General features: G+C 47.7%; 3 protein-coding genes across 17 annotated transcripts; 1 reads left to right on the top strand and 2 right to left on the bottom strand.

Moving 5' to 3' along the window:
* Window positions 1–19688: 19688 nt before the first annotated feature.
* On the top strand, window positions 19689–320927 carry WDFY4 (WDFY family member 4). Of its 7 annotated transcripts, none has more exons than XM_070615433.1 (62): window positions 19689–19837; window positions 48874–49124; window positions 58728–58842; window positions 59756–59862; window positions 61936–62070; window positions 64240–64429; window positions 67040–67229; window positions 68753–68910; window positions 70421–70873; window positions 73245–73349; window positions 74779–74969; window positions 81621–82201; window positions 103057–103150; window positions 118074–118288; window positions 119463–119557; window positions 119909–120146; window positions 120556–120632; window positions 121571–121792; window positions 122698–122876; window positions 128104–128335; window positions 129434–129579; window positions 130616–130727; window positions 131437–131627; window positions 137720–137872; window positions 143078–143151; window positions 145432–145593; window positions 146185–146276; window positions 148088–148187; window positions 150177–150382; window positions 151109–151278; window positions 153404–153529; window positions 158477–158641; window positions 161432–161635; window positions 162354–162468; window positions 163727–163884; window positions 166695–166933; window positions 168774–168895; window positions 170424–170609; window positions 171826–171962; window positions 206248–206325; window positions 212048–212254; window positions 213648–213699; window positions 216294–216460; window positions 229021–229169; window positions 234929–235049; window positions 237918–238003; window positions 239511–239573; window positions 277864–277906; window positions 279075–279194; window positions 281124–281241; window positions 282958–283067; window positions 291608–291761; window positions 294359–294450; window positions 302058–302270; window positions 305046–305193; window positions 306238–306401; window positions 307311–307469; window positions 311289–311468; window positions 313401–313583; window positions 315623–315707; window positions 319312–319423; window positions 320447–320927. In XM_070615433.1, the coding sequence occupies exons 2-62, from the start codon at window positions 48891–48893 to the stop codon at window positions 320511–320513; spliced, it is 9540 nt and encodes a 3179-aa protein (XP_070471534.1). In that variant the 5' UTR covers window positions 19689–19837; window positions 48874–48890; the 3' UTR covers window positions 320514–320927. The 7 variants fall into 7 exon arrangements, with proteins under 7 accessions (XP_070471534.1, XP_070471518.1, XP_070471539.1 ...); XM_070615417.1 differs by having other exon boundaries at window positions 19698–19837; window positions 306217–306401; XM_070615424.1 differs by having other exon boundaries at window positions 19827–19992; window positions 306217–306401.
* LRRC18 (leucine rich repeat containing 18) lies at window positions 246004–275953 on the bottom strand. Of its 8 annotated transcripts, none has more exons than XM_070615464.1 (5): window positions 275789–275940; window positions 271875–272392; window positions 269193–269307; window positions 250314–251174; window positions 246914–247191 (listed from the first exon to the last, which is right to left on the bottom strand). In XM_070615464.1, the coding sequence occupies exons 4-5, from the start codon at window positions 251075–251077 to the stop codon at window positions 247170–247172; spliced, it is 786 nt and encodes a 261-aa protein (XP_070471565.1). In that variant the 5' UTR covers window positions 251078–251174; window positions 269193–269307; window positions 271875–272392; window positions 275789–275940; the 3' UTR covers window positions 246914–247169. The 8 variants fall into 8 exon arrangements, with proteins under 8 accessions (XP_070471545.1, XP_070471540.1, XP_070471561.1 ...); XM_070615452.1 differs by having other exon boundaries at window positions 271875–271972; window positions 275789–275929; XM_070615444.1 differs by lacking the exon at window positions 269193–269307 and having other exon boundaries at window positions 246004–247191; window positions 275789–275929.
* A 23919-nt stretch (window positions 320928–344846) lies between the features above and the next one.
* VSTM4 (V-set and transmembrane domain containing 4) lies at window positions 344847–441566 on the bottom strand. 2 transcript variants are annotated; one of them, XM_070615380.1, is made up of 8 exons: window positions 441432–441566; window positions 433594–433992; window positions 409871–409939; window positions 401417–401524; window positions 390158–390191; window positions 375244–375350; window positions 373705–373766; window positions 344847–346468 (listed from the first exon to the last, which is right to left on the bottom strand). In XM_070615380.1, exons 1-8 carry the CDS (start codon window positions 441484–441486, stop codon window positions 346343–346345), a joined length of 960 nt encoding a protein of 319 aa, XP_070471481.1. In that variant the 5' UTR covers window positions 441487–441566; the 3' UTR covers window positions 344847–346342. The 2 variants fall into 2 exon arrangements, with proteins under 2 accessions (XP_070471481.1, XP_070471491.1); XM_070615390.1 differs by lacking the exon at window positions 344847–346468 and adding an exon at window positions 359850–361076 and having other exon boundaries at window positions 441432–441565.
* Between the last annotated feature and the right edge of the window lie 8802 nt (window positions 441567–450368).

Genomic DNA, 450368 nt, shown 5'->3' with positions numbered 1-450368 from the left:
TGCTGAGATACGAAACCAAGACCAGCTGCTTCAAGAGTTCTTGAAAGTCAGGGCCAAGGAGGGAAGCAGACGGGTGGCCCTTCCCTACCTGGCCTTCCAGTGGGGCTCCAGGGGGCAGAGAAGCCTGTTCCCCGAGGGCGAGCCAGCCTCCCTCTCACCGAGGTTCGGTGTGGCCCCTTGCTCTTGTCCTTCCTGACCGGGCCAGGGGTGGCTGGCCGAGGGCTGGGATGGAGGCTCAGTCAGTCCAGCCTGAGGGAGGTGGTGGTGGCAGAGGCAGGTCACCCACCCTAAGCACTGTGGTACCCTCGCCAGCCCTTGGAGGCGTCTGGGAGTGGGCGGGGCGGGCCCTGGTGGAGAGGAGTTGCTGGCACAGGTGAGGAGGTGCAGGTCCTGCTGCAAGGCCAGAGCTCGGGGCTTCTGAGGAGCCGGACAGAGTGTCTTGCTCTCAGACCCTGTCATCCCCGCTCCCAGTGGGGACCTGACTGGAAAACCGCGTGCATGCAGCAAGGAGGGCGACCTCTCTGTCCAGGCCTGCCGGGGGCGGCCGGGGCGCTTCTGTGGAAGGAATGAGAGCGTCGGAGTCAGGCAGAGGCGAGTTCGACTCCTGCTCTGGACCCTTCTTAGCTGGGCCGCTGGGTAAGTCTCGTTGCGTCTCTGAGCTCCGCTCCCCATGTGTAGATAAGAAAGCTGCTGACCCCAGTGCGCAGTCTGTGTGAGGACTAGGTGAGTGCCTCACGCAGAGAACGTGTGCCTGCCCTCATGGCCCTGATGCCGTGGGGCTCCAGGCCGCCCAGCCACTTTCCCATCCTCCTCCTTCCTCCGTCTCAGCTGCTGCGTCCGCTAGGCCAGCGTTTGGTTCTCAAACGGGGTTTCCTGCACAATTTAATGAATTCTGCCTTCTAATTTACGTGATAAATTGAAAAGTAGCCCGTTTTTATAAGACAGGATTACCACCTTAGAATCAAACTCTCTCAGGTGATTTCAGCTCCTGAGTTTGCATCTATGTTTAAAATCGAGGTGGCAGCAAGTGGCAGAGGACGTGTCTATGTGGAACGTTGGGATGTTGGGCCCTGGTGAGGTGGGTCCCCAGGAGAGCCAGCGGGCAGATAGTGGCTGCCTCTTGGAAGCCTTTTTGGGGCCTCCCATGTGACTGGGTGGGGACCCACATCCTTAGCCAGAATCTGTCACCATCAGTGGGCTGACTGGCTTCCATGAAATTAGGGTCCTGTGTAGGGGACCCTCCCTCAGGGATCCTGGAAGCCCCCAGAAATCAGGGCGGTTAACACGATCCTCTGGAGGCCTCTGCTTAGGAACCATTGAACCCCGGGAGCCAGGACCCCACTGTGACACAGTTAATCAAGAGTTCTTGGGGACGTCTGGTTTTTACCTGGCAAAGGTGTTTTGTTTTTCCTAGTTGTTATAGGTTATAAGCATTGGAAGCCTATATAGTGTTTTATGTCTGTAAACACTTGGGTCGATGCTGGAGCCCAGGGACTGTTTCCCCCTTCTTTGGAAAAGAGCTTCCCATTTTTGGTAAGAAGAAACACGGAACTAATTAAGATAGGTACTGAGCAATCCTGACTGTAATTGGCAATTCTGGCCACAAGATGGCGCGCGCAGCACACTGCTTATGGCGTCGATGGGTTTTTCCAACCCCGCTGTCACCAGGCTGAGCAGGTGCCGCTGAGGAGGAGTAGGAGGGGGTGGAGGAGGAGGAGGGGGTCGAGGAGGAGGAGGGGGAAGGAGAGGAGGAGGGGCTCTGTTGGTCTCAGGAGGCTCAGGGGAATCAGCTGCATGGCACTCATGGGAAATACATAATTCTGGGGGGTTCAGGGCTGGGATGAGAGCGAGGCAAGTGAGGCATCTAGGGTGCACATTTTAAAGACGTGGTGAGTGCCTCCCTTGTCTCCCCTGGGGCCTGGCCTGGGCTTCTGAGCTGGATGTGTCTGTGAGGAGCGGCAGGAGCACTGGGAATGGCCCCCTAAGGCCTTAGAAGGGAGGAAGATGCTTTGATCACAGCCCTGGTCAGATAAGGTCCCCATAGCAGGGGCACTAGGGCCTTTAGCCTGCCCTAGAGGGGGTGGCCGGATAACTAGATGTCCTTTCTGGAGGGGATTAAGAGGAAGCAACAAGGCGCCACCTCCAATCCTACTTGGCATCAGAGGTGGGCATGAAGATAGCAGCCAGCTACAGAGAGGGCAGCAGGGTGTGGACGACAGCAGAGCGGCCCTGGAGGCCCCTCTCCTACCTGTAGCTCACGCCCACCTCGCCCTTTGTGGCTCCTGCATGTGGCAGCTCCCACTGAGGTGAGGAGGAGCAGCTGTCCCCAGGAGAGGCACTGAGGCCCTGGCACCTGCCGCGGGTGGGTCTCTCCCCAGGGCCTGGATCCTCGGTGTCACTAGTGACACAGAGAGTCAGCCTGCATCGTGGCCGTGGAAGTTGGAAGAAGAGAGCTGAACTATGAAGGTGTGGGATGCCAGGTGTGGAGGGGGATGAAGAAATCGGCCAACATTTTGGTAAATCTAAATCACCATTGTGTATAAAAGAAATAGAGTGATGCATTAAGGTGGGGGTGTGAAGAACAAGGTGGAACCAATATTGCAGACGATACAGTAACTAACACCAAGTACAATAACCTGGAAGAGCAGGGTGGGGAGAATCAGAGCGTCAAGACTCCTGGGCATTTGGAGCTTTCACTCTAGGTGAGCACTGTCCAGTAGAGATGCAACATGAGCCACACGTGATGAAACTTTTTGCAGTAGCCACATTAGAAAAGAAGCAGGTGAAATTAGTTTAATAATATATTTTATTTAACTCAATGTATGCAAAATATTATCATTTCAACATACAATCAATATAAATATTATTATTGAAGCATTTTATATTCTTTTTATGTTTCAAATCTAGTGTGTATTTTATGTTTATAGCACATCCCAATTTGTACACTAAATTTCCATTGGAAATACTTAATCTATATTTAGATTTCACAAAATTTAGAGTTGAAAAAGAAGATTCACTGACCCGAACTGTTCAAAACATAGTAAAAGCTTTTCAATAATTGTATTGTTTATCAGTTTTTAAATTAAAATTAATTAGAATAAAAAATTGAATTGTTCAGTTTATCCCATTTCAAATGTTCAATGGCCACATGTGGCTAGTGGCCCTACTCTATTGCACAGTGCAGAGCTAGACTTTTTAAAGTCAAGTATGCATGTTAAAAATTTAAGAGTAACAAGTAAAGAATAGAAGTAGAATATTTAACTTCCAAACCAGCAGAGGGAGATAAAGACAAGAAGAAAATACTGAATAAAATCAACAGAAGGAAGACAGGAAGAAAAAAACATAAAAGAGAAATCGTGGTAAACAGAAACACAAAAGAAGGTAAAAATAGGTACAAATATATTAGTAATCATAGTAAATATAAACAGATTAAGCTCACATATTAACAGATAGAGTCACTTAGGTTGAATTTAAAAAAAAACAACTATAACTGTTTGGCAAGAGACATATCTAAAACATAAGATGACAGAAATATTGAAAACAAATGAATTGAAAAAGAGCTACCAGCCAAATATCAGCTAAAAGAAAAGTGGTGTGGCATCGTAATATTAACACGAGATAAGATAGACTGAAGACAAAGCTTTAATGAGGACAAAGATTGTTGTTACAAGATGATCAAAGGAACAGTTCTCAGAGATGCCAAAGTCTTGAACCTATAAACACCTAATAACAAAGCTTGAAACAAAGAAAATGAGCAAACACAAACCTGTGACATAACGAGGAGAATTTGACTAATTCATAATTTTAGTGAAAATTTTATGACCCTCTCAGAAACTGATAGAACAAGCAAAACAATTACAAGAAAAAAATTAGTGGAGAAATGAAGCTTTTAAACAACACAATCAGTAAGCTTGATGTAATAGACACAGAAGGCTTTGCCCATGGAATGTTTCTAGAAATTGAGCATGTGTGTCAAGAGCATAAAATGTCAGAAAGAAAGGTTCCACCAATAAGCAGCAAAGGATCAATGGTATTCAAAGTTCTCTAATTCCAATGCAATAAAATTAGATATCGATAACAAAAAAGACAGCTAAAAATAAAGGACAGACATCTAAACACTGAACACCATATTGTAAATTTATGTCTCAAAGGAGATATTGGAATGGAAATGACAAAATAGTTAGAATTGCGTGCCATGCAAACAACACATTTCAAAACTTACCGAATGCAGCCAACATGGTTCCTCAAAAGAAATTCATGGCATTGCATGTGCATATTAGGAAACAAAAATGGTCGAAATTAATTAAGCGTCCACTAAAGAAGTTAAGGAAAAGGTAGCGTGTGATGACAGTTTTTAATTTCCAAGTTTAGCTTTGAAGGGGCTCAGAGAAATGGGTTCTCCATGCTCTATTCAGATTTCTAAGTGCTGGAGGTCTCCGGGGCTCAGGCCTGGGCCCTTTCTTGCACACTCTCCCAGGTCATCTTATCCATTTCTGCACTTTTTAAGTATCATCTGATGAGTCCCAAATTGACATCCTCAGACTGGGTCTTACCCCTAAGCTACGGGCTTCGCTTTCTCACTGCCCCTTCCGGGTTGGCGTCTCAAACCTAACATGTCCCAAACTGGTGCCCCAACCCGTCCCCAGCCTGTTCCTCTTCTCCACGTCAGTCAATATGACTGCCCACACTAACTTTAAGTAAAAAACCTAAAGGTCATTTTTGATTTTACCTTCTGACCTATCCCATGAGTAAGTCTTACAATTACTTCTATTTCCAAGATATATCCCAAATCCATCCTTTTTTGTCTCCATCTCCGCTATTGTTACCCTGGACAGGCCACTGACATTTCTTGCCTGGCCTTCTACAGGAACTTCTTCATTGGCTTCCATACATGTTCCATTTTCCTCAGGCCATTCTCCACACAGCAGTAAAAAGCAAATTGCAGCATGCCATTTCCTTGCTTAAAACACTCCTGTGACTTTCCATCATACAAATCTCAAGTCCGAACTCTCCTCCAGATCTTGGAAGGTCCTCCCTGAGGGGTCCTTGCCTGTTTCTCCACTTCCTCTTGTCCCCACTCTGGAAATTCTGGTCACCTAACTCCTTTCCTGCCCCAGGGCCTTTGCACCTGCTTTCCCTGCTTCTTAAAATTCTCTCTCAATAAATACTTTTAGTTTGTTGAATGAACAAATACATTCTAACCCATTAACATAGGGATTTTTTTTAAATCTTTATTTCATAGCTGAGGACCATGAAGCCAGAGGGATTGAGTGTAGTTTTCAAGGCATTTTTCATTATGAGAACATAAATCTAATGGTTCCAGCAAAACACTTGAGACAATCTCTGACTGGATCATAGTGGGCCACATGCACAGCCCCGCATACATCACTGTGACCAGGGCAGAAAATAATCTCACCTGAGGGACCTTGGTCCTGTGTCCATCCCACTGTCAAGGGGTGAGACCAGCTCCAGACGTGGAGTAAGAATGGCTGAGGCAAGGTTCCCCAGTGCAGCTATCTTTGTAACAGCCCCAAACAGAAAACATCCAAAGTGGTTAAATGGCAGATAGTTAAACAGAGCGTGGTACATCCACATCATGGACTCCTACTCAGCAAGAAAAAGGGACAAACGATTGATACACAGGACAATGTAGATGGATCTCAAGGGTATTATGCTGAGAGAAAAAAGCCAGTCTCAAAAGTCAGGTCCGGTATGATTCTATTTATATAACTTTCTCAAAATGACTGACAAGAGTGTGTACACTGACAGCAGACTAGTGGTTGCCGAGGGTTAGGGGTCACGGGGCAGGAGGTGGGTGTGGTCAGAAAGGGGTGAGGCAGGGGAGGTGGTGGTGGTGATGGAGCACTCCGTATCCCTGTGGTTACAGACATCTATAGCCGTCCAGTGTCAGAGGATGATACACTTCGTACCCGAGTCCGTTTCCTGTTTTTGATGTTGCGCTGTAGTTACTTAAGATGTCACCGTTGGGGAGACTAGGTAAAGGGTACATGAGACCTCTTTGTACCATTTTTGCAACTTTCTGGGAATCTATAGTCATTTGAAAATAAAAAGTTTAAAATGTAGCATACAAAATAGTGAACAGTCACTAATAGCAACTATTTACATTCCTAACCTATTATGTAAACACATAGATCTTCATAAGATGTTAAAACTTTGCTAATGTATTTTATTATTACACTTTTAAAGCTTTCTTTAAAAGATCAAAAGGCGAAATGTGTATGATAATGAATGAATATAAAAAATTGGAATAAAAACTATTTGAACAAAATGAAATTTTTATTGTGATTTAAAAAATATGAAATAAATGTGAAAATTAAACTGTTGGCAATTCTGGTGTTCATTTTGCATCGAGTGGCCAGTGTGAAGGATCAGTGGCAGATTTTATGCATGTTATGTCTAGAAGTACATATATGCACTTAGGAGTAAGTGAATGGTTTAATGGTGTAAAACACTTCCAGGCTGCTGTGTAGAACCATTGTGAATATTGCCCTGATGTCTAAGTACCTATGGGACTGTGAATTTGAACTCTAAGAGAAGCGAGAAAATGGATGCTTGGCACTATCGGGAAATGAGATTTTGTTATGGAGAATGTCCTACTTTCAAGTGATCTAAGAGGAAGGATTTGAAAAGTTAATTTGATTTTTTTTCTGTTTTCGTATTCAGTTCCTCCCCATACGCTGAAGCAGTGTCCGCGTTGGCCATGGCACAGCCTATAAACCTAAACCTGAGCCTCCAAACCAAATCCATGACATTTGGATGTCTACACAAGCTGTATAATATGTTACTTTAAAGGCTTGTAAGATTAAACCCTTCAGATGATTTCCCACAGAGAGCAGCTTTCCGCACAAAGGTTTGCTTTGGGATTTATGCATGCCCCACATCATTCAAAAAAGGATTGGAGGCAGATATAGAAAAAGCCTTTTCTGAATATCGGGTTGTTTCCTTAGGATCGATTCATAAGAGGGTAAACAAAACACTTGAAGTTTGGGGTTTCCTGCAAGAAACGTCTGGAAGAAAAAGGCAATCAATCTCCATGGGTGATAGGTACCTCCACCCATATGCAGAGCAATTATTCCCACATTTCATAGTTTTCCGGAAGCACAGAGAGGTACTTCTGCAGAGGCCCCAGCCATAATGAGTTATAACGAAACTGCCTGTAAATTTTCCCTCAAAACTTGAAGTGAACCTGTGGCTGAGGTTTGAGAAGTCAAATGTGCTCCCTGGGCTAGCACCTCAGCAGGTGTGAGCAGAAAGCAGAAGTGGCCTCACCCGCCTGCCCTTTCCCCATCCTTCAGCATCAAGCCAGCCCCCGCAGCGGCTCCCGTGCTGGCAGCTTCCCGGGGGGTCTGGGGAAGCCCCTGCGGTGGGTGACCGTGAGCTGTTTGAGCCGCAGGTTCTGCTGGTGATTGGTGGGGGGCTGGGGGCCCCCCTCTGAAGGAGCAGGTAATGCCCCTGGGCCTGCACATCCTCACAGCCAGGATGTGGTCTCCAGTCTGGCAACCGCCCCATGAGGGCAGAGGAGGGATCCGCAGCCCCTTTTTAGAGATGGGTGGGGGAGGGCTTGGAGCAGTGACCTGCTCTTCGGCCCCACTGTTTCCCAGCTCTTGCTTCCCCATTCTAGATGTTCTCATTATCCTTCTGATGAGTCGTATAGCCCCGGGACCATGCTGGCCCTGGAGCATGGGCGGAGAAGGCGTTTCTCTTCTTTTCCTCCTAATTTCTTATGTGATCAGCAAGCTTCTGAGACAGTGGTGTGCTGGTAAACGCTTAACAACCAGCTCTCAAAAAATGCATCTATCTATCAAGTTTATTATAAATTTTACTGATAGAAAGTACATGGAGCACATAATTTACAAATATTAATAAAATATACAATTCTCTACTGCAAATTCCACATGGCCAATTGATTCTTACAGAATGCTTTCATAACTTTTTGCCAAACTTTTGAATCCGTAGCCAACCCATGGTCTCAATTAAACCACGGTGTGACAAATGGGATTGCACCCTGATCTACAAAGCTTTACTCAATAATGTATAGTCATTAAATCTGTTAGTCACCGTTCAACTATTTCTCATCCTCATATTCACCAAACTGAAGCCACTTTCAGCTTGAGCACTATGTATGTCAGAGCTTTACTCAGTCGTCCATGGCATGAGGGACTCTATCAAATTGGCTAATGGTTTTCAATCACTGGAAAAATATTTCCTCAATGTTTTGTGCTGTTCCCAATGTAAAGGCTATAGACACAACACAATATAAATTTAATCCACATTATTAATATTTTCTCCACCACTTTCTTCAGTCTAATCAACAAACAAGAAAAGTCCTTGTTTGTAGCATATTCCAGTTTCTGTGGTGTAAATTCTTCCATTGAGGCCAATTTTAAAACACCAACATGACGTCACTAAACACAGACACGGGAGATGTGCGGTTGAGCATCATTATTAAGCGTTTCCACCACACGGATATGGTAGATGCTGGCAACCTCAATAGCACAAGAGTAAAATCTGACAAAATGAGAAGTATCTACTACCTTTGTTTTTAGTATAATTTATTTAAAGATGAGTTTATATAATTTATGCAATTTAACATTAAAATTTTAATGACACAAGAATATTTTCCTTCTCTCCAGGTCAATCATGCTTCTTGGTTCTAAAGATAATGTTTTGTTTGAACCCACAATATTGTCAATGCCGTTTATTAGTTTTCTAGTTTTTGGAGTCAGCCTATCAACAAAGCAAGTAAGAGACTTGTAGTGGGCTAGCACGAATATTTTAAACGATGGTGATATGAAAAAAGTAAGAAACAAAAATAGGGGGAGGAGAGAGGAAGGAAGAAGAACTATAATAGTGTCCCTATCTTTCATGGCAGCAAATACTGTCTTAACTCAGTACACAGAAGAGAGAATACACTATTTAAAGTCATGAAGGCAATTACTAGGAGGAGATATAAAAATATAATGAATAGAATTGGAAAGACAGCATTTAAAAGAATAAAATAAAGACATAATTACAAATCAAGAATGAGTATGGGAGAGGAAGAAGAGAATAGTGTAAGCATGCTAATTTTCTTATTTTTCATGTCTGAAAGTGTAAAGCTACTGTATAAAATTATTCCTGGGGCCTGCCCAGTGGCCTAGTGGTTAAGTTTGTGTGCTCTGCTTGGGTGGCCCAGGGTTCTCAGGTTCAGATCACCGGCCAGCACCTATATACCGTTGGTCAAGCCATGCTGTGGCGGAGTCCTACATACAAAATAGAGGAGGACTGGCACAGATGTTAGCTCAGGGCCAATTGTCCTCACCAAAAAAAAAAAATTATTCCTAAAAGAGGAGTATCAGTTAAAGTTGTAATGGTAAGCATCAGAAGATCTAGCGATTATTCGGGCAAAGGGGAAAATGATCATGGGCAAAAGGGGAGCTACTTTTTATGTTCTTATAAACTGCACTTTGCTTCCGTGTGCAAGTATACTTTTATAAGTGAAAAAAAGAACATAACTGCTATTTAAAAGACGACTTCTGCTTCCTCCAGCCTGGCCCACACGCATACTTTGTAGTAATCCTGTTTACAGTATGTTTTGCTTTCTCCCATGTCCACAAACATCCTGCAAGGACTGAGCTGCCTTTGGTCCCCGTTTCCAGGTCCGGCGGCCCTCCCCCTTCCTCCTGCCAGCCAGGGGGGTTCTCTGGTCCACAGGGGAGCGGTCACATTTTGTGCTTGTCTACACCCCAAATATTCACAATGTGCTAAACATTGCACTTTGCCATGCGGTGCATTCCTATTTTTAAAGCCTCATCACCCTAAGTTTATGCACATGACAAGGACGGCTCAGGGCCTTCGACGTCCTGGCGTTAGCGGCTTTACCTGGCCGGGTCCTTTCTCTGCAGTGAAGGATTGAGATAGTTAAACCAGTATTGGCCAGGGCATCGTGCCCCCAGGAGATGCGGTGTCCCCAACTAAGCAGTCACTGCCTCAGGCTCCCACCTCAGAGATCCTCACGTCTCAGAGGCCCCTTCAATGGTGGTGGGGGTGGTGGGGGTGGGGGGGTGGGGTGGGGGGAGCGGGCAGGCGGTCTGCGGGCTGCAGAGGGGGCTTCCTTCCCAGCAATTCAGGGGCAGGGCGGGAGGCGGGAAGGCATTTCCCTTGTCTGTCCCTTGAGGCTCCTTGAACTGTACTTTGCAGAAAGTCACTGATGTGTCCCCAAGCATGGCTGTGGTGAGAAGAGGGGGACGCCCTGATCCGCCCTCTTTAGGCGCTTATTCTAGTTCACTCTCGGAAGAACAAAATCTGTAGGAAACGGGTGTAATTTTCTTGATTTTCAGAGGAGGAAAGAGTCTTGGTGCAGGTGAGGACGGGGCCCGGGACCAGCCTTGCCTCTTGCCCCTCCCCGGCAAGGGGTGGCCGGTCCTCGAGCTGTCCCTTCCTCCCCGGGCCCCATCCTGCTGGGCATGGTGCTCTCGGGAGGGAGGAGGGCAGGCATCCTCTCCCACCGCATGGGCTCGGTGCCACTGGTGGGAACAGCGGCGGGCCTGCTCCCGGTGAAGTCCGGAGCTGACGTTGACCCGGGCGCTGTCTTTTTCCGCAGGGCGTGTCCGGGAGCCACGCCTGAGCTGAGGCGCAGAGGGGCCGCGGGCCAGCTGGCGAGGTGGCTCCTGGAGCGTGGCGCCCGCGCGGTCTGCCGCGCCCCGCTGCTTCCCCTGTAACCCAAAGCCGCTGTCCCCAGAGGGGTGTACAGAAGGGCAGAGGCCCCCAGGATGGCTGCAGAGGAGGGGGCCCTGCACCCCGCGCCAAAAGATGCAGAGCCCGAAGCGCCGCCCTGCGACACGGAGGAAGACGCTTCTCTTCCTCTGCATCATCTCAGTCCATCTTGGCAGGAGCTGGGAGGGCGCCTCCTCCACAGAGAGGCGTCCAAACTTGGCCAAGCTCACACATCCAGGAACGGAAGCCAGGCCCTCCGCTGTTTCTGCTCCAGAGCTCTGCCTCTCTGTGCTGTCCCCCGGGGAGCATTACCAACCTCGCTTAGCTCGTCCGAACCCACCCTCCTACCCCAGCCCTTGGCTTGGCTTCCTTCTCCCGTCCTCCAGAGTCAAACATGGCAGCATCTCCTTCAACACACCCTCGTTGCTTTCCATCTCCTTCGCCTCAAGGAGTGGATGTGCTTCGCTGTCTGGCAGAGGCTGGCTGCGAGGTGACCTCTGCGGGGCATGAGCATCTGGCTGGGTCTGAGGCTGTAAGGAGCGCAGATGAGACAGCCTTCTCTGTCCCCCTCCCCCAGCCCCCCATGGGGCTGCAGCCAGGACAGCCAGGTTCACTCAAGGTGGGTAGGGCACATGCCCTGCCACCAGCAATGGTTATGGTTGGAGGGGCTCAGCCACAGTGACTCACAGTGGCCCGATCACAGTCACCTCCCAGGTCCCATCCAGGCCACATTTGGTTGGTCCAGGTGATTCAAAGGGAGATAGAAGAGTAGACAGCGTCTCTCTCTAGAAGGCTGGGCCTCGTGTGAGAGAGGACACTCAGGAGCCATGCAGGGCGGCGTTCTGCTGCGGGTGTTGTGGATCGGGGAGGAGTCAGAAGAGACCAACAGGTGCAATGACGCAGAGTGGGAAGCAGGGACCAGAGAAACAGCATGTCCTGCTTGCTTTGACGAAGCCAGTCACTCCTTTTCTGCGTCCCTGACCAAAAGCCAACCCAGCGAGGCATAGGAAGAAGCACGAAGTCCCATCTAGACCCTTCCTTAGGGTTCCCTAAGGACAGTGCAGAAAAGTCTTGTCTCCAGAAACTGGGTCTCCATTCTCTGCCCAAGCTCCGTCCAAGATGTCGGTGAAGCCACCTTGCCCAGACACCCCTGCCAGTATGTGGCTGCCCTCATTCGGTGCTCGTCCAGGAAACAGATCTGGGTCTCAGCCAGGCTCTGAGGGTGCATATCAGACCCTGGGTGCCACTCTGCCTACTCCATCTTCCTGTGTACAGGCCGGAAGAGCAGAGCTCAGCTCCACCCAGCCCTTCCCAGGCCCTGCCTGAGCCTGGAACCCAGGCCACCCGCACGTTCCTAGTTGGCCTCCAACCCACCTGCCTCAGGAAGTCTCCGTCTTCCTGCCCCTCTGCTTCCTGTGGCCCCTCCAGCATGGTCTCCCAGCACTCTCCAGCCTCTCTGCCATGGGGGAAGGTGTTGCCAACTGTCTTCACGGTGCTTGATGCTTTTGCTCTTGCCTTTCTTCAACCTGAAGGTAAATTCTTCTCCCCCAGGCTCTCCCTGTGGGGGCGTTCTCTGTACCCAGGAAGTGTTGAATACCGCCTTTGGAGGTAAAAAAGCAGCCCCTCCTGGGTTAGAAAGAATTTCAGAAGGGTCACTGTCCGAAAGTCTTGACCCCTCTGCCCTGTGGCCTTGCCACGCCGTCCTTGCTGCCATCTTTGTCCAAGACTGTGTTGGGCCTGCTCTGGTTGTCTGGGTCTTTCACAAATGCGGTATGCTCGTCTCCTCCTGCTCCCTCTCCCCTTTCTTCCTCCTCATCCTCACCAGGCAGCTGCTGCAGCTGTGGCTGACCTCGGGTGGCGACCAGAAGGCATCCCACTCCTTCCACGGCGTGGCCCCGTGCACTTGTGAAATGAACTCGTGTGTCACCTGGTTTCCCCCAGGTCCGTGAGCAGCCTCTGTGGCCGCATGCCCCACTGCTCAGCTGTGTCTGCTCCTGCTGGAACCACCTGGCTTCCGCTCGCCAAGCCGGCCTGTCCTGGGGCTCTCACTCAAGGTCTGGCTCCCGGCTTTGAGCCTGGCATCTCCCTGGGACTGACCTGCTTGGTGGTCACCTTCCCAGAACTCTGTCCCCACGGGTACCTACTGGATGCTATGCAAATCCTCGTTATTTTTTTCTTTAGCATTTGTTTAATTTTGTTTTTTACCTGGTAAAATGGGTTAATTTGGCTTTTACTGAGTTGTGGGAAATGATCATTTTATTTTTCATATATCTATCTATCTGATGATCCTAACACCACTCATTGACAGTCCATCTTTCCCCAAGGATTTGAGGTGTCACCTTTGAGTATCCTCAATTTGCATATGCGATTGAGGCTATTTCTGGATCTTCTGTTCTGTTCCATTGTTCTCTCTGTTTGTCCGTGTGAACACTGTTTCCATGACAGAAGATTTAGAGTATATTTTAATTTCTGGTAAACCTAGCCTTCCTTTCTTGCTCTTTCTCTTTTAAGGAAGTTTTATGACAGAAAAAATTTGAACAAATATAAAGTAAACATAATAGTATAATGAACGCATGTACTCATGCTCCGACTTCAACCGTGATCAGCATTTTGCCATTTTTGTTTCATTTTTACCTCCACTCATTCCCCACTTAATTACTTTTATAGTTTTCTAACGTAAAATTTTATGTATGTTTAAATATACAAATCTTAACTGCACGATTTAAAAAAATTGCTTCACCTGTGTCACCCACACCTCCATGAAGACATAAAATATTTTCATCCTGTCAAAAAATTCCTTTGGGCCTCTTTCCAGTCAATGCCTCCTTCCCAGAGGCAACCTAAGTTCTGAGTTTTTTTCACTATAGATTAATTTTGCCTGTTCGAGCATTTCATATACTAAATCTAAATTTGGTATACTAAGTTTCATATACTAAATTATGATCGGGTGCAAACTGGTGCAGCCACTATGGAAAACAATATGGAGATTCCTCAGAAAATTAAGAATAGAAATATCATATGATCCAGCTATGCCACTGCTGGGTATTTATCCAAAGAACATGAAAACATGAATGCATAAAGATACATGCACCCCTATGTTCATCGCAGCATTATTCACAATGGCCAAGACTTGGAAGCAACATAGGCGCCCATCAAGGGATGAATGGATATAGAAGATGTGGTATTTATACGCAATGGAACACTACTCAGCCATAAGAAATGGTGAAATCTGGCCATTTGTGACAACATTGACAGACCTTGAGGGTATTATGCTAAGTGAAATAAGTCAGATACCACAGAATCTCACTCATAAATAGAAGATAAAAATAACAGCAAACAATCACATAGAGACAGAGATTGGATTAATGGGTACCAGAGGGGAAGTGGGGAGGGAGGAGGGTGAAAGAGGTGATTAAGATCATGTGTGTGGTCGTGGATTATGATTAGTCTTTGGGTGGTGAACATGATGTAATCTACGCAGGAATCAAAATACATAACGCAATATACCTGAAATTTATATAATGTTATAAACCAATGTTACCACAATAAAAAATAAAAAAGAACTGTGAAGCTATTATGAATACTCATGCACAACCTTTGTGTGGACACGTGTTTTCATTTATCTGGCTAAGTACGCGGGAGTGGAATTGCTAGGTCACGTGGTTAGCATATATTTAACTTTATAAGAAACAGCAAAGCTGCTTACAAAAGTAATTGTATCATCATACATTCTTATTAGCAATGCAGGAGCATTCCGGTTGCTTCACATCCTTATCAATTGGTGTTGATAATCTTTTTAATTTTTTAGCCATTCTGGTGGGTGTGCTGAGGTGTCTCAATGTGGTTTTAATTTGTACTTACCTCATAATTAACAGTACTGAGCATCTTTTCATCTACTTTTTGGCCATTTGTATTTATATTTAAATATATATACAAATATTTTTTTTGGTGTCTAAGTCTTTTGTCTGGTTTTTATTGGCTTGTTTATCTCTTGATTATTGATTTGTTGGAGTTCTTTATACATTCTGGATACTTCCTTGGTCAGATATATGCTTTGTGACTATTTTATCCCCGATTGTGACTTGCCTTTTCATTCCCTAACAGTGTCTTTTGATTAGAAGAGATTTTTAATTTTGATAAAGTCTAATTTATTAGTCTTTTTCTTTATGGTTATTCCTTTCTGTGTCCTTTCCAAGAAAGCTCCCCAGGCTGCGTAGATATTCTCCTATGTTTTCTCCTAGGAGCATTATAGCTTTAGCATCTTCATTTTGGTCTAAGAAACATCTTGATTTTTTTTTTTTTTTTGGTATATGGTGTGAGGTAGCGGTCGAGATTGATTTATTTTCATCATGGACATTCATGTTGTTCCAGCACCATTTCTTGAACAGGCTTTTGTTTCCCAAGGATCTTTTTTCAAAACATTCCCTCACATTCCTTATTGCCACGACCTGCACCCCTCTCCCCTTCCTAGCCTACTCCTCACTGATATCCTCAGTCTGCTCCCATGAGAACTCCCCCAAAGTCAAGAGTCTTTAGGGGGACCTAATTTCTGTCAATGCCATGTAAATGGTGTGAGGGTAAACCGGAGCTCAGAGTTACACTGAAGTCTCAGCTGTCTATTCCTACTTCCCCAAAATAAAACCGTTTTGGCACAACAGATGTGTGGCTGTGTACAGTGGCTGAGATCTGCATGGTGTGAATGATGTTCATGAACTCCTCAAAGACAGAATGGATCTTACCATCCCAGGCATCTCACGCCGTGTCAGTCATATGATGGTGCTGAGGAGATGGCAGTGGAATAAATGGAAGTGTCAATCATGAGAGGCCTATCCAATGACCTATTGAAGCTCACATCCATAGTGTTGCCAGCATTGTTTCATCCACACAGATAAATGAGCATTTAACTGAATGGCAGCTTATGGTTCTTCTGTATCTTCTCAATGGGCTCCTTTTGAGTTTTGTGTCAATACTACTAAAGTGGAGTTGTAGATTCTACCTTCCATCTATTACTGTTGAAAATTAGGAAAGTATTTTCCTGTTTACAGTTTTCCAATCCCTACTCCCTTCTCTAAGTGTTATGTACAACATAGGAAACTTGCAACAGTGTGCTTATGTTTACCCCCTCATCTTTCGTGCAATTGTTGTCTATATCTCATCGACATATGGTATGGACTCCAAAGTACAGTGTTACAATTTTGCTTTAAACAGCCATAATTTTAAAGAAATTAAGACTAGAAGAAGTACGTAATTTGTTCTATTTGCTCACATGTTAGCCATTAATAGTACTATTCTTTCCTTTCTGTAGATCTAAGTTTCCATCTGATGTCATCTCCTTTCAGTCTCAAAAACTTTCTTTAGAATTTCTTGTAGTGCAAGTCTCCCAGAGAGGAATAATTTCAGCTGTCATGATCTGAAAATAACTTTATTTTATCCTCCTTTCTTCAAGGATATCATTGGGGAAAGAATTATAGATTAGCAATTTTTGTTTTGTTTTTGTTAGAGATGTGTTTCTATGGTCTCACAACTTCCATTGAATCGGATAAAACATCTGCCTGAGGTTGTGCTTTTGTCCCCCTATATGTGATATTTCTTTTCTCTGACTGCTTTTAAGAAAATCTTTTTATTTTTAATTTTCAGGACTTTGACTGTGATGCGCCTAAGTGTGGTTTTCTTTCTATTTTTTTCCTGCTTGGGGTTTATTAAACCTATTGCATCTGCAATTTGCTGTTTTTCCAACAAACTTTGCAAATTTCAAACATTATTTCCTCAAGTATTTTTTCCTGCTCTCTTCTCTCTCTTCTTTCTCTCTGGGACTCATGTCACACATATATTATACCATTTGATATTGTCCCAAAGACAATTGAATGCATGCTTATTTTTCTTCAATCTTTTTTCTCTTCATCCTTCATGTTGAGTAATTTCTATTGATCTTTATGTTCATTAAACTGCTTTTTTTTTGCAGTCACCAATCTGCTGTTGACCCATCAGTAAAATTTTTATTTCAAATATACTTTTCAGTTCTAGAATTTACTTTTAAATCTTCTTATGTTTTCCATTTATTTACTGTAATTTTACACCTTTCAATTATTATGGCTATCTTTTCTTTAAAGAAAATCCTTGAATATATATTTCTGATATATATATATATATATATATATATATATATATATATATATATATAAGTCCTTGAATATATATTTCTAACAGTTGCTTCAAAGTCCTTGTGTGATCATTTCAATGTCTGGTTCACATCGGGGTCTGTTTCTATTGATAGTTATTTTTCTTGTTATGGGTCACATTTTTCTGTTTCTTCAGATTTCTACTCTTTTCAGTTGTATGCTGGACAGGGTGGATGTTACACTGAAAGGATGTTGCATTATGTTTTCTTCCTTTAAAGGATGATGTTTTGTTCTGGTTAGCAGTTAATTTACTGGAATATCCTTTCAGTTCTGCCAGACTTGCTTTTATTCTTTCTAAGGACTTTTCTATTTCAATCTTGAACTTGTTCCTAGTTCGTGGCTCCCATTCTAGGGGGTGGTTCTTATTTCTCAGGTGGAGCTTTCTAGGTGTAAGATAAAATCCCAGGCTGCTCAGTGAGGGCTCTCCATTCTGGATGGGATGGAACTCCAGCATCCTTAATACTGCCCAACCTCTGTTACCTCCACTCCGTTCTCAGCTGTGGAGCAGGTCTCTTGGAGTCTCATCCTGTGATGCACAGGCCAAGAACACACACAACAAATTCCCACAAAACACACTCTTCTTAGGACCCCATCCTGGAAATTCCAGTCCCTTCAGAAGCCTAGAACTCTCTGACTTACACCTTTTCAGTTCAGAGAGATTATTGCCCCTGGGGTTCCACTTTCCTGCAGCACAGTGGGAAAGTACCTATAGGAAGAAAACCAGGGCAGTGGTGGGGCTCATCCTATGTACTTTTCTCATCCCAAGGATCACAGACTCGTGCTGCTTGCTATCCAATGCCTAAAAACAGTTGTCTTATATTTTTCTCCTAGTTTAGAGTTACTTTCAATGGAGAGGTATGTCGTGTACTAGTTATGCTGTGATAACTGGAAGCAGAAGTATAAATGCTATTTTTGGACATCTAAAAAAAATCACAGAATCTCACATTTCCCCTAAACAAAAATACACATTTACGTGAGCAGTTCATAGCCGCCCTGGTGGCTTCAGTCTCTTAGCACTGGCAACTCTCTCAATAACAACAACCCACATTGTCCAGCCCCTTTTAGTGTTTAAAAACCCTCTTGCAAATATTACTTTATTTGTTCCTTACAATGTTGCATTAGTTCCATTCCACACATAAGAAGCAGGTTTTCTTAAGTTTGAAGATGTTAATTGTCTTAGTACAGTACTGAGAATTTCAACCCAGATTTTCAACCTAGGATCCAGCCTCAACTAACCTATCGTCCTTAGTCAACAAAAACAGGTCTCTTCCTAGGAAAGAGTCTTGTACCAGCTGCCAAGAAAATTAACATTTTCTCCCATAATGGGACACATTCTATAGCACAAGGGATCTCAGAAATAGTACAACCATGGATTTTAAATCATTGCTTTAAAAGAAATTGGAGGGAGCTGGCCATGGGGCATAGTGATTGAGTTCACGCACTCTGCTTCAGCGGCCTGGGGTTCACGGGTTTGGATCCTGGACACTGCCCTACACACTGCTCATCAAGCCATGCTGTGGTAGTGTCCCACATAAAAGGACTAGAATAACTTACAACCATGATATACAACTATGTACTGGGGCTTTGGGGAGAAAAAAAAAAGGAAACATTGGCAACAGATGTTAGCTCAGGGCCAATCTGCCTCATCAAAAAGCATACCTTTAAAAAATAAAAAGAAATTGGAGCTCATTCTGGCTCAACGAGGTGATTCTTGTGCTGTTGCACATCCCATTGCCTGTCTCGGGGTGACCCCCGATGTGCCACACCCTGCCAGCTTCCTCTAGCATCCTTTCTACCCATGGACAGTGGATGAGAAGTGAAAACTCAAGCAGGGATGTTGGTACCTCTGACTCCTGCTGGGGAGTGGCATGGGCTCAGCATGGGCATGTGGACCAGTGCTTAAGCTGGACCAGCCTTCTATTTTGGCTGCCATCTACCAGCAGATTCGCATTGGCGAGAGCTGAGCTTTGCTTACAAACGTTGATTTCATCTTTGAACCAATTTCAGAGCCTTTCTGCCTCCCGTGACCAATGGTGTTGTCTCCCACTTATAGTTCCTCATAAACAGTAGCTGGCTGTGAGCTAGGAACAGGTGAGCTAGCTTTAAGGACCAGGCGTTCGTGTTACCCACTGCTCCTGCCCATGTGGCACAGGGAGGCGTTGTGTTTGAATGGCTATCCTGGGTGGTCCTACGTCGAGGATGTTATGGATAGATGAGATGAAATGATTCAATCTAATATACTCAAGGGCAAGAAAACTTTGATCCTGAGTTTCCGAGAACGTCATTCTATGACTTCAACTTTCCTTTCATCAAGACCCGGTCTTGACCATCTGACCTTAAAGGACTCCCTTGATCCGTGGTGCAAGTTAGGGATGAAGAGGGAAGAGGAAGGAATCCACATGAGAAGCTTTCTCTGGACCTGGCGGGGAGGGGCTGATGAGCCCACGCAATGTCCATGATGGCACTTTAGACACACCTCTAATCAAATTCACCTAAACGGCATTATCATCCTCATTTCTCGGAGGCTCAGTGAGGACACGTGCGACCAAGGAAGAAAGGAAAAGTCCAGCCTGATAGCACAGGGCCAGCTTCTTTGTCCACTATTTCCTCTTTGTCCTCAGCCCCACCCAGCCCTGCTTGACCCCTGAGTGACCTGCCCTAGGGGGCCTCGCTGCAGGGCCCGAGTCACCCACCACCCGCCAGAACTCAGGGGGTTCTGCTGATGGCTGGGGAGTGGGCAGAATCAGGCATCTGCCAAGTCTCCACTTCTGCTTTCTCCAGGAAATGAGCAGAGCCCCAGCTCCAGTGATTCATAGCGAAACGCAGTTGAAGACTGACGATGCTGGGCTGAGCTCTCCTCCTCCAAGCCTGGGGGGCTGTGGCCAGCTATGGGGGCACCCACGCTGTCTGACGTCTGCAGGCCCTGACTGCCACACCTCCGGGTAGGTCATCTTGCTCTTGGCCAGGCCAGGCCAGGCCAGAGGTGGACATGGGAGTCGTATCTGTTGGGACATGGGGGGGGTGCTTCCTGGACAGCTAAGCTTGGGAGCACATGACCACCGGTGCCTGATCTGGGTTTGTGGATGCGGGAGAGGAGGTGAGCAAGGAGCAGGAAGTGTGTGCAGGGTGGGCGGTGTGCGTGCGTGGTCAGGGCCACTCTGCTGCCTGGGTCTGCTGGGGTGTCTGTCACTGTTGGGGTTTGCCCAGCCAGGCCGGTTTCCACCTCTGTTCCTCATCCTCCTACCTCGGGTCAAGCCCTTTCCCACGATTTTCCTGAGAAAGGTGGCCTGCTATACCCGGGAGAGACTGGACACCAGCCTGTCTGTGCCGATTTCCATGGATGGAGAGAGGGACCGACTGTGGGCTCCCCTGCCCAGGCCCTCTGTAGGCCTCTGAAGGGTGCCGAGCAGTGGGGGCTGCCTCAGACTGGTCACCAAGAGAGCTGGTCTGTCCTGGCCCTGTGGTCACTCCTGGGGGTCTGGTAAGTAGGTGCCTCTTCGGGTCTCACCTTCCGCCAGTGAATTACCACATTGAACCTTAGAAACCCCGACATTTTCTGCATAAGCAGGAACCACCTTGCTCATGGAGAATTTGCTCTTCTCCCCCCTGAAATGGCACGTTATAGAACACAGAACCAATCCTTTGTCCAAACCTCCCCGAAGCGTGAGAAGTTCATCCGGTAACTAAGGATTTCATGTATCGTCCTTTCCGTGGAATGCTTCGATTTTAATATGATTTTCTGCATAGTCATCCATTTAATCATTCAACAAATATTTATCAAGAGCCATGTCCTGCCAGGCATGGCTGAAGGTGACAGGGTCAGGGAGCAGGGGTCGGTGGTACTTGGTGCTGTGGGCTGAAGTAAGATGGAAAGCAGGGGGTAGGGTGGGGGGCCGGAGGCTGGGGAATGAATGCACCTTCTGGGTGGAGACCGAAGGAAGGGAGGGAGGGCCTGAGCCATGTGGGTTTCTGAGAAGCGTTCTTGGTGGGGGAACGGAGAAGGCCCGGGTGCAGAGGAGGAGGCCTGGCAGAGGCCAGCGTGGCAGAGAGGGCTGAGGGGGCACCAGGTGACCCGGCCAGACAAGGATGGGCTGGGGTCAGGTCAGGGAGGGCCTTCCTGTCCAGCGAGAGGACCTGGGCTGTACTCCTCCAGACTTGGAAGCTTTTAAATGTTGAATAGATGGAAAAGAAAATTTAGAAAAAGTGTAGGGTATAAGCGATAAAAATAACATAAACGCTGTGAGCAGCCGTCTTAGTGGTTTTTTAGAGATCATCAGCATCTTTGAATCCCTCCGTCTTCTTGCACTTCTCCCTCTCGTCAGGGAAAACTCTTGTGCTGCATCTGAGACTGACCGTTCCTTAGCTTTCCCTTACAGTTTCACCTCATATGTTTTAATCGCTAAATTTGTGTTATTTAGTTTCGCATGCTTTTGAACTTTGCAAATAGGAACTGAATATTTCTTTAAGACTTGCTTAATTTGCTCAAAATTATGTTTCTGAAATTCCCTGATATTGTTGCGTGTGCCTCTAAGTCATTCATGTCGACCGCTGTATAGTATTCTGTTATATATGAATATATTTCAGTATACTTCTCCAGCTCGCTGCTGATGGGCGCTTGTGATATTTCTCGGTTTTTTGTTTTTTTCTATTACAAGCTGCCAGGGGCTCTAGCCCCTGTGCATGTGGCTAGGACTCTCCCTGGACGTGTACCCTGGGGCGTGCGTGCAAGAATTCCTTGCTCCACGTCCCCACTAACATTTCAAATTGGTGGAGTTTTAATTTTTTTCAGTCCAGTGAAAATGAAAAGCTATCTATGTTTTTAATTTGCATTTCCTGAATTACTAAGGTTGGGCATCTTTTTAGATGCTTATTGGCCATTCTGGAATCCTTTTCCTATTCACATCTTTTGCCCATTTCTTTATGGGGTCATCTGTTTTTCATCCCACTGATTTTCTGTAATTTAATATATATTTGGATATTAATCCTTTGTTACTTGCATATTTTGTAAATGTTTTTTCTCGTTTGTGCCTTGTCTCCTTATGTTCTTTGTGATTTCTACTAATGACTGAATTTCTTAATTTCCAATGAGCTTAATTTATCCGTACGTTCCTTTACAACACACACTTGTCACATGTCGTCTAAGAAATTCTCCTCCACTATAAAGTCATAAAATGATTCTCTTACATTATTCAAAATATTAAAAATAATTTTCCTTTCTCATTTAGGTCTTCAGTGCCACCTAGAAATGCTTTTTCTGTATGATGCAAGATAGGCACTAATATTTTATTTTATTTTGTTTTTCCCATACCAATAACTAGGAGTCTTAGCCCCATTAATTAAAAAGGCCGTTCTTTAGCCACGGACGTCCAACAGCTCTGCTGTAAATCGAGTTCTTCTGTATGTGTGGTCTGCTTCTGGGCTCACTATTCTGTCACCTTGTTTATCCCTTTGTCAGTACTATATAATCTTATCAACTACAGGCTTATAGTAAACGCTGATATCTGGGCAGAGTCTTCTCATCTTTTCCTTCTTCTTCCATTCTGTCCTGACGTTCTTGGTACTTTTTCCCTTCATGTGAACGTTGGGATCAGCTTCTCAGGTTCAACGAAAAAGCTGCATTCAGCTTTGAATTTGGAGAAAAGTGCTATCTTTAGGAAAACGACTCCTCCAATTCATGAGCATGGCTTGTCTCCTCATTTATTATGTCTTCTTGAAAGTATTTAAACAAAATTTTATACTTTTCTTCATAAAAGTAGTGCATATTTTGCCGAGATTTATTCCTAGGTGGTTTGTGTTTTTATATCATTTCAATTATCATTAAAATATGGGGTTTTTTACTCTTGCTGACGTCTGCTTGTATTTTAAAGAAGAATTATTTTAGCTCTTCCATGGGTGGCAAAAGAAGAAGCAAGACTATCAGTTAAGAGGCTGTGGTAACAATCCCGGCTGGAGGGCACGGTGGCGGCCCCACAGTGATAGTGGTAGAGATAATGAGAGGTCGTCAGATTGGTGAGATTCTAGATACCGTTTGAATGTGGATTTGATGATGACGTAAGCATAGAGTCAGAGAGAGAGAAGTTAAAAATGACCCCAGAGGGACAGGGAGAATGGAGTGGACATTTACTGAGCTGGGTCGAGGGCAGGGGGAGCACATTTGCAAGGTGCTCGTTATTCCAGAATATAGATTTGAATCTATAAAGATGGAGATGCTGTTAGACAGTATTAGACATCAAGTGGAGAAACGAAGTCGTGACACCCCCTGCCCTCATGTGACCTTCATGGTAGAAAAGCGCGACAGCTTGACCACCTAGGGAGAGGGGAGATGTCTTGTGCATCGGGGAAAGGGGGATGATGAACTCGATGTTCTTAGAGCTGCCACCCAGTTATCTACAACTAGGGCCCTGCATTTGTTATCTCCCTCCAAGGGCTGATAACCATCAAAATGCACCTGTATTTTGCATCTGAAACGATGGCTCCAGGCAACACTCCCAAGGCCTTGGCTGATGGCGCCATTTGAAGCACCTGTTAAAAGCTTGTCTCCAAGTCTAGACCTGTGCTGTCTAATATGGTGGCCCATAGCCACTCCTGAAATGTGCCAGTCTAAACTGAGACGTGCTCTAAGTGTAAAACGCACATTAGATGTCAAAGATACTACAACAGAAAAAAAGTAAAATATCTCATTAATACTCAAAAATATTGATTCAATATTGAAGTGATAATATTTTGGATATATTGGTTTAAACAAAATATATTTAAAAATATATCTAAATAAATAGGTTTAATTAACTTAGCTTATTCATTTTTTACTGTTTTAACGGGGCTACCAAAAACTTTAAAATTACACATGTGGCTTGAATTTGTGGCTGGCTTCGTATTTCTGTTGGGCAGCCATCCTGCAGAGCGATGATACCTCTTGTTTCATGGCCAGAGGCTTTTGTGGAGAACACAGTTCAAGAAGGATGGGAAATTCGAGAAGTGAAAAGCTACCTGTCCCAAATAATTCCAAGGAGAAAGAAAGTACAGATTGTAAGAAGAATGGATTTAGTACTTAGAATAAACCAGACACTGGCCGGGGTCCTGGTATGTGTAACCTCACTTAATCCCCACACTGAGGTCAGTTTCATTACTCCCATTCTACAGACAAGAAAATGGAGGCTCAGAGGATGAAGGTCCTTCACCCTCAGACAGTAAGTGACTCAGCTGAGATTTGAACATAGTTCACTTGATGTTAAAGCCTGTGCACTTTGCATTGGGCAACTCGACCGTGAAGGAGCTGAGGAAGCGACACTGCTGGAGAGAAGTGTGAAAACTGCTCTTCCCTTTTGGCAAATAGTTAATCCTTCTTTTGAGAATTCATCTTCACAGATGATTCACAGCAAGCAAAATGGTTGCACCCGGATCCTTTCTTCCAGCATCCTGCACAACAGCAGAGCATCCGTTATTAGGGAGTGAGAGAGTCAATTAAGGACCGTCGAGGAAGAGAGTGCTTCTTGGTCATTAAACCTGATAATTTAAGGAAAAGGGCAGCATAAAAAAATACGTTTATTATATGATGCTGGATGATTAATGCAAGGAAACTACTTATACATACATCAATTACAAGTAAAATACACTTTGATGTGAAAAGTGGTATTCAAGAAAGGGGAGATACTTGATTTTTATGTTTGCAATACAATAATAATAAAATTGGCAAGTAGCACTCCAATAACAGCTTTTTAAAGGATATGCACTAAATAGAAAGAGATACACACACCTGAAGAAACTGAGTCATGGAGGTGGGCGAGGGCGTATCAGGAGTTGATAATGCTGAAACACGCTACTGGGAGCCCACAGGGCTCTCCCGTCCTCCCTTTGAGAGCGGACCAGATCAAGGAGAGGGGCCCCACCTGCAGAAGGCGGCGGGCTGGGAGATGCTATAACAGAGAGGCCTTGGCGACCTGCAGCTCCCACCGGCGCCCCCCAACCCGCCCCGTGCTCTGCCCTGAGAATGGGCATCCTTTAGGAGCGGCAGGCGGGCAGCGATGCAGAAGGGCCTGCAGTCCAGGATGGGAACACTGAGCAACACAGCGCCCCGCGCCTGCGCAGGGTCCTGAGGCTCCCACCCGCGTGCGGGTGCGGCTCATACAGCGCATGCGCTGCAGCTGCGCAGGGCGGTTGCCACAGTCTTTGAGGACGGCGGGGGGTGAGAAAAGGCCTGGAGAATCAGGGCGGACAAATGTCCAGGTAGTCAAAGGAAAAAAACCCAGACAAACCAGGGGCACTACCCTGCGATCAGAACACAGTCTTATTATTTTATTTTAGTTTTTCCTTTCATACACCCGTCTCCAGGAAGCATTTCATTCTGCAAATGATGCGTTTACCATATTGGCTCCCGCTTGGGAAAGGCTGAGGGCGGGGTGGCTACCCCGCTAGAGAGTGATCCTACTGCTTCCCTTTGCGGAAGGGATCCCCCACCATCACCAGCTAAAATATCACCTTCCTCCCCAGAAGTTCTTCTTTTCTGACACAATTTAAAGAGTCTGAATCGTCTCGTTTTTGACGTGTGTATTTTATGTGATGCTATCCCCGCCCCCAAAACATTAATTAGATAATTGTGGCCTTTTACTATTGATAGAAACTTAGAATTGAGGAAATACTGGAATGAGAACGATGAAGCGTATTCATGAGTGAGGATAACACAAGGAAGAAAGAGATGCATAAGGCAGTCGGTACTGAGGAAAATCGCCAGATTTGGGAATTACAAAATGCACACTTTTGTTCTCATTGACTCCACAAACCGTGTCCACGCGTGAGTGACTGTCCCTCCCAGGCTCCCCCTCACCTGCACGTGGGGATGATCCTAATGCTGCACACCTGGTGTAATAACTAAGTGAGATCAAGTGTGGAGGCAGTATTGAAAACTGCCAAGTGCCATCACGTGCTGGTAGTGGCTGCTTGCTTGATTTATTTTTATTGCAGTAACATTGGTTTTTAACATTATATAAATTTCAGGTGTATGTCATTATATTTTGATTTCTATGTAGATTGCATCATGTTCACCGCCCAAAGACTAATTACAATCCATCACCACACACATACCTAAACACCCCTTTCACCATCCTCCCTCCCCCCTTCCTCTCTGATAACCACTAATCCAATCTCTGTTGCTATGTGTTTGTTTGTTGTTGTTTTTATCTTCTACTTATGAGTGGGATCATATGGTATTTGACTTTCTCCCTCTGACTTATTTCACTTCGAATAATACCCTCAAGGTCCATCATCTATGTTGTCACAAATGGCAAGATTTCATCCTTTTTTGTGGCTGAGTAGTATTCCATTGTGCATGTATACCACATCTTCTTTATCCATTCCTCCCTTGATGGGCACCTAGGTTGCTTCCAAGTCTTGGCTATTGTGAATAATGCTGCAATGAAGATAGGGGTGCATGTATCTTTATGCATTTGCGTTTTCATGTTCTTTGGCTGAATACCCAGCACTGGAATAGCTGGATCATATGGTAGATCTATTCCTAATTTTTTGAGGAATCTCCATACTGTTTTCCATAGTGGCTGCACCAGTTTGCACTCCCACCAGCAGTGTATGAGGGTTCCCTTCTCTCCACATCCTCTCCTACACTTATTGTTTCCTGTCTTGTTAATTACAGCCATTCTGACCGGAGTGAGGTGATACCTCATTGTAGTTTTGATTTGCATTTCCCTCACAGTTAATGATATTGAACATCTTTTCATGTGCCTGTTGGCCATCTGCATATCTTCTTTGGAGAAATGTCTGTTCAGATCTTTTGCCCATTTTTAAATTGGGTTGTTGGTTTTTTGTGTTGAGGTGTATCAGTTCTTTGTATATTTTGGATATTAACTCCTTATCTGATATATAGTTTGCAAATATCTTCTCCCAATTGCTAGGTTGTCTTTTTGTTTTGTTGATGGTTTCCTTTGCTGTGCAGAAGGTTGCTTGATGTAGTCTCATTTGTTTATTTTTTCTGTTGTTTCCCTTGCCTGGTCAGACATCATCCTTGAAAATATTCTGCAAAGGCCAGTGTCAGAGAGCGTATTGCCTATGTTTTCTTCTGGAAGTTTCATGTCTTACATTCAAGTCTTTAGACCATTTTGAGTTGATTTTTGTGCATGGTGTAAGATAGTGGTCTACTTTCTTTCTTTTGCATGTGGCTGTCCACTTTTCCAAACACCATTTATTGAGCAGACTTTCCTTTCTCCAGTGTATGTTCTTGGCTCCCTTGTTGAAAATTAGTTGTCCATAAATGTGTGGGTTTATTTCTGGGCTCTCGATTCTGTTCCGTTGATCTGTGTGTCTGTTTTTGTGCAAGTACCATGCTGTTTTGATTACTATAGCTTTGTAGTATATTTTGAAATCAGAGAGTGTGATACCTCCAGCTTTGTTCTTTTTTCTCAGGATTCCTTTGGCTATTTGGGGTCTTTTGTTGTTCCATATAAATTTTAGGATTCTTTGTTCTATTTCTGTGAAAAATGTTGTTGGACCTTTGATAGGGATTTCATTGAGTCTGTACATTGCTTTAAGAAGTATGGCCATTTTAACTATGTTAATTCTTCCAATCCAAGAGCATGGAATATCTTTCCATTTCTTTGTGTCTTCTTCAATTTCTTTCAACAAAGTTTTATAGTTCTCAGTGTACAGATCTCTCACCTCTTTGGTTAAGTTTATTCATAGGCATTTTATTCTTTTTGTTGCAATCATAAATGAGATTGTATTCTTAATTTCTCTTTCTGCTACTTCATTGTTAGTGTATAGAAATGCAACTGATTTTTGTATGTTGATTTTTGTCTCCTGCAACTTGACCATATTCGTTTATTATTTCTAAAAGTTTTTTGGTGGATTCTTTAGGGTTATATATATATATAATCATGTCACCTGCAAATAGTGACAGTTTCACTTCTTCCTTTCCAGTTTGGATCCCTTTTATTTTCTTTTTCTTGCCAGATTGCTCTGGCTGGGACTTCCAGTACTGTGTTAAACAAGAGTGGCGAAAGTGGGCATCCTTGTCTAGTTTCTGTTCTTAGATGGATAGCTTTTAGTTTTTCTCTGTTGATAATGACATTAGCTGTGGATTTGCCATATATGGCCTTTATTATGTTGAGGTACTTTCCTTCTATACCCATTTTATTCAGAGGTTTTTTTCTAAAATCATAAATGGGTGCTGTATCTTATCAAATGCCTTCTCTGCATCTCTTGAGAGGATCATGTGATTTTTAGTCTTCATTTTGTTAATGTGGTGTATCACGTTGATTAAATTGCAGATGTTGAGCCATCCCTGCATCCCTGGAATGAAACCCACTTGATCATGATGCATGATCTGTTTAATGTATTGTTGTATTCAATTTGCTAGTATTTTGTTGAGGATTTTTGCATTGATGTTCATCAGTGATATTGACCTGTAATTTTCCTTTTTTGTGTTGTCCTTGTCTGGTTTTGGTATCAGGATAATGTTGGCTTTGCAGAATGAGTTAGGAAGCTTCCCCTCCTCTTCAATTTTTTGGAAGAGTTTGAGAAGGATAGGCATTAAGTCTTCTTTGAATATTTGGTAGAATTCACCAGGGAAGCCGTCTGATCCTGGACTTTTATTTTGGGGGAGGTTTTTGGTTACTGTTTCGATCTCTTTACTGGTGATTGGTCTATTCAAATTCTCTATTTCTTCTTGATTCAGTTTTAGAAGGTTGTATGATTCTAAGAATTTATCCATTTCTTCTAGGTTATCCAATTTGTTGGTGTATAGCTTTTCATAGTATTCTCTTATAATCTTTTGTGTTTCTGAGGTGTCTGTTGTAATTTATCCTCTTTCATTTCTGATTTTATTCATTTGAGCCTTCTCTCATTTTTTCTTGGTGAGTCTAGCTAAAGGTTTGTCAATTTTGTTTATCTTTTCCAACAACCAACTCTTGGTTTCATTGATTATTTCTATTGTTTTTTAGTCTATTACATTTTTTTCTGCTCTGATTTTTATTATTTCCTTCCTTATACTGATTTTGGGCTTTGTTTGTTCTTCTTTTTCCAGTTCCTTTAGGTGCACTGTTAGATTGTTTATTTGAGATTTTTCTTGTTTGTTGAGCTAGGCTTGTATTGCTATAAATTTCCCTCTTAGAACTGCTTTTGCTGTATCCCATAGATTTTCACATGTTGTATTTTCATCTTCATTCATCTCCAGGTATTTTTTGATTTCTCCTTTGATTTCTTCATTGACCAAGTTGTTGTTCAGTAGCATTTGTTTAATCTCCACATATTTGTGTCTTTTCTGATTTTCTTACTGTAGTTGATTTCTCGTTTCATACTATTGTGGTCAGAAAAGATGCTTGGTATTATTTCAATTTTCTTAAATTTATTGAGACTTGTTTTATGGCCTAATATGTGGTCAATCCTGGAGAGTGTTCCATGTGCATTTGAAAAGAATGGGTATTCTGCGGTTTTTGGGTGGAATGTTCTATGTATATCTATCAAGTCCATCTGGTCTAATGTTGTCATTTAAGGCCAGTGTTTCCTTCTTGAACTTCTGTTTGGATGATCTATCCATTGGTGTAAGTGGAGTGTTAAAGTCCCCTACTATTATTGTGTTACTGTCTATTTCTCCTTTTGGTCTGTTAGTAATTCCTTTATATATTTAGGTGATCCTATGTTGGGTGCATGGATATTTACAAGCGTTATATCCTCTTGTTGGATTGTTCCCTTTATCATTATGTAGTGTCCTTCTTTTTCACTTTCTTACAGTTATTTATTTATTTATTTTTAAGATTTTATTTTTTCCTTTTTCTCCCCAAAGCCCCCCGGTACATAGTTGTATACTCTTCGTTGTGGGTTCCTCTCTAATTGTGGCATGTGGGACGCTGCCTCAGCGTGGTCTGACGAGCAGTGCCATGTCCGCGCCCAGGATTCGAACCGACGAAACACTGGGCCACCTGCAGCAGAGCGCGCGAACCTAACCACTCGGCCACGGGGCCAGCCCCCTTACAGTTATTGTTTTAAAGTCTGTTTTGACTAAGTATTGCTACTCTCACTTTCTTTTCTTTGTCGTTTGCATGGAGTATCTTTTTCCATCCCTTCACTTTCAGTTTGTGAGAGTCTTTAGGTCTGAAGTGTGACTCTTGTCTGCAGCATATGTATGGGTCTTGTTTTTTTAAATCCAATCAGCCCCTCTATTACTTTGGTTGGAGCATTTAGTCCATTGACATTTAAAATAGCTATAGATAAATATGTACTTACTGCTATTTTGTTACTTTTTTTCTTGGTGTTTTAGTAGTTTTCCTCTGTTCCTTTCTTCTTCTCTCACTCTCTTCCTTTGTGGTTTGATGGCTTTGTTTAGTAATGTGTTTGGGTTCCTTTCTCTTAATTATTTGTATATTTATTATAGGTTTCTGGTATATGATTACCATAAAGTCCATATATAATAATCTATGTATATAGCAATCTATATTGAGTTGATGGTCTCTTTAGTTTGACTTCTTTCTAAAAGCTCCACTCTTTTACTCCCCTCCTCCCACCTTTTATGTTTTTGATATCATTATCTAACCTACTATTTTGTGCATCCATTACCCTTTTATCATTCAAACAGGTAGTTTTAGTACTTTTGTCTTTTGACCTTCATATTATCTTCATAGGTGGTTGATCTGCTACCTTTACTGTATATTTGCCTTTACCAATGATTTTATTGCCTTTTTTTAAAAAAGTAATTTTCTTCTTCCTATTTGTGGTCTTCTTTTTCCCAATTAGATAATTCCCTTTAGCATTTCCTGTAAAACTGGTTTCTTAGTGATAAACTCCTTTAATATTTGCTTGTCTGGGAAACTCTATCTCTCCTTCCATTCTTTTCTTTCTTTGTTTTTTTTAAAGGTTGGCACCTGAGCTAACATTTATTGCCAATCTTCTTTTCTTCTTCTTCTTCTCCCCAAAGCCCCCCCAGTACATAGTTGTATATTCTAATTGTCCTATGTGGGACACTGCCCCAACATGGGTTGATGAGCGGTGCCATCTGTGTGCCCAGGATCCAAACCGGTGAAATCCTGGGCCACTGAATCTGAGCATATGAACTTAACCACTAGGCCACAGGGCTGGCCCCCTCTCCATCCATTATGAATGATAACCATGTCAGGTAGAGTATTCTTGGCTGTAGATTTTTTCCTTTCAGCACTTTAAACATATGTTACCACTCCCTTCTAACTTGTAAGGTTTCTGCTGAGAAGTCAGCTGATAGCCTTATGGGGTTTCCTTTGTATGTCATTTGTTGCCTTTCTCTGACAACTTTTAGGATTCTCCCTTTATCTTTAATTTTGGACATTTTAATTATAATGTGTCTTGGTGTGAGTCTCTTTGATTTTATCTTGTTTGGTGCTCTCTGTGCTTCCTGTACCTGGATGTCTGTTTCCTTCCTTATGTTAGGGAATTTTTCAGCTATTATTTCTTTAAATAGATTCTCTGCCCCTTTGTCTCTCTCTTCTCTTTCTGCTTCACCTATTATGAATGTTAGTGTACTTGATGTTGTCCCAGAGTTCCCTTACACTGTTCTCATTCTTTTTAATTCTTTTATCTATTCAGCTTGGGTGACTTCCCCTAGTCTTTTGTTCAGCTCACTGATCTGTTTTTCTGTATCATCTACTCTGCTGTTGGGTCCCTCTAGTGAATTTTTCATTTCTGGTGTTGTATTTTTCATGACTGATTGGTTCTTTTTTATATTTTCCAATTCTTTGTTGATGTTCTCACTGAGGTCATCCAGTCTTCTTCCAAGACCAGTGAACATCCTTATGAGTTTTTGTTTGAACTCTTTGTCAGGTAGATTATTTCTATTTCATTTAGTTCTTTTTCTGGGGTTTTGTCTTGTTCCTTTGCTTGGAATGTATTCCTTTGCCTCCTCATTTTGCCTGATTCTCTGTGCTTATATCTATGTATTAGGTGGGTCAGCTATGTCTCCTGATCTTGGAGAAGTGACCTTATCTAAGAGATGCCTTATGAAGCCCAGCAGTGTTCTTCCCTCTCATCATCAGTTCCAAATGTTTCAGGAGTGACCCCTGTGTGGGCTATGTGTGTTCTTCTGCTGTGGCAGGGTTGCTCTTGCTGCAGGTTCCTGGGGAGGTTAGGCAGTCCCCCTGGCTGGCTGGTTGTAATGCTCAGCTGTGTGTGTCTGCTATGGACCCTTCAGTTACTTTATCGGGTTTGGGGATCCCCAGCACAATTGGCTGCAAGGTCTAATAGCACATTCATGTAGCAGTTTTTTTGTTAAGTGAGTAAGTCCCCAGCATGGCTGGTTCCTAGGCTCATGGGCTTACAATTGCTGTAGGCCTCCAGCTTGCAAGGCTATTGTCAGCTCTCTCAGGATTGCAGCTGAGTGGGTCTGGCCCCAAGCATGGGGCCACTCAGTTGTTTCAGGCTTTGGAAGGTGGACCGATCCCCTATGTGGTTGTTTGAGAAGCACAGGTCTTTTGCCACTGATAAGCCCCATGGCCCACAGTCCACATACACTGTCACATGCACAGTCTTGGCCTGTGCACACATCTTGATCCATTGAAGTGGACCCAGTCGCCCCACTGCAGAGTCCCCCATGCTGCATCCTCCACCTGCTCCTCACACATGCCCTGCCCCACAGAGGCAGATCCACTCTCCTGCCTGCAGAGGATTGAGGCACTCAGCCTATGCAGGCTGACAAGCTGCTTGAGGGCTTGCTGTTGGGTGTGACCAGTGCCTAGGGTGGGCTGCCTGTCCTGGCTGAGCTGGATTAAATCAGCACTTGAGTGGGTGGGACAGACCCTGGGCTAACAGGTCAGGGGAAGAACTCCAATGGTGTCTGCCAGCCTGTGTGTCAGCACACCTGCACTAGGTCACAATAATGGCTGCCGCCAATGTCTCAGTCCCTAGAGAGGTCTCTCCTCTCACTGAGATGCACCCAGAGTCTCTTTTCACCAAAGGACTGTGCACCTTTCTTTCTGGTGATTTTAGGTTGCTTTCTGAGATGGGTGAATTTGTGCATGGGCCCTTTAAGAGCTGGCTTTTTTTCTGCTTACATCCAATAGGTTTTCTAGGTGTATTCCCCATTGTAGTTAATAGCCAGCAAAGGCAGATATTACAGCACTTGTCTCAGTTGCACTGAGTCCAAAGGATGCTCGTAGCGGTAATGCTCCCCTGCTCAGGTCCCCCACTCCTCCAAGGAAGGCTTCTTTCTAATCACAGGATGGCCTGGTGGTGGCAGGAGTTGGGAAGTTGGAGAGAGGAGGGTGATTTCTCGGTTGGGGCATCAGGGAAACCTGTGTCCATGAGGCAGCAGGGAACTGTGAGTGGAAGGCAGCAGGGTTGAGATGTGTGGAGCTGAGGGAGGAGCACTCCAGGGGAGAAGAGACTCTGCAGTAAAAGCAAAGGGTCAGAGTATGTGTGGACAGTTCATTGGACTACACCCACTGGGGGTGCAGTGGGAAATCAGGCAAGGAAGGGGGTTGGGCCATATCCTTGAGGGCCAAGAGCTTGGGAATGTTCCTAAAGGACACAGGAAGCCATTGAAGACGTCTGAGCAAGGGAGTGACGTGATGAAGCTGTGCTCTCAAGTCTGCCATTATGGGGTGGGGTGGAGGTGCTGTAGAGACTGGAGGCAGAGAGGCCTACCATGGCAAGACTGGGAGAAAGATGGATAAGCAATGGGCCCACTGGGCTGCCAGGAGAAAGCCCACAGAGGGTAGGCACCCAGAGAACCCATCTCACCCACTCATGTAGCATTCTGAGGTGCCTTGGCTCCTTTCGATTCTCCTTGGGTGCCATTCTCCCATTTCCTGGGCACGAAGAGGAATTAGGACTGGGTAAGAAAATATTCCCAACACATCAAGAAGTTCAACAGCTTGCAGGAGACTCGTTCTGGTTACACACATATCCAGGTTTCAGAGGAGAAATTTGAAGGCTCTGGACATGAGGCTAATTTGAGAACTAGACCTCTATTAGTGGACAGACCTGTAAGGGGCATCTATTCCAGACACCTCGTGTTTCAGGTGGGGAACTGAGTCACAGAGGGCTGAAGAGACTCACCTCAGTGGCCGACACATCTGCCTCCCAGCTGCCAACAATGTGTTTCCTTTCTCTGCATTGTGCTGAAAAAGCATCACACGGCAAGGTTGCATCTGCAATTGTCTCTTTTTCTCGTTAACCTAAAAGCAGAGTTTTCTGGATCCAGATCTTCCTGGCTTGGTAGAGGACAGGGAGCCCGGGAAAACTGCTAACTCTCTTTATGTGCAGTGCAGGTGGCCTGTGCCCTTCCTTTATTGAGAATTTTATGATCCACAAGTATTAAGAATTCTTAAATTCTTTAATTTAGTAATTAATTCTGCGAGAATTAAGAGATGCTTAAATCCTTACAGGAATGCATACTTCTAGATTCCTTTGATAGGTTAACTAGTGGTTTTTGTGCTTATTTTCTGACCAAATTATACTTGCAATTTAATAAGCTAAATAGGATAAGGACATGAGCCAACTGATCCTGGAAATCTTTTCATCTCTCGCACGAGTAGCCTGAGAAGCATAAAGGATGCTGCAAAGTCCTGGTGGTTTCACTCCTCCTGGAGTTTGGAGGTTGACGAGTGGACTCGGGGCAGCTCAGGGTCTGGAGACCTTCTTGCCCTAGCCCCTCCCACACTGTGCACCCTTCTCCTACCCCGTGTGTCTCCCAGCAGTACGAAACCATCTACGGTTCAGCCTCCCCTCTCCCGTCCCTTTACGTGTCCTTCCACTGGAAGCAATTCTCTTGAATCTGCCCACAGCCTTATTTCTCCTCCCCTCAGGCTCCCTCTCCAAAGACCCTGCCTCTGTGAAGCCCCTCCTACCGTCTTCCACCTTCATCCCACCCCATCTCCTCCCCAACAATCTGCTTCCTCCCTCTGCTCCCTTTGTGCTGGATCTCTGCACCAAAGGGTTTATCTCAGGCATCATATTGTAGCATCCCTTTTCCTGCCTTCTCTCCTTGGCTGCCATTGAGCACCTAGAGGCAGGGGCTGGCTCTCTGGGCAGGCCCAGCATCTAGCACAGGGTCACTGTACACCGTCCATGTTGCTCCTTACTGAGAGCCCCACAGTGACTGCCAGGACCACTGCATGGAACGAGGGCCATGTCCATTCCTGGCATTCACAACCCTTTCACTACCCGCACCCTCACCCCATCTCTGCTCCCTGTGCTCTGGCCTCTCTGAACCCCATCCACGTCCCTGAACACGGATGCTGCCTGGAGTGTCTGTCCATCTGGATTTGAGAGCACCTCTTCCTTGGCCCTCAGTGCCCATCATGGGCACCATCTTTTCTGAGACGCCCTTCCAGACCCAGGCGCCTCCCAGGCTGGGCCATGAGCCTCCTCTGTGCCCCACAGACAGGCACCTCCCTGCCCAGCACTGACCCCCCCTGTGTCTGCTTCCTCGCTGCTGCCCTGACCGTGAGCTTTCAGGTCCAGGGCGTGGACCAGGGGTGATTCTGCTCCTTACATGTTTAATAACCAGACAACCCTCCACGCAGAGAAAGCCAAGTAGAGCCACAGATCTGGTGGCTCAGCCGGGAGGCTCAGTGATGAGCGCTGGGTGTGCTGCTGGTGTCAGCCCAGGAGTGACTGGCTGGCTGGTGCCTACCTCATGCTGGGCTAGTGCCTTAGCCTTGTGGTTCCCAGAGAAGAACTATTTCCTGGGGGATGGCAAGACCACAGGGTCCTGCTCCGGCCTGCTTGCTTGCGGTGTGAGCTTAACCTCCTATGGCCTAGGGGTCAGCAAGAACTTTGCAAGGCCAGCCGGGGAACCCCTGCAGCGCTGCTGGAGTAAGCATTTCCAGCTCGTCCCTGAGACGTCCCTGAGGCATATCCTTACACTGCTGACCACTGTTTCAAGCCAGCCCAGAGTGGGGAAAGGGAGCAGGGGCTTTGAAGCCAGAAGAGGCTGGGTTGGGTCTTAAATTCTGACGCTTATTAGTAGTTTGATTTCAAATAAGTTACCTGTTTTCTCTGAATCTCAATTTCTCTCAGTCTTGCTTTCCCCATCTGTCTAATGGGAATGGTAATATCTACCTGACGAGTTTTCTAAGGTTACAGAACACTGATGGCTCTGTGAGTAGATGCTCATCATGGCCGTTCTCACTTAAATAGCATTTCCTTACATTCCAGTGGAGACCCAGCCCCGGCTTAGCTCCCTCATTGGAGAGGCTCTGATGATGGGGGCTGGGCTTCTTGTTACTGTGCTGTCACCAGCTGAGGTCTTGTGCTGACAGCGATAGCTCGGTTGCAGCTAAGCTCTGGGGTCTGGCCAGGGGAACTGCTCCCTGGCAATTTTCAGCAATGTGGAAGTCAGTACACATACCGAGACACAGAACTAGGCCCCTTTGGCAGGACGCAGGAGTTCCTATATTCTGCTGCTGTTGCAAAAACCACAGAGGTGTGAGCTGGCCAGGAGTGCACGGACTGGAATCAGAAAAAGGAAGCGTGGAGGGCCATGGGAGGTGTTGCCCAACCTGCCCAGTTCCTGCCAGGTGGAGTCCCCATCTTAGTCTTTAGGGGAATTTTTGACCTTCTGGAAACAACCTGTGCTATCTCCTTCTCCTCCTGAGTCACTGGAGGCAGGATGTGGGGTCCTGGGCTCTCTGCCTTGACTCTCGACAACCGGAGTGGGTTGGGGTCAGCACCAGGGTGATTGCTGGCTGTGCCCCAGTCCTTGCCCTGGAGCTGGACACTGGGCCTCAGGACACCTCTGGTGCTGCCCTCTCCTCTGTCCCCCCAGCCTTTGTCTGTGGAGCTGCCGTTGCCCGGCCTGCCCCTCCTCTGGTGCCCCCTGCACGTGCTCTTGTTTTTATCCTGTGGCCTCACTCTAGGGGACAGCCCTTCTGCTCCTGTTTCCACCCTTTATCTTCGAGATGGCCGCATCCTCATTTCTAGCCCTCTTGCCGTGCCCTCCCAGGCCCCCACCTTTAAGGTCTCAATTTGGTCCACTTTGTGTCCTGATGTACATTCAGACCAACTCCTCGTGGTGACAAACCTGAGACTGGACAGACTCCGTGGCCATGCCAGTGGGGTTGTGATGCAGAAGAGAAGCTGGGGCGAGGGTGGGACCAGGGCATCTTACCCCAGCCTCAAGGCTGGACCCCAAAGAGTGACTGAGACCCCAGAGCAGAGGGCCCTGTGGGCTGAGGCTCCCTTGGGAAGCGCAGGGAGATTTAGTGGGCTTCTAGGCAGCGAGGTGCACAGTGGGGATGAGGTGGGGCCTGTGTGGGGCTGAGGCTCTACTGTGAGACCTGCCATCTGGGGACAAGAAGAATAGGTGCTTCATGGACACCCAGCCTGTGCTGTACATGCTCTTACGTACATTCTCTAGCTTAATTCTTTCCACAACCTGTGAGGAAGACATTATTCCCGTTTTACAGCTTCAGACACTGAGCCTCAGAGAGCCTGCGTCACTAAGGCCACAGGTTAGAAAGAATTAGAGCTAGGTTTTGAATCAGATCTGTCTGGCGCTGCTCTGGGTCAGCCTGCCCCTGGAGCTGGGCGGGGAGGGGGTGAGACAGGCCCAGCCGAAAAGTCTAGGTTCAGAGTAGGGGTGTTGTCTTACCAGGGAATCGATGCCGGAGGCCGTCCCACAGCCCAGACTCACAGGGCCCATCTCCAGACACACAGAGCTGGCGTGACGCTGGGTCTGGTGCTTAACCCAGGAGATGCTGTCTGGCCTTGGGACAGCAGGGCCTGCTGGGGAGCAGGTAGGTCCCAGCTCTCTCCCCACCAGCTCTGGGATGTTCGCCGAGCCACTCGCCTCTCCGGGCCTCAGTTCCCTAAGCATTGCCCAGCTCTGGGATGCTTTAGCAGGACGCTCCTCCAGCGGCTTCCAACATCTTCTGAGGCCCTCACCTCTCCTGGGGACACACCAGAATCACCTGAGACCTTGTAGAAAACACTCGTGCCTGGGGCCCTCCCATCCAGCTAAGTGGTAATCCCCGGGGAGCGAGGCCCCCTCGGTGGTACTGGTTGCTGCCTGGGCTGGTGGTGCTTGCTCTATTTCTAAGCTCTTCCAGCGGGTTCTTCATCCCTCTGGATGATCTTGGAGCTCCCTTTGCTGCTCTGTCTCCAAGGTGATCCCTCTAACTGGAGTGTTCATCGCCTGCACCTGCGGTTGCCTCAGCCTCCCTGCTCTTCTTTCTCCTTATCTCTCCCTGTTCCAGGCCTGGCTGGTTGCTGGCCAGGAATAACCTTTCCAGAACTGTGTTTGCTGTGTGTTTTCTTTTTCAGAACCTTCGAGGTCTCCCCATTGCCTAGAGCACCACATTTAACTATGTCAGCCTGACTTCCCAGGTCCTTCGTGACTCGGTTGCAGCACTATTTCTGGTAATGCCCATGGTTTCCCTGCAGCCAACTGGGGTCTGTCTGCTGGCACTGAGCTTGTTCCCTGCCCCGCCCCATCTCTTTGCCCCCTCTGAGAAGCCCGCTCATCTCCCCTGGGGCACTCCGTGTCTGCCACTGCTGCTCTCAGGTTCCTTTTCCCACAATCCTGGGTCCCGGCTGCCAAAGGGCCTCTGAGGAGAGACGCGCACCCTTCACTAAGCCCCTGCCGTGCTGTCTCACTCTGCCATCTCATGGCATTTCCCAGTGGCACATTTTTCAGATGAGGGCTGGCCTTTTGGGGAGTCACTCCTGACACTCCACAGTTCACAGCATGAGCAGCTGGCACGAGAACCTGGGTCTGTTGATGCCAAATCCCACCTTTTGTCTGTGGTCCAGCCTAAGAGATGGCACAGATTTCCTGACATTTTGAGATGCTCTGATTTCATCCTTGGACAACAGAGAGCGCCACCATGGGGGGCTCCTGGCTGTGCAGGGAACATGGTCCCGTTCCAGCTCTCCGGCCAGCAGTTCTGGTTGTTCAGATCAGGTCGGGATGTGAGCAGCAGCCTTGTAGGAGGTGAGGCAGCTCCAGGTGGAAGGACCCTTCGTTTCAGCGTGTTGCTGATGACCTCCCTCTCTCGGGGGCCCGTGGTCTGCAGTCCTATGTCCAGTTTTCCTTCAGTTTGTTCTTTGCTGCAGAGACGGATAGGAGGCTCTTTTGTCCACAACCCAAGTAGGGCTCCTCCTTGGCCGCATGCTCTTAAGAAGATGCAGTCTAAGGCCGTGGCTGCTGCATGGAACCTGCTCAACAGATGCTGGTAGAATTCAGAGTGGGTGGAAAGCTCTGGCTGAGGACGTTCCGCAGGACTTTGTCCAGCATCACTGAGCTCTGAGTGAGACCAGAGGTCTCTCATGAATGTCGGCTATTCAGGAGCTTGGTGCAGACCCAGCGGGCACCCTCGGGCCCCGCAGAGCACCTGCCGCAGTTCAGACAAAGCTCTGCTGTTTCTCCACTCATCCTTCCATGGACGGCTAGTGCTCACCCTTGCAGCAGGGCGAGGTGTGAGAGGAGGCAGCATGAGGACAAGGCCATGGGAGGTGGGGGAGTGTCCGTGGACAGGGCTCTCTGGGTGACCAAGGGGAAGCCGGGGTGGGTCGTGGTTGCGCCATCCTGAGAGCAGGCTGTATGGCCTCTGGGTACGGCAGGCAGGAAAGAAGGGCACCTGTTCCGTGTTCAGAGATCTCTGGTTTGGGGGCCTGCAGTGTGGGGACCCTCAAAGCCAGTAGGAGCAGGAGGGGTGGTCAGGGCTTGCAGCAACGCTACATAAACTCTAGATGACAAGACATTTCTGCTTCCAAAGGCCCTGTCCAAGGCATCTCTTTGGGCAGTGGTCCTCAAAGGGTGGCCTTTGGTGGTGCTTGAGCTGTGCTCCCTGGTGGTGCTCAAGCTGTGGCTCCTGGTAGTCCCCAGGATGTGGCCCCTGGTGGTCCTCAGGGTGTGGCCCCTGGTAGTCCCCAAGATGTGGCGCCTGGTGGTCCTCAAGGTGTGGCCCCTGAACCAATTGCCTCTGTTGGAAACTTGCTAGCGATACAAATTCTTGGGCCTGACCCCAGACCTACTGAATCAGCCCTCAAGGGGTGGGGTCCGGAAATCTGGGTTTTACTTATCTCCTCGGGGAATGCTGATGCATGGCAAAGTTTTAGGACCACTGCCTTCAGGAGCACCTTCTCCTGGAGGGCAGGTTTTAGGCTGAAGGTCTTGACTACTGGCCTCAGCACCATCCGCAGGCTGGCTGCTGAGCCAAGCAGGTCATGTCAAAGGGAAGTCTCAGAGTGTTTTCACCACCCGCCAACTCTTTCCTCACGGACTCACGTGGAAACCCCAAGACTGTCATTCCCTTGATGTTAGTCTCCACATCTACCCTCTACTCCTTCCCTTTGTGTGTTCTATAGACTGTGCCACCGGCCCTATAGCACATCCTATGGGAATTCCAATGCTCTTGCCCACTTTCGGCAAGTTCTTGGGGACTTATGCTGTCCAAGCCACTTCTGTCTCCTATGCCCTCTGATCCTGTCGCTGAGTCTCATTGTGCCTCTGCTTCTGTACTATGTCTGTCCTCTTTGCCCAGAGCTCACCCAGGGGTGGACACAGAGCCTCCACAATTGACTTCCCCACAGTCCTTCCAACACAAGGCTGGGTGTGCAGCAAGCGTACACGGAAGCCTGGTGCCAGAGGGGAACTCGTGTCCCACTCTTGAAAACGCCAGCTCCGTGACCCTGAAGATGCTACTAAAATTCTTGGGGACTCCATCTCTGCAACTCTAAGGGGGGTCAGAACATAGCCTGCAGTCCCTGTGCCGTGGGCTGGGGCGAATTACAGCAGCTATGTGTGCAAAGCCCTCGGCACGGGGCCCAGCGTGGAGCAAGTGCTCAGTAGATGCTATTATTGTTATTATAGTCAGCAAACCGGATGAATTATACTCTCTTCCTTTAATATTTATTTATTTAGGTAAAATATGTATAACATACAATTTACCACTTTGACTCTATTTCAGTGTACTGTTCAGTGGCATTAGATACACTCACATTGTTGTGCAACCATCACCACCATCCATCTCCAGAGCTCTTTTTATCTTGCCAAACTGAAACTCTGCACCTATTAAACATTAACTCCCATTTTCCCCTCCCCTCGGCCCCTGGAAACCACCATCCTACTTTCTGTGTGGATGAATTGGACGACTTCCTTGCCTCATATGAGTGGAATCATACAGTATTTTCCATATGTGTCTGGCTTAATTCACTGAGCACAATGTCCTCAAGGTTTATCCATGTTGTAGCATGGGTCAGAATTCCCTTTCTTTTTAAGGCCAAGTAATATTTCATCATATGGATGGACCACATTTTCTTTATCCATTCAGCCATTGATGGACATTTGGGTTTTTCCCACCTCTGTGTTATTGTAAATAATCAGGCTATAACCTTGGGTATGCAAATATCTGTTGATGTCCTGGTTTCAATTCTTTTGGGGGTGTCCATCTACTTTTTATAATTGACCCACCTTGTCTATTAGTTTAGCCAATTTGACAAAATGGTCACTTATAAATATAGTTCTCTTAAATGGGCAGACAAGTGGATGGCAACTTGGAGCGGAGTCTCCACCCTTGGCTGACGCGGAGACCGAGGCCTGGGAGGGTCCCACGTGAGCCCCGTCCGAGTGTGTCTTATGTTCCCAGGAGCTTTCATCTTGTCCCTGCCTTGTGACATTCCGAGGAAGGAGGGGGTGTGGCTAAGGAGAAGCCACTGGGCTTTGGAGTCAGACACACAGCACTCCGTGGTGGCCTCCTGGGGAAGCCATTCAGTCTCTCTGAGCCTGGCTTTCAGCCCCTGTGAAGTACTGCTCCTGTTGGCTCCCTTGTGGGGTGTTGTCGTGAAGACAAAGTGAGACGACACGGAGATAAGAATGCAGAGCTAGGAGAAAGTCAGCTCTCAGTGAGTGGAGTGACTACGTGATTAAACCTGTATTGTATCCCTGTTGTACTGGACAAAGATGGTGATGGGGCTAAAACCTCTGCCTCCAGCTTTTCTGTGAGTCCTCTTTCCACCTCAGAACGTTTGGTTTTTATAAGTCAGGTTTCCTGAGGCCTAATGCACGTACAAAATGTGTTACCCTTTCTAGTGTGCCCTTTGGAGAAACACACAGTTGTGTGACCACCACCACAGCTAAGGGAAAGAACATTTCCATCCCCCCAAAAGTTCCCTTCTGCCTGTTGGAGCCACCCTCCTACCGCCAACCCCTGCAACCACACATCTATTTTCTGTCCCTATAATTTTGCCTTTTCTGGAGTATCATATAAACAGAATAAGACAGCATGTGCAGGCTTCCGAGACTGGCTCCTGTGCCTCGGCTCAAGGCCTTTGAGACCCGTCCAGGTCGCTGTGTGCATCAGTGGTGTGTCCCTTTCCCTGCAGAGAAGCATCCCATTGTGGGGATGTAGCTGAATTTATGTCTCTTCATTCACCCCTTGAGGGGCATCTGGGTTCTTTCCACATTTTGGCAGCTATGAATAGACCTACTATAAACGTTCATGCGTAGGTTTTCATATGAACGTAAGTTTTCATTTCTCTAGGGTAAATACCTAGGAGTGTATTTGTGGGTATATGCTTTACTTTCTCGGAAACTGTCACACTGTCCTCCAAAGTGTCTGTAGCATTTGCATTCCCACCTCAAGGGTGAGAGCTGTGGTTGCTGTGCATCCTTGCCAGCACTTATCAATTTTTGTTTGTTTTTTGAAGACATCCTAACAAGTGTGTCCTGGTATTGGGTGTGGCTTTAATCTACATTTCTCCGATGAGAATGCTGTCGCCCTTCTCAGTAGTTCTGATCAGCTACAGTGGGCTATGGAGTGAGATGTGAGCAGAGTGTCGAAATTACTACGCCTTCTCTCCCCTGCCCCCTCCACCGCCCCCGCCCTGTCCCAGCCCCGGACTCCTCCTTTTTGATTTTCAATTTGCTTTTAACTTGTAAGCTCTCCTGTTAACGAGAGATGGTGGGGAAGAAGGAAGCTGGGCCTAGCCCCGCTCTGCGCAAGTTTTTGGAACAAGAATGGGTTTATGTTTTTCTGAAGGCTTCCGGTGGAGGCCAGGTCCTTGCTGACACAGGAGCAAGAGGGTTTGGATCTGCTGACATGCAGTGAGGAACTGACTTTGGAGTGGAAAGGAAAACAGATCGTTGACAGCCTCGCATGGGAAGTCGCTGTTCTGTTCTGTGTCATCTGTTACAGAGGCTCTGCCAGCTCCGGGGCATGGGGGCCATTGCCCATGGTGTAGACGGCACACAGGCATGCCCCTGCACCCTGGGGCGTACCATCCAGAAAGGGGACGGACAAGAAAGGGGGCAGGAGCTTGAATCTTGAACTATATCATAGTGACTCTCGCCAGATCTGAGTTTCTCTGCAGAATGTGCTGAGCTCCAGGCTTCCCTCTGCCCTACCGCATTGGAGGGTGGCTCCACTCACTTTCTTGCTCCATTTCCCCCAGAATAGCTTCCTGGCCTCTTAGCTCCAAGGGCTGCTCCATCACATCTCGTACCCTGAGACCCACCTGTCGGTGAATCACCACACAAGAGTCAGTGATGAAATAGTCAATCGAATATTGGTTAGCAAGCAAAACATCAGCAATACAGCTGAGTCTTCAGGCTCCAGATGTTACCCTCCTGTGTGGCAGCTGCAAGCAGGATGCCCTGGGAGCCCTGCTTCTGAAACTCTACATGATGCCCCGGATCTGTCCAGAGTGAGTGGGATGGGAGTAAGGATGGATGGTGACACCAGTGGGCTGGGGGCTTGCATGGTCACTGCCAACCCTGATGCCACTGAGGTCATAGGGAATGCCTCCTTCTTGCACACTGCACAGAGAGGGGAGCGCCTCCCTGCGACCCCTCACCACACACAGCCCCCAGGCTCTCAGCCCACTCAGGGGCCTCTCCAGCTGTTCTGCACTGACTCACTGTCCTGTGTCTCTTCTGTGGTCAATGCACAGAGGCCAGAAGGTGGAACTGAGATCACCACGGCCATTCTGATGAGGAGAGACCTAGTCTCAGAGAGGGGAATAAACTTGATTAAGCCACCACAGAGGACAAGCTGGGACCAGGCCTCTGCACTCTGACTCCTACCCCAGCCCCACTGCATCCGCTGCCTCGGGGCTGCACGAGTGGGCAGGTTCTTGCACAGCTGCCTCTCACTTGCCGCATGCAGGCTGCAGGAAAGCAGGGCTTCTAGTCTACCTGGCCATGCGGACGAGCTGTGATGAAACTGGGCTCTGTGTCACATGCCCCTAGCCTGACCCAAACTGGGAAACAGCTCGCCAGCAAAGGGGGACCTTGTCCTCTTTTGGAGACCCTGGGACCCCCTGCAGCCTCTGCTTCTTGGTCTTACCAAGGCCACATTTCCCTCCCCCCTCCCCCCAAAAAAAACTTCCACCCTCTAAGAAACCTTTCTAGGGTGGCGAGCTTTCCCTGTGTTACCAGCAAAGCAGGTCGCCAAGCCCCTCTCTTCACCCTGGGCCTCATCGGAGCTCAGCCTCTGGTGGGCATTGCTGTTCACAGACACAGGGTGGAGTCTGCTTTGGCCACCGATGGACAATGGGACCCCGGGGCAGGTGACTTCTCTGTTCCCAGCCTCGGTACCATTTTTGGAAAAGCCAACGATTTTGACATCGTTGGATGGTGGGAAGATGAAGGGAAGTGGTACAGGGGGACGCCCCCCGATGCTAACACTGATGGGTGTTGAGCACTGACTTCCTCCGAACGGTACCCAATGAGGGGCCCTGTTATTGCCCCATTTTACATGGAGGACACTGAGGCGGGGATGAGTTTCATCACTTAGTCTACGATCATTAGATTCAAACCGGAGCAGACTGACTCCAGAGTCTGTGCTTGTGGCCACAACACTACGTGTACAAGAGCCGAAGCCACGGAAGCTCAGGCCTGGAAGTGGCCGGGGTCGAACTTGTTGATTCTTGTGATAAATGCCCTCAGCTCGAATTCTCATAGCAGGAAGTCAGTGAGGTGGGGTCTGGCAACTACAAGGTCAGATCCTGTCTTTGTTTAAAATTTTGACATTTTGTTTATCACGGATTTTGGGGGTCATTTGTTTTGATTTTTAAAAATATTGCATTCAGATGTCATTCACCTTGGCTGCTGCAATTTATGGCGCCCCCTTCAATCTTGTGCCTGAGGTAAATGCCTCACTTGCCTCACCCCAACGCCAGCCCTGACCTGGACCCCCAGGGACCCTCACCCTCAACTTGTCCCTTTTCACTCTGGATAAGGAGCAGCCGGTCATTACAAAGGGCGCTTTGGATAATGAAGGGGGCTAGAATGATTTAAGGCTGCTTCCTTCTTCCTTCCTTTTACAACAAAACCCCACCAGGCCTAGGGGGAGGGGCAGACTCACAGGAGGGGGCGGCCACAGCTTGACGTTTGAGTCAGCCTCCACAGGGTTTCACAGATCCCCATTTGTTAGAAATTCTTGTTTCTCAAAAATCGCTGTCTATTCAAGGGAACTCGAGCCAAGCGTTTCACTTCAATAAACATGGCTTCTTAACTGCACAGGCGTTCTGAGGCGGTCAGCTCTGAGCTCTCCCCTGGATGTCCGGCCACTTCCCCAGCGCCCCGTTTCCCCATTCTGACCGGATGCTCCCTTCATCTTCTCACCTCCTTATGCTGCCAATGTGGCGGGTCGACAGGGCTTCAGACACGTTTTATTGAATGAATTGGTTAGTGGTGCCTGCAGGCATGGCCACAAGATGCCTTTTAGAAGATGGAGACAACACTTAGCTTGGCGCTCCGTGCTGGCCTTGGGGCTGGCTCTGTTGGCGATGGGCATGGCGGTTGACTGGATGTCGTGACTTTCAGAGTCTGGGGGGAAATCCAAATAGAAATCTTGGAGTGAGAAAAAAGAACTCGTTTAGAAGAGGGTCTGGGCAATAGAGAGAGATTCAGGTGCCATCAGCATAAAGGTTAATTCATCCCCTTGTTCAGTAGCATTTCATTGAGCCTCTGCTCTGTGCCAAATCCTGATATAGGCGCGATGGCCTTCCTGCACCGAGCTGACGTGCAGCGGCTTCGTGGCTCTGAGGGGCAATTACAGCCATGGGCAGTAGCTGAGACCTCCTGCAGGGGACTCAAGGAGTCAGATGCGTCTGACCCCAGAAAGCCACCGCAGGGACCCCTGAAGGAGACAGAGCAACAGATACAGAAAGATGCTCAGCTCCTCACATTACCACCAGAGACGCAGCGACAAACAACGGTGATGCTTTGGTTTTTTACCTCTCAAATCGGCAAGAATAAAAAAAAAGGATAACTAAGGAAGGGTAAACTCTTGTACACTCTTGGTTGGAGAACGGTACATTGATAAGGTGTTTTGGGAGACGGTGTTTGGAAATATGTGTCAAGAACCTGAAAAACTTACCTATCTTTAGATCCATCTATTTTCTCTTAGGAATTTAAGAATGTATTACAATCTGTTATTTTAATCACGAATATGTAGAAAAGCTTGGACACAGGCCTGTAATTACAGTATTGTTTATTGTAGCGAATAATCGGAAACCACTGAAATGCCTAAGTGTAGAAGATTGCTTAAACAAATGAGCAACATAGCTCCATAGTCACCAAACACCACTAAAAATGAAGACACAGAGGATCTTTGACGACGTGGAGAATATTCATGATACGTTTTTGTGGCAGAAAAGGAAGTTATGAACTAATTCCTGAGAAAAATGGACCGAGAGAAGATAGTGGTGATTTTTAAAACCAACAGGGGATCAGTTTCTAGAATGAGCTCTGGCCAAGCAACAGGTAAAAGACAGGAAAGGAAAAATAAGCAAAGGCGGTGAACAGTCAGTTGGTGGAAGAGGAAATCCAGAAGGCTAAGATGCATGTAGAGATGCTCAGACTCATCAGCAAGCTAGGGAAACAAAAATTGAAATGACAATGAGGGGTCACTTTTCTTCGCTTGGATTGGCAAACATTGGAAATGTGGGGGTTGCCAGGTGGGGGTGGCGATGAGATGTAGGGGAGCCTGGGGGCAGCACCGTCTGGCCCCAGCCTTCTGGAGGTATCTGAGCTGGTGGTACTTAGTTGAATTGAGCAGCATATGCCCTTGACTCAGCACTCCTGCGCCTGTGTTCACACCCAGAGCCAGTCACATGCAGCCCCACGAGGGACCCGCGTGGGAATGTCCAGGACGGGACCGACGGCGGAACGGGAAGTCATGGGCAATCTAGCTGTCCGTCACTGCGGAGCAAACAGTCAGATAGGCACGTGATGCCCACTTTGTAACCCAGGGCAGCAGTTCGAGGAAATGAAGTTGACAAACACAGAGCCACGTGGTTAGGTCTGAGGGCATGATGTTGAGCACAAAAGTAAGTACAGAAAAGATGCAGAAAATCATTCGAAGAACTTCATATGCGTGCGTTCAGACACCAGGCACCTGTGCCGTGTGTTATAAGGATGCCTGCTATCAAGCATGAGGGGTGGGTGGGGTGGGGAAGAAAGGAGTGGGAGTGGGGAACGGAAGGCCGAGAAATAAATGAATAAACCATCAAAGCTGGAATGCAGCCTGGTCCAGGTCAGGGAAGAGACTGTGCGGGGACTGAGCAACGTGAGGCACCCTACCCCCTGTCCCAGAGGGCCAAGCTCAAAAAGGAAACCCAACCCCACCACGCCCTGGCCAGCCAACCAACAAAAACAAAAGTATAAATAAAAAGTTTGCTTCAACAAGATTATGAGTGTGTTTTTATGAAACCGTATATTCACGGATAAAAGCTGGAATATGAACAGTTATTTTTCTGGGTTATGAGCAAGCTGGATATTCTTCCCGATAATTTGTTCCTGCTCAGTTTTCAACACTGAACTTACATGGCTTTTGTAATCAGAAAACAGTTTCTGAAAATGAAGCCTGAGAGTAATAAGGCTGTGTGAGAGAGGAAGGGCCAGGGCCTCAAGGAGTCATGTGTGTAAAGGGTGGGAAGGTTTCAAAGAGAGATGGTCCATCTGCTGTGTGATCTTCAGCTATCTCCCATTCTAGCCTGCAAGGGGGGGTGCATTTGGGCTAAAAATAAAGCATGATGCACCCCCTGCCCCCCTAGCTGCTGTATGCCAGAGCAAAACACCTGTGGATCCACGTCTCTGTGTCTGTCTGCCCGGTTGCTACCCTGTGATTGGTGATTGTTGGTGGCTGGACAGGTTCCGGGATGGTCTCCTGCAAGGTGACATTGTGGTTGAGGAGGGCATCCTGCAGGGACCCTGGACATTCTGGTCCCTACTTGGAGTTTCCTGCATTCTTCACAGACAAACAATAAACAAACGTTTGTTGTGCTGCGAGTCAGTCATGAGTCATCTGAAGAGGATGACAATTGGAAAGTCAAAGATACAAATAAAGGGACCTTCTCGTTACCTATCTGGCAGATGAGTCTTTGGCATTTTCATCGTGTAAGTTCTTTTCCTTATACCTACTGACGCGAGGACCCTGGCTCACACAAATTGCTCCCGTGTGCGCTAGCAGAGGAGCTCTTTTAAGTTAGCATGGGGTCATCTTGAGCCAAATGACATCCTCTAAAAATATTGAGTGTGAACCAAATAACGCTGAGAATGAAGAATCTATATCCTTTTAGACTCATGCGGGAGAAGGAAGTTACAACTGAAGATGCAGAATTACATGCCTCTACAAATATTGGTGAGATGTTTACACGTCTATTTACCCAGCCTTTTAAAAGAGAGGCAGCATCAGATAATTAAAAAAAATGGCTTTGGTGTTATAGGTTTGATTTCAACTGAACGTCCAGCTGCCCGTGTGCCTCGGCCCTGTCAGTTTCCTGACTAACACAGAGAAAATAGGATGCCCATCTCTCTCGTGTGACCATCTGTGTAAAGAGCCCAGCACAGTGGTTGGCACAAATTAGGCTGTCAATATGAGTCACATCTAAATTGGAATCTCTTTTCAAAAAAGGCTTCTCTATTTTAGTAGGTTTCAGATTCTTAGAGGAACCCTCTTCAGTAGGAACTGGCTGAGTGAGTACAGTACCTTGACCCACAGCCGGCTTCATCGAGAAGTGCTGTGAGAGAACTTTCCATTTTTGTTTTTTGTTCTGAATTCAGATCTGCTTTGCTACGGCATGGAGGCGGAAGATGTTTCGACGGCTGAAGACAGAGCTGAGGATCCAGGTTCCAACAATGAAGGACGGCCCGATGGTGCTCAGCCTGACTACCCCCATGGAGGGCAGCCCCCCGGCCCCACTGCTCTCTGGGAGATGCTAGAAAGGAAGTTTCTGGAATATCAGCAGTTGCCTCACAGGAGCCCAGGTGAACGTCACAAGGGCCTGTTGAGTCTTCTCCCGCTGTTCCTAAAGGTCAGTATTTTCGTTTTTGAAACTGTAAGAAGATGAGACAGTGTTCTGGGAACACTGCTGGGATGATCAGAAGCTGAAGTTGGCGGTTTTAATATCATCACCGGTGGTCTCTGATGGGTTCTTAGAGGGAGTGTTATGCTGTTCAATAAAGATGGCAAGACTCACCTCCAGGATGACGAAGGGCCTGGAAAGGATGGATGGTTGGCTCTTGAGCAATATGGTCTCTTTAGTTAAAAAACTTATATTGTTCAACCTCAATCCCAACTGGGAAGCCAGAGAGGAGACCAGCTCCTTAGGGAGCCAGGAAAGGAAGATGCATCCTGAGACGTGAGTCGCAGGGTTGGCTGGTAACCTCAAACGCCACTCACTCCAAAGGGAGGACCTGGGGCAGCCAGAACATCAGCTTGTGCCAAGGATGTAAATCGAGGTACGATCAGTGGGGAGCACCAGAGCAGTGTTCTCTCCTCGGTCACAGGCACACGAGAGAAGCCCAGCCTGTCCACCGGGCCAGCACTCTGGTTAGTGGCAACTGGTGACAGTTGGGTACAAGGGATTTCCTTTGTTGTCTTGGAACAAAGCTTCTGCCAGTGAGGTCTGCTTTATAGTTGGATGTATTGAAGCCTAGTTGTACAGTTGGAAATGAATCTTTTTATGAGCTCTTAGTTTTGCTTGATTATTGATTTTGGGTTATTATTTAAAAAAAAACCATTTACCTACATTCAAAGCACAGAGAATATGAGAAACTTTTTACATTTTAAAGTAGAGTAGGACAGATGGTGGCTTCGGCAGGTTTTTATAGGGGAGCCCCTTTGTTAATATATTTCATCTAACTTATTAACCGGAAATATTTAAAGATTTCCAAAGATGACTCAGAATCTTCTTGGGATCATATCTGTAGGAGGCAATGAGTACTCAGGTATGTCTTTCTGTAAAAAATTGCCAAGAAGCTTACTGCCCATTGATTCACTATTTTCTCACATGTTTTGGACTTGAATGGACCCATCCATTCCCTTTCACAGACTGGATGACTGGGCCTTAGATGCTGGAAAAGAAGAACAGGGCTTGGAGCCATGGCTCAGATTTCTCTTCCTAGTCTCTCTGCTCTGACAGGCCCAGCTTCTGAGAGGAAGCTGGGTCTCACTCGGGCCCCAGGTCAACTTTGTCTTATGGAAGGAAACACATGCGCAGCCCCTGCCACCCCCCACCCCACCCCCGCCAAAATTCACTGGGACTGTGTCTGGGCTCAGGCATTGCTGGGCGGCTGGTCCTGGGTTGTTTCTTTCCCACCCGCCTGGGCAGCTCTGGCAGGGCTGAAAGGAGGCCTAGGTCCTTCTTCAGATGGTTGGTTTGAGGGGTCATGCAAGTGTTGTACGCGTCTTTATTAAACTCCTACACTCTGTTCTAGGGCCTTGGGCTTTGAGAGCAAAGGAGACAGATAGAGGTTTTACCTTCCTGGAGAGTCCAGTTGTGAGCAGATGATTTTGAATAGCACCCGGCATGTGATTTCTTTGGCTTCCAGGGGTTGTAAACAAATTAGTGGAAAATGGAAAGTTTTCATGCAAAATAAGATTTCTAGTTTCTCTTGAAAATTTTGGTAGATGTAATGCTGACCATTGGATGGAGATGGTTAGGGGCACCCCTTTTAGACACATTCTGGTCTTGGTCCCTCAGTTTACCGCCCCCCCCCCCCACTCCCTGTACCTTCCACCCACCCCACCTAACTCATATAAAATGTTAACTGACCCTGGAGGTGATGGAGCCTGTGAACGCACGGAGAGCAAACAGGTCTTATAAAAATTGAACCTCAGTGTTGGTCCATGTTTCCGCAACCCTCTCCTGGTGATTGGAGGCAAAATGGCCCTATTGTTGAACACACAGCTTTTCGAGTCAGACAGAGCAGAGCAAGTCCTGGCTCCCTTGCCTGTCAGCTGTGCATCCTTGAGCAAGTTAGTCAATATCGCTGAACCTCAGTTCACTCATCTGTGAACTGGAATCAATACCCCTTTGCGGAGACTGTGAGGGCGAGAGAAGATGAGGATTGCGAAGTCCACAGCACACGGAAGGCAGATCTGGTCCCCGGTCCCTTTCCCCCAGCCTCCAGGGTACTAACTGCACGTGCGTAGTCTGAGATCCTGTGGCCAAGACTCTCCCAAACTGCTGACACAATCTGCTATGTTTTGGGTCCCCGGGGCCCACCTCTGATGAAACTTGTGGAGGCAGAATGTTACGTGCTTTTTATCACTTTCTGAAAATATATATTCTTTCATTAAGTCCAACCGGTCTACAAACCTGTTGTTTCTATTAAGTTCTGACTAGTAAAACCCCGAGAGAGCCAGCCCCCAGGCTCCTTAATTAAGAGTTGGGATGGAAAGGAACATGGGGAGGGTGGGTATTTTTCCTTTGAGTGTAATGTAGTTAAAATCTGAGCTGTCGATGAAGACCGAAAACATCCATTGGAATACGGGTCCTTGTGTAAGAAATCAAGCTTGTAACCACTCTGTTCTGAATTTTGTAACCATAAAACAGTATTCTTCAAGGTCATCTATAAAGAACCCTCCTGGAAACATCAGGACTTAGAAAGTTATGCCATCTCCTGTGGAATGTGGTCATTGACATCAGAGCCTTATGCATATGCTGCTTGTTATGGAAACCATGCCCCCATTGGGCTCTGAGACAACTGAGTGCATCTAAGAGTCATGGACCACTTTCTGTGGTAGAACCCAACTCTCTATACCTGGCTCTTTTCACTTTAGACCCAAGGAAAATTAAGATGATCTGGAACATTCTTTGTTCTAAGACAATGCACACAAGAGATTTTGAATTGTCACCTCTCCTTGGAAAGGGCTATGTCCCTGGATTGTGGGATCTAGCCTAACTGGCCCAGACTCTTTATCAGTCGGAGCCAGCATGGAAGGGGTGGTCCACGTATAGATAGGGCTTGGGTGCAGGTTGATAGCAGTGTGTGCCCTGCCTCAGTGTCCATCACCTTCCTCGACCTTGTGAGTCTTGAGATTTGACAACAGGTGTTGTCTTGTGTAGCAGACTCCCTCAGAGCTGCTCCTTTGGCATCTCCTTCCTAAAGAACTTCCCTCTAGCCTCTTTGGCTTTCTCACATATCCGACTCCTCAAACCCACAGCAGAGGATGAACTGTTCCCTCATCCCCGTCATTGCTTAATCATAAATCTGCATTAACTGTTAGGCAGGTACAAAGATGGGCTTGGTTGGTTCTGTAGTAAATTCCAGACCCATTGTCTGCTGAATTGAGGGAAAACTGCAGAGTTGTTAAGGAGTGAACCCACTCAACATTTTGGCTTCCGTCTTGGCAATGGGGAAGAGCTTCATGGAGTCTCAGGGTGTTGGACCCCCAATAGGGGGCTGCCTGCCCTGAGGGGATGAGTCAGAAACAAAGTTCTCCTGCAAAACTGCAGGCTCTCCTCTTCCCCCAGGGGCCATCAGTCCTCTTCACAGGTCCAGAAGGAGTTCTTAGCCAGCGCCTGGGCCACTTTCACTGATGATGGCTAGTACTATTCACCAAGCTCTAACTAACTAAACCAGGCATTCTGTTTGGTGTTTACCACCCCTCATAATAACCCTGTGAAGTGGGTGCTATTTTTATCCCAGCTTTAGAAATGAGGAAAGAGAGGTTTAGAGATGTTGCATAACTTGGCCAAGGCCGTCCAGTTGTCACTGGGGAGCAGAACTTAACCCAAGCAGTCGGCCCCAGGCCTGTTGTTAACCACTGGGCTCCCCAGGCAGTGTTGGCCTTTGTAGAACAGAGCACCTCTGGTTTCTTTCCCTATCCCGTGACTCACTGGACAATGGCTTTGCCTGGCTGGTACCTACATTCCCCTTGGGTACAGAGGCATGTCACCCCCGACACATGTGATGTTTGGATCGCTGACTCCACGGTGTTGCAGACAAGGTTGAGGTTTCATTGCATCACACAGGAAGCAGCACAGAGCTAATGACTTCTCCGTGTGCAGAGTGGAGTTTTCAGGAAGGATTCAGTTGACTGTTGTTCTTTTCCTGCCAAGAGCCTTGGGCCTTGGTACTTCTGGAACCCGTCCTGTCACAGGATCTCACACCAAGAGCGGAAGCCATTCTCCCAGCAAGCATGGGTAGTTCCCGCTCAGTTTGCTTTGGCAGAAAGGGAACCACTTCAGGTGCTCACAGCTCACAGAGATATGAGACAAGAGCAGACATGGGACAGCTTGAGACATAGACGTAGTTGTTGAAGATTGTTCTTAGAATGCGTGCTTTGAGAGAAAGCAGGCAATGAGCTAGGGAATCCCCAAAGATTAGTGTAAAATTCCTCACTGTCTGGGATAGACAACCTGGGGTGGCGGGCAGCATGAGAAAAAAAGGAGGATCTGTGGATGTGACAGATTAGAGATGCTGTGAATGGGTTCGCACTGACCTCTTTGAGATGGGCATCTATGTCCCCCCACCCCCACCTCGAATCTGGATGGCTTGGCTGATAGAATAGGGCAGAAGTGACATTTCTAGGTCCAGGGCCTCCAGAGACTTGCAGTTTCTTCTTCGTGTCACTTGGGATACTCACGTTTAGAACCCTGCTGCGATGTCGTGAGGAGGCCCAAGCAGCCCTGAGTAAAAGCCTGTGTGCAATGGAAACGAAGCCCCTGCGTGTGCAAATGCGCTTGCTACTGACAGCAGCAAAGCTGCCCGCATGTGAGTGCACCAGCTTGCAGGTGGAGCCCTCAGATCCCCTGTTAGCTGCCCCAGCCGACGGACGTGGAGAAAAGCTGGCCCTGCTGAGCCCTGTCCCAGTTGCAGATCCATGAGAGAAATAAACGACTGCTGTCATTTGAAGCCACTCAATTTTGCAGTGGTTTGTAATAGAGTGATAGATAACCAGAACGGCGGGCAAAACGGTGAGGAATCCATTCATTCCGAGTGTGGAGGGATTGGAACGAACACTTATTGGTTGTTCTTGGAGATGAGTGTGCTTTTTGTGTGTGTGTGCTTGCACATGCATGTGTATGCACATGTGCATGTGCACAGGTGTGCACAGATCCTCTTAGGCTAACTGCCCTGCCAGTGGTGCAGAGTTTACGCCATTGAGTGTGGTCAATCTTTCTCATAAAAACCAAGCGTGGACTCAACTGACGGTAGAAGAGAGACACATAACATTAAATATAATAACAAGGATCACCAACAATTATTTCCAAGTGTGGTGTCTGTCCAGAGGACATGGTGAGAATAAACACCCTCCCTTGCCATCCCTGACTCTGCCCCACCTTGGAGTGGGACCTGCAACATGGTTTATTCCCATCTTGGGGAAACAAGATTTTTGTTGTTTTAGCGCATCATTTTTTTTTTAAGTTACAAAGAAAAGAATCAACTGTGTCACACTAGCAGGGGAAACTCATAGTCTCTGAAACATTTTGAGCTCACTTAAAGACCAAACCAGCAAACTCTGTAGCAATGGAGAAATTGTAATATTACAGTCATACCTGAAAACCAGCCGGATTCTCTTTGTCATGCAAGAGCTGGGGTTTCCTCTCATCTTTTCAAGAGTTTTTGCCCTTTCTTATTTTCCTTGGGAGACCAGAGCATCATTTTCTTTCTCTCTTCTTCATGTGAGGGGCAGCACCAGGCACGATAGTGCCGCTTGGATAATGTGAGTAAATAAAAGTTTTTTAAAATATTGAGCAATATCCTCCCAGCATGCAAGTCCCAGTTTGGGAAAAAATTAGGTCCTTTTGGAAGCTGCCTTAACTCTTTGGGGTCTCCATGGTACCATTAAGTAAATGATTGCCTCTGTGCGTCAAACAGCACCCTGGTGGCCTGGAAGAGTGAAGGCGGCCTGCAGAAGTGCCCACTGTGGTCCCAGGAAGGAGGCTGAGCCTTGGGAGAATCTGGCTGAGGGTACAATTACCGTTCAACTCGCAGCGGCCCAATTTGCTTTATTGTAGAGTGCCTCTTGGAGTCCCACTGCTCGAAGACGATCTGGATGCTTCTGAGTCAACTGCCTTCAAATTGCTCTTTGAGGGGTTTGCCGGCGCAGGGGAGAGGCACAGGAATTTGTTAGGCAGACATCATAGCAGAGCTCTCTGTCCTGGGGACGGAAGTCATCTTACTGCGGAAATTCCCAGCCAAGAGGACTGACTTTTTCTTTCCAGGGATTAAAGTTTCCAGGCGATAGCTGGTTTCCAGGTGGTAGCCATAAATTTCTTAGATGTGCACATGCTACGTGGGTATGTTTGTGTATGCACGAAATCATCCAGCTTTTCGATCTGTTGCTTAACTGGTGCTCTGGGCTTACCCTCTGGCTGAGCCTCAGTTTCTGTAAAGTGGGAATAGGAATAATACTACCCATCTCCGAGGGGTGTTGTGAGGATCAGTGTAAACAACGCACAGAAGTGCTTGGCCCAGAGTTTGGCACGAGACCAGCGCAAAATACATTTGGCCGTCATTCTGCATTTTGTGGGTTTCATAACCACGTGTTCACTCATCAAACATTTGTTGAAGGTCTACTTTCTGCAATGGTTTTTAACATTCCTCCAGCATTTTGGTAGTTTTTGAAAGCTCTGATGTGCTGCTTTTTTATTTACAAAGGAAAAGGGCAATTGGGGCAGAAAATAAAACAAATATTTCAGATACGTACAAAGTTTTGCTCAAAACAAAATAAATACCTGAGTACTCACCACCCATATAAAAGAAATAAAACATGCAGATAAACCAAAGCCACCTGTGTACACATTCAAGAATTCTTTCTCCTTCTGTCCTCTGCCAGTGGTAACCCCGGTCCCAGAGTATCATTCCCAGTGTGGGAATATCTATATATCTATATGCCATATATATATGTACATAGAGAGAGAGAGAGAGAGAGAGAGATTACTTATGGGGATATATTTTTTACATATATAACGTATACCCATCAGTAACATTATTGCATAATTTATGTATAGTCTCACAGTTTTTAGATATACTGTAATACACTTTTGCAACTTGCTTTTTCCACTCAACACTCTATTTCTGGGGTTTATGGACAGTGATACATGTTGCTCTGTTTCTTTTTCAGTTCTATATAGTATCTTATTATACAAATATGCCACAAATTATTCATTCATTGTCCTATTGATGAACAGGAAGTTTTTTTCCACTTCTTCACACTTGCAAACGATGCTGCGTAAATATTTCTTCTTCGCGTCTCCTGGCGCACGTGTGCCAGCGTTTCTCTAAGGAAGGAGTGGAAGAGCTGGGTTGCAGGATGTGTGCCTCTTGGACTTTATTGGTTTGGGGTAAATTCTTCTTCAAGGAGGTTCTTCCAAGTTCTACTCCCTCAGTAGATGTGGGCGTTTCTGGGTCCCTCACTTTCGCCCACATTTGGCATTGTTAGGCTTACTATTTTTACCTCCCTGAAAAGTATAAGCTATCTCATTGTGGCTTTAATTTGCATTTTCCTGATTATTAGTAATTTGTTATTGATTTTATCTTTTATGAATTACCTGCTGTTTCATTTGCCTGTGTTTTAAAAATCAGGCTGTCTTTTTCTTACTAATTTGTAGGAGTCTGGGTACGGTTCTTTTGTCAGTTATATGCTTAGCCAATATTTTCTCCCAATCTGTGCCTTGCCTCGTCATTTCGTATATCGCATCTTTTAATATAGAGAAGATTTTTAAAGGTTTTTACTTTTTAACAAACATAGTATCTATAACAAGGAAACAAATGGAAATGATTTCCTCTTGGAATTTGATGCCTTTCTCACCTTTTCCAGAAGGAGGATCTCAGCTTAAGAAAACTCAGTCAGGTCTTTGGTCAGAAATATAATTGCACGTGGATGATGAGTGGGGGTGAGTGGATGGCAGTCCAGCAAAATTGCATGTCATAGAGGAAAAACCAGTTGCCAGGAATGTGCACAGCAGCCGACCTCCCTGGTGGGAACCCGGGATGCAGAACTGCCTGGGACTCAAGTCCCGGGGGAAGGGTTGTCACCCCACTCTGACTGTTGGTCTAGAGAAAGCTCTCCTCCTTGCGGCATAGTAAACTCAGCCTGTGACAACGCAGCGAAACAAAGGGAAGGACTCCAGTGTGAAGCAGACCTGTGAACAGGGCTACTCCAGAAACCAGGAGGAGACTCTGGAAAGGGTCTGGCAGCCCGAGCAGAATTTTTAAAGTCATGACTTCTATCAAATAATATCCTAAACAATAAAGAAAACAAGGCTGAGGAAAAAGATGACCAGATAGGATAGAAATAGAGAAGGGACATCTAAGAAAGAATTTTAAGGAAATTAAAAAAGAAATAGAAGATTAAAAACAATAATGACTGGGGGCCAGCCTGGTGGCGTAGTGGTTAAGTGTGCACGTTCCACTTCTCGGTGGTCCGGGTTCGCCGGTTCAGATCCCGGGTGCGGACATGGCACCGCTTGGCAAAAGCCACGCTGTGGTAGGCGTCCCACAGATAAAGCAGAGGAAGATGGGCACGGATGTGAGCTCAGGGCCAGTCTTCCTCAGCAGAAAGAAGAGGATTGGCAGTAGTTAGCTCAGGGCTAATCTTCCTCAAAAAAAAAAAAAAAAAAAAAAGCCCAATAATGACTGGACCAGGGAAGACTTTCCTAAGCCTGGAACTAAGGCTGGAAAACAAAGGAATAGATTGAGAAATTTCATTTCATATGAGTTTCAGATTTCTGTACAGCAAAACCAAACAATACCAAATTAAAAGATAAAATGACAAATACAAAAAAAAATTGCAATAGTGTTACAGACAAAGGTTAACTTTTTTTATATATAAAAAGCTTTTTAAAATAAATAAAAAAATAATGAAAACCCTCATAGAATAATAGGCTAAGAACAAAAATAGGCAATTCAAGAAGCATGAGGAGTGTTCCTCCACTCTAGTAGTCTAAAGACCGTAATCAAGATGCGATATTTTTTCTCCTATAAAGTTTTCCATTTAAGATGAAAAAGCATGACAAAGCCTAATGCTGGCCTGGCTGCAGAGAGACCAACCCTCTGCCGTGAGCCCCTGAGGCTAATCTGGTGAAACTTTTCCGTAGAATGAGTTAGTAACCTGAACCAAAGCACTAAAAAAAACAAAGGCACACCCTTTTAACTTGCAATCCCACTTTTTAGAATTAATTGGAAGGAAATAATGGCCTGACAAAAGGACGGTATCTGCATAAGATGTGGGAGGTGAGTAAGAGGAGAAGCAGTGAGACACAGCAACTGGTGGGGCGGGAAGGCGAAGGAGAGGGAGGGCTGCAGAATCACTTTTGGGATTTCCCAGAAGGCGACTGGTGCTTGCTGGGCCGTTCACCGAGACAAGGTGCAGCCGGTCTGGGGAAGGCAATGGATTCCGTTCCGTGTGTTTGACGTTGCAGGAGCACGAGTTCAGGGGAGATGTCCAGGGGCCAGTTGGATGCGTGGGCCTGGAGCTCAGCAGGAAGTTGACGAATTCGGAGGCATTGGGGTAGGGGTGCGGTGGGAGCTGTGAGGCAGGTCGTTCCGTGTCCTTTGGGATGCACCGGGAATGCGAGTGGACTCTCTGGTCTGGGCCGGCAAGGACAGAGGAAGGGGATGCTCACTCCTTGCTCTGTAGCTTTGGCACCTCTGATGGAATCCTGTTGGTTGCGCTCCAGGCCTGGGAACACTCCGTGGGCATCATCTGCTTTCCTAGTCTCCAAAGGCTGGCAGAAGATGTTTCCAACCAGTTTGCCCAAGAAATACAGGAGGCGCTTGTGGGAAAGCCTGCAGGTAAGAGAAGAGGGTCTTAGAGGACAGTTTACGGGGAGTAAAACAGCTCTGTGGACCCCTCCCAGGGCTCCTGCTCAGCCCCTCTCTGCTTTCTAGTGGAGTTAGAATAATGCCTTCCAGGGAACCCAGTTCCACCACTGTTCCCTTGGGAACAAAGGGAAAGGCTAGCAGAGGAGGGAAAGGGGAGCTGGGGCTCTGCTGCTCCCAGGAGGGACACACACGCACAGAAACAAACACACAGACCCTCCCCATATGAATATATATACAAACACACAGACGCATACACCTCACACCCAAACATACATGCACACACATGCCTACCCCCGCCCCCCACACACAGGACCAGGGTCTCTGGGAGGGCGCACTAGCATAAAAGGTACACCTGAGTGTTCAATGGAGAGCTTGATCCAGAAAGACAGAGTAAGACAGAGGCCAAGGCCAAGCATGTTTTCTGCTGTGGGCATTCTTCCGCTCCTGGAGCTGGCCCGAATTTCGTGGTGCCTATGGGGCTGAGGGGCGGGAGGGAGTTCCAGTGGGAGGAAGAGCTTGAGCTCTTGGTGTAGGTTGCAGGATAAGGGGCTGTGTGATACAGGATGGGGGGTGAAGACTCTGGATTGTGGAAGTCCAGTAGCTGAGGAGCTCGTTCTTATTATTTGGTAATAGGGAGCCATTGATGGTTGTTGAACAGGGATAGTAGCATAAGAAAGGCTATCCTCCAAGGAGATTAACGTGGAAGAGTGTGAAATGTTTGCTACAGATTCAGGTGGCATTGTGGGGGAGGCAGGAGGCAGAAGTCTCCTAAAGATGTTAAGGTGCATCTCATGGAGAGACAAGCCCAAGTAGGGGGAGCTGGGGGAACAGATCACCGAATGGCCCTCTGGTGACACTTTCTGCCATTCCTCACTGTTGCCAGAGCAAGCACGAGTGGCAGCTGGGCAGTTGCTGCGTTGGAAGGGGGATGCGGATCAGGATGGCTACCTGCTCCTGAAGTCGGTGTACGTGCTCACAGGGACCGACTCGGTAAGTTCCAAACCCCGTCAGCCCCGGCCAGGTGCTCCTCATCTGTGCCCACAGGGAGGTCCCAGCACAGGGCGGTGGCACGTCTCAAGAGTGTCTTTCTTTCTATGAAACTGATTTCTCGTTTTCCTCTGCTGATGCCCCTCTGAAATAGAACCTGGACTTTAGAGTCTGAATTTCAGGCTGGAATCCTGCCTTTTCACTTGATGGGCTGTATGTAACCGTGGGCAAATCGTTTCGCCTCTCTGTGACTCTTTGTGTTGCTAATTTTAGAACTGGGGATCTAACGCTTTAGTTTTAGGGTTAGTGTGGGGATTAACAACAGCTCATGTGTCTGGACTACTTCCTGTGCGTCAGGGCGGTGCTGGCTGCATCCCACGCACTGGGTCAATTAATCCTCCCCAAACCCCGAGAGTCAGATTACGGTGGTGCACCGTTAGTGATGAGAAATCAGGCTCACCCACGCGGTGTAACTGCAGTCTGTCTGACCCCAGAGCCCGCGCTCTGAGCCGCTGCTCTCCATCACCTCCTGTCAAACTCAGACTGAAGGAGCCACGCCCGTGGGCACCTGTCCCCTGTCTGTCCAGAGACGACGCTCGAGAGAGCCCAGCTCCTCCTTCTTCCCTTCCCACCCCTGCCCCATCCAGGTTGCAGTCATGTCCTCCCACTGTGAAGCTGGGGACCTGGTACTTTCTCTCTGAGTGGTTAGCTGATGGCTGGTGTCCTCTCAGGCAGGAACAGTCCCCAGCCGCTGTCACCATTAGCAGAAATGGCCGGAGCCCCTGTGCAGGGCAGGCCCAGAGACGCATTCGTCTAGCGAGAGGGCCCACTGTGTGCCAGGTCTGGCGCTCAGCAGTGGGAGTACCAGGGGACCAGATGGAGGCGACTGCCGCCCTGAGTCTCACGGTGAACACAGACATCAGACAGGCATTTGGTTTGGAGACTGCTTGGAGGTGCGTGAGGAGAACAGCACGCACTTGATAACTGGAAGCAGGACTTTTCCTCTGCGTAAACTGCTGGACCACCATTGTCACAGTGACCTGAAGCCCAGCAGGGGCCCTTCTGCCTCTCACGAAGGGCTGCTTTTAGCCCGTGTAGTAAAACATTCACCTGAAGCCTTGTTCTCCACCAAAGCAGGGACAGAAATAGGCAGCTGGCTTTCAGTGGAGCCAGTGCACCACAGGGCACAGGGAGAGCTGCCCGGAGTGGGGTCACGGCAGACCAGGTGCCAAGGAAACAGAAGCTTTGACGGGGAAGGGTAGGACCAGGGCTGGCGTGATACTCCTGATTCTCGCCCAGACTGTACTTTCCTCCTTTCTCTTTTTCTAGTTTGCCCCCATGCCTGGCAGATTCGTGTGTCAGGTGGGGGACTGCGTGGGCCACGTACTGTAGATTAACCCATAAGTGCACATGTGTGCACGTGTGCGTAGAGGTTGCGGCTGCGGTCACCCTGGGGTGGAGCTGCAGGCAGAGCCTGAGGAAGAAAGGCCCCAGGAAGCTCCACGCTCAGGCCGGTCCTCTCGGTCCCTTCTCTGCCGATGTCCTGTCTTCTCCCTCTGTTTGGCCGCCCTGGTTACGGCTCTTTGCCTATAGGGCCATTTTGGTTTTGCTGAGGTCTGGCCTCTGGACGAGGGGATGGGAAGGCCCTGATCAGGTCCTGAATTCGGTTGTTTGCACTTGTCCTCGAGCATCCCCTCCTGGCTGAGTTTCCAGCTCCCTAATCAGGAGGCAACCTACCGAAATCAGCAGTGGGATTGCCTGGGACGGCCCTGGTTTCCTGCTCTGCACCAGTCCCTCCCTCCCTCCCTCCCTGCCTTCCTTCCTTCTTATCATCTATCTTGTAAAAGCTATAACGTTTACTGGGCATGTAGTCCACACTTTATGTAAATTTAGCTTTCCCAGCCTCCCTAGGTGGGTCCTGTGATTGTCTCCATTCTTGCTTGAGAATGTGTTGCCCAGAGATGGGGAGTGACTGACCCACGTTCCCAGCTGCAGCGGCTGCCAGGGCTGACCGTGCCAGTCTGGAGCTGCGCTCTGCCAGCTCTGCAGCCCTGGTCACTCTTCTCTTCCTTGCAGGAGACCCTGGACAGAGTTGCCGAGTCTGGGCTCCCAGCCCTGCTCCTCCAGTGTCTCTACCTCTTCTTTGTTTTTCCACTGGAAAAGGAGGAGCTTTTTGACAGTGATGTTCAAGTTCAGAGGATGTTCGTGCAGGTGAGTGAGAGGAGGGGCTGGACCCCCCCGGGCCAAGACCACCCTGGGCTCCTCGAGATGCTTCCCTCTTTCTCCGGCCAAGTTCCCAAGCTCCTCTGTTCCCCTCGAGGGCCCAGCTCCCCCGCTTCCCCACGCTCTGCAAATGCCGGGACTCCTGTGCATTTGGAAAATGGATTTTCTTCTTCTCTCTCTGCTCATTGTATCCTGTATCAGTATTCCCCTGGTTCTCTCCCAGAAAGGTGTGCTCCTCCTCAGTTTGGCCCCGCCGGCTCCTTCTCCTCCAGTCTGTCTTCCCGGCTCCTGCCGGCCCTCCCCCACGTCTGGAACCTCCTGTCTTGGCCCCTTCCCCTCTGAGAACAAGCATGCTAACTCACTTGCATAATTGTAGCCAACACTGTCTGAGTTCTTGCTGTGTACCCCCCCTGTGCCGTGCGCTTGGACCCCATGGTCCCAAGTCCACTCACAGTCAGGCTTTTAAGCAGCCTGTGATGTCACCTCCTTCTCTCCACTCAGAAGCCATCAAATGCCATTTCCTCCTGTCATTCCTCATCTTTCCTTTGCTCTCTGACCACCAGCAGAGGCTTTTCATGTAACTTCTCACCTCCTCCATTGTCCCCTTCTCGACAATTTCTGCGTTCTCAGCTTCTGGGATGCTGCATTCTTCAAAAAACACCTCTCTCTGACCTTGGAGGGCGGGCGGGGGGTGAGGAGGACTGAGTGTTTTACTCATCTTTGCGTGTCCACTGCCTCGGGCAGGTGCCTCACAGGGAGCGGGCACTTAGGAGCACTTGGGAGTTTCCAAATGCAGCTGCCCATTGAATATCCATTCCAGACTAATCCTCAGGCCAGAAGCATCGTTACCAGAGGGTATCCCACGTATTCTGGTAGATTCCACTCATGGTCGGTCATCCCCTCGGCTGCATTTGTTGCAAACTTAGGCATCATTTGCCCATATAGAAGTCATATTCTAGGCGGTGGCCAGGATTCAGTAAGCACTTTAACAAAGCTTTACAGAGTGGCTCTTACGTGCCCTGCTGGGAACTAGTGCAGCCCTGTCTTCACGGTCCTTCCCACGTGTGGACAGAATGTGAGCCATGGTGATGGACCACGTCTGCGTTCCTCAAGGGTTTTCCTTCTACAAAAATATACAGAGCTCGTTCCATGTGCGGCTCTATGCCATCTGATGGTTCCCGCATAGTACCATCCCTTGTAGAGATGACAGAAGTGGGAAAGCCAAACGAGGGAAACAACCACATGCATAAATGAGCAGTGCCCTATTCTTCAAGTGCTGTGAACCAAGAGTCAAGGGTGTGCTGGGAAGCGAGGACAAGGGGACTTGATTTATAGGAGAGAATAAAGGAAGGCTGTTCTGAGGAAATTGCATCGCACCAGGGAGCTGAAGGTGGGGGTGGAGGTGCGAAGGGGGAGAGAGGGGACGGAGCAGAAATGGTTGTCCAAACCGAGGGTCACATGGCCACACCTGTCTGCAGGGCAGGCCAGGGAATGGGATCTGTAACCCAGCTCCATGGCTGCCCAGCGTGGGCTCCGTCACTGTGATCGAAGGGGCTAATGGATTCAGATGGAAGGGCTTTTTCATATTTGCTCACTGGAGGAAGGTCCTGTTAGACCACAGAGAGCCAAAGAGAGCCAAAGAGATCACGTGATAGATGAGGCAGGGCTAGTCCATGCAGAAGTGGATAGGAAGGTACTGGAAGTCCCTCAGGTGGCCAAAGGGAGATGGGATTGGCAGGGACAACACCCAGTTAGGATGTTATGGGATAACACTCACGATCTTACGGAGAAGAAGAGTTTGAGTGCCAGGGACCCACGAGCACATCTCTCTTTTTAAGTAGCCCTGGGTCCTGTTAATTTTTCTGTGTTTCTATATGAAAAGACACCTGTCTTAGTCAATCACTTCTTTGTTTTTCTGATGTGGAAAGGATGACAGCTGCTTGTATAGGCTTATGAGCTCACACTTTAGCCCCAAACCCTGTCACCCTTTTCCAAGTGGCCCCCTTGACTGTGCTGGTCTGGGGCAGAGGGCAGCCACACACAACCCCATCCTTCATGCTGAGACACACCGATGAGTGCTCTGGAGAAGTAGGGGACAAACCCATCACAGGAAGGAGGCTTCCTAACCAGAGTCTTCTGGCTTTTTTTTCCCCCCAGATGTTGCTCAACATTTGCAGCGAGTCCCGGGGGCTGGAGGGACTTCTCTCGGGAAATGAGCTCCAGTCTCTCATGATCGCCACGACCTGTCTTCGGGAGCACAGCTGCCACTTTTGGAAAGAGCCCACCTTCTGTGTGCTGAGGGCCGTCTCCAAGGCCCAGAACCTCAGCGTCATCCAGTACCTGCAGGGTATGACCCCAGGACCAGGGGTGGGCTGCGGGCTCACTTTCTACAAGATCCTGGGAGGCTCTTGTAGCATCAGTATAGATTTCTGGGACTGAAACAGAGATCAACAAGTGGGATTTTTGCTGCTGCCCAGCTATGCCCAGATGACGTTACATCCTTAGATCCATTCATGAAAATGCTTTTATTGTTTTTTTTTCTTTAAAGATCTGAGCTAACATCTGTTGCCGATCTTCTTTTTTCTTCTTTTTCTTCTTCCCAAAGTCTCCCAGTACATAGTTGTATATTCTAGTTGTACGTCCTTCTGGCTCTGCTAAGTGGGATGCCACCTCTGCATGGCCTGATGAGCAGTGCCATGTCCGCGCCCAGGATCCGAACCTGCGAAACCCTGGGCTGCTGAAGTGGAGAGCGCAAGCTTAACCACGCGGCCACGGGGCTGGCCCCTATTGCTGATTTTGATGCTCCACTGGAGGAGGGAGGGAAAGGGGAACTCATTTACCGCATGCATACTATCAAACAGACACTGTACTGGGTCCATTTGTTTGTTATCTCCATGTTTCTTTGAGATAGATATTAATTCCAGTTTGCAACAGAGAAAACAGAAATTAAGAATGGTGGAAGAATTTGCCAAGGCTCCCCAGCTGGTGAAGAAGGGAATCACATTTTAAATGTGAAGATGCCTGATTCCAGAGCCTGAGGTTCTGCTCCAGGCAGCTTGTGTGGGGGTTAAGGCCATAGACTCTGGACCCAGATAGCTGGGGCGTGGACTCCAGCTCCGCCCTCATAGCTGAGTGACCTTGGGCACTTAACTGCCTGGGTGCCTCAGCTCTTTCATCTGTAAAATGGGGATAAAAATCCCGCGGATCTCACTGGATTGTTGTGGTGTGTCAATGAGTTGACATATTTGAAGCTCTCAGATAGAACCTGGCCCACAGTGGATGCCCCATAGGTGTCAGCATCACAGCATCATTACTTGGGTGTGATCAAAGGCAGGACACCCAGGGAGTCATTTCCCTTAGCAGTACCAGGGGCCTCCCTTAGCACTGTCTGCCTCCCGAGGACCCAGACCATGCTGGGAAGCATGGCCATCTCTGTGGCTCACAGGATCTCGGGTCATCCCTTGGCCTCCTCTCAGCTGCTTGCCCATCACAGGGCAGGGGGGCAGCTCTCTAAGGCTACCTCCAAGGGGAACATTCTGATGAAGGTTCACTTCCGCTGACCTCCTCACCCCCTACATGACATTTTCTCAGCTCCCCGAGCAGGAGGGCCTCTCGGGTGCACAGCCATCCATCCCTTGGGTTAACTCCCAAGGTATGGGGTCTTTGGGGGTGAGGAAGGGGTCTGAGCCTGCCAGTGTGACCTGCTTGTCTACAAAGACCTGCCCTGTTGTCTGTCTTATTTCTCGGGTCTCCTGTAACACAGGACATCAGTTGGTGAGAACTGGGAAAGTTCCAGAAGCCCACCGTCTTACTGTAACTGAGCCTTGGGATGAAACAGCTCCCATTTGGGGATTCAAAGCTCCCAGGGAGGCCAGGGCCCGGTGGGCAGTAATGGCCCAGAGCTGAGCTGGGTCTGTGGTGCTCAGCAGCCCAGGCACCCCTGACAGGCTAGAGTCAGAGACCCCTGAGAAAGGGCTGCATGCCTTAGTGGCAGGGGTCCCTCACAGTGGTCATTATTCTCAGCTGCCCAAGACAACAGCTGCAAAAGAAAAATTCCACCTCAGTGGGGAGCCCGCCCCCTGGAGCACTGTGCCCAGGACGCCATAGAGGAATGGGTCGTTTCTGTGTATGTATGGGCTGAGGAGAAGGTTGGGAAGTAAGGGCTGGCCTGGTGGTTACCTGCCAAGCCACAACTCTTGGGGTGCCCTGCCTGGCACGCAGGCTGTGGGGCACGTCCGAGGCCTCGCAGCTGAGGACTGAGCATGCGTCATCTCAAGTTCTGGTGCGCACTTGTCCTGATCCACTGATGTGGTCTTCCTGGCACTCAAAAGAGGCTTCTCCCAACGGAAGAGCCCCAAAACAGAGATCCATCAAAATGCAAATCCAGTAACCTCTCTCGTCTGTCTCAAAGCTTCTCTGGCTTCTCACAGCTCTGGGGTCACCAGCAAGTTCCAACACCAGGCCCCACGCGAGCTGGCCCTTCCTTTCTCCCCCTTCCTGGCGGCCCACACTTCCATGCTCCAAACCCCGATTCTTCAGTAGCTGAAACACACCACAGTTTTGCCCCTCCCTTCTCACATGCTCATATACCCTCCTCTGCACTTTTTTATCAGGCTAGTTTCTGCTCAGCTCCAGCACTGCTTCCTTAAGAAGGTCTCGGGTCTTGGGTCTTGCATTCGCTAATGGACCTGGGCCCTCCTGCATGCTGGGAATTAGAATCAGGCTTCCTTCCTCTTCCTGTCTTGCCTGCTCTCTATCAGGGCCTGCAGATCTTGGCAACTGGGATGGCACTTCCCATGGAGGAGCCTTCTTCTTGGTCCAGGAACCAGCAGAAAAGTGTTCTGGACTAATTCTCATTCGCATCTTAACACACAGTTTAAGGCGGGTGGGGTGGGAACCACTGTGGCAGAAAAGCTCTGGCCTCAGAACTCAGCAGGGGCGTGTCTTCCTCCTGCAGCCATGGATTGCATCAAGATCTCCCTCCAGAACCTCTCCAGGCTCACGGACACTCTCCCCGCTCCCGAGGTGAGCGAGGCTGTGAGCCTCGTCTTGGGCTTCGTGAAGGACTCCTACCCGCTCTCCTCAGCTCTGTTCCTGGAGTTTGAGAATGGGGAGGGCTACCCTCTGCTGCTCAAAGTGTTGCTTCGGTAAGTGGCTGTGCTTGGTCGGGGAGAGAGTGCCAAAGCCTAGGTCCTCACAGTCACGTGGGATGCTTTGCAGAAAGACAGGTGCTGAGGCTTCTCAGAATGTCTTCTGATAGAGCACGGCCTTTGAGAGAGAGTTTTATTGCAAAAGTAATTCAACATGCAGCGGGGGCTGGGAGCCACCTCCTTTGAGAACCAATGGGTAATACTAGTTTCACCAAGTCCATCAGGTGGTAGGTACCACGTGCGTGCCTGCTGGCCTGACAGGCACCTGTCGGAACCCCCACCTCAGTGTTGGATGGCTTCCTGGGTCTCCTGTAACCAGCTCTGCCTGTGCTTGGGAGCTGGAATTGCTGGAGAATCAACAACCCTCTGGAGCAGCCCTCGACCAATGACTGTCAGGAGCTGTTGGATAAATACCCAGCAAAGTTGCCTCTTGGGCAGGATAGCTCTGCCCTGCCTCCCAGAGTCCCCAGGAGGGTTAAGCTCCAGTTGCCCAACGAGGCACTCACTAGGTAATGTGCCCATGCTGGCTGCCTTCCCTTGCCTCTCACGGGCCTCTCCCCTACTGGTATTTTTGGGATCAACTCCCAAATAGTCTACTCTCTCTCTCAAATCCTTGACCCATGGGAAACCCAAACAAAGACACCGTGCAGCTGGCTTTGGACTAATTTTCTCCACTCCAACGCCATGTCATTTTCGGGTTGGGCCTAGGGATGGGATCAGCCAAGAGAAGGAAATCAAAGAAATTCCTTGATGGTAGGAACTCTCCGGCTGATCTTAGGGAGGCTGCTGCAGGGCAAGCCCATCTTTTTCCTCGGGCTTTGCTCTGTGAATACGAGATGCTCTTCTCCTGTATGGGGTGCAGCTTCCCACTGTGCTTCACGGCCATCACTGAGAGTCAGGCTTCCAGTCTAGAGGGGGTGACTTGGATGAGGCGGCTGAAGTCCCTCAGTCTGGAGTCTCCAAAACAGTGTGATTAAATGACAACACCCTGAGGGCCTTCCTCCAAAGGGACAGTAAGAATAAATGTCCCTATGGGGATGCCACCTTTGATATTAGTCTGGACCAGAATCAGCTGGCTACTGCTACCCTAGGGGTCTGTGTCATAGCAGTTCCTGAATGTTCCTTTGGTTAAATGACTGGTTGGTTTTGCCCAGATTTCCTGTGGAAGGCAGGAGGAGGAAATGAGACTGTTCCAGAGAGTGTCAGGAAGGACCCACCTCAGCATGTGTTTTTGGGGGTCCAGCTGTGGAAAACGGCCTTCCCGTGAGCGGATGCTGCAGCTCCTCACAGGTTTCTCTGTATTCTGATTGCACATCCTTAGATCTAAGGCTGACATTCGCATAGAGGGACTTTTATCCAGGATACTCCTCTTCCCATTTGGGGCTGGATTGGTGGAGACCTCCCCGGTCTTCCCCAGCACTGTGATCTGTGTGCCTCTGCGTCCCTGTGAGGGGCACCATGAGCCAACGAGGCTGCTCCATCCAAGAAGTGCAGGGAGCTGGCCTCATCTGTCCCCGCAGGTACGATGGGCTGAGCCAGAGCGAAGTGGACCCCCACCTGGAGGAGCTCATCGGGCTGGTGGTGTGGCTGACGACCTGTGGGAGGTCAGAGCTGAAGGTGTTTGACAGCATCACCTACCCTCAGCTGGAAGGCTTCAAGTTCCATCAAGAGTCTTCTGGTGGGTCATCTGTGTCTCTAGGTGCCCCGCAGCGGTCAGCGCTGTGCAGGTCTGTCCCTGATTCTTGGTGTAGAAACAAACTTGGCACCTGTCAGTGACACAGTAGGGTCTGATTCTGTCATGTCTTTGGGGAGATAATCTACGGATCTAAAATCTCTCCTTACAGACTTTTCCACATGTCTTGGGTGGGACTTGGAGAGAATATTTACTTGATAAAGAGGGAGCCTCTGCCCTCCACCCCCACATCTGGTGTGACTTCCTCCATAACATTTGCTTATATAATGGGTGTGATGGCCCTGAAGCAGCCACCCAGGCTCAGAGTCAGTGCCTCCTTAGTTCTCTGAGATATTGATTGATTGATTGATCCACTCAATCAACACGTGCTGATGCTTTCTGTGCCTCACTCATTCTGTCCCATGCTGGGCATCAGCTTGAAAAGGCCAGATATCTGCTCCCTGAAAAGTCTCTGCAGAGACCGTCACACATACACTGAGCCATAATCTGCTCAATAATTGGCTGATAAAGAGGTGCAGCAGCGACACCAGGAGAGAGGATCAGCTTTGTCAGGAGACCCTGCACAGAGGGCCACAGTCAAGGGAGCTTCAAGACGAAGTGTGGGTTGTCCAGGTAGGAAGGAAAGGGGAGAAGTGTAAAGCTAGAAAGTACAGCCTGGGGAAAGAGATGGTGACCGGAAGCATCTGGGTGCATCTGGGGAAATGGGCAAGGAGACCTGCACAGACCAAAGGGCGGAGGCTGCAGAGCTCGGGGGCCCGTGCAGGAGGAGCCACTGGATGTGACTTGAGCAGACACAGGGGAACGCGTGGATGACAGAGTTGCTGCACAGCCGTCTCTGGTGTTCCGGGCAGAGAGGGCTGGAGGCAGGGAGTTCTCTGACGAAGTGAGTAAGGCTTGACCTTCCAGCTAGAGAGCAAGGAGTGGGCAGCTTCGGCAGGTGTCTTTATTTAACAGCTTGTCTAGAAATGAAACTGGCTTTGCCTGGTAATCTCTAACATCATTTGATTTAAACTGACTGAAACCGATCCTCCACCCCAGCGCTACCAAGTGGAAATATAACGCGGGTCACACTGCATCATTTTAAATGTCCTAGTAACTGTATTTAAAAAATTAAGAAGAAACAGGTTAAATTATTTTTAATAATATATTTTATTTAACCCAATATATCCAAAACAGCACCATCCCAACATGTGGTCCTACAATGACATTTTTTGGCATTCTTTTCCTTGTGCTACGTCTTGGGGATCTGGTGTGTATTTTTACACTCGTGGAACATCTCAGGTCAGAGTAGACACAATTCGAGCTCTCAATTGGCCACCACATTGTGGATAATGCAGCTCTAGCCTTACCCACACCCTGGGCAGCTGGCTTTTCTGGACTTCTGATAAACATTTACGCACAGGAGCTGGAAAGTTCCTAATGACAATGCCAGTATGTATTTCTAGGCATTGGCGGGAGAAATGACTTGCAGGATTGTTCCTTTTTACATCTTCAGGGGTGACCGTTAAGAATCTTCAGGCCTTCCAAGTCCTACAGAATGTTTTCCACAAAGCTGGCGACGGCATCCTCTGCGTGAAAGTCCTGTCGGCTATCAGGACCATGTGGACCTGGAACGCTCGCAACTTCTTCCTGCTGGAGTGGACCCTGCAGCCCATTTCGCAGTTTGTGGAGATCATACCACTGAAGCCGGCCCCGGTACAGAGGCACTTCTTCCAGCTGCTGGAGGCCCTGGTGTTCGAGCTGCATTACGTGCCCCATGAGATCCTACGGAAGGTGCAGTGCCTGATCAAGGACAGCCCTGAGTCACCCTGTACCCTCGTGGCCCTGCAGAGTGTCCTCAGAATCACCGGCAGGGACCTGCTATTCACTGACATCTTCCGGGACTCGGGGCTCCTGGGCCTGCTGCTGGCCCAGCTGCGGAAGCGGGCCAAGATCCTGAGGAAGTCAGGTGCCACCTGGGAGTGTTGGGAGTGGGGAAGGGACTGGGCTTGGGGTCACTGTTAAAGGGGCCTGGTCTGCATACCGGCCCGCCACCCATCAAACATAACAGAGAAAGTGAGGGTGCCCATGTCACCCCATGCCATGAAGGTCAGAGAGGGTGCCCCGGAGGCACGTGGCTTCACAGAGCAGGCAGCCTCCCTCTTTTCTGTAACTGGCCTGATCTTCCCTGTGAAGAGGAGAGAGGGATGGGTGTAACTTTGAACAGGGCCTGGGGCTAACTCAGGCCCGAGGAATCCTCAACTTTCAGATGCCTCCTGCACTAGATATTGTCAGAGCATGTAGATGGGGAGACAGCAAGGCCAGGTCCTCAGTAACGCAGAAGGGAAGGGAGCTCAGAGAGGCCTGGGGCCCTGGGGGCAGGGCTGGGGGACCCGTCTGGGGTCAGCTGGGATATGGCTGCCTGGCCCATTTGGTGCTGGGGGTCATTGCAGGCCCAGCTTGCCCCTCTGAGTCGTGACCACACTTTTGTGTGCCCTGCTTCGCCGGCTCCTTGACATTGTCCCCTCACCCCTACCTCGGCCCCGACACTCTGGGTTTCCAGCCTCAGCAGCCTCTGCACCGCCCATGGCTTCAGGGTCTGCCATGGGACTTCAGGGTCCCTTCCGTCCAGAGGGGAGTGCACAGTGACTCAGGAGTGCAGGCCTGGGCTCTCTCACTGCCTGACGCACCCCATGCATGTACCCTGCTGGAGCCACTCTACGTGGTTGTCAGCAACCCCCCTTCTACCAACTTTCAAACAGGAAGCAGGGCATGAAGATTTCTATTCCAGTCCTTCCCGGCTTTCCCTCAGTCTGTCCATACCTGCCCTTCTGGGATTTCAGCCTGGAGGAAGGACACCGAGATATGTGAATCCCACCACTTGCCTCTTTCCACCTTTTCACCTCTTCTTCTTCTCCTGCACTAGCTGGGAGAGGCCAGGGGCTCCTAAGCAGTTGGCCGCTTTTGGAATTCTGCTTCAGACTCAAGCTAAAGTCATCAGTCTGTCCGCCTCCTGGGCCTCTCTGCGGGGAGGAAGCCAAGGGCGGGAGCTTGGGCACTGGGGCCAGACAGCCCTGGGCTGGAATCCTGGCTCTGTTACTTACAAGCTGAGTGGTCCTGAGCAAGTTCCTTAACCTCTTTTAGCCTGTTTCCTCCTCTGTTAAGTGGGTGTAATAATATTTACATCATAGGGATGTTATGTGGATGAAATGAGGAAATATCTGAAAACGACCCCTTGCTATGCCTGGTGCATAACAGGTACTCAAGAAATGTTAGTTCATCTTATCCCTGTGGGCTCTGTGCTACCGCATGAAAGATGGAGATAGATGCTCAAGGAGGAGCCCATGCGCCTTTAGGAGTCCAGGAAGGACCCACGCCTCCCTGGGAGTGTTTGCAAATAGGCTCAGGACTGAGGAGGAGGAGCTCCCATCCTTGCATGTCGGGGCCTCTGGACCAGGCTTTGGGAAGGATTTTGTTATGTGCTTCTTCCTATCTCCCTTTGAACAGTGTTTCGTTTAATGTTCCTGTCTTGTCTTCGCAGTGTATAGCTCTTCAGCAGCCTAACGTTGAATTTCTTTCTAAACCCAATCTCAGACCTATGATCATTCCTAGGAGAATCTGAACTTTTTTGTGACCTGATGTATCCAGTCTTACTTTGTGCTTTCTATTGCTAACTGTCTCCTGGTTAATAAACTCCACTTTTACTCACTCACTCACTCATTCATTCATTCTCCAAATATGTCTTGAGCTTCCCGTTTGTGTCAGACACTTTCCCGGCACTGGGGACTCATTGGTGAACACACAACCTCGTTTGTCCTTGTGGATCTAACGGGGACATCCATCTACTCTAGAATTTCTCAAGCACCTCCATGCCTCAGGCACGAGCAGGCAGTTCTCCCTCCCTGGCATGAATGGAAGACCATAAAAGCGTCCAAAGGGACGTCAAGGAGGAGGGCTTTGGGCATCATGCGGTGCAGCGGCTTTACATGTAGAGCAGCAGTTCTCAGAGAGTGGTCCTCAGACCAGCCTCATCAGCATCACCTGGGAACTTGTTACAAATGCCGTGATAGGACCCCACCCAAGACCTAAGCCAGAGACTCTGGGCCTAGCTTCTGGATTTTTATGAGAAGTCTTCCAGGGGATTTTGATGCACTCAAGTTGGAGAACCTCTTCTGTAACGGGTTGTAGGGCTACGTTTTATGAATTGGGATCCACACTCCTTTATAACGGAAGCATTATCTTCACATTTCCTTAAGAGGATAGAAAAGTAAGTGAATCAGAGATTTGGGGTGATACCAAGTGTACTTAAAATCTTATTCATTGCTTTTTAAATATGGCAGGAAACAAAGAGTCCAATCCTGGAGGCCAGGATCCAGAAAGAGAACTGACCTGCGTGATGCTGAGAACCGTGGTTGCGCTTCTGAAAGGCTCCGTTCGGAATGCGGGTAAGGATGGTACCAAATTCACCTTGTCACCGCTTGGGGCAGCACTAACTATTGCCTGGTGATTTATGTCAGTGTTCAAAGGTTGTATCCAGGGAATAACCAACGCTAACACGGCAGCTAAGGTCCATCTGCTGGTTGATGTTCAGGGACCAACGGTAAATTGGTCGACGCCTCAGTTGACATGTTCTACTTTTAAGGCTGCTAAATAAGATTGAGAATTGAAGAGATATCCTAATTTGTGAGACCACAGAGCCAGCCCCCCCCCAGGTAAAAATCTGTTCGTATCCTGCTGTACCAACTATAGATGCTTTTTAAAAAGATCTAATTTGTAAAATATAGACAAAAAATTTCGCCACTTTTAAGAGACGTAATTCAAAGTGCTTCCAGCCCACGATGGATTTAGTACCTCCATCCATTCGAAAAATTTTTTAAGTTCCTGAGATCATGTGACCTCCACATTTTAAAAAAAGATGTGCATAAAATATATGTGCACGTGTATTATACCATGAAGCAGATGTATCAGCATAGTGACATCAATGGGTTTGATGATTTGGGGCATCTATGTCTGAGGCCTTCATGGATTAACTATACCAAAGGTGCATGATTATTTCATTATGGCAGAGGGTCCCGGATGTTAGTCTGTAAGAGTTCCCTGGAGGTGCTGGTTAGTACGGGGGTGCATATTTCCAGGATCACTTCCAGAGATTTAATTAGCATCAGCTCCATGGAGAGCTCAGAATCTGCTTTTAACCAGGCCTCCAAGGTGATTTCCATCTCGGGGGTACCTGGCCCGTGATGGGAGAAATCCTGCCTCTGGGGTTGACCGGCTCACATCCATATCACAGCATTTGAGTGACCCAGTCACTTCCTGGTTCTTATTCTGCACGTGATTGTTCTAAATATATATCCTGGGGAAGAAATTCTGAGGATTACTTTTAAACAAAAACACATCACCAGCCAAATTTCTTTGATCCTCCCCGCCCCCCCTCCAAGAAACTGCCTAGGAATTGGACGTGTTCTTGACCTAGATTCTGGTTTGCTTCCAGTAAGAATTTTGGCAGAGAGGAGAGAGAATTGCTATTGGCCCTGGATTAGCGAATTCTTTGGAAATCCAGGGCGGAGGTTTATCTGGCTAAAGTTTGTATTACTTAGGTTTCTAAAAAGAAGGACATTTTTTTTCAAAAGCAGAATTCTCACTGGAGAAGAAAGCAGTTTTTCTTCTTAATTCTCAGCTCCACACTTCTCTTTTCCTCTTCTCGTTTTAACATGAGTATGGATTTTGAAAAAAAAGTTTCCAATGGGCAAACAAGACACATACAAATGTAGCAAAAACCCCCCGGAAATTGTGAGGAAAAGCTTCCCCTGAAATTGAAACTAAGGTGCCAAAGCCACCATTGTTCTATCCCCATGCTGTCTGTCTGGTCCCTAGTTGTCCTGAAAGACCACGGCATGGTGCCCTTCATCAAGATCTTCCTGGACGATGAGTGGTACCGAGGAGCCTCACTCAGCATCCTGGAGCAACTCTCAGTCATCAACGCCGAGGAGTACATGAGCATCATCGTGGGCGCTCTGTGCTCGTCCACTCAAGGGGAGCTGCAGCTGAAACTGGATCTCCTGAAGGTGATGTCAAGTCTCCTCTGTGATGGGCTTCCCCATGGACCTGTAGCGAGTGGGTGGTCGACATTTGCCCATGAAGTCGCTCACTCAGTTGCTCACCGTATTATACAGGTTGGGTGGCACTAGCTGCTACAACGAATAATTCCTACAACCTCAGTAGCCTGACACATTAGAAGTTTCTTAGGTACAGTCCAATCACTGGTCAGGGAGGGATGTCATTCAAAGGACAGCTGTCACCTGAGCATCAAATCCAACCAGCAGACAAAGGAAGGGAGAGCGTGGAGAATTGCACAAGGCATGCTTGTTTGAGCCTAGAACTTCTGTCCTACTTTCTTTGGGCAGAACTTTGGGCAGGATTCATTTGGATGCAAGGGGTACCAGGAAGTGGAGGCCCTGTTGGGCAGCTGCTTCCCAGGAACACTGTGAACTGTGGAAGTGGAGCCCGAATCAGTGGTGGCCAGGAAGCTGCCTCGTTTACTTGACTCACGCTTAGTGAGCATCTTGCAACTACCAGAGTGCCTGGGACACACAGTCGAATGAGATACAGTCCTTGCCATCTGGGAGCTCTAGACAGGGCTAATAATAAGTAAGTGACGGGGTGATGCCCAGGTGGACGCTGAGCTCAGGCTGCCACGGGGACAGAGAAATAGGAGAGCCCAATGCTGCCTTAGATTTTGAGGAAGGCTCGTGGAGGAGAGAATATCTGAGCTGGGAAAACGAAGCAAAAGGCAATCAAAGGCACAGGAGCAGCCAGTACAAAGGGAGAAGGAAATCTGGGGTGTCACCTTCGGGCAAGAAAGAGGAGTGTATGCACTTGTGATATTGTTAATAATCATCAAGTTATCTTCAAACGGTTAAAGATGATACTAAATATCATCGCCTCCCTGCCCTCTGCCTTACAGCTTTCACAATTTTGTTGCTGTTCCTGTATTTCTATTCCTTTTGTCTCTGTGGGCTTCTGCCTTTTAAAAAACCTCCTTTCTTAGTTATATGCCGTTTAAGAGATGAGCAGACGTCCATACAAACATCCCCCAGGGAGTTGACTCAGGGACTTCACACGTATGTGTGCAACACAGGCCCCTATAAATCACGCTCGTGCTATGTTAACATCATTGGTGAATTTAAAGAAATACAAAGTTGCTCTGACTTCCAAAATGAAACCATCAACCTTATTTACCCATGGCCATCTCTGTACAAAACCATTTTAACATTCAGAGAATGGTGTTTAGTTTATCTTACCTACTTGGTTTCTCTGTGGAGCCAATGTCAGACCCTGATGGAGCTGTGTTCCTGTCACCACATGTGGTGAGGTGTCATGGGAAGCCCACGCCAAAGTGACATTATGACCATAATTATCATGTGTTTCACAGATGACAAGAAACAGAACTGTGATTTAATTACAGAGCCAAAAAAATTAGTGAAGCTAATTTATATGAAACAAAAAAGGACAGTTCGATGTCTTTGAGACACTAGAGTCCCGTGATTGTGTGAGGTAAACGAATTGAGGGGGGCATGTAAAGGAGAGAGTAAGGGGGAGAGATCAAGAATTAGTGACGATTTATAGCTGGGGAGGACCTTAGCTTCATGGGGTCCAGTCTTAATGTTCCAGCAGAGACATGTCCGGAGAGTGTCTGTTGCGAAATGGTGAAGTTAAGTTTGAATCTAAGACTAGTGACTTAAAATCTAGAGATCTTTCCGCTTCGCCACGCTGTTTGTTTCATTTTTTCTCATATGTCTGTGTTCAGCTTGGTTTGCATAAGCTTTGTTTTGGTGGGATCGGGGAAGGCGTGATCAAGGAGTCAGGACTTTGGTTTTCTATTGGGCGAATAATCAGAATCCCCATCTGTTTCTGATATTTTCACATTGAAAGTCGAACGGATCCACAGAAAGGAAAGTTTCGGTTTCACTTTGCTGGGAGAGCACGTGTTTCTGGGTCCGATATGGAAAAGAGTGCTCTGCTTTGCTCATGGAAGTTTCTTCTCATTTACTCTATGGCCCAGAGGCACCTTATTGGAGTGTCAGCCCTTGGGCAATAGGACTGAGTTTCTAGAATTAGCAATGTAAAGCCATTATGGTGTTTTACAGATTCAATATAATTTCAGAATCACACTATCAAGAGAGCACGTCAGGGATTAACACTGTGTAAGTTTATTTAACAAAGTCTACCCTGTGCTCAGTGTGCTGTCTCCTCCCCAGTGCCAGGTCACCAGCGGGTCATCAGGAGGGCGCCCGGACCTGCCACTGCTCTCCCAGGACCAGGGCTGTTAGCATGTTGCTGCTCCAGTGGGCGATGGGGAGGGATGGGCCTGAGAGGCTGTTCCACACTTGCCCACCTCTGAGTCACATCAGCAACTAGTGCACATTTACTGGAATCTGATGCGGGATCTGCGTTTGTTCTAAAACATCTTGGGAACCCCTTGGAACTTTAGAAGCAAAGATGTAAGATTAGCTTTTTCTGGCTGGATCTCTCTTTTTAGAAGCCGAGAGTGGACTCACCCCAAAGCACTGAGTCTGCAAAATGGGTTAGATGTAGGATGGTGAGGGAAGAGCTGCCATGGGGGGACCTCAAAGGCTGGGCCCCCATTCTCCTCCATACAGATTTGCCATCTCTAAATTACATTTCCGTCATGGCAGCCCTGAGGCCAAATCATCCAGCAGCCCAGAGGGGAAAATTCCTCCAGAAACACCCAATTTAGGGCAGTCGTTTCCAAAATCTAGTGGCGCTTCCATACCAATACAGAAGCACATGTGACTTCACCACCTAATTCTGGCCAACGATAACCAAGTTAAAGAATAATGTAAGCAAATGAATTTCCTCTCCACGGCCGGTGGGACCGTGATTGGGTTATGCACAAATTCAGATTGATCTGCTAATATACATTTAGCTGTTCAACTCTGAGCTTAATCGTATTACCCCACCGGTCTTCCAGCATGACACATGGAAAATTATGAGGAATAACAAATAATAGAATGTGAAATAAATCCTGTTAGCGCTAACGTAGTTAGCGCTTTGCAGCAGACATCCATTTTATAGATTCAAGCTGGAGAAATACTAAGTCAGAGACGATGACATGGTAACTGAGTTAAGGAGGAGAAAATGTGTTTAACGCTGACCTTTCTTGAAATGTGTCACCCCTAGCCTGATTACTTTGACTTCAGCTGATTAAATTTACTCCCGTCCGCAGACTCGCCAGCCCCGGTGATGCATTATCAGGCAAAGTTGAGTGACAGTAATGGAGACCCTCCTCCCAGGCCCCCGCTTCCTGACGGATCGTTTCCCGAAGTAGCGCAGTATTTATTTTCCTTTATGATAGAAATGTTTCTCTTTAGTTGCTATGAAATTAAGGCTTTGTAATTGGATTTTGGACTCTTTACTTTATGACTCTGCAAATATGAAATTAACCCCATCCCAAGAAATAATAGAGCAATCGGAGTTCTAATGAGATTACCCCCATTTTAGATAATGACTCTGAATTTAATCAATCAAACAAAGTAACAATTAAGGACAGCCATTCCTCCCTCCTTCCCCCTCCCCACAGGAGGAGGAAAGGGCCATCAAGGAATTACAGGAGACAGACCCTCTGAGAGGCACAGCTCTTAAGGAGGACCATTATTGGGTTGCTTCTCTTTTTAAAATATCTGCTCTCAACACTCGCTCAATGATGGAAGCCTTTCTAGCAACATCTCATATCAAATTGGACAATTGGAAGGTGGTTTCTTGAGAGAAGAGGGGGTTTTAGTGGTCGTCCAGCACTCAGACGATTGCCTATAATCTGATCAGTTTTGTTTTTTAATCGTTCTCCCTTTTTGGTGTTTGTTTTGTCGTGTGTCATGTGATAAACAGAAGAGCTTCCTTGGTGTCATTTGCTGTGAACAAGCTCCTAGTGGTTTTAGGAGCCAGGAAAAGCACTCACATAAATTTAAACGGTTTAACATCGCAGAGCTTAAGATTTCCCCATGGCTGGGTGATTGACTTATTTTTCACGGCACAAGTCACATGACCAGGCCCCAAACAGGTTGAGGCAAGGCAGCGTGTGCTGTCCCACACACGAGAGTTCAGCCTTTCATGTGGCTGTTCAGTGGGCAGGACGAGTCCGCGACCATCACACTCACTTCAAGATTGGAGTGTGTTTCCAACTTGGTCAAAGAGAGAATATTCTGTCGGGTGTGAGTTGCTCATACAAGGCGGGCGCAGACCTGGTGTATCTGCCGGTAGCCCCTCGTGGCCCCAGAGTCCCAGGGGTCGGGGTAGAGGCAGGCCGGTGCGGTGAAGCCGTCTACCCAGGGAAAGGCCTTGCCCAGTCTAGAAGGCTCAGGGTCGCTATGCCATGACCGTTCTCATTCCCTGAGCATCGCCATTCAGAGAACTTGCTGTAACTGTCTACATGCTTCTCTTTAAGGACCTGTCTCCCAATGTGGAGCTTTCCTGGCTTTTGAGCCAAATTCAGGAGTTGGCCATATTCTCACCCAGGAGGACAAAGCACTTGTCCTTGCCTACTCCTTAACGTGCCATTTTTGCCTCCATCTTTCTGGCAGTCTGGGAAGCCCATTTCCCTGAAGTCTGTTTCCTGACTCTGACTTGCTCTCTTCTCAGTGGGTGGCTCTGATGCTGGGCTTCTTTCAAAGAACAAGATGACAATTCAATTTCCCCACAGTTGGCCCCCTGAGCTGCAGTGGGTGGCCATTGATCTCAGCACCGTAAGTCACGCATCTTCTTTTTCTGTAACCGGGAAAGGATCTGTTGACCACATGGGTACGCATGAATTTTTCTGCCTCACTCTATATTTTTATTTGTCCACGTTAAACATCATCATGGACTTTGGCCTTTCATAGATTCTCCTGGTTACTACAATCTTTGTTTTGCTTTTTAATTTCTCAGAATGTCATAGATGGGGCCGAGGGGGCCCTTTGAGCAGCTGCTTGGTCATCATTTCTCTCCACCACTGAGAGAGTCCCGCTTGTGTGCATTCACTCAGCCCCGCTCATTTTGTGTTCTTTTACCCCAAACACGGGACTGACTGCCCACCAAACTGCTCAGGTTTCTTGTACCAGAATATAACATCAGAGAACAAAATTAAGGTGTTGGGGCACACATTATATTGTATCACGTAAGCACTAGTGTTAGGCTAGGATTACCAGCATTTTAAGGATAGAGCTGGAAAATTACCTTTCCCTCCAAAAAGTGCATGACTTTGTATTTAATAGTTACCTGTAGCTTTACAAAGTTTCTATTTCCCTTTCTCCATGGCGGTTTTTTAACTTAGTGCCTTCTCTCCTTCTTTGTCCTGAACTAGCCGTTTCCTCTTTGTCCATTAACTGTCACGCATCGTGCTGGAGACTGTCATTCGAAACCGTGCACTTAAGATGCAGCATGACGCCTCCCCCCAAAATTGGGAGCTTCTTTCTATTTTTTCTCTTTGAACTTTACTTCAAGGATCCTGGAATTACCTCTAAATTGTGCCTGTCCAGGCATTCCCCTTTCCTGTGTCACTAGGGCATTAAATATCCGAAAAGATGAATCAATTCAGACCTCACTCCACAGCCTACTAATGAACCCAAAGGACTGACTGCCGTCTCAGAAACACGCAGGTGCCTGGGTCCTAGATGGAGTCTCATGCAATTTTTGTGATTAATAAATAAGTAAATACCAAAAGGCTTTTAACATTTATCTGAAATCATCCATACATTCTTCACTTTTAGGTGCGAAGCTTCAGCATAGAATGAGAACTATTTAAACGCATTCCTTCTAAAACATATATTAAATACCTAGTGTATACCACACACTGTACTCAATGAACGGCACATTGTAAGTGCTCAATAAATGTTTGATTTTAGAAGGAAATAGAAGTTTGTCTGTCCAGTAAAATCTGAGCGATCTGGAAAAGGGAGCTTCTAGTATGTATGTTACGAGTCGCCCAACCTCCATGCGTGGTCTATTCTAGATGCTATATTTACGCATTTCCTGCCATTCATCGTTTCTTTTCACTACCTTGATTCCCTCATATTTTCACACCAGATTCTAAGTAGATTCCTTTTACCATCTTTCCTCATTTAATCAAGGCACGTGAACTTGCACAGACAGGGAGGTAAATAATATCAAGCTGCTTTATATAGATTTCACCGTGAGGCTCCTTTGCAATGTGAGAGAGGGTTCATTGCACCCGTTTAGCAAATGTTTATTAAGCGTGCGCTGTGTTCTACAGCAGTGAGCAAGCCTGACTGTGTGGGGCTTCTGTCTAGTCGGGGCGCTGAGACGATTTCCTGGTGACTTCAATATAGTGTGAGGAGTTTTATTTGGGGAATCCAAGGGGGCAGTGTGAACACTTGCCCGGGGTGAGTAAGAGCTAGGGGTCAGAGAAAGCTTTCTGGAGGGACATGCCTTTAAGTCAAGACCCAGGACAGTAAAGCAACCATGTAAATTGACATAGGCTTTAAGAGCAGACGTTTGAAACACAGCACCGAGGGGCAACCTAAAACTAAACTGAAGAGGAATAAGAGTGACCTCCCACTGGTTCAGAATCGTGCTTCAGGTAGCTCGCTGTCCCTCTGGAGGAGCAGGAAAGAGCATGTAACACTTTGGCAGGGATGGGGGGGCGCTCAGCGTTCAAGATCTGCTCCCGGACTTTGCTCATTTTTATCTCATTGGTGTTTCAGTCTCTCCTCCGGATCCTGGAGACCCCCAAAGGCCGTGCTGCCTTCAGAGTGTCCAGTGGCTTCAATGGGCTGCTGTCTCTGCTCTCCGACCTTGAGGGGTCTCTCCAGGAGCCCCCGCTGCAGACGTGGGGGGCGGTGTCCCCCAGCCAGACCCTGGACCTGGTCCTGCACACCCTCTGCGCCTTGTCTGCGGCGCTGCACCTGGACCCTGTCAACTGTGACTTCTTCAGGAGGAACGGGCTCTTCGAGAAGCTGGCCGAGGACCTCTGCCTGCTGGGCTGTTTCGGGGCCCTGGAGCAGGAGGAAGGCCCTGTGCGGCCCTGGGCGGACACAAAGGCCAGGCCGTTTGCTGAGTTGCTGAGCGCGGCCTTCTCCTGTAGCAGCCCACTCCCACCCAGGATTCAGAGCTGCCTCCAGATCCTCAGCTTTCTGGACAGCATGGCCAGCGGCACCCTCCACCTGCGCAAGGACCTGAAGGAGTCCCCCAGGGCCAGGCACGACCCAGTTGTGGATGCCCAGAAGGGAGAAGCCGATGGTGACCCCCAAGGCAGCTTCAAGCAGTGGCCGGACCTGGAGGAAAGGTAGAGCTCAGCTGCCTGCTTCCGCCATCGGGTAGTCTGTGTCCCTTGCCTCCCGTGTCCCCCACATGTCCTGTGCCTGTGTAGTGGGTAGGGAACCCGGACTAGAAACTGCATTTGCAAAAATGTCACGTCTTTTCTTTAAATCAAGTCACCTCTGACTCCAAGCTCCCCTACCCTGGGAGCTGGTGGAAAACCAGTCTGAGCCAATATGGGATTGAGGAATGCCGTTGGGTCATAGCAGAGCTGGGGAGGCTGACCCCATCTTGGAAACCGAGGGCAGGACTCTGCCCATAGGCTCGCTTTCTCTTTCAGTATCTTTGCTGCTCCTGGGAGCCTTGGTGCCTGTGCCCAGCCTCCTGGTATGAGGGCAGCCTTTGCCTTCCTAGGTCTCATCCTCCCCCCAACCCTGCACGCTGGGAGTGGTTGATGAGGCTCTCTACAGTACACAAGCCACAGTGTCTTTCTGATCCTGGTGACGCTTCCTGTTCTTTTCTTCCTGCTTCCACTCCCCGAACTAAGGCTATAGCTCCTCTTACTTCTGCAGGCCAATCTCCTCAACGAGCTCAGACTTCTGTAAACAGCTTTTTACTTTCATTCCTGTAACACGGAAGTCCACTAAAGCAAGGGAGCGCAAAGAGCACCCCTCCATCCTTTGGGGTGGGAGGGGAAACGATGAAAGAACAAAGCGGCAGTAGCTTCTTGTCTATTTTTATTCTTCTAAAGCAACAATGACAAAACACAAATTAATATCGCAATAGACTGTCCTGCCTACCAGCTCTCCATGTCATCTTACCCCTAACACCGCAGGGCACCTTCTGAAAGACGTGCATTTTTCTCCAGAGAGCCCCCACTGACCAGGCATCAATGTTGGGCGTGGGACGGATGTCAAGTCTCCAATTACTGAGATAATTGTAGGATTGTTCTTGTTTCGTTGGTTAATCTGCTAAGTTAACTGGTTTTCTCATCTTGCACTCGCAAATACACCGACTTGCTCCCGAAGTATTTATTGCTGACTTTGATTTGCTCATTTTCTAAAAGGATTTTTGTTCAAGAGAAAGTTTGGCCTTTTGTACTTCTTTCTTGACTATTTTTGCTACCAACTTTTTGCCAGCCTCGTAACACAAGTTGGGCAGTGTTCACCCTTCTTCTATTCTCTAGGAAAGTTTATGTAAGGGTTACTATTTCTATTCCTTAGCAATGTGATAGAACTTTCCAGTAAAACTTCACGATCCTGATATTTTCTTGTGAGAAGATTTATTCCTGTAAGAATAAATTTTGTTTTATTCTTGAATCATTCTTAGTAGGTTACTTTTCAGGTTTATTTTCTTGTTTCATCTAAGTTTCAGTTGATTGGCGTAAAGCTGTTCACAATAACCTTTTAAATTTTTATTCTCTTTTTTTACAGTTCTTCACAACTTTTTTCTCTAATTTTTTTATTATGGTAAAATACACAGACATAAAATTTACTATCTTAATCATTTTTAAGTGTACAGCTCAGTGGTGCTAAATACATTCATAATGTGCCATCATTGCCACCATCCACATCCAGAACTCTTTTTGTCTTGTAAAACTGAAACTCTGTGCTCATTAAACAATAACTCCCCATTTTTCCCTCCCCCTAGCCCCTGGTGACTGCCATTCTGCTTTCTGTCTCTATTATTTGACTCCTCTAGGTTCCTCATATAAGTAGAATCATGCAGTATTTATCTTTTTGTGACTGGCTTGCTTCAAATAGCATAATGTTCTCAAGGTTCATCCATGTTGTAGCAAGTGTCAGAATTTCTTTCCTTTTGAAGGCTGACTAATATTCCATTGTAGGTATAGACTAAATTTTGCTTATCCATTCCTCTGTTGATGGACACTGGGTTGCTTCCATGTTTTAGCTATTGTGAATAATGCTGCTAGGACGTGGAAGTGTAAATGTCTCTTTGAGACCCTGCTTTCAATTCTTCTGTGTATATACCCAGACATGCAATTGCTGGATTGTATGGTAATTGTATTTTTAATTTTTTGAGGAGACTCCATGCTGTTTTCCAGAATGGCTATACCGTTTTACATCCCCACTAACAGTGGACGAGAATTCCAATGTCTCCACATCCACGCCAACACTTGCTATTTTCTGGTTTTTTTGATTGTAGTCATCCTAATGGGTGTGAGGTGACATCTCGTTGTGGTTTTGATTTGCATTTTCCTAAAGATTAGTGATGTTGAGCATCTTTTCATGTGCTTCTTGGCCATTTGCGTATCTTCTTTGGAGAAATGTCTTTTCAAGTCCTTTGCCCCATTTTTAATCAGATTGTTCTGTTGTTGTTGAATTTTAGGAGTTATCTGTACATTCTGGATATTAATCCCTTATCAGATAGATGATTTGCAAATATTTTCTCCTGTTCTATGAGTTGCCTTTTTACTCTGCTGATCATGTCTTTTGATACACAAAAGTTTTAAATTTTCATGAAGTCCAACTTGTGTATTTTTTCTTTTGTTGTCTGTGCCTTTGGGTGTCTTATCCAAGAAGTCATTGCCAAACCCAATGTCATGAAGCTTTTGTCCTACATTTTCTTCTAAAGGTTTTACAGTTTTTGGTCTTACATTTAGGTTTTTGATCCATTTGAGTTAATTTTTGTATATGGTGTTAGGTAAGGGTTCAACTTCATTTTTCTGCATGTGGATATCCATTTTCCCCAGCACGATTTGTTGAAGAGGCTATCCTTTCCTCATTGAATGGTCTTGCCACGCTTGTCAAAAATTATTTGACTATATATATGTGAGGGTTTATATCTGGGCTCTCTATTCTATTCCACTGCTTTGATTGATGTAGCTTTGTGGTATGACTTTCTATTCTTAATATCATCATTTGTCTCTTCTCTCCCCCTTGTGCCACAGCACCCCAGCATCCTTGGCAGAAGTTTATTTATTAGTGTATCCTATGAACCAACTTTCAGCTTTTCCTGTCTCTCATACATCAATTTTATTTTTTTTTCTCTTATTTCCTTCTACTTCCTTTGTGTTTATTCTGGCATTCTTTTCTTAATTTAATTGATTAGAATACTAACTTTTAGTCTTCTTTTTAAATACAAATTTCCCTGTAACTACTACTTTAGCTGCATCACACAGTTTTATTATGCTGTACTTCCAATATTATTTAGCATTAAATATTTCCGAATTTCCCTATGACTTAGAGTTTGACTCTTGACTCTTGTTTGAATTACAAATTTCTAATGTTACAGAGTGTTTTTGGTCATCCTTTTGTTATTGACTTCTAGTTTTATCATCACCAGAGAAGGTTAACTAGATGATGCTAATCCTTTGAAATGGGTCAAGCTTGGCTTTGCGGCTCCCAATGTGATCAATTTTCATAAATGCTCCATGTGTGCTTGAGAAGAAGACATATTTTCCAACGGTTAGGCTCAATGTTTTATTTATGTTTTTTAGAGCAAATTAGTCAATCGTCTTGTTCAGATTTTAAGATTTTTTAATCTGCTTGACGTATCGGTTACTAACGTGTTAAATAACTTTCGTTATGATGGCAGATTTGTCAATTTCTGTTAATTTTTGGCTTACGTATATCTGAGGTTCTTAGAATCACACGTATTTTCAATTTTTATGTCCTCTTGTGGAAAGAAATTTTTATCTATAGGGTGACTATATGGTGACATTTGACTATATGGTGACATTCTTTATCTTGAGTAGCACATTTTGCCATGAGTACAATTTTGTCTAATGGTAATAGGTCTGCACCAGCTTTCTTTGGGTTAATATGTGCCTGAAATTCTTTTGTTTTATGCTTTCTGTGTCCTTATATTTCAGGTATTTCTCTTGTAAACTGTAAAGAGCTATTTTTTGTTTGGCTTTCTTTTGTATTTTAACCGATGTGGTATTTTTTGTTACTTTCCTGGAGCTTGAGCTTCATTTACATTTTTTATCATTATTAATATATTTGGAATGACTTCTACATTCCTATTTTATATTTCCTATTTGTCCCACTGTTTCTTTTGACCTTTTTGTCTGGCCCTTTTTTTTTCTTAAACTTTTTGTTGAGATTATAATAGTTTACAACCTTGTGAAATTTCAGTTGTACATTATTGTTTGTCAGTTGTGTTGTAGGTGCACCCCTTCACCCTTCGTACTCACCCCCCACCCCTCCTTTCCCCTGGTAACCAGTAATCTGTTCCCTTTGTCTACCTGTTTAACTTCCACATAGGAGTGGAGTCATATAGAGTTCGTCTTTATCTGTCTGGCTTATTTCACTTAACATAATACCCTCAAGGTCCATCCATGTTGTTGTGAATAGGATGATTTTATCCTTTTTTATGGCCGAGTAGTATTCCATTGTATATATATACCATATCTTCTTTATCCAATCATCAGTTGACGGGCACTTAGGTTGCTTCCACATCTTGGCTATTGTGAATAATGCTGCAATGAACATAGGGGTGCATGAGAATTTTTGGAATTGCTGATTTCAAGTTCTTTGGATTAGCTGGACTTTTTTTGAATTATTAGAGTTTTTCCTTTTTAATTTAGTTTTTCCATCTACTAGTTTGGATCTTATATTCTCTGTGATTAGTTTTGTAGTAGTTACTCTAAAATACTGGCAGACATCCTCGTAATGTTTAACTAGTTACTGTTTACTGTTACTTCTTATCTTTATCCTCCTTCCAATTAATATGTGAAGACTTTATACTCTTAAATGTCCTTATCCTTCCCTAATGTATGGATCACTGTTGCCCAATATTTTAATTCTGTCTAATCTAGTTAATGCATCGAATAAGGCATTTATTTTTTTTATTGAGGTATAATTGATATATAACATTATATTAGTTTCAGGGGTATAACATAATGATTCGATATTTGTATACATTGTGAAATGATCACCACAGTAAGTCTAGTTACCATCCATCACCCATCACCACACTTAGTTACAAAAATATTTTCCTGTAATGAGAACGTTTAAGATTTACTCTCTTAGCAACTTTCAAATATACAATAGAGTATTATTAACTATAGTCACTGTGTTGTAGATTACATCCCCATGACTTATTTATTTTATAACTTGATGTTTGCACCTTTTGGCCCCCTTTGCCCATTTTGCCCGCTGGCTCCCTCCCTCCCCCCACCTCTGGCAACCACCAATCTGTTTTCTGTATCTATGAACTCTTATTTGTTTTTCGTTTTTTCAGATTCCATATATAAATGAGATCATCCAGTATTTGTCTTTCTCTGTCTGACTTATTTCACTTAACATAATGCCCTCAAAGTCCATCCACGTTGTTACAAATGGCAGGATCTCCTCCTCTTTTATGGCTGAATAATATTTCATTGTGTGTGTGTGTGTGTGTGTGTGTATGGCATCTTCTTTGTCCATTCGTCCATTGATGGACACTTAGGTTGTTTCCACATCTTGGCTATTATGAATAATGCTGCAATGAACATGGGAGTGCATATATCTTTTAGAGTGGGTATTTTCATTTTCTTTGGATAAATACCCAGAAGTGAAATTGCTGGATTATATGGTAGTTCTATTTTTAGTTTTTTGAGGAACCTCCATACTGTTTTCTATAGTGGCTGCACACATTTACACTTCTACCAACAGTGCACAAGGGTTCCCTTTTCTCCACATCCTTGCCAACACTTGTTATTTTTGATAATAGCCATTCCTAAAGGTGTGAGGTGATATCTGATTATGGGTTTGATTTGCATTTCTGGTGATTAGTGATGTTGAGCATCTTTTCATGTACCTGTTGGCCATCTGGATGTCTTCTTTGGAAAAATGTCTATTCAGATCCTCTCCCCATTTTTACATTGAATTGTTTGTTTTTTATATTGAGTTGTATGAGTTCTTTATATATTTTGGATATTAGCCCCTTATCAGATATATGATTTGTAAATATTTTCTCTCATTCTTTTCATTGTGTTGTCTTTTCATATCATGTCTTTTCATTTTGTTGCTGGTTTCCTTTGCAGTGCGGAAATTTTTAGTTTGATAAGTGGTCTCTCGTTTATTTTTGCTTTCGTTGCCTTTGCCTTTGGTGTCAAATCAAAAAATTCACTGCCAACACCAATATCAAGGAGCTTACTGCTTGTGTTTTCTTCTAGGAGTTTTATGTTTTCAGACCCTATGTTCAAGTCTTCAATCCATTTTGAGTGACTTTTTGTGTATGTTGTAAGATAGTGGTCCAGTTTCATTTGGCATGTGGCTGTCCACTTTTCCCCGCACCATTTATTGAAGAGACTGTCCTCTCCCCACCGTATTTTCTTGGCTCCTTTGTCATAAATTAATTGAGCATATATGCATGGGGTTTTTTCTTGGCCCTCTATTCTGGTCCATTGATCTATGTGTCTGTTTTTATGCCAATACCATACTGTTTTGACTACTATAGCTTTGTAATATAGTTTGAAATTAGGGGATGCGGTGCCTCTGTCTTTATTCTTCTGTCTCAAGATTGCTTTGGCTATTCGGGGTAAATAAGGCATCTATTATTATTGTTTTACAAAATGTTTATTCAGATTTGCCTACATATTTTTCCATATCTGTCCTCACCATTCTTGCATCTTTACCCTTCCATCTGGGGTTATTTTCCATCTGTCAGCAATACATCCGTTAGACTTTTCTTTAGCGAGGGTCTGTCTATGGTAACGTCTTAGCTTTTTTCTGAAAGTGTCTTTATTTTTTCCCTACTTACTGAAAGATCGTTTTTCTGGGTCTGCGTTCTGGGTTCACAGTCGTTTTCTCACGGTGTGTAGAGTCAGCACTTCCCCAGCTTTTGGCTTCCCTCGTTGCCTTTGAGAAATTATCTACATTTTAGTTGCTCTTCCTTTGAAGCCAAACTGTCCTTTTTCTCTGGCTGCTTTTAAGATTTTTCATCATTCCTGTTTGACTGTTTTATTATAAAGTCTCTTGATTTGAATTATTTTAAAAATTTATTCTGCTTGAAATTCTTAAGGATCCCTGAATCTGACAATTGGTGTCGTTCATCAATTCAGGATATTTCCTTTAATTATGACCTCTTCACTATCTTTTTTTCTATGATTTTTTTTGAACTCCAATGAGATGTGTGCTTTATTTTTTTATTCTACCCTCTGTGTCTCTTGACCTCTCTTTCACATTTTCAGTCTCTGCTATCTCTGTGCTGTGTTCATTTCTTTTGCTTTCTCTTCCAATTCTTTGAATCCCTATTAGCTGGGTCTAATAAGATGTTTAATCCAGCTATTTAGGTTTAAAATTTTTAATTTCAATGATCATGTTTTGCATTTCTAGATATACTGTCATCAATAAACTTGATGATTTTATAGCTTTCTCCTTGCTTGTATTTCTCTCTCCTTTATTTCTCCAAACATACGAATCATAATTATTTTTTTTCTATGTCTTTTGAGAGTCTGATTCTATAATCTGCTGTTTTGGTGGCTGTCAGCAAAGTTTCCCTATTGCTTTCGTGGCTTATGAGTCTCGCTCCAAGACTTCCCTTTCCCCAGGCGCCATGCAGCTCATCCTGGCGCCGGCCATTCTGCCTTTCTGCAAACACGAGAGCACCTCAGCAAGGCTGTGCTTGCCCTTTGTGAGCCTGGCTTGGCCAGATTCCAGTCCTCTCTCTTTGCTTTGTCTTGGGAGAATTCCCTTCCGAGGCTCCTTGATCTCTTCTGGGGGACTCTCTGAGGAGACCTCTGTCCCGACCACCTGGACAGCACGAAGGTGAACTTGGGGTCTCAGGGTTGGACCTTGTACACCTTCTACCAGCTCTTCGAGGCCAGGGATGGACGTATTTGTCAGCTCCAGAAGACATTTAGTAAGTGGTATTGGGTGATAAAAGCAATAGTCATTTGTTGACTGTCTCGCGGGCTAAGCACTGAACGCTCATTGTTATTTAATTCCCTCCCAAATTTTACCAATAAAGAAACAGAGGCTGAGGAAGGATAAAAAAATTACATGTTTGGTGAGTGATAAAGCGACTTTGAAGCCAGGTCTTCTTTCAAAGCCTGTGTGTCTGTGTGTGTATATGTGTATGTGTGTATGTGTGTATGTGTGTCTATGTGTGTCTTCCTGCTTTTTCTGGACACTTCCACAATAATGGTGATGATTTGCTAAACGTTCTGACACAATAGCCTGCAGTTTCAAGTTTGGGCTCTAATCTATAGATGGCATCAGCCCCGACTCTTTACAGATAACTCCTGTGTCAAATGTCATCCTGGTTTCACAATGAGTAATTTTTTAATGTATAAGAGTCAGATTTCGTAAATAGGGCCGTTTTTTCCTCATTAAAAGAAATCCATCACCCTTGACTTTCCCTAATGGCTAGAGAAGAGGAAGTGAAACCCCAGTGTCTCCTGAGAGAGTCTTTGGGGTAAAGCGCAGGTCAGTGGGCTGGGGATGGTGGCAGGGTGCTCATCCCTGCCCACGGCTCACATTCGGCATCCCCTTGGGCAAGCGACTTGACTCAGCTGTGTCTATGCAAAGCAGGCCCCCGTCTCCAGGGAGGAGGGGCCAGGCTCAGGGCTTGCACTCAGGCGGGCGTGCTCCGTGCCTCAGCAGCTGTGCTCTTGGGCCTGTTACTTATCTCTCTGAGCTTCCATTTCAGACTGATTAAACACAGGGCTAATAATATCATTCACTTAGAGGACAGTTGCAAGGCGAGGACTGGAGATGATAATAATTCCAGTCATGGTGACCATGGCTGCCCTGTACTGAGTACTCGTGCCCCAATGCTGTGCTCCGCTCTCCACAAGCATTAGCTGGTTTAATCCATGTAACAACTGTGATTTAAGTAACTTTGTTCACAAAACAGATGCTATATATTATGGAATTCCCAAAATATATACATGTGATGTCCAAAATACAGAATATACAATCTCTATGAAGCACACATCCCTCCACACACACATAGCACACACACACACCCCCCAACAACCCACATGCCACATGTATACTCCAAAGCCCCAAGATATCATTCAACGGTGTTCACTAAATGGCAGCTGCAGTGGAAGTTGATCACACGCTGACGTTCTCTGGTATTTACCTTATCCTGTTACGTGGGCTGGACGGCATGCGCGGCCAGCCAGTCCCCAGTGGGGTCTGGAGGTGAAGATGGCGAGGGGAACAGTGCAGGCCTTGCACGCTCACCGCGCTGGGCCATTTTGGTTTCATCCGACAGCGATGTGGTGCCACGGAGGTCTCTGGGCAAAACTGTGGCCTAACGGGGTTGTCATGTCACAACTGGGCCCAGAGAGGCACCCCTTCCAAAGCAGGGGGTACCCCAACTCTGCTGCCTGCCTTAGCATCTGACCTCTCCTAGGCCCTGCTGGTCCTCACGGGCTGACTTTTCTCCTCTATGTCAGCACAAGGAACAATCCCAATGACTTATAACTTGAACTTAAGTGTGGCTATAACTCATGTCCATAAGGGGACGTTGTTTCAACAGGAACGCATCGTGCACCAGTCAAAGATAAGGTTTTAATGGATGCTGTGTGGACTGGAGCCCCAAACAGTCTCTCGTCTTCCTCTGCTGCTCTTCATCTGGACTAGAACCCAGGAATCACTCAGTAAATATCACAGGTCCAAAACCCAGCGAGGTTTGATGGTCTGGATGCATATGTGATACGCTGTCAGTTGGAAAGACCCAGTGAGGGTGCTTGGTAAACTGTAAAGTACTTGGACCTTTTCCCTTTTTCACAGTAGCTGAGGGTCAAACACTGCCACATGCCACGCCTCTGGGGTAGTCTAAAGGTTTGTTGGACTCAGAAGCTCCACAGACCAGGCCGTGTTAGTGCCTGGCTTTTTGCAGCTCCCTCTGAGGCCCATGGGCCCTGGGATGGAGGCCGATTGGAGGGCATCCCTCTGATGCCAGATCCCCATTCCATCCTCCCTGACATCAGCACCCTGTTCTCCAAGAATCTATGCTCACGGGCAGTCCTGGACCTGGACCTCAGGTGCCCTGGGAGGGTAGCCTGGCTCCCTCCCTGCTGAGTAGGTCACACCCCGCAAGCAGTCACCTCCCAAGGCGGACTTGTGCTGTCACATCCTCCCTGAGGCTGGGCTTGGTTTTCCATGCTCCTCTGGATGGCCATGGATTGAGTATCAGGATGGGTGTGCGTGTGTGCATGTCTGTGTGCACATGTATGGAGATGTGTGTGTGTGCGTGTGTGCACGTGTGAGTATATTAGGTGTTGCATGTGCATCTCAGGTGTGAGAACACTGTTGAGCAGGGAGCATCCACCCAAAGCCTGTGTCCCCTCTGCAGAGCCCTGGCCTGTGGGGCCCTTTCTCTCAGACGGCAGGGATCTGGTCACGGCTCTTGTGACTGGCGGAGCTCACAGTGTTTCAACTGCCATGCAGCCTGAAGCAGAGCCAGTCTCCTCACAGCTGCAGAAGGGCTGCAGGCTGGCATCCCTAAGACATCTGAGGTGCGGGGTCCTGCTGCTTCTGCCTGCCCCTCTCTTTGGCTTCCTTCCTGGCAGAGCCACCCGAGTCTTCAGACCTCGAATCGCATATTTTCAGTAAATACTCAGGGAAAGCCAGCTCGAAGCCAGGCGTTGGTTAGTACTGGGGAGAAGGGGCCCAACGACCCCTGCCCCAGCCCTACCACCTTGTGTGAGAGAATCAGATGTGTGAACTGACCGTTACACCCGGATGGTGTATGCCAGGATGGGGCAGCCCCAGAAATTAAGGGAGAAGAGAGCAGTGCCCCTAACACGGGCTGGGATGGGCTCAGCAAGGCCTTCCTGGATGAGGGGACCTGTGAGCTAAGCTATAATTAAAGAGGGAATGACCTGAGTTGAGATGGGTTGGGGAGGCCATTCCAGGCCTGGAGGAGAGACCAAGAAGTCAACCATGTGGAGTGAGGCAAGCTCAGGATTACTGAGACTTGGAGCCGGAGCACTGGGACCTGAGCCTGGCAGTGGGTCTTCAGCTATGAATGGCCTCAAGGGCTGGCGAGGAAGGTAGACGTTACTCCATGGGGATGGGCTCAGGAGAGCAGGCAGGCATGTTACAGAGGCCACTCTGGGGAGTGTAGAGGGTGGGGATGGAGGGGTGGAAATGAGAAAGGGAGAGAGCGGAGTGGAGTTGCTGTTGGGCTCTCCTTCCAGGGATGGCGATAGCTTCAACTAAGTCAGGGGCACTGCCAGTAGGAGGAGATTTTGAGACATATTTAGGGCAGAATGTTTCCAGGCCTCGGTACCCAATAGGATGAGAGCATGTGAAGGAGTGGCTGCCCCAGGCCCTGAGACAGGAGCCCTGGAGGAAGATCTGGTTGGGTAGCTGCCTGGAGTAACGTGTGTGAACTGCCAAAATGAGAGTGCGTTATTTTTTATTTTCTAATTAATCGCTCAAGAATCCACAGGTGTGAGTGAGAAGAGAGAGCATCTCAATCCTGGCCCCCCCCAGTTTGGATATAGTCCAGGTAAAGGATAGTCTGACTTCCATAGCTAAGCAGGAAAAGTACCAGGAGCTAAGCCACCGGCCTCTGTGCTGTGCTGCTGTGAGGATGGGGAGGCAGGGACCGGCTTTGAGAGCCAAGCCCAGGCACTGTGGGAGGTGACGAGGCCTCACTGGTTCAGATTCCCCCACGGGCCTCTAGGGTTCTTCAGATGAAATGACAGTACTCTCACTTCGCAAAATTTGGCCCAGCATCTGCCTTCCCCCATCCCCACCTCTGGGCTCCCAGAGATACAGATAATCATGTACTCCTGGATTATAGCTTTCAGTTACATCCACAGGTCTTTTTCAAGACAAGCTATCCAGGCACACTGGGTCAGGTGGGGTACCAATGTCCCCCCTCCTTGGGATCTAGAACCCCTGCCTCCTTCCTGCTCTTGGGATCCACCCCTTAGAGCAATAAGTGAGTCCTATAGACAATCTGTCTGCATCAGAATCAGTTGCAGGGGCATAAAATAAGGCCTCATAAATGAGATTTCCTGACTCAGAATCTCTGGGCAGTGTAAGGATCTGTTTTTTGAAAAGTTCCTCATCTTGTGATTTTTCACCCACATTAAAGTGTGAGAATTTCTGCTCCACATACTAGGCATCTTTTCCTCTCAATTTTTTTTAAACATCTTATGTTTTTATTGAGGTGAAATTCACATAACATGAAACTAATGCTGTTAAAGGGAACAACTCAGTGGCATCTAGTGCAGTCACAATGTCGTGCACGCACCACCTCTATCTAGTTCCAAACTATTTTCATCACCCTAAAAGGGAAACCCCGACACATCCTCACTCCTTCAGCCAACCCCTGTGCAGCCACCAATCTTCCTATCTCCATAGATTTACTTGTTCTGAATATTTTTATAAATGGAATGTGTAGCATACATGCAGTATGTAGTCTTTTGTGTCTGGCTTCTCTCGCTTAGCATACTATTTTTGAGGTTCACCCACATTTGTAACATGTACCAGTACTCCATTCCTTTTTATGGGTGAATATCATCCCCTTGTATGTGTGTACCACGATTTGTTTATCCATTTATCTGTTGATGGAGATCTGGGTTGTCCCCATCTTTTCGTCATTGTAAATAGTACTGTGCCGAACTTATTTGTACAGATATTTATTTGCGTATCTTTCTATTCTTTTGGGTAGATACCTTGGCATTGCTGGGTCAAATGTAATTCAATGTTTAATTTTCTGAGAAACTACCAAACTTTCTGTTTTCTGCAGCAGCTGAACCAATTTTACATTCCCATCAGCAATGGATGAGGGTTTCAATTTCTCCAGATGCTTACCAACGCTTGTTATTTTCCATTTAAAAAAATTATTGCCATCCTAGTGGATGGCTATAAGTGGTATCTCATTGTGATTTTAATTTACATTTCTCTAATGGCTAATAATGTTGATATCCTGTGCTTGCTGCCCATTTGCACGTCTTCTTTGGAGAAATATCTGTTCAAGTCCTTTGCCCATTTTTAAATTGGATTTTTTTCTCTTTTGTTGTTGACTTGTACAAGTTCTTTATATATTGTGGATACTAGACGCTTATCAGAGATATGATTTGCAAATATTTTCCCACATTCTGTAGGTTTTTCTTTCATGTTCTTAATAATGTCCTTTGATGCACAAAAGTTTTTAATTTTGATGAAGTCCATTTTATCTGTTTTTTCTTTTGTTGCTCATGCTTTTGGTGTCATATGTAAGAATCCATTGCCAAACTCAAGGTCATGAAAATTTACCTGTAAGTGTTCTCCTAAAAGTTTTATGGTTTTAGCTCTCATGTTTTTAGATCATCGATCCACTATATGGTGTGAAGCGAGGGTCCAATTTCATTCTTCTGCGTGTGGCTGTTCACTTCTCTCAGCGCCGTGTGTTGAAGAGTCATCCTTTCCCTATGGAGTGGTCTTAGCTCACTTGTTGAAAATCGATCAGCCATAGATGAATGGAGCTACTTCTGGACTTTCAAGTCTATTCCATTTGTCTACACATCTATCCTATGCCAGCACCACGCTGTTTTGATTACTGTAGCAAGTTTGAACTCGGAAAGCGTGAGTGTCCAACTTTGTCCTTCTTTTTAAATATTGTTTGGGCTGTTTGGAGTCCCTTGCAATTCCATGTGAATTTGAGGGTCAGCTTTTACTATTGAGTGTGTTAGCTGTGGGCTTCTCATAAATGCTCTTTATCAGGCTGAAGAAGTTCCTGTCTATCCCTAGTTTGCTGAGTGTTTTTATCATGAAAGAGTGTTGGATATTCTCAAATGCTTTTTCTGCATCAATTGAGATGGTAATTTTTTTCCTTTGTCTATTAATGTGTGTACTACATTGATTGATTGTCTTATGAGGAACCACTCTCGCAATCCTGGGAGAAATCCCACTTGATCATGGTGTATTATCCTTTAAATATGCTATTGGATTTGGTTTGCTAGTATTTTGTTGAGGCTTTTTGCATGTATATTCATAAGGAATATTGGTCTGTAGTTATTTTCTTCGTGTGGTTTTGGTATCAGAGTAATAATACATACAGGCTTCATTGCTGTTCCCTGACCATGCCAGACATAGTCCCACCTTGGGGCCATCTGCATTGGCTGTTCCATTTGCTTAAAATGCTTTCCCCTGGACATCCGCATCCCCTCTGTCAAGTCTGCCCAGATGCCACCTTCTCAAAGAGGCCAACTCTGCCACCCCAATTAAAATGCAAATTGCTTCCCTCCCCAGCGCTCTTGAGTCTTTCTCTGCTCAATATTTTTCTTACATTCACACTTATCATCTGTCTTCATATTATATAATTTACTTATTCATTAGTATATTAATATATTATACAATATTGCATTGCAATAATAATTTTTCTTATTTATAACTTACCTATTTATTATGTTTGTCTTTATTATTTGCACCCATCCTCGCACACACCTGGTATGGATTGTAGTTTGTTTAGTTTATAGATGTATCTGAAGTGCCGGGAAAATATTTAGGTCAATAAATATTCATCCAGTTGAATTGAATAAGTTAACACCAGATACTGGAAACCCTCCCAGCGCCTTAGCCGTTCTTCAGGGCTGGTGGTGCCAAGAGCCACCGCAGCACCGGCTGGGAGAGCAGCACCCCGGGCAGCATGTCTCAAAATCACGTGTTTGTAATTTGGGCTTAGCCTTGTGGTTTTACTTTGTTTTTATTTTATTATGATCTTTTCAACGTACATACAGTCAAAGTACCTTTTATGGTGTACAGTTCCACAGGTTTTAATTCATGTGAAGAGTCATGTGGCCACCACCTTAACCAGAATACAGAGCAGCCCCACCACCTCAAATAGTTCCCAAATGTTGCCCCTTCATAGTGAAACTCTTTCTCCACCCCTAACCCATGGCACCCACTGATCTATCCCTATAGTTCTGTCTTTTCTGGAATACCATATAAATGCAAGTATGCAATGTATAATCTTTTTTTTTTCCTGAGGATGATTTGCTCTGGGCTAACATCTGTTGCCAACCTTCCTTTTTTTTGTATGTGAGCCACTGCTACAGCATGGCCACTGACAAGTGGTGTAGATCCATGCTTGGGAACCAAACTTGGGCCACTGAAGTGGAGCATGCTGAACTTAACCACTAGAGCCCCGGGGTTGGCCTTACAGCATGTAATCTTTTGAAGATAGCTTTAAACTCAGCGTAAGGCCTTAGAGATCCATCCAATTTGTTGTATCAGTAGTTTATACATTTTCATTGCTGAGTAATATTCCATTGTAGGGATGTAAATGTTTGCTCCCAGTCTGTGGTTTGTCTTTGTATCTTTAAAGTGTCTTTCACAGATCAAAAGTCTTTATTTATTTATTTATTTTTTGGCGAGGAAGATTGGCCCTGAGCTAACATTTGTTGCCAATCTTCCTCTTTTTGCTTGAGGAAGACTGTCCCTGAGCTAACATCTGTGCCCATCTCCCTCTATTTTGTACGTGGGATGTCACCACAGCATGGCTCGATGAGCAGTGTGTATGTCCATTCCTGGGATTTGAACCCACAAACCCTGGGCTACCAAAGCAGAGTGTGCAAACTTAACTACTATGCCACCAGGCCGGCCCCAAAAGTCTTTAATTTTGATGAGGTACAGTTTACCAATTTTTTATTTTATAGAGCTTTTTGTGTTATATCTAAGAACGCTTTGTCTAACCCAAGGTCATGGAGATTTTCTCCTATGTTTTCTTTTTAATGTTTCATAGGTCTAGGATCCATTTTGAGTAACTTCTTGTACAAAGTATGAAGTTTAAGTTGAGATTCACTTTTTCTTTTTTGCATTCGGATGCCCAATTCTTCCAATGCCATTTGTTGAAAATATCTTCCTTTTTCCATTAAATTGTCCTTGTACCTTTATAAAAAATCAGTTGGCTGTATTTATGTAGGTCTTTTTCTGGATTCTCTATTCAGGTCCATTGATCTGTATGCCTAACCCTTCACTAATACTGCCTTGACCACTGTAGCTTTGTAATAAGTCTTAAAAGCAGCTAATGTGAGTCCTCCAAATTTATTCTTGCTTTTCAAAATCACTTTGGTTATTTCAGTTCCTTTGTCTTTGGCTGTTCGAGTGTACATAAATTTAATGATCAACTTGCCTATATCTACAAAAAAAATCCTACTGAGAATTTGGTTGGAATTGCATTAAATCTATAGATGAATTTGGGGGAAAATTGAAACCCTAACTATATTGAATCTTCCAATCCACAAACATGGTATGTTTTCCCATTTATGTAAGTCTGATTATTTTTTAAAATCAAGTTCTGTAGTATTTAGCATACAGAGCCAGCATATTTTTTTCTGAGATTTGTACCTGAGTGTTTAATCTTTTTTGGAGTACTATTTAAATTATATTTTTAAAGTTTTGTTTTCCAATTGTTTGCTTCTAGTATATAGGAATATGATTAATTTTCATATGTTACAGTGCATCCTGAGACCTGCTAAATTTGCTTATTAGTTCTAGGAGCTTTTAAATAGGCCACTTAGGATTTTCTATATAGACAATCATTTTGTCTGTGAATAGTAACAGTTTTATACCTTCCCTTCCAATCTGCTGTTCCAGCATGATGTGGAATAAGAAAGGTGAGAGTGGGCGTCTTTGCCTTGTTCTTAATCTTGGAAAGTCCTTAGTCTTTTGACATCTAATATTATATTCATTATTTTTTTTTTTTTTTTGGTAGGTGCCTGTTATTAGGTTATGGATTGATTCCTTCTAGTTCTAGTTTATTGAGAGTTTTTATCATGAGCAGAAGCTGAATTTTTAAAATGTTTTTTCTGCATGTCGTCATGTTTTTTTCCCCTTAATTTATTAATATGATGGCTTACGTGACTGATTTTTGAATACTGAACCAACCTTGCGTTTGTGGGATAAGCCCAATTGGCCATATTGCCTTATTTATTTTATATATGGTTATATTTGATTTCCTAATCATATGTTGAGGATTTTCACACCTATGGTTTTAAAACATGATTTCTTTTCTTGTACTAGCTTTGCCTGCTTTTGGTATCAGGCTATTTCTGGCCTCACAAAATACATTGGAAAGTATTCTCTTGTGCTTTTTGAAAGAAGTTGTATAGAATTGGTGTAATTTATCTTCTAAATGTATGGTAGAATTCACCAGTGGAAATATCTGAGCCCTGAGTTTTCTTTGTGGGAAGGTTTTTAACTATATATTCAGTTTTTGAAATAGCTATAAACTGTTCTGGTTATTTATTTCCTTTTGCTTGCCTTTTGGTAGTTTGTGGCTTTGAAGGTATTGGCCCACGTCATCTAAGTTGTCAAATTTATGTGCACAGAGTTATTTGTAGTATTTTCTTATTATCCTTTTAATGTCTGTGGGGTATGTGATGATATTGTCTCTTTCATTCCCGATATTGATAATTTGTGTCTTTCTCCTTTTTGGTTAGGTTAGCCAGTGGTTTTTCAATTTTAAAAGTTTTCAAAGAACTGGATTTTTACTTCATTCATTTTCTCTATTGTTTTTCAGTTTATAAGTTCCTTGATTTGTGCTGACTTTATTTTCTTTTTTCTGCTTGCTTTGGGTTTATTTTTCTCTTTTTTTTTTTTTTAAAGATTTTATTTTTTTCCTTTTTCTCCCCAAAGCCTCCTGGTACATAGTTGTATATTCTTCATTGTGGGTCCTTCTAGTTGTGGCATGTGGGACGCTGCCTCAGCGTGGTTTGATGAGCAGTGCCATGTCCGCGCCCAGGATTCGAACCAACGAAACCCTGGGCCGCCTGCAGCGGAGCGCGTGAACTTAACCACTCGGCCACGGGGCCAGCCCCTATTTTTCTCTTTTTAAAAATAATATCTTAAGGTGGAAGCTTAGATTTTTAATTGGAGACCTTTCTTCCTTTGTAATGTAAGCATTTACTCCTATAAATTTTCCTCTAAGTACTGCTTTAGCAGCATCTCATAAATTTTTTTATGATATATGTACTTTTAATTTAAATTTAAAATATTTTTTAATTTTTCTTGAAACTTTCTCTGTGACTCATAGGCTATTTAGAAATATATTGTTTGCAATGTGAGTGTACTTAATACCACTGCATCCTACACTTAAAAATGGTTAAGATAGTAAGTTTTATGTGTATTTTACCACAGTTAAAAAGAAATATTGTCTAATTCCTAAGTATTTGGAGATTTTTCAGTTATCTATCATCACTTTTAATTTAATTCCGTTATGATTAAAGAAAATACTTTGTATAGTTTTACTTGTTTGAAATGTTTTCAGGTTTGTTTTCTGACCCAGAATACAGCCTATTTTGACAAATGTTTCCTGGGGACACGAAAAGCATGTGTACTGGCCATTCGTTGCTGGGTGAAGTGCTCTATAAATGTCAGTGACATCAGTCGTTGTTCAGTTCTCTATCTTTGATGACTTTCTGCCTACTTTTTCTATCAATTACTGGGAGAAGAGTGTCAGAATCTCCAACTATAATTGTGGATTTGCCCACTTGTCCTTTCACTTCTGTCAGTTTTTCCTTATGAAATTGGTTGTAGTTGTCATACATATTACATCTAATACAATTTTGCTTTTGACCACCATGCATATTTTAAGAACTTACGAGGGAAAAAAATAGTCTAATATATTCATCCAAAGATTTACCATTTCTTTTGTTCTTTATTAATTCCTGAAATACCAAGTTTTCTTCTGTTATTATTTTCCTCCCAACCAAAGAACTTCTTTCAGTATTATTTTCAGAGCAAGTCTGATGGCAGGGAATTCTCTTTGTTTCTCTTTGTCAGAGAATATATTTTTGCTGAAAAATATCTGAAGGATATTTTTGCTGGATATGGAATTCTGTGCATTTCTTTTCAGCATTTTAAGAATGTTGTTCCCTTGCCTTTTGATGTCTTAGGAGAAAATCCACAGTCGTTCAAATTGTTGCTTCCCTGTGTGTGATATATTGCTTTTCTCTGGCTGCTTTCAAGAATTTTTCATTGTCTTTAGGGTAAAACAGTTGATTATGATGTGCCTGAGCATGGATTTCTTTTTGATTTTGTTTGAGTTCTGTCAAACTTCTTGAATCTTTAAGGTTATGTATTTCACCAAATTTGAAGAAATAATCACTAAAAACTTTATGAACATTATTTTTTTTTACACCACACTCTTTCTAGAACTCCAATGGTAGGAATGTTAGATCCTTTGGTATTGTGACACATGACCTTGAGACTTTCTTCATTTTAAAAAATCTTTTTCTTTTTCGTTGTTCAGCTTGGGCAATTTCTATTGATCTGTCTTCAAACTCATGAACTCTTTTTCCTCTCATCTTATTCTTCTATTGTTCCCCTTCAGTAAGATTTTAAAATTTCAGTGATTGTATTTTTCAGTTCCTAAATTTACATTTGATTCTTTTTTATTGCTGCCATTTCTTTTTGAAGATTTTCCAGGTTTTTATTCATTTCAAAACTATTCACCCTTATTTCTTGGAGTTTGGTTAATAATAGCTGCTTTCAAGTTTTTGTCTGATAATTCCAACATCTGTATCTTGGCAACCTTGGCATCTGTTGACTATCTTCTTCCATGTGAGATATTGAGATTTCCCTGATTCATCCTATGTTGAGTAATTTCAGAGTGTATTCTGGACATTTTGAATGTTATGAACTCTGACTCTTATTGACATCTTCTGGAGAATGTTGATTTTGTTTTAGCAGACAATCAACCCAGCTAGGTTCAGGTTGCGAGTTCTTACCCACCTTCTGTATCAGTTCAGTTTTCAAAGACTTTGCATGGTGTTTTGATCTACTCCTCTCTTGCCCTGTGCAGTAGCCAGTCTTAGGTGGTGGTCTACCCCTGAGTTCAGTCTCAAAGCTTTTGTAATGTGGTTTAGGATCAGATCCACACATGTGCAGCTCAGAATGGAGCCCAGAGGTTGATACACAACCTAATGGTCTCACTTTCTTAAGCCTCCTCTTCATCATCTCCCCAACACTTGCTGGCTCTCAGAGGTCCCGTCCTTCTGCACTCTCTAGAAAGTCATGGCTTTCATTTCCCTGCTCTGCCATGTACTTCCCACAACTGCACCTTTCTCTGGAGCCAAGCAGGTAGAGGAAAGAGAGACAAAATCAATGCAGATTCCGCCTACACTCTTGGGACCACAGTTCCCCTGGTCAAAGAGAAGGGCTCTCCTCTCTATGAGTTTTAGACACCTGCCTGGCTGTTGCTGCTGCTGTGGGGTTGCCTGGAGGCTGGGGTGAGAAAGAATGGAGAAACCTAACAAAGAAAATCCCAGAGGATCTCTCCCATGCTCTGTGACCTGTAGGGGCCTCCTTTCCTGCTCCTCAGACCAGAAACAGAGGCCGTCTCAGGGAGCTCTGTCTGTCCTGTGCACACCTGATACACAAATCTGAGTTTTAGGCTCCCTGTGAGCCCGTATCAGGGAATGCTGGGGGTGGGGGGGGGAGGGAAGCCCCAGGAAACTCATTGCCATTTGTATGATGCTTTGGGTTTGGTTTCCATTTCTGCCACCATTTGCTTTTCAGAGTCCCAGAGAGCTGCTCATGCATTCCAGCTCTGTCTTAGTCACATTCGATGGGTAGGACAGATTAGATTGTGAAGGGATCCAGAAGCCCTTGTGTGTATGTATTTCATATAGCATGAGAGCTTGTCCATCTCCCACATATCTGGAGATAAAGGGAGAGGACCAGGGAACTAACTTCCACTAAGCACCAATTGTGTGTCAGGCACAAAAACATTGGTCTATGTCTCTATGAGGAAAGTATGGTATCGTTAGTTCCATTGTACATTTGGGGAAAATTAGGCTCAGATCAATTAGTTAAAGGTCAAAAAGAAAATAAGTGGTAGACGATTCTGAGCTGCACAAGTGGGAGACTGAGGATGTATTTCATGGCCTGTCTTACAAAGATCCAGAAAGTTCTGTGAAAAACAGAAGAGATTAGAAGCCTCAAGTCTGATGTCCTGCTTCCTCTCTCTCTGCAGGACGGATGAAGGTGACGCTGTGATCATGCACCCCGGGGTCCTGTGCATCATGGTGAGGCTGTTGCCTTGCTTGTACCATGAAGATCACCCCCAGGTACCTGTTGATGAGTGCACGTGTTTGTCTTTTTCACATGATTGACATTTAAGCTCCTTCTGGCTGGGGACTCCTTTTTCCTTTGCCCTCCGTACCCTGCATTAGCAGAGCCAGCATCTCAAAGTACCTCCTGCGAGGAAGGGTTGGTGTGTCTGAGACCCTTGCCCGAGTTCTGCCCACCTTTCCAAGGCCATTCAAAACGGGTCCCTTCTGTTGGCGAAGTGACCTTCTAAAAACAACAGCCAAACAAAAACCAACTGAAATGATTTAACAACCTTCACGAGGCAAGTCCCGGGTGCTGAGCACAGTGCTGGGCATTGGTGGGACCAGGGGTCCTCTGCTCCCCATTTATTCATCCATCTCATGGGTGCTGGGTGTGGTCCTGGCTCAGTGCTCCGAGCAGGACATGCAGGGCTAACATGATGGACACTGTCCATGGAGCCTGCATCTACGCTGGGGACTCAGAGTGGGTGACAGTGCAGACAGACTAAATAAAGAAGCTCACAAATGAATATACAATTACGAATTGTGACAAGCGATATTAAGGGGATAAAACAGGATTCTGAGAGAGAATAATGAGAATGGAGGAGGGGGACAGACCTAATTAAATCTAATTTAGATGAGGGAGGGGAGGTCAGAGAAGCCATCTCTTAGATGGCGACATTTAAGCAGAGCCCTGAAGGATGAGTAGCGATTAACCAGGCAAGAAGGAGCCCACTGTGCAGCTGGGGTGGGAGCCAAGGGGAAGAGCAGGAGGTGGGCGAGGGGGCACGCAGAGGAGGGCTGCAATGAGAGACGCACTCAAGCGAGAGTGGAGGGTGGCACTGTCAGGTTTGTGTGCTACAGATATCTCTGGCTGTGGCGTGGAGGATGGCCTGGGAATGAGGCTGTGCAGAAGGAAGGGGACAGTGGTTAGGAAGCCATGTCCACAGTCTAGGTGACACATGGTGGTAGCTCGATGAAGGTGGTATCTGTGAGAAAGTGTGAAAATAAAGGAGACCTACTCAGAGAGAGAATCTCAGGACCCCGAGGTAAACGGGGTACAGGCAATGGGAAGAGGGAGGAGCCACGGGTGACTCCTGCCCTGGCGGAATGAATGGCTCCACTGTAGGGAGGCAAACTTGGGTGGGTGAAAGCGTTGAGTAACAGGACGAGGCACGTTCTGAGTAAGGACTCTCAGTTTGAAGAGTGAGTGCTTTAGAAGTTCTGAGGAAGAAACCGGAAGAGTCAAGGAAGACCTGGAAAATGTACTCTTCAGATGAATTAGCAGCAGATGAAGGGGAATTAATTGACTTGAGCAGCTACTATGTACCAGGACTGATGCTGAGCCCTGCTTGTTTAATCCTCATAGCAGGTTTATCAGGAGTAGTATCATCTCCATTTTAACCACTGGGGAAACGGAGTCTCAGGTAATTTAAATGGCGTTTAAAGATTCCCAGTTGGTGGACCTGGTGTTAAATTTGGTCCTATGTGATGGCAGCCCTCCTGGTCTTGCCCTGCACAGCAGTGGCTTCTATAGGAGGAACAGGGGCAGGGGGCACACAAGTCTAGCTTTTTTGTTTGGGAGTAAAACAAGGAGGCAATATGTTTTAGGAAGACATAACAACCAGTTGGCGTTATTAATCACAGCTTGAAAATGACAGTGACCTAGTAAAAACATTGCAAGTCCTCTGAGATCAGTGAGAGACGTGGAGAGGAGGAGCGGAAGCTGTGATGTGTCCAGAAGGGAAGCGTTTTCATCAAGGACATTCTGCAGTATTCTGTGCAGCAGGAAAAAAACCAACTAACCCGGTTCCGTGTCTACATGGCCCTTTGGAACTGGAATCCTTGTTCCGGTTCCTGTTCCTCTGCTGGAAAGTGATGATAAAGTGATTAAGAATCCAATGAATGAGAATATATCTAATAGTGAAATGGAATGCGCTTTGCGTTTTTCCACATTTCTGGAAGAGCAGTAGACCGGGATGAAATGGGTTTGATGGCTCCCTTAGTCATCTATTGCTGTGTAACAGACTGCTGCCAAGTTAACAACAGGTGTGTCACTCTTCCTCATGGGTCCGTGGGTCAGGAATCCAGGCAGGCACAGCAGGGACAGCTGGTCTCTGCTCCACATGGTGCTGGCCTCGCTGGACCATCCCAGATGGCTTCTTTACTCACAGAGCGGGCACCTCACAAGCTGGCTCAAATGGCAAGGGGCTCAAGTGGGTCAGATGCCCGGGGCCTTGATTCGAGCTATTGGTAGGATCCTGGGTTCTCTTCCATGTAGCTGTCTTCATCTGGCCTGTACCTGTGTCCCCCCAAGTGGATTCTCCAATAGGCCAGATAGCAGCTCAGGGGTCCCAAAGGCGCTAAAGCAGAAGCTACCAGGCCTTCCAAGTGCTTAGGCCTGGAATAAGCCAGCATTGCTTCCATAGCATTCGATTGGTCAAAGTGAGTCACAGGTTCAGCTTAGACTCAATGGGAAGGGACATATGCCTCCCCTACTGATGTGAGGGGTGCATGAGTGTACAGGAGAGACGAATTGTTGGGGGCCATCTTTAAAGACCAGCCACCATACTGCCTTAAGCACCCAACTGATGGATAAAAATATTTGACTCCTAAATCAAATGTCTTCTAGTCATTTAGTTATCTTAAGTCTAGAACCTTACTTTCTTTACATTGGTATTCAAGACAGGGCCCGTCTGGAGCATGTTGGAAACTAACACACATTGAAGGTCACCTCTACACCAGGAATGTCATTTCATCAATAGTCACAACAGCTCATTAAAGTCCGTGAGACTCTCCCCATTTTGCAGATGCTTGAGGCTCAGGAAAGTTGTGTAACTTCCTAGGGCCATGGGGCTGCTGAGAGGAGATCTGGAACTCGCTCCCAGGCCCAAGGTCAAGACGCGATTGATGAATGCGTCTGTCGTCTTTGCAGCTCTCGCAGAATGGGGGGTCATAGAGTCTGAGCACTGTACATTTTTCTAGGTGCAATCTCCTCATTGGAAGGATTTTTGGCTTCCTTAGCTGTATTTTGTACTGTGCAACGTACTTGCAATGAGAAAACCACACCAGCGATTTAAGTGGTCTTAGCAGTCAAATGGTTGCTGATGGATTTCTTGTGCAAAACCCCAACCCAGTGATGACTGATGGAGTGATGCAGAGCAGATGGTAGCCTGTCCTTGCATCTCCTAGTGCATGGGAACTCTGTGATGATCCTGAGTGTTAGATAAACTCCATGAGTTGTCACAATAGGGCACGGGGAAGAGCTTTCGCTCATCCTGGGATGGTAACTGGACAAACTAAGCATGCAAATGAGAATTCCATTTGGTAGGATACTTTTTCCCTGTTCAGGTCACATTAAGTAATTTAGGAAATGTCTGACTGTCCCTCACTGTCTCTCAAATACGCAGATGAAATGTAGTGGTGCATTTTCTCAAATATTTTCTGCAGATGCCAAACCAGCAGCTATTAAAAATTGGATAATTACAGTAATTAATTTTTCAACGGAAGGGTGGGAAACCTCATAACAACAAATAGGATAGTAAATCAAATGAGACCATGCAAGAGAATGCTGAAATGAAACTGACTGCAGGACTGCAGATTTTGGTGCAGAAAAAGGAGATGGAAGTTTCAGTAGATGGCAGTGTTACTAAAAAGGTGGACTGCGTTCCCTCTCACCTCCCTTTGTGGAACCTGCTGGTTCCGGCATTCGCTACACTCTTAGCCACTTAGATTCCTCAGATGCGCTTCTTACCTTACGGATGAGAAATTGCTGGCTTTCCAAGGTACGGATGTCACTTTAGAAGCGACAACTTAACTACCTCTGTGGGTTCCCGGATTTGTTTCTGATTGTGACCACATTAAATTTGTTCTGTTCACAATCGAGAGGTGTTTTCTCCCCCTCCAAAATGCTAACGCTGTGAGCTGCTCTTGGAAACAGATGATCCAGCTGGGCGTTTTTGTCTCTCGTGTCAGCACAAGTATTAAAATTGGACTGCGGGAACTTTACCGGGCATGTTGCTGTGCTAAGCACAAGGCAAAAGGGAGTCCAGCTCAGATCTTCTGGAGCTGAGTCGGCCCCACAAAGAAACAACTCATGGAGAAGAAAGACATTTTGCCTTTCCAGTGTGCTCAGCAGCCATGAGCATCTTGCCGTAGGGCCGTGGCTGCGGGCTAGACCTCTGACCAGTTCCGGGAGGGCTTTCTGGTCCTAAGCAGCCCTCCACTTCCGCCAGGGCTGTGGCCTTTATTCAGTTCCTAACAGGGGGCTGTTTGCTTGTGCGCATGACAACCATAGCTCAGAGGGTAGGAAGACAGATCCGGTTTAGCAGAGGTGGGACTCAGCCTGTGTTGGAGCAGCCAACGTGATGTGTTTCCTTCTGTGAATAATTGCTTAACCCCTATCAGGTGCCGCTGGGGGTTCAGAGACCAATGTCACAGGAGCTCACAGTCTGAGTTTGAGGGCAGGTTGATGGAGGAGTGTAGAAGATAGTAAGACGACATTCTGATGGCTGTAACAAAGGTTTGTCCCCAAGGCCTTGGGACAGAGGGGAGAGAAAGTCTCAGAAAGGGGGACACTGGAGCCGGGCTTTAAAGAAAAGAAGTATCCATGCCAGATCAGGTAGAAGAAGGGATGAGAAGCTCCCAAGTCAGAGAGAGGCACAAATGAAGATGCCCATTGGGGGACTTTGAAGCTGGGCTAGGGTAGACCACGTGGGTAGAAAGGCAGTAAGTGGGGCTGGAAAGCTCAGTGGGAGCCACATGATGAAAGGCCTTGAATACCATGTTAAGAGGATTGGATTTTATAGAGTTACTTTCCACTGTCATCATCGTCGTCACCATCATCACCACCACTATGTTTAATGAGCATCCACTATATGAAGGCAAAGTTCAGGCTCTGAAGAAGCAGATTTTGGTTAAATATCATGTGCCACCTAACAGTCACAGAGCCGTGGGAAATTGTCTAACCTCTTTGGTCCTTTCTTTGCTGTTGTATGAGGATAATAAGATCATCTTCCTCGTGGCATTACTGTGAAGAGTAAATGGAGGATGCATGAGCGCTTAGCATGTCGAGCAGAACTTATACTGCAGCAGGAGAAGCCCTTACCACATGGTGTAGCGACTGCTATTACTTGCCAAATACTCTACAAGCATTTCATCTTTTAATCTTTGCAATGACCCTGCAAGGTGGATATCAACAGGCCCACTTTGCAGTTGAGGACTGGAAACTTCTAGCTATTAAGTGACAGAGTTAACATGGATGCTGGTTGGCAAATGTCCTTGATGCAAGGCTCCAGGACCTCCAGCCTCTATGCCAAGTTGCCCTTCCTATGAGGATGTGGTGGCTGTGGGAGGCTATTGGAAAGCAATGACACGGTCAGACCTGGGCATTAGAGAGACCATTGTCTACAGGCAGTCTGCACCTCGAGTCATTGTCGGGTGTGTTCCAGAGTCTGCTGCCATGGAAACATCCTGCACAGTCTTATGGTACAGCAAGATCGGATGTGGGGCCGCATTTGTCTATCAGCTCATTGTGCCTTAATTTGGAAAAGGGTGTCATTTTCTGGAATTAGCCCGTATTTCAAACACATTGACCTAATCATGTGGGTTTCAAATAACTAAAATATTGACAGCATTAAAGCCCTGGATAGCATTACGTAAGGGCAGGCTGTTTGAGAAGAGGGCCATTTCCTTCAATGAGGAAATTGGTAAAGTAGCATGTTGCTTTGTTAAATTATGATCCATCAGAAACTTCAAGTATGTTGAATTTTTGTGTATCTTATGCTGTTTCATACTGAACCCCATCCTCAGAATATTTCTATTGTTCCTGAGTGAAAAAAAATCTCAGATCCTGGTCAAAATCCAGTTGACTTTTTAGGGTTGCGTCTTAAATAGAGCAACTAGACATAGTGTCACATGGAGATAAGAGGATCGAAAGCAAGCTACAATGGACACAGAATGATGAAGTGGAAGTTAAAGTTGACACGATGAGTTCTGGCCCAATTATCAGGTGACCTTGCTCCTAGCCCCTTTAACATCATTATTTCTGCCTTATGTAGGCCACTCCCATTTCTGCACCTCGATTGCAGCTACACAGATTTGGCCTAGATCACAGGGTTGCAGACTCAGTGTCTTGGGACCAGAGAAGTAAAGGAAATGCATAAATCAAGCCAGGTGTATACAATAGGGAGTGGTGAGGCCTGTGGCTACAGGGAAGGGAACTTGCCCTACCTAAAGTGCTCACATTTAACTAAGAGGAATAAAACAGAAGCAAAGCTGAACTGTTCCTACCAAATAAATCACTCTTAGAGACCAGCAGTTGATGACTCTTATGAGACACTAAGTTCCCTTCCTTACAACGCGTGCGTGATGCGGAGTTAAAATTATGGGCTTTGGAGGAAGCCCTGGGTGGGCTGCCAGTTCTGCCACTCATTAGCTCTGTGACCTTAGGAAACTGATGTAACCTCTTCAAGCTCAGGGTCCTCGTGATAATATTTTCCCCGTGAGAAGAGAAGTGGAGGGGACAGTTGTGAAGTGCTGAGTCCTGTATGTGGCACGCAGTGTTGCTCATCAGACACTGGCTCCATCAGACCCTTTCTCTCTCCTCTAGCTTTGGCCGTCTGTATTCCTAGGACTCTGGGTCATGGCATGGCAAATTCCAGAAATATTAAAGGGGAGGTAACACATTTTAGGTATATTCCCAACTGGCGTCACACTGTTGATAAATTAATAATAGAGAGTTGATATTGAACTGTGTGTTAATATCCACTATGAATCAAAAGACTGAGTCCTCTTTCCTGCGTACATGGCATGTGATTCTGAACCCAGAAGGAGGAATTACCTGTTGGATGATAAAATGGAAGGTCCCTACCAGCCTGAGAAGTGGATCAGAATCCATTGAATCAAAATTCAGCAGAGATAATTAAGCCTGTGCTCATGTCTTGATGCACACACACAGACACACACAGACACACTGGGTGGGGAAAACCAGAAGAGCACGTGTAAAAGAGTCCTAGGGGGTTTAATGCAAGGTCAGTAATAGTCCCAAGTCGGGTGACGTCACCTCTATGGTGAATTCTACTTTGGGATATATTTATAGAAGTATAGTGCCTAGCTAAAGGGAGGTGATGATCCCACCAATCCCTTAACACTCTACACCTGTGTTTATTCAGAGGCGAGAAACTAGGATGATAAGGGGACTGAAAAACCTCCTTGGTCATGAGAGGAATAGTCAAGATCTCAGAGTGTATAGCCCAGAGAGAAAAAGATGCTGGGAGAATGAGAGCTGGGCAAATACTTGCTGGTTGCCTGGTGGTAGAATAACGGGAGACAGACAAGGACCGGTTCAACAGTGAAAGACCTGGGCTCAAAATAAGGTCACACTTGCTGAAACTGAATGGGCAACTGGGGAGGTAGTGAGTGTTCCAAGCGAGGTGTTACGTTCGCTGTGGAGAGTACCCAGCACCTGGACCAGAGTTCGACTTAATGACTCCTGTGATGCTGACCGGCTCCGAGAGTCCCTGGCTTGGGAATGTGGCCATTGGTGAGTGAGGCTGCATGCACCTGAGACATCCACCTGGCCTCTCAAGATGGCGGAAATCGCCAAACCCATTCAGGCGTGGTTCATGGCAAATACCGTGTGCCAGTTACTAGCTTCAGGTGACTCCTGTGTGGGGCAGAGCCACGAGCACTTAGCTTTTCCTGTAAGTTCTGAGAGGGTTGGCCTAATACAGGATGGGCTGGGCCCCTGGTACCGAAACCATAGTATCAACAGTGCAGTTTGGCTCAGCTCCGGGCTGTCAGCTCCCACTGCATCCCCGACCTACGGGAGGCTGGACGTGCTGCAAGGTAAGGGGCAGCCCTGAATCCAGAACCAGCACCCAGAGGCCTTAGAGGCAGAGATCGCAGCCATGAAGTGGCCTCTGGAGTGGGCCTCCTGGTTTGAACTCCTGCCCCGCACTCACCGTGTAACCTCAGTTCCCTGTAATCTCTGGGACTCAGTTCTCTTGTTTGTAAAATGGGGTGATGATCGCATCTAGCACACGGTGTTTGTCTGAGGTTTCAATGGGCGAGTACAGGAGAGCATTTAGAGGCGGGCCTGCAGAGTGTGACTGCGCCATGACGTGAGCTCCCATCACTGGCATCTGGGCCTGAGAACAAGGTAGGTGTGCTCCTGCTCTGGTACTGAGATGGCACAGCACACAGCGGATGTCTAAACTGGCCGCTCGATTAGAAGGACCCTTATCGATATTAGGTGAGAAAAGAAGACTACATCTAAGAGTGGTTAATATCCTGAAAACACTTGCATCCTGTAAGATAAAATGCTTTTGTAGATGCTGTTTCTGTTGCTTCCCGCAGAAAACATACCAGGGAGGTAGGTGTTTTCAATATTCTCATTCTAGAGCTAAGGAAGCTGGATAGGGGTTTACCGGCTGGTTTCCCTGAGGATGTTCTCATGCTCCATCTCTGGGCTGGTCACAGGCTCATTGAGGGGAGAGGTCTGGATACAGGGGGTGATCGAGCCTGGCTGACAACCGCCCGTGATCTCCAGCCTTTCCCTGAAAGGTGATGCTCCCCGTCACCCCTTGACCTTTGCACGTGCTGTTCCCTCTCCCAGAAAGACCCTTTTGCCTGCTGGCCTGGCTCTGTCTTCATTATCCTTCAACACTTAGTTGGCACATCACCTTTTCTGACCACCCTCTCAGCCCTCTGGGTTAAGTGTACCTCCCATGTTCTAGAACACCTTTGTGCCTTTGTTCTTGCACTTCCCAGCAGCTGTGGCATTTGAGGCGCAGAGATAAGTGCTAGGGAAACAAGGGTGAAGAGTCATGTCTCAGGCAGCTGCTCACAGTGCAGTGGGGTCGGGGCCGGTGGGAAGAGAGAGAGCAAGCGAGCGAGCAAGTGAGCTGTCATAGTGTAGTATTTATAATGACTGAAGTATGGACACAGTGCTGGTTGGGAAAGTCAGAGAGTTTCTTAGATGAGAGGACGTGAGAATTGCATCTTGAATAATAAGTAGGAGCTCAGCAAAGGGATGGGCTTGGAAAGGACATTCCCAACTCCCGGCATCAGTCAGAAAGGGCGTGGCATGCTCAGCAAAGGTGGGACTGTTACCAGGGCTGGGCTACAGGTTGAACCAAAAGGGAGGATGGGGAGTAAAGTTGGAAAGAGACAAATATTTCATAAATATAAGATCGTGGACTTCTGTTACCGGGAAGTGTTGGCCATCGTACGCACATGATTCAAAGAAGAGGCAGAAGATTTGTTTCTCGGTCTTCGTTGCAAATCTATACAAGTGCGTCAAGGAAGACCTGCCTTTAGACGTGGCTTCTACTGATTGGGTGGGATGTGGACCCTCTTACGCCTAAACCAAGATCACAGCCTCCCGTGCCTACAAGGCCATATGGGTACCACAAATGAGTGTATCCGGCTAGTGGGGCCTGGGGTCAAAAAGAAAGTTCACGCCCACATAGAGAGAGAACTAATTCTAAGTAATCAAAGGTAAAAACTGTAATTTATCAAATAAAACGCATCTGTGGGTCCTATTTATCTGTGACATCCCTGAAGACCTGAGGTCACCTATATGGTTCCATCTCTCTTCCAAAATCTTCAGATAAAGAACATTTCAGCCAAATTGCAACAAGTGACTAATACAAATTTGAGCAGTTGGTAGAAGCCTCTAGTCCTTTCTAAGTGTCTGGGGGAAGCAGATGCTGGTTGTCTGATGGTTTTCACATCTATGTCAGTAGAATGTGGTTAACATCCAGAAGACACATGTGCACCGATGTACCCAAAACCCATGCCTCCTTGGAGGCACCCGCCCCAGGGACCCAGCCCTCCTTGGGCTCTGGGACCATATTAATCTGAACTGGGAGAGAAAGTGGAGGAGAGAGAGAGAAAGAAGAATAAACATCCAGAGCTGGACAAGGATGGACGTGAAATCTTGACTATTAAGTGGGGAAAGCAGAAAACTCCTGAAGCCACTCTGCAAATCGCTCTGTGATAATTTACCTTGTGGGTCCAGCCTGCCGGCCAGCCTGGTGACCCCACGTGCTTACCACTGAGTCCTAATTGAACCACCACCCCCTCTCCTGCTTTGGAAGTAATACGCGTTAGGAAAATCAATCCGTTTGTAGGGGGAGAAACCAGACTGGCTTCCTGCTACTGCTCATATTTTCACTAAAACCCCATTTTACTGGAACCAGCATTGAAAAAACAGCACATTTTATTCAAAACAAGGCAATATTGGTATTGACAGAGCTACCGTGATAATGAGGGCGATCAATTTTTCCCTCCTCCATTATGAGGCATTGAGCAATTTTGGAGTAAACTTGTGGCATCGTTAGGCAAGACCAGCATTTCTCCCTTTTGAGAACTTTTTTTTTCTTTTTTGCATATTTAGATATTAAGTATTCCTACTCTGGTGAAAGAAAAAAAAGCAAAAACAACAAGAAAAAAAGAAAGCCAAAAGTCCCCAAAGCAATAAGTGAAGTGCTGGTAATAAAAACTGGAAGTTGTAGATGTTTCTTTCTAATTCTTATTAATAATACATTGTGATGTTATTTTTGCATCTTGCTTCATGCCGACTGTCTCCCCAAGTCTCACCCCAAATTAAAAGACTACAGATACTAAACAATCCAAGTTCTGGGAGAGGGAAAGTTCCAGGCAAGAGGGTGGAAGCTCCGTCTCTGTCTGGAGAAGGGCGGAGAAGGAGGAGGGCAGAGGTGCAGGCTCTGTTGGATGCAGGAAGGGGCACAGAGCATCAGCAGAAAGATCTGGGAAGGGAGTCCAGGAGGTGGGGTAGATTTCCACATGGAAGAGCTCTTTGAAGTAAGCAATGGCGTTGTTTAGTGCAAATTCGTTTTGGCATTTCTGTCTTCTGTTTCTGGCCCCCATTGGGCTCTCCATGTCCCTCCACCAGCTCATGCTGGCTGTGCTAATACCACAGTGACAGGGAAGGACGCCGTCTCTGTCCCTTTGGGCTGCCAAAACAGAATGCCCTAGACTGGGTGACTTACAAATAACAGAAATTTATTTGCCATGGGTCTGGAGGCTGGGAAGTCCAAGATCACGATGTTGGCATGTTTGGTGTCTGGCGAGGGCTCACTTCCTCCACGATGGCCCTCTTCTGACTGTGTTCTCACATGCTGCAAGGGGACGGGGAGGTCTCTGAGGTCTCTTTCACAAGGACACTAATCCCATTCATGAGGGTGGAGCCTCTCCCAAAGGCCCCCCCCACTCCAAATCCCGTCACACTGGAAATGAGGTTTCCACGTCTGAATTTGGAGGGACACAAACATTCAGTCCATCGCAAGGCCCATCTTCTCCAGGTGGTGAGATGTCTCCCTGACATCAGTGACAGTGGCAAAATGACAACATTTCAGAATGACAAAATCCTGCCTGGGAGCAATCTCCCTGAAAAACCATCCTAATAGAGTTTAAATTTTAAACTCAAATTAAAATAGTCTAAAATGTTGAGTCAGAAATGTCACTGAAGATATCGTAAAGATGGGAATGTCGCTGGATGCCATCCATTTGAGGCAGGAGCTACAGGTGCTGGGCTCCTGGAAGGCAGGAGGGAGGATGGGTGGGTGAGCTTGTGACCAATCTGTTTTTTAAAAAATCTAAAAACTGAGGATAAACAGTATAGATATGGTTCCCCATATATTTTAACCCTTGAAACATATATGCTACAACACAGTGTTTGCAGCCTGCGGAAGAATGTCATCTTATTAATTTCCATCCCTTAGTGATACATAGTCTTGACAGTCTCTGGGCAGGGTACCCCCAAATCAGTGCACCCTGTGTGGGGAGAGGATGGTGGAGTGAGGTGATTCTGAGCATGGGGTCTGGAGTCAAAGCCAGGCTCTGCTCTTACTACGTGGCTGGACAATTCACTTCTCTGGGCTCAGTTTTCTCATCTGTAGAATGGGGGAAGTAACAGTCCCTTCCTCATAGGGCTCGTTACAAGGATTTTGTAATCTACACATGTCAAAATGCTTAGCGTAGGGCCCGGGACATCCTGACTACCCAGGAAATAGTCTCATCACAGGGTGAAACTTGGTCCCCAAAGTCGATGCTGGGCCTGAATTCTGCTCTAAATTTAAGAGCTCTGTGAAATGCATGAGGGGCCGTGGGGAGCCCCTCTCCTCCTAGATGCTGTAAATTTTCTACAGCAGCCCGGCTCCCACTGTGCTGAGACAGTCCCCTCACCTGTCTCACATTTAGCCTGTGATGCCTTTGAGCGGGGACGGTGTCTTACTCATCTTGAGATGCCCAGAACTTCACCCAGACCCTGACGACGTTGAAGAGGCAGTTAGTGCTTGTTGGAGGGAGAAGAAGAAGAAAGGGAAGTGGGGGAGACTGCAAGAAAGCTTTCAAGGGGGCGGTGGGTGACAGAAGGTCTGTGACTCCATGGGACTAGAAGCCAGTCCTCATCAGAAAGAGATTATTCAGTAAGTGCCTTTACCGTTACTCCTGGTGGGCTAACCTAGCCATAATCTACATTGTCATAGATCTCTCTTCTTGAAACCAAAACTAGGGCAAAGGCCGGAAAACGAACAGCATGCTAGCATCTCAAGGCGGGTTCCCTGGAAGTGGAGCCCAAGACATGGGCATAGGTGTGTTGGATTGGAGGGAGGGGCTCAGGAGAAGGAGGTGAGGGACGTGGGACGGTGCAGGGGAAGGAGCTGAGTGGGGGTCTGCTGTTGGCTGAAGTCCAGCTTCAGCCTGGACCCACTGGGTGGGGGTCTCAAGCATGAATTGCACCACAGAGGCTGAAGGGCTTGACCTCATTGGCTAAACCAGGTGTGTGTGTGTGTGTGTGTGTGGTGTATGTATGTATGTATGTTTGCATGCATGTATGTGTATAGTCGTGTGTTGCTTAACGATGGGGCTGCATTCTGAGAAATGCATTGTTAGGTGATTTCATCATTGTGCGAACATCATAGAGTGTATTCTCACAAACCTAGATGGTGTAACCTATACCAGGCTATATGGTACTAATCTTATGGGACCACCGACACATGTGTGATCTGTCATTGACCAAAACATTATTATAGGGTGCACGACAATATATGTATGCATGTGCACATCTATATGTGCATGGGTGCACACACGTTTGTGCGTAGGCCTCTGTGAGCATGTGTGCATGCTTGTATATATACATTTGTGCATATGTGTATTCATGTGTACGTACATATGCATACACACATTTATATGTATGCGTGCATGTATACACACATTTATATGTGTGTGCATGTGTGTGCATGCATGTATGAACACATGTTGGGGGCCACAGAGCCCCCGGGCAGGGCAGCTCCCGTTTAGGGCAGGGCAGTCCTCCAGAGAAGGGGAAGCTGTGATGGGTACACTCACGTGGAGAAGGTGGTCTGGGTGGGGCCCCCATAAGATCCACGGCAGGAAAATTCCACTGAGATCTAACCAGTGTCCCTGTCACATCAGACAATATTGTGTACAACAGGAAAGAATGTGGACAGCCCTAAGAGTTTTTGTAAAGGAATTTCTACCCCCAACCATCCCCTTGCTCCAAACCATTTATATGTCCATGGAGGGCTGGAAATTCCAGGGGTTTATATTTTTTGAAGAAAAGAAGATTGTAAAAATAACATATTTGGCTCAAATATTTACTGAGCCGACTCTATGTACTCTATTCTATGCGCTTCAAGAACATAAAGATAATGAAGTGACTTGAAATCTAGTTTTTCTTGTTAGCACTGTTGAGTCCATTTTGAGCCCTGGTGGCCCTGTGGACAGCAGAGAGAACCCTGCTTGGTCTGCGCCACCGTCTCACCTTCTGGAGCTCCACCAGACAAAGCTCTGTTGCTATTCGTAGGGTTTTCATGGCCAATGTTTTCAGAAGTGGGTGGCCAGATCTTTCTTCCTCGTCTGTCTAGTCTGGAAGGTCCACTGAAACCTGTCCACCGTGGGTGACCCTGCTGGTATTTGAAATACCAGTGGCACAGCTTTCAGCATCACAGCCACATGCAGCAGCCACAGTATAACAAGTGACAGATGGATGGTGCACTTGGTTCCCTGACGGGGAAATGAACCCAGGCTGCAGGGGTGAGAGCACCGAATCTTAACCACTAGACCACCAGGGCCAGCTTAAAATCTCGTAGGAGTAAGATAAGAGTGTGGCTGTCCGGGTAGCAGAAGGTGCTGAGGACAAGGAGAGATCAACAGAGGACGATGGAGGGTGGGTGGGAGGGAGACAGCACCGGGGGTGAAGGGGAGGCGTCAGTGACAGCTTCCCACAGGAGCCTGACCTCAGCTGGCTTGTACACTCTGTGGTTGGACGCGTGAAGATGGAGACGGCTGCATCTGTCACAGCCAGTGGCGTGAGGGGTACTCCTGGAGGCTTGTACTCCCTGGTGAATGTCACCTTCTACGTCAGGGGGAGCAGTCTCAAACGCAGGACCGTTAAGTGAGTGGAGCCAGCTGGGGGGCGGTGTGGGACCCACTAAGGGGCCCAGCCCCTGCCCAGCCCCAACTGCCTCTCGACAGACACAGGACCAGATCTTTCGATCTTTTGAGAGAGGCTGCACGTCTGGACTTTGGTGTAAAATCTCCAGACATCTAAGTATTAGCAGTTAGTTCAGAAACTGCTTAAACATCGTGTGGATCAAACGCCACGTGGCTCTGAAACAGAGGCAGCCTCTCGCCGGCCAGTTTGCAGTCTCTGTTTTAAGACGTCTGCCTCTTGGCCAGCCGATGCCAGCGGCTCGTGGCCTCCTACGGACCGGCCTCCAGGCCTACAGGTTTGAGAACACCCGAGACAGAATGAGTGCAGTGAGAATGGACTGTGGTGGGCACAGGCTCCTCGCCCCACAACCAGCTCAAGGCCTAGTCAGGAGTCTATCAAAGTTGCCCACAAAACATCTGACCTCAGCGGCTCACTGCTTGCTGTGGTGCCTCTTAGCTGTCCCAGGAGATCCAGTGCTCCCTGGCCAGTCACATCCAGTCCCTGGTGAAATCGGAGAAGAATCGGCAGGTCCTGTGTGAGGCGGGGATGCTGAGGACCCTCATGGCCTCCTGCCACAAGGCCCTGACCACCGGCAGCAGCCCCTTGCACTCGGGCCTCATCAGGATTTTTGAAAAGCTTGCTTCTCAAGCCATCGAACCGGACGTGTTAAGGTACCGTGTGCCGCGTTAAACGCTGCTGAGCCCCTGGCAGCTGTGGTCATGCACAGTGGACAGTTGGGGCGCACAGGGATGGGGGTGCCCCACACCCCCTCTGCCCTCTGCAGGCTGTGGGCATTGCAAGGCCAGGGAGGAGCCTTGGGGCTGTGCGGGCCACATGTGAGCCCACAAAGCAGACACAGCCCCTCCCAGGGAGCGGATGGTCTCAGGGCAGAGGGGACAACAGTCAAAGCATCCTGCTGACAGTACAGAATAGCGCTCTCGGGGGTGCTCTGTGGAGAGTGCTCCAGCTCCATGGAACTGGGAGGACCACAGTTGGGAGACTGGGCGTAAAAAGGCAAGGCTTCAAGGAAGTCAAAGCTGCTGAGCCCTGAGGCCTGTGGAGACGTTCACCAGCCCAGGAGAGGAGGGAACAGGGATGCAAAGATGGCCTGTGGAGGGGCACGGGGGCTGTGAGGGCCTGGCTGTGCCGGGGAGGCTAGACTGCAGTGAGCTGGGCTGTGTGAGGGGCAGCAGGGACTCCAGACGATGAAGGTAACAGAGCAGAGCTCTTGTATCCTGTGGGGGCCTTCCCCCTGGCAGCCCCTCCATGACTCCGTGTGTTTCCTGGAGCCCCGCGGTAGCCAGGGAGATGCACAGGGTGGGGCAGACACAGATGGAAGAGGGAAGACAGGCTGCAGTGGGGGTCGAGGCTCCCGTGACCCGGTCTCCTGCCCTGACACCCAGGATGAAGTACAGAGGGGACAGCAGGCAACCCCTCCTGTCAGCAGGTAGGGGACCTAGGGGGCCAGGCCAGCCTCTTTCAGCCTCTGGATGTGCAGGCTGCCAGACCCGGCCACATGCTTAATCTAGCTGTTTAGCAAATTCCATTAGAAACTTATAAACAAAGCAGGACAAAGTTATCTTCCAACAAATGCCTTTTCCTCACAAGGTCTAATTTGAGGCTCCTAGCTGGTTAAGTCCAAAAGCACCCCAAATCACCAGCTCTCTGGTCTGGGTACCAGGACAGGGGCACCCTGTTTCCGCATGGCTTGAGAACAGGGTTTCTAGGCCGAGAGAGGAAAGCTGGGAGAGGGGCGGGATCCAGGAACGTGCTCGCATGAAGCTGGAGAAAACTTCTGCCCAGAGGATGTCTTCATTTGGTTCTCTTGTACGGTCCGATGTTCAGACAGTTTCTCAGTCTTGGAATCGCACCACCTCCGCCGGCTGCAACGAAAATCCTCAGTTCACCTCGTGCACACGGAGGCGACTCAGGATGCTCAGGTGAGGAGGGGAACGAACAGGGCAGCTTAAGGGGAGTTAAAAGAGGACATGCCTTCTTTGTCAGGGGGTGTTTACAGCAGGCGGGAAGCAGATGGATTTAAAAACTGGTTTTGCCCGCTGCTCAGTGGAACGGATGGGGAAGAGCAGAGATGGTCTCTGGAGAAGGATCAGATCTGGAAGGAAAAGGGCGATCCCTACCCCCGTATAAGGTGGGGGATGATGAGTACGTCCTTGGCCCCTCTGGGCTCAGATCGCAGAAACAGGGCTGTGGCAGAAATGCCTGGGCTCTTGTCAGAGTGGGTGGAGATGCTTTGAGCAAAGTCCCATCCCTTCTCTTGCTTGTTGCCTTAGGGTCACAGGCAGTGGCACCAGCGACTGCTGAGGGTCCTGCAGGAGCCACACCAGAGGCCAGCCCATGCCCGGCAGTCACACAGGCTCCCAGGTCCTCAGGGCCGGCCCAGGGCTCCACCACCGCCCTTCAGACAGCCTTGAGCCTCATCTCCATGACCTCCCCACGCAACCCTCAGCCGCAGAGGGCGACCCTGGCTCCATCGTTTGTGGAATTTGACATGTCCGTGGAAGGTTATGGGTATGACAGGCTTTCATATATTTGAAATACTTCGTTAACTTCCCAGTGTCTTGGATGAATTATGATGTCAATTACAAATGGGATTTGTAGCTCCCATCAGTGCTCACCACTCAGGAGTGGACTATGTTAGATTCGTGGACATCCCGTGTACTCAGTGGCTTCTCGGGGGCAGCCATGTAGGTCCGCAGCCATGTAGGGCCAGGACCCTCTCCTTCCCCTGGTGCGTCTGCATTCTGGAATGCCCTCCCCCTCAGCCTCCAGCGGGGCCTCCCTTTCTTAGGGCCGTGGTACGGGCATCAGCAGCTTTCTGTCCTTAGAGATTGAGGCCCCTGCAGAGGGACAGATGGGAGATGTTACGGCCAGAGACTGGCTTGCTGTTCGATGATCTGAGACACTTTCCTGTTTCCAGCTGTTTGTTTATTCCGACCCTGTCTACTGTGATGGGAACCAGCACCGAGTACTCGGTCTCCGGAGGGATCGGGACAGGTAAGTGTTTCCCAGGGAGTTAGCTTGCCGAGGTATTCTAACTCTGCCCCGAGAATAGGTCCTTGCATGAGTTGTGCTTGCAGGTTGTCACACCTTGGTTAGTGCAGGGGCATCCTGTTCTCTGTGCATCCCAAGGGCACAGCCCTGGCTTTGATTCATTTCTTTGGTGACTGACAAAGGCTGAAATAGACGCCTCGCCTCACCTTACGGCTCTCCCTAGGGAGGAATATCAGTTCTGTGTTGACGGCCAGCCAGGAACAAGCCTGTTCTTGGCTACTGGAGGATCCACCTGAGGCTTGGCACGCTTTGCACAGCGCTGTGCTCTGCTGAAAACCAGGCATCGTCCCTTAGGAGGACCAGGGTCTGGGTTCCTATGGGAGGGTGGGTGCTGAGGGGCCACGGCATTCCCAGCCCATCAGTGCGGGCCACCACGTCTGGTTCTGCCCGTTCTGTGAGTTCAGCGGGCCTCACCTGTATTGCAAACCTGTTACTGGGCGGGAGAGCGTGGGTTTCCCTGGAGGGGAGCCTTGCCTTGCAAGGCTCAGCCGAATTAGGCTGGTGTCCTCTGCCCCATGCAGCACGCTGCCCGACTGTAGCTCAGCTGACCAGCGGGCCAGATGGTGACGGATCTCAGGCTTGTGCCTCTGTCTTTGCTGCCTTGCGAGGAGGTGTGGAATAATAGATGAGGCAGAATTGGAGAGAGGTTTCGAGGGTCTAGGCTCAAGCCTTGGCGGGAATATGACTTATTCCTAAGAGTATGAACAAGGAGACGAGAGCATCCCACCCCACTGGGTGGCCATAAAATGGGCCTGAGTGAGGCGAGGCACAGTGCTGGCACACAGTAGGGCCACTCCTGGGCTGAATCAGAGTCACGGTGAGTCTAGACAAGCTTCCACGGCTGGGCAAAGCCTAAGGGCGTGCTTGTGTTCTGCCCCCAGGCGCTGCCAGGCCCTTCCCTCCACCCGGGGGCCTGAGCTTCTCCTGCTGGTTCCTGATCGGCCGTCACGGCGCCGTCACTGAGGGCCACCCACTGCGCTTCCTGACCCTGGTGCGCCACCTGGCCAGGACCGAGCAGCCCTTCGTCTGCTTCTCCGTCAGCCTCTGCCCGGACGACCTCTCCTTGGTCGTGTCTACAGAAGAGAAAGAGTTTCAACCCCTGGGTAAGGTGTTGGGAGCTAAAGCTGGTTAGGCCACACTTGGGGGAAATGGGGCTAAGTCAGCTGCTCTTAGCGTGAGAGCCAGGGCGCTCAGCCCTCCTTCAGTAGTGATGCTGGCTGGTCCTGGCTTTCTAAGCTTACCCGCCCATGATGCCCTGAATTGACCCGAGATGGCCCAGCCCAGGTATCTCAGCCATGCCTGTTCTTCTCAGGTGCCCTGGGAATGTCACTTTCACAGTGAAACACCTGGAAGGCTGGAGGATGGCTTGGCATCCTTGACACACAGCACAATAGCGTTTTCCCTCGCCCTCTCAGGACTTTGCTGTCAAATGTGCATCCTCGTGGAGGTGGTCTAGAGTGGGGGTGGACCCTGGAGCCTGACTCCTGAGTTTGAATCCTGGCTGCACAACTTTGAGCCAGTTACCTAGCCTCTCTGTGCTTCAGGATGGTAAAATGGAATCATGATAGCATCTACCTCTCAGGTCATCGGTCGTGAGAATGAAATGAGTTAATGTTTATCATGGTCCTTAAAACAGTGTCTGTCTGACGGGGCTGGCCTGGTGGCTTAGCGGTCAAGTTTGTACGTTCCATTTTGGTGGCCTGGGTTTGTGGGTTCAGATCATGGGCAGACCTACACACCGCTCATCAAGCCATGCTGTGGTGGCATCCCACATACAAAGTGGGGGAAGACTGGCACAGAATGTTAGCTCAGGGACAATCTTCCTCACTGAAAAAAGAAGAAAAAATAGTGTCTGGCACAAAGCAAGAGCTGAAGGAATGATTGCCACTGTTGTCACTATTCTGTGACAGAGGGCTAGGGTGAAGCTCCTTGGGCATGAGGCCCAGGTCTCCTGGGTTGCTGCAGCATGACATGGCATGTGAGGTCTGGTGTTCCTGTTCTCTTCCAGACATCATGGAACCTGAGGATGACCCTGAGCCTTCTGCGGGACGCCAGCTTCGGGTCCGATGTGGTCAGCTGCTGGCTTGTGGTCAGTGGCATCACCTGGCTGTGGTTGTTACCAAGGAAATGAAAAGGAATTGTACTGTCTCCACCTATCTGGATGGACAGGCCGTTGGCTCAGCCAAGGTGAGCTGGCTCCCCCAGCTGCGCTCGCCCCACAGCCATGCCTCCCGGTCGTGCCACCCGGGAGTGGCCTCCGTTCAGTTGTTTGTTTTCCTTTGGTGGCAGGGTTGGTATCCGCTGAAACCCCCCGACTGCCCAGAACACTTGGCTGAGTTGGGACATAAAAAGGACATCTTTAGAAAATGGAATGATGGTCACACAACCAGGGTAGGAGGTAAAGCGTGGAAATAAGAATAGTCGTGACAGTTTGGGCTGTAAGAATAGTCATAAGAAAATAGAAATCTCCAGAGTGAGCAGAGCAGGGCTTCTCATGTTGGAAGACACGGATGCCCCAGGGGGGTCTGAGCGGGGCCTAAGGTCCGACTTTTCCATGAGGCTCCTGCTGAGTCTAACGCAGCTGCCGTGCACACTGAGCTTAGGAGCAAGCTGCCCATCTTGCCAGTTTAGGGCAAGAACGATGAGGGAAGGATTGTCCCTTGCTTAGCGAAGGCCATGCAATGTGAATGCAAGGCTGGAGGAAGCCTTGCCCACTGCCGTTCACAGACACCAGAGGTCCTGAGGTTTAAGGGAGAGGAAGCTGGGAGATGGGGACCTGGCAGGTGTGCTCCAGCAGCCACTGCCAGAGGTCCCCGAAGAAGTCAGAGAGGGAAGGGCCTGGAAGACACAGAGGGCAGGTGTGGCTGGATCTTTACGGGTTCCCAGAGACAGCATCTCAACCTGGGCTGCATTCTAGAACCACCAAAGTTCTCTTGCATGGGCCACACCCCAGATCGACTCCAGCAGAATCTCTGTGTGTGGGGTGACTTGGTAATGTTTTCACAGTCTCCCGGCTGATTCTAATATGAAGCCGGAATGGAGAAGCTTAGATTGATGGGATTTCTCATTTCGATAGTTTGACATTTGAGGCTGGGTAGTTCTTTCTTGTGGGGACCTGTTCCATGCACATTAGGACATTTAACAGCATCTGAGTCTGCCCCAGAGGCCATAGCGTGCCCCGCTCCCGAGCTGTGACCCCCCAAAATATCTCCAGATGTCTCCTGGGGGGCAAAACTGCCTCAGGTTGAGAATCATTAGGCTAGAACACCCGAAATTCTATAGAACAGCTAAAGACGAGTTTGGCGCTATCTTCTGGTAAAATCGTCTTATCAAAAAAATCAGTGGTGACCAGAAAGATTCAGCAGGAGCGTAAGAAAAGCAGGTCCTCCAAACACAAAGTTAACGTTTTCCTCCGATCATTAACAATGCTAGTCCTTCCTTTTCTCCCTTCCTTCCTTCTTTCCTTCCCTCCTTCCTCTCTCCCTCCCTTCCTCCTCCTTCCCTCATTAAATATTTATTGAGCACATACTATGTTAGGTACTTTTGAGGTGCTGAGAATTGTCCCCGCCCACCAGCCAAATACCGCAGGGGTGTGCATATAATAAGCAAACAAAATTTAGATTTATTAAACCTGCTGTAGCAAGAGACTCCTTACCTGGCAAGGAAGTAGGAGGAGCTTATATAGGATTTGGGCTTATGTTACGTGATTTTGGGGTGAGCTCCAAGAAGTGGAGGTCAGTCTATTCTGAATTGGGTGCTGTCAGAAGCAGGCACTTTGGGGTCTGTGTATGTTCAGAACTTTCATCCAGGCAGTAGGAGGAATGGAGCAGGGATCCCATGGGGAGTCCTGTCGATATTTGGACCTTGCTGGCCCCTCGCACAGGGGCTGGCACACAGGATCACGCAGTAAACATTAGATGAGTTGCATTGAATTTACAGCTACAAGGAGTAACGTGGACTGGCTCATAGTGTTGTTTAGTGAACTGGTGCATGGGTGAACATCTGACTCCAGGGGACCAGCTAAACCAAAGCCAGTCACAGGGAGGTTGGGAGCAGCGTGATGCCATGGGAATATACCAAACACACCATGGACAATGGCCAAGGGCCAGCACACCAGAGCCGACTTTCCAAGAGAATCTCTACAAGTCATGACCAGCAAGTGAGGTTTGACTGGAATAAACATGGAGCCTGTGTTTAGATGCAGATGTCTGCTGGCAAGAACAAGATGGGAGAGCTAAAGAGCTATTCTCAAATGTTAGAGCTTTTGTTTTTATTTCCAAGGGAAAATAAGTTAAATTTGGAAAGGCGGGGAGTATTTTAACAGCCTGAATTGAGCAAAATTGCTTGGGGGCGATCTGAGCCATCTTATGTTTATAAATCAATCTGAATGATGCCGTGAGACATGATGTAGGAATCTGGCAAGAGAGAGGAAGCTAGAGTGGAGGGGTGGGGCAGAGCAGCATTGTGGGAGCCGAGCGGAAGTCTCTGCCTGGAGGGATGAGAGAGCACCGTGGACCTCCGACGGGCAGGCCTGGGGCTGACAACTTGGTTTGCTTGCACTGGAAAGTCTCATTTAATTGGTAGGGAGAAAGAGAATATTTTTGAAATTATGTAAGCTCTCATTATATGCATATTCATGTATCTAGAGATTTTATAGTCATAAAAATAATACAAATGCAGTTTGAAATAACTGAAAAATAGAAAAAAGAAGAAAAATCACCTATACTCCTTCTACTTTACCATAGTTTGTAGTTTCTTTCAGTTTTTTCCCTTTAAAAAAAGTAGTTGTGACTTCATTGGAAAGAAAACTTTGCATACTACTTAGCTAACATACTATTATTTAAAAAATTTTTACCCATGTGGCTTTGAAATTATTATTTTTTAATTTGTGATTAGATAATCTTTTAACTATTTTTCTTTTATTGAAGATTTTATTGAGATAATTGTAGGCTAAAATGCAGTTGTACAAAATAACAGAGAGAAATCTTGTGTACCTTTTGCCCAGTTCCCGCAATGGTAAATCGTGCAAAACTGTAGAACAATATCACAATCAAAATGTTGACATTGATACGCTCTGCTAATTTATTCAGATTTTCCCAGTTTTACTTGTCCTCGTGTGTGTGTATTTAGTTCCATACAATTTTATCCCCTGTGTAGGTGCCCACATCCACCACTACAGCCGAGATACAGAACATTTCCAATGCCACTGGGGTCCCTCGTGTTGCCCTTTTATAGAAGTTATGACTACAGCCACCTCCGACCCACGACCCACACCCTCCCGCATCCCTGTCCCTAAGCTTGGCAACCAGTAATCTAAAATGTTGTCATTTCGAGGATGTTATATACATGGACTCACACAGTATATGGTCTTTTAGGATTGAAGTTTTCTTTCAGCATAATCCTCTGGAAATTCATCCAATTGTTGCACATGTCAATAGTCCATTCCTTTTTTATTGCTGAGTAGTATTTCACGATACAGCTGTATAAGCGTTCACCTAATGAAGGACATCTGGATTGTCTCCAGTTTTGGGCTGTTACAAATAAAGCTGCTAGCAACATTTGTGTACAGGTTTTTGTGTGAACTCAAGTCTTCGTTTCTCTGCATAAATGCCTAAGAGTGCAATCGCTGGGTCTTATGGTAATTGCGTGTTTAGTTTTATAAGAAACTGCCAAACTATTTTCCAGTGTGACTGTGCCATTTTACACTCCCAACGGCAATGGACGAGTGCTCCAGTTTCTCTGCATTCCGTCTTGTCACTGTTTTTCATATTAAGCCATTCTGATAGGTGTGCAGTGATGTCTCACTGTGTTTTTAACTTGCATTTCCTCAACAGCTAATGAGATGGAGCATCTTCTCATGTGCTTATTTGCCATCTCGAGATCCTCTTCAGTGATGTCTGTTCATGTCTTTTTCCCATTTTCCAACTGGCTTGTTTTTTACTATTGAATTTTAAGGGTTTTCTATATATTCTAGTCCTTTCTCTGATGCGTGATTTTCAAATAATTTCTCCTAGTCTGTAGCTTGTTTTTCATCCTCTTTCACATGGGATTTTGCAGTGCACAAGTTTTTATTTTGATGAAGTATAATTCATCAAATTATTATCTTGTGGCTCGTGTGTTTGGTGTTAAGTCTGAGAACTCTTTGCTTGGTTCTGGATCCTGAAGATTTTCTCCTACGTTTTTTCTAAAAGTTTTCTAGTCCTACATTTTACGTTTGCATTTGTGATCAATTATGAGTTAATTTTTGTATAAGGTATGAGGTTTAGTTGAAGTTCATTTCTTTGTCTGGGATGTCCAGTTGCTCCAGAACCATTTGTTGAAGAGGCCGTCCTTCCTCCACTGAATTGCTTTTGAATCTTTGTCAAAAATCAGGTGGGCATATTTGTATGGGTTTATTTCCAGATTCTATATTCTGTTTCCTTGATCTATATGACTATACCCCCACCAATACCACACTATCTTAATTATTGTAACAATATAATAAGCCTTAATGTTGGATAGAGAAGTCCTTCTATTTTTTGAAAAAGAAGAATTAAGCTATTTGTTAAACTATTTCTTTAAGCTATTCTAGGGCTTGTGTCTTCCCTTATAAATTTTACAATTAACTTGTCTGTGTCTACAAGAAGGCTTCTGAGATTTTGACAGGAATTGCCTTAAACCTGTAGATCATTTTGGGGACAAATGACATCTTTACTGTGTTGAGTCTTCCTACGCAGAGACATGGTACGTCTCTCTGTTTATATAGGTTTTCTTGGATTGCTTTCATTATCCTTCTGGAATTTTCAGTATACAGATTCTATAATTTTTTTTTAGGTATTTCATTTTCTTTTGAGAAATTGTAAATGGCATGGTTTTTCATTTTAGTTTCTGCATGTTCATTGTTAGTCTTTAAAGTGCAACTGACTTTTGTGTGTTGATCATGTATCTTACGACCTTGCTAAATTTGCTTGTTCGTTCTAGGAGTTTGTTTACTTGTTTGTTTGTTTTGAGATTCATTAGAATTTTCCACATGGACATGACATTTGCAAATAGAGACAGTTTTATTTCTTCCTTCCCAATCTGTATGTCTCTAATTATTTTTAGTACATAAAACTTAATTAACGTGCCAATACCAGACATTCAGGTTCGTAGTGGAATGACTGGGACAAAAGAGATGAACATTTTAGTGGCTCTTAATTTTTTTCATCTGTTTCCAAAGGCAGAGTGTCAGTTTTTACACCCACCACCATTTTGTAGGCTGTTTTAATGCATACTTCTCAGCTTTGGGAATTGTCTTTCTAACGTTTGTAGGTAAAATAAGTTTTTACTCTGAGTGAAGAATAAGGTACATCTTTTTATATCCATATGTATTTATTTGATTAATTCTGAGGTTAAACAGCTCCCTCACCCCTCCCCATCCTTTGTATTTTAACAGATGTTATACATTCAGGCCTTGCCGGGACCTTTTCTTTCAATGGATCCATCTTCATTTGTGGATGTTTATGGATATATTGCTACCCCTCGAATTTGGAAACAAAAGTCGTCATTAATATGGCGTCTTGGCCCTGCGTACCTCTTAGAGGAAACCATCTCAATGGAAACGCTGGAAGTCATTAACAGACTTGGCCCAAGATATTGTGGTAACTTCCAAGCGGTGCATGCCCAAGGTATGGAGTGTTTTGATTTATAATGATCTTGCTGATATCATTTTTAAATGGACATCCAGTTATTTATAGCATATTTATAAAGAATAAACTCAGCACAGATCAGTCATTAGGGAAGACCTCTGTAATTGGATCATTACATATTTACAACCCAGCAGAAAATGTCGCAGAAAAGGAAATGACAACATCCTTTGGATGTCAACTCTAAAGAACATAATGGAGGAGAGGGGTGGGTAATACCGTCGGCAAAGAAAGAGAGAAGAGAATGAGATGAATAAGTTACATTCCTTTTAATGAAGAAGCTTTTTAACTAAAGCATACTGCTGTCTTCAATTATTAAACAGGCAGACAAAACATCCCCATTTTCGTTATTGATTGTTGGCTGTTCAAGCTGGGAGCATTGCTCTCTGAGCTCCGTCAAGCCAGGGGGTCAGCTCCCATCTGGGAAGGATGATAAATGAATCTGTATGCAGAAGCCTTGTGCACGGTGAAGGGCGATTGAGCGCTGCTGAGTGCTTCTGTCTCCAGGCCTCAAGTCTCCTTTGAACTTCATTTCCTTGGGCAAATGGCAGTGGCCAGAGGAGTGTAATGAAGTCAGGTCCGCAGCCAAAGTGTCACCGACTCTTTAGCCATGTTTCTCTACTAGCACATGTGGCTCTCCCTGACTTGGGGACAAGGGTGCTAATTCCAAGCGGGATGTTCACCATGGACATGCAGCTCACTGAAAGTCTCAGGGCTCTCAGCCCAGCCTGTTTCATTTTTTAGATGTCAGCTTTCCCATCGCTTGGCCTTTTGGTTTGGGGAAGCGAGGTTGCATCCTGATAGAAGTCTCAAGCTATAGTCATTTCACACCTGGGATGCCTCTGTTGTAGAGGAGGGTCTGTCTTGTGAGATTCTGTCACAGTTTTCTGTAAATGTCAGAGAAGCCAAGCACGTGACATACAAACATACAACATATAAACGTACAATGCAACAATGTAACAACATCCCAACATTCTCTCAGAGGCTGCTTTGCACGTAGCAGTAGGTGTTTACCCTTCTGGGGATTAATTCCCTTCTCTGCAAAATGAGAGTAGAAATGACTGAAGCCTGTTGTTTTAGGAGAGGACCCCGGTATGGAGGCGACGCCGCTGGTTGCGGAGGAAAGTGTTTCCTTCAGCCTTCACATAGCCAGCTCCTCCACCACCACTGTTGCGGACATTAGGAACGCTTACAATGAGGTGGACAGCCGCCTGATTGCCAAAGAGGTTGGTATGCCTTCTACATTCACTTGCTGCGCCCTTTGGGAGTCATGATCTTGTGGCTCGCTTCAGCTTTCCATGAGTGAGTGAACCCTAAGCCATGCTGCACACGCGTAGACGGATGCGCACGGGAGTGCTTCCCGCTTCATTCGTTGAAATACTCTACGGCTCCCCACCCATCAACACCCCCCACGCCTAAACCTTTTACCTGTAATTGCTCAGAGAGGAAAGTGGGGGCTCTTCATTCTTCACAGTAGAGCAAGAACAAATGGAAGATTTAGAAACCCTTTGTGACCCTGACAACGCTGTTGAGCTTCCGTTTTCCAGGTGCTACTCACCCCTCAACAGGGCCATGTGTTCTTTGAGTTGCTGTGTTTGTTTTAAAACAGCAAATTTGCAAAACAGCAGGCAGACATGTTTGCAGATGTAGTTGCCATGAGATGTACTGTCCCCTAATTCCCGCATAAAGGGCTCGTTTGCTTACTGCTGATGAAATTGGGCTGATTTGTTTACAGCCTCTGCACCCTCACTGACAGAGGGCCACTTCTTGTTACGGAGGAGGAAGGATCAGGGAACAGGGCCTGCAGAGAATCAAAGCTGTGCCTTACCGGCAGAGTACGTTCTGATGGCAGAGGCCAGGAGTCCAGTTTCCTGGTCCTCTGAAACCGGTGAGCCTGGAGCTCACAGAGGCCGGACAACCCTAGACTCGGAAGGAGGGAGCCCTGGGCTTTGTAGCACTGTGTCACCTCCAAGTCCTGGGGTCCTCCTCGCCCTCGTTGGCTTCTCGCTGTGAGCATGTGGGACATCGGGGCACGACAGCATAACTGAAACTGCTCCCTTATGATTAAGCCACAGCCTGGGACGCAGGACCCGCGACCCTGAATTTTGGCTTCGGTCCCCCTGACATTGGTTCAATTATTATTCATTTGCTGAGTGCCAGCCCTGGGCCAGGCCTTGGGGTGCCTGCCCTCCGGGAGCTCAGGAACAAACCTCTTCCTCTCCAGGAAAGTTTCTTGGGACTAATTGTTGCCGATTTCTCTAGATGAATATTTCATCCCGTGACAATGCCATGCCCGTGTTCTTGCTGAGAAACTGTGCTGGCCACCTCTCTGGTTCTCTTCGAACCGTTGGAGCCGTGGCTGTGGGCCAATTAGGTAGGTCAGGCCATGGACTTTTCGGCCATTTGGGAAGAGGGGCTCATGGCTGTCATCGCTTGTGCAGCCTGGAGTTCTGGAGCGGCAGGCAGGGCAGAGTGTGTTGGAAGCAAGAAGGGGAGGGCGAGGGCTGGGGAGTTCATCCTGCTGGAGAGTTGGCCTCACACGTTGCTTATGGGTCAGTTTACCTTGCTGCCTCTGACAATTGGGAGTGACCTCCGCTGCTAACCAGGCTGGCATCTAGGCACAATGGAGCCTATCTAGTGGGCACAGTGGGACCTTTGAGCGGAGGCAATGGTTGTGGTTGTTTGGGTGAAAACAATAGCCAGCGATGGTGGGTTGCCTTGCAATCGGGCAAGGATCTAAAGAGCAGACAACAGCCAGAGGGGGTCAGAGCTGCCGGCAAACCGAGGCTCAGAGGGTGTCCGGCTCATCCGGCACTCTGGACTGAGACAGAGGGTGGCAATCTGAAATCCCCTGGGCAGTTTCAGCCTTCTGATGACCCAGAAATAATTCAACACAGGTCTCCCAGTGACCTGAGACCTTCAAAGCCCCCTGCCCTTCCTCCCAGCCTGAGGCGCGTCCAAAGGCCCCTCTGCTGTGAGTGGTCAGTGGCAGTGGCAGCCCATCTGCCCTCGCATGCTGCCGGGCACTTTCCACCGCAGTGAAGCTGTGACGTGCTCAGGGACTGTCCTTTCCTCCCACTCAGGGGTAAGGGTGTTCCACTCCAGCCCTGCTGCCAGCAGCCTGGACTTCATCGGCGGGCCCGCCATCCTCCTGGGTCTCATTTCCTTGGCGACGGATGACCACACCATGTATGCGGCTGTGAAAGTCCTGCACTCGGTCCTGACCAGCAACGTCATGAGTGACCGCCTGATGCAGCACATCTGTGGGTACCAGGTAATCCCACCCTCCCATCTGAGCCTGGGACTCCCCGAGGGGCTGGCGTCCCCAAGGAGCAGGGAGGACCTTTGATGGCCCCCATGGACATTCTCCCTAGCATGACTTCTGGAGAAGGGAGGCTGAAAGCCCCCGGGGCCTGAGACCAGTGTCGCCACAGCAGAGGGCCAAGTGACAGCCAGCCAGAGAGGGCCTCTGATCAGGATGGGGTGCTCACTTGCCTGTGACTACTGGCATCTTTCACTGATGAGTTCAAGAATCATTTGCGACCCCCCACTTTGCATCTAGCATGATGGCTAAGAGCCCAGGCCGCAGAGTCTGACTGCTGGGTTTGAATTCTGCCTCTTCCTCGAACTTGCTGGTTAACCTTGGATGAGTTACCCACGCTCTCTGTGTCACTTTGCCCACCTGTATGATATGGATTGTCCTACTTGCTGTATCATGGGGTTGCAGTGAGGACTTGACCATTTAATACGAGTGATGGGCTCAGAATTATGTCTGGCTTAGAATACGTGCTCTATAAACATTAGCCAGCTTTAGCTCTTAATCTCTCTGTGCCTCAGCTCTCCTCTGTGTAAAATGGGAAGAACAACAGCACGTATTATGTGGGGTTGTGACGATTAAGTGAGTTAACCTGTGCTGACTGCTCAGAAGGGTGTGTGCTCAGAGTAACTGCGGCGGCCGCGTTCACTGGGATTGTTATTGCCTCTGACTGTCCATCAAGCAAGATGCGATAGGGTCACTGCCCTCAAGTAACCTCCTGTGTGCCTGGGAGGCAGCGCAGAAAGGAAACATGAGGGGCAGGGCTGGGGTTGAAGCGTAGACAGAGTCACTCAGGCACAAAGATGGTGGCTGGCTCCTCCGGGCACAGGGAGAGAGACTTCCTCTCTCTTTGGCCCCCGAATCAGAGCCTGAGGACAAGAAAGCCATATGGTGTCACCTGAGGCCATGCCCTCTCACCTGGACTGCAGCCACAGCTGGACAGCTGCTCCTCCTGCCCCTCCCTCACAGCCCATTGAAGGCAGTCATAGTTCTACGTCACAGCCCGATGATAGCTCTCCCCGTGTGAACTATCCAGAGGCATTCCATCACTGATACAGCGTCCCCAAGTCCTCAGACTGGCTTCTAAAGGCCTTTCAAACTGGGCCCAACCCGTCCTTCCAGCCCCACCTCCCACCCAGCCAGCGTTTCACACCCTACGCTCCCACCTCCCCAGAGCCTGCACAGCCATGGGTTGCTAAACACGTCGTGTGACTCTGTGTTCCTGCAGCCTCAGCTTGGAGTGCCATCTCCCTCTCCTCTCCAGGGACACTCCTTCTTGCCTTCCCGGGCCAAGCTCAAATGGCTAGAGGGCTATGTCCCCTGCCCCCTGAGCTGGGTGTGTGGCCGCCTGCTGGCCACCGTGGTGCTGTGCGCATGCCCAGTGCTGGGCACTCTCACGTGACGCTGCAATGATGCCCTCGGCTCAGCTCCATCAGACTGCACTTGATTAGGGCCAGCCCTTTCATGTTCTTTGCCGGTGCATCCCTGAGACCAAACAGACACTCAGTAAATATTTTGGGAATAAGTGTATGGGTGTGTCTGGGTTTACCTTAAAACTCACGAATTGGGGCTCTTGGTATATAAAAGTTTTCTTTGATTATATCCTTAAAGGCAGAAGTAGTGGGATTTGTTCCAGCTCAGCACATAAATATCTGCCGTGGTGAGGGATTTTCATACTTATTGTGAACATTTCCAAAAAAGTGCAGAGCGGTTCCTGCTCCCACAGGTGTATCTAGAAGGATAAAATAAGATAAACAGCAAAATAATATTGGTGTAAATCAAATGCAATACATGTCTGAGAGTCTCTCCCAGAACTACCACACTCTGTGTGACTCAGTGGTTCCCCAGCCGTCTTCCCAGAAACTCTGAGCTCCCCAGAGGACTGGGACCAGCCTGGGCTCGCTGTTGTCTCCTCACCGCCATGTGCAGGGCTGGGCACATGGTGAGTTCTCAATGCGTGCTCCTTTCACGGATGCTGTGCCTTGAGAGTGATAACATGCTACAGAGCTGCCAAGGTGGCCAACATCACGTGTCGGCAGGGGAGTCAAAGAGAGCTTCATTAAGAACAAGGGCGATCAGAGGAGGCCCAGAGGACTGGGTTGGCCAAGTTTTTGGGGAAGGAGTGGTGGAGGCAAGGAGTGGCCCATGAATCTTTTGACTCGACTTGTATTGACTGAGCCCCTCCTAAGAGCGAGGCACTGTGCTGGGCATGAGGGATATGGATGAACAAAATGGGTTTCACCTCTCCCTCCATGGAACCTCCTGTCTGCCTCAGACCGTTTGGGCTGTTGTAACAAAAATACCATAGACCGTGTGGCTTATAAACCACCGACAGGGAGGCTGGGAAGTCCAAGATCAAAGTGCCGGCAGATTCGATGTCTGATGAGCGCCTGCTTCCTGGTTCATAGCCAGCCATCTTTGCACTGTCCCCACAACGCAGAAGAGGCACGGGAGCCCTCTGGGGTCTCGTTTCTAAGGGCACTAATGCCACTTACAAGGGCTTCATCCTCATGACTGAATCACCTCCCGAAGGCCCAGCGCCTAATATCATCACACTGCGGATTAGGTTTCAACCAATGAATTTTGGGAGGGCACAAACACTCAGCCTTCAGCACTGTCTGGTGGGGTGGACAGAAAAATATTATTGTCATGAGGCGAAGATTCCCAAATACTTTGACTAAAAAACCCATCAGACTCAGAGATTTATTGTCCCTGTACGCATGAAGGCAGAAGAAGGAAATTGTAAAACTCTTCTTAGAGCTTGAAAAAAGAAACATTTCAGGGATCTATGTCTTCAGGGAAAATCAGAAGGGGAGGCTGGGCGGTGGTAGGAGAGGTAAGAAATGGCAGGTTTGAATAAAGAAAGAAGATTTATTATTATTACTATTATTATTGGCCTTCCTTGACTGCTCTTTATAAAATAGAACTCGTCCTGCCTTATCCCTTTCTAGATGCTTTCCCTTGCTTTCTGTTTCTTCATTGGCATGATGTATATTTACTTGTTGTCGTGTTTGTGATCTTTTCATGCCGTGGACGCATGCTCCATGGGGGCAAGCACTGGGGCTGCTCGTTGTTTGCTGCACCCTAAGAGCACACGGCAGACAGGAGGTTCTCGGTGAGGATTTGTGGAATGAGTCAGTGAGAGAACAAGGGTCTTCCATGAAGCAGTTTGCTCAGGAGCGGATGGAATCAATTTTTTAGACTTTTACGTTGTATCCATTTGCTGGTTTGCTGATTGGATATGAGAGCATAATGAAAGCATAAACCTTCCTCTCTGTTATTTCTATCAAATTTATTTATCATCCTCTTCTCAAACGAGGCAACATCCAGCCAATTTTTATAAGACGGATTTTCATAGCGTGGCAAAAGAAGGAGGATGGTGTTCCAGACTAACTTGTGGGATCCTGTATGGGTTTCTCCACACGGCTGGGAGGAAGGATGATTGCGGGCCAGTGCACAGTAAGCGTGGATGGCGACGGGGGAGGACCAGCTCTGGATCTTGTCTCAGAGGTGATGAGCAGTCATGAGAAGCCTTGGAACAGGGGAATGCAATGATTGATGCTTTACGATGACCTTGACACCAGTGTGGAAGGTGGTCAGAGCAGTGAGATTGGAGCAGGAGACTGAGATGACACCAGCTCGCTCTGAGACTACCTTTCTGACCTGGGGAGACTCAAGATCTTTGTGAGGAGTCTGGGCAGATAGCACAGGAGAGCAGCCGGTGCTGTGTACCCAGCATGCTGCACGCAGGAAGGAAGACATTTTTGGGACGTGCAAGTCTGAAATGTCTGTGAGACGTCACAGGTAGATATCAAGTGGGATAGATGGCCCTGGGGCTCAACGGGGCTGGAGGCATAAATCATGATGATATTTAATCCACGGAAACTGGTGAAATAGGCAAAGAGAGGAGTAGGGAGAGAGGAGGACTGAGGAAGAAGCAATGAAAGCTAACACATAGAGGTTGGAAATATGATTAAAACCCAACAAAGGAGATTGAGAAGAAAGAGGGAAGAGAAACTAAAGAAAATGTTGTCAAAGAAACTGAAAGAAGACGGTGTTTCAAGAAGGCGAGTGTGGTCAAACAAGGCTAAATGCTGATGAATAACGAAGCAAACTAAGGACAGAGGTGTCCCTGTTGGATTTGGCGCCTGAAAGTCATTGGTGGCCTTTCCAAGGCCGGTGGACAGGTGGAGGCAGCAGCCAGCTGAAGGGGGTTGAAAGGAGAATGTGAGGGGAGGACATGGAGTCACAGTTTGCCTAAGGTGCTTTCCAGAAATTTCCCTCTGAAAAGGAGTAGAGAAATGGGGTCCAAACTAGAGGGATTAGGGCTGAAGGGAGTGTTATTTTTAAGGTAAGAAATAGTACAGCATATTTGTTGGTGGAGGGAGGTGAGAGAAGAGAGAGAGATGGATGAAACTGGAAGAGAAGAGCTATCCTGAGAAGCAGTGTCCTTGAGAAGGTGAGAGGTGGGTTCCAGAGGCCAGGTGGATGGAGACCCTGCTTGTGACAGGAAAGAGCACAACACAGGCATTCGTGGATCTGGTGATGGGAAGACAAGAGTGGGCACGTCTGATGGGGTCTATCTTCTCAGCAGAGTACGAGGTCCGGTGAGGGAGGGGAAGGGAGTTGGGGGAGAGAGAAGAAGAGATGAAATCCTCATCTTTAAGATGAGAAAACCAGCTTCCTAGAAAAACGGTTGGACTGCCAGGTCAAATGAGTTCTAATTTAACATTTGACATTATTAATGTAAAGTGAAGCCAGTCGGCCTATGTGTGCGATTTCTCTCAGGCAACTCTCAGCCATCCTAATTATGTCCTGGTGGGTGTGGGGGCGTGGTCAGGTTTTAGATATGTCAAAGAAGTGACTGGAACAGTCTGAAAAGATATTGAGTATTTTCTGATCACTGTTGTCTTCGTCACTTCGGGCTGCTATAACAGAATACATAGACTGGGTGTCTTATAAACAACAGAAATTTATTTTCTCACAGTTCTGGAGACTGGGAAATCCAAGGTCAGGGTGCCAGCATGGTTAGGTTGGGTGAGGGCCCTCTTCTGGATGGCAGTTGGCCGACTTCTCATTGTATCCTCACATGGCAAGGAGCAGAGCGAGGAAGCAAGCTCTCTTGTGATTCTTATAAGGGCATTAATCCCATTTATGAGAGCTCCACCCTCATGACCTCATCTAATCCTGATTATATCCCAAAGGACCAACCTCCAAATACCATCACATTGGGGAACAGTGTTTCAACATACTAATTATGGGAAGACACAAACTTTCAGTCCAAAACAACAAGCAAGACTTCCCAAAGGCACGTTGAAAGAGGATGTCTGGGAAGATAGGGAGAAGGGGTGGACTGTGTGAGATCAGGCATAGGGAATTAAGCTATGGAGGAACTGAGAATCTGGATGAGTAGATGAGAACGCAGATGCTCATGGATGGCTGCGCAGCCTGACTTTTGTGTGACTGAGGTCAACAGAGACACGAGCCTTGGTGGGATCCATTTTCTTAGCCTCTGAGACAGGTGTGTGCCACTGGGATCCCAGTGCCTCCATCCTGGTATGGGTGCCTGCAGGATGCTAGTTTCCCATGTTCTGGCACAGGAGGATGGCACGTCCATGGCTGCAGCCTCCAGTGATGCTGAGTGTAACTGGGTTCCTGGGTAGGTGGTGGCTTCCTGGTGATACAGCGACGTTTATGGGATGGTTATGAATGCAGAATCCAGTAAAGGAAAATGAGAAATAGCACTCAGAAATGTAGGAGGAAACCAGGAGAGGGTGGCTGTCTGGAAACGCAGAAGATTCAGGAAGGAGCAGGGGGTCCCCAGTGAGAGGTCAAGTCACGCAAGTACAGAAGGGTGAACGCTGAGGGGGAAGCTGCCACAGAGGCTGGGTATGTTTTTCTTCTGAGAACAGGGGAACAAAGGAGGGGGTGCCAGAGAGCAGAGGCTTTCCAGGCTGGGCCGCCCAAAGTGCAGCAGGAACAGTGAGGGGAAGGGGAAAGAGTCCTCAGGCCGTATTCCTGAGGACACCGCTTTGTCTTAACCGTTCCAGATGATGGCGTTTCTGCTGAGGAAGAAGACGACTCTCCTGAACCACCGCATTTTCCAGCTGATCCTCTCCATTGCTGGCACTGCAGAACTGGGCTTCGGGTCGTCTGCTATCACCAACGTTGGCGTCTTCCAGCACATCCTCTGCAACTTTGAGGTAAACTGCAGGCTGGTCATCAGCCCTACAGGAGTGTGCGCGCGATGATAAAGAAAGGCTTCAGTCTTCTCGTGTGTGAAATGGAGACCATCGTCTGTCCCTCGCAGGCTGGTGTGGGGGTCAAACCCAAAAGGGTTTTAAAGCTGGAGGGTTATATATATATGAGGGTTTAAAAAAACGTATCCCAGTAATCCATTTGGATGGTGCTTTGCTGTTTACAAAGTCTTCTTTAAAGGGATGACTGAGGCTAAGTGACAAGTATTGCAGCTTCTTTGGGTGGGCGGATCCATCCATCCATGAAGCATACCAAGTGTCCCCTGGCCCAGGGTCGGGCACTGGCAGTGTCCTAGAGACACTGTGAGCACAAGGAGCCAGCCTCTCTACACAGCCGCCTGGGCCCGGACGTGACAAGGTTGACACTGCAATGTGCTGGGTGCCAGTGACGCAGGTGCAGGGCTTCTGAGAGAGTGGGAGCGAGAGAGCAGGCAGAGCAGATTTACGGATCAGGGACTCTGGGGCTGAGTCTGGCAGAAAGCAGTCAGTGGGAGAACGTTCCAGGTGGACGGTATGCTATTTGCACACATGTAGGGATGACAGCAATCATGGGATTTGCGAGCAAGTGGCTGGGAGGGCACCTGCAGGAGCGTTTGCTGCAGGTAGAGGGGAGGCTGGAGGGGGAGACGGAGAAGCCAGGCTGAAAATGCTCAGCCGCAGGACATGCCCTTTAGCCAATACATGCTGAGGTCCCTGGAAGTATTTTAAAACTGTTTTTTTTTAATTAAAAAATAATATATGTTCATCACAGATTATTTTAAATTACAGAAAAGTGAGGGGGGGAAAAAAAAGTGAGCCCCGGACATCTGTTGTCAACCTTGAATGCAATCCTTTTTTGTACTTTCTATGCATAATATACATATTTTATCATAGTCATCATCATAGTGTAGGTATTATTTTGACTCCTGTCTTTTCTCACATAATATAAGCATTTAAAAATTTTTATCACGGACTCTTACAAGCATTGCTCTGAGGTCAGAATAATAATCTGTGCTGTAGGGAGTTCCGGGTTTCTTTGTCACTCTCCTATTGTCAGATTCTCAGATTATTTCTGTATGTTGTTCTTATGAATGAATGCTGTTATACACAGCATTTATGTGCATACGTTTCCCCTACTTTTGAAAATATTTCCTTATAATGATTAAAGTTGAATTATTAGGATACAGGCTTTATAAACAATTTTTGGTTTGTTGACAAGTTTTGCTAAACTGCTGATAACTGAGAATGTCAACTAAAGAACGATATGTTAGAGTTTTATTTTAGGTCTACAACTCTGGTGGCAAGAGCCCCAGGCAAAGAGGTCGTGAGGTTGTTGCAGAAATCCCAGTAGACGATTTTGGAACCTCAACTGCAGCAAAGGCAGTGGGGTAAAGAAGAGGATCAATGAAGATTATAATCCAAATTAGAAGTGACATAGAATGAATGACAAGGAAGACACTATCGACTCAGGTGTCATTTAGTGGCGGGGGTATGTTCTGAGAAATGTGTTAGGCGATTTTGTGGCTGTGCGAACATCGGAGCGTGCACTTACAGAAACCTAGACGGTACAGCCTACTACACACCTGGGCTATATGGTACCAATCTTATGGGACCACCATCATACAGGTGGTTCATCATTGACTGAAACGCTCTTATGTGGTGCCTGACCGTACATCAAAACTTGGAGGGGGAGCTGCTGAAAGCTGGACTTAAAGGACAATTTATGGTCATCAATGTGTATGTTAAAAAAAGAGAACATTTTTAATTAACGAAAGGAGCCTCCAGATCAAGAAGTTAGAAGGGCCAAAAAAACCCAAACCCCCCCCCCCAAAATCTCAAAACAGACAAACGAAACAAAATTCAGAGAAAGAAAGAAAGAAAAACAAAGACGAGAACATAAATTAAATAGGAAAGAAAAAAACATAGAAAGGATCAACAAGGCCAATAACCGGTTCTCACAAAACAGACAAACCTGTGGAGACTGGTCAAGAAAAAAGACACAGGAGGCACAACGTGGTTAAATTAGGAGGGAAGACGGGGGATACGCAGGGAGGGACGAGCAACTCAAAAGGTAACAAGAAAACAGAGTCAGCAAGTTCGTGCCGGGAAATGTGAACACTTAGCTCCTTTGAGCAAAATCTCCAAGAAAATTTGTTTCCAAAGGTCATTCAAAAAGAAATAAAATACTCAAACAGTCCTATAACTATCAAATAAATTGAATCCTGGGTTTAAAATCTTACAAACAAGGAAACAACATCCACAAGGGAAGTCCAGGCTCTGGGCGTCTGTAGGGAAGTTCCACCAGCTGAGAAATGGGCCATCCAGCCTTAAAAACTCTTCCAGGACCTGAAAAGGGGGCACTCTCAGCTGATTTTATGAGCTAATCTTGATACCGGAACCCAAAAATGACATTATGGGAAGTGAAAAAGTATAGGCCAATCTTATTGATAAATACAGCTACAAAAATCCTAAATAAAATAGGAGCTAATTGAAACCAGGCCAGGATGACCACCCTGGACCCAGATCTGAAGACGGGTGAAAGGATTGTGGGGGAAGCCAGTGAGGCCTGGAGGATGGGCTGCCTGTGCACCATGGGAAAGGAGATGGGCATAAATAGACGGACTACCTTGCTGAACGAGACAGGGTGTCTTGGCTGCACAGCCGCCCCTTCTGAAGTGCTGTGGCCGTGCTCAGGCAGCTTGGCTCAAAGGCAGCCTTGCCACCAGCATGGCCCCGGACTTACCCAGGCAGGACCCCACTGTACCCCAACTGCCTGCTCCTGGAATGACCATGGGTACCAGCCCACGCCCTTGCAGTGTAAACCACCCTTCAGGGGAGCTGGTGCTTTTAAAGCTGGGGTTAAGAAAACAAGCGACCGATAAAAACCAGAAGCTAAAAGACAAAGTAAAACAAAATGAAATAAAGTACAATGTAAAGATTAAGAGGACAGGATTTCAAACAGAAGAAAAGTTTCCCAAATGTCCGTCCACATCAAGTCAAGTAAGAGCAAGGGTGTGTGCCTGGTATTTGGAGGTCACTTGGAGGTCACTGACAGGCCTGGTGACAAGTAAATAGTGGGATCAGAAGTGAGGCCTAGAGTGGAGAGGGCTGGTGGACAGTCAGTGGGCTTTTGAAGAAGAAAAGAAGAGAAGAAAATAGAGGGGAGGGAGTTTCAGGACTTAAGACAGGAGATGAGTTTGACTGTAGATTGAAGAGGAGAAAGAAGTGAAAAAGGGGTGGTTAAAATGGGCCAGTGGGAGAATCACCTCTTGATGGGACAAGTCCTTGAAGGGGAGGAGGGGTTTGGAGACAAGAGAGTCAGTTACAGGAACAGGGCCAGGATTCATGATGGCTGGAGTGAAGGAGGAGAGGGACAGGAGGATGAGAAGCAGAGGGGGAGACAGGAAGTTGTGAAACAGGGGCAAGGGGTGGGGGAGACGGGAAGTTGAGGGCATTCAAGTCTTAGGCTTTGGTTTCTTGAAAAAGGGACAGGCCAGCTCACTGAGAGTGAGAGAAGGGGTGGAATTTGACACATCATCCGTGTGATATTCAAACAAATTTAATCCAGACTTCTTAACTCAGTCCTTAGCACGGGGTTTATGTGACACAGGGTAACAACCAAAAGCTTCAATTATTCACGTTTCCCCAAATTCAGATATTTGGTGTTCCGTAAAGTAATGTTTAAAAGAGCTAGGCCACCTCAGATGTGCTGTGGGGACTTCTCACTGTTCCAAGCTCTGGAAAGGAGGTGGGGGTATGCTTCTGTGGGAGGGTAAGGGGTGCTGGAACATGCTAGATTGGGAGGCGCATGTTTTAATTTCTCAGTTCTTCCAGCTCCCAGCATTGAGTCTGGCACATCATTTATTCAATGACAGGCTTCATGCAGGAATGTTCCAAATGTGCAGGGTTCTTGGGGTCCTACAGACACGTACCTTGGGCGCCATGCCTGGCTACTGCTGCCTTCATGGGCCTCCTGGTAAACTTGTGTCCACAGGGGTTCTTTGACTTTCCCTCTTAAGTAAGAGATGGAAGCCATGGCCACCTGCTTGGTTAAAGTGAGGTTGATTCTTGACCTTATGGGTCACCATCTGCAAAATGCCTGTGAGGGAACACAGTGTGGAGGCAAGAAGGTGGGCTCCATGGTCACTGGAGCCAGTCTGCCAATTAAAACCCACGGGGCCCCAGGCCAGTCACTCGGTCTCTCTCGGCCTCACACTCCTTATCTACTACACACAGATAAAGATATCATTTTACGACTTTGATGGCACTTCTTGCCTCCAGCAAATAGTATCATTTCTAAGTGTGAACTCTTCTTGCTGCTAAATGAAGGCACTCTTATAATTGTGGGCCTGAACCTTCTGGATTCTGGGCCTTAGGAAATGTCAGTATTTAGAGATCAGAAATAGTAGAGCTCTCTAAGGGGGAGCAGAAACAAGACCATCAACTGGGGCCATCAACTTTGCCCCAGAAGGATGGTTAGCAGCTGCCTTTTGTTTACTGTGAATGAAAACAGCCCAAGTGATAAATTCCACTCTCAGAATCACAGTGTATTTCACATCTGTGTGTCCCTCACGTTCCTGTTTTATGAATAGGGAATGTGGCTGTGCTGCAGGTTTTATGGATAAAGGAACCTAAGAAAGTGTTGCATGCAGAAGTTGGGTGTGTAGTCGATATGGCATAAAACCTGAAAGGCAAGACACAGCTTCTGATTCCAGACCTACCACTTGCTGATGGCACGTGGGACCTGTCACTCAATGGATCTGTCTCAGTCTTTATTTTCTCATCTCTAAAGTGGGAACACTAGTATTTGCCTTGTGGGATCCAGTGAGGAGGAGATGTGTTTGATGGGTGAATACATGGGCTGTGGGGCCCAGGGACGGGCACACATAGGGGATGGTTAGTACCCCCACCAGTCCTTGGTTGGACTCTGACCCAAATGAAGCGCTATGCTGCAGAAGAGATGGGAAGGAGGAGAACGGTGTCTGAGCTTTCCCCCGAGAGGGATCCTCTACGTTCTAGGTGTCGGGGGAGCTGGTCTGATTCCAGAGCTGGTAAATTGTGTTAGTGATTCCAAGCCAAAGGAGACCACGTCCAACACCCTCTCTGCTCACACTGCCTGGAATGCTTCTCCAACACACGTCTTGGTTTCACCCTGTGTCTGTTGTCTTCCAGCTCTGGATGAATACTGCGGACAACCTGGAGCTCTCCCTCTTTTCCCATCTCGTGGAAATCCTTCGATCACCAAGGTAGGCTGGGCTCTGGCAGCCTGGGGGTTAGAACCAAAGAGCCCATGCCAAGAACAGGGACTGAGAAGGCAGAAGGGTCAGTGGCTTAGCACCCATGGCCTTCTCCCACTCCCAGAGCACTGAGTCCCCAGGTGGCAGCAAGTCTGTCTCAGTTCGTTTGTGCAGCTATAACAAAATATCATAGACTGGATGGCTTATCAACAACTGAAATTTATTTTCTACAGTTCTGGAGGCTAGAAGGCTAAGAACAAGGCTATGACACATTGGGTGTCTGGTGAGGGCCCCCTTCCTGGCTTATAGACGGCTGTCATCTTGCTAGAGCCAGAAGGGGCGAGGGAGCTCTCTGGAGTGTCTTTTATACGCACACTAATCCCACTCAGGAGGGCTCCACCCTCATGACCTAAGCACCTTCCAAAGGCCCCACCTCCAAATGCTTCCACATTGAGGGTTAGCTTTCAACAGATGAGCTTTGGGGACACAGACATTCAGTCTATAGCAATGCCTCCCCAGCAGCTCACATACGGGGGCAGGTCTATTTCTGCTGGTTTTGGGGGCCTCTGGAGGAGCTCTGGCAGCTGGAACCTTCTCAGGGGCTCAGTAAGGTGGCCAATGAGGGAAAATATTTCTCTGTCCCATTTGCCTCCCCACCACTCTCCCTCTAAGTGACTCCTCCAGTCACTTTTTGAATTAATCAGGGATCTTTTGGTGGCAAGTGGCAGAAATCAACTCAAGCCGACTTAAGGAAGGAAGAAAGGGAGGAAACAAGGAAGAGAGGAGGAGGGAGGGAGAAAGGAAGGTGGAGAAGGAGGGAATTTATTGGCTGGTACAACTGAACGGAGCACATCTTCACCTGCGGCTGGTGGCGCTCACGCTGCTTTATCTGAAGTCCGTCACCCATCTTGTCTCTGTTCTCTTCACGCTGGCTTCATTTCGGGCAGGCCTCCCATGGCGGCAAGGTGGCTCCTCGGAGCATCTCCTCCTCTCAGCACAGTCATCAAGGGTAAAGGGCTCCTTTTTACTCCATAGTCCTAGCAATAGGATGGAGTCTTGGGCGCGGGGGCCAACTTGGGTCACGTGGCCAGGCCCAGAGCATGACTTCACGTCTGGAGTGGGTGGAGGGGAGTTAGGAAAAGGTAGACCCCCAAAGAAAACCAGGGGCAGTGATCAGAATAAGTGAGACTGGACGCTTCTATGCAAGGAAGCTGATGTACAAGGCACCTCCCACGCATCAGGATATTCACAGCCACGCCCACCTGTCTCCTCTTGGGTCGGCTGTTCTGGCAATCATTAGCACCTTGCGTGGTTTGACTGTGTTTGCAAACATCTTTTCATTCAACCACTCATTATTGAACATCTATTACAAACCCACTCCATTTCACACCCAGTTCTTAGGACTGAAATTTCAGAGAACAGGGCAGAGTCCTGTGCAGAAGGAATACAGAAAAACAGGCTGCGTGTGCAGTGATAAGAAAGAGCACAAAGATGAGGGAGATTATAGGTGAACTGCATCCTCTCTGCTGAGCCAATGAGCCAGATGGACGCAACTCACGCACAGACCTGGGCTGGTTCTGTCACTTGTGTATCGGGGATGTTGGGCGTGGCAGAATTTAACATACTAATACTGAAAAGACAGTTCAAGAAGGAGCAATCCGCCCCAATTCACCCTCCTCCACCTTTTTTTTTTTGTTTCCCACTTTCCACTTTCTTCCTGTTGTTTCCTGAGAGATGGACATTTACCCTGGGAGCTGCTTTGTTTGGGGGAGTAGAATTTACTGGAAATTGGATTTGTGATTATTCTAAGGAAGGGGATGTGGATGCTTGAATTCTCCCTCGTTCCCCTTTGCCTCTCTGTGGCGTGTTCATCCACTTTGTGGTTTGGGGAGGGCAGGAAGAGTGCGCACCCAGACAGGGTCTCCCTGGGCCCGCGCCCCAGCTGTTGGGAAGCACTCCGCGGTCGCGCGCCAGTTGGCTGTCTTTGTTCTGAGTTTTCTGAGATCTGCATTAGTTTTCCCTGAATTGAAAAGTCAGTAATTAGGGGTTGTCTTTGAAGGCAGCTTCCGTGGGGTGGAAGGGTACGGGAGGCTCATCCCGGAGCGACTGGGGCACTTGGCAGACCTATACTTGATGGGTGTCTGACAGCATTTTGACAAGTTGCCAAGATGGCATTGGAGTCAGAGGGCCACAGAGCAAGCCCAGCCTTGGGAACCTTTTCAGCAGAAACACAGCAAATTTGGTTCATTCCAGTAAAAGCTTTTACTGCCTCTCTCCTGGGCTCACCAGGGAAGGACCCAGGAATGCTGAAGTCGCTCACCAGGCAAAGCTTATACCCAAGCTCGTCTTCCTCTTCAATGAGCCGGGCCTCACTCCCTCCAAGATCCCCACCATCATTGCCATCCTGGGCTGTCAGCTGAGGGGCCACTTCAGCATCCAAGACTTGCTCAGGTACTGTGACAAGCTTCCCAGGGAGAAGGGCAGAGCATTGGGACCATTTTCTGAGGGAAGAGAGGTCCCAGGTCTCTCCTCAACACACTCAACACAGCATCACCACCTTTCAATGCAGTGGCAGGTTCTACTTCCTTGGGACCTTCTAGGGGTTTCTGTTCAGGGCTGAGAGTTCAGGAAATGAGTGGGTCTGCTAGCTGCCCCCTCAGGGCTATATGTTCACTGCTCCCTGGAGCTTGGACACACTTACTGTGCCAAGAATTCAAGAATTTCCACAAGCACACCATCCCCACTGGCCGATGACCTAACGTGTCTGCCTTTTGTAGACTTCCCAAAGGACGTTCTAGCTGGTATGACATTTGGCCTTTTCCGTCCTCATCGCTATCCTTTCTATGGATCTGGAAGAGCTCTATGAGTCCTGACAGATTTTAGAAGCCTGCCAATTTTGCGTTGATCATAGAATAACACAATTCCCCTCAAATCCTGCCGTGAAGCCACATTTGGGTGGATCTGTGTAGGATGCCTCTCTGTGTGTTCGTCAGACATGGGTTGAGCCCACGGTTGAGTGTATCCTTCTCTCTCTGCATTAAGAATCGGGCTGTTTGTTGTGTACACCCTCAAGCCTTCGTCGGTGAGCGAGAAGCACATCTGTGTGGATGGAGCCCCGGACCCCTCCGTGCCTGGTGAGAAGACCGTCCGCAGACTCCAATTTGAAGGCAGCGAGGTGGCTCTTACAGCGCCCCCGAGAGGCGCACCTTGTGGGGCCATTTTGCAGAGGGAAGGGCTGAGGAGGCAAAGAAGGGGAAGGCACCCCCCCCCGCCCCCCCGAGCAGTCGTTCCACAGTAGTGGCTTGTGAGGTCACAGTTTTATGATTAAGGTTGCAAATCAAGTCAAATTGTGTATTCTTCCTACACAAACCAGAATGGCTTCCAAGGAGGGCCTCCAGGAGAAAACTCAGTTTCCTGTAGACCACCAAGTGGGAGCCTTCGTGCTCCAGCCCCTGCCTACCTCCCTGGTTGAATCTCCCCCACCCTTGCTCCCCCTTTGAGCCCCAACTTCAACACTCGGAAGCACTTGCAGGTCCTAATGTGTGGTGGTTTGCCCTCAGTCCATTCTTTGCACATGCTGCTCCCTCTGTAGAAATGCCTCTCTTGCCGCACCCCTCTCCCTACCTCACCCATCTAGACTAGCCATTCCCAGTGCCACCAAGCCAGGCTAAGTCACCTCTTCTGTGCTACTCTCCCCCTTGGGCTTACTTTCACACACAGCTTTGTGATTTGTTTCTTTGAGTCTCTCTCTCCCCAGCCAAGTGCAGAACAGTGGCTGCATCATGTTTCTCATTCTGCCTGCTAGGACAGGTGTGAAGGGAGCAATTCCCAACCACTTTGTCCTAGGCCCTCCATTTCTGCGCTCTCCAAGTCTGGCCCCTCGATCTACAGGCGGCCATTTAAATTTAAATTCCAGTTATTTAAAATTTTAAATGCAATTAAAAATTCAACTCCTCAGCCACATTCCAAGTGCTCGATAACCACATGAGGCTAGCGGGTACCGCACTGGACAGGGCAGATAAAAATCATTCTTCTCATCACAGAGGATTCTCTTGGACAGCATTACTCAAAGTAGATAAATGACATCAAGCCTGAGAAGTGGGAATTACTATTCCCATTTTGCAGATGAGGAAACCGAGGCTCAGAGAGATTAGGACCTCTATAAGAGATGGGGGTCAGGATCCAAATAGAGGGCAACATGACTCGAATTAGCCAAGCTGCCTCATGAGTCCTATTTCTGTAGCTTGTGTGCTCTGAGTTGGTTATAAGATAACTGGCCAACCAAAGGAATGAATGAACGGACAAGGAGCCAATGGGAGTTATTAGTCAACCCGTTTTCTTATATGGACTCCATTCTGAAACTTTTATCTAACTGAGCATCTTCTGTTAAGACAGTGCTAATAAATATCCTGCAGGGCTATCAAGTAAAGCTTCTTATTCCGCTGGATCTATATACCTCTTGCTACAATTCAAGTTCTATTTTTAGTGCAACATAGACGCGCCAAAGGCCTAGCCTGGGAGCAAATTGAGAGCCGGAGTCGAGACTGAGGACCGTAGTCTTCAGCACTCTGCTCCCACTGCCCCCCCAATGCATGATACCCAGCATGCAGTCGGTGCTCAAGAAATGTTGCAGCTTATGATAATTGAAAAAAATTCTTCTATTGGGAGATAAATTTGACTTTATCATCTTTAGGATTCAGGGGAAGGAATGGGGAACACCGAAAACATCTCTAGTTAAAGAGAACTTTAGGAACATTTCCTGAAATTCTTTTCAAGCGTTGCGTGAAAAGTTGAAGTCTAGAATTGGAATGCCAAAATTTTGAGTCCCATTCCTGCCCCAGTTCCTGGGTGAACTAAGCATTTGGTGAATGCAATTGCTTACTGGGGCAAATATGGTGTCTCTTTCCATCCGTTTTCTCTCAAATCTGAATTTTCTTTTTTGTAGCTGGAAGCCAAACATCTGGAAAGACAATCTGGCTCAGAAACCAGTTGCTGGAGATGCTGCTCAGTGTAATATCTTCCTCCCAGCTTCATCTGTCCTCTGAGTAAGTAACTCCAGGAAGAGCGATTTGGCACAAGGTCGCCTCATACAGAGTGAGGTATTAAAACCTTTTCTTAATGAAAAGTTTAGCATCTCCGAGTCAGTGTTCTGCAGTGTGTTTCCTGCACTGACAGAAAGAAAATTATGTTCTCTCCACCCAATAAAGCAGACCTTGCCCTAAGATATTCTGATGCAAATGTTTAATGGCCGTGAGTAACTCGAAACAGATTTGGTATAATTACAATAAACTCCTTTTGTCACCATTGCTATAGTGTAATTGTTATTGTTCTGGCAGTTGTGACAATTACTGATTTTGATGTCCTGGACTTGGCAGACAATAGAATGGAGAAATGGTTACCCTAAATAACATCTATCAAGGAAAAGGCTTGCCAAATTCTTCTGCTATTTGCTGTTAGTTATTTAGTTATTTCTCCAAGTTGGAAAAAGAAGACTCTGCCTTCAATTAACTTTCAAAACAATGTGGAATCGTAAATTTCATTAGCTCTCTCCGGGTCTGCCTGCTTCACCTCCAACCCTGAAGGTGTTCATTCATTCAACTATTGGTTGAGCCCCTACTGTGTGCCAGACACTGTTTCTCGCTCTAAGGATGCGGTACTGAGCAGGCGGTCCAGATCCTTGCTCTCGCTGAGTTGACGTTTCAGCGTGTATGTGTGTTTGGGGAGGGAGAAATCGAGATGGGGAGTCACCCTTCGGTAAAGCAGCCTTGCAAGTAGTGTTTAAAAATTTACCAGCCTACAAGTTTTTACATTCCTAGAATCAAAGCATGAGAGAACTGGAAGATGCCTTGGAGATGAGCTAGTCTAACCCCTTCCTTTTCCATCTTTTTGGAATGGAAGGCAGTGTAGTACTTAAGCACCTGGGCTCTGACGTCTAGACCTCCTGGATTCAGATTCCAGCTCTGCTTCCAGGGACCTCAGGGACGTTACTTAAGCCCTTTATGACTGTCTTCTACTCATATATACGAGGATAAAAATAGCACCTGCCATAGATGGAAATTAATATATAGATAGCCCTGAGCATGGTGCCTGAGACACTATAAATACTCCATGAGCTAAATGCTATCATCATCATCATCACCATCACCACCAGCACCATCATCACCATCAACCTCATTACCGTCGTCATCACCATCAAGGAAAATGACCAGAGGACATCAAGAGCTCTGCCAAAGTCATCCAGTTAGAACACATCAGAGGCAGGGCTGGAAGAGAGGACAGTCTCTTGACTCCTAGTCCAGTGCTCATTTCACTGGACACCAGCCACTCCCTCACTGGGGTTAGTCTGGCATCCTGTGCCGAGAACACTGCCCCATACAGATGCATCCTTCTCTGGCTCCCAAGAGGCTGGGTCCTTTGCTGAACCATTGCCTCTGATTGGCTGCCAGCCTCCCTGCCCTCCAGTTCTGCATTGTCTACCAAGTCTGTATCCTCCAGACTCATCATTTTAAAATTCAGTTTTGAAAATGACACTTAAATCACGTATTTCTTTTTTTTTTTTTTTTTGCCTAAACTGATAAAGATGCGTAAATATCGGACTATTCCATTTAGATTAGTTTTGACAAGTGTGTTTAAAAAGGGAGGTAAATCACTGTTATGTGTTTTCTATGACTATATTGATGTAATTAGCTGGGTGACTAGACAGACACTGTGTAAGGATGAATATTAGTGGAGGACTATCCAGGAGGCTGCACATTTTGCATCTATTGACACAGTTTCCAGTTGCTTTGAAAAGCTTTGACCAACTTGTACTTCAGCCGTTAGACACAAATTCATCCATTTCGCAGCAATTTCACCAGCGTTTTATTTTATCATTCTTTTAAAATATAACATGTGCTTCCCTAAGTAATATCCAGATGGTAACCTTAACTTGCCTCTCCTAGGTGGCTAGCGAGGCCAGCCATTATTCATATTTTCTGGACCTGTCATTTGCTCATGGACTGGGAGATAATTTGTTGCATGTATTGACTCCCCAGGACGAAGGAAGAGATGTTCCTGACCCTGGGGCCGGACTGGTTCCTGCTACTTGTACAGGGCCACCTGCACCCCAGCACCACGGTGCTGGGGTTGAAGCTGCTGCTGCACTTTCTGTCAAGTTCCTCCCTCCGCGGGCGATTTAAAGATGGCCTGTCTGTAGGCTCCTGGGTGGAACGCAGCTCTGAGGGCGTGGACATCGTGATGGGTGAGTCTCCAGAAGGAAGGGCGCCACCTCATCATGGGCAATGAGTGAGGCTCCGCCAGGCTCCTCCCCACCTGCGACCTTCACAGCTCCTTGCTGTAGGATCCCCTTGACCCCTGACCCTGATCAGCCCCATCGCCCCCTGACTTCCTTTTCCTGAAAAGCCTCCTTGGCTCGTTTCCTCTTCCTGGATGTTTCCCCCAATTCAGAACATCGGCACACCTCTCCTGGCTGGTGGGGATTCATCCTTTAGCTCTCAGTTCAAATGCCACCTCCCCGAGGAGAGGACGGTCCTGCCTGAATCACGGCACCTCTGCTATTCTCTCTTCGCCCCTATTATTTTCCTTTACAGTGCTTATTGCAATTCACAAGCATCTATTTGATATTTACTTGCTTGATGTCCCTCCCACGACATGGTATGTTCTTCCTGAGGGCCAGGGATTGTGAATATTTTGTTGAAACACTGTGTCCTTGTTGCCTTGTTGCCTCTAAGGTGGTAGACGCTAAATCAGTAACTGGTTTCGAATGGATGAATGGGCACGTCAGGAATAGGAATTCGCACTGAGTACTTTCTGGTGCTCATGTGCGTATGACACACATTTCTATCCTGCATTTCTATGGGATGGGTGCATGGCAGGGAATTCCCCCATGTACTCAATCCCCGCCTTGACCAGAAGTAACAGCAGTCGTTCTCTGTCGGGTTTTGTGCCTCTTCCACCTGATCAATAGACAACCTCAAGAGCCAGCCCGCCCTGCCTGACCAGAGCCCCTGCCTGCTCCCTGGGTTACGGGTCTTGAACGACTTTCTGGCCCACCATGTGCATATTCCGGAAGTCTACCTCATCGTGGCCACCTTCTTCCTACAGACGCCACTTACAGAGCTGAGGGATGGGCCCAAGGTAGGTTCATGGGGCGCCCTCAGGAGGGAGTGATACGCTGGGTTTTCTGCTTCCATGCGACCCAGGCAGTTGCCTAAGACCCTCCACCTCTTCCTCCCTCCACCTCCTACTCCTGTGGTGTCCTGACCCACTTCTTTCCCTAGCAGTCCCACACCCCTTGGCTAGCTCCTCACATATGCTTGGCTCCCTTGGCCTCTGTATGCCATCGCCCCTCCCAGCAGGTCTCTGTTTTCGTCAGTCCCACTTTTAAATGTTTTTCCTTCTGGCCACAGCTGGAGAAGTCACATGATGGTGGGGTGGTGGGACGAGGCGAGTTGCTGCCACCACAGACTTGGAGCCTCGGTTTGTGCCTTCAGAAAAGACATGCCCCTTCACCTTAGTAATGCCCGCTGTTCCCTACATTCTAATATAGACTTTACAGGCTCTTGAGTCTTCTGGCCCCCACCTGCCCTGTGCTCAGACGACTTACCTCATAGCGGGAGTGGAGGCTGCCCACGAGGGGACATTGGTGCTGTACCCGGCCCTCCACCACGTGTTTGTGCCATGACCCCCTTCACGACCTTCTCTCATTGTCACTGGCAAAGGGGAGCTTCTCAAGGCTGATCTGGATTCCTTCTACTCCTTTCCTGAGTGACTCACCCTATTGTACCCCTTCTTTCTTTTGTATTTTCAGCATCTCCTTTTCTATTGACTCTTTCCACGTAGACCACTGTCTGTTAAGTGATGGCCCCCCCTAAAACCAGAAGCTACCCCCTTGACTCACACTCTTGACCAACTGCTGTCCTGTTTATCACTCTCTCTCTTTCCTTGGCCAAGTTTCTCCAAAGAAGAGTCTACACTCCTTGCACACACCTTCTCACCATCCCCTCACTCACTCACTCACTCACTTGCATTGCATCCGAGTCTTCATTGGCTCCCATTGCTGCAGGATCAGGTTCAGACTCCACTGCTGGCATCAAGCCCCTTCTCAGTGGGGCCCCTGGCTTGTGTCTCCCACCCAGCTTCTTCCCTCGCCCACTCTTGGCGCTGCAGTCCCCCTCAGTCACCTCCCCGGTGAGACCAGCTGCTTTGCGCTTGCACATCCTGTGCCTTTAATGAGCCCTTTCTCCCACCATCACCTGCCTGGTGAGGTGTCCTCCCCAGTATTCAGCTCAGATGTCACCTCCTGCTGAGATCCCCTAGACAGTGGATACCATTCCCCGCTTTGTGCCTCAGCCTACCCTCGCCGTATGTGGCACAGACACATTCACACATTTGCCTCTCTTGTTAGACACCGAGCACCTCAAGAACGGACCCCACCTCCTCCTCATCTTCCCAGGCCCCTGGCAAAGAGCAGACTCTGAAATCGTTTCTTGGTCTTGAGTTGAGTTAAACTGAATTGAGATGGGTGGGGAGGCGTGGCTTTGCAAATAGAAGGCTAAAATGCTCACCGCTCTTCCCCATCCTTATATTTGACCTATCTAAATCTTGATGTTATTGTAGATCACGCTTCAAAATACAGTCCTTAATATGCGTGCTAAGTTCAGCAACACCCTGTATTTTTATTTTGCTGAGACGTATCGCAGAAAACATATGTCTGCTGAGTGTCAGGACCCGTGATAGATGTGTTACATATTTTATTTCACTTGATATTTCTAACAATCCCATGGGGTAGATAATGTAATTTCCATCTCACTGAGGAGGAAACTGAAATACCAAGAAGCTGAATAGCCTGCATAAGCGCAGCTTTTGAAGAGGCACACTCGGGTCACCCTGCTGGTCAAGCGCACGCTCTCTTTGCCATGCTCTGCACTTTCCCCAAAGCCTTTGCCTTCATCATGTGTCTTCTTCCATCTTATTTACAAAAATTCATTAAAGTTGATTGGGACATTGAGTATTTGTGATGTCAGACCAAAAGGCCTAAACTTGAGGCAAGCTGCTAGTGGGTATTCAGCACCTCCTCGGAGCTGTGCATTTCCTTTGGGCACCATCGAGGGGACTGAAATTCACCACATGGGCCAGCCTCCGGGTCTGCTCCTGTGCTGTTTCCTACTGGGGCGCCTGGGAAATGCGATGTACTGGCTGGAAAGCTGGTCCCCTAGCTGTGGAGCCGCCGGTCTCCTTACAGCCCCTGCTTGTCTTTCAGGAAAGCCTGGATGCCATGCTCCAGTGGCTTCTGCAGAGGCACCACAGGGAAGACGTTGTCCGGGCCGGGCTGTGCACTGAGGGTGCCCTGCTGCTCTTGGAAATGCTGAAAGCCACCATGAGCCAGGTGAGCCCCCCTCCCCCCATGCCGTGAGGAGGTTCCCAGGGGACAACAACGGTGGAAGGTCACCTTGACTTTGCCCAGCAGCTTTCCAGTCATACCGGTCATTGCAACTGTTACTCCCAATGCTTGACAGAAGAGGTGGAGTGGGTTCCTCATGATAACTTGGGTGCACAGTGGGAAACCCAGCCCAAATGTCCCCAGTGAGGTTCATGCGCTCTTGCCAAAGACATCCATTTTCCATTTGTTTAAACATTTGACTTTCTTCACTGGGAAGTTTAATGCCTTCAGTAAAAGGAAACACTTTTTTTGAACAACTGGTTTAGGTGGGGAACTTCAGGGACCCACATGTGGGGGACCTGTGAGATAGAGACCTGTCTTAGAGAAGACAGACGTTCACCAACTACATACATGACATGGGCAGCCTTAATCCAGGCCTTCGAGGCCCACCAGAGGTGGGTGGAGAGGTTATTCAGACGTGGAGGCAGGTGTGAGGGGTGAAGGCCAAGGGGCCTGTGGACAGGAGTAATTGTGAGCCAGATCAACAAGAACACGCATGAGAGGCTGAAAAATTCCAACTTCCGTCTGTAGGCAAGGGCAACCAGAGGCTTGAGTGTGTGTGTGTTGGGGGGGTCTTTATTGCTTTTATAAAATGATGCATGATTGCCTGTAAAACGTAAACAAAAGGAAAAAGTAGAAAGCAAAAATCACCTGAAATATATCCATCCAGAGATAAGCACTGTGAACCTTAGTGGAATATCCTTCCAGATGCTTCTCTGAGATTATACCACATCCTTATGGAGGACTAGACCACTTAAGTTCCTTTTGCCTTTTTTTCCGCAACATGTTGTGGATATATTTGCATATCACTAAAAATACGTGGGAAACATCCATATTTGTAAATGGAAATCCATGTTGCTTCTCGGAGTGTTTTTTGTTATAGAAAGCCTGTAATGCACTTTCTTGAGGACGGAGACAACTTTTGTTTCCAGTTCGGTGTCCTCCTTAGTGTCAAGTCTGGGATGTCGGAGAGCGGATCAAAGTGCACTGCACGCATTTTCTATGGATGCGTTTCTTAGGAAGGTTGCCTTAGACATTAAGCAGATGCACTTCTCCATCTACCGAGCATCCGCCATCTTGTATAGAAGTCCTCACAGCCGCAACAACACGGCCAAACTGGTGATTTCCTAGTGAGTCCTTTTGCATTTATCACTACTGAGGTTGATGCCGTTTTTTACATGCTTATTAACCATTTCTATTTATTTTACTGTGAATGGCCTGTTTGAATCTTTTGCCAACTTTGTGTGTGTGTGTGTGTGATTATGCTAAGAAAGTACAGATTACACCTGCTCTTTTTTAAAGCAAGAATGTATTTAATTTCTATTAAATACTCTTTTAGTATATAATGAGATGATCATATGCCTTTATACTTTTTTCTTTTAACCGCCTATTGAATTATGTCAATTTTCTCACATTCTTGCAAAGATCTCAGTCACCGTTCTTATTCTTTTAGCATATTTTCTTATTCTGTTTGTCATATTTTATTTATGATTTTGCCTGAATATTTATAAGTGATATTAGGCTGTAGTTGCGTCTTTGTTGGGTTTTGATATCAGTATTTTGCTAGCTTTATTAAAAAAAGCCTGCTCGTCTTTCTTTATATTCAAGATGTTAGGTCCATAATTCTTATATTATTTAAATTGTTCCAATGAAATTTCTTCGGCCTGAATTTTTTCCATTATTGCCTATTTAGGCTTTTAAATGTCTCTTTGATCTAGTTTAGGCAATTGATATTTTTAAAAATCTTCCCATTTAGTTTGCATAAATGGTTTCTTTTAATTCACTTAATTTTCTGTGTGATTATTTCCCTCCTTTTGTTCTTAATTTGTAAGTTCATGCTCTCTCTTGACCCCACCCCTCCCACTACTTGAGGAGCTGAAGATGTGTATTTATTTAAACAACCAACTTTGGGTATATTTCTCATTCTCCTGGTATTTTTTTCTGGCTAATTCTAAGATTTTGATATTTGGCATCTTCAGTTTTTTCTTGTTTTCCAGAGTTTCTGTGATTGCAATTTTAAAGACCTTTTTGGCTCGTGTTTTTCAGCGTCCATGTGGTTGAACTTTTTGTTTTTTCATTGTTATCTGTTTCCAGTTCTGTTTTATCCAGTCAGAACGCTTGACCTGTACACTTTCCATCTTTGCGAAACTTATTCATGATTCCATTGTAGGCCTATTGTGCAATTAATTTTGGGGTGCTGAAAAAATGTCTATTTTCTGTTGCGGTATCAGGAGTTTGTTAGCTTTCTAATCAATTGATGTTATTTTAAAAAAGCAAACAGAAGGAATAACATGAAAGCATTTAAAATAAAGAAAATACATAGTGTGCTGAGAGAAGTCAAAACATAAGTCTGAACATGTACATTATAATATTAAACACCAAATGGTTAACTGGTAGATTACAGATATGACTCTTAGACTGAGTCAGAAAACAAGACACAATCTTCTGGGATCTAACACAAGAAAAGTCATTCAAAGACATTGTTTTGGTTCCATGAAAGGATCTGTCATGAAAGCATCATTTACCGAATACAACAGACCAGCATCAAAATATAAAAGGCCCAAACTGGGAGAATAGAGAACAAGGCCAGAAACTTAATTGTGGTGCATTACTCTAACACATCTTTCTCAGTTAATTTTATTTTGTTTGTTTTATTTTTTGCTTGGAACTGTGCTTTGTCTGATACTGTCCCCTTGCCCGGTGGTCACCATAGCTGAGTTCGCCCATTGTTGAACTTGGTATAAATGGAATCACACAGTCTGTATTCTGTGGCATCGGGCTTCTTTCACTCATCGTTGCTTGTGGGTTTCACTCCCATTGTTGTGTATATCAGTAGCTCATTCTTTTTTATTGTTGAGTAATAGTTTATTGTGATAATCACTATTTATTTATCCCTTCTGGCTCGCTTCCATCTGGAAATATTACGAATAAAGCCACTATGTGTGTATCTTTTGGTGGACATACATACTTGTTTCTGTTGGAAATCTACCCAGGAGTGAAATTGTGGGTCACAAGCTACACACAGGACTTGCTTTAATAGACATTGCCGAGTACGCTGCGAAGTGGAAGTGCCGGTTTATGCTCACCAACTCTTCTTTTGGAAGGGTTCTAGCTGCTCCACGTCCTGGCCAGTGTTTGGCACTGTCAGTCTTTTAGGCGTTAGCGGTTCTGCTGTGTGCAACTATCCTCTGGAACAGACAGTATTATGTCCATTGTGCAAATGTAGACACTGAAGGTTAACTCACTTGGGCAAGGTCACAGAGAGAGGGCCTGGTGGAGGCCTGTGTGTGCGGCATTAACGTGACCCTCTAGGTCACCGCCGTGCCTAAGAGCCTGCAGGGGCTCCTGGTGCTCAGTGCGTCAAATCCGAACTGCTCTTCCAAAAGGTGCGAGCCCTCTGTGTCTGAGCTTTCCTCCCTGCTTCTTCTGCGTTCACCCCGTGCTAGTCACTGTGAAAATAAGCCTGAAGCACTAAGAGGTCTCATTTAATCCTCGTGACAACCTTATGAAGCAGGTCACGTTACGATCCTGGGTTTATGGAGTTGGGACTTGAGGTGACGGGGGATCCAAGCAACACAGTCAGTAGGTGGCACAGGCAAGGTTTGAACCAGGCAGAAAAAAACCCAGAAAAATCTCGCAGAACTCCGCCCTGAGGTCCTCGCCCGTGAATCTCATATGGTGCTGTAAGAACCTGCTGGAGAAACCAGAAGCAGGTGACTTCAGAAGCAGCTTCTCCCTGCCTGCCTGCTCAGCCCCGTCTGGAGCCTCCTGGGGCGCTGCGAATGAGATTTTGACCTGCTCTCTGATTGCCCCGTGCATATTACCTTTCTTGCTACAGTTAGCTTTATCTTTTCTAGTACGAGGCTCTGTTCCAGGCACTAGTTATGTACCTGGTAAACAGGATGTCCTAACTCATGCCCATGGGCCAGGACTCGAGGCAGGCAGGTGGGGAAATGAGAAAGCCATGGATGGGAGGGGCTGGGGCTGAGTAACTGGCCAGAGGAACACCTGACGTCCACCTGTAACATCCGCAGGGGTGTGGCTGTGCATGGACGAAACCTGATGTTAAGGCTGGTCAATTTTCAAGTTCCAGACTGTTTATTCAGGACAGAGCAGGATGTCAGGCAGCAGCTGGAGCCTGTCTCCAGATAGAGTGACTGGGTGCGGCTGGTCCGGAGAGCCAGGCTTCAGTGGGACACTAGTGTGCAGCCGGGGTGGAGGTTCAGCCATGTGGCCAGGGCCAGGTTAGGGGGCAAACAGGTCTCCAGGTCTCCTCAGGGCACTGGGTGTCAGCCTAGTGCAACATGATTCCTTCCAGAGCCCTGGCTGGTGGGTAGGGGCTTCCAGCCCTGCCAGCCTCAGACAGGCTTTGTCCAGGTGTCAGCCAGGGCAGAGGCCACAGCTGGGAGCATTAGCACTGGGCTGAGGAAGGCTGGACTTGACCCTGATTGGCAAGTTCCTTGAGCACAGAGGCTGTGTCTAATCCCTAGGTGATGGTATGGGGAAGAGCCAGACTTTGCAGCCGGATTGTCTGGGTTCAATTTCTGGCTCTGCCCTTTACCTGCTGGGTGACCTTTGGTAAGCTACTTAACGTCTCTGTGCCTCTGTCTTCCCATCTGTAACATAGGGGTAAACATAGAACACACCTCAGAGGGTTTGTGAGATGAGAAGAGGAATATGTGTGAAGCCCTTCGAACAACGCCTGCGTGCATTAAATCCTTCCCCAAAGGATGACCAGTGTCGAGGGCTAATGCATTGTCTTAGGTGTCTTGCAATAAGATGTCTTGTTGAGAGTCTCAGAAATGAGGTCTTCCCCCCAGATTTCAAACCCTCTGGCTCCTTTGCAGCCCAGTCGTGCTCCCTTGCTCCGCCTCTCATGAAATGTGCCCTCAGCCCGTGACAGGTCCTGGAGACGACGCCTGGGAGCGGACGTTCCCGGCCAGTGTGCTACAGTTCCTGGGCCTCGTGCACAGCACCTACCCCCAGGACCCAGCCTGGCGGGCCCCGGAGTTCCTCCAGACCTTGGCCGCAGTCACCTTCCCCCTGGGAAGCCACAAGGTAGGACATGCCACCGCCCTGCCTCCGTGAGAGCAGGGGTGAGCGTCATGTTGTCCTCCTCCAAGGACGAAGGGCAAACTTCCTCCCCACTCCCCAAAATTAAAATACGTTTTAAGGCAATTTGGCTGAAACATTAAGTAAATAACGTGAGTAATTTTTCCTTTTCTTGGCTTAGGTGCAGCTTGAGGTCGTTTTCAGCTCTGAGATTTCCATCATTTTTTGAGTTGTTAGGCATCTCAGGAATGAGAAATTTGATGGTAGATCTAGTCCAATTCTATGTGGAATATCCACGCACTGATCACGGGAAACAGCAAATTCCATGCCAGGAAGCCTGTGGCCAGTGCAGCCCGCACGGGAGGCTGGGCCTGGAAGACGGTCCTGTCTTTTGTCTCAGGGCCTCATCCTGGTCTCAAGGTCATAATCTGGGACTCCTCTTCATCAGAGGGTTCACCCAGGCGCGGCTTAGAGCCAGCCGAGCCGAGGCTGTGAGGGCAGGGGGACCTCCGGGTCTTGAGGACGAGGTGTGAGAGTGGGGGTGGGGAGGGGGCCGTGGGAAGAGCCGTGAGTGAGTTTGAGATGGAGAACCAGCAGGTCAAGGGGACTCAGTGGGCTGGGAGCATCTGGCAGCTGAGAGGAGGCGGTGAGGGCCGTGTGAAGGGCAGGTGTAGGAGGGCAGAAAGGGCAGGGCGGAAGTCCGCTTGTCGCCCCAGCCTAGTGGAGTAGGAAGCTGAGGCCAGGCAGGGAGAACGAGCGGGTGACATCTGTTGCAAGTCGAGAGCTGCAGCTAAAGGAGCGTGTCAGAAAGGCACACGACGGTGAGGCGAGGCTCAGAGGCTGTTTGCTCCATCATCGTGTGCTAAACAACCAAATAAATGAGCGAACGTACCTTTCAGCTCATCTTTTCTAGAAGTGTGTTCATGCTGGTGGCCTCCATGTATGGACACCCACAACGGCCCTGCGCCTGCCACTTCCCGAACCTGCAGGCCCCCCGGGGCAGGTGGCGGCGGGCAGGCAGGGCAGAAGTGCGATTCGGAGAGGGAAGGGCGGCTGACCTGGTGCCCGGGTTGGGGCACGGTGAGGCCTGTCTCACAGCATGGTTGAGAGAATGCAACGCACCGGTTTCCGTGATTCCTGAGTGACAGACCCGAGATTTGAACCTCACTCTCTCACCCCAAAGCCCGTGTCCTTTTCATCACAGTCAGTTTAAGATAAAATTGAACGGCCAAATGAAATTTAAGAGTAATTAGCTTTGATAAAAAGACTAAATACAAAGAGTAGAAGATTTGCCAAAAGAGAAAATGGCTCGATGGGTTAAACAACTAAAGTAACATACTAGGACAGTAAGATGAAAAGAAAAAGACATAGCAAAGAGCAGAGGCAGGCAGTGCGGGCAGCGCTGGAGGGGTCAGGGCTGGGACCCCACACGGAGGCCAGGCGCGCCCCAGACCAGGCAGGGGGGAAGGACAATCCTATAGGCTGCCCCTCAGCATCCCTCCGAGTGGGCTTTCTGGAGGGGACCAGGGCCCTGAGGTCCGTGGCCTGACATTCTCAGCCCAGATCGCCACCTCAGCCCCTGCAGCTGGGGAGCAGCCTCGCCATCTGCTGAACTCGGGTTCCGGCCGGCTGCCCGCCAGCAGCTGCAGAGCACACTCTGACCCAGGGCTTCTCCTCCCCACGCTCAAAGCTCCCGCCTGGGGGAGAGGCTGGGCCAAAGTCACCTCCCCAGCTGATGAGCTGCGGGTGGGCCAGGCCCTCTCTTGGGGCTCCTGGCTCCCGTTCCAAAGCCCTTATCGCCACACCTGCTTGCCTCCTCCTGGCTGCCAGTCAGCTCAGCTCCAAAAGGCCTTTGCTCCCAGAAAATGTGATAGACTGTGTTCACACCGAAGGCTGGTGGCCAAAAGCCTTCTATTTGCTGTGAATTTATATGGCATCTTTCCAGCCAAGGCCGCATGGAGCTAATTAATGCAGTCACCACCTCCCTAGGTGCCATTAAATTCATTTTATGGCTTAATTAACAACGGCTGCATTAATTTTATGAATGAGCAAAGGGAGGCGCCGACAGATGAATGCACATGAACAGTTTGCGGGCCTGGAGTCCGGAGGCCCCGGCCGCGTGTCCTTGGGCGTGTCATTCGGCCTCCCAGCATCTCCCTCTCCTCCTGGACGTCTCTGGGCTAATGACCCCGGTCTCATTTGTCCCCCAGTGTTTTTATCAATATGAAAACAGGAAGTGAGGGCCAAGGCTGCAAGGACATGGCTGCCCGGGTTCTCTGAAGTCTTGCTTGTCCCCTTTCACCTGAGGGTCCTGTCTTCCAACATCAGCAGAGTGGGGCAGGCAGAAAGGCAAGGGCAACACCAGCAGGTGGGGACCGGCTTTCTTGACCTTATCCCGGGGCCAGTTATTGCCACGTGCACTCTTCTCTCCGTGGGTCCTCATACACGTTTGTGAGATCCTTCTGTCATCGCCATCTGACTGGGGTGAGCTGGTCTCCAAGGAGGGAGGTGACTTGCCCAGGCCACATCCTGGGCCTCATCGCTGAGCACTGCAGGCCTGTCTGCTCTGTGCTCAACATCTGCCCACACCTCTGAGGTTTGCAGACCATAGCAGCCCACTTTATGAGCCATGGGACTCTGGGCAAGTCGCCCACCTCCTGGGAGCCTCAGTTTCCTTCCATGTTAATGCGTGTGATGAGAATCCCGCCCGTGCACACCTCAAAGGTGGACCCGAAAGAGCGCTGAGGCTGAAAGAGCAGGGAAGGCCACTCACGCTGGGGCTCTCTTGTCTTTGAGGGGGCCGTGCCTGAGTCTTCCCAGGACGACAGTGGTCCCAGGGCTGCAGCCGAAGGCGACAGTGCTGCCGAGGGTCTACAGGCTCCTGCCGAGTCTCATCCCACCCGGAAGCAGCTGAGGGAGTTCACGCAGCGACTCTTGAGGGAGCTTTTGCTAGCGGCTCCCAGCCCCAAGCAGTGGCTGCCGCTAGAGGTGCTCCTGGAGGTGGGTTGGAAAGGAAGTCACTGGGCCTTGTGCTGTGGGAGCAGCCCGGGAGGGCGCGGGCACCACGAGGGTGGGCTGTGCCCAGGGAGACCCGAGGCCTGCAGATGCCAGCTGGCCGGTGGTGGAGAAGGTCTCCCAGCTGTCCGGTGTTGGAGAAGGTCTCCCGAGACTGCAGTGAGGTGGTGGGAGGGAGGCCTGGGGACCGCAGGCCCTGGCAGAGCCGAAACTCTCCAAGCAGCAGAGAACAGATGAGCAAGGGCAGGTCTTAGCCAGGTCTCTGAAGAAGAGCCTGAGGCACAGATTTTGTGGAAGTGATTTCTTGGGGGCAGTGCTCTCGGGAGAAGCAGAGAAGGGATGGCGAGGAAGACAAGGGGGAAGCCAGCCAGGAAATGGTCTCAGCCATAGCCTGGCCCTAAGGGGGCACTGGTGCGCTATCTGCATCCCAGAGTCGGCCCCACCTTGGGGCACCTGCCAGGAGGTCATTCACCAGGGGCCCCCCTACTTGCCTCCTCGCCCTGGGAAGTAGGCATTCCTCCCTGAGTGAGGCAGCTTGGGCAGCAGAGGGCAGTGCCCTGGACCAGGGGCAGCTGTGGGTAGTTGGGAGCCCACACCCCCAGCAGCTGTGGTGTTAGCACACGGGCCAGGAAGGGGACCCAATGGGCACTGGGTGGACAAGACGGCCGTGCGGCTGCCGTCTTAGGCATGGGTGTGCTTCCAGGCTTCTCCGGACAACGCCACCGGCCAGCAGAAGCGAGACTTCCAGACTGAGGTCCTGCTTTCCACCATGGAAATATTTCACGTGATGAGTGGAGGCAACACACAGGCGTGCAGAGGTGAGTCGGGGGGCTTGCTCCTTGTTGTTTATGACACGAAGCTGCTGATGGCAGAGCAGGAAACCCAGCACGCCCACCAGCCACTGCCCCCAGCCCCCCAGAGGAGTGTTAGGGCTGGGATTAGGAGCCGAGAGAAGCAGCCTTCCATCTGCACGTCTGTTCCTCCGAGTCCATGACACGAGCTCACTGACCCCAGGGAAGGCATGCTGCTGCTTTCCATGACGCCTCTGTCATCCTCGGGCCATTTGGAGACAGAAGGGCCCTCTGCCCCCTTAACTCAGATCAGTTCTCCTCCAGCTTTAGTCGAATCGAGTCCTCTTCCCATGGGGGAAGTCAAGACGCCAGCTGGAATTTCACGTTCTTCTGCTCGGCGTCTCATTCTTTGTCCCTGTGCCTGGGCACAGCAAATGTTCCTTAAACAGATGACCTTGGAGGACGATGCTGCGGTTGCCCCTAAGAATTCAGACTACAGCTTCCTTCAGAATCTCTAGTTCCAGGGCATCTGTACTTCCCAACAAGATTAGACAAAGTCCTTTCTGTGGTTTCTGAGCCACAGAATCCTCAGTGACGTCACTCGTCATTTGGATTCCTCCTTGCCCCTCAATGCGGAAACCCTGACTTGTGGTCCTTCTTGTGGAGTGTCTGAAGTGTGGGAGACAGTAGAGCAGTGAAAAGTGTGAGCTCGGGGGTCCCACGTCCGATCTTGGCTCTGTCACTGGACAGCGGTGTGACTCTGGCAGGTGCCTGAGCTGTGAGTGAGGACGACAACCGTGGCTAACTCGGAGGGTTGTTGTAAGGCTTAGCTGAGGTCATCGCATCCCCGTCTGAGCACAGTGGCTCCGTGTGCACAGCAGACGATCGATATCACAGCTTTATCCTCTGCCCCATGTGGCAGCCATCCTAGGGTCACCACGACAGGCTTCCCATTTACCCTATGCCTTAAGTTCTCCTCTGCCCTCCTTCCAAACGGCCACTGGAAGAAATGCTGCCCCTCGCTTGCCTTCTCCCCACTTGGTTTATATCACTGACCAGATTGTTCAAAATCAATTTACTCTGAATGAATGTGTGTGTTCAATGGGCACCTGCTGTGTATAAGACCCCATCTTTGGAACAATGTGGTATACAGAGGGTTACAATGGGGTCCACAGAGGTTAGTAAGATGTGTTTGGTTACCAAGAGAGTCTTGGAGACTGTTGTGGGGAGAAGGCCATTCAGATTCTGATGATTTCTCAGACTCTGTCTGTTTTCTCACCACCAGGCAGTAAAGAGCTTCAGCCAAACACAGAAGCTGCTGCTGCTCCTTCACTCACCAACATCTCCCACTTCACCCAGAAGCTGGTGGAGAAGCTGTATAGTGGGATGTTCTCAGCAGACCCCAGACACATCCTTCTCTTCATCACGGAGCACATCATGGTGGTAAGAACCCCAGGCTGGCTGTGGTGGTAAGGGTGCTCTTGCGGACCCACCAAGTGTCGGATGACACACTGCTGGCTACCGTCCCGTTGGCCCAGATTGACCTGCTGTCCTTCCTGAAATAGAACCTGAGGTGGGTGGGAGGAGGGAGGACCTTTACAGCCCAGGCAACACCTGGCGGCTGTGGGTGCCCGGCCCGGCTCTCATCTCAGGCCACCTGAGATGCATCTCAGCTGTTGGGAGCTGCAGCTCCCCACGCTGGCACCTGAGCTCTGTCCCCTCCTAGACCCTACACATCCCCTTTGCATTTTTATTGTGATTGTTGGTTTAATGTTAGTTATTGTTATTCCTCATCAACAAAGGGCCACAAAGGTCTTTATCTCCAAAAGGCCTATTTCATTTTCTTCTTCAGTATCCACCTCCATCATATCTGGGCGTTCCTGAAATCGAGGCAAGAGTCTATTATTCTTGCACGTGCTCTCTCTTCGGATAGCTCTACACACATACCCATACACACAAACGCATGCCTATGATGCACCCTTAGATGCAAGTGTGTGTGTGTGTACAGGTGTCCACATTCTTTGTTGTACACGTGTACATACACAGAGAATCACACAACCTCAAAATTCTGGAGCTGAACACTTTTTTGGTCCTCGCCTCCCATTTCATTCTGGAAACCTTTCCCAACAAGCAGCCGTTCACTCTTTCCTCGGACCCTCCCGGTATGAGAAGCCCACTCTGGCCGAGGTGGCCTCAGCCAGGGGGACACTGTGATTGCTGGAGGCATTTTCTCTTGCCAAGCTCAGGTCTCCGTCCGCCAACGCCTGCCGGCAGCTGTCGGTGTGTCCTCTGCAGCGGACTCCAGGAAGCCCCTCTCCTTGCTCGTCACGCCTCATAGGGAGAGTGACATCTGGGCCCCAGCACCTTCTGTCTGTGGAGTCACCCGCAGACCCCAGGACTGGGCCTCAACACAATTCCTAGGGTGACAGTCAGTCTGGCTGTGTGCAGCTCTAGGCAAGGCTGAAAAGAATGTATTCGTAGGCTTCTGTGATTATAACTCCAAGAGGGGAGGAATGTCCCTTGGCAGCTCTGAGGACATTAAAATCAAGTTCTTGGGAGGTCGTGTTGAGAAGGGAAGTAGCTGCTGGTCTCCTGTCTCAGTCAGTTCATGCTGCTAGATCAGAATACCCTGGATGGTGCCACTTCACAGCAGACATTTATTTCTCACAGCTCTAGAGGCTGGGAAGTTCAAGATCAAGGTGCAGCAGATCTGGTGTTCAGTGAGGGCTGTCTTCCTGGGTTGCCGATGGCCGTCTTCTCTTTGTAGCCTCACACGACGGAGAGAGACAGGAAGCGAGCTGTCATCATGGAGTCTCCATCCTCAGGACCTAATTATCTCACAAGACCCCTTCTCCAAATACCATCACATAGGGGCTTAAGGTTTCCTCACGTGAATGTGGGGAGACAGAAACATTCATAGCAGCTCCCCAGGAGTCAAAGCAAACACTCAGCGCTAACACAAGAGAGTGGGTGCTCTGGGAGCTGAGGTGTGTTCAGGGGGTGCTGGCCCCATGGACTCTCAGTTCTGCCCACATCCACCTGCCTTCTCTCCTGCTCACCGCCTGTGACTCCAACAACACCTAACCTCAGTTTGAAAAATGTAGCCCATCTGACAAGCAAGAGAGGGTGATGATAAAAACATGAACCCCAGACTCCAGCAGATTTAAATAAAACTTAACTTCATTAGTATAAATACTTGCATTATCTATAAAATTCTTAAGAAAGGAATTGAGAAGTCACAATAAGCTTTCTAACAGACTGAAACATTTTGCACATGATTTTTGTTCGATAAATTCTTTTCTCTTTAAAATTTTTTATTTATTTTTGTTGAGCTACAATTGGTGTATAATATCATGTAAGTTTAAGGTGCACGATGTGTTGACTTGATACATTTATAGGTTGCAATATGATCGCCACCATAGTGCTTGCTAACACTACTATCGTCACTTAATTATCATTTCTTTTTTGTGGTGGGAATAACTAAGATCTCGCTTCTTAGCAACTTTGAAGTTTATAACACAGGACTGTTTTCTGTGATCACTGTGCTGTGCATTAGATCTCCAGGACTTATTTATCTACTAGTGATGAAGCCAAACAGATGGATGGAGCAGTCAGTGTTTAGGCTATAAATCAAGACTTTCTGCCTTCCCCGTCTGTTTCTCACATGCTAAAATCCACAGGATTCCCTCTTCCTCTTGATGACAGGGTGGTTAGAAGCATGGCTCAAGTCTAATCTCTCTGACCCTCAGCCTCCATATCTCTAAAAAGGAATAATCTTAGTGTCTATTTCATGATGTTGTTACAATGTTTCAATGAGGCAATATATGTAAATCTATGCAAATCAATGCCAAAATGCTTAGCACGATACCTGGAATATTGTGAACAGTCTATACATGATGATTATTATTAATAATGGCACATTTAAAAAATTCAACATTATTGATAGCCTGTTCTTCTAAACTGAGTGTCAACCGTGTCACCAGTATTTCAGAAATTTCTGATCCCCACGTCTATTTTCCATAATATGGTCATGGTAAACTTTTATTTTATGAAAGTTTTTGGTAAATCCAAATGTCCGAATTGTCTTTACTGATCATTCACTTAAATAGAAGCTCAAAGGTAGGTGACACTAGTCCTATTTGAATCTTAGATGATGTCACTTTTTGATTGTATCATTTCCACTGCTAACTGGGTCATTATCTAAAATTGCGAAGTGTTCACAAGTGTGTGTGTGTGTTTCTTTTATGACACAGGTCATCGAGAACCCCTCTTCTCAGAGGGACACCGTCATCAGTGCGTTATACAGCAGCTTAAATAAAGTCATTCTTTACTGCCTGTCCAAGCCTCAGCAGGCCCTCTCCGAATGCCTCAGCCTGCTCAGCATCCTGGGCTTTCTGCAGGAGCACTGGGACATTGTCTTTGCCACCTACAATTCCAACGCCAGCTTCCTACTGTGTCTCATGCACTGTCTGTTGCTGCTCAGTACGAGAAGGTGAGAGCTGCTTGCTGGCTTCCGTGCCCCGCAGTGGTCAATGCAGAAAAGAAAGCTGAAGAGGGACCCTTGATTGAGGTCGATATAATCTTGTTGTTTATCTGACTATCCAAATTATATGCAATGTTTGATAGCATAGTAGATTGTTCTCAAACCTGTCCATGTGACTGAACATCTAGAATGATCATGAAATAATAATTGACCTTATTTCCACACTTCTCAGGTTGTAAGAGACCTCATTGACTTAATTTTGGCGACAGAAGACTCCAACATTATGTATCCATATTGATTTTATATTGTAGGCAGATTTCAGAAGTATTAACATTTGATAAATGCAATCTTAGAATTGAAAAATATATAAGAAATTGTATCATGCAAGCCAGGAATCATTTTGCTTGCAGAAAAAAAAAATACACACAAACTTTATGATATAAAATGATGTCCGTAAGCACATTTGTGTAAGAAACAGTAGTAAAAAGAAATTAAATTAAGCTTATTTAAATCCTTTTCTCAAAGTCCAAGGTTTGAAAATATGTTAGATTTCTCTGCATATGTGCACTTTCTCTCTCTGTGTGGCAGTGTGTGTGTATTGTGCATCCCCAGGGCCTTGGCATCATACTGCCTACAACTGTTATCTCGTATTAATGCAGCTATGTTGATTGTAGAGGAAGAGAGGACTATGCGATATTACACTTTGCTCTTGTCCTTTTTCTTGATCATATTTATCCTAGTACAAACCATGTTTGATTACTTGAAAAAGAAATTCCCCAAATCCTGTCGAGTGGCCTATTGAACATTACAAAACACTGAAGTTGACTTGTCTTAAAACTCTCTGGGAAGCCCTGGAAAATTCTCCTAGCCCACAGGAGGTACTTGCCTTTTTATTTGTTTGAAATAAAACAATCCATTTTCAGTGTACGGATTAAATTAAGGAGGTTCTTCTTCCTTTTCTGTACTTCAAGAATTAGACCCTATCCATACAGGAAGCATAGGTAAGAAGAGCGAAATGCCAGCTGGTTTGTGCGCTTGACGTTCCACCCTCCTCAGATTCCTCTATTTAGCAAAATGGGCTCCAACATCCAAAGGGACTTTGTTCTAGAAATTTCAAGAATGGACATTCTCATAGGCTGGTATTTTTTCATTTCCTTGTTTGTCATTTTTGGTTCAATCCACAAACATGTACTGAGTGTATATTCTGCTGGGTTGGCTGAGGGGTCCATCGAAGAGGGCACATGGACATTCACATGACTAGGGGCCCTGGAGTGCACGGTTCTGGGGGGACCTAATATGTAAACCACTGCACCCAACTTAGAACCAGCTACATGATGTTTGGGGTCCCCACAAAATACGAATGAGGGTCTCATTCAAAAATTACCAAGAATTTCAAGAGGGTAACAAAAGAGCCCAAGCCTGGGGCCCTTCTGAGTCTGGGCCCTGTACAAGTGCACAGATCATGGGCCCATGAAGCTAGCCTTGGTCCCATTCCAAGCAGAGTGAGATCAGTGCCAAACACAGGCAGATTTCAATGCTTTGGGAGTCTGCAAAAAGCAATGACCAGTTTTGATGGTGGGGAAATCAGGAGAGGGTTCAGGGGGCCTGTGGGGATTCTGAATTGAATTTAATAAGATGGGAATAAAAACAAGGTGTTCTTCCTATTTTCCAGAATGCTGTTGTACAGTATCTGTCATGGAAGTTATCATAACATGTTTGCTTTAACTTGATTAGACAAGTTTTTCCATATCAATATGTACTGAGTTTGAAGGATGATTCTTTGTAATAAAGAACAATGGAATAATCCCAAAGAAACTGAGTTTATAGTGAAAAATCTCTTGTCTCTTAGTTATCCAGAAGGATTTGGTTTGGAACCGAAGCCTAGAATGACTCCTTATCATCAAGTCTTTCTTTCTCCAAATGAAGAAGGAGGAGAAAAAAGAGGGGAAGACTTCCCAAGTCTGAGTGATGGTACATTTTATTTGTTGTTTCTTTTGGGGGCGGGGCATAGAAGGATAGTGGTAACTGCTAGGGTTGCATTTTTCAGTTTATTCTTCCCTAGATAAGGAACCAAATACTACTAAGGAGATTCTTAAAGGCCAGAAGAGGTCCTTGGAAATCTCAGACAATGTAGTAGCACAGCAAGGTAACCTGATAGAGAAGAAAATTGGAATGGGCTTTGTGTATTAGAAATGGAATGGAATGATGGATGGATGGATGGATGGATGGATGGAAAGATGAAGAGAAAGCTTTGTGGGACTTGACTTGATTAGACTAAGAACTTAGTGTCCTTACTAAAATCCCAGAGGACCTCACTGTAAGTTAATTTCAATTCTCAGGTGGTCACTTGAATTTTCCCTTAGACCACTAGAGATGGAAACTGGCATGTATCTCACCTGGTTCAAGCCATTACCTCGCTGTCTCTCAGTTTTCTTTCCTAGAAAACAAATTCATTACTTCTATGAGATTTTGGCTTAACGGAGTTTATTCTTGGATTTACTAATATCAAATCAAGTTAAAGGGATTGGCAATTCGTAAAAAAAAAAAAATAGCAGCCAGATCCATGTGTTTGAGAGATTCCTCCCTTTTGATCCAGGAAGCTTCAGCAGACTTTCTTCCACCACATTGGTTACTGACTATGCCACTTACCGTATGGTATCTTGTGATACCAGATGGTAGACCTAAGGGCCTCTGTTTTCTGATTAGATAGGTGCCCAGAGCCAATTCTCAAACATCTTACAAGTTTAAGGTTTCCTCTGACACAGTGTTCTTTCAACATGAACCGTTGCATTTTGGAACTTGGCTAGGAGAGTGGACTGAGCAACATCCATCCCCCTACACTGAGAAGAACAGACTGAAGAGGCTAGTGCCAGAGGGGGCACCCAGTGGTCCAAGATCAGAGGGAATTTAGGCACTGTTCAGGGGATTATAGTTGTGTGGCATAGCAGGAAGAATTGGCTTGGTAGATATTTCTACATCTGGGCAAATCCAGGATACTGAGGTGGGAGGGTCAGGGGAAGCATGATTCAGTGCCAGGAAAGGGGACCAGCTTGGGTCCTGGGCCCCCAGGCACAGTCTTGGGTTTGGTGTCCATTCCCCTGAGGGGATAATGTAAAATGTAAGGTTGATAGGAGCAGTTTTGGGGCAGCTATTTACTTCCCTAGAGCTCACACAGGTATCTCTATTTGATATCTAAGAGTACTGGAGGGTGGGAGACAGAGACTTTCTGAGCCCATCAATCAAATTCCCCAGCTCTGGACATGTGAGGCAGGCAGGACTCAGTGGTGGAAGCAGGAGAAAGCCCAGCTCATGTGGATATTGTTAGCATTGACATCGGTCCTGTGGCTCTCTGTAATGACTGCTATCTGGCTGGAGCTTGCTAAGCTGGAATGCTGTTCAAGAAGGATGCGATTAAGATCAACCATGATATGCCATCTCCTGGTCATCTCTGAGAGAGACACTAAGGCCATCTGATTGTGTGATATGCTCTCTCTGTTAGTCCAGCACAACATCCAAAAGACGGTGCGGACTCTCTGGCAGCAGCTCGTGGCACAGAGGCGGCAGGAACTAGAGGACACCTTCAAGATTGATCTCTCTGTGAAACCCGGAGAGAACAAAGTGAAGATCGAAGAGGTCACCCCACTCTGGGAGGAGACAATGCTCAAGGCCTGGCAACATTACTTAGGTCTCTGTCTACTTGGCCCCAGGGAGTGGAATTTCTGGGTCTCATAGATCCAGACTTCTCCAAGGTTCCACTCAGGGCCCAGAGCCTTTTCTACCCGGACCTTCTCTCTTGTCCCTTTGGTGGGTGGGGTTTACGAGACTGAAATCTCATGCATCTTTGCTCACAAAGAATGAATGGTGCTTTGCATCTTGGGTGAAAGGAAGGCCAGAAGTGCCAACCAAGCAAGCAGATTCTGGTCATCTTTTAAAGGGAAGGGCCACCATGTCAGAGCTCTAGCTTGGGCTCTGGAGCTCAGGGTTCTAGGTTCTGCCCTGATATGTTCCTGCCTGCTTTCAAATCTTGCACCAAGTCGTGCAGCGCCCTGGAGCCTCAGGTTCTTCATGTTCCAGGTGAAAGTCTTCATCCCAAAGATATTAACGTCCCTTGCATTCTACCAGACTCAAAATTTCACCCTCATATTAGTCAATGCAGTTGTAGGAATGAGGTTTCAATTTTGTTTTTAAAGAGGACCTTGCTCTCAAATTATGGCTCATATGCTTGTTTTAAGTCTTTCAGCGCAACAAAATTCACAATGATTTGAGTTAGTTATTTCCATGTGTATCATCCCAGACCGCCCAGTGGTGTAGAACCTTTATTTCACTGGCTTTCCAAATTAGCCCTGGCAAATATATATGTACCTATGTGCAAACACGTATAATTTGAAGTCAAAATGTCAGATTCCATTTCAGGGAAAAGTGCAATAAAATGGGACATATGTATCCATGAGTATATATACTCACCCATAAAGTGGTGACATGAATGTTAAAGTTTACAAATGGCTCTCTTTTTGCCAACAACCATATTGAAAACTTTCTGTATTCCAGGGCCAGTGTGTTAAACACATAGTCTCATTTACTCTTCGTGACACCACAGTGAGGGTAGATAGCATTAGCCCCATTCTACAGGATGAGAACACTGAGGCTCAGGAATGTTAGCTAACTTGTCCAACATCTCACTTTGAGTCAGTGAGCTGTGGAGCTTGGAGTCCCCCAAGCCCACATTGTATTTCTTAGCTAGAATATGGCTGTATAAGCTTATAGCCTGGGCTCTTTCCCTTATTGGAGGCAGGCACACTGGGCTCATGCCCCTGGCGGGCCGACTGAAAGCCAAGCCAGCTGTAGGAATAGTGTCCTCCTTTCGACTTCACCTCTGACAATCTTTGCCTCCCCGTCTCCAGCATCTGAGAAGAAGTCGCTGGCCAGTCGCTCCAATGTCGGACACCACAGCAAAGTCACTTCGTGGAGTGGAAGCTTGTCCTCAGCCATGAGGCTGATGCCCGGGCGGCAGACCAAGGACCCTGAGTGCAAGACAGAGGTGAGGCCCGACCCCTTTTCCTTAGCATCAGCCATTTACTTCAAACCCGTGAGTCATGTTCTCTCTCTGCTGTCGCTGGACGCCATCTACTTCCGCTTTCTGAGTGGGTAGCAGTATGCGTGTGGCCTCCCAGCTGAGGCGACACCTAGGGGAGCGAGGCCTTGGTCTGGTTTAACTCGAAGTGAAGATGGGCTTCCCTTAAGTGCCAAGAGCAGGGGTTCCTTATGGCATTAAAAACCAAACCTATCCTCGTTCCCCTTCTCTCTAGTGTCAGCTGTGCTCAGAGAGCACCAGCCCGCAGCCCAGCAGGAGTGGGCACAGAAACGTTGGTCCTGTTGCCAGGAGACATGGTGATGGGTCCTCTTGACTATGTGGGGCTGAGCCTTGGGGTTTCCCAGTCCATTTCTCTAAAGCTGCGTAACCCACCATCCTACAACCCAGTGGCACCAACAGTTATTTTTTGTGACTGTGGGCGCTGTGATAAGGAGTCTGGAGCACAGCAGGGGTGGGCAGGGGTGTCTCTCCTCCCCCCTGCCCGGGGCCTTGGCCAGGCTCATTTACTCACACATCTGGCGCTGGCTGCTGGTTTTAATCTGAGACCTTAGCTGAGACAATTGGCTGAAACACGGCTTCTCCCTGTGTCTTGGGCTTCTTTACAAGCTGATGGCTGGGTTTCGAGGGCTGATTTCCATAGGGAGGAGGAAGGAGAGAGACAGAGACAGAGAGAGCCGGGAGGAAACCATGTGGCCTTCCGTGACCTAGCTTCAGAAGCCACTCAGCATCATATCTGCTGCCTTCCTTTGGGTGAGACAGGCACAAAGTTCTGCCCAGGTTCAAGGGGAGAGAAATAGACTCTACCATCTGCTGGGGAAGTCGCAAGGTTCTGCGAGAGCATGTGGGGCTGGAAATATGGGAGGATCTTTCTGGGAAAAACAGTATGTCACATATTCTAATGCTGGGATCACTGACATCTTCAGAGGCAGACTCTGGTCGTTGAATGGACATGGTCTTAAGGTTAGGAGACCTCGGGCAATTTACTTAACGTCCCTGAGTCTTTATCTCTTCTCCTCCTCAGAGGGGCAAATAACTGTGGGAAACTGTGGGAAGGGGCTCCCCAGGGACGTGGAGTAGATGGTTGATAGACACATTATACAACTTGCGTTCTCTGCCCACGTGACTTTGGAAAGTGAGGTGGACCCCAAATTCCACCAGCTCAGAATCTAGGCTCTGCTGTCCCCATGGGTCTGTTGTCCACTGGGGAAGGGCACAGTCACCAGATGCTGGGGAGAAGAGAAGGAAAGGCTGCTTGCAGCTGCCAGCCAGCTGGGGGAAGGAGACCTCCTTCTTCCCAAGCTTCGGGAACAATGGGCTTCAGGATATAGGGAGAAAGAGCCCAAACATAGAAGGGAAGACAGGAAATGAGCTCGACTGGGCTGGCTGGCCACCTGGCATTCAGAACTGAGGGCAGGCTGTGTCCTCAGCGCGTTGGCTGTGGAAGACGCTGCTCAGTAAGTCTGTCGACAGACTCCCTGGCTTACTGAGTGATTAACTACCGTAGATGTCCGAACAGCCGCATCACACAGCTATTATTAACCCCTCTTTATAGATATGGAAACCGAATCTAAGAAAAAGTCAAGGGCTCTGCAGCCGGGAAGTGGCAAAGGGAAGCTGGGCTCGCCCATCTCTAATGCTGAGCAGGACCTTAGGCAATTCCTTAACCTCTCGGAGCCTCGCGTTCTGCATTTACAACTGGGAGCATGCTTGGTTTACAGCAGAACATGTGGAGCACTGGGAAAATGCAAGTGCTTTCAACATAGGAGGCAGTTTGCAAAATTGCATTTTACCCCATAGCTCTTGCTGCCAAAAAGGGGACCATCCTGCATGTGGTGTAGCTGCATGGAGACCTGGAAGCTGGAGCATCCCCTCTGGTGCCTGAGCACTTGCTCCTGACGATGCCATTTATAGAGGAGGGGTCCAGCCCCTCTACTTCTTAACCTGGTTAGCATTGTCCCCTGGGATTAGGTCAGTCTGGCTGGAGAGCTAAGGAAGGGACGGTTGGGGTGCTGCATAGGGACACGCATTTTATGGAAACTCTTGCAGGCTATTGATGCCTCCTCTTGCCAGTGCCCACCCCCTGCCAGGTCACTGTTGTCATCACAGCTCAGTTGCCCCCGAGTCCTGGAGAGATTGGTTGAGAACCAGCTGATCTGAAAGAAGCTTGAATAGACTGCGATGTGTAGGGCTATGTAGATTTACAAATGGCTTGTAAGAGTTTGCTCTTGGCTCACATGGAGAGATGTGGAAGAAAGAACATTTGAAACTTGCTCTGTCTTTGACGAAGGCAGGCTGCTGCAGATGTTGTCTTCTATATCAATTATTCATTCATTCATTCATTTACTCCAAAAATATTTACTAAGTGCTTACTCTGTACCCTGCTCCAAGCACTGAGTTTACAGAAGAGAGAAAAACCGACATATTCTCGCTTCAAAGGAAACTGAATTCTAGGAGGTGAAGATAGATATAAATAAATTCATAAATGTTAGGGGTACTAAAGGCAACGAGGAAACATTGAGCAGGGTGAGTGGGAGAGGTGGCAAGAGAGGTGCTGGGCTGTTAGATGGAGGGGGTCAGGGGGCATGGGAGCAGAGAAATAAGGAAGGACATGAGCCTTGTGACCCTCCAGGAAAGAGTGATCGGGCAGAGAGGACAGTCACGCAGAGGCACTGAGGCAGGCGTGTTCTGGAGTGTTCTAGGGCAGCAGAGGCCAGTGTGGCTGGACTGAGTAGAGAGAGGGTAGCCCCAGGGGCTACCCAGGGGACATCTCCCTCAGCTGTTGGCCCCAGGAAGAACTGTGCTTTTCCACAGCAACTCACGCACAGGAGGACTGTCACTGTTTTGCTTTCCTCTTTGATCTTGCACTCAGAAGCCCAGAGAGATAAGTGTGGCCCAATTCTTGTAACTGCACAGACCTGGTGGGATAAATTTCTGCAAAACACGCATACACACATACGTGCACACACACCTCTCTGGCTGCTTCTCTCCTGTTGAGCCCCATTTTACCTTCAACCTGATTTATTTCTCCTTTCTACAGCTCATAATATCTTGTGGAATTTTTTAAGACAAATAATCTTTGAAACAAAGTGGACTATGTTTTTATTTTAAAAATTAACTGAGTCTTTGCTTCAGAGATCCTATACCAGGAACTCAGTCTGGGCTGGGCAGAGTGCCCAGTGCATAGAAGGCTCTTAAAGAACGTGTAGGGAATTGCATGGAGCACCCCATCCTTTTGCCAGGATGAAACCCACCAGCCTTCAGACCCCGCATCCATTACTCATCCTCACGAGATGCCTTTGTTGCTAACAGAAGGCACAACTTCTCAGGTACATATGTATGCTGTGATGTCATAGGAGAAGAGCATCAGCTATTTGCCCTGGGGTCTGTTTAATTATTTTTAAAAATTAATTTTGATTATTACGGCTGATTACACCTCAGCGAGCAATGTAATTGATATTTTCTAATGCATCCCAAGGAACATTTTGTACAACACGCTTTTTGTTGTTGAAGGTTAAAGACTCCGTTATTGGTTTTTCCCTAAATATGCCCACATCATTAGTTCCTCCAGTGAGAAGGTCGCCATCTGGAAAAAGCAGCGCGGAGACATTATTCAGGCACAAGTGCATGAAATTGGTGTTTTCGCATCTTCTGTCTCTCTTCTGGAAAGAAGAGGCTTGTAATTAAAGGAGTTGGTTGTGGAGGGAACATTATTCATGTGGTGTTATTCCTTATCACGTCAGCGGCTGACAGCTCTGCAGCACTGGTAAATTATTCCTAAGAGTGAGACATACGATGTACGAGCCCTAATTCCTCTTACCCATTTTTATTTTCCGTAGAAATGTTTTCTTCTTGGCAGGTGAGCCGAACTTTGAGGCAGGGCTGATATGATAGAAGTTATTTCTTCTTTTTCTCCCCCTGATCCCCATCAAATCCCTTCTGGAACCAAATTGTAAAGTCATGGGTTCCACTGGGGTGAAGGCTGTGGGTGTCAGCCTGTCATCAGAGGCTGGGACCTTGGGCTCCCTTGAGGCCACCAAAGGCCAGTGAGGATGTCCTGGAAGCCTCTGGATCATGTCCACCCTCAGCTTGGAGAAATCCGGAGAGCATCCTCTGGCTGGCCGCTCGGCTTTATGGCAGTGGGCACGGCTTTGCTCACCTGCTCAATTTCAGGCTTTCTTGTTTAAAAAGAAGTTGAAAAAAAAACATCGACAACCAAGGTTGGTGTCTTAGTTTTGACAGACACAGCATGACAATGTAGGATGTTAACATCACAGTAAACCAGGTGACAGGGTGATGGGAACTCTGTGCTACCTTTATAACTTTTCCGCAAATCCAGAATTATTCCAAAGTACGTAGTGTGTTATCCTCTTTTTATTTATTTATTTTTTTAAAAGCATTAACAAACTGAAAATGGGTGACCGAGACACGGGAGCTGGGGGCCGGATGGGAAGGGGCGGGAGGATGAGAGTCTGGGAGGCCGTGAGCAGAGGACAACAGGGGGCGTTGCAGGTGGCAGAACGGGCACGGAGGCCAGGTCGGGGTTAAGCAGGGAGCTTGTACTGCTCACCTGTTTGTACAGGTTGGACTGGAGGTCAGGCCCTAAGGGAGGGGCCGGGCTGGGAGCGGCAGCGTCGTTCAGGTGACAGATGCTGGGGGCTGCAGTGGCAGTGCTGGGAGCGGTGGAAAGCAAAGAGCACATCGGAGAGTTCTGTTTCACTGAGACTGAGATGAGCACAGCGGGGCCACTTCTAGGCTATCAAGGGGTGGAGCCCTCTGGATGGGCACAGCCACCTGAGCTGTGTCTCCTTTGGCAAAGTGTGAGCTGGATTTCACCCCACTTTCCTCCTGAGATCCACTGTACACGTGTGGACAGCGGTCCCATGCTGGGGCCAGGTGGGCCTCACCTGATCGCTGTTTAGGGGGTTTAGAGAGGAGTAAGGCCCTGTGGGGCAGGGCTGGGCTGTGTCCACCACATTTCCGTGGCTTTTGGAGATTGCTGAGCAAGCTTCCAGTTGCTGTTTTCAAAGCCATATATTAGAAAGTTGAAGCGGCCCGTGAAGGGAATAGAGGGCACTGTGAAATTTAACAGAAGGGGATGAGAAGGTACCAAGAGCCAGAGGGTGGCACACTGCAGTTGCTACAACGCCAAAGACAAGCTTTTTGCAGGGAGTCTGTGTCTGCCCTGGCAAGGACATGAAAGCACTGGACATTTGTTCCAAGGCCCCTGGGGTCTTGTCAAGGCTGCCCTGTGGGCAAGCCCCCTGTCCACCCAGACGCACCAGGGCCTCCTGTAAGACCAGCAGTGCCCACAGCTGGGGGCCTTGAGATCTCAGAGACAGGATACTTGCGTGACCAGGGTAACTATGGACCTGCCATCGGCTATTTCCCCAAATGTGTGCCCAGGCCCACTGCTTCCACTCCCAGCCACAGAGCAGTCCTGCCCTTGGCAGAGGATGAGATGCTGGCTGAGACCAGCAATGTGGTGACAGCTGCATTAAAGGCAGCCCTGGCTCAGGTCCCCAGCAAGGGAAATGACATTTTTGATCGTCCACTCTGAGCACTTCACCCATTCTCTCTTTTAGAAATCATTGTGGAAAATTTCAAACATCTACAGAAGTAGAGAAGATAATGAAATGAATCCCCATGTATCTATCCATCACTTAATTTGCACAGTTTTCAACTCATGGCCAATCTCATCTCATCTCTATTACTACCCACTTTCTTCCCTGCATGGAATAATTTGAAAGCAACACCCCAGACATCATATCATTTCATGCATAAATGTTTCTGTATACTTATTTTCCCTTTAAAGAAGTCAGGAAGCCCAAATAAAAACTGCAGAAGAGGAGGCCAGTGTGCAGAATTGAAAGGCGTCAGTGTTCACGGTGGGAAAGATCAAGCAGCTCTTGGTCCTACTTTCTGGCGCGTTTGTTGAGAGATTTCAGTCTTGCTGAGGTTGAAGGCACGGGGAGCCTCAGAGACCCTCCTGCCTGTTTGAGGAAGGAGGGCGTGGTCTGACGAGGACACGCTTTCACATTTGGGCCTTTGGCACTTCCGTGCTCAGGGGGCAAAGGGCCCTTGAGATGGGAGCCTCAGTTTTCACTCAGCCGAGAAAAAGGCTCGTGTCAGGAGAGCCCCAGGGCTGAGAAGAGATTTTTGAAAATGGAAAGAAATGAACTTTGAAATGAGGGGAAGTAAGTGGTAGTGTCGACGTGACAGCTGAGGAAGTCAAAATGCAACTCTGACAACAGAAGTTAGAATTCCCAGAGATGTTCTATGTAAAAGAGTTAAAGTCAAAGATCTTTAAGAGGTTGCAGGAAATTTAAAAAATCTGAAATTCAGAAGATTGTTACATGAACTATTTTTGCTTAAACTTGTAAATTCAACATGATGTTTGTGGGCAAGAGAGAAAGGACTTTTCCAGGAGATGAATATGCCTGTAAAAGAGATGTTTGGAAGCAGGTGGCCTAAATTTGGGGGAAGATTAAGACACATGAAGGCTTCTAAAATTGAAGGGGCAAGAGGAACTAGAGAGAGCTGAGATTTTGACGATGCTTTCTCATTGGTGTGGCAGAAGGACAGAAAGACAGCCTGTGTCAGCACATCAGGAAAAGAGGGGGCTGGAGGGACAAAACCATTGAAAACCATAGAAAAGAGAAGAGCAATTCAGAAAACCTCACATCATGGACTTCACGAAAAATTACAATGCTGTGTTGTTGGAAAACCCAGTTGTGTTCGGTGGTGGGAAAAGTCTTGTGAGCAAGTAATTAAATGAAACTATTGTTAGAGGAATAAAACCACTCAGAAACAAATGAGAGAATGATTTTTTTAAAAAAGACTTTGAAAAGTATAAATTGCCCCACTGATGTGAGCACTGTGACTAAGACCTTCTGCTAAATGGAGTCTTGGTTTTCTTAATTGTGGTGAGAAAGGCTGCCAATGACTTATTTTCCCTTGATGCTTTTCCAGAGATACTGACCCTAAAAATAATGCCACTTTCCCCGGCCTGGACTTAGAGCTCTTCAGGGTGTGTCTGGACTAAGATTATTTCCAGAAAGGACTTCCTTACCCTCTGGTTATGGTGGTTGGTATTCAGGGGCAAGAAAGAGAAAAATGATGAAGTCCAGTGTCTTATTTCTTAAACCTCTGAGGATTCCTTTCTCACTGCAACTGAAAGTGAAGACTCTGTGGCAGGTGTTGTAGACTTGGTCTTGTGGGCACCTTCATTCCAACACCGCACCCAGAATGGACCTTCCCACTGCAGCACAGCGTCCTGGTGACAGAGCTGGGGACGTAGCATTATAGGGTTATGGAAATGCAGCCAGGCCTGGGCAATGGGGAGGGGTTAAATTAGCCCTTTAGGTGTTCTTCCAGTGGTCCGGGCACTCAACAGGGCCCTCTCTCTCATTTCCTCTCTTCTCTTGACTCACACACACGCATGCATGCACACACACACACACACACACTCACACATCCCATTCTGCAAACAATTGATGTTAGAACCCACCCATCACATCACGGTCAATAGGTCCTGACAGCAGAGGATTTGAAAAAGCAGAGCATCACCAACACAGTGTCAGTATCCAGAATGAGGGGGAAGAACAAAGATGGGCTGATGGAGACAGTGGCTTTTCCTTTTCCATTTTAAGGAAATCATAAATGTCACTAGTCTATCACAAGTCCTTGTTACAGGAGTTTGAAAAATAGAAGTAAATGAAGAAAGTAAACACTGATACCTTTAATGGTGTTTCTTTACCAAGTGCTTCCTGTGTGAGACATCTTTATCTTCATAATAGAAGGATAATTAACATCACTAATCATCTAATTAAGTTCATTAAGCGTCCACCAACAGTGCACCATGAAGTTGACATTATGTTCTACTGTCAACAAACGCTTTTGATTTCTTAGGAAGTAATTAAAATGTAAATTAGCATGCGATTGTATGCACAGGGGAAGTTTTGAATCGGATATTCATTTCAAAACTGCTTAGAGCAACATAGCTTTTGTTCTTTTCTTCAATAAAGGCAGACATTTTGCTATTAATAGTACGTATTAAAGGTGCCGTTCTGTTGTTCAGTGTTTGGGTCATTGTGTGGTTATAGTACTATACGACACAGGGTCTGGTGATTGAGTTGCTCCTGTGCCTTGTGATTTTGTCCTTATTCAATCATTTTATTTAATAGGTTTATTTATGTCTCTGTCCTTTGCGTTTAAAAATATCACAGCTGATTTTTTTCTGAAAACTTTCTGTAACTTAAATTCTCTAGTTGAGTTTGCCCTTTATAGGCATTTTAGCTCAAATCTTTCAATGCATCCTTGTCAGGTGAGGTTTGGGGACTATAACCAGTGACTTGCTGAGGGCAGGTGACACGCATGCCCCTGCATACATAGGAATGAGAGAAGATGCGCAGATCAAGCTGGTGGTCCAGCCATCCTTGGTTGCGAGTTCCCATTTTTCTGCTTTTTCAGGGCAGCCCCTTGGCTTCTGGTGAAATATTATAATTGGAATGAGCATGTTGTGGTGCTAAATACACCTCATCCGATTAGGACCCTTCCTGAAACGTCACAAAGTCCCCAGAAATCTGCTGGAAAAGCCCCCAAGACAGAAGCCCCCAGGCTCAAAGCCCCACAGTTTTCATTCTTTAAACAATTCTGATGGAATCCTGGAATGCCTGTTTTTGACTAAAGCTTACAATTTACTGTGAGAGCTCCGTGGACATGGTCCCCACCTCCACCACCTTCTCGCATGAAGACACGGGGCAGTTTGAGCATCGAGGTGATGTCACCTGTTCAGTGAGGAGGAAAAGGCTCCACTGGTGATGTCGAACCTCCTCCATCACTTCTCAGATGATCTTTCCAGGGGCGGGTTTAGGTGGTGCTGGATCCAGGCCCCTCAGTTTTGTGTGAAGAAGATCTCAGATAAAGGCAGAAAGAATACAGTGGCCCAAGAGAGACTGTCCCTTGTCCTCTTGCAAGGATCCATGTCAGGGCTTGGCCATGAGTAGAACCAGCTGAAGCATTAACTGCTCATCACTGTGGGTGCAGACATCCCCATAGTCTAAGCAGAGAGAGGCTGGTCTCTTGGGGTGGGCAGGGGACAGATGTCATTGCACAGTGACTGTTGGCAGCGAGGAAGCTGACCAGGCAGGACCAGGGCTCCACACAGAGCTGGGCAGTTTGGGGAGTGGGCCCTGAGTTCTGTCCCAGCTCTGCTAGCAAGCTGTGAGCTGTGGTGTGGTCTACATCCCTCCAAAGAAGGGTGTCCCCTTCTCATTTTTTCATCTAGAGGGGTCTCCTTTTTCTAATTCCTGCGAAGGACAGGACCTAGGCTAGCAGAGACCCTGGCCTCACCAAGAGATCCCACTGCTGAAATCGAGTGATGGTGCCCTTCTCCTAATGTCCCGTGAGCACCTGCCTCACCTAATACATAGAATTTTCTCTACCAGAATTTTCCTTTTGACTGTTTATTTTTCAAACGTATCTTAAAGCATAGTCTACTATATCAAGACTTCCTAAGAATGCGAAGTCCACACAATAAATGGAATCATCTATACTGATAGTAACTCACTTCAGTCCATGGTGGCTTGTGGTCCTGCCTCCTGCTAGTAACACACTGCCTCGTCTCTAACTGGCACTAGGATGGCTCCATCACTGTGCTCCACAAAGTGCCATGCTGCCATGGGCTCTCCCACAGTCACCTCTGTGAGCACCTTTTGGCCGTTCAGCCTCCCAAGAAGTGGAGTTAAAGTTGTTTTGCTTTTGGTGGCAAGATGATAGCTTGAAATCTCTCCAAAGAGCAGGCACTGAGGTTATGCACATTCCACGAATCAATGGAAGCTTCTCAGCGTGAGGTCACGCCCACTGCCCATTGAAAGGCACATGGAATCTACATCATGTGGTTTTGAAAAGTCCTTGGGGACGGATGCTCGGTTCCTCCTCCGGAGACTTCTCTAGGCTGAAAAGTGTACTAGATCTTCTCACCTCCTTCTGCCAGTGATTTACTGGTTTTCTTTCCTGTCTCATCTATAGGATTTTATCTTATTACGACATCAGGCTGTGTTTATATGCTGTATATGATGGCTGTTGCTGAGGAGTATTTCAAAGTAAATTAAGGTCCAAGTCTGCAGATCAACCCGCAATATTTCAGTGTATATAAATACTTCGTCATGTGCAATTCAACAACATAATTCAACATAAATTCATTGAAACGACGAGCATTCCTTGTGAGGAGTATAGTGATGAATAACACATGGTCCCTGTATTTAAGGAATCCTTGTCGTCTGGTTATTTATCTCCCTAGTTCGTGACAGAGGAATCACAGTAGATGGGTTTCTGAAAAAACGGTGTGTGTATGTGTATATATATATATACACACATACACACACATTTATACATATATATATCAAGATTTTGTAAATTAAAGCAGATTTGAAATTAATTTAGAAACCTGGCCATTTAAAGGAATCTTGGGTTGAATCCTTTTGTAAACTGAATTCAGTCCTTTATTTTAAAGGCTAATTATACCCAGGAATCTATTTTGAGGTTCAGATTTTTCTCTATCGGATGTCTTAGTGTGAGGCAATCCTGCATTCCCCAAACTGGTGTTGTGCTTGGGGCAAGATGCCATCATCCCAGGAAATGCTTTCAATTTTTAAATATTAGAAACTATGGATGCAGGAAACACATTTTTTTTTGTTAATTCTCTAAATTCGAATATTTAAAACTTAAACGTATTCATCAACGCAAAAATGCTTTAGCGTTCACAAGACAGAAGTGTTCCAAACTATATAAATGATGAAACGGCAGATGGTGGTGGAGTGGAGAGTCAGGCTGGGACCCTCCTGAGGCGCTGCTGCCACTCACAACCCACTAGGCCCCCCACTCCCAGCTCTACCATGAAGCGCCTGCCATGTGAGTTACAGGCGCGCTCTCGCCTGGGACCCATCTATTACAAGAAACCATTTTGGTTAATTAAAAAAGTCTTTCAAAGTCTCAGAACAGGAAGTTCTGAAATTTTCTTCTCTTTGCTGTCGTCGCTGGGGCTTGATGAAAACTTGGCTCTTTGGCCTGCAAAGAGGGGAAGAGAGGCTGACGGTGGAGGAGAGAAAGGAGACACCAGAAGGAGGTGGTGGTCCAGTCCTGGGTGGCCCAGGAGGAAGGCTTAGGGGTCCGTGGGTGCTAGTTTATCTACTAGGATAATTAGGAGTGATAAAGGGAGGAGCTGAGGTCCTTGAGTAAAACAAAAGCGCAATTGAACGAGCATGTGTGGGATTGATTCTTGCAAATGGTTCCCGAATCGCGGACCCCTCCGTAGAGGACCTGCTGCATGGCTGGGGCCACAGATGAGGCGGCCGCTCTTGGTTTGGGGAAACAGACTGTAAGCAAAAGGGAACAGATGAGAAAACATTAGATAGTGTGACATAGTCTGAAGGAAATGGATGATATGCTGGAGGCTGGCTGGTGATAGCTGCAGCTTGGAGGTGATCGTGAAGCTGGGAGGAAAGAGTAGCCGTCCAACATGAGGAATGAGAACTCCCGGAAGGGACCCAGCTAGGGCTAAGGCTGGAGGGCGGGGCTGAGATTGTATATTTGAGAACAGAGAGATGTTCATATAAATGGAGCACAGAGATCAAAGAAGGGAGTGGTCCACGGGGAGGGTGGCAGGAGCCAACTGTCAAGCGCTTGTTCCAGACTCTCTAGGGGATCAGAAAATAGATCTGTTTATGACTCCATCTGCAGCTATATCTCCATCTCCATCTCTCTCTCGTCTACGAAACACCTATTTCTGCTCTGAACATTTCCTCCTTCAATGTTCCATGCACGTTCATTGATTTCCTACCCTATCCCAGGCCCTTGGGTTCAGGCCAGGAGATACTGACAATAAAAGGCACAGTTCCCTACCTGGGAGTCCCACCTTCCAGGCGGTGAAATACATACAATGTAACTAGAGGTGGAAGGCTCAAGTGGTACCCTAAGTGGGGCTTCTTGGAGGAGTTTGAGCTGAGACTCAAAGAGGAACAGGAGGAGGAAGGATGCAAGGGAAGACTCGTGCTGAGGGAGGAGTCCTTCCAGATGAAAAGGGACAGTTGTAACCACCTGCCTTGTGGGTCGGCTGCCAGCTTGGTATCACTGGAGTATTATATCCAATTTATCTTATCTTAATTTTCATGTGTTTATTTATATTCTGACTCACTCCTTAGAGGATTTATGGTACCTTTAGATGAGGATGCATGTGATAAAATAAAGAAATGAGATCAGGAAAAATAATAAAAGAAGAAAGTGAGTTCCTGGGGAATTAAGATCATAAATAAGCAGTCTATAAAGATTTACAGTCAAGCGCCTACACTGTGCCCAAGCTTTCTGGCTGCCATTGTAGAGTGGGAGGCAAGATAGCTCATCCATTTATTCCTCACCCATCAATTGTGCTTCTGCCAAGAGGCAGAAGTGCTTGAGGACAGGGACATACGGAGAGCAAAGCAGATGGTCCCTGCCTAGCAGCTTACTCTGCCCCATGGCATGACACGGCCCCAAGAGAGCCGAGGAGAGCAGGGGTGTGCAGCCCCCTGGGAGACAAGGATGTGGTCAGGGTTGCCCTCTGAAACTCCTGGCATGGGCCTATACTGCAGCCAGCACTGTCCCGAGAGCTCGGGCCTAAGGTTCTGCTCTGGTGGTGGGCAGTGACGGGCAGTCCTGACCAAGGCAGCCTTGTCTCTCCCCCTAAAGTCTAAAGAAGGAATCCTCTCCACAGACTCTAGTCCCCACTTGTTATCTCTCTTTCAAATGTCAGTTGTAGTGTCTAGGCTGCCTCAGGGCGAGGCATTATTTGGTGTGGACGAAGCTGGGATCTTTTGCCAGGGCTGCTGTAACGAAGCACCACGGATTGGGGGGCTTCACCAACAGACACTTATTGTCTCGCAGTTCCGGAGGCTGGACAGCCGAGATCAAGATGTCGGCAGGTTTGGTTTCTCCTGAGGCCTCTCTCCTTGGCTTGTCGATGGCTGTCTTCTCACTGAGAACATCCCTGGTGTCTCTTCTTCTTCTTAGGAGGACCCTGACCAGATTGGATCAGGGCCCACTTTAACGGCCTCATTTGACTTAATCACCTCTTGAAAGGCCCTATTTCCAAAGATGGTCACATTCGAAGGTTCTGGGAGGCAGAGCTTCAACAAATGAATTTGGGGAACACAGTTCACTCCATAACAGCAACGTCAAGTCTGAATACCTGCTTAGGGGAGGATGTTTTCATGGGTTGCAACCCCCAGGGGAGATCCTCCTATTCATGTCTCATCCAGACCCCGTCCCATAATTCCTCACCTGCTCCCGCCTGAGGAGGTGCGCATCTCCAAGAGCCTTCCTTCTGAGGACGAGGCTGACAGAAACATGGGGAGACGGGGCTGAATTCAGGTAAGGTCGACATAGCGACACTTTCTGTTTGTCTGAGCCTCACGGAGGCCCTGATGCCCAAAAGGAGGCAAAGAGGAGCGAGGGTGTCTTTCTTGAGGAGGCCCCGGGACCTGTGGTCCCAAAGCTCTTGTTCTTTGCTCCACCAGAGTATTTTTTTTTTAAGTAGTCATTCTCCGTGTACTCAAGACGATTGAATTTAATAAAAACATCACAGTTCAAAAAAGACAAATCAGAAACTACCGTTCGCCATAGGAATTAATCTGCGCGTGAATTCAACGAGAGGTGAATCGCACTGTGGTGGTGTGGTCTCTCTTCACCCACTCTGCACACCAGTTGTTTGTCATTATTGCTGGAAATATGATTATTACTCTGCTATTGCTTGACATTTATTAAGAATCCAGGGGCTGTGTCTCCATAGCAGAGAAAAGTACAATTATCAGGCACTTGGAGAAAAGAGCGTTTCCTGGCCTGAGTCATCCAAATGGATACCCCCAAAGACCCCCGGACCACGCCCACAGCTTGTTGCAGAGCCCGGGCTGTTCCATCACTTGGCGCACGTTGCATGCTAACATTTTATGGGCACACGTGTAGACATTATACGTGATTTATCCACAAACAGGGAAAGCATTTAATTTTCTCATCAGCTGCTTCTAGCATCTCACTAAAATGAGGTCTCCACTCAGGACTTGTATTTAAAGGCAGGAATGTCAGCCTTCTAAGCAGAAGGCACAATAGAATGACTCTGTAGGTAATCTGTTTATTGAATGTTTTGCAACCAGGAAGATACTGAATTTCAGACAGGTTTAAATGTGGCAGTGGGAGTGAGGGCCAGCACCGCCAGCTCCTGACCCTCGCCTTTCACAGACCCAGACGTGTTGGCAGGTGGCCCTGTGGGGTCTCATTAATTCTGCCCACACTGGGTGTTTCACTCTGTGCAGGGAATGACCAGCTGCAGAGAATTTGGCCCAGAGGAGTGATGGGGGTCTATGAGCTTTCAAACTTTTATCATTGCCTCCATTTGCCAGGCCCTGGGGACAGAGTGGGGCAATGTCCTCAAGGAACTTATTCTGGGGGGCTGGCGGGGAACCCAGATGCTGTAATGTGGGTGGTGCCTCTGTAGCCCTGAGCAGGCGCACTGGGGAAGGGAAGAGGATTAATAGTAGTTACTGGTTGCATGATAACTACAAAGGGCTCACACTGATGTGATCCCCTCTGTTGCTCACTGCCACCCAACTACATGGCAGTGTCATCAGATCCCTCATCCTCTCAGCCTGCGCCAGTGGAGGAGAGGTGACCAACGAATGACCAGAGAGAGTGACCAATGAGAAAATGTGATCCGTGGGGGTGGAAATCACCTCTACACTCACATTTTCACTCCTGCCTCCATGAACTGGAGACCGCCTGAGTGTAACTTGAACATGTCACTTGTTTCCTTGGCCATAGAAAGTCAGATGCTAAAGAAATCTAGATTCGACACTGAAATCAAACAGCGTGGTTATTGCTTTTCCTTTATGGAATAATTAGTGAATATTTAGAAACTTTAAAAAATTGCAAAGAAGACTGCCTACGGTGGAGTTGTGTTATGTAGAGTTAGGTTTGAAATCCATTCATAGAATGGAAATCAAGTTGTCAACAATTCTCTTAAAATTCCCTTATTCATCGGGAAAGATACCATTGTGGTTTTGTGAATTCTGTACCATCCTTCTATACGTCCACCAGGCAGCTTTTCCACCATTTGGGGAACAGATTGCTAGTTCTTTGTTAAGTGTCCAATGAAGTGGTTAGCTTGTTCAATCTGGAGGGGACAAGATTTACAAAAAATTGTCTTTAAACATGAGAATTTCACTCAATGCAATGGGTTGTTTACATGCAAGAGAAACATGAGTCTGTGTCCAACCGAGAGAGCAGTGACTCATAACGTCCATCCCAGGTTCATGATGGGGCTTTGGTGGAAAGGTTGTGAGAATTACATTGTACAGTATTTTTAAATAAACTTTCTATTTTGAACGCTTTTCATATTCATATTTAATACTGCCATATGCCCTTCACCCAGTTCCCCGTGTTGTTAATGTCTCACGTTACCATAGTGCGTTTGTCAAAGCTGAGAAACTGACATTGCTACATTCCTGGGAACTAAACTCCAGACTTTATTTTGCTTCCCTCAGTTTTCCCACTAATCCAGGATCCAGTCCAGGGCACCACATCATGTTTAGTTGTCAGGTCTCTTTAGCCTCCTCCACTCTGTGACAATTTCTCAGACTTTCCTTGTTTTTCGTGACCTTGGCAATTTCGAAGTATACTGTTCAGATATCTCTGTAGAATGTGACTCAATTTGAGTTTGTTTAATACTTTTCTTATAATAAGCCTGGGGTTATGGATTTTGGGGAAGGCAGACCACAGAGGAGGAGTGCCCTTCTCGCTGCGTCATGTCAGATCAGGGGCACATGATGCCCATGTGACATCATCACTGGTGACGTCAGCCTTCGTCATAGGGTCATGGGGGTGTCTGCCAGATCTCTCCACTGTAAAGTTAGTTTTTCCCTTTCCATACTCGATTCTTCCGAAGCAAGTCATTAAGTCAAGCTCTCCCTTATGGGGAGTGAGTAATTAAAGTCTGCCTCCTGGCGGGGGAAGTATCTACATATATTATTTGAAATTCTTCTGTACGGAAGGTTTGTCTCCTCTCTCCCATTAATTTATTTATTCAATCTTTTATTTATATCAGTAGGGACTCATTCATACTTCTTTTATAATTTGGACTATAATCCATTAAGCCTGTTATTTATTTTGTTGCTCAGATTGCTCCAGCTTATAGCTCATAGTATTTAATTGATCTCACCCTTGTTTTCACTGTGTAGCTCTCTTGATTGTGTTTCCACTGATCACAAATATGAATCCATATGAATTTTATGTTTTAATGCAAATCCACTATAACCCTTCCTAACATTTTTGGTGTGTGTATTATTCAGGAAAAATTAGGTTATGTTGCAGCAGCAAACACCCCTAAATCTAGCTGGCCTAAAATAGGAAAGGCTTATTTGTCACTTGTGCTACAAGTACGTTGTGAGTTGGCCACGAGTCTGTTGTGTCATATCCTCACTCAGCGACAGTGGCTCATGGGGCAGCCACCATCGAGAGCATTGAGCATTGCCATGGCAGTTCAGAAAGAGCTTAGCAAATTGCCCATGAGCTCGTAAAGCTTTCGCACATTCTCCCTGGCACCTCTCAGCTCAAAGGTATCAATAAGGACGATGACACAATGTTCCTACAGAAGGAGAGAACTGGGGACGTTTGGCAAACAGCGCTAATGGCTAGCACACTCTATTTTCTTTTGGTTTTTCTTTTCTATACAGATCTCCACAGATTTAATTGTTGTTATTGTTAGCAGGCTGTTCTCTAACCTCTTCTTAAAAATCTCAATACATCAAGTACCTTGTCTTAGATCATTAAATCTTTTTTGACACCGGGGTTACAGTGAATGGTGGCGTAGATTGTACATGAAGCCATCTGGCCAGAGTGGCAAAAGGAAGTTGAAATGTAGCCTTTGTCCCATTATTCAAGTCATCCATTCTTGTCCAGGATGGTGTCTGCCCAAAGGGGACACAGAGGTGCCGAGGGCCAGTGGTGGCCCTTTGCGAGAGCATGATTTGTGGTGACTGCATAATACTCGATCATAGGAATGAACCATCCTTCCATGTGTTCATATTTAAATTGTTTCACTTTGTGCTACTATAAAGAGGATGGTGGAAAATGTTTTCCAGTGAATATTTGTGCATCTGTCTTATGATTTCCTTGGGATAAATTACTAGCAGTGGAAATAGTGAGCCGAAGGGTTAAAGAGAGAGATATAGCATGTCAGCACAAGGTAGAGACGGTGCGGATGAAGACTTGGGGTTCCTCACTCTTGAATCTAGTCCAGACCCGGCAGGTACAGTGCTAGGCCGGGGAGGCCAGAAGCTATAACTGTAGTCTTGGCACCAAGTTTCTGAGCAGGATCTGTGGGGATGCCTTAGATGTTGGCCTTTCTCGTTTTCACAAGGCCATACAACTGTGATTACAAGGCTAATGATGCTTTAAACAAACAAGTGTAATGACTGTCATCAGTGGACAGCAGGCGCTTCCTGTGGGACAGTCTGGGGAGGGGGGTCACCAGCAGCTGGCCAGCCCAGGGGTGCCCCTGGCAAAGGTAGGCACCCCCAAGCTAAGGTCAGCTCATTTAAAGGTGACCCTCCAAGAGGGATGCTCTCTCTTCCTCGTTCCAAGATCTGATCTGTATACTGTAGCCAAACCCCTCCCTGATGAGGCCCTGGGACAGCGGGCACAGGCTCTTTAGTCCAGATCTGCTTTCTCTCTCAAACCTCCAGATGGCCTTCAGAGGCCCTTTGTTCTCCTTCATGGGTTCTCAAACTCTTTGCTGCACAGGCAGTTGCTAAGCAAAGGCTATTTAGCTCCCACAAGCGATGCAGAGCTCTGCTCTGAATTTGTCCCTGATCCATGTGCCACGTTCACGGCTGCCCAGGCAGATGGGCCTCTGCCCTTGAACCGACCCAAATCACCCCCTTCCTGTCTCCACATCCTGAGTGTGACAATTTTCCAGGACATGAAAGGTCTAGTCATGTTTGCTTGGCACTGTGGAGATGCACAGGGTGGAAATGCACAGGGAGGGAGGGGAACACCGTAGCAGGGTCCAAGGACTCATCTTCCAGCACTGCCACTTCCTGTATTGATGGAGTCACTTATGCTCACTTTACTCTTCTGTAAAATGGGAATAATCATAAGGAGGCTAAGTATTAAATGTGATGATGCATATGGAAACTCCTCTGTCAGTTGTAAAGTGCTATGTGCACATTAGTTAATTGGGCGTAATGTTGAGAGTACAGACCAAGGGATAACAAACATTTGGATTATCAGTATCCTTAGAAAACCCATCAGTGTGCCTTTGGTGAGTTCCCCCTTCCATCCTCTTAATCCACTGGTCCAAACCTTCACCATTCTGTTCATGACCCCTACTTAGCTCGTAGGAGAGGCAGAACCAACTTGCCTCCTACTCCACCCTGGATCAGGAAGCCCACAGGTGTGAGCCACCTCACTTTCCAGGGTTCCACTTACGAACTCATGCACGTCTGCACCCATCCCTAAGTCCTTCCCTCCAGCCTCTGAGCATGAGGAGCCTGTCTCTTCCCCATTGCTCAGTCAGCCTCTACGTGGGCTGCTGATCCCGTCCTTTCTTCTCTTATCCCGTGGAAATTGCATCATCAGTGACCTTTCTCTTTCCTTTGCTTCAACCTTCTCCTGTCTACTGCCAAGCTCTCCTCAGCCTAGTAATAAACTTGAGTCCCATCCTTCCTATTATAGCTTGTGGCCCTGCTCCCACCTCTTTTTTTCCTATCTTCAGGGTCATGTTTCTTGAATGAGTTGTCCATACTCATTGTCTCCATCTCCTCATCTCCAAACCTCTAGTTGACTCATTGCTGTCTGATCATTCCTCTGAAGTAACCCTTGCAGAAGTTACCAACGACCCGTTTCTACAAACAAACCCAGTGGACATCTCCAGGCCTCATCTTACACGACTTCTCTGATGCAGTCGCTGTGGTTAAACAGCCCTTGGTTTCCGGGACCTTTCTCTTTCTGATCTTTCTTAACCCTCTCTAACCCTTCTTTTCCTGGCCTAAACTTCTCTAGTTCTCCAGGTTTCTGACCTCGTCTCACCAATCTCCTCTCTGTTCTTGCTCTCCATGAGGGATCTTATCCTCTCTCAGGGTTTATCTATCATCTGATTGCGTGTGACTCACAAATCTATATCGATCTTGGACCTTGAATCTGAGCTTTATTCTAGGAATGTCCACCTTGGACACTTCCAATTCCACATGTCCTTGTATCACCCTCTCTTTCTCTTGTTTTTGTCATTTCTCTTAATTTTTCTTAGTTTACCCAATTTAATTAGTCAGTTAGGCAAACCATAAATTTTGGAGTAATTCTTACCCTCTTATACTGTCACTAATTCCTACCAATTTTACTTTTCCTGTAGTTCCTTTTTTTAATGAGTCCCCCAACCTCCAGGAAAGATTCGCCCTGAGCTAACATCTGTTGCCAATCTTCCTCTGTTTTTTTCCCTCCCTAAAGGCCAAGAACATAGTTGTGTATATTCTAGTTGTGAGCCCTTCTAGTTCTTCTATGTGAGCCACCACCACAGCATGGCTACTGACAGACGAGTGGTGTGGTTCTGCAACTGGGAACTGAACCCAGTTTGCAGGCTGAACTTTAACCACTAGACAATCAGGGCTGACTCCCATATAGTTCTTGAATTTAGCTCTTCCACTTCACTCATTGCACTGTGTGAACTCTCACTTGTGCTATCATGATAGCGTCCTCAGGGGCTCCCTACTTTCAGTCTTGCCTTCATTAAAGTGCTACCAGAGTGAATTATCGAAAATCCTAATGGGATCACATCAGACTTCTGTTTAAAACATCTCATTCAGGATTCAGCTAAAGCAATATCTCAACCAGGCAGACTTCCTTGAACATATCATACCAAAGTCCTCTCTTCTGTGTGCTTCCTGTGTCCTGTGTCACTGTGTCCTGTGTCATCTTGTCCCGTGCATGGCTCTGTCTCAACATTGGCCATGTCAGCTCATACCCATAACCAGTCTCTTCCATTATGCTCCACAAAACCGGATATGGGGTACATCTTTGTACTCTAGTGCCTGGAAAATAGTAGGTGGACACTAAATTTGGGTGAACTTAACAAAAGAGAGTAAATTTGAAGCTGGAAATGCAGTATCTAAGTAAAGGTTTAAACAACCCTGGGCTGCAGCTGTTGTAAATAGGGTATTTCTTTCTTTATTTTTTTGGTGAGGAAGATTGGCCCTGAGCTAACATCTGTGCCAGTCTTCTTCTATTTTGTATGTGGGATGCTGCCACAGCATGGCTTGTTGAGCAGTGTGTAGGTCCGTGCCTGGGATGTGAACTCGGGAACCCTGGGCCACCAAAGCAGAGCATGCAAACTTGACCACTATGCCACCAGGCCAGCCCTACAAGGTATTTATTTGAAGATTAAAGATGATTTATAACTGAACTCATATAGCATTTTCTGTAACAGTTAATTTTGCAGAGATCCCTCTAAGTAAATTTTTTAACTGATCTTATCTGTGACTTCCACCCATATAGTCTCTTTGAGTGATATTTTTCAGTTTCTGAATTATTTCCTTTCTACTCTTTCATCCTATCTCCGTAACATCTCTTCAGAATAGACAGAGGAGGTGCTATTAACCTCATTTCAGAGATGATAAATCAAATTTCAGGAATGTTGAGTAATTTGCCATGGAGCATGGCTCATAAGGGCCAAGAGCCAAGGTGTCTGAACTTCTACTCTTTTTGCCTCCCACTCTCTCATGTAGCAACACTCAGAACAACAGGGAAGTCTGAATATCTTTTCATCTTTCTTGCTGAAGCCCACATGCCTGAAACTCCCTCCGCTGGTCCCACTTAAACCCCTGGGGCCTTCCAGGCAAGGCCCATCCCTCTTTGGCAAGACAGCACATTTGCTATTTGCTGGGAGCTGCTTTGTGTCCAAGGGCCCCCCAGAGTTCTCTCCTCCTGCTGTGTGTCTCCAGAGCATCATATTAACAAGAAGTCTGGGCTTTTGCCTTAGATGTAAAATTAGTCAAATTTTTCAGCATTTTATGTCAATTACGATGCTCATAATGATTGCCATACTCATAAATGTGTATGTATATAAACATGTAACAGCAATAGTAAGGAAAATTTTGCAAACCAAAGAAAAAAGGAAAGAAAAGGAAAAGAAAGAAATCACTCTATTCCCACTACTCCAAAACAGTAACTGGGGTTTTAAAAACTATATTGTTTTCATATCCTTGAGGCTTTGTTGATAAACACTTTTTTATTTTATTGAAGCACAGCATACATAGAAAACAGTGTTCAAATCACAAATATGCAGATTTAAGAATTTTAACAGAGTAAACGTGTGACTGCTACCCAGATTAAAAAAATACATCATTAATAGCACCCCAGAAGCACCCCCAACTCCATGCCCATTCTAGTCACTAGCCCCCTCTCCACATAAGCTGCCACTCTTCTGGCATCTATATTTTTACCTTTATATAAATGAAATAACGTAGTATATACTCTTCTGTCTAGCTTATTTCACTCTAAACTATGTTTGCGAAATTTATCCATGTCATGGCATGAAGCAATAGTTCATTCGTTTTCACAGTAGTAGAGGAACAATCTCAAACTTTTTGGTCTCAGGACCCCTTTACCGTCTTAAAAAATTATTGAAGACCCCAAAGAGCTTTTGTTTATGTGGATTGTATCTATTGATATTGACCTTATTAGAAATTAAAAGAAATTTTTAAAATAATGCATTTATTCCTTTATTTTAAAATGATGGTAATAAACCCAATGTGTGTAAACATAAATAGCCTTTTTAATGAGTAACTATATTCTTCAAAACAAAAATTTGTGAAAAGAGTAGTGTTGTTTTATGTTTTTCCAAATCTCTTTAATATCTTTCTGGCTTAGTAGAAGACAGCTGTATTCTCAAATCTGCTTGTTTATTCAATCAATTGTAATATTTTTTGATTGAAATATATGAAGAAAATCTGGCCTCCCATAGATATGTAGTTAGAAAAAAAAGAATATTTTAATAGCCTTTTCAGAAAATTATAGATACTCTTCTTTGATACTACACCAAAACTCAACAAGTGTTAGTTTATTAAAGGTTACTGAAATCTCTATCAATAAAATTTTTGTACTCTGTTACATTAAAATATATTGATCTATCTTGCATTTTGAATGGATATGTTAATCCATACATGACTTGGGAACATACATGGGAACGTGCATTGGGAATATTGGTTCCCTGGCTTACATAGATCTTCCAAATGTTGGCGCGTTTTATTACGCAATATGGAAAAATCATGTTCAGGTCCCCACCAATATTATCAGAAAAATCTTTAGCTATTGGGAAACTGTCAAGCTCACAGAGGAAGACACGAGTTTTTCAGCATTTTACTATCTGAAAGCTCAATTTTATCATTGGCAGCAAATACTATCACTTGTTTTCTTTGGGATCGCAGATGTACTTAGTTGATTTTCCAGAAAATATCTGCCAAATACTCAAGTCTTAGTAACTGTAATTTTGTCTGTCAGTCATTCTTTCAAATAAAAATGATGTACTATGACACAAGCAGCTAGTTCAGCTCACAACGCTAAAAATTACACAGGTGCTTTTTCTTAAAAATGACCATTATGTTTTTTGGTATTCAGAAGTGCTTTATACATACTTCCCATTTTATCACACAGACAATTTAACAAGATGTATTCAAAGATTGAGATTCAATAAAATTACTCATTTGTACTGAGGATTTTTTTCTTATGAGTTGCTAGTGGTGAGAAATACGTATAATTATTGTTCAGTTGTTGCCAACACCTTGATTTGGGCTATGAGTTTTACTCACCATTGTTTTTGGGCCATCAATGCAAATGTCAGTACAACAAAAAAGGGCAAAGATGCTCTAGTATTTTGAAAATAGTTTTGACTTCACAGATCCCCTGAAGTGGTCTCAGGAACCCCTAGGGATTCATGGACCACACTTTCAGAACCATTACTATAGAGTATTCAATTTATAAATCTGTCATAATTTACTGATCCAGTCTATTACTGATGGACATTTGTGTTGTTCCCAGTTTGGGGTGATTTCAAACACCACTGTTATGAACATCCTTTCATACGTCTTTTGAAACACATATGTATGAATTTCTGTTGAGTATATATCTAGGAATGACATGGCTGAGTCATTGGGTGTGCATATATTCACTTTTTAAGATGCTACTAAACAATGTTCCAAAATGGTTGTACCAATTCAGCGGTGTGAGAGAGTTCCAGTTGCTCCATATCATAAAACATATTATTAGCCTATTTGAACTTTATATATTCTTATTGTGATTTTATTTTATGTTCTTCAGAGGAAAAATGAAGTTGACTAGCTTCTCATATGTCTATTGGCCCCTGGGATATCCTTTTTTATGAAGTACTGTTCAATTTTTAAAAAATTTCTATTGAAATTTTCTGGGGTTTTTTTCCTTATTGATCTATAGTAGTAATTTGTATATTCTGGATATGACTACCTTTTTTTTGAATGGTAAAGATAGAACCCTCAATTATTTTTTTCAAAAAATTCAATTTTTGAGAATTGTGGATTCATGTGCAGTTGTAAGGAATCATACAGAGAGATCTCATGTACCCTTTACCCAGTTTCCCCCAGTGGTATTATTTGGCAAAGCTATAGCACAATATCACAACCAGGAACATTTCCATCACTACAAGAATCCCCCGTGTTGCCCTTTTATAGTCATTCCCACTTCCCTCCCACCCACACAACTTCACCCCTCATAACTACTAATCTGTTTTTCATTTCTATAATTTAATCATTTGAAAAATGACATTTAAGTATGTGACCTTTCAGGATTGGCTTTTCTTACTCAGCATAGCTCTGTGCAGACCCATCCAGGTTGTTGCAAGTATCAACCATTCATTCCTTTTTATTGGTGAGAAGTATTCCAAGGTATGGATGTATCATAATTTGTTTAACCGTTCACCTGTTGAAGGACATCTGGGTTGTTTCCAGTTTTTGTCTATTGTAAATAAAGTGTCCACAAACATTCATGTACAGGTTTTTGTGTGAATGTAAGTTTTCATTTCACTGGGATAAATCCCCAGGGCTGCAACAGCTGGATCCTGTCAGAGTTGCACACTTCTTTTAAAAAACTACTGACCTGTTTTCCAGAGTAGCTGTACCTCATAGTCCCACCAGCAATGTATAAGTGGTCCAGTTTCTCTGTATTCTCACCTGCATTTGGTGTTGTCCCTTTTTAATTTTAGCCGTTCAGATAGGTGTGTAATGATATCTCATTGTGGTTTTAATTTTCATTTTCCCGATGGATAGTGACGTAGGACATATTTGCACATGCTTGGTTGCCATTCGTATATTCTCTTTAGTGAAATGTCTCTTCATATCTTGTGCACACATTCTAATGGGACTTTGTTTACTGTTGAGTTTTAAGAGTTCTCCTCTATTCAAGATACTAGTCCTTTGATGGATATGTGGCTTGCAAACATCTTTTCCCCAGATTGTAGATTGTAATTATACCCTCTTCACATGGGCTTTTGCAGAGCAAAAGTTTTTGATGTTGATAAGATCCAGTTCATTGATTTTTCCTTTTATGGGTCATGCTTTTGGTGTAAAATCTAAGACCTTGCAGCACTTTGTTGAATGACAGCAGTTAAAGCAGACATCTTTGCTTTGTTCCCAGTCTTAGAGAGAACACATTCATTGTTTCATGTTGAATATAATGTTAGCTGTAGGGTTTTTGTAGATGCTCTTACTCAAGTTAAGGTAGTTCCCCTCTATTCCTAGTTTTCTGAGAGTTTTATCATGAATGAATATTGAATTTTGTCAAATGCTATTCTGCATCACTTGATATGATCATGTAATTTTCTTCTTTAAGTTACTAATATGATGGATTATGTTGATTGCTTTTCAAGTATTTACCAGCCTTGCATTCCTGGAATAAACCCCACTCAGTCATCATATATAATTCTTTTTATGTGTTACTAAATTCTATTTGCTAATATTTTGTTAAGGATTTTTAATCTCTATTGCTGAAGGATAGTTTTATTTTTTTGTACTGTGTGAAAACTAGAATTTTCTAGTTTTGTATAAAGGTATAAGGGTATTTGCTAACTTCACAAAACAAATTGAAAAGTGTACCCACTTTTTCTATTCTCTGAAAGATAGTTTGTAAAACTTGTGTCAATTCTTGCTTAAATGTTTTGTAAAATTCTCAAGCAAAACCATCCACATCTGGAAATTTATTTTGGGGGAGTATTTAGATTGTGAACTCAATTTCCTTAATAGTTACAGGGGCTATTCCAATGATTTATTTCATCTTGAGTGACATGTGGTAGTTTGTGTTTTGCAAAGAATATGTCCATTTCATCTAAGTTGTCACCTTTATGTGTGTATAGTTGTTTGTAATACGCCCTTGTTATCTTTTTGATGTCTGTAGGGTCTGTAGTGATGGCCTCTATCTCATTCTTGGTATTAGCAATTTGTGTCTTTTTATCTCTGTTAGTGTTTCTACAGGTTTGTAAATTTTATTGATCATTTCAAACAACCAGTTTTTGTTTCAATGATTTTCTCCATGTTTTTGTGTTTTTAATTTTATTAATTTCCACTCTTATCTTTGTTTCCTTCCTTTTTCTTGCTTTGGGTTTATTTTTCTCTGTTTTCTAACTCTTGAGTGGGAGCTTAGATTATTGATTTTAAAATTTTACTCGTTTTTCTCATGAGAGACTCTATGACAAAAACATTTTAAAATTACATGATGTATAAATTTTTAATTAAATTAAAAAAAAATTTCTTATCTTTATTGAGGTAAAATTGTATATATATTTTTTTTTTTTAAAGATTTTATTTTTTTCCTTTTTCTCCCCAAAGCCCCTCGGCACATAGTTGTACATTCTTCGTTGTGGGTCCTTCTAGTTGTGGTATGTGGGACGCTGCCTCAGCGTGGTTTGATGAGCAGTGCCATGTCCGCGCCCAGGATTCGAACTGACGAAACACTGGTCCGCCTGCAGCGGAGCGCGAGAACTTAACCACTCGGCCACGGGGCCAGCCCAAAATTGTATATATTTAATATGCACAAGTTGATGTGTTAACGCACATATACTTTGTGAAATCATTGCCACAATTGAGGTAATTAACATATCCATCACTCCACATGGTTATCTTTTTTTGTGTGATGAGACCACCTGAGATCTATCTTCTTAGCAAATGTCAAGTATATAAAACAGTTTTGTTAACTATAGTCACGTTGCTGTACACTAGGTTTCCAGAACTTACTCATTTTGCATGACTGAAGCTTTGTACTCCTTGACCAACAGCTCCCCATTTTCCCCTCTCTTTAGCTCTTGGCAACTGCAATCTGCTCTCTACTTCCATGAATTTGACTATTTTAGATTCCATATATAAGGAGATCAGGCAGTACTTGTCTTTCTGTGTCTGGATTATTTCTCTTAGCACAATGTCCTCCAGGTTCATCCATGTTGTTGCAAATGGCAGGATTTCCTTCGTTTTAAAGGCCAGATAACATTCTAGTATATGTATGTGTATATATGTGTACATATATAAATCTTTATATATCTTTATATATTGTACCATTATATAAAATAGAATGTTTCATTACATTCATAGGTATATAACAGAATAATTTCATTATATTCATATATATATTACATTTTCTTTATCCATTCATCTGTCAGTGGATACTTAGGTTTTGTTTCCATATCTTGGCTTTTGTGAATAATCCTGCAATAAACCTGAGAGTTCAGGTATCTCTTCAAGATACTGATTTTATTTCCTTTGCTTATATACCCAGAAGTGGGATTGCTGCATCATAATGTAGTTCTATTTTAGATTTTTTGAGGAATCTCCATACTGTTTTCCATAATGACTGTACCAATTTATACAGTCCAACCACAGTGTACAAAGTTCCCTTTTCTCCACGTCCTCGGCAATACTTATTATGTTTTATCTTTCTAGTAATAGCCATTCTAACAGGTGTGAGGTGGTGTCTCCTTGTGGTTTTGATTTACACTTCACTGATGATTAGTGATGCTGGGCACCTTCTCATGTGTCTGTTGGCCAGTCATATGTCTTCTTTGGTAAAGTACCTATTCAGGTCTTTTGCCCGTTATTTAATCAGGTTATTTGTTTTTTTGCTGTTGAGTTGTGTGAATTCCTTATATATTTTGGATATAACGTCTTATCAGATATATGGCTTGCAAATATTTTCTCCCATTCTGTAGGCTGGCTTTTCGCTGTTGATTATTCATTTTCTGTGCAGAAGCTTTTTAGTTTTATGCAACCCTACTTTCTTTTTGCTTTTGTTGCCTGTGCTTTTGGCATTATATCCAAAAAATTATTTCCCATGCTAACATCAAGAAGCTCTTCCCTATGTTTTCTTCTAGTAGTTTTAAGGTTTTAGTTAGTATGTTTAAGTCTTTAATCCATTTTGAGTTGATTTTTATATATGGTGTGAGATAGGGGTCCAATTTCACTCTTCTACATGTGGATTTCCAGTTTTACTAACACTGTTTATTGACACACAACACCCCTCTGTGTATTCTAGGCACCCTTGTCAAAGATCCCGTTGACAGATGTGTGGATTTATTTCTGGGCTCTCTATTCTGTTCTACTGGTCTGGATGTCTGTTTTTATGCCAGTACCATGCTGTTTTATTAATGTGGCTTTGAAATCAGGAAGTGTGATGCCTCCAGCTTTGTTCTTCTTACTCAGGATTACTTTGACAATTCAAGGTCTTTGTGGTTCCATATGAATGTTAGGATTAGTTTTTTCTACTTCTATAAAGAATGCCACTGAGATTTTGATAGGGAATATACTGGTGTTTGTATGTTCAGATCTAAAGTGTGTCTCCTGTACACAACATGGAATTGGATCTTGTTTATTTTTTATCCACTGTGACAATCTCTGCCTTTTGATTGGATTTTCAGTCCCTTCACATTTCATGTTACTATTGATATAGTTTGGTTTATGTCACTCATTTTACTTTTTGTTTTCTATGTGTCTCATGTCTTTTTTGTTTCTCTATTCCTCCTTTACTGCTTTCTTTTGCATTAATTGAATATATTATAACATAGCATTCAAATTTCTTTTATGCTTTTTTCTCTATTACTTTTGAGTTTTTCCTTAGTGGTTCCTCTACACTTGTTGAGAAAGTTTCGCCCTGAGCTAACGTCTGTTACCAATCTTCCTCTATTTTGTATGTGAACCACCACCACAGCATGGCCACTGATAGACAAGTGATGTAGGTCTGTACCCAGGAACCAAACCCAGGCCACAGAAGCAGAGCACGCTGAACTTAACCACTAGGCCACCAGGGCTGGCTCTAAGAGTTTTTATTCTTAATGCTTGTTGCATTTTATGAAATGCTTTTTCTACATCTTTTAAGATCATGTAATGTTTCTCCCTTTATTCATAGATTGGTGAATCATATTGAATGGTTTTGATGTTAATACCAGTTTGTATTCTTGGAATTAACCTAATTTTGTGGTGACAAACTATGCTTTTACATATTGCTGAAGTCAATTTCCTTTTTTTCTCAAAGTTTCTCCCCCATGCTCTAACTCCCATTTATACTCAGGTGTGAAATTTTCTTTGTGGGAGGAGCTTTATTTATGGATTTAGTTTCTGTAATAAACATTGCACAATTCAGATTTTCTTTTTCTCTAAGTGAGTCAGGCTAAACTTTGTCAATTAGTTTCATTGATCCTTTCAACTGTTTTTTTTTTTTTTTGGTTTCTATTTCATTTATTTCTGCTCTAATTTTTATTCTTTCTCTCCTTCTGCTTACTTTGGGCTTTGTTTTTTCTTCTTTACCTAATTCTGTTAGGTGTAGTTTAAGATGCTTATTTGAGATTTTTCTTCTTTGATAAAGTTGGCCTGTATTGTTATGAATTTCCCTCTTAGGACTGCTTTCCCATGTGAGTTGGTATGGTGTATTTTCATTTTTGTTTGTCTCCAGATATTTTTTGATTTCTCCTTTACTTTCTTTAATAATCTATTGGTTATTCAGTAGCATGTTGTTTAGTCTCCGCATATTTGTGACTTTCCCAGCTTTTTTCTTGTAGGTGATTTCTAGTTTCATAGCATTATGGTCAGAAAAGATGCTTGATATGGTTTCAATCTTCTTAAAGTTTTTGAGGCTTGCCTTGTTTCCCAACACATGGTCTATCTCTGAGAATGTTCCGCATGCACTTGAGAAGCATGTATATTCTGCCATTTTGGCATGGAGTGTTCTATATTTATCTATTAAAGTCCATCTGGTCCAGTTTTTCATTTAATTCCACTATTTCCTTTTTGACTTTCTGTCGGGATGATCTATCCATTAACATGAGTGAAGTGTTGAGGTCCCCTACTATTATTCCGTTGTTGGTGATATCTCCTTTTAGGTTTGTTAATTGTTGCTTTATGTACATTGTTGCTCCTGTGTTGGGTGCATATATAAGTGTTATGTACTCTTGGTGGAGTGTCCCTTTTATCATTGGATACTGCCCCTCTTTGTCTCTCATTGCCTTTTTCATCTTGAAGTCTACTTTGTCTAATATATTATAGCAACACCTGCTTTCTTTTGTTTGGCATTAGCTTGGAGTATCATCTTCCATCCCTTCACTCTAAGCCTGTGTTTATCTTTAGAGCTGAGCTGTATTTCCTGGAGGCAGCATATTGTTAGGTCTTGTTTTTTAATCCATCCAGCCTCTTTGTGTCTTTTGATTGGAGAATTCAACCCATTTATGTTTAAAGTGATTATTGATATATGAGGGCTTAACACCGCCATTTTATCACTTGTCTTCTGGTTGTCCCGTATTTCCCTTGTTTCTCATCCCATGAATCTTGGACTGCTAATTCAGTTTGGTAGTTCTCTATGATAGTTTTCTCAGATTTGTCATTTGTGTCTCTGTTATGGTTTTTTGTTTTGTAGTTACCATGATATTTGTATAAAAAAATCTCATAGATGAGATAGTCTATTTTCTGGGAGCCTCTTATTTTCTTAGTCTAAGCAGGTTCCATCCCTTTTCTCTTCCCCTTCTAACTTATTCTTGTCACAACTTATTCTATTTTGTGTTATGAGTTTGTGGTTAAAATGACGAGATTATAGTTATTTTTGACGTTTTCCTTCCTTTTATCTTTGATGTTATAATTAAGTGTTTGCTAAGCTGTTCTCATAGAAAGCTGTGATTTTCTGATTTGGTCTTGTGGCAATGAACTCCCTCAGCTTTTGTTTATTTGGGAAAGATTTTATTTCTCCATCATATCTGAAGGATATTTTCATTGGATAGAGTATTCTTGGTTGAAAGTTTATGTCTTTCAGAATTTTGAATATATCATTCCACTCTCTCCTAGCCTGTAAGGTTTCTGCTGAAAAATCTGCTGAAAGCCTGATTGGGTTCCTTTGTAAGTTATTTTCTTCTGCCTTGCTGCCCTTAGTCTATTTTATTTGTCATTCTCTTTTGCCAGTTTTACTACTATATACCTTGGAGAAGGTCTTTTTACATTGATGTAAATAGGAGCTCTATTAGCTTCTTTTACTTGTAATTCCAGCTCCTTTCCCAGGTTTTGGGAAGTTCTCATCTGTTGTTTCTTTGAACAGACTTTGCTCCTTTCTCCCTCTCTTCTCCCTTTAGAATACCTGTAATCCTTATGTTACGTTTCCTAATTGAGCTGGATATTTCTCAGAGAATTTCTTTATTTCTTTTTAGTCTTAGTTCTCTCTTGTCCCAGCAGCAACTTAGGGTGCGAGACTGTTCGCGACCCTGAGAGGAGAGGCAGGAGTGTGGCTCTCTGTGGGAATGCCTTCACTCTCTGAATTGCCTCCCACTGGGAAGCATTTCTATACTTCTGTCCTTCAAATTGCTAATTCTGTCCTCCATGATATCAACTCTATTATTCAAAGACTCCAGATTTTTGTTTTTCTCATTCATTGTGTTTTTCATCTGCAACATTTCTGATTGGTTTTGCTTTATAGTTTCCATCTCTTTTGTGAAGAATTTCCTTTGTTCATTAATTTTATTCCTGATTTCATTGAGCAGTCTCCCTGAATTTTCTTGTAACTCATTGAGTTTTTTTGTGATAGCTATTTTGAATTCTCTGTCATGTAGACTGATAATTTCTGTGCCTTCAGGATGGATTTCTGGGTGCCTGTCATTTTCCTTCTGGTCTCAAGTATCAATATACCTCCTCATATTATTTGGTGGGGTGGATTTGTGTCTTTGCATGTTGGTAGTGTCTGGTCTCAGATTCCACCTGCCACCACTGTTGTAGGGCAGGAGCTGTGTATTCTGTGCCTGCTGTGATCTCTGGTGTCTATGCCTGTCTTTTGGAATCTATGCTGACAGGGCCTATCTGCGATTGCCCACTCGCAGCTGCTGCTTTGCTATGTATGTACAGGTGCTCTGGCACAGATCCCTTGCTGTGGCCAACCGTCCAAGCTGGAGTGGCAGGTGGGGGAAGGGGCTCTTTCTTTTGTGTCCACAATCCTGGGGTCATTCTTGCTCTGCCCTCACTCTCTGCCCTCCTGGAGTGCTGGATTGATGAAGACACCCCCACAATAGCTTGATTTCCTTTGTGTGGAGCTTTCCCATGGCTGGGAGGCAATTCAGAGAGTGAAGGCATTCCCACAGAGAGCCACCCTCCTGCCTCTCCTCTCAGGGTCGCGCACAGTCTCGCACCCTAAGTTGCTGCTGGGCAGAGAGAAGAGATCCCCTGACTTCCTTCTACTTCCTCTGGGGGAGTCCAGCACCTCCACCTTCAGACGTATGGCTGTGTGGGTCTCTCAGACGTCTGTTGTGTTGTGTGACTGTCCTCTGTTGGTTTATGAATGTCCTTTTTGTTGTATATTATGGGGGAGAGTCTAAGGGAAGAGCTCACTTTGTTATGATGACGTAACTCAGGCTGTTTATCTTTTATTTGGAACATTGAGTCTATTTACATTTAATGTAATTGATGATGTTTTTAGTTTAAATCCATCTTAATGTCTACTTTTTGTTTGAAATGTCTGTTATTTGTTCTTTCTTTTCTATTTCAATATATTATCAATTATTTTAAATTATTCTCCTTCCCTTCTATTATCTTTTATTATGCTTTTAGTGATTACTCTAGAAATTACAACATGCCCATTTGCTTTATTAGAGTCTAATGTAAATTAGCCCTTTTTCCCAAATTTGTAATTAAAGAAACTTAGAATGCTTTGTTTCATTTACCCTATCCATCTCTTTAAAAGAATTTTTATGTATTTTAATTCTTCATGTTTTAAAACTCCCATAATTTATTATCACTATTTTCCAACAGCAAATATTCATTTAGATATAGTAACGTATGTACCATTTTCACAGTTTTTCATTCATTCCAAAGTTTCATGCTTCAGTACACAATCATTTTCATTCTACCTAAAAACCTCATTTAGTGTTTCATTTAGTGCAGTTCTGCTGGTGTTGCATTCTCTCAGTGTTATTCATCTGAAAACGTTTTAATTTGTCTTTATTTCTGAAGGATATTTTCACTGGGTAGAGAAGTTGAGTTTGGCAGTTATTTTCTTCAGGTCTTGAAGATGTTGTTTCATTGTCTTCTGATCTCTACATCCTCACTGTTCTTCCTTTAAAGACAATGTGACTTTTTCTCTCTCTTTTTGAATGTTTTCTTCTTGGTCTTCTGTTTTGCAGTTTTACTATGATTGGCTTACATATGATTTTCTTTGTATTTTTCTTGTTTCAGACTTGTAGAATTTCTCGTCTATGGTTTGATGCCTTTCATCCATTTGGGGAAGTTCTCATTAAATTTTCATTTATTGCTTCTGACCCATTCTTTCTCTCTTCCCCTTTGAGATTCCAATCACACATATGCTAGATGCTTTCTGCATATTACATCTGTATCTAACTCTCTATTGTTTTTATATTTCCGTACTTTCATCTCATCATATTTTAGCAAGGATATTTCTTCACGTTCACTCATCTTCTGTTCAGTTGTGTCCACTCTGATGCTAAACTCACCTATGGAGTTTCCAATTTCAATTAATTCATTTTACAGATTTAGAATTTTTATTTGGTTATTTTTCATAGAGTCCATATCTCTTATAAAATTCTCCATATTTGATTTTTTAGACTGCATTACTTACATTATTTTAAGGTCCATGTCTCATGACTCTAATATCTTTACATGTGGGTATGTTTCTATTGTCTATTTTTCTATTGGTCCTGTTTATGGGCACATCTAGTAATTTCTGCTTGACTGCTGAACATTTTGTATGAAAATTCTTGATTAGAGGCTTTGGATAATGTGATCCTTCTCCAGAGAGGACTTTCTTTGTCATCTGCTTGTATTTGGAGTAGGGACCGATCACCATAACGTCCTCAGACGTTAAGCTCATTGGAAGTTGGGCTTCAGCTTTGTAAGGGTTGGTTTATTTCTAGCCTTCCTTTATCCCTGTGGTGCAGCCCTTCAGAGCTCCCACGTCAAAACCCAAGTTCTGTTAGTTTCTACAAACTGAGGCTGCTGGAAGCTTGACTTACCTTCTCAGCCTCTCAGCCCCACACTGCTTATGAATCAGCAGCTACTTAAAGGGGAACATCAATGCATAAAGCTGGGCTTATTTCTCTTTACTATACTACTTTGGGGCTCTTATTTCCTTATGTTCTGGTTGCCTTGGTGGGCCTGAACTCCAATTTTTGTCTCCCTAGCCACCTGAGAGTTCCAAAAGCTCTGTTAAGGTTCCCTGCTTCTTAGCCGCCTCTTTCTGCTCAGCTTCTCAGCCTCTTGTGCTATTTGCAAACTTGCAGATTTCTCAAGGGAAAATGAAAATGCACAGATATTGGGCATTATGCACATCTCAGTGAGGTTTCTTTCTCTCCAGGATCTTGGCTCCTTAAGTCTTGGCTCTCTTGGTTGCCCTCTGCTATCTTAAAGCAGATTATTCAAATATAGCTTTTATAGTTGTTCTTGGGAGGAAAGCTTATCTGCTACAAGCTAGTTCATCATACCTGGAAGTGGAAGTGTATGAATGTGTATGTGAGTGGATCAGCATAAGCGAAGTCTTTATTCATGAGGTTGTGATTGACTTGGCCAACAAATCCTGTTGGTGTTATTTCCTCTGGTAATTGGTCAGAGTAGAGAAGTCCTTATCTAAAATAACAACTGTCTTTAAACTGTGACTGGTTTTCTTTCCTCTCCAGGATTTTGTGTCATGTATTGAGAACTACAGAAGAAGAGGACAGGAGCTATATGCCTCTTTATACAAAGATCATGTACAGGTAAGAAACACAACAGTTTCTTTCTCTACTTAGTAGACTGGAATCTATCTTGAACCTAAAATAAAGAATCAGAAGGCCCTTTGGTTTAAGTGCTAGACTGCCTAAGTCAATAGTTGGTCATCAACAATTCAGTCCTTCTTTCATGACCTGTGCGCTGGACCTATTCTTCCAGCAGCTGATGAGACAGACAGTCTGTCCATCTGCTCATCTCCTCATTCATCCACTAGTAAAGAGGTATTGAGAGCCCCAGGTGCCTCAGACCCTTTGTTAGGAGCTAGGGGTACAATTGTAAACACAGCAGATATGGGCCTCCCTCTCAGATAGCTTCACTATAAAAAACAGACATATATTAAATAACTGAACAAAGAAATAGATCATTATATCTTTTGATGAGCAATAGACATGACAAATACAGGTGACAATGAGAGATTATAATGGGGAAAGAATTTAATTTGGGCAGACCTGAGGCCCTCTCTAACGAAGTGACCTTTAAGTTGAGATGTGAAGGAGGAGGAGGAATACGGGCTAAAGTATTTCGAGGAAGGGTTTTTGGCTAAGTGGAGGGCATATATGTGAAGCTCCTGAGTCAGGAAAGAGCTGGATGTCATCAATTAACCGGAAGAAGAGGAAGTAGCAGCCGGGAAGGAGCAAGAGTTGAGCTGGGGCTGGGGCAGGCAGAGTTGCTGCCACCTTAGGGTTTTTGCGTTTTATCCTAAAGACAACGGGTTGCCACTAATGAGGGCAGGTTTGGATATTTAAAAAACCTCTCTAGGCCTGATTTCTGTACTGTCTAAGTAAACAGCACTGGCTGTCATGCCCGTGAGAGGAAGCTCAGGTCTCCCTACGACCTAAGCCTCAGGGTTCCGTCTTTGAGATGGGATAATAACCCCTAACTGTGAAGATTAAGAGCAACTGTGAAGCACCTAGCCAGTGGCTGGCAGAGCATAGATATCCTGTTTGTGGCTATGGAATGGCTGCGAAGCGAATTTTTAGTTGGTGTTACTGTTGTTAACAAAAATTTTTGAAAATGACTGCTGATAATAGAACACGACGTGTTGTATTAAAAGCTTACCATTTATGTTATTTACTTACAACTTCTCTGTTCCAAAGCCTGTGCTGGCTATAGGAAAGGTGGAGATTATAATGGCCCTGCTCTGCCTTGAAGCTTCTTAAAACTCAGTAGAGGGACCAAAAGTAAAGAAATAGCCACAAACAGGGTGATGAGGCCAATGCTAGGATGTTGTGCTACGAGGAGAGGAGCGGGGTGGTGTAAGGCACGAGTAGGTGTGCCTGGGGTGGCGTGAGGGGTCAAGGAATGGTGAAACAGTTGTGCCCAAGTATGGGAGGGATGACATAGGCTCTGATCAACTTAAGTCGAGTAAGCTGGTCTAAGTCCCTCCATATCAGTTCGTTTGGGAGCCCACAACATGCCCCTGACAATAGGGATCCATGAGCTGTGCAGCCTGCACTCCAGAAACACACAGTCTAGCAACATCCCCTCCCAGGCTATCCTATGAGCAAGGAGGGGGCAGTTTTTCAGACATGGCAGGGGTGGGACAGGAGGTTTGGGGGTGTCCAGGCCATGCCACTGTCAAAGCAATCAGTGGGCACACCTTTTTTCTCCAACTGCTCAAGCTGGTCTTTCACAGACTGTCAGTTTGGTGAATGGCTTCACCAGAAGCATCCACCCCACCCCAATTTTGCTGACTGCCCTTCACAGCTGCGCTGGTGCCTTGCTGGCTTATTTGGGTGGTATCCATGCCCCTGGGACAGGCTCTGACACATCGGTGCCCCACCCCTTGTAGTCACCGAATTCTTTCAGGACTAGCAATGTGGCTAATAAGTTCAGTTGCCAATGGGGGAAAAATACGATGAGTTGTTTAGGATTACATCCTTTATTTACGGACATCTTCATCACACTTGCTCCATTTCAAGGCAGAAGATGTTTATCTATACTTTCAAATCAGCGTCCAGTCAAGGGCGTGACCATTTCTCTTCTTGTGGAAGAGCCTGGCCAATTTGGTCCCGGCCAGGAGAGATGTGCCCTGAGGTACTTCATGAGTTTCTGCTGAAATTTGTGAGGTGGAAAGTTCACATAGGAAGGACAGAGCCTTGGCAGAGGCGCTGAGCCAGCAGGAAAGGATCCAGCCTTCTAGAACATTGGCCTGGCTTATTTTCAGCAGCGGGGCCTGACTGGGTCTCAGAGAAAGTTGTACAGGGTTTTACTGGTGATTGAGGTATTTTTGAGAAAATCAGCATTTTTAAGCTAATCCATAAAGATACCTTCCAAGTATTTAAATATTTAAGAAAGGTTGTTTTGATGTTTAAAGGAATGCAGAGGTAATCACCGTCTGCAGAGATAATGGGGTCTGGCACATTCACCTGCTTTTTTTAAGGGGCAGTATGCTTTCCCAGTGCAGGCCCTGCTTCTCTTGCAGAAAAGACAAGTCCAAATTCTGGACAGGAATCAGCCTTGTGAAATCTGCCACGTTCTTCAGGGACAGCTTGTCCCACGTGCACTCAGTGAACTCCTCCCACAGCGGGGGTGATGACGAGGTTCAGGGGCCCCAGCCAACAGGGTTCCCAATAACCAGCCAGGAAAGACTTCTCTAGTGGCATTTCACCCACAACAGAGAGGCGGCTGGAGACGGCACCACAGCAGGACCAGATAACATTAGCCGGTGCCCTGGAATTTAACCTAGGGATCACCATGTTCCATCATTCTATCGCCAGCAAATTGGGCCGTTCTCATGTTCAGTCTCTCGAATTACTTGTCACTCCAAAAGTACTGGGGAAATCACTCGCCTCTGCTCTGACCCTGCCCACATTCCCCTTGCCTTTTCCAAGTTCTATTCGTGCTCTTCTCTGCCGTGCAGCTGCTCTGGGTCTGCCCTGTTCTGTACCCAGACCATCCTGTTCTTGTATCGAGTCCTCATCATAATTTACAGAAATGCCTCATTCTGTCTATGCTATTTTTGAAAAGCCAGTCTTTACTAGTGAAAGCTCTTTGCAAGATGCCTGCCACCCCAGAAATGGCCTTCCTTTTAGCGTGTGAGGGGCAGTGTTCCGTCACACTCTCTTCTCAGCTCCCCAAGGACCAACAGCCTCATTCCATTTCTTGCTCAGTCTCTATATATCCACTAAGTTTTTGTCATAGCTCTTTCAGATGCAAGTATCCGAAACTCAACTCAAACTGGCTTAGGCAAGAAATGAAATGTTTTGTGTTATTGAAAAATCCAGGGGAAGAGCAGGCTTCAGGAAGAGCTGGTTCCAGGTATTTGAACTCTGCTCTAAGGAATCTGTCTCTTCTCTCTTTCTTCTCTTTCTTTCTCTCTTTCACACAAACACACACACAACACATGTTCACACAAACATGCACACACAAATGTGTGAGATTACTAATACATTTGAGGCACAGGGCACGTGGATGAGGGAGCATGTGAGTCTGAAGTGAAGCCATCCTCTGCTCCCCCAGCTGTACATCCTGGCACTAGACAGGCATCGTGTGAAGGATGGGGAACCATTTTCTGACTTGCACAAAGGTGCTGTCTCATGCTGAGCTACATGCCTGTAGGCTGTATCTGAACCTGGGGGACCATTTCTCCTGATGCACATAAAGGTGCCCTGGGGCTGGGGGATCGGGGGCAGCCCAGAATGTGTACACATCCACCCATCTGTGCTGTCTCCTCTGTATGGGCTCCAGAGAGCACCATTCCCAGTCCTGGAGAATGATGCTCACCAGCCCATCCTATGACCATTTGTCACCATGTGGATTAGCCAGACTTAGGCCACATTCAACCTTGAAGCTGGGGCCAGCATTGGCCCCACTGAAGTAGCGGGGAAGGGCGTTTGCCCAGAGGAAAATCTCAGTGATGCTACCCAAGGGTTTCCATTCAGCCAAAAATCACAGCTCCCTCTGACACACCAGAATCCCAGCCTCTATGTCCCCATCATGGCATTTGGCCCACTCAAGCTTTGAACTGAGAGAGGACCTTTCCTTGTGTGGAAACACGGCCACTACAGAGCACCTTGCAGGGGTGAGAACTCTGGGCTGTTGTCATTTCATCATCTCAGGTCCTCTGTCCTTGGACCACAGGCAGCTTTCTATCATGGACTGAACCATCCTTCCTCTCTGAGGGGTCTCCCTACTGACGCACGTCTGTCTGGCTGCAGATATTGCAGACGACACACGTGCCCTGTGATGAAGACAGGCAGCCGTGGACGTCCAGGTTGCCTAGGGGGAGGCTTGGGTGGAGGGGGTGCTCTTAAATGACTAATTTGAAACCCAGGGCGGACAACCCGATAGCTCAGGATCGTTCATTCTCTATGAAGCTCAGTATGTTACGACAAATGCAGAGACAATCTCCAGGGAGCTGAAATATTTCCCCGGAATAAGCCTTCATTTCAATAACCAAATCTCTGTGAATGGCTGTGGACAGTCGTTGTTCTGGAGTTCCTATTGACCAATCATAGTACTGTGTAAAATGCGGTAACTCTTTTGGATCTGAATTTAAGAACTGTGGAGAAACAAGACCATCTTGTTTTGAAATAAGATTTGCTCTATTCACAATAATAATACTAATTGCTCCAGCTGGGGAAAGGACCACATAAAACTCTTGAAAATATTGTCTCATTTGATCCTTACATAAGCTCACGGGTTTATTATTATGGTAATGTTATTAGCCAAATCTGACTGATGAGGAAGCCAAGCCTCCTTCGGAGGAAGCTGCTGGCGAACAGCAGGAGAGTGATGACCACCTGGGTCCATCTGATGCCAAAGACCGTGTGCTGAGCACTACACCATCCGTCACAGTTCATGGGAGTTTTCAGGTTCTGAGAACAGCTTATCCATTCCTAATGGCCCAGATTTGCAGCACCTAGATCTCAGCCCGCCAGTTTTTGAAATCAGGAGTTCATAAAATGATACAAGCCCCCTGGGAGAGGCATCTAGCACGCAGGCTTAAGCAAAAGCTTTGGAATCAGACAGGCTGGATTCACATCTCAGCTCGGTCACCTGGCGGTCCCTGGAGAACCCACCTCTCCCTGCCCAAGCTTGGTTTCTTCATGAAGATAATAGAAATTACTTACTCACGGTGCTACTGGCTGGAGGAAATGAGACAGAGCAGGTGAGGGGCTCAGCTTAACCCAGGATGACGACTTTCTTTCCCTTTATGTTAAGTTTATCAGACCTATGCTTCTTTACACTTTTACATGTCTGCTTTCTAAAAAATTGAAATTTAGAGCAAATACCATCAAATATTCAAATAATTGCAAAAGTGCACGCTGCAGACAAAGCTGATTCTATTGTCCGAACTGAGTTGAAGTATTTCCTTGACAGGTGATGTATGAAACCGACGTGGCATATCAAAGTCATTTAGGGGTGTCGATGTATTTTACAGAGGGTTTCAGTTATGCTCTAGCAGAACGTATAACAGTCAAGGGCCACATATGCAAATTCTGAGGATTTCATAGCTATTGGGGGGATTATTTTCATTAATATCAGAAGTTTAGCTTCTGTGAACATTCTATAATCCTTGAAACTGCTTTCTTCTCCTGGCCTCATCCCGGCTCCAGAGAATACACTACATACTCTCAGGATGCTCCGGGCTCCTATAGGGGGTTATTGTTCTCAAGCAATTATTGATCTGTTCACCCCAGGAGGTTTGGGTCCAGGCCTTTGGGGAAATGTGTCCAAAAGTGACACTGGACTTCTGCTTCCCAGAGGCAGAGATGTGGTGACATCAAGGCAGCCAACGCCTGGGCCAGGATCCAGGAGCAGCTGTTTGGGGAGCTGGGCTTGTGGGGCCAGAGGGCAGAAGGCGCACCTTGCTCCCGGTGGGAACTGGACTGGAGAGAAGGACCCAGTCGCATGAGGAAACGCATCAGACGCTTGTCTCCGCTGGAGGCCCTGAGTGCAGACAAGCTCAAGGTAAGAGTTAGACACAGCAAGTCAATGACGCCACCAGGCAGGAAATGCGTAGGGCAGCGTCGCCTTAGCTTGTCCATCTCACGTTGTTTTCACCAGGATTCTGCCCTGTGTGCTGTGTGCTTTGGCGTGGGCAGGTGGGAGACGATGTATGCAGTTAAATGTGAGAGGGCTGTAATTTATTTTTGATGCTGATTAATAGAAGAAAAGACTCACTAACCCTCCCAGGGACATAGAAGGGACGCTATGCTACAGCCTGAATGAATGAATAAATGAGTGAGTGAATGAGTAGGTGTGTGGTTCGTTTCTATACCACCGACCCAGTACCACACTGACATCTACAGAAGTCCAGTGGAATAATCTGGACGTCAGGGTTTGGAAAGAGCCATGTGATGGCCATTGTCTGCTTGCAAGGGTTATTTGTCATGGAGCAGTGAAAACCAGCACTGCTGTGGGCATTATTGCACAAGCAAATCCTGTGACAAATTTTACAGTGCAAATATCCTGAACTCAGCTATTTCTGCAGGCTTGAGCTGGTGACCCAACAACACTGAGGCCGTGTTGGATCCCCAGGCGATGGAATCTGGGCTGTCCCTGGGCTAATGAGGCTTAACTCTGCGTCGTCAAACTCGCATTTTTGCCTTTGTAAGGATGGGGACCAGTTAGATTCATTTGGTAGTGGATGTAGAAATCTGCTGATAGTTTCCATGTCCTCATTGCACAAGCCTGATTTAAGGTATTCTAGAAGGCAGCCTTCCAAACACCGGAACACTAAATAGTTCCTTTCACATTCATCCCGAGTTGCAATGTTGGGTTTCTTCTCCAGCCTGTGATCTCAGAATCTTTATCCATGTTAAATCCTTTATAAAACCTGATGAAAAAATTGTATTTCATTTATTCAGTAGACACTTGAATTTTTAATGTATTGTCAATAAACATTTTGTGGTACATAGTGTTTTTCCCTTAATACATTTCTTAGGAAATGGAGGCAGAAAAAGTAGCCTGCCCACTGTGCTGGGGACACAGCCGAAGCTTGGCTATGAAACCTGGTCTCTGGTCTCTCGGACTGTCCAGCCCCAGATCCTGTCGCTGGTCCCCTCTCCAGGGTGGCTCAGACCACAGATATCCAGGGTACTATCTAATCCCACGCTGGCATCATCTTTGGTAGTTACTGTAAATCTTCCTTAATGGAAGATTGTGGCTTTTTTCCCCTTTGACTCAGGAACATTAATACTTGGTCCTTTAGGATTTAGCGTTTCTCTCCCCTTTCATCTGGGCCTTGAGTGTGCGAGTAATTTGAAGGGGTCACATGTGTGTGTGTGTTTGTGAATTTGTGGAATGGGGGGAGGGATATATATCCAGGATTTAATTTCTCTTTTCGCTGGTTTTATTTCAGGACAGCCAAGACAGAAATGGTGATAGCTCTCAGACAAATGCTGAAAATCAAGGTATTCCGTTTATCTATCTTTTATTTAATATTTATACCAATTCTCGATTTTTTTGGGACATCTTCTTAAAGATATAAAATTAATATTTTTGAGGAAGGAAATGCTGCGAGCCTAGAGTAGGCAGAGCGAAGACTCTTTCCATCACTGTGCTCTTTGGAACAAGGAGGAATCGATTCCAGACCTAGACTCTCCGTTAGGGGGAGAATTCTCTATGAAGGTTGCAACAAGAATTTTTTCAGGGGAACTATCTTGTAAATTTGCTACATCGGGGAAACCTTAGAAGTGTCCCCAAACAATGCAGATACATGTTCAGTAAGGGACCCAAAACACACAGGAGGAAAATAAAGTGTTTCAGAGTAAAAATGGATGCAATAGATATTTAATAATTTTATACTGAGCTCTCTGACTATGAAAGTGACAGCTACAATAGTCATTATTATTCCCCAAATTAAGAAAAAGTAGTTTGAATCTTTTTTTTTTATGTGTATGCTTACTCTTTATTTGTGTAATTCTCATGGAAGAATTTGGTTGAGTTGATTTGCTGAAAACCCAGGGTTTATTTTCAGAGGTTATTTTGGCTTCAACACATCCAAATACACACACACAAATACCCACATAGACACACACAGACACACACAGACACACACACTGTATTTCAGATTTTATGTGTTCTGCCAGTGTCTGCCTTGTGCTTCAGACACTCCCTATCTGTGAGTTTCATTGCATCCTAGGCTGCAGCTATGTCATCTCCTTAACCCAATGACAGCTCGTTAGCTCTGATCAAACGTGTCTCACTTGGTGCCTTAGTACTGGAACTTGCGTTGAGCTTGTTATCTTGCTGGCCTGCCCTAACACAACCCAGACACGAGGACCTTGGGCTTTGATCCCGCCCGGGTTGATGTGGACTTCCGCTGCGGCACAGTATGTGGGATACTGTTGTAATGCCCGTTTGCTTCTCTTCTCTCCACCCCAAGCCCACTAACTCTAAGCTCAGAGCAATGGCCTGCTCTCCCTCACAGAGGGGGTGGCTGTGGAGAGTGCGGTGGTGGAGGGTATGTGCTGCTTTGTGGACTATGGCCATGGCTGCTTAGTCTCCTGGTGCCCAATATGGAGAGCCCCTGGGGACCTAGGACCCAGGCCTCCTCGGTGTTTCCAGCATGGAGCCCCCTCCCCAGTAGGGAGCTCAGTGAGGGGAGAAGCGGTCCCCTGTTGTCCACCATGCCTTCCTGGGGGCCTGTGTCTACACAGTGTTTTCCCTTGGTGGGGGAAAGCCTGTGACTCTGTCACCAAGAGCAGCAGACACTTTCATTCATCCAGACGTGAGACTCCCAGCTGGGGAGGGGGTCAAAGAGATGAACTTCTTGGCACAAAGGAAGTGACCAGTAGCCCCTTGACTTCACAGTCCTGTGCAAAGTGCCTGCTCCGGGCAGGTGAACACCCAGGACAGGGTGGGGGAGCAGGATCTAAAAATCCACCCAGGTGTGTGCTTAGCTGGCACCCACATGTCCATGTGCAGGAACGCGTCCATAGAAAATAAGTCTTGATGTGCTCGCAGATGATGGTGGCACAGAGCATTCGTGGGAGTCCAGAGATAGAAAGCATCTGTAATTCTAAAAAATAGGAGATGAGTTAGGTGACTATGAAATAGACACATCATAGATTATTACACGGCCGTTTCAGCTGTTTTCTAGAACTTTTAATGGAATCAGAAAGTGCTCATGATGTAATCTTGAGTGAAAAAAATAAGAGAAAAGAAAAACTACAAGTGCACTATAATTCCTATCATGTCAAAAATTACATGTGTGTGCATGCATATACACGTGTGTACAGAAAAGATACCAGAAGTAAATAAACCAAATTGTGAACAGTGAGGACGAACAGCCTAGAGATTAAAAGCTCAGACTCTGGACTCAGTGACATGGTTCAGCTCCCGCTTCTAGTTCTTAGCAGCCATATGACCCTGAGCAAAGTGCTTCGCCTCTTTCCGTTTTCCCATTTGTAATGTGAGGATGAAATAGAATCCACAGCCTAAGTAGGACTAGATAAAAAAATGTCGTGTGAAGTGCCCAGCACAGAGAAAGTGCTCACTAAATGGGAACTGTTAGTAAGAGCACCATCTCTGGGGTCAAGGGTGAGGTTTATTTTATTTCTCACAATTTCGTGGATTTTCCAAGATGTTTACAACAAGAAGATAGTGTTTCTGCAATTGGAAGAAAGAAGCCCACTCTCTTAAAAGAGTAAACAAAATGGAGCTCAGGAAAAGCAAATGCTGGCTGACCCCCCAGGACACTGCTTTGCCGGTTAATGAGGGTGAATTTGGCAGTGTGGCTCTGTGGTCACCCTAGAGATGCAGAGCAGCCAGGCCCGGGCATGCCTTCCAGAGCAACTAGAGCCAAAGATGTGTTCACCACGCTACTGGATCAGAGGGCTGGTGTCCACTTTAGAATCAGTGAGGGACGTGCTGGGATCCACACCATTCACATCTACCCTGGAACCACGCAGCTCCTCCCAGCGACCAAGGCCCAGGCTGCGCCCCAACCTGCTGATGGCAGGCGGCTCATGCCAAAACCGTGTGCCCCTTTATGCCACTGCAGATGAACTGACACCAAAGGAAGCCGAGAGGCAGACAGACGAGGTGGCGGGAGACTGCACTCAGCTGACGTTCTTCCCTGCCTTGCACGAAAGTCTGCACTCCGAAGACTTCTTGGAGCTGTGTCGGGAAAGACAAGTTATCTTACAGGAGCTTCTTGATCACGAAAAGGTAATACGGCTGGCCCATCACGATTATTCTTTAAAGACGATCAGCCAGGAGAAAAGAGGTGATATCTTTCTTCACCGTAGAAAAATCAGTGAGCAAAACGAGCAGGCGTGCTCCTAAGTCCGTGGGCCCACAGCGAGGGTGTTAGTGGAAGCTCACGTGCTCTGCATCGAAATACTTCAAAGACATAAATCAAGCTACTAAGCTGCTAAATGAAATATGCTTTAACTTCCTGTGTTGACCTTGATAATAACGTGGGAAGCGAGTTTCAGATTTTGTAGTTCAACACCCAGGCCCCCTGCCGGTAGCCTGACCACCTGAGGGATCCATCTCACACCTTGAGGGGCCCTGGTGGATGTGGTTGGATGCCTGACACATATGTCTCAGCTGTCCCCACATCCTTCACCTCTCAGGCCTGGGGTAAGCACACCCGTGGCCCTGTAGCCCTCAAAAGGATGGACCTGGGGGTGAAGTGCGCACGGGCCAGGAGGCGGGCGGGGGCGGTTAGGGGGGAAGTCCACGCTCTGGCATGCCTGGAGCCGGGATGGGGGATCCAAGGTTCTCAGTGTGCATGTCCTCTTGGTGTGACTCAAGGAGGGTCAGAGGGGTCTCCCTAAAGTATGGGCCCAGCGGAGGGCCCCTCTTACCCAAGTCTAAGGAAGGTGTGGAAGGTGAAGCACAGTCTTAGGGTAAAACAAGCCTGAGTTCGAATCCCAACGTGGCCACATACTAAATGGCGTGTTGTCTAACCTACATGAGCCTCAGTTTTTCTTGTCTTTCATATGAAAGGTATTGCAATCATTTCACAGAATTCTTGTAAGGCTTAAAAGGGATGATGGAAACAAAGAGACTAGCTCAGAACCAGGCATGTGTGGGGCTCTCATTAAAAACGAATTCTCTGCTCTTTCCAAAGGTTGAGTGGTTTAGGGCTGGGTGGACCTCAGGGTCTCATGGGTCAACTCTTCTGTTTGGGATGGAAGTGAAGGAGATGCCCCAGCAAAACAGAGGAGCAGGCAGGGCCTGGCAGGCAAGCCATGCAGGGACTCCACAGAGATGAGTGTGTGAGCGCCCAGGGCTAGTCCAGCCGCAGGTGGACGAGAGTGGGTCTGAACTAAGGGCCACTGGGTAAGCAGCCTAGACTTCCAGGAGCAGGGGACAAGCTCAGAGAGCCTGTGATGAGCATGAGCAAGGTGCTGAAATGGAAGTGTGTCCTTTCCAGGGGCAAATCCTCACAGAGACTCCTGGAGGGGGTTAATTTGAGATTTGCTCCTTCCAGGGGTTGGACAGAGTGGGTTGGACATGCCTTGGCCAAGTGGACTGCTACAGAGCTTTTGACTAGTTGCTTAGCTTCTTTCGGATTTGGGTAACAGTTTAAGCAACACTATCCTGTAACAACTCTGTCCTTACACCTGCTTAACCCAAAGCCTCCGGACAGGGAGCCAATTTGCAAGTCCCCAGCATGCCTCACCGCCATACCCTCCCGCCTGCTGGTTCGTTTACCGGCGGTGTCCCGCCGCCGCCCGCTAGACTCCAGCAGCCACTCGCTGAAGCCGATCCTCCCCGCTCCCCACTCTGAGACCTGGAGAACTCGTCCCTCCCTCTCCACCTCCCCCTGCATCCCCTCCTGCCCTTGCTCCTGGCACACAGGCTCACCTCCACCCTTCACCTGTCTGCCTCTTTCACTGCACGCATGGACCTTGATGGAGACCCCCAGGGGCCTAGCCGCAGGCTGGCCTGGGAGCCATTCAGGAAACACTGGGGAACCAAGACCTTGAATTCACGTTCGCTTTATTTTGATTATGGAAGTAATGTATGTCTACTTCTGAAATTTTACAAAATGGATATTAAAATATATATGTAACATATACAGACACACATGTGTGTGTGTATCCGTAATATCCAGCTGCTGAGGACTAACAGCTGATAACCGTTTGCACATATCGTATATCAACATGTTCATATGGGTAAGTGGATACTCAGTAAATGCCTAGTCAATTGAAAAACACAGCTAAGAGATCAACGCTTTCTTACTATAAACTCTTTCCTCTGTCTTATGCCCTTAAAGGATTGTGTAAAGCAGTGATTCTCGGCAGGGGGCCAACTCTGCCCCCCAGGGGACGTTTGCCAATGTCTGGAGGCATTTTTACTTGTCATGACTTGGTGGGCAGAGGCCATGGATGCTGCTACATGTCCTACACTTCTCAGGACAGCAGAAAATAATTATTCAGCCCCAGATGTCTATAGTGCCAAGGTGACAAACCCTGATACGAAGGTGCATATTAAGCAGATATCAAGTCCTAGCACCCCTTCCTGCTCTCCTCACGGGGTAAGGAATTAGCGGATTATATGTTGTCTCCATGCTGGTTCTTTCCGTCGTTCGATAAGAAGAGAGCAATGGCAATGCTTTGGTTTCATTTGGTATATTAATTTTCTATTGCTGCCATGACGAATTACCACAAACTTAGTGGCTTAAAACAACACACATTTATCTTATTTATTTATTATTTAATATTAATATGATATATTAATATTATTATGAAATATTATTATTTTGAATCTGCTTGCAAGCTTGTTCAGGTGTTGGCAGAATTCAGTTCCACGCTTCTGTGGGACTCAGGCCCCTGTTTCTTTGCTGGCTGTCAGCCAGGGGTCATTCCCAGCTTCTAGAGGCCGCCCCCATCCCTTGCCTTGTGGTCCCCTCCCTGCGACTTCTAAGCCGGCTCCAGCCGGTCAAGTCCTTCTCGCCCTTTGGATCTCTCTGACCCCCTTCCCCCTGTCTCCTCTCTTCCATCGCATCCCTCCCACCAACTCTACTGCCTTCTTCTTCTGTTGCTCAGGGCTCATGGGATTGCATTGGACCCACCAGATAATCCAAGAGAATCTCCCTATTTTGAGGTCTGCTGATTTGTGACCTTAGCTTCATCTGGAAAGTCCCATCAAGCAGCACCTAGATTAGGGTTTGATGGGATGACCAGGGATGAGGCTCTTGGGGGACATCAGTGGACATCTTAGCCTGCCGTATTTGGTATCACTCACGGTCCATACCCCACCTACCCCCTGTCCTCACTTCAAAGGAGAGCCTCCGCGGATGGCCTGACTCCCACGTGCTTCCCAAGGCCGGCCCGGTTGTTCCAGCCTGCCGGGGCTGGGCTGCAGGCAAGGTCTGGAGTTTACAGGCACAGCCCAGAGCTGGCCCCAGCCCCGGCCCATGCAGCAGGTGAACGCCCTTGGTATTTGTCCTGGTCTCTGTGAGTCTTGTTTTTGCTGATTGTCCCACCCAGCAACATTTCCTCAGGGGTCTTTTTGGCGAGTGAGAACCTGAGGCCCAAAGGTGACTGACTTTCCTGGCCCCTGAGAGGCAGGGCAGGACCAGCAGGAGGCTGCTCTCCCATCTCCCCCTGTCTTGTACTTAAACTTCAGCCTTCCTTGGCCTCCGTGTCGCACAGCGGGAAGCTGTCAGAAGTGCCACATGAGCCTTGTTGTGGTAGCAAGGATGTCCGGGCTGTGCAGACAGGAGCATGCGAAGCCCAGCAGGGACCGAGAACAGGAGCTTGGCAGGGGGCCCAAATGAGTGTCAGCTCCCCCGGATGGGAGATGAGCAGCTGCAAGGGCAAGGTGATCCGCGACATTATCCAGACAATTGCTCTTTGCACGAATTGTTTGATTCGTTTCCTTGGGTTGTATTTGCTGCCTCGGGTTTCACGGGAAATTGTGGGAGAGGTTGTTTCCCGTTCAGCCTCAGTTCCTCCAGGGTCAGTGGAACCAAACCACCAGACACACCTGCTCCCTGGGGAAGCAGGTGTAGGAGCAGAGCAGCCAGGGCTGTGGGGGTCAGGCTCCCTGGGGATGGGGTGGGTGGAGGGTACAGGCACCTGTTCCCATTCCCGCCACCCCCACTTACAGCGTGTCCCTGCCCAAAACTGTGCCCGTGCAGGGAGCTCTCACGGGCTGTATCTGCCAACATCTCTGTGGCCATTGCTCTTCACTTAATAGAACTTAGGACTTGTTCTCTCACTTCAAGAAGGAAGGACAAGTGGGGTGGGAACCCTGGTACATAAGCCATGGCCCTGAGGAGCAGGAAAGGGCCTGTCAGAGCAGACGAAGAAGCCCTCCTCTTCAATCCTGGCCCCAGCCAGCCTCCAGGATGCCTTGTGAGCCTGAGGCGAGGAGCTGCAGGCCCTGGGCCGGGGCTGTGCTTGTTGAGAGCTTGGACAACACAGGAGACTCAAGGGTCTGACTGGGCCTCTTGTCCTGCCGTGATGAAGGATGATGAGACAGAGGGTCAGAGTAGACCCCACGAGAGACCTGACCTGCTGGGCTGGGCCTCCTCTAGGAGTTCTGTGACCACTACAAAATGCAACATTTTGTGGGAAAGAAGGAAGTTGCAGGGTTTGGGGCCTGGACTGATGTGTGGTGAAACAAGAGGCCCCCGAATTTGAAGTATGAGGCTGGGAGGAGCAAGGAAGCAGACCCTGGGAGCTCAGGAACATCCACAGGCTGGAAGAGCAGAGTCAGGCCTGGACTAAAGAGCTCTTGGCAGAGCGGGCCCTGGCTGGCCAGTGGGGCAGAGGGGGCCTCTGTGACCTGGCCCCCCTCCACTCCCCACACCTCCACCAGCCAGAGCCTCGCAGCCTCCTGCCCACCCGCTCACTGCTCCCCTGCACCTGGAGGCCTCCTTCTGGGTGAGCCCATCCCGGGGCGCCCATCCCCAGAGCACTCACAGCCCCAGGCCCCCACGGCACTCTGCTCACTCCGCTGCCAGCATCCTCCTCACCGCACGGCTCTGTAATGATTTCTGAGTGGCTCCATATTTCTTTACAGGCGGGGACAGGCTTGAATTCATCCTTGTCTCTCCCTCCTCTGACACATAGCATTTGTGCTCTGGAAAGATCTGCTGAACCAGAGGGCGCAGCTGTGTCAGGAGGCTGTCCACGGGGAGCCAGCCGGGTGTGCTGAGGGGCAGTGTCGGTCGGGGCTCAGGGAGTGGGCAGCCTGCCTGCAGCTGTGACCTGGGTCTTCTCTTGAGCATCTCAGGAACTGGCCAGAGGGGTGGCGTGCCCTGCATGGACCTGGCTCAGGGAGGGAGCCTCTCTGGGAACCGGTAAGGCACGGCTGAGCAGGGACTGGCCGCCATGGCGAATCCACCACCAGCACCAGGGAGGCAGATGGCAGCAATCTGTGCCCAGGAGGGCAGCCTGGCCCAGGGCAAGTGCTCAGCCTGGACTCAGAGCCCCATTCTGCTGTTTGTTTATCGCTGTTATGGGCAAAAATGTCCACAGTTGCATGTCTGGAGCCCTTGCTTTGTGTGCATTTTATCCAACATCTCATCTAGTCTCCCTGAGGCCCTGTGAGGGAGCCTTTATCATTTCCATTTTAAAGATGGCAGAAGCGGGGCCTGGTGGGGCTATGAACTGGAATTGCAGGTATTTCATCTCAGCTCTGTCTTCCTCTACGTTCACGCGGTTTTTCACTCTTTCTACTCTCTCCCTCTGTCCTGGGCAAGTGACATCAGCTGTCCCTTTCAGCCACCTTTCCACTTTGGGCCTTAGGGCTCTTGGCTCCCACTGGGCTTCCTTTGCAACTTTCTGGTTGACGCGCACCACACACAGTGTCTCTGCCTGGGACACGACACGCTGAGCATGCGTGAACCTGCCCGCCTGTACCAGTCTGCACCCCGGTCCACTGTGGCCTTCATCCTCGTCCGCTCTGTTTATTGTCAAGGATAGGAACTGGAATTCAAGGAAGAAAGGATTATTGCACTGGCCCTTGAACCAAGAATGCATTCAAGAGAAGATACAGAAAGTTTGTGTGTGTGCGTGTGCATGTGCACCTGTGCGTGTGTGTGTCGGGGGGTATTGTCTGCATTTCCCGAGCTGGCACTTTCTGCTGTGTCGAGACCGTTGGCAGCAAGCGTGACTGTAAGCTGGGGATTCCCCTGATTCAGATGTCTCCATAGGATCTTTGGAGCCTTGTGCTTTCCCTACATTTCCAAGTGAAAGCACACCCACCACAGGGGTGCGTGGCAGGGGTGCACCCACGCTCAGAAAACCCAGAGCACCTGCCTTACATGGCCGTCACATAAGCTGGGCGGCCGGCCCCACAAGGAGTACCTGGTTCCTCCACTCCAGCCGTCTCAGAAGTGCTGTTTTATGGCCTCTGCTGGACTCAGGCCGGGAGCCTCCAGGACATAACCTCCTTCCAGGCTTCTGGCGGCCCATCCCAGCCGGAGGCCTGTGGGGAAGCGGGCTGACCTGAGCTCCAGGATAGCAGCCACCTAACTCGTTTCTCTGTGTGAACACTGGCGGTCTGGTCGCCGCCAGCGATACCTGGGACAGTAATTATTCTGTGCCACCTCTGCATCATTGGTTAATGATTCCCAGAGCCGCAAATGCATTTCTCTGCAAGCGGTTCTCTGCGACATGAGGAGTGGTTTATTTCGTGCATGTTATTGTGAGCTCTGCCAGCCGCTGAGTGGTTGGGGACGGTCCCTGTCCCCCCTCCATGCAGCTGCTCTCAGAAGTGAGGCTCCGCTTGACAAAATGGGCTTCTAGACCCACTGCGGAGTCAGAACCCAAGTGGGACTTGTTTTGTTGCTGTTCTCTTTCAGCACGTGAAAAACTAAACATTTTTTTTTTTTTCGTGCAAACTCAATGTAAAATATTAGTTTGGCCTCGGTGGAGAGGAATCGGCTAGAAGGGAGACATCATTGCTCTGGATGGCAGAGAGCAGCCGGCTCCTCTCAGGGACTTTGGCTGAGGTCATTTGTGGAAAGGGAAGACGTGTGTTAGCTGTTCCACGCAGTAACCTCCTGGCTGGGAGAACCGCCACGACTGACCCTCTAAACTGCAGAGCTGCACGTGTCATCCCTGCTTACACTTTCCGAGACTCTTTTTGGCACACTTTGTGCACAAGGGCGCTCCTGAGCAGGCCCTCCAGCTTCCCTGGACTCACCTCCCTCACCTTACACGCGGGTGCACGCACACACACACCCCTGACTTTTTACTCTAATTACACGGAACTATTTATGATCTCCAGACATGTCCAGTTGGTTCAAGACTTTGTGCTTAGACCACTCCTCCTCTGTTTTCATCTTCTTAAGTCCTAACTCCAGCCTTGGGGTCACCTCCTTGGGAACCACTTCTCTGACGTCACCTCTGCCCCCCTCCCACCCCGCTCTGTGCCCCCGAGTGCCCGGTTGCTCTTCTTCTCCCTCTCCTGTTAGAGCGTGAGCACCAGGAAGGAAGCTCCATCTCCCTTCGTGCCTGTGTGGGGCACACACTGAACGTTCAGTGCATAGCTGTGAAGGAATGCATGAACGAATGAATGAGTGTGTCGTGAGCAAGATGTGTGTGTGAGACAAAACCTCATCTTTCATGGCCTCACTGGTGTCCATGGGTCCGTTTCTCCATGTGCCCTTCAGATCCTGCGTCACAATCATCAGGGCTGCTTGGTAAATGCAGATTCCAGGGCCCACTCTATATCTGCTGAACCAGAACATCCGAGAATGGAGCCCAGAACATGAACTTTAAAAGCATCCGGGTGATTCTCATACATACTAACTCTTCAAATGAATGCTGAGATCACCAGTCCAGATTTTACAATGTTCGGAGCTGTCCCGGCCAGAAACTCGCTTCAATGGCAAACACTCGTCAACGAACAGATCCTTGGTCCAGGCGGCTCAGGTTGGGAACTGTGCTTTCCACAGTCTTCAGGACTTATAATATGTTTCACGTTACACTGTTGTAATTTCCATCCTTTTCCATCTGGCTCCTAGGCTGGGCAGCTTGGCTGTTTGCCGGCTTGCTGGAGGAAATGACACATACAGGCCTGCAGAGGGCGGCCCTGCTCCTTGTCTCCAGCGGAAAAGATGAGCTGCCAGAAAGAGATGCAGGCATTATATTTCTTCCCACATTTGCCAAATTGATATATAAAAAATAGTATCTCCTTATTGTTTTAATATACATTTCTTTGATCGCTAGTGTCTTTGAGAGCTCTGTCTAAAAATGAGGAATGTAGAAAAAAGCAGAAGCCAGAGTGCCTAGGTAGCCAACATAAATGTAATTTATGTAGTTGCTCTCCTTTTTGACACTTCACTTTTTCTCAGCAGTCTGTGCTTTTTCGGAAACTGAACATGCTCACTCCATATGCTGGTGTGACAGAATGTATTATTAGCAAGATGTAGGCAGGCAGAAGACATATGAAAAGAGAGGTGTGATTCAGATAAGGAGGGCTAAGCCTTTCTTGGCAGTAGATTTGGCATGCAAATATAAGAGAATGTGCGCTGTTGCTGGGTACCTCATACGACACCTCTGCACCTCAGGTTTTCCACCTATAAAATTAGGGCATTGCAACAAATTGCAGACTCATGATGCTGCAAAGAACTTCTGTGAGCCTCTGGTTGACCTTCCCCTTTGGCAGAAGTGCCCACTGAAGCCTGACTGTAGTTGAACATGCTGGCCTGGGTGTCCATGGAATGTTCCAGAAGATTATTGCCCCTCTAACTTCAGCTCTGACCTTTTTGGATTTCCCAACAACCTCTTCCTCCTCACACACGGGGCCAGGTATGGCCACATACTCAGTTATCCACCTATCAGGAGAGGTAATCCATCTTCCAGCCGATCTTAAAAAAATTCTCCTTACGAAGCAGAAGTTCCACTCTTTTTAAAGTGATCGATAGAATCGTGGCGTGAGGGATTTCTTAATCACAAGGAAACTTGGGGATGGAGCCCCCCCCGCCCCCCCCAGGGCTAATTTAAATGGAAGAGCAGGTAATAGTTCACTTGGGTTCATTTTCCAGTTTTTAAAATGCCGTTCTTTTCTAACAGAATCAGTTTTTAAGCTATTACCCCAGCTCTCACCAGACATTTTTCTGTGGTTTGGTTTATTCTGGTTGCTTCCTAATTCTTGCCAAAGGAAAGCACCAGGAGATCACGAGAATGTGCTCTCGCCCCTGCTGTTGGCACCACAGAAGTTGGGCGAGGGTGGGGCATCACGGGGAGGAGAGAGGTTTGGGAGGATTGCGGGCCGGTGCTGGTGCCATCGCTCCATATCTGACCGTGTAAATTTGAGCATGGAGTCTCCTCTGTACAAAGGGATACGAGAAAAAGGTTAAATAGCCTGGCACACCCTCCTCACAGTGCTGGTGGGAGTGTAAATCGGTGCCACCTTGCAGGAGGCCATCTGGCCATAGCTGCTAGAATTTCAAATGCCCATACCCTTGACATGCAATTCTCCTTCTAGGAATTTACCCTTCAGATTTACTTGTGTGTCCAAAGTGACGTATGTGCAAGGATGGTCACTGTGGCATCACTCGTAATGTCAAAACATTTGAAAACAATCCCCAGATCAATAGGGCATTGGTCATAGAAGTTGAGAGGGAATGGTCTGTCCCTATTCATGAGAGTGAGCCAACTCTGTAAGGAGTGATGGGGAAGACTCTCCAAGATGAGCTGTTAAGGAAAAAAAACTAGACGCAGAACAGTAAGTATGTGAATAAGCTATTGTGTTATAAAAATGAACATGTATAAACCATGCTTACATAGTCATTTAATTTCCTTGAAAGAAGATCCTTTAGGAGACGTGAAACTTTTCCCCTGCCCTCTTAGAGTCTGCACCAGGCCTGAGAATTAAGTGGACTGAAGACGGATGAGCAGAAGGAAAGCACACAAATGTTATTTTTATCCGGACATAGCAGCCTTCCCAGGAAGATGAAGACCCAAAAATGTCATGAGACTTGAGTGCTCAGGCTGAACAAGGAGGAGCGATGGTGAAAAAGGAGCTAAAATATCTAGTGGGCACAGGAAGGTCAGCGTGGGTTTGACACGGTCTGTTGGTACAGCTTTCTCTCCGTCTGGACTCCCCGTCTCTGGTGATAAGAATGTTCTTTTTTCCAGGTATGGGGAGGGCATCTTTCACCTGCGAGTTCTAGCTCCTGCGTTCAGGAAGAAAAGGGAGGCCAGGGCACCCGGCTGGTACCAATGTTTTTCCAGTGTCTTTAACTCAAAATGATCCTTATGCTGAAGTGGCGTATTTGGGGCGGCGTATCTGCTCCCCTTCAATACAATAAATTGATGAGGGTGGTCGTCTCTAGGGAACGCTTCCAGGGAAGCTGGGGGACTCCACTCAATTGCCTAAGTCCCAAAGTAGTCATTTATCATTTATTCCCAATCCTTCCTATTTTTTGGTTCTCCACAGTTTATCCATAGCAGTTCCTGTCAATTCTACCTCTTCTTATTTAGATTCACCCGCTTCTCCCCTTCTTCCCACTTCTCTCTGCCTCCCCATCCCAAGCCATCATCCCTGCACAGGGCCACTGAAATAGCCACATGATGATCACCGTCCTTCCACTCTTGGCTCTTTCCAATCTATTCTCTGCCCAGCAGACAGTGTCTTCTTTTAGAAAGGATCCCCACCCCTCCCTGGCTTTCAATTGCAACCAGAATAAAACCCAGTGGCCTCACCATGGCATCTAAGGCTCTCGTGATCTGAGCTCTCCCACTTTCCCACTTCATCTCAGTCACCTTGACCTCTTTCCTGCTCCCTAGAGCTGCTCTTCCCGCCTCAAGGCTCTGGATTGGATGATCCTTTTCCCTGCAATGTTCTCCTCCAACCTTTTCCATGGCTGCCCCAAGTCCATCCTTCAAGTCTCAGGGTTTTTCTAAGATAGTGTCCCCTCCAAGTTTCTCTCTGCCTTATTATTCTCACTTTGTTTTTTCTCTCTCAGCATGTGTCACAATTTGTAATAGCTTATTGGTCGATGTGCATGTCTACCATCCATCTTCTCCCACTGGATTTTAAGCCCCATGAGGGTAGGGTTCTTGTTTCTCTTGTCCTTCCTTCTCTCCCCAAAGCCTGGCTCAGGGCCTGGCAAATAGTAGCTGCTGAATCCATAACTGATGAATAGATGACCACGTGGATGAATGAGTGAAGTTAGAAATAAGTCCATGTTGAACTGTGGCTCTGAAGGTGGTTGAAGGCCACCTCCTCTGATAAAGAAGATGCCGGAGAGGCTGGGAGAGCCAGCTGCCTGCAGCAGGCTTGGGTTACAGGAGCCAAGACTCCTGGCTGGTCCTCACTTAGGAAAAATAGTTCAGTGATGCCTTGTCCTGGACCATAGAGGTTAACACTTATCTTGAAACAAAATCCTTGGTGAATCTTCACCTTCTGGCCTTGGGCCTCATGTTGACTCATCCCATCTGATGCAGGAGTTGGGCTGGTATTTGGGCTCCTCTTCCAGGTTTCACCACTGTGGCCCCATCATTGCTCCCAAAGGTGAGCGGGGAGCTTAGCTTCAGTGCCAGGCTCTGCCACTTACTCAGAGACTGATCTTTGGTGTGATTTTTATGTCTGGGACCTCTTTTCTTTCATCTCTAAATTAGAGTAGTAAAACCTCCCATGTCCAATTGTAAGGATTGTTTTGGTTAATATGTGCAAAATGGTGACGCTGGTCATAGAGTAGACAGTCAAAAAAAAGTATTGGTTCCTGTTTTGTATGGAATCAGCACAGAGTTACCCTGAGAAGATGTTGGCCTTGGCCTTATTCTTGGTCCATCTGGGCTTCCATCATCTAAATTTATTTCTTCCATCTCTTGCTCCTTCAGGGGTTTATTCCATGTAAGGACCCCGTTAGTCCTTACTTCATGCAGGATGCTGGGTTGTACCAAGACATTGTCCCAGGTCAGCTTCTTCGGGGAGCCAGCTAGGAGCCAGAGATGTGCATGCAGGAAGTTTCTCGAGAGAGAGGGTCCCAGAACTGGACAGAGGGAGAAGTGGAACTCTGATGCAAAAGACCTCAGCTGGTTCCACGGGAGCTAGAGGTCTGGGGCGGTTCTTCAGAGCTGGCCAGAATCGACGCAAAGGGTCTGGTCCTTTCTACTCTGCATTGATCAGTTGTTGGGTACGGATTGCCACTGAGAAGGGGATGTGACCTTGGGCCAGTTGCTTTCTTCAGCTGAGGTGATTCCAGAAGGCTGCCAACATTTCCGGCCGCTGGGGGAATGTGACTTGAGTCTGAGAAGAGGGATCTGAGTGGAGCTCATGCCTCCTCCGCACACACCTGAGTCTAGCCTGGGCCTTGCAGAGACGGCAGTATCAGCCTTGTGCTTTTGGTTCTAGGCAGACCCAGTTCCAGGCCTGGCTCAGCCACTCAGTGGCTGACCCCTGGACAAGCTCTTTCCCCTCCGTAGCTGAGGGATGCCTCGTACCTTGAAAACTTTCCTTACTGTTAACTGTGGAATGTTTTGCGTGGTGGGGGAGGGGTTCGAAGTGAAAGAAAGGACATCGACATGCTCCATATGGTAATAAACACTCATCCACACGCCTTGGTTGGGAAGCGGGTGGCACTGGATAGATTAAATAACCAAACAGGGTGTTGGGTGCGGAAGCGCCACTTCAGCTGTGAAGAGCAGTGCAGCTCCGCGGCGGCAGTGCTGTCCTTCTTGCAGGGCGCTGCTCTCACCTCCAAGTGCCCAGTGCATGACTGGTCACTACCTTTCTGCCTTCCATGAGAATGATGGGCACGTGTCACACGCGCATGATCTGACTCTGGCGCTCTCTCCCTCCAGGTGACACAGAAGTTCTCCCTGGTGATCGTGCAGGGCCACCTGGTCTCTGAAGGGGTCCTGCTCTTTGGCCTCCAGCACTTCTATGTCTGCGAGAACTTCACGCTCTCTCCCGTGGGCGACGTCTACTGCACCCGCCACTGCTTATCCAAGTGAGTCCCCAACATGTCCCAGCAGATTCTTCCCTGAGCCTCCGTCTTCCTTCTCAGCCAACCCCACTCCTACCCCTCCTACCTTGTTCTTACTGTGGGCTTAGGTGTGGGCCTGAAACTGAGCCATGTGATAACCCAGAAGAACCTGAAGACAGAGGCAACATGACTGTGGTTCCCCAAACCCAACATCTGGAATGGCTAACAGCGCGGCAGCTCCTTGTTGCCCCCCCCAATATAGAATGCACCGCAGGACACAGGGGATCTCTCCTTAGGATATTTGGGTCGTTGAGTTCGGTCCCCCCAGCTTACTCACTCAACAACTTGTGGATTGCTCATTCTCTGAGAGATACCAGGCACTCTCCTTCATGCTGAGCAAGCCCCACAGTGCACTCAGCAGCAGAAACAGTTTCTTTTGGCAAGAGTTTGCAATACACTATCATCATGGGAGAACAAAATATGTTATGGGGGGACTTTTCCGGGGTCACACTTGGAGATGATATGCGGATGGTGTGGGGCGAGAGGGCTACTTGAGGAAGTGGGCTAGGACCTGGGTCTTGGATGATGCATGAGATTAGGGTAAAAATTTGAAGAATCATTTTTACACTAACTAATATTGGAGGTCTTTGGCAGGAAATTCCAAGGTTCTTCTTTAGGATCAAGCGTGTTTGGACTATGGGTTCACTCAGCTCTTACTGATGAATTCTCTTGTCTCTAGAAAGTACAACTATTCAAAAATCAAATGGACTGTGTTTGCACTTTGGCTACAAGTTTGGTTATTAAGTTGTATATTTTCCTTGACTATTGCTTTTGAAGACATTTGGGTGAAGATTTTTTTATCCAGATAGAGGCCTTGAATTTTCGGTTAGCCCAGGTTCAGATGATGACAAGATAACCTCTTACCCCAATGGCTCTGAAACTAACATACATCAAATCACCTGGAGGGCTTGTTAAACAGACTTCTGGGACCCACTTTCACCCCAGTTTCTAATCTGATAGATCTGAGGAGAGGCCTGAGATTTTAACAAGTTTTCAACTGATGCTGATGGCACTGGTCACGGACCACACGGACCACACTGAGAACCACTGTCTCAGACTATTGACAGAGGACCCAGAGTCTTACCCGCCAATAACTCAGAATTTTAACTCTCAGTTGTCATATCATTTCCAGCCTATGTCAGGAAGCAAGAGTTTAAAGAGTGTGGAAGAGTAGATGTCAGCCCAGCCTCCCTTGATTTAGATATGCTTTAACCTGCTTGGCATTTTTCTCCCTGCTCATTTCCATCTTTTATTCATACCAAACGGTGACCGATCGCTGTGAGTCTTCTGTGCTTTTCCAAGGCAGGAGGAGCATAATTAATACTTGGCACGCTCATCCCATCTTATTGCTCATGTTTTATTGATACCGATCAATATGGACGATGGGTCTGCAGACTAGCCTTTCTGAGAGCTGATGAAAGCTTTCTACTCTACCTGTGTGCATGGCGTGCCGTGTAATGACTTGCATAATCCATGGCTTCACTCTCCACCTCTGGTTTCAATCGAGTTAGTGTTAGCTAAGATCTTATTGATTAGGTAAATTGTGTTTATGAGGTGCATCTAATCATGGCTGAATTGACTGTATCTGCAGTTTTAATAGAAGCCCAGTCGTCAGGTTGTACGTTCTCGCTTGATTTGCAATGACAAAGGAGACTTCCAATGTCTGGAAATGTACTTTTCTAGAATGCACGCAGGAGTGTAGTGAGAACAAATTACTACCCTGGAATGTCATTTGGGAATTACAGAGGTAATTTTAGTCACCATCTCTCAAAGCAGCATTTGTTAACCAGACAGTGCTTTCTCTCTGAGGTCTTGTCTACTGCCCTAAGAAACTGCTGGCACCCATGGAGAAGCAGTTCTCAGAGACGGGCTATTAGATCCTGTCAGATCAATGGGACTAAGTCTTATTTTGACCATGGAGACTAAGGAAGATACATAAATAAGCCAGTTAAAAATAAAGCTAAGTCAACCTTGAAATGTTTCTCGAAAAGACTGCTCTCGAATTGAGTCCAGGTGAGCATTAGACCTTGCAACAGACTCTGCTACACCATAAAAATATCCCAAATAAAGCTCAAGAACACTGCAAGCCCTCCAGCAGTCATAACCCTATATACTTTGGAACTTGCCTTAGAAACTAAGAACCTTTCTAGAAGTTTGTGTTTTGCTATCAGTGGGATCACTTTTTGGCTGAATAGAGCGACTATATTAGTTTCCAGGGGCTGCTGTAATAAAGTACCCAAAACTGGGTGCCTTAGACAAACAGAAATGTGTTGTCTCACCATTCCGGAGGCTGGAAGGCCACACTCCCGCTCCAGCTCCAGGGAGCGTCCTTCCTTGCCTCTTACAGCCTCTGATGTTGCTTGGCAATCGCGGTGTTCCTTGGCTTGTAGACACATCACTAAGTCACGTGAGCATCTTCTCTCTGTGTGTCTTCACATTCTCTTCTGTGTGTGTGTGTCTGTCTCTGCATCCAAATTTCCCCTTTATGTAAGGAGACTAGTCATACTGGATGAGAGCCTATCTTAATGACCTCATTTTAACTTTATTATGTCTCTTGTTTATCTATTTCTAAATAAAGTTACTGGTCGTGGGTGTTAGGACTTCAGCATATCTCTTTCGGGCGACACAAGTCAACCCATAACAGCGGCAGCCGAGCTCACAAGCACTTGATTCACTTGGTGGGAATCCAAACCATCCAGCTGGTTCTTTGTGAAGGGGCGCTTTGACTCAGATATTTCTGCCACCTTTGTCAGCCATTTCAAGGCATCATTTCTCTGTTTAATTAATTCAACAAATACTTATTGAAGCTCTCTCTTATCCCAGGCACTGTGGTAGACTCCACAGATACAAAAAGGTGTGAGAGGGCCAAGTCTGGTAAAGAGTTCGTGACCTAGCAAATGATTCTGCATATAAGTTCCAGGTCTAAGTTATGACAGTAATTGGAAAACTTCGGATGAGGGCTCAAAGTATATTTTAGTCTGAAATCCACTTCTGTTACCAAAGACCAGATCAACCAATACCGTGATTATCGTTTAGTTTACTGTGATTTCCCTAGTTAAGAATATTAAAAGTTATACTCTGACCACCCTGGACAATTTGCAAATATCATGATAGCTGTCATGCAAAAGAGCTGTGAACAGCATCCTATGTCCCAGGCCACAGCTCACCTAAAGAAGAACGTGGATCAGTTATTCCTTTCTACTCATTGACTTTGGGGATCTGAACTCCATTTAATGCACAAAACATGTAGAATATGGTGTTGGCAAAGAGACCCAGTTATGGCTGTGTGAGTAATCTTGCGTGAGGCAGAACTCCAATTAGGACTCACGTCAGTGCACTCAATACTGTTGACAATTAAGACTTCCAGAGAATCTGGATCTGAGCGCTCCTGCCCTGTGTGGTTATGCAATCCTACGCGCAGGAGAAAGACGACGTCTTTCCTCCTAAAAGCTGCTTCCTCAAAGCGTTTTCCAGCACATTCTTCCTCATGTCATCAGCGTTTAGAGTTCTGGGTTGAGAATCAGTGAGCACAGGGTAAACTGAAAGGAGGGAGCCAGTGGTGAGAGCTCTGTAAAAGCCAGTGAGCCCTTCTGCTTTTCTCAGGGGAGCAAAGGTATTGTTGTATGAGCTTGGTGGGTCTCAAAGGCAGAGGGCCTGGCTTTGAATCCAGCTTGAATCTAGTTCCACATGACCTTGGAGAACTCAATTCTTCCTTTGGAGGGCCGTTTCCTCATTTCTGATACGGGAATAATATTAACAGATGCTCAGTAAGGGCTTCTTTTGAGATCAGATTAAACGCAAACGGATGTGGTTAGCAGGTTCTAGATCTTGACAGTTGTCAGTCCACGCAGCAGACATGCCCAGAGCTCCAGGGAAGACGCCGCGCATGGAAAGCCCTGGGCACGGCTCTGTGCCCTGGTGAACTCACTCATGTCTGCTGGGGAGAGAAACCAGACAAACGTGCAGCTAAGGAAGAGAGGATGTTTGCTGTGGTGGCTCCCACAGGCATGGGGCTGCAGGAGCACAGAGGAGTCATCATTGTCGTTCTCACCAGAGCCTTGACCTGGGGTGCTGTGTGACCCAAGCCAAGAGTAGGAACTAGAATTGCTACCATGGCCCCATTGGGAGTAGGAGGAATTTAAGGGAAGCTCAGCTAAGCCGCAGATGATGGCATTAATAATGGACAAAGGGCCTCGGTCAGCAGCGGGCTTGAATTAAGGCATCCGGGCGGGAGCATTCAGACCCAAAGCTGTATGTGTATTTGATCAATTCTACAGCAACGTGGCTCAGAGCAGGAGGCCTGATGGGATTGCTTTAAGAAGGGGCAGGAGGATGAGGAGCAGCAAGGGGCCTGAGTCCACCTCCTTGAGGTCTGGCTGGGCAGGGGTCTAAGCAACGGGCTCAGGCTGTGTCCTACATGGGCAGCCTTCCCTTCCGCCAGCAGTGACCATTCCGCATCGTGCACGAGTCCAAGCTCACAGCACTGTGGATGCTGTACCCACCACTGACCATTGCTTGGAGAAGTTCTGCTGGCCTGTGTGATGGCCTCATCTCTCTCGTGGTTTCCCCCAGAAGGGTGGCATGGAGACTCCGTGCGTGGCCTGCCCTGTAGGCTGAGTGGTGAGGGCCGCACTTGGACCTGGGATGGGGCGGAGGTGAAACACACTCTTCTCACCCATTCCTGCCACCTGGCGCTGGCACAGGGGCTCTTTCAGCTCTTGGCTCTTTGGGTCCTGGATTGGCATATACAGTTCTTGAGGGCTGAGGAGCTTGATAGGCTCTTCGTTTCTCAAGTCCTAAAAGGGCATTTCATCAGAGCTTTTGTGATCACATACACAACTTAAATTTGCTATGTAGCTCAGAAGTTCACAAATGCAACTGTCTGTAACTGAAATCAAGTTGATTTCTCAAGTCCCCATTTGTACGGATGTTCTGGCTGCTTAAAGATATTTCAGCGACTTCAGTGCGGAAATGGTTCTCTTTGGAATAAACAGTCAAGTTAACAACCCTCCCTTTCCCTCCCCTCCCTTTCTTCCCAACGGGAGTCATTCTGACCTCTGGGAGAGGGTGCCTGGCCTGACCAGACCATCCTCCACTCCTGGTGGCCTCTACCACAATGTTGCTCGTCCCTGGCTCTGGGCCCAGTGCTCTGGGGTCCTTGTCTTCCAGCCCATCAGCACTCTCAGCCCTGCTGCACACCTCTTTGGGGGCTTTGAGGGTTCTCAGCTGCATTCTCCCATGCCACACCTGACACCACCCAGACATAGTGGGTCCACTCCCAGGCTGTATGCTGCCCGAGGCCATGCTGAGCCCAGGATTTTTTTTTACGGGGCTTGTCATCTTTCTGCCCTATGTTCCAGGAGCCTGAAATTTCTCCAAACATAACTGACGTATCTCTTTTACCTTTCTTCCATGCCCTCAACCCATTTTTGACCCTTGTACCCACAAAGCCTTCTCACACTCCTGCTCTGCACCACGTGCTTTCTGTCCTGGAGGCTGTCCCCTCGCCTGGGGAGGCCGATGCCCCACCCTACTCCTCAGGGCGGGCCTGACACGGACGTGGCTCAGAAAGGGTGTATCACGTCAAAGGGTGCAGGCACCCTGGTCGGCAGTGACCACAGCACTTCTCTGATGTGTCCCCAGAAACTCAGGTGGGGCCGCGGGACAGGAAGGGGAACAGGCCCGCCAGCCACCCTCTCACTGTGTGCTTTGCTTCCTTCCAGCATCAGCGACCCATTCATTTTCAACATGTGCAGCAAAGACAGGTCCTCCGACCATTACTCGTGCGAACGCCACAGCTACGATGACCTCAGGGAGCTCCGGCAGGCCCGCTTCCTCCTCCAGGTATGCCCCGGGGAGGAAGCAAGGGGGGGGCCATCTCTTCATGGGACAGGCGGTCCCAGTGCCATCGAGGCCCCATCTGAATGTGAGGGACACACCCCTGTGACCCCCTTCCTGCCTGTGCACAGCCCAGTGCCCTTTGGGACACACCCGTGAATTCTCCTGCCTTATGTTGGGCCTGGTCCCCTGGCTTGGAGCTCTGACTTCTGCTCCACTCTCTCTAGTCCCTGCCATGTGGCTACTGGGCCCTTCCCTCTCTGACTGCGTCATTTAGGATCCAGCCTCGTTGCTTTATTTTCTCCTTGACGTGCCCCAGAGCTGCCTTTGGAGATTCAGGAAATGGAGCAGCTCCAATGCCTCATGGCAGAGCTGGTGATGGAGAGTCCAGTGCCAGTCTGTCCTGTTATGACCTCGCAGACCCCCTCCGCTGGACACTGTCCCACACAGGAGGATGTGTGGGTGTGGCTCCCCTCCCCACTGCCTCACCTATCCCCAAGCTCCTGGTCCTTTCTTGGGCCAAGTGGGTTACAGATCTCCTGATGGTCCCCTCCAAACAGTGCCCCAGGCCTGGCCCAGCACCTCCCAGGGCTCACCCAGCTGCTAAACAGAGCTGGTTACTTTCAGAGGCAGAGTTGTGCCTTCAGCAAGTCACACCCTAAGGCTTCTCAGCTCAGGCATGAATCCCTAGGTTTAGAAGCACGGCCTCAGGGGCAGAGGGAGCTGGCAGAACTGCGGGGCCCTCACTGGCCTCAAACACATCTCGCCTCCACCAGCCCAACCTCGCCAACAGCAAGGCTGCATCTGCAGAGCCCAGGACCTCCCAGGCAGCTGGCAGTGGAAGCGATGAGGGACCACCCTTCGAGGAGGAGAGGCGCGGGATCCCTCCCCCACCCTGTCCCCCACCCTCTCTGCGGGGTCTCTGTTCTGCAGGGGCTGATAGGGGGCAGTGTGTGGCCCTAACGAAGGGACTAAGAGTGGCTTTCATTTGTAAATTGCTTTGGGTCTGTAATTCATCATGTGATCCTCCTGCAGAGGCCTCGATATTGCTCTCTGAAACTGCAGCTTAGAGAGGGCTTTCAGGGGGACTCTTCTAGAAAGGATCGACTGCCCTACTGACAAGGGTCCAGCAGGCTGCTGGAATCTGACAAGCCCTCTTCCTTCCTGTCCAGTGATTTTATACCCAAAGCGTGGGCTCTCATTTGGCCTGACCTTAATGCACTTCTTTCAAGGAGGGTCATCTAGAAAGGGATGAGTGGAGCATGCTCCCTCCAACCCCAGTTGTTCCGGGCAGTGTCTGACCTTGGCTCTGCCACTTTGGCACAATTGGGTACCTCTCTGGGCTTCCATTTCCCTCCAGCGCACAGGCAAGAAAGTCATGTCTTCTCCAACATTACATATACGGTACTTAACACATTTTTTGGTGCATAGTAAGTATCAGAAATTATTTTTTATGATTATATGTCAACCATAGAGGTTGTATATAGTAACAAATGGTTATCAGCAAGCGAGTTTCTTTCCCCCTAGTAAACGGTGATTGTTTCCAGATGTTGGTTAGCCTGAGAGTGGTGGAAGCCAGAAGTGGGAGGGCATGTGAATATGGCCAAGTCTGGGGGCGGGGTGGGAGCAGTTTGTGAGCAAAGCCACCATTTGTCCAGCCCTGCATTCCCCTGGAAGACAGTCAGAGCCTGGCACTCAAGGTTGTCAGAGCAAGCTGTAGTCTCCACAGATTCTATATTCATCATCTATTTGCACATTAGTTGTATTTAATTTGTAGAAAAAAAATCCAAGGTTCTTAGGTGCCCCTGCAGGGGAGAGGGGGTTCACATGGTCCTCACAAACACTTTCCTTCTGCCCCGGAGCGTGATGAACTGGACTTTGAGAACTCATTTCAGCCAGGACCCGACTCAGTTGTTGGATGCTGAGCTCCATCTCTGAGTCCGACCCTTACCCACCCCGTCTGCCCCGCCGTGCCCAGGCCTCACCCCTCCCCGGCCCTCCCTCCAGCCCTGAGAATTCTCTCCCTGATCCCATCTCATCCCTAAGCCTCATCCTATCTGTGGACTCATTCTCTGGCTATTTCAAGTCTGTTATTTACAAAGCATGGATTGGAAGGGAGGAGGGAAAGGAAACCATGTGGAGTCCATTTAGGCATTAACCAAATACCCTAGAAAAGACTTTGCTGTCAGTGTGGCCACATCCAAGTGGCTCAGAGAATGGGCTTAGCAAAGCGCCCTGTGCCTCCGAGGCTGTAGTCAGCATCCGATGCTGCCAAGCTTGGGAGCTGCACCCACCCAACCTGCTCCCCTGGTGTTTTTGGTAAGATGACCGTTTGGTTCAAGAAACCAAACCCTTGACCCGGAAGTGAAAGTGTCTGAAGATGTCACTGGGCACTTTCCTGCCTTTGTCAGCCCCTGGCTTGTCCTGGGGCGGGGCTCTTGCTTCCTGCCTTAGGCAAAGGAACTCTGAGGTCTCCTGCCCCCCTACCCATGCTGCGGAGACTCTGCACATCACTTTGACCCAGGGGTTCATACTCCCCGCCGCTCCCCACCCCAGCCTGGTGGGAGGTTGGGAGGACAAACCAGGAAGGGTTGCCTGCATCAACCTAGATAAAGAGGTAAACTGAGGCAAGCTCGAATTACCAGAAATTGAGTTTATTCAGGAATAGCAGAGGAAGAACAATTGGGGAAACTCATGCTGTGGCAGTCCATTGAGGGTTTGGGGGGGCTGTATTTATGGGCAAGGAGTGCAAATAGGGGAGTCTAGCCAGAGTCCAAACAGCAAGTTCATTCTTGCTGCCAGTGGCTCTGTTGCCTGGGGGGCGTCTCCGTTCAAGGAAACTTCAGGAGCAGTAAAAGAGGTTTTTCTTTATAGGGCATCGCCCTGGAGATCTTTTTCCGAAATGGATATTCCAAGTTTCTTGTCTTCCACAACAATGATCGGAGTAAAGCCTTCAAAAGGTAAGGGTTTGAAAAGCCTCCTCTGAGGAAACTGATCAGGAACCGAGAGCAGAGGAAGAGAGACTGCTCAGCTGTGTTCTCAGGAGAATTGCTCTCAACCCACAGCAAGCAGGAATTAGGTTAGACACAAGGCAGAACTTACGGACTCAGAGAGCTGTTGAATTACGGAACAAAGTAGAGAGAAGTCTCTAGAAGTGCCTTCTCTGAATCCTGGGAAACAGGCTCCACTTTCCGGACTGAAGTGGTTACCATAGTTGTGACTGAAGGGAGAAAAAAATTGTGCAGACACAACATATTTAAGAAAGCGGCTGTTTAATGAGCCTTCCAGAATTTTCTGGCTTTATTTTCTAATTTTCCAAGGGATTTTTTTTTTTGGCTTAATCTTTCTTTTTGATCCCAGTTGCCAATTTCAGTTGTTCTAACTTCATACTTCATTGGAAAGAATTCCAAACAACTGTTTCCCCATTTCTGCACGGAACATCTTTTTTCTTAAAGAGAGAAGCCTGCTGTTTTCATTCTCTTCTCCCAACGGATTGATCAATCTAAGAAACTGAAGCTAGTGTCTAAATTTTTAATACTGGTGGTTATTTATTTTTTATTATTAAAATTATAGATAAAAGATATTTGTAGGGAATCTAAATGGGCCATAAACAGACCACATAGAAGTTAGGTTAACAGTGAGGGTGGTTATGTTCGGCTCCACTTTGGGCTGGAAACTCTGAGATGAGAATGGACATCCCTGGCCTGAATGTCCAGGGTCATTTTGTGCTCAGAGGGTCTAGCCTTGCCTTACTGTTGGTCCTGGCCCCTCACTGGCCCTGGGACCAGCTGCTTGGTCCAAAGGGCAGGGCCAGAGTGGAGCAAAACAACTCCCACAGAGGGGCCGTCTGCGCCAGCTCTGCGCGCGTCTCCGCTGACCCTGAGCCTTCCTCTGCGGGTCTTCCAAGGACCGCTGTTACACGGCCTCCTCAAGTTGCGTCCACGCTCCGTTTCAGACCAAACTGAAGAAGGAGACGTGCAATGCTGAACCTCACCTTCATCGTCTCCTGTCACTTCTGTGTGTTAAAGTTTTGCACAGTTAATCTGGAAATCGTATCCATCCGCAGCTCAGGCAGTGAACGCTGCCTGACTTCACGCCACTCTGCTCAAGGAGGCTTAAATTAAGATGACATGTGTCCCCGGTGTACAGCAGCGGTTGCTGAAATCCGCAACGGGAATGTCCGGTGCCTGGCCCAGGGGAGGCGTCTAAAACACGCAGTTTTTGTTATAACTGTTGTCCTCTGGTTATCATTATTATTACTGAGGCTAGGGTGTGCGATGCCAGAGGGTGCCGAGGAGGGGGTGCCTCAGAGGTACACCCAGGCCTGGTGTTCACCATCAGGGGGCAGGATGAGGCCTGGAGGGGCAAGAATGGACCCAAATCTTGCTTGGCTCTGAAAATATCTCCCTGTTGGTGGAGGAGTCTTGACTCTGCTGATAGAAGGATGCTTTTTCCCTTCTTGTTTAGCTTCTGCTGTTTCCAACCCGGCTTGAAGGCGAAGGGCGTCACGGAGGAACCCCTCACTCTCAGGTAACGGGTAGGGTGGAGCCCAGCCGCTCTCTGCGTGTGGTGCTGGCCTCGCTCTGATTTTCTTCCTTTGCCTGATGCTGCTATACAGAAGTCATGCAAAGAGCACATCAATCTGCCTTCCTGTAGATTTTTCTCTCTCCCATCCCCACACGACCCTCGTCCTGCTCCTGCAGTTCCTTCTGCCGATTAAACCTCTACAAATAGACTTGAAGTTCCACGTGCTCTGTGGCTTTTTCAAACCCAAATGGCAGGAAGTGGGTCCTCCGCCTGCGGTGGCTGGGGGCAGGTTGCCTGTAGAGGTGTCAACCCAGGCCCAGCCTTGGCGTCAGGCCCTCGGGTCGGGGTGTGAGCCATCCTGGGTCTGTCCTTCCTGTGTGAGACCCTCCGAAAGCTCAGACGCTAAATTAATGGATGGAGGTGCACAAATCAGATGTGAATTGATGACTCAGTGATGTGGATTGATGACTCAGTGATGTGGAACGTCTTTCCCATTGAATGGACTGCTTCCAGCTCCTTCCCCAGGTGCGCTTTCCAGGTACCCAGTTCTCCGGAAGGTGAATTCCAGATCAGCACGTGCTTTTGTTTCACTTAGGAATGGGAATAGAAGAAGAAGGTGGTTGCTGGCGTTCTCCAGGCGTCTGTGGAGACAGGGTGGGACGGGTGTCCACAGGAGTGCTATTCAAAATATTTTTAATGACTGTGGGTACCACCAAGTCATTCAGAATTATTTATCAATTGCTTATGTGTGGTGTTTCCAGCTTGACAGAGTAACAAGCAAAATACTCAAAATTTCGCATCCTTGTTGAGTTTACATTCTCATGAGTAAGACAGAAAACAATGTAAATGAGTGAACTACAAAGCATATTAGATAAAGATGAGTATAAGTATAAAAAGTAAAGTAGATGGAGGTGGGAGTTGAAATCTGAGACGGGATGGTAAGGGAAGCCCTCACCAAGAAGGCTGTGTTTGAATTTAGACTTGAACAAAGCAGGGAAATAAGTGATGCAGACAACTGGGGAATGAGCATTTCAGGCCAAGGGAAGAGCAGAGCAAAGCTCCGAGGGGAGCGTGGCGGGCTCCGTTGGGGCCAGAGTGGTTGGGATGCAGGAGTCTGGGGGAGGAGAGGGGAGAGGGTTAACGGGCTAGTTCAGGTGAGTCTGGGGGCTCATGGTAATGGTACTGGCTTCACTCTGAATAAACGGCAAGTACTGGAGGGATGATATGACCTAAGTTGAATTTTAAAAGACTCACTCTGGCTGCTGTGTTGAGAATAGACCACAGGAGGTCAAAGGCAGAAGCTGGGAGACCTAACAGATGATGGTGGCCTGGACCAGCAGGGTGGCAGCAAAGATGGTGGGAGGTGCTTGGAGGATGGATGAGTTTTGAAGCTACACCTGATGGGTTTGTTTGTTGACCAATCAAGTGTGGGGTATGTGTGTGTGAATGAGAGAACTTAGGGATAAGACCAAGGATTTAGGTTTGAGCTATTGGAAAATGAAGCGCAGAAGACCACAGAAGAACTACTTGGAGTGTGGTGGATATCAGGAGCTCAGCTTTGGCCACGTTGATTCTGAAATGACTGTCAGACATCTGGGTGGCGATGTCGTGTAGGCCATTGGATGTGTGAATTTGGAGTTCCAGGGTGCGGTCCAGGTGAGAGGTCTACTTGGAACAGTATTTACAGCGTGAGCCCGGACAGGCTCACCAAGAGAATGAGTGCAAGTGGAAAAGAGGTTTAAGAATTGTGCCCTGGGGCACGCCAGCCTTCAGAAGTTAAGGACATGGGGGCAGCCAGCCAAAAAGACCGAGAGGTTGTATCCGGAAAGATAGGAGGAACTGCAGGTGTGGACGATATCCTGGAAGCCAGATAAAGTGTTTCAAGGAAGGGTTGGTCAACTGTGTTTCTGATCACATGTTGGCAGGCTGAGTAGGATAAGACTTGAGAAATGACCATTGAATTTTGCAGCATGGGGGTCATTGATGACCTTCAAAGGACCAATTAGAGTGGCTGCCGGCAGAAGCTCTCTGTTGTGCCAAATAGTAACCCTTCAGCTGGTAGACTGTGAGGAAGTCCAGGGCTTGCCAGCGAATGATCCAGGAGGCCCAGGGAGCGGTGGGCCACTGGAGGTGGGGTAGCTGTTTACCAGCTGGTATGGACATAGACCAATAGTTCAACAGTGGTACAGCCCGAATTGTGCATATCAGGGGAGTACCAGCCCTGGTGACCTCGTATTGTTTATGTTTCATATAAACCTTCATGTCCACACTTGGATTTCTCTGCAACATTTCAGGGCAAGTGATATAAAGCCATTTCAAACTAACTGAAGCAAGAAAGAGGGTTCGTCACCTCACATACCTACAGACCCACAAAGGTCCTGCTCCAGGTGTGACTGGCTCTCCGGGCTCAGTAGGTCCACAGGGTGCTGTGGCTCTCCATCTAGCAGTGACGATTTCCCCTGGGTTGGCTCTGTTCTCAGCAGACTGTCCCAGCATAGCAGCATCAACGTCCCCACAGCTCCAGGCTGACAGTCCGGTACCGAGGAATCCCTCTACGTGAGGGATGCTCTGTCCCAGTGATTTTACCAAAAATCCCCAAAGTGCTTTTCATTTGCCCAAGTTAGGTTGGTCCATCCCAGATCCAGTCAAGTGCTTTCATAGGCCAGATCAGGGTCACATGTCCACCCACCTTCTGGGAGTGGGGTCAGTCCCACCCAACAACATAGACCAAACTGAGAGGGGGGTGGTTCCCCAGAAGAATCAAGGCTCTGTCATCACAAGAGGGGAGAATACTGAAGGGTCAATGAAAGCAGTTGGCCATCCACTGCTCCAAGCAGAGAGCTCCCCCAGGACCACGGCACTCAGGAGCTATACGTCCATTCTCTTTCTCCCCGGAACTTCTCTCTCCTTGCATCAACTTTGACACGAGCCACTTGGCTGACTCCATTTGTCTCTGCAGATCACTGTCTTATAATTATATATGTAATATCACTCAGTGGTCACGTGGCTGTCCCTACAGTTGTGAGTGGACTCTGTCCATCCCTGTTCTGCTGTTCTCAGATTGTCTGTAGGGATGTTTTGCCCCAGCGATGCATACCTTTAGCCACACAGGTAAGCTTCTAAATTTCTGTCCCAGATAGGGAGGGAGCAGCAGAGGAAGAACGCAGAAGAGGAGCTAAATCGTAGCTATGGCCACTAAGCTGGGGGTCTGTATAAAAATGACCGTCAAGTGGCAGGAAGATAATTCTCGATCTGGGGATGAGTCAAATGGGTGGAAATTACTCCTAACTCAATCATAAGGATGACCCTGGACACCAGCTTACGCACCACCTCACACCTGTGGGACAGCTGGTCACTGTGCTCATTTTACTCGAATTGTGTTTATCTTCTCCATCGTGGCCAGTGAGCCCATTGGAGCAGGCTCTTCCAGGGCCATTCTCTGCCTGCCTGGCACAGCCCCAGCGCAGCTCCAAGCACAGAGACCCTTGGGAAATATAAAATGGGAAAGCTGCCAGTGTCAATTGGGAACAGTGCACAGTGCTCCAGAGAAATGCAGAGAAAAGCTCACGGAAGATGAGCTTCAACGGAATGAGGAAGCCCCAGTGAGAGTGCTGGTCCCAGGCTCTGAGACCATGTAAGCCACCAGAGCACATGGCAAGACTGCTACAGCAGCCAGCTGTGGGCTTTGAGACCAAACTGACTTGGGCTCAGAGTGGGTGCTCGATAAATGTTATCATCCCTTTGCTTAGTTTCAGAATCACCTGGTATGTATTTTAGGCATGTTTCTGGAACGGTTGATTGAAAACAGGTGGGTGGTTGTGCTCTCAGCTCTTTTGCATCTCTCCTTGCCAGCCCTTCTCCCACCAGCCACATTGTGCCTTCAGGGGCTTCAGGGAGGGAGGGCAACAGTGGCCCCCAGCCTTAGGAGGGCTTGGCTGGCCGTTGCCACATGCCTGGAATGAACTTGGTCATTTTCCAGTTGGATTACCAAGGGCAATGCCTGGTTCCCACAGTGAGTCTTGATAAACGCCTAGCTGCTATTCGGATGCTGGCGCACATGAGCTTCTCATCTCTGAGGGAGGTGCGTGGTCCATCCTGAAGGTTTTCAACTGGCCCAAGATGCTTGACTTGGGCTACAGGTTTTCATAACTTCAACCTCCAGCTCTTGGTGACTGATGTGGCCCCTCTGGAGGCCATCCAGGAAACCAGAGCTTTTGGGTACCAGAGTTTTGCCTACAATTCCAGTGGCAATGGCTGCTTCTGTAACTGAATTCTGAGGAGGATCTGTGGGCCCAAATCCCAACTGGAGAATACTTGCAAAGCCCTGGATGAACTTGGAACCCATAATCCATCTGTGTGTCCCCCTGGTACAAGACTAGACCATTCTGAAGGCAGCATGGGGCATAGTCAGACATCCGTGGGGAGCCAGGCTCTGCAGGGCTGTAGGGGCTTCTGATATAAAGCCAGCCGGAACCCTTGGGTGAGTGTCTAGATGGCTCCACCATGTTAGACACAGGCAGGCTCTGCTGAGATGTGAGGGGGACCAGGTGGAAAAACAGAAAGGCTATATCCGAAGTCAGGAGTGGGCGGCCAGTTGAGAATGTCCATGTGAACAAACACACATCCTTAGACTTAAGTTATCGGTACCCTTCCACAAAGGGTTGAAAACAGCTTCAAAATTAAATATACAATACAATGATCCTTTAAAAGTTACCTTAAAACTCCTTTAAAGGAGAAAAAAAAATAGATATGGTCAGGTGCCTAGAGTGATTGAGTTACTCAAATTGTCCTGAAACTAAGAAAAACAAAACAGTTGTGCTGGCTTACATCATTTTCCAGGGACAGATAAGAAGAAACAGAGGGTTTCTGTGACCTTTTTTTATTTTTCTGGAACATTCTTTCTCTTGGTGCTGAATATCAAATTTGTCCTTGTCTAAAGAGTAGTGGGTCCCAAGGAAGGCAATTTCTCTTTTTATAAAAGATGAAAAGAGACCACTACAGAGTGTAATAATTTTCTGTATTGATTCTCTGAAAAAGTAGGGCCCTGACATCTGGACTTATTTCTGGACAGACATTTCTCTGGGATGCTAGCCTGACCTGGCTCAGTTAGCTTGCTTCCCAGTGGTCTCAGTTCATGTTGAGCCCAGAGCTGAGAAAACTCAGAGATGTGCAATTCTAGGATGCCTGTCTGGCTCTTGCTTGCTCAAGTCTCTGTTGCACACAGGTCTGGGATGCTCACTTGCCGTGTCACCAAGGCAAGAGTGTCCCTGGGCCAGACGAAGCTGTTGAGCGTAAGGCAGTGCTTGTGTTTGGGGCCTGCTTGCATCTGGGTGTTTGTAATTTCTTAAATGTTCTATTGTACAGCTTCCTTAAATATAATGTGTAGGGTGAAACTCATTTCTTGGTGAGAAGTTGAGTGTCAGAGTTTCCTTTATAGTTTATCTTTGAATGATAATGAAGGACAGAGAACTTAGAAAACCAACCATAAGAAGCTATAAATTCCCCAAAGATGATCTTCCGGGATGATCAGTCACACCCGCAGAGGCAGCACTGATGGCCACATGGGGGCTAAAATTCAAGTACCCCTCCTCCCCACCACTTCTGCTCCTTCAGCCCTGCCCATCAGAGGTCAGCACTGTTGATCGGCTGGCAGGCTAAGAATCTGTAATGTACATGATCACTTTCATAAAGAGAACTTCAGCTCCACCACTGGGGAGAGAACCCTGCTCCTTGGGCTTCTCGGTAAAGCACAAGGGAGGGCAATTGGAGAGACTCAGACCCCCAAGTTTAGAGCAGAATTGCTAGAACCAGAGGTGAACTAAACAACCTGGTGGGGTAATGAGCGTCCCAGCGTTTAGAAGCTTTTCACATTCTTGGCTCAATGGGCACAGGCAACAGAGCTCGGTGACCTTCAGTAGGTGGTGCTCAGACCTTCCATATTACTCTTTGTCCTTCTTGCTCATGTCTCCTCTTGGCTCCATCCTTAGCCATGACCTTAGACCCATTTCTAGGCAGAAGCCTGACTTAAGCCCCACTCTCTGCACCAAGCCTGGTGTCCTTCCAGTAACACCCAGTCGTGTTGCTTCCATGAGGGTAGGGGCAGGGGTGTGAAAACTCAGAACTGTGAAGAGAGCAACTTGCTGGTTCCAGGTCCCCCACCCTACTTGCTATTTGTGCCCAGCCATCACCAGAGCCCCTGGAACATGGATAGAGAATCCATGCATTGTCTTTTCATTATTTCAGCATCTTTCTTAGGAATCTTCAAGGACAAAGTCAACGGATAACTTTAGATTGGTCCACTGAACTGAGGTTGTGGTCCTCTTTCTCGTGAAATGCCTTAACTCTGGGATGGTTGAGGAACGTTAAGGTTGTCATCAATTAGCACTTGGCAGATGTACAAGGATCTGTTTATTGCTGCATCTAGGCTGCAAGATGGTTTTTAATTTTTTTTATTTGAAAATAACTATGGGTTCACAGGAAGTTGCAAAAATAATACACGTAATTTCCCACAATGGTTACATCTTATGTAACTATAGTAAATTTCAAAACCAGGAAATCGACATTGGTACAATATGTGTGCATAGTTCTGAGTCATTTTATCATACGTGTAAACTCATGTAACCACCACCACTATCAACATACATGATGATTTTTATCACTACAAAGACATCTGTTGTGCTACCAGTTTATGGTCATGCCCGCACTCTGCCACCCCCATCAGGCTTAAAGTCTGGTACCCACTCATCCGTTTTCCATCTCTATTTTTTCATTTAGAGATTGTCCTATAAATGGAATCATAGAGTATGTGATCTTTGGAGATTGGCCTTTTTTACTCATAATAATCCCATTGAGATCCATCCACGTTGTTGGCTGTATCATTGGTATCATCCTTTTCATCTCTGAGTAGTATTCCATGATATGGCTATGCCAGAGTTTTTTTAACCATTTGTCTATTGAGGAAATTTGGCTGTTCCTAGTTTGAGCCTTTTACAAATAAAGAAGACTGTTTACATTTAATGTAATTATTAAAATGATAACAGATAAATCTGCCATATTATTTTTTGTTTCCTATTCTTTTCCCTGTCGTTCATTTCTCTTTTTTCTTTTTCCTGCCTATCTGTGCATTACTGAAAGACTTGTTAAAATTCTACTTAGATTTGTCTATAGCATTTTTGAGTATATTTCTTTATATGAATTTTTTGTATAAGTTTTAGTTGCTGGAGGTGTTGCATTATATATAATTGATCACAGGCGACTGGTGTTGAGGTTTTAACAGTTCAAGTGAAATGTAGAAACCCTAAGTCTTTAAGTCTTAAAGTCTTCTTCTAAATCTTGGCCTATAATTCTTATCTATCATTTTATTAAATATTTCCTTTCAATACCTTAAGAAAACCATACCAAATATTTCCCAAAGTCATTTTCACACGCAGATGTCCTAAAGCAAAGAGAGACAAAGTGAACGTAAGACACGAGTCAGTGGCTTGGCCAGCACCAGAGAGCCTGGCTTCCAGAACGTTCCCCTGCCGCGCTCTCTCTTCTCCCGCAGAGCTGTTTGTTCTTGTTGGCTGACTAGTCTTCAGGTTTCGGCCATAAGCTACTCTAGGGAGATGCTGAGCATACCCTGCGGATGGAGACACAAGGCTGAGGCAGTTACTCCAGGTCATGGGGGCAAAACACAGCAAGGGCAGAGGTCAGACGGGGGTCACCTAGGTCATGCCCGGCTTTCGGAGGAGGTGGTGACTGGGTTAGCGTGAATAGGGTTTTCATTCTATGAGGAAAGAGAAATCCCATGGTCTTCCTATCAAGTGTTTTGAGACCTAATACAATTTCCAGGAAATAAAAGTGACTGGTATTTTAGAGCATGAAGGAATGTCAACATCAAACCTTTTCCCTGACAGAAAAAGAATTAAAATGTAGAAGGCGACTCCCGATGATCTCTATCGCCAGGCTTTGCTTCATCCGCCTGCCAGGGTTTCCTGGCTGACAAGGCGTCTAACGTGAACATTTCCTGCAGCAAGTCAAAGCCCCCGCCCGTTTAGTTCTCAATCCTGGTGAAGTTCAGTGCCCTTACGACCCCTTCCTGAGACATGGCCAGAAGCATGAAAGCGTAACAAACACCGGGGTGGAGAATGGTACATCAGTGTTACCTTGCATGCCCACCACTCAGTCGGCAGTGAATCCAGGAGAGGTGGCTGGAGAAGGACTTTGAGGACCAAGTGCAGTGGGAGAAGTGGGCTGTGATGGAGCAGGAGACGGAGTAGAGGGGCAAACCCACGGCCTTCCAAGGGGCACGGGGAGATCTTTTATCTTAACTCCTGTTCTTTGCTCATCTTTTTTTATGACTAAGAAGGGAACACTCATTCTAAAGAAAAAGTGTCTCAAGGGGGAGGAATGGAAATGGGCGGGACCCAAAATAACAAGCCACCCCTCCCAGTTTGGATCATGTGCCCCTGCGTGGATTCTGTCCTTCCTGGGTCAGAGATGAAGCAGCTAAAGTAGCAGGATGGCTGCCTTAGGGAATTGTTCAAGGCCCAACAGCCTAGTGGTGGCTCCTGAGCCTAAGACACAACATCTCATCAGGCACTTCACACATGCAACCACTCTGTTCATCTTCCAAAGGGCTTCTAATAAATTACTTCAGACATTAAATGCAGAGAAAAATGTAAAGATGATACTCAGTGCTGGCAAGGGTGCAGTGAAGCGGGTTCATTTGATGGCAGATATATAAGTATGTGTAAACTTTTTACAACTACTTGATAGTATGCATCAAAAATTATTTTAAAAACCACACCCTTTAACACAATATTTGCAATGATGAAGCTATACCAAGGAAATAGTGCAAAATATGTTAAAAATCTTAATCATGCAAGCATTCATCACAGAACTATTTCTATTAGTGAAAAACCAGAAACAACTTAAATGCCTAACAGTGGCTTATAGTTATGTATATCCATGTTTAACTATTTCGCAGATATTTTAAATTATGGTTATTAAGACTGCGTAACAGCATGGGTTTCAAAGCAGGATAAAAATGACGTGACTGCTATAATTTTAACTACATATAAAAATAGACACAGAAAAATAACCAGTAAAGAAACCTGTCAGTATTGTAGCTGGCTTACGTGGTGGAACTGTGGATAGTTTAAGCTGTTATATTTAAAACTGTGTTGTGGCTTTGTTACTTTTATGATGGAAAACATTTAGTAAAGGGGAAAGCTGAAAAAGGGATTTTGAATCTCGATCCTCAGAGATTTTGGAAATATGGTAAAGTTGTCACAGCTAAGCATTGCAAGGGAAGATAAGCAGTGAGGAAGGAAGAAAGGAACTCTGCTGTCTGCTGTGGTTAAAATGTGAACAATAAGCTGGTCCCACTGAACAAAGGGACATCCCTTAGGGCTTTCCATTGACCTCTCTGGAACTTGCCACCAACACGGGAAAGTCTTGATTTTTCGAAAAAAAAAAAAAGCTTTCCTAAGGATTTCTTTCTTTTAGGCCATGTGAAGGTGCAAGTGAGTGGTACAGAGAAAGCTCTCAGCTACTGTGAGGAGTGACTCTGCCCTTGTCACTTCTGCCAAAAGATCTAGTGTGACCAGGGACACTGCCCAAGGTGGTACTGAGCACTGACTTCTCTGGAGTACCTACTCTGTGTGCCACCTGCTTTCGATACACAGCGACCTTTGGGATTGGAGCCAATGTCACTGCCCCTTTACAGATGAGGGAACCAAAGCGAAATGAGATACCCAAGAGATGGCAAGCAAGAAGCAGAGCTTCCCTGGACTTAGATCTTCCAACTCCAGAATCTTTGGCTCTTCTTTATACCAGGCCAGCCCTGCACATCATCCAGCCCTGATCTCGTAACGTCCTCAGACAGTGACGTTCTGCCCTGTCTTCTTTCAACTGATCTTTCCTAAAGGTTGCATAGGGCGAGCCAAGCTTCCCCTCACTGGACATAGTCCCTGCTCCTAGCACCATGCTTAATACCGTATTTATTTATTGACTGCATCAACCCATACCTGCACCCATTCTTCCTCTTTCGGACTCCCACAAGGGTCCGAAAAAGCGTTGGACATAATAAGATGGACGTGCAACCTCATTCATTTACAGCCAGTCATAGGCTCCAAGTTTAGTCTAGAAAGCCCCCAGAGCAAATGATGCAAGCGCAGATGAGAAAAAGATGGTACTGCTTTGAGCCCAAGATGTCACCTGCCAATACTCAATGATAATATCTGTCCAGCTCTGTGGCCCAGGTTTATCCCCTTCCCAAACTGAGTGTCTGTCTGCCCTCCTACCAACCCATGCTCTGAGATTCCTGACCTTTGAAGCCCTGACCCAAAGCCTTCCCACAGGACAAGCCCACATTCGGGAGCTGATGGTTGGTTCTGAAATGTATGTGCTCATGAGACTAAGAGTGTGCTGGCAGTATCAGGTGCCCGAGCCACCAGCTGTAAGCAGGAGAGTTCTGGGGCAGAAGAGAGATGGATGGCCCTTTTCTGACTCATCGTGCCTGTATGTGTGGGTGTGCACATGCAGAGAAGAGAGAAACGTGCGGAATGGCAAAGAACGAAAAGCCCGTCAGTCAACAAAATCACAAGGCAAGGAAGTTGGCAGAGGTGTTTTATGGGCTAGGCTGGAGGAGCTATTGCAGTCATGGGGGAGTCCCTCAGTTTCCTGGGGAGGCCACCCACTGCCATCTTCCTTCCCTCCCTTTTCCCTTCCTGCCCCAGGATCAGGGTCCCAGGTCACCTCCACTCCTCCTGGGACTCCTTGGCCATGGAGTTGGGCGCGATCAAACTGGAAAAGATGGCCTTTCTGGGTGTCGCTGTGGCCATGTTCTTTATTTTGTTCAGCTTGTCCCGGGCCAGCTGGCATTTTCTCAGGCAAGGCCCACACAGATCCTTCTCATCCACTAGATGTAAGTTGTCCAGCCTTTTGATGGAATCTACGAACGTATCCGACTCTTCTGGTTTGGGAAAGGGGTTTCGCTTCGTGTTCAGCTTTTTCAGCTTCGGGAGCTTGACGATGCTGTGGGGAATGCTGTTCAGCAGGTTGTCGTGGAGGCCCACCTCATGGAGCTCCTTCAGAGCGCCCAGCGTGGTGGGCACGCTGTCCAGGTGGTTCAAGCCGAAATTCACAGTGCGGATGTTCTTGAGCTGGTTGAGCTCCACTGGCAGCCCGTTGGTGGTCAGCCTGTTGTTGCTGACATTGAGGTAGAGCAGAGTAGTCATCTGGCCAATGGACTCGGGGAGCTTGTCAATGTAGTTGCTGTGCAGGTCCAGCCATCGTAGATTCTGGAACTTGGAGATGGAGTCAGGGATCTTCCGAATCAAATTCCGGCTGAGGTCGAGCTCGTCCACATCATTCAGTCGCAGAATACACTTGGGAAAGTTGGTAAGTCCCATCTTGCTCAAGTCAAGGCGTTTTCTCCCATCAAATGTGACTTTGATACAATTCTTGGCCACCTTGAGGGTGATCTTCTTGCCCTTGGGGACTTTCCCGCCCTTGGCCATGTTGTTTTAGTGAGGGAGTATGTCTGAAGTATGTTGTTCTGATCGGGAGGTGATTAGTTTGAGGAAAAAGTCACATGAAACTGCTAGAAGATATACTCTGATGGGAAGAAAAAAATATCTAGTTAGGAGGTGCTATAAGTGTACTGGATTCCCCCCGAATCACAGTGTTTTGCTCCTTAATAGTTTAAAAGGAGAGAAAGAGGAGAGTGGAGAGAAGTTAGGGCATCAACAGAAGTAACCTAGGCAAAGACCTTCAGCAAACTCAACGCCCTCTTCAGATCTCAGTGTTCTGAGATGTAAAATGGGAGGCTCAGGGCTGGCCTGAAGGATGCTCGATGCCCCTCCGGCTGTGCCATTCCCTAACTTAGGAATCTCCCCATGGTCCTGGACTTTCACATATTCCTTCCTCCCCTTGCCCGGGGCCACGTGTGCATGTGTGTTCTTGGAAATTACCACTTGCCAGACCCTCACATAAATCTAGGGTTTCCTTTGAGTTATCCCACCAATTCCCGGGGTGGGTCTGCTGAGTTCTCAGAAGCAGCATAGTCTGGGTATAAGGGAGTAAGGTGGGAGTTAAGACGGACTTAAGCATTACATCTTTCTTGACCTTCTGAGCGCAGAGGAACCAGTCAGGCCTTGGCTACTATACCTGCAGGGTAACAGGAGCAGCACAGAAAAGTCTTTTGCTCAGCCCACGAGTAAGAGGATGTGCCTATACCATGCCCATGAGCATGGAGGGGGCCAGGGTTGAGCCTGGCAGAACATAAAAGAGAATGCTGCCTTTTCCCACCTCCCGCCCCCCTCCCTTCCTCCTCTTACATCCTTCACACTGAAATTCACCCGTAGACCCCTCCGCGTGGATGGGCGTGTGATAGTTATGACTGCACTGTACGGAGAAGCAGGAGGTACAGCGTGAGGGGTAGATTCTGGCCTCAGGATGCTTGGTGTAGAAATCCAGCTCTGCCACTAACTACTCTCTCAAATTATCAGTGCCTCAGTCTCCTCATTTGTGAAAACAGTCCCCTTACAGGGCTCTTAGGCATTGTAAATGATCTAAACCATAAAGTGCTTACAACAGGCCCTAGCACACAGTATAAGCTTGATTAATGTTAACTGTTAAATATGATTGTCAGGAGCTTTGGGTATATTGATTTGAATCCTCAACAACCCAGCAAGAGCCATAGAATTATCCCCATTGTAAAGGGAGGAGGACTGGGGCTGGGGAGTGAGGCAGGTCTGCCGCTCGAAGACGATGCAGACTGTTCTGTCCTGGCCTAGAGGCTCTTTTCTTTTCTAAATCTTTGTGTCTCTTGCTTGCTGATTTTCTATTTCGGACCAAGCTCCCACGGCAGACAGAAGTGTGCTGTCAGGAGGCAAATGCTTGTGTTGCCTCCATGTCCCCCCAGGGGTGGGCGGGAGGGGTGCCCTGGCGTTTCTGTACTTCATCATTCAGGCCCTTTATCAGGAACGAAGTTCATACGACACATGAAGCGCCAGCACTCAGCTGTGTGAGCCCATTATCACGTTCTCCTCATACAATAATCCTCAGTGTCAAGGGGACGTGGGTAAAAATTGCCTTCCGCTTACTATAATTGCTTACGATGAATCCCACTACAGTCATGGGCCATATAACGATGTTTCAGTCAACGACAGACTGCATGTATGACGGGGGTCCCGTAAGATGAGTACCATACAGCCTAGGTGTGTAGTAGGCTATACCATGTAGGTTTGTATAAATGCACTCTGTGATGTTCACACAACCACGAAATCACGTAACGCATTTCTCAGAATGTGTCCCCACCCTTAAGCGATCCATGACTGTATTGCCACTCCCAGGTGAAGGTCACAGGGTCGCACTCTGGCAAGTGCTGCTGCGTCAGACCCTCTTGGGATGGATGGAGGTCTCTATGGTGAGGCATTGAGAGTGCTCTCAGCTCCCAGCAGCATTGCGTTCTTTTGAGCAGGACTTGTAAGCTGAACCTGTTCTTTAAAACAATGGACCAACCACATTCATGCATAGTTGGCTGGTCACCAAAGGCGGGCCTGTGTTCACCAGAACTGAAGTTTCTATATGATGCAGCTCTGAGGAACCAGATGGGATAAAGCAGCTTAAAAATGACAGCTGGGGTTCCAGTCACAGTTGGGATGGAGTAAGTGCCCTCCGTCCCATCTCGCTCATTGAATGCAACTGAAGACTCTAGACAGTGTGCGCCAGCTGCTCTCTCAGTTCTCTGAAGAGAAACAGACAGACTGGAGATGGAACTCAAAAGTAAGACCAGCTTTGCACTGGGGATGATAGAATGATTTCCAAGAAAAGCTTTTCTCCCTGGCCAAGGAACAGGCAAGGGGGCCTTTTCGGGTCAGCGAGAGTGAAGCAGATCTGTTTTTTCTTGGTTTGTTTTTTCCCTTCTCTCCCGCCTCAGCCCCGGGCACTCCTGTATCGCTGGAGTCAGCCAGGCCAGGCAGGCACTGAAAACTGAGGGAGGAAAACAGTTGTCACTGACAAACTGTGGTCCCAAGAACATGGAGGTTGTTTTTTTTCTCTCTGTCCTACTGCTACTTGGCCCTGGAGGCAGAAACAGTGGCAGAAAGTATACAGCAGATTTAGAAACAAAATCCTGGATTTCTAGTCAGCAGACCACGGTTGGGGGTGGGGGGGGCGGGGTTGCATCTCCTGGGGAGGCACAAAGTATTGGAAAGATTGCAAAGAGGTGGGAGTTTAATAAAGTTGTATATGAACTTCTGCATGTGCCCTGAGCTGGACGAAACCCTGAACAGAGTCTTTAGTACCCTGAACCCAGGCTTTGAGACTTGAGCTAAGAGCGAGACCACTGTGCAGGTTCCAGACTCGTGCCTGAGGGGTAACATGAGGGACTGATTCAAAAGGCACTGGCAGTTCTTTGAAAACTGAAAGGACATTATAACCACAGTCTGTAGTATCTACAGAAGGTTTGCCAGAACTTGTAGCCTGTGGTTGCCTGCTAAAACATATATAGATCCATGTTGATATCGATATATGGATATATCCTAGAAGAAGGACGGGAAAAAAGAGTTGTGGTGCAGAAAATTTGAGGGAAAATGGATAAAAAACTTCCAAAAGTTGGTGAAAGACATAAAAATTACAGCTGCAGGAAGCTCAGTGAACTTCAAATAGGATAAACTCAAAGAAATCCACACTTTGACACATAATCAAACTGATCAAAATTAAGAAAAATATTTAAAAGCTGCAGAGAAAAATGACACATAACCTACAGGGGAACAGCAATACGAAAGACCACATGTTTCTTGTTAGAAACCGTGGAAGCGTAAGGTACTGGAAAAATCTTTTTTAAAGTGCTGAAAGAAAAGAATTATCAACCAAACAGTGGATAAAGGCATCCTTTATGAACAAAGGCAAAATAAAGACAGTCTCAGATGAATGAAAAATAAAAGGATTTGCCGCTAGCTGAGCCGTTGTGAAATAAATGCTAAAGGAAGTTCTTCAGATGAAAGGAAAACAATGCAGTGGTCCCCCCTTAGCCACTGGGGTATGTTCTAAGACCCCCAATGGCTGCCTGAAATGGCAGAAGGTACCGAATCCTATATATACTATGTTTTTTCCTATGCATACATACCTGTGATAAAGTTTAAAAAATTAGGCATAGTGAGAGATTAACAACAATAACTAATATCAAAATAGAACAGTTATAGCAATATACTGTAGTAAAAGTTGCCATAGATCTTAGCAAACTCGGCATCCAATTTTTTTTCATATTATGTCGAGAACTTTCACCTTTTCACTTAAAGGAAGCGCCTTACGGCTTCTCTTTGGTGTGTCCCAATTGCAAGCATCGCTTTGGGGTCGTTGTTAAGTAAAACGAGGGTTACTAGAAGACAAGCACTGTGCCACCATGACAGTGATCTGACAACTGAGATGGCTGCTAAGTACTACCGGGCGGGTAGCATAAACCATGCAGATACACCAGACAAAGGGGTGATTCAGGTCCCAGGCAGGACTGAGCAGGACCGCGTGAGGTTTCATCGTAGTACCTAGAATGGTGCGCAATTTAAAACTTAGGAATTGTTTATTTGTAGAATTATCCATTTGATATTTTTGGACCGTAGTTGACTGCAGATAACTGAAACCTCAGAAAGAAAAGTCACGGAGAACGGGGGACTACTGTACTAGAGAGAAACGTGGACTTTGGGAATATGTGGTAAATACAGTAGACTATTTTTCTCCTTTTAAGACCTTTAAAATATGTGTGGTGGTTGAAAGTAAAAATTATGACACTGTCTGATGGGGTTTTCAGTGTATGTACATGGAATACATATGACGACTACAACATAATGGGGGATGTTAATGGGACCTATATGGTACAGGTAAGGTTTCGCAATGCTTTTGAAGTGGTAAAATGTTAATTTTAAGTAGGTGTGGAAAATTATGTATACTTTGATCTCCAGAGCAATCACCAAAACAATATTTAAAGAGACACAGTAAAAAACTAAATATATAAATTAAAATGAAACAGTAAAAATAATTCAGATGATCTAAAAGAAAGCAAGGAAAGGGAAATGAGACAATCAAAAAACTATTAAAACAGTAGACCTAAATTCAATCATATCAATTTGACTCACATTAAATGAAAATGACTTAAACAAACCAATTAAAAGCATAATTATCAGAATGGAAAATAAAAGAAAAAGACCCAATTATATGCTATCTATAAGAAATCTACTTTAAATAAAAGTTAAACTAAAAGAATGGAAAAAGACCTACTATGCAAAAACTAAAGGGAAACTGGAGTGACTTTATTGATATCAGGCAAAGTATATTTCAGAGCATGAAAATTTACCTGAGATTAGAAAGAACACTACATAATGATAAAAGGGACACTGTACCAAAAGATACAAAAATCCTAAATGGGGATGTGCTTAACAACAGAGCTTTGATATAAATGAAGCAAAAACTGATAAAATGGAAAAAAGAAATGGACAAATCTATAATTAGAGTTGGAGACATCAACACTTCTCTGTTAAAAATCAGTAAAACAAGTAGAGAGGAGATCAACAAAGAACAGGGTTTCTCAACCTTGGCTCTCTTGACATTTGGGGCTGGTTAATCCTCGGTTGTTGGCAGGGGTGGGGCAGTGATGGGGGAAGGACTGTCCTGTGCATTGCAGGATGTTTAGCACCAGAAGACCAGAAGATTCTACCCGCTAAATGCCAGTAGCGCTCTACTAGTTGTAACAACCAATAATGTTTCTAAGCATTGCCAGCTGTCCACTGGGGGCAAAATTGCCCTCAGATGAGACCTACTGGTGTAGAAGAACTGAACATTACCATCAGCCAACTGGATCTAATTGATGTGTATAAACCCCTGTATCCGGTAAGAGAATACACATTCTTTTCAAGTGCACGTGCGACATTCACAAATACAGACTGTATTTTTGGACATGAAACAATCCTTAACAAATATAAATGAATAGAAACCACACAAACAATGTTCTCTGAAAATAATGGAATTCAATTAGAAATCAATATCAGAATGATAACTGGAGAATCTCCAAATAGTAATTAAACATATTTATAAATAATCCATGAGTCAATCCGAGAAGTCTCAATGGAAATTAGAAAATATTTTGAACTGAACAAAAATAAAAGTAGAACATATCAAAACTTACAGTATGCAACAAAAGCAGGATACAAGGGTAATATACAAAACCCCTCTGAATTTCTATATAGTAGCAATGAACAAGCGGAAACTGAAATTTGAAAATAATGGTGCTTCAAAAAATAAAATACTTATGTATTTCACATAAGTAACAAGAATCTGCAGGATTTCCCTGATAAAAATTACAAAACACTGATGAAAGAAAGCAAAGAAAATCTAACTAAATAGAGAAACATACCATGTTAATGAATGGGAAGACTTGATATCTTGATGCCACTTCTTCCCAAATTGATCTAAAGATCAATGTGATTCCAATAAAAATTATGGCAGGATTATATGTACATATGAATGAGCTGATTCTAAAATTTATATTGAAAGGAAAAGAAACTAGAAATCTGAAAGAATTTTGAAAAAGAAAAAGAAAATTGGAGGATTCATGCTTCTCTATTTTAAAACTTCCCATGTAATTACAACTTGTGGTATTGGTGAAGGGTAGGATATGTAGCTCAGTGAAATAGAAAACAGAGCCCGGAAATAGATCCACATAAATCTGGCCAGTAGGATCAGTCAGTTTTTGACAAAAGCTCAAAGGAAATTCGATGGAAAAACAAACTTTTCAACAAATGATGTTGGAACAATTCGTTACATCATGAAAATAATTGAATCTCAACCTAATGAAATTAACTCAGATTAACTCAAAATGGATCATAGATATGAGTGTAAAATGTAAAACCATTAAACTTTTAAAAGAAAACATAGGAGAAAATCTTCATGACCTTGAGTTAGGCAAAAGTACAATCCATAAAAGAAAATGTTGACAAATTAGACTTCAACAAATTATAAAATTTTTGCTCTGTAAAAACGAAACCAAAACCCAGAACTGTTAAGAATGAAAAAACAATCTTCAGACTGGAAGAAAATATTTGCAAATCACATATCCAACAAAGCACGAGTATCCAGAATCTATAAGGAACTCAAGGTCAACAGTAAGAAAGTAAACAATGCAATGAAAAAAATGCCCAAGAGATTTAAGACATTTCCCCATGGAAGTAATGTGGTTGGCAAATAAGCCCATAAAAAGTTGCTCAACATTATTAGTCACTAGGGAAATGCAAATTAAAATCACAATCAGATACCGCTACACAGTTATTAGAATGTCTAAAATAAAAAATAAAATATAAAAACCAATAGTAGGAAGATTCGGTGATAATGTGGAACAGCTAGAGCACTCATATATTGCTGATGGAAATTCAAAATGCTGCCATCACTCTGAGAAATAGTTTGACAATTTCTTATAAAATTAAGCATAGACTTATTATGTGACCTGTCATTTCCCCAAGTAGGTATTTACCCTAGAAAAACAAAAACTCAGATTCAATTGAACAAGCAAAAACTTGTTCAATGCGTTTATAGTTTCTCTATTCATAATTGCCAAAAATAGGAAGAAAAAAAAACAAATGTCTTTCAGTGGGTGGGCGGATAAATAAATTGTGGCATATCCTTATGATGGAATACTATTAAGCATAAAGAGGATGAATTTCTGATGCGAATAACAACTTGGATGAATCTCAAAGGCATTTTGCTGAGTAACAGAAGCCAATCTCAAAAGTCTACATAGTGAATGATTGCTTTCTATGACATTCTGGAAAAGGCACAATGATAGGTACAGAAAACAGGTGGATGGTCACCAGGAATTAGGGGTGGGAAAGGTTTGATTATAAGGGAGCAGTTTGAGCGTGGGGACTCCCGGCGAGTTTTCTGGGGTACTGGAACTGCTTGTATCCTGATTGTGGTCGTAGTTACATGAAGCTGTTTATATGTTAGAGCTTCGAGAGCTGTATACAAAAAAAGACAATTTTACTGTAGGTAAATTAAAAAATTTCATAAAACCTTAAACATATTTGGGGCCCCATATTCTATTTCTGTCACTCTTACTATGGCTGCTTGCTCAGCCTGGCTTTGAAGTCTGTGACTTTTGATGCTCCCACTCAGCCCTGTTCTGCTCCATAAAGGGCATCCACGTGTGTACCATGTGAGCACTGCAGTGGAACCATGTATGTGCGCATGTTCACTCTGCAGGGGACAGCTATGCATAAGGTGATGTGCCAGAAAAAGTGTCCTACTGGCTTGAGTTAAAATCTTAATTAAAAAGAAGATGGACAGAGATTGGGGGAGCCTGTGTTCTGATCGTGTTTATCAATGACTACTCCTCACGGTCGGGTTACTAGATTAGCAAATAAAATTACAAGATTCCAAGTTAAATTTGAGCTTCAGATAAACACCAGATAGCTTCTAGTATGCATATGTCTCAAACATCGCCTAGTTCTGTATTTTATTTGGTCGCTCTATCCCATGGGCCTGGACAAATAGTAAAGTTTCCTTTGACCCTGATCCCTATTAGTCTGTTGGGACTAATTTAAGCTGAGTCCATGTGCTTATCCCTGCATTCTTTCATTTGTTCACTCCCTCAGCAAGTGTATCAAGAGCCTTCTATGTACCAAACCCCTGTGTCACGCAGGTGAGCAATACCCAGGGCCAGGCCCCAAACTCAGAGACCTAAATCTAGATTGTGACTGATGCTGGCCACCGGATTCCCGGGAGCACCCCAAAGCCTGGGCTGTCTTTTGTATTTCTTATATTTAAGATGAAGTTCAGCTCAGGGAGGCCAAACATGCTAAGCACGGGTTAGAGGGGCGCTGGATGGGAAGGGTGCTTCCAGTCGACTGGAGCTCAGTCGGCAGGACTCAGCTGAGCCTGCCCCCTACAGCCCACCCACACCGTGAGAGGAAGCCCTCCCAGCGCTGATGAACGATGGGGAGGAAGCAGCCGGGAGCTGTCTGCAGATTGTCTCCGTTAAGGAGCTTCCCTCTGACAGACCCCTTGGCTCTGAGCCTCCTTATTAATCACTCACAAGTCAGAGTAGGGGCTGGCTGGGATATTGCCCTTCACCTCCTCCCCAGTCTGTCTGGGTCCCCAGACAGCCCCAGGCCAGATGAAGCAGGATCAGGTGCCACCTCCTCATGCCTCTTCTCAGGGCCGCCTTCCCTGGCTGGGACCCTTGCTCTTGCTTCTGGAGGGCAGGCTATGTTGGGCTACTCTGGGTCCATCTGGACCCCCAAAGCTGCTGAGTGCTACTAGAAGCAGATGAGTGCCAGGAGCCCCCAGAGACAAGAACATCCCTTCTCTCATTCAAACCTGAATGGTCAGCATCCTGCCCAGGTCTGCCCATTGAGTAGGAGCGTAAGTGTTCACAAAGGAAATGTGAAAGAGACGGTCTTTTGATACAACTAAAACTGGGTAGATGGCCTGTTACTATCAATTCATAGACTCCTCACAAGTCAGGGTGGGACCGGCACCCATAAGGAAGCTGGCAGTGATAGAGACAAAGAGATATGAATAGATAAACCAACAGATGGATAGATAGATGGATAGACAGATGAATGGATGGATGGCTGGATAGATGGATGGGTGGATAGAATGATGGATGGATGGGTGGAAGGATAGACAAATAACAGGTTTCACTTCATATGAACAGCTTAGAAGCCCAAATACGAGAAGTTTCGAAATATACTCTTTTGTACAATTGGTTTTTATACTTTGGAAAAACTGGACCAGTTGGTTTGACTTTAATTTCTAATTAATTTTTCCATCTAGTCATTGTGAATCAAACAGCATGGTGGGGCACCCCGTGGATATCTAAATTAAAAATGTAACGGCAACCTATATTTTAATGCCATCAGAGTCTTTGCAAGCGTCTTCAATTGTAAGAGCATCATGATCAGTGATAACAGAATTTATCTGGTGCTTCACACTCATGTATCTTTGTATCTTTAAGTAAGACTGACTTTGCATATATCCGATATCTTTAAACATCTAGCTAATTTGACCTCACAGGAATTATTTCACTCTTTTGACTGATGCATTGAGACACAGGATGGACACACGGCAGAACTGAAACCCCAAAAGTCACTGCCATTTCACAGCCAGTACCTGGGACTAACTTCATAGCAGACTTCATGCCATAGAGATGGGAAATAGCTTTTGCTTATGGGCCATCTCCTAAGGGGAAATAAGGCAAACTTCCCTCAGTCAAGTCACTCATTCAAAAGTCATGGCATTTATTCTCTCTCCCAACTCTCATGAGACCCATTCACTAGACGTGTAACAATAGGCCAGCCTCCCCTCTGCTGTGACTTCCATGTGGCTTCAATTCCTTCCCCGTGCCCTCCACCCATTCCCAGAACGAGCTGCTGGGCCTTCCCTGGAAGCCACGTGGCAGGTGGGGATGTGGGTAGTCACTGTGGGGCGGTCTGTGGAGTGGGCGGGAATGGAACCTCTGGCCAGGCCCCTGAAATAGGAACTAATGTCTGCCTCAGGCTTGGTCTGTGCTGGGGGAACAATCAGCATTTGTCCAGCACCCCTTCTGGGCCAGGAACCTTGTGCTCTCCTACTTGCTGTACAGTGTTAGCCGGTTTTCGGAGTAGAGACTCCCTGGGGGTATAAACATGAAGTGCTTTTATTTTTTCCGCAAATGCCACCAGCTGTGGTATGTCAACCCGTCTTTCCTGTAGGCAGAAGGACAGATTGCCAGGAAGGGGACAGACTAGAGGAAGAAAGATTTCTGTGAGCTCACAGGAATAGCTCCAGCAGACACTTGGCAGAGCTGATGGACAGACAAGGATGATGGGCAGGAGAGAGACGAGACAGCAGGGGTGGTGTCTTCCAGGGACCTCACGGTTATGGGGGTTTCCGACATCATTTCAGAAATGCTGCCTAATGTCAAGAGCCACTCACCGTCATTCACTCAGATGATGTGTACCAAAGTTAACTGTGGCAGGCCTGCTGCCGAGCCCTTCCTGTGTCTCTCACCTCCACGGCAACTATGTAAGGCTAAATCCTAATTCTCACATAAGAAAATTGAGGCTCAGAGAGGTCAAGCGACTTCCCCAAGTTCACACAGACATCCCAGCACAGCCAAAATCAAACCTAGATGTGTCTGCTACCAAAGGTTAGGATCTTTCCACGATCCTTGTCTCTCTTCCTTCTGTAGCCTTTGCTCTCGCAGGAGGAGATGCCTCCTCCTGGGGGCACATTGCTGTCCCCACTGACTCCAAGGAGGGGCAGGCATTCTGGAATCCTAGCGCTCCCTCGGCGCAAGCCACCTCTGTCACAGAAAATTAAAGCTGCCTGCCTGGTACGTCCCCAGAAAGGTGTGTTGCCGGTTTTGGTCACCCACAGGCTCTCTGACGTTGGAACCAGAGTGTCACCGAGTCCTCAGACTCTGAGTGACCAACACTAGCTCAGGTCCATTCTAATCTGGCACGGGTTAGCCAGGGACCAGCAATGGCGCTCTCCCGCCGGCAGCTCAAAGGGGAATGGTGAGCACGCCGGCTGAAACAGCTGCTCCACTTGGAGAGTGAGGGGGAGGAGATGCAATCTTTGGTCACAGTCCTGCAGGGGTCAGGAATACAGATGTTCCACTGGCCTTTTGGAGGGACCACATGCACATCAGGATCCCTGAACAACCATTTCAGCTCGGCCCATTGCCCGTCTACTCCACTGCCCAGGGGCCAGCGTGTAGCTGCTCATTATCACAGACACATATATGTATGTATATATCTAAATATATCTGGATAATATGAATTTTAAAGATATGTTAATAGCATTAATGGAGTCATCTAACTGCTTGGAGATTGGCAATGAGGGAGAGAAACAATTTCAAGAGTACGTGTAATGCCACCAGCCAGTTGTGGCAGTGATGGAGACAGGAAATCTGTTGTCCCTTAGTCCCTGCAATCCCCATGGGTCCCCATGGTGTGAGCTTCTTGCCACAATGAATGTGACAACAGTGTGAAGACACGAGTTTTTCATCCAGCGTGGCCCCAGCACATTAGCCCACGGCATTCCCAGGTGCTCACCAGAGACGGGGCTCTCTTCTGCCCTGGGGGCTACTGGCTGTGCAGTGGCCCTGAGGGGCTGTATGCAGGCCACTGAAGTTTGATTTTCACCACGTGGGCTCACTTTAAAATCTAACGCCTGTAAGATGCACCTCCGCTATTCCCAAACCGCAGGGCGGCTCCGTGTGTCGGCTCTATGATGCTGTCCACCCGCCCCCACACACATGCTTGACATCAGCCCTTAGAGGCACACCACACCTTCTCCTTCACAAGCCGACCTCCCATTTGCCGTTTCATTCAGTGCTCACAACTCTTTCTTGAGGTGGGAGTACCCTCCCACCCAAAGATAAGGATGCTGGGGGGTGGGGCGGGTGTAAAGTGGTATATCCAAGGTCACACAGCTCCCCTTATTCCAGAGCTTCTGGGTGGCGCGCTCTTCCCATGACGCCAGAGCTGCGGCACACAGAGTGTCTATGCGGGAATGAGCAGGCTGGCTTCATTTGGCTGTCATCTGGATATCTGGTCAATGCAGCTCTGAGGAGCTTACTGGGAAGTTAGGCGTGGATTGCTTTGTCTCCCCCTACTATTATTTACTTCTCCACTCTTAGCACAGTGTGGCCCTCCTCTTGTGCTGCCTGGGAAGCCGTGATCGGTCACACCGGCCCCTGCCCCCTGGAGGATAATAAGAATTCAACTTTTATTTGGAGCAAAAGTTCCCAGGGGGTCACAGGGCCCAATAACAAAAGATGATGATTTCCTATTGGTTTAATAGCATCTATTTTGTAATCCTGAATGCACTCCGTTTTAATTGGATTTGTTAAACGAACAAAAGGGAATAGCTGCCTTACAATTAAAGTAAAATATTAAGATTATTAGTTTAACAGACTAGAAACGGCCTTGTTCATGAACCAACACGTTCAAAGCATACAAACCAACTTCAACACGTGGCAAAACGGAAGAACCAGGGTCAGTGCTGGCACCTTTAACCCCCAAGAGCTGAGCGTTAATTCTGTCTCAACCAACATGGTTTAAGTGCTGCTGTTGTCAGACAGACACTACCGCATCGTCTCCCACGGCCACGGCCACGCTTGCAGAGAAGGGAACTGGAGTTCAGAGAAGTGGCTTGGCAGCGGGAAGTTACAGGGCCTTTAGACCCACATGGGTTGCCTCCCAGCTCCCCAGTGACCATCCGGGTGACCCTGGACAGTCTCCTGAGCCCCACTGAGCTTCAGCTCCCACTTCTGTAACTAGGGTAATAAAGTGCTGCTTCTGAAGGGCGGGGGCAGGGTGACTTTGTGCGTCGAGTGGAGGCCAGGGCGGGAGTGTGACACGGAAGGGAGCATAACCCATCAACAGTGGAGCCAGGACTCCAGATTCCAAGTGCACAGAAACCCGATTAGACTCCATGGCCTAGCATGCTTCCTTACTGCCGCATCCCTGCCTCCCCTTTAGGTTTTAGGTGACTTTATCCTGGAGGACAGGGAGACATGGCTCCTTTGAGGCACAGCCCCCCCCAGGGTCGCAGAGTTGGGGGCATTTCTCCTCAAGTGCCCTGCGGTGTGTGCATTCTTTTTGCACCATGACCCCATCTGGCCCAGTGAGAACTTGCTGAGGGGTGGATACAACGTGCAGAACCCAGTGTACCCAGGTGGCGTACGCTGGTGGCTACCCCTGTGTGGGACCCCCATCTGCTGTAGGACAGCCCCCAGCTCCAAGGGGCTTTGCTGTAAGTCTGCCCACCTGTGAGGTTGTGACATATGAGATACCTTAAGGAGATGCCTGAGGATCAACTTTAAGGGAACAGCAGAACCTTCCACGGCCCTTTGGAATTCATTCATTCATCAAGAATACGTGTTGGATAAGGACTATGGACGAGGTGCTGTTTTGTGCAGCAAACAAAATGAAGGCCCTGCTCCCGTTCTAGAAGAGGAGATGCACAAGAGCAAACAAACATATACCGCAGGGTGGCCGTGAGTGCCGGGAAGAGAAAGAGGCAGGACAAAAGAGGTCAGAGTGGTGTTGGGGATGCACTCTTTGGGGGGTGGGGAGGTGCCTCTTTGAGAAGAAGACATCTGAGCAGAGGTTGAAGGAAATGAGGACTCAGGGAGTCAGGGAGGGTGTTTCAGTTAGGGGAAACAGCAGGTGGAAAGGCCCGGTGGCTGAGGGGAGGGACCGGAAGAGGAGGGGGAGAAGGAAGGAGGAACATGGAAGGGAGGAGGGAAGAGGGAGGGAGAGAAGGGAGGAAGGAAAGAAGGAAGGAAGGGGAGAGGAGGGGAGAAGATAGAGGAAAGGAGGGAGGAGGAAGGGAGGGAAGAAGGAAGGCCAGAGGAACAATTAAAAAAAAAAAAGAGGACAGACATGATCTGGCTTATTTTTCAAATAATACTCTAACTGTTGTGAGAAAAGTCCCCAGCACATGTCAAACCAAGGAGAGAAGGCCAGCCCCTACACTTCCCCCAAGGGGATCACAGACATGGCCATGCCCTTGCCTCTCTAACGTCTGCCTGAGACAGAAGGAATCCCAGCCCTGAGGCTGGCATCAGCCATAGGCCTGTACTGGGCTGGCACCTCGCCGTGAAGTGTGTGCTCCCAGATGGGGTCCGGGGTCCACCAGGAAGCTACCGTGTGCCAGACCCCATACATCCAGTCCACTGAGTGGGGCACTGGGGCCAGTGGAAATAGCCCAGACATGGCAAGGAGTTGACCAGGCTGGGTTAGAAGCTGCCTCTGCCACGTGCTCCGAGGGGGCCATGGCCAAGCTACTTGCTCCTCCTCTCTGTCTACACTCATCTTGCTGGTCTACACTTGATCGCTTGGTGATCTCCCCTCGTCTCATTTCTTTAAATGCATCTAGACACGAATGACTCCCCAACTTTTGTTTCTTGCCTGCATGTCTCCCCCAGTTCTGGACTTCCGTATCTTACTGCCTACTCAACATTTCTGCTTGTGCTATGAAGACACCTCGCTCAGCGCATCCAAAACTGAGCTCCCTGTCAGCCAGCTCCACCCGCAGCCGCCTCCAGCCGGGCTGACAACAGCGGCATCTCACGGGTGTTCAGACCCCAATCTGTGGCATCCCACTCGACACCACCTTTCCTCTTACTCTCAATGTTCAATCTGTCAGGAAATTCTGCTGACTCTGCACTCGGAATATATCCAGAATCCGCCCGTTCCCCAGGTGCCACCCTGGGCTGGGTGCTCCCTTTCCTCATGGGAATGCTCCCAGTAGCCCCCTGCCTTGTTCTCCTGTGTGTGTCTTTGTCCCTCTGCAGTCTGTTCTCAACACAGCAGCTAGAGAATTTCTATCACAGCACGTCCCATTGTGGCTCACAGCCCTCCAGTGACTCCCGTGTCACCCAAGGAAGGGCCGGAGTCTTACTGGTGGCCCCCATGGCTTGCCCCAGTCTCTCTGAGGGGTTCCCCACCACTCGCCCCAACGCTCACGCCACATCAGCCACTGGGACTCACTGGCTGTTCCTCTAACATGCCCGGCAAGCTCCTCCTTATGGCCTTTGCTGCAACTGTTTCATTCTTCTGGAAGGTTCTTCTCTCAGATATCTATTGGACTGATCTGTTCACCTCCTTCAAAGTTTTGGGTAAGTTTTTACCTTCTCAGCCTGCCCTGAGCCCCCAACTAACGATGCAAACCGACCCCCAGCACCTGCAGATCCTCCAGGTAGGCTGTACTTTCTTCCATCGCACTTAGCACCTAAATGTATTTTATAATGTCATATTTCTAACTTACTTGTTATGTGTATTTTTATCGTCCCTCACTCTCCTCCCTGACCAGCATCTGAGCTCAGAGCTCTTCATCTGTCTTGTCCACTGAGGCGTCCCAGTGCCTGGCACACAGTAGGCTCTCAGTCGATCTTGCTTGAATGAACGAATTTTAGGTGCTTAACAAGGTCAGTCCCACTTCCTGTGCCCTAGGAAAGGTCTGGGACAAAAGCTTTGTCCCAGATTTCACAGGTTGTAATCAGCTGCTCTGGAATCAACTTGACCCTTTGTTTTTCTGCCTCCTTCGAAAGGATTTCCAGAACATGTGGAATATGTTTTAAGGGAGAGGTCTGGGTGGAGAGGAGAGGGGAACGACATGATGACATGGACTCTTCCCAGGTGGATGCATATAACAGTGCGAAGAATTGCTCGGCTGTGAGAATGAGTGTGCTAAGAGGCTGGGAAGAGGGTTAGTGATATCACAATGAGGTCATTTTAATTGGATTAACTTGGATTTAATTGGCCAAAGGGAAAGAAAAGCTTTAGAAATGGAGCAGTGCAAGGGTCAAGGGATGGGCTCAAGCAAGGGGGCTGAGGAGATGGAGCTGAGGACCTGGGGAGACATGGGGACCCTGGCCAGCGGGGAAGCATAGATTCCACTTCTAAGCATCTCTCTTCAGGAAATAAGAACAAAACGTTCTGCATCAATATGTTTATGGCAATGCCATTTAAAATAATAAAAACAAATGGACTCAACCCAAATATCTAACAATGGACAATAGATTAAACAATTACTGTGTAGTCACAGAGGGAAATAAATATTAAACAGTAACTAAAACAAAACAAAAACATTGTTTTCCAAAAATGCTGAAAGGGAACATTTTTAAGATATAATGCTATCAAAAAAATTCTATGTACATATGACCCCAGTGCTCTCATGGGCATGCACATACTCACACCTGCAGAAAAAGGATGGAAGGAAAGAATACCCAGATATTAGTAGGAATGCTCTCTGATATTATGGTATCCGATTATTTTTACTTCTTTCTTACATGTCTATGTAGTTTCCAAATTGTCTGCAATAGATATGAAATCTACTTCCAATCAGGAAAGAAAGTTACGAACACACATCCATACATACACACACCGAGTTCCACTTCCTTTCCAATTGCGTGAATTCTTTGAAGTCACTCATGCCAGCCTGTTTAAAATAAGGTGTGTGTAAGAGAGAGATTTTTAAATGTTGGGCATCATTGGGTCAAAGAGGGAAATCTGGGAAAACATTCCCTGGACAAAGACAAGAAGGGACCACATACGTCCACGTATGTCGAGGGCGAGAGGTGTGTGGTGGACAAGCCTGGCTCACATCCTGGCTTCCCACTTCTTCCTGACGTGTGACCTTGGACCAGCCCTGGTCCCTCTCTGAGCCTCAGTTCCCTCAGGTAAAGGGGGCAATGCGAGGAGAAACAGCTTGGGGTGTGGGAGGTGCTTAGTAATGGCGCTGGTGGTGATGGTTGTTCATTGAGAGTCCTCATTTGCCTGGCGGCAGCTGCAGAGGATGTTGAAGAACACCCAAGAGGCGTCCCCGCCAACTGCAGCCACATGGATTGGGCTGGCGGTGGACAGTCGGGTCGTCTGAGGCAGCCTCACGCTGTCCCCCATCATCTGTGAGCCTGGTCTTGCTGAGAGGGGGCTTGGAAGGGGAGGAGGTAGGCAGCCTCAGGAAGCCATCCTTGTTTCCCTCCAGAGATGTTCTCTCAGAGCCAACAACCCTCCACGGCACTGAAAACCCTCAGTCAAGCACAGATGACTGTGATATACAAACCACATCGCCCTTCCTGTGTGGGTGGCCGCAATATGGTGCAATGTGGGGGAGGATATCTATTTAAACAGTGGCTGAACTTTCTCCATCCAGAGGCGAAGGGCATTAGAAGGACCACGGTCTTATTTTTAAGGGATGCTTCAAGATAGAGGGTGCAAAAGGGCAATTTGGGGTTCATTGCTTGTATGTAAGGCACCTGTCTTTCAAAAACGCTGTGTCTTCTAATCTTAAATATTTTCAGTAGAAATAATTCCTCTGTTCAGATTCCCCTTTCCTCCTCCAGCCTTTATCAGGCTTACCTGGAGCTATTAGTGAAGCATTCAACACTGTCACCAATGAGAGGGAGACATTTTCTGATGACTTTGGGCAAATGGATATAACTTGGTAGGAACGGTGCAGACGATGGCAAGCAAGGCAGCCAGCACTTGGTTTAGTATGGGCAGCTCTTCAGCATCTTCCAAAGAGGGGCAGTGCCCAGCTATCAGCCATTTTCTCTGTTCCTTTCCTGTTGCGTATACAAATTTCAATAGAAGGCAGGCACGTGGGCAGTGGGGAGTGAGGGGGCTTTGAGACCAATCGAACGGGGCTCCATCCCACCTTCACGGCCAACCTGGTCTTAATCATTAGCTCAGTTTACCAATCTGCAATATGGGTTAGAAAATGGCAGGTGGTTATGAAGAGTAAATGAGGCGATGACTAGCATGCAGTGGGTACTCAGTGACTGGTCATCTGGCTCCTGCAGTCAGTGCCTTCACAAGAGAAAAAAAGGCTGACAGGTGCACCAGACAGCACCACATCAATCGCCTCCCTCCGATTAGTAGCCTCAGGACACTACCCACTGGTCATTAATCCCAGATGTAGGACTTGTGGAATAATCTTTGCTGATTCCCCAGCACAAAGTCTTTGCAACCTTTTAAACACCAATTATTAATAATAATAAAAAGAAAGAGAATGGCCACTTGTAGAGTTGACTATACCTTTGTCCATTTTTAACCTCTAGAGCTTGCTACAGCCCAAGCGACTCACTTGCTTAATCATTCATTCATTCAACAATTTGTGCTTGAGGCATTCTGTAAGTCAGGATCAGGTCGGGAGATACGCGGTGAATGAGACAGACATCGTTGTGTTTTTCAAAAAACTCCTATTTTAGGAAAAAGCAAATCAAACAATAAAAACAAAACAAACAGAAAGACCGAAAATCATTTCAGTTGGTGTAAATGCCCTGCAAAAAATAAAACCTGACGGTGTGCAGGGGAATGCCCAGGCTCAGGAGAGAATATTGTGTGGGGAGGAGGGTGCTAATTTAGACTGAGAGGGTTGGGGACGTCCTCTCTGAGGTGACCCTTGTGCAGAGCCTTTAAGCAGAGGCCACACAGGAGGATTTGAGGAAGAACACCCCAGATAGTGGGCGTCCTAGGTGCAAAATCCTAACAATGGCAGGGAGCTGAGGGTGTTTAAGAAAAGGGAGCTGCTGGGGTGGCTAGTGCGGAGATGGCAAGGAGAGGGTAGATGAGGAGGACAGGGCAGGGGCTGCATGAGGGGGGCCATGCGGAAGTTTAGAAGGAGTACCCTGGCTGCTGGGAAGCCAGCAGAGATGGGGAGGCGAGAGTAGATAAAGACAGGCCAGCTGCAGGCAGGAGAGGATGGGAGCCTGCACCAAGTGTGTACATATTCAGGATATGTGGTGGGAGCAAAATCAATGGACGGTCTTCTGAATTGCATGTGTGGGTCAAAGAGTAAAGGCAAGAGCAGGCTGACATTTCTGGGCGTTTTCTATATACTTTTCCTCTTTGTATTGAGTGCTACCTTTATGTCCAAGGGCATTAAATGAGATAAGTGCATAAATAATCCATCCATCCGCTTTACCCATAAAGCACTGAGCCTCCAGATCGTGTCCCTGTCAGAGTCATATGATAGTCAAGCAGAGCCAGCCTCTGCTCAGCTCCCTTGTCTGTGGGTTTCACTGCCATTTGGTTTTTCCCTGAAAGTTTGGCTTGACAAGGCCCTGTGATAAATTTGGCTCTCTGGGCTGACAGGCTCCTGGCTCATCATGTTTTCTAGACATGGCTTAAACTGAGCTAGATTCTCTGGGAACTTATATCCTAGTCCAGTCCAGCCCCATCCTTAAGGCTCATCCTTCACCAAAAAGAAAGCAAACGTGTGTTATGAGACCCAGCCCTGGGGGTTGACATAACTTCTATTACGTGACACTGGTAGAGAGATTGACAGTTGAAAAGTGGCAATGGGTTGTGCAAGAGGGTAGCCATCATGCCCATTTGGAGGGGGATGTGGCCCAGTTGTATAGCTTGTGTCCTAGGGGTACCAGGGACCAGAACACATCACCTAGCTTTGACTCTCCCATCACCCAGATGATGGGTGGAGGGAAAGAGCATGAAGTCACCCTCAGCTCTTGGTAGCATTGCCAGCCAAGGAGTGTCAGGCAGCAGGGGGAGACCCATGGAGCCCCAAGAGGAAGCTGGAGCCACCAAACCCTAGGCCCTAAAAGTCGGTCTCTAGACCAGGGGGCTCAGGCACTCTGCAGAGTGGACAGCGGCTGTCTCTGCAGCTCCTTTCTCCCCTCCACACTGAGGGTCAAGTCCAGAAGACGTGCAGCGTACCCAGCTTGAAGCCCAGTCACAGCTCAGTCCTTCCTTAGATGTGCAACTTTGTACACATTTCCTGATCTTTCATTGCATGGAAGCTGGTCCTCAGTACTCAGTTTGCATATCAGCCGTATGGTTTGCAAATGTACCAGGAACCTAGACCCTTCACAAAGCAAGGACACTACGTAGTTTTTAACACATTTAAATTAGGTTCCTGCCTTTAGACTGTGTGTCTGGATCATGCTGACCACCTACTCTAGGCCAGGCGTTTTACAGACATTATAAGTAATTCTTACAGCCACCTGATTTTCATCCCCACTGAACAGATACAGCAACGGAGGCTCAGAGAAGCCAAGTAGCTTGTTCAAAGCCACAAAGACTCAAAATAGGGAGGCTGACCTTTTCCCCTTATACCTGTCATGGAAATAGGGACATGAGGTGTGTGTTCTAGTATGTTCCATGAAGAGTCTCTCCTTGCAAGGCCCCGCCCAGCCCGGACTTACCCACTTGTTAGTGGGTTCCAGTGTTCCGGATAACCCCTGGGAGGGGTGTGCCTCCAGACTTCTGAAAAGACGGACTGAGCCCCAAACCCCACTACGGTTCGCAGCCGTCAGCGAGGTCTGCTGAAGTTGCCTGAACAGGGCAGGCTCCAGCCTCCTGAGTGAGTGAGCGTGCCCTTTGCAGTTTCTGTAGAGGGGGAACCGGTTGGGTGAAGAAGCAGTTCCAACAGCAGTCTCCACCTGCTTGTGGAGCAGCAAAACGCTCAAGGAGACCCAGACTTTGGAAAGAGGATAGAGTGTGCCCCAGAGCCCCCGGACTCGAACACCAACCTTCACAAGCTCACCCGCGGCCCAGGCCCCCCACTGACACCCGGCTGGGACCCAGCCAGCTGCCTCTCCTGCCCGGGGCTCAGGGCCAGCTGCCTCCTTGCCTAAATAACAAATTAGCGCGAGTCTGGGGTTTGTAATCAAGGCACGCAAGGAAAACTGGCATTTCCAGAGTTGCTCACTCAAAGGAGGAGAGAGAAAAGCAGAGTTTGAAGTGCTTGTTTGGGAAAGTTAAAGTAAATCCATAAATGCAGTGCTGCCACCAGAGAAACACTCACCCTGGTCGTCTCAGTTCCTCCTCCTCAGCTGTGAAACTTTGTCACCAGGCAACAAGACACTGAGACGGGGACTTAATTAGCATAATCTTGACGCCAGCCTGCAAGGTGAAAGTACACAGTGGCTGCAAGGGTCTCCAGGACACCCAGACTTCCAGCAGGCCTGGTCTGCTTCCCTGGGGAGGGGGCCCGGCCTGGCCCCCCGGGATGCTCGCAATCACTTTTCTCCGGGCTCCCCTAGCAGTGCAGCCAGAGGCTTGTGTACCAGCCCTGAGCCGATCTCCATGGCAACCGCCGAAGCAGACACTGACAACAGAAGGGGAAAAGCCACGCTTGCCTCTTTCAAGGGCCAAATATCTTACGTCCATAACATTGAGTCCCAAGAAACATCATTCAACTTCTTTGTAATTTGTCCAAACATTTCTTTGTGCTTTGGGATCTTGAGAGGGCTGTCTTTTATCTGTTTGTTTATTTGGATTGAATTTTTTCTTGCAGTTTTCTCTTTGTATTCGTTTTACACTCTTAAATCAGAGAGGTTATAATGGTCATAAAAATCAGTTCTGTAATCATTTTTCCTAATTAATATTTTCCTTAAATGCTGTAGTTTCTAAAATCTACATTTTGAATGAGTCATACTGAATCTCACGGACTTTTTTACTTTCCCCGTTGTTTCTAATTTGATGCTATCGTGAATAAGGCAGCAGTGAATATATTTGTGCATTTATTATAGTCTTTTTGCTCAGTTTTTTCCTTTAAATTAAATTTCCAGAAATTGTGAAAATTGGCCAAAAAAGCTAAATATTAAAATTATGCAAATAATAACATAGAAAAATTAGAGAATGTATGTATAGAAATAAAAATATACAAATATTCTAAACTGCACTACCCACATAGAATGAGGAAATAAATAAAGCAATTAACAAATAAATAATTTGAATTGCAAAATTAGTCCAAGCAGTAAAAATTTTGGAAAGTACAAAAAGCAAAGTGCAATAGTTTAAATTAAAAAATAAAGATATAATAAATCATTAAATTGAAAATATAGATAACTATAAAAATTTTAAATACATGAACACCATCACTTAATCCAAAACTAAAATAAAATCGATCATTTAATTTAGACAATGAATGGATTTAAAACAACTAGCAAATGAAGATAAGTAGAAAATTAAAAATTACCTGAAATCCTACTACCTAGTGGATTTCTAATTAGAATATTCATAAAAGCACATAATTTAAATTAGAAAATAACATGAAAACCATAAAACACAGATAAGCAAAAATTAAATCAGTATTTTAAAGAAGAAAATACACAAGCATATAAATACATTTTAAAATGCAGATACATGAAACATTATAAAAATTGAAGCTGCTCAATTTCAGCATCTGGAGGTAACTTCTTGTTGCGTAACCATCCAGAATTTTAATACAGGTACAGCGTCCTGTTTATGGCATAGAGATGCAATAAGATTTTAGTAACTTTGGTAATGCTCATTTCTTAACTCCAAACATACACAAATTACTAGTTTGTCAGGTAACTGCCTTCTAATCCAGCCAGAACTGAGATTGTTGTCTCTTTCTGTTTGCTTTTGTTTTCTTTTCCCCTTCAGAGGCAAGAGCTTGTCTTTGGAGTCAGGGCCCTGGGTCAAGATTTGGTCCCGCAGGTATTTGGCGCAGCCCGGTGTGGGGGGCGTTCATGGGTACCTTGGGGTGGCTCCAGCAAGCCATCATGACCTTCCCTAGTCTGCATGCCACCCCTTCACCCCACACTTCCATTTCCTCATCTGTAAATGGAGATAAAGGCTGCCTTACTGGGTCTTTGTGAAAATCAGACAATAGGCAAAAAGTCTTTGCAATCTGCAATGCATTTGACATTATTGTTATTATTAGGTCTAGAACTGCGTGCGAGATTTCTACATGTTAGAGAAAGGTAGAAAGTCAGGAAGTTATAACAGAAAGCGTGAATATCTTGCTAATACAGAGGGACTCTCTGGTTTGCAAGAACATCCATCTCTTCATGGATTTCTATTGACCTACAACCTAGATCTGAAAACTAGGCTAACTGAAATTTGCTTCTGCAGAGAACAAGAAGGGGAGAGAGTGTGTTTCTATTACCAGTTTCTTGGCTCCTCATGGAACACTCTGCTCATGCCTCATACTGCCTCCCCAACACCATTCAGCACACGTGCTCCCTGTCCTGGAGCCTGCCGGGGTGAGGGTCTGGGCAGGACGCCGGCCAACACTCGCCCTGGCCTGAGACATAGCCCAAACCCATTAGCAGACACACACTCCCAGTGGGCAAGATGAGTGAGTTTTCTTCTCAGTGTGGTTTGTGCTTTCTTAACACCTCTCAGTCCTTCATCAGCCCATTTCACTGTGCTCTCATACTGTTTTGCAAATGGGAAACACACAAGAGACTCTGAGAGGCCGCAGGATTGTGCAATGTGTCCACTTGAGCTCAGAAGCCCCAGTTGTCCAGTGGGGCCTCCTTGGCAGTCTGCCAGGTTATTTTCCGGGTGCCTAAAGACTAGCCCTGGCCCCCTAGTCCCAGAGGTGAGGAGGAGGCTGGACAGAGACTCTCCCCAGATGCCATCCCTTCCTGGGCTGAAAGGGTGCAGCCTCCAGCCAGATGAGGAATCTCTTGGCAGAGACACCGTGGCCTGGGCTAGCCCCGCCTCGGAAGGCCCCCTCAGGCTGCTCTGCCAGCCTCTCTAGGGAAGATGTGAGCTCCTGAGCTGTGACTCTGGCTGACTCTGGGAGCCAGGCTCAGGGTAGAGGGGGTGTGTTAATCAGGTGGGGCTGCCTCAAGTCAGGCGGAAGTCAAAGGCAGCGTGAGGAGGCAAAGCACGGGCACTGATGTTCTGGAGTAGAGAAGGCCCCAAGGCCACAGGACAGCAGCACTGGCGCTTCTAAAGCACTTGTGGGGGTTGAAGGACACAGATTTGATTAAAAATGAAGCAACATGGATAAAAATCACCCCTCAAAATAGGGAAGAACTTGAACCCAGTCTACCTGTTGACTACTCACAAAGTCCTGATTGAAGATAGTGTCCCCATCTTTGGAAGTCATCCAGAGGAGTTTACACATGTCTTGGCATGGCAGTGGGGCTGATAAGATGTCCTCTGTGGGTCCACCGTGCTAGGCCACCCTCGGGTTAGGCAGAGTAACCTCCCTCGTCCCGACGGACTTTGAGTTGCTCCATTCTTCTCAACTCCTTCCAGGTTGCCCGAGGGTCTTGACTCTTGCCATGTGTAGACTCCACGGCAAACCCTGAGGAGCTCCTCACACTTGCTGTGAATCAGGTGACCTGATTCACAGGTGGCACAGTCATTCTAAGATCATACCGACAGGTACTGGCAGACCAAGCAGGTCTTGACGGGAAGCAAGTCCTCACTCTTACACCATGCTTTTCCTCCTCTCAGAGTAGAAAAGAATTGGCCCAGCTCTGGAACAGCATTCCATCCAACATTCACTAGAATTATGCCCATTGAGGAAGCCCTGTGCCCACATGTGTGCTGGCCTTTTCTAAACCCATGATCATACCGCTCCTGTAGCTCTCTTGTGTGACACATGGGGTTGGCCATGTTTGAAGGATGAGGAAACAGCAGTTCAGAGCAGTCAAGTGGGCGGGGCAGGGCAGGATTGGGACCCAGGTTCTATTGACTCCAAAGACAGTGTTCTTTCCCACGCTGCCTCCCCCAGGCCTTAGGAGGGCTTTAGAAAGCTAAGAACCATCTCTGACACCTTGTTTAATCTAAAATTTACACGGTACTGATGGAACAATGCAGTTTACCAACTCTTAAAGAAATACTTTAATGACCAGATATTTACAAAATTCACATAGCCCATTCCAAGAGTTCTGTAATTGCCTTCAGATTAATAGGATTTTAAAAAATTTCTTTGTAAATAGAACTCACCTTTGCTTAGGTGTCTTGGCACTGTTGGTAATGGCGTCCTTTTCTGATGGTAACGAAATGATGGATCTTCTTTGGAGCTCATAGCTGATTAAATGGGGAATAGGATGGTGAAATGCCTTTATCTTCTGCCCACCATTCCACCTGGTGGCAATGTCACAAAAGACCACAGGTAAAATTCTAGAACCCTTTCTGAAAGGGAAAATGACAGAGGCTGTCTCTCATTTCCTGGACCCTATCAGGCCCATTTGGCTCCCCTACTCCCAGGCCACTGTCGAACTTCTAAAATAAAGTAGCAAGATCAGCAGGCTTTGCCATACCAGCTCCACGTGTGTAGCTCAGCTTCACACCCTCAGGAAGGCTCAGGGTGCATCCTTTTCAGGGTGTGACCCTCACTGTCTCCAGCCTGGGCTCCACCTTGGTGTACAGCCGCTCCGAGAAGCCTGCCTTCTGGAACTGGGATGGGCGGCAGCTCAGAAACAGAGCAGGAGAACTGAATCTTCACTGGAGACTTTGCAAGCTAAAGCAGTAACCCGACTATGTTTTGCCTCTGTTTGTTGATGTTGTTGTTGTTGTTATCTGCCTGGATGAAATGGACCAAAAAGGTGATTTCTCTACTGGGGGAAGCAGTGAATCCCAACCTGGGTTTCGCTATAGAAAATCTGCCAAGGGAAAAATTGAATGAGGCAGGATGGGGAGTCTGGGACAGAGGATATGATGGCAGGGTTGGAACGGGAGATGAGGAGGCACTGTCTCTTCTGGGACACTTGGGCATCTGGACCTTGCACAGAGGGAGGCCCGAAGGATCCTGAGGCAGTCCGCATGGGTGGAACACTGAATGCACATGGGGGTGGTGTCCGTGGGCACCTGCACAGGCCTGAGACGGAGGGCATGGCTGGAAAGAGGAGATATGATTTAGTTTGACCAGGTCTTGGGAGTGGGGGCTTCCCAAGGAGACAGAGGGGGAAAGGAAACAGAGCTGGAAAAGGGACCAAGGAACTGGGCTCTACAAATAATCTGCTGAGCAGAAGGGGTGTTTCCCTTGCCCGCACCCTCCCCAACACTGCAGCTTCCTACACTTCTAAACTCTTCCTTACCATATGAGTCAAAAACGGTATTTCTTTAGTTCGATTTGTATTTCTTTATTGGTAGAATCATAAACCGGTAAGCCTTTTAAGAGGGCAATTTGGCAATACGTAGCGAGCTTGAAAATGCTCATACATTTTAGCCCAGGAGTAGTGCTGCCAGAAATTTCTCTCCTAGATACCCTCGCAAAGTCTCCAGACATTTTTGTCCAAAGGTGGTCACGGAAACATCATTTGTGAGGACAAAGCCCACCGCAGGGGCAGGCTCAAACAGTTTGGCTCCATCCTACGAGGGCGTCCCACTGCTGTAGAAGAGAATGCCACAGAGCGATGGGAGCGGTCTCCAGAGAGCTCTCACCCGTGAAGCAGGGCGGAGAACTGTGCAACTGAGACGATCCCGTGGATGACCATTTTCTTTTAAAAAAACCATGTCAGCCTATAGGCAGGCATGTGGGGGTAAAGTCTTTCCAGAAACCATTAACTGCAGATACTTCTTGAGTGGGAGTGTGGCTTGGAGACTATTTTATATTTCATGGCCTTCCATGTTGTTTGCATTTTTTTAACCACATACATATATTATGTTCACATGTCAATATAGTATAGTCACATATAATCTATTCATGTGTGGTATATTCACATGGGCAAAGATGGCTAAGATGTGGCTGTGAGAGTCCAGAGTGGGGCTGTGAGGTCCCCAGCCTGCTTCTGCATGACCCTGGGACTTCTCCACTGGCCACGCTTAAGGCAGCAGCATCTTCTGGCATCACATGAGAGCAGCGGGGCCTCCAAGGACCTAACCTTCCATAGGGCAGGGTGGGGCAAGAAGAGCTTGGATCATAATCTTGTCGCCCTGGCCAGGAGAGCTGCCGTGTGCCTGGGGACTTCTGTGGCAATCCTGGATGCCCTGGCCCCACAAAGCCCCAGAAAGTACCCCCTTTCCCTGTGTTTGTGCCCTCATATATTTAGTCACCACCATCATTTTCTGTCCCACAGGAGATATCCCGGGTCCGAAAGGACTGTGCTGCAGAGATGGCAGGTAACATGACACCCTCAGAGGACTCTGGGTCTGAGGAAACCCTCTGGGAACCGCAGACCAGAAAAAGCTCAGGCCCCAGTGATGGAGAGAGAAAGCCTGCGAATGAATCAGGAGGAATCTTGTTTTTTTAATTTACCAAAATGTCCCAAATATTTCCCTGAAAAGATCTCCGTGATTGAAGGCGATTCTCGAGCACTGGAGTCAGAGCTGGGGAGGGAGTGTGAATGTGTGTGTGTGCGTGTACAGGTGTGCATGTACACATGCCCCATATACACGCACATACTCCATCCATGAAGGTCTACACATATGGATAAACGAACACAACTCAGGAGGGGCACAAGTGTTCGCTTCTTGTGCTAAGAAGACACACGCGGTTGCCAGCCTGGGTGAGCTGACATTCGGCCTAGGGTTCTCAGTGAAAGGAAGGGACCCCAAGAAGACCAGTCCTAGAGATGACATGGCAGTAAGAAAGTAACTCTTGATCACTCACTTGCAAAATCCTTTCCCAAGGAGCAGGCCACAGAAAGGAGAGACCACAGCACACAGGTCCCGTATCAGAGATGACAGCTCTATGGCAGCTCTCATTCACCAGTTGGGCTTGGTGAATTTTTCCCCAATACAGTCCCTGTCTCCATCTGTGACTGTGCATATTAAGGCAGAGCACCCTAAGAGCGCATGTTATCCCAACGGGCAGGGACAGAGCAAAGAAAGTTCCTAAAGTCCCAGAGGAAGACAGCTCACTGAGCCCGTTGGTAAGGGCCTTTTTCTCTGTGACTGCAAAGTTCCCTCAGCTTATTTTTCCAGTCATAAAAGGCTTGGCAATAAGTTCCCCCCCCCCCCCCCAACATTTGTGCTATTACTTTGGTCAACTTTAGAGTATCACACCCAACAGTTAACAGAAAAGAAGGCTTTCCCCTGGGCTTTGGGCTGCTGAGCTGTATGTTTTTTCTGGCCGGCCTGGCTTCCTGATTATATTTGCTCCAGTTCGTACTGGCATTGGTGTGGCCTCCCCGAGGTGGCCCGGCTCAGGCACGAGGCACATGGTGTGTGCTGTCTGCTCTCACCTACACAGGGAGGGTCTCCTGCGGAGGGCTGAGAGGTAGACCCCGTGGCCCTGGGGAAGATGCCAAATGCATTTGGTTTATCCTCTCTTTGTCTCTTCTGGTAGAAAAGAGACATTAGCAATTTTGAGTACCTCATGCACCTCAACACGCTCGCCGGGAGGACCTACAATGACTACATGCAGTATCCGGTGTTTCCCTGGGTCCTGGCCGACTACACCTCACAGGTACGGTGTTCCCATAGGCAGGTGCCCTAAGCTTTCGGACCCTGGCCACCAGAGCACCCTAAGTCAGCACACAGGGCCTCTGCTACGAGGCCCAGTCCACCCACGCCCCAAGGCTGCTCCCTGCTCGGCCCCTCACCCTGGAGAAGGCCTTTGCAGTCTAGCTGCCTGGGCTGCTGTCTCAGGCTCCCCTGTGGGAATCTCCACCTGTGAGATCATCTACACGACCAAGACAATAGCCAACACGAGCCCCCGAGGGCCACTGGCTGACTCGCTACAATGAAGGTAAGTGATACCCATCTGCTGGGAGACTGCCATGGACCAACACTGGTCCATCAAAGGAAGTGGGACACGGAATTTGTTCCTAAAGTCAATATGGAGAGAGAAAGGGAGAGACAGGAGAGAGACACAGAGACACAGAGACCTAGAGAAAATGAACTACTCCCCTGTAACCTGACTTCAGTAACTGAGATGATGGTATGTGGCCTTCAGCCAGGATCTGTACTGAGACATGTAGCCATAGGGGAAGCTGATGGCAAGACCAGGGTATTCGATTTTTTCGGCTTCTGCCCCTGGACCTCAGCAGGCAGGGGAGGGAGAAGGACCACAGCTGGACCAAGGTGACGTCATGGGGGAATGTCCAGGGTGTGAAGCAGTGTCCCCACCACCTGGGCTCTGGCCATCAGGAGGTGTGTTGGCTGTGTGTATAAAGGGCGGAAGGTGGCTGGGTTCCGGTTCAGACCAGCTCTGGCCAGTCCTGCCTCGGGCTGCTCCAGTGGCTGACCCTCAGGTTTGGGAGAGGGAGTTTGGGTCTTCCATGACCTCCTGTCCCCACTGAGGACACTTACCACAGCAGGCCTTCTCTCACCAGCCATGTGTTGCTTCTTATTGCCCCCATGATCATCTGGGGCTGTGCTTCAGAAACCGAACTTGAAAATCCCAACTTGAACTCACATGTTGCAAAGCGGTGGCTGACCAGCTCCTTTTGTTTAGCCCGTATGATGTATTTAAAATTTTGGTTACTTCTCAGTGTTTAAAAATCAGGAGATTTCTCCTAAAAGTCTGGATTCCCAATATCTTTTGGGGAATCAGGAGTTCGGCAAATGTGAAGCCCGTTCTGCCCTGGCACAACCAGCTGGAGCTGAGCGCGGGTCTCCACCTGTGCTGTCTCCACTGGGGTCTCTGAGTGTCTGCCTCACTCTCGCCCCACCTGGCTTCTGCAGGTGTGAGGTGGTGACAGCTCCTGCCTCCCCAGGGCAACTGTGGTAGTTCCCTGCTGGTGAAGGGCAGTGGTGGGGGGAAGAAACAGCTCCTTCTATAAAGACATGCCAACCCCAGGGAACATCTCTGCTCAAAGTCCCTGAGGACACCTGGCCCTGAAAAGTCTTCAGGTGTCCACTGTCCTCTGTTCCTAAGGGCAGGGAAGGGGCGACATCACATGCTTCCACTGCCCAGAAGGGAGTGGCCTCCAGAAAAATGAGGCCGTCCCTCCCTTTTCCTCCCCAGACAGATAGATGACTTCTAACTTCTTAGAGAATCAGTTTGATTCTAAGCAAGGACCGTGAACTACGACGCAAACTGCTCCGCGAGGGCCGGAGCCAAGTGGCTCAGAGACAACAGGAATTCTTTTGAAAGTGTCTCTTTGGGAACTGGTGGCGAGGTTCTGATTTGGGTCAAGGCGGAACAGGTTCACTGTGAACTCAATCTTTCCCTCCTCTTCATTTCCAACTCTCCCCTAGTAAGTCTTTGTGGATCACTGGCTCTGGGGCCATAAAACCTCAGCTTGCCTGCTAATCACCAGAGGGGGGTCAGCCCAAACGACCATAAACCAATAAAGAGAACCATAAAACTAAAGAGCGTGGCTCCTGAGGTCTCGCTGGGGCACACGAGGGTCTGAGGGGAGTTCACTCCAGCAGCCCATCTGCCTTCTAGACGCTGAACTTGACGAATCCCAAGACTTTCCGAGATCTTTCGAAGCCCATGGGGGCCCAGACCAAGGAAAGGAAGCTGAAATTTATCCAGAGGTTTAAAGAAGTTGAGAAGACTGAAGGTGGGTAGATCCCAGCTTGACTGTTTTTTCTGCAATACTGTTCATCCGAATGCTTTGAAATGCTAATTGATGGCTAGTTAAGAGATCATCTCAACTACAGACAATTCCATTTGAATAGAGTGCTCTCCATTCAGTGGTCCGCACCTGGCTGCATGGCTGCATGAGAGAATCACCTGGGGAGCTCAGAAAATATACCGATGTCCAGGCCCCACCTCTAGAAATTCTGATTTAAATAAGTCTGCAGTCAGGTCCAGCCCGGGAGATTCTCACGTGCCGCCAAAGTGTTTGCTTTGCTCAAACACTTTGAAATAAACATATAACTATGAAAACAAGAGATATCCGTCCGCGAACCATGAACCGTTCCCTCGAGAACCAGAGGCAGCACATTTTGGGAAGGCTTGCTTGGCCCTGAGGCCCTGCCTTGGGTGAGCAGGTTCTAGGCAGGATAAGGATGTTCTTGCTGCATCCCACCCAGCCCACACAGCCCCCTGAGGCTGTCTGGCCTCTGCCCAGGACCTCTGCTCTGCGCTCTGCAAGGGGCTGGCACTCAGACTTGCTCAGGGGAGGTGGGAGGAGGTGGGCAGGCCCTCCTTGATCTACTCATCTCCTCCTGAGCCTGAAGTCCCCCACCCCAGGTGCTGCTCCTCTGGCTGCCATCAGGCATTGCTGGGTGCTTGTCACTGAGGCAGGCCAGAGGAGCATCAGCTCTCACCAGCTGTGTCCCAGGCAGGACCCAATGGGCTCCATTCTCTCCCATCTTAACCTGGGTGTGCGTTGGAGTCAAACACTGAGTTTGGTCCCTTGCACAAGTACCTGCAAGAACCTCCCAAACAACTCTGCTTTAGAGAACTCGTGCACGGCACGAGGGTGGGCCTCAGGCTGGGTGTGGGACTGGCAGTGAGGGGGCTGAGCAGAGACTTGGGGTAGCCGGCTCAGGCCGCTGCTGACCATGCCGCCTGCCAGCTCCGCCACTCACTGCTGATGAAAGCAAGTCTCTGATTCACTCTGGCTTCTTCATTTACAAAATGGGGATAATGAACACCACCGACTCACAGGGTCACTGTGTGGACTCAGGGAGAGAGCGATGGCTGGTGCACAGCATGCACAGTGCTCCACAACGGACAGCGTCGCTGTTACTCTCTGCTGGAGTGGTCTGGCCGTGGCATTGCTTCTGCCTCAGGGTTCCGGCCCCACCAAACCCCAGATGGAGCAGAATGGAGACGTTTATGCCTCTGCCCACTGCTGTCCAGGCCCCTGGGAATGAGGAAACCTGTGTCTTCACACGCACTGGGGTGTCCCTGAGTTAACAGGCCCCCTCCTCACATAGGTACTTCTGTTCTAAAGACAACAGAAGAGACAGTGCTGCTGGTAGGATTGTTGGCATCTTGGCGTTTCCTATGTGCTCCTCGGGTCAGAAGCCAGAGTGCTACCTCCGCACGAGTCCTCAGGACGGCCTTCCCGGAACCTGGCTCTGCCCACCGTGTTAAGGGCAGACCGCTGAGGACTCGGGAGGTGTGGCGGAGGGTCATGAACGTGCTTTCGCCCCTGGTGGCTGTCGGCCCAATTACGGTGCCATGTGTGAGCAGAACGCCCAGCCGCCCCCAGCCTGCAGGCGCTCTCTCATCAGGGCTCGTGCTTGCTGTTCCCGAGCATAGCGTAAACTGCGTGTCGCCAGCACAGATGGGAAAGCCACCCCAGGGAGTCCTTTCTTTGCAGGAGACATGACCGTCCAGTGCCACTACTGCACTCACTACTCCTCGGCCATCATTGTCGCCTCCTACCTGGTCCGGATGCCACCCTTCACCCAGGCGTTCTACTCTCTGCAGGTGAGCTCCCTCGTCCCCTACACACACGTGCGTTCACACACACACAGCTGTTCTCACAGACTAAGAGCTGGGCTTTGATGGGGGGGCCTTCCTGCTAGAAATCCAGTCTTTGGCCATTGGTTCCCACCTGACACTGCCTCCAGGATTCCCGGCTGTCCAGCCGAGGCGTGCTGCTCTTCATCAGTTACGCCTGCACGTCTGCCCAACAATCTTGCAAGAAGACCCTGAAAAATCAGGGATGAGTGAGAGAGATGCAAAAAAAATACTTAACATAAATAAGTTTTAGTGGAAAAGGACAAGCAGGAAGCTTGAAGACTTCCTTGAAGGTAGGGGGTCAAAGATTAGAAAAATAAACACAAAGGAAGAAGAATAAAAGAATATCACTTGTGACACGGGAAAGCATAAAGCTATGCCAAGTACAAGCCAAAAGGCTTGAAAGGACAAACACAATATTTGAATACTGAAATGAACAGCTAGACCAGAGAAAGAAACTAACCAACTCGCCCACCCACAAACTAACAGACAGTCATGCCAGCTTAGGATTGCCAGATTTTACAAATAAAAATACAGAAGGCCCAGTGAATTTGCATTTCAGATAAACAATGATTTACACTAAAAAGTTATTCATTGTTTACTTAGAATTCAAATTTAGCTGAGCCTCCTGTATTTTACCTGCCGCCCTATACAAGGAAGTCAGCAATCTGACTCTGAGTGGGTGCTGGTGCCCAGGGCCCTTGGGGTTGCTGAGACAGAGTCCCTCCTAGGCAACTGAGAAGTTCTTTTTCTCTCTCCCCTCTGACCCCATCACTGAGCTCCTGCATCCAGGTTATCCCAGGAGCACAGCCTATGATGGAGCTGTGGGAGAGGCCTCGGGCAGCCTGCCTGTAGCCAGTGGGCTCAGCCAGCTCCAAAGCAAATACTCCACAGGGCCCGAGTGTAGGGCCTGACCTGACTCAGGTCTTGCAAAGGTCCTATGGAGAGGGAGGCAAGACCACAGTGGGTCACGGCCACTGGATGTGCATGAGTTGCTCTGACAGCTAAGCCTCACCAGCAGGAAAGCATGAGTGTGCCAGGAATGGTGGTTTTTGGTCTGACCTCACCAGCAAGGTCACTCTTTACGGTCACTCAGATGCCCTTGACCCTGAAAGACCAAAGGCCACCCTGGGTTAGCACGAAAGCCAACTCCTGGGCCCTCGGCAGGAACGGGTAGCCAAGGTCAAGGCGCTTTCTACAATAAGGAGCAAAAACCCGCCGTCTTCTGTTTCTTGGCACAGTCTTCGCTCTCCTTGGCGGCGTGGATCGTCTAGACATTGTATAACCCCCTCTCTCTGGAAATTCGCTCAAAAATAATAAGTGTGCTTCCCCTGAGCCTTTCTCAGGCAACAAGCATTTTAAGTAAGTTTGGTTTGGAGAGCGAACAGTCCCAGAGCTGTACCCCATGCCAGGAATCCCATCCAGATGTTGCTCGTTAATCCACAAGAAATGATGATGGCCGTTGATGACGGTGATGCATTCCTCTATGGCATTCCTCCCAGGGACATCTGGATGCTTGAAGTTTCCCCTTGCCCCTCCAGTCTAATGCATTGAAGCCCCATCTCTGCCTATTACTAAGGGTCCTTTCACAGAGGGGCAGAGTGAAATAGAAACAGCACCAGCTATGAGATTTACATCCCAGCTCTGCCACGTAATAGATGCAAAATCGTCTGCCAGTTACCTTACCTCTGGAAATGAGGGTTCATTATGCACCTCTCAGTGGGCTGTTGAGATGGAACGAGGAAATGTGGGTAAAGCCCTCACTCAGGGCTTGAGACCACACAGGTGATCAGTCATCCCAAACCCCCTAGGACACAGGGTTAAGGCCACTTTGAAGCTAGTCACTACTAGTTTGAGCTGATTTTAGCCAGTTTGGTCCTTTGGTGACCAGACTAAACTGGTGTGACATGGTCTAAACCAGGGTGAGATGGTCAGAACCAATTTATTTGCTTTCAGGGACACAAATGCAGTCATATCAGCCTGAGCCTTTGACTCCCATAGGGAAGTCTGCCATGCCTCCAGTTTTTCGGGGTTCAAATCTATCTGTGGTGTGTTGGCCCATCTGAGTGGAAATCCTTCAAGCTCCCCACGTGTGTGCTTCTGAACTGGTTTCACCTTCCTGCTTTTAACTGACTCTTCTAGTGGGTCAGAAGTGGTCCAAGCCTTGGGAACCAGTGGAAGAACCGACAGTCTTCTGCTTTTTCCTTAGAATAAAAGATGAATTTTAACTCTGAAGGAATGAGTAAAGGCTACATCTGGAGGCAACATGCTTGACTCCCTTTGGGAATCCTGGGGCCCTCACAGTCCTTAAGAATGTTCCAGCATCCTCCTGAAGTCAGGCTCTCCCGTCCATCCTGCCCTGCCTCCTAGGATGCAGACTCATTTCTTTTCCAGAGACCTCTGCTTCTCCCCTGGGTGGTGACAAGGAGAGGACCCTCACTATATTCTTAACAGCCTGAGACTGCCATCCCCAGCGTGGACTGTGGCGTGGGGAAGGGTAAGAAGGGTAGTGCAGAATCAGGGCAGTGAGGCCTTCTCCCTTTATCCAGAGAGCAGGAAAGCGAGGATGTCGGGTCTTTCCAGAGCCGGGCATATATACAAGAGTCAGCATGAGGAAGGGTACGCTTGTCCACCCTGCACTGAGCAGCCAGCCTTCTGTCTATTAGCATGAATAGGCCCGAGTGACATGCTCACTCGAACGCTTGGCCATGTAGCACCTTTGGCATGGAGAGCTGTGTGCCTGTGTGGTGCACCCGCTGTGGGCTGATGCACTGTTAAGAGGCAGGTATGGCATCCTTTGGACACTGGTACCTGCCGGGTAGGTACCATGCAGAGAGATGCGGCCAGTGCCAGGGGCTCTCACGGCACCCTGAGAATTGCAGTGCAGCATCTTCCAATTTTTGGGTGTGAGGTGTGCTTTCCTCCCTTCACGTTTAAATCTTAAGTTTGAGCTGATCTTAGAATTGATGCCTACCTCGATTGTTGCTATGTGTGCTTGTTTGTTTGCCCCAAATCTGTGATTACAATGATAGACTCTTACGGTCCAGAAGATATGGTATATAGACAGTGTGACCTGAGCAGGTGATACATGCAGACGGGACAAACACATCTGTAGGGCTGTGTGCTCCCGTGGAGGGGTGAGACTACTTACTGTCTGCCGGAGCTGGGGGCTTTCTCCCAGGATGCTGTCATTCTCGAGAATCTCACCTGCCTGGAGGAGCTGAGAGCCATGAGCCTTCGTAAGTTGACTCACCGGGAGCTCATGCCACTGCTGGGGCCCCGGCCCAGGCCCCTGTTTCTGCCCCAGTAAGAGCACCAGTTGCTCTCAGTTGCTGTCAGACCCAGACTGGGCAAGACAGGGCAAGGCTGCCAGTGCCCAGCAAGGACACAGTGGCAGTGTTGCTGCTGCGTCTAATAAGGCGCTGAAATTAAGTGCTAGGTTAATGAAGTCACAGCCCATGTGAAGTCAGCTGTCACCAGCAGCTGAGAAGGTTATTCTGAACCAGCTGAGGCGAGAAGGCTGTGGTTTGCAGAGGACACATGCCGGCTGCAGAGAGACCCGTGGGCAGCACTTGGCCTGCCAGGCTGTTCACCTGGGGGCTCCGCGGGCGCCAGCCCTGGGGTTCCGGTGGAGTCGTGTCCAAAATAAAAGTATAATTCTTCTTATGCCGACCCAATGAGGAATATTAGAAAAGGCACATGTAACAGAGTCAGGCAGACCTGGGACAAAGTCTTGGCTCTGGGACTTTCTAAGTGGTAGTGTTGAATAACTGAGCCTCAGACCTCCTCCTTCACAATGAGCCCTGACTCGGAGGTGGTGGTTCAGTCAGACACGTGCAGCCCGAGTGCTCCACACGCGTCTGCTCCTCCACCCTAAGAGCAGGCAGTGAGCTCTTCAAAGTGCCTTTGTGGGTTTTATTTGAGTAAAAGGCCACACCCTACAGGAAGGAAGGCTGATGGCCGATCTGGGCTTGGCCCATCCTTTGTTGAGAGCAGGACTGACGAGGCAGCGGAACCCGCCTGGCTTCCCACATCCGTGCTGAGCACAGCTCTGGGCTTCTAAGCAGGGGGCGCCGGGCGTTTTCTCAGCAGGGCTGCGGGCGGCACCACACCCCCTACCGGCCTGCGCACATCACCCCAGCGCTTGTTGATGGTGTTGCTGCCTCCAGACTGCCCGGACGGTGCCCTACCCCAGGACCAAAGCCCCCCCACCCCCATACGCCACCTTCCGCCCCCATAACCTCCAGATCCTCCTTCTTGTTCCAAGCCCCTGGTCACCTTCCCCACGCGCACTGAGACTGGGGCTCAAGCCCCATGGCTCCCGGGTCCTAGTGTATGAAGGGAGAGGGACATGGAAGCAGGCTTGTCCGTCCCTCCTCCTGTGTGCCTGGTACCTCACACACTCTCATGTTCACTCCCACACAGGCACACTCACCCCCACTCTCACACTCATCCCCTACACTCACCCCCACTCACCCACACTGTCATACTTACCCATATGCTCACACACACACTCCCACTCACCCACACTCTCATACTTACCCATATGCTCACACACACACTCCCACTCACCCACACTCTCATACACACACACACACACGCACACATTCTCACGTACTCGCATACACATTCTTGCTTCCTCACCCACAACAGCGATCCGAGGTTGGCAGAGGGCCTGGGAGGTCACAGAGATTCCGAGACCCCCTTGAGCTCACGTAGCAGGTGGGTGCAGAAGTCCTGGCCGTGGGCCTGGATGCACAGTGACTGCGCTGCCCTGCCTTGGGCACAGCTCAGGCCAGCTGAGGCCCCACTGGGCCTGTTGGCGAGTTGTCTTCAGGGGACACCTTCACGTCACTGGAGGCACATCTGCTGGGAGCACAGGTCAGCTGCCCTAGATCCGGCCCCCTGTCTGGCTGCAGTGGTGGGCTGATTTGGGTCAGTCCCACCTGGAAGGAAGAATAGACTTTCTGGCACATATTGTAAAAATATCTGTGTTTTAAGTGTCCTTGAACATGAACTCAAGTTGCTGCGGGTCAAGATTAAATGGTTTTTTCAACATAGCTTCCCTACCCATGTTGGAGAGGGTTTTTAGCATGTTGCCATTGAAATGTTCATCTGGGGACACGGGTGCACACACACTCTTTGTCCTCAACGAAAGGAGTGGTGCCTTTAGTGCAGAACATGCCTTTCATGGATGTTTCCGTTTTTAATCGATGTACCATAATTATGGACTTTGGTCTGATTTGACTCATGTTAGTGTCCAGCGGCAGTCCTGGTCCCCCAGTTCGTCCCCCATTATTTTACGTTTAATTTTGATTATCTCTTAGCAAAATTGAGCACCTCTTAAAGTATTTCATTTGAAGAAGGACGCCTAGGGTTATATTGCTTCTGAGCCCTTAAATACGCAAAACGTCTTTCTAGGGTCTTTACATATGAGCCATGTCTTTGTTGTTAGTGCCGTTGAGTTGATTCTGACTCCTAGTGACCCCGTGTACAGCAGAGTGGAGCCCTGCTCGATCTTTTTGTGTCATCCTCGCACCTTCCTGTGCTACATCTGACAACGCTCCACTGCTGCTCGTAGAGTTTTCATGGCCAGTTTCTTCGGAAGTGGGTGGCTAAGTCCTTCTTCCTCGTCTGTCTTAGTCTGGAAGCTCCACTGAGACACCACCACCATGGGTGACCCTGCTGGTATTTGAAATACCTGTGGCATAGCTTTCATCATCACAGCAACATGGACCCATGTCTTCGCTGGGCATAAAATCCACAGACTATGACCTTTTGCCTCAGAAACCTCCAGCCTTGGCTCCTTTGTCCCTGGGAAAAGTCTTATGCTAATAAGAGGTTGTTCCTTTCTTGATCATACTAACCTTGCTATTATTATTATTATTATTATTATTTTGTCTGTTTGGATACACATAGGATTCATTGTTCTTTATATTCGAGAGTATCTGCAGAATAGATTTAGGAGCAGATCTTGCCTCAGTAATTCTCTCTGATCACTTTGTTCCCATCCAATCTCTAGACTTAATTTTGTTGTTGTTTTATTGTATCTTGTTTTGGACTTTCCTTATGGAGCTGCTCAGTCAACCATAATTGTGCCTCTCTGCCTCGCTCCTTCTCTCTCTTTCTTCCTTCTAGCCTCTCTTCCTTCTCTCCTTTTTCCCTTTCCTGAGAATCAAGTCCCGACTCACTGCTGGCAGCCACCAGAGTTGCATCAACCTGCAGACTTCCAGTCCAAGTAAGAAAACAGCTGCACTTTTTCTTCCTGGAGATATGGCATTCGTTCCATATCACAGCAGCGAGAAAACCCATTAATTTTGAAACAAATGTATGCAAATACATTTATAAATATAGGAAATAGGAAAATCAGTTATTGCTTCCTTTATAAATAATACAGGCTTAAGTTTTAAAGATATTACTTTTGCTAAAATGCATTAGACAGCTGTGAAAAAAATAACATTTTTCTTTGTGGTAATATCTTTAACCAGATTTGTAGCACTAACAATATTTCCTATGTATATATTATTTTTATTTAATACAGGTAATCTTTTTATTACCAAATCACATTGTTTCTCGGGAGATTACCATCAGCATTCATAAAAGCTGCAAAAGGAAAACAGGCCGAGGAGGAGACATCAATCTCCCGTGGATGGAAGGCTTGGCTGCAGACTGAATACGCAAAGCTCTTAATATGTTTCAGTGAGCTACTTGTTAGATGCAGATTTATTTAGAAACACTCCCCTCCATTTTGTTGCCATTTGAATTTGAATTTGACGGTGGACGTCAACCGCTAATTTCAACCAAGGGCAAAGCGACCTTGGCTCTCTTGGTGTCCCTTTCCCTATGCAGAGAATGACTCATGCATCTCACTCGATCCGCGAGTCTGATTTGGAAAATCGACCAGCCCACCAGGATGCCCAAGTGTGGCCGGCCTCAGGTGTGTGGCAGGCTCTCCCTTCTCAGAAACAGCCGAGTCCCCTTGCCCCACATGCAGTTGATCATTTGTCCAGGCCCAGAGATTCCCCAGGGAACTGACGCAAAAGCACAGCATGTCCTTTGGAGATGCATCCACAGTGGGACCCCAGATCTGCCATTCACTGCCTTGGGAAAATCAGTAAACTTTGAGGAACCTCAGTTTTCTGGTCTGCAAAATGGAAGTACCCATTCCTTCCTAATGCACCTGCTGTGAGGACTGAGAGCATCTATGTTATGTATGAAGTGCTAACATAGAGCAGACTTGCCAAGAGAAGGTTCTCGTCCTTCTTTCCCCTTCATCCACGCTGTGGCTGCCCAAAGCTTCCTTAGGTAAATGCTGACGGGAGACCTCAGCCCTCTGAAAAGTGAAGGGAGCTGACAGGGCAGAGGAGGGCACTGACATTCTGGGTCCTACCCCTTCATTCTTGGCGCCACATATGCACTCTGCAGAAGTTGGCAGAAGCAAGGCAAGTTCTGGCTGAACAAAGGCCCAGCCGTGATGGGGACAAGTGAGCTAATGGACCCCAGGGAAGGAAGCGTCTCTTGGGCATCCCTCAACTTAAGTTGACCCAAATCCCAGTTGCAGAAGCTTTCTGGCTGCCCTTCTGCCCCCAGCATCTTCATTCCTCCAAATGGGACCTCTCTGCCTCCTCCCAACCCCACCCCCCCATCCCCGGCCCAAGACAACCTGATGAATAAGGATGGCATCAACTGAAGACACTGACAATTCAGATGAGAGGAATGGAGAATCCAAGGAAATAATTTGCTTTAGGTCTAACCTGGTCCCATCTCAGCTCCCAAGCTTGAGACTTCAGCAAGCCACCTGTAGAAACGGGCCTTGGAACCAAGGCTGGCCCTGGTGGGTGCTGCAGACATCTTCACTTCATGAACCAGCCTCCCATCCCTCGAAGGCTGGTGTGCCTCCAGCTCTCCATCCTCAGGCTCATTCTCTCTTGTCAAGGCTGCTGTTAGATGTCACCAGGGCCCTGACCTAACCTGCTTTCCTCCACCTCTGTTCCTGGCCGAGGGCTTGCCCTCAGCTAAGAACATTCTGCGTCTTCTCTGCCACCAGGCTTGCTGACTCAGCAGGAGTCAACTTCTCCAGGAAACTTGCCCTGACCTCCTTGTATAATGTCTCATCCACTCTCTGTCCTCTGGTTGGGTCTTTGTGCCTGGTTCAGAACCGGCTCTCTGCAAATGTGGGGGAGATGAAGGAATGGTTTTCCTGTCTCTGATCTGAACCCAGAATTCCAAACCTGGGAAACATTGATCTCTTCAGTTATAGTGGATCATGCATCCTCTGTGGAAGGTTCCAGAGAATGCTTGAGCAAACAGATGCATGAAAAAACTGTCTGACACATGTGGGTTGATGAATGGACGTGTGTGTGTGTGTGGCTGTGATTGAAAAGTTCTAATGTCAGAACCCATGCCTAAGTGACAGAACGGACGAGTGGGGGCCCACACCAGCGCTCCCTGTGCAGCCTGAGTTCTCACTGCACACAGCTGAGCGTGTCGGCCCCTTTTCCTCACAGGGCGGAAGCTTCGATGTAGCAGATAGAATGTTCCACAGCATGAAGAACGCGTGGGAGTCGGCCTCCAGAGAGAACATGAGTGACGTCAGGGAGCTGACCCCGGAGTTCTTCTACCTGCCCGAGTTCCTAACCAACTGTAATTCGGTGGAATTTGGTGAGTGGGGGCCTGGGCAAGGCTGGCCAGCCCGGGCAGTGGGGGCTCTCTGTCCTGCAGGGCCCCAGCTGTGACTATATCAGTATCTTGGCTGAGCAGCTAAATAGGCCCCACACCAGACCAGTGCGGTTGGCGGGAGGCCTCCCCTGGGCAGCAGCACCCAGTGCAAAGGTGAGAGCTGAGGAAGGATGCTGGGACCCAGGCTGCCAGGGCTGCTGTGAGCCGGGGTCCCACCCATGACCCTTCCTCTGAGGGTCCCCAGGCCTCAGTGTGCAGAGAGGCGGCAGCCAGGGAGCAGGAGCTCTTGCTAATAGCCAAGTCTGGCACTGCCCTGCTGTGTACCTTGGACAAACCCTTGCCCTTCTCTGACCCATTTTCCTTCATGTCCCACAAATGGGTTAACCTGGCCTCGATGAGCAGAACCTAGAGGTGCTGTGTCTCCAGGGAGAGATTGCTGGGTGGCGTCCAGGGGCAATTTTGCAGGCACCCTTGATGGTTCCTCGTCCCTGCACTTCAGGCCCCTTCTCACCTCCTACTCGACAGGAGGAACAGAAGTTTCAGGAGGCCCCAGCGGGCAGGTCCCCTGGTGATGCGTATGTACTGCGGGAGCCCCCACTGCAAACGTCAGGGGAACTTTCATGGTCAGAGCCTGGGGTGGCACGTGAGCATCTCTCCACCCAGAGGCAGGGGAAGGGTTTCTCCTGCCCTGTGGAGGGCACACCTGGTGCCCCAGAGGTCCCCTCCCTCAGGGCCCTTCTTTCTCCAAACAGCATATAGGGGCACACACCTGGAGCTAGGCCAGGAAGGGCCCAGGGGACACTGACGAGGAGATCCAGCCTCTGCCCCAGGCACTCACCTCTTGTATGGTGGTTCACAGCCAGAATACCTGGAGAGCATTTAAAGCATGCCCAGAGGGCCAGCCAGGTGGCATAGTGGTTGAGTTTGCGTCCTCTGCTTCAGCAGCCTGGGGTTCGTGGGTTTAGATCCTGATCGCGTTCCTACACACTGCTTGTCAAGCCATGCTGTGGCAGCATCCCACATACAAAATAGAGAAAGACTGGCACAGATGTTAGCTCAGCACAAAAGAAAGAAGAAGATTGGCAACAGATGTTAGCTCAGGGTCAGTCTTCCTCACCAAAAAAAAAAAAAAGAAAGAAAGAAAATGCCCAGGCCCAGACCCAGCAAGTCTGACCCCATGGAACTGGGTGGCCTCAGCAGTGTTCAGGTTCTCAGATGCCTCACATGCACCATGGAGGATAATTCCACAAATACAAAAGGCAGTTCCCACAGGGCGTGGTGAGGCCATGAAAGGAGAAGTCAGGGGCTAGAAGCCAAGAGGAGGGGCGGCCAGCCAGCCTGGGGTGGGGGGAGGGCTGGACGGAGAGCACCAACTCTGCCTTGGACCTGAAGGTGGGGCTCTGCAGACGGCAAGGGGCTCAGCTGCAGAAATGCCGCACATACCAGGGACCAGGTGTCCTCAGGGAAGTCAAGACAAGGGTTATTGAGTATCTCCTGTGTGCAGGCACTTTTTTAAGCACTGAGGGTTTAGTTGGGTCTCCTGGGACAGATGACCCTGAAAGTAATTGTATTCTGTGCAGGGATGAGGAGAGGAGATAGAAAATAGAGAAAAATAAATAAGTGAAACAGTGTCAGACGCTGAGAAGCCCTAGGAGGAAAGCAGGTAGGAAATGGTTCAAGAGTGACCCAGAGGGCCCTGTGCTGTTCTGCTCCCCTGTAAGGCCCTACCTGAGAAAGTGACCTGAGACCAAATGATGAGAAGGGCCATGCCAGGTGCAGCCCTGTGTGCCAGAGAGAGGGTGACGAATCTATTCCACTGGCACCACGAGTGAGCAAGACCATAGCTAATGTTTACTGAGCAGCCCCCACCTGCCTGGGATTATTCTAAGCACACCGTGTGTGTCTTCTCTTTTAATACCAGCCCTGGGAGGAATAGGGAGGAAAGGGAAGCCCTAAGAGGGTCAGCAGTGCGCTCAGGGCTGTGCAGCTATGGGGAGGATGGAGACTCCGGCTGGAGTCCAGCCTCCTTTTCTTAACGTCTGCAGAAGCTCCCTCTTAAAACCTTGCTGCCCTCACTTTAAAACTGGAGAGGGAATGTATAAATTATAGCATCGATTGAAGAGTCAGTAGGACAGTGTGTGCTAAATACCTAGCATAGTGCCCTGGCGGAGCGGTAGGTGCTCAAAATATGACAGCTTTTATGGTTATTGTTATGATCTCCTATTGTTTTAGTGTTGGATGAAAACGCCCAGGTGAAAAGGCATAGAGTGGTGGGGAAGAAGACGTATCAACAATGCCGGCACTCTGATCATTTTACACGCCTGTGAACCAAGCACACACTGCCTGGGAAGCAAGGAGGGCCTTGTGGAGGGGTCAAAGGCTTAGAGCCCAAGTAGGAATATTCCAGGCAGGTGTGGGTGGGGGTCACTCCAGACAGAGGAGGCAGGACACAGCTCACAGCCTGAGTGGCACGGGATCGACAGTCCTGAACATCATTTTCATCATGTTTCCACCCTCTGGTTCCTAGCCCACTTTGGCTCCCATTTACCCAAAGCTCTGCTGTTTCTCACCCCATTCAGGCTGCATGCAGGACGGGACAGTGCTGGGGGATGTGCAGCTCCCTCCCTGGGCTGATGGGGACCCTCGGAAATTCGTCAGCCTACACAGACAGGTGAGTCGAGCAAGGTCACACCAGAGGCCCTGGTATCCTGAAGGAGGACCTCAGCATCACCTCAGCCTCCAGGGGGGCTTTCTGTCCAATGGAGGGCTAGCAACAGGCACTTCTGAGGCTCTTAGATCTGGAGAGTCCAGAGAAGGGGCTGGGCTATGCCCCAGCTTGGCAGGAAATGACTTGGGTTCTAGGCTCTTTTAAGAGCCCCAGAAGGCTTGTGCCAGTGTGTTGTAGGAGTCACTGGGGGAAGCAACTTCAGGTTCTCATTGAATGGGGGCAAGTCAGTGTCCTTAGCCTACGCTGCAGGCAGGTCCACTCCCTGGACCGTACTGCCCAGTATAGCTCAGAGAGGGGCTCCCACTGGCCAAAGGATATACCAGGACTGGGAAGGACTTGGCTTATTACCAGAAAGGCTGATGCAGGTAGAGGCCAGAGGCCATTTTAGGATACTTATCCTAGATCGAATACCTGAGTTAGCATAAACACATGAAAATGTGTTCAACATCATTAGTCGTAGGGAACCATAAATTAAAACCACAATGACATGCGACTTCACACTCACAAGAATGGCTAGAATTTAAAATTCTGATAATACCAAGAGTAAGCAAAGATGTGGAGCAACCAGAATTCATCACACATTGCTGGTGGAAAAAGCAAAATGGTATAGCCACTTTGGAAAAAAGCTTGGTAGTTTCTTATAAAGTTGAAGATACATTTGCCATGTCATCCAGCAATTCCACTCAAAGGTATTTACCCAAGAGAAATGAAAAGTGTCCACAGAAAAGTGTGTGCATAAATATTCATCAGTTTTATTCAAACTAGTCAAAAACTGAAAACAACTCAAATGTCCATCAACTGGTAATGGAAAAACAAGTGATACATCCGATGGAATATTACTCAGCAATAAAAGGGGACAGATTACTGATACAAGGAGCAACATGGATGAATCTGAAAAGCATTTTCCTAAGCAAAAGAAGCCAAAACCCAAAGCTACATACCATGGGACTCTATTTATGTGACATTCTGGAAAAAGTACAACTATAGGGACAGAAGGCAGGTTAGTGGTTATTAAGGTCAGGAGTAGGAGATGATGGGAAAGAAGTACAAGAGAATGTTTCGAGTTAATGTAAATGACCTATATCTTGATTATGATGGTGGTTACATGACTGCATGCATTTGTCAGAACACATTGAACTATACATTTAAAAAGGTCGAACTTCATTATATGTAAATTGTACCTAAAAGGAAAAAAAATCTAGGACAGACCTGACTAGTAACAACAAAGCTGTGCCTTCTCCTCTGGACTTCTCCCTTGGCAAGGAGAAAATTCTTCCCTGGTTTATCCTTACCTCTGGAAATTCAGAAACAGCAGTCTCCCCTCCTGTGGGCCACGGGTCTTGAGTACTTGGGCCAGAGGTGAACTTGACCTTCAGGTGGCAGCAGCCCTTTCCTTAGATGTTCTCAGAAAAGTTCTTGGCCTAGGGTGAGTGAGCAGGCTCATTCTGCAGGCATGACTGCTGTTGCCAGTGGTCTGTGGTAGGGTGTGTGTGTGGGGGGGATTGATCAAATAACCACACAAATAATAGGGAAACTGTAGCTTCAAAAAGTGCTACAAAGGAGAGGCATGCAGTGCCATGAGATAGAGGTTAGAGATGTGATCCTGGGAGGCTGGGTGGTGATGGCATGAGTGGGGAGAGCCCTTTTAGTGGAGTGAAGATTAGGTTGGAGTGGATTAGGATGTTGAGGATTGACATCAGTGAAAACGTCAGAGTAGAAACTTCTGAAAATCCTCTACTTCATAAAGGCAATAGGAATAATGGCAAAATTTGTCATAAGAAACTTTCAGAATCTGGAAATTAACCAAAGGCTTGGAACAATCAGGAGAATGTTCCTTCAAGAAAAATGGCTGAATCCTGGTAAGAAGAGCAAGCTTTGTAGAGATTTAACTTGCACTATCCCCATTCCTCCTCTCTAGCTCCATAGGAGCCTTGAAAACCAGCAGCTCAGAATCACAGTGAAAAATAACAGCCTGGTAGTCAATGGAGGGAGCAGACTTGGGCTGGAGGTCTTTCAAAGCCCCTTGCCCAGAGAATTGTCATTATTTGACCTGCCTGGTGGTTCCCTGGAAGACCCCCAGCAAGACTGTCTTTATTTTATGTGACTCAGAGCCTGCCCAGTGCAAACAGCCTTCTCTTCGGTGGCATTTGTCAAAAACAATCAGAGACAATTGTTCAATACTGTGGCTGCAGAGGCAGTGGATAATAATTGGACAAACAATAGGCTAACCAAAGAGATTAAAAGGAAAAACTAGGGAATGAGATGTTTCTAGGAGGCCTTGGAAAACTTCAAAATATCCCTGGGAACCTAGAAGGACAAACACATCTGTAGGGCTGTTTCTATGCACAAGGCTGTGCTTGTGCTCAATATATAGTTTAAAAGGCCCTCAGCCCCCCACCCCCCAACTTCTGGCTTACACTGAGGCTCTGTGCAAGCAGAATGTGAAGGCAAAAGCAGAGTTTTAAACTGCCTGGCTGAACATTGAAACCATGCCCTAACATGCACAGAAAGCCCCTTGGCAAAGACTGGGAGACCTACTGGTTCCAGGCATTTAAAGAAATCTTCATCAAATCATTAGCTGACCATTAAGCTAACAGAGAAGACACTTCAGTGGCCACATAAGAGAAAACACACAGACTTTATAGAACCAGTTCAGAAAAGTCACTAAACAAACAGCAATGACAGAAACAAATCCTCGGGAGAGAAAAGAATCTGATTTCCAGGATTGCCACATCATATTATTTAAAATGTCCAGTTTTCCACGAAAATTATGAGTCATGCAAAGAAAAAGAAAGTATAGCACATAACAAACGAAAAAAGGCATTCAATAGATACTGCCTATGGAAGCCCAAATTTTGGACTTACTGGACAAAGACTTTATTTAAATCAGCAACTGTAACTATGTTCAAAGAACTAAATAAAACTATGTCTGAAGAGCTATGGAAGAGTATTATAATAATATCTCACCAATAAGAATGTCAATAAACAGAAATTGTATTAAGGCATGAAATAGAAATTGTGGACTGAAAAGGACAGTAACTGACATGAAAAATTCACTAGAAGGGATTAATAGTAAATTTGAGCAGGGAGAAGAAAGAATCAGCAAACTTGGAAGATAGGTCAGTTGAGATTATCCAGTCTGAGGAGCATAAAGAAAAATGAAGAGAGCCCAGAGACCTTAGAACACCCTCAAGCCTACCAGCATGTGTATAATGGAAATACCAGAAGAAGAGGAGAGAAAGCTACAGAAAGAATATTTGAAGAAATAATGTCCAAAAACATTTCAGATTTGATGCACAGCATTAATTTATACATACAAGACGTTCAATTATTTCTAAGTAGGATAAACTCAAAGATATCTACACCCAGATAAATCATAATCAAACTGTCAAAAAATAAAGTTAAGGGGTGGGCCTGGTTGCATAGTGGTTAAGTTCACATGCTCCACTTCAGTGGCCTGGGGTTCACGGGTTTGGATCCTGGGCACAGACCCACACACCACCTATTAAGCCATGCTGTGGTGGTGTCCCACATAGAAAGTGGAGGAAGATTGGCACAGATGTTAGCTCAGGGCCAATCTTCCCTACCAAAAGAAGAAAAAAGATAAAGGAAGAATCTTGAAAGCAATGAGAGAGAAGCAACTCCTCACCTACAAGTTATCTTCAATAAGAACAGTTAATATTTCATCAGAAAACTTGGAGGCCAGAAGGCCAGTGGTATGACGTATTCAATGTGCTGAAAGACTATCAACCAAGGATTCTATATCCAGCAAAAATATTACTCAAAAATGAAGATGAAATTAATTAAGACATTCCCTGATAATTGAAACTGAGAGAATTAATCACTAGCAGACCTGACCTATAAGGATTACTAAAAGGAGTTCTTCATCCAGAAATAAAAGGACAGTAGACAGTAACGCAAATCCACGTGAAGAAACAAAGGAAGTGAAGGATGATAAGGAAATGGAGATGATGAGGACGGGTAAAAAAAATTTTGGTTGTCGGGGCTGGCCCCGTGGCCGAGTGGTTAAGTTTATGAGCTCCGCTGCAGGCAGCCCAGTGTTTCGTTGGTTCGAATCCTGGGCGCGGACATGGCACTGCTCATCAAACCATGCTGAGGCAGCGTCCCACATGCCACAACTAGAAGGACCCACAACGAAGAATATACAGCTATGTACCGGGGAGGTTTGGGGGAAAAAAAATAAAATCTTTAAAAAAAAAATATTTTGGTTGTGAAGGAGAGAATAGTGCCTGGAAGAGATGGAAGGTTGAGAGAATGTTAAAGTTTTATTTAAAAATTTTAATAAGCCTGTTTAAAAGGCATTGGGAAAGAGAAGTTAAATACACAAGAGAAGGAAAAAGAAATTCCTGAGAAAGCAGGAAGATTTGGAATCCAAACCACAATTAGAAGGTTAGCTTTATGTCAGAGGTGGGCCAGCTCCTTCACCTACACAGGAGGCAAGGAGGTCAGGGGGTTGCAGATGAAGGTAGGTTTATATATATTGTCAGGAAGATATGGGATTCCTAATTGGTGGCTTCTATTTTTCTCTGTAAAGTAGGAGATGTGGTCACCTGCTGAGACTGGGCAGTGGGAGAGGGTCAGAGTTGAGGAGAGCGCAGGAAATGTGAAATAGTCATGTGGAGAGATGAAGCATGAGTTGACCAGAAAAACATATCTGGGTTTTCTGGCGATGCTCAATGTCCATTTGAGATTGGTGACCAAAAATTGTAGGATAATCAGTGTGCCCCCTTGTGTGATGTTCTCCAGATACTCTATTATAGTCATGAAGACAGAAAATATTTGAGTTTGCTCAGTGTTGTGAAAAGACAGAGGTACACATGATTCAGTAACATAACAAGAGGCATTGACCAGGGTGTTATTGAAATGATGGGCCACTAAATCTAAACTAGATCAAAATGTGGCTGAAGACGGGCCAGCACGGTGGCATAGTGGTTAGGTTTGTACCCTCCACTTCAGTGGCCCGGGGTTCACGGGTTTGGATCCCAGGTGCAGACCTACACACTGCTCATCAAGCCATGCTGTGGCAGTGTCCCACATACAAAATAGAGGAAGATTGGCACAGATGTTAGCTCAGGACTAATCTTCCTCGCCAAAAAAAAAAGAAGAAGAAGAAGTGGCTGAAGACAGGAAAGTGTTGATAGACTGCAAAGAATTAAAAGGGCAAGGGGCCTGGAAGTTCTGACAAGGTGGAAGAATAGTCTTAAGAAGTGGTTAAACAACAAGCAAAGTGAAGATGTGACTTCATCAGCTGGGATGTTTGATGAGTGATTTTGGAGATAGAGGAGTTATGGATACTGACATGGGTGGTGTTGTGTCTGTGAGAGTGAGTGACTTTAGGTGGAGTGGAGGCAGAAGTCACTGGAGAAGTGGAGCTTAAGGAACTGAGGTGAGAGGTTGAAATCCCTGAGGATGATGGCAGATCTTGGGGAAGGAAGGAAGGCATGGCCGGGAGTCGCCATCTTTGATGAATGAGGAGAATGGAAGAGAAGCTGGTAGATGACAGCAGTGAGGATGGGGGGGGGGTGGAAAATTACATCTCATGAAGCACAGAGGAGCAGATTTTTGGTCTTTTAACAGGAGGGTAGAGGAATAGTGGTCTGGAGGTGACAATGAGGATTAAAAGGACACCAATCCCACCTACTGGCCCCAAGACACGTGGGATGTAACCTGGCACGTGGCCACACTGGAGGCTCAGGGGAGAGCCGGGCCTCGACTAAGGAAAGGAGGTGGAAGGGATGCTCAGAGAGAGCCTGAAGATATGGGAAACATGTTGGTTATGAAGCGGGAGGAAAAGAGGCCCAGAGGAAGGGTCAGATGTGCTGGCCTGTGATCTTCGCTTGGGGGTGTGACCTTTCTGCCGTTGTGGTCACCAGCAAGTGCTTTAATACGAACGTCTGCAGAAGGCTCTTAGGTGTGCTCCAGGCTAGACGGTAGGCTGGGGAGCCACGCCTTTCATCACACCTCCCATGGCATTACCCACATGTGGCCTTCTTAAAGTCACTGTGGCCATCTGCCTCAGGAAACTAACCTGGCCCAGGTGACCTGCCTTCCCAGGCCCAGGCGTAGGGCTGCATGTCCTCCCAGAGAGTTGATAAGGGGAACCCAGGCATATTCCAGATGAATGTCTTTGGGTCCTGGGGACCCAGCTTTGGAGTTGGGCTCTGCTCAGCAGAAACAGGTGCCATCTCTCAGGTGAACCGGGACGTCCAAACACTGGCCTGCATTTCCCTTTGCTCGTGTGTGGCAACTGTTGAGAAATATTGCCAATCTGGGCACCCTATTCTGAGCCAGCACCATCCATCTGGGCTGTCTCCATGAAGGGTCGAGCAAGCTATGCTAATTTTTTTTGTTTCCTGTTAGATGTCACCTTCCGTTACAGGCAGGTGTTGCTGGCTTCCAGCGGGAGCTGTGTTCCTAAGCAGGGTGAGGTTTAGGTCCCCCTCGGAGGCTGTCAACTCAGAGCAAGTCTCCGTGGCTGAGTCTGGAACATCTCCTGTCCTCCCACCCAGGGACAGCAAGCCTGCACGTGGACAGAATGTTCCTCAAGGCCATCACACGCTTGTCTCCTAGGGCCTGGGTGAAATGCTCTTGCCTCCTGCCTTCCAGGCTGGACAGAGGTGCCCCAATCAGGGAAGCTCACATCCTGGGGACCGAGCTGCGCCTCAAAGGCAGATTCCATCCTTTCCCTTCCAGGCATGACTTAGAAAGGGCTCCACACCCAGGTGTCAATAATTTCTAGGTACTTGAGTGAAGTGAGGTCTGCTCAGTGGGGATAGATGTCCCCCTGTGGGGTTCTGAGGCCTGAAAGTTGGGGGTTGGCATGATGGATTTACAGAAACACATAGGAGCCTGCCCCAGAAATGGGGTAATTATACCTGCCAGCAAAAGGTGGTGTCAATGGGTAGAGACAACACACATAAAACCCCAGGCCAGTGCCTGGCACCCAGTAGGCTCAGTGTAACACTACGTGAGCTCTCCACACACCAGGCATGGGCACAAACTAACTTTCATATAAACGCACAAAGAAGGTGCACTTATTGTCCCCAATTTACAGATGAAGAAACTGAGGAACAGAGATGGTAAGGAACGTAAGTGGCAGTCCTAGGGTCCAGTCTGCTCCAGAGCATGTCCTCCTAACTGCTTATTGTCGGCCTCCTGATGTCTGGTCAGAATTGGTGCTTCCTTTCCCTATGTCAGATCTCAGCAGGACCCCTGGACTTTATTTTCAGTTTGGTCTCTTCCATTTAGATATCGCTCCCAGACCTGCATGGCCTAGACATTCTGAACCTCATGGTTATTGTACGGAGTGTATGAGGTAGCGTGGTGGGAACAGTCAGATCTGCTCTGCCACTCATTGGAGGCAGGAATTGGGTGGTCCTTGGGTAGCCTGCGCGTCTGCCCACTTCGTGCTCTTCAAGCCCAGGAGACAGAGCCAGCATCCCGATGCATGTGCCCCCTCCTGATTTGTGCAGAGAGTGCAGCAGTCCAGGAGGGGCTGCATTTCTCATGCTCTGTGCTTTTGGTTCCAGGCTTTGGAAAGCGACTTTGTCAGTGCCAACCTCCACCACTGGATAGACCTCATATTTGGGTACAAGCAGCAGGGGTCAGCCGCGGTGGAGGCTGTCAATACCTTCCACCCCTACTTCTACGGCGACAGAATGGACCTCAGCGGCATCAGTGACCCCCTGATCAGGAACACCATCCTGGGGTTCATCAGCAACTTTGGACAGGTGCCCAAACAGGTACATCACGCCGTGCCCTTTGTCTTGCTTTCTCAAAAGAGTGTGTGCACCGTGAGCTTGGGAGGGAGAGGAAGGGAGGACGTTTTCTCCTGGGACAGGAGCAAGAGGGACTGGAGAGGCAAGACGGCCTCCAGTCATCTTCCTACCGCTTCAACGTCAGGGCTTAACCCTCAGTTACCACGTGAGGGTGATGAAGGGGATGGCATCACTAATGATAATGATGAAGGCTGCCTTCATCTGTGACATATGTGATGGATACTCCACGAAATCCACTGGATTTAATTCTTTATGTATGTATCTACCCTACACGGTTGTTGTGAAGAGCCAATGAGTTAAGACATCGAGTGCTTGAAAGTGCCTGAAATATGACTAGCATTCAACAAATGTTAGTTATTAGTGTAATTACCTCATTGAATCCTTGCATAAGCCCTGGGTACAGATCAGAAGCCTAAGGCTCAAAGGGGCTAAATAAATAACTTGCCTACCATTGCGCCGTTGGCAGGTGACAGGGTCGAGCTCCAGCCCCACCTGGCTGGCTCCAAAGCCGCATCCATATTTCCACCAGCGTGAGGGCATTGAAGTTCTGCCCCCTGCGCCCCTGGTGGAATTGCAGGGGTCACACGTGGGCCTTTTGCTCTGCTGGCTCCATCCCCCATCAGGACAGTCACGCAGCAATGTAAGGCTATGCAATCATGTTGACATTCTGATGGACAGTGTGCAAGAGAGCTCGGCGCTTATTTAACTGATCCCAGCCCTGCTGATCCCCAAACTTCAGTTCAATGTAGACACGTTCTCTTCCCAAACACAGCCATCCGGGTTCAGAAGCATAGCCCTACTAGGGCTGGGGTCCCAGCCTGGGCAGTCAGGAGCCAAATGAGTGCATAAACCCAGCCAATTCCAGGACTGTCCTGGACAACAGCTTTCCCCGCACGTAGCCATGAGGCTGGGACGGGCTCATCGCACAGTTAGTGCAAAGCTAATACATCTTTTCTGCCTGGCCTTCCGTGACATGCTGGGGTTTGCTCAGCTCCCAGGTATGTATGGGGAATGTGGGAGGGTCTGAGGGTGACTTGGAGAATGGGTGGCACATCCAAGTGTGGGTTTGGCCAAGAGGGGCTTGGTAGAAAGGAGAGAATTTCCGGAAAGAAGCTTGGGTAGCTTAATGGTTTGTTTCTTTAATATAAAAAAATATAATAATACAGGGGCCGGCCCAGTGGCGCAGTGGTTAAGTTCGCATGTTCAGCTTAGGCGGCCCGGAGTTCACGGGTTCGGATCCCGGGTGTGGACATGGCACCGCTCGACAAGCCATACTGTGGCAGGCGTCCCACGTATAAAGTGGAGGAAGATGGGCACGGATGTTAGCTCGGGGCCAGTCTTCCTCAGCAAAAAGAGGAGGATTGGCAGCAGATGTTAGCTCAGGGTTAATCTTCCTCAAAAAATAATAATAATACAGAGAAAGCAATTAAATAATTCCAGGTCATAGCCACCAGCATGCAGTGTCCTGTGTTATATACTCACAGTCTTTGTTCACAAGCGAAAATATTTCCACGTGAGTGTGATGATGGAGTACACCCAATTTTAGATTCTGCGTTTGCTTAATGACATATCATAAGCGCTTTTACAAAATAATCCTAAATAATCTTCAGTCTTAGAATTCTTCAAGTGTCCCAGCCTAAAGATGGGATTAAAATGCTTCAGAACTGAGCACTGTTCCCTTGAGGGGCTGTCCCTGCCGAGGCTGTTATGGGGACCCAGCCCGTGGAAGCTTTCGCCATTCCACTCTGCAAAGAAAAAGGTTCTTTATTGAACGCTCATTTAAAAATCATCGTTCTGATTTCTGTCTGTATTGATCACCCACCCAGCTTTGCTAGATCGTCCAGCATCTGATCGAAGGCTGTAACTGAGCCAAGGATGCTCTGAGACCCCCCGGCTGCCCGCCGAGCCCCGCCTCTGCCCGTGTGCCCAGTGGAGGCCAGCTCCCCTCCCATCATGGCACCCAGTGGATGTTTCCATCTGGGAGCTGAGAAATGTGCCCCATGGCTGGAGAAAGCAGCCCAGCCTGAGCCCAGTCAGGCAGGGGAGGGTGGAGAGCTGGCACTGGCCTCGGCTGCACTCTCTGGTCCAACAGCAAGGATTCTGCCAGACAGCATGGCCACGTACTTCATGCTTTGCACGGTTATGCAAAAAGTTTGGCATAGGGACAGTTTAACAATAGAGATCTAAGAAAACTGAAAATAAGCCACTAATGGAGTTTGCCTGTACTCATTGGAATATTTGAATGGTTGCTATTAAAGAATTCTGCGTGGATGGCCAGATGGATGTGCCTGCAGAGAGTCTGTAAGGGAAAGGAAAAAAATATGGGGACTAGCTGAAGCACATGAAGAGAGATGTGATCCAGGGAGGGAAGAAGGCCATTCTGACCCCGTGATTTGAGAAGCAGCTCTCCTGAGGACCAGGGGCTCCTCCGTGAGGTCATCCTTTCCCCAAACAGCTTGGAGAAGCAGACAGATTTGGCAGCCAGGAGGGCTGTCTCAGCCAGCCCCGCACTGTGACCTCGAGAAAGTAGCTGCCCCTCTCTGAGCCCCAGGCCCCTCATCTGCAGCATCCGAGGGTTGAACCAGATGGTTCTGGTCATGCTCCCCTCGCTCAGGAGCAAGCCCAGCCCAGGCAGGCCCAGAGCGAAGCTGCAGCCGTGACTTGCACGGGGACAGCTCCTTCTCTGACCATCTTCCCTACTGACCTGTGCATGGTGCGTCTGTCCCCTCTCCTCTCCAGCTCTTTACGAAACCGCACCCGGCCAGGAGTGCCGCCGGGAAGGCTTCCCCTGGAAAGGATGTCTCCACACCCGCCAGCCTGCCTGGCCACCCGCAGCCCTTCTTCTCCAGCCTGCAGTCACTGAGGCCCTCCCAGGTCACAGTCAAAGGTAAATGCCTGGCCCTGCTTTGTCGGTGCCCTGACCCAGAGTCGTCCCTTCAGTGACTGGCGTTCCTTGGGAGGTTTGGGGGCACAGAGCTGGGCAGGTCTGGGGTCTGCCATGCTGGCCGTGTCTCCAGGCACAGCAGGAATCTGGGAGGCCTCTGCTCTGGCAGTGTCCAGGACCACTTCTGGGAGACCCTGACTTCTGAAGGCCCGCCTGTCCTTCTGTCTGTCTGCCACACACTCCTGTGTCTCTCTCATGCACACACACACATGCACACTTCTCTCTCTTTCATGCAAACACACCCCTCCTCACCTCCAGCGCCGAGGGAGGAAGTCCCAGGTTCCTGAGGGAGGGTCGCAGCCTCCACTCCTTGGTCTCTGCAGTCTCTGTTGCTCCTAAGCACGCAGGTGGGCCTGCAGCCACGAGCCAAGAGCATGTGCCTGGGGCAGCTGGCCCTGGCGTGGGTCCCTGCCCCTCGCCTCCTGGAGAAGCCATGTGTGTGTGAGGTCTGCCAGCTGTGCCACCCTGGGGCCTGCCCTGCCTTTGAATGCCCCTCTCCAGGGAATAGCATTCTGGAGTTGTATGAGGAGTGTAAGGTCGGGTCTGCTGGGACTTTTTTCTTTGAGGTCCAAGAACGAGGTCCTTGGCACACCCAGCCCTGCTAGATATGGTCCCCGGGAGGGGCAGGAAGTGCAGAGCCCCAGGTCCCTGTGGCTTTGTGCCATCTGGCCTGGTACCCTTGGCTCCTCTTCCCCTGGCATCATGCCCTAAGAAACACTGCAGGGCCGCACACTGAATGTAAGCGCTAAGTCAGGGGAGCAGCCGAGGGCCGGGGACCCGGCTCAGGGCCAGAGTCTAGCTCGGCCACTGGAGTGAGGCTTGGGAGCGAGGCACCTCGGTGAGCAGCTGCAGCCGGCCGTGTGCTTTGTCAGGTCCGGGTTGCCTGCCCCTGGCTCCTCTCCCGGCCTGGCTGAAGTGGGTGCTGTCCTTTGACCTGTGAGCTCCACCATACTGACTGGGGGGCAGATATGTATCTTTTCTCTCTAGGCTCAGAATCCCCCAAAGGAGCCATCGGCCACATCGTCCCCACCGAGAAAACCATCCTGGCCGTGGAGAAGAACAAGGTGCTGCTGCCTCCTCTCTGGAACAGGACCTTCAGCTGGGGCTTCGACGACCTCAGCTGCTGCCTCGGGAACTATGGCTCTGACAAGGTGCGTGGGCGCCAGGCAGCAGGGCGGCCTGGGGGCCTTGGCCTCATTCTGGTTGGGGCAGAGCCCAAAGGAGGCCCAGCCGCCTGTGCCCCACTTCCTCCATGTGGCTGTGCCCCCAGCCTAGGAGCAAGAGGGTTCAAGTGACAGTGCCAAGGGCCCCTGTGGGCCAAGCCTCCAGCCCACGTTGCGGGGAGTGGAGCCTGAAAGTTAGAGATGCCCTCTGCTACCTCCACAGCGGTCTTGGCCGCTGGCTGGTTACGTGGCTACATTGAGCCCCACCAGACTGTCCCTCAGTCTGAGTCAGAGTGAGCATCTAGCTGGGGCCAGAAGCAAGCCGTCTGGTCGTGTATCCTCTACCCCTGCTTCAGGCCATCCAGTCATCTCGCCTTCTTATGTGGCCCTGCCACCTCCCAGCCTCCTTTCCTGGCCTTGCTCCCCTCTCGCTCCCCCATCACACAGCATGAACTCCTGCCCACCAGACTCTCTCTTCCCCCTCCCTAGCCTTCCCCCACCGTCCTCACGAGGCAGCCAGTGGACCTGGTCCCAGATGTCACCGGACCTGGTCCCAGATGTCACCGCTCCTGGTAGCAATCTCTGACCTCCCCAGGCTGAGGCCCCAGCCTCCTGGTACTCGTTGTGCTCATGGAGAGCTCTTGCTGCATCCCCAGAACCTCCTGCCTGCTTGTCTCTCCCCACTTGCTAGAGTATGAACCCCCAGGGACAGGCCTGGACGGCCTGGATTGTGTCACCAGGGCCTGGCTTCCAAACAAGTGACACGTCCCCTGTTCCCAAGGCACACAGGCAGCCCAGTAGCATCCAGACCTGCCCTCCTCTCTCTGTCACTCTGTCCCAGGCTCGCAGCTTCGTGCCAGCCCTCGCACCAGGGCTCATCCCACTTGCCTCCCACAGATCCTGATGACGTTCGAGAACCTGGCCGCCTGGGGCCACTGTCTTTGCGCCGTGTGCCCGTCCCCTACGATGATCATCACCTCTGGGGCCAGCGCCGTGGTGTGTGTGTGGGAGCTCAGCATGGCCAAAGGCCACCCGAGAGGCCTGCACCTCAAGCAGGTATGGTGCCTACGGCAGGGACGGTGCTTGGGGACAGGCACGGTGACTCAGGCAGGTACGGTGCCCTGGCTGCTCCAGCCCCCTGAGCACTGATGGCCCAGTTTCCTCGGCAGCAGAGAATGTGGTGAGGCGCTGAGGGGGGCACACGGCTCTGTGTCATCTGGGGGCACTGTTTCATGCCCATTGACAAGCACACAGGGCAGGTGCCTCCATGGAGACGCTGACCCCAGGGAGAGACGCTGGGCACCCATCAGGGCCAGGGACACTGGTTTCCCTGAACTCGAGAACATTTCTGAGCATTTGCCGCGGGCACTTGTACTTGCACAGCATCAACTCACCTTCTCAACAGCCCTATCAGGTCATCTCTGCTTGACAGGTGAAAAGAACAGGTGCAAGGAAGTTAAGTGACTCTCCAAGATCACAGGGCCAGAAAATAAAAGGCTTTCAGAACAGGTGTGGTCGTGGCAGGAGCAGAGCGTCAGCAGAGCGCGAGGCAGAGAACTCGTTCTGATCCTGCCCCTCAGGCCCCGGCTGCTCGTAATAATAATAATGAGCAGAGCGGCCCTCACCACTTACCTGTGACTCCGTGCTTCAACTGTAACCTCGTAACGCTCGTGCTGTTACTGCCGCTCTCAAATGCGGAAACTGAGGCTCAGAAGGGTCGAGTTTGCATCTTCACCTGGGTTTGTCTCACTCTAAACTCACGCCTTCTCCCTGTGTACGCTTGAACTTGCCCCAGGATATCTCGAGGGGACTCGGCCAACTCTGAAATGCAGATCGTTTCCACGTCTGTTTTGTCGTTAGCCGTAGAGCCCCAAAGTAACAAAAAATGAAACTCACCGCCGGCCACATTTCCTAGACTGAACGTGTCTCGCTGGCACAGACACTGAGTTTCTCTGTGCATGTTTCAAGCCACCCCCTGCGCACGTGGTGCGTGGTGGGCACTCAGGAAACGTGAGCTGCAGGAATGATGGAGCAGGGCCCCTTAATCCTACAGAGGCGGTGGCAGCTGCTGAGAGGCAGCCCTGCGGTGCAGGTCAAGTGCAGGCTGCCTTCCCCCTGCTCTCAAAGGAAACCCTCCGAAGCCCGCCTTGGGGCTCCCTGCCTTTCATGATCTTCATCCTGGAGGTTCCCTGACTCCTTCCCTCGGCTGCTGTGTCAGGGGGCTGGGCTTTTATCCCTGTGCTGAGTGAAGAGGCTGTGCCTTCCCCGTGTGGAGGAATCTCCCAGGCATCACTGTGGGATGGCGGGAGATTCAGCCCAACCCCAAAGCCCGCCTTGGGGAGCCGGGAAAGCAACCTCCCACGGCTGCTCCCAGCTGCTGTTCAGTGGGGAAGCTGCACTGTGAAGGCCCCGGTATTGACAGCATAAAAGTGTAATTTATCATCCTCTCCTTCTTCTAAATCAAGAGAAAAGCGACGGACGGGGAATCCCACATGCTCTTAATTCCTCGGTGAAATAAAGCTCTTTATCATTCACCCACAGAGGCTGACACGGCCTTGGGGATCCCCCAGACCACCAGCTGCTCAGCAAAGGGAATCCATGCCTGCCTTGTAGACAGAGAAGTCATCATTAAATAGCTTCATAAACAGTCTTTACAAGTATTTTATTTTAAGAGCTATTACAACATTAAAGACAAATTTCAAATGGACAAATTTGAAATTTATTCCAATTTCAAATTTATTGAAACAAATAAAATATGTTTATTCTATTTTCACCCAGCCTATTAAGTTGTTTCCACTTTTTTACCATCTCCATCATTTGCATTTCAATTGTTCCATATTATTCCACTGTGATAACATTATATTTCGATTGTTTCATTGTCGATGCCCCACATTTGAATAAACCATTCCTTCTAAACCTAGACAATTACCTTGCTTCCAAGTTTTAACTATTTTAAACAGTGCCGCAGAAAACATCTTCTACAGATCGCTGTTTGCTTCTGATTAAATGTTTCCTTAAAGTGAATTTCAAGAAGCAGAATAACCAAGCAGTGACATAATGCTTTCCATAATGGTTCTATAGCTTTGCAATGCCACCAACCATAAATGTGGTCCCTATCTCACCACAAAGTATCCAGCATGGGGAATTATTTTCAGAGGTTTGGATTTCTCTGAATTTTAATTAAATTTTTTAATTAATTTTTTTTTAATTTAGAAATTTTTATTTTTTGCTACTTTCATTAGGTATAAGATGATACAGTGAAGTTTTGCTTGGCCACGTAGAGAGGTATTAGTCTGAGAAAACAAAAGAGCTGGTGGAGAACACATTTAAAACTGCTCTCCCCCTTCACTGATTTCCCTGGTCTTTCCAGAAGGGGTGGGGGTGCTGTTGCCAGTGATGCTTTTAGTTTCCAGGCTGGTGGGAGGCAACAAACCTCACGCAGGTGGGCAGTGTGTGCCCGCAGGCTGGTCCCTGGCTCTCCAGCACCTCCCCTGCAGAGCGCGGCAGATGGCTCCATCTTGGGCGCTCAGGCTCAGAGCTTCTCTCTCTGGACCCCTAGCCCTCAGCCCTGGGTCCTCTGGCCTGCACTCTTTGCAGTCGCCGTGTTCCCAGTGGTCAGAACTTAGTCATCAGAATACTCCTGTCAAATCCTCCACTTTCCTCTCCTCATGTAGACAGTTTCCCTTCTCCTGGGACGACCAAATCTTCTTCCTAGGGTCACGCCCGGAACCTTGCCAGCACCATCTAACGGGTGCTGTGTTAGGATCCATCGAGGACAAATGGGAATCCATGGCAAAACTTTTAATTGCTGTGACCAGGCAAAGTCATTGAAAAATGATGCTCAGCCTCATTGACCTGAGTGAGTGACAGTGGAGTGTCCTGAGGGTGCAGGTTTACCCCTAGATGGGTCAGCACAATCGCGTTTCAGAGCACCACCTCCGCACTTCTCTGGCTGACTCCAGAGGGCGGCAGGCACGGATGTGCACAACAGCTCTCAGATGAGGCTTACCCAGCAGCCTTTGGGACGGTTGTAATGGAAACCATGCTGTTACCGGCGACCGTGGGCCTGAGGGTGCCAGTGTGCCTGGCAGACTGCCCCAGCCCCTCAGGAACATGTTCCCAGGGAGCAAGGCTTCTGGCCAGATCTGGACACATAGCCGTCCATGAGCCAGGCCAGGCCCTGCACAGGCCAACCTAAGGGCCAAGACCAAGGCCCTGAATGACCTGCTGCCACGTGGCCAGACTGGACATGAACCCAGATCCCTCGGACATGAAAAGTCACATCTTTTCAATTATGACCTGACCTCACCGCCTTCTTCCCAGTTTAGCTTTCAGGCATGTTTCTGAGGCTCCCTTAGTGTGGTGCGCAAAGTTGAGCATGCGTGAGGGCTCGGGAAAAGCCAGGTTGCGAGGCCTCACCGCAAGAGTTTCTGAGGCAGGGGGTCTGGGAAGGGGCCTAAGAATTTGCATTTCTAATGAGTTCCCAGTTGATGCAATGCTGCTGGTTGGGGCACCACACCTTGCGAAGCAGCTCTCTTGCATATTAATAGTGGTGTGTGCTGCTTCAGGATGCAAAGCTAATGTGGAGGACTGCAGAGCATAAGGGCCCTACTGGGGTCTGTTGAGTTCTGACAAAAGGACTACTGGTTCTCCCCAGCTGGGCCTCAACCCTGGAAACCCCTGGAACTGAGAGGCCAACCATGGACGCATGCACTCACACACACACACTCCCCACAGGCTTTCGGATCACTGAGTCACTCTGAACTCCTGTTTCCTCACCTGGGACCCAGCAGAAAAAGGGAGGGCAGAGTGTCCCTCCAAGTAGCTGGATTAAGCGTCCTTCTCATAGCCTGTGGGTCTGTCTCCTGTCCCTAGGCCTTGTATGGACACACCCAGGCTGTTACATGCCTGGCTGCATCAGTCACCTTCAGCCTCCTGGTGAGTGGCTCCCAAGACTGCACGTGCATCCTGTGGGACCTGGACAACCTCAACCATGTGGCCCGCCTGCCTGCCCACCGGGAGGGCATATCCGCCGTTGCCATCAGCGACGTCTCGGTGAGGCCCCTCTTTCTCAATGTGTGTGTCCTCAACATGTCTGTGAGCCTGTGTGGTAGCATGCATGGTAGCATGGTGGACAGTGCCCCAGAGAAAACGCAGGGGCGGAGAGATGCTGGCTATCCCAGAATGCTGAGAGGGCCCCAAATGTGTGGAGCATTCTCTACACAGGAGGGTGGAGCCATCAACATGCGCAGCACCTGGGTCTAGATTCTATGTTTGCTTCTGTGTTTTTCTCCCTCTGGGTGGTGGGGTGGTGGGAGTGTGTTCTGGCACGGGCTTCAGGGGGTTGGGGCAAGAAGTTGGCTTTGATGAGGGATGTGCTAGGTTTGACTGACTAATTCAGCTAGTTGACTGCAAATCGGTGTTGACTCAGCAGGTGTCTCTGGTCTCCAAGGCAGGAAGGGGACTTCCTCTGCTTGTCCTTTCATGCTGGCTGTTAAAGATAAGCCTGTTAGGAACGTGTGTGTGTGTGTGTGTGTGTGTGTGTGTGTGTGTGTGTGTAAGAGATAGATAGAGTTCAAGAGATATTAGTGTGGAGCTTTTCCCAGCTTCCCCATCATAGAGCATGGAGCTTCATAGGAGGAGGAAGAGGACATGATAGAGGTGCCCCCTGGTGCCAACTTTGGCTGAAAGCTGTGCTCCTGGTAGGCTTGAATCCAGGGTGAATTTTAGATGGGCAGGTGGAGGATGGATGGATGAGTGGATAGATAGGTGGATGGATGGATGGGGGAATGGATGGACGGATGGAGGGAGGGGTGTAGGGAGGGATGGCGGGATGGATGGAAGGAGGGATGGAGGGATGGATGGATAGGTGGGCAGCTGGAGGGATGAATGGGTGGATAGATGGCAGGTGGGTGGAGAGATGGATGGATGAATAGTTAGGTATGTGAGTGGATGGATATTTGGGTGAATTAGTGGGTGGATAGGTGAGTGGGTAGAAGGAGGATAGACGGATGGATGGTGGGTGAATGGATGAATGGGTGGTAGACAGGGGAAGGCATCCAGCCCTGTCTAGGAGAATATAAAACGCATAAGGAATTATGTCCCCAGACCTCAGAGAAGAGTGATATAGGATAAGAACTTGTTGAACTCATCTTGTCCTGAAGCCATTTGGGTTCCCTAAGTGCTTGCTGGGCCCAGTGCTGGATGCTGGGCAGAGATGTATCAGACATAGTCCCTGGCCTCAGGCATCCTCTAGCAAACAGTTCAGGAAGGGACATGATGGAGCCCAGCCCATGGAGCTGTGGAGGGGCATGGAGCTCCCTATATCCCTTCTGTCATTAGAGTAAGATTCAAAGACATGGCCGCAGGTGGTTCTGTGGGTCCTTGGTGACAGTGGCCACTGCTCCTTTGGACACAAAATAAACGGACTTGAGAAGCAAACACCCTGGACAGAAACATTTCAGGACATGCAATGAGGACATGTCTCCTCAGAAATTCCCTCTGGAGGGACGTTGTTCAATTTTATGAGCCACATGCAGTCATTTGAACCTTGGTACCCTGCCCTCCTCTAGGTGATGTCCAAAGCTTCTTCATGGGGACAGGGCTGGCCAGCCAGGTGCAGGCCCTGTGTCCAGAGCCAGGGGTGGTCTCCAGGCTATATCTCCTATGCCAGTCAGTATACTTCCAGGGAGGGGGCTGTGGGAGGAGTCCAAAGGGTGAGCCAGTCAGCCTGTGCTGGCGAAAGCAATGTCCAAACACATGATTGCAGTATGGAAAGAACTAGAAGTTTATAGTTATGTGAAAACACAGCAGACCTGTGAGTCAGCTGGGAAGAGGTGGGTGTCTGGAGGTCTTGGAGTACCTCAGTTAGTCTTTAGAAGATGGCAGGTTGAGGATGCTTGGGTGTACAAACTGAGTGGCTGAGCAAGTGGCAGATGGGCAGGCGCAGTCCACAGCTTGGAGTGAAGCCAGCTTTCACTGCTGTAGGGCACCATTGTCTCCTGTGCGGGAGCCCACTTGTCCCTATGGAACGTCAATGGACAATCCCTGGCCAGCATCACCACAGCGTGGGGCCCAGAAGGAGCCATAACCTGCTGCTGCGTGGTGGAGGGGCAAGCATGGGACACAAGTCATGTCATCATCACTGGGAGTCAAGACGGCATGGTCCGGGTAGGTGTGTCTTGGGCAGAATGAGGGCATGGTACAAGAAATGTGTTCATCTCCATTCTGTTCACTTCCTCCAATGGTCCAAATCTATGGGCTGCATTTGAGACCATTCCAGATCAGGTCCCCACAGCAAGTGAGGGCAAGAGCAAGGCTCTTTCCAGACAAAAAGTAAATAAGTAAATAAAATTATATATAATTTTATACACATCTACACTCATAAAATGAAATAAACACTTATTGTCACACGATATGAAAACTGAATGGCCAAATGCATAAGAACATATCCCACTGATGAAGAGAGATATTTGGGCCATCCATTCATCCATCCACCCACTCATCCATTCTGTCCTCCAACTATTTATCTCTCTGCCATCCATCCATCCATCCTTCCAACCTTCTATCCACCTCTCCATCCATCCATCCATGCTTCTATCCACCTCTCCTTCCATCTACCCATCCATCCATCCACCTGACTATTTGTTCCGTTAACTATCCATCCATCCATCCATCTGTTGAACTTTGGCTCTGTGCCAAGCACATCATATACGCCACAGGGCACACAGAGATTAATGATAGACAGACCCCTTGTCCTTAATATGCTCATATTCTAGAAGAAAAGACAGAAAATATATGTATGTGGTTCATGCTGTGATGGGGATAATCAGAGAGTGCCATGGCTCCTCCGAGTTGGGCCATGACAAGGGAGAACATCAAGAAACCAAGAAGAGAAGGAAGGGAAGCCCTGAGGTGGAAGAGCGTGGGAAGAACAAATACAGGCGAGTTTTCTGAGACTGACAGGAAAGGTGAAGCAATGGGTAAAGATAAGGCATACTTAAGAGGCTTACTCAAGAAACTGTCACTTGACGTCCACAGTTTATGAAAGGAAATGTCAATAGAATGCCACAAGGTATTCAGGAAAATGTCCACTGAATTCTACAAACAGTTATGAAAGCTTGCCGTGTGCCCACATGGCTAAAACTTAGCCTTGCCCTCCAGGGGCCTCCATGCTCAAAGTCTCAGAAGAATCATGGAGACGATGCTCTCAGAATGAGAATGAATAGCATGGTGGGGTCCATGAGGAGAATGGATTCATTTTCAACAGAGAGGCGTCAGAGGAGGCATCATTTCAGCTGAGTCCTGAGGACGAGGAGAAGTCAGAGCACATGGAGAGGACCATGCAGGCTGGGGGCCAGCGTGCATAGACAGGAGAGACAAGGCTGAGGAGGGCCCCGAGAAGTCCCCTTACAGGGCTGCAGCTCTGGGCTGTGAGGGCACAGGGTCTCTGCAGAGAGCAGGGTGTCCTGGGGTGGCCAGGAAGTAAGGTCATGATAGCTGGGGCTTGGTAGGTCGTGGTCCACGCTGCGTGTCCCTCAGAGGAGCCTGAGCTGGCTGAGCAGCAGGTGCATGTCCTTCGTGGGCCTGCCCACAGCACTGGGAGGGGGGTCTCTCCTACACTCAGCGCTCATTCGTTCAGCACGGTGACTGAGCTCCTGGGAGGGCCCAGCGCCCTGCTAGGCCTGCCATGGAGCTCACAAGAGCATGTAAGTGTAGGCTGGTCCTCGTCCTTCAGCGACAGAAAATCCAGACTCAGCAGGTGAGGAGCCAAGTGTGGTCAGCTTGAGGGCATTCACCGCAGGCTCTGGGACCAAAGACCAGACACGGAGGACAGGGAGGCCCAGCTTCTGGGCGTGAGGGAGGCCTCCAGGGAGGGTGGCTGGCGGACAGGAGGTCTTAGCTAAATAAAATGATAATAAACTGGCTGCTGAATCTTGTCCCTGAAGGGAAGGGGCTGAGGAGATGGAAAGGACGCGGGGGTGGGAGTGACACATTCAGGCTGCACTGGCACTCTTGGCTAGACCTCAGCGAAAGGAAGGCGAAGCCTGAGTACCCTTCTTCCGAGGATACATTAAGACCAGGAGTGAGGGGGGCCATGCCCCCAACTCTCCCCTCAGGCTCCCCCAGGTTTGAAGGAGTGGGATGGGCACCGAGCCTGCAGACGGGATCACTTCCCCAGCCCATGGCGTTTTCTCTTTTCTGGACAGATTTGGAAGACTGAGGAAGTGAAGATGTCTGTGCCTGGACAGGCAGCGCCAGAGGGGCCCTCAGCTCAGCCTCCAAGCCTGAGAGGTAACTGCCCTGCTGGGGCTGCGCGTGGGGTGCCCTCGCCTTGCTCAGCCCTCCCTCCGCTCTCCCCGCCTCCGCCCAAGGGCTGCAGCTCCACCCAGGCCTGCAGAGCCCAGGGAAGCCACGGAGATGCTCCCAGGTCTGGGGGGACAGGAGCACAGTTGACCGTGAGCTGCTGGTGGAATTTGAAGCCATGTAGAGAAACACTGTTGAGTTCTGGCCTCATCCTGCAGGGATCAGCCGACTCCTTGGGGCGGTCCTTGGATGTGTGAACAGTGGTGGCAGTGGTTGTCAGGTGGTTCAGGAGCTGGGATACACCTCGCAGAGCTGGGTCTGTTGCTCTTCGTTGCCTGGATGTCTCTGGGATGCCAAACTCCCCAGCCCAGGGCCCGGGTCTGCTGGCTCCTCGCCTGGAGAGCCAGGCTGCAGACAGGAGCAGTGAAGGGCCTTGCTGGATCCCCAGGGAGGGGAGGCGGTTCCACAGGCCCCAGCCCGCCCTGTTGATTCTGGCTCAACACCCCACGGCAAGTTCCTGAGTGCGTCTGAGGGTCATTGACATCAGCATCCCCCAGGAGGCTTATTAAAAATGTGAATCTGGGTTCTGTTCTCACCCCAACCCCTGGGAAAAGATTGGAGGCTGTTAGAATTTCATGTCTAACAAGTCCCCCACTAGGTCTCGGTGTGCAGCAAAGTCAGAGAACCACTCTTCTGGAGCAGAACCCTCTTTGGGTTGTGGCAGATGGGACTGAAGTAGGAAAATCTGTTCTACCTTCTACCATCTTGGCCAGTGGCACCCCCACCATGGCCACCGTCACGGAGCCATGAGGGAGAGAGCTGACCATGAGCAGTTTCCGTTTGCACTTTCCATGCATTCTCTTACTTCTCACAGCACCCCTATGAGGTTGATGTTACTTTGACCCCGTGTGAGAGATGAGGAAACTGAGTCACAGAGAGGTTGAGTAACTTGCCCAAAGTTGCCCAAGCATATTCCTATGATCATTCTCACTTCCAGCACCAGAGTAGACACGACCTCAGCCACAGATACTGCCACATAATCACCACCACCACCAGACAACACCCTCCACGATGAGCATAAACCTCACCATCAAAGCTATCACCTCCTTCTCTTCTCACCTCCTAGTGTCTCCACCATCACCTTCTCCAATGCAGCCAACCTTTCTCAGCTCTGTCGTAACGAAAGAGTCTGGCCCAGAACTGAGACATCTTTCTTGGTGCCCATGATTCAAGGAGACATGTTACCGTGAAGCAAGAATTCTCCCATCATCTGAGCCCTTCTGGTTTGCTCTGTAGGCCAGGACCCATGATCATCCATGGGAGGGAATTTTCCAGATTGCTGAGGGCTGCCTTCTGAAACAAGTAGCCCTTTTCAGTTAGTTCATTTCTAAAATGTACTCCCGCACCTCCTTGATTCGCGTAGTCACCGATTTGTGATTCTTTATTCACACAGCACCCACAGACATCTGCTCAGCCCCTTCTAGGTCCTAGGCTCCGCGTGGGAATCCCTGCCTTTCAGATACCACCATCCAGGAGCCTCGTCAACAATTTGGGCTGACCCAGAAGGGTGGCCCCACAAGGATCTACAGCCACACTCAGTTCACAGGTCCTAGTGTCTCTAGGGTCCATGGGATCTAGCAGCCCATCTCAGCGTCAAAAGAAAGATGTGTGAGGCCTGTGCATTGTGAGGAACTGAGAGCGCTTCTCCAGAGAGCAGGGGCCAAGCCCCCTCCTCTTCCCCCCCACCCCCCACCTGGAGGAGGGGCTGGCGCAAGGTTCCCACGCAGGGTTCGGGTGCCAGCACACTATTTCAGTCCTGGGCAACACTGCCCACTTCTGAAGCTGTTGAGGTCCAAAAAGCTAAATGCATTAGCTCAGTCCTTGCCGGACAAGTGGATGTCTGACCAAGAATGCTGGCTGGGTGGGCAGGTGGATGGACAGAGGGACAGAGGACCACAAAGGACCCCTCAGGGCCATCCCATTGGTTCTGGAAGTGCTAGTGGATTCACGGGTGTCCACTCACGATCAATGGTTGTGTTCACTGGTCATGGGGTCTAGTGAGATGAAAAGTGAGGTGAAAAGCCAGAAACAAGAAAACTAGACCCAGCTGTGTCTCCAGCAACTTCTCTGGCCCTCAGTTTCCCCCTCTGTCAAATGAAGGCGCCTCTTGCACATCCTAATTTGTAGGGAGCTGACGATACAAAATTAATAGATAGAGACGAGAAGGTACTCAACAAAATGCGGCTCGTTATTATCATTTCCTCAGACTTCTAGGAGACTCTCCCCTAACACGCCGGCTGATGACATTAGGGAACTTACAAGATGGTTTCAGGACGACAGGAGCCCCGGGTCCACATCCTTCCCCGGCTGCTTGTCCGGACCTGAGGTCACCACTGTCCTGTAGTATCAGCTGCCAGGGTTATGGTTACAATTTATGGGAGGATTAGGATGAGAGGGCCCGAGGGCACGGATTTTATATTCATAAAAATCAGGCCGGGCCACTGTGCAGAGTTAGCAAATCCACGTGCACATTTACAAACCTAAGCACCGGAGGCCTTGCTCTCCTAATATTGCTCGAAACTGTTTCATTGGAAAGGGACCAGTATTGGGCCAACACACGGATATTTGCCTGGGTCCCCTTGGTGTGTATATTGCTCAATCCCTCAAATGTCTTCAGGTGCAGGAAAGGAGATCTTTGAAGATCTAAAGGATACTGTATTTGTGTGCACAGGTCATCCAGATTCTGCCCGGAATTCATTTCTTTGTCATTGGGACCCAGCTGAGTACAATTCATTTTAGGCATCGCCCCCTAGATTTGGACTCAATCTGGTATATAAACAGCGCCTGGGAAGAGCTGCTTGTTGGGAATTTTCCACAAACACAAAATGCGCGTGCATTTCCTGGTGCACAGGCCTGTCTGACACATAAGTGGCCACCCCAGGACAGCTGAGGCAGCTCCATCATTTCTGCCCTGATTCCAACCGAGTAACTTCGCAAGGACAGACCCAGCTGATGTCTCTCCCTCTCACCCTCCTCACTGAAGGAATTGCTGTCTGTCCCCAAATGCAGTCATTAAAATGAGTGAAGTAACAATCATTGAGTTATATTTTTGGAAAAAAACATTCTCGGCATTTAATTATTGGTTGTGGCGTGAGAGGATTCAGATAAGTTGATAATGCCGACTTTATGTAATTTATTTTTACTAGGCAATTATGGGCTGCATTACATCCTGGCAGCAAGGTATTGTGGGGCATCTTATTAAGCATAAAGCCAGTAAACACTGATGAACAATTTTGCTGAACTAGGCATGCAATTTAGAAAGCAATAATACACAAATCCAATTTGGTACACAATGGATACCGCAGCACGTCAGCACATGTAACTATCGCAGCCTGCAAATTAAATTGGGACGGCCCTTTTTTTGCAACAGCACAGGCCAAGATTAAATATATTTCCCCCCTCAATTTAACAAGTTGCTGACCACAAATATAAATATGTGCGTGTGCGTTTGCGGTCCTGTGTGTGGACGTACATGCGCATGTGTGTGAAGCCACTCGGGTTTTCTAACTATTCTCCCGTATGCTCCCCACAGGCCCCAGGTGGGAGAAGAATCTTGCCCTGTGCAGAGAGCTGGATGTCAGCGTTGCTTTGACAGGGAAGCTCAGCAAAACCAGCCCTGCGGTGACAGCTCTGGCCGTGTCCAGGTAAACATGGCCTGTCTTCTCCGGGCTTCCAGCAGAGGGCGCTGTGGCCACCCCCTAGGAAGGTTCACGGCTCTTGCCCTGGGAGGCGGCCTCACTCCTCAGGGACCTAGGAGGGCCCCCCATGCACAGGATGCAGGCGAGGTGGCCATGCACGGCCCTAGGAAATGTTTTTTTTTTTAACACACACATGTTCTTGCTCTCTCTCGAATATCCATGAATTCATAAAGAAATCCAAAGGTAAAAAAAGGTATATTGCTTCGTAATTTTATCCTAAAGAGGGACTTTTTTCCTGAAGTCCACTGCCGATGGTGACATTTGGTGTGATGATTATCCTACATCACAGAAGATGCCTCTCGAGGGCTCCAAGCCAACAGAGACGAGACGAGTGTCAGATACTACACTCTATAGGGTTATTTTATTCTTCACGTTCCCCAGTGGTGGCACTGACGATCATTAACCCACTCCACACACTGACAAGTGCCGTCTCAGAGCCTGTGGCCCTTCAAGACCTGCTTTCTTTCCTCCCTCCTTGCTCTGGAGTGGGCCACTCGGGGTCCGTGGTGGTGAGAACCACACGGGGTTCTAGATGCCAGGCTGAGGTAGGGTGGGGCCAGGGGAAAGGAGCAGAAAGTGCCATGCCGAGCCCTAACTCCTTGCTGGAGAGCTTGTCATTCCTTCTGTCCTCGGGGCCTGGCTGTATCGCTCACGGGACAGCAGCACCTGGAGATGCTGGAGAGAAAAAGTCAGGGCCCTGCCCTGCTCCCTGGAGCCCGAGCATCTTGGAGCTTCCCCTCAGTGCTTTGGGCGCCACAACCCTCATTGTTCAAAAGCTCCCCCCAGGTCAGAACAGTCCCCCGTTCACCCGCTCCCGCACCCTGCTTCAGGTGGAGGCCAGGTGCTGGCTCCTTGGGGTCCTGGACTGAACCTTGTGTTGCAGCGTTTCAGTTTTCTGAGTACCGGCTGGGATATGCAGGACTCACACGCTCGCCTCTGACATGCTTGTCTCTTCTTTCTCTTCCCAAGAAACCAGACCAAACTCCTGGTCGGCGATGAGAAGGGGAGAATATTCTGCTGGTCTGCAGAGGGGTAGGAAGAAAGAGACAGCGGAGGGTCTGGTGCAGCAGTGTTTCCCCTGAGGGCCGGGAGCACCGGCAGAATGTGAGCTGATACAGGGCCTGGGGCGCAAAGAAAACCCCAGGCCTCCCCTCCACAAGGTCCCTGAGGAAGAAGCTGCTGGCCATCAGAGCCACACCCTGAGCCCTCTCCATGGCCCTTGGGACTCTGGCCTTGGATTGCACAAGGATGCACTTCTATAAGACGGATAAGAGCGCACGTCGGGGGCCTGCCAGCAGCATGCTGGAAACTGTGACTCCCTGATGCCAACCTGCACGTGACTCACCTTTTCAAAGGGCTTATTGCACTGAAAAAAAAAGTGGATGTCTTACTGGAAACTGATGGGAAATATTGTATTGTCTTTATTTTATTCAAATGACCATTTTCAAAAGGCAAGGCTCTTGAGTTTAAAATCGCCACCCTTTTCCACTCAGGTATTTGCCTCTCCATACTTAGAAAGGCAGGGAGCCTGGGGCAGCGCAGCCCACTGAGGAGTGTTTCTCAGCCCCTCCTGTCTCCCTCTGCAGAATCCTGCTCATCTCGCCCGCTGTGCAGGGGCTCATGGGGAGCAGGGGCGACACTCAGGAGGCCCAGCTTCCGTGGCTGAGGCCCAGGATGCGGACACGGTGGCCACTCATTGCGGGTGTAGGGAAGTCAGCCTGGGGGTACACACCTGCCTGGTGTGCATGCTTGCATCTCTGCACCCACAGTGGGCGGTGGGTCCCGGGCAAGCTCGAGTGTGGCAGGCTCCTCTCCGGGACCTGTCCTTACAAGGAGGTCGAGAGGCCAAGTCCACACACCGATGTGGAGCTGGAGCTCATCCTGGGAACATCTGGGCTGCTGTGTGACTCGTTCTCCATCTGAAAATGCACGGCACGTGGGGAGTTAGCCCCTCAGAGGAATTCTAGTACCTTCCAGTGCCTGGGTTGCTCTTGGTTCAGTCCTTGGGCACAGAAGACATCAGCCTCATGCTGACATCCTGCCCCCACCCCAGCCTTTCAGAGCTCCTTGAAGAGAAGTTCACCGGCCTCGGAAACGAGATCAAGCTCAGGTGGGCCACAGGGATCTGGGGTGACGGAGCTCCCTGGCTTTAACTCTCCTCCTCGAGATTTCTCCTCTGGGGAAGACCAATCTTTCCCATATTTTTCCAAGCCCTGCAGAGGTCCTGATGGGGGTTGCCTCTCAATTTAGCTCAGGCCTGGAGATGGCAAGAAAATGGACTCTGTGTCTTCCAGCCTGGGTCATCTGGCCTCCAGGGGGCAGTGACTCCATTTAAAGATAACTATGAAGGAAGTGAAGGTGGTGCGTGTGAGCTGCGTCAACAATAGTGGGTGAGGGATGCTTAGGGTCTAACTGGAAACTCCGAGGTCTTTGCAGAGGGGAAGATGGAGGAGGAGGTGCTTCTCAGGTCCAGGGCCCCCCTCTGAGCTGGCTGCGGAGGGCACGTGTCTGACCCCCACCCAAGGACCACCCCGCCCCCTGCACTGTCTGCGTGCGCTGTTAGCAGACAGCCCATTTGCAATCCCCTAGTCAGTCTGGGGCTGCACTGGAGGCCCATAAATTGAAGAGCAGAGAGCGCTACTCCCCAGGAAGGCCAAGAAGTGGGGTCATAAATATCAAGGCTGGGCCTGCTGTCATGTTTCAAAAGACGACACACAAAATCTACCCAGGACTGAGAGGTCTGCAGGCCCGAAGGCTGCCTGGGGCTCATTCATTTAGCCACCACTTCCCAACCACTGCCTTTTGCTCCCCCACATCACAGGGAAAATGAGGGGGTGGAGTTGGGGCTTGTTGCTGGGGTCTTGGGGTTAAGATGTCTGCGCAAACAAATGTGAGGAGCGGTGGAAGGGCTAAACAGAGAGACATCTCACGCCCAGGGGAAGGCACAGGTGACATTCTGGCGGTATCCCCTTGCTAAGGTCACCATAACAGGACCACAGGATGGGGGACTTAAACATCAGAAAGTGTTCTCCCAGTTCTGGAGGGTAGGAGTCCGAGATCAAGGTGTCGGCAGGGTGGGTTCCTTCTGAGGCCTCCGTGCTTGGCTTGTGGACGGCCGTCTGCTCCCTGTGCCCTTGCATGGTCTTCCTGTTGTATCTGGGTCCGAATCTCCTCTTCTTATAAGGACACCAGACCTACTGCATTAGGGCCCACCCTAACAGCCTCATTTTAACATGTGAAATTTGGGGGGGCACAATTCAGCCCATAACACTTGCCCTAGAACGAGACCGGGGAGCACAGAAATGACTTGGCCCCATGGAGATGGGGAGCAAGCTCTTATAGGAAAGGGGGGCAGACTCGGCAAAGGCTGTTGGGCTGGAGGTGGGAAGAACAAATGGGCAAAGACGGAAGGCAAGCTAGAGGCCGGGAGGAGGAGAGGCTGTCGCTCTGGTGCTGCAGGGGCTGGAGGCTGGTGACTGGCAGGGTGAGTGGGAGTGAAGGGCAGAGATGGACCATCCACCCCATGGAGCAGTATTCCCTGTACCCAGCTCACAGGAGATGCTCCACAAGTGTTGTTTTAAGTATGCGGGGATGAGTGAATGAGCCATGGTGGGGACATTTCAGAGTTGGTGGCACCGGAAGTGAAAACAGCTCTGAGTGATGGCAGGTCCAGGCAGCAGCCCCTCCCTGGGTTGGGCGAAGCAAGGTGGAGAGAAGAAGACAGGAAGAGATTTGAGGAGAAGGGCTGGTTGTGGGCCCGGGATGTGGCTGGAAACGACGCCAGCAGCCTGGGTGAAATGGTTGACCCCATCCATGATGCTGGGAGCCTTGCAGGCACCTGTGGGAGCAGGAGAGGGCTGTGGGCGGAGCGAGCCCTGAGGAGGAGTGTGGGGGAAGGCTCACCGGGGTCTCTAGCATCTGTGTCAGTGAATATTCAGGGGACCGCCCGGTAGTAGCCTCTTTCCTAGGGTTGCTCAAGCGAGAGCCCTGCATTTCCCCAGGGCCTCCAGCACGCTCCTTCAAGGCCAGCTCTCTGGTGTCTGGAGGACAGAAGCTGCCGTGCACACACAGATCCAGAGGGGAACGGGGACACCCTGGGCCCTCACTGAAGGCCTGGTCCAGACTCCAGAGGGGTCAGAGCAGAATCTGCTGGGGGAACAAACAGAGAAGGACAGGAATGGCGGCAGAAAAGCCCCAGGCACAGCAGGAGTCCAGAGTCCAAAGGCTCTCGGCAACTCGGGGAGCAGGAGGCGCTTGCTGGCCTCAGTGTTTCAGAAGTCATCCAGCTGGGGCTGGGGTCCCTGAGGGTTGTCAGTGATGGAGGGAAGGCTGGGCAGAGGCCTGAGCGGTGGGGAGGAAGACAGGAGGCTGGGCACCAAGGCACCCAACAGAGGGACAGTCAGGGCGGAGGCCAGGGGCACTGACAGACTGGGCCGAGGTGTGAGGGCCACACGGATGCAGGGCTGCCAGCACCCCAAATCCAACAGGCACAAGGGGAACCCAGTGCAGGAGCAGTGCCAAGCTGTCCAGTCACAGCTTGGTACCCGGAGACCAGAATCTGAGGACAGGTGCTCACAGTGAGGGTCACGATAACAGCAGCACCCTGGGACCAGGCAGACTGAGCCCCATTCCCAGCATCCTCACATCTTGCCAATGTCAGCCTCAGTTTCTATATCTATCAAATTGGATCCCAGGGTCTACCTGATGGCTTGTTGTGAGGTTAAAATCATACCTGTTGATTTTACGGAGGGATGAAGCAAACGACAGACTGACTGTCCCCGACGTGATGCAATCTTTCAACACATTGCTCATTCATCCACTGGCCAGTGTCCTTTCTTGCTGTGCCAAGCCCTGTGCTGGGGCCCCAGGGGCAGAAAACTATCCTGCCCGTGCCCGGAGAAGCCCCCGGCCTGGGCTGGGGAGAGGCCCAGAGAAAACAGGACGGGAGGCACACTCTCACACCCGGTGCTTGATCAGGCTGGAGCAGGCTGCTCACACGGTGGCACGGCTTCAGGAGCACCCTGACATGCAGGTCCAGCTCTCAGGCTCCTGATTCCAGCTAGAGCAGAAGCCACAGTCCGCACGTTCAACCATCTCCAGGGTGATGCTGATGCTGGCTTGAGAGTCCCCACTGGAGACACTGTGGAGTAGACTGTGACAGGATGCAGGCATTTGCCCTCTGCCACTCACCCTGCAGTCTCAGGGCAGGTGGCTTGTGAGGGGCTTCTCTGGCCTCTGAGATCAGAGACCCTCCTGTTCCACTCACTTTCTCCGTCTCAGCCTGAGACCACAGCCACGCTCAGCTCCCTCCCGGCTGAGCTCCTCCCCATGGCAACTTCTTCATAACTGTGAGACCATCCCCCACTCCCAACACCCCCCATCCCTGCAATGACCAAGTGCCCACACACCTGCCTCCTCCAGGATTGCCATGGCCACCTCTCCCACTCTGGGAAAGTCTCAGTTCCGTTCACTATTCTGAATAAATGCTGCTTGCCCACCCTTCATCAGGGCAATGCTTCCCCAGCCCCCTCGGTTTTCCATGTTCTCTAAGGGGCCAGGGCAGAGGACCCAGCACAACGACATCTCTCTAACGGCAGAGAGGAAAGGAGGGCCGTCCGGTGCCTACAGCGGAAGAACAGGATCAGGCCGTGCACTCGAGTCAACCCTGTAGGAGACGGCGTTATCCACCGTGGATGCCAGGGGGGCTCAAGCTGTGCCCACCTCTCCATCCGGACAGGCCTGGGCTCACCTGGGACACCCTTACACTAAAACAGTCTTTGCTGTTTATTGGAAGTTCAAGTTTACCTGGGCATCTTGTTTTTATTTGCTAAGTCCGGGTGCCTAGCTCCCTGGACCTCATAGAGGCCTGCCCAACATGCCCCGCAGGGACTCAGTGAGTGACGGGTGAATGGCTTATAGTGAACAGACTGAAATTCAAGAGTGGAAGCTCCTGGAGGCCCCACATGGGGCTCTTGGTGCTGCTGACCAAGTTTCTGGGGCCCTCCGGCCCTCGCTCCTGGGGGACACTGTGCTGTGTCCCTGTGCTGGCCCTCTGCTTTCATTTCTTTGTGTTCTGGGCTCCAGGGAGAAAAGCCCAGGCCCATGAATCCACTTGTGACAGCAACTGCCTCCCCTGAGCTCGGCCTGCGGCCAGGAGCCGAGTCCTGAGAACCCAGTCACGGGGATGGTGAGACGTCCAGATTGGACCAGACCACATTAACAGGCAGCCTGGCAGGGCCCGTTCAGGAAGGAAAAGACTCTGCCTATGAAAATCCTGGTGAAATGTGTTGAGCGTAAAATCAGATCTCTCTAAGCCAAAATCAGTTTTGCTTTCGTAAATTCTGGGTACATGTCACGTGCCCAGATCCGGGATGTGTGTGTGTGTGTGTGTGTGTGTGTGTGGCGCGCGCGCGCGTGCTCACACATGACACATTGTTTCCATTTCACTCTTATGGCTGCTGCCTGCGGCACCTTCCCAGCCTTCCTAGTAAACAAGAGGATTCTCTGCTTAATTTCCTCCCCCGACTCCCCCTACCTGAAGGCTCGGAGAACCCTGTGTCGCCCTGGGTTGAGAGCTCTGTCTGCCCCAAAACAGGTTGATACAGAGACGCTCCTGGTCCTAGACCTCTACTCCCATTTGCCACAAATGCGTCGTTATAAATATACCACTCTGCAGTGACCCGGAAGTGGTCTGCACCCCCAGGGCTGTGCAACACACACTTGCAGCCCTGCCGTCTACACTCGGGCACTAGGCACCGCTGGGTTCTCATTGACATCAGAGTGACAGCTTATGGTAACTCTCCATCCATGCAATTGTTTATTGGCTCATTCATTCATTCTTTCATTCCTAGCATTGCCCGAGGATCCACTGAGGGTCTGTTTCAGACCAGGCTGGGCCCGATGGAGAGAGGCTGAGTCTGGACACGGATGCCTGAAATGTCACCCTAAGAGCCTAGGGCCACTGGGGGTCTCATAGACCCTCTAAGTCTGCTATTTTACAGATGGGGAAACTGGGGCCCAGAGAAGGGAAGAGACTTGTGTAAGGTTGAGTACCAGGTCAGGGGTAGCCCCCGTCAGGGGTCCAGGACAGAGCACCCCTCTGCAGTACCACTCGGCCTAAGGTTGCTGGAGGGACTCTGGGCGGATGGAAGTCTATGCGGCCTGCCTCCAAGGCCTGGAGCCTCAGTGCCCTACCCCACTCTCCAAGAACAGCCACCCCTCCGCACCCCACAACAAACACAAGGGAAGAAGAATGGGTGCAGGTGCTTTTGGAAGAATCAAAAAATAATGGGCCAGCATCTTTGTGTCAGAGGAGACGAGCTTAGACAGCTCCCCAACAAGGAGCTTGCTGCCACCCGGGGGGCAACTCTCCCGGGCCTGCCAGGTCGCCCTCCCTCCTTCGAGAACGAGTCACGAGAGGCCCTGCATTGGCAGCCGGCCCTGGAGCCCCTCAGAGCAGAGGCCGTGAGACCCCACTTCACAAGCCAGCCCTGCTCTCTCCTCTCGGGCTTCGTGGCCTCAGCCTCAGTCGTCTTTTCTCCTTCTTGCTGTTTTTTAAAATCAGAGTAATAATTCCTGACCTCACAAGCTGTTGTGAAGATTAGATGAGATAATGTGTGTAAAGCCCACAGAGGGAGCTCAGGAAATGCTGAGTATTAGGATATTAATAATGTGGTTTCTCACACAGGGCCTGATAAGAGAATAACGACTTTCCTTCTCTCTCCTCTCTGAGGCCTTAGCCCCTTATTCAGTGTTTCCCCGATTTTTCTCATTCTCGTACCACCTTCGTGGGTTTTCTGCTCCACCTGCATCACTTACAATCATCTTAATATTGTCTTTAACTGCCCTCAGTTTTTGAACTTTAAGCTCATCTAAGCACTAGTGTTTGTGAAATCAGGGGTCTGATGTACAGTCTCTATTTTTTCTAATTACATAAAAATAAATGGGAAAAAACTTTTGTCCGTATACCCCCTATAACAACCTCACAGCCCTAGGGTCCCCGAGTCGCACTCCAGGAGACACTGTCCTTACCCAAGGTCCTGGGGCAGGCACTGTCCAGGGAGCAGATGCCACATCGGGTTGGTGAAAATATGTAAGAGTATGTATGGGAGTTGGGAAACAGTACCAGCAACATGGGACGTTCTCAGTAATACAATCACCTCCATCCAGTCTCTGCTCAGCCACCATCAGGGATGGGACATCATCCTACTAGTTGTTTGGGCCAAAACCCTTTGGGACATCTTCGAGTATGCTCCTCCCTCACACCCCACATCCAGTGTCTCGGGAAATCTTCTCAGTCCTACCAAACAACCAGAGATTGAAACTTAAGCATCAATACCATTTAGAATCTCATCAAAAATGTGAAATACTTAGGAATAGATATGATGAAAGATGTGTAATATCTGAAAACCCCACTGAAAACTCCAAAAACATTGCTGAGGGAAATTAAAAGACCTAAATAAATGGAGAGATATACTGCAGCCACGGAGCAAAAGACTCAATATCATTAACGTTGGTTCTCCCAAAATTGATCTACAAATTCAACACAATCTCAGTCAAAGTTACAGCAGGATTTTTTGTCGGTAGAAATTGACAAACTGACTCTAAAATTCATATAGAAATGCAAAGGACCTAGAGTAACCTAAAAACTTTGCACAAAGAACAAAGTTGGAGGACTGACTTGATTTCAAAACTTATTAAAGAGCTACGGTAATGAAGACAGTGTGCTGTGGACATTGAGATACACAGATGGATCCAGGAGACAGAATAAAAGCCAGAAACAGACCCACGTATGCCCAACCGACTTTCAACAAAGGTGTCAAGGCAATTCAGTGGAGAAAGGACAGTCTTTTCATCAAATGGCACTGGAACACTGGATATCCATGTGCAAAGAAAAAGAGACTATGAGCTACACTTCACACCATAAAGAAAAATTAATTTAAAATGAATCATAGATCTAAATTTGAAATCTAAAATTGTAGAACTTCTAGAAAAACAATAAAAATTCTTAGTGACCTCGGGTTACTCAAAGATCTCTTAGATACAACACCCAAAGTATGATCCATTAAGGAAAAAGTGGATAAATCGGACTTTGTCAAATTTAAGATCTTCTGTTCTTTGAAAGATACTATTAACAAAATAAAATACAACCTACAAATTGACATAAAATATTTGCAAATCACATGTCTGACTAAGGACTTGTATCTAGATGTTACTTTAAAACTCCTAAAATTTAGTAATAAGAAAACAAACAACCCAGTAAAAAATATGCAAAAGATTTAAACAGACACTTCACCAAAGATGTAATGAACGGTAAATAAGCACATGATGAGATGCTCAATATCATTCTCATCAGGCGAATGCAAATGAAAACCCAGTGATAGGCCACAAGACTATAAAAACGGCTAAAACTAAAGACCAACCATACCAAGTACTGGCAAGCAGGTGGAGGAACTGGAACTCATGGACAGCAGGCCGGAATACAAAATGGTACCACCACTTTGGAAAACAGTTTGGCAGTTACTAGAAAGATCAAGTCTTCCTTTGGAGGGAAATGAATGAGTGTGGCTATGTTCCAGTACGAGTTCATTTATGGACCTAGAAATTGGAATTCCATATAATTTTCACCTTGCAGAATATTCTTCTTCTTTTGTTGTTTTTCATACGTTTAGAAATGTAAAATCCATTCTTAGTTTGCAGGCCGTGTCAAAACAGGACTTCGGTTTGCCGACCAGCTCTTGGGTGAGGGCCTGGGGCCATTTCCACGAGGAGCACAGAGAGCTTCAGGCCGATGCGGGGCTGGAAGACTGAGGTGGCAAAGCCGGCTCCAGGAGGGAGAGGCGTCTGCTCCCCATTGCTGCAATAAACTCAGCCTGATTGGGGTTCAGCAAGGCTGAGGGGCACAAGCACAGGGGGCTCAGGCAGCAGGGCCAGTGGGGAAGGAGGGCCCCTTAGGGGCTGGAGGTGACACCCACACGGAAGCTGGAGCAGGAGACTCCTTGGAGTCAGATCCTGAGGCCACATGACACCCAAGACGACTTCCTTAAATAACCAATGGCTCACATCTGGATGACCCGCCATTGCGCATGGGGAACACAGCCAAGAAGGCAGAGCGTTCCCACTCCTCACTTGGACCACAGGCTGGAGAAGTTGGGGACTTTGGGGCCCCATGGTGCAGTGAGCATGGTCATCTCACCTGTGTTAGGGGCCTCGGCTCCTTGGAAGCCGGCAATGACCAAGGGATGGGCCAGTGGTGCACCTGGCCCCTTAGTGCTCAGAGGAGTGAACAGCGATGACCCCCAGCAGCCTAGGGGTGGGGATGCCCATCCCCCCAGTCTCCATACCAGTGACCTTCGGGGCCTTGGGACTAGAGGAAGATCACAAACTGGTGGTTTGGGGCCCAGGCAGAGCCCACAGGTGGCTTCTGTTTGGGCCATGCAGCACTAATCTTTATTTGGGGTTTGAATGCCTTGGAGACATTTGGGGAGCATTTCCAGTTTGCAACAGACCCCGCCATTTCCTGTTGCTTTGTTTCTGCTGGCTGCTTCAGGCGTTCGAATTAGACTGGCCCCAGAACCCGTTTTAACTCGCAACCACTGGGCCAGCACCTCTGGGTAGACTCAGGGCTTGGGGAATGTGCAGGAGCCCCAATTTCAGAGCATGCTGGTGCATAAGAGCACCCCCACAGCATCCTGTGGAGCCCAGGCCCCTTAGAGCCAGTCCAGGGTTTGCAAGAATTTCTAAACAATTGGCTGGGGTGACGCCCTCTGCCAGGCATCTTCCAATTCATTCCACAGTTGTTCATACTCACTTCTCCAGCACCTGCTCTGCTCTGTGCCAGGACACAGCAGTGAGAGTGAGAGAGACAGACAAGCTCCCAGGCCCCAGGGAGTTTACAGTCTAGTCATGGAGGCAGATAAGGAGAAAAGGAGAAGAACACAAGTGGGGAGGGGTGCGTCCTATGAGACCAGACGATCAGGGGACACTCAAGGTACAGCAGCGAGGGACATCCATCAGACAACTGGAAGCTGAAGGGCAAAAGGATCCAGCTATGTGTTATCTCCTGTAATCCCCCTGTCTCAGTTAGGGAAACTGAGGCTCGGAGAGGCTGATGCCGAGTCCTAGCTGAAGCGGCCTGGATTCGGCTGAGTCTCAGGCCAACGCTACATTACAAGGGAGAGCTAAGGGGACTGCGCTGAGCCGGGCCGGCTCTCCTCCAGGCTCCTTTCCGTACCTCTAAGACGTGGCCCACCCTGTCCCTCCCCTGCCCTTCTTTCTAGGATGAATCGTGGCTCTCTCTGACCTGTGCTCCCACTGCCCTTGCACAGGCCACCTGGGTAGCACGTGGCACTGTGAGGGAGCCACTTTTCTTTGTGCTGTCCGCCTCTGTCTGGACTGTCAGATCGCCAAGATAGGGGACCCTGACTGCTTCCTCTCTGAGAACCAGTGCCACGCCCAGGGCCTCCAGCAGGGGAGGAGCTTCTGTGAGACGGACCCAGACAGGCCCTCCCGGGTCAGGCTCACTCAGCAGTGTCCCGGGTCTGGGTGACGCAGCATTTTCCAGAAGGTGGGGGAGCCTATGAATTTGCCCCTCCTCTTCCCATAAGGACCCCAAGGAAGGCTCTTCACCACACATGAGGTGCAGAAGAGGATTCTGGGAAGAGGAAAGTCTGTGCCAAAGCACCAACCAGCCCATGGCCAGACTCCTCCCTGCCCAACAGTCTGGACTGAAATTTCCCGTTTCCTAGCCAGCCCCCTAAGCATCTGTGAGGCCTCAAGATCAGAGATAATGTCCTGTTTGTGTGTTGGTCCCACATGGGTACTCCATAAAGTTGTGATACGTGAATGAGTGAATGAATGAATGAGGCAATGATGAACTGAAAGGACTCCTCCGAAGTTCTACAAAGGCGTTTTCTCAATATTTTGCCAAGAGCCTAATAAATGGTCACTGTGGAGAGCACCACTGTGGCTGGGGGCAGGGGGTGAGCTCGGGCAGGAGTGCCACCTGCTATGTTATCCCACGGCTGCCTCGCCTGTGGCCAGCAAATGCACAGCTTAGGGCCAAAAAGTCCAGGATGGAGACTGAAAAACAGTTGGAAAAAGGGAAATGAGAGAGACACAGAGAGAGAGTGGGCAATGGAGTGGGAGCAGGGGCTGCCAACAAACCACCAGGATAGGGCCCCCTCTTGCGACAGTGCCTGAGCAGGGGACAAGAGGGCTGGTCATCAGCTGACCAGAGCTAGACCTGCCCAAGATTGGCAGCCTCGGCGCAGCAGCCAAGAACACCAAATCCTGGCTAAGATGTGGCATTGCAGTAGGACAGATTGTGGCTCATGTCTCAGCTCTGCCCACGCCCAGCTGAGGAACTTGAGGAACCTTGCATAACCTCTCTGAGCCTCAGTTTCCAAATCTGTAAGATGTCAACCGTCATGCCCAATGCTGTCAGAGGTTTAAAACACATAATGTGCAACGCACGCACTCCCTTAGCCGGGTTCCTGGCACAGCTGGGAAGTGGCGAAGCTGGCCTTTCAGAGCATGCTTGTCAACCAGATTAGAGCTAAGGGCTGCCTGTGCCCTCCATGGACATTCCAACCTGGAGCTGGCCCTGTTCCCTGGCCTTCCGTCCACTGACCCATTCATCATGCACAGAACACAATTCAGCAAGCGATTACTGGGTGTCCAGTGCTGCTCGAGGCGTTGGAGATGGAGCCGCGACTAACAAACAAAAACCGCAGCCTGCAACCAGCTTGCACTCGACTTTGGGAGACAGAGATAGAAACATAAGGACAATACCTAGTGAGCGAGGTCCCCGCTCTAAGGAGAAACGAGACAGCAAGTTGGGGAGAGGCAAGGAAGTATGGGGAGGAGCCCCCAGGATGGTCTCCCAGCGAGGTGACATCTGACAGCTGCAGCAGCGAGGGAGTGCGCCATGCAGGTGTCAGGGGGAGAACATTCCAGCACAGGGATGCACAAGCGCAAGGCCCTGAAGCAGGAGCATGCTGCCAAGAGCAACAGCAGGCAGGCGACTGTGATTTGGGGCAAAGTGATGGTGGAGCAGTAGGGGCAGGGTCAGAGTAAACATGAGAGAGGATCTTAGGGAGCCGGTCACCATGGTGGCCAGGGGCCTCTGGGCTGCAGACGTGGAGAAGGGAGGGCAGCTTCCAAAGAATGGCAACAGGAGGTACCAGTCTGGCCAGGGCTGGCAGGGTCGTCCTGGCCTCACACCACCCCCATCCCGGTACCTCCCGGCTTTGTCCCTTGAGTCTGGGCACAGTGCTGTGGACATTAACCAAACTGGAATGGCCCTGGCAAATCAGCTTCCCACGTCTGGCTGAGGCTAGGCCCCCGGCAGGGACCCACTCGTGCCTTCTCCCAGAACAGCACAGATGCAGCTGCCAGACTCCAGCCTCCACAAGGGCCGTGCGTGGGGATCCTTGTGAAAAACAGCGCAGATGGTGAGCTTCGCCGTTTCCTGTACAACACATAATTAGGTTAGATAAGAAACTAGCTGTGTCTAAGTGCTATAAATGTCTATATTAAGCTGTTTTGAAAGTGCCGAGCACTTTGACATTTCAGAGTTCAGAGTAATTGAGGTACGGAAATAAAATTGCTTCTGTTATTTAAAAGGTCATTATCGTCTTCAGCCAGATATATGAGGACTATTTTCCACTCTAGTGAGCCGTTCTCCCTGGCACAATTAGTGTCGCTTGAGCAGAGGCCTGCTGGGGGACTCCCGGCCACAGCCCCCGCCAGAGGCCCAGGGGAGCTGTGAAGAAGCCTGGTGCACAAGGAAAGCCTCTATCACCCAGAATGGCCACCGGCCTTGGGACAGCCGTCACCGTAGACTCGGCACCTACTGTATACGGTCCCTGCCCCGGTGCTTTCTGTGCAATTTTGTCGCACCTTCACAAGAGTCTTTGGAGATGCCATTGCTGTCAGAAGACTGAGGAGGAAGAGGGGAGGCCGTCTGAGGAGAAGGAGCAGGGGTGTGGCCCATGGGCTGCGAAGGGTGGCCAGCACTGACCACCCTTTACTTAGCATGCACCGGGAGTCAGCTACCCTTTCCTGTACTGGCTGTTTGAAGCCTTGTAACCATCCTAAGAGGCAATATCTCCATCTCGTAGAAGAGAAAACTGATCATCAGAAAAGTTAAGAAACTGGAAACAGCAAGGAAGTGGCTGGACAATGCTCTAAGACTCAAGAATTTTAAGAATGTCACGCAGTGCCTAAGCCCTCCACACTCCACCCCTCGTGGCTCGTTCTGCCACGTCCTGACCCTCCCCCAGCCGGTGGGTCCCCGTGCCTTCAGGGTTCCTCTCAAAGAACAGAGGAAGAGTGGCCTCAGCCAGGCTGCTGGTATGGACAGATTTAGACCAGTGGTTCCCGGGATGGAGACCCTGGACGAGGGTGCTGGCTTACAGGAGAGCCAGACGCTAGCGCGCCAGGGGCCTGACGGGATGCCGGTCACCCTCACGAGGCCCCTGACCCTGTTCATCCTCATCAGTCACATGGCGTTCCTGTGGGGACCCAAATCAGTTAGAGATCTCAAACTCCACTCTGCCAACATGCCTACTAGAATGTTCCACCGTAAACACCAAACATGGTAGCTTTTCTCCTATTCTCCATTCAAGATGCTTCCTCCCCCCCATAGTTAAGTTAAATAAACAGAATGTTCTTAACCACAAATTAGATACCTAACTTTGTACTAAATTACATCCTTAGTTATTGTTGATTTAATATATCACAATCACTAAATGTCTTTCAAAGAGAACCCTGACTTCGAAAGGCATCTCCATCTCAGCAGTGTGGGACCCCTTGCTCCAGGGAGGGGACAGACGGCAATAAGTCAGAAGGCACATCATCTGTGTGAGGCCCACGCTGGGCAATGATAAAAAGCCCCTTAAAAAACCTGAATCCGGGGCCAGCCCGGTGGCGCGGCGGTTAAGTTCGCACGTTCTGTTTCTCAGTGGCCTGAGGTTCGCGGGTTTGGATCCCAGGTGCAGACATGGCACCGCTTGGCAAAAGCCATGCTGTGGTAGGTGTCCAACATATAAAGTAGAGGAAGATGGGCACAGATGTTAGCTCAGGGCCAGTCTTCCTCAGCAAAAAGAGGAGGATTGGCAGTAGTTAGCTCAGGGCTAATCTTCCTCAAAAAAAAAAAATCTGCATCCATTGAACTCATGGTCTCGTACACCCACTTTCAAAACAGCACTATTCACAGCAGCCAAAAGGTGGAAACAACCCAGTGTCCATCAATGGATGAACAAATGAGCAAAAAGTAATATATACATACAATGGAATATTATTCAGCCTTAAAAAGGAAAGAAATTCTGACACATGCCACAATGTGGATGAAATTTGAGGACATTATGCTGACCAAAATAAGACAGTCACAAAAGACGAATAGTTATGTGCTGCATAACGATGTTTCGGTCCATGACGAATGGTAGTTCCATGAGATTCGTACCTGTTAGCCTAGGTATGTAGCAGGCTGTACCACATAAGTTTGTGTAAGTAAGTGCACTCTGTGATGTTCGCACAATGACAAAATCGCCTAATGGCGCATTTCTCAGAATGTCTCCATTGTTAAGCGACACTTGGCTGTAACGAATGATTCCACCTGTGCGAGGTCCCTAGTGTCATCAAACAGAGACAGAAAGTAGAAGGGGGGCTGCCAGGGGCTGGAGAAGGGGTGTGGGGCATTATTGTCTAATGGGTGAGAGCTGGAGTTTGGGAAGACGAAAAAGTTCTAGAGATGGATGGTGGTGAGGGTTGCACAGCTCTGGGGATGCACTAACCACTGAACTGTGTCCCTAAAAATGGTTAAAATGGCCAGTTTAATGTTATATACATTTTACCACAACAAAAAAATAAAAACAAAGATACACGCATCCTAATGAGGAGGATCAACACTGTAGATGACACATGCAGCTCAAACGATGGCGCGCAGAGTAATCCATTTTACCTTCCTCTTACTTGGGCTCATCTGCGGTTAAAAGTTCTACTCCTCTCTGTTGGAAGACGTTAGTGTGCGGGCTGCAGAGTGACACTGAGTTACTCAGAGGAGAACTCAGCCAGCTGAACGTCACGAGCAGCGAGCTCGATGGTGCTGTAGCATCGCTGGAGTGGCAACTTTACAGGGATGAGGACCAAGAGAGGCAGGAAAAGGGCTGGGGCTGTGACAAGGCAGCAGGACACACCTCTGCTCTGGTTACATAGCTGGGAAGGGCTAGAATGGTCAGGAATTAGACCAACCCCGGCCCTTCCTCAGAGAGAGTACTAGAAAAGGTGTGTGGAATATGGGGGAGAAATACAACACACTAGGAACACCGTTTGTGACGTGTAAGCAGCTTGCAAGCATAAGCTTCTCTCACTATCTTGTTCCAGAGTTCGGATTTCATCCTGGGAAATGAAATAATGTCTGAGCCTGTGCACATCAGCCTGAAACTGTCTAGATGCTGAGCCAGGTATCTTCCTAGGAAGTCAAGGACTTTTCCTCCAGATCCAAGACCTCAGCCACGCTCTTCTGACTGCAGTGTTCCAATTGCTGCTGGAGAGTTCTGAGACGGGGGCCAGCCCCACGCAGACCTCCTGCTCTGTCATGGTCCCGTGCTTCTTTGGGAAAATAAACCAGCTCCTTCTTGCCCCACAGAAGAGGGAAGTCTGTGGGGTCCCGAGACTGTAGACACCCCAGGATTCCCATCAACCCCCCACCGGGCCTGACCACAGCCAAAGGGTGCTGCCAGCCCCTGCGGCCTTGTCACCCCCAGACAAGGGTGTTATTTCAGGCTGGTCTCTGATGGAAACTGGCAGAGGGGGCTGCCAACAGGATAAATATAGCAGTGACTTTTGCTGAGTGGTGGAAGTTCTGGATAATGTGGTTTGGGGCACAGGATTTGGAGGCCTTCAGAGAGGAACAAAATCCGTAGGAAAAAAAAAAAAAACCCTTCCATGAGGGTTATGTTTTTTAGTCTTCAAAGCACCTCCCCCATCCTTCTCCATCGTTCATTCCCTTTCAAAGGATGGAGAAGCTGGTGGGTACTAGGCTCTATGACGGGCTGCAGGGACAGTGTGGTGACAGAGCAGACAGGGGCCTGCCCTCCGTGGAGCTCACTGTCCCCTGGGGAGAAGAGAGCCATCATCTAACTGTCCTGCTCCCCAAAAGAGAGCAGACTGAAGGAGAGCAGTCTGACAGAGATCAACACATGCTAGGGAAGCATAACCAGGAGCTGGAAACGGATGCTGGGCCTCAGGGCAGGTCCTGGGGAGCTCTCTCTGCCCCAGGCCTGCGGCTCCAGGAGTTCACAGGGGCCGTATAAATATCAGCAGATGCTTGTACCCCAGCCAAGCCGAGAACAAGGTGATGGGAGACCCAGCCCCAGGGGCTAGACCTCCCAGCAGGGCCTGTGGGGCGGCTCCTCCCTCGGGGCTGCCCCCTCTGGGAGCCCTCCACGTGCCTGTCCCTCCCCTGCTGTCTCTGAGGCCCACCTCGAGGGTTGGTGATTATGAGCCCGGCCCCATCCTCTCTCCCAGGGGCAGACTTATTCCACATGGGAAGGTAACTCTTTAAATCCTGTTGGCCCTGGCCATTTTTCACATGAGGACACTACAGATCAGAGAGTTCAAAAAGCTTCTCAGAGACACACAGCAATTAAAAGGCAGACCCGGGGTTTGGACCAGATCTTCTGAATCTAACTCCTTTGCTCATGCTGCTGAGTGAGAAAAGCCAGGATGCCAGCCAGAGGAAACGAACTATGCGTGAGGAGAAATAACTCCAGACATGGGACTCCAGTCGCAGACTCTGATCCTGACTCGCACTCAAGCCAGAGAGAGCAGCTGCATGCATATGCCGGGTCCGTAGCCTGCTTACAGACGGGACGTAAAGAATTGCTTTACTTGTAAATGGAACGAAGGGACACGGAGAGAGGGGAAGGGAGAGAATACGATAGGGAGAGACGGAGAGAGATTTGGGCTAAGGTTAGACTGGGAAGAGAACGTGTGGGAACGTGGAGGAGAGCCCGAAGGAACCCAGCTGCGAAGGAGAGGGGAGGGGAGGTCCCTGTGAAGGATGGGTAGGGGTGAAGGAGGGCCTCAAGTTCTCCTCGATGGCCACCAGGTGGTGCTGTCAACCCCAAGGAGCCGGGCTGCCTTCCAGAGTTGGCCAAGGAGGGACGGAGGTGGAAGCAGCAGCCTCAGGAAGGTTGGGTGGGGGGCAATGAAAGAGTGTGCCACCCCCACACCTGCCTCTGTCACCTCAGGAAGTCCCAACCCCCGATGGTCCCTCACTCCCATCCCTTCTTGCGTGTCATATGCTCTCCATGGTTAAGCCGGCCATAAACAGAGGGGGTTTGTAAATTGGCAAGTGTCTCCTCCTTACTCACATTTCTATAAGCCATGTGGACAGTTCTTTGCATAAATTCCCAATCTGTCAAAATCAAGAGGACAAATCAAAGCCACAAAGAAGTGAGCCACCAAGCTCCCTTCATGGGGCACGACGGTGGGAAGAATTCTAGAATTGAGGGACATTAGGGCAAAGAACTGCCTTGGGCATACCAAATGATCCTTTTCACTGTAGCTTTTCTCCTAACTTTCGAATGGCTTCAGTTTCCCCAGGATAAAATTCGGCCATCCCAGGTGCTGGTTGGGAGGGAGCACGGAGAGCTGGCATTTCTCCTGCTTGTTCACTGTTTGAAATCCCACTTGAAAGGCCAGTGGCCCCTCTCACTTCCCAGGCAACCCCTGGTCCCTTTACACGGAGGCCCCAGGTGAGGCAGGTGAGGGACTGACGCCCTGCTCTCTGGATGGGCATCTCCCCACTAGGAGGTCTGCCCTCAGGGGGACAGTTATCAGGGAAGCCCCTGCGCTCTGCCTCCTGGCATGTTCTAGCCCCTCCTCCCAGGTTCTGCTCGCAAGGAGAGTCTCACGGGGGAGCCAAGCTTATCGCATCTGATGATTCTGCCCCTCTGCGAGCCCGACCCTGCTGATTTCAGCTGGAGGCCAACTGCCACCTTCCAATGGATGCTCGCCATCCAGCCTTTCCTCCAGAAGGCTGAGACGTTGCTGCCGTCCGGTGGCACGGGGAGCAGTGGACAAGGGGAAGGGCCAGAGGAAGGATGGAAAGGAGAAGAAGAGACTTGCATTTTGACCCTAATGACCACTAAAGAGGTTTTGTGGCCTATAAATCCTGGTCTTACTTGTAAAACGACGGGGGATGGAAGGGCGGTTTAAGTGGACAACCTCTAAGGTCTCAGTCACAACGTTCTATAAACAGGTCATGTTCCTAGATGCAGAGGCATCGTCTTCCGGTGACCGGGGAGTCCTGTATTCCCAGTGAGGTGCGACTGGAGTGGCACCTCAGCCTGGGACATGCCCTGTCTTTCCTTTGGCTGCACCTCCATTGACAGGTCACAGAATGTTCAGAGGGCTTTACCTGTGGGGACTTCTGGGCTCAGTCCTGGCTATGCTCACCCTGCTCAGCTCTTGAGGGCTAGAGCACTCTCTATTCTACTGCCTTAGACACAGGTTGCTCCAGAACTTGCCATCATTGTGTTGCCAGGGGGCTGCTACCAAAGCCAGCGGCTGTGTCTGTGACACTCGGGGAGCACAGCGACCCTGCCTGGGCTCCCCGGTCCTGGGGCTCTTGCTCTGGATGCTGCAGGAGTGAGAGCTGTGAGGCTGCCCATGGAGGCTTGGGCAATGCCCAGAGATGTGGTCTCAACTCCCCACGGCCCTGAGCACTGCTGGTAGAGGCCCACGCCCAGCAGAGAGCGGCCTCCTCCTGCAGCCCTGAGGCCCCACAGCCGCTGAGGCTGAGCAAATGGTGGAAAGGGTGGGAGCGCAGGAGATGAAGCCCAAAAGGCAGGCAGGGCTGGGTCACCAGGGCCTCGACTTCTCCAGGAGGCTGGGCTTCCTCCTTAGGGCAGCGGGAGCTGGATTTTAGGCAGAGCAGTGCCTTGGCCAGTCTGCCCTTTAGAAGGATCCCTCTGGTGGCATTTTGGAGGACAGATCAGGTGGCAGGAAGACAGGTCAGGGGTGAGTGTGGTGGTCCTTGAGAGAGATGCTCAGAGAGTATGGAAAGCAGGAGCCGTGTGAATGGAGAGGAAGGGTAGGAGCCGGCCACACGGGGAAGGTACAAGGACTCCGGCTCTGTTGTCTTGGGCAAGCCAGGTGAGACCTCTGAACCTCTGCTCCTTTATCTGCAAACTGGATAGAACAGCATTGGCTTCATGGGAGATTACAGAAAATGGCACAGCACGGTGCCAGGCACCTGGTATTTTTCATTAAAAGTCAAGAGCATTTCTGCAGCTGCCGGTGCTGGCCTACATCTCCAGGGACACCAGGTTTCCGGCCTTAGTTATCAGCCAAGTGGTGGTGTCCTTAACCAGCATGGCTGGGTCTTGAGGGGTGTGCACGATGTGGTCGGTATTGGAGGCTGGCTTCTGAGAGGTGTGGGGGTGCTCGGGGGAAACGGCCAGGGGGCAGAAATGGAGCTGAAGAGAGGGGTCCAACTGGAGCTGTGGATGTGGAGTCTCAGGCCGCAGCTGGGGAGTGGTCAGAGACACAGGTGTGGAGGCAAAGAGAACGAGCTAAGGATGGAACCTTATAGAAAAGCAGCAATGAAGGGCCGAGTGGAGGAAAGGGGACGATGATGTCATGGCCCAAGAAGCACACCTAGGTGAGTGGTGTCACAAAGGCAGGGGGTCGGTTTCAGAAAGGGAAAGGACACTTGTGTCAAACAGAGGAGAGAAGAATAAGACATTCTTGGCAGTAGGACACACGCTCAGCAACGATTCCCAAAGGCCTTGAGGAGGGCTGAGTTCGGAGTTGGGAGGAAGGCAGCCAGAAGAGGGTAAGATGCATGAAGGATCGTGCAGGGAGCGTAGACTCCAGGCTGTGGAGGAAAGAGCAGGAGAAGACAGCTTGAGAGCTGGTCCTCCCAGGTGGAGAAACGCTTGTCACTTCAGAGACTGAGGGAAAAGCTGAAGATAGGAAAAAAGAGAAGGGATACCTAGAGAAGGAGACCTCCAGAGATGCAGGACACAGAGTCCAGAAGAGGTGGAAGAACGAGGAGACAACGAGACATTTTAGAGCACATCAAGTTGACCAAGAGACAGGCTGGGAGCAGTCTCAGGGCACTGAGACAGGGGGCTGGGGAAGGACAGAGCCAGGGGGCATCCTGCAAGGGGGAAGGCTGGGCAGCCCCAATCCTCACCCAGCCCAAAGCCCAATCGTGCAAGAGGCCAGTGTGCCCCCAGGCAGGAGGAGAAGCATGGGGACAGGCAGGTTTCCGGGAGCCAGAGTCAAAGGGAAGGAGGGAGGTTAGGGTTGGGATGCACGCAGGGCCACCAGGCTGGGAGTCTAGAGCCTGGTTCCAGCCTGGCTCTGCCACTCCTACACGGTCCCTTCCCATCTCCTTGGTTTTCCCCACTGTAAAGTGACAGCCTTCCTCATGATGCTCCTAGGGGACCTTGCGGTCAGGACTCTGGCGTAGAGTCTCTAACGGTTCCATCTTTTGTGGCTCACGGACCCCTCTAGAAAACTGAAGAGAGCATCAGACTCTCATGGACGCAACACAAACTTCTACATAAAAATCCCTGGGCGTCTGTGGACTCCCTAAGATCCACCCGCAGACGCAGGCGTCTGAGCTTCTAATCAGAGTCATAAACAGGAAGCCATCCCCTCGCACTGCTCCACCAGCTGTAATAAGGAAAACAGGACGCCGGTTCTTTCTCTGGCAGCCGCGGCCCCCACACAGACCAGCGACTAATGACTTTTTCTCCTGTTTGCTGATGGAGGCCACTTGCAATAAAGTTTAATGTGGAAGAACAAGGTGCATTTAACCAAAGCTGTAAACATCCTTAATTCTATTTAAAACTGTAGGGTGCAGTACATTAACATTTAACAATCAGACACTAAATTGGGGTGAAGCTAATCGAGCTGTGTTTATTAGAAAGCAGGCACCAAGTCATCCTTTAACAACGACAACAGAAGGAGCAGAGAACCGCGAGGCCACCCTCCCCCCACCCTGCACGTTCATTAAGTCTTCTCCAAATCGCCACCCGATGGAAGACGCGGATTGCTTTGGGGGAAGTCCGCTGAGTGCAGCACACGCCGCTCAGCGCCAGTCTGTCAGCCTCGTGCACTTGGAGAATCGTTTTCCCCCGCAAAACCACCCATTTTTAAAAATGTGAAAGGTACAACTAATTCAGAACGAGCAAAGTCTCCGCCTCTGTTCTACCTGACCTCTGCAGAGAGCTCGTCCTCCTTCCGGAAACTTCTAGACACAGCTTCTCCAGCTCCCCTCTCACTCTTTTGATCGCTTGCTCTTCTCTGGTCTCTTTCAGGCTCCTTGCCTGCTTCTGGACCTGCCAGTGAGGGAGCGCTCAGGTCTGGGCATCGTCCCTCCTCCTAGGGCCCCCTCTCCCTGGGCATTTTGCCCATTGTCAGGATTCAGCTGTGACCTATATTAAGAGGACACCACCAAGCCCCAGGGGCTCCAGATCCACATTTCCCAACAGTTTACATCCTTGCCTCTCAAAGTGTGGTCCGGGGACCAGAAGCACAGGCATTCCCTGGGAGCTCCTTAGACACAGACTTCCAGGGCCCACCCAGACTTCCCGAATCAGGATCCACAGTTTAATGAGATTCAGTTATCTGTGCATGCATTTAAGTTTACGCAGCATTAGTCTAATTCTTCTGGACACGCCACTGAGCTCTAGCACAGCATGTCCACGGTGAAGGCAGACCCTTCCTCCAAACCATGAATTTCTTGTTTTCCATCCCAGTGAACAACTTCTGTCCAGTGTAAGGAGTAGGGGTGGGCTGGGGAGTCAACATCCCCACCATGTGGCTGCCTTATCTTATAATGGGCTACAAATGACACAGAGCTGGGTTCTCTCCCGACCTGGTCTCCTGGGACAGGGTTACTGGAAAGACAACACATTCTATGAGGAAGCCCAGCCACAACTTTATGGCCAGCCTAGAAAGGCTCCCTCCAACATCATGTGACACGGCTCATTTGAATCTCCACCCTGTGACCTTCTCCTGCTGCCACCAGTGCCGCTCAGTACTGCCCCAGGCCTGCTGGTGCTCCACCTCCAAACCTGAGGGTCTCTCCCTTAGGAGAGCATCAGTCCTGAAGCCCGCCAGGCCCTCTCCCTGGAGAAGCACATCTTCAGAGCCCTGAGAGGGCCCGCTCAGTGGGAAGCTGCAGAGCAGAGCGGGAGCTTGCGGCTGTAAGCATGTTGTTGGAGGTGATGTCAGTGGGCTCCCTGGGGACTGACACTCAGTGTAATTGTTTTGCTTCCTGTGCTGGGAAGCAACTTTGATGCATACTGTATTAGTTGGAATTCTCTCTATTGCAACGGGACTAGCTTGAGCCATACCAGGATTTAGATGGTGCGGAAATGGGTAGTGTATTGAATCAAAAGAAGATCTGAAGGAAAGAGAAGAGGCTGGGGGATTTCGGAGCTGGGAGACAGGATTCTGTGTTTCCAGAACATTCTCCTCCCTGCTTCTCTCTCAGCGACTCCTTCATTCTCCAAGGCTTCTCCGCTTGGCACGAGACATCACTGTAGACAGATCTGGTATGTGGCATCCCAGCCTGGCTGCCCAAGGGAGAGATGGTTTCTGTCTGCCAAGAATTTGGATTAGCCCAGATCGGGCCCCATGCATGCTTCGGCCCATTTTTTTGTGACTGAGGCATGAGCCCCATTATTGGCCCCGCTGAGGTTGTAGTCATGCACGTGAGGGGCTGAGTGATGAACAAAGCCATGAAGAGTCGCTAAGGGCGCCCATTCATCTAGTGTTCCTATTCCAAGCAAGTCTTGGGGCTTACTGAGATGTGGGATGACCCAGATGACTATACACTAAAAAATATGAAGTGTCCGTGTCATTTTCACCCCAGCAAGTATCAGGAGGGGTAGGCCAGGCTTTTTCTTATTTACTACATGAGCTAACAAAGTCACAATGTTTCAATGAAGAGGGGATCCTAAAGAAACCCCAACCCTTTCCTCCCACCACAGCTGCTTTAGTTCAGGACCTGGGGGCTTTGACTTTTCAAGACAGCTTCATTCAGGTGGGGACCCCCTTTCACCTCCTTGCTTCCTGTGATGGCTCCACGCCACACATGGCCCAGGCTAGAATTCACCACCAAATCTGACAGCGTCTGCTCTCTGCCTGCGGGAGCCGCTGCCTTCCCAGCAAGCGGTCTGTCTTTGCTTTAACTTCATTTAGATGTACACGCAATTGTCCATATTGAAAACTGCTTATATAGAGTTGTTCCCCTAGACGCTTGATAGTAAAAACAACTCGAAGAATTTTTCCTAATTTCTGTTGGAATGATAGGTTTCCCCTTCCTTATCTTCAGAAATGTCAATGCACGGTTAGTGGTGTATTGATCGAAAATGAATGAGTAGACACATTTTTCAGGTTTGCTATGACAATAATGTCAAGACTTATCACCCCAAAGAAGCACCAGGTCCAAAGCATCCATTGCTCCCAGTTCTGAGCAAAGCTTGCATGGTCTGCTTCTGGAGAAAACAGTGGGACAAGCTCTGCCTAGATGTTGCCAGGAGCTTCCACGATTCCCTTGGGAAGCATTTTCCGTAGGAGAGGATGGTCTTTCACCCTTTGTACTCCATGTCAGTGGGTCCCCCACTCGCACACCTTAGCATTGATTTGTGCAGCTATGACCAGAGTTTTGGAGAAAGAGTCTCAATTGAATCTATAACAATGACTTGTTAGCCACCAGCTCTTAGAAGCTGGTGCCCTTTTCTTGAGATGCATTCATTTCCCTATGTGATGGCCCTAAGCTCCCACTGAATTTAAGGGGGTGGGTTTGGGAGGGTTTAAAGTTCAAGTCTGTTCTCCAGAGGCCTGGGAGCCTCTCAGCCCATTGCCCTCTCCCATCATCTCCTCTTCTCATGCCCCACTCTCCACTCCCATGCCAGGGCCTCACCAGCCTTTATGCAAATTTACGGCTCCTTCCTGAAATACGATATGATGCCTGTGATGATCAGGATGTGAATGGTGTGCTAACCAGGCAGCCTCCTCTCTTAAAGAGATGCTCCACAAAGTTCCAGGGAGTTCTTCCAGATGGTCTTCTTCCTCAAAAGCCGTGTGGTTTACTCACTATCTTTGAAACGTGGCAGAAAGGGAGGGAATGAGATTCAGGTGAAGGCCGGAGAGAAGGACTTCCTCTTTGTGGAGGCAGGCCCTTTCTGCTTCTGGAAGAATCATTACCTGCTCCCAATTTGGGCCATTCCGAGTAAACCCAGAGAGGCACTCAGAAGCTATTGTGGGTCTTTGCGAGGGTAGACCTAAGGTCATGGACAAATATGTACTTTTTAAAGTCACTGCAATGACAGCCTTAAGTAGTAAAGACATTTTTATTTTGAAAATGTGAACTGGCTTTAGCATGAATGTTAACACTGTATATGGGTGTAGCAATAGTGCCCAGAATCTTGCAATATTCATTATCCCATCAGAAGAATTCTATGAGAGGTTATGTCATCTTCATACAAACACGGAGCTGAGACAGTTAGGGGATGAGAAACTTGACCAAGTTCACATGGATACACAGAGGGGCACAACTCACACTCAAGGTTGTGTTTAAAATAGATAATTTACCATATATACACGGTCCATTACAAAGCCAAACAAACTCTGCAGTGTGCAGCAAATAACCACCCAGAGCACGCTCACACATCAGGAAGTGTCCTTAACCACACAGTTGACAGGATGGCTCTCTTCCAGAATGGATCGGTCTTCAGTGAGAAGCTGGACGGCACACAGGTCCAGACAGCAACTTCCTCATGGATTTATACACCACGCATCCCTGCCATGACGCCCACCCAAATCTATTAGAATTCACACGCAAAGTTGAGTTGGGGAGGCACTCTGTAACACTGGGGTGTTCAGGACACCCTTTTCCAGCTCAGCTTGCTCTTCCTACTCTCCTGCCCTGGGGGAACCAGGCAAGAGACTTTGCTGTCACATGAGTGGACATTCTTGGCACACTTCCAAGAGGTCAGCTTCCTCCAGTGCGTCAATTGTTGGCAAATTCCCCTGCTCCCTGGGAAAAAGGTACTAAGAACTCCTTGGAGAATATAAGTTTCTATACCAGAATAGGTCCTCTTGCTAAAGGGGTGGAAGCCTGTTAGAACGGTGTTCTACTTGTCTTGCGCCCCCAGGTGGTCAGGAGTGGGGAAACAGGCACTGGGGGACTCAAAGACAGTCAGTCCACTGTCAGCCTAGACCTCAGACTTCCCCACAACCTGGACTCTCTGCCCTCAAATCGCCATGGTCGGTGCATCTACTTAAAACAAGAGACGCTATCTTAAATGAAGGCTTGCAATAAGCAGATTGCTCTGCTCCAGGTGCCCGAGCAATGTTACCTGATCCTCTGAAAACTTATTCCTACATACCTACCATTCACACCTTGGCCTATAATGGCATTTCCTCTAGCTATATACTATGAGTTCGATACCATGGATACGGGAGGAGTCGAAGATTAAAATGAAGACTTAAAAAAGATTTAAAAAATATAAAAACCCAGAGAAAGAAGAATGTGAAGGGGTTTGGCTCAGCAGAAAAATCTCCTTGGTGCTCTCAGAATCAGAGTCCTCACCGCTCAGGGCTCAGACTCAGAAACATCTTGTCCTGGGAGATTGGTCCAAAGGTGTGGCCCCCACGGTTTGTGGAGAGGAGCTTCGTATCTCTGAAGGCACCGGGAATGCCACCGGAAAGGGGATCCCCGCCACAGAAGGTACGAGTGAAAATACAAAAATAAGGACTTTGTTTCCAAGGTTTCATAAATAACTGGGGCGGCAGGTATTAAATAGGACCACGGAAGAGGACGCAGAGTTACAGCTTGTTCTCTTCGAAGAGGATCTGGGCGTAGACGGTGCTGGTGGGGATGCCTTTGGCAGCCTGGTGGGGTTTGATGAGCTCCAGCTCGGCATAGGTTAAGTTCTCCTCGGCAATCTTGGGCTGTAAGACAAGACACAGCACAATGCTAGCTGACCACAGGGAGCTCCACATCATGCATTCATTCATCAGGCATGCATTTCCATAGCCTGTGGGGACTCAAAGGGGAACAGACGGGGAAACATTTAAAAGGATATATAAAACCTAAATAACCTAAATAAGATAGATCTCACTGTCTTACATAGAACACTATGCCCTGCAAAGAGAGATTGCGGTTCATTTTCAAGTTGACATAGAACACTAACAAAAAAAAATGATTAAACATTAGGCCACAAAGTAAACTTTAATTCTGAAAAGTAAAATAATGTAACTAACAGTCTCTGATTAAAAGGAAAAAATACAGGTAAAAACAGAAAGAAAAAAATTCTAGAAATAATAAAAAAAACTAGAATGCTACCATCTAGAAATTTTCTTAAATGATTTAACCTGCATAAAACTAAAATTTAAGAGTAGCTTGAAAATAATGATAAAAAATATTACTTGCCAGAACACAAAGAACACAGTACTCAGAGAGAAATCATAGCCTAAATGTTTATATTAAACAATGTGAATTAAATGAATCAAGCATCCAGCTGAAGAACTTAGAAAAAGAAAACATAAATGGAAGAAAAGTGGAAAGAAGAAACAATAAAATTAAAACCAGACTGTATGAATCAGAAAAGAGAAAAACAGAAGAATAAAAATATCCAAAAGTTTATGCTTGGAAAACACCAATAAAAGAAACTGAAAAACAAATTAATCAAAAGAAAAAAGCATAATTGAATAAAATAGGAAATGAGAAAGGGGATATAATTCTTTTTTTTTTGGTGAGGAAGACTTGCCCTGAGCTAACATCTTTGCCAGTCTTCCTCTATTTTGTATGTGGGATGCTGCCACAGCATTGCTTGATGAGCAGTGTGTAGCTCTGTGCCTGGGATCCGAACTCTTGAACCCCAGGCCACTGAAGTGCAGTGCTCGGACTTAACCACTACGCCACCGGGCCAGCCCCTGAATGTCATTTTCAAAATTATTTTTAAAAATACCTTGCTCGACTTACTGTAAAAAAATTTTAACTACAGGATAAAATAAGTAATGCTCCTGAAAAATATAAACTATAAAAATGAACTCCAGAAAATGTGAATGTACTAATTACCATCAAAAAAAAAAAAAAAGAGGGGCTGGCCCCATGGCCAAGTGGTTAAGTTCGCGCGCTCCGCTGCAGGAGGCCCGGTGTTTCGTTGCTTCGAATCCTGGGTGCAGACATGGCACTGCTCATTAAAACCACGCTGAGGCAGCGTCTGGCATGCCACAACTAGAAGAACCCACAACGAAGAATATACAACTATGTACCGGGAGGCTTTGGGGAGAAAAAGGAAAAAAATAAAATCTTTAAAAAAAAAAAAAGTCAAAGGATGATTGAAAAAATGGGGAAAATATTTGCCACTCATATCAAAGGGACTTACAACTCTACAAAGACGTTGGCCAACGATCCATTAGAAAATGAAGTAAAGAAGAGACAGGACCAGGGAGTTCATAGGAAATGAGATACAAAGGCTCTTACGTGTATGAAATGAGACTCAGCCTCTCTCATAATGGGAATCATGGTTTAAAATCACACTCGGACATCAGTTTTTGTCTTTCAAGTTGACAAATACGAAAAAAAAAAGGTTCCAAAAGAAACAGGTTTTCTTGTATAGTGTTGGTAGAAGTGTTTCTTGGTATGAGCAAAAAACACTTAAAATAGACATCAGTCGGAGCCTGGTGCATCCATACAGTGGAGCACACGGTACAGTCTTCAGAAGGCATGATGGAGCTACATGTGCACTGGATGTTCTATACCATCACTGTGTACACGTGTGTGTATGTGAGTAAATACGTGTGTATATGTTTCATGTGCTTAGAAAACCCTTGGAACCTACTTGGAAAATCAAGAGCCGTGTCCATGGTTTCCTCTGGGGAAGTAAACCAATTGGCTGGAGGGAGACAGACCCTCTCTTGTATTCATTTGAATTTTGTAGTAGGCGTATGCATTTAAACAACACATTAATTAATTTTAATTCAGAATTAGAAAAATAAAAGTCAGTCACTAATTTCTAGTCATCAAAGACACATGACTCTCACCCAAGGAGCCCTGCTTTTGTTTCTGGGTGTGGTTGTGTTCTCATTTTGTTTTGATTTTTTGCTTTTTTGGGCTTACACCTTGGTTATCTCGCCAAAATTCAGGACAAATAAACCACTTACATCCAATCTAAGTTTCTTAAAAAGACAGCCTCCCGCTTGTCTTTTAACACCAAAAATCTTTTACCTCGCATCTCAGTCGTCCATATCTTACCAGCCAACAAAAATCCCGTTTACGTCTTGCCTTTCAGTTTAATTACATTTCACATTATAATGATTCCATTTAGAAATGCCATGTGTCCTCAAATAAACACGCAAAACCCAACTCATGTAAATTTTAGAACCAAGATTTATGAAATCACATTGTCCAGGTGTTTTCTTACATTACCTGGAAATCGCATTGTTTTCTAGCGCAGGTCATCTGTTTATTTTTAAGTTATTCCATTATGTTTGGATATGAAAAATAACACTAGCTTTCTCAACACAGGTCACCAGGCTGGCTTGGCTGATGTGTTGCTTTCATACATTTTTATGATGTTCCTATAGTAAACATAATTTAATAAAGCCAAAGCACACTAAATAAATAATTGCATCTAGAAAAGCAATAAAAACAAATAAAATTAGTACTTTCATAAGTGGAAAGGTACTTCAATTACTGCTACAAGCAACAGCCCACCATAAAATGTGTAGAATCATTTCCCTTATGCATATTTCTGGAATATCATAATTTGATTGAAGATAGGAGGCTGCACGCAAGAGGCTCCGAATTGTGAAGCGTATGGTTTCCAACAGACGATGCATAATACCAGTCCTTGGCACCTTTAAAGAACCTATCGTTTTTCTGGCAGGCACGCTTGGCTATCACTATCAACCATGTGCTTAATTACATTTCCCGGCTTGTTTAACTGGAAATAAATTCCTGTCGGTCAGTGAAAGGGGGGAAAACGTGGGCTCCTCACCAGTGTCACCAAGCTACCCTTCTTTGCACCGATGCTTTCGTGGAAGAGTTAGGCGCACTGAGAAGTAGCTTAGAGAAAATTATTGGCTTCTCAGTAAGACTAGGTAAGACTACAGAACTGGAAGTAAACCAGGCGCCAGGAGCAGAATGTGAGGGTTAAAGCAGGTGACTGCAACAGGGCAGAGCCAGGAGGAGGGACCCGGTGAGGAGCCCCACCTGTATTTCAGGTGATGTCTGCAATCTTGACACTACAAACCCACCCTGAGTTTAAGCTTAGGAATCACTCCTAGCATCTCCAGCAACTCAAGGATAGAGTACAGCAGGTGGGGCTCTGAAGATGAATCGGGACACACTTCAGTTAGTTCCCTGCCAGTCGCTGACCATCTAATGACCCTCTGCAAGGCCCCAGCCTCCTCCTGGGGGTGCAGGAGGTACAGGCACTCACACTCAAGAGTACAGACTTAAATAATCGGGAGCTTGTGGTTCACAAACACTCCTTTAGGTTCCACTGAAACATAAAGGAAATTGATGAAAGTAGGATCTCCAGACCTCAGATACGAACTTTACACTCTTATCTGCTGTTGCTGAATTCACTGGAAAGCAGGAGAGGGGAGGAACAGACAGCAGAAGTGGATCAGCCGCTGGGAAGTGCTGCTGGGCCCTTTAGGAAAAGCTCTAGAATTTGCTAGACCCGTGAGAAGCAACTGCATCACTTCCTCTTTTTCAGGACTGTCGTGTTTGACTCTCCCCGTTCACCAAGGCTGCAGAGACGCCTGCTCAGTTTCTCTCCCTATGCCTCCCATCAAGGCCTCGCATTTGTGTGTCCAACTGCTTGGTGTCTCGTCTGTTCTCAACCCCTTTGTTTTTTGTGCCTTTAATCTCACTTTTCCTGCATTTCCTCGCAGCCATGGAGGATCCACTCCTTAGTCTGGAGGAGGATTTACGAGCAAGAGGGGATGGAAGTTCAGGTATAGACACATGTTGACATATCCAAGGAGGGCTGGAATAAAAGAAAATTCCCTCTGCTCGGTGAAAGTGCTCATGGAGAGGAGGAGAGGAGTGTGGCCCAGAGGCCATCATCGTGTGGCTGACTGCAGAGCACGGGTGCGAGAGGAATCCGGACCTCAGTTCAAACATCAGCTGTGTGACCTTGGGCCAGCCCCATCACTGGCACTCAAAGACCTACCTTGCTGATGCAAATGAAGATTTAAACGAGATGATGTATGTAAAGATTCTGACTCCACGGTGCCTACTTAGAAGTTGCCAAACACTTGTGTGCTGAATAAATAAATATTTTGGTGTCATTACTTTCTCTCTAGAGGGTCAGCCAAAATATTGTCCATTTGTATACATTCTGAATTCTTCATAAGTTGCCAAGAATTATGTGAACTTAATAACACTAGACATCTTTTGACAGATAACAGATTCTACAAAATCAGTTGTTATGAACTGAACTGTGTCCCTATAAAATGTGCAAGCCCTACCCCCAAGTACCACAGAATATGAGTGCATCTGGAGACAGGGCTTTTAAAGAGGTGATCAAGATAAAATGAGGTCATTAGGGTGGGCCCTAATGCAATAGGATGTGTGTTCTTATAAGAAAGGACACACACATCACAGAGGGACGACCACGTGTAGACGCAGGGAGAAGACGGCACCTGCAAGCCAAGTAGAGGCCTCAGAAGAAACCAACCCTGCCGACCGTGTGTTCTCAGAATTCTAGCCGCCAGACAGTGAGACAACAAATTTCTGTTGAGTAAGCGCCCCCGTCCGTGGTACTTTGTTATGGCGGCCCAAGGACACTAATACATTGGAAGAGAGGGGAAGAAGAGGGAATCGTCTGCCTTCAGAGGATAGGAGGTGAACCACCTGATCAAGGCAGCAAGAGATCAATGCATTACATGTCAATAGGAGAGGAGAGCCATTCTCTCCCAAGGGATGGAGAGGCATAAGGTCTGATGCATTTACCCCCGTACTCAGTGAGGGGCAAGGCTGGAGGAGAGATGCTCCAGGACTCCCTCAGATAGTAACCAACCATCACACACACACACGCCTCCCACGCCCAGTAGCCCTGCCCCCCCACATCTTGGCTTCACCGTGGGCTGCAACAATCTAGCTGCATCGCTGGCAGCCCATGCCCAGGACAGCCCCAACTATACCCCCACCAGCTTTTAGGCATTTATATCCTGACTAGTAAGAAGGGCACTCGGCTCCAGCATAAGAGGGAAGCTACTGCAGGCAGCAACCGAGGCTCAGGCCTTCTTGGGCGAAGGTGTCTTGTTTCTTCCCAAGGAAAAATAACTGAAGTGGATCTTGAGACCTCAAGGCCACAAGCATGGAAACCAGGGCCAGCACGCTCAAGACAGCAGAGAGAAAAGATGGATGGCTTAGTCTCTGTGGTCTCCAGGTTGGAATGACCAAGGGTTGACGTTCACCCCACGCTCAGCTCTCCCAAGACGTCCTCTAGGGTGCGGGCTGTTCCAACAGGCTGGGCGCTCTTCTGTAATTTGTCTATTCAGAAGGGACACTTTTTGTAATCTACACAAAGGTGCCATCTGTACTGAAGTGGCCCTGGCCTGTGCCCAGATACCTTCTTGTAAAAGACAAATAAATGCCAATCTGTTTTAAGATAAAGTGAAATACATAAAATAAACCAACGCTTTGGGAATTCCCACTCCCAGGGTGACACGGAAGCAGCCAAATGGTGGGGCTGGGGGCACGTAATCTCTGGGGGCCCTTAGCAATCACGGCAGCCCACAGCCTGCTGCCCTGCATGCTGAAAAAGAGGGCCCAGCCCACTGGGGAGCAGGACACGATGGGGCTCAGGGTAGGGGGTCAAACGAGCCGGAAGCAGGGCTAGAGAATTTTTTCCTTCGCAGCAAAGACACTCACCGAGACCTGCCTGGTGGATCTTTCTGATCTGATGTTTGGAATATCAAAGAAGTGCTCTAGCAATAAATGTTGCAGGTTGCAAAGCCCCAAGGGAAGACATTTATTTATTTGGACATCCTGCCACTGTTGAAAGTGCCAACCAAGGGTTATGCTATAGACCAAGCTGTCCCATAGGATCTGCTTTTAGTGTCCCTCCCAGGCCCCCCTCCCAAACTTCCCCCGAAGGCGAGGGGCCTTCCGGTGTCTATTTATGCTGTTTCCCTCGGCATGGAATTCCCTCTCCCCCTTGCCTAGTGTGGACCCCTATTCCTTCAAACCCAACCCTGCCTCTGTGAGGGCTCCCCAACTCCAGCCGCACCACATCTTCCTCCCCACCACATCCTCCTCCGCAGCACTGCCCAACTGTGGGAAGTCTTCTGGGAATGCCCTCAGTCTCTCTCTCTCCAATAATCATGATCACAGAACCGCCCACTGGCCAAAGAAGGAAGGGATTTTATAATAAATTAATTTATTTATATAAATGAAATTTAAGAACTTTCCAAGCATGCTCCTGAGCTATGTTCTCGAATGTGGGCAACGCCCCCACCCTGCAGGGATGTTCCCATGTTCATGCACTCGTGCACACACGCGTGTGCACCCTCATCCCAGGATTACAGCTCTACTGGAGCCTCCTGCTGTGCCTTCCAGTGACACAAAGAAGATTTTTTAAAACTTTTTCATTTTCTTAAATGATATGCAGTAAGAGCTATTTCTTAGGTGGACAGTTGCATGCATTTTAACACATGGCTGGATTTCTGTGACCACGGCCATGACAGGACACAGAATGGTTCCATCACACTCCCTCATGCTACCCTCTGTAGTCACCTCTTCCTTCCAGCCCTACCCCCGGGCTACCCCTGGTCTGTTTCCCGTCGCCATGGTTTTGTCTTCTAGAGAATGTCATATGGAAGGAATCACACAGCATGTAACCTTTTAGGAGTGGCTTTTTTCCCTCAGCAGAATTCCTTCAAGATCCATCCAAATTGTCACGTGTGTCAATAATTTGTTCCTTTTGACTCCTAAGGATTATTCCATGGTGTGCCACGTACCGCCAGTTTGCTTGCCCACTCATCTACTGCAGGACATTTGGGTTGTTTCAAGTTTTGGGCAGTTATGAAGAGAGTTCCTATAAATCTTCATGTGCAGGTTCATGTGTGACATTTGCATTACTGAAGGGTCAACACCCCGGAATGGGTTTGCTGGGGTATATGCAAAGCGTGTATGTTTAACTTTATAAGAAACTGCCAAACTATTTATCCAGAGTGTCTGCCTCATTCTGCCCTCCTACCAGCAGTACCTGAGAGTTTTAGTTGTTCTGTGTACTTTTCGGCACTTGGGATTGTCAGTATTTTTTATTTTGGCCATTCTAGTAAGTGCTAGTGGTCTGGTAATAAATTACCTTTTCACTGTCCTTCAGGACCTCGCCAATCCTAGACTTGAATTCAAGTGCTCACCAATGGCCGGTGAGCCAGACTAAATTCCCACACAGCATGGTGTTCCCTCAGAAGAATTAGGAAAAGATGACCACACACACCAGATTTCTCTGCAGTGAGGGAATCCTCTGGACTCTATGTGCAACAAAGTCAGTAGGCAAGTTTCAGAGTTGGAAATGCCACGTCGTCCATCCCCATCCTTCTGCCCTGCCAGGGGTGAGATGCTGCGACAGCAGGTGACAGCCTCCAGGCTGGACCTCCCATTTCTAATTTAGGCCCTTCTTTCCCCCAGTCTCAGAGTGATATTATGGAAAGTATGCCCATGGGGAAGGATTTACTTGATCTGACTAACACTAGAAAACTCAACCCTGAGGAACTCAGAAGATGTGCACCTCTTGGGAACACACCACGCTTCAAACTCCAAATTGGTAGTTCCTGAGTATTTCACTTTGTAGGTGTGTTTCCAAGACTCAAGCCAAAAGTTAATATTCCTACCAGGAGAGAGAGAGAGAGATTTAACATTCTATGCAGACGCCTGCAAACCAATATTTTTTCATAGCAATCACAATTGGATGTGCAAGTTGAATTAAGCGGCAGGAATAAAAGAGAAATGCAATTGTAGCCACTGCAAGTTGGCCGATGTCAGAAGTTCAATTGGGTAATACCATTATCACAGCAACAGATCAATAACCAGGACATGGATGTTTATGCTAACGTCACCCTAGAGTTAAAAAATGTGATCACAGTTCCATCGAGGTGCACTGTCAGGAATCTATTTACCCAAGAGAGAATTACATATTATCGAGGGCAGACTTCCCCTTCTCCCTTCGAGATAAGTGCTCATTTTTTATTCAACAGAGCGGTACCTGGTAAAACCAACTTTCCCCTCACAGTGTCCACACACACAGAACCGTAGCCACCGAGGAGGTGGAGGCCGGGCACTCAAAGAACCTCTCTTCGACGGAGGGCCCCCAATGGGTATCTCAGGACCTATGGCATGGTCCCTATCGGTCCTGTTAGAATCAGCATGCCTTGAATATGAACCTGACTTAATTTTGAGTTCCACAGGTCCACCAACTGGCATACTTACTTATGTTTAGGCATATTAGGAAAGAAGAAGTGGAGCCCTGTGGTGCATGTTTGACGACAATAAAGAATCAAAACGAACCAAGGAGACATCTTTCCAAGACCGAGACGTCCAATGATGGAACAAAGGACGCCACCCAATAGCCACTTTGGGAGGTGGCAGAGTGTAGTGGTTGAGAAGCAGTCCTTCTGAGATCAGAACTCAGCAAATGTTAGCAAGTCTTCCCCACCCCATTCAATCCTCATACCAGCCCCGTGAGGTGGGTCCGATGGCCAGGCCCACTTCACAGATGAGCAAACAGGCTTTAAAAGGCAGGGAACTTGCTCAAGGTCATGCAGCCGTTGCTGGGTGGAGTCTGGACTCAGAGCCAGGCGTCCTGCACCAGATCCACGCTCTGCTCATCAGCAGTGCCCGGCACTCACAAGCACGGTCAGAAGCAGTGACTAAGGCTCTGATGGGAACGCCTTGCACCCAGGTGAGCGAGAAGGCAGACAGCAGTCCCTGAAGTCCCAAAGAGGAAGACAGTGACCTTCCGAAGACAATGGGGAATCTTCACCGGCACGAATAGTGGGAGAGCGAGTTTTCAGAACAGGCCCTCACCGCTCAGCGGGTAAAGCGAGCTCCAGCTAAAGGGGAAGTGGGGAGAAGAGAGCTGACCCTGTCCTCATCAGAGGCCTGGGGGCCTGGCTGGGTGTGGAGGGACAGAGGACTTGAGGGTTCAGAACCCAAGACCCTCCAAGGGCAGACACACAGAGCTGACACTGAGTGGAGCGGACAACAAAGGAGAAGAGAATCACGTTGGAACGCCAATAGGTGACCCCTCGTCTCTCTCCGCAGTCCCCAAGATTCCTAGCCTCTGAGAAAGGAGTAGATCACCTCTGACCGGCATAGGATGGAGGTGACAAGGGCACATGTTCTGCTTCGGCCAGGCTGTGTGGGAGGTGGCAACAGACTCTTGATTAGAGATGCCCCCTGGACAGGTGGAATTTTGAAGCTGAGTGTTGAGGGGTAGACCTGGCGAAGTCCAGGGGAGATTTCCGAGGTAACTGCTGGAGCCACACACCAGGCCTACTCTCACCATCTCCTTGGAGCTGAGGTCATTGGCACACTGGGACCTCTGGCTGTAGCAGCATAACAGATACCAGAATCCTCATTCAGAGGTGACGGCTGGAATTCAGTTGCACTCCCGAAATCCAGCAGGCAGCTGTCACTGCTGACTTAGGCACATCTTGAAAGTGTGAGCCAGGGGCTAGAGACCAGACGTTCGGTCATCACACATGGGGACACAGATGCTCTCTGAGGCACAATACGCCCACTTCCTCCATTGCTTCAGACATCTATAGGCCTTGGGATTATATCTGCCCCGATTTCTACCCCACTCCTGGCTTCCACATGGCTACTCACTGACTAATGGCCAATAACCCAGTGTTCTCTAGGACTTTGAGAGGATCAGAAAGGATCTGGAACTCAGCAGAGAAGTCTTGGGGGAGATGAAGGTTTCAAAGTCCTCTCCAGGTTTGGTGGCACCTTGAGTTGGAGGAAGTCACTTGGGCAGAGCAAACGCACATCACACCCTAGAATCTGGAGAAGTCAAAGGATGCTTAGCGAAGTGCATTCCCAGAAGGAATTCAACACGACGCAAAGTCACGTGGCCCCCGGCTAATTGCCCCGAGGAATGACAGAGGCGACCAGCTATAGAGTCTGCCAAAGCCACGCACAGAAAGGCCCAAGGCTGTACACGTCATAAAACAGACGGATGCCCCAGATTTCACCAACGCACGTTTCGGAAGCAAAAATGGGATTATAGATAATGCTCTTGGGGAGGGTCCTGACACATGAAACTTTTCACAGCGGCACAGTGATAGCTTCATGATCTAATACAGTCACTCATTTTCTCCTCCCCATGGGCCATAGATGGATGTTTTCCCAGCTGCCTCCCCAAAGTACTTTTACTGGCAGTATTATCCAAGAGAGGGTTGATGCTCAGAAAAAGAGAGCGTTTGGCTGTCTACTTTTTTGCAGAAGTCCACTCTGAGAATCTTCAGTCTTGAACACTCTCAACCTTCTAACCAATTGCAATCTTTAACACTCTTCTAGATTCGGCAGATTGTGCAAGGGTCTGCCTACTGGTACTTAAGAGCGTGGACTCTCAGAGACAGAAAGACTGCCATTTACTAGCTGTGTGACTTGGGGCAAGTTACTAAGCCTCACTGTGCCTCCATTTCCTCATGTATAAAGTGAGACTCATAATAGTACTTATCCCACAGGGTTATTTCGAGGACTAAAGGCATTAATACAAATAATATACTTAGAACATTACCTGGTAGGTAAATAGCAAATGCCTCACAAGAGTTCAATTATTTTTATTATTACTATAATTTTTATTATAGAGTACGAACAGGTGTTGTTTTAAGAATTGGTCCCTTTGAAATATTTAGAGACAGAAAGAAAAAGACACTCAGAGATCATTTGGAAAACATCATGTGCCGGATCCTGACGGGTGCCTTTGGGCCTCAGGCCAATGCCAAACAAATTCAGTCATATGTTTTTAATAGTGGGAAAGATAACCCTTCCAAAGAGGTAAGTCAAACCATGCCACGTACTGCTCTGCACAAAATTCTCCAGTGGCTTCTCATCACGCTTCGAGGCAAATCCAGAGACCCTCTCAGTATCCCGATCCTTCACGATCTCACCCTGGGACACCCCAGACCACAGCCCACACCATATGTCCCCTTGCTGAGCAGCACTCCAGCCATACTGGTCACCCTGTGTTTCCTGGACTCGCCTGAACAGCACTCCTTGTTCAGAGCCTACCTCAGCGCTTTTTCCTGCGCTGTACTTTCTGTTTGGGAACTTCTTGCCCCACATAGCAGTGTGGCTTTCTCCCTCTTTTTATCAGGCCCTTGCTCCAAGGAGGCGCCCTCCCCAGGAACCCCAGTCCCTCCCTGGCTGCCTCGCCCTGCTCTGTTCCTCTGCAGAGCACCTGTGGCCCCTTGGTGTTAGAAAGCACTGTCCATTTGGTCATCTGCTGTCCTCTCCCAATAGAATATACTAAGAGCACATTAGGTTTGCTTAGTGCACCAACGACTCTCTGCAGAAAGCATCCTTCTCATCATCCTCATGTGACTCGTGCAGAAACGAAAGCACAGAAGCTTGAGGTCAGCAGCTAGTAAGCAGCAGAGCTGCTTCCTGACCCGGCCTCTAACCAACCCTCACCTCCGCGAAAGCAGTGACCGTCAAACTTACTGCTGCATCCAGAGATGTGCTGGGACATTGTGGAGTTGTTAAGCAACTGGCCCTCCCAGAAAAAAGCTCTGACTTGTAGCATTTGATGGTTTACATGTGTAAATCCTCCCACATGGCTGATTTCAAGATGTCAAAGGGATTTGCTCTCTCTGGTGGATAGAACCGGGCTAGAGCAGATCACTGGCTCTACCTTAGCTCCTAGGAAGGTACCTGACTCAGGTACTACTTGGTACAAGGGAGACAGACACTTGAAGGGCATTTTTAAATAAATGATCGAATGAGTTCAAGACAAAATGAAAAAAGAACAACAAGTCGGACACTAACAATAAAAAACTCTCCTGTGGATGTCCTCGGCCTCAGGAATGAGGGAGGGGATGCTCTTGGAGATCATGAGAAGAACCATGGGATGCTTTCCCTTCCAGCCTAACTAGGATTTCCATGAGGACAGTCTATGGAGAAGTAGGACCCCTGGGTTCTACTACTTGGAATCATAGAAAATCTGCATGTGGATTTCAACTTAATAGGTTAAAATACAGACATATGATGATGATGATGATAGATAGATAGATAGTAGATAGATAGATAAATAAAAGAAATGATGATATTGTAACATTTTGCAGTCATCAAAAGAATGAGGTGGGTCTATATGTACTGATGTAGAAATATGAGCCTGATACATTGCTAATGAGAATACACTTCATTGTATGAACAGTTCGTTTAGGATCATTCTCAGTTTCAGGGAACTCATCACACGGAAATGTATTTGTTATAATCTGTAGCCATGACCTACAGTGATTGCGAGTCAGTTGTGTATACATTTTGGGAATATATACATAGATATGGATATAAGTTTGTATATACATAGAAAAATATTTAGAAGAAGATAAGCCAAGCCCTAACAGATGCCACTGCAGAGGAATAAGAGTCTATGGAAGGAAGTTCACTTCCCATTATTCTGAACTGCCAGCCCCACTCAGGCACCCCACCTAGAAGCCCCTTTGTAGCTTTCATCATGTAAAAACCCATCCAGTGAGGTTAGGACAGAAAACACCCTGAGACCCGGTGGACTAGGACTTTACTGAGTGCTTTCGATGAGAGGCAGCAGAGCCCAGAGCCCAGTGGGGAAGAACAGGGACCCAGGGCCAAGTGCCTGGCCAGACCCAGCTCTGCCACTTCCCACTGTGGGAGCTTGGGCTGGTACTTACCTCCCTGTGCCTCCCCTGCCTCCTCTGTGAGACGGAGACAAGACCAATGCTCAGGTCAGGGTTGTCCCAGTGTTCATACTGATATACACTGGGATAGTGCCCACACGAAGTATCATCCAAGTGAAGTGTGGGTCTCATCACCGTCATTACCATCATCACCACCATCATAACCATCATCATCACCATCATCATCACCACCATCATCACCACCATCATCATCACCACCATCATCACCACCATCATCACTCTCATCATCACCATCAATATCATCATGATCATCACATTCATCACCATCGTCATCACTAGCATTGCTGTGGACACAACGTACAGGGCCCAAACCAAGCTTGAAGACCAAATATAAGATAGCTGTAGGTATGCTAGCTCATTTGTTGTATTCATATGTAATGTGGGCAATGGGCACATATCATTAAATTCTTAGTTTGTATTTTTCATCTTTCTATGCACACTCTAATCATAAATTCACAACGCTGTGTCTTATTGCCTTTTGGACATCACATGTGCTTGCTGGAATTTATAAGTTTGGCTTTAGGAAGTTATAATAATAAATTGGAATTGAATCTGGCAAGGGAAACAAAATCCCCTTAAATGTACCCTTAGTTTATCAAGAATTCAGAATTTCACACAAAGATTTTCTTCCTGATACTTTTTATGCCTAGCTGGATGTTACAGATACATTGATGATTTTTTTTCTTTTTTTTTTTCCAAAATGGCACTTCATTTCTAGTATTCTCTATTCGAGATTGAAAAAGTCTTTTAATAACAACTCTGAAGTGCTCTGCATTCAAAACTGAGGTTTTAAATGAAATAGGCTTTTAAAAAAAATCAAATGTGAGTACAAATAATATTGTTCCATGAGATTACAAAAATAAAATAGAGTGAAAAAGTTTAAAAAAAATTTCCCAGCAGTGCAATGATGCCAGCAATGAAGTGCCCAATAAAGACGGCAAATCAGCAGAGCTGAGATGGAAAACAAGCTCCCCCTCGGCGGGGACATTTCCTGCAGACATACAGGGACAAGCCTGCCCCGGAGTGGGGCCCTGGGGACGCCTGGGGGCAGGATGGGCCTGTGCAACCAGGTGAGGCCACTCGGGCTGGACCTGCTGGACCTCCGGGCCCGCCTCCAGCCTAGGCCAACCTCAGGCCCAGCAACTCTCTGCCACCTGTTCCCTTTTGTCAGGAGGCTCCAAGGCTCACGCTCCTGTCCCCACAGCACCTCCCACACAGCCTGTCGGCGCCCTATATATGCTGGGGAATGAGTAAGTGGAAGAGCGGAAAATGATCGACTGAATCAGTGATGCAGCCAACAGAAGAAACACAGTCCTGAGGCGATCAATTCCAAAGTCACCTTCCTCCTCAAAGCACAAGCCACATTCTCCTTCTAGAACAGAGTGAGACAGACCCTCTGCAGCAGGATTCCCGTTGGCTCCCAGAAGGGGGTTCCTTCGGAGTGCTTCAGGTGCTACCCATCTTAAAAGACTCCTCCAAAGTAGCAGCTTCACCTGGCCCATCGTTCGTAAAATCAGAGGCTCAACCAACCTCCAGCGGCCTCTGAAGCAGCTGAGGAGCACGTAACCCGGTAGCTGTTTGCGGACAGCGTGAGGCAATGGAGGGGCCTCGTCTCTAACCTCGTGGCCTGTGGGGAAAGGACAGCCCCAGGTCAGGGCTAACAGTCCCTAATAAAGGATGCCCCCACTTCCTGTTTTGGAAGGTCTGATCTCGCCTCCCACTTCTCAAAGGCCCCAGCCTCCCGTTCTCCGTGGACCGGAGGAAGCCCGTGAAATCAAATGACTTCTGTTTTCCCCACTCTCATCCTTTCTGAAGCCTCGACAACTATTCTTCCCTCCAGCCGACATGCATAACTCCCCGTGACAATAATGGGATGTGCATGTGTACCGAGGGGAGCATAGAATTTTTATCTCTGTAAAAATGGTACGAGCGTGGTACAAGCAAAGTTTTTGTTTTTTTCCCAAGGCTTTTACTTGGGGCAATATATTGTACATGTGGTTGTGGGTTTTTTTCTTCTTTTTAATTTTAAATCGAGATTAGGAACATATTTTATGCAGGTTAATATATCCTTTTCATGTAAAATTTAACTGAAACCAGTTCTAGCACATTAACGACAACAAGAGAAATTCTCTGGCTTATTATAAACATCCTTCAAGAAACCTGAAGTGCATGTCCTCTGGAAATAATTTTGCTGGGATTCGGGTTATTATTAAAATCCTCTCAGAATTCTATCACTGGTGTTTAATGTGCCTCAAAGCCCTTTTCTGCTACTGATCAGAGAAAAACTCTTTTTGGTCCTTGCAGTATGTTCTCGAGAGCGAAAGTGGGCTGGGAGAAGGAGCTGCATTCCTGATGTTAGGCGGACATGGAGCGGGTCACAGCATCCCGGTCCTGGGTGGACCACTCCGTGGAAGGCCGGTTCCTAAGACAGGTTGCCTCTCAAGTCTGATGGCATGAACCACATCCCGTTAGGTCCGTTTTGAGTGCTCTGATCTTTCAGATTCCAAGAGAGGAGACAAGTTTACTGTTGACTTTAAACTTGAGGGAATCCCTGGCAAGCAGGCCTTGGTCACACATTCCCTAGGGGGCAGAATTCTCTTCCTGGGAGGGGCCCTAGGAGGGCACAGGACAGGGCTACCCCCAGCTGAGATGGGGATGAGCTCGTCCAGGGAAGTTCTTCGGGAATGAGGGAGAGTCACAATGCCCCTAGGAGTAGATTCTCCTAATTTTCTCTTTGTTGATAAATAAGAAAACCCATCATTCTCCCCGGGTGGCTGAACTCTCTCACTAAGGCAGCAGTGACTGTCCTGTCCACAGTGACTGAACTGGAGCTGGCTACTGAGTTTGATAAGTTATTCAGAGCCACACTTCTCAAACTTTAACGCTCATCAGATTCATCCGGGATCTTGCTGAGTTGCAGATTCTAATTCGCTAGGTCTAGGGTGGGGCCTGAGTTTCCACTTTTCCAACAAGCTCTCAGGCGATGCGCAGGCGGCAGGTCCATGCACCACACTTTGAGCAATGAGGACTCAGAGCTCCAATCCCAGATCCCTGCCCTCCATGGTTCCTTCACTCCCCACACACTCTGCAAGTTCCAGGTCCCCTACTGGGGACACAGTGATGAGGAGGACTGGTCCCTGATGACTTTAAAACTAGTGCTAATGAAAATGGAAAACTTCTGGGCATCAAAGGACACAATCAACAGACTGAAAAGGCAACTTACAGAATGGGCGAAAATATTTGCAAATTATTTATCAGATAAGAGGGTAATATCTAGAATACATAAAGAACTCCTACAACTCAACAACAAAAAACAAACAACCTACCTTGGGGTAAATTTAACTAAGGAAGTGAAGGACTTATATAATGAAAATTACAAGGCCTTTCTGAGAGAATTGGATGACGACATAAGGAGATAGAAAGACATTCCATGTACAGGGATTGGAAGAATAAACATAGTTAAAATGTCTATTCTACCTAAAGCAATCTACAGATTCAACGCCATCCCAATCAGAATCCCAATGACATTCTTTACAGAATTAGAACAAAGAATCCTAAAATTCATATGGGGCAACAAAAGACCCCGAATTGCTAAAGCAAATCCTGAGAAAAAAGAACAAAACAGGAGGCATCACAATCCCTGACTTCAAAACATACTACAAAGCTACAGTAATCAAAACAGCATGGTACTGGTACAAAAACAGGTGCACAGATCAATGGAAAAGAATTGAAAGCCCAGAAATAAAACCACACATCTATGGACAGCTTATCTTTGACAAAGGAGCTGAGTGCATACAATGGAGAAAAGAAAGTCTTTTCAACAAATGGTGCTGGGAAAACTGGAAAGCCACATGTAAAAGAATGAAAATTGACCATTCTTTTTCACCATTCACCAAAATAAACTCAAAATGGATTAAAGACCTAAAGGTGAGACCTGAAACCATAAGGCTTCTGGAAGAAAACGTAGGTAGTACACTCTTTGACATCAGTATTAAAAGGATCTTTTCGGACACCATGCCTTCTCAGAGAAGGGAAACAATAGAAAGAATAAACAAATGGGACTTCATCAGATTAAAGAGCTTCTTCAAGGCAAATGAAAACAGGATTGAAACAAAAAAACAACCCACTAACTGGGAAAAAATATTTGCAAGTCATATATCTGACAAAGGCTTAATATCCTTAATATATAAAGAACTCTCACAACTCAATCACAAAACATCAAACAACCCAATCAAAAAATGGGCTGGAGACATGAACAGACATTTCTCCAAAGAAGATATACTGATGGCCAATAGGCACATGAAAAGATGCTCATCATCGCTGATCATCAGGGAAATGCAAATCAAAACTACACTAAGATATCACCTTACACCCATTAGAATGACAAAAATATCTAAAACTAATAGCAACAAATGTTGGAGAGGTTGTGGAGAAAAAGGAACCCTCATATACTGCTGGTGGGAATGCAAACTGGTGCAGCCACTATGGAAAACAGTATGGAGATTCCTCAAAAAACTAAAAATAGAACTACCATACGATCCAGCCATCCCACTACTGGGTATTTATCCAAAGAGCCTGAAGTCAGCAATCCCAAAAGTCCTGTGCACCCCAATGTTTATTGCAGCACTGTTTACAATAGCCAAGACGTGGAAGCAACCTAAGTGCCCATCAACAGACGAAGGGATAAAGAAGATGTGGTACATATATACAATGGAATACTACTCAGCTGCAAAACAGAACAAAATCATTCCATTTGCAATAACATGGATGAACCTTGAGAGAATTATGTTAAGTGAAATAAGCCAGCAAGAGAAAGATAATCTGTGTATGACTCCACTCATATGAGGAATTTAAAACTATGGACCAAGAACAGTTTAGTGGATACCAGGGGAAAGGTGGGGTGGGGGGTGGGCACAAAGGGTGAAGTGGTGCACCTACAACATGCCTGACAAACATTAATGTACAATTGAAATTTCACAAGATTGTAACCTATCAATAACTCAATAAAAAAACAAAAAAACAAAAACAAAAAAAAAAACAAACAACCTAATTAAAAAACGAGGAAAAAGGGCCAGCTTGGTTCGCATGCTCCACTTTGGCAGGTAGGGGTTCACAGGTTCGGATCCCGGGTGGGGACCTACACAATGCTCATCAAGCCACGCTGCGGCAGCATCCCACGTACAAAATAGAAGAAGCCTGGTACAGATGTTAGCTCAGGGCCAATCCACCCCACAAACAAAATGGGGGAAAAGAACAGACATTTCTCCAAAGAAGATATACAAATGGCCAAAAAGAATGTGAAAAGATGCTCAGCATCACTAATAATTAGGGAAACGCAAAGCAAAACCACAATGAGATACCAGCTCACACTCATTAAGATGGCTACTATCAAAAAACAGAAAAAAATTGCCTATGACCAAAAAACAAAAAACAAGTATTGACAAGGATGTAGAGATGCTGGAACCCTTGGGCACTCTTGGTGAGAATGTAAAATACTATAGTTGCTGAGGAAAACAGTATGGCAGTTCCTCAAAAAAAAAAAAAAATAGAATTACCATATGATTCAGGAATTCCACTTCTAGGTATATACCCAAAAGAACCGAAGGCAGGGACTCAGAGATGCTTGTACATCCATGTTCACAGTGGCATTATTCACAATAACTAGCAGGTGGAAGCAACCCAAGTGTCCATTGACAGATGAATGGATAAGCAAAATGTGGGATATACATACGATGAAATACTATTCAGCCTTAAAAAGGAAGGAAATTCTGACGCACATTGCAACAAGGATGATCCTTGACAATGTTATGCTAAGTGAAATAAGCCAGTCACCAAAAGATAAATACCATACAATTCCACTTATGCGAGCTACCTATTTATAAAGATAGAAAGTAAGAGAGTGGTTTTCAGGGGCTGGGGGAGGGAGAGGGGAGAGTTGGTGCGTAATGAGGACCGAGTTTTGCAAGATGAAAAGAGTTCTGGAGATTGTCTGCACAACTATGCGAATGTACTTAACACTCTGGAATTGTACACTTAAAAATGGTTAAGACGGTAAATTGTATGTCTATTCTAGCACGATTTTAAAAAAATGTTCCCACGGTCTGCACTACCTAAGGTGTCTACCCTGTGTAGCTTTTGTAGTATATGGAAAGCAGAGGTCACTCTGTACAAACGAACCACGTGGTTCTAGTGGAGGAGAAAGTCAAGGCAGACAGGTGAACGTGACTTCCTGGTGGAGTGGGACGTGCTAAAATACAGGTAAGGCCAGGTGCTATGGGAGCCCCAAGGAGAGGCTCTGAAGTCAGATGGATGGGGAGGCGGCCGGGTGTGAGCCAGCTGTGGCAGTGAGTAGGAGGAAAGGGACAAGCCCAGGCACACTGAGAAGGAAGAGACAGGCTTCAATCACCAGTGGACATGGGGGTGAGGGAGAGGAAGGCACCTAGATTCCGCATGGGACAGCCATTCGCTGAGGCGAGGATATCTCAGGTGGAGTAGGTCTAAAGGGGGGGAATTAGTTCCATGTGTGCCGTGGTGAATCTGGGGGACACATGGGCCTCCACGGGAGTGTCCCGTAAACAGTGAGAAGCTCCTGTCTGGAACTGACTTGAAGATCCAGGTTAGGGAAGCGATGGGCTGCACAGGCAGCTGCTGCACCTGTGAGAGTGTTGACTCTCCCAGGCAACGTGTTCAAAGAGAAGAGAAGCCCAGGGACAGCCAACACTGGAGAGGTGGAGGAGGGGAAGCTGGCCTACCATCTTGGGAGGGGCAACAGCCAGGAGTGAGAGCAGCCAGCTGGGGTGATGGCAGGTGACCCACATTCATCTCCAGGAACAAGGGCATCAGCGCCTTGAGGGGTCAGAAAAAGCAGATTAATTGAAAGGTGCCATGAGAGTCGGCGATGGCAGGTCACTGACATGCAGAGGCATAACTCTGATGCCCCAGAGAACCTAGATTTGCAGAGAAGTGGGGCTGAGGGGGCAGGAGGCCTGAAGAAGGTGGGGAGTGAGCCACATCTTGGAAGCGGCTCTGCTAGAGGATGAGGCAGGGCAGCAGGCGCAGGACAGAGCCCACAGGGCCACCGGTAAGAGGACCAAGGCCATGCAGGGTAGCGGGATGGAGTGGGAGATGGATGATGACAGCCCTCCCACACATACAACCCACAGGAAGCCGTGCTTCATCCTGGAGGCAAGGGGGAGCCATGAGAGTATTTTAAGCAGGGAAATGACGTGGTTGAAGTTGTGTTTAGAAAACTCCCTAGGCAGCGATGCGGAGGATGGCTCGGAGCAGGATAGACAGGATACAAGAGACCCGCTGGAAAACTTGCGGTAATGAAGCCCACAGTGATCCTGAGTTTTCTGTGTCTTCAGTCTTTTGCTCACAAGACAGCATTTTATCCTTACAGGACAGGGATGGCCTGACCCTTCCAGCTACCATGTGCCATGAAGGAGTGACTTAATGACAGAGGGGGAGGACTCAGGGGTGCGGTACAGAGCGATGCTCAGTGAGGAAGGCGCTGACTCGGAGGCAGGAGGAGCATACCAAAGTTTGGGGAGCCCAAAGGACTGCCTCCTCTTCTCTTTTGGTTGGTTTTGGAATGCTGACCCCCTCCCCTCATACTCATGCTTCCTGCTGCCATTCTCCTCGAAACACTGAGGTCTGGCCTCCACATCACAGAAACTATTTTCTCTTCCTCCCATCGGCCTCTAAATCAACACCTGACCTAAGGCAATATAAAGAAATCAAACGTGCTTCTGGCTTTCCCTGCTTCTTCTGAGACAAGGGAGCGAGGCCAGCTTTTTCTGGAAGTGTGCGGATTTACCCAAAGGCTTCTGGGAGCTCTGCTGTAGGGCCACTTAACTAGGGGGAGAAAACAGGGTCCCCAGAAGGCTTCAGGGGGTCAGTGAGCAGTGCCCACGCCCCACACCCAATTTAAAGGGAAACTACACATTTTGAGTTTTTTGACAGTGCTCCCTCACCCCCAAAAAGATGAAGAACCACTGGTACATCGGAATAATGACTCCCTGTCAGTGTTTAAGGTTATTAGACAAACTGATCACGCTGTTAGTCAGAAAGACCCTCACGACAATGCATGGCCTCGTTACCAGAAAGCCAACTGTGAAGGCAGGCTGTGTTTGGTTATTTTGTTAAAAAAAAAAACCCAAGGGGGTCAGTTTCGATATCTTGATTACAAAAATGTCTAAATGCCTCTCTCATCTCCTTTTTCTTCTTGAATCCTATCATTTTTTTAAACCTTCCAACCAGTGTTAGTCTCTGGTATATAGACTTCTTGCAAGAGGCCACATGGTCTTGGAACCATAAGAAAAGATGCCCACTTTTAATGCTCTGAGGGTGAAAGCTAGGGACATACGTTTGTCATTTTTGCCTGGTGGAGTGTGGAGCGTCCACCCGGAGTTGGCACGTCCAGTTGAGAGGAGGGAGATGGATGCAGTGGGGACGGGGGCAGCAGAGGGCTGGCACACAGTAGGCGCTCAGTAACAGGAAGTCCTCCCTTCTCGTCAGTGAGTCAGCGGAGGTGGCAGGCAGGCTGGCTTCTTGAGGTGACCATGTGTCAACATCCCTCTGGAAAGACGGCGGGGGCTCTGTGGCCTATGACCCTCCAGGAAGCACTGTTTTATGGAGATCGTGGCAAAAATGGAACAATTACAGAATCAAACACCTAAACTGGCACCAGTCCCCAAAGAAAAGACGTCTCCAACTGATTTCCTCAATTACCCAGCAAGGCCTGTGTGAGTCAACAAGTAGCAACTGACTGTAGTTTCAGCTACCATCAAGACTCATTGATCCGAGAGAGAAATATCGACCAAATTGAGACTGAGGTCAGCGCTGGCCTCCCGGGAAAATAAATCTTAATATCAACCAAAACCTGCAGACGCTAGGCCTGGTATTTTTGACTTTCAACTGATGGTCAGACAGAGGCCCGTTCAAAGTCAGCTCTTTTCTTTATTGTGCATGGTTTTAGGTGTAAATTGGTTTCCAAATGGACTCGTTTCTGGAAAATTTGCTATGAAAAATTTTTAGTCTTTTCACATCTTAAATGATCAAAGGGTAATTTGGTATTTAAGAGCTGTTATTGGGGATAATCCCATAAAACCAAGAATCCTCTTGAAATGCATATGACTGCCCCCGACTTGCTTTCTGTTAAAATTAAGAATTTCCTTTGTTGAATCTCCACCCAGAGGAGCATGCCAACTCAAAGAAGCACACAAACAACAAAGTCAACAAGGAAGACTGGGGATTGGGACCAGAGGTATCTTTGAAAATGCTGGTGGATCCAATCTGTTTCAAGTGGCCCCAAACTGCTTAAGGCGGCATTTTGCACTCAATAGGAATACTGATTTTTATTTAATGGGTAAATGAAAGGTGGGCCCACCGGCTGTGGACTAAAGAAAGTTGTCCACTCAAGACTGACGATGCTGCAAAGGGGCCATCCACGGGGCAGCAGCTCGGGCTTCATGGGAAATGGAATAGTACCCGCTGTGGGTTGTAGGAACTCACTTTTCTTCAACAGAGTGTGTCCTCACATGCAAATCTGGCGGTGGGGGAAGGACTGATTGTGAGAATTAAACATGATGACATGCAAAAAGCACTTTTTTTGGATATATCCCTGGCATGTCAGTGGAACTTCGGTAAGTAGTTATTTCTGCTATTAGCAGAGGTAAGAGAGAGCGTTAGAAACAACAGGTCCTGAACAACTTAGAGAGAATGTAAGGTGGGGAAACTTACAAAGCGTAGTCCCTCTTGAAGTGGTTGATAAATATCAGAATTAAGAAGAAAAGACCTGGAAAAATGTGCAGTGATATGCACAGTTGAGAGGAAAGTGAGCTCAGCTCATCTGTCTCGGGGACCGAATCTCATGAGTGGGATGCAGGATGCTGCAAGGCCAAGGGAAGCTGACAGTTTGTCTTTGTGTTCAGTTGAGTTTGCAAAAGCCCACTGAACGACCAGAGACCTACCAGCATCAGCAAAAACTCTGCTGCTGCATTTGAGGACAAGACGAGCATTGTCAATAGAGCAGAACCAACGAGGAAGTTTTGATGCTATGAACCAGATGGAATCATACTGTATGAAAAACCCATTGGAACCCCAATTCACTGCAGGCAGAAGAAGGCTCTCTTTGGAAAACCGGTGAACCAGTCGCTCCAGTGGAACCACAGAAAACCTGGGCGCAGAGCAGGAAGAGCCAGGATGAGGTGGAGTCACGTGGGACGTCAGAACCGTCCACAGAGACCCAGGCTCCACTCCAAGGCGAGGCTTAGAATGTGCTAGTTAAAACCTTATGTTTTGGATTCGGAAAGACCCAGGTTCAAGTCCTGACTGCCACCCACAAGTGACATGACCTTGGGTTAGTCACCCATCTGTCACCTTCCTCACTGTGCCGTCTGTAGAAACGGAATGAAGAACCTGTGCTACAAAGCTGGCGTGCAGAATCTCCAACAGATCTCCATCCTCTTAGACACTGCTCTGGGCACGGAGAATACAGCAGTGACCCAAGCAGACAAGCTCCTCGCCTTCGGAGCCCTTGTCCTCCGGGAGAAGAGAGGCGATTAATAGACAGATACAAGGGATGTGAGGCAGCTTCTGATGGGGAGCGCCATCTGAGGCGGGTGGTGCTCGATACGGCATTTCAGAAAGCCTTCTCTGTTGACGGGATGTTTGAATAGAGACCCTAGGGGTGTCTACCCAAGCCACAGGCATATCCTGGGGAGGACAGTCCAGGCAGAGCAGAGAGCTGGTGCAAAGATCTGCCAGAACACTCTTGGTTTAAGGACTAGCAAGGAAGCTAGTGAGGGCAGAGCGCAACAAGGACGGGGGATGGTGGTAAAAACGATGTCAAAGAGCTAATGGGGAGTGGAGCATATAGGGCTGTGTGGCCGACTGTGGTAACCACTAACCAAAGGTGGCTCCTGAGCACTTGAATGTGCTTCTGAAATGAGATGTGTAGCAAGTGTAACATACGCTGGATTGTGAAGACTTAGTAGAACAGAAAGCATGTAAAATATTTCATTAATAATTTTTATAATGATTATATGTTTAAGTGATAACATTTTTGATATATTGGGTTAAATAAAACATTATTAAAATTGGCTTCACCTGTTTCTTTTTACTTCTTTAATATAGCTACTAGAAATTTTAAATTACAGGGGCCAATCTGGTGGTGTAGTGGTTAAGTTTGCGCACTCTGCAAGGGTTTGTGGGTTTGGATACGGGGCGTGGACCTACATACCACTCATCAAGCCATGCTGTGGTGGCGTCTCACATACAAAATAGAGGAAGATTGGCACAGATGTTAGCTCAGGGCCAATCTTCCTCACCAAAAAAAAAAAAAAAGAAAGAAAGAAAAGAAAAGAAAATTGAAATTACATACATGGCTTAGAGGCTTACATGATATAGGGCATTATAGGGTCACAGTAAGGAGTTTGGCATTTATGTTGAGCAATATGAGAAGTAATAAGAAAAGCACATAAAGTGCTTAGCATATTTCCAAGAATATAGTATGAAAAGCTTACGAAACCAGAATTCCACTCACAGACAAACTGTTCAGATATAAAGGCAAATAAAGATATCTAAGAGGAAAATACTGGGTTCAAGAAAGAGCAATAACAAAGCCAGTAAAAGTTAAGTTTAAATAATTTTTTAGACTGTAGTGATAAAGTTTAATGAAACTGGCGAGGAATGATTGCTGAAATATGAAACACAAAGTAAAATAAAAAAGAATCTGACAAACACAAAACTGAATCCATTCCTAAATTCCAAATAGATCAGAGAAAAACAGGCAACAACAGAAACTACACTAGGGGCCGGCCCAGTGGTGCAGCAGTTAAGTGCGCATGTTCCACTTTGGCGGCCCGGGGTTCACAGGTTCGGATCCCAGGTGCGGACATGGCACCACTTGGCAAGCCATGCTGTGGTAAGCATCCCACATACAAAGTAGAAGAACATGGGCACCAATGTGAGCTCAGGGCCAGTCTTCTTCAGCAAAAAGAGGAGGATTCACAGATGTTAGCTCAGGGCTAATCTTCCTTGGTGGGGGGCGGGAAAGAAACTATACTAGTATTTCACTTTAGCCATGCTGGGAGATGTGAACTGGTTTTATGCCTTTAACATCCATTTCCATAATGCTGATGAGGTTAAGTACTTTTCAGGAGCTTACTGGGTATTTGCATATTTTCTTTTGTGAAGTGTATGTTTTAAGACTTCTGCACATTTTTTTGGAGTGTTGTCATTCCTTACTGATTTGGAGGTGTTCATAGATTCTGTGTAAGAATCCTCTGTCAGATAAATTCTCCCAATCTGTGGCTTGTCTTTTCATTCTTGTATTGGTATCTTTAATCAGAATAGATACTCTAAATTTTAGGGTAATCCAAATTTTTTAATCTTTTCCTTTATGGCTGGTACTTTATGTGTCTTGTTTAAGAAATCTTTGCCTACCCTGAAGTTAGGGAGATACACTATCTTTAAGAAGTTTTATTTTTACCTTTTATACTTCAGTCAATGATCCTTCTCTAATTAATTTGTGTGTGTGGTGTGAAGCAGGAGTTAGGGATCATTGCTTTTCATGTGGATACCCCATAGACCCATTACCATATATTGAAAGATAATCCCTTCTTCGCTGCATTACAATGTCACTTTTCTCATAAATCAGGTGACAATACATACGTAGATCTGTTTGTGGCTCTTTATTCTGTTCCTTTGGTTTATTTGTCTATCTTTGTGCTAACATCATATTGTATTAATTACTGTGGCTTTCATGTAAATCTTGAGAATTGGTCTATAAATTCCCCACTTCGCTCCTTTCCTTCAAGATTATCTTGGCCCTTTGCTGTACATACACATCTTAGAATAGGCTTGCCAGTTTCTCTCCCTCTCTCTCTCTCACACACAAATACACAACTGCTGAACAATATTAGTAACAAAAGAGATAACAATATGGTTAGAAACTAAAAAAAAATTAAATATCCACATTGATACAAAGAAATTAGTGACTACACAAATGAGGGAAGGGCTCCCTCTCTTCCCTACAGAAGAATTTCACCTAGTAAATGGAGACGGATTGAGGAAAACAGAAAACCACCATTAGGGCACCAAAGTAATTCCTGCTGTAAGAAAAATCTGCTGAGGAATGCTAAAATTAGTGGGCAAAAGTTCAAGGAAAAACAAGACATTTGTACAGCCTTGAGTATTTCCCTGAAAATATTTATTAATACTGTGGTGGTTTCAACGTACGTCCACAAATTCTTTGACATGCCTCCCTTCAGGGGGTGGAGCTTAACTCTCCTCCCCTTGAGTGTGAACTGGACATAGTGACTGGCTTGTAACAAACAGAAATATAAACGGGGAAAAAAATAGCAACTTTAGACTGAAGAAGCCTAGCAGACACGACCTCCACCAAGTGAGCAGAGGCCCACCACCACCTATGATAAGACATGTTGACATTACGTGCCCCCGATGTGATGCAGTGAGACGTAAATATCACCTCTGTGTTGTCCTTCCTCCAAATCCATTGCCTCACTTCTACTCATCAGAAAAACCTCAGAGAAACCCAAGCCAAGGGAGATTCTAAAAAATTACTGCTACCACTCTTCACAAGCGTCAAGGCCATGAAAGAAAAACAAAGACTGAGGAACTGTCACAGATTGGAGGAGACTAAAGAGACACAACAAATAAATGCAACATGAGATCCTGGAATGGATTCTGGAACAGACAGAGAACACTAGTGGAAAAACTGCTGAAATCTGGTGGAAGTCTGGATGGCAATGTGCTGATGGTAATTTCTTAGTTTTGACCAATACCCCAAGGCTACATAAGATAGTAACATTAGGAGAAGCCAGGAGAAGGGTAGAAGGGACTTCTCTGGATTATCTTTACCACTCTCTGTAAACCCAAATTTATTTCAAAATAAAATCTTTAACACATTTTCTGGAAGGTTCTTCAACAGTCTCTTCAAAGTGATTATCAGGCAAATTTATACAAGCAGGTTCATTTCTATTTTATACATTCCTATGTGGCTTTTTTCTTCTTTTGGAAAAGTAGCATTTAGAACGAAAAATAATTCCATGCCATTCCGGGAACTAGGTATGGGAGTCAAAAGCTGTCCCCAAGAAGAGAGAATGCTTTCACTTGGGAACAAAAGCACCAAGAACCTGGGGCATGTTTTGAATTAAGAAAGGTACCAACTCGACTCGGAAGGGCGTTTAAGGCTTGAGGGGACAACAGCCCAGAATCTGGTTACTCACCAGGGTGACTTTCCTTTGCGGCTTCAGCAGCTTCGGTTTATGGAATGTGGCAGCTATGGGAGCTGTGGAAGGACGTCACGGGTTTAGTTTCAGTTCCTCCCAGGACCCTTAAAGCCCACTTGTCATCAGCATCACAGTCACACTCTGTAGAGACTCGTGGACCCCCTGGAAGTCCTGGGCTTCCTGGAAGACTTCCTGGCCCCACGGAAGAACTCTAGTTTCTGATCCAGGCAGCAGCTAGTGCCCCTCGGTGGAGGGTGATCCTCCCCCAGTCTTTGAACGTGTCATCCCGTCTCTTTGATGGGGTCAACAAAACAACTGCATAAAACACTGCCAGCTACAAAGAGGTCAGGTGTGCAGGTGAGAACCAGGGACGCTTGGTAAAGGCCAACAAGGCTGGACCGTCCCTGGGGCTCCATCCTAACTGCACACTAACGTTGACAGCAGTGACCTTTGACCCTCACAGCAGCCCTGTGAGGTCATCAGGGAGGGTCTTAACATCCCCATTCAACAGGGGAGGAAAGCAAGGCTCTTCCCCAATGTCATACAACCAGTATTTAGATGACATGGGACTTGACCTTGGCCTTCAAAGTCAGGCAGACCTCATTTCAAAGCCAGGCTCTACCACTTAGCTCTGCAAACCTCATTTCAGCTTTCCTAAGGTCGGGTGCTATCTATCTACTCCGATTGAAGTGAGACAATCCAGCAGGGCTTCTCTCGGCCCTTGCCTCCCAGATCTACACTGGCCATGCCTCCTAGAACGCCCATGCCTTCCCACCCCTTCCGTCCACTGGATGTAAGTTGAGTCTTGGCACCACTGGCTTCTACCACAGGGTGTCCTACGGGGTCCCTAGGGGACATCCTGCGAAGCTCCAACTGAAGGATAAACTGTGCCTTGTCTTGTTATTAAATCGTTCACCTGGACAATCCTTGCATTCCCAACTATCTTTCAACTTCTTTGAGGTATGGACTTCTCCTAAATTGGCCACAGTGGTTTTAGGAACTATCTAGTGACAGTTTAGTTCTCCTGAGCCGTGTTCAATCCTCTCCTCCAGAAACACCCACCTTCCACACTTATGTTGCTCTAAGTCATAAGTGGAATCAAAGAATAACCCCGCTTTTATCCCCAGAACAAATCCAAAATAAACTATATACCTAGTTTACATCTCTAGAAAAATCAGAGAGCCTTCTTTTCCTGGAATGAACCAAGAAGATGCTGACACCTCCTTGCCCCATCTCGCTATGTGCAGAGCGTGTTAATAGTTCAAAGTGAAATACACTGGAATCGGTCCGTGGATGTTGACCCCCCCACCTCCCCGTTAAAGCCATGCTGGGTCAATGGCACCACCCAAAGTCCCACCCCAGGGGCGGGGCTCAGTCATGACCAGAATCTGGGTGGGGTTCTCTAGACCACGTAATCCTTGCATGTCATGTCCTCCATCTGCCCACTCCCCCTGTCCTGATCCCGCAGCAAATCCCAGACCCACTTCTGGATCCATCACGGTAGTTGCCACGTGGGAAACGGAAGGCTAGCCCTACCTTTGGCGGGGACTGCAGGAGGCACGTCAGCCTTCTCCCTCCGCCTCTTGCCCTTCTTGGGCTGCAGTGGGGCCAAGCTGGTCACGCTGGTGACGGTCTCCCCTGAGCTGTAGAGGGAAAAGGTCCTCGTGAAGGCAAAGGCAAGTTTGTTCCAGGGAAAAGGAAAGGAAGCAATAGTTTCCGAATGCGCCCTGTGCAATAGTGTAAAGGAAGGGCATCTTACAGCTGGACAGGAGCTGACTGCTCTGTGCTTATCTCCAGGGCTGTCTGGAGGTCTGGCACTGACCCTTGGCTAAGATAAGAACGAAGAGACCAGCTAGTTAGTGCTTTATAGTGCGCTGTTCAAAGTTCAAAAATCCCTGGAGAGACCCTGGGCCAGGCTGTCTGCATTGTTTCTGGATGTATAGATTGATGGTTTCCACCTGGTTTCATTGGTGACACAGTCTGCCTTGGCTACAACACCAGTAGGGTATTAAGACACCACAAGAAACCTCTGCTTGAGCTCTCCTAAAACCAAGTTCCCTTGCACATGTCTTTCTGGTTCACAATCTAAAAACAGAGCACCTTCTGTGCAAATGAGAAAAAATGCTGGGTTGCTCACCTGGGAGTGTCTAGGGACCCCCAGGACGGTTCACGCTTTCTTCTCCTGAGGTATTTTTACCTTTAGTGAAGGCTGAATGAGTTCCCCCTGAGGAGCGCTGTGAGAATTATCCGGCCCCGCGTAATCACTGTAGTATCAGATTCTTTCTGTATTCCCCATGATAACCCAAAGTGATGGGGCTGATAAGCTTTACATTACAGGTAAGCAAATCAAGACTCAAAGATGCTAAATGACCTACCCTAAGTGACACTGTTAGCAAGCTGCTAACATGAAATGGGCAGACACAGGCTGGCCTGTGAAATCTGTTCTTGATGCTACAGGTGGGATGCAGTCCACACACTTTCTTGAGTGGCCATCAGTTTTATTTCAAATGCATCCTGTTGGTTCCAGCAACCCAGAGGGAAACTCCTTTCAGACTCTCCTCCTCGGGCACAGGTTCCAGCCAAGCAGGCACAGTTACCAAAAGAGGCTAACTCCCTGATACGCAAAGGATTTCTGGAAATCCATAAGAATAGGATTGACTGTCTAATAATTAAAATGAATGAAGGCAGTGAACCGTTTATGCAAACATGCTAAAACTCCTTCCTGAAAGGGGAATCCAAATTGAAGCTCACTGCCATTCCTTTCTCCACATATCAGAACGGACTCAATCAGATTGGAGGCAGAGCGCTCTTCTGGCAGGTGTGTGAGGACTCGGGCACTCACAGTATGGCTGGGACCGGCGCCCGCCCTTGCTGGTGGAGAACACCCTGGCGATCAGGGTAACTCGGGCGATGGGAATGACAAGGGCTTTACTTCCGCTTCCGGGAACCTATTCGGTGGATGTCCTTGCACCGAATGAAATGAGTCACTACAATGCCGTTGGCAACAGTAATCAATTAGAAACCATCCGACTGTCCATCAGCAGGGGACGGGCAAAGTAAACTATGGGAAATCCACAAACCACACACAGGGGCCTCTGCAGCTATAAAGGGGAATGAAGAAGCTATTTCTGAAGCTATTTCATTGTTAAATGAAAAAGCTAGATGTTGGGCCATGTGTAAGATGCACCACTTTTTGTACAAAAATAGGAAAAAATAAAAATATATATTAGTATTTCCATACACATGCATAAAGACACTCTGGAAATCTTCACAAGAATTTGAAAACAGTGGTTCCTTAGGATGGAGGTGCTGAGGGACTAAACAGATCGGGGACTAGACAGGGAGAATTATAATTGTATGTATATATATTTAAATTAATTAACTTTTTACTTTAATTATTAAACCACATGATTGTATAATCTTTGAAAAACAGTAAACACAAATAAATACCTACATGTATTTAATAAAAGAAAATAGGCTATTCTAACATAGTCTTAGAGTTTTAAAAATAAACGAAGACTGAATCAAACATCGTGGGAAAAATTCCAAGAATACAGTTCGCACTGAGATTCCCCAAAGATGGCTTATTTTTCTTGGGAAGAGAAATCCTAACTGGCCAGAGCTTTAGAGCACAGGGTCAGTTGTGTAAATTCACAAATAGCCAAAAGGAATGTGCGTTTACAAAACTCTGACCACTAGGAGAAAAAACAAGGGCTAAGACACTTTCAGAATTACTTAAATTACACAACCACTTGGACAACTTCATTTCGTAACTTTCTAAACGCTTGAAATGTTTATTTTTCCCTTTCCGTTACAAATTAATGCCTGCCACGTTTTAAAATGGTCATTACAGACATGGGGATGAAAAAAAAAAGTTTATCATAACCAAAACACAACCTTCGTAAATATTTCTAGTCTTTTTCCTCTTCTTTGTTTTATTTTTTTAATAGACTTTATTTTTTAGAGCAGTTTTAGGTTCACAGAAAAATTGAACAAAAGGTACAGACATTGCCCATATACCCCTGCCCCCACAGCCTCCCCCATTATCAATAGCCCCCACCAGACTGGTGCATTTGCTATAATTGATGACATTGCACTGACACATCATTATCACCCACAGTCCACAATTTACACTAGGGTTCATTTTAGGTGTTATATATTTTATGGGTTTGGACAAATGTATAATGTAACCATCATTATGGTATCATACAGAATAGCTTCACTGCCCTAAAAATTCTCTGTGTTCCACCTATTCATGTCTCCCATCCCCCTCCCCCTGCCAACCACTGACCTTGTTTCTGTCTCCATAGCTTTGCCTTTTCCAGAGTGTCACATAGTTGGAATCATACAGTAGGCAGCCTTTTCAGATTGGCTTCTTTCACTCAGCAAAATGCATTTAAGGTTCTTCCATGTCTTCTCATGGTTAATAGCTCATTTCTTCATAGCACTGAATAATATTCCATTGTCTGGAGGTAGCAGTGTTTATTTATCCATTCCCCTACTGATGGACATCTTGGTTGCTTCCAAGTTTCGGCAATTATGAATAAAGCTGCCATACAACTCCATAGGCAAGTTTCTGTGTGGAGACAAGTTTTCAATTCTTCCTTGGTTTTTATTTTTTTTATCATACTGTATTACAATTTTGCACCCTTCTTTTCACTTAATCAACATTTTCCATATGGTTACATCCTCATATTATTCCAGTGAGAAGATATGGCACGGTTTACTTAGCCAATCCTGAAGTCGAAACATCTAATTTGTTCCCCAGTTTGATACATAAATACCATTGCTATAAATATATTTCTGCACCATGGTTTTCCATTCTCAGACTTTTGTTTCTAGGTTGCATTCTTAGAGCTGGAACTATGTTCACAGACGAGGATCGATTTATAGGCTCCTTAATACCCATTGTCAAAATGATTTCCGACAGGTTAGTACTACTTTATAGCCACTCGTCAACGGGTGAGGGCGTTTATGTTTTCACTGTCTTTAAGGCCAAGTTTATCAGTTTAAGAAATTACTCATTTAATGAAGAAAAATGGGATCCCCTTTCCTTGCATTTCTCTGATTTCTAGTGAGGACGAACATTTCCTGTGTCTGTCTAGTTGTGTTTCCTCATTTTTGAATGACGTATGGACATCTTCTGCTGTTATTAGCATCTTGAGTTTTTCTTCTAGATTTGCGTGCACCTTCACATCAGTCTGAAATGTTTACTGCAATCATTTACTGCACTCCCTTTGAAGTTGGGATTTTTGTTAAAGGCACAGTCATTTGTTTCTTTTTGCTAAAATCATTCACTATTTTCTTTTTGTCTGTTGCCTCTGAGCTTGGATTATCCTCCCCAGGTACACGTCACACCCTACAAAATCAAAGAATAATTCCTCTTCTCTTCTCTTGAATTTAATTGTTTAGCTCTTTAATATAAAATGGAAGTTTGGGGACATCATTTATATGAATTTATGCCATCAGGCCCAGGGCTTTGAGTAAGCTGAAAAAGATATGCTTTGTCATCACCATTTTCCTTCAAAACAGTAAAACTGCACTAAACTAAATTTAGTTCTAATTCATACTTCAACAATGAGAATTCGTATACAATGAGTCACCACAATGAAATACGATAGACAATTTTTCTCTCCTAATCTTCCGGCTCCCATTGAGTCAGAAGGGCTGGCAGGAACTTTGGACTGAGAAAATCCACTCTAGGATTCAAGTACAAGAAAGTTATTCTACACCTTGGGTTGGAACAGGACTGCATTTTGTCTCTGACCCCAGGGAGCAAGCGTGGCTGGAGCCAGTCAAACCAAGAAAGAGAGGAAACAGGCCGGAACTTCTGTCTAAATTAGAGAGCTGAGCGACTGGAGAGAAATGTTATTTGTGGGCAAAAGGGCTGTCTTTCTGGCTCCAGCAAGGGCAGGGCAGGAGGCACACATGTGGGGCCCTTGTTGTGACACGAACAAGGTTCTGGCCTGGCTGCCACTCATAGGCATCTCTGTCCCACAAAGGTTAGGCACCTCTGCTCTGTGGTACACGGTGGCCAGATCCAGTGAATGGGGGCTGGACAAGGGGCAGGGCCCTGCACTAAAGCTGGTCCCACTCTGACTAAAGAGGTGACCCTGGACAAGTCCCTCACCTCCTTAGGCCTCATCCCACAACCTGTAAAACGGGGAGGCATACCCTTGCTACCTACCTCACAGGGTGATTGTGATGGTCAGATTGAGACAGCGTGGCCTAACTTAGGTGGGGCACAAAATGTCGAAACAGCACTGACTCTAATCTCCCTCATGTGGGTGCGGTCTAGGACATTTCACAGTGCTACCCAGGGAGAACAATGTTGTCATTTGGGTATCTCATGATGCCATGTCTTAGTCCTGAGGGGAAGGCTGCAAGTTTCAACTTCAGCCTTGATCAGGGAATCTTTCTGCTCAAGACAGTACAGTGTACCCTCCCATCGCCAGAGACACAGCATATGTGCTGTACAAGCATCAAGGCATGACAGACCAGGCAGGTAAGGAGGAGGGAGAGGCTACACCCTGAGCAATGGCTGGCTGCCCCAGGGTACCAGGGGAAGCAGGCAACCTGGATTTTGTCAGGCACTGAACAAACTGAGAGCAACCATGTTTTGCAGAAACTAAAGTTAATATCAGCTCTGTTTGTCTCCATCCCGTGCAAGGCGCTGTGAAATTTGCTTGATATCCGTAATCTCGGATCTTCCCAGATGGGAAAACAGAGCCTCAGAGAGGTCCAGGCCCTTCCCAAGGATCGCCAGTTGGGCAGGAGATATGGGATCTGATCCAAGTTGGCCTGCCTCCTTGGCCCTGAAGCAAGGACTCTGGGCCCAGCCCTGACAGCAGAGAACAAGGAAACTAGCACAGGAAGAGGGTCATCCAGCCAGATCCACAATGGCTGCTCCAGGCTAAAACCAGCTCCCTAAGGAGAAGGAACCAGAAAGCAATATCAGCATTCCACTGCATTTTAAATTTGCATTCAATGCAGGGTGGGGAGCTTCCTGCTGTTACAACTGCTCAAACCCCTGCCCTGGTGGGAGGAGGAGGGGCCAACCCCAGGACCGGGGTCTTGGGAGCAGGAGCTGGGGCTAGGGCCCAAGACCAAGGGCCATGGTGGCCTGAGAGTGGGCAGCGGAGGAGGGGAGCCTAAGTCTGTTCCTGGAAATTGTCTGAAATAAGCAATGTCAGGGGCCAAAATGGAGGTGGGCATGGATGAGCCGGCCATGTGGAAATCCTGTGCCTGACTCTAGAGCTGAGCACATTGGGAGTAGAAAAAGAAATACCAAAACAGCATAAACTGAGCTGATCCCAGCAAAAAACATAATTGTAACTAAGAATCAGAGACCCAGCCACACTTTGCTTTCATAACTAAATGCAAGATCAAAGCACCCTCACATTGAACCACAGCACCTGTGCATATGAGGCCTCACCCCTCCACCAACAGCCATACCTGCCTCTCTCTGGGATGGGATGTGCTAGAGACATAGCTGACCATTCGGGCCAAGGGGCTTTCATACACCTGACCTTCATCCCCCAGACACCAAGTGTTTCCTCTGGTCCTGGACAATCTTTGCACCTCAACATGCAACCTATGAATTAAAACCCTTCCTTGAGGCCTGTTTCATCTCGCTTCCTGTTGAATGACTAGGTTCTGAATGAGTAGATGCTCCTAGTCCCTGGGCACAAAGCCAGCAGTCACGTGCAGCAAAGGGATTTGTTGTGGTCAGAACTGGGTTGGCTACAGATGCCAAGTGTGGTTTGTCAGACAAGAACCCGACCCAGAAAGCCCTTGGTGAGCGCAGCCAAGGAAGGTGTGTCAGTTGTGGTCCTGCCAGCATCCTTCGAGGCCTGCTTCCTGGAGCTGCCTCCTCCCAGGCCCTTCTTGCTCCACACAGTATTTGAAAGTCGTTGCTTCTGTTGATCCGTTTCACCTTCAGCAACATCCACATGCTTCCTTTCCTCCTGCCTGCACATCTCACTTCTGACAACGAGCATGCCTGACATGGATCCCCAGAGGAACTCATCGGTTCCTTTCCAAGGAGCTCTAGGGTCCCTCTTCCAGGATGTCACACAGCGCACTCATCACCCCATAACCTGAACCTTGTGACATCAGTGTGGAACCTTGAAGGAGGAACATGGCCTCAACAACTATGGTGGCAACTCACTGTCGTTAACAATTACAGTCCATTATACTTCAATAAAGCTGGAAAAAAAACAGTTACAAGTACCCACCCCCCACCCCAGGTCAACTGCCACGGATAAAAGCCAAGGACTTGTTCCAATAGGGCAAATCTCCCGACATTACACTCTAGGCTTTTGCACATGCTCCGTGGGCTTCACTTGCCACTGGAATACACAAGGTCAGTTGGGACCACACGCCAGGAGCTGCTAAAAAGTTGCAGAACCTCACTTTCAAGGTGGGCGAATGGTGCCTCCCACTCACGGTGACTCCCTTGAAATGACTCTTTCTTACAAATGAGCAATATTGTCAAGCACATAGAACTGTGTCAGGTACATAGTGAACACAATTATTACCTTACCAGTATTATTATTGTTACAGAATCTGCTCTCAGGGTCCTTGAATAGGGAGCCAGACGCAGGCAGAGTTCTCTGCAAATGGAGCTGGAGCTGGTACACCTAGAAAGGACCGACAGACCCTCGCGGGTCATGATGCATTGTCTTCTGTTGCTTCCATCCTATGGCTTTTTGCGGACACATTCTGAACAGCATCAGCATAAAAGCTGCTCCTTTATGACGAAGTGCCAGGGTATTTCCCTTTCCCTGGCCTTTTATCATAAATGGTTTACATCACCGAGAGATTCTGCTGGGCGCCGTTGATAGAGCTCTTCCTTCGCAGTCTCCGCCCACTCCGTGAAGTCTGCACAGAGGCTTTGCCAGGCTGGCGGCTTTGTTTGTGAGTTCAAAAATCTCTGAAGGCTAACCGGTAAGATGGGGAGGTGCTTCGTTCACATTTAGGGGCTCCGTGTGGTGTCCTAGCAGTGGGTCATAATCATAACGGCAGGGAGAGGTCACCGGGGTCACCTGCCCAGCTTCCACCCTCGCCTCCCAGGGTTGAGGGTACGTGTTTGGTGGGACCGACCCCAGCCCCTGCTTAGCACAAGTTTACTCTCTGGCCATAGTGGTTGGGTCAGGCTGGTCCGCGAACAGGGAGGTGCAGCTGTGTTTACTGGTTCGGAAGAGAGAGGACTCCTTCATGAGGCCAGGTGAATCACCTGCTGCCATCTTTCCCTTCCCAAGGGGAGCCGACCCAGTCTGAGGACGCGTTAACCCCTGGAGGCAACACTGCCCAGAGAAGGGCTAGGAATGGAAGCCACTGCCCTGACGACCCTGCGTCCCCTGGATCAGGTCACCCAGAGGCCCGTCCCCTGCAGCGTCCCCAGTTAGGCGAGTCAGCAAAGTCCCTTGCTGGGTAAGACCATCTGAGCTGGCTTTTCTGTTGCCTGGAATTGAAAGGTCTGTAAATAGTCCAAAGGGCCACTATCTAAGAGTCGGTGGTTTTATTCACGTTCTTAGTCTAGGGAGGTTAACTGGTGCCTCACAGGGTTTTTATGAGGATTAGAAATAACCCCACAGTGTTGAGCCGCGGCAGAGCACAGGCACACGGCAAGTAATTGCAAGGAATCAGTCCACAGCCGCGGTTACCTCGCTAAGTGCTCGCAACCACCCTGAGCGATGGGGACAAAGGCAAGTTTGTGCCCATTTTGTGGAGGGTGAAACACTCCCAGAGAAGCTGAGTGACTGGCCCAAGGTCACCAAGCTGCCAGGTGGCACGGCTCAAACTGACACCAACGCTGTCTGAATCCAGGTGGAAGGTTCTTTAGACTCTGCCAGGAACCACCCCCGGCCCCGTCTCACAGGCCCGTCCTCCCCAGGCCTGCACCTGCCTGGGCTGAGGAAGAAGGATGCTGAGCCTGAGCACTGGGGTGAGGTGGGGACAAGACAGCAAGGAAGTGATGTTGGGAATGCCAGAGGGAGGCCAGGAGACACACACCCACATCTGCCGTCCCTGCCCTCGCCAGCCTGCTTGCTCAGGCGAATGCGGGCAGAGGGGAAGCCATTCAGCAGACACTGCGCTCAAAGCCAACCAAACACCAACAAACACGGTCGGGGCACTCACCGATCGATGCCTATGATCAGACCCCAGTGGACTCTTCAAAGTCACGGGGATGCAGGGCAGCTGCAGCCGTCCCCAGCATCTGTAGCTATACCTTCCCACCTCTCCCTCCACTGCCCTGACTTTTCGGTAGTGCCTCTTCCTTGTTCATTCGTGTGAATGCCAACACTGAAGCGTGCACAATCAAATCCAAGCTTCTCAGCTCGCCTGGGATGGGGCACTAGCCCGGCAGCCAGGTGGCCTTGGCTGGCATCCCTCGCTGCTCCCCCTCTCCCTGGCGAGGAGACCTCACCATCATCCACACTTTTCTTGGATTGGTTTCTCATCTGCAGAACGGGGATAACATGGTACCCATTCATGGGGGTGTTGTGGGAAGTGAAGAAGATGGTGTGTGTCCTACCAGGCTCAAATGTGGCATCTAATGAAACGGGGCTTGGCTGTTGTTATTACCATGACAACTGCCGTCCCTTGGCATCGGGCCCTGCCGCCCTCTCCAGGCTCCCCTCTGCTGCTCTGCCCTGAATCTACAGGGCTCCTCCCTTATGGACACGCTCCTCTAGGCCCCAGGCCTTTCATCTGCTCTGCCTCCCCCTCCCCCAGCCCTCCTCCTGGAACACTCTCACTCATCCTTCAAGACTTGGCCCAAATTTCACCTCCAGGAAGCGTTGCCTACCACCCAGGCCCCTGGGACAGGGTTAAACCACCTCCACCGGGTGTCCAGGCCATCTCTGTGGGCAGGCCATGGCCACCGCCACAATTTGACTTCTCTAGATCTCCCACTAGACTTGTGCCATTTCACCCTTGCTGTACAGGCCTTGCGGTCTGTCCAATACAGAAGAATCACTCAATAAGTATTGACTGAAGAACAAGAGATCTATTTGCATAGAGCTCACCATTTAGGAGGTACTGTTGGAAACCCTTTATACAGACTGACTCACTTCAACCTGCCAACACCACTATGTGCTAGGTCTATTATTGTCCCCATTTTATCAGTGACGTTGAAAATCTAGCAAAGGGCACACAGCAACGTGTGGCAGAACCTGGATTCGAATGGAGACAGCCTGACCCCAGAGCCTTTAACCGTCACAGCAGGTTGCCTTTCACAGAAGGCATAAACATGTTGTAACACTGCTACTATTCAATACTATAAAAATGAAGCAAACAGTTACATGTCACTGTAAGATCCTGAACGAGTCATTATTAATTCGATCCCATCCTTTGATTGTCGGGGTATGTTTAAATACACCTGATGACTCAAAAAGATTGAAAAACACTTGAAACTAAGCTCACAAACCACAGTAAAACTGTGCCTGTAATTTATCCAACACACAAAATAGTCTGTGCCCCTATGGAACCTTGAGAAAGTGCACGCGCCGGAAACGTGAAGAAAGCTCGGAGGACTTCAGGGGTAACGGCCATGGGCACAGGTAACACAGTGTCCACTTCAGTTTCCCCCATTCGCAAGTCCTTTATTATCTCAAATCCGGAAGAAGAGGTCAAGCGAAATATCAGGAAACGCACTGGCTGCGAACCACCTTTTCAACGCCCCGTACATCCTCTCAACAACATTCCTGAACTTGACCTACAGGAAGGAAAGATGTGAACCCACTGAAGAGGTGTCACAGGGCGGGAATGTGTCACAAGTCCATGCAGCTGGTGGCATTTCTTTTTAAACCTGATTTTCCGGGACCTTTTGGAGCAGTTTCATACTTACGAGTGGAGCCGCTGTCATGGCTCTTTTCCCCAGAGAGGGCACATTTCAAATCTCGCAGAAGCCTCAGATGCTCGCTCGGCCCGGCTCTCTGCTCTGGGAGAACGCTTTGTCCCCAGAAAGGAACAGTCTCCCAACTCCAAAGGTCAGGGCCACTCCTCCCAGGAGATGGCAACTTCCGACTTCAGGAATAACACACATTCAAGATGAGACTTGCTTTGCTTCTGTTAGAACTTCTCTCAGCGAGTCATGAACTCCCGAGAGTCTGGCCCCGTCCCTGGGGTAGGCCCCTCGGGGCGACCGCAGCTTCAGCGCCAGCGGGAGGCCTCCTCCCCAGAGTCTCTCTCCTGCCGGAGTGTTTCCGTTCCCGGCATCTTGCCTTGGCCCTGTGCTCTCTGCCCGTTCTCCCTTAGGAGGAAGTGGTCAGAAGACAGAGAAGGACACGAGACTCCATCACAGATTGAGGTTGCAGAGGTCCAGCCGCCCGTGCTACAGCCCCGATGACGGAGCGGGATCTGGAAGCCCTCTGGCACGACAGAAGGAACGGCCTGGGCTGCAGAGGCACAGCGCCATTTAGGCCCAAAGCCAGAGCTTAAAGGCAAGGATTGACCAGTGCACCAACCAGGCCCCACAGCAAGAAACCTGAGCTGCGCTAAGTCAAATCAGCACGAGGTTTTCAGGAGGAAGATAAAGGCAAATCGGCAAGGTGCTTTCTACCAGATTCGTGGGTCAGGCGTGTCCCTGCAGAGTCCTGGGGTGCAGAGGAGTCAAGGCAGTCTTTCCAGGGGCCAATCTGTGGGCTAGCCCAACAGCAGAGAGGCCCACAGGCCAAGCCACACTCAAACATCCAACTAGTCTCACTTTGGGGAATTTCCCAGATTTCTTTCTGTCATTAATTTCTATTTAATTCTTTCGTGATCAGAGAACAGACTTTACATGATTTCTTACACACATAAAATTCTTAAGTTTATATAGATTGTTTTATGGTCTAGAATATGGTCTATCCTGAAGAATGTTCCAAGCACACTTGAAGAGAATGTATCATGCATTCATTTGGGTAAAGCATTCTCATGCGTCAGATCAGACTGCTTAGTTTCTGTGCCTGTGTTGATTTTCTGTCCAGGTATACTATCATTTATTAGAATGGAGCATTGAAATCTCCAGCTATTATGCTAGAATCATCGACTTCCTCTTTCAATTTTCTGTTTTTGCTTCACGTCTGTTGAGGCTCTGTTGTTAGGCCCATATACATTTATAATTGTTATATCTTCCCGATGTGTTGATCCTTCATAATTATGAAATTTCCTTCTTTGCCTCTAGTAATATTTCTTGTTTTAGGTTATATCTTATCTGATATTAATTTAGCTACCACCTCTCTTATTGTTACTGTTTTTATGGTACATCTTTTGCCAACCTTTACACGTTCTCCATTCTCCATCGCACATGCATGTTGCCTCAGCCAGAAATACGCTTGCCCAACAGGGACCAAAACCCACGGCGAGTAGAGTCACTGGGCTTCCCTGATCAATACTTCTAATGCTGCCACTTCCACTGACAGTGCTGCTGAATGTGGGCACTGCACACTGCTCCAAGTCAGACAAGCCCCTTCCACCACAATAGAGGAGCTGGTGGCCCATGGCACTCCCTGCCCTGCAAGGACCTCAGCATCAACCAAGCAGGAAGGGAGCATCTCGGAGCAGCCTGCGGCCAAATGGCCACAGATTCCCACTGTTCTCACCAGCAGTCAGCAGTCTTTCAAGTACAAAAGCCTCTCAGTTTAGTTTATACTTTTGGTCTTTCCAGAGTGCTAAAATAGTTATTCTTGTCAATTTTGTTTGGTTTCATAGTTGTTTTTCAGGGGAGAGGACTTGCTCATCTCCTCACTTGGCCATAGTCAGACATCTCTCCTGGAAACATAGGCACTTGGACTCACGGACGGTAAACTCCACAAAGGTAGGGATTTCTGCCTCTTTCCATCACTGCTGTGTCCCACGCTCCCACAACAGTACTTGGTAGGGTGTAAACTCTCAATAAAATAAATTTGCATTTTGATACTAGTAACAGAGTTTCTAAGGATCCCAAACTGAACAGCAGTAACACAAAGCAGTCAGGGATGGGGACTGTTGGGACTGTAAACGGGATCCCCCAGAGACATCCAAATTCAATTTTAATTGAAACTTTTACCAAGATAATTGCAGATTTACATACAGTCATAAAATAAAGCAGAGAGAGCCTGTGTACATTTTGCTCATTTTCTCCCAATGGCTTCCTAAGAACCAGCTTTTTGTTTCATTGATTTTTCTCTATTGTTCTGCTATTTTCAATTTCATCAGTTTCTGCTTTGATCTTTAGCTATAGATTTCCCTGTCGGCACTGCTTTAGCTGCATCCCACATATTTTATGTTTATTCTAATTTTTAGTCAATTCTGCTTATCTTTTATTTCCTTTGAGACCTTCTCTTTGATCCATGGATGATTTAAAAGTGTGTTAATTTCCACATGTTTAGAGATTTTCCTGCCATTGTTTTGTCTTTTATTTCTAGTTTGATTCCACTGTGGTCAGAGAACACATTTTATATGGTTTCAATTGTTTTAAATTTGTTGAGCTTTGTTTTAAAGCCTAGGATACTGTCTAAGATAGACCATATCTTATGGCAAATGTTGCACGGAGGCTAGAAAAATGTATGTTCCACTGTTGGTGGCTGGAGTGTTTGCTCTGTTATCAATTTGGTCCTGTTGGTTGATTGCGTTGTTTAGATCTTCAGAATCATTGCAAATTTTCTATCTAGGAGGTCTATCCATTGCTGAGAGGGGGGGTGTTGAAGTTGCCAACTATAATTGTAGATTTACCAGTTTATTCTTTCAGTTTCTGCTTTACGTATTTTGTGGTTCTGCTGTTCGATGTGTACACACATTTAGGATAGTTGTCTTCCTGATGGATTGATCCTTTTATCATTCTCTAATGTCCCTCTTTGTCTCTATTAAGTTTCGTTGTTCTGAAGTCTATTTTATCATATATTAGTATACCCACTCCTGATTTTTTTTCATTGTTTGCATGTTGTATCCTTTTCTAGCTTTTTATTTCAATCTACCTATATCACTATGTTTGAAATGAGTTTCTCGTAAAGAGTATATAGTTGGGTCATGTTTTTTTAATCTGCTCTGTCAATCTCTGTCATTTGACTGATATATTTAAACCATTTACACTTAAGATAAAAAGTATGTTAGCAATTAGGTCTGCCAGCTTATTATTTGTTTTCAATGATTCTCATTCCTCTATTTCTTTATGTTGCTTGAACATACTTTAGGATCCCTTCTTTACTTTTCTATAGTGTTTTGAGTGTATTTTTTTCATAGTTAGTTTAATGGTTGCTTTGGGCATTATAACATCCATATATGACTTACCACAGTCTACTAGCACCAACATTCTGTCACTTTGAGTGAAATGTGGAAACCTCACTTCTATTTAGGTCACTTTATCTTCCCCACTTTTAAATATCACCATGTTCTTGAGTATCCAAATGTTTTATAGTTTTTGTTTCAATCATCAAACATTATTTTTAAAATTCATGAGGAAAAAACAGTCTAGGTAGGTACCCATATTTCTGTTCTTTCTATTGTTCCTCCTTCCTTCCTAAAACACCAAGATTTTTTTCTTCTATTTCAAGAATTTCTTTTAGCCATTCTTTTAAGGTAGGCCTGATAGTGACAAATTCTTTTAGTTTCCCTTCTTCTGAGAATGTCTCCATTTCCCCTTCACTCCTAAAGGATAGCTTTTGCTGGATATAGAATTTGTGGTTGACAGTTCTTTTCTTTCAGGACTTGAAAAATGTGCCGCTTCTTTCTACCCTTCACAGATGCAGATGAAAAACGCACCATCATTCAAATTTGTGTTCCCCTATGGGGAATGCGTTCTTTCTCTCTGGTAGCTTTTAAGATTTTTTTCTTCGTCTTTATCTTTCATAATTTTCTACTTACCACCTTTCAGAGCCTCCTTTGGCGGGCTCTTACATTATTTCCAGGGTTTATAAATGTGTTTAGCAGGGAAGAGTAGGGAGAAATCAACCTATGCCATCTTGTCTGGACCAGAAGTCTCAAATTTTTAAACACTACGAGTTTGCAACATCTCCTGTTACTTTTATGTTAGCTCTGAGGACTGTCTCACCAGCTAAAAGGCTAGCATCTTAGCACATATATTACTAACGGCTGCATTTTGTAAGAACGGGGCATGGGACAAGCAGACATTGGTGGAAGGGGATTAGGAATGTTATGCTCGAAGGCATCAGAGTAGTTCTGTCCAGCTGCCAGCCCCATCCTAATCGGGGGCAGCAGCCCTCCAGCAGCAGGTGCCAAGCCTCCTGCAGCATGCATGGTGGGCCAGCATGAGCCACACATTCTCCGGACCCTCTGGGGGTGACAGCTGGGGTATGGCATCTGGAAACATGCAAATGCATGCAGAACACACATTCTTTAGGCTAATCTGTGGTCTAATACGCAGACTTTTACGTAAAGATACAAATTTAACCAATTTCTTAGTAACATCAAAAGAAAGCAAAATAATAAGGAGTTTTATTTGAAGAAAGGAAGAAAATATCCCTACCTGTTCTGAGGGCATTTCACCAAATAATGTCTCACTGTGAAAGAAAAAAGAAAAAGAACATGGTAAATAAATGCCACTTTAGATCTATAAGCTCCAGGAATTACCAGGAAATGCAGGTACTAAGGTATTGCCCAGACACAAGCCACCTCTCGGGGCTTGCACACTTCTCTTTTGGTGAGGACAGCAGAGTCATAGCGTGGACACCCACAGGGACTTCACATTGCTCCATCCCTGGATCTAGCCAGGCATGAAGCCACACACCACTGACTTCCAGCTTACATAACCCCATTCATTCATTTCCAGCCAAGCCAGGGTGAGTTGGGCTCTAAGCTGAAGGGTCCTGGAGTAACAGAGCCACCCCACTTCTCGGCTCTGCCTTAGCCATGAGAAATCCTTCTTGGGCAAAGCTGGGCCAACGTGTCTCCACTTAGAAGCTCCTCTCTGTAAAACAGGTTTTCCTCCTCTGATTAATGCTCTTCCAGGACTAAGAGGAGGCCCTTGGGAAAACAATCCGGAGCAAGATAGCCCCTACAGTAAGTCTCCTTGAGAAAAACCAAATGCTTCTAACTATGGAGGAAAAATAAGAATACCAGGGCACTCGTCCTGACAAGAGTCCAGGCTAAGGCTCTCAGCTGAGTTCACCTGGAAGAGAGTGAAAGCCGAAACAGCCACAGGGCCCTGGGGTTGTGTGGCAGGTTGTTACATCGATGGCCCCAAGGAAGCACGCCTCCCTGTACCTACCCACAGCCTTGTGGAACCCTGTCCCACAATGGCTCCGGGCTTGGCCACATGACTTGCTTCGGCCAATGAAACACTAGCCAATGAGTCACAAGCAGAATAAAAGGGCCTCGTGCTCTGAGCCTTGCTCTCTCTCTCGTTGCAGGAATTCTTCTGCTACCATGTGAAGAAGCCTGGCTGGTCTGCTGGAAGAGGAGGCCACACGGAGCAGACACAAGTCATGCCAGCTGAGGCCCCACAGCAGCCAGGCCCCGGCGGATCCCCCAGCAGACTGCAGCTGCATGAAAGACTCCAGCTGAGACCAGAAGAGCTGCTCAGCTGAGCCCAGCCCAGATTGCCGACCTGCAGAATGTGAGCAAATAAAACAGCTGTTGTGTTAAGCTTCTTCTTAGAATGACCTGTCACGCAGGTGACCAATGCAAGTTCCAGACCAGGATGACAGAATCTCAGCATTAGAGGGGGCTTTTTAGGTTTATCTGGTCCAACCTCTATTAGTACTTAAAACTCTTCCCGCATTCCATTTACCACACGCCTACTCTGTGCTGGATAATTCACAGATGCAACAATAAGTTGCATTTAGCTAGTATATATTGACTACTTCAGACATTCCTGGCACTATTCTAAGCTTATGCTATAGATCAGGGGTGTTTAGTCTGAGGTTCGCACACCCCTAAGCCCTCTTAGGAAGGAGGGTTTTAAGGAAATCAGTTTCTAGATCCTCACCTCCCATAATATTGCTTCCTAAGAATTCATTCACCTTTCTACTTCGGATCACGACACACCTCTCACCGATCCTGACTCGCACCATGGAGACCTGTCCTGGGGGTGAAACCCAGTGGGTATCAAACAAGAAATGATTGGAAGTATTGGTGCCAGTGTTGAGAAGGCAAATGAGTAATGACCAGGCAACTAAACCCTTCCCTGGGCGGGGAGGGTTCCAACATTTTGCTTTCAACAAGGACTGACTAATGACCTAAGCCAGTTGTCAGCTAGCCTGGTATTAAAAATCATTTTTGATGATAGATCATTATATGACTTTCGACATATAACTTGGAAGCAGTATAAAGTATTGAGCAGTGTAAGAAAACTTCAGCCATTCCTGCCTCTTTTTATATCAAATGAGGTATTTCAGAGCTAACCTCTGTTAAAAAAATAGGAATAGAATTGATACCGAATTCTATCACTAAACAAATTCCTACAAGAGTATATGAAGTAAAAATCCATTTCAATAAAAATACACTTCCAATAAAATTTTACTTATGACTATTATTTATCAATTTATAACATATTTATGTGGTTTTGATTAATTTTATACTCATAGTCCAAATCTTCCTAATTGTGCAATATTAATAACTCAATCCAGAAAAAAAGATTTAACACCTAGAAATTTATGGAAGAAGGAAATAAAAACATTCTTAATCTGAATTTTTAGAAACATTTCAGAGAAGTATGATACGGTGATCAATACAGGACTTTCAGATCAAAAACTGTATTAAAGAAGGATACAATTTTGTGAAGGAAGTGGATTGAAGACAAAAGTTCCAGGAGAAAAAGGAACAATATAAAACTTCTAACAGCTAACTTATTCATGGAGTTTTTTTAAATCAACAGAGGTAGTTATTAAATCTATGACATTTAGATGTAAAAGAGGTTTAACCATTTCATTTTAAGATCTCAACATTTGTGATGCTCTGGAAATTACATCTTTTGCAACAATTTACATTTACGATAAAAAAAATTCACGTCAACAAAAAATTTTCAAGGGTGTGTAGTTTTTTAAATGATTTTCGGGGCTATGCAAGCAAAAGCATTTGAAGACCACAACTTTGTCCTCTAATTTGACTTTCACAATAACCTGCTTATTACACCTATTTTACAGCGGAGGACACTAAGGCCCAGAGAGGTTAATGACTTTGCCCAAGGTCGCACAGATAGCATTAGGAACTGAGCTATGCCCCCTCGAAAATTGAAATGTTGAAGCCCCAAAACCCAACCTCAGAATCTAACTGTATTTGGAAATGGCCTTTTAAAGAGGTGATTAAGTTAAATGAAGTCCTTAGGGTGGGCTCTGATCCAATATGGTTGACGTCCTCATACGGAGAAGAAATTAGGAAACAGACACGCACAGAGGAAAGCCCATGTGTAGACACAAGGAGAAGACGGCCACCTACCAGCTTTGCTATGGCAACCGGAACAAACTAACACAGCCAAGAAAGGGCAAAACTGGGCAGCCCGACTCCAGAACCCTCCTGTTCTACTCCACACCATTCTCAGAGAACCTGGGGAGCCGGGCAGAGCTGGGCCTGAGCCCTAGAGAATCCCACAGGAGGTCCAGTCCGGGGACAGCGAGGTGAACATCCTGGAGATCAGGGAGCAGGAAAGCAGCTGGGGGGCAGGGCTCCTGGAATAGTTGGCCATGGGGGCAGGGGGCTGACTCAGAAGGACCAGGAGCCACTGAGGACGGTCAGTGCCAGACACAGACGACGCACCTCTGCCAGCGGCACTTGCTGACCGACACCTATGAGGTCTCAGCGCCGTGAATCTAGTCCCTTTAATGAAGAGGGGACCAGAAGTGACATCCTAAAAGTGATCCTGGACACCAAAGGTGGGACTTACGGGCATCTGCAGGATAGACTTTGCCCGGGATCACCTTTCAGTATGCACAGCACAGTCAGTGCATATTACATAAATGTGTTAACCTGTCTTCGCTGGGGCTCCCCCTGAAGCCGAGCCTGTAAGACAAGGATTCAAGTGCAGAGTTGATGCGGGAGGCGATCCTAGGACACCCAGCACCCCGGCACCCAGCACACCCCACCCACAGGCCCCTGGCTCCACGCAAGGCAGCCATCCCGCACAGAAAGGAAATCTCAGGACACAGTTCACAGTTTAAGGTGATCTTACCATCTTCAGGACTTTGAAGACTCCAAAAGAAAGGACTTTTTCTCACCTTCCTGATAGGAAGCAGCCTGTGAGGGCCAGGCCCTGAGCCACCCTTTCTCCGCCTCCTCAGCTGAGGTCACACTGCTCCCAGGACCCACCTCACAGCTAAACCTCCAAGATGACATGTTCAGCCTGAAGGCTTTACCATCCCCACCTGGGCCTGTGCCTGACACAACTACTTCTCCCAAATGGGTGATCTGGGGGAAGGCAGCCATGCCCCCAATCCTATCAGACCCTACAGCAGTGTCAGGGCCTCTGAGGTATGGCAGACCTTTCCCCCAGTCCCCTCCAACCTGCCTGCACCCTCTTCAAACCCACAGGCCTTGCAGAGACTCTGAGATGGGACCCGTGGATATTTCTGCTCTGTTGTCCAAGCATTCTGCACTCGCAGCGAGCGAGGTGCCAAGGTCCAATGCATTTGCAGAATGAACAAGCACAGTGCTCTCCAACCTCCCTGGGCCCCAGCACTGGCAGGGAGCCAGCCCTGCAGCCTGGAAAAGCACTGCCTGCATTTCCCCGGGGGGAGAGACAGGACCCAGGGGTGCGCCCCCTTCCTGCCTGACTGGCACTGTTACAAGGACAGGTCAAGCGGTCTCTCTCGGTCACGATGTGGAAAGCTGAGAAGGAGAACTAAGTGTTCCACCTCCTGTTCTCTTGGTACAAAGAGCCATTTTATGGCCACATCCATTCCATGAAAAGCACCAGCACATTGTCTACCCAGAGTCACGCTGTCTGGTAAGGTGGTCACAAGCCCTGGGTGGCTGGCAAGCACTTGAAATGTGACTAGTCCAAAATGATATGCTCCGAGAGGATGAAATCGTGCTGGATTTCAAAGACTTAGTGTGAAAGAAGGAATGTAAAAGATCTCATTCAAGAATCTTTGCATTGACACTTGTCCAAATGATGTTTCACATATATAGGGTTAAATCAAATAGATTCAAATGAATTTCACCTGTTTATTTTTACCTCTTTATTGTGACTTCTAAACAATGTCCAATTACATGCGTGGCCCGAATTGTATCTTTACTGGGGACAATGTACAGAGGGGTTTCGTCTGCCCCAGTGGCCTGGGTGGCTGATGCTGTAGTCACAGTGATACAACAGCGGGGTGCAAGCTAGGAAGGTGAACCGCACACAGGAGAAGGTGCCCCCCAGAGCTGCCCGTGCCCAGGACTGGCTGCCACACAGCTCCGGGAAAAGTGTCCCCAACAGCCTTGAGAGGCTAGAGGAACTCTATCCCCATTTTATAGTAAGGAGACCTTTGGGGCCTGAAAAGATCAGTTCTGTAAGCAAAGGAGCCTGAATGCAGGCTCGACGTCCAGTGCTCTTTCATGAATAAGCTACTGGAGAGGCTTACCCACCTCCGCAAAGATGGGATTTCTTCTGACGGCAGCAGGGGCCCCATGAGCGCCAGCCGAGGCTTCCCACGCACTCTCAAGACCAAGCCTGTGTCTCAGAAGTGTTTCGAGAGAACAGCTCACACTCAGGGTTGTCCAAGTGTCTCTGAAGCCAGGTGGGGGAGGCTTCATCCTCCCCACGGCCCCAGGGTCGCTGATCCATCCCTCCTCGTCTGTCCACAGCCAGCCCATTCTGAGCTTCACGGCCTCTCCCCACCGAGTGTGATGGTGAGTGGGACGCAGCCCCCAGCACCCTCGTTCTTGTCCCTCTGGGAGAAAAGATCACAGGCCCTCTGATGCCATCGGCACAGGGGAGCAGTGGACAGCAGGCTTGTGGCAGGGGGTGTAGGCGCCAGCAGGTTCTGGGTAGGGGAAGCTAAGAACACAGAGGAGTGGCGATAAAGAGGTTAGGCCCCTCCCCTTCCTGTCTGGTTTTGGTGTGCCTTCAAAGCTGTCCTTTCAAAAGCTCAGACGTGGAAGCGTGGGGGATGGTTGGGGCTACCCCAAAGCAGCGAGTGTAGACTATTTTCCAAAGAAGAAAAGACCTTTGGAAACCAGTTGCTCAAGGAACCACTAGAATAACTCCGGCTCCGCTCTGGGAACCAAGATGGGTGTTTTCCAGGGTGACTCAGAGCTGCAGACACCCCAGGATGCAGTTCCAGGCACCCTGGTGCTAATGAAGACCAGGGACGGACAGTCACAGCTCGCTCACTGGGAAAAGAGTGGAAAGCGTGTTTGTGCTTGGCAAGCAACACAAGGGTGCAATTAACTCCAGCTCACATAAACAGTGAGCGCCCCAGAGAAAGAAAGCAGTGCAAGGCCTGGGGCGAGGGCAGAGCAGCGGGAAGCCTGGGGCAGAAGGGGGCTGACCCTCTGGCTTCCAGGATGGGCTTTGTTTATGTCAGAAGCAGGAGTGGGGCCAGCTACTCTGATGTCCTCTTTTGAGATACATCTTGCTGAGGGGCAGAAGAGCAGGTCCTGGGCTCAGCTCTGCTTCCCACGTGTGTGTGAGCAGCCTGCAAACCCGCATGCTCTGTGGTCCCCACTCAAGGAGGGGCTGGCTTTCCTACACGTGATCAGGATGCAGAAGGCTCAACAAACATCCGCTCTTGCACAGAAAATCTAGAAACCGTCCATGTCACGAGGGAGTCTTTATTGCCGTGGGTCCCTAGTAAAGCTTGGGCCCTCCTTGCACCAAGCACCATTCTAAGCACTTCATATATAGTAATCATTTTAATCAAAATGATGCAAACTTGTTAACAGTACAAAGCATTGAACGTAAGAATATGCTATATTTCAATTATAAGAGTGTCACTGGTTTTTATGTGGACATGTGTCTTGGCCCACAAATGTTTGACTGCTCCCAATGAGAGCTATGACCAACTGCAGCTAACCCATAAAGGAGCAGCGCCCTGGGGCACAGCCTGACATAAGGGGAGGTGCCCCGTCGCTGCTCTCACTCTGGCAACTGCTGGAACCTGCCCCTTTGGAATTGCTGCCACGCACCCCCGCCAACCCCTTCCCATCCCAGCTTGGGCATCAAGGATGCAGTGCTCCTCCAGAACTAGCTGGTTGTCCGGGTAACGCCCTGGCACCTCCAGTTCTCAGGGCCCACAATGGTCACCATTAAGCCCCAGCCACCGTGAGTGACTGGGTGTATCCCATACTCACCCCTGAGCTGGGCCCCCGCTGCTTCCCATTGGTTCTGGCAGTGGAAAGACAGCAATCCAGTTTTCCTTGTGTGGCGACTTAAAGATGACCACAAATTCTCTGCTATTCTTCCCATCAATAGGTGGACTGTCCTCCCCACCCTGAGTCTGGGCTGCCCTCACGACTTCCTTTACCAGCAGAACGTGACAGAGTGACAACCATGCCAACATCCTGTCTAGGCACACGCTAGAGCCCTGGGTCACCAAGTAGGAGGGTCTGGCTACCTTGCCAGTGAGACTAGAGGGGAAGGGCATGGTTGCCAGTCCTTCTGTCCCTTCTGTCTCAGAGGTGAGCCCCAGGGCTAAGAGTGGTGCCATTCCTAGATCTCAGGCCCCAGTCAACTCCAGACAACGAGGCCACATGGAGACTCCAGGTGACACTGCCAGCAGAATTGCCCGGCTGAGCCCTGCCTAGCCTGCAGAATCTTGAGCAAATAAATGTTGTTTGAAGCTACTATGACTGAGGGGGTGTGTTACACAGCAATAGCCACATGAAACATTTCAGGGTGACCAGGGCATGTCCTCTGGGTAAGAGCTCACTCAATGACAGGAAAGGCAACTGCTCTTAGCTACGTCCTCAGAGCTGGAAAGGTCTTTAACCGACCTAAAACAAGGCCATGCTTATCAGATCCCCTTTGGTCATTTTTGTTATTAAATTTCATTGAGAAAACAAGCTGGGAAAGGCCCTACAATCCAGGCCTCAATGGAAGTTGGGGCTCTGCCTGCAAATCTACCGGGTTCTAAGCCAGAGGCGGCCTTCCTGGAACCGTGAAGGGGACTGAACCCTCCCCAGTCTGCCTGGAGCAGTGACAGGGCTCTCCGAGGATGGCATCTGTTGAGGTTCTGCAGAGGCAGGCACAGAGTTTAGAACTGGAGGGGGTGGGTTTGGGGTCCTTTAAAATATGTGAGCTCTTCCCCTGTGCTCCGCATGCCTCTACTTTCTCAGCTGGGAATCAGGGACCTCATACAACAAGCTACAGCCCAGAGAGAGTGTGAGGATGGAAGCAGGCCCACGTACAGACGGTGTCCTGCTCGCTCCATGTCTCCCGCCACCGAGCCTGGCCCCATGGGCTCCTGGAGGCCGTGCTTTCTCCAACTCAACACCAGACCTGGGAACAGCCTGCTCAAAGTTCACGGGTATCAGAGGCAAGTTAGAACTCTCCGGGGGTGTTTCTGATTATCACACTGATTGAGGACAGTACCTGACAATGGGTAGGCAGAGGGCAGGCGGGTTGGACATCCAGAAATCCATAAGACAGCCCACAAATGAAGATTTTTGTCCCACATGACTTTGAATGACCCTCCTGACATTTGTGTAGAGAAAAATCCTGCTCGTCAGAGCCTGGGACCCAAGTCCATTTTACATATAAACACAGGTATATTTTTGCCCAGTTTTAATAAATGAGGAATGCTTAAGGAGTGTGACAATCAGGCAGAATGTACACTTTTATTTGAAACTTTACCAACAGTTGGGATTTTAGAAATTTCATCACTACGCGTGGTGCCACTCCTGGATTTTAAGGCACATCTTCGTCAGTCTATCCTTGTCCCTGTCTCTTGCATATTGAGTCTTCATATAAACATATAGGCACTTGTTTAGCCTTTATTTCAAATGTAAACAGACACACCTATACTTCAAATCCTGTCAAATATAAAGGAATAGTGTCTTCTCTGAAATTCAAAAGAAGAGGTGCATCACTGGTTTGTTTCATTGTGTTATGAATCACTTTTCATTCATTTCTCCTTTGCATTATAGTTAGACCATCGAGTTGATTTTTGTGGGAACTGGTAGCATGTCTTATCTCTGAGTTTCATTTCAAGACAGTAACGGGATCGTTTCAAAATATTTGTGGTATGAGAGGGTGCCCCATGGGAGAGAGTTAAGAAGAAGTGGCTCGAAGGCCTTGTTCATTAACGCGTGCCTCACACCAGCAGCAGTAGCATCACCCAGGATCCCATGAGAAACGCACTCTCAGGCCTGGCCAGGCGGACTAAACTATTACCAGCATCTGAGGAGGTTCCTGGTGAACGGCCTGCTCGGGAAGGTTTGGGTGGTGCTGCCCCAAGGCTCCTGGGCCCAGGGGAGGGGCAGCACTGGGCCCGCCACCCACAGTTCTCTGTCCCTGGACCCACAGTGTGGCTGGGAGGTGCCCAGGAAGGGCTACACGGGGCAGGACCCACTCTGTGAGGAGTACAGGATGCCAGCCTGCCAACGGCAGCTGCACCAGCGAGGGGTCTGGCCCACCACAGGTGCTCAGAGCTCTCGACAGCTCAGTAGAGCTCTCAGATGCCGTGAACAGTGCACACGAGGCCATCTGGAGCCCACTCCAGGGGGCACAAGGGCAGCTGGGATCCGCATCCTCGGCAGCTCTGTGTAAAGCCTGGAGTGCGTGTCCCAGTCTGTTCTTCTTGGCTTTGGAGCAGAAGGATGTCTCCTCGTCCTACCACCTTGCTTGGTTTCCTGGATCCCACCTAAGGCCTAACAGGCAGACTTCTCCATCATGCCCCCGAGCGCAGGCGGAGGTGTCTTTAGAGCAAAACGGGCTTGGAAATTGCCTATGTGGCTTCCAAACCCCAACAGCTGGGAGCAAAGCAGCCGGGGAAACAAGCCCATGTGTCCACCATTTGTGGAGCAGCTGTCATGAGCCAAATTCCAAGAAGGATGACTCAGAGGCCTAGTCCCTGCCTTATACACTGTCCTCTTGAAGGCAGGCCAATGCATGTGCACATGTGCCACATGTGCCACAAGTTCATAAAAGTGGTCCAGGGTTTGGAATGGGAGAAAAGTTCGGGCACTGTTGATGAGGTGGGCGGACCCCTTGGAGGAAGGTTTCCAAAACACAGCACAGAGACGCACCCACAGCATGGTGAGGAGGGCACGGGCCGTGGAGGAGAAAGATGGGGCTGCAGCCCTCGCTGCATCTCCGGGGGCTGAGTGTGCTGGGTGTATCCACGCACCCCTCCCCACCCCCGTCCACCCTTCTCCACCCTGCCCAGGGCCCTGCAGGCTGACCTCTATGCACTGTCCTCTGGCTTCTGGTTGGCAGGACCAGAGGGAGGTGGCCGCAGGACATCTGGAGGAGCAGGGGAGCGGAGGGGCTGAGGAACACAGGCTCCTGCTCCCTCCCTGCTGGTTTAACGCCATGTGAGTCCCTCTGCTAAGGCCCCTGTAGGGTAACGCTCCCACAGCTGCAGCTCTCAGCACTTCCAGGCACCTCTCCCACCCTTGTTCCCTAGGGTTTAGGGTTGAAGCAGCATCCCAGTGGGAGCTGGTCCCTGAGAGCATCCCCGCTCCCTCCTCGGTTCCCTTAGCCCCACCCACACCTCTGAGGAGAGTCCCCTCTCGAAACGCGGCTCAGTTTCCCTGTTTGAGCGTCCCCTTAAACTGTGACCACCAAATCTAACACTTCCCAGCTTTATGACCTTGGGCTAATAGTAATAATTATCCTGTATAACTATAACCACCTCACCATAAACACAGGACACTTACAAGGAGCCAGAATGCATTAAGGGGATTTTTCTTGTATTTTTTAAACTTCATCCTCACAACAGCCCTATAAGACTGGTACACTACTGTTTTTCCCATCGTTTAGATGGGGAAGGCAAGGCACAGCAGGTAAGCCATCAGCTGCTACGAGAAAAGTGGCCATTTGAACCAGAGTCGGTCTGCTTCCAGGGTCCAGCTCGTATGCTGGTCGGCTCTGGGAGCTACAGCATCCTTGTCTGTTTCGGAAACTCTGAAGGGAGGGCAGGCAGAATATCTCAGAGGAAACGTACAGGAGCTGGTAGAGACGTGAAGTCAAGGCTTGGTGAAAGGCGGGACTAGAGAGAGGGAGCAGGCCGTCTTCCCAGGGAGATGAGAGTCACGGGAACTGTAATCACTGAAAAGAAAGAGTCAAGCGAGGAGGGGCTGAGGACGGAGTCCAGAGGCACAGGACGCCCACAAGAACGGGGATGGCAGGAAGCAAACACCAACGGAGCAGGAAGAGGAGGAGGGATTTCTACTCCTGCCTGCCTGCCAGGCCCAGCACTGGGGACTGTAATTAAATTACAAACACTCACACCAACATCCAACCTAAGGAAGGTGGCGTCAATCCCATTTCATCTCATAGATGAGGAACCCAAAGTTCAGAGCGGTTAGGAACGAGTCTAGAAACTCAGCCTGAAGTGGGAGAGCCAGAACCCAATCATCTGACTGCATGGGAGAACGAGATGGGTGAGGGAGCTCAGAGACTGAGGAAGGAAGGGACCAGAGAAGAGGGGGAATTTAAATGATGCCGAGAGTGGTCACCGTTGATTTTAGCAGAGTCTAAGGGAGACACATCTCCTCACTCGCTCTGCCCACCAGTCAGAGGTGAATAATCTCTGACTCAAGATGCATTTTTCAACCAAGGTGATACTTTGCTCAGCGCCTTCCGCCTGTCTGTGGTCTGGTGGCACTCCCCTCCCAGATGTGACCTTATCCGTTCTCTTACCTCTGGATTTCCTCTTGTTAAACACAGACTGCCAGATGATGGCCAGGGTGAAGAGCAGAACGCTGAGAATCCCCACACAGCACACGAGCACCGCATACACGTAGAGATCTGAAAGGCAGGGACATGCGGGTGACGCTGGGGACGGGCCACGCCACAGGAGACGCACCGAATGAAGCAAACCGTACGAGTTATACAAAAGCCCACTCAAAATGAATCACAAACCTAACGTAAAATATAAACTAGAAAACTTTTAGGAAAAAAACATAGGAGAAAATCTTTGGGATCTAGGACAAAGGAGACAGTTTTTAGATAACACCAAAAGTAGCATCTGCATAAGGAAAATCGGATAAATTGGATTTGATCAAAATTAAAAACTTTTGCGCTGTAAACACCCATATGAAGAAGATGACAAGTCAAGTTACAGACTGGAAGAAAATATTTGCAAATTACATATCCAACAAAGGACTAGTATCCAGAATATACAGAACTCAAAACTCAACAGTAGGGGTCACCTCATGGTGTAGCAGTTAAGTTCACGCACTCCACTTCTGCAGCCCAGGTTTCCCCGGTTAGGACCCTGGGCACAGATATGCGCACCGCTTATCAAGCCATGCTGTGGCGGGATCCCACATATAAAGCAGAGGAAGAAGGGCATGGGTGTTAGCTCAGGGCCAGTCTTCCTCAGTGAAAAAGAGGAGGATTGGTGGCAGATGTTGGCTTAGGGCTAATCTTCCTCAAAAAAAAACCAACAAAAAATACTCAACAGTAAAATACAAACAATCCTATTAGAAAATGGGCAGAAACACACAGACACTTCACCAAAGAGAATATATAGATGGAAAATAAGCGCATGAGAAAATGTTCACAAGTTCTTCATTAGTCATTAGAGAAATTCAAATTTAAACCACAATGAGACATGCCACACACCTATCAAAATAGCTAAAATAAAAAACAGTGACGATACCAAATGCTGGCAACGGGACGGATAAACTGAGTCACTCAGACATTGCCAGTGAGAATGTAAGATAATACAGCCACTCTGGAAAAGAGTTTGGCAGTTTCTTAAAAGATAGACCTACACCTACTATTCAACCCAGCAATTGCACTCCAGGGCGTTTATCCTGGAGAAATGAAAATTTAAGTTCACAGAAAAACCTCTACATGTGTATTTACAGGAGCTTTATTCATAGTAACCCAAAACTGAAAACAGCTCAGATGTCCTCCAGGGGGTGAATGGTTAAACCAACTGTGGGCCAGACACACTGTGGAATACTACTCAGCAATGAAAAAGGACTAAACTATTGACACACACAACGACCTGGATGACTCCCCAGAGAACTATGCTAAGTGAAAAAACAATCCCAAAAGGTTATATACTTTATGGTTTTATTTATATAACATTCTTGACATGACAAAATTATAGAAATTAAGAACAGATTAGTGGTTGCCAGAGGTTAAGGAGGAAGTGAGGGATGGGAGGAAAATGAGTTTGGCTATAAGGGACCCTTGTGGTGATGGGAACGTTCTGTGTCTTGGCTGTATCAATGCCAACATCGTGGCTGTGATATTGTACTGTAATTTTGCAAGATGTTACATTGGGAGAAATTGGGTAAAGGGTACCAGGTGGTACAAGGAATCTCTCTGTATTATTTCTTAGAAATACATGTCAATCTAAAATGATCTCGTAAAATTTTTTTAAAAGTCCCGTAGTTAAAGCATGTTCCTATGTGTCTTAGTTACTACTTAGTTACAGGCGGCTATAACAAAACACCATAGAGCGGGCAGCTTAAACAACAAACATTTATTTTTCACAGTTGTAGAGACTGAGAAGTCCAAGATCAAGGTGCTGGCAGGCCTGGTGTCTGGTCCCTCTTCCCGGTTTGGCGACATCTCTTGGCGTCTTCACATGGCGGAGAACAGAGAGAGAGCAAACAAGCTCTCAGGGGCTCTCTTCTCCTTAGCACACCACTCCCATTCGTGAGGGCTCCACTCTCACAACCTAATCACGTCCCAAAGGCCCCACCTCCTCATACCAGGACATTAGGGGTGAGGATTTGAACACAAGAATTTGGGGGGCACAAACATTCAGCCCAGAACAATACACATCCACTTCTTAAACTCCAGTGATCAACTTTATCATCAATCTGATTGATAAAATGCCAAAGCCTCTCAGAAAGTGAAAGAGAAGCCAAAAGCGTTATTTTAACCTCCTAGGCAGCAAAAGGCTGCAGATGTTTGAACTTGGCAAAGGTTTGGACTCAGCAAAAATGTTTCTCTGACTTAAAAAACTTGCTCTGACTTGAATTTCTTCAGCCAACAGACATTTATCGGCCATGTTCCTCACGCTCCTAGATGCAAGAAATATAGTGATGAACATGCAAAGGTCTTCTCATCAAGAAATCAGAGGGCTGAGTGGTACCTGCAAAAATAGGAATGTGTGCCCAGTACTGGAAACGCACGCAGAAGGGACCCAACCCAGCCTGGAGCAGTCAAGGGGAGCTTCCCAAAGTGCTGAGTCGTATTTAAAATAACACAGAAAATGTGAAAATAGAGAGACGGATTAAAACAAGAGAGAGAGGGAAAATAGAGAGAGAGAAAAACGTCCCCAGCCTTCTCATCACCCTGAAATAGCTATTGCCAGCATCCAGTGTTCTTCATAATATATATGTATATATTTTTAAATTAAGATCACACAATTCATATCTTGCTTTTTATTTAATCTCATTTTCTCATTAACCTCTCTCCAAAAAATAATTCAGAACTGTTTTGAAAAATACGATAAAAGTTTATCATGTCAATATAAGTGACTTTAAAGTCATTGGCTGCTCAGGTGTTTCCAACTGTTCCCTAGAAGAAATCATTTCAGGATGAGGATTCATAAGCGCAGAGCTTAATGCATCGCTCCCATTATGCTCTTAAGTTCCTGGAAGTGGAACTGCTGTGTCAACAGGAACGCACCTTCATAAAGCCCTTGGGACCTGGAGAAGTGATCAGTTAAGTGCTCAAACTGAAAGAGCCAGCGGGCTAGGGGTGGCAGGGCGCTGGCTTCCATGGTGAGCCTGGAGAAGCAGGGAAGGCTATGTCAAGGAGAGAGAAGGAAGGAGAGTGGGCTGGAAACAGACATCACGTGTTCCTTCCGCCTCTCTGACCCCGGCCGGTGCTGCAGGGAGGCCCAGGGCAGCCTCTGCCCAGAGTCCACGAGCTCCTCCTGTGTTCTTTGGCTCAGTCAGCACTTTTGGCTAAGCTAGTTTGACTGGCAACTTAGGAGCCTGGACTGAAATAAGTAGAAAGTGCAGCAGGACAAGGTCGCAGGTGAACAGAGCTCCTGCATTGATAGTAAAAGGAGCAGGGTCGGGGGCGGGGAATGAGCAAGAGTCTCCTACAAAGGGACCGACCTGGAGCCAGTCACAGAAGCGGAGGAGGACTGGAGTGAACGTTCTAGAAGCCAAGCGAGTAGGGCATTGTAAGAAAGACTCCGAGTCCTGCTGGAAAACACCCATTGGGTTTTCCCACTAAGAAGCTACCGGAAAAGTGCTGGGCAGAGCCAACTGCGTGGGATGACGGGAGCAGAGCCACATGAGAGGGGTCGAGGAGTTCAATGGGGGTGAAAAGCTTCAGACAGAGATAGAGAAAACCCTGTCCTATAACTAAAAACAAAACTGCCTTTCTATATACAGGCCCATGTCTCACTTGGGTGGGCCGTGTGGATTCACAGAGAACTCCGCAAGTGGTAAGAATTAGGAGAGAGGCGTGGGCCTGCACTGAAACAACAGGACACTCTGAGGACAGAGCAGAAGTCACAGACGGGGACTCACGACAAGATACAGGATGGGCGAGAACTTGGAGGACATACGGCCAGTCCTGGATTTACACACCGCTGAGCAAACCACTCTGGGAACAGGACTGCAGAGCCGATCCTGGCACAAGAGGATGGTAAACAATGGGGTCACGTTGCCAGGCAGAGAGAACGTGGGGCAGGTGGGTGTAACATCCGTCAAAGGGATTCCGGAGACCCGGGCCCCTGGACCAAAAAGTCAAGAGCAATTCGGCTTCAGTCTCATCCTTGGAATGGAGAGAAAAAATTGTCCTACTGAAGCTTCTGTGCCACCAGAGCACAGCAACGTGAGCCACGAGCTCACCTCTTCATCAGAATTCTTTCCTTGATTTGGGGACTGCGGGAACCAAAGAGGGACAAGGTCACAGCGAGAATCTCCCACAAGCGTCCCCAGAAGCATACTGCAGACATCTGTGGGCCACAGTGCCCCGGCAGGAGGAGAGGGGCTCCAAGAGGCCCACGTTATGGTTTCAGATCACAGCCTCCTCAACGTGGCACCAAGGGGCTTTCCGCAGGCAGCCATGGCTACAGAATCGCAAAACATCTGGCCCATCTGGAAGGCTCAGCTGCACCGCCAAGCACGCAGGCCCTCCGGGCAGTGGACACTGGCCAGCAGGCACAGCCGCTTGCGTTTGGGTCCCCACAGGCGCAGGAGCGACTGCGCCTGCTCTGTTGTGTTCTTGAAGCTACAGGAACCAGAAAAAGTGTCACCTTGCAGAAGCAGAAAAGCCCCCCAAAAAGACACCTGAGCTTTTCCTGGATTGGGCAAGCAACCAGTACCCCCAAGTTCTGATGTTTTCCTCCCATCCAAGCATTCTTTTTGCTGCATAAAGACAATCACGTTGCTGTAGCTACTCAAAACACTGAAACCACCTCCCCCGCTCTTCTCTGCAAACAAAGGATAAACCCAGAGCCCTTTAAGCCAAGGTCACAAGCTCCTAAGAAGTTGGGGCCAGCTTGTCGTCGGGAGAGCCAGAGCAAAGCTGTGGCCTGCCCGACAGAGGCAGCTCAGCTCCAGGCAGCTGTCCTCAAGCTGGCATGCTGGCCCAGCGCTACGGTATCTTCCGACTTTTCCTTTAACTTTCACGTAAAAACCTCTAACTATAAAAGGTTTTAAAACTCAGAGCAGGCCAAACGACCCTTGTCCAAGGCCTGAAACTAAGCCTTCAGATCCAAATTTAACAAAACATCTGCTTTTAACCAAATCTGGGCTTAACTTTTAAAATACCCCCTACACCTACAGACTCAAAACAATCCTAAAAATCTTGGTATCTTCCCTGAATTCATTTGCAGCTTTGTCTTTTGCCACTGGGCTTCCAAAGGCACCAGTGTCATTTTTAGACTCAATTTGTAAGCCTCCATGCAGAAAATGTCTCCCCACCCCCCCGCCCAGGCCTCCCTGAAGCAGATGGTGGAGCAGGCAGGCTGGAGGGATGTGCACACGGCAGGGAGGCCGAGACAGGGGTGCACGGTGTCCGTGTGCCAGCTCCCGCCCTCCCATAAAGCCAAGCCACACAGGCCAGGCCAGGCCCAGCCACCCGATGAAAGGCAGACAGCACCTGTTGCTGGGCAACCCCGAGGCCGGCTGGGGGATTCAGCGCAGCTTTGAACCCGGTGACGCCAGCATTCCTCAGCACAGGGAAGGAGCCCAACTCTCCCTGGACCACTGGATCTAGAAAGCCAATCCAGTCCTGTACATTTCCAGGGCAAACGCAGATGCCTAGGAGATGGCGGTTCTGTCAAGAAAACCACGTGGTTCTACTATTTTTTTTTTTACCCAGCCTGTAATACCGTCTTGCTCGGGGCCAAATACCTGAGCAATCATGGGGAAGGATTTAACTCACTCCAGCATCACACCAAGAGGCCTGACAATGCCTTTTTTGTGCTGCGGGCACACAGCCAGGCCAGCTAAGCCCCAAGAGGATGGATATCCTTCCGCAGGCTCTCCTGCAGCTCGCCCCTCCAGGAACAAAAGGGCAAAGGCCTGGGATCAGGCACCAGGGAATTTCAACTGCACCCCTGACCTGTGGCTGCATTAAAAAAGCAAAGCACACGGATGCTGATGCTGTCACTGCCACTGCCGAAATCAGAGGGAAAGCATCCTGGGTTGAAACAGCTGCTCTGTGGCCTTACACATAGTGAGAATTCCAATTCTGCTTTTCTGAAGGGACCTAATTCTCCGTGCTGAGAAGAGAGCCCACGTTGGGCTAAGGATTTTGTGTAGAGAGTTAGGTGGAGAGTAACTCTGACATTCTGCAGCTACACGTGAATTATAAAACATTATTAATTATACAAAGTGTTTTAGAGACGCTGATTATGCTGGAAAGCATGTCAGGACTAAATGCTACAGTTCTTCCAAACATATCAAGTCTTGCTTTTTTGGATTGCGGTATTTTCAAAATATGGTTCTCAGACCACTTGCATCAGAAACACCACAGCCCGATGAAGTGCAAATTCTTTGATCCCTTCCTAAATGCAATAATCAGATTCTCAGGGTTGGAGGGGAGCCCAAAGTCTGGATTACTAACACACCTCCTAGGAGATCCTTATGCATCTGACGGTAAACAGGGCTCCTGCTGTCACAGTTGCCAGCCACCTACCTTAGGGATGCCCCAGATGTCTCCATCCCACCCATCATGGGGCCTTGGTCATTGGGCAGCCCCAGAAACAGGGGATAAATCAGTTGCTTTTTCTACTGCTTCACCACATGAGGAGTAAAGTCACTTTCATGTTTTTGCTAATGAATAGGCATTCCCTGAATGAAAGGCTGAGGGAGGGAACTGGGGATTATTTTGGTAGGAGAGAGCCATCAAATAAAGAAAAAGGCAGCTACAAAATGTGCAGAAGAAAAGGCAGGGAATACAAAGAATTATTCTTGGAGTCAAATGCAATCTGGGAAAGAATTTTTTTTTTTTTATTGAGGTCACACTGGTTTATAACGTGTAAATTTCAGGTTTACATTGTTATATTTCAGTTTCTGTATAAACTGCATGGTGCTCACCACCAAAAGTCTAGTTTCTATCTATCATGGCACACATGTGCCCCTTTACCCCTTCATCCCCCCCCCCACCTCCTTCCCCTCTGGTAACCACCAATCTGTGCTCCCTATCTCTGTGTGCGTTTGTTTGTTTATCTTCCACATGAGTGATGTCATATGGTAATTGTCTTTCTCCATCTGACTTATTTCACTTAGCATAATACCTCAAGGTCCATCCATGTTGTTGCTTTATGACTTCAAAACAAAACAATAAATCCTAACAGCCTACATGAATGACACCTTATAGTTTGCAGACCATGTTCACAATTATAGTGACATTTTTCTAAGACAGAAAGTCCCTCAGTCCACTGCTTTCAATTCACTATTGGAAAAGGTGGGTCTGATTCCAGGCGCGCTCACCCTAGGGCACGCTCTCCAACCATTATACCTTGTGAATTAACAAAAGGTGACAGTGAAGCCCCAAGGCACACCCACCTCCTTAGGTCCTTTTGGCAAGGTCATTCATCATCAGTAAATGCCGTGCCTTCCCAGGATGTCATCTTTCACAATTTCCCCATCACCTCTTAACGTTCATCAGTTTTTCACTGACCACAGGCTCTGCCTGAGAACCCACAAAGTACATTCTTTCATTGCTTATGGTCACAATCCTCAACCACTTTGTGAGAATAATTTCTGTGGACTTTCCTTACTTCAAGGCAAGGTTTCTCACCCTCAGCACTCTTGACGTTGGGGGCCGGATCATCCTTTGTTGTGGGGGGCTGACCTGTGCATTGTAGAATGTTCAGCAGCATCCTTGGCCTCTACCCAATAGATGCCAGTAGCACCAAAATGCTAACTGCGCCAACCAAAAATGTACCAGACGTTGGCAAATGTTCCCAGAGGGGCAAAATCATCTCCTGTTGAAAATCACTGCTCTAAGGCTCAAGTCTGAGTGTGCATCAGAATTACCCGAAGGTCTTATTAAAACCCAGATTATTGGGCACCAACGCGAGAGTTTCTGATTCCATAAGCAAGGGCAGCACCCAACAAATTGCATTTGTAACAGGCTCCCAGCGACACTGATGCTGATGCCACTGGTCTAGGACCAGCTTTGGGAATGACCACTCGAGGCATGGCTGCATGCTGGAATCATCTGGAAAGATTTAACAAGTTCCAACTCCATCAGCATCTCTAGAGATGTGGTCCAGGCATCGGTGTTTTCAAAGCTCCCCAGCTGATTCTAACACGGATTGAAAATCACTTGCTTAAGGTTTTCAAACTGTTTCCAGAACCCCAAACTCCTTAAGAAAACTGAGATAAAATTAGTCACAGTAGAAGTACTTTTCATTTTTGTATCTCTTGAAGATCCCTCCCTAATATCACCTAGGAGTAGGAATTCTGGAGCAAAACAAAACAACCCCAAACAACGCAGACTGGAAATTTTATCTTTAGTCTTTCAAACCTTGTGGGCTGACTCCATCAGCCAGGGATTCCATCCTGCTCTTGAGTAAGTTTAAGGCAAGGAAACAACTTGATGTTATGGTAACACTAAGCATCTAGGGTCCTTTCTTCCTACTCTATCCCTTTCCTATTATCGAAAAGTGAGGCAGCATCTTGTAATAAAGAAATACGCCAGCTTTACCTTCAAAAACTGCCCAGGTCTTTTTCTTTTTCTCAAAGGATGAATCTTCAGAAGCTTTGAGGGAAATCACTGGAAGACAAAAAAGAAACAGCTTAGCACGAAGTCAAGGGGCTTATGAAGTCGAGTGACCATGCCCACACTGTAATACAAAGTAATGCCATATGATACATACATCACTTACATTTATAAAGTTATTTTCACATGTGCAAAACCACATTTAATTATCACAACTCACATGTCAGGAAGAGGTGCAATGACTTACACACAACAACTGGGAGACCTGAGACACCAGAGAGGGCAGTTACGTTGTCTATGGTTAAAAGCCAATAGATGGCAAAGCTGGGACTCAGTTCAGGAGAAGTCCCTCTTGCCCCATATATTTGCAAAATAAAGAGTTCTCCCATGGGAATTTCAAGAACCAAAATGTTATTTGTTTTACCCTCATAGTGGACATCTTTCTAAGATGTAGTGTCCTTGCCTAGATGTCCCTAGGGGAGCCTGAGGTCATCTGATGACTCAGGCTAAGTGCTCTGAGCACCATTCTCCATGCAAGACAGTCACACAGAGCAGCAGGCATCTGATTCTGAACTATTTCATCTTCTTTCAGTCAGTGATTGATCACTGAATTTACTGTGCCTGCTCTCGACAGTCAGGGAAATAGAATTGAACTACACTGTATAAAAGCTCGAATATCACACTAAGGAGTCTAGAAGCATGGAGAGGTTCCATACATAGGGGCATCATATTCACAGGCAAAAATCTAAAAGTTAACCTGACAGAAAATGCAAAATGTCAAGGAATGAGGTTATTGCATAAGAGAACCCTCTGAGATGATGGGAACATTCTGTTTGCACTGTACACACAGCAGCCACAGCCACACGTGGATACTGAGCATGTGGAATGTGGCTAGTCTACATGGGACTAAAGAACTCAATTTGTAGTTTATTTCATTTTAATCAGTTTAAATTTAAACAGCCACAAGTGGTCAGTGGCTACATACTGACCTCTAGAGAAGGGAATCTAGGACCTCAACAAAAAGACAAAGGTAGTTGGAATGGAGACCGAATCAATGTGAGAGGCAAGGACTACAGCAAAGATGGTCTGGAACTTCAATTCCATTTACTGCCCTTCCCACAAACTTCTGTATTAATACTGCGATGGATTTCAATTCTGAATTTTCCATCTTTCCATTTCTCTGGGCCTTGCACTGGATATTTCCTGTTGGCCTATCTCACAGACCCCTAATCTTCTCTTCATCTGTGTCTAAACTGCTGTTAAACCCATCTGTTAAGTTTTAATGGCATTCACGGTATTTTTCAGTTCTAGATTACCCATTGAATTCTTTTTTATACATCCCAGCTCTCTAATGAATTTCTCCAGCTTGTCATCTAATTTCTCAACCATATCATTCATATTATTTTAATGTACATGCTGGATAACTTTCATATCAGCATCACCCACAGGCTTGTCTCTGTTATCTGTTTTTGCTTTTGATCCTATCCCTTGATAAACCTGATATTTTTTTTAATTGAATGCCACACATTGTATACGGAAAATCAAGGGAGCTTTAGACGAAATTGTAGCTTCCTGGTAGGTAAGAGGTAGGGTAAGAGGATGATCACGGAATCCCACCGGGGTTTGAACTGTTTGAGGCTGGCTTTCAGTTTTTATATGGTCTAGTCTATTTCTGGTTTGCCCTTACTCTTAGGGTACAGTAGTCCTTTAAGGATCTCCCATGGAAAGCCTGGGGTATTTACCACAGCCCTTCTAATTTTCATCTCACTGTTAGAATTGCCAAAAGCTCTGCCTGCCTCCTAAACATCCTGAGTGCCACTTTCTGCATGGCTTCTCTCAACCAGTGCTGCTTAAGTATGGTTGAATTTCTTACAGAGTTAAATGTCGCTGACAGTTGGGCTTGCTCATTGCTCTTCTCTGCACTCTATCTATCTATCTATGTAGCCCTTCAGAGAACAATTAGGATAGTGGAAATATATATGCACATATATAATTATGCAATTATGTAATACAAATGTATTTACGGGATATAAATATGCAATTAGAAAAGCTGAAATGCAGATTTTTTTTCAGCTTTTCTAATTGTTCTCAGAAGGCGGGCTTTGGTCTGCTATAAGCTAGTCTGCCATTACTGGAGAAGAACTCCTCTCCCATTAGAACTTAAATTCCTGAAAACCAGAAGCTGTAGCTTCTACCTCTGTATCCCCAGCATTTGGCACACTGCCTGGCAGCTGGTAGGTGCTTGGTAAATAAATGAATGATCTCTTTCTTTCTGACAGCCCCACAGAGTGAGCAATCAGGACGTGCAGGAATGACCTCAGTGGAAATTTGGTCTTGCAGGTGATATTAGACGTGTCACACCATTTACCCACCATCTTTCCTGCTTAGTTTGCCCCACCCACAGCCCCTGTAATCTGTATACTGCCAAAGCAACCAATCAGATCCCCCCTTTAGAAATTTAAACTAAGGATCAGAGTACATATGGTTGTTGTGGGCCCTGGGCTGAAAGACCCTGTGGACTTCCGGGCAGGCAGCCATGTTTGGAAAACAAGCAAGCAGAATGGAGCCGAGGGCAGAACCTGCAAGAGGAAGGCAGAGGTGAGAGGACCTGTGGGGCTGAGAAACTTTATCTTGATGGCGTTCTGGATCCCAAGAGGGCTAATGTATTGCATTTTCCCGGTCCTTGCGTTCTGTGAGCTCTGTATTCTTAAACTATCCCCGTCCCCCTTCTGAATTAGCTTGATGGGTTTTCATAGCTTCAACCAATTGAGCCCAGGCTAGGATAACCACAGAGAGTCCCGATGAAGATGATACCAAAATGAGAAGTAACTGTATCTCTAAGGAGCTCCGTTTTCAGGACATCAGGGATGCCCATCACGGCCCAGATCATTCCCACTCCAAGAGTGGTCCACGGACCAGCAGCATCAGTGTCACGTGGGGACTTGTCAGAAGTACAGAATCACAGGGGCCCCAACCTGGATCTACTGGATCAGAATCTCCTTTTAAACCAAGATTCCCTGGATGAACGGTACACGCTGATGTACACCAGGTTGAAATACTAAGTTGCCCCTTTAGTTGTGTGACCTTGGGCAAGTCACCCAACTTCCCAGTGCCTTAGTTTCCCCATTTGCAAAATGGGGATGATAATAAATGCCCACTCTCAGGATAAGAGTGAGGGTCAAATGGATGCATACATGGGAGATGCTCAGAACAGCGCCTGAGATCTAGTGAGTCATTTTTATCCACAAGGATGTTAGCTCCCTAAGAGCAGGGATCTTTGCCTATTTCACTCAGGGGTCTAATTCCCATGTCTAATTCCAGCATGGTCCTTTGCTGTCAGCCCTTTGCCTCAGAGTATAAATTTGTAATCATTCCAATGGTCCACAAGAAAGGTCGCCTGTCCTGGTGGCTAATGGCTGCAGCTTACATGGGCTGCTACCGCTAGCAAAGACATGTGCCTACGGGTCGCTTTTTATTCATCTTTTACTTTTTCTTTTCAGAAATTACAGGTCCTTGATTTAATCCAATTACAATTCCCTTTGGCTTATTTGGGATACAAGATAACAAGGTCTCCTTAATCGGCTTACGGAGATGGGTGTTGAAAGAAGCAACAAACTGAGATTTTAAGCTAACAAGGCTCTAAGCAAGGAATTAATGGATATTCCTCATTTCTCCCTAGGGCAGTATTTTATGGGAAAGCTCAACAACTTTGTTAGGCATATGATGATGAGCAATACTGGTCATAATCTTCTTTGTTCCTATAAAAAAGGAAAACCTTTATATGGACTCGGCCAGAGCTTCAGAAGTTTCCCCAAGGGTGCACCATAACTCTCTTGTTTCATCTGCTAATTCCATGCTGTCTCAAAGAGAATTTGATACACCATCAAAGCATGCATCTTGTGCAGATCATAAGGAAACACAGCGGTGATATGCGACCAGGGAGGCAGGGCTTTGTAGTGACAAGCAGTGGCCCTCTCGACTTTATCAGCACACCTCACTCCTCACAGCACAGCAGCACACAGCAGATATAAATTTACCCTGGTCAACCTGGAGATGCTGAGTTGGAGATGAATCATGGTCAACTGGAGATGAAGAGGCCACTGCGGGGTAGACAGGATGGATGGAAGAGAATGAAACGCCTCAAAGAAACATTTTGTTTGAGCAAGGAAAGAGTGGCAAATTTTCTAACTACAGATTCCTAATTTTGGTGAAGACTTTCCGAAATAAAATGCAAATCTCTTGATGGAGGAGCATTTGTAATGGTTTCCAATGGGTTTAGCCCTCAGAAGGCTGCGGCCTTTTAAACAAGATTCAATAAACATATCACTTTCAACTGTGTTGGCCTCACCTTGTGGTCCAGATGGACTCGCAAACAACTGGAAAGAAGAACAAGACCAAGCAGCCTTTCACACCCAAAGTGTTGGTTCTTCCTAAGTATCAGCTCAGAGGGAACTGAAAGTCTTTACCCCTGACAGCTGCTTAAGATGGGGACACCTCTCAGCCCCCAAGATTAGAGGTTTACATGCATTCAGCCAGCCTGGGTTGTCCTGAAGGGTCATGATGGTGGGTGGGGGCCCTACTTCTCTGTGCTTGGGTTTCCAAGGTGAGGAGGAAGAATGGGACTTCCATCCCTTCCCAGGAGGGAGCTTGACTGGAGTAACACTGCCTGACTCTCCCTCCACCCCATCTCCACTCATTGTCCCTAGGCCCCCCACTGGGAGGGGAAGAGGAGCTCCTGATGCAGGCGAGCTTCTGACACTCTGCCCACTGTCTGAGTGAGAGGTCCATGGTCAAGGCCCTACTCAAGGTGACCACTGTCTTGCCACGTGCTCTGAGACTGGCCTCTCAGCAAATAGCTAACACTGGGGGTGGGCAGTGTATACCCCAGTGGGAAGGTCTCGTTACTCCAGCTTCTGGGAGAGATGTCAGCTGTGCTTCCAAGGGAACCCCGGCTGCACCCACTCATGTGCACTCTCCTCTTCCATCCTTCCTGTGTCCAAGGGCCCACGAGGGACGGCAGTGCAAGGACCACCTCTTTCCAGAGGATATGGGGCCTCTAGTCCCAGTGCTGAGCTTGGGACAGGATGTGGGGGGGAGCGGGGTTGGGGGGTGCAACTGATCAAGGAAGCAGAAGGAAGACCACTTTGGCCTCAGCACCACACCACCTTTCTCAATGCAGCTTTATCAGAAACAGAGCGGGCATCTTGATTTCTGTCTGACTCCTATGCCCATTTATCAATAGGTTCAGGTTCACAGTGAAGAAGAGCAAAGAGCCCACGAAAGCTAAGTCATCAACTGACCTATTAACTGCTCTGTAATTTCCTTGGGACCCCAGCACCCAGTGGGCTCTCCTGGGGCCCCTCCCTAAGAGAGCAGAATCAGACGAAATCTAATAGGGGACAACTTGTGAGATCCACCATGTCATGGCCCCTCCGGAAAGAACTGGTTGAAAGTGGCTGCAGGATCAAAAGTCTGGAAGAATGCAGCCCAGAGGTACCCAGACAAACTGATCATATCAGCCTTGAGTCTGGAGGATGCAGATTAGAAAGAAAGAACCCCAGTCAAGTCCCCTTTGATGGGACCTGTGGGGAAACCGCCACGCACAGAGGTGTGAAAACCGAGAGCCTTGATTTCTAACTTGGACAAAACATCCCGCCTACTCCCCTGGGGAGGGCTCCTTTCACAGGCTGAGGCAGACTGTGTGCCCTGAGCTCACGCCAAGACCCTGTGACAATGCCCCGTGGGCCAAGGGGCCTCCCGCTCCTTTCCCAGTCTCCTGTTCACCAATGATACTGACACCTTGATCTGGACCGGCCTTGAAGGACTGACCCTGATATCCATGGAGCAGAATTTTAGAGGCTCTGGGAAGGCTCCCTTTCTCCCCAAATTCTTTCCCACCTGCTCACCTGCGTCCCCAATTCCTTAAACAAAGAATCCTACAATTGAAGGAGCTTAAATTGCAGCCATCAGTTACAGCCCAAGTAAGGAGCATATTTCTGACACGGAAAGCCTTCCGCGTGCAGGTGTTGGAGGAGAGGTGCGCAGACGGGACCCTGGCACAGACGGAGGCGTGAGGAGGCTGCAGGGAGCAGCAGCAAGGACACAGGAGAGCGTGGCCCGAGGTTGGGAGACACGCCTTTGCCTTTCTATTTCTACTGCTGGTCAGGCTGGGGGAAAGTATTCTCCCAGATTCTAGGGATCTTGATCGTAGAGGGCGTTGCCTTAAATGCCCAAAGACCAGGGTTACTCAAACTTCAGCGTGTAGGAGAATTCGTTGGGATCCTTGTTAAAATGGAGATTCCCAGGCATTGCCCCTGAGCTTCTGGTCCCAGAAAGCTGGGGAGGGCTCAGGAATCTGCATAATTAGGAAGCACACTGTTGAGGAAGTTCTGAGGCTCGAGGTCCCAGGACTCCACTTGGAGAAGCCCTGCCTCACACACTCCTAGTCGAGAAGTGGCTCCAAGTCCAAGGAGACAGCAAGAGGGGATTAGAGTCACAAGGAGCCAGACCCCGGGCCTCAATCTCCCGTCTAGTCCAGGGCAAGGGTCCAGGACTGGAAACTGACCAATGCCTCTTCAGTATAATCCAGGGAAAACAAGAGCAACGGCAAGACCTAAGGGGTCAGCTGATCACATGAGTATTGTTTACAAGACTCCAGCAGGCCCCTTTAAATAGCATGTCTCAGCACAGAGGAATACGAGGGGAAAAACACAGCTTTCAAGAAAGTTGTTTTCAAAAGAGCAGACCGTCTACAAGGACTGACGTGTCTCCCCAAGTGGCTGATTCAAAGTTGGAAACCGGTGACAATCTGAGTCAGAGAGGCCTTCCTCCAACGTTTATCTAATATTGCATGCCCTCCCTCCCCATAGAACGTGCTGCCTTAGGAGCCTTCTCTATGCTTGACACATGTCTCTTGTGCGTGATCCGCCACCCCCAGCTGAAGGGAAGCTCTGTGAGGGCCGAGATTGCATCTGCTGTCTTCTCTTCCTAGAATCCTTCTCGGCCTACAGCAAGTCATAGTCACTTTGAATGAACAAATGAATGGAATGAACATGATACCATATCAGTGGGTCAAAGTCACCCAGAGGGAACTTAGCGCTGGGACCACAACATGGTTACATTCTGGGAGGCTGGGCAGGGGACCCCGTGCTATCCAGACACCTTCCTTCCCCTGGAAGCTGTGCCTGAGAAGCCATAGGAATGCACCAGCACACCAGGCAGTGGAGGCTGACTTCTCTGCAATGATCTGGCCTCACAGTCACATGCTTGGGGTCTGTCATGATTTACTTTATGGCCTCTGACTTCTTAAGTTTCTTACAGAATGGAGGCAGAAGTCCCAAGACCTGCAGAGAAGATGATTCTTAAACTCCTTCAAGCTGAAAGGAGAGGGGCAGAAGTTTAAGGCCCTGATCCCTGGCATGCAGACCTTGCTAATTTGCACCCAGTGGGGTGTAGAAATCTGGAGAACAAACACCACTCTGCTTCAGTTTCCTCAGCCAGCATCCTGCACAGATCAACGGGAGAGAAAAATCTAAGGGACCTGGAAGAGGTTGGTGATATGAAGTATGCACAGGAAAAGATCCTTAAGTACAATAAAGATGAGTCAACACCTTTGCTCCAAATTCAAAAATTAACATACCCGGTTCATGGGCCCTTCCTATTCAATGAAGGGATGGTTTCCCAAGGAAAAAGCTAAATGTAGCTGCGTCCCCAGTATTTATAACTGGGTCAGCGTTCTCAGGGAAGGCAACCCAACCCCAGAGAGACACAGAGACCGTCTCTGTTTCCGCTCTCAGAAGTTCGCCTGTTGCCTCCCTGCCCCCTTGTCCTCCAAGACTCCGGCCACAGGAAATCTCTCCTGGGGCTCAGACAAAGCCAGCATGTGACTAGGACCTCTGAGTGACCCGGGCTAAGAGGGCAGCTGAGGAGACACAGCAAAGCTCCAGCTTGGTGTGTTTCAAGCCCCTCTTTCCTTCTGCATTCACTCTAAGGCCAATTCTAGAAAACAAAGCAAAAGAGCACACAGAAAACCACATTGAATAGACTTCCCATTGTGCCCAAGCAGTAGGAAAAGAAGTCACATTCCGAGACAGAATCAGCTACAGATGCAAAGGCCATGTGTATGTCCCCAAATAGCAGTTAGGAAATAGTGACCCATAGGGCTTGGTCACTGGCCCTCTCCAGATACGACTCCAGGGCGAGCTATATACACACTTGCTATCACTTTTTTCTCCTTGTCGCCATTAATTAAAATGGCATTTGATCAAAGAGTTTGGATCACTCATTCAACTTTTCACCCAAAAAACCCATTATTGAGCCCTTCTGTGCACCACACACTGTCAGGTGTGAGGGTGCATTTGAGAAGGATCTGGCAGGATCCCTGGAGTCAAGGTCCCTGGCTGGGTCCACCGTGCCACCTTTCCTCTTATCACTGCCCACTCCACCCCTCCCCAACCACAAACACGCATCTATCTCCATCCGGTGATATGCAAATTCCTCTTCTGCCTTGTCCACACCTTTGCTCAGGTTGCTTTCTCTCCTGCCTTGGTGTGGTCCATGTCAAACCCTCTTCACATCCCAGTGGAATCCCGTCCTCTAGGTGACCTTCTCATATTCCCCTGAGAATATACCCTTGTCTCTCCCTTATGCCCAAGCCAGCATCACCCTCCTGTAGGACCCTTTCACACTCTCTTTTCATTAGCTATCTCAATAACGTCTATCAGATCTATACCCATATCTACATATGTCCCCTCCTCCAGACTGTGAGGCTGGGGCCCCAGGAGGGCAAGCATCAAACCTCTCCTTGGGCAAGGCACAGTGATGACAGCTCATAAACGGGGCTTCATACGCATCGGCTCAGTTTAAGTTCTCAACCTCTTAAAATTCTTCCATGCCCACAGGAGTCGGCATGAGGGCAGGTACAACGAAGAATTGTTGGAAATGGTGTTTGAATTACACTCCGGTTGCCCATTTGTTCCCTTGGAGGGTCTGGACCTGTTGACATTTTAAACACCATGGTGTGTGCTTGCTTAATTAAGCAGCCCACTAAATGTTTAGTAAATCTCATTCCTAATTATCTGTTCCATGTCTCGGGAGAAAAAGGAATTATTTAATTCCTTCCACTGAAACTTGAAATATTGGTTTCCTGTGGTAGTACTTTCAGATTCAATTATTAAATTCCCTCTAAAATTTGGGGGTTAAATAGTCAGATAAGAAATTATGTTATAATTTCATCTTTGCCCTCATTAAATGCTTCCAGCGTAACAGAGTCTGCTGCTTGTTTTGACCACTCCCCACATCTAAACTTACTTATACAACCTTAAGTCAAATAGCAGTTTGGCTCAGTAAAATATATTATTTGGAGTCAGACTGAGAAACTGATTAAATTGTAGGAGGCAGTGTTTACAAAGTACCTCTATTATTAGCATTTTCACTGTTGACAAAGACATCTCCGTCTGAAAGTACGGAAATTCATTTCGGCTCAGAATACCAAAGGCTTCTGAGTCTGTGGGTGGCAGAACTGGACTGAAAAGTCACTGAGGGCAATTTTTATGAGACCTGAGGAATCAAAACTATTGTACACCTAAGAGCAGAGCCTGAAATGGATGACATTAGCGCTCTTGAGGACACTGGGGCCACACTCCCAGGGGTGAAGGGCACATGCGGGGTCCTCATGCTGAGCCCCAAAATTGGTCCCTCTCAAAGCTCAGTGACCCTCAAGGACATGTGGCCCCAGGACTGCCCTGGAGCCTGCCCTTGTCCAGGAGCCCCACGGACCTCAGGCTTCATCTTGGAAACTCTCTTGCGGCAGCTGAAGAAAGACCAGGCTTCAGGGCTGGTCCAGCCTCCCCTTCCCGCCCAGGGCCACCCTCATGCTTAGGACTCCAGAGGGTCCGCGAGTCCTGAGAAGGATCAGGCCAGACAGGTGTCCCAAGAAGACAAGTGTGGGGGTCACAGGGACATCAAGCAGAATGGAAAAGGCACAAAAGCAGGAAGACTCTCAAAGCTAAGGCAGGACAGAGGCAGTAAAGGGAGGTTAAAGGGTTACTAAAGGGAACAGGGACAAAACACAGCCAGCAAGTGCCTGGACATGGGGACGCAGAGTAGAGGCGAGGAAGTATGTGCGGAGGAACAACGGGGACCCTGACGTCCCAGGAAGGGGAGGCAGAGGGCTTAATTTATAAAGGGCATGCCTGAAGCACAGCAAGTGACCCAAAATCCTGAGCGTGGACAAGAGACATAGGGCCAGACACTCCTCTGTATCCTTCTGTATCCCCAGGGACAGAATAAAGTGAACTTCACAAAGTACCAATATTTGCAACAACAAAAAAAATCTACCACAACCAGCCATACATTATTTTGCAGTTTTAGGAGAGATTTGGGGCCCCTAAAATAGCAAATCTTCACCTCATTGCAAAAGGGGTCTTGGAATTCACCCTACAGAGAACAGCTTGTCTCAGTCCCTAGGGACATATTCCGCTCTCAGTTTTCAGGACAGAAATACTGATATTAAGTTGTTGGACCCAACTACCTAAAAAACAAAACTGTAAGCTATGTCTTTTGGCCCAAGGCCACCGAGAACCAAGAACGTTCGGAAATCTCTGCGCTGGTCTATCTGCGACACCTCCGAATCAGAAAACCCTGAAGGACGCGCCAGCATAAATCAGTCAGCCCTTTAGAGAGAGAGAGAGACCTCGCCAAGCAGCTTCATCTCCCTTTGGAAAGCACCCCGAAGCTTGGCTCATGCTCCCTTTACTTCTATCCTGATTCCCTTGGTCCACCCACCCAGCCTTGCTGGGCCTCCGCAGTGCCAGGAACAGGGCACTCAGGACGAGACCTCCTGCTGTCCCCAGGGTCGGATGGGGCATTAGCGTGCGGTTTGCCTCCTCATGTCGCACATGCAGTGAAGCCCACACCTGCATCTCACCTGCTCATGATGAATGACCAAGCGGCTGTTACCTACAGATGGTTGTCATTGGAAAGGAGGACACGGGGCTCACCAGGCTGCCGGGATCAAGGTCAATGCACCCCATTCCCACTGGATCACGGTGCTTCTCTGGATTTCCCATAAACTGACCGTCTGGGCTCCTGGGGAAGAGCTCCTGCACCTTCACCCTCCAGTGCTGCCCTTGCACTGAGAACACTCTGCCTTTTCCAGGCAGCCAATGGGCTGGCCCGGAGGAGCCCGTACCAGACACCAAGCCAAGCTAGCTCCATCCACGGCCCCAAATATTGGTGTTTCCCAGGGCTCCACCCTTGGCCCCTGCTCTTCGGGGGTCTCACCCATCCCCATGGTCTCAGCTGCCTGACTCAGAAATCAGTCTCACTTGCTGGCTCAGGCAGGAGCGTCAGCTCCAAATGTCATTGGACCTACTGGACGTCAGTGCAGGGCAGCCTCCAGTCATCTCAACCTCAATCCTAAACGTCCCCACTGGACCAGTGCCATCTCTTCTGGTCCCTTTTTCAGCTGTGGGGACCACCCTGCACATCCTACTGAGTTAGACCCCTGGGGTCATGCCACATCTCTCTGCCTTGCCTGCATCCAATCAATTATCAAAGACTTTTCATTTGACCTCTTAATGTCTCTCCATTCCTACCATCAAATTTAATCCTCCATCATTTCAAGTCTGGGCAAATTCTCTGCCTCCTCACCCTCTGATCCAGTCCTCCCAAGTCGCTATCTTAAGCAGCCGACAGAGGGATCTTATCAAAAGACTTTAAATGTGTCACAGGTTTTCCAAGGCCTAAAGCAAAGACTCTAAAACACCTGAGGATAAAATCACCTACACTGCATATTACATACCAGCTTCCATCCCAGACTCTAATGGACCAGAAGCTCCTGGTTGGGAATCTGCATGTGAACAATAGCTCCAATGGCTGCGAGGATTCCTATCCACAGACAAGGCTGAGAACACTGGCTGACAAAATCAAGTATAAATTCCTTAATATTCCGTGCAAGCACCTTCACCATCAGCCCTGTCTGCCTCCCCCAATCACCCAAAGCCGCCTCCACGCCCCCAGCTCAGGCTCCCACAGTCCTGACCCTCTGTTGGAGGGCCCCGCACACACTGAGACAGCACTCTCTCCCATTCTCTGCTCTGCACAAACATCCAGTGTCAGCTCCAGCCCTGCCTCCTCCCTCACCCTCAGGGGCCCTCCTATGTGTTCACACAATGCCCCGTATGCACCTGTATCACTGCGCTTACACTGTAACATCGTATCTTTTTGTGTATCTGCCATCCCTATGGACAGATCCACTCATGTGTCCCCAAGTTTCCAGCATAGTGAGGGCCTGGTGCAGAGCAGGTGCTCGACAAGATGCCCCCGAGTGAAGGGATCAATAAATCCACCCAGCACTGCTGAACAGTGTCCTCAGTATTATTTCCATGCAGCTTTTTCACCGAGCCCAGCAAAGCTTCCTCGGCTGAACTGATCATTCTCCATAAGGCCGCCACCCATTTCCTTCTCATTTTTGCCACTCTTCTCTAGTCCGAATCTATCTTTCTGCAACTGAGGCTCCCCAAACGGACTATGTAGTCCACATTCAAGTCTCGCCAGCACAGGCCACATGACAAAATCGCCTTCCTTCTCAGGGACATTAGGCCGATTTGTACACAGATGGAAACGCCACGGGGCTGTGTGTGCTGCCCTATCACACTGCAGACGCACACCTACCTCACCGCCACGATCACCAAAGCCCCTTTGCAGAGACAGCCCCTTCGCCTCGCGCTGACGACCAACAGTGCCTGAGATCCGTTTGCCCCAAATGTATTACTCTGCCGTTTTCCAAATGGAATCTCGTTCTGTTATTTCCTGCCTGTATTTCTTACCTCTCTGGATTCATTTTTATGATGCTCTACTCCTTGCTGACGTTAACAACATTTCCCAATTTTGTATTTCCCGTAAAGTTCATCAGGGTGACGTGTGCTCTTTTTTCAATGTCATTGATAAAACAATTAAATGAAATCAAACCTGGCATGGACCCTCCTGGTTTCTACTGGAAATCTCCCCAGAGGGTTCCCATGCCACATGCCACTTAGGACCTTGTGATCCATTTTCTCTGCAGGCAGGGCTTCCCGCTCACTGAAAGGGTCACCCGGCAAAAGCAATGGAAGAAACTGTAATGTTTTCCTTTTTCTTCTACCTCTGTGTAATAAAAATGACACCAACAAGTTCATCTGGCAGGACAGATTCTCTAAAATAAGGCAAGCATGACTCCACTGTCATCTAGAGGGTCACGCATTTCATTCTTCACTGTTTATCATATCCTCTGGTGCCACATGGCCCCAACAACCCTGTAGCCCGGAGCCCTTCCCGCCACAATCTCACACATACATGGTTTGCAGATAAAACCCAATTTAATCCTTCCTCATTCTTCATAATCCCCAGTTCTCCATCATATTGTAACAATTTGCTAAGTTAAAACATAAACTAGCAACTTATGTTTTGCCCCAAATTAGTACAGCCTACAGTTCTTAGCCAAACACGTTCCGGGGTATCTCCAGGGAAAAAGCCATGACAAATTCTTTTATTAGTATAGATTTTTTTCCCAATAACTTACTACTTTTTTTTTTTGTCACTACACACACACACGCTCAACCGTTTACCCTGATTTTTGGGAAACTCAAAAATACATAGAACAAAGTGAAGCATATAGTGCTGCAATTATTGAGGTGGGTTGGTTACTTTGTTTGCACTTAAGTTTTTTGTTCTTTTTTTTTTTTTTTGCATGTCATTGGTAAAGCATTTTACAAGCACGTGACTAATGAGCTGACTTTGTCAGGAGCCACCACCTTAGGGACACAGCATGGATGCCACAGGCCGCGTGTTATGCACAATTTCGTGGACGCCCCTTGTAACTCTCTCTCTTTCCCTCCCACTCAGAAAAGCAAATCAAAGTACAAATGATATGGACTGGTGTTATGATAATGGACTTGACTCCACTGTAATGGATATAAACAATTTATAGATGCTAGACTTTAGTCAGTGTTCATGACGATTTAATTCTGGCACCCCAGTAATGTCCATGAGTTTATTTTATTCGACAACCTAGAAAGTGAGCTTTCCCAGTAATGACCTTTGCAATTGGTGGGCTCACTGACCACCTTTCCATCCCGTCCTTCCTCAGAGAAGAATGTCTGACCTTTCTTAAGGGGTGATCATTCACAGGTCAGAAGAACTCCAGCCAAGGAAAAGTGAGATGTCCTGGAAAATAGGAAAGGGGCCAAATGGCTAGAGGCATGAAAGTGTCTTGATTTAAAAGCAAAAATAGCAGGAAAGTAGGTTTTAAAACTATAGACTGATGGACTTTTCATCTATCTCTGACAGGTTTCTAGAGTGGATTTTTTTTTATTAAGAATTTATTTTTTTTAGAGGAGTTTTAGGTTTCGAGTAAAATTGAAGGGAAGGTACACAGATTTCCCATATACTCCTTGCTCCTACTCATGCTTATCCTCCCCCACTATCAGCATCCCCCACCAGAGTGGTCCATTTGTTGCAACTGATGAATCTACACTGATACATCATAGTCACCCACAGCCCATAGCTTCCATTAGGGTTCACTCTTGGAGTCGTACATTCTATGAGTTTGGGCAAATGCATGACATGTACCCACCATCGTAGTACCATACAGAGTATTTTCACTACTGCAAAAATCCTCTGGGCTCCACCTCGTCATCTCTCCCTCCTCCTCGGCCCCTGGCAACCACTGATCCTTTTGCTGTCTCCATAGTTTTGCCTTTTCCAGAATGTCACAGAGTTGGAATCATCCAGTCTGTAGCCTTTTCAGGTTGGCTTCTTTCACTTAGTAACATGCCCTTAAGGTTCCTCCATGTCTTTCCGTGGGTTGATAGCTCACTTCTTTAGAACGGATTTTTAAATAAGAGTCTTAAGAAACTAAAATTACTAAGAGACATTGTCAGGTCAATCCCAATTGCTTTTCCAATAGGTTTACTAGTGGGGTCATGAGAAAGTCATGGAGACCTCAAGGCTGGCTTTTCAGTAGGCAACGGACATTCTCTAAGAGTAGCCCTACGGGCTAGATGGAAAACTATGGTCAAGATAAAAACCCAGATGGTAAAGTTAAAATTCCTAGTACTGTCAACAAAGGAGAACAGGCAGATGACTCCCACTTCTAAAGTACTGGCCAACGCTACAGGGTCAGAAACAGCAATGAGACATAAACTTGCAGATATCGCTGAGAAGCAACTTAAAAAGACTATAACCGAAATAATAACATAACTCATTAAATTGCCAAATACAAGTCAACAACTTTTCTATATACCAGCAACAACCAATTTAAAAGAGGTGTGTGTGTGTGTGTGTGCGCACACATATACGGGAAGAAGAGATCGATCCTAATTACAACTATAAAATTCTTGGAAATAAACACAATAAGAAACGATCAAGACTCACGTGAAGAAATCTTTACTGAAATATATTAATAAAAACAAAACACAACACTGTGAACGCACGAAGGAACACAATGGGTCCCTGGATAGGAACATTTAAAACCATAAAGACATCTAAGATGCACGCACACACTTCAGAGTAATTTATAAAGTCAATTAAATCCCAATAAAATCAAACCCAACGTGATTTTTATAAAACTAGGTAAGATCAACTGAAGGAAAAACTAAGTGTATAAGAACAGACAAGACATCTCATTCAAGAATAACAGCAGACTTGCCCTATTCGACAATAATTAAAATAGTGCTATATTGGTGAGGCACACAGAGTCTCCATTTAAATGCCAGAATTTAGCTTATGAAAAATGTGCCATTTCAAGACGGTAATTTCCTCTGTTCAGTAGATAATGTAGGGACAACAAGAAAGCCATTTGGAAACAAAAAGTAAATTAGCCACTCCACACCTTATACAAAAATGGATTCCAAAGAGATAAAGGAGTAAAACTTTCTTTTAATCCTTTAAAAATACTAAAGAAAAATATGGAAAACATCTTTATAAGCTTGGGGTGGGAAATATCTTCTAGATAAAATACAAAACCAAAGTACCATGGACAATTTATTGAATATAAATTACATCTCAATAAAACAATACTACTGGAGAAAGGAATACCATCAAGGAAAAAATGGCAAATTTGACTACATAAATATCCTGAAAATGTAAAATATCTACACAGTAAAAGAAAACATAAACAAAGTGTAAAGACAAGTAAAAAACAGGAAGAAAATTCTGCACCACGTGTAACAGCTAAAGAATTAATGATCAGGGGTTGGCCTCGTGGCCAAGTAGTTAAGTTCGCACACTCCACTTCAGCGGCCTAGGGTTTTGCAGGTTCCGATCCTGGGCACAGACATGGCACCACTCATCAGGCCATGTTGAGGCGGCATCCCACATACCAGAACTAGAAGGACCCACAACTAAAAAACCTACAACTATGTACTGGGGGGATTTTGGGAGAAAAAGTAGAAAGAAAAAAAAAAGAACTAATGATCAAAAAAATGTATATATATATGTATACATGAAAAACACGGCAACCAACTGAAAACCAGGTAAAGATTATGGACAGCCAATTGACAGAAGAAATTTTTTAAGCAGTCAATAAACATACGAAGAGATGTTCCACTTCACTAATAATTGAAATTAAATTGTATTGCATTGAATAATCGAAATTAAAACAGCAATGAAATATTATTTTTCCCATCATCGTGATAAATAATGGAAAAGATTAATAATATCCATTGTTAATGAGGCTTCAGGGAAATAGACACTGTCATGCAATGATGGTCAGAGTATAAATTTGTCAAGTCTTTTTGGAGAGCATTTTGGCATTGTCTATTAACAATTTAAATACGCATAGCTTTGGGGTCAGCAATTCTCTTTCCAGGGATCTAACCAACAGAAACACTTGGAAATATGTACAAGGATGTTCACTGAAGCACTGGTTGTGTTAGGAAAAGACTGGAAGTTTCCTAAGGGTTCATCACTGGGGGAATGAAGAGATGCTGTTTGGTACTGCATCACTGTAATATCTATTACAAAAAAATACTTACAATATCATCATCAACAATATTTAGCATTAAGTGTAGTGCTGTCAAAATCCATGTGTGTGAGTGTGCGTGAATGTCAATAGGAGAGAGACTTGAAAGATGAAACCAAGTCATCAATAAAGATCACTGCTGGGGGTGACAGTGAAAATGGGGATAATAAGGTGTGAGCAGGGGAAAGACAGACTTTCACATTGCAGTTTTTACATTGTTTGACTCTTTCATATATAATATTTTTTGACTCCATCCCTGTGCCACAGCAACTTACAGAAACAGTGGATTGAATACACAGTGTTGTGTGAACAGTGCTAAAAGCAGGATGCCACAGGTGGGAGAGCTCTCCGTGGGCTGGCACGCACAGAGAAGGCCTGGCGGAAGAGGAAGGATGAACCAGGAAACTCGAAAAAGATGTACAATTGGAATAGGCCAAACAAGAGAGAGGTGAGTTGTCCCAGAGGGTGGCGTTATCCACCAAGTCATGCCGACCCCAAAGTCATCCACAGCAAGGGTGCTGCCAAAAAGCATTTCATTCATTCAGCAAGTACTTGCCGAGGGTCCACTGAGCACCAGTATTGTTCCAGGACTTCACCGTCACCATCACCACCACCACCATCATCATCCTCCTCAAAAAGTATATATTATGTAGACCAATCCATGGGGAAAAGGCATTTTCAGTGCTGGTAGGAAGATAAGTCAACTACTCTAGAGGTCAACTCACCTCTTTAAATACTATCAGTCTAAATTGCATTGATCTTTAAATTGAATATACCTTTGGACTCAGCAATCTTTTTCTTTCTTTCTTTCTTTCACCTAATAAAAAGAAAAAAACCAGCTCACCCATTTCTCCCACCCCCCATACCCCGACTCCTCCGGCAACCACCAATCTGTTCTCTATATCTATGAGCTTGGTTTCTTTTTTTTTTTAGATTCCACATATAAGAGACATCATACGGTCTTTGTCTTTGTCTGTCTGACTTATTTCACTTAGCATAATGCCCTTGAGGTCCATCCATGTAGTCGCAAATGGAAAGATTCCATTCTTTCTTTACGGCGGAATAATCACCCATTGTATATACCACATCTTCTTTATCCATTCATTCATCAGTGGACTTAGGCTGTTTCCATTTCCATATCTTGGTTATTGTAATAATACTGCAATGAACATGGGGGTGCATATATTTTTTCAAGTTAGTGTTTTGGTTTTCTTCAGATAAATACCAGAAGTAGAATTACTGGATCGTATGGTAGTTCTATTTTTAATTTTTTGAGGAATCTCCATACTGTTTTCCATAGTGGCTGCACCAGTTTACATTCCCACCAGCAGTGCACAAGGGTTGCCTTTTCACCACATTCTCAGCAGCACTTGTTATTTCTAATATTTTGACAACAGCCATTCTAACAGGTGTGAGGTGATATCTTACTGTGGTTTTGATTTGCACTTCCCTGATGACTAATGATGTTGAGCATCTTTTCATGTGTCTGTTGGCCATCTGGATGTCTTCTTTGGAAAAATACGTACTCAGATATTCTACCCACATTTTAATCAGATTTTTTTTTTGCTATTGAGTTGTACAAGTTCTTTATGTATTTTGGATATTAGCCCCTTATCAGATATATGATTTGCAAATATTTTCTCGCATTCAGTAGGCTGTCTTTTCATTTGTTGATGGTTTCCTTTGCTGTGCAGAAGCTTTTTAGTTTGATGAAGTCCCGCTTGTTTATTTTTGCTTTTGTTGCTTTTCCTTTTGGTGCCACATTCAAAAGATCATCGCCAACACTTATATCAAGGAGCTGACGGCCTATGTTTTCTTCTAGGAATTTTATAGTCTCAAGTCTTACATTCAAGTCTTTAATCCATTTTGAGTAAATTTTTCTGTATGGTATAAGATAGTGGTCAAGTTTTATTCTTTTGCATGCGGCTGTCCAATTTGCCCAACACCATTTATTGAAGAGACTGTCCTTTCCTCATTGTAGATTCTTGGCTCCTTTGTTATAAATTAATTGACCTTATACATATGGGTTTATTTCTGGGGTCTCTATTCTGTTTCATTGATCTGTGTTTGTTTTTATGCCAATACCATACTGTTTTAACTACCATAGCTTTGTAATATAGTTGGAAATCAGGCAGTGTGATATCTCTAGCTTCGTTCTTCTTTCTGGACCAGGCAATTTTATTTCCAGGACTTTATTTGAAGGAGAGGGACATTCATGGAGCTTTATTGACAAGGATTTAGAACAACTTGAATGTCCAACGACAGTAACTAGGAAGCTAAATGGTGGTACATGCACATCATGGACTACTCTCCTGCCATTAAAATTATGTTATGGAAGCATATTTAACAACATGGGGAAATGTGCATACTGTTTAGTAACAAGAGAAAAGCCAGTCACAAAACCTTATTTACAGTATAAGTGGAATTAGGTTTCTAATTTTTATTTGCATAAAAATGACTGGAAGGATTTGCATTGAAATGTTAAATTATGCCTGGGTGGAGATATTGGGAGTCATTTTTATTCTCTTCTTTAAACTCTCAATATTTTTCCATGTTTTCTCTAATCGAACTATATTATTTTTGCAATAGAAAACAAGCAACATATGGAAATCAGGGTAAATAATAAGAGCCAACAGTGCTTTTACGCTTGCTCTGAGCCAAGAACCATCCCTTAAAAATGTATCGGCAAAAGTTAACCTCCATTTGCAAGAGCAAGACAAGAAGAGACCATGCACCAGACTTTCTGGAAGTTTACAGTGAAGGCCAAGCAATCTTATCTCACATGAAGAACACTGCAAGAAGGAGAACCCGGCAGTCCATGGTCAAGGGCAGGGGGTGGGGGTAGTGTTAGAAAGAATTCCCAGGAAAGCTCCCCTCTCAGTTGGATGGCTTGAGAAGCATGTAGGACGAGGAGAGAAAAGTGAGCACATCAGAAACGAGGGGCTGTGGGGCCCAGTGAGGGCACAAGGCACTCACTCCAGAAACACCTCTGAGAGTTTCTACTTAATATTCCAACCCAAACATATCTGCCCACACAATTGTTCATTGTGTTGTTTTTGTCCTTGTTTGCCACGTAACAACTTTTACCGCGAGGTGGAGGGCCTGGAGAACGGCACCCCAGGAGGCTGGAGCCACAGGCCTGGCCCTGGTCTTGCCCAGGAAGGACAGTGAGCCAAGCCTCCACATGCGTCCCCCAGCCTGGGGCGGACATGCTCCAACCCAAACAAGCCAGTCTGCTTTCAAGTCATGTACGTGGGGTTACCTCACCTTAACCCCCTCAGCGTATTCCCCTGGAAGCCGGAGTGGAGCATTCTAGAAGGTACGGTTACCGCTTCCTAAGGTTTTGAATCTTCCTGTCAGAATACCGTGGCCCTGCTCAGAGGCCGAGGAAGCATGAGGACCAGGAAGCTCTGAGGCAGAACAGCACAGCAAGGGAGGCTCAGCTTGGCCGTGAGGTCAGAACCACTTCCAGGTGACAGATCAGAGAGGGTGTGCGGGAGTGAGCACAAGACAGACAGAGCCACAGAGACAGAGAGGAAGGAGGAAGAAGGACAGAGACCGTGAGTGCAAGGAAGGGGAGAGGGAAGGGAAGAGCAAAGGGGAGGAACAGGAGATGGAAGAGGAGAAGAGAGAGGGATTTCTGAAAAGAGACAGGGACAGGAGGAAAGGAGGAAGAGAAAGAGGAGACAGGAGGTAGAGGGGAGGAGAAAAAGCGGGGAAGAGATTTTTATTCCCAGGGAAGTCTTACAAACCACCTCAGGCTTTTGGAACAAGTACCCATACAAATGTTCTAGAAGGAACCCAGCCTCACCCAAGGAAAGCAGATTCACATTAAATAATGAACTAGATGACCACACTCACTTGAATGCAGGAAGCTTTTATCTCATTGGCAGAGAGTCATTACTGCCAAGAGATTTAGTGTATGACTCCAGAATACCCCGTGACATAAAAATTAAAAGGACGTATATAAGATCTTAGGCTTCAGAGCCAACTGATATTCAGAGTGGATTACCTCCCCAGCCTTGGGCCATCTGATGTAGTTTTCTGTTTTCCATGCCAAAACACATATTTATACTAACAGTCATTTGTTTTCTTGAATTAATTTGCTTAAGGAGAAAAAGTGCACAACATTGCAGATCATACATCATTCTGTGTTTAGAACGTTACAATAAACAAACTCCAAAGACAAAGTTGGGCTGTTTAAAGACTGCTCACGTAAATGATTCACTTTAACATGTCCCCATGCATAGAGGATTTTAAAAATACCTTTTCACAACTGAGTTTTATCCCCTCAAAAAGTTTATCAAACATAGTTAAAATGGCCATACTACCCAAAGCAATCTACAGATTCAATGCAATCCCAATCAGAATCCCAATGACATTCTTCACGGAAATAGAACAAAGAATCCCAAAATTTATATGGGGCAGCAAAAGACCCCAAATAGCTAAAGCAATTCTGAGAAACAAGAACAAAGCTGGAGGCATCACAATCCCTGATTCCAAAATGTACTACAAAGCCACAGCGATCAAAACAGCATGGTACTGGTACAAAAACAGGCACACAGATCAATGGAACAGAATTAAAGCCCAGAAATAAAACCACACATCTATGGACAGCTAATCTTTGACGAAGGAGCTAAGAATGGACAAAGGAAAGTCTCTTCAGCAAATGGTGTTGGGAAAACTGGACAGCCACATGCAAATGAATGAAAGTATCTCTTGCCCTATACAAAAATTAACTCAAAATGGACTAAAGACTTGGAGGTTAGACGTGAAACCATAAAACTCCTGGAAGAAAATACAGGCAGTACACTCTTTGACCTCAGTCTTAGAAGGATCTTTTTGAATACCAGGTCTACTCGGGCAAGGGAAACAAAAGAAAAAATAATCAAATGGGACTTCATCAGACTAAAGAGCTTCTGCAAGGCAAAGGAAACCAAGAACAAAACAAAAAGACAACCCACCAACTGGGAGAAAATATTTGCAAATCATATATCCGACAAGGGGTTAATCTCCATAATATATAAAGAACTCACACAACTCAACAACAAAAAAACAATCCAATCATAAAATGGGCAGAGGAGATGAACAGACATTTTTCCAAAGAAGATATACAGATGGCCAACAGGCACATGAAAAGCTGTTCAACATCACTAATCATCAGAGAAACGCAAATCAAAACTACACTGAGATATCACCTTGCACCTGTTAGAATGGCTACAAACACCAAGACAAAAAATAACAAATGTTGGAGAGGGTGTGGAGAAAAGGGAACCCTCATACACTGCTGGTGGGAATGCAAACTGGTGCAGCCACTATGGAAAACAGTATGGAGATTTCTCAAAAAATTAAAAATAGAAATACCATACAATCCAGCTATCCCACTACTGGGTATTTATCCAAAGAACTTGAAATCAACAATTCAAAGAGATTCATGTACCCCTATGTTCATCGCAGCATTATTCACAATAGCCAAGATGTGGAAGCAACCCAAGTGACCATCGACTGATGATTGGATAAAGAAGATATCGTATATATATACAAGGGAATACTACTCAGCCATAAAAAAGACAAAATCTTCCCATTTGCAACAACATGGATGGAACTTGAGGGTATTATGTTAAGCAAGACAAGCCAGACAGAGAAAGACAAATACTTAACTCAAACAGTATCATTTCACTCATATGCAGAAGATAAACATGGACAAACAGAACAGTTTAGTGATCACCAGAGGGAGAAAGGGGTTGGCAGAGTGGCCAAAAGGGGTAAAGGGACGTATACATACAGTTATAGACAAATAATGTACAAGAGAAATTTCACATTATAAACTATTTTAATGACCTCAATAAATAAAATTTTTTAAAAAGCTTATCAAAACAACATCAATAATGCCTTTAATATTGTATTACATGTATATGATAAAATTAGATTCTTTTTCATACTTGGGACCATCAGCTTAACTTTGTGATCCTCTTGATCTTGTACCTAACCAAATTCAAGTCCAAAGCAAAAAGGGGCAATTTTAGCGCACAATAGAAAGTCTCATTAAAATTGTGAGAGGCATCTTCTCGAATAGAACTTTTGTGATAAAAAATAAGCCTCACATAGGACACGTGGTAGCCAAGATGTTCCACAACGCAGCCCACACCTCGTGTCTGTCTCCAGGAAGGCAGGGAAGGTTACCTCTGATCCTTTGCCCACTTTCGGATGAATTTCTCAGTGAGCTGCTGCCTGAGGCTGGGATCAGCTCCTCTGGGCAATGGATCAGAGCCACCAGCCTGGCCTGCCACGAAGTGTGGCAGCTGCCATCAGGACCTCCCAGGGTGTGCCTCCTCCCATGGGTGCCCAGCGCCCCACGGCCAAAGTAAGCAAGGCTGGGCAGGCCTGAGATGGAGGTGATGCACACAGCCAGTGCAATCTTTCAGACGTGAATTCAGAGGTTTTGCCCAGAGGGCGGGCCGGGTGGCGTGGGGTCAGCACTTGCTCCTTTCTCTCTCTGCTTCTGCTTCTACAAGTCAGCTCCAGCGTCCACGTAACGATCTATCCCCATGCCTACAGCCTGGTTGATACGATGGTGGCCCACAGGGGCCAAGAAGATGCGCTCCAGCCCAGCAGAGCTACGCTGGGGGCCCCTGCCTGGCAGACTGGAGAGAGGACCACTGACCTGTCCCCCTACACGTCTCCCAGAGAACAGAAGCAGTCTTACCTCTCATTTCCGTTGCTGAGGAGCCGTTGGACCAGGCCGTCCATTTATTCCTGTGCTTGCTGATTTCCTGGACTTTGCAGACGTAATGCCCTTGATCCGCTGGCCCGAGGGTCAGGACGGAGAGCGTGTAGAGGGCCCCGCGCCTCTCCTCCAGGAGGCGCAGCCTCCGCCGGTAGGCGCTGCGGCTGTAATTGCCGTAGTACTGCACCACCCGGAGCTTGGTCATCTTCACCATCAGGGCCTCCTGCGAGTCGGGGCGCGCGAAGAACCAGCGCACCGCCAGCAAGCTGTCCTTCCGCCTCTTCTGGGAGACGTGGCAGAGAAGGGTGGCATTTTCCCCCTCCAGGTAGTCAACCACAGGCCCTGGGGACACAGTGACATTGAGGGCCCCGCAGACCTCTGCGGAGAAAAAAGGAAGGAGGAAAATGAGGAAGGCCACTGCATTTCCCCAGGTGGACACGTGTTTTCCCCAAGGAGGCAGGGGCCCCACCCCCTCCGTGCTCACTGTCTGCCTTCTGGATGGCCAGAAGGACGGCTCCTTCTTGGGGGAGCCTCTGTGGGCTCCATGACCTCCTCTATGAGATTATCCTGTCCATGTGGGTTGCCATGGACCATCTGGCCCAGATATATTGTTTAGAATTTTGTAATTAGTTGCTGACGTTTAAAATTCAGGAGATTTCACATAAAGATTTGGATTTTAATTATTATTAAAAATTTCCAGCACATATCTATCCCTCCCACCTGCCTCCCCAGGTCTCCTTCTATTAGTTCCATCACCTGCCTGAGTGGGCAGCGCTGTGGGTCTGGGGGCTGCCTGTCTGAGCCCCTCGCCCTGTCTGAGCCATTTCAACCGCAACCAAGGCAGATGCCCGGTACTGGTCAGGCAGGTGTTAAACTAGTGCCAGGGAGCTGAAACCACAGGCATTTCTCAGTTTCTTGCTCTAAGTCTCTTTGGACTCACGATCCACGGTCTCAGAGTTAAAGAGCAGGAGTAAAGAATGAATGAGCCCAGGAAGGGAGGGGTGAAAGAACCCACCAGCAGCCCAAAAGATGCTCCAGGGTTCCAGGCCCGGTCCGCTACTTCCTGTCCTTTGGTTTCTTAGTTAGATCCACCCCAAGGGCTGCCCCTCCCCAAGTGCCATTCCGCCCCAAGCCGACCTTGGAAGGAGCCACCCCAATGCCCACGCAGACCAACCAGGCCAGCAGATTTCACAGAGGCTGAGCGCTTTACCTTCACCAGGGGACGCGCTGCCTGGTGTCTGCAGGGACTGTGCAGAGTGGCTGTGCTGCCCTGGAGCTCACTTGTGGAGCCACCCCCTGGCAGGTGGAGTCCAGAAAGGACACTTTGTAGGTAGGATGCTCAGAGCCTCCTTCTGCCCAAGCAGGGCCACCTTCTCATCAGGTCCCACATCCTCACCCCGACGCTGCCCAGGGCACAACTCCAGTAGGCACCATTCCCTGCCCACCCCACTGCAATAAACAGGTGTCCCCAGGGTCATCCTGAACCACAAATGTCCCCAAATGTCACCTTCTGGTCACATGAAGGGACTTGGGCCCTGAGGTCAGAGTCACCAAAAGCTTTGAACCCTGGTCAATGCTTCAGGTAAGCAATGAGGAATGATGAAAAAGAGGTCAAAGATTTGAACTTCCCACGGTAAAGAGACTGTGAGTCAACAAGGTAAGGCCCTGGCGCGGGGGAAAAGGGGAGCACATATAAAATAGTCTTCATTATAAAAATCCAGGCAATAAGTTCATCCCGTTGTATGGTTTCCATTATAGATCAATAAACTGAACACCTGGAGAGAGATGACTTCAGGACCAATTTTCTTTGTTTCTTTCTCATCTCTTAGAAGCCAGGCCCCCCAGGAGACTCCAGGATACTCCAGACCTTTAACTTAATCATATCCATAAAATGCCTTTTGCCATATAAGGTGACATTCACAGGCTCCAGGGCATAGAACACAGACATCCTTGGGGGCCATTATTCAGCCAACCATGGGGGTCTTTCCTCATCTTAAAAAAATGGAAGTAAATGCAGAAGAAAAAGGTTGATGCTTGGCTGGTCTCTAAGCAGCTTTTGAACAAGAATGAGAATGAGAATGGTCTTCTCTGTCCACGGTGACAAGAGACAAAGCCAGCCCAGGAAGATACTCGAGAATGCAGACCAACAGGTAACCAAGGAAGCACGTGCTCTCTGCTAACAATCTCCCTGTCCACACAAGTCACTCACGAGGGACAAAGGAAGAGGAACTACCCCCCATCTCCTGTGCATCTTGCCCACCTGACCCACACCTTGCCCGTGCGCCACATTAAATCAGTCGAGAGCATTTCCCTAAGGCCCTGTCTAAGGTCCACATGGGCCCCCATGGCGGGACCTCCCTGGTGAGCAGCGACACAGCCCGGAACACCAGGCTGACCCCACTCCGACAGCTGCCCAGGGGTTCAGCAGGCGGAGAGCAGCAGAGAGGCAGCAGCTGGCTTCCAGAATTGAAGTCCAGCTCCACCCACCCCCAAGGGCTCCCCATTGGAGTCAAGGAGAGCTGGGGAAGGCAGGAAATTGAAACAATATGGGTGGGATGAGAGCGCAGCGCCGGGACCCCACACTCCAGTCTCCTCCTATTAACGCCGCTTGAAGGACGGATTATTTATAGTGACTGAAACCAGGAGACCCTGCCAAGTGCTCTGGTCCCCATGGGAGGCCAGATTCCATCCGAGCGGCAAACGAGTAACCCTTCCACTTCTGCAGCTCAGGCCAGGAGTCAGCAGCTCCCATGAAAGGGGACGGACTGAACCGTCTTCCCAACATGAGCTCTCCTGTCTTTTTACTAGGGCGCCTCTCCGCCTTCCTTCAGCCCCACATTCTCTTACCAAGGGCTCCAGCAGGTTTCTTCCACTGAAGTGCAAAGGCTCTTGTGATGGGCTTAATTCTGTCACCCCCAAATCCATATGTTGAAGCCCAGACCCCTGGGACTCAGAATGTGACTGTATTTAGAGATAGTGCCTTCAAAGAGGTGACTAAGTTAAAATGAGGCCATAAGGATGGATCCTAAGCCAATATGACTGGTGTCCTTATAAGAAGAGATCAGGACACAGACACACAGAGGGATGACCATGTGAGGACACAGGGAGGAGACGGCCATCTACAAACCAAGGAGAGGACCCAGAAGAAACCAACCCGGTTGACACCTTGATCTCAGACTTCCGGCCTCCAGGACTGTGAGAAATAAATTTCTGTTCTTTAAGCCATCCAGTCTGTGGCACTTCGTTACGACAACTCTAGCAAAGCGATTCAACCTTGTTCACAGGAAGGCTCATTTCGGCCCTACATCTGCCACCGACCCAGATGTTGACACCCACTTTCAACACGAGGGTTTGAAATGGCGATGCTCAAGGGCCCCTCAGAATCTTAAAGCTCTGCTAGCAGACACAGGCTCTCAGGTCGTGGGGGTCCCCCTCGTGCTTGCGATAGGCTTTCTCAGGAAGCCAGGTTTCCCGGTAACGCCTGCCCCTGACACTGAAGATGGCTACCTTAGACCTAGCAAACGCAACTCATATGGGTGCAGCCGTGAGAAGTGGCATCGCCAGAGGGAGCAGAGAAAACACAGGGAGAGGACCCAGAGCCTGGCCAATGTTAGCTGAGCTGGATGTTTAATTACACACTGGGAGAGACCATCACTCTGCTTCTGCCCACTGCAGTCATCAGGCCCCCTACGGCTCAGTAGAGAAAATAGCAATGGGGTCAGGACGGCGGAAGCCAGGACTACACCAGCATTTGGAGGCAGGTGCCCTGAGGGCAGTGTCTGTGGGAGTCCAGGCCTTCCCTTCTGCATCTCAGTCAGTCTGAACGACCCAGCACACACCCTGCAGGGCAGCGGGGCAAGCTGGGCACCCAGGGGCCAAGCCAGACACAAGACAGGGGAGGGTGGGCGTCAGGAGACCCTCCTACACCAGGAGCAGCCCCAGGAAGGGCAGAGTCGCCCCTCTCCTGGCCTACAAGGGAGACTTGTTGAAGTCACCCTGGCCCAGAGAAGAAGTTAATTTCTTGCCTTGCCACCCAGAGTTCCTGCTTCCTCCAGTCTGTGTCCAGCTTAGCTTTGATCACTTAATCACTCAACAGATAATTTCTGAGCAACAGCCATGTGCTGGCACAGTGTGAAGATGGCACTCCTAACCTCGTGGAGCTCTGAGTCCAGTGCACAAGGCAGCCAGTCATCAGGAAAAAGACACAGGAGTAAGGGACTACAAACAGTGCCACATGCTACAGAGAAAAGGTGCAGGGTGTATGAAAATCAGGGCAGGATCCTGATCTAGTCTGCGGGGTCAGGGAGGAAAGAAACACCATGAGCTGAAGGCTGAGCTAGAGTTAATGAAATAAAATTCAGGGCAGAAGCGAGGAATGATGCTCCTGGGAGAGGGTCCCACCTATGCAAAGAGCCTGAGGCAGGAAGCACCTGGTGGAGGCTGGAAATAGAACAATGCACCGTGGCCCAGGCAGCCACCCACCCGGGTCTGCAGATGGAGCATAGGAGGGGACCTTCCACCTCAGTCAGGACCTCGAAGACCAATTTTTAAAGGAGGAATATGACAACATGGGCAGGGAAGAGATGGACCCAACAGAGGGGCGGGACCCCTGCTCTGGGAACCTTATTTCTTGCACCAGCACATGCTCTGGTACTTGGTAGCCCCAGCTGTCCCGTGTGGGCTGGGCACCGGGACGCCCTGCCTTCCAGTGGCTTGGGGGGGCTGGGCGGAGAGCCAGGGGTTGGCCTTTGACAAAACTGGGTTGGAAACCTGCTTCTGTTAGGTGTGAGGCGCTCAGAGCCTCAGTTTCCTCATCTGAAAAATGGGAAGATGATGACTTGTGTGGTGAGTGTAAGCCTCCAATGAGAAAACACCCTTAAAATACTCATAAAAAGGTGTGCATGCCTGAGAGCCGGGCAGGTGGGGCAGCAGAAAGTGACACACATGCCACCTGTGAGCAGGGGGCGGCTTCTTGGGGGCCTGATCTGCAGTCACATGGCCCTACACTCGGAGAGGCCCCCCACTTGGTTTCACTTCTGCTGCCACTCCCTTGAAATTTTAATCATTTTTGAATAAGGGGCCCCACGTTTCATTTTGCACTGGGTTCCACAAATTAGATAGCTGGTTCGGCCTGTGAGTGAACATTATATTCCTGTGGGTAAGATTTATGGGGTCTAACCCTCTTGTTCCCATCTGGATAATGTCATGAAAGGGACTAACACAGCTCTGAAAACAGCCTAAAATCCGTGTAGCTGGATAGTACACATCCTACTCATCTAATCCATGACCTCTCCTTCGAGTACCCTTCGTGAGGGCGAGGATGAAACTTCCAGGTGCAGGAGAGTACAGAACGTCTAAGAGACACAAGACACCTGCCTTGCCTGAGATGCAGAGGTGGGCATGGCCGGGCTCCCTCTGTCCCGCCCTGGCCGGTGATGTGCTAGTGGCTCTGTGCCCCAGACTCCCTCTCTGTCCCGAGGAAACTGCCCCCACTCACTTCAGGGAGCCAGAAGCCTCTACATTTATAAGAAATGTAAATTGTCTGTGCCATTTTGCAGCGACAATCTCATTTCATTAAAAGGAGAGTCCGAATTCATGACAAATAAATCTCTGAAAGAAACACAATTGTCTTACTTAAAAACCAATGGCACAGGAGCCAGCATTTTCTGAGCACCAAGCAGAGGTGAACCCAGACCTAGCCCGTAGGGTGATGCATTCCTGTTAAGCCCATCACGCATCCAGGACAAACACGCAGGCTCGGCCAACGATAAAGGCGAACATTTGCTGGGCGTGAGCCCTGTGCCATGCACTGCTCAAGATACTTGAGATGTATTTTCTCAGTTTATCTTCACACTATGTTTATCCCCATTTTACAGACCAGAGAAGTGAGACAGAGAGCCTAAGCCACTTCTTCCGGCTCATTCAGAACCTATAGGCTGGAATCGGAACCTAGAGGCGACCTGGCTTCAAAGTCAACCATCGACCACCACTCGGGACCACAGCTTGTCTTTTATGAACTATTTTGACCCTCAGTTTCCCTTTCTGTAAAATGAGAGGTGGAACCATGTGACTGCTAAGGTTGTGCTCGGCTCCAAAATAAAGGGGTAGAAAAGTGTAGGGGTTGAATCCAGGTTTATGGATAAAGCGCCTCTCCCAGGCCCTCCCCTGGGGAATCATGACAAGGAATCGTGGGCGAAACGCTTAGAAGAGTGGGTGGCACATGGTGAGTCCTGCACAAGCAGAAGCTGTCATCATTATCCAAGGAGTGACCTTGGGCACAGCCAGGCCAGACAATAAAGGACCCCGAACTCCAGCTCTCGAGGCTTCTAAGTTCTCCTGCAAATACAAGAATGTCCTTGAACCCCAAGAAGCCACTCTTGTGGGGGGGGGGGTGCCCTCTCTGGCAGCACCTGCGATTAGGAAGGTGGTCCTGGAGCCTGGGGGAGGAAGACCCCTGTGCCCCAGGCATCCTGATGGCTGCTGGCTACTCCACGAAGGCCACCAGAGCTGGCCTGGCCCAACCATCCCAGTTAAACCTCCAGTCGTTGTCAGCCAAGCCGGTGACAACTGAGAAAGGAACATGTCCCACACCGATTTCAGGGTCCCTGGAAGCCCCACCACACTGGTAGCCGGGGAACAATGGGTGAATTTCTTCCCACTGTGATTCAAGTCACTCCTCCTCACACTCGGCCCTCTGCTGGCTCAAATGCCAGCTCCACCACTCGGTCGCTGGGTCACCCTCAGAAAATTACTTAACTTGGAGCAGCAGCTCCCTTACTGACAAAACAATGGCAACACAATTTAGCCAGTTGGAGCACAGAGTCCAGAGCCAGGCTTCCTGGGGTTCAAATCCCCACTCCACCACTCACAAGCCTTGTGACTCAAGGCAAGTCAATTCACCAGCCTGTGCCTCAGTTTCCTCATCTATAAAATGGGGGTAATAACATCACCTCCCTCAGAGGTTACTGGCAAGTTTGCATTAATGTTTGCAAAGCACCTGGACAGATAAATATTTGCTCCTGTCATTATGATTTTGAAGCGTTGTTGTGGTTAAATGAGATAACACCGAGCACCGCACCTGGCACCCAGCGGGCACCCAGGAAACGGGAGAACCACTGCTATACTTATTACTATTATTCTAGCCAGCATGGCCCCTTCCAGCCCCGAGGCAGGCAGGTAGCCCCCTGGGGAATAAAGAGAGAAACTTCTTCAGCAACTAAGAAGGGAGAGCAGAAACCCCAAATGTAAGCCGGCAGCGTGAGCAGGGGCTGCCCCGGAGGCGGGGCGCTCTGTCAGGGCCCGGCTCCCCCAGCCGTGGGTACCCCCATCTCACGAGGCCTGGGCATCCCAAACGCCCACAAGCAAGGGGCAAGGCCAGTCCCTTCCGAGGGGCTCTCCGAAGAGAGTTCTAGAGAAGGTGCTGCCCAGGCAGACCTGCCAACAGTCGTCGGTCCTGACAGCTGGGGAGGAAAAAGAAAAGCAAGCGACCCCGGGGGCCGGCGCGCTCCCGCTGAAACCTTCACCCCCGCGGCCCGGCCTGGAAGAACGCGGGCTGTGTGCGCGCCCCCGCGGAGCCGGGAGCCCGGCAGCGGGGAAGCGCGCCCGCGCCCTCGGGAAGCCTGGGGCCGCCGCTGCGCTGCGCTCCGCTCCGCCCGGGGACGCGAGCCCCGCGCCCGCTGCGGCCGGGGAGGGGCGGCCCAAGGCGGCGGGCCTCCCGGCCAGGCCGAGCCCCGATCCCCGAGCCCGAGCCCCGGCGGCCCCGCGCCGCGGCCCCGCCCGCCCGCGGGGCCCCGGAGCCGCCCGGCCCGCGCGCTTACCCGGGGCCGGAGCCCGCGCCAGCAGCACGGCCGCCGCCAGCGCCACGAGCCGCATCTCCCCTCCGCCGCCGCCGGCGCTGGGACCCGGAGCCGCGCGCCGCCGCCCGGCCTCGCCGTCCGCCAGCCCGCCCCGCGCCCGCCCCGGCCCCGGCCCCGGCCCGCCCCTCGGCGGCCCGCCCCGCTGGGCCGGCGCGCTGGGTGCCTCGGGCCGCCCGGCAACAACGCGGCCCCGCGCCTGCGCTCCCTCGGCGAGCCCGGGGGTCCCACGTTCACCGGCCCCACTTTGCGGATGAGAAAACTGAGGCTCTGAGAGCTGATCTCTCAGACGCAGGACGCACAGAGCTGCAGTGGGACTGGCGGTCCCTCTGCATCGCTGACACAGTTGTTGCTGAGGGGAGGGCGCCTTGGAGCCTCGGGGTGCTTGTGGGGGCGGGCGGGGAACTACCAAAGGCAGCGGCTGCCCTTGACCTTAGGCTCACCTGGTGAATAGGGGACCTCCGGGGGTCGCTCTCGCCACAGGGACCTTTGAGAGCCAAGGAGCAGCTGAGCTTTGGGGGCGGGGGGAGGGGAGCGGATGGGGACCCTTGGAAAATTGACAGGGTCCGCACAGATAAGTCCAGAGCGTGTGGACACAACAGACAATAGTGATCACTTCGAGCGCCCTCAGCCACAGGCCTGGCCTAGGGACTTTGTACCATGTCACTAAGTCCTGCCACTGTGAGACCCTGGCACTGCTCCTTAATCTCCGTGTGCCTCAGTTTCCTGCATCTGTTCAATGGGGAAATGGGCGTGACCCTCAGGGAGTATTTAAGACGGAGTGAGACAGTTTCTGTTAAAGCGCTGCCCCTGACAGGGAATATCAGCCATCATTACCATTATTATTATAGACAAGGAAGCAGAGGCAGGGAGATAAAGGAGCTGACCCGGGTCACCCAGCCAGGGAGTGATGACAAGGCCGCTCAGCCCAGGTCACTCCCAGCCGATGCCTGGTCTCTTCGCCAAGGTTCTAAACTTGGGGTGTGAGCGTGATCGATGTGTTAGTCCAGGATCTCTAGAGCAAGAACAGTGTGTGTGAGGGCTGTTTCGTGTGTGTTTGTCAGGGGAGGTCTTTGTGGGGTTCCAGAAAAGGCGGGCCCTGCTTGGGGGTGGGTCCCTGGAGGAGGGAGAGAACAGGATCCATCTCCTTCCCCTAAGGGCAGGGAGGAGGGGTGCGGAAGACCTGGAGAGGGAGGTGGTGCCCACCAGTGGTGCACCCCAGGGCGTGTCCCAGAGGGACCGTCCACCCTCACAGCCCAGGCCAGTGGGTACAAGCCTTTTGATCTCTCCAAATCCCAGTCACTTCCTGGGGGCCCAGGGTCCCCAGAGGGCCCTTCTAGCTGGGAGGCTCATATAGAGTAGGGCCCTGCAGGGACTAGGCTGACCACCAAGGCAGCTGGACTGGAGGGAGTGGCCCCAGCCCTCACTAGGCTGGGGAAAGGACCTGAGGAGCTCATGGTGAACTGGCTGCAAGGTCCCTGGGTCTGATCTTGAAGACAGAACTGATGTCAAAGCGGATCCTACAACCCAGGAATGCAGACGTTCCTGGGAGACTTACAGACCAGAGCTTGGAAACCACTTTGCACAAGTGAGCAACTGGGCCTCACACCCCATGCCTGTGAGGTCCCAGGCTCCGTTTTACAGATTAGTAAGCTGAGGCTCAAAGAGGACCAGAAACCTGTCCAGGGTTCTGTGGGCACCAGTGTCTGAACTGGAACTCGAATTCTGACTGGGGAAGACAGTGCTTGGCGGGATAGGGGAAAGGATCCTGGAAGAGGAACGTTGGTTCTGAAAGCGTCCCATCGTGGGTACCAGTTGTGGGCCCTTGGGCAATGTAATGTCTCTGAACCTCATTTTGCAGATGAAAGTGACATATGCAAATGGCACATCAGCATGACCCCACGAGGGCTGGGAGCTGAGGAAGCAGAGGGTTTGGTGTCCTCCATGACCTCCCACTTCAACCTTTGCACTTGCAATTTACTCTATGAGTCGGTGGAAAGTAGAAGGGGCCCCTTCCGCATGTTGACCACACTTGGAGGGCCTATTTCCCCCTTGGGTCCTTGTGTCATTTCTAAATATCAGTCTCTGCTTGCAGAACTGAGCAGACATTCAACCAGCATTAGACCGAAACGCCCACCCTTTCTTTCCCTGGCTTTCTCTTTGCCAAAACCGGTGCTGCATTGCGGACTGGGGGCTGGAAAGTGCTTTTCTTGCAGTTCTGTGATACACAACATTGTTCTCTTTTCAGCTGTGTGCTCTCTCAGTGCTTTTCAGCTTCCGGAATCATCTTCCAGACCATCTTGGGAAGACCTCTGGGCTAGGCTGCGTGACACAGGAACAGGGAAATTCACCCAGACCCCAGGGGGACCCAGCCAGTGACCCAGATGAGCCTCAGTATGTCAGTTGTTCTGGACTACAGCAGCAGAGGTGTTCCAGATATTTCCCTTCGCCCTGGTGCCTGCCCATTCACTCACAAGCTTCGGACCATTTGAAAATCTCCCACTGACTTTATCTGTCCAACCCCTGGCTCTATCAGGTGTGACTGAGGGCAGAATTAGAAGAATAATGCAATCCAATTATTTTTTTTAAATTACCTCTTCTAAAAATGTCCCCATCTAGGGGCTCTGGACAAGCATTCTGATGGTTCTGAAGTCGGTCCAGGTCCCTGTGGACACTAAGCAACATGCAGCCCCTACTCAACTAATCCTGATTCCTCCAGTCATCAGAGGAAGCATCTTAGAAATCCGAATTCCCTCCAAATAAATGCATTCTGCTGTCCCATGGCAGGCTGGGGAGGGGAGATCTCTTTTCGCTTTCATTATTCAGTCGTTTGCTAAAACCTGAGTCTGAGATGAAAGAGGATGGCGTGGTTTTGTAATCAGCTTGATGTCGTGTGTAGCAAATATGTTCCTAACTGAAAACACCAAGGCAAAGTAAACTGCCCACCTTGTAAGGTGCTGAGCACATCTGTGTTGCTTGTTCGATCTGGATTTAGACAAGTAATTTTTAAGATTTCCTCCTCCACACTGCTCACAAGCATTTTCCTGCTAGAAGCAGTTAGTTGCACACCTGAATACCACTAAAAGGGAGTGGACAAGGAGTAGAGTCTGGGTTAAAGGGGTTCCAGCTCTGACTGATGGGGGAGGATATGGAAGAAGAGATCGTGCTTACAGAGGATGCGTCCATCCAGTCAGAAGGGAAAGCCATGAGCCACCCACGGCCGAACTTTCATGAAGCTGCAGCATCTTTCGCCTGCATGACAGGGGAAGGGGTGTAGGGTGCACTGGGTTTTTCCTAAAAGTAAGGAAGTGTGAAGCTGTAAGCCTGACAGTGTATTTAGATACAAATAGCTTCTCCAAACCAATGTCACCAGGGACCCTGGTGAATTGGGTCATCCCACAACCTTAGCAGGAAATGGGAGGGGGGTTTCAGGGCCCCTGCAGGCTGGCTGCATACAGAAAGAAATGACCCCCAGATTCCAGAAGGCTCCAGATAGAAGGGATTGCAATGAGGGTGCAGATTATCTACCTCACTGACCAAAATGGAAGCCAAGCCCACTTCCTCTTCCTAGTCACTGTGCTGGAAACATTTACAGTGAAAGTTGCCCTTGAACTGAAGCTTAAAGGATGCTGGGAGAGTCTGCAGACAGAGGGTGAGAGGCTTGTTCCAGGCGAGGGAACAGCCTGTGTCAAAGCGCAGAGGCTAAAGGACGCAGGACTCTCAAGTCCTATAGGTGGCTTCTGGGGGCCTAGCAGACCAGTTGTACCTAGGGAGTGAGATGTGGAAAGAGGGACAGCAGGAGAAAAGCCCTGGAGGCTCCCAACTGCCAAGCCCAGGAGTTTGTACTCCGTGCCAATGATGATGGGTGCCATCAGTGAAGGAGGGGAGACGTCACAAGGGTCCCCCAGTTATCACAGAGGGAGGACCGCCAGGAGAAGAGCAGGCTTGGAGAAAGGGACTACATTGAATCTAATATGTCCAATACGGTTGACAGAAGATCTAAGAGAAATGTTGAATTTTAGACTCTACAGCTCACAGTGAGGGGAGAGCCAGAGAAAGACAACTGACATCCTCAAGCGGGTGTGAGATGCCTTGGAAATGAATGCCATTGTCCAGGATCCATCCTCTGAGACGAGAGAAGGGCTGAGAACTGAGCCCTAGAAAATCCACTCCTACACAGTGCCCTGCACGTGGTGGGCCATCGATAAGTGTTTCAGGGGTACATCCATGAATTAGTAAGCGAGAAAGAAAGGAAGCTGGGGCTGCCATAACAGAGTACCACAAACAGGGGGCTTAAACAAGAGGAATGGGTTGTCTCCCAGTTCTGCAGGCTGGAAATCTGAGATCAAGATGTCGGTAGGCTTGGTTTCTACTGGGTCCTCTCCTTGCCTGGTGGATGGCTGTCTTCTCTCTGCGTCTTCACATAGTCTTCCCTCTGTGCATGTCTGTGGCCTAATCCCCTCTTCTTATAAGGACACCGGTCATAATGGATTAGGGCCCACCCTGAGGACCACATTTTAATTTAATTACCTCCTTAAGGGCCCTGTCTCCAAATGCAGCCACTTTCTGAAGTACTGGGGTTTAGGACTTCAACATACGGATTTTGGAGAAGACACAATTCAGCCCAGAACAGAAGGGACGAAGAGAGGGAGAGGAGGGAAGAGGAAGATGGGTTATTATTTGAGAGAGCAGCTGAAGAGGGAGCTGATGAAGGAGGGGGACAGATAGAGATAGGAGAGGGGAGGTGGGAGACTGTGCTGTGCCTGGAGGCCCAGTCACCCAGGTCAGCTACCAAAGAAAGGGGCAACTGATGCTAAAACAACAGGCAACCAGAGAAGCGAGAAAATTGCTAATCCTCTCATGCTAACGTGGGGTTGAGAAACGAAGAGGAGTCTGGGAAGAGACACCTCTCCCCTCTGGTGCTTTTCAGACGTTCCTGAATAACAGCCCTTATTGAGCCGGGAGATGTGAGCTGACAGCAGCTTTCACGCCGGAACCTGCCAAGAGGCCCCCCGCCCAGCCCTCAGCCCCCATCACACCCCTCAGCCTATCCTCGTCTCCCGGCCCCACCCTCCTGTGCAGTGTGGGTGCTTCGTGCTTTAGGTTATATGCATAAGGAAGGGCCAGTGATGGAGCTGGGCAGAGCCCATCTTTGGAGAGACAGCCAGTGGCCCCCTAGCAGTGTCCCCTAGGGGTCTTTGGAAATGTGTGGGACATTTTTGACTGCTGTAACGATATTGGAGGTGGGTGCACAACTGGCACTCAGGGACAGAGGCTGTGACGTGAGTGCCCTACCATGCAGTGGGCAGTCTGCCCAGGGAGTAACATCCACACGAAATGCCAATCACGCCGCCACCGAGAAACAGAGACAGGGTGAGTGGCAGTCACTGATGCCGTGCTCTGGGGCACCCGAGGGCTTCTGGGGTTTTGTGAGAAGAGGGTTTACGAGACTCAGAGTCATGCCCAAGTGCAAACTGGCTGTTGATTGTCTTACCTCAGCTCCGGGTCAGCATGCTGCTGGCACCCACCTTGTATGCTGCTCTCGGATTAGGCACCTTCAAGCCGAGTCTCCCGCTGCCAGCCTGACTTTCCTCTCGCATCTACTCTGTTTCTGCAGGGGAGCGCTGTTGCCCTCTGGACCTAGCTGGGGCCAGCTGAGCACTGCTCTCAGCTACCTGGACAGGAAAGTCAGAGTCAGGATGCTCAGGCTCCTCCCAAACACTGGCCTGAATGGAGCCAGGGCTGGCCTGCAGGACCCCGGGCAGCTGCTGGGCCAAGCGCAGGCCTCCATCACAGGCAGGCCAGGTTGCTCCTCCCAGCCTTCCTGGACGGGTGAGAGCAGGATGCAGGGAGCTAGCCCTTTGTGTAGCCTCCAGTGTAACCTCTTTCTGAGGCAGAGAAAGCTGAGGCTGCCCATCCTACCTACCCTTTCACCGCCCGCCCCCCACCCCGCACGTGTGCGTGCACCCCATTCCACACACGGATGGATGAGAGATGAGACCTCTTCAGGGTGTTTCCGTCTTCCTGGCACCCACCCCTCCTCAGGTAAACTCCAAGATCTGGTCCAACTTCTCTTCCATAGTCCCACCCAAACTCCACTTCCATCCCTTCAGGGACTTTTTCTGAACCTATAGCTAACCGATGAACTAATTCATGCTAACATGTAAAAGGCTGGTATTGTCCGATTATGTGAGCTTTCCAAAAACATTATTATTGACATAGACAGGGCAAATTTTAAGTCAATGAATGGCACTCTGATGGTGAAATTGCTGAACTATTAACTGCCCAAGGAGAAGATTTTGGGGACAAGGGGTTAGCTCTCTACGGGGCAAAATAAACCCTCTTTTCCCTGTTCATAAGCATAGCCTTATCCTAAAAATACAGCACCCAGTCATAACTCAGCATGGTATGTGTGTACTAACTGCCCCTCCATAGGGCTGCAAGGTTGCTATCCTTTCAAGACTCAGCTTGAAGAGGCATCTCCTCTTCCGGGAAGCGTTCCAAGCCCCCAAAGGCTGCATTAGGTACCCTTTTCAGAGCCCCACAGTTTCCTATACAAACCCCTACCTACAGCATCTTTGATCCTTAACACTGGCCGTCAGTCATCTGTGTCCCTCCGCTTGAGCCCAGGCCCTGGGTGTGGGGGAAGCAGTGGGTGAGTGTCTGTGGAATGAATGATGGATGTTCCACGTGAGTACTCCCAGGCTGCATTTTTCAAACAGGGGTCCCACGAACAACCCCAAGGCTCTTCATGCTCCCTAGTGGAATTCTTAAAACTTTAGGAAGATCTAGAAAAAATTTTAAAGCACATAGATTATCTGGAAAAGCACCTTATAAACACCTGGTGGCACCTGGCTCCTGTGCCCTCTTTGCATTTAGGTTGGCAATCATGGTGACGCGATGGCTTTAATACATATCCATGCTGTCAGTGCTGGGAATCTGCATCCTGTGGGCACATGGCAGTGAGGACCTGTCAGCCCCAGGAGAATCTGCCTCACGTTCAGTCTCATATTCACTTAGGAGGCAACTTGGTTTTGCAAGCACCGAGCTCAACAGTCACATAAAATTAATGTTCTCAATCTGAGTTTTATTGCTTTTGTAATTGTGTTTGTATTTAATTTACACATTTGTTTTTGTTTTATAGTTATAAAGCAACTATAAACTTGAATGTTTGTGTTTGTGTTAAGTCGTTGTTTAAGCAGCAATAACTTAAGTCAACACGGGCCCTGTAAGAATGTTCTTGGCCTTTGAAAGGATGCTATTCAAGTTTGCAAAACATCGCTATGGGGAGTTCTCACTCTCTTCTCCTAGGACTGACGGTACCTCGGCTGGGCTCGGCAGCTCCTGGGTGTGCCCTGGGAGGGCTGCAGGAAGTCCGGCTGCAGAGCGCCAACAAGCCCTCAGGGGTTCGAGCATCATTCATGGACCTTCTTTCCAGGTCCCTGCTTTCTCTCTGCCCGGAGCCAGGTACAGCAAGCACAGCCCAATGCAGAGCAGCAGGTTCCACACGCGCAAACACACACACATACACACTCACATATTCACACACACACATATACACACGGTGTTTGGCTCCTGGTGCCAGGCTTTGAGAGCTGGACAAGGCATTTTCGTGAACTTCTTGTTCCATCTTCCCTAAAGCTCAGCACATCCAGGTCCCCATCCTCCCTGTGCCCAGCTCATTTCCCAGTGGGGCCTTCAGGTCAGTCCACCGGAAGGGGAAGCATTAGAGACTTAGAAGAGAATTGAAGAGAACCTACAGTGGTCTCTTAACCAAGCCCCACGCCACCACATGCTCACACATCAAATTCCTTCTACAAAACCCTCTGACAGGTCCCAAGGCACTCCGAGTGCTGGGGGCCAGCAGGCCACTCTTCACCCAAGTCAGCAGCTTGTCCCCAAATGTATTTATGCCATCCCGGGCAATTCAATGAACAGACACTGATGGAGCTCTCACTGCCTGCTTGCTCTCCTCAGGCCCTGGGGCCAGGAAGGTTCACACTGGAAACAGGGACCTCCCTGAGCCTTGTCGCCTGCTGCCCTTCAGCATCTGTATTCATTTGCTACGGCTACCATAACAAGATACTGCAGAATGAGGGGCTTAAACCACAGACATTCTCCATCTCACGGTTCTGGAGGCTGGAAGTCCAAAATCAAGGTGTCAGCAGGGTTGGTGTCTTCTGAGGCCTCTGTCCTTGGCTTATAGACAGCTGTCTTCTTCCTGTGTCCTCACATGGTCTTCCCTCTGTGTGTGTCTGTGTCCTAATTTCCTCTTCTTATAAGGACACCAGTCATAGTTGATTGGAGCCCATCCTAAGGACCTCATTTTACCTTAATTACCTGTTTGTTTGTGCTTTTGCTGAGGAAGATTGTCCCTGAGGTAACATCTGTGCCAACCTTCCTCTATTTTGTATGTGGGACGCTGCCGCAGCATGGCTCGATGAGCAGTGTGTAAGTCCACGCCCAGATCCGAACCCATGAACCCCTGGCCTCCACAGCAGAGTGTGTGAACTTAACCCCTACGCCACGGAGCCAGCCCCACCTTAGTCACCTCTTTAAAGGCCCTATCTCCAAATATAGTCACAGCCTAAAGTAGTATGGCTTAGTACTTCAACAAATGAATTTTGAGAGGATACAATTCAGCCCATAACAGCGTCCATTACTGAGCACCTCAGAGACTGCTGACTCCCAAGGAAAGGTCAGTCAGGATTTGGCCATCTTTGACAGGACGCTCATCTTTCCCCACCAGCCTCCTACCTGGACCCCTTTGGGACATCACATTCCCCACTCAATGTGTTATCCTTCATACCTGCCATTTTTCTCTTTCCCCTTCTGTCTCCCTTCTCCAACTTGCTCATCTTTCCTTCTTCATCCTGCCACACCTTCCTCATCTTCTCCCTA

Source organism: Equus przewalskii, chromosome 1 (assembly GCF_037783145.1).
Source record: "Equus przewalskii isolate Varuska chromosome 1, EquPr2, whole genome shotgun sequence".
NCBI classification, from domain to species: domain Eukaryota; kingdom Metazoa; phylum Chordata; class Mammalia; order Perissodactyla; family Equidae; genus Equus; species Equus przewalskii.
The sequence above is the reverse complement of the archived record's forward strand: the minus strand, read 5'-3'. Positions and strand labels throughout refer to the sequence as shown.

What these genes read in the sequence shown, in the direction of transcription:
- WDFY4 (XM_070615424.1), top strand. Translation starts at nt 19,908, where the DNA reads ATGGGGGGGGTGCTTCCTGGACAGCTAAGCTTGGGAGCACATGACCAC. An exon ending in TGAAAGCCACCATGAGCCAG is followed by an intron (nt 153,530 to 158,476) that starts GTGAGCCCCCCT and finishes ATGTGCCCTCAG; the next exon opens with CCCGTGACAGGTCCTGGAGA. An exon ending in TATACAAAGATCATGTACAG is followed by an intron (nt 206,326 to 212,047) that starts GTAAGAAACACA and finishes TCTGCTTCCCAG; the next exon opens with AGGCAGAGATGTGGTGACAT.
- LRRC18 (XM_070615460.1), bottom strand. Translation starts at nt 251,077, where the DNA reads ATGGCCAAGGGCGGGAAAGTCCCCAAGGGCAAGAAGATCACCCTCAAG. An exon ending in GAGTCCCAGGAGGAGTGGAG is followed by an intron (nt 247,192 to 250,313) that starts GTGACCTGGGAC and finishes CTCCATCCGCAG; the next exon opens with GGTATGCTCAGCATCTCCCT.
- VSTM4 (XM_070615380.1), bottom strand. Translation starts at nt 441,486, where the DNA reads ATGCGGCTCGTGGCGCTGGCGGCGGCCGTGCTGCTGGCGCGGGCTCCG. An exon ending in CTCAGCAACGGAAATGAGAG is followed by an intron (nt 409,940 to 433,593) that starts GTAAGACTGCTT and finishes TTTGTCTTCCAG; the next exon opens with TGATTTCCCTCAAAGCTTCT. An exon ending in TAACAAGAGGAAATCCAGAG is followed by an intron (nt 390,192 to 401,416) that starts GTAAGAGAACGG and finishes TTTCTTTCACAG; the next exon opens with TGAGACATTATTTGGTGAAA.